Source organism: Pongo abelii, chromosome 2, assembly GCF_028885655.2.
Source record: "Pongo abelii isolate AG06213 chromosome 2, NHGRI_mPonAbe1-v2.0_pri, whole genome shotgun sequence".
Taxonomy (NCBI): domain Eukaryota; kingdom Metazoa; phylum Chordata; class Mammalia; order Primates; family Hominidae; genus Pongo; species Pongo abelii.
The window spans coordinates 115,213,667-115,712,313 of record NC_085928.1 but is presented as its reverse complement, the minus strand read 5'-3'; the positions used below and the strand labels follow the sequence as shown (position 1 = coordinate 115,712,313).

The 498,647-nt window shown below is 43.2% G+C and overlaps 8 protein-coding genes, 2 long non-coding RNA genes and 1 other non-coding gene across 58 annotated transcripts; 5 read left to right on the top strand and 6 right to left on the bottom strand.

The window, feature by feature from the left end:
• Positions 1 to 51,120: 51,120 nt before the first annotated feature.
• SCN11A (sodium voltage-gated channel alpha subunit 11) lies at positions 51,121 to 250,648 on the bottom strand. 3 transcript variants are annotated; one of them, XM_024244941.3, is made up of 30 exons: positions 250,499 to 250,648; positions 231,015 to 231,138; positions 157,479 to 157,619; positions 150,851 to 150,981; positions 148,592 to 148,865; positions 145,307 to 145,425; positions 143,934 to 144,035; positions 131,511 to 131,639; positions 130,127 to 130,221; positions 125,781 to 125,960; positions 124,641 to 124,707; positions 114,732 to 114,873; positions 113,633 to 113,830; positions 112,582 to 112,755; positions 109,845 to 109,974; positions 108,492 to 108,730; positions 104,514 to 104,693; positions 101,458 to 101,838; positions 99,155 to 99,586; positions 90,789 to 90,902; positions 89,952 to 90,066; positions 87,895 to 88,049; positions 84,613 to 84,786; positions 77,607 to 77,708; positions 76,861 to 77,124; positions 76,119 to 76,172; positions 72,750 to 72,887; positions 68,616 to 68,720; positions 55,888 to 56,158; positions 51,121 to 53,110 (listed from the first exon to the last, which is right to left on the bottom strand). In XM_024244941.3, the coding sequence occupies exons 5-30, from the start codon at positions 148,856 to 148,858 to the stop codon at positions 52,062 to 52,064; spliced, it is 5,376 nt and encodes a 1,791-aa protein (XP_024100709.3). In that variant the 5' UTR covers positions 148,859 to 148,865; positions 150,851 to 150,981; positions 157,479 to 157,619; positions 231,015 to 231,138; positions 250,499 to 250,648; the 3' UTR covers positions 51,121 to 52,061. The 3 variants fall into 3 exon arrangements, with proteins under 3 accessions (XP_024100709.3, XP_024100710.3, XP_024100707.3); XM_024244942.3 differs by lacking the exons at positions 150,851 to 150,981; positions 157,479 to 157,619; positions 231,015 to 231,138; positions 250,499 to 250,648 and having other exon boundaries at positions 148,592 to 149,057; XM_024244939.3 differs by lacking the exons at positions 150,851 to 150,981; positions 157,479 to 157,619; positions 231,015 to 231,138; positions 250,499 to 250,648 and having other exon boundaries at positions 51,558 to 53,110; positions 68,616 to 68,716; positions 72,746 to 72,887; positions 148,592 to 148,858.
• On the top strand, positions 224,620 to 224,726 carry LOC112132797 (U6 spliceosomal RNA). The gene has a single exon (XR_002914519.1). It is a non-coding gene; the product is annotated as a U6 spliceosomal RNA (small nuclear RNA).
• On the top strand, positions 250,610 to 294,480 carry WDR48 (WD repeat domain 48). 4 transcript variants are annotated; one of them, XR_008523200.2, is made up of 20 exons: positions 250,610 to 250,710; positions 261,646 to 261,786; positions 264,394 to 264,472; positions 265,123 to 265,205; positions 265,321 to 265,450; positions 267,349 to 267,437; positions 268,218 to 268,319; positions 272,871 to 273,095; positions 275,259 to 275,333; positions 276,257 to 276,359; positions 277,525 to 277,622; positions 281,976 to 282,083; positions 282,472 to 282,568; positions 283,352 to 283,447; positions 285,963 to 286,068; positions 287,065 to 287,152; positions 289,446 to 289,522; positions 291,695 to 291,887; positions 292,465 to 293,230; positions 293,297 to 294,480. XR_008523200.2 is itself a non-coding variant. In XM_054550278.2 (20 exons), exons 1-20 carry the CDS (start codon positions 250,663 to 250,665, stop codon positions 292,558 to 292,560), a joined length of 2,148 nt encoding a protein of 715 aa, XP_054406253.1. In that variant the 5' UTR covers positions 250,610 to 250,662; the 3' UTR covers positions 292,561 to 294,480.
• GORASP1 (golgi reassembly stacking protein 1) lies at positions 294,481 to 305,967 on the bottom strand. Of its 13 annotated transcripts, none has more exons than XR_002914339.3 (10): positions 305,588 to 305,757; positions 301,587 to 301,667; positions 300,792 to 300,995; positions 299,092 to 299,178; positions 298,823 to 298,953; positions 298,380 to 298,593; positions 297,422 to 297,572; positions 296,810 to 296,962; positions 296,080 to 296,558; positions 294,481 to 295,200 (listed from the first exon to the last, which is right to left on the bottom strand). XR_002914339.3 is itself a non-coding variant. In XM_024244285.3 (9 exons), the coding sequence occupies exons 1-9, from the start codon at positions 305,648 to 305,650 to the stop codon at positions 296,305 to 296,307; spliced, it is 1,338 nt and encodes a 445-aa protein (XP_024100053.2). In that variant the 5' UTR covers positions 305,651 to 305,967; the 3' UTR covers positions 294,481 to 296,304. The 13 variants fall into 13 exon arrangements, 8 of the variants coding, with proteins under 8 accessions (XP_024100053.2, XP_054408256.2, XP_063578202.1 ...); XR_010139216.1 differs by having other exon boundaries at positions 296,080 to 296,171; positions 305,588 to 305,747; XR_010139214.1 differs by having other exon boundaries at positions 298,380 to 298,544; positions 298,864 to 298,953; positions 305,588 to 305,747.
• On the top strand, positions 305,789 to 336,895 carry TTC21A (tetratricopeptide repeat domain 21A). 18 transcript variants are annotated; one of them, XM_024244283.3, is made up of 29 exons: positions 305,789 to 305,970; positions 307,186 to 307,315; positions 308,125 to 308,235; positions 308,915 to 309,081; positions 310,516 to 310,638; positions 312,638 to 312,795; positions 316,134 to 316,218; positions 317,995 to 318,093; positions 319,088 to 319,280; positions 323,133 to 323,230; positions 323,402 to 323,602; positions 324,333 to 324,462; positions 326,327 to 326,484; positions 326,713 to 326,928; positions 327,068 to 327,306; positions 328,076 to 328,148; positions 328,245 to 328,355; positions 328,698 to 328,836; positions 328,989 to 329,092; positions 331,053 to 331,241; positions 332,219 to 332,329; positions 333,094 to 333,175; positions 334,352 to 334,502; positions 334,894 to 335,055; positions 335,190 to 335,382; positions 335,481 to 335,705; positions 336,262 to 336,382; positions 336,551 to 336,618; positions 336,706 to 336,895. In XM_024244283.3, exons 1-29 carry the CDS (start codon positions 305,944 to 305,946, stop codon positions 336,781 to 336,783), a joined length of 3,942 nt encoding a protein of 1,313 aa, XP_024100051.2. In that variant the 5' UTR covers positions 305,789 to 305,943; the 3' UTR covers positions 336,784 to 336,895. The 18 variants fall into 18 exon arrangements, with proteins under 18 accessions (XP_024100051.2, XP_054408253.1, XP_054408252.1 ...); XM_054552278.2 differs by having other exon boundaries at positions 305,834 to 305,970; positions 335,175 to 335,382; XM_054552277.2 differs by having other exon boundaries at positions 305,834 to 305,970; positions 334,325 to 334,502.
• Positions 336,896 to 339,843: 2,948 nt separating this feature from the next.
• CSRNP1 (cysteine and serine rich nuclear protein 1) lies at positions 339,844 to 352,596 on the bottom strand. Of its 11 annotated transcripts, XM_063721595.1 has the most exons (6): positions 347,944 to 349,356; positions 345,828 to 345,852; positions 344,467 to 344,723; positions 342,988 to 343,247; positions 342,130 to 342,444; positions 339,844 to 342,033 (listed from the first exon to the last, which is right to left on the bottom strand). In XM_063721595.1, exons 1-6 carry the CDS (start codon positions 348,017 to 348,019, stop codon positions 341,044 to 341,046), a joined length of 1,923 nt encoding a protein of 640 aa, XP_063577665.1. In that variant the 5' UTR covers positions 348,020 to 349,356; the 3' UTR covers positions 339,844 to 341,043.
• Positions 352,597 to 370,445: 17,849 nt separating this feature from the next.
• Positions 370,446 to 378,058, bottom strand: LOC129058592 (uncharacterized). Its single transcript, XR_008523796.2, has 3 exons — positions 377,912 to 378,058; positions 371,003 to 371,088; positions 370,446 to 370,848 (listed from the first exon to the last, which is right to left on the bottom strand). It is a non-coding gene; the product is annotated as an uncharacterized LOC129058592 (long non-coding RNA).
• On the top strand, positions 376,073 to 379,897 carry LOC129058591 (uncharacterized). 2 transcript variants are annotated; one of them, XR_008523795.2, is made up of 2 exons: positions 376,073 to 376,247; positions 379,593 to 379,897. It is a non-coding gene; the product is annotated as an uncharacterized LOC129058591 (long non-coding RNA). The 2 variants fall into 2 exon arrangements; XR_008523794.2 differs by lacking the exon at positions 376,073 to 376,247 and adding an exon at positions 376,375 to 379,481.
• Positions 379,898 to 381,590: 1,693 nt separating this feature from the next.
• On the bottom strand, positions 381,591 to 390,967 carry XIRP1 (xin actin binding repeat containing 1). Of its 2 annotated transcripts, XM_024244871.3 has the most exons (3): positions 390,818 to 390,967; positions 384,465 to 387,892; positions 381,591 to 384,037 (listed from the first exon to the last, which is right to left on the bottom strand). In XM_024244871.3, exons 2-3 carry the CDS (start codon positions 387,810 to 387,812, stop codon positions 384,029 to 384,031), a joined length of 3,357 nt encoding a protein of 1,118 aa, XP_024100639.3. In that variant the 5' UTR covers positions 387,813 to 387,892; positions 390,818 to 390,967; the 3' UTR covers positions 381,591 to 384,028. The 2 variants fall into 2 exon arrangements, with proteins under 2 accessions (XP_024100639.3, XP_002813962.4); XM_002813916.5 differs by having other exon boundaries at positions 381,591 to 387,892.
• A 21,563-nt stretch (positions 390,968 to 412,530) lies between these two features.
• Positions 412,531 to 413,011, top strand: LOC100458388 (destrin). Its single transcript, XM_009239200.2, is given in 2 exon segments — positions 412,531 to 412,659; positions 412,661 to 413,011. Coding segments are annotated over 2 exon segments (480 nt in total).
• Positions 413,012 to 459,484: 46,473 nt separating this feature from the next.
• CX3CR1 (C-X3-C motif chemokine receptor 1) lies at positions 459,485 to 477,708 on the bottom strand. Of its 2 annotated transcripts, none has more exons than XM_002813914.6 (2): positions 477,570 to 477,708; positions 459,485 to 462,512 (listed from the first exon to the last, which is right to left on the bottom strand). In XM_002813914.6, exons 1-2 carry the CDS (start codon positions 477,654 to 477,656, stop codon positions 461,436 to 461,438), a joined length of 1,164 nt encoding a protein of 387 aa, XP_002813960.3. In that variant the 5' UTR covers positions 477,657 to 477,708; the 3' UTR covers positions 459,485 to 461,435. The 2 variants fall into 2 exon arrangements, with proteins under 2 accessions (XP_002813960.3, XP_002813959.1); XM_002813913.6 differs by lacking the exon at positions 477,570 to 477,708 and adding an exon at positions 475,914 to 476,019.
• Between the last annotated feature and the right edge of the window lie 20,939 nt (positions 477,709 to 498,647).

Genomic DNA, 498,647 nt, shown 5'->3' with positions numbered 1-498,647 from the left:
ATGTACAACACCAAGAGTGAATCCTAATGTGAACTGTGGACTTTGGTTGATGATGTGTCAATGTAGGCTCATCAATTGTAACAAATGTACCATTCTGGTGCAGGATGCTGACAGTGGGGGGAGGTTTACATATGTGGGGGCAGGGACTGTCTACCTTCTGTACTTTCCACTAGGTTTTGCTGTCAACTTAAAACGGCTCTAAAAAATAAAGTCTACTTTGCCTCAACCTCCTGCCTCAACCTCCTGAGTAGCTGGGACTATAGGCACGCACCACCACACCTGGCTAGTTTTTGTATTTTTAGTAGATACAGAGTTTCGCCATGTTGGCCAGGCTAGTCTTGAACTCCTGACCTCATGATCCACCCACCTTGGCCTTCCAAGGTGCTGGGATTACAGGCATGAGCCACCGCGCCCAGCCCCTGTCAAGAGTTTTAATGCTCTCCAGCAGCCACACATCAAATGATTGCCATCAGGATTAGACAACTTGAAGAACTTACCCCAACTGCCAAAGCCTACATGCGATTCTACATCTCAATGTAACTATTTATTTATTTATTTTTCTTTTAATTGAGATGGGGGTCTGACAACGTTGCCTAGGCTGGTCTCAAACTCCTGGGCTGAAGTTATCCTCCCACTTCGGCCTCCCAAAGTGCTGGAATTACAGGCATGAGCAACTGCGCCCAGCCGCAACCGTTAATAATGATAGCATCATGACTCTTTGGCCCAGTGACTGTGTCAATAGTGGTACTATTACTCTCAGAGGGGAATTGTTAAAATAAATTAAAATGAAGGCCAGGTCTGCAGAATTCCTGAGCAGATAGTCAATTTAGTCCTCGTAAGTGACCTTAAACTTACTTGAGTTAATCTGAGCTATTTCTTGCAAATGCATATATTAAAGAAAAACAGAACAAGCTTAACCAATCAGAAGCAGTCCACAAACTTGTATAACTAGAGGCTTTTTAGTGGGATAGACCAAATAAGGCAACTTTATAACTGTAACCAATCAAATATTTTCTTTTTATTACTTTCCCATTCACTCTGTAAAAATCTGCTTCTTCGACAGAGCTGAGCCCCAGAACCACTTCTGGTTTGCAGCTTCTCAATTCATGAATCACCGCGTGCTGAAATAAACTTTAAAATTTAAAAAAAAAAAAAAAATTTTCCCCTTTGTAATACATTTGTTGAAAAGTATAGAAGACACTAACATGTTTTATCATTCTTTTTATTATGTAATGGTATGCTTTTAAGAAGTGACAGCCAATCTTGAACGTGGCAGGGAGATAGAGGAGAAGGCCCAGCTCCTTGAATACATGCCTGTACTTGCTAATTGAGAATGTGCTTCTGCCTGATGCTCTACAGTTTGGCAGCATAATTGCAGTTTTTTATTCTTAATAAAACAAATTATTTAATTTTCCTAATTGGTTACTTTTCCTTCTCATATAAAGTTTTTCTTTAAAAAAATCATGATTAAGGTTTTGATAATTTTTTCAGGTGATTTATTCATGGAACCATGTTTGCTGTGTTACTTTACTTCAAGTGTGTCTTGCATCTCCTGAGGGCCAACTGATGACTTAACAGTGCATGATTATTTTAAAATTGTTCGCTGGCCCTATAAGCTTGCAAAATCTTGTCCTAAGATATGTTCTCTAATGCTTCCAGAAAGGGTCTCTGGGATCCCTGGTCCATCATCGTCCAGGCAACCCCTAAAAGGCAGTCCATTGACTTTCTAGTTCTTTATGGGTTACAATATTCTCAGAAAGCTCGTCAGCCCTAGGGCTAGTCTGGAGGTAAACAGGATGGTTTGCCATCACAGATGGGTAAAGCAGTATCTATGTGGATTTTTTTCTGCTTGCTTTAGAGAAGCTAGAACCAAAGCTCCTACAACAGACATTGATGTTCTTAGTTCTCTGCAGTAACCACTGGCTTTGTTGATAACAGCTCTTCCAGCTTCTCTAGTACAGTGAACTTCACATGCCAGTCCACAGTCTGGTGCTGAGCTAGCTGTGTCACCATCACGGGGGGGAAGCGGGCTAAGATGCAGATTCCTGGACTCCACCTGAAAAGATTGTCATTCAGTAGGTCTGAGGTGAGGCCCAGGGAGCCCCATTTTTAACAGACTCATAACTGAAGCTTCCAAAGGTGTTGTCCCTTTGAGAAGCACTGAAATTCTCTGCAACTGTGAGATGAAACAGGACAAGGTTATAGAATCTGGTGAAGCCATGATCTACTCCCACAGTCTTAGGGCCTGGATGAAAATCTTCCTGGATTTTGGAGGTCAGAAGCCAGTATTAGGGAGTTTTGGAAAAAGAGACCTGGAACCAAGTGGCAGGTATTCTTATTCGTTCTAGGAAACTCTGACTCCCCAGAGGTTTTGTTGGGGCAGTCCTTAGGACTTCCTGCTTTCTGTTGTCAGAATCAGGGCAACTCCTGGCCAGGAACTTCAGGAAGCTTACACCCAGGGAATGAGAACAGAGTGGAATTTGGTTATTTCTGAGGATCAAGTTTCTGTAGATATTTACCCTGTTTTTGAGATTTCTGGGCTACAAGAGGACCCACTGGGTCCCTTCTTCATAGGCTATAGTAGCACCTTGACTTGAATTTCTGAGATCTGATGAGTGAGCAGTTTCTAAGAAGAAGACTAAATGTGATTGAACAGATAACAGGTGTTTCACATTTGCCATTTCGATGGTGATGGAAATAGCTATGGTTGGTCTTTGATTAAGACCTATGGTCTGGGAGAACCAGCTGACTCAGAGCTGCTTGGTAGAGGCTGGTGCAAATAAGGGTGACAGTGAGGGTCTTCCTGAGATTACAGTGGGCAGGGCAAGACAGAGGGTTCTTCCTACCAGATTTTGTAGATCTTAGCAGGATGTTTCTCTGATTACACAACAATCATAAACTCGCTATCTCCTGAGTGTGTACTAATTGAGTCTGATCACAGAAATGACTAAGCCTTATGAGGTGAATTACTCAAATCCTTGATTCACAACACTAACAACAGCACCTCATTTATGTACAGTGAGTTTACAAAGTGCTTCTGCATAATTATCCCTTTTTGTCTCCACAGAAATCCTGTACAGTAGGTCAAAGGTATTCTCTTAAATAAGAGAAAACTAAGAACCAATGAGGGTCTGTGCTTACTGTGATATAAAGATGTTAATTGGACTGAACAAGCTTATCTCTGAGTCTTTTGATTCCAGACTCAGAGCTTTACAATCTTTGGGGCAGGTCTGGCTGACTACAGCAGGTCTGGAATGCTACTGATTGGGGCACCATTGGAGAGTTCTGGGACTTGAGAGAGGCAGCAACTGATCTGAATGTGTTCAGATTTGGTGAGATTTCAAGGGGCCTCTGAGAACAGCCTTTTTGTCCTGTAACTCACTGAGGTTTAAGAACCCAATAGAGGTCTTTCCCTGCTAATGTAGCATTTGACTCTGTATAGTAGATATGATGTGGATAAACAGGTAATTACAGTTTTTCCAGAACTTAATTAGTAAGCAAAAGTGTAAGATTTTACCTGTGTAGGATTGTACCTTCTCATACTTCCCGTGGTTGCTCTCATCTACTTATATACAACTACGGTTAACATTTTCATGTAGGTGACTCCAAAATCTAGACCTTTCTTCTGAGTTCCAGTCATGCTAACCCACTGTCTTTGGTCATATCCCCTTTAATGCTCCATAAACACCTCAAAATCATTGTCTTCCATGATCTCATCATCTTCCTCCACCAAAATCAAGCTTCTCTCCCCTCTGTGTTCTCTATCTCAATAAACTTCATAGCCACTTTTCCAAGATAGAAACTTAGGAGTCTTCCTTTATGCTTCCTCAAATCTTCCTCCCTTATGCCAGACACTTTTTTATACTCTGGGGATATAGCAGTACACAAACTATAGGTCCATAACCTTTGGGAGCTTAAATGTAGCTCTGGGCCTCAGTCAACTAATCTGGCCAGCTTCCCAGACCCTTACTTTACAGAGGAGAAAAGGGCTGAAGTTATGAAGACAACCTAAGTAGTCTGTGGCCACATTTGAAACACTAAATTTATATCTCTAGCCCAAGTCTTTCACTTGCATTCCAAATTCTTGTATTTAGTCATCTATTCATCACCTTCCACCCAGATGTCTGACAGAAGTATAAAGTGAAATTTTAATATTTTACTCCCAATATACTGTTTCCTTAGCCTTCTCCCATTTTAACACATTGTAACTTCATTATTCTAGTAACTTAGGTCCCAAGCCTTAAAACTTTTTAATTATCCATTACTGAAAGAAATCTCTATTTAATAAATGTTGCTGGGAAAACTGGCTAGCCATATGTAGAAAGCTGAAACTGGATCCTTTCCTTACATTTCATACAAAAATTAATTCAAGATGGATTAAAGATTTACATGTTAGATCTAAAACCATAAAAACTCTAGAAGAAAACCTAGGCATTACCATTCAGGACATAGGCATGGGCAAAGACTTCATGTCTAAAACACCAAAAGCAATGGCAACAAAAGCCAAAATTGACAAATGGGATCTAATTAAACTAAAGAGCTTCTGCACAGCAAAAGAAACCACCATCAGAGTGAACAGGCAACCTACAGAATGGGAGAAAATTTTTGCAATCTATTCATTTGACAAAGGGCTAATATCCAGAATCTACAAAGAACTCCAACAAATTTACAAGAAAAAAACAAACAACCCCATCAAAAAGTGGGCAAAGGATATGAACAGATACTTCTCAAAAGAAGACATTTATGCAGCCAACAGACACATGAAAAAATGCTCATCATCACTGGCCATCAGAGAAATGCAAATCAAAACCACGATGAGATATCATCTCATGCCAGTTAGAATGGCGATCATTAAAAAGTCCGGAAACAACAGATGCTGGAGGGGATGTGGAGAAATAGGAACACTTTTACACTGTTGGTGGGACTGTAAACTAGTTCAACCATTGTGGAAGACAGTGTGGCAATTCCTCAAGGATCTAGAACTAGAAATACCATTTGACCCAGCCATCCCATTACTGGGTATATACCCAAAGGATTATAAATCATACTGCTATAAAGACACATGCACACATATGTTTATTGCAGCACTATTCACAATAGCAAAGACTTGGAACCAACCCAAATGTCCATCAATGATAGACTGGATTAAGAAAATGTGGCACATATACACCATGGAATACTATGCAGCCATAAAGAAGGATGATTTCATGTCCTTTGTAGGGACATGGATGAAGCTGGAAACCATCATTCTCAGCAAACTATCGCAAGGGCAAAAAACCAAACACTGCATGTTCTCACTTATAGGTGGGAATTGAACAATGAGAATACATGGACACAGGAAGGGGAACATCACACACCGGGCCTGTCGTGAGGTGGGGGGAGCGGGGAGGGATAGCATTAGGAGATATACCTAATGTAAATGACGAGTTAATGGGTGCAGCACACCAACATGATGCATGTATATATATGTAACAAACCAGCACGTTGTGCACATGTACCCTAAAACTTAAAGTATATTAAAAAAAAACCTTTTTAATAACCCATTACTTCCCTCTCTCAAATCTCACATCCAGTCTCTCAGAAAACTCTGATTCTGAAGTATAGCTGTCTAATTCTCATCACAGCCACTGCTAACCATGTAGCCCAAGCCACTATCACCCACTTCCATTGCTGCTGCCACAGTCCAATCCACCATCAGCTCTTGATTGGACTGCTATTATATCTTCTTAACTTATCTCACTGCTAGCATTTTCTCAACCACTTGAAGCCTATAGTTTCTGTAGCAATCAGGATGGCACTTTTGAAATATACCCTGTAGTGTGTTCCCATAACTTCATCTCTGAACTCACTTCATATAATTCTCTTGCTTGTTCATTGGAACCGAGTCTCACAGACTTCCCTGGCTGTTTCTTGAATACACCAAGCACAATATTGCCTCTGTTTTTCAACTTGTTCTTCTCTCTGCCCATATTCTCTTCATGTTTATAATTACATAGCTCATTCAACTACTACCTTGCTAAAGAAGACTCCCTGACCATCCTTTCCCAAACAACAGCCCCTGGCCACTTTGTACTCCTTTAGCTCTCCTTCATTTTTCTTCATAACACTTTTACCACCTAATAGTTTATATTTTTGTTCATTATTTATCTCCTTCAGCTAGGATGTTTGCCCGATGAAAGTATAGATTTTGTCTATTTGCTTAGCTATCGAACCCCAAACAGTGAGAATAATGTTTGATTAATTAATTAATACCTGAAATAATGATACATTTTAGGTAATCAACAGACATTTGTTGAATAAATAAATATTCAAGAAATCTGGATGGGTATGGATCAGATATTTATAAAAAGAGCTTTTCACCTGACACCGAAATTGAGTTTAGGGAACACAGGGAAGAGGAAGCACATGTAGCTGAACTGTGAGTCCAGGGTGGATAGAAACTGGCCATATTCCATGTTACTGAAAAGACAAGTGTCTTATGTTCAATAACAGCTTACTAAAATCCACCGAGATCTGGATAAAAGTCGTTCTCCAAAGTGAGAGGGGAACAATAAATGCTGAAACCAGGAGGGTTGTGGGGGCGGAATGGCACTGAATATTACAAAGATGCGGTAGCCAAAAATGAAGGAGAAGAAAAAGGACATGTCAGTGTCATAGAAACAGCAGGAAGAAAAGTTTCAAGAACTGCTGAGTCTTGTTCTAGTTGTGGGAATGATTTTAGTCATGTAGACTCAGAGGGAGTGTGAATAAGTACTGTGGAGTGGAGAGGATGTGACTAGATTTCTCAATTGCTAGAAGAGGGTGTTTGGGATATTGGTGTGACTGCAAACAAGACTAAGCTAATTATAAGAGATACCAAAAGATCAGGCCATGATAATGAACTGTTTCAGGTTCATTATCTGCCTGGTATGACTTAGCTGCTTGGTGGAATAAGGAGCTTGTTGTAAGGTTGTTATTAGGACTGAGAATGTGGTTGGACCTTTCATAGCACTGGGTGAAAGTGTGACTGAGCTGGTGCTGAGAAATACTAACTGAACTATTGTTATGTCTGAGTGAAACTGTGTTATGCATGGTGCTGTGAGTTTGATTATGTTCTCTAATACATGGAACAAATAACCAAGCTAGCTTTAGCACTGAAGATATTGCTGGGCTCTCCATGGCAACGTGAGCAGGAGATTAAATGTCCCTGGTTTTGCAGATGTAGCCAGACTGGTCAAGACTTTAAGAAGATTGTCTCCAAGATGTAAGCATTTCATACAGCCAGTGATACTGATATGTGTCAAGCTAAGCAGTCCATTGTCTCAAAAATTTTAATCTTTAGATATCTGATGGGAGCAACAGGATACCGGACATATAAGTAAGCTGTCTAGGAAAGAGATAGCATTTGAAATAGATAAGCCACTGAGAAAGTGTGATAAGCTGTTTGTGGTGACGAAAGTGAGACCAGACCTCACTCTACAAGATCCTGCCCAGTCATTTGAGACCTAGTCTCAGCAATCTGTGACACTGGAAAAATAGCACTTAGCTATCTTTGAAGTTGAATAATCCTGAGTTGCCTCTGATACCAAAGAATGGGGCTAGGGAAATCCTTGCTTAACTGAATCACCTATGAATGATCTCAGAGATAATAGCTAGGTAATCTGTTGTTGGAGCAGGACCAAAGTAATTTACAGGGCGGAGGAAAGTGCGTGCGCTATCCATGGTTCTGAAATAGCCAGTGAGCGCCTAGTCTGCATTTGAGCTGACCGTGGTACTGAACAAGAGAGAAAGGAATGGGGGAGAGCTGAATGGGACTGGCTTTCTGTGGGGCTTGGTGAATGATTGATCTGTTTGTAGTGCTGAATGAGTGTGTCAGGCTGAAATGCTGAGAATAGGTGCATTTATATGGGTGCTAAAAGGGAAGAAGAGCGTAATTCAAGAAAGAAAGCTGGAGTTTGGAGAAGAAAGTGCCTAATAAGGCACTTAAAACAGTTCTGCCCACCAGAATGGAGATCCAAACGAAGTTGAGGAGGATAAATCTTAACTTCTCATGAGTCTTTACCTCCGTATCATCTCTTCCAACCCATTGAGAATGGGATCAGAAAGAAGGAAAGAAAGAATAGATTTTTGTGTCAAAGGAAGAAAAGAAGTTCCTTATCACATGATATGAAAGTGTTGTGAACCAAAAAACTCAGGATGGTGGATTGAGTCAGCTATAGAAACCTTGAGTTATAATAATTCAAAAAAAAAATCAGAGAGATAGTGTGGTTTTGTTGAAATAGCCATTGGACTCGAAGACAGGAAGCCTGAGTTCTGATGCTGTCTGGGTCTTTTGAATTCTTTGACCCTCATTTCTGTGATTTGTAAACTGGAGATGATTACCTCGGCCCTACTCATCTGACACTGTAGGAAAATCAAATAACATATATGGAAGCATTGTGTAAGGTAAATTATAGACAAATGCATAATATAGACCTTAATATTTCCATTACATATGTGATTTAATAGCCAATAGCCACTTAGCCTATTTCAATTCCACACCACTAGCTCTCAGTGTATAAACAAAACAAACATGTGAGATCATTTGCAATTAAACTAAATATAAAGAATTTACAATGTTCCACTTTAGTTTGTAAATACTTTTGAATATGGTTCTGCTGCCCCAAATAAAAGTTTTCTCATTTGTACAATGAGGGGATTGGTCTGGGGCCTTCTATCTTGACAAGAAGCCGTGTTCCTTTCTCCTATTTCGAATTTCCCCTCTCCCCCAAATTTTCATCCTATTATATCCTTAACAGATATCATAGGATTCCTTCAGAATTCTTGGAGGAAGAGGCCTGGAAAATAGTGTGAGTTCTTACAGTTTTTAAAGCTGTGGCTTAACATTACCAGTTATATTTAAGTAAGCCAAATATTTTGTAAGGATGAAGTAAGTTTTGATTCAAGAAGAATACTAAAATCACTAATGTAGATAATTATTTGCCATTTATAAAGTTTTGGTGAACAGTAGAATTTGGGTAATCAATTTAATAACTGATTAAGGTTTTCTAGGGATGCTGAGGTCACAGGTTTAATTAGGTGATGTAATATCACAAAGGTCATACATGAAAAATACATCAGTGCATGTTTTTGCACCTTAAAGCACTGTAATATGTCTCTCCCAGCTTTCTTTACCAAAGCTTTTGCTAAGATGCAAATGATCTCCAGGATGACAATTCCAGATAAACTTTTATACTTCTACTGACCTGACTTCCCAGCAGGATTTGACATGACTGGCCGCTATATTTTTCTTGAAATCCTCTCTCTGTTCCATATGAGGCTTCACTGAAGGCTTCTACATACTGGAGGTCATTAAATATCAGAGCTTCTTGGGATTCTGTCCTAGTCCTCTTTTACATCCCCTTGCATCAAAATATAATCTCCTCTCACGGTTTTAACTCCCAGTCAAACCTCTTTTCTGTTCCAGACCTGACTATCCACCTGTTCTTTTTGGGTATCTCTCCCCTATAAATTGGTTGCTTCTTTTATATTCCCTATTTAGTTAAACAGCACCATCAAGCACCCAGTTGCTTACATCATAAACATGTAGACTCTCCCTCTCCCCACCTCTTCACATGTGCGCCAACCACCAAGTCACAACCATTTCTTATCTGGTCTCTTACCAGAGACTTGCTTATTAACTGGTCTCTCCCCATATTCTTTTTTGCCTACTTTAATAGCAACCAACATAATCTTTTAAAACTGCAAATCTGATCATGTCACCTCTCTGATGATACCTTTCAAAGGCTTCTCAACCTCTTTGGGTTTAGACATTCACATTCACTCCGTGTGAATGTCTGAATTCATTCACATGGCACATAAGGCCTGGCATGATCTGGTCCCTGCCCATCACCTCCTTGTACATCACCCTTTTCCTTGTTTCCCCCCGGTAGCTACCCTGGTCTTCTTTCACTTACTAAAACCCACCAGCTTGCTTTCTGCTTTGGTCTTTTCACACATGCTTTTCTATCTCTCTCAGGAATGCTTTTATCCTCCTTTCCCCTGGGTGACTTCTTTCTTCTTTCAGTTTAGTTAAGTGTCACTTTTTCAGAACAGCCATTCCTGACTGTCTGAACTAGACATGTTTTCTTTGTTATTCATTTGCATAGCAGCCAGTATTTCCTGGAGGCCATTTATTTTGATAATTATCTGTTCAATGTCTCTGTTCCTATGTTAAAAAGTAAGCTTCCTGAGCCACAGACCATGTTCATATCTTCCTCTGCTGTATCCTCAGCATCTAAAACAATGTGACACTTGTAAGTGTTTGATAAATATTTGTGGAGTGAAAGAACAAATGAATGAATGATGATGGCTTTCTCGGAGACAGACTACTTTAGAGAATCATCATGAATGTGCACTGTGACTGATAAGTTTAGAATTTCTGCTGTCAGTGTGACTAGTTTAACCTTAGAATTAAAGAGATTTTTCCCATGCCCCAAAGATGCTGAGCATGACTGGCCTTCTCTTGTGAAGAAAGAGGAGCTTGATGCTGAAATATCAAGGCAAGAAAACTAAAATGGGGCAACGACTGAAGGGAAATTCAGTGACATTTATTAAGAAGGAGTCATTGGAATGCAGTGAAAAAAACTATGATTTGTAAATGAGGGGTTCTGGGGTTAGGTAGCCCTGGATGTTCTGCTGACCTGCTTTCTGATGTTGGACGTGTTTTTGTTGTTGTTGTTTTTGTCTTTGAGAGGCAGTTACTACACAGGAAGATGAAGAAGTGCTCTGAGGTGACCTCTGCAAACTCTGGTGCTTTATGAACCTGGAAATAATGTTATGGCTCTGATTCATTCTGATTATGATCTTGCGAGGAAACTAAGACTTTGTCATGTTAGAGGCCAGGCAGATTCCATGCAGACAGGTTGACTTTGCAGTAGCAAACATTAAGACTGGGTTGGATCACACACCTGGCAGAAGTATTTCTCCCAAATGTGATTGGTCTGTTTAGTTGCTTTCTGAATGCAACCTCTGGAGGAATTAGAAGACTACTCTTCATAGACACTTTGTTCTTGACTTTCTAGAAAATGAGAAACAACAGATCTGTGTGTTCTTGACTTCAATCAAATGTGGACATGGCCTTGAGTTTTTAAGGTTCTTCTCTCTTGAAACTGTCATAGCCTGGAAGTGCCAGCTGAGCTGCAGGAGGTTATGGGGTTAGATGGCAAGACAGCTCTTTCTCATTCTGTTGAATATTTTAAAATGCTTTCATTATCAGTACTTTCCAATAGCCTACTGTGTATTTATCACAATTAGGTGCTGTGGAAGATGATGTGGTGTAGTGGAAAAAGCAATGGGCTAGCGGTTAGTAGACTTGAGTCCAAGCCACGGGTCTGTAATAAACCCCATGTTCAGTCTTTGGGCATCTTCTCCTCTGGATCTTAGTTTTCTCATCTGTACAATGAGAGGATTGGTCTAGGTGTATAATGAGGCCCTTCTATCTTGACAAGAAGCCCTGTTCCTTATTTTAGAGGCCTCTGAGTCTACTCAAGGAGAAAAGAAGCCCTAGTAACCAGGAAATCACAAGAAAAATAAATAAGGGCTATATTATATGGTTCTGACCACGGAATTTTAAGTAATAAAGATAAGTGACTCAAGGTATTAAAGAAGGGATGGATCAACATAGATTAGAGAAGCTAGTGAAGGCTTCCTAGGAAGCTGTAGGTAGAGTGTTTTTATGACTGTGTTTGTTACAATACGAATGCCACATACACATTGCACTCTGGGCTTTGGGACACTGAAAAATACACAAATACATGCCCATACTGAAGGCCGCCACTGGGCACTTGGTTGAACGCCTACCAAAAGCATGAGTCCCTGCTCATGAAGCAGCTCTATGGTTGTTAATCTTCTTAAACATTAATTATTTCAGAGCCAAATTGTTTATCATGAACAATAATCCCCCTTTTTCTCTAAGTTTCTAAAGAAAAAATATGGAAATTATAATAAAAATTGACAGGTAGAAATGGGTTTTGGGCAAGGTTCTAGGCAAGAGCACTGTGAACATTATGTAAATGCCAACCAGTATAATGCAGCCCTTCAGTTTATTCCAGGGAAGCAAAGGATACACAGGAAATTCAGTGTTGCTGTGCAGTTCTGACATTGAAGGAATCTGTCTTTTGTTCACAAGTCACATTCTGATTTGGTCCTCAAATTCTGCTTCTAAATGGCAAATTTGGACAAAAATCACGTATCTCCTTTTAGGCTAAAGCTTAAATGTCACTTCGTCAGGGAGGCCTTTCTTAGTCTTGTCTGTCTAAATTAGGTGGCCCCAAGATCTCCCAAAGAATCTAGTTTATTTCTTTCCTGGCACTTACCACAGTTTAAAATTATATTTATTTGTGTATTTGTTTAATATCCGTCTGCCCCACTAGACTGTAAGTTCTATGAGGGCAGACATGAAAATCATTCTGTCTATAGGTCTGTGCCCCTGGTGCCTGGCAGCAAACAGCACGTAGCACATACCCCAAGCAGGTTTGTTGAATGTTTGCATGAAATAGTCTCATTAGGTAAAAATGAGATCTCAGTGAAATAGTTGCATTTTGCAAACATTGTAGCATATGCTTACTGTTTCAGATTTTTCAAAATGCATTTGATTGCATCTAAAGTTTGAGTCCTCTCAATTTTTTTTCTACACATTTTTACACTTATCACATCTTTTCTCCAACAGAGCAAAATATTTTCCATTGGTTAAGAAACTAATGTTTCAAGAGGATAGGGTAGTGATTATAATCTTGGATACTGGAGCCATACTTTCCATGCTTAAATCCCCACTCTACAAACTACCAGTTGTGGGACTATTAGAAGATTACTTAACTTCTGTGTGCCTTAGTTTTCTCATCTACAAAATAATCATAATAATAGAACTACGGGCCAGGCACGGTAGCTCACGCCTGTAATCCAGCACTTTGGGAGGCCAAGGCAGGTGGCTCATTTGAGGTCAGAAGTTCAAGACCAGCCTAGCCAACATGGTGAAACCCCATTTCTAATAAAAATGCAAAAATTAGCCAGGTGTGGTGGCATGCACCTGTAATCCCAGCTACTCAGGAGGCTGAGGCAGGAGAATTGCTTGAACCTGGAAGGTGGAGGTTGCAGTGAGCCGATATTGTACCACTGCACTCCAGCCTGGGCAACAGAGTGAGACTCCATCTCAAAAAAAAAAAAAAAAAATAGAACTATGAAGTAGTCATGAAAATTAAATTAAATTAGTGTAAAAAAGATATATAGTGCTCAAGAACAAAGGAAGCAATATATTAATCTTGCTATTAATACTATTATCCCCCAAGGTAATATAATTAAGTAGTTGACTCAGAAGTGCTACCCACTTTGTCTGATTTCACATCAAAACATACAGTCTTCCTAATGTGCAACTCTTCCAACCAACAGTTGCAGAATCTGAGACTAGGTAATGGATCTTGCCTGGGACTCCAGCTAATAGGAGGCAGAGCTGGACAACAATCCAGATTTTCCAGGACTTTCTACTGTCCAGGGCCAAGGCTATCAATTTCCCCAGGATTCCCTTTTTCCTCCTCTCATACTGAATTCCCACAAAGCTAGAACTGGAATATATTGGAGCAGGGGAAACAGTGAGGTGTCTGACCAGTCCCTGGCCAGCCACTGAACCAGTGGGCCAACCAGGATGTCCTGAGCCCCCTGCCGCTCACTTGGTTTATGGTGAGGCAATGAGCCAGGCAACCAATCAATACTTCCTGAGCACCTTGATCCATGGTGACTGCCAATAAGCTCCAGGGCAGCTGGTAACCTGAGTGCTGCTGTCCCATGCTTGGCCTATGACCATCTACCAAGACAGCCAGCGCTTTTAAAAAATGTGATCACAGCTTTATGTGTTTAAAAATTGAACAAAAAAGATGATTGTCTTACTAATAAATGTATCTTCTTGCTTGCTTTCCATATTTTGGGCATAGTGCTAAAGTATTTTATGAACACTGTCATTTGATCCTCACACAATCATAGGAGCATATCCTATAATTAACCCATTTCTGCAGAGAAGCCACTAAAGCCTTGAGGCTAACTTAGTGAAGGTCCTGGCCTATTGGAGACCTAAGGCAGTGTTCTTATCTCTTCTGCTCAGTAGGTAATGAATAAAAATATTAACACATCATTCTTGGAGAGTGGTAGTACTGGTGATTTTTTTTTAAATTGAGGAATATACATACACAAAGTACACCAAGTTCATTCATCTTAAGTTTACAGTTTGATGCTTTTTAAAAAACATATGCAAACACCTGTGTAACTACCCCCAAGACAAAGATGTAGAAAATGAGAAGACTGTCCCATGCCCCATCCCAGTGGCTACCCTTCTCCTGCCTGGAGGGAACTACTGTTCGTTTTCTGTTGTCAGAGTCAGCACTTGCTAGATGTTTCTGATTCTCCTCCTGTCACTGCACTCTGGGCACAGAAACCTCCTCTCTCTTCCATCTGTCTAAAGTCTACCCACAGCTGGGCATGGTAGCTCACACCTGTAATCCCATCATTTTGGGAGGCTGCAGTGGGAGGACCACTTGAGCCAAGGAGTTCGAGACCAGCCTCGGCAACATGGCAAGACCCTGTCTCTACCAAAACCACAAAAATTTTCCAAGTGTAGTGGAGGCCACCTGTAATCCCAGCTACTCAGGAGCTGAGGTAAGGGGATCAACTGATCCCTGGAGGTCAAGGTCGCAGTGAGCTGAGATTGTGCCACTGCACTCCAGCCTGGGTGTTGGAGTGAGACCCTGTCTCAAATAAATAAATAAATAAATAAATAAGTCTACCTGTTATTCTCAACCTCCCTCAATTCCCCTTTTTCTGAAGCATCCTCTGATTTTTGCTGCTGGTCAGCTCTGTGAGCACCTCAAAATAATCATAATAATAATTACTATTCCACCTTATCTCCCAAAGGATTGTAGCTAATGCAAATCAAGCTCACACCTGCTGATGAATTCATGCTAGGCTTTGAGTACCTTGGCTCCTCCCTACAGAGTATGAACAAAGTGTCTCCAATAGGACTCCCCTCTTGTCACCTCACATTGTGAGCAGGGGAGTGGGGTTCCTGTTTCTTGTGCCAGTAACCAGCTACATGGCCTTGAATAAGTCGCTAAAACTGAAACTCCGAGTCTCAGTTTCTTTATATATAAAATGAGTGTATCAGACTAAATGATAATAGGCATAGGAAATAATAGACTAGGCTAACCTTTTTGTGCATCCCCTGTTTAATATTTACAGTCATCTTATGACATAGGTATTATTATGGCCATGCCACAATTGATGAAACGGACCCTAACCAAGGTCCAGCTGAGTTCACAAGGCCTATGCTCTTAGCCACTGTACTCTATAACTGGCCATGGCCACTCTGACTCCTTCCTACCCTCATGAACTAGTTCATAAAACATGGCTCTTGATATCTTTGGAGAACAGAGAAAGGCATAATATATAAATACCAAGGTAAGAAGAGTGACCATGGGATCTAATGAGCAAGATGGACCAAAGTGACATTCTAAGGACAAATATTAATAGTTCTAAGCCTCTCAGAATTAATGCTGGCAGGCAAGGGACAGAACATATTTGCTTAGTGAGGAGGGTGAGAGAAGGTGCTGTCACAATCGAATCTTATTCCCATATGATCCATGACACCAAGCCATGATATTTATTCAGTAAGCACTTACTGGGCTGCTAATATGTGCAAAGTTTTGATGGGGTATAGAAGTCAAGGAGAGGGAGACCCTCATAAACTCACACTCTGGTGGGGAGAGAGACACATACAAGCAGCACTCTAAAATGAGACATGCACCATGTAAATAAACACAAATTAAGAAGTGAGGTGGGAGCAGAGGAAGAGAGGGAAGGCACTATGCCTTGTGGGAGAATGAGGTCTATCCAGGAGTTGGAAAGGCAGGTAAGATTTGGGCAGAAAGTGATTGTGCAGAAAAGGAGAGCCTGGTGGATGCAAACTGAATGAGAAAGAATACAGCAATTTAAGAGGGGGGAGGGACAGTGTTTCACTCATGGGCTCAGGAGTTGGGGACACTAAGCTCACAGCATCACTTTGTATCTGGGGACCATAAGGCTGGTCTGTATTCTGAGAGAGGGGGAGCTAAGGGGAATCTTGGGACTGACACTCACAAAAAAAGCTGACTGTCTTAAGAGCCTTTTTGACTTGATTGGGTGCTGACAGAAGGGAATACATGACTGCACATGCCCAGAGTCAGTAATTAGTGGGTTTCTCCTCCTGGAATAACATTTTCTTGGCAATATTTATTTGTGAAAGACCCTTTACCACCATTTACCATTACAGACCATTCTCAGGTTTCTTTTTCATTTCCTTCTGATGATTGTTATCTCAAAAATCATCCTTGTAGGTATGTGCTCTTTCATATGCTTGGGGCAAAAACATGCTGATGTTTCAATTTATATGCTTGTTTATTATTACTATTATCACTACCATTATTTGACTAAGTGGACAGGGACCTAGGAAATTACTTTTTAAGGTCACTCTAAAATGTTCCTAACATTTCAAACCAACTTTATGCCATTTCAAACCAAAAATTTCCACCAGTTTAAAAGCAATTCATTTATCTGTATCATTTCAAACTTCCTCCCACAACATGTGGCTAGAAAGCCCAACCTTTGGCTCCTGTTACTTAAAATATATACATGTGGTTGCTTCTCCCTGCTTCATTTTGCAAGTCCAGTAAAGCTGATTCAAACTACGTTTTAAAATCATAGCAAGTGTTTTCTCTTTTCTAGCACAAATCTAATCAGGTAATCTCAAAGATCAAAATCATGATCAAGAATCAAATTTACACTAAGTGCGCTAGAGGTATGGGGAAAAAAGCCAAACAAAGCCAGAACCACAGAAATTTCTGAATGAGGCATTCTGGATTACAGGTTTGGGGTTAAAAACAAAGATTAGGTGGCTTTGGTCTTGCCTGTTGTCACCTCTCTGAACATGTATAAATGCTACACTGAAGGTTGAATAATACCCTTGGATACTTGGGCTTGTCTTTTTTCATCACAATATCTGAAAACAAAAGTTTCTCAACCTTGTTGTCCATCTGAATTTTCTGGAGAGCATTGGAAAAATACAGATTTCTGACTCTCACCCCCTAGACATTCAGAGTCAATAGGCCTGGAGTGGGGTCCAAGAGTAGGTCCAAGAGTCTGTGTTTCTAAAAAGTTCTCCACTTCATTCTGATGCGTAACTAAGAATGAAAACCACTGCTCTGATCCTGATCCTTACTTCTCTAACAAGATAACTTGTTGCCTTGAGTTTGAGGCAAAACGTCTTGCTGAAGCTGTGTATCACCACTGACCCGGAGACCATGCATTCTTTGCTTTCTGTGCCCCTTTTTGTTTAGTTTTAACAACTTCATCAATACTACCAGGACATTTGACCTCTGTTATCACAGTTTTTGTTAAATGTCTGAAATCACATCTGCTAATAAAACATCTTTTTATATCAACACAACTCTTTGAAAAGTATAAACTTGACATTGATGTAACATGTAGAAATTGATAGCTTTTGGATTTAGCTATATTTTCACCCTTATCCTTCAGAGGAAGAGATGCAGTGGGAGTCTTCTGTGCATATAGATTAATAGTATTTTTCCAAGAACTATGGGTGTTTGAGGAAGGTCATATATTAAAACATCCCACAAAACATGCTTTGTTTTTGGTTTATGAATAAAATCTCTAATCCCCCTCAAAATACCCAAGCACATATCTTTACACTCTTAGCCACAGACTAACAAAGTCGCACAGCCAAACCTTTGCTGCTCAATCTTGCTTGTCTTCTACATAAGAAATATCTTCTCTTCTATCCCAGATTGCCTCTACTGGAGACCACGAGCTCCTGGAACTTATGTTCAGCTTAACATTCAGGCATAGCAAGAAGAAACTCCATCTGATGTCTGTTCTCTAGCCAAGAGGCTAGTGTGTGAAGCAAGGAAGGAGAAGCAAGTCTGAGATGCCAAGCTTTGCAAAGACTTGCACTCGTTTGTCCTCCTCAGTGACAGTGGCTCAGCTTGTCTGATGGGAGCCTTGCTGTCATTCACGAAACTACAGAAATCATGCTTTCTTGGGTGCCATTCCCATTTCCCGTCATGAGTTCCACCCTGGTTGCTGGTGCTCCAGAAAGTGCACTCCTTGGATGGAAACAGGGCGGGGGGAGTGTGGGGAGAGGCTTATGTGTGATTAGATGGTAAAATAGCAAATGTGATTTTAAATGATCTCATGGGAAATGCTGAAACCTGAGGAAGCAAAGAGGCTGCACTTAGATAACAATGCCTCCAGCATCCACAATAGACCCATAGCCTGGGCAAGGCTGCCTTGACTGTGGGACAGGCTGTTTCCTACCATTGACCCAAGAGAGCGAGGTACACCCATTCACACAGTACCTTCCTTGTCTCTATATTCCCATTCTGGAATAAACACTCATTTATTAAAATGTTTTTGTTCCCCTTCTACCACCGAAATTTTAAAGTTTCACTTTTTGCATCTTGAAAATTTCATTTAAAAAAGTTTTGGAGTAATTTTCATATTCTGCCTGCATACTCAGTAATAGGCCAGGTCTTATAAAATAATAGTTTGAAATGAAATTACAAAAAAAAAAGATCTGAAACCTCCGATGAGATTAAACAAAACAAAGAGCAGGAGAAAATAACCTGTCCACAGGGCCATAGGAGGGAGGGGTAGGTGGAGGTGGTGCTGGAAAGGGTCCCAGGCCAAGCCAGCTCCCCTGCAGCTGCTTGATTCATCTTGTCTCTCAATGCCAGTTAATAGAGGAGGAAACTGGCTTGGTGCTTTATTACATTACAACTCTGTTTACTCAAAACCTCTCAAGTCAAGCAAAAAACAGCTTCTCTGGGTCAGGGTTCCATTCTTGTGAAGCCTTGGCCTTTTCCTGAAGGGACTGCAATTTGTGAGGGGACAAGCCAAGGACAGCCACATCCTTGCTCCAAGGCACAGCTCAGCAGAAAGGGTAGAGGTCAGAGGGTATGGGCATCAGAGAGCTCCATGGAGGGCAGACAGGAGGAGGAGGAGGATGCTTCCCCAACCCCGGCAAGCTTTTTAAGGTGCTTCTGCTGTCCGTCTATCCACGCAATGAAAACTGAACTGCCTCGAAAGATGATGGTTCTGAAATATTTATGGGTGGAATGACTTGAGGTCTGGAATTTGCTGCAAAATAATTTATTGGCTCTGAGTAGATAATTGTAGAATTGGAGTAGGTAAGAATTTATTATATATTTTTTCTACCTCGGTATATTCTTGAAAATTTCTGTAACAAAGTGTTTTTAAATTGTGATGCTCATGCAAAGGCATTAACACTAGGCTGTTACATGAAAACTGAATTGTGACACTTTGTTGATTCCAACTTTACGAAAACAAAATTCTACGTACATGCAGAGAATACTGTCTGGAAGGAAAGACACTCAAAATTTGAGTGTTTTTATGTGTGTAGTAGAATTATGGGTAATTCTAATTTTTTTTCTTCTTCTCCCTTTTTTTTAAACTTCTCTCCATATTAAACTTGCCAATTTCAGAAAATTTAAAGAGCATGGTGAGGGCTCTGTCAGGATTTCTGCCCCCCTTGGTCTGGTGAGTAAGAAGGAGTAATTGCTGGGAGTGTGGACTGGGAGAAGGGAATCCTTACTTCAGAGGGGATACCCTGAGTGCCCCTGGACATACATTAAGCCCTGTCATCATCCCTCAAATGAATCTGCACAGCTAGAAAAGGGCTTCTCTCTGGTTTTTGGAACCACCCTTTCCACTTGCTCTCACTCTTCCTCCCATCCTAGAACTAGGGCTTCAGAGTTCTCAGAAGGGGCATTGTTAGGGGAAATAGCTGTGGAGTTTGTCACAGAGGGTCAGTGTTGCCACTGTAAGTTTTGTGTCTTAATTTCTCTGGATCTCATTTTCTCCACCTGCGAAATAAACACATTGTTCAAGGAGACCTCTTAGCTGCCTTCTGGTTTTGCAGTTGGGTTTGAACATAGAAATGTCATAAAAATCATTAACCATCTCTTTCCTTGCGGATGTTCAGAAGTCTTACCACACTACTGGTATGATGTGATCTTTTCCCTCCTGCAACTAATTACCACATTCAGGGTTCATCTCAATATACTTGCAGATTGATGGTTCAGGAGAAGCTGCCAATTTTGTTATTGGTGTTTTTGTTGTTGTTGTTGTTGTTCGGGTTTTGCTCTGTCTCCCAGGCTGGAGTGCAGTGGCATTATCATAGCTCACTGAAGTCTTGAATCCCTGGGCTCAAGTGATACCCCTCCTCAGTCTCCTAAGCAGCTGGGACTACAGGTGTGCACCACCACGCCCAGCTAATTTCTTAAGTTTTTTTTTTTTTTTTTTTTTTTGTAGAGATGGAGGTCTCGATTTGTTGCCCAGGCTGGACTTGAACTCCTGGCTTCAAGCGATCATCTCACCTCAGTCTCCCAAAGTGTTGGAATTACAAGTGTGAGCCACTACAATATGGCTGTTTTTATGGTGGTTCCCTTTGGATGGAAATACTTTTGCTTTTTGGTGTGCAAGGTCTGTGCCAAATGCCTTCACCATCTGAGGCAGAGTAGAAGCTGAGGGCACAGACAGGGAAGGCACGTGGGGAAAGTCACCTACTGGAACTTCATTTCAACCCCCACAACTCCCCTCCTTATTCTTGGACCACTTATGGATGCTGGTCAGAGTCGTGGGGGTGTATCTGACAGAGTGAAAAGAGCCATTCCAGGGAACTTTGGATGTCTCACTGGAAGAAACTCTCTCAGCTCTGCACTGGATACTCATTCAAAAATATGTTGCTAGAATATTGTTCAGCCATAAAAAGAAATAAACCACTGGCTGGGGGCCGTGGCTCATGCCTGTAATCCTAGCCATTTGGGAGGCCAAGGCGGGTGGATTTCCTGAGGTCAGGAGTTCGAGATCAGCCTAGGCAACATGGTGAAACCCGCTCTCCACTAAAATACAAAAAATTAGCCGGGCATGGTGCCGTGCCCCTGTAGTCCCAGCTACTTGGGAGGCTGAGGCAAGAGAATTGCTTGAACCCGGGAGGTGGAGGTTGCAGTGAGCCAAGGTTGGGCCATTGCACTCCAGCCTAGGTGACAGGGCAAGACTTTGTCTCAAAAAAAAAAATAAATACAGAGAAAGTACTGATAAGTGCTACAACCTGGACAAAGCTTAAAAACAGTTTGTTAAGTATGGCACATGTATACATATGTAACAAACCTACACGTTGTGCACATGTACCCTAAAACTTAAAGTATAATTAAATAAATAAATAAAGTTTAGAAAATAGTATGTTAAGTAAAAGAAGTCAAACACAAAAGGCCACATATTTTATGATTCCATTTATGTGAAATGTCCTTTCATAGACAGAAAATAGACTAGTGGTTGCCAAGGAAGGGGAGGAAAAGAAGTGAGTGCTAATGGGTATGGGGTTTCTTTTTAGAGTGATAAAAATATCTGGAATTAGATAGTGGTGATGGTTGCACTACTTTGTGAATATATTAAAAACCACTGAACTGTACACTTTAAAATGGTAAATTTTGTGGTGTGGGAATTACATCTTAATTACAAAAATAAAACAAAAAAACTGTATTAAAATTATATGGAACTCTAGACCCTCCAAAATAAGAATAAGACTAATAAAAAGAAAGTACACGTAAAGCTGGTGCACTCCAAATAAAGCTTATACCTGAGTTAAAAATACTGAGTTAAAAAATATGTAGCCGTATCAATTTATGGCAGTATACATATCATTGTATATTGGTTTATATAACATGCTATGATTATAGAAGATATTATAATTGGGGAAAGGTGGGTAAAGAGTACATGGAAACAATACTATTTTTGCAACCTTTTGAGAGTCTTCCAAAAGCCTTTCAAACTATTTCAAAATAAAATGTTATATATTTTTTATATTTATTTAGAGACGGAGTCTCACTCTGTCACCCAGGCTGGAGTGCAGTGGTGCGATCTCGGCTCACTGCAACCTCCGCCTCCCGGGTTCAAGTGATTCTTGTGCCTCAGCCTCCCGAGTAGCTGGGATTACAGGCACGCACCACCATGCCCGGCTAATTTTTTTATTTTTAGTAGAGATGGGGTTTCGCCATGTTGGCCAGGCTGGTCTCGAATTCCTGACCTCAGGTGATCCGCTTGCCTCGGCCTCCCAAAGTGCTGGGATTATAGGCGTGAGCCACGGTCCCCAGCCTAAAATGTTATATATTTTTAAAGATATTAAAGTAAGCATGATAGCAGATGGAAGAGTGGTGGCATACAGGGAGGGTAGGGAAGCTCTGGATTCATCGAGCACCCATGCAAGTGGCCTAATTCCTTTAGTGCCAGTTATTCATGGTGATACCTAGCATTCTGTCGTAGTTTCCAAGGCTGTGTGCGTAAAATATCATAGGCAGCCCTAGTTAAACCTTCTTTCCTAATGATCTACTGCTGGATAGGAGGCCAAATCTTAAATGATGAATCTCTTTAAGCTATCCAGAAGTGGTTCATTTAAGGTACAAAAGAGCAAAAGAGGTGGGTGTTTAACATTCTGATGATATCTGGGCTGGGGGGTATTTGGTCCACTTTAGTGAGCCTGTCAGAGGTGGAAGGAGGCCCATTTCTGAAGGGCCCAGCTTCCTGTTTTAGGAAACAACAGGAAGTGTCTATAGCAGTGATAATGTATCATGATGAAAATTATTTCAAGGGACCTCGTAGTGCCACCAGCTACTTACTCCTCTCACCCCCTCCAAACTCCAGTTAAAGGGGGAAATAGGCTGACTCTTGAATTCCTATCCAGAGGGAGCAAGCTGGAAGAGGGAGAGGAATGGGTATATCCAAGGAAGGAAGAAGTTTTCATGGGGGACCAAGATGAGACCCCCTGCCATAATCCTGAGAGATTTCCATTTTTTCCCTGTAGACTCATGAATCTTCTCAGTTGATCCTTATCATTGGTGTTCAGCATAATTGGCCACATCCACCTTGCAGAAGCAAGCCCTTCCCTTGGCTTTTATTGGCAGAGGATCCTCTTCAGCCTCCACAGCTGGTTCTCCATCCTCTGACTATTGAATCATGACATTGCTTAAGGTATTGTCCTACGCCCTCTTTTTGGTGATTTCATTCTCTCCTATAGCTTCAATTACCTCATACCTAAATGGCATCTAAGCCCTTATCTCCAATACAAATCTCTCCCCTACATTCTGTACTCATATATCCGTGAATGTAGCAAAGTCTCAAATCTCCGTTTATGGGTATCTCATAAGCATCTCCGGTTGAGTATGTTTAAAACTGAGCTAGATATTTCTGTTCTCATGCCCCACTCCAAAATGATTCTCCTTCAGAGCTCCTCCTCAGTCACCATCTACCTGGACACTCAAGCCAGAAGTCTAGAGGTTATGCAGGAGTCCCTCCTATTCCTCACTCCTACCTCCATTCCCTACCAAGTCCTTTAACTTGAACTCCTAGAAACTCCCTGATTCTACCTCCCTGGCCACCAACACGATACATCACTATCTTCTCTCCTAGATGACACTGGTGAGTGCCCAGCAGGTTTCTCCACTATCATTTCACCACTCTGCAGCACATTCTCCAGACATGTTCTTTATGAAAATGAACATCTTGTCAGAAGACACCTCTAATGAGAACCTTCAAGTGCCTGCCCACTGCTGTTACAATGAAGTCCCCAATCCCAGAAGTAGTTTATGAGTTCTTCATGATCTCTCTTTAACAATGCCCCACCTTACCCGTTCTTTCATACCCCAGTGATATTGGGCTGCTCTCAGATGCTTGAACACACCACACTCTTCCAATTCAGAGTCTTTGTAAATGTTCTTGCTTGTTTTCTCACATCCCATTTGTTCCCTTCCCTTCACTTACCAATTTTGAGTCACCCTTCTCTCCTCAAACTAAACATTCCCTGACCCTCCAGACCAAGGTGGAATACTCATGTTCTACTCTCCTATGAATTCATTTATTCATTCACTCAATACTTATTTATTGAGCACAGCCCATATGTGAGGAGCTCACAGTCTAGTAGGGAAATAAAGACTGAACAACTAATTCTGAAAATGACCACGTTAATGCCTCTTGCAGTGACATTTCCTAGAATAACACAAACTCACACAGACAGCGGTTGGCAATTGGCTCTCATCCTTGGTGGTTGGCACAGCCTAGTCACTTCATGGACCTCATGACAATGAAACACATACTCTCCGCAAATGAACTTTTTGGGCCCCACATAGGGCATCATGGCAGGATTTTACTGTGCTACCAACTGCAATAGGAGTTTTGGGGGAAAAATAAAATAAGAAGTACTTATGTCACTGTGGATAGAAAGCACTTCTTCAAGCAGCTTGTTGAATGCCTATTGTCCCTACTGTGTAATCATTTAGGTAGTGCTTAATGAAAATCTATGCTCAGGGCTGAAGATACGAAAATGAAAAGATGAAGTTCTGCACTCATGGAGCTTACATTCTGAAGGCAGGGAGAGACAAAATATGCAATTAGATGAATTAACAAATGCATATTAAAATACAATAATTATTCCTCAGAAGGCAACATATTTTGCAAAAATTTTTTCTTCTCTAGCCAACCAGAGACTTTTATAATGCAGACTAGTGTTTGCCCCTTTGACTCAATCTCCTCTTTCCATGCTGTAGTACAGGAATCTTCCTGTACCTACTGGAGACATGCATTAGAGCCTTCTTCCCAGATAAGTTACAATCTTCCTTCTCTGTTTCATAGGTGTATGTCTTGTGTTCATCTCCATGAAAAGTTTTATTTGGGCTCCTTAAGAAGAGTGTGACCATGTCTATTCTGGCATGCTTCACAGTACTAGGCACACAGTAGGTCAACAAACAACACCTCTGTGAGGCCAGGAGTTCCTCCAGAGCAGGGCCCATGGCTTGTTTCTAGATCTCCAGCCCTTAGCACCAGGCCTACCTAGGTAGAGAGGTTCTGAGCTAAGACTTAGGAGAGGAACCCAGGAATTGCTCCTTTTAATAATTCATCAGCTTTTGTCACATGTGCATTGATTGAATTCTTTTGAATACAGGTTATGTTTTAACCTGGATAATAACAACCCCTTATACACAGACAGTCTTTGTAGCTTGCAATTATCTTTGAGTAATAAAACCCGATGAAAATCTGGTGGATAAAATGGTCCTTACTTTATACGTGGAGAAACTGGGCTTAGAGAGGTTGAGAGGCTTCACCGTTGACATCAGGCTATTGAATATCAGAATGAGGTCAGAATAAGATCTCCTGGTCCAAGGCTCCTGACACCAAAATTTCCCAAATGTGACTCTGGCCTTCTTTGGTTACTACCCCTTGGGTAAGTCAACTCCTTTTGGGTGGTAACCTGCACTGGGAACTGTGGCAGTGGCCTGATGAGGTGACAGGGAGAGAATCACGGCCAGTTTCTTGGTTCCTCTGCTTTCCCTGCACCTCTCAGACTCTTGATCCATCTCTGTGTTCATGATGTGCCCTGGACATGGGCTGAGAGGTCGAGGAGGAGCCCAGGAATGAGGATGCGTTGGTGGAGCCTGGCCTTCCTGTCAGAACTCCAGACACCAGGGAGAGATGAGCAGCTTGGTTTCCACGGCAACCTGCCCACCCAGATCCCTGCAGCTGCAGCCTCTGTGGGCCCCTGAGGTGGGGGCTGTGGGTGTCCTGCTGGGCCCTGGGGCTGCAGTAGGCAGGAGGGGGTGCAGGCCTGAGGCAGGCTGCTCACTCGGAGTCGGAGCTTCACCTGACAAGGTTCCCATGGGGACGGCTGTGGGCACATGCTGCCTGTGGTCAGATACCCGAATTAAAACTGCTCCGTAGTTCTGGTAGCTCCTCCTGGGCCTTTGGAAGAAAGACTGAGTTTTGGGTGCATTAGCCTCTCAAACCTTCCCCGCCCCAACCAAAGGTAGATTTGAGAACTTGGGACTATGGGGCTTTCTGTTTCATGAATGGAGCACTCCCTCTGTGCCAGAGCCTAGAGACACCAAGACGGCTGAAGTGCAGTCACCATCCTTAGGGAGAGGTGAGAAAGACAGGCCATAGAGCTGAAAATTACAACACAGTATGGCCTGACAACAGTGGAACTCAGAGCAAGAAACAGAGGAGGGATCCATCAACTCTGGGGAAGTTTCAGAATAGGAGGGAACTTCCCTCCACGCAGAGGAAGGGGCTCCTGCAAACACTGGATGAAAGAACATCCTCTGTGAAGTCACAGAGTATGAGGTGAAGTGGAAAGGGAAGAAGGGGGAAGCATGGCTGGTGGATGGGCAGGAGATCCAAACTGTGGAAATTGTGAAGCTGGGGTTGTATCCATAGGGAAAGAGGGGGTCATTCTATGCAGGAAAGGCAGCAGTGGGGCTGGATTCATGATTTAGAAAGGTCTCCATGGATGCTGTCAGAGGTCTGATTTAAGGGGGAAGAGGCATAGGTGCAAAGGGGCACTCATTGGAGGCACAGTTGCAAAGGGTCCTGAGACCCTTCAGGATCTTGAATAACCATTGTTCTGGAAGAAAGTATAATACGATATTTGTTTGGAAGGCCTGGGGTTCTGTAGGCATGAGATTCATTGAACCACCTCCCACCCCAAACTCCTGAGACAGGAAAGTTTCTGGAATGAAGGAGGGACACTCTGTATAGGGGTCATGAAGTCATTTGGGAGGAAAGGGTTTAACAGGGTAATTACACAGCAAATTGATACCTTGACCCCTGGGGTTCCAAACTACCATCACATGGATGGACCAAGTTCAGTGAATCATCAAGATTCGTGAACTCTGTAGAGCAGGTAGCTCTGGGGAAGAGGGACACCCTCACAGTGAGCAGAACAGAGCTTGAAGTCATACTGATCTGAATACTAAAAGAGTTGTGATTTTGTTTTGTACCCCAGGCTCCTAGTTCTAATAGGATTGGATGGGGGTTGTGCTGCTGTGAGAGATGCACTGTTGCTCACATTATCTTCCAAATGGATTCACATTCATTAAAATGACAATTGTTTTACAGTCATAATTGATATCTGTTTTCGTAATTTCAAAGTAAGAAAAAAATAGGTAGAAGAAAAGACACTTAAATCAGCAATGGCAGTGAAATCTGCAGGCACTGTTCTTGGACAATAGCATTTCATTTTACAGAAAGATGTTCAAAGTAAAATGTCTTGCCTGATGTGGATCAGCACAAGCTGGACAGAAACGTTTTTAGAAGAAGAGAAAACATTTGAGATCTCAAACCTCTTAGCCCTCAGCTGGAGGAAAAACTGAGAGATGGGCTGAAAGAGGTGGGGTGTGTTCTAAGAGCTATGCCATGCCCAAGAGAATCAGGAGCTTGGAATTAATCTAAATGGACAGAGGAAATACGGAATGGATGTTAATGGATATTTCAATTCAAGATGAAATATGAATCCGAGGAGCATTTCAATATAATATATATTTAATTGAAATGAACTACATATCTTAAATCAAAAATGATGTTAGCATTTCCACACAGGGTGAGAATTGCTCTGCGACCTGTATTTTCTCCCTCTCTAATGCGTATTTGGGTAGAGAACTGTTAGCTCAAATATTTGCTGGATGAATGATTGAATGAATGAACAAATGAAGTTGAAATTGGCAGAGGAGAGTTTCAAAAATGTACTTTTAATAATGCAGTTAATTTCCTGTACTTTCCAGGTTTTCTACAGTGAAAGATATTACTTTGATAAGTAAAATAAGATGAAAAACTCGGTGGGGGGACTGGTTAGGAGTCTGTTCTCTTGGAGGAGAGTTTCCTGAGGGGAGTCCTGAGGTACCTGTTCCCCCAGGCCAGAGATGGTACTCTCCTGACCCATGAATCAACCACTTGAGAGATGAAGGCAGGTGCTGGCCATAAGGCTAGGGAAGTGAACCAGCTGGGAATGTGTTTCTCAGTAGTAGAAGTTATATGTGGAGCTGGCATTCCGGGAGAGGGCAGTCAGATGGCCTCCCCCTCAAAGAGCTCACAGTTTGGCTAGGAAGGCTCATGCACTTGACACCTGTAACTCCAGAACAATCTGTCTGTGACTGTGGCCAATAAAGGACAGAGTGCTGGAGGGGAGATGGCAGCTATGTGGGAAAGGTGTCTTTTGAGAAACCACTGTGGTGGCATGGAAGTGTGCACTTGCCCACAACCCCTGTCACTGTCAGAGATGACTGCACACAGCAAATATCTCTGCTCTCCCTAGGTGCACTTCCTGGCACTCAGAGCAGAACATCCACCCAGGTATCTTCCTGGAGGGGATCAGGGTGGGCTGGAACTTTCCTGGAAGGGGCAGAGTTGTGTCTGGACTCCTTGGGGTATGGAGGGTGGGGAGGGGAGATAGGGAGACCTAGAAATGAGTGCCTGCCAAACTTCAGAAATTGCCTGGGGTGATCCTAAAATGCATATTCCAGATTCCCATTCCTAAGATCTTATTGTTTTTTTTCCTTTTTGCTTTTTTGGAAAGTTTGAAGTTGATTCCAAGATTCTACATTTTTTACAAGTACTCTGGGTAATTCTGATATAGAGGGTCAAACATTGCAGCTTGTGCGCTGCTCAAACAGAATACCACAGGCTGCATAGAAGAGAGATCTCTCTTCCTCTTCTAAGATAACCAATCCTATCAGATTAGGGCCTCAACCTTAAGGCCTCATTTAACCTTAACTACCTCCTGAAGGCCTGATTTCCAAGTCCTGTTACATTGAGGTTTAGGCTTCCATCTATGAATTTTGGCAGGACACAATTCAGTCCTTAGTGGTACCACTCCTTTAGGAGAGTGGGGCCTGCACACCTGGCTGAGGGTGGTAGGGGATGTTCAGTGACGGGGACCAAAACCCTGGTGAAGGATCTTGTGCAAGGAGATGACTGGATACCATGCTACTAGCCTGCCTCAGATCATCTGAAGATCTGCGTGTAGAAAGTAGGGATTTTACTTCACCACAATGCTCTGGTGCTAGAAATGCTACGTTACTTTATTTTTATAAAATTAAACTAAATGTCTCTCTGAGCCCTCATTCCTCCAGGGGATGAGAACATCTCAGTCATCCCTGGAGCTCTTCCTCTCTCCACCTCCTCTCAGAAGCAAACGAAGCTTTCCAGGCCTGCCTTACTAGTTCTGAAACACTTGGGGAAGGTGCTCTGGTATCCCAGTCACAGTGGACATGCCCATTGTCCAAGCCTGCATGGTTTCTTGAAGGCAGTGGGTTACTGCCTGGCACTCTGCTTGGCAAGACATCTTTTTTTTTTTCTGGCTGGGACACCTGGGGCCTGCAACCCAGCTTCCCTTTTATATCAAGAGGCCGTGTTGCTCTGGTCCTGCAATTTTCCTTGAACTTTCCCACTACTCCTAGCTCAGAATTTCTCCTCAGCCAAATTTAACAGGATGCACAAAATATTGAGGTCTCTGCCAATCAAGAAGGTCCCCTTTCTTCTTCCAGGCAATGTCTACTTCATCCTTGGTCCAAGAGAGTCCAACTCCACACCTTCCTGCTCTGGGAGTATCCACACAGTCTGTGTCCAGTAGGCCTGTAACAGAGCAATATTGTCCCTCCCTGGGGACGAGCTTGGGGAAGAACAGAGTACTAAAGCTGGGTGTTTTGATGCCTACTGAAGTTTCAGGACCCCTGCCCTGTGGAATTTAATGGTTTACCCTTATCAAATTCCTTGCAGTGTTTTGGTCTTAGGGACTCAGTGTGTGGTATGTGGCATCACTCAGCCCTAGAAGGCAGGAAAGAGCTAGTGGGCATATTTCTTAACCATCTGCAAAGTAACAGGGCCAAAAGAGATCTAGAGTGTCTCCACAGGGTGAGTAGATCAAAGAATGTCAGCACTGGGAGAGACCACAGAGCTCATCTCACTGGCTTCCTTGTTTCACAGAAGAGAATCAGAGGATCAGAAAGGGGAAAGGACTTGCCTAAGGTCACACAGTAAGTCCATGCTAGGGCAGGAACAGATTCTGAGACCCAGGCCTCCCATTCTGGCGCTGCTCCTCTCATTCTCATCTGGCGTGGTCTGGTTCCTCTGCTTTAACCAAATCTTGTAATTTATTTGGTTTTGTTAACCTTAAAAATTATCAGACATCAGAAAACTAACATTACATCTGGAACATCTAGAAACCCTAGGAAACACACACACACACACACACACACACACACACACACCACTACCACCACCACTCCAAGGTAACTGCTGCTAACATTGTGAGGCATATTTTTCCAGGACATAGAGGAAAAAAAACCCAACTTGGAGCTCTGGCATGCATCTTGCGGAAGCAGCTTTCTCACCTCCCAGCCTAAGCATTCTCCCACCAAGCTTGGAATGGTAATGGGTATCCACAAAGGGAATGCTAGAAGACCACAGAGTGGAGGGAGAAGATCCAGAGCACTAAACCTACTATGCTCTGGGGAGAGTCCATGAACCATTAGGAAAGGCACTTAGTGCATTTCTCTGAGACACAGGAGCTGTGCATCCTGACCTGGGCATGCCGCAGCACAGGCAGAGAGGGCAGGGCATCTGGATGTGGTGCTGGGTTCCTTCATCAGCAATGGCCTTCTGCAGTAAGCTGTTCTGGGCTATGGAGGAAGGGTGAGGCCACAAAGGATGGTGAGAGCCAGGGAGAATCACACTAATGCTACGAATGATGCCAGCTGACACTGGTTTTTGTCATTCATAAAGAGTCTTACAGGATTATCTTATTAATTTCCAGAATAAGGATGGCTGGGCTGGGGGTGCAGAGGAGGGGCTCAATGTGTGGCATGTGGGGGGCTGGGATTGACAGTGTTCAACCAAAGATCAACGGGTGGCTCAGGGGGAGGGAGGGGCAATGGTGGCTCCCAGGTTCCTCTGATAAAATTTTCTAAATGAGTTCCAGGCCTTCCCCTGAACTTATCCATGAACACTTACCCCATCAGCTGGGAGCCAGTCGTCTGGTAAAAAGCAAGTATGCCTGTGTTCTGTGGGCCACAGCTCTGAAGTGAGAGGAGAAGGAGAGTGAGAAGGAGTCTGTTGTCAGGACCCCTTTCCTGCCTGACTCTGGCCTCTAAGCCACATTCTCCCTTCCCCACCTTCCTGATCCAGGCTGGTGGCAGAGGGGCAGCTACCAGGAATTGAGGGCAGACCGGTCAGCTCTCAAAAGAGAGAGGGGAAGAAATGCTCACTTCCTCCAGTTCTTTCTCTGAGGCAAGTCCTGGGCTGAGCACAAACAAGCCTCATACAGGCAGACTTCGGAGGCAGCTGCTGCCCTCCCTGCCTTGCAGAGTCCTGACTCATTTATTTGGATAAGTGGAGGTTTGCTGTAATTATCCATGGGACTCCTCCTCCTCCCACAACTCCACACCCAGCACCAGGAAGGATACTCCCGTCCCACATGAGTAATCCTCTGCAAAGCAGTGCATGGGGCTGGCAGCTGGACCCCTCAGCATAGAGGTGTAGAGAAGGGATCTGAATGAGGACAGGACCAGCAGGTGGACCCCATGAGGGAGGGACAGTCATGGACCTGACCCCTTGACCTGCAAGCCCTCACTGAGTTCTCCCTGAAGCCCTGGGAGATAAGTGGCTTTATCTTTCATATTTTAATGCTGAGAAAATTGCGTTAGGGACATACTTTTCAAGAGAAAGATCAAGCAAGATGCTGAGGCAGCCAGTTCTCTGCACACTGTTGGGTGTCCTGAAGAAATCCATTTAGAACTTACTGCTGGTAGAATGTCCACCTACAGGCTTGCAGAAGCTGAGTCCTAGGATACAGCCTCACCTTCTGGGTTGTTTCTTTGGCAGCATCTAAACATCTTCCTGACAAAGGCATGGAACAACTCTCTTCAAGGAATGAAATTGGGAGGTCCTTGAGGGAATAGGGCTACTCTTTTGTCATCTTTGTGTCCCCATCTCGGCTCTTCAAAATTTAGTAAATATACGTACAATAAATATTTAATAAATAGTAATAGTAATCAATGCTAATTGAGTTGTGTCTCATTTAAGGATCACAGCAACCCTAAGAAAGCATTTTCATTACAGTCTCCTTTTCTTTTTCTTTTTCTTCTTTTTTTTTTTTTTTTTTTTTGAGATGGAGTCTTACTCTGTCACCAGGCCAGAGTGCAGTGGCACAATCTCAGCTCACTGCAACCTCCACCTCCTAGGTTCAAGCAATTCTCCTGCCTCAGCCTCCCTAGTATCTGGGATTACAGATGCCCGCCATCATGTCCTGCTAATTTTTTGTATTTTTAGTAGAGACGGTGTTTCACCATGTTGGCTAGGATGGTCTCAGTCTTCTGACCTCGTGATCCGTCTGCCTTGGCTTCCCAAAGTGCTGGGATTACAGGCATGAGTCAACGCACCTGGCCTCTCCATTTTTTTAGATAACTAGAGCCTAAGAGGGATTGACAACTGGGTCCATGGTCACCCTGCTGCTATTTGGTAGAATGGATGTGAGACCCAAGCAGCCTCTGTTTGCCATAGTTTACACACAAAGTGGGCAATAAAGAGTCCTTGCAATGAGGATGTTGTAGGCCTGGAAGCAGACTGCACACACCCACTCATAGATACAGTGGCACTCTCTCTAGCTCATTCCACACAAATTTGTCCACTTTTGGTCATCTTAAATCCAATTTCAATTCCATTATTTTCATTCTGGGAATGGAATACGTAAATGTATTGTTGCATCACTTTTCAGGATGGATGACAGAATCAGTTAGAAGTTCCCCACAACTGCTTGAAACAGAGACTCACAGAAGAGTGGCTTAAGGAATATGTGCGTCTCTTTTACTGTAACATAAGGTGATATGCAGAGTAGGTGGTTCCAGGTTAATGCAGCAGATCCATGATTCCATTGTACTCATGTTGTTTCCATCTTTTGACTCTGCCATCTTCAAGATATAGCTTCTGTTCTTCAGAGTGCCTCATAGACACAAGATGGCTATTGGAGCCCTACCTTCACATCTGCATTCCAGGCAGCAAGAAGGAAGAGATGGTGAAGAATAAAAAGGCATATACCAAGTGATTTTTCTTCCTCTTTTAAGGGTCTTTTCTGGAAGCCTCATCCAGCAATGTCCACTTATAATTCATTGGCCAGAACTTAGTGAAAGTCTATTCCTAGCTTCAAGGGAGAATAGAAATGGCAGTTTTTAAAAGCTGGGTAGTTCGATGCCTCCAGTAAAATCAGATTTCTTTTAATAAGAAAAAGGGGGGAATGTATATTAAGCACACTCACCCCCGTCTTTGCCACAGCTTTACTTTGCCTTGCTCTAGCTTTGTTCTCTGTAGCTAAAGACAACCCTGGAAAGCATTTCCACAGAAACTAAGCTGTATGTGACTTCCACTATCAGAAATCTTAAAGTCTGTCACCATTCTAAACTTTTTTCTCTTTTCAACAGCAGCCTTAAGAGCACAGCTCCTCTCTGGGCTGACCTCAGGTAGGAAACCAACTAGGTATGGGGGAAATAAATACCTTTGGCTTGGCTGTGCTCCATGGCAGCTGTGAGCCTCAGGGAAGTGAGTGCATGTAACAGCCAGTCATAAACTACTGATGCTTCCTGATGTCACCAAGTCAACGCTCTTACTGCCTATCTTAGTTTGTTTTGTGCTGCTATAACAGAATACCCAAGAGTGGTTACTTTATAAAGAACAAATTTATTTCACCACAGCTCTGGAGGCTGGGAAATCCAAGATTAAAATGCTGTCATCTGGTGAGGGCTTTCTTTCTGTATCATCACATGGTGAGAAGGCAAAGAGAGAGAAAGGCAAAAGGGGGCTGAATTCACCCTTTTGTAAGGGCATTAATGCCACCTATGAGGGCAGAGCCCTCAGGGCCTAACCACCTCTCAAAGGTATGCCTTTTAAAACTGTTACAATAGCAACTGAATTTCAACACAAGCTTTGGAGGGGACAAACATTCAAACCATAGCACTGCCATTGTCCTGGACCTTATTACTCAAATGAGATCCATGTACCAAAAGCATTGGCACCACCTAAGAGCTGTGACAAAATTAAGATTCTGGGCTCACCACAGATCTACTGAATCAGATCTGTGTTTTCACAAGATCCTGGGTAATTCATGTGCACATTAAAGTTTGAGAAGCACTTCCCTAAAGAGCTGGGGGTCTGTATCATGAGTGAGGTGACAGAAGGTAGGTGAGACTACCTGAAACACTTCCTCTAGCCTGATTTAAGTATCACGAGAAAGCCATTCTCCTGCTCTCGGCTCAGTCTTCCCACCTGTAACATGAGGGGTCTGACTCAGATTCCTGCTCCATAAATTATGGTGTTGGACCAGCAGCATCAGCATCACCTTGTTAGAAATGCACTCAGGCCCCACCCCAGAGTGACTGAGTAAGAGTCTGCATTTTTGCAGGCTCCCTGGTGACACATCTGTATATTAAAACTTAAAAAATCCTGCATTCAATACTATGTGTGCCTTGGAGTGAGGGAAATCAAAGTAACTTAGGCGACTGGTTCCAAGTTCCCAGACCATGATATGTGTGATGGGAAATGACTGATTCTCACAGCTTCATGACATAGGTTGAGTGGAGATAAACTCTCTGTGAAGGCTCAGTGCCTGACTGACCACAGGGTCAGGGAGCAGCGAGTGTGGTGAGCCACACCACTGGTACTGTCCACGCCTGGGCTTGGTCTGGAGTGGGGATCAGGCTTGGGAGATTCCTCCTCTGGCACTTTTCTGGAGCTAGATGGGTACCTGAAGACAGAAGCAGGAGCTGCAGGCAGGGCCCTGGGGATGGCTCTCGATCGTGCCTTCCATCTTCCCTTCTCTCTCTCCAGTGTAGGTGGGCACACCTGAGGTGCATCCGTGAGCAGTGGGCACACCAGAGTCAATATCACCTGCATTGTTCAGCCAATAGACACATGAAAAAATGCTCATCATCACTGGCCATCAGAGAAATGCAAATCAAAACCACAATGAAATATCATCTCATACCAGTTAGAATGGCTATCATTAAAAAGTCAGGAAACAACAGGTGCTGGAGAGGATGTGGAGAAATAGGAACACTTTTACACTGTTGGTGGGACTGTAAACTGGTTCAACCATTGTGGAAGACAGTGTGGCGATTCCTCAAGGATCTAGAACTAGAAATACCAATTGACCCAGCCATCCCATTACTGGGTATATACCCAAAGGATTATAAATCATGCTGCTATAAAAACACATGCACAAGTATGTTTATTGTGGCACTATTCACAGTAGCGAAGACTTGGAACCAACCCAAATGTCCATCAATGATAGACTGGATTAAGAAAATGTGGCACATATACACCATGGAATACTATGCAGCCATAAAAAAGGATGATTTCATGTCCTTTGTAGGGACATGGATGAAGCTGGAAACCATCATTCTCAGCAAACTATCGCAAGGACAAGAAAACCAAACACCGCATATTCTCACTCATAGGTGGGAACTGAACAATGAGAACACTTGGACATAGGAAGGGGAACATCACACACTGGGGCCTGTCGTGGGGTTGGGGGAGGGGGGAGGGATAGCATTAGGAGATATACCTGATGTAAATGACGAGTTAATGGGTGCAGCACACCAACATGGCATATGTATACATATGTAACAAACCTGCACGTTGTGCATATGTACCCTAGAACTTAAAGTATAATTAAAAAATATATATATATCTATATATATATATCACCTGCATTTTCAGCAGCAGAAGGAAGTGGAGCTTACTTCTCCAGTCGACTTGCCACTGAACACTTGGTTGTTAAAAAAGAATCCTTTAAAACCGTTTGACGTTTTGGACTAAATAAAGCTATGCTCCCACTCCAATTGAGCTTATAATGGAGTCTAATTTTATAAAGAAGCCAATTAATGGCTTTGTAAATATAAATGAAAGGATCCCTGCCTTTTTCTCTTGACCAAAAGGCTGCAGAAGCAAGTCCTGTAAAAATGTCAAATTTTGCTCTAAAGAATGGCAGGACTTCTTCGATGAGAATAACAGGAAATGACTCACAGAGGGCACCCTGAGGCCGCACAGCCATACAAAGGGGCCCCCTGCACAGTAATGCCTGGCTGCTGGCCCTGGCCAACTGCAGAGAGGAAAGCGCCCCACCCACGATGTAGGATGCTGCCCATCTCCTCTAGGCAGGGGCTTCTCAATGGGGGCCCAGGGACTGCTGGCATGCTGGCTTGTAGAGATGAACAACACGTGAGGCTGAGAGCTGAGCAGAGTCAGGATTTGATGCCTCAAGGAAAACTCATCTAGAAATAATGCTAAATTACCCACACAGAACTATCAGTCTAAGGACTATTACCTGTATTGGACTCTCTCTAGCTCTCATCTCCATCCCACTGGACAAGTTGGGTAGGGTTTATTGCAGAGCAGACGGAGTTCTGGAAGATGCCTCTCCTAATTTCTTGTGGACTAACTCAGGCCTGAATCTTTTATTCTGCCATCTAGCTCCCTATCTGCCTCCCTTGTACTTTCCTTCTTCCTTTTCTCCTCTAACCCTTTTTTCCTATTCCCTCCTCAATCCCTGGCCTCTGCCCCTTTCAAGATCTCACTGAGCTTGGGGGCTCCACCCTGGACTTCCCTGATCTTCAAGTGATGGGTCAGAAGATATTCAGAGGGAACATACCAGTGCAGCCATAGCATTGTTAAAATATAGAACTTTTTCCATAGCACTGGTTAAGTGGCAGCCACAGTGAGCCTCAGTATTAATCAGAAAGCAGAATCTGTCTCAGATGGTTCAGGAAAGTTTAGTAAAGTGACTATTTCCAGCAGTATAGATGGAGTTACATTAATTATCTATCTATGCTATGTAACAAATCACCCCAATACATTGCAGCTTAAAGCAACAAATATTTATTATCTCTCACAGTTTCCAAGAAGTGAGAATTTGAGAGTGACTTAGCTGGGTGGTTCTGGCACAGGGTCTCTCTCACAAGGTTGTCCTCAAGCTGTCTGCAGGGGCTACAGTCATCTCAAGTCATCTCAAGACTTGCCCGGGGGCTGCAGGAGCTGTTTCCAAGCTCGGAATTGTTAACAAATTGCAGCTCCTTGCAGGCTATTAGTTAGACTTCATTTTTTTTTTTTTTTTTTTTTTTTGCCATGGGGGCCTCTCCATAGGGCTACTCACAACCTGGTGGCCTGCCTTCCCCAGAGGGAATGATCCAAGAGAAAGCAAGCCAGAGGGCAGTCAAGACAGAAGTCTCAGTCTGACACCCCCATCACTACTGCTGTCTGCCTCAAACCAAGGCATACAAAACAAACCAGGGATGATGTGGGAGAGACTATTCAAAGGGATGAATAGCAGGAGGCAAAGACCAGCAGGTGCCATCCCAAAGGCTGGCTATCCAGGAGTTAAGGATGTTAGGCACTCAGAGACTAGCAATAGCAGGAAACCATTTCCATCCTTAGACTGGAAGCGGAAAAGGGAAGACAGCATTGCTAGAGCCCAGGAAAGCTGGAACAATGGAAAAGGAGTGCAGGACAGGATTTGTAGCATTGGAGGAATATAGCCACTGCTAGAAACACAACCTGGAGCAGGGAGGAAGCAGGGAAGAAAAACCCTGACTGCTTTTCTTCCTTCCCTTCTATCTCCTGCTGGTGCCTCCCATTGACTTAACCCAACTGGAAGTCGGTCAGCAAGGAAGTCCAGCTGATGCAGCCTGAAAGGATCTGTCTCTCTGGATACAGGTCAAGGAAGAGGAAAACAGATAATGGATCTGAGGTGGGAGTGTGGGTAAATGGATTCTAACCAGCACCCCTAACTGTTCCCTGGCTGCCCGAGCTGCCCTGGCTCGTCTCCTGATGCCCTCACCCCCAAAATGTCCTAGGATCCAACCTCTAAAGGGTGACACCCAGCTACATCTCTAATCCAGCCACCCACTGCCTTCCTTTTGGCCAATCTCAAGGACCCTCTCCAGCACTCAGTGACATTCCATTCTGTTTGGTCAGTACCCAAACCTCACTAGAGATTAAATATTTTTAAATATCACCTCTGGCTAAAACAGACAGCAAAGGAAATAATTTTAACTAAAGCAGAGAAGGATGGCCCAATGAGAGTCAAATGAGGGAGTTCGGTCTTGAAATAGGGAGAATCCATGTTTCACACACTAAAGCAGCCTGAACCAGGGCAGAAACAGGCTCTATATCCCACGGGGAAGGGTTCCCCTGGCTAAAAAAAGAGCTGCCATTTTGGATTCGGAACAAATCTCTCAGCACCACCAGCATTTTATCTGTGGTTTGGCATGCTTTGTTGGGTTCCAGTGGTGGAGTGGGGGGCAGGGGACAGATCAGTACACTAAGCCCATGTTCCCAGACAGAACGTCCTCCACAACTTTGTCTGAAAGCTGTTCTCTGCATAGCAAAAGGCTATGGAGAACTTGAGGGATGAGAGGAGTGGTACTTAGCTTGGAATGAAGTTAGGCAGTGAAGCTTCCTCAGATTGAGTCCAGAACTACACTGGGATTCAATGAGAAGGAAACGAGAAGCAGAGGACATTCCAGTGGAGGGGATTGTTGTGAGGAGGATGTGGAGGCAGGAAACACAGGGATTATGCAAAGAACAGCCTGGGGGCTGGCAGAGCCTGAATGGGAAGTAATGAGTTCGGTGGATTAGAGGGAAAATGTCCATCATGGCCTGCAAAAGAAGACACAAGTGGCCTCATTCTTTCTCTCCCCAGGGGCTGTCTGAGCCATTTATCCTATGCCCGAGGCCAGCTGTGGCACATCTGGGCCAGCTGATGAAAAGTCCGTGATGGCAGGTGGAGTTGGATGCCATAAAGGAAAGGAGGCCAGGTCACTATAACTTGTCCTGTACTTTTGCATAATTATTTGCACATTGATTGTGACATGTTTACTGTCTAAATGAGCATAAACCCGTCAAGTATTTCTCTGTCTTTTCCAACACCTCTGGTTTTTGGCATTTCTGCCCTTGGCCATTCCTTTACAGACCTCCAACCTGGTGCGTGTCCCCTCTTCTTGCTCTGCTCACCCAGAGGTAAGGGCTCTTGAGGATGAACAAGCAGAGCACACACCTCAGAGAGCATTTGAGTCAGCCCTTCCATTTTATTAATATCAAAATCGGGCCTAGAGAGGGGATGGGTCTTGGTGAGTGAGGGTCACATAGCAAGTTGGTGGGAAAGCAGGGACTGTGAGGAAGGCAGGGAGGTTTTCTCAGCATTGAGGGGAGGGAGCAGGAAAGTAGCTTCAGGCCCCAGTGGCTCTGAGAAAAGGCTGCTCTTGGGCTCATCAGAGCATTCTTAAGTGTAATTGACTTTTAGGCATTAAACTTTTACCAGAATGAGCTCACATAAGGTCTGTAGGGAGAGGGAAAGTGCCTGGCGTTTCCTGCCTCATGGGGCAGTGTCTGTATGGAAAGCCCCTCCTCCTGGCTACAGGATGTGGCCCTCTCCTGGGAGGGAGAAGAGAGGTGAGGTCCCGGGAGATGGTGCAGGCTAGGAAGCAGAGTGTTCAGTGCCCAACTTGTCCTCTCCAACGCTGGGTGGAAAGAGGACAGGGGTTTAGACCACCCACCCAACAGCCGTCAAGCAGTCATGCTCTGTGCAATGAGAGACTACCTCAGGGATAGGGAAGAGGAGACAGAGAACTCAGTCCCTCCTCACAGGACACAGCCCTCTCCTCTCCTGACCAATCTTGCTCACAGGTTTGTCCCTGAATCTGTCCTGCCATCAATCATGAACCTTGTTTCAATCACTGCCAATCTCTGGACATCAGTGTTCTCCTCTGTGTAATGAGTTGAGCCAAATGATGTCTTGAAGCTTTCTGAGTGTGGCTATTCCCTAATGAGGGCGTTACCTTCATTCTTAGGTGGGCAGGTGACAAGATATAGCAACCATCCCTGGAACAGCTGCAGCCCCTCAGTTTGGCTTCAGAGCTAAAATGAGGGATGCTGACGTTTACTGAGACTTCCATTTAAACCCCCAAACCTCAAGGGCAGGCTTTTTGTTACAAGTTTGTTGAAGTTGACATACTGTGAACTGCACACATTTAAAGCATACAACTTGATAAACTGTGACCCATATTATTCACTTGGGAAATCATTACAATGAACAAGATAGCAAACATATCAACATCCTCAAAAGCTTCCTCCTGCCTCTCTATCCTTCCTTCTTATCAATCCCATTCTCATCCCCCAGCTTACCATGGGTTTACTTGTCACTACTGTTTAGTTTACAGTTTTTAGAATTTTAGATAAACGCAATCATTCAGTTTATACTTGTTTTTGTCTAGTTTCTTTCACTCAGCATAATTCTTTTGAGAATCATTCCTGTTATTGCTGTCAACTATCAATAGTTCATTCCTTTGTGTTTACTAGGTAGTATAGCATCAGATGGATATACCACAATTTATTTATCCATTCACCTGTTGATAGATATTTGGGTTGTTTGCAGTTTGGATCATTAAAAATAAAGCTACTGTTAGTGTTCGTGCACAAATCTTTGTGTAGGCATGTTTTCATTTCTATTGGGTAAATACCTGGGAGTGGAATGGCTGAGTTGTGTGGTTGGTAGGTGTATGCTTAACTTTACAAGAAATAAGGAAACTGTTTCCCAAAGTGGCTAAATTTTATGTTTCTATCAGCAATATATGACAGTTCCAGTTACTCAACATCCTCAAGAAAACTTGATAGTGTCAATTTTTTCTTTTTTTCTACAGTCCACTTTATTGTTTTTCTTCTTCAAAAATTAGTACTTTATATGTTGTACTTAAGAAATCTTTGCCATTTTGTAGGTTGCCTGTTCACTCTGATGGTAGTTTCCTTTGCTGTGCAGAAGCTCTTTAGTTTAATTAGATCCCATTTGTCAATTTTGGCTTTTGTTGCCATTGCTTTTGGTGTTTTAGACATGAAGTCCTTGCCCATGCCTATGTCCTGAATGGTATTGCCTAGGTTTTCTTCTAGGGTTTTTATGGTTTTAGGTCTAACATTTAAGTCTTTAATCCATCTTGAATTGATTTTTGTATAAGGTGTAAGGAAGGGATCCAGTTTCAGCTTTCTACATATGGCTAGCCAGTTTTCCCAGCACCATTTATTAAATAGGGAATCCTTTCCCCATTTCTTGTTTTTCTCAGGTTTGTCAAAGATCAGATGGTTGTAGATATGTGGCATTATTTCTGACGGCTCTGTTCTGTTCCATTGATCTATATCTCTGTTTTGGTACCAGTACCATGCTGTTTTGGTTACTGTAGCCTTGTAGTATAGTTTGAAGTCAGGTAGTGTGATGCCTCCAGCTTTGTTCTTTTGGCTTAGGATTGACTTGGCGATGCGGGCTCTTTTTTGGTTCCATATGAACTTTAAAGTAGTTTTTTCCAATTCTGTGAAGAAAGTCATTGGTAGCTTGATGGGGATGGCATTGAATCTGTAAATTACCTTGGGAAGGATGGCCATTTTCATGATATTGATTCTTCCTACCCATGAGCATGGAATGTTCTTCCATTTGTTTGTATCCTCTTTTATTTCCTTGAGCAGTGGTTTGTAGTTCTCCTTGAAGAGGTCTTTCACATCCCTTGTAAGTTGGATTCCTAGGTATTTTATTCTCTTTGAAGCAATTGTGAATGGGAGTTCACTCATGATTTGGCTCTCTGTTTGTCTGTTATTGATGTATAAGAATGCTTGTGATTTTTGCACATTGATTTTGTATCCTGAGACTTTGCTGAAGTTGCTTATCAGCTTAAGGAGATTTTGGGCTGAGACAATGGGGTTTTCTAGATATACTATCATGTCATCTGCAAACAGGGACAATTTGACTTCCTCTTTTCCTAATTGAATACCCTTGATTTCCTTCTCCTGCCTAATTGCCCTGGCCAGAACTTCCAACACTATGTTGAATAGAAGTGGCGAGAGAGGGCATCCCTGTCTTGTGCCAGTTTTCAAAGGGAATGCTTCCAGTTTTTGCCCATTCAGTATGATATTGGCTGTGGGTTTGTCATAGATAGCTCTTATTATTTTGAGATACGTCCCATCAATTCCTAATTTATTGAGAGTTTTTAGCATGAAGGGTTGTTGAATTTTGTCAAAGGCCTTTTCTGCATCTATTGAGATAATCATGTGGTTTTTGTCTTTGGTTCTGTTTATATGCTGGATTACATTTATTGATTTGCGTATATTGAACCAGCCTTGCATCCCAGGGATGAAGCCCACTTGATCATGGTGGATAAGCTTTTTGATGTGCTGCTGGATTCTGTTTGCCAGTATTTTATTGAGGATTTTTGCATCAATGTTCATCAAGGATATTGGTCTAAAATTCTCTTTTTTTGTTGTGTCTCTGCCAGGCTTTGGTATCAGGATGATGCTGGCCTCATAAAATGAGTTAGGGAGGATTCCCTCTTTTTCTACAAAATGGGAGAAAATTTTCGCAACCTACTCATCTGACAAAGGGCTAATATCCAGAATCTACAATGAACTCCAACAAATTTACAAGAAAAAAACAAACAACCCCATCAAAAAGTGGGCAAAGGACATGAACAGACACTTCTCAAAAGAAGACATTTATGCAGCCAAAAGACACATGAAAAAATGCTCACCATCACTGGCCATCAGAGAAATGCAAATCAAAACCACAATGAGATACCATCTCACACCAGTTAGAATGGCAATCATTAAAAAGTCAGGAAACAACAGGTGCTGGAGAGGATGTGGAGAAATAGGAACACTTTTACACTGTTGGTGGGACTGTAAACTAGTTCAACCCTTGTGGAAGTCAGTGTGGCGATTCCTCAGGGATCTAGAACTAGAAATTCCATTCGACCCAGCCATCCCATTACTGGGTATATACCCAAAGGACTATAAATCATGCTGCTATAAAGACACATGCACACGTATGTTTATTGCGGCATTATTCACAATAGCAAAGACTTGGAACCAACCCAAATGTCCAACAATGATAGACTGGATTAAGAAAATGTGGCACATCTACACCATGGAATACTATGCAGCCATAAGAAATGATGAGTTCATGTCCTTTGTAGGGACATGGATGAAATTGGAAATCATCATTCTCAGTAAACTATCGCAAGAACAAAAAACCAAACACCGCATATTCTCACTCATAGGTGGGAATTGAACAATGAGAACACATGGACACAGGAAGGGGAACATCACACTTCAGGGACTGTTGTGGGTTGGGGGGAGGGGGGAGGGATAACATTGGGAGATATACCTAATGCTAGATGACGAGTTGGTGGGTGCAGTGCACCAGCATGGCACATGTATACATATGTAACTAACTGCACATTGGGCACATGTACCATAAAACCTAAAGTATAATAATAATAATAATAATAATTACAATAAAAGAAAAAAAAAAAAAAAAAAAAAAAAAAAAAAAGAAATCTTTGCCAACCCAAGATTATTCTCCTATGTTTTCTTGTAGAAATTTTTAGTTTAGCTCACATTTATGTCTATGATCTATTTTGGTTAATTTTTGTATATGGTGTGAGATAAGAATCAATGTTTGTTTTTGTTGTTTTTGTTGTACATGAGTACCCAGTTATTCTAGAAATATTTTTTGGAAATGATTTCCTCATTGAATCTCCTTGACACCTTTGTCACATATCAATTGAACATATATGTGTGGTTCTATTTCTTTTCTGGATTCTGTTCTGTTCTGTTCCATTGAGCTATTTATCTATATTTATGCCACTAATACACCATCTTGATTACTATAGCTATATAATATTTCTTGAAATCAGGTAGTGTTGACCTCTCCAACTTTTTTCTTCTTTTTCTAAGTTATTTTTGCTATTCCAGGTCTTTTGTATTTTCATATAAATTTTAGAATCAGCTTATTAATTTCTACAAAAAACTTTCAGGGACTTTAGGATTGCTTTGGGGAAAAGTTATGTCTTAACAATAGTGAGTCTTCTGATCCATGACCATAGCGTTATCTTCTTCAATTATTTAGATCTGTTTAAATTTCTCACAATGTTTTGTAGTTTTCAGTACACAGGTCTTGCACCTTAGTTGTCAAATTTATTTCTAAGTATTTCATATTTCCCCATGCTATTGTAAATAGTATTTTAAGTTTTAACTTACAATTGCTCTTTACTAGCATATAGAAATACAATTGATTTTAAAATAATGATTTTGTGTCCTGCTGCCTCCCTAACCTCACCTTTTTTGTAGATTCCATAGGAATGTCTACGTAGTCAATTATGTCATTTGCCAACAGAGACAGTCTTACTTATTTTCCAATGTATCTGGATGCCTTTTACTTTTTCTTGCCTTATTTTCCTGCTTAGGATTTACTATACAATGTTGAGAAGAAGTTTCATGAGCAGCCTTCCTTGCCTTGTTTCAGATCTTTGGGGGAAAGTACATCATTATGTAGTTAGCTCTCCTTTATTTTATGCTCTTCATTAGGTTGAGGAAATTCCCTTTTATGACCAATTTGCTGGAATCTTAGAGCATTTTTTTAAAAAAAATCAGGGATGAATGTTAAATTTTGATAAATGACTTTTTTTCATCTTTTGAGACAGTCATATGATTTTTCTTTTTTAGTTCATCAGTATGGTGCATTACACTGATTGATTTTCAACATCCGACCATTCATGTATTTCTGGGATAAATCCCATTTGTTGTAATATATTTTTAAAAACATATTTCTGGATTTGATTTGCTAAATTTTGTAAAATACCTTTGGATCTATGCTCATGAAGCTTACTGGCTTGTAGTTTTCTTTTCTTGATAAGTCTTTGTCTGGTTTTTATACCAGGGCCTCATAGAGTGAATTGGAAATATTTCTACTGCTTCAATTTTTTGCAAGTTAGCATAGAAATCGAATTATTTTTTCCTTTCCTGGAGTTTTCTTTGTGGAAAGAATTTTAACTAAAAGTTCAATTTTTAACCTAGATATAGTACTATTCAAGTTATTTCTTCTTGAGTGAGGCTAGCTTATGTCTTTTGTGGAATTTATTCACTTCATCTAAGTTGTTGAGTTTATCAGAATAAAATTGTTTGTGATAATCCCTTATCATGTTATTTTCTGTAGAATTTATTGTCTATAGAATTAGTGGGTGATTCTACAGACGACAACACGATGATAAGGGATTCATTCTATTCTCATTCCTGGTATTGGTCATTTATATCTCTTCCTTTTTTAGCTAGAAATTTTTCAGTTTTATTGATCAGCCCAAAGAGCCAGCTTTTGGTTTTACTGATTTTGTTTATTATTTTTCTGCATTCCATTTCATTAATTTCTGTCTTATCTTTATTATTAATTATCTTCTGATTAGGAGCATGTTTTTAGTTTCCAAAGCAGCTCTAGGGATTTTTCAGGTGTCTTTCTGTTATAGATTTCTAATTCAATTCCGTTGTGATCAACAACATATTTTTATGATTTGAATATTTAAAATTTATTGAGACATTTTATAGTGCTATCTTAGTAAATGTTCTATAAGTACTTAAAAATAATGTGTATTTTGTTCTTACTGACTTCTATAAAAATCAGTTAGAGCAAGTGGGCTGATACTATTGTTCAAGTCTCCTATACCTTTTTATATTTTCACTCAGTCCTGGAGTGGTCACTCTCAACTCCAGGCAGGGCATTTCCCTCACTTGATGTCTCCCCTGATTGGTGGTCCATCCCTTGAGGCTCTGGTGTCCTCCCATGGAATAGTAGAAACCTCTCTTTTCAAACTTCAATGTGAAAATAGATGATCCAGAACGTTACTGAGACCTTCATTTAGATCCGAAGCAATTTTTTTTCAAGTATTGCTCTTTAAAACATTATTAATTTAGGAGAAAAACTCTGTAGAAGTTTAACTAGGGCTCATGAATCAATAGAATATGAGCCATCAGTATGATTTGGCTCCAGGTATATTTCCTATAGTCCTATAGCTCCAATATACCTCCTATACTTAAAATATAGGAAGAACTTAGAGTATGGAAAGAGGGCAGGGGAACTTGAAGCTGCACTGGCACCACTGACACAGTGTTTTTACTTAGCCTATATGCTCATTCAGAGTATCTTGAGTTGGGGGATTGGTGCGGATTAAAGGAAGCTAAATTAGTACCCCCAGGATATCTCTTGGTAGCACTACAGTCTTACTAGTACAGTTGTAGTCTACATTAGTAGAAGTCTATTGCCCAAAAGGAAAAGATGTTCCATTGCCCCCTGGGCACCTGGTTTTAGATGAGATAGATTAACCATAGTTTGCCTGGAGAAGAAGGGAGAGAATAGAAAAAGGATGGAAGCTCTGTCAAAATATTAGGGGACCAAATACATCTACAGAACTGAGTATATTAAATTTGGAGAGGAAGCACAGCATCTCCCCAGTGTGAATTTCCACATTGTAAAGATAACTTTAAAAACATGCATTATTTTGAGAGAAAAAGAAATGGATGCAAAAGGTTCACAGACACTACCAAGAAAACCCTGTACCTTCTGTTTAACATCAAGCACATTGTCTCTGTCTGAGAGGCAGTGCAGTACAGTGGTTGATAGCTTGAGACCTAGAGCCAGAATGCTTGGGTTTGAATCCTGACAAAGCCTCTTACTGGCTCTCGAAGAAGCCTCTTATTTCCTCTACATGCCTCAGTTTCCTCATCTGTATAATGAAGGTTACAAATAGTTTCTACCTAATAGAGATGTTGTGAAGAGGTAAGCCTGGTAAAGTGGCTACCTGGCCCAGAGTAAGTGCTCAATAAATGTTAGCTCTTGTTTTCTCAAGTAATCAAAGAGTTTCTTTGATTACTCCTTGTGTATCAAGGGACAGGATTGCCCATTCAATGACCCCGGAGGTTCTATCTGGGTTGCCAGGCAACAAGCAATCTGGGATCAGTGGCTTACCCTCCTTGAGCAGGAGGAGCTATACAAGATTTCAGCTCCCCAAGGGCACTGGGTGTTAGAAACTGACATTCCAAGACTGCTCCCTGGAATAGCTGGCTCCCTGGCCCTATTGTTTATAAGGCAAGCTCTCATCTTCGCCCTATGAAAAGGTAGAGCGATAAGGGGTGGGATTCTTTCCTGGATCCTGCATGCTGCTTGGTGGAAGGGATGAAAAGGTGGGACTGTGTATCTCATCTTGTTGACTGAATTTCTCCAAGGAAGCCTGCTCTGTTCCCGCATTACATGTCATGGCATTTACTGTCACCTACTATCCCACATTCTTCTCTGAACTGTCTCACTCCTCTTCACCTTCATTCCCTGAAAACATACCCTCAGGGCAAGTCCCTTGCCTGCTTCTAGAGCTGGGTATACTCTCTCTCTCCCATGATGTCTGCTCCTGGGGTTTCAGACATCACCTTTGCACCGAAGACTCCTGTCCACACCTTGTCCTCAAGTTCAAGTCTTGGCTGGGCATTGTCAGTTAGACCTGACATCTTCAACTTTCAAAATATTTACAATTGAATTGCGTTTTAGATTTTCTTCCTCATTAGCCATTAAAACAAACAAACAAACTAAAAACTCAAACCCTTGCTCCTCCTATGCTATTAACTTAATACCCTTTACTGTCATCTATCTTGTCCTCCCTCATGGTCAGGCAGCTGGCACAAGCATCTTGGAATCACACCGCATTGCCCTCACCTCCTTCCTGGCTCAGTGCCTCTTCCCCACCAGGATCAGATCTTGTTTTTCTCCATTCCACCTTGCACATTCTATCCAGTTATTCTTCTTCCCTGCTAAAACACCTTCAATGCCTTCTTATTATCTAAATACGCTAGAACTCCTCACTCTGGCATTTGAGGCTCTCCACAAATGTCTGTCTAAGATTCAGTTGCTGCTGCTCCACTCCCTATACTCCATGTCCAGTCAATTGGGTAATTCATACTTCCTCACACTTTCTAGTTGCCATCGAGCTGCCTGTGCTGTCTCCCCGACTTCAAACACCCTCCAAAACCAGGTTCACCTGTCAAAATCCTACACACCTGTCAGGCGCATCCATCTCAGATGGTTCTCTCTCAGGAAGCCTTTCTGTGAGCTTGCTTCATTCACGTCCTCAGAGCAGAGGCATGTTTCTGGTTTATGGCACTTGTTATGTTGTATTGCATTATTATTGCATGGACACTCATCCAATTCTCCTGCCAAAGAGCAAATATGCTCTTGAGACTATAGTCCTATAGTCTATTTGGTTAGAAGCAGTTTACACAAAATACACTGCATTCATCCTTGGAACATGTCTGCCAGTTGAATTGCACGGGGGCTGATCTACCTGGAGTAAAGAAAACTCAGAGAATAAGGGGACTGGATTCATGTGCCTGGAGGGCTGTTTGCAGTGGAAACTCAGTATGTCCCAGGGAAACAGAGCTCACACCAACATCTCTGCCTCCTGAGGGTGTCCTGGATGCTCTCACAGTGAGGAATATTTCTAGGGATATTACTATGAGCTTTCTATCACCCATACAGGGTTTAGATAATTCACCATATCCTGCTTGGGCTCTTCTCCCTTCAACCCTATGGCTTTCTAAGTGCCAGGCCTGCGTACAGATGATGTGCAGCCCTCTCCGAAAAGCACATGTTGGACATTTGCTGCCATCTAGTGAAGGCAGAGTGGTCCAACCTCTTGATAAAGCTAAGCAGATCTTGTTCTCTCCCTAGGAGGTGGCCCCTGGAAACCAGCCCGGGTTAAACAGAAGCATGTCAGGGTATACAGGTGTGTATGGAAGGGAGGAGGGTGAAGCCTATTTTATTATTATTATTATTTTGTTCCACAGGTTCTGAGGGTGAAGCTTCTATACAAAACAGATCACACTCAAGCTCCTGCATGGTAGTCTGGAATGGGCAAGACCATATCCTTCCAGATCCTTCCCCTACCTCTAGCCAAAAGGTACCTTTCTTGAAATGATGACCAGCCATCTTTTTTTTTTTTAGAAACTTGATAGGGAATCTATAAAACACCTAAAGTTCATAATCAGAGCTTCTTTTAAAAGAGCCATAGGTTACTGTGGGCGGCAAGCCACCCAGGTGCCGAGGCAAGAGACTGAGGACACGAGCTGTTCCAGTATAATAAAATATAAAACAAAAAAAAGTTATACCAGATATAGATCTTAGAGATGATTATATATAAATATCATTAATTAGTTGGTAGCAATTACTCTTTATTCCAATATTATAATAATGCTCGCTCTATAATAATAACCAAAGAAAAAACAGGCCATACAGAGATAGGAAATGAGGGGACATAGTGAGGCGTGACCAGAAGACAAGAGTGCGAGCCTTCTGTTATGCCCAGACAGGGCCACCAGAAGGGTTCCTTGGTCTAGCGGTAACGCCAGCGTCTGGGAAGATGCCCGTTGCTGAGTGGACAGTGGTCTATTGGTAGCCTCAGTGTCAAGGAAAAACACCGGCTACTTAGCAGACCAGGAAAGGGAGTCTCCCTTTCTCCGGGGGGAGTTTAGAGAAGACTCTGCTCCTCCACCTCTTGTGGAGGGCCTGACATTAGTCAGGCTCGCCCGCAGTTATCCGGAGGTCTAACCTCCTCCCTGTGATGCTGTGATTCAGTGGTCACGCTCCTAGTCTGCCTTCATGTTCCATCCTGTACACCTGGCTCTGCCTTCTAGATAGCAGTGGTAAATTAGTGAAAATACTAAAAGTCTCTGATACGCAAAAATAATGGCATAAGCTGTCTTTCTCTTTGTCTCCTCTCTCTCTCTGCCTCGGCTGCCAGGCAGGGAAGGGCCCCCTATCCAGTGGACACGTGACCCACATGACCTTACCTATCATTGGAGATGACTAACACTCTTTACCCTGCCCCTTTTGCTTTGTATCCAATAAATAACAGCGCAGCCAGACATTCGGGGCCACTATCAGTCTCCGCACATTGGTGGTAGTGGTCCCCCGGGCCCAGCTGTCTTTTCTTTTATCTCTTTGTCTTGTGTCTTTATTTCTACACTCTCTCGTCGCTGCACACGGGGAGAGACCCACCGACCCTGTGGGGCTGATCCCTGCAGGTTACTTTCAGTACCTCAAGGAGAATGTGGCCATGACTTTGTAACTAGTGATTTCCACGAGGCCCTCCCAGTCCTGCACAGGAGCCCTGGTAGCCCATCTCAAAGCTTCCCTGGTCCTAAGCCCACCCACTTCCCCTTCCCAGCATGGCACACAGGCTCAGGCTCCACCAGGTGCATGATTGTATGCAGGTCACTCAACTTCTCTGAGCCTCAGTTTTCTCCTTTTTAAATGGGGTATATCTTCCTCATTGGGTTGGTATGAGGTACAAAAGAGATCATTCATGACAAATACTTAGCCAGTGCCTGATACACAGCAACCACTAAATAAATATTAGATAATGATATTATCACTATTTTTACCAATGCTTCAGAGCACAAGGCTGCCTATAAAACTCAGGCCCTTGAAATGAATACATCAAGTCATGGTAAGATCTTACACACTGAAAATAATCACCTCTCAGCCCACCACAGGATCCAGTGCTGCCATTCCCTTTGCTGGGCAGTGTGGGGCAGGTCAGAGGGCCCAACCTCAGACTCCAGGCTGCTGACAGACACATCAGTTCTTCTCACCTGTCTGAGATACAGGGTTCCAGGGCTATTTCTATGAGGTTTTCCTCCACTCCTCAATGATCACAATGTAGGTTCTTTGTCCCTCGCCCAGCCTTTTGGGGGACTGAAAACCTAATGCCTGTTTGACCTCTTGGCATCTCCAGTTTTTAGGGAACTCCTGGGCTCCTCCTGCTCCCAAGCCCTTTTGATAGGTCTGGGTGTTTCTTTGAAACAGACATTCAGCCAAAACTATATGTAGGGCTCATCAAATGGCTAAGATCACTGGTTAAGCAGTATGTCTATGGATCTCTTACCCTGTGCCCCAGGTGTTGCTAAAAGGGTACTCTCTCTGCCCAAGGTGCCCACTGCAAATATCTTAACCAGCCAAGTGGGGCTCTCTTTTCAGTTTCAGCAAGTGATGTGCTGCAGTCAGCTTGAGCCAGCTCTCAAGAACTTATTACGAGCATCTCTTCTCAACTCCACGTCCAGTAACATTATGTTGATAGCTTGAAATCAGCCATAATGGGAGTACTCACACCACAGAGATTAGTGAATGCTATAAAGCATGGCTTTCTTTTTTCCTGAAGAGTCAGTTAAACACTTGTCAGATACACCACGCTCTAGTCTTTAATTGCAAGCAAAGCACCACATTTAAACCACTACTCACACAACCACTGAACAAAAGGGGAATATTAGTGTACTATCTGAAAGAAACACAAACAGAAAGTTTTATTGAATTTATATATATATATATATATATATCTGAGATGGTAGCTTGTGAAAGGGTAGTAATTGACAAGTCAAGATTGTGCCTCTAGGTTTTAAACAAACCCAAAATAATTAATGTTGGTAAAAAAATGTCTGCAATAAGCTATTCATTTATATTGGCAAGTTTTGAATTTTCGTTTAGCATGCAAAAGAGCTACACGTGATAAATCACATACGTGCATCAGGAAAATATCAAACAAAAATGATGTACCTAGAAACATAGAAAATACAACTTAAAATTTTAATGTGTTTTTTGTTTCTTATTCTTTTTTGTTTAGATATAATTTGAACCATGTTTCTTTTTTTTTTTTTTTTTTTTGAGACAGATTCTCACTCTGTTGCCAGGCTGGAGTGCAGTGGCATGATCTTGGCTCACTGCAACCTCCGTCTCCCAGGTTTAAGCGATTCTCCTGCCTCAGCCTCCCGAGTAGCTGGGACTACAGGCGCATGCCACCATGCCCAGCTAATTTTTGTATTTTTAGTAGAGACGGAGTTTCATCATGTTGGCCAGGATGGTCTCGATCTCTTGACCTCGTGATCCACCCGCCTCGGCCTCAAAGTGCTGGGATTATAGGCATGAGCCACTGCGCCCAGCCTGAACTATTTCAATCCTAACATTGGTATGTCCTTTTACGGTCCTTCCTAGTGTCTTCTTCCTTATTAAAATAGTACCAGTGGTTGTCAAGCAGCCTTATCTTATATGTCTGTAAGTATCATTTAAAATGAAATTGAAATATCACTTATTTTAGCCAGAAAAGAAAATGGAATGGCTAATTTGGTGAATCCACTACCTGTTCATACACTAAGCTGCTGACCCCTGGAGCTCAGAGGCTGGAGGCAAGGCTGTGAAGCTGTGAGGTAGGCATGGAGGTGAGGGCTCAGTCACAGTGGACCTTGCCCTTGGCCACCCCAAAGCTAGACAAGTCTCCATTGCAAAGAGTCTGGAGTGGTGAATGAGGCCTGTTTTCCAAGTCATTTTGGTCACCTTGGTCACCCTTGGTCACTTTCATCATGTACTTTCGAAAGGCCTTTTGAATAATAGCAGCGCCTCTTTCCTCTTCCTTTCTCTTGGTGGTGGTGACTATGGGTTCATACAACTTCTTGAGAGGATTGGCTTCCATGAACTTCTCTTCCATCATTGCTTTCATGCTATCCAGGCCATCAGAGCCACCGAGTACCCTAGCGGTGAAGGCGAAAAGAATATCCATGCAGTGGAGGCGATCCTCACTCACCATGGGCAAGTCCATTACCAGAAATTGATATTTATTTGGCTTTGCAACACGTAAAGGCTCAGGCAAGGCATCAGCAAAGTCAGAAAGGGCAGAATATTTAATAAATTGTGTTGCTTCTGGGTCAAACTTTTCCCACACTTCATAAAATATGTCAAAGTCATCTTCACCCAAAGGGTCCTCACTTTCTTCAGTGGCTGTATTGAAGTTCTCTAAAATCACAGCAATGTACATGTTGACAACAATGAGAAAAGAGATGATAATGTAACTGACAAAGTAGGATGTGGCTATGCCAGGGAGGTGGCAGTTTTCTGAGGAAGAGTTACATGATTCTTTTGATCGCAGCATGGGGCTGAGCAGGGAATCCCAACCTGCTGATGTGCTTATCTGGAAGAGACAGAGCATGCTGCTGGCAAAAGTCTTGAAGTTGAATATATCATCAATTCCTGACTCTGGATTCACTTTGGAAAACCAGTTCATACCCAAAATGGCATAGATAAACATAATCAGAAAGAGTAGAAGACCAATGTTGAACAGAGAAGGAAGCGACATCATCAGAGCAAAGAGGAGAGTCCTGATTCCTCGTGCAGCCCGGACAAGCCTCAGGATTCGGCCAATACGAGCCAAGCGGACAATTCTGAAGAGCGTCGGAGGGAAAGGAATGTGCTCCTGATTTTCCAAGGTAGAAATCATTGTACCTCAGGAGAAGGAGAAAAGTAAATAAGTTCCAGAAGGCACACTGGTTTCAGATCCAGCCTGTCTCCTGCCTCAGAATCCTATGGGGGCCAACTTTTTATCAATATTTTGTAGCTCATGTACAAAACTAAGAATTTCTTTTACCACTATCAGGGAAAATACCTATATGTGTCTTAATTTGGAAAATAGCTTTCAAGGGCCATACAGTTCTTCTACATTTGTGTGTAGAAGAATTTAAATACAGCCCTACTACAGGTGTAGAAGGGCTGTATTTATTTGTGTAGAAGAATTAAATACAGCCCTACTACAAGTGAGGACAGCTTATCTGCTGAAAGAGCCACAATGTATGTAGGGCTACAGGGAAATGGTAGCATTGGAATGCTCACCTTTAGGCTGAAGCTGCCCATGGATCTTTCATATTTGTCATCCTCATTCCAAGGACTTCTGAGATCCAAACTCAAAAAGCTCAAGGGACACAATTTGGAGATACTTTCTCTGTTGCTGCAAACCCCATAAATATCATCTCAGAGGTTTGATCAAACAGCTGAATATTTGACCTAAAATGTCGCCCTGTTCTTCCATTGCCTGATCTGCAGGCAACTGATGCAAGGATTTAAGACAATTCACATTTTGGCCTAAACATTATAGAATGGTTGGAACATGCTTGTCTTGTGTAGACATGGCCTTGTTCTTGCTTTGAGAGTCTTCTAGGTTTGTTAGGGCTCATGGGCAGTCTTTGAGTGCCCATGACCCCTAATGACCTTGAGTGTCCTCTAAGGTCATTAGGGGTCTATTAGAGTTCATGGGCAGCAGAATGCTCTGCTGTCACCTAATGGCTAAAGAGAACTAGTTGATTATATACTTCACTGACTACCCAATTGTGCCAAAGAAGTTTAATTCATACTTTAATTGGGAAGTCAACCCTGGAAAGATGTAAAATTTATTAAGTGCCAATTCAGCAACAACTGGAGGAGGCCCATCATTTAAGATCTACCTCCTCTATGAATATTTCTTGGGCTGATCAAGCCCATAGTAATCTGTTCTTTCTCTGAGCTCATTTCTGCTTTGCACCATGTGATTTGGTGTTCAATTAATTTCCCTATCTTTTTTTGGCACTTTAAGATGAGTAAGCCATAATACCTCAACTAGATTGTTAACTCCTAGAGAGATTCATTTCAACTCACACTCATTTTGCGTTTCTCCGAAAACTTAGGAAAGAGCTTGGAAAAGTATTGAGGCTAAGCGTTGGATGGCAGAAATATTGGCAAAAGCATATAAAACTCTGTCCACATTAGTGAGTAGGATTAATATATGGATTAATCCTACCACTGAGTATTATTTGGCTTAATATGTGAATTTTCTCCTCCACTGGGGCAAATGCCATACAGCATGTATAACTGCAATTGCCTAGCAGTTGTTCAAAGGACAAAAGTCAGAAACATTTCCACAAAGTGCATGATGCCTGGCACTGCATGGAAGGAGCTGTGGAATGAATGAGCTGCTCTTTTCTCATTAGAGGAAGGGCTCTTTGAGTTCTTAGAGGGCTTCCCCAGACATCCGACCACTATTTTCTAGCTTTTTTTTTTTTTTTTTTTTTTTTTTGCTGCTGTCAATTTCACCAAGACTTGTGATTGGAATTGACTAATAAAAATTAAAGGTCTACTTGACTGTAAACTCATGAAAGAATCTATTGCTAAGCTTTATCTACATTAACATCATGGCTTAGAAACCAGAGCACACTATGAACTGTAGCATATTTGTTGTTGTTCTCTGAAACATCTGCAATGCTGCAGTAGCATTAGGAACCAAAATATCTTGATCCAATATATCTGTTTGATGCATTCATTCTGAGATCGCACAAAAGCTTTCCCTTGGAAAATCAGTTTTCTTTGTCTTCATTGCGTTTTGAACTACGAGAAGGGCTCCTGGACAGTTTTACATAATTATAAAAAGTCAAGTTAACAGTTTAATTAAAACCAGACTTCAAAAACCCAGAGTAAGCACTTATGGTTTAGCCATAAAGAATTTAATTTTAAAGTTAATGTGTGTATGTGTGTGTTTTATAAGAAGGTGTATGGCAATAACCTTCTTACTTTTGTATTCTTTTATAAACCTTTTAGTTAACCCTGCCTGTGATTAGGAAAAATATACTGATTAGAGAATGAGGCTGGTTCGTAAGTGGGGTCAAAGAATCTGAGACAAGCACAGTTCACACTGTGGTTTAAGTTAACATGGGATATAGAATAGAAAAAAAGCTTTGATTGTCTGAATGATATACTCTTGGAAGCCCAATCTAGAGTGGGCCATGGGGCCTTGTATAGGGGTTGAAAGGGGGCACAATAATTGTGATCAGGCATCCATGTGGATTTTGAACAAAGGAAAAACATGGATAGTAAATCCTTAAAACTAAAAAATGCTCATAGGGCTTATAGTTGCACAGGAAAGGTAGCACTTTGACTCAATTATCTGAATAAATCAGGTTACCACAACAAAAACTTCTGAGTCATTTTAATTTTGTCTATTTCCATTGAATACATTAGCTGCATAATTATTGAATTCTATTTCAGTTGTGTAGTGAGTTAAGGGAGTGGAAATTACTCTCTATCTCCTAGCAACTTCCCAGTAGAGAATGGCATTAGTACCCCTGTCTATTCTTTCAGAAACTACACTTGGCCCAGTTTTCTGCTTTGTGGATAGTTTGAACAAACTTCAAAAAATGATAAGATTTACAAACTTATTTCTGGTTCTTAAAGTCCCTCTGACTGCTGATTTTACTTACTAACAATGGAAAGAAGCACGACCACACAGTCAAATAAATTCCAGCCATTGGTGAAGTAGTATTGCCTCAAAGCAAAGATTTTGATGAGACATTCTAATGTAAAGATGACCACAAAGACCCAGTTGAGATGGTCAAGGGTGGATTTCATGGCTTTGGGTTGGTTGTATGATTCAGCCATCATGCTAATCATGTTTAGGATAATGAGACTTATGATGACGATGTCAAAGATCTGGCTTGTGACTACATCGAACACAAGACCTTGACATTTGTTCTGAGAAAAAAAAGAAATTATAAATCATTTTGAATGCAAGAATAAAATTACATACAATAAAAAGAACATAAATACAACAGAATTTGTTTTTCCTTACAATTAAAGCAGTTCCTTGAAAAATACATAGATCCTTTTCAAAGGGCAAGAAATTCTTATAAATCCTCAGGGTTGCCTTATATATTTTCATTCAAATGTAATTAGTAACTGGTTTTAAGTGCTTAGGCTTATAGCTTTAATTCCATTTTAAAACAAAAAATATTAAAAAGTCTTAGTAACAACATAACTTTGATGTGATTGATGATGTGCTTTGCTGAAATAAAACAGTGCATGTTGGATTTAATAATAAAAAGATGAATCTTGGTCTCTATATTTTATCTCTTTCTGTATTCTTACTTCAACAATATTAGTGCAGAGAATACCTGCTCACATAAGTATGTTGGACAAAATGGAATTAGTATCTTCAATGCTCCATTTGCCAATTCACAATAATCAGAACTTAACCAAAATTCTGTATTCAAATAATTCTTCAATGCCAATTTTAAAATTCTTGTTCACTTGAAGATAAAGCTAATAGACGAGATTATAATCCAATAATTACTAAAACTGAAAACAGAAAAAAATGATTAATACTATAACTGTGGGTGAATTTACATGTGGTTTATATATAGATGGCCATACTGCCCAAAAAGTGAGTATATGCTGATTGTTCTGGTACAGGTCCTAACTCAAGTTTGCATGCCAAGTCTACCATATGCAGTGAAATTACTCAATTATTCCATGATTTTCTTTAATACAACTGCTGTGAAGCACTACTTTGTTCTTCACTTTGTGGAAAACTATTCCTAAATACAAATTCAGACAATGAAATTTTATAGCATTCTTGACTATACGTTGGTTGCTTTACAATCTGTGTACATATTGTTTTATATTATATTATCACCTAATCAAAGTGGCATACACTATTATCTTTAGAGAACTCACATACTCCTAAGAATACATCTTTAGACACCCAAGGGATCTGTTATGTAATCCAGGCAAAGATGATGTTGGCTTGTGGTGGTGACAGCAGATAAAGATAAAAGCATATAGGCTTAAGAGCTAATGTGAGGTGGAAGCAAGAACCGTCAGAGAATTCAAATGTAGTGGGCTTTCAGAAAGTTAAGACTGAGAATATAGTTTCTGGTTGATAAAACCATTTAACCAGCCAGAGAACAGAGGATGAGGAATATTAAAGGGAGATGATGAGATCTGACCTGAGCAGGTTGAGTTGAGGTGCCAGTGGGGGATCCAAGGGCAATGGGCAGGTAGAAGTATGAGTTTGGAGTGCAGGTACAGAAGCTAGAATACAGATGACATTAATACTGATATGAATTAAAACCATGGGAGTGAATTATATATCACTTGGGGAGAGCAAGGGCAATGAGAGGAAGGAGGGTAGGGACAACACTGGAGGACACTACATTTCAATTGTGACTTTCGAACCATGTGCTGGGAGCCCCAAGGCTTTTATCAAAGAGCCAGGAGAAGACACTAGAAAGTCAACTGCCTTTCCTATTTAAGCATGAATTTGGGAAGTCAGAAAGGAGCTGTAGAAAAGACACTTTCAAGGGTGCACTCCAGGGAAGCGGAATGAAGGGCAAAAAGAAATATGAGGGAGGGTGAGTATTGGTTTTATAGTTAACTCTAACATCTAGACAAATAGAGGAGATTAAGAGCATAAATTACCTAAAGTGTTGGATTACCTAAAGTGTTGGATGATCAAAAAGCATTCTATGTCACTTCAGAATGTAGAGTGACTCCTATACCTCAGTATGAATTTTAAACCAAGAAATGAAGCCACCCTGTGAAGATGCTTCAGGAGAAATCAGAAGTGATTCCAAACCCCTTGTTCTATTACTAGAAATGAAATGCATCAATGCTCAGGCTAAAACAGCTATGTTTTCCTCCTATGCAATTGCTCTTCGTTTGTTTTGAGGGTCAAAAGCTAATACTTGGATTTTAGAGATGGAAAAAAAAATCTCTGGGGAGATAAAGTTGTGGGTCAATGGCTAACTGTTGATTTGAAGTCTAAGCCCAGACTCAGGGACTTCTGGTGATATGATGTTGGATTTCTCTCAGGCGACACTACTCTGGAATATAAAAGTCAAGATAAACGTGCAGTGTTAAGTGGTGAGATTGTATTTGATTACCAGAATCATTCATTTAAGGCTTGATTGGTGAGTTGTAGCTACACAGGGAGAACTGTGACTTCGCACCTACTCCCAGATAAGCCATGTGATAAGCATGCTATAAAAGATGGTTAAGGAATGGAGGTGACAGCTTTCGTATGTTAATGTTGTCTGCACCCGCTTTCAGTTCATCTCTTGCAGCCTAGCATGCTCTGTGCAGTGCATCTATGTGTTGCAACTCTGTTGGACTGTGTGCTGTGTTGCTTGAAATAAACTGATAAATATGTCAGAACATATTGTGTCTTGTGACTCTTTTAGTTAATGCCAAACCCAAGACCAACTGGTAATGAGTCAGTGGTTGTACAGCATGCAAAACAAAATTCTCTCTTTTCTTCTTGTTGGCTCAAGTTCAAGTAAGAATTTTAAAGTGAAATTGGTACTAGAAAGTGAGATTGGTATTTAAAAGCTAGATTCAATTTAGGTAAACTGAAGTCCCATAAACCGCTGGCAGATTAAACCTCCCCAAATATAATTTTATCATTAACCCTGTGGTCAAAAATCTCTCACTATATAAAAGATAAATTCTAAATCCTTGGCCCTGACATTCATTGACATTTTTAGTGCATCAAAAATACTTCATTTTAGTGTGATGGACTCTGTTTGTGCCTTAAAACATATTTTTTTATTCAATAAATAATTACTGAGAACACATTTTATGCCAGGCCCTATTTTGAGTGCTGAGAATAGCAGTAAGTGGACTGCATTCATCATTTGGGATCTCATGTTCAAGTGGAAATCTCCAAATTATCTGCATGCTTCTGATTGCAAGCCCCTCTTTCATCCTGCTTTCCCTGACTTTTCAGCCTCCACTGACCTGCTCTGCTATGGAGCATTCAAACTCACTTGTCAAGAGCTACCAACTCTGTTGTGCCTGTTGTACTACTTTATAATCCAATGCTCTAAAGTATGTATACAACATCTCAGCTCCTCAATTAGACTGCAAGCACAGAGCTGCCCTGGATGCTACTTCTATCTTGCCCCATAGTACCTGAAAAAGCAGGATTCATAGAGCACAGGGATCAGCAAACCATGACCTATAGGACAAATCCAGTGACCTATCTGTTATTGTACAGCCCAGGAGCTCAGAATGGGTTTTAAATTTTTAAATGTTTGGTGAAAAAAAAAATCAAAAGAAGAATAAAGTTTTGCGACATATGATAACTATATAAAATCCAAATTTCCATGTCCCTAAATAAAGTTGTGTTGGAATACAGGCATGTTCATTTGCTTTATATTGTCTATGGCTGCTTCTGTGCCACAATGGCCGAGTTGAGTACTATGACAGAGACATATAGCCAGCAAAGATGAAAATATTTACTATATGGGCCTTTAAGGAAAAGTCTGTCAATCCCTGATATACAAAGTTTATCATAAATACTTGTAAAGTGGAAGTAAGTATGCATGACCTTAACCTCACACTAATAAAAACTGGTAAAAAGTATTACAAGTACATTTTAAACTCATCAAAATTGAAAAAAGCAAAAACAGGAAGATGGCAGATAGGAGGCAGGGCTAACGTGCATCTCCCACTTGGACGGACAGAACAGTGTGTGGAGACTCACACTGTGGACTTTTGCTTCAAGAACCACCGCAGGAACGTAACAGGAAAACCAGAAGAATTCACAGATCCTTTGAAAGAAGTGACATGCCACTGCAGACTGCACAAGACAGGTGAAAAGCCGTGAGTTCCCAAAGTGTGAGTGAGAGGGGGGAAATCCTGCCTCCAAACACACATCCCCACTGGGGAATCTGAAAATCCAGATCACAAGAGAAGGATGTAACCTTACCTAGAGCTGAAATGACTTTAGGGAGCTGCATGAAGTGCAAAAGTAGAAGAAGCAACAGGAACCTTGAAGGCACTCCCAGTCTCCAGCTTGAGCTCTGGAATGCCATTCCTGACTGTATCTCACAGGGGCCTTCTGAGAAGGCAGCCAGCCAAATAAAAGGAGGGGCCATAGGGTGAAAGAAACTTCCAACTAGATTTTGTGATAATTTCGACTGGGCACAAACTTCCTTGAGCAGAATCCAGGGGGCTAACAGGAGTTGCTGCAGATACGAGTGCAGGAGCTGCTGACATCGTGGGCAGACAGGGAGGGATGTCACCTGAAAGCCATGCTTGCTTTGTCAGCAGGGAAGCTTACGGCCTGGGGCAGGTCTGAGATCCCTGAGTAGGCTTCCTGGATCTAAACTTGGTGCAGTTAGTACGGCACTGCAGGAGCAAGACCAGCCTTACCAACTGTGTGGGAGCTGGGTGAGGCCTTTCACTACTGGCTATCCCTCACTTCTCTGGTGATATATACTGCACAGCAGAGGTAGCCATAATCCCCTCTGGAACATAACCCCATTGGCCTGAGGACCACTTCCTCATCCCCCACAGTGGTTATGGCAAGCCCCACTCAAGGAGAGTCTGCACTTGGACCTGCCTAACCCTGCCCTCACCTGATGGTTTTTCTCTACCTGTCCTAGTAGCTGAACACAAAAGACATAAACCCTTGGGAGTTTTATGGCTCTGCCTATCACCTGAAAAGTCAGAATACTTCCCCTGGCCAACTTAGAGCAAACGTATATCCCACTGCCAATAGCATGGTGGTGCTCTCTTGAAAGCACCACCTCCTGGCTGGAGGTCAACCAACTCTGGACATGACTGCAATTCATGACAGAATAGCCCTGATCCCAGGAAGGAGAAAACAACAGCTAATTCTACTGCCTGCAACATCCTGACTAACCAGAGGTCCTGAGTCTGTCCACGTGACAACTTCACTGCTAGCATAACCAGCATTTGAGAAAGCCAGCATACTAAATGTATCTACAGCCAAGGACTCTCACAGAGTCTACTTCACTCTCCTGCCACTTCCACCAGAGCAGGTGCTGGTATCCACAGCTGGGAAACCTGAAAACAGATCACATCACAGGACTCTTTGCAAACATTCCCCAGCACCACCCCAGAGCCTAGTAGCCCTGCCAGGTGGCTACACCCAGAAGAGCAATAACAATACTGCAGTCTGGCTTTCAGGAAGCCCCATCCCTAGGGAAGGGGGAGTGCACCACATCAGGGGATCACTCTGTGGGACAAAAGAATCTGAAGAGCAGGACTTGAGTTACAGATCTTTCTGCTGGTGTGTAGTTTCTCACAGCAGAAACACAATTGCAGTGCTGGCACAGTAGGGAAAGTCTGCACCTCTAGCCCAGTGGGCAGGCATCCTCTGTGATTGTGAAGGGCCTTAGAGAAGAGGTCCTTGTTTTCCCCTGGCACTCCACTGCAGACACAGCTGGGGCTTCCCCCACAGTAACACAGTATGGAGGCATCTATAGACAGCCTGTCTAGAACAATCCAGGGTGAGTGCGGCCCCAGAGAAGGAGCACACCCTAGATTCAGGCTGTGTGAGAGGCAGAGTCACAGTTCCTCCCTACTTGGAACATCAACATTCCTACAGATGAAAAGAGGTGGCTGTCTGATCTGAACAGCCAAAACACTGGGACAGGAGTGAGACTGTGAGGTGAATAGCTTTCTGGCTGACCTGGCAGAGGAGCTGAGGTAGCTTCTACTCTTCACCCTGATAAAACCTCAGTGCATCTAACTGAGAGGTCTCCCAGCCACCTTCATCAAGGCTGGGACCTCAGCCCACTGTTGGGTATTACATTTACCCACCTGCCTTAGCCATAGCCAGTGCCTACTCAGGGATACCTTCCCTATTGGCCTGAAGCCTGAATCATCAAGTCAGTAAATAAAACACTGGGAAAAAATTAAATAAATAAATAAATAAATAAAAATGTACAACATGAGAGAACCAGATAAGCTGCAAGAGATCCCTGCCATTCCAATTCCATAGGAGACAGTGAACTTGCCAGCACACTAAGACAATAACTACTACAACCAGCATCAGGGAAAGCCAGTGCACAATGACTCTCTATAACTAAGGATCTCATACAGAGTCTTTACTCCTACAAGCACCAATAATCAAATTAGGCTAAAATACACACTGTCCTGATGTTAAAGAGGGAAAATATTTTAAGTTAAAAAAAAACACACAGTCCAATTAAAAATAAATCCAAGAACAATTTTTAAGTAATAGTCTACCCAAGTGAAAAGGAACAAGAAAAGTAATTCTGGTAATATGACAAAACAGGTTCTATAACACTTCCAAAAGATCATACTAGCTTCTCAGCAATGGATCCAAACCAAGAAGAAATCTCTGAATTTCCAGATAAAGAATTCAGAAGATTTATTATTAAGCTAACCAAGAAGATACCAAAGAAAGGTGAAAACCCACTTAAAGAAATTTAAACAACAATACAAGATATGGATAAAAAAATTTTCCAGAGAAATAGATATCATAAAGAAAAAATACTCACAACTTCTGGAAATGAAAGAAACACCTAGGGAAATGCAAAGTGCCATGGTAAGTTTCAACAATAGACAAGGATAAGTAGAAGAACTTTAGAGCTCAAAGACAAGGCTTTTGAATTAAAAGCCAATCAGACAAAGACAAAGAAAAAAGTTTAAAAAATGAATGAAGCCTCCAGTAAATCTGGGATTATGTTAAATGGCTAAACCTAAGAATAATTGGTCTTCCTGATGAAGAAATCTAAAGTTCATAAAACTTATTTGAAGAAATAATTGAGGAAAACTTTCCTGGTCTTGTTAGAAATCTAGACAACCAAATAAGAAGCTCAAAGAACTTCTGGGAAGTTCATCACAAAAAGATTATCACCTAGGCACATAGTCATCAAGTTATCTAAAGTCAAGATGAAGGAAAGCATCTTAAGAGCTGTGAGACAAAAGAATTAGATAACCTATAAAGGAAAACCTATCAGATTAACAGTTAACTTCTCAGCAGAAACCTTACCAGCCGGAAGGAATTGGGGTCCTATCTTTAGCCTCCAAAACAATATAATTGTCAGCCAAGAATTTTGTGTCCAGTGAAACTAAGCTTCATAAATGAGGGAGAGATAAAGTCTTTTTCAGACAAATAAATGCTGAGAGAATTCATCACCACCAAACCAACACTACAAGAAATGCAAAAAGGAGTTCTAAATTATGAAACAAAACCTTGAAATACACCAAAACAAAACAAAACAAACAAACAAAAAAAACCTCCTTAAAGCATAATTCTCAAGGGGCCTATAAAACAACAACATAATTTTTAAAAACCCAACAAAGTATTTAGGCAACAACTAACATGATGAATAGAATAGTACTTCACATCTCAATACTAATGTAGAATGTAAATGGCCTAAATCCTCCATTTAAAAGATAGAGAATTGTAGAATGGATACAAACCAAGCATCTACTGTCTTCAAGAGACTCACCTAACCCATAAGGACTCATATAACTTAAGCTAAAGGGTGGAAAAAGATATTCTATGCAAATGGAAATGAAAAGTGAGCAAGAGTAGCTATTTTTATATCAGACAAAACAGACTTTAAAGCAACAAAAGTTAAAAAAGACAAAGAGGGACATTATATAATGATAAAATGATTAGTCCAACAGGAAAACATCACAGTCCTAAATATATGTGTACCTAACACTGGAGCTCCCAAATTCATAAAACAATCACTATTAGACCTAAGTAATGAGGCAACACAATAATACTGGGAGACTTCAGTATTCCACTGACAGCACTAGACAGATAATCAAGACAGAAATTAAACAAAGAAACAATGGACTTAAACTATACCCTAGAACAAATGAAATTAACAGATATTTACAGAACATTCTACCCAACAACTGCAGAATATACATTCTATTCATCAGCACATGGAGCATTCTCCATATCATATGGAGATAGACCATATGATAGATCACAAAACAAGTCATAATAAATTCAAGAAAATCGAAATCATATCAAGTATCCTCTCAGACCACAGTGGAAAAAAACTGGAAATTAACTCCAAAAGGAACCTTCAAAACTATACAAATACACGGAAATTAAATAATCTCCTCTTGAATGATCTTTGGGTTAACAATGAAATCAAGATGGAAATTTAAAAATTCTTTGAACTGAATGATAACAGTGACACAACTTATGAAAACCACTGAGATACAGCAAAAGTGGTGCTAAGAGGAAAGTTTATAGCATTAAATGTGTACATCATAATGTCTGAAACAGCACTCACAGACAATCTAAGGTCAGATCTCAAGGAATTAGAGAAAGAAAAACAAACCAAAGGCAAATCCAAACCCAGCAGAAGAAAATAAATAACAAAGATCAAGCAGAAATAAATGAAAGTATAACCAAAAAAAAATACAAAAGGTAAATGAAACAAAAAGCTGGTTATTTGAAAAGATAAAAATGATAGACCATTAGTGAGATTAACCAAGAAAAGAAGAGAGAAGATAAAAATAAGCTCAATTAAAAATGATACAGGAGATAGTACAACTGATACCACAGAAATACAAAAGATCATTCAAGGCTACTACAAACACATACATGCACAAATTAGAAAATCCAGAGGAAATGGATAAATTCCTGGAAATATACCACCATCCTAGATTAAATCAGGAAGAAATAGAAACTCTGAACAGACCAATAAAAAGTAGCAAGATTGAAACAGTAATAAAAAAATTGCCAACCAAAAAAAGTCCAGGACCAGATGGATTAACAGCTGAATTCTATTAGACATTTAAAGAAGTATTGGTACCAGTCCTACTTATGGAACCACATTTGCAAAATTATAACTGAGGAAATTATGATAGTGAAAGAAATCACACCTAATGGACTCCATCTGCTTCTAACTTTTAAGCTGTCCTTGTTCATTCCTGGGCATAGGCTGAACTAACTTTGGGAAGGAATTCAGTTCATGGCTTGACTTTGAAACAAAGTTGATAATAGATCTTTCCCAAAAAGACCCCTCCTCTTGCCTGGGGACCAGTCTGCCTTTGCAGGACTAACAAATTAGCTACAAGATTAGAAATTAAGGTTTAGGGGTCATGCAGCCCCTGGGCTCCAAGAGTCTGAACCTCCTCAAATTGCTCCTGGGGATAACATCAGTATTGTAAAACCTAAGATCAGTGCTTGAGATATTTTGCAGATCCTGCACTGGATGGATCAGCTGACACCACCCAGACCCATAATCTGCCTCAACCAGTTCTGCCATTCCACCCAGGAACAGAAGACAGCAAGAAAACCTCACTTCAACCCCCTATGATTCCATATCAAACCTGACCAATTAGCACTCCCCATTTCCCTAGCCCCTACCCACCAAATTATCTTTAAAAACCTCTGATCCCTGAATGCTCCAGGAGACTGATTTGAGTAATAATAAAACTCCCATCTTGCACACAGCAAGCTCTGTGTGAATTACTCTTTGTCCATTGCAATTCCCCCATCTTGATAAATTGGCTCTGACTAGGCAGGGGGCAAGGGTGGTTACACTAACACTAAAAGATAGAGAAAGAGGGAATCCTCTCTAAATCATTCTATGAAGCCAGTTTCACCCTAATACCAAAACCAGGAAAGGACACAACAAAAAAGAAAACTGCAGACCAATATTCCTGATGACCATAGGTGCAAAAATACTCAAAAAATACTAGCTAACTAAATCCAACAGCATATCAAAAAGAAAATCCACCATGATCAAGTGGGTTTTATACCAGGAATGCAGGGATGGTTTAACATATGCAAGTCAATAAATGTGATACATCACATAAACAGAATTAAAAACAAAAATTATATGATCATCTCAACAGACACAGAAAAAGCATTTGACAAAATTCAGCATCTCTTTATGATAAAACCCTCAGCAAAATTGGCATAGAAGGAACATAGCACAAGGTAGTAAAAGCCATCTATGACAAACCCACAGCCAACATCATACTGAACAGGTAATGGTTGAAAGCATTCCCCATGACAACTGGGACAAGATAAGGATGCCCACTTTCACCACTTCTATTCAACATAGCACTCGGAAGTCCTAGCCAGAGCAATCAGATAAGAGAAAGAAATAAAGAGCATTCAAATTGGAAAAGAGGAAGTCAAACTATTGCTATTTGCCAAGGCTATGACTGTACACTTAGAAAACCCTAAAGACTCATCCAAAAAGCTCCTAGATCTGATAAATGAATTCAGTAAAGTTTCAGGATACAAAATCAATGTACATAAATCAGTAGCACTGCTATACACCAACAACAACCAAGCTGAGAAACAAATCAAGAATTCAATTTATTTTACAACAGCTGCAGAAAAAAATAAAATACTTAAAAATATACCCAACCAAGGAGATGAAAGATCTCTACAGGGAAAAACTATAAAACACTGCTGAAAAAAATCATTAATGACACAAACAAATGGATACACATCCCCTGCTCATGGATAGGTAGAATTAACATTGTGAAAATGACCATGCTGTTAAAAGCAATCTACAGACTCAGTGCAATTCCCAACAAAATACCACCATCATCCTTCACAGGACTAGAAAAAAAAAAATCTTAAAATTCATATGGAACCAAAAAAGAGCCTGCATAGCCAAAGCAAGACTAAGCAAAAAGAACAAATTTGGAGGCATCACATTACCTGACTTTAAACTATACTACAAGGCCATAGTTACTGAAACAGCATGGTACTGGTATAAAAACAGGCATGTAGACCAATGGAACAGAATAGAGAACCCCCCAAAAAAGCCAAATAGTTACAGCCAATTGATCTTTGGCAAAGCAAACAAACATAAATTGGGGAAAGGGCACCCTATCCCACAAATTGTGTTGAGATAATTGGCAATTTGCATGTAGAAGAATGAAGCTAGATCTTCATCTCTCACCTGGTACAAAAATCAACTCAAGATGGATCAGACTTAAATCTAAGACCTGAAACCATACAAATTATAGAATATAACATCAAGAAAACTCTTCCAGATGTTGGCTTACGCAAAGAATTCATGACCGAGAACCCAAATGCAAATGCAACAAAAACAAAAATAAATAAATGAGACCTAATTAAACTAAAAATCTTCTGCACGGCAAAATAAATAATCAGCAGAGTAAAGAGACAACTCACCAAGTGGGAGAAAATATTCACAAACTATGCATCTGACAAAAGACTAATTTTCAGGATCTACAAGGAACTCAAACAAATCATCAAGACAAAAACAATTCTATCCAAAAGTAGGCAAAGGACATAATCAGACAATTCTCAAAAGAAGATTTACAAATGGCCAAGAAACATAGAAAAAAAATGCTCAACATCACTAATTATCAGGGAAATGCAAATTAAAACCACAATGGGATGCCACTTTACTCCTGCAAGAATGATCATAATTTAAAAATCAAAAAAATAATAAATGTTGGCATGGATGTGGTGAAAAGGGAACACTTTTACACTGTTGGTGGGAATGTAAACTAGTATAACCACTATGAAAACCAGTATGGAAATTCCTTAAAGATCCAAAATAGAACTACTATTCGATTCAGCAATCTCACTACTAGGTACCTACCCAAAGGAAAAGAAGTTATTATATGAAAAAGACACTTACACATACCACATGTTTGTAGCAGCACAATTCACAATGTCAAAAATGTGAAACCAACCTAAATGCCTGCCAACCAAAGAACAGATAAAGAAAATGTGATATATCTACACCATGGAATACTAGTCAGCCATAAAAAGGAATGAAATAATGGCCTTTGCAGCAACCTGGATGGAGTTGGAGACCCTTATTCTAAGTGAAGTAACTCAGGAATGGAAAATCAAGTATTGTATGTTCTCACTTATAAGTAGGACCTAAGCTGTGAGGACATAAAGGCATAAGAATGATATAATGGACTTTGGAGAATCAAGGAGATGGGTGGGAAGAGGGTGAGGAATACAAGACTACACACTGGGTACAGTGTACACTGCTTGGGTGACAGGTGCACCAAAATCTCAGAAATCACCACTAAAGAACTTACACATGGAACTAAAAACCACCTGTTCCCCAAAAACTACTGAAATAAAATAAAATAAAACTGGTCAAAATTAAGTTCAAACAAACCACTAAGTTCACATGGTTGCAATAAGTATTTACTTAAGCACATATTGCCTGGCTCACTAAAAAATAAATTTAAGTTGTTGTCCAGGCTCTTACTTTTGAATTTGAGTATCTAATTTTCCTAAGTGTTTGAATATGTCTTGACTTCTGCTGCGTCCTTAATGTCTGCAAATTTTAAAAATAAAGAAGGATGGCTTTGCGGAAATTTGAGTTCCTCACAGTAACTCAACTGTTCTACATATTTACAGTCATTCAATTGCTCTCACCAGAGGCCGTGGAATGGGTTTTTGAGGTTTTTTGGATCCTAATTTTTTCATTGCATTATAGTATTTCTTCTGTTCTTCTGTCATAAAAATGTCTTGGCCACCTAAGTACATGGAGAAGATAAGAGCTAATTACATTTAACAGTTTTTTTTTGGAATATAGTTCTGAAGTTTTTGACACAATTTTAAAGTTACATTACATTACTGTTAACAGTTTTTAAAATTTCAATGGTAAGCTTAAGAGGCTGGACCATAGCGAAATGCTGTAAAGAAACAAGATTTAAGTTAAGGTGTACAGGAGAAATAAAGTTACCTTTATCAGTTATTTTTCACTTTTTAGAACAGAAAGGTTACAAATCTTTGCAAATATACACAGAATCTTTACAAAAATTTGATATATTTCAGCTTGCATAAATCAAACCATGATGCAACAAAAATAGAAATTAGTACAAAAATTTAGACAAACATCTCATAAAGGGCAATTGAATTTCTCTCAAATAATGAATACACATAACACTACTAACAAAGCTGCATAAAATCTGTTCAGAGCCACTCTCAGGGGAAAAAAAAAGTTCTAACTATTTTCACTACTGAGCAAGAAAGAATAGAAAAATGAACTAGGATTCTCATATCTGGAAATTTGGGGGCAAAATATTTAGAAAGGCTAGATAAACTAGAACAGAATTCTTTTAAAATGTAAAGCTGAACTTGCATAAAAGTAAGAAAAAAATTGGGGGTCTGAAAATAGAGAGATCAAAAAGATAGACTAGTAAATTAGCCCAAAGCCATGGCTGGTCTTAGAACATTACTAATCTCTGTAAACTAGAATCTCAGTTTTTAGTAAATGTAAGGGGGTAATGGGAAATAAGGCCTATGCAAAGACAGGAGAGGAACAGACGTCTTTGCAAGAATATGGGACTATCCAAAGGCGGCCAACAGAAGGGTAAAGAAAAAAACCCGAATCTGTCTGTTGGCAATGGAAGACAACCAGAAAATTGTCTCAATCCAGACTATGAGTAAAAAGCCAGTCTTCCCTGATCATTTGTGACTCCAGGCTTACTTTGATGAGGGTTTGGGGTTTGACTTTACTCCACCAGCACAGATAAAAATATGTAGCCCTAGAAGTCAACCTAAAAATTAATCAAGTTGTTCTGGGTTGCTGGGAAGAAATTAGTCTTTTAGTAATCATATATGTCATAATAGTATTAATACCAGTATTTTGAGACTGTAGTGCATGTATGTGTGTTGTGAGATAAAGAAAATGAGTAATTGTGGAAATTTTAAATTCTGTCATCTTTGCCTTTGAGAGTAAGGTTTCTTAGTGTGGAAAAGGGGAGATATAGATGTTAAGTGAAAACTTTGTAGTCCTGAATTTGAGTTATCAGTATGCAAATTTCCACTTATATATTTCCTTGTAGTCCTGAATTTTAAGCAACTCTGTCCACTTGAAAGGCTTGGAAACAACGACAATGAGCATTCTAGATTGTGGTCTTGGAAACCGTTTCCCACAAAGAAACAGTTTTTAGAGAAATGGCTGATTACAGATCTAGGGCAGGAAGGGTACAACCTAAACTTGGAACATCGTGGCATTTCAGAGAACAAGAAAGTTGTCAAATGGAAAGACCTTATGTATTTGAATCCTGATTTGAAAACAAACAAACAAAAAGCTTCAACAGAAACAAATAAACAAATGAAACACAGAATTAATAAATAAACATTTTTCTTTTAAATTAAAGGCTCAGACCAATTTGAAAATAGACTGGGTATTTGATGAATTTAAAGAACTCACATTAAATTTTTTGATGTGCTAATGGAATTGTGGTTATGTTTAAAAAGAGATATGTTCTAAAATATTTATGAATCAAATGATGTGATGTCTGTGGTTTGCTCCATAAAAAAAATCTGGTGGCAGAGTTGAGTAAGGGCATATATGGCTTAGAACAAGCACATTCTTAAGTCAATAAATGTTGTGCTGGGTGATGGGTATTTTAGGTTAATTCTAGTACACTCTTGTGCATGTTTGAGATTTTCTGTAATAAAAAGTAAAACAAGACAAAACAAAAGTATATAGTGGATTGATCAAAACAATGATTTCTAATGTAAGCTTAAATCTAAAATCACAAAGGCTGACATCCAAATTGCAGGTATTGATAGCAATCAAGATGCATATTACAGAGAGGATGCTACATCACACACTCCTGAGCAGCAGAAGCAATACAGTTTGTGTAACAACAGGGGACAACTTTCCCAGCAGATGCTAAGAAGGCTAATTGGTATCAAGGTACATTTTGCTGAATTATGAGAGTCCAGAGGAAAAATAAAAGAAAGCCATAAAACAATTAGGAAAACCAAAGGAGAATATTTAGTTACTTGATTTGGGGATTGAGAAATGCCTTTAGTTCATAAGTACAATTAAAAAAAAAGCCCAAAACAACAAGATTGGGAGTTTGACTCTGAAAAATACTAATGTCTATAAGTTAAATATGTTATTACAAAAATATAAGATGCATGTCACAAATTGGACTTACTATATAAAAATGCATACAAAAAAGATGGCAATCTCAGACTTTAGACAAATGATATAAATAAAAAACTCCTAAAGGAGAAATACTTGTGGCCATCAACCTGTGAAAAAGTGTGTAACCTCACTAATGATCAAATAAATAAATATAAAACAATGAGATAACACTTTTCCCCATAAGTCTAAAAAAGATAATAAAAGTATAACAATTAGAATGATATCTCAGTAACCATGCATTTTCATATTCTGCAGAATAAGGGTACCTAGCACAGCATTTCTGGAAGGTATTTTGACAATATGTCTTCAATGCTTTTAATATTCTAATTTTAGGAATTTATGCTGAAGAAATAATCAAAAGATACACAGAATTTTAAAAATGATCATAATTGTTGTAGAAGAGCAAGAAATTTAAAAACAACCTATAAATGTCCAGAGGGGAATGATCAGGATAAATTATGGTCTATCCATAATATGCAATGTAATTCAGCCCTGAGAATTCTTTTTTTTTTTTCTTTTTTTTCTTTTTTGAGATGGAGTCTCGCTCTGTTGCCCAGGCTGGAATGCAGTGGAGCGATCTCGGCTTACTGTAACCTCCGCCTCCCGGGTTCAAGCAATTCTCCTGCTTCAGCCTCCCAAGTAGCTGGGATTACAGGTGTGTACCACCACAGCTGGTTAATTTTTTTGTATTTTTAGTAGAAACTTGGTTTCACCAGGTTGGCCAGGCTGGTCTCAAACTCCTGACCTCAAGTGATCTCCCCGCCTCGGCCTCCCAAAGTGCTGGGATTACAGGCATGAGCCACCACGCCCTGCCAGGGGCTCTCAGAATTCTTATAGCAAAGATAATTTTTTGACATAAGCTTATAACTAATGAGGTAAAAACTACAAAATTAAAAATATAAGGTAATCCTAACTGTGTAAAAGTAATACAAAGTGACTGGAATGGATTATACCAAAATCATAAGAGGCATTGTCGAAAGTGGTTATCATTTGGTGGCCACCTTTGGGTGATTTAAATTTTCTTTTTATCTTCCTTAATTTTCCACATTCACTACAAAGCTCCTGTGGATTTTAGAATCAGCAAAATAAATATGTGTTTATTATAGCGCATGGGGAAGAAAACCTCCTTAGCCCTGCCTCTTCCCCAATCATCTTCTTTCCAAGTAGGGTGGATAGATCTGCTGAGGCTTGGGTGCTGGGGGCCAGAACACACTGGCTGAAAAAGGAGAGTATATTATTTTTATAGTGGATAATAAAGTGTATTGGAAAGGTTATTAAAATATGACCCTAGTGTCATATTTAATAAATACTAATCCTGGCGGTTGTTGTTCTATTAGGGTTCAGTTATTAATGGGTTTCATCTCAATAGTAGCAATGTCCACTGATTAAGAAGGTAAAAGAGAATAAAAGTAATGACTTAATTAAACCCAGATGTTTTCAGTCTTCTTTCAGGCTCATCTTTGAGGATCATCTCCAGGCAGACATGGGAGGCTCCCTCGTTGTTATTGTGCAGATTGTAAAGGCTACTTTGTATAATATTCTAGGCCAGAATTATGTTTTATTAATGCATTTAGAGGACAGAGATAAAATTACCAAATCAAGACAACCCAGATACTTATCTTTTTCTGCTGTTGGTTGAAGTTGTCAATAATAACACCAATGAAGAGATTCAGAGTGAAGAATGAGCCAAAGATGATAAAGACTACGAAGTAAATGTAACCGAGTGAATTGCTCTCAAACTCTGGCTGTTGTTCTTTCTGTTAGAATTTTTTTTTAATAAGAGAAAAAAACAATTACTGGAGAAAAATATAAGCATTCTAACTACCTTGTCTAGAAGGCCAAGTTGTTTCTTAGCAGCAACATTGACTACATAGCCTCTTCCTAACAGCCATGGCCCCTGTTGGGACCCTGTCTTTCAGTTTTCCTAGCTCACCTTGAGTGATGGCATGTGGTGGGGACCTGGGGTGATGGAAAATCAGGCTTTTTATTCTAAGCAAAGGAGAATCATTGAGGGATTTTAAGGGAGAGGAGTGGTATGATCTCATTTGTCTTTTTAAAAAGGCATCCATATGGAATGTCCATATGGGTATGTAATTGGAGGGAAACTGACTGGAGGTGAGGCCACCAGAGGAGGGGCACGTTCACCTCGGGCAGAGGTGACTAAACTACTAAGTGTTCTTGAACTACTATGACCCCCATACAGAGCCCACTGCTTTACTTAATATGTGGTTATGTCCTTTCACTCTTAACTTCCTAGTGCCTAGCATACCTTCTGATATGTACATTTTTGATACACTTGGAATAAATATCTAAATGAATGAATGAATGATCGAGCTCTAAAATGGACACAGACTGACTCCAACCAAGCTCTCCTAGCCCAAGGTACAACCCAAATCATCTGAGAGCCCTTTCATCCAAGTCCTTTGCATTGTTATTGGCTTCAAGCACTTTTAGGCAGGTGGCAAAAAGATTTCACTTTTTTTCTCTCTATCACATCAAAGATATAAGTGCTGATAGCTCTGACTAATGTTGAATGCATTTATGGTATTTGTTATTCAACACTCACAATGTAGACTAGTGTAATGAAGGTAATTATTTGAAAATATTTCTCTCTTTTGCTACAAAAACTACCTGACCTTAGTCCAGGTTTGCTTGAGGCATCCATTTATTTGAACAAAAAGTAGACATTAGTACAAAAACAATGTACTGGAAAGAATATTCAGCATTGGACATTTAAAATAAAATTGCCAAGTGGGCTAATAGTCTTGCATGTTAGGTTACTGCTTTGAGATATAGGAATGTCTGTACTCCTTCATGTCTGTCTTTGTTAGATCAAAGGTTTGAAGGTGGAGAGTTCTATTGGAGGGATATTTACACAAGAAGATGAAATTATCAAAGCTCACCCAATTTGTCCATAGGAAATGTAGGAAAAATAAACAGACACAGAAAATCAGAGCTACAAGATGTGTGTCCTGATTATCCCTCTTTGGGTCTGGAAAGGGGGGTTGGAATGCGGTAAATTGAGGGAAACATGGAAGGCAAAGAGAGTTATTCTTGCTTTACTTCTGCATTTTCTGGAAGGAATTACTACTGGGAAGGCCTGAGATATATTAGGCAGGCAGGCTGACTTAAGAGATTTGAGTAACATAACTGAACAGAGAGAAGACTCTTGAACCTCTCAGTTCTCATGTGGCTTGGACGTGGAGTTGATAGCCATGGGCCTGTCATGTTGGGCCTTGTAGCAAGGGATGGGAGTAGACTGCCAGGGACCATGTGGAGGATATGGCAGAGAACCAGTATTTAAGGCCAGGAGGAGATGATGGGGAGAATGCCCACATCATCAACAACCACAACTTCAATATTTGAGGCCAGCAGGGTGCTGGGTGACTACATAGACAAGAGTCATCAAGCTAGAAGCCAGCATACAACAACCAGTACATATCAGGACCGGCATCAAAACAGGCACCCCTCCACACACTTCCACCCACCTGTCACTCACTCTGGGAGTATCTGCAAACCACACACCTTGTCTGCTACACATCTGCAAAACCTTTCCTCCCTACTCCCCATGTCCACCTCCGTGCAGATGGATGTCAAAGCCAAACTAGAGTGAAGGTCATGTACTCAAAAAGACAAAAGAAATGAGTACATTAGTACTTTTAAAATATTTCCTTTGCTATAAATTGTAATTATAAAATTATGTTGTATATATAATTATAAAATTACATTGTATACATAAGTATTACAATGTAAACTATAATTGTTACAAACAGTTAAGTATCTCCTGTTAGCTTTGCCTTTCCAGAAAGTTGATTTTATTAACACACCCAGAAGTAAGCAAACTCAGATTTCTTGTTATACATCATCTGTATATTAACTTATAATGACAATCTGTGAATTTATAATGACAACTGGAATGGCCATAAAGATTAATTCTCATCCCTCGGTGCTGCTATAACACTACTCAAACCACCTCTACTGCTACTACAGGTTGAACATCTCTAATCTGAAAATCCGAAGTCTCAAGTGCTCCAAAATCTGAAACTTTTTGAGTGCTGACATAACATGTAAAGGTCATGCTTAAAGAAAATGTTCACTGTGGCGTTTTGTATTTTCAGATCAGGGATGCTCAACTGTAAGTATTATGCAAATACCCCCAAATCTTACAAACTCCAAAATCCGAAACACTTCTGGTCCCAAGCATTTCAGATAAGGGATACTCAGTCTGTACCAGCTCACAGGTATTGAATACTTTTTAGGTGTTAGGCATCAACTCTGCAGACTCACAAATAGGTCAAAACACACACATGTGCTATAATAGAAAACAACAATTTCTGCCATTGACTCCATTCTTGAGCCAACCATCTGCTCACTCTATGGCTTTGGGAAACTCTTTCTTTTTATCCCTCAACTTTCCAAGCTGGAAAATAGAAATTAGGCTAGATTACTGAGTACACTTCCAACTTTGGGAATCCGTGATTATGTTTTCTTTAACTAAAATTCAACAGCTGGCCATCACTAGAAACTCTAAAATTCAACAGTTGGCCATCACTAGGGAGTCTGGAGCCATGCGAGGGTCTCCCTTGCAAATTTAGTGCAGTCTTAAGGTTTCCCACAATCTAAAACAGATACTCTTTGAAATTTGGTTTCTGCCTATCCAACCATTTGGAGAAGAGGTAAGAAGAAAATCAAGGCATCCTGTGATTCTGCCACTTCTGGCTCCATCTCCTGTATGAGTGGTCTTTCCTTGGCCACCATGGAGAAAGAAGACTGGACTTTAGAGAATACTGGGGTATCAGATACTCACTAGAGGATGCATAAGAATCCTTTGTATTAGGCAGTGGTATCTCATAGTGTTTTGTTCCAAAGAAAACAAGGCAGAGAACTGTGGCTGCTGGAACTATGATGCCAGTTCTGGACTGTCCATGTAGTCATGATATCTCTGACTTGACCCTAACACTGCAGAACATGGTAGAACACTGACTCACCTCTCTGGAATCAACAGCTGCATATATAATATCCATCCAGCCCTTAAATGTTGCCTGCAACAAAAGCAGAAAAACATGAATAATACAAATGTAGACTTGCCATCAACAGATACATGGCATGGAAAAGCAGGTGAGGCCCAGTGGGCTGAATATATAAGATGATACCCCAACCTTCTAGGACAGGATGCTCAATTAAAAGAACAGTAGAAGGGAACTCAAGGATGTGTGTCTTGGATTTTTTTCTTCTTCATTTGTACAAGATACAAAGTTTAAAAACAAGAATTTTCCACCTTAAAAGTTACCAGAGAAGCTGAAGCTGTGGCCCAACAGCTGAAAAGAGACTGGCTAAGGGTTCTTTTCCGATGCCATATTTATTTGCACTGCCTGTTCAAGACCTGGCAACTGTGCTTTAAACAGGGAACTGTTCAAAGTGTCATGACCTACACCGAGGCTCCACTCCTCTCTGCCTGGAGATGTGGAGAGCCAGCAAGGTGCCACACAGGACAAGGTGAGATGCACAGATCCTTAAAGGGACATCACTAGGAAGCTGAGGCTCAGCAGTCAATGAAGTTGCAGATGCTCAGTACAGGACAATTCCAGAAGGCATTGGCTTTCATATAAGGAATTAGGATTTGCTTCTATTATCACAATGGAGTCACTGCATTTTTATTAGCTGAGAAACAATTCATGATTCTCTGAAGTTTTTTCTCCTCAGAGTGAAAAACATACTGACTGTACTTACCACTTGCAGCAGAGCGAGGTAAGCATTTCCCACATTGTCAAAGTTGACTTTCTGGTTGATCCAAGAGAAATTGCCACTTTCACATTGACTTTTATTTGTAATGATGGTATAATTTATAACTGAGTCTGTTCCATTAATGCATTTCCCAAATTTTCCAGAAAAGAAGTGTACTCCCAGAATACAAAATATGAGCCAGAAAATGAGGCAGACAAGCAAAACATTCAGAATGGCAGGTATGGCACCTATGAGAGCATTGACCACCACCTTATGGAAACAAAAGCAAAGAAAACCATAACAGATGGGTAGGATGCACCAGGCTCTTCGACTTCTCAGCATGGGCCTGATGTGCAGGGCTTGATCTCTTGGAACTCTGTCTTTAATCTCCACATACATGTGCCCCATCCCCATGACAAGCCCTGCTCTCAGCTCCCTACATAATGGGTCCTCTCTGTTGCCACTGAGGATACCTTGAGAAGTGCCCTGGTGATGAGTGTTAGAGACTTATGGACACCTACCCCAGGATTCTGAGGGGAAGCTAGAGCTCATTTTGGCTGTGACAGAAGCTTTTGGGGTAGAAAGGGTATCTTAGGCTTTTCTCTGCCTCTCAAATTCTAAGCACTGGGCAGGCTGGGAAGTAACCCAGGAAAAGCTTGGCAATTTAAGGAAATCTCAGCCCAAAAAGAACTGTTGGTCTTTCCACCTTTCCCTGTTAACTGAACTTCTACACATTCTTCTGCAGAATGTACCTTCATTCCTTCAAACTGGGACAGCGCGCGAAGAGGCCTCAGTGCTCGTAGAGTCCGGAAGGACTTCAATTCCTTTAAGTTAATGAGGGTGGTCACAGAGACCTGATGGGAAGAGAAGCCACAGATAATGCACCTGACTTGGTGTCCAGCTGGAAAGTCCATTTTTCTCCTTATCTACCAAAGCTACAGTCCATAAACATGGGAACAATGCACTCACATTATTTGTTTAGTGAAAGACAAAGAAAATCTGAGAAATTGTTGTGAATTAATTGTTGTGAAACCAAAGAGATATAACAATCATATGTAATATGGGGTGCTGAATTGGATCCTGGATTGGAGTGGGGGCAGGAGGTGGATGCATAAAGGAAATTAACCACAAAGAATCTTGTTATGGCAGTCAATTGAAATTTATTATGACAGTCAACTGCCATAACAAAGCTCTTTATGGTGAATTTGAAAAATTTGAAAATGGATGTGGATTTTAATTGAATCAATACTAAATTTCCTAACTTTGATCACTGTATTGTAATCATGTGAGACATTGTCCTTGATAGGAAATATACATTGACATGTTTAGGGGTAATAGGTTTGATGCTTGCAACTTAATCTCAAGCAGTTTAGGGAGAAAAAAAGAGAGAAAAAATGACAAAGCAGAGGGATGACAATAATTGGTGAAACTGAAGAAAGAATATGTGGATTTCATTATACTATTTCCTGCAACATTTTTCTTAGTTTGAAATGATATCAAAATAAAAAGTTACACGGAAAAAGTAAATTATTTGCTAATATTTCCCCTAATGCAAATAGCTCCTTATTGGGGAATTAAATGCTATTTTCTCTCCCAATATACTTCTCAATAGGACAGAACTGAGTATCAGAAAGCTCTGTTAAGTATACCAAATTAAATCTTAACAATATTTACAGATACTCAGTAGAGGACAATTCTAGAAGGTATTGGCCTTCATATGAGGAATTACAATTTGCTTCTATTATCACAATGGAATCAATGCTGAGCTCGAGTTGAGACTGCTTGCTGCAGATCTTCAGCCATTCTTATTATGGAGAGTTTTCAGAGGCTCAACTTGGAAGAAGAGTTGCTCAGCTGGATAGGAAGTGAATCAGGATAGTCCTGACTAAGCTGATGTCAGAGTTCACTATTACCTAAAAACATTCCTCACAAATCTTGCCAACCTCATTGTAGTAGTGAAGAGAAATTGAGTTAATATGACAGAATATTAAGATTTTGAAATTTATAATCAATTTACAGTGTATTTATAATGTTTTTAATGGGCTTTTTGTTTACAATGGCACCACTTTTGGAGAGTTATTTAAGTTATTAAGTTATTAAGTAGCTTTCTTGCAAATACTCCACTTATTCCTAGCCAGATGAAAACAGATGGCAAAGTTTAGCAATTCTTCTGTTTTACCAAATCACTGTCATAGTTGGTGAGAAGAGATGTTCCTACAGAGACCTTATACACCTCTTTACCTTAAATCTTACCCCAGTTTCTGTTCCATCAGACTTGCAGGTATCAGTGAGACACATAGAAGCACCCACATTCTTTCCCACCATACTGTACTCTTCAAGTGAGAAGTCTTCTACTAGTTTTATCTTATTTTTTAAATCTAACTTGCATTTATTACTCTGCACTGTTTTTGAAATCATCATGTTGATTATATTCTTATGGTTTGCTCCTTGTAACTGTTGAGGAATAGTACAGCATATAAATCTTCATGTTTTATGGATCCATTCCTCCTTGGTGAATACCTAGTTTATTTCCATTTCTTTGCTATTATGCAAAACAGTACACTGGACAGTATTATGCACAACAGTACACTGGGCAAATGTGTGCATTTTTCTTGGGTACATATGCAAGAGTTCTCCTTGGATCTATAACAAGTGATATTTGTGGATTGTGAGTTGGGTCATTTGTGATTTTTACTTAATAGTGCAAAATGTTCCCTACAGTGGCTGTACCAATTAAATTATCAGCAGTGGTTTGAGATCGCATTTTCCTATATCCTTCTAAATATCGATGTTATCCAACTTTAAAATTTTTGCCATGGCTGGGCACAGTTGCTCAAGCCTGTAATCCCAGCACTTTGGGAGGCTGAGGCAGGAGGACAGCTTGAGCTCAGGAGTTCGAGACCAGCCTGGGCAACATGGTAAAACCCTGTCTCCACAAAAAATACAAAAATTAGCTGGGCATGGTGGTGGGTGCCTGTAGTCCCAGCTACTTAGGAGTCTGAGGCAAAAGGATCAATTGAGCCTGGGAGGCAGAGGTTGCCACTGCACTCCAGCCTGCGTGACAGAGTGAGACCATGTTTCAAAACAATATATTTTGTTTTCCAATCTAATGAGTAAAAAGAGGCCTCTCATTTTAATATGCACTTCTGTGCTAATTGGTGATAGAACTATGTATATTTCATCATACATTTATTCGTTTTGTGAATTGGCTGTTTGTATACTTCTCCCATTCTTACTCTGGGTTGTTTTTTTCCTGTGAAACTGTAGGAAACTTTTATATGTTGTGAATAATAATGATCTGTTGTGGCAAATACTGTCTCCCAGGTTCTAGTTGGTTTGTAACTGTAATTAGAGTATTGTTGAATAGAAAAATAAAAGTTTTACTACATTTTGATGTAGTTGAATTGTGTATCTTTTTGTGGTTTATGCTTTTCTAAGAAAAATTATGATGGTAATTTTATATAATCTTGATTGACAATAAATATTATAGAATTGTTCACATACATTCTCTCATTTAATGTGTATAAGAATATCCCAAGCTAAGCAGCACTTTGCAACATCTACCATATTATAGATGAGGAAACTTGAAGCTCAAAGGATCAGCAACTTGTTTCAGGTCATACAGCTAATAAGTGGTGAATTTCAGATTCATACCACAGTCTGCATGATGTCAAGGCTAATAATAGTAATAGTAAACCACATTTGTTGAGTGCTTTATCTGTGATTTGTAAAGATATATAATTGTAAGATTATTTTCTTTTCTTATTTGATTCACTTCTCTTTTATTCATTTTATTATCAATATTATGTTTATCTCATTAAATAAATTTGCAAGCTTTCCCTTTTTTTGTCTATTCTTTGTAACAATTTGAATAAGATGAGATTAATTCTTCCTTGGAAGTTTGGTAAAACTTACCTGCAAAACCATCTGGGCCTCTTGATGATATGATTGTATACATAGAAAATCCTAAAGAGTCATCCAAAAAACTCCTAGAACTGGCAAATGAATTCAGCAAAGTTTCAGGATACAAAATCCATGTACACAAATCAGTAGCACTGTGATACACCAAGAGTGACCAAGCTGAGAAACAAGTCAAGAACTCAACCCCTTTTACACTAGCTGAAAATAAAATAAAATACTTAGGAATATACCTAACCAAGGAAGTGAAAGACCTCTACAAAGAAAACTATAAAACACTGCTGAAAGAAATCATCAATGACACAAACAAATGAAAACACATCTCATGTTCACGGATGGGTAGAATCAACATTGTGAAAATGACCCTACTACCAAAAGCAATTTACAAATTCAATACAATTCCCATCAAAATACCACTATCATTCTTCACAGAACTAGAAAAAACAATCTTAAAATTTACATGGAACCGAAAAAGAGCCTGCATACCCAAAGCAAGACTAACCAAAAAGAACAAATCTGGAGACATCACATTTTCAGACTTCAAACTGTAGTATAAGGCCATAGGCACCAAAACAGCAGGGTACTGGTATAAAAATAGGCACACAGACCAATTGAACAGAATAAAGAACCCAGAAATAAAGCCAAATACCTAGAGCCAACCGATCTTCGACAAAGCAAACAAAAACATAAATTGGGAAAAGAGCACCCTATTCAATAAATGGTGCTGGGATAACTGGCTAGCTGCAGGTAAGAGAATGAAACTGGATCCTCATCTCTCATCTTATACAAAAATCAATTCAAGATGGATCCGAGATTTAAGTCTAAGACCTGAAACCATACAAATTCTAGAAGATAACATAGGAAAAACTCTTCTAGACATTGGCTTAGGCAAAGACTTCATGACCAAGAACCCAAAAGCAAATGCAACAAAAACAAAGATGAATAGATGGAACTTAGTTAAACTAAAAAGCTTCTACACGGCAAAAGAAACAATCAGCACAGTAAACAGACATCCACAGAGTGGGTGAAAATCTTTGCAATCTATACATCTAAGGACTAATATCCAGAATCTACAAAGAACTCAATCCAATCAGCAAGTAAAAAAACAAATAATCCTATCCAAAAGTGGGCAAAGGACATGAATGGACAATTCTCAAAAGAAGATTTACAAATGGCCAACAAACACAGGAAAAAATGTTCAACATCACTAATTATCAGGTAAATACAAATCATAACCACAATGTGATACCACTTTACTCCTGCAAAAATGGCCCTAATCAAAAAATGATAGATGTTGGCGTGGATGTGGTGAAAAGAGAACACTTCTACACTGCTGGTGGGAATGTAAACTAGTACAACCATGATGGAAAACAATATGGAGATTACTTAAAGAACTAAAAGTAGATCTGTCATTTGATCCAGCAATCCCACTAATGTGTATCTACCCAGAAGAAAGGAAATCATTATATGAAAAAGACACTTGTACACACGTTTATAGCAGCACAATTTGCAATTGCAAAAATATGGATTCAGCCCAAATACCCATCAATCAACTAGTGGATAAAGAAAATGTGATATATATATATGTAGAGAGAGAGACATATGGTATATACATATGGTATATATATGGTGTATACATATGGTATATATAGTATATACCATATATATATATACCATATATAGTATATGTATATGGTATATACTGTATACATACACCATGGAATACTACTCAGCCATAAAAAGGACCAAAATAATGGCATTCACAGCAACCTGGATGGAATCGGAGACTATTATTCTAAGTGAAGTAACTCAGGAATGGAGAACCAAACATTGTATGTTCTCACTCATAAGAGGGACCTAAGCTAAGAGGACACAAAGGCATAAGAATAATACAATGGACTCTGGGGACTCAGGGGAAATGAGGGTGTGAGGGATAAAAGACTACATTAGGTACAGTGTACACTGATCAGGCGATGGGGCACCAAAATCTCAGAAATCACCGCTAAATAACTTATTCCGGTAACCAAACACCACCTGTTCCCTGAAAGCCTATTGAAATATAATAAATAAATAAATAAATAAACCCACCCATCTGGGCCTGGTACCCTTTTCTGACAGTGTGGCTTTGGACTACTGTTTTTGATATTTTTAATGGCGATCACTAGATTTCTAGTGAAACTATCACTAGTTTTCTATTACGTATTCAGTGAATTTGGGCAATTTATAGTCCACATCCTCATTTTTACCTGTGAGAAAATTATTGTCAAAGAGGGGAAATGTTTTGCTTAAGGTTACACAAAAAAAGGGTAGACCAATTAGTTTTAGGACCCAGGCTCCTAAGTGTAGGGCTTGTACCCGGTAAAACAGAGGTCCCTATAATGGAGATAACAATCATCTGTTCACACAGTTTATAGGGTTTTCTTTTTACTATAATCTATTAAGATAATAGGTACAGAGTTATTTGCTCTCTAGAAATTAATAGGACTGACAAATGTGGATGTTTTTATTCCCATCTTTGAATCCTGTTGTAGTTTCTATGGCATTTATACCTTTCTAAAATGCCTGAACCACAATGAGCTTCTGTTTCCTTGCCTCTGAGCTTCTGGTTTTCTTGTTAGCAATGTGGTAGATGTCATGTAACACTAATTAACTCAGAATATTGATGTCCATATTAAATGAACACATGATCTATTTGTGCTAACCAACAACATTATGGTTCTCCAGTGGGGTTTGTTGACCACATGGTTTATGCTCAGGTATTTGTCTTATCTACTTCCTTGCATAGCAAGGACAAAGTTTAACTAATTATATCATGAAGGAAAGAAGGTAATGTTAAAATCAATGGCCCTGGAGTGAGACTTACTAGGTTCCACCAGTTTTAATTATATAAAAGTATTACATAATCACATGTATCCTGAAAATATGTCCATCTACTATGTATCAGTAAACATAAAGTTAATCTTAAAAAAAAGGATGTAATGTTAAATCAAGAGCTTTGGAGTGAGGCTTACTAGGTTTGTATCTCACCTCCACCACTTCTAGCTGGGCAATCTTGAACATGTTTCTTAGCCTCTCTATGACTTACTTTCTTTCTCTGAATATACAAAAATAGTAGCACCTGCCACAGAGTGGCTATGATAACTAAAAGAGAGAAGGCATTTGGAGCATATGGAAGAGTACTTGATACAGAGAAAGCACTCAATAAATGTGATCCACTAATACTATTATTAGCTTTTGTGTCATACAGCTAGACACGTGAATCCCAATTTCACCACTTATCAGCTCTATGACCTGAAACAAATTGCTAATCCTCTGAGCTTCAGGTTTCCTTGTATACAGTGTGGGAGCTGTCATACAATGCTGCTTAATTCAGAACATTGTCTTGCATATTAAATGAGAGACTGTATGTGAACAATCCTCTTATGTTGCTTGACAATTAAGATGGATATTAGCCTAGTCTATTGGCTGCTGACCAGCTTTGAGAAGTCTTGAAAAGAAATAGAAAGTTGTAAGAAGAAAAAATCGAGGATACTGAAAGTTATTCTAGGTACATATTATACATAAACAGTGCTTATGGAGAGAAGTGAATGAATCCCATCATGGGAAAGGTTGTAGTGGTGAGCATATAAAGTGTAGTGTATGAGGAGTGGGACCTAGGAAAGGCTAAACTGCTTATAGACAAATGACAACTACTTACAAGTACTGTGAAGAGGCAATGATAACAAGAAAAACTATTCTAGACAGACATCCATATGAGGCACACAGGAAAAGCAGCCTCCATATGATCCCTGCCTTAACCACTATCCCAGCCTGTGTGGGACACAGAGATGGTAAACTTACAATCACAATGATGAAATCAAGGCAGCACCAGGCACTGGTGAAATACTTTCCAAATCCGAAGGCTACCCATTTTAGTACCATCTCCAGGATAAAAATATTTGTAAAAATAATGTCAGTACAATTTAGTAATTCTTGGATTTTGGGTTGGTTCTCAAGGTGAACATCTTCAAATATCTGAAATGAAAAAGCATAGCCATAGGCCAGGTTGAATATTTGCAAAGAACTCCTTGGTAACTTTACTTTTTGTTTTTCTTCCTTATATGAATAAAAACTGGTATCTGTCTTGGTAATGAGGTTTTGCTCAAAAGATATTAAGGCTAAACTCTTCCAATAGAATCCATTCCTTGAGTAAGTAAAAATGGAAGAAGGAAAATCCTCTTTCTTCTGTTGTCACAATAGTTCCTCAACTTCTTATTACTGGTCCCCTGAATATTAAAGCATCTTCCTAATGGATCACCACATTATTTCCTGGGCTTGCTCATCCTTTCAACTCCTGCCAAATATGTCTTGTCAACATTCCCAGGACAACCCAGTGGCATAGATCATCTCTCATCCTCCCAATTGCCTTGTGGATTAATTCAGTGTCTCTTTATTGCTTATAACATTAAGTCCAAGTGCCTTAGCCCATCCTCTAAATCCTGCCAACCCTGATGCCCCTCATCTACCCCTACAAACAGCCTTTATCCGTTTACCTTACCATTCCCTACAAATAGTGTCATTTTGTATGTGTGCCATGACATTAACAAAATTTGGAACACTCTGGGCTAAAGCTCCCAGTGTAAATTAGTTTGAATATTAAATATTGTTATTTGTAATTATGAAAAAGAGATCCCGGCTTTCAGAGAGACCCTTTTTAATGCTACATCCAAACACTTCCCTCACCCAAACTGTATGTGATTCTACAGGGTCTATATAACTAGCGTATAAGCTGTCCTTTTGGCCTTTACAGAGTTACAGAGAATGAAAGAAAAGAAGAGGGCCTGTTACTAAAGCTGCCCATGAAATTTACGCCAACATTGAAGGCAGGAAGGGAATCATCCTTGCTGTTGGGGACTAGGGTAAGCCCACAGCTCCAAAGTCCTGGGGTGAAAAAAAGAATGCAAAAGAGTAAAACAGTCTCATTTCCAACTGCCAAGTTGGTTTTTGGCTGAAGAAGGCCCTCTATCTCATCCTCTGCTCTTTCAGCTCTTCTTCAGCTCTAAGATTTCAGCTTAGCTGATATTTTCTATAGGAAACTGTCCTGTTCCAGCAGGATTGGGTTAGGTTCCCATCCTACATGCTCCCATGCCACCCACTGCTTCCCTGAGTAGGCCACTTAATTGCTCTATCTATCTTGATCTATACTTTCTGGTCTATAATCACTCCAGCTATCTTTCCTACTAGACTTCAGGCTCCTGGAGGTCAGGGACTTCGTTTGTTTGCCTCTTGAGGATAAACAAATCTGAATGGTATTGGGTGATCATTTCCTCCCTTATTTGGGAAGCTTACCAGTAAGCTGGTTCAGCAGATCTGAGTTAGCTCAATGGATGAGCAGGCTTATACCTGCAATTGAGCTTCAGAGGCTTCCACATTATATCTAGGCCATTTTCTGACACAGGAAGCTCTTATTATTACATAGTTGCCTAGACCAGAGTTTCTCAAACTCTAATGAACCCCAAATCACCTAGGGAACTTGTTACAATGGACTGCTTGTTACAACGTAATACTCTGCGTTTCTAACAAGCTTCCAGGTGATGCTGCTGCTGCTGATAGACACATATAGTGGCAAACGACTTGATGTCTCTTGTTATCATTCTCTACAAATATGTACAGAGAAACACGGGCTGGGTCCTTCTCCTGGCACCCTCTGCATTGTGTGTTCAGCTTTGCTCTGCCGAGCCTACACCTGCCTTTCTGAAGGCAGGTAAGAACTGGGGTTGTGTGCCCTCTGCTACATTTCTGATCATAAATTTTCTTTTTATGGCACCATGGGGCATTTTTGCTGTGGCCTTTTGGCACTGTCACTGTTTTCCCACTGCCTATATAAGTATCATTTGTGGAATAAATACAAGAAACCCTACTACTTGAATAAGAGTAGACAGCCAGTGAAAATGCAGTCACCAGAAAGTCTACAGGTAACCCTAGACCCAAGATTAACAATAAAAATTGATCAAGGGAATTCTCTGGGATGGTTTTAGAGAAATCTGCTTTTCTATTTGAAGAATAATTTACACTGTAGTAAGTAGACAAGCGGAGATGTATGTTGATCACAGTCCCCGGTGGGCTCTGGTATGTATTCATCTCTTTTCACCTAGAGATCACACAAGTGTAAAACACTAACCAGAAGCTATGGGGTGTAGGAGCAAGACATTTCCTTGTCTTTTTCCACTTGCTAGTGATTCGCTGTGAAATGTTCTGTCACTCTTAGCAGGGGAGAACCCAAGACTCCTGGGTTTAGTAATATGGAACCAAACTCTCATAACAAACTCATAACTGTTTGTTATGTCAAACAGTAAGAGAGTTTGGTTCCATATTATTTAGCTCCACATTACTGTATGATCATTTTAAGGGAAGATGCATGATAGAAAAAAGCAGAAAATAGAAAAGGAGAGGGAGAAATATGCAGGTGATTAGAGAAAAGATACTATCCCCCCTAGCAGGGAGGGGAAAGGGAGACAAGAAGGACCAGAAGGTGCGGAGAGAGAGCATAAAGGAGTGGATAGCTCTATGGCTATGGAAGCTGATGAGTTCAGAGTTATTTCTAAACCTCATTGGGACTCATACCACACTTTGACCATGCATATAAAGCAACATCTCCTTGTCCTTTCTTTCAAGGGATCATAAATGACAGAAAATACCAAGGCAACTTATTATATCCTAATCTGGTCCCTGTAACTCCCTCCCATAATATTTTACCTTTCAGAAAACAGCACTATGGCTTATGGTAACAGGGAGAGTAGAAGCATTGCTGTCTAGAGGAAGAACTATGTAGGGTACAGTGAAAATGTCTAGAAATCCCCCAAAAATGAGAGGTAGATGATCAAGGACCAGACTCTAGTGGCCACTTTAAAGTGCTGGTTTTAGTTACTATTCCACACAGATAAAGCATCTTTGCTTGGGGATATCCCAGTTGAGCACGACTTCAGAAGTTGTGCAAAACCCTGCCCACTGCGGGAACCAGCAGCACCAGAGACCACTTCTGTCTGGTCTCCCATATTCACAGTCCCATGAGAAGCCAAGTCAGAGTGCAGCTTCCCCAGCTGCCCTGATGCCCAATGTCTCCACAAGACCATGATGATTTACCAGTGCCCCACTGCTCAGCAGAATCACAAAGATAATAAAGCTCTCAAACCAGCTGTGTTTCACTATTTGGTAGCAGGTTTTCCGCAGGTTCCACCAAATGACCCAGGGAGGCTTTCTCTTGTCCACGCTACAGCATGGAAAGCAGCAACCAAAGCCTGAAAGGAATTAATGGTAGCACTATCATTAGTGTCTGTAATAAACTGCATTAAAATGCAACTCTTCACCCCTTTCTGTGTTCATGCCCCTTGCCATGTGACCTGCAGTTGCTCCCATTAAAGAAGTAGAGCATCTTTTTCTAACCTCTTAAATCTGGTCCCGGCCATGTGACTTGCTTTGGCCAATAGAGTGGAATGGAAGTCACATTGTGCCAGTTCTGAGCCCAGGTCTTGAAAAGCCTTGCATGCTTCCACTTGCTGTCTTGTGCCATCTCCATAAAAAAAGGCAAATTCAGGCTACCCCATTGGGTCTGGAAGGAGGATGATAGACATGTGGAGCAGAGCCATGTTGCCCTGTTGAGCCCAGGCTAGATAACACTTGCATGAATGAAGCCAACCAAGATCAGCTGAATCCTGCAGGCACATGTTTATTATTTTATGCCACTGAGGTTTTGTAGTTGTTTGTTATGCAGCAATTTTTTTGGTAATCATAAAGAGATCATGTCTGGAGGACTCCAGGGAATGAGGTAGGATGGCCACAGGCTTTGTGAACCTCTCAGGTCATACATGAAAGAATTTGATCAAATGTCAAGATGTTTACAAAGAGACGAGCATTTGTTCTGAACACACACAGGCCTTCAGTATAGACCACATTGCCCTTTCCACCTTTTCTCCTCCTCCCCTTGTACAAATTCTGCTGATCCTTACTTCATGATGATTATAACATTCTGCTCCTTTCCTCATCTCCTTAAACCACTATGGGCTCTCTTCACTCTGCCTCTTTTCTTCTTCCAAGAACATCAGTAGGTTCATCTTCCGAAAAGACTACACTTTTTTCTTGGCTTTTATCCCACTCCTCCCTTCTTTGATAAAACCACCTTTCTTTCTCATCTCCACTGTTGACATCATATGCACACCTCAAGGACCAGTGCAAACGTAAATCAGGAGAACTGCAATCTACTGGAAATCCTTAATCCAACTCCTGTCCAGCTTTGGAGCTGTTAAGCAACCTGGAATGTGAGTTTGAAACCTGTTACTTGTGTTCTTTCTGGACCCAATTTAGTCCTAAACTTATAGATAATTTTTTTGGATTCATTCATTACTTTGTTGTCACTTATTTATTTATCAACATTTGTTGAACCCATTTCTGGGCCGGCTTCTATTCTTACACTAGAGATACAATGCTGATAAAGTCACTGCCTTTGTTTTTAAGGACCTCATGGGGGAAACCAGTGCAAATAAGTTCACTACAATGAATATAAGAAATAGTAAAGGCCTATAGGAAAAAGCCACTACATCCACTCAAGGAATTAGGAAAGCCTGCATTTATTGATTGCTTATTTTTGTTCCAGATGCTCTTCTAAGTGATTTATATTCACTCATTTAATACTCACAACAACTCTTTGCTTTGGGTACTATTATTACCCTCATTTTAGAAATAAAGCACAGAGAGGTTAACTAAATTGAACAAGTCACACAGCTCATAAGTGGCAAGGCCAGAATTTGAGCTCAGGCAGTCTGGCTCCTAAGCTAAAGATCCTGACTACAATGTCTAAACTCTTTTCTTGGTCTTTCATCTCAAATACGCCCTGACATTGAATGCCCTGGGAACCATAGAAAGTGGCAGACATATTGGTCCAGTAGGCTTTCTAAGAGAGTTTTCTGGAGTGTTTACCTGGCATGTTGGGCTGTGTGAGAGGAGCCCAATTAAAGCAAGAATTTCCTGAAATCCCCTCTGCCTAGACCCGACAATCACCCCAAGAATCTACAGGTGCCCTCTCATTGCTTTTGTCTCCAATCGAAGTAGAAAGATGATATCTACTAAAACCACAGCGCTTCAAAGAAGAACAGAAACCCCTCCCAAAGATTCTGTGAACTGGATGCAGAAATACTGCCACTTACCTTTGGGCAAACATCTCTCTGGTTGCTTTTTGGGAACCATCTCAGGTAACCATCCAAAGCCATCCTGAAGATCAATGGTGCTACATTCTGATAGTATACTGGTAACATCAGACTTCTGCACATCAGAACAAAAGGAAGGGGGTGCCTTTTACTAAGACCTTCTTTCACCATGGTAGTACGGAGTTTCTCATTGTCTGATTTTTTAAGGATGAAATGAACTAGGCAAAGGTTTCTAGGATGAGAGGTGTCAAGAAACACCCCTCCTACTGGGTCCTTTTCTAAGTGCTATGACCAGCCTGACTTCAGAAGAGAACTCTCTAGCTCATCTCTACAGCTGAGGAATAGCAATGCATATGAAGATACAGTACCTCCACGTTTTCTCCCTACAGATCATAACCCTGATAGGCTGCCTAACTCCAATCATGTGATGAGAAGAAGGCTACTTTACTGAGACTATAATTTTCCACTGTCTAACCTCCTGGAATAATAGGCCTAGACCAGTGGTTCTTATTTCTTTGGCCCTCCAGGAGACATTTTGGCAATGTCTAAAGACATTTTTCATTATCTTAACTGGCGGATGCTACTGGCATCAAATGCATAGAGGCCAAGGATATGGATAAACATCTTATAATTCACAGAAAAGCTCACCACGACAAATAATTGTCCTGCTTCAAATGTCATACTAGTAAAGTTGAGAAATCTGGCCTAGACTTTTGCTCAAAACTCGATTCTTGCAATTTTCTCTGCATTAATTGTGCCATTTTTCCATAATAACTATCCTGGAGAAGGTGTGTGGATGAGCCACAAGTTCCTCTGACAGCATCCTAGGAAAATTACCTTTTGGGGATCCTGTATGGTCAGATGAAGCTCATCTTCAGAGAACATGTCAATTTCCATACTTTGAACTCTCTGGCTGGTGGGCTTCTTGTTCTCCTGATGGAGCTCATAGGCCTAACACAGAGAGCCCAGAACAGAATTAATATTCCTCCTGGACATGTCACTTAAGATGAAAGAAGTTTGAATGCTATTTGGTTTTCTCTTTGTCATGAGAATAAGCCTTTGACATTATTACTCTTTTTTCTCTTTAGAAACCACTCCTGGAAAAACTCAACATAATATAATTCTGGGAAAACTACTAGAGGAAACAGATACTGAACTTGTTGCAAAGATACATAATCAAAACAGTATGGTTCTGGTACAAAATTCTGCAAGTAATTCAGAAATAAAACTTACATGGGGATTTAATATAATTTATATGGGGATTTAATATATTTTAAATGTGCTCTTTCAATTCAATGGCTAAATAATAAATTATTTAATAAACGGTACACAATGCCATAATATAGTAAAAATAAAACATACAATCTTATGATATTCTGATATAAAAATAAATGGGTAAACATTTTAAAAGAAAAATTTGAAAAATAACTTGCTATCATGTGGGGTACAGAGAGTTTCCTTAGCAAAACAGGAAACTAAAAGACATAAAGAAAAATAATAAAATATATCACTACATAAAACTGAAAACTAAATTTGTTCTGATGACCTACAGGAATATCTAATAAGGATGTGTACAGTCATGTAACCAAGCAGCTTGGCAGCTGAGCCTCAAACTGTGTTTTAAACATTTTTTTCGTCTTTTCCTCTTCCTCTTTCCCCTCCAAGTCTCAAGATACAACTTTGAGACAAACTGCATATGTGTTACCTCTTATCTTGAAATACAGGCTTGGAATGTGCTGTGAGCCTCCACTGCCTTTCCTTTCCCATACTATATTCCCATACCTTATGCACATTTATTTACCTAAATGCTTTTTAAGTACACATCATGTTCTTTTATGTGGTGTTATGTTTTCTTAGAAGCTTCAAGAGTCAGATCCTGATAGGGACCAGGTACCTCTAGAATTCTTTCCCCAACAAGACTACTTCAAGAACAGAACCTACCTCAGGCTGTAGAGTGACTACAAGATTGACTGCAACTAATTTATAACCTGGCAGGATCCATGATGGCACCAGTCCCTTCACCACACGGGACAATAATTCAAGAGGGGCCACTGGAACAAGTCACACCACCTGGCATCTCCTAGCCCCTCTTGCCTATTCTGCATCTCAAACCCCTTCTTTAAAAACCCCCATATTCCGGGACTGTTGTGGGGTGGGGGGAGGGGGAAGGATAGCATTAGGAGATATACCTAATGCTAAATGACGAGTTAATGGGTGCAGCACACCAACATGGCACATGTATACATATGTAACAAATCTCCACGTTGTGCACATGTACCCTAAAACTTAAAGTATGATAATGATAAAAAAACACCCCCGCATTCCTTCCACAAATCGAAGAGTAGAATGGGTCTCTGCTCTTCCCCTTGCTGGCACAGATAATAAGAGAATATTGCTCTTTCTTATCATAATTTGTTATTATTTTGAATTCTTTTCATAAGCAGCTAGCAGCCGGACGGACCCTTTTGCCTGTTACAGTCATATCTTGGGTGAATGTTTTATCCTAACATCTATGTGAAGACTCTTGCAACTCTGACATTATAAGGTCGTGATTCAGGAACATTTCTCCACACATGTAATAGCATATGTAAAAATACACACACATACAAATATAGCCACAAATATGCCTCACAAACATACGCATACAAAAAGGGGTAACCTGTTTGTGGACTAGACACAGAAAAGAAATACAAAGTAGTAAGAATTTAAATAAGATAGCAGGTAATGATGTCTAAAAGTACCCTAGATGAGGAAGGGAACCAGAGCTATATTTAAGGCTTGAAACTGTGGGCTGAGGTAAAGTTTTTGCACTTAAGAGAGAAAGCCAAAAAAAACAAATGCTGTAGCAAATGCTTATGATTACAATTGTACAAAGCTGCATACGTAGGGAGACAGGAAGAAGTACAACCTCAGAAATAGGACCTGGGCAAAGGTACTCACTGGTTCAGTGACTGGATCTCCAATATGACTTGTATCATTATTAGAAAACAACCCAAAGTTGGCAATAGAAGACATGGATGTGAAACGGTTGCCACAGAAGGATTTATTACAGACAATCATAGAACTTAGACTGCAAAGAGAATGATAGATCCTCCCACTAAAGATGAGCTTTTAAGCTAACATTCCAAAATATATGAGGAAACAAACATGAAATCAGTAGACTTCCTAAAATTAACAACTAGGAGGTGAATTCACTTGAGAAAAAGATGAAAGTAACATAATAATCTGAAAATGTCTTTAAATTAATACATTTAGAATTTAATAAAGAAGTCACATAGAGTTTCACTTCCTGGATGATAGCATGATAATCTCTGTGGACGTTCTCCCTAGGGAACTAAGCATAAGTGGTGAAAACTGTTTTAAAAATAATTTAAAGTCTCTGGAAATTATTCTGAGAGTGCACAGCAAATGAAGAAACATTTGTTCAAGAAAATCTACTAAAATTCAATAAGAACAGTAGACATTGATGACACTTAACACATGATCTGACCTCTCCCCCTGGCCCTTCCAGCCAAGTTTTATGGAGGCTCCACTCTAGACTGAGGTGGCCAAGAAGATAGGGCTCCCTCTGCCCTAGCTCTCAATCAAGGGATGTGGTGATGGGTGCACCAAAATCTCACAAATCACTGCTAAAGAACTTATCCATGTAACCAAAAACCACTTATTCCCCAAAAACTACTGAAATTAAATTTTTTAAATGAAATTGAAAAAAAGATATTGAGCCTTTTGAATGGAAAGGCACATCAATGATATCTGCATAAAGGGAAAATCTTTTTAAATGCTTACATTTAAAAAAATACAGCCTACATGTTAAATTACCTATTGCAGGCCAGGCACGGTGGCTTATGCCTGTAATTCCTGCACTTTGGGAGGCCGAGGTGGGCGGATCACCTGAGGTCCGGAGTTCAAGACCAGGCTGGCCAATATGGTGAAACCCCATCTCTACTACAAATAACAAAATTAGCCAGGCGTGGTGGCGCACACCTGTAATCCCAGCTATTTGGGAGGCTGAGGCAAGAGAATTGCTTGAACTCGGCAAGCAGAGGTTGCAGCGAGATGAGATTGTGCCATTGCACTCCAGCCTGGGTGGCAAGGGCAAAACTCTGCCTCAAAAAAAAAAAAAAATTACTTATTGCATACTTATTTTATTTTAGTGCAAGTCCTGTCACATGGTGGTCATTCAATGCATCTGAAATAAAGTAATGCTGGCCGGGCGCGGTGGCTCACGCCTGTAATCCCAACACTTTGGGAGGCCGAGGCGAGCAGATCGCGAGGTCAAGAGATCGAGACCATCCTGGCTAACATGGTGAAACCCCATCTTTACTAAAAATACAAAAAAATTAGCTGGGTGTGGTGGCAGGCGCCTGTAGTCGCAGCTACTCGGGAGGCTGAGGCAGGAGAATGGCGGCAACCCGGGAGGCGGAGCTTGCAGTGAGCCGAGATCGCGCCACTGCACTCCAGCCTGGGCGACAGAGCAAGACTCCATTCCCCCCCAAAAAAATAAAATAAAATAAAATAAAGAAATAAAGAAATGCTGTTTAGTATCACCAAAAATAATCCCATTTTCCAATACATAAATGATTACACCACTATGAAATGCCTACCAATAAAAATGCATGAGTTACCAGAAAAAAAAAAAAAAAAAAAAAAAAGCAGCAGCAGCTGCAGGCCACCAGCATTTCTTATCTCTTCCAACTCTGAGTTAAGGCCTCTAAATTTCTAGTGAGTGTGGCCAAAAAGTTGCCTCCCTTTTTCCATCTAGCCCTCCACTCATAGGGCAGAGACTTTATCCCAGAAGCGGCAGCCCAAGAATACTAGAATCACCCTCATTCCAGCTTACTTGTAGGGCAAAAGCTCTGAGGGTGGGGAGGGTTAAGGAAGAAGGAAACTGACAAGTTGAGAGGCTACTGCCCCTGCCCAAGTGCCTGGAATTGTGCTTAAGAGAGTTTTCCCAGAGTGGGAGGTAATTCATAAGAAAAAAGAGCTCTGAAGCTCTCCATAGAACTGACTTTATTTGAAACAAAGTGGTGTGGGGAAGTAAAAGTCTAAGAGTGCTCTTGAAAACAATGGATATTGGATATTTTGATCATAAGCAAATAAGAAGAGACTGGTAGCTCTCCTTCATTAAAGGCAACAAACTAAAACATAGGTCAGCAAATTTACCACAAATAACTACGGAAAGTGATGGCTAAGGAGAGTCCCCCTGGGGTCAAAACAAATCTCAAAGACTGCGCTTAAAAGCTATCACTTCCTGAATTTAATTGAATCAGACAGTTGAGCAATGTATGCCCCATGGCATTGTCAAGGAAAATAGAGCAATTATCTAGCAATTAGTTGAGCCTAAAATCGAAGTGTAATACCAAAAGAGGCAGACAGCTTAACAGAGAGATCGCAGAAGGAGACAAAGATAGCCTTGCTGAAACAACAGTCATCCTAGACTGACTGTGTGCACATCCAAGGATGTACTCTCCTAGGAGTGACACCAAAGCTTTCACATTGTATGTGAATGGAGGGGGATGGGTTGGAGAGGGAGCAGATTCCACTAAAATAGTCTAGCCAGATTACCATTTAATAAAGAAGCTTCAGAGAGGAGAAAAGTGGATCAGTTATAGAGTTTCCACAATATGTTACTTAAAATGTCCAATTCAAAACAAAACAAAAAGAAATTATGAAACGTGCAAAAAACAAGAAAGCGTGACTCACACAGGGGAAAACAGTCAGTAACAGAAACTGCACATGAAAGGGTCAAGATGTCAGAGCTAATAGAAAAAGAATGCAAAGAAGCCATTATAAATGTATTTAAAGAATTAAAAGGTACAATGCTTAAGGAAATAAAAGATACTATGACAATGTACAATCAAATACAAAATATCAATAGAAATTATATTTTAAAAAGAACCAAATAGAAACTTTGGAGTTGAAAATTATCATAACTGAAATGAAAAAGTCACTAGAGAGACCAACAGTACATTTGAAGAAAGAACCAGTGAATTTAAAGATGAATCAACAGAGACCATGCAATCTAAAGAGCACAGAGAAAACAAAAGAAAGAAAAATAAAAAGAGCCTCAGAGAAATGTGGTGCACCATTAAGCACACCAACCAGAAAGGAAAGAGAGAGAAAGGAACAGAAAAAATTCCTAAATAAGTAATGGCTGAAGACTCCTCAAAATTGATAAAAAACATTAATCTACACGTCTTAGTCCAGTTTATGCTGCTATAATAGAATTCCTGAAATTAGTAATTTATAAAGAACAGATATGTATTTCCTACAGTTCTGGAGGCTGGGAAGACCAAGATCAACAGGCCAGTATCTTGTGAAGGACTTCTTGCTGCATCATAACATGGCAGAAGGCATCACACAGCAAGAAAGAGAAAGGAGGGAAGGCAGCAAACTCATTCTTTTATTAGGAACCCACTTCCACAGTAACTAAACTACTCCCACAATAACAGCATTAATCCATTCATGAGACCAGAGCCCTCGTAATCTAATCACCTATTAAAAGTCTTACCTCTCAACATTGTTACTTTGGGAATTAATTCTCCAACATATAAACTTTAGAGGACACATTCAAATCCTAGCACTCCACATCTAAGAAGCTCAATGAAACCCCAAGTAGAAAAAACACAAAGAGATCCACACCTAGACATATCATAGTAAAAGTGCTGAAAGACAAAGAAAAGAGAAAATCTTGAAAGTAGCAAGAGAAAAGTGGTTCATCATGTACAAGGTGACATTGATAAAATTAACACTGACCTTGCATTAGAAATAATGGAGACCAAAAGGCAGTGATATGGTATATTCAAAGTGCTGAAAGAAAAAACAACAGTGAACCAAGATTTTTATATCTAGTGAGGCTATCTTTCAAAAATGAAGATGAAATAATCACATTTCCAGATAAACACAGAGAGTTCTTTGGTAGTTGGCCTACCTTATAAAGAATACTAAAGGACATCCTCCAGGCTAAAAACAAGTGACCCTAAATGGTAATACAACACCCCTCAACACACACACACACACACAAGTATGGTAAAAAATATATATTTCTTTTCCTTTCTTCTTTTAGCTGATTTCAAAAGCAATTGTGTAAAACAATATGTTTAAAATTGTGTTGCTGGGTATGTAACATATAGAAATAAAATATATTTGCTAATAAGAGCACAAAGGATATGGGTGGGAGCAAAGTTGCATTGGAGTAAGAAAATCACACCTGCAGGTAATTCACATTCACAGGAACAAATGAAGACAGCCAAGAGTAACTAAGAAGATTATTAAAATAAATCTTATAAATATACACTTATTTTCTTTCATTTTCTCAGCTCCTTTAGTAGACATCTAGTTATATTAAGCAATAATAAAAAAATGTTTTTTGGGTTTTAACATATATGAATATAATATGTAGAATTAAAAACAATACAAAAAGAGGAGAGAGGAAATAGCTATATATGAGTAATATTTCTATAGCTCACTGGAATTAATATAAATCTGAGATTCTGATGAGTTAGATGTATATGTCAAATTTTAGAGTACCCAAATAAGGAAATAATTCAAAAAGATTTTGAAAAAACTAAAGTTATTAAAATGTTATACTAGAAAGTATTTACTTAATGCAAATGAAGCAGTAGAGAAATAATAAAGGAAAAAATATGAAAGACATATAGAAGACAAAGAGGAAAATATAAGAAGCAAATAAACTGAATTAACAATAGCATTAAATATGAATGGGTTAACCAATCCAATCAGAAGGCAGAGATTGCCAGAATAGATAAGAAAACAAGATCCAATTACACACTGTCTGCAGAGGACACATTTTAGGTTCAAAGATATAAATAGATTGAAAATAAAAGGATGGAAAAAGACATGTTATGCAAACAGCAACCATAAAAGAAGCTGGGATGACTCTATTAACATCAGACAAAATAGATTTAAAAACAAAAAACTTACTAGAGATAAAGAGGGACATTTTATAATGATAAAAGAGCCAAAATATTGGGAAGACATAGCATTTATAAACATATACACACCTAACAGAAGAGCCCAAATATTGATGTAACTGTTGGAAGAAACAGACAATTCAACAATAAACATTGGAGATCTCAATACCTCATTTTCAGAAATGAATGAATAACAACTAGATAGAAGATCAACAGGGAAATGGAAGATTTGAACAAAACTATAAGCCAGTTAAATCTAGCAGACATCTATAGAACACTTAATTCCAAATGGCAGAATACACATTCTTCTCAGGTACACATGGAACATTTCTAGGATAGACAATACACTATGCCACAAAACAAGCCTCAAACATTTAAAAGGGCTGAAATTGTACACAGTATGTTCTCTGATCACAATGGAGTGAAATTAGAAATTAATAACTAATAGAAATTTGAGATATTTATAAATATTAAACAACACATTTTTAAATAAGCAGTGGGTCAAAGAAGAAATCATAAGAAGAATTAGAAAATAAGATAAAATAAAATATAATTAAATATATAGAAAATAAAAATGAAAACAAAATGTATTTGATACAGCTAAACACTGGTTAGAGAGAAATTTATAGCTATCAAATATGAGTCAGCAAACAGGCCCTCCTCAGACATCAAATCTGTCACTGCCTTGATCTGAAACTTCCCAGGCTTCAGAGCTGCGAGAAATAAATTTCTGTTGTTTAGAAGTTACCCAGTCTATGATATTTTGTTATAGCAGCCTGAACAGACTAATACAATATCCATTACCCTCACACTCCCTGACAGCCCTCAACTCCCACCACTCCTCACTCACAAGATTGGTCTCTGCAGAAACTGAGTTTGTTCCCAGCATTGCCTTTTTTTTCTAAAACAAACAAACCAACAAACAAACAAAACATGCTATTCAGTTTGTTTCCCAATCCCCTTTTCCTCACTTTTCAGCCGGTCCAAATTCTACACTTCTTGTAGAGTTCAACCAAAGGAATTCCCCCTGTCATCCCAGCCCGCTCTGATTTTGCTCCGCTCTGAACTCTTCTGACACCTCCTATCTGTGCCACACCTGCAGGACCACAATAAAGAACCTGTCCTGAGATGTGCACATGGGTATCAAAGGGCAGCCACATTTTATACCCTTACTATCCTTGCATAGTGCCTAGAAAAGGGCAGGCTACCAGTGCCCTGTGGTAACTGCAGCTTTGTATGACCTTTAAGTCTATGTGTGAACCTTCATACCTGTTGTTCAGCCTCAGGTTGTGTGATGCGCTGTGCATTATCTTCACCAGAAAATTCAACATCATCTTCCTCTTCTGCAAGTGGTGCCAACCAAGTCCAATCATGCCTGACGCCCAGGGTCTTTGGTACAGAGGTTAGTATACCAAGCTCCTCCTGGCTCTCTGAGCCCCTTTTCATCTCCGTGACCAGGGGAATGATGTCTTTGCTTTGTACAGCACAGCCTCCTGTCACCTCTTTTTGCTGTGGTAAGTTTTGCTTCCTGTACCACTTGTGACAGAAATGCTCAAGAGTGTGTCTCACAAAACAAAAAGCCTGGCAGAATCGATCCAGTGCTAACTGGACCTTAGTTTTCCTGGCCTCTCCTTCTAAGTTTCCATTTCTTTCCTCATTGCTAAAGGAATTGAGCAGTAAGGCAATGAAGAGGTTGAGCACCTGGGAATAGGGTGGGTAGCAAGAAGAAAGGAAAGTTTAGCAAAGGAAAAGATATAGTGGGTTTCCAGGACAACTTTTCCCCAAGACTAAAAACAGAATCAGATGAGAGTTTTATGTCCCACTGTCTCCTAAGAAAGTTCATCTATCCAATAAATAAAAGATTGAGAAAGAAATAGAAACAGTAAGACAGAATAAAAATTGAAATTAAAGGGTGCAAATAGCCAAGTCCACTTTCCCTACATATAAAGAACATGGATGAGTAGACACTCACCAGGGTAACACAGAATGGGATAACCATATGGCAAAATTAAGAGTGCATTTCTTGAGGAACAGCTGGATAGTGAGCTTTGATTTTTGCTGGAATTTCCCACAAGGATATGAATCTGGTATTCAAGCCCAATGTACAGTCTTTTCTTATTTGCATATTTGTGAGATGATGTACTTTACAGTTTCTTTAGGCCCTGTTGCCCTAACCTTAGTAACGTATTGGGGCCAAGCCAAGGGCATTGGACCAAATATGCAACTCTTCCATTGAACCACATATCACTTCAAATTCACATAATCCCAATAGCTTCCTACCTGGGTTCTTTGCTCATAATTACACACTCTCTAATTCATCGTCTTTACCTCCTCAAATTCCTTTGTTTGTGGCTCTCTTCAGCTCGACAATAGCCTTTGGAGAGAAGTGCCTGGTGGGTGTGAATGGGTCTAGTCACAGTTCCTCAGCTGCACTGTGAGAATTCCCACCTCTGGATCTTTGCTTAAGCTCTCCTCTATCTGTCTAAGTCCTCCTTACCGTATAAGTGGTCTTCTCAAGTTCTGTAATCTTCCACAAATCCTTTCTCAGTGCTCTCCTCCCACTCCCACTGGTGATGCCCTGTTCTTCTGAGCTTTTGTATGTATCAGTTACTGTCTAGGTACACCATTTATTAGGTACTTAGGATAAAGCTATCATGTGTAGAGAGTTAATTATATTGCACTATAGCCCCAACTTGATCCTGAAGATCTTGTGCAGTAAGGCAATGAAGTGCACTTAATTAGCCTCCTCATAAATATCTATGCTTCCAGCTGCAAGTAACAGACTCAAGCCAGCTTATACAACAAAAAACTGTAGCATAACAAGAAGTTCGAAAATAGAACAGCAGGCCAATTATGACATGAATACAGGTTTGTTCTCTCTTCATTCTACCTGCCTCAGTGTTGGCTTTGTTTTAGGCTGGCTCTTCTCATGGTTGCATAATGTTTGCAGGTTTGGTCTAAACCCCTCTGGCTAGGCACCAATACCTCATTGAAGTTAGGGGAACAGGGACCTAAAGAAACTGCACAAAGTACACCATCTCTCAATTCGTTCAAACAGGAGAGGACTGCACAGCAGTCCTGGATGTCAGATCCATATTCCTGTGGGCAATTCCACCACAGCTCCAAGCTCATGATCTGGCTTTTCCAGGGGTCACAGTCATAAAAAAGCCCAGAGGAAGTAAAACGATCATTTTTTAAAAACACGTATTTCTTAAGAACAAAAGATTGTTCCCAAATTTCTCCAGTGGACATCCCTTTACATCCTATTGACCAAATTAACTCACAAACTCTTATTTCAGCCAATCACTGGGGAAGAGAATAGTATTGTCTCAGAATAATCATCTGGAATAAAATAAATTTGGGGGCATCAGTCAAATGAGTAATATGTGTCAAAGAGGTTTTTTTCATGCTTATCATACTTTTCTCAAACAAAATTTGAATGAATATTTCAAATATTTATTTGGCATTATATTTAGAATAATAATTTTTACTAGTAAAGTTTTGCAAATGAAGTAATGCATTTGAGAGGCATATAGGATCTTTTTTTTTTAAAAAAAATCTAAGACACATACCACAAGTTTTCCTATCACCGTGATCAATATGAAGACAATAACACACAATGATGATGATGCATTCGCTTCTTGCATACATTCCCACATATTTTCGATCCATTCCCCGCAGAGGATGCGGAATACCACTAGGAAGGAGTGCCAGAAATCCCCCATGTGCCAGTGCCGTAAACATGATACTGTCGGGCCTGTCAGGTTACAGAGTTTAGCACTCTTTTGGGAATTGAAGCTATGGCCAAAAAGCTGCATGCCAACTACTGAGAAAATAAAGATCACAATGACCAGGACCACAGTCAGGCTTCCAAGGGCTCCGACAGAGTTGCCGATTATCTTAATTAGTGTGTTCAAAGTTGGCCAGGATTTGGCTAACTTGAAGACCCTGAGCTGTAGAAAAAGACAACAAACAAAAATGGAAGAAAAACCAGTTAAGGACAAACTCCATCTGCTCATCTATAAAGCAAATGACATATACCCAAACTTATGACATCCAAAACTCTCTTCAAAGTTAAATCCATCCTGAACATAGCCATCAAATCTCTGTCATAATCTAATGCTCACCTGTATCTACTTTCTTATTTGAAAATGGAAATATTGGCCGGGCACAGTGGCTCACGCCTGTAATCCCAGCACTTTGGGAGGCCAAGGCGGGTGGATCACAAGGTCAGGAGATTGAGACCATCCTGGCCAACATGGTGAAACCCCGTCTCTACTAAAATACAAAAAAATTAGCTGGACATGGTGACGCATGCCTGTAATCCCAGCTACTCGGGAGGCTGAGGCAGGGGAATCGCTTGAACCCAGGAGTCAGAGGTTGCAGTGAGCTGAGATTGCGCCATTGCACTCCAGCCTGGAGACAGAGCAAGACTCCATCTCATTAAAAAAAAAAAAAAAAAAAAAAGGAAATGTTTTGTTTTAGTTTTTTAATCATAAGGACTTTGGGATCAGCATGGTGACTGAGCTACATAATTATTATATAAAATGAATATTTTAGAATTCTGTGTAATATACCAAGTGTCAGCAAACTCTGGCCTGAGAGCCAAATCCAGTCCATTGCCTATTTTTGTATGAGCTCAGAGACAAGAATACTTTTCCACATTTAAATGATTGAAAAATAATCAGGCCAGGCACAGTGGCTCTCATCTGTAATCCCAGCACTTTGGGAGACTGAGGTGTGTGATCGCTTGAGCACAGGAGAGTTCAAGACCAGCCTGGGCAACATGGTGAAACCCCATCTCTACAAAAAATACAAAACTTAGCCAGGCGTGGTGGTGTGCGTCTGTAGTCCCAGCTACTCAGGAGGCTGAGGAGGGAGGATGGCTTGAGCCTGAGAGGCAGAGGTTGCAGTGAGCTGAGATCACGCCACTGTACTCCAGCCTGGGAGACAGAGCCAAACTCTGTCTCAAAAAAGAAAATAACAATAATCAAAAGGATATTTCATGATGCATTAAAATCATATGAAGTTCAATTTTCAGCATCCATAAATAAAGTTTATTGGAACATAGCCATGCTCATTGGTTTTTGAAAGTCTATGGCTTCTTTTGTGCTACAATGGCTAAGTTTAATGGTTGCCACACAGACCACACAGCCTGTAAGGCTGAAAACATTTACCATGTGGCCCTTTATAGAAAAAGTTTGCTAACTTCTGCATTATATAATTCAGACCACGAGTTTGAATCTAAGCCTCATAAGAATGATTAGAGTAATATGGCATTTGTAGTCAGGAGAGAAAAGGCAACCAGCTATTCAAGACTTGTATAATTTTTCCAAAGAGAAATTTTATCCTAGATCTTCACAGACTTTATAGGAAACAACCTTAGAGAAAACATAGCAACTTGTTTTATAGGTTGTTTCTTATATTAACTTTTGATATAAACTGACAGTTTTACTCCAAAGTACAATTTTGTTAAGCACATCCCCTATTTGGGGATGGAAATATTGCAGGTCAGTAAGGCTTCTGCTTGAAGAGGACTGTCATTGTCTACTCAAAGGGGAGCTAGGAGCATCCCAGGAAAAAACTGTGGTTCCATTCTCATACAGAGACAATGCCACAGATTTCCGTGCATTAGAGCCTGGCTGTAATAAGCCTAAACAATGATAAAGCAAATGTAGTTTTGCTTACCTGAATGCTAATAAAACATTAGTAGAAAAGCTTAATAACACCTGACTTTGAGCAGTGTAACCTCTTGCTATATCCCAAGTATAAAAAATATAAAATGTACATTTAGGTAACTGAATGAAGTGTCTTACTCTATAGGCTTAAAAATCCTATCTGAAAAAAAAAAAGGTAAATATCTTTGAAAGGGGACAAAATCCCACCTTGGAGTTTTTCTAGTTCCCCTTCTCAGATTGGATTTCTCTGTAGTCCTCTGTCTATACCTTTCCTGGGCTCTGTTACACTGTACTGTGCATGTAGCCCAGTCTTGTATCACTTCTGTGCTGCAAACTTCTCAAAGACAGTGATTTCCTCATCTTTGTGCCTTCCCTCATGTCAGTTTATATTAGGTACTCTGTAAAGGTTTCCAGAATGCTTCCAAACTGGATAGTGGGCAAAGACTACAGGACAGGAATGTAGCACTGGCAGCAGTGAGAAGGAAACTTGTGAGATAGATAGCACCTGCCGTCAGCTCCCCTGCACTCCTCCCCGGCATTCTATAGTCTTCACCCCCCTTGGCGAGCCCAATATGACCTGAGAGATAGGAATATTTTCCCTTATTTATTTATTTATTGCTTCAGAGCTCCAAGGGGAAAAAGAGTGTTGGAAGGGTTGTGCACAGAGCAAGGAGCAGAGTCCTCACACTGGGAGACACAATTTTGTACCCGGTTGCCTAAAGGGTCATCTCTGGCAGGAAGGGACTGAGGGTATAAGGGTTCAGTTAAGCGAAGACCCCCCAGGGACTTGCAAGGATTAAAGACCTGTGCAGGAAGAGGAGTGCAGTTTTGGTTCTGGGGTTAAGGTAAGATAAATTGAAGTTTAGTACAAGATAACCATTGAACTCGCTCAAAATGTTTTTTCCACTTAGGCAGCTACGTTTAGGCAGTAAAATAAGAAAGTGCCTTACCACTCTGAAGGAACGCAAGAACGGCCAGCTTCTCTTTTGAAATATACAGCTCATTACATCTGCAAAACTCAGAAGAGCAACAATGCTGTCAAAAATGTTCCAGCCTCGGCGAAAGTAGTGGTAGGGATCGAGCGCAATGATTTTTAGGCACATTTCTGCTATAAAAATGCTAGTGAAAACCTAGAGTAGGACAAAGAAGAATGAGAGAAGGAAGCTGCGGGGATACACTTTTAAGAATGGCCCAAGGGAAGTACAGAGGTTACAATGAAATGAAAAGTATTCTCATGATTGATACACTATACCCTAAAGTCCATGCGATAGAAACATTTACTATTGTAGCATGAACCTCACTATGATTTTGCTCCTCTCTCCATCCCTCTCCATAGTGCCCAGAGCAATGTAACCAAGCTCACAGACACCAGAATGGAAAATGAATATTATTTCTCATTCTGTTGAAGATAAAGCAAAATGGTATTACTGGTAGATGGCAGGGTGACAGAAAGTGTCAGGCAATTTCTCCTCTGAATTCTCTTTAGAATACCAATTAAAACAATTAAAATAGGGAGAGAAGGAATGTAAACAATAGCCCTGAAAACTAAGGATAAATATCCCCCATAAACTAGAATCCAGGAGGAGTTCACCTGACCACCTAATTTCAATTTCAACACCTTGATCAGAAAAATTAAAAATAAAAACAAAAAAGGGGCACAGATCACAGAATTAGAAAACACTTCCAGAGGCAAAAAAAAAAAAAAATGTCTTTGAGCAACTCAATATATGGGATAAGCCTTAAATTGGTTACAGTTGAAAGGAGAATTAGTGAATCAGAATATAATCCTAAAAACTCATTCAGAATGCAGGGCTCACACTTCCAGAACAAAATATCAAAGAATAAAAAGGAGAGGCAGGAATTACAAAAAGTACTGAATTTTGTATTTTCCATGGGCAAAATAGTTTTGTCTTTGTCTTCAATAATCAGATAAATACAGGCTTAAGAAATATGTAAAAATGTTGAATGTAGTAGCCAATTAAAAACTAAATCTGTCTTCCATATCTTTGCAAAAAATAAAGCAAATAATTTCTTCACAGCAAATAGCGCAGTCTTATCACATACAAACACAAATAAACAGAAATGAAAAAATCAAGAATATAAAAATAATAAGGTAATATTAAAAGGATTAAAGGCTTTACAAGGATTGTTATAAAACTGTCTACTACAATTCTGGGGGGAACCTATAAATGACTAAATTTGATTATTAAAAATAATGGATTATCTATTTTTATAAATGATTCAATGATTTACTATTTATTTTTTAAAATGCCTGAAATAAAATGGCACAAGTTAAAGACAAAAGGATAGCAAAGATAAATCCAGGGTAGAAAAATAAAAATAAATCAAGAGTTACAAAGAAAATTCAAGTATATTTTCATACTCCTCCTTTAAATACTGCCCTCTACTCCTGCTCAGTGTCACCACCAGTATCTAAAAGCATACAGTGATGCCTGTCCTAGATAATTGTGTAGTCGTCCCCACCTCTTTTGACTCACTCCTCCTTCTTGTATCTCCTTTAGGCTTTAGGCATCAAGCTCTACAGCATCCCCAGATACCTTGGGACCATTAGTTTTGTCAATTCAATCCAACTTTTCTTTATGGCTTCTTGGCATTCAGTGTATCCCTCTGATTAGAGCAATCTCTATCCTAGAGAGTTAATTTTCTAGTCCAGTCCTGCAGAACTCCACAGAGTGGCTTAATCCTGGCCCATACATCAGAGGAGGGAAGTTTTGATGTGCCCCTTGGAACTCAAGACTCCAAGGCTTCTCACCACCACTACTACCATGGGAGCAGTAAATAGTGTGGCTGCCATTTTGGTATTGTATGTCCAGGTAGTAGGCCCATGGAATGGAAACACAAGTTATGTGTATGGTTCTACATATTTCCTGCCAATTTTTAGGAGCTAGGGTGCAGCTGCTGCCTGTGTACTTGGAAAACAGCAACGTCCCTGTGGCCCTGTGGCTCCTCCTGCTCTGGAGGAAGTGAAGAAGAATGTCAATCGCTCAGTTTCCAACTGCAAAATGTAGCTTCACCTCCACACTCAGGATGTCTAGTCAGTGGGAAATCTGAGATGGGGTCTTTTCTCATTTTCTAAATTTGGACCAGCAGATGAAAACAGATCACCTTTGCAATTGGGAAGCCCTGTCCACAGAGATGACTCTGGGTTTTTGAGTATTCTCTAGAAATTATTCAGTAACTCCATTCCACCAGGAGGTGCTAAAAGGTGGAGTCTGCTGACCATGCCCCTATAGACACAGCTTTCTGCCTTCAACTGAAACAATTTCAGCTCATTTCTGGGATGTCTCAGCAGAGGATAGCTGAATACATGGCCAGGAGACCCTGATCTGTTACCAGCAACTATGTGTTAGGTTTGTCAAGCAGCATGGAATCTAGTCTAACCCATTCACACCCACAAGGCATTTATTCCCAAAGGCAGCATGGAGAAAGGAATTTATGTGCTATGTGCAGACTGCCTGTGAGGAGAACCACCCTGGTTTTATACTACAGTTCCACGGTATCACTGCTCCTTGTGGAGGTTGTGGAACTGAGGATGACAGGTACCTGTCTCTAGTGCAGTGGGTTCTTTTTTTTTTTTTTTTTTTTGAGATGGAGTCTCACTTTGTCACCCAGGCTGGAGTGCAGTGGCACGATCTTGGCTCACTGCAAGATCCGCCTCCTGGGTTCACACCATTCTCCAGCCTCAGCCTCCTGAGTAGTTGGGACTACAGGCGCCCGCCACCATGCCCGGCTAATTTTTTGTATTTTTAGTAGAGATGGGGTTTCACCGTGTTAGCCAGGATGGTCTTGATCTGACCTCGTGATCTGCCTGCCTCGGCCTCTCAAAGTGTTGGGATTACAGGCGTGAGCCACTGTGCCAGGCTGCAGTGGGTTCTTAACAATGTAAAACAAATTTTTTAAAGACATGTAAAAAGACATCACAAACGAAAAATATGCCAAAAAAAGAGAAAAAAAAACCTAAATAAAAATACATACATACATACATGCTTACATATTGCTTGGAAATATTCTGCAGTGCTAAAAATGATCATCTTTGTCAGTAGGTACATGGGACATGAATTTCTTCTATTTCCCTTATTTATATTTTTCCTTATTTTTTAAAAATAAAACAGCATTTGTTATTTTTTAAATTAGAAAGATAAAACAAAAGTTTAAGAAGAAAAGGCTAGACATTCTGGTAAGGTTTTTAGCTCATTAACCCATCAGCTAATTAGGGTAGATCATCCCATGGGCAATTATTTGTTGTTTCTGGTATTCGAGGGACTAATTTTTCCTTGAGAAAAATGCCTTCCACAAGAACCATAAACTGAAGTGAACAGTCCTTGAAAAGTCTGCTCCCCTTAGTTTTCCCAGTTTAACTGAGACTAGATCTATCCAATGAGAAACATACTGAAGCAGGCTCAAGTCTGGAAATTCACCCCACCCCAGCCTGACCAACCCCCAAACAACCCCTCCCAAAAAAGTGAACGTTCCACAGCTGCCAGGCCCTGATTCATCTTTCCAGGGAGAATAACACCTAGTAAGAGTAGTCACATTATTTTGTGACAAATGATGTCATGAATATCACTGGGACCACAGCAGTCATTACCATGGTTCTCTGGATATGGTTAACATTTTCTTGATTATCTCAGAGAGCTGACATTTTAGGATGTCTGCTTGTATCTGGCTTACCACTGAATGGCTAAAGAGATACCTGAACATACCAGAGGGCCAACTCAGGACATGTGGACAATTTCTGAAATGAACCAGGTAAAAGTAAAACCGTAACAGCCATCTTTTCCCTCACTCCACTGAAGGGGACCAAAAACCTAGGTTAGGTTAGGTCATTCACAAAATATTTAGACTTTGAAAGAGTTATACTTTAAAGTTTGAAATATGTTTTTTATTTTTAAAAAGCATAATGTTACCAAATTCCCTATATTCAACATCTTCTCGAAACTGGCCTCCATCTTGTGATGCTCCATGGCCAAGAAGACCGTGTTGATGATGATGCAGATGGTGATGGCCAGCTCAGTAAACGGGTCAGTCATCACAGTTCTCAGGACCTTCTTAATGCACAGCCACTGGGGGCAACAGTTCCACACGAGGTACTTGGATGCCAGGTTTTCTCCGCAAGGGAGACAAGGCTCTTGTGATTTTTCTTGTTCTGGAGGAGAATGAGCGAGAGGTTGAGGAGTTAGCTCTGAAGCAACCCAGATGCCCTTTGCCTGAGTGCATTCCTTCCTCCCTCTTCCCCAGGGCCTCCTGATACATGATCAGTTGTGAAAGGTTTTGATTTGTGTAGCCAGAAAGGTTTTTCCACCAATCCTAGTGCAGAAGAGACAATGTTCCACATACAACTAGCATGCGGCACAGACAAGTCCAGCAAATATTTACACTTTTACTGAGCATCCAGGAGCTGGGCTTTGCTGTTAGATATATAGATGTGGAAATCAACATTGGCTAGCTGTGAATCCAAGAGAGAGATAGATACAGGCCCAAGTTATATCCACTCAAGACAGACCATAAGGTCAGCTGTAACAGAGGCAAAAGGGGAAACCAGGGCTCAAGGGAAGGGGCATCTATAAGCACTGAAACAGTAAAAGGGACTCTATCCACTAGTTGAGTTCAGACCACCCCTGATTTCCCTGGCAGCACTGATTTCCCTGGCACCACTGCAGGGACACATGGAGGGCAAACAAGATGATGCAGTTAGGCTTAAAAGTGCTAGAGTGGACCCAGTATTTGACCCCCCCTTGCAGGGAGTAAATCCTGCTCCAGAACACCAACCCCTGGGGTGGGGTCCTGTTACCTGCTATTAATCTGGTCCATAAGATGGTTCCAGCCTTTCTACACAGGTCTTCTATTGCCCATGTGGGGTTTCTGACTCTAACTTCAATAACAACTGCCACCTCCTGGAGACTTCAAAGTCTTCTGTTCTTTGACTGACTATTGTTGTCACTTGGATCTCTTGTGACTCCCAGGCCTGGTTGTGAGGCCCTGTTTATGCATTTGGTCTGAAGTCCCATCTCAAGTCTAGCCAGCTTCCATCTCTACCCAAGTGCCAGTTTAGAGTGGGCCCACAGGGAAGGTCTGCTTCTTGTGAGCCACTTTGTTTACATGCTCCAAAGAGGCAAAGGAAGTCACTCTTTGCAGGATGGTACAGTGAGTTGGTTCCAAAACAGCCTCCTTTGCAGAGGGCTTCTAGGGGATTGGGAAGAAGAAGAATGGAAGGACATCATTGAAGTAAGCTTTCCCTTGGATTAGGAGGTGGAACTTACCTTTCATGGTGATGGTGAGGATGCTGACAGCACTCAGTGCTCTCTGCCTTTGGAGAGGATCTCCATGCTCATCAAAGTGGTCCAGTGATAGATTCTGGGACAGTCGTTTGGTTTGCTCTAGGAGCTGTGGCTGTAAGAGAAGGCATGGGGTACCTTCTAAATACAGGGGCTGCCTCTCCTCAAAACTTAACAAACTACTTTCCAATGCTACATGGAATGAAAGTGCTCAACATTTTCTATAGGTCTACTCACCTCATCTTTACAGCATGCCAAATATTCAGTTTTCTTATTTCATGTTTAACAAATAAGAGAAATCTGGTTTGATCATTCATATTTCCTATGCATGCACATTTCTAGAGTCCTACCTACAGACATTTTACTTTCTCTGTGTTTTATTCACTACCAACAAAGAGCAAACAAAATTTTACAAAAACTAGTAAGCAATGGTTCCGGGTAGGAAAGCAATATAAAATCCAATTTGAAAACAATGTTTAAAGGGAAGAAGTGGAGTATAAATTTAGAAATGTGGACTGGAGCCAGATTGTGAAGTGCTGGCTCCAGTTGTGAAGTGAACAACTGCCTATACTGTTTTTAAAACGGTCAGTAACTAAAAAGAACAGCCCCACTAAATATCACAAAATCTAGATCCTAAACCTCAAGTACACTCTCAAGCTGGGCTCAAGGGCTAGCTCACTCTCTCACATCTACCTACAATTCTAAAGTTACTGGAATTAAAGAGTGCAAACTTCCAGCTATCCAGAAAATTTGGGTTTTCCTAGTGGCTTATTTTCCAAGGGTTCTGACTGACCAGGGCCCCAGAGGGAACTATCCTTTTGTGATAAGCCAATCTAGATAGTCTTTCTTTGAGATCTCTCCCTATTACTACAGCAGAGAACTGATCATAGCAGTGGATGGGATCCTTCTACCTACTTCTGCAAAGGCCCCTTGATTCCCTTTCCCTTCTGCATTATCAGGCATACATATCCACCTTCTACCTACTACATCTCCCTCTATCTCAGAAAAGTGGTTCTTGCCATCTTTACCTGTATCTTTAGCATCTTCCTCTCTTCTGACTTTTCTGTGGAAAATTAAAATATGTCTGAACATCCCCCACCTTAATGATAAGAATAACTTTTTCTGCTGCCCATCCCTCCCCCCCACCTCCACCCCTCACCAACTTCATTTCTGCACATCATGCTGCCTAATCAACATCCCTGCTTGGAGGTCCCATAAGCATCTGGAAATTGGCACATTCAAAACTGAATGAGCCATCTTTCCACTCCCAAAATGTGTACCTTTCCTGTCTCCATAAATTACCCTCCATCAAATTAGCTAATCATGTCGGAAACCAGGCCTTATCCCCACACTGTCCATCAACTCAACTGCTAAATTTTATCTTCTGCAGATCACGGTCGTCTGTTAATTGCTCTTCATCCTCACTTTCCTAACCCTGGTTTAAGCCACAGGCACCTCTTACTTGGTTACTGCAACAACCTCTTAACTGGTTGCCTCCAGTCTTGCCCTCCTGCAATCCCCTGTCTTCAATGCATCCAGGATTTCATAAATCCAGTCATATCCCTCTCTTATATAAACCTTTCAATGCTCTTTATCCCTAGCCCTCATTGAAAAGGGTAAACTCTCTAGCTTTGTTTTCGAGGTCTTTTGTGAGCCCCCACTGATCACTATAGCCTTGTGCCACCCACCCTCCCCCAGCCTCATCACACATGTGCATGCATGAGCGTGCGTGCACACGCATACACACACACTGGCAAGTTTTCTAATGGGTCACGTTCTCCTGCTTGCCTTTGCTTCTAGGCTTTTGCACGTTCTGTTCTCTCTGCAGGTAATGCTCTCTTTTTCCTTTTACTGGTGAATTCATCCTTTCAGCTGACATACTGCATCTTCTGGGGACCCTTTTCTTATCCACTGCTTTTCCCCCAGGCCCCATGAATTCTGGATGCTGTTGGTTTTCCCACCCACATGTCCTTACTTGAGGACTTTCTCTGATGACTCAAATCCCGTCTTCCTTACTACACAGCAAGTAGGAAATTAGAGGGAAATTATTGTCTTCTGTCTTCAGCAATCTTTAATCTATGATGGACCAAAGTTGGTATATATACCAACATATATATATGTGTGTGTGTGTGTGTGTGTATATATATATACACACACACACACTTTGATGCCCTTACTTCGGAAGGATTAAACTCCAACTACCTGGCTTCAGTGGTAACTGGCTTGATAATGCATCTTCATTGGTTACCTTCCATTCCATATAGCACTTCTTCCCTCCTTTCCCAGTGCTTCCTGGGATCACTTCCCAAATACTCTACTTGCATTGTAATGTCTTTGGGTTTGCTTCAGAGGGAGCCCACACTGACACATAGTTCCTCCTCTGTTCTCCCACAGCGATCAGCACATCAGTCATCACATTGACTCGTAACTGCCTTCTTATCAGTATATCTTCGTCATTAGCGGTACACTCTGTAGAGTATAAATCATGTATCCCTAGTACCTATCCCAGTGCCAAGAAGATAGTAAACACTGTAAACACTCTAAATTGATGTTTACAAATAAATGGATAATTGAAAAGACACATGGATGCATGAAAGTATGTGCAAATTGATAAATGAATAAATGAGTAACTGAATAAATGAATTCTTTCAATTTGATTGGCAATTGGACCTGGCCCCCTGGACAGCACTATGGTATCATTAATTCCCTGGAAAAGACTTACCTTTTTTTTGGAATCTTCATCAGAATCTGACCCTGGAGGCTGGTCTTTCCCGGACTCTCTCAAAAAGAAGGACTTCCTTTTCTTATTACCAAAGAGCTTTCTCTTTTTGGGGGTAAAATATGATGTTTCAAGGGAAGTAAGTGAACTTCTGTCAATTCCCATGGCAACCAGAGCCTTCAAATTGAACAAAAGCAATTAAAGAACAGATTACACGTCCTCATGAAACATTGCAAATGACCCCGACCTGAGAGTGATGAAAATCTCTCTTCTGGTAGCTCTGTATGATTTAAATTGCTCATCATCTACCTGGACTGTGCTAGCTCTGTTATTATTTATCTGGGGAAATATGTCCTGTTTTTGCACAGAAATTGCAGCCACCAAAAGCAGCATTGACTCTTTCCTATCTCTGTGTCACTGCCCCTTAGCACGGTGTCCAGTATGCACTAGGCATTCAATAAATACTTACGCCTGATAGTGCAGATGTTAAGCACTTATGATGGGCATCCTTCTGACAAATCTTATAGAGGATCAGTGCGAGTATAAAACATGGTCCCTGTCCTGAAAATCTGAGACTTGAGCTGGAAGAATGTAAAGATTCCAAGGAAACTATTAGAATGGCCTATAAATAAGACAAGGATTGCAGACAGGGAGAGGTGAACATTGTTCTAGAGTCCACCTCAAGCAAAGGCCCCGAACACAAACATCTCCAGATTTCCACAAGAAAGCCTGGAGCACAGCCTGGATTTACGTATACTTATGTTGTATCGTCTAGTCAGTAATTTGGGGCATGTCTTAGAAGGCTTAGACTTCAGAAGGTCAAAAGGCATCATGACCAAGCATTCCCTGTTTTGAAGGGCTTGGTGCCTGGACAATTTTGTGAAATATAGCAGCACAGCCATTCTTCAAGGGACTTATATTCTCAGAAAAGCACCAGCAGAGAAAGGGCTGAGACCAGGCCAAGGGTGGCAGCCTTGAGTCTCAGGTCACATTGCCTCTGGGGACCCCTTCCCCTCCCCAAACCAGATCCCACTCTCTGACCCCATGTCCCTACCTCCTTTTCCTCCTTTAACAGCTGCTGGGCTTCCTGAAACATCTTTTCCTTGGCCTCTATCTCTGCAGTGACATTCTTGTTCTGCTCCTCATACGCCATGGTAACAACAGCCAGGGTTAAGTTAATCAGGTAGAAGGAGCCCAGGAAAATGACCACGATGAAGAAGAAGACTGAGTAGAGCCCAGTAGTACGCAGGGTCTGCAAAGGACAGAGCATGTTCTTGAATCTCAAACCTTCTTCCACAGGAGAGTGACCATCACCTCAAGCAAAGACCACACAGTAGCAGACTAGCAGACAATTGGTCTTCCCCCAGCACTGGTGGGCTCAGTTGACCACAGAATCATCCATAGCTTCCCTAATACTCCAGGGATTCCTGATGCCCTGTCTCTCAGTGGGGAGATACTATCCACACCTTCACATGGAAGTTTCAGTGACTTTACTATCTATAACTCTCTCAAGAGTATCTGCATTTTTAAAACAAAAGTGGCAAGAGAGATAGTGCTAGTGGTAAAACTTCAGACAGTAGGGAATCTGGAGGGGGCTAATATTTCTAGGAAGAGGAGAGGTTCTTTGGGGTCTTCTTCCAAATATTGCATTTAAATTTTTCTTGAAGTTTCTTTTTTTTTTTTTTTTTTTTTGAGACAGAGTTTCACTCTGTCACCCAGGCTGGAGTGCAGTGGTGTGATCTCGGCTCACTGCAACCTCCGCCTCCTAGGTTCAAGTGATTCTCCTGCCTCATCTTTCCAAGTAGCGGGGATTACAGGCACCTGTCACCATGCCCCGCTAATTTTTGTATTTTTAGTAGAGTTGGGGTTTCACCATGTTGGCCAGGCTGGTCTCGAACTCCTGACCTCAAGCCTCAGCCTCCCAAAGTGCTAGGATTACAGGCATGAGTCAGCGTGCCTGGCCAATTTTCTTGACGTTTCTAACAGAATTAGTAAGGCAGAATTTAACAGTACAACTGTTAAAGATGAGACAGATGATAAAAGTGGGGGATGAATGGTAGTTATAAATAAATGGTAAATAAATAGGTAAGTGATAGAAGGGGAACGAAAAGGATGGAGGGAGGGAGAGAGGAAAAAGACTATAAATAGACAACCTGTTGATAAAGCTTCTCCCAGGAATCTTGGGTCATCAGCCGGAACATGGCAAGAAAAGACCAGCCAAAGTTGTCAAAATTCGTATAATTATAGTCAGGATTAATTTTGGTGTGCTTACATTCATATTGTATGGAACAGGTGCTAGATATTGGAAACAAACAGAGAAATAATTATATATGCCACAGCCAAGCTTCTCTTTCCTTCAAATGACACTGGTTTTTCCGAGGGCCGTGGGCTCACACCAGGAGCCCTAGAGGAAGGGAGTATTTGTAAAGTGGCCACTGCCCTGTCTGACAAGACTCTTTTGGTAATGAACTGCTAATAAATTCGTATAAGATAGTTCTTCATTGAAAAATTGAGTACAGTGACACGTGAACAATGAATAGTAAAAAAGCACATACAATGAACATTAAGTCCTCCTCTCTTCCCAGTCTCCTGATCCCACTTCCTAGAGGCAATAGTTAACAGTTACTTTTGTAAATTTCCAGAAGTTTGCTATGACTATACAGCACATCTATATCTATACACAACTTTTATAATACACAAAAATGGGAACATGCTTTGCACAGTCTCCTGCACCTTGCTTTTTTTAATGGGACAATATAGTTTAGAGCTCTTTTCATATCACCATACAGGGAGATATCTTATTTCTTTTCATGTCTATAGTTCTACGATTTATTTAACTGCTGTGCTAATGATGAATATTTAGGTTTCAGTAATTGACAGCCCTTCACTCTTACAAACATTTGGGCAATGAATATCTTTGAACATAGGTCTTTTCACATATTACCAAAACACACATTATTGAGTGTATCTATAAGATGTACTAAAAAAAAAAAAAAAAAAAAAAAAGATGTACTAAGGGTACGTATTTCTTAGTTTTTTTATAAATAGTATTTTAATCAAAGTAATACATGCACATGGCTTAAAAATTACATGCAACAAAAAGCTTATAATGAAATCAATTGTATAATTCTTTAACTGTCATTTATACACCCCAAATTCAACAACTGCTAACTCTTCTACCTCCGTATGTCTAAATAGTGCTTACACTGATATTTGATTTATTAATTGTAGTTCATGTTGATTAACTTCTTGCTATAGTAGACATTTTTTCTTGGCTTTTTCATGTTGCTTTTTCATGTTTTACTCCCTCATTCTTCTGGAGCACCTCTCAATTAGCTTCTTAAGAAGATTGTGTAACCTTTGCATATATGAATATATATTTATTCCATTTTCACAATCAATTGGTAGTTTGGCCAGAAATAGAATTCTGAGTTGAAAGTTTTTCTTTAGCAATATGAAAGCACTGCTCACTTATTATCCTGTGTTGCTATTAAGAATTCTTATGCCAGTTTGATTTTTGTTCTTTTGTGGGTGACCTTCTTTTGCCCATTAGTTTTAAAATCTTTTTCCAAAAAGTTCTGAAATGCCATGATAATGTCCTTGGCATGGTCTTTTCTCGTTCACTGTGTTGGATACTTTCTGGAGCACTCAGGGACTTGCATCTTTAGTCCCAGGTAAATTCTCTGCATCATTTCTTCACTAATTTCCTCCCTTTTGTTTAATCAGTGCTCTAGTTGTAGAATTCCTACTTAGTCAAAAGTTGGGACTTTTGAGCTGACATTTACTCTCAGATTTTCTGTTCTCTTTTTCCTACTTTTGGGGCTATTTTGTCAACTTTATCTTTTAGTTCTAATATTGATTTTTGTGTAACAATGTTTAATTTCTAGTAAGTTTCTTTTTTTTTGCTGTTCTTTTTTCACAACAAGCTGCTTTTTGTTTTATGTATATAATATCTCTTTTAATTTCACCAAGAACACTATTCAAAGTTTTCAGAGCCCTTTCTGGTTCTCTTGTTTTGTTCATGGCCACATTTTCTGTGGCTTTATCTTGGCTTCCTTTTTACCAAAGATTTTCTTCGGATGCCTGATGAGCCTGAGCTGTTCATGTGTTTTAATCAGAGGACCTGACAAGCTGATTGGGATTTGCCTGGTGGGCAGAGTGAGAATTTGTGAGTGGTAGGTTTTGCTTTAGGGTGACTGAGGAGGAGGGCATCCATTGCGCCCTCTTTCTCACCAGACCTGGAGGAAATTCTGTGAAGTCCCAGTGCCCTCTAACTTCCAGGAGTCTGTTGAGGATGGACCTACCATATTTAATCTCCCTCATTTCTTGGTCACCATTCAAAATATAAGCCTGTTTTGTTCAATCTCCTCCTCTCTGGGTGCACCCTCTCATCACCTTATACAGGTGATTAAGCCTCTCCGCCAGCATCCCCATCTCAGCTAATGACATTATCACTCACTCACACTGATACGAGAAACATCTGTAACGGTTTTCTCTCCTTTGCACTTCCCATCACTCTCTTACACATGGCTTTGTACACACAAATACACACCAACATCCCCTCTTCAATCTCCAAATTTTTTCTTTCTATTTATTTATTTTTACCTATTATTTTAGGTTCTGGGGTACATGTGCAGGTTTGTTATATAGGTAAACTCATGTCACAGGGGTTTGTTGTACAGATTATTTCATCACCTAGGTACTAAGCCTAGTACCTAACAATTATTTTTTCTGCTCCTCTTGCTGCTTCTCCCTTCATCCTCAAGTAGGCCCCAGTAACTGTTGTTCTTTTCTATGTCCGTGAGTTCTCATCATTTAACTCCCACTTACAAGTGAGAACATGCAGTATTTGGTTTTCTGTTTCCTGCTTTCATTTGCTAAGGCTAATGGCCTCTAACTCCATCCATGTTCCCGCAAAAGACATAATCTTGTGCTTTTTTATGGCTGCATAGTATTCCATCGTGTATGTGTACCACATTTTCTTTATGCAGTTTGTCACTGATGCGCATTCAGGTTGCTTCCATGTCTTTGCTATAGTGAACAGTGCTGCAATGAACATGCATGTGTGTGTATCTTTACAGTAGAATGATTTATATTCCTCTGGGTACCTACCTAGTAATGCGATTGCGGGGATGAATCCAGCAACAGTAGTTCTGTTTTAGGTCTTTGAGGAATTGCCACACTGCTTTCCACAATGGTTGAACTAATTTACACTTCTACTAACAGTATATGTGTTCCCTTTTCTCCACAACATTGCCAGTGTCTGTTATTTTTTGACTCTCTAATGATAGCCATTCTGACTGGTGTGAAATAGTATCTTATTGTGGTTTTGATTTGCATTTGTCTAATGGTCAGTGATGTTGAGCTTTTTTTCATATGCTCGTTGGCTGCATGTAAGTCTTCTTTAAAAAAAAAGAGTCTATTCATGTCCTTTGCCCACTTTTCAATGGAGTTGTTTTCTTATTGTAAATTTAATTTCCTTATAGATGCTGAATACTAGACCTTTAACAGATGCATAGTTTGCAAATATTTTCTCCCATTCTGTAGGTTGTCTGTTTACTCTGTTAATAGTTTTTTGTTTTTTGTTTTTGTTTTTGATTTCTGTGCAGAAGTTCTTAAGTTTAGTTAGATCCCATTTGTCAAATTTTGGTTTCATTCTGATTGCTTTTGGCACCTTCATCATGAAATATTTGCCCTTTTCTATGTCCAGAATGGTATTGCATAGGTTGTCTTCCAGAGTTTTTATAGTTTGGGGATTTACATTTAAGTCTTTAATCCATCTTGAGTTGATTTGTGTATATGGTGTAAGAAAGGAGTCCAGTTCAATCTTCTGCATATAGCTAGCCAGTTATTCCAGCACCATTTATTGAATAGGGTGTTTTCCCCATTGCTTGTTTCGTCAGCTTTGTTCAAGATCAGATGGTTGTAGGTGTGCAGCCTTATTTCTGGGCTCTGTATTCTGTACATTGATCTATATGACTGTTTTTGTATCAGTACCCTGCTGTTTTGGTTACTGTAGCCCTGTTGTATATTTTGAAGTTGGGAAATGTGATGTCTCCAGCTTCATACTTTTTACTTAGGATTGCCTTGGGTATTTGGGCTCTTTCTTGATTCCATATAAATTTTAAAATAGCATTTTTTTAATTCTGTCAAGAATGTCGTCGATAATTTCATACGAATAGCACTGAATCTGTAAATTGCTTTAGGCAGTATATCCATCTTAATGATATTGATTCTTCCTATCCACGAGCATGAGATGTTTTTCCATTTGTTTGTGTCATTTTTAATTTCTTTGAACTGCGTTTTGCAATTCTCATTGTAGAGATCTTTCACCTCCCTGTTGGCTGTATTCCTATGTATTTTATTTTTTTGTCACAATCGTGAATAGGATTGCATTCCTGATTTGGCTCTCGGCTTGGCTGTTGGTATACAGGAATGCTAGTGGTTTTTGTACATTGATTTTGTATCTTGAAACTTTGCTGAAGTTGTTTATCAGCTGAAGGAGCTTTTGAGCTGAGACTACGGGGTTTTCTAGATATAGAGTCATGTTATCTGCAAACAGGAATAGTTTGACTTCTTCTCTTCCTATTTGGATGCTCTTTATTTCTTTTTCTTCCTGATTGCTCTGTCCAGGACTCCCAATACTATGTTGAATAGGAGTGGTGAGAGAGGGTATCCTGTCTTGTGCTACTTTTCAAGGAGAATGCTTCCAGCTTTTCCCCATTCAGTATGATGTTGGCTGTGGGTTTGTCATAGATGACTCTTATTATTTTGAGGTATGTTCCTTCAATATCTAGTGTATTGAGAGTTTTGAACATGAACAGATGTTGAATTTATCAAAAGCCTTTTCTGCAACTATTGAAATATTCATGCATTTTTTGACTTTAGTTCTGATGAATCACATTTATTGATTTGCATATGTTGAACCAACCATGTATCCCAAGGATGAAGCCTACTTGATTGTGGTGGATTAGCTTTTTAATGTGCTGCTGGATTAGGTTTGCAAGTATTTTGTTGAGGATTTTTGCATCAATGTTCATCAAGGATATTGACCTAAAGTTTTCTGTTTTTGTTGTGCCTCTGCCAGGTTTTGGTATCAGGATGATGCTGGTCTCATTGAATGATTTGGGGAGGAGTCCCTGCTCCTCAGTTTTTTGGAATAGTTTCTGTAGGAATGGTACCTGCTCTTCTTTGTACATCTAGTAGAATTCAGCTATGGATCCATCTGGTCTTGGGATTTTTTTGGTTGGTAGGCTATTTATTATAGATTCAATTTTGGAGCTTGTTATTGGCCTATTCAGGGAATCAGTTTCTTCCTGGTTCAGTCTTGACAGGGTGTTTGTGTCCAGGTATTTTTAGTTTGTGTGCTTAAAGGTGTTTTTAGTAGTTTTTGATGGTTATTTTTATTTCTGTGGGGTCAGTGATAACATCCCCTTTGTCATTTCTAATTGTGTTTATTTGGATTTCCTTATGTTTTGTCTTCTGCTAGCTTTGCTCTTGCTTCTCTAACTCTTTCCATTTTGATGTGATGTTGTTAAGTTATTTCTAAGTTTTTGATGTGGGCATTTAGTGCTATGAATTTTCTCTTAACACTGCCTTAGCTGTGTTCCAGAGATTCTGGTATGTTGTATCTTTGTTCTCATTAGTTCCAAAAAACTTCTTGGTTTCTGCTTTAATTTCATTATTTACCCAAAAGTCATTCAGAGGCATGTTGTTTAATTTCCATGTAATTGCATGGTTTTGAGTGATTTTTTTAGTCTTTTCTTCTATTTTTATTGTGCTGTGGTCTGAGAGTGTGTTTGGTAAAATTTTGGTTCTTTTGCATTTGCTGAGGCTTGTTTTATGTTCCATTATGTGGTCAGTTTTAGAATATGTGCCATGTGGTGATGAGAAGAATGTATATTCTGTTGTTTTGGGGTGGAGAGTTCTGCAGAGGTCTAACAGGTCCATTTGGTCCAATGTTGACTTCAGGTCCTGAATATCTTTGTTAATTTTCTGCCCCAATGATCTGTCTAATACTGTCAGTGCTGTGTTGAAGTCTCCCACTATTATTGCGTGGGAGTCTAAGTCTCTTTGTAGGTCTCTAAGAACTTGCCTTATGAATCTGGGTGCTCCTGTCTTGGGTGCATATACCTTTAGATTAGTTAGGTCTTCTTGTTGAATTGAACCTTTTACCATTATGTAATGCCCTTCTTTGTCTATTTTTTATCTTTCTTGGTTTAAAGTCTGTTTTGTCTGAAATTAAGATTGCAACTCCTGCTTTTTTTCTGATTTCCATTTGCTTGGTATATTTTCCTCCATTCCTTTTATTTTGAGCCTATAGGTGTCATTACATGTAAGACGAGTCTTTTGAAGACAGCATACCATTGGGTTTTGCTTTTTTATCCAGCTTGCCACTGTGTGCCTTTTAAGTGAGGAATTTAGCCCATTTACATTCAAGGCTAATATTGATATGTCCTGTTCTTTCTGTCTCCTAAACATCTCTGGAATGCATCCATCCAGCTTTCTTCATCACCACTGTACATCTTCATGATCCTTATTCTTTCTACCACAGTCCTGTAATTGGCTTCCTCATCTATTCTATGCATCCATTCTCTACACAGAAGCCACAGTGGCTTTTAAAATATGTCTAATCAGCCCAGTCATCTGCCTGCCCTAAAACCTTTCCATGTCTCCTGCTTCCTTTGTGATGAAGACCAAAATCGTTGGCTCTGATGAGCTATTGGGTCCTTCATGGTTGGCTCTTGTCTCTGTTCCTGCCTGCTCTCTTGCCTGTCTGCCCAAAAAGTTGCTGGGCTTCTTATCATTCCCTACATGCTCTTGTGCTCCAAGGCCTTATGCTCACCCTTGCTGTGCCTACTGTCTGGAATTGTTCATTCTTTCTCTTTATCTACTGGAACCTCTTACTTAGACTTCAGATCTGAGTTGTAGTCACTGTGAATTAGTCAGCAGGGGAGGAAGCAGTGACTGGAGGGTGAAGACTAGCCTGGGCCCAGAACAGACCAAAGCCTGCCTGGGAAGACGATCACAGACCTGCCTTCTCAGAGTGCCATCTCTTCAGAAGCGAGCATGTTGTGATCAGTGTGGAATGCTGTGTACTAGGAGTTGGTTTACCATAAAACTCTGGAGCATTTATATTGTACCTAGACTGAGAGGATGTGCCTGGCAAGATCCTTTATAGAGACAAGAGCCCTATAAAGACCAGTTGTACATCATTGATCATTAGAGAAATACAAATCAAAACCACAATTAGATACCATCTCACACCAGTCAGAATGGCTATTACTAAAACGTCAAAAAATAACAGATGCTGGCACGGATGAGGAGAAAAAGGAACATTTATCCACTGTTAGTGGGAGTGTAAATTAGTTCAACTATTGTGGAAAACTGTGGCAATTCCTCAAAGACCTAAAAACAGAACTACCATTTGACCTGGCAAGCCCGTTACTGGGTATATACCCAAAGGAATATAAATCATTGTATCATAAAGACACATGCAAGTGAATGTTCATTGCCACACTATTCACAATAGCAAAGACATGGAGGCAACCTGAATGCCCATCAATGACAGACTGGATAAAGATAATGTGGTGCATATATGCCATGGAATACTATGCAGCCATAAAAAGAATGAGTTCCATTACTTTGCAAGAACATGGATGGAGCTGGAGGCCATTAACCTTAACAAACTAATGCGGGAACAGAAAAACCAAATACTACATGTTCTTAGTTGTAAATGAGAGATAAATGATGAGAACACATGGACATACAGTGAAGAACAATAGATACTGGGACCTATTGGATGGTGGAGGTTGAGAGAAGGAAGAGAATTAGGAAAAATAACTAATGGGTACTAGATTTAATACCTGGGTGATGAAATAATCTGTACACAAATTTATCTATATAACAAACCTGCACATGTACCCCTGAACTTAAAATAAAAGCTAAAAAGAAGACCAGTTCGTGCACCAAAATCTCAGAAATCACCACTAAAGAACTTATTCATGTAACAAACTACCCCTGTTCCCCCAAAATCTATTGAAATAAAAAAACACCCAAGTTTGACTGCTGCTAAGCATGGCATGTGTCCTCTGCCTGTCTACTTTCCCCACCACTCTCTATTGTCATACACACATCACACTTGATTCATTTTGTGCCTGATGTTATTTGAGTTTTCAACAGCTAAAATAGTTTTTTGGACTTTTTATAGCAGTATAGTATTGTAATAAGAGACTTTGGAGGCAAAAGACTTGGGAAAAAAAAAAGGACTAGTTGGAAACAAGGCTGCTGCTTCTGCATGTCTAGGTTATACACCCCACGTTGGATTTTGCCTATGGTAACCACACCTGTCTGCCTGTGTGAGGGGTAAAAGAAGTGCTATATGCAGCAGCTGTCAGGCTCCCTTTAAGACAGGGGTCCCCAAACCTGGGCCCCAGACCAGCACTGGTTCACGGCCTGTTAGCAACTGGGCTGTACAGCAAGCGAGCAGTGGGCAAGTGAGCATTACCGCCTGAGCTCCAGTGGTGAGCATTAGATTCTCATAAGAGTGTGAACCCCATTGTGAACTGCACATGCAAGGGATCTCGGTTGCATGCTCCTTATGAGCAACTAATGCCTGATGATCTGAGGTAGAACAGTTTCATCCCAAAACCACCCCCACTTCCTGCCCATGAAAAAAATTATCTTCCATGAAATTGGTCCCTGGTGCCAAAATGTTGGGGACCTTTCGGGCAACAGGGACCGGTTTCATGGAAGACAGTTTTTCTTTCTAGAATGATCCTCAACAAGATCAATGCAGTGTGTTCTGTTGAGAATCATTCTAGAAAGCTCAGTAAGCCTCATATTAGATTAAAGCCTATTGTGTCTTGCAAATGGAATGAGAGAAGCCTTCCCTAATTCTCCAGACAAGGTCACACCCCCATCATACCTCTCAGCACCTGCACATCATCCTTATAACACTCATCACACTTTCTAGTAGTCATGCATTCCTTAACAGCAGGAATACATTCTGAGAAATGTGTAGTTAGGCAATTTTGTTGGGTAAACATCATAGAGTGTACACACAAGCCTAGATGGTATAGCCTATTACACACCTAGACTATGTGGCATAACATATGGTTCCTAGGCTACAAACCTGTACAGTGTGTTACTGTACTGAATACTGTAGGCAACTGTAACACAATGGTAAGAATTTGCATATCTAAACACAGAAAAGGCACCATAAAAATACAGTATTATAATTTTATGGGGCCAGTGTCATATATGTCATCCATTATCAACCTAAATATCATTATGCAACACATAACTGCATTTTCTATGCATCTGTCTTCCCTAGAAGACATCATCAAATCCAAAAGCCTGGAGCTGCCTTGTTCATAATTGCTTTCCTTCAGGCTAACTCAAGGCTTGGCACTCTGTAGATTCTTGTTATCTATTTGTAATTTAGGAATGAATGTCATCTATTTCATCAGAATACCTTGCATATTATCTTAATTTGAAATACACTCAATAAATCTTCACTGAATTGAATCTTTCACAACAGAAAGCACTGCTGTCCTGAAAGAAAAAAAAGTTTCCCTGTAGGAGCAGAGGATCAGCAGCTGTTGGGGCCAGTGTAAGTGGATGTACGTTCAACTGTGTTTGTAATTAGAGGCAATAGTTGTCAACAGGTCAACAAAGAGAAGAAGCATGCTCAGATACTCTTGCAGCAGGGCAATGCCACTGAGCAGGAAACAAGGGCCTCACAGGGCTCTCAGTCATAACATCCCTTCTCAGCTTTGAAAGTCTTGAATAGCTACTCCATAAAGTTAAAATATCACTGTTTCAGTAGGTTTCTTATAAGCTTCCAATTTAACATAACTAGGTAGGAAAGCTGCCTTAAACACCAGGAAATGATTTTTTAATTTAATAACACAAGTTCCAACCTGTTTAGACACATGAAATAATTATGTGAGAACTATCATCACTGTGTCCACCAGTCATTAAAGACTGTTTGCCACACCATTCTAAAAGGTCTAGAGGTACTCTTCTTGGGAGAAAAATGAAAATTATAAACCTCTTACCTGTTACCCATCCAGGTGCCACACATTTTTAATTCAGTCGAATTTTCTTTCTTTTCAAAGCAATGGTCTGAGAGAGGAAAATGTCATAAATTCAGATTTAAAAAAAAACATCAAAAGGAAAGAGAATAGTAAGTATGCAGATTATGCTTGAAAATGGATGTTTCTACATCTTCTAAAATGATTAGAGGAAGTGTGCCCAGAGAGAAACTGGGGCCCAAGACCTCTAGAAGGAGCAAGAAAAAAGGAGGGAAAAGAAGAAGGAAGGAGAAGTTGGAGGAGGAAGCAGTGACATCACCACCACCACTTTGCCTCTCTTAAATAATACTGAACCGAAGATCCTCCCTGGGGGAAGCTGGACACAGACTCATCCCATGAAAGACATCAAGAGAGTGTAGTCATATGAGATTCATAACACATGGAGTAGGTGTAGGGTCAACCTCAGCATGGAGAGGGTGGGCACTGAAAGAAGTGTTGTTGGCCGGGCATGGTGGCTCACACCTGTAATCCCAGCACTTTGGGAGGCTGAGGTGGGGAGATCATGAGGTCAGGAGATGGAGATCATCCTGGCCAACATGGTGAAACCTCGTCTCTACTAAAAATACAAAAATTAGCTGGATGTGGTGGCATATGCCTGTAATCCCAGCTACTCGAGAGGCTGAGTTAGGGGAATCACTTGAGCTTGGGAGGCAGAGGTTGCAGTGAGGCGATGTCGTGCCACTGCACTCCGGCCTGGTGACAGAGCTAGACTCCATCTCAAAAAAAAAAAAAAAGATGTGTCATTGGAGAAATACTTGAGGAGTGGGGCTGGGAAGCTGCTGATTGTCGTTAGCCAAATCCAAGCATTCTGAAAACTTCTGCAAATCATTACAAAGAAGTGGGCAGAGATCTAAAGGCAAAGGGATGGGACAGCATAGAATTGCTCTTGTGGATGTGGTTTCAAGACTTTCCTTCTCCATAGCAACCCAAAGAATGAGGCAATTCTCTAGGAAATGCATCTGCCCACAGGAGCACCATGGATGGATGAAGTCCTCCCTTACTGCTAAGAGACTCTGTAAGGGAAGTGTGAAGACAGGACAAGTGAGGATAAGGAAAAGTTAACCATGCAAAAACCAAGGAGTGAAAGAAAGGTTGGGTATTTACCATAAGCTTCCGGGTTACTGATATTTTTACAGTCCCTCGAGATGCATTTCAGGTTCAGACTTCCCATGAAGAGCTGCTGACCTACCAGGGCAAAGATGCTGAGGCAAAAGAAGGTGAGGATAATCACGTTGACCAGCTTCTTCACAGAGCGCAGCAAGGCCCCCACGATGACCTTCAGACCTGAGAAAGAGGACAGGCTTGGGGAGAAGCCCATCCCCCTCGCCAGACACTCACAAAGGCCAAGTAAGGAGCAACTGAAGTCTCGGAAACTGTCAAATTGCAGGCTGGAACTGGACTCCAGCCTAGCCTATGATTCCAATGCCTTGAGTTTGTGCTCCAACTCTGTGCCTTGGAAGCTGAGTGTCATCAAAGCAGTCAACAAGTTTGAGACTCAGTCTCTCTATTCCTGCCCTATGCCTGCCTCAGTGCTGCTATGAGGAGAAAGCAAGGAGGCTTTGAATAGAAACATGCCACATGGACTCAAGGCATAGGTTGAGGACAGTTGCAAAGTCACCACCTAAGCTGGGGCCACACTACAGAATGAGATAGACCTGTATTTAACATTTAGTAGATACTGTCTACTGTCAAAGTACATGAGTACCATGAGACACAGCTAAATTGTGGGGTATAGGGGATGAAGAAGAAGATTTGTCTATACCCAAATTATGAGGATATCCTGGGAGGGAAAACTCAGATTACCAGTTAGAATAGGGTGTTTTCATTCATTCAAAAAGTATTTATTAAGCACCTACTATGTCCATGGCACACTGTTAAGCTGCCAAAGTTACAAAATAAATAATCTTGTAGCATGCTAGTAAATGTTTAAAACTGGCTCTTCAAGCAGGAGGCAGGAGAGCCCTGATCTATAGCATTTACAGGTTTCCTTGTTTTCTGAATTCTGTGTTATAGATCCTGATCCCCACTCACCACCATGGTAGATTTCAAGCTGCCAATATGATGTCACTGGACAGAGCTGGAAGAAGAACAAGTCAACTTCAGCAATCCACTGAGTCTCAAGATAGCTGGAGAGATAAACTCCCAGATGTGATTGAAATGCATGGAATGACACTAAGTGACAAAATTTCAATTGATCAGTGTAGAGGTGAGAGCACATGGCAGCATACAGTGGGAGGCCAAGTCCTCAGTGGATGGCCTTCCCACAAAGTATGACACCAGATAGCAGGAACCTGGAGGCCAAGCTGGGACACTTACTATATCACCAATTGAAGGCAAACCAGAGGTTACTATGGTGTCACCCAAGGCAGATTAATCTATAACAAGAGGCTTCTCCAAAGCAACAAATGTGGATGAGTGATGATTGTGATTCCTGGGTCATTTTTTCATAGTCTCATAAAAGATTGTACCTTGCACCCTTACTTCCAAAAAGCATCCAGCCATCTCAGTGCATTTAATGGGCCAAAATAGAGAACATATTCACCTGTGTGGAGATGAAGAAGGGGACATGAAAGCTGCTAAATGACTGCCTGAATGTGTATTTACTTACGTGAAAACAAAAGGGGCTCAGCTCATGCAGAAAGCTCCTAAATCTACCTGGGAAAACAAAGTTCTACTTGAAAAGAAGAAGAAGGAAAAGGAGGGGGAGGACGAGGAGGAGGAGGAGGAGAAGGAGAAGAGATATTATACATAAAGTGTCCTCTAACTACCAGTTTCTTTATCACTATTCAGTTGCTTTTCTGAAGTTTCAAAAAATAACCTACTGCTTCTGTTTGAAAGGACTGGAGTTTAGGTATTGGGGCCATATGGTATAGTGTATGTCTATATCATCAGCACAACTAAATAGTTCCCATGTCTTTTCATAGTTTGCCAAAGCCACTGATAGAAGAGAAAAGAAGGGAAGGGGAGAAGGTAGGGGGAAAGGAGTCCAGAGAAGGAAGATAATAAACTGTTTTATTTGTTTGTTTTAGTAAAGAAAAGAGAGGAAAGGGGAAGGAGAGGAAAAGGGTGTGCTATAATAGCCTTATTTTTAATAAACTGAAATTCATATTCACACCTAACCTTGGCTTCATCCTGATCTGAAGGGCTGACGTGACTTCCTCACCTGGCTTCCAGGAGACCACCTTTGGTTCCCCTCCTACTTCACAGTGGCTGCTGCTCATCTCCTTCCCTGGTTTCTCCTCTTCTCCCTTTCATGTTTCAGTGCCTTGGGGCTCAGACCTTGGTCCTCTTCTATTCTCCATCAATGCTCATTCCCTTGGTGATCTCTTCAGATCTCACGGCTTTAAATACCTATAGACCCTTGATTCCTGAAATGGTATCTCTAGCTCTGACTTCTCCCTGGACTCCTGGACTCATATATACCTAACTTCCTACTGCATCCTTTCCCTTGGTGGTCTCACAGCCATCTCAAACACAACATGTTCAAAGCTAGCTTGTAATCTGACCCCAAGGCCTGCTCCTCTCACAGCCTTCTCTGTCTCAATCAGTGACATCAGACATAAAAGTCATTTTTGACTCCTCTCTTTTGTTCACACCATGTATACAATTGATCAGTCAGGAAATGCTATTGTTTCTACCTTCAAATTGACACAGAATCAGACCAGTGTCTACCAACGCCACTACCACTACCTGATCAGAGAGCACTGCCATCCCTTGCTTGGATTATGGTCTCTTGTGTCAGTTTGGGTTTTGAGGAGCAGACATTCTGAGATCAGATGTGCAAGAGATTTGTGGCGGTTGGGAGGATGCCTGTGAAAGATGATTTGGGGGAGCAGGAGTGGGCAGGGAGAAACTTCAGACTGCAGCTCAGGTTTGACGTCTGAGAGAGAGACAAGGGTGGAGGACTGGATAGGAAGAACCTCAGACTGCAGCGCAGCTGTTGGAGTCTCAGGCAGGTCGCTGGAGAGTCCCTGAGCCAAAGTTTCCTATTAGAAGAATCCCATATGCTTCAGGAATGGGCCAGCACTAGAACCCACACACACTGTGCAGGGCAGGAACGATCTTGGCATGTGGATGAATGCAGTGGGGAATCCAGAGAGGTAGAAGCCGGGATCTTTAGTCCACCGTGCTCCCTGTAGCAGGAGGTCTTCCTGCTTCTCCCATCTCCCCTACATTCCATTCTCCACACAACAGCTCCCATTTCTTCAGAGTGAAGCCCAGATCCTCCCTGTGCCTACAAGACTCCCCTTCAGTTCTTCTTTTTTTTTTTTTTTAGACCTTAGGCTGGAGTGCAATGGCATAATCTTGGCTCACTGCAGCCTGCAGACTCTGCCTTCCAGGTTGCAGCAATTCTCCTGCCTCAGCCTCTCGAGTAGCTGGGATTAAAGGTACCCACCACCACACCTGACTAATTTTTTTTTTCTCTGAGATGGAGTTTTGCTTTTGTTGCCCAGGCTGGAGTGCAATGGGGCGATCCAGGCTCACCGCAACCTCCCTCTCCCGGGTTCAAGTGATTCTTCCGCCTCAGCCTCCTAAGTAGCTGGGATTACAGGTATGCACCACCACACCTGATTACTTTTGTATTTTTAGTAGAGATGGGGTTTCTCCATGTTGATCAGGCTGGTACCAAACTTCTGACCTCAGGTGATCCACCTGCCTCAGCCTTCCAAAGTGTTGGGATTACAGGAGTGAGCCACCGCACCTGGCCTTAACTTTTGTATTTTTGTAGAGACGAGGCTTTACCATATTGGCCAGGCTGGTCTCAAACTCCTGGCCTCAAGTTATCTCCCCTCCTTGGCCTCCCAAAGTGCTAGAATCACTGGCATGAGCGACTGTACCCGGCCCCCCTTCACTTCTATGATCCCACCTCTACCTGGCCCCTCACCCTCTCCTTTCCAGTCCCATCCTCATCCTTGCTACTCGTCAGTCTCTGTGCTGGCTGTTTCCCACACTCAGAATACTCTTTCCCATATATCTGCTTGTGTCACTCCCTTGCCACCTTCAAATCTCTGCCACCTCTCACCTCAATGACAACTATCCTGATCACTCTGTTTAAAACTGCAACCTACTTCCCCTATACCCTGTGACTTCCCATAGCCTCCACGGTGTCTACTTTTTCTTTATATTTTCCCTGGCACATAGCACTTGCTCACATGCTACATAATGTACTTATTTATTATAGTCGTTGCTTCGTGTCTGTCTCCCCACCCCCTACCCTAGAAGGTAAAACTCCATGAGTCTGTATATATTTGCTTACTACTAGATCTCAAGCAGTTAGCACAGTGCCTGGACATATTAGGTGTTCAATAATTATCAGTTGGACCATCAAATAAATTTGTAAAGCAGGGTTTGTTTGTTTTTGGTTTACATGATGACATTTTGAAAAAATTTAAATATAAATTAACATTCTTTCTAGATAGGAGCCAGTGTGGAAAGTGAGAGTGACTTACGTGAAACTACTGAAATGGCTTTCAAAGCTCTGAACACACGGAAGGTACGCAGGGGCAACAGTTTGATGGTGATTCCTGGAATACATGACACAATCCTACAAGACAAAGCACAGGGAAAGCATGGGCTTGCTCAGTCCTGCAGCTGCACTGCACATCTCCACAAAAGCCACAAGTAAGCTCAGCCTGGGGCCTGTGACCTCCAAGGTGAAATCGACAGCCTCACCTTTCCAGCCCACCTTTATCTTAGGATCTGGCAATACCACTGTTCTTGCTATGAACTGCAGAGGAGGCTGTTCTCAGTTCACCTTCATACGTGGACACAGATGAAGACTCCTTGAAATAGTTCATGTAGTTGTGGCTACATCCATAAATAATAGAAGTCCTCTCAAATATTTACTGAGTGGCTGACAAGTTCCATGCCCCAAGCCACTTCACTAAAGTCTCCTGCCACTACGAGGTCAAGCCTGAATGTGTAGCCAGGCAGTGTAGCTCCAGAGCCATACTCTAAACCACTGTGCTTCACCACCTTTCAATAACGAAGAGCACACAATCTTTGAACTTCAAATGTAAAACTCTGAAATTACTAGCACCTACCTCCAAGGGCTTTTGTGAATATCAAATAGGAAAAAATATGCAAAGTGCTTAACATAATGCCTGGTACAAATTGAATGATACTAGGTTTACTATTGTTGCGCTGGCAATGTGTCACTGCATTTCTTATTTTTTTCTTTTGCGACTCCATTTCATCATTCAGATTCCAAATCAGTGTCTTTCCTTCAGGAAGAGCTTCAACCTTCACATTACACCATACATAATAATTAACTCAAAAGGGACCATGGACTGAAACATAAAAGCCAAAACTACAGAACTTCTAGAAGTAAACAGGAGTAAAGCTCTTTGTAACCCTGTAGTAGCCAAAGATTTTTTAGACTGCTTTGTTCTTCCTATATTCTCTGACAGCTTAATACATGTATAACCACTATCCTGGTACTCATCATACCATATTTTCAGGGCCATTAATTGTCACTCTTCCCCTCTGGACTGTGAGCTTCATAAGATTGAAAACCATGTCTTTTTTTTTTTTTTTTTCATTGGCACACCCCTGTATCTTGCATAGAGCCTGGCCCATAACAGGCCAGTGTTGGTGAGTAAATGGCTGAAGGAACAAGAACTTGAGTGTTGACCTAGAAATGGCTTTGTGTGTGGAGGCCTCTGGCCAACGGGCCGCATGTGCTGTTCAGGGCCAACCAACACAGCACTCAGAGCTCTAGGCATTACTAGGCCATACCCAGCCACTCAAATGGATCCACACAGAGCTCTGATGGAAGCAAAGGGGCTTCTTTCCCACTCCAAGTCTCTTCAAATACATCTTTAACATTCTTACGCTATTCCAATGACAATGGAGTCCAGCCAGTTCCATGGATCTCGAAGGAAAGAAAACTCATCCAGAATGAAACCTCTTGCCAATATTTTAATCAAAGCTTCAAAAATATAAATCCCAGTGAAGACACACCTAAAAAGCAAATCATTTACAACAGGAAGAAACATGATAAACAATGTGAAAAGCAAAGAGCCCTTCTATCTTACTGGCCTTGATTTTTTTTTTCCATTCCAATGTGACATTTAACATTCTGGTCTTCAGCAAACCAGAGTTCAAAAATGCAAGCTTTTTAAGCAAGTTCTTGTATTCAGAATTTCAGAGAAACAGGCCTAGAGATAAATTGTGAAGCTGCATTTCAAGGCCTAGCTTTATGTCCATACTCTTGAGAATAGTTTCAGACCCAAGCACTGGAGGTTGTACTTTGTCACCACCATTCTAGAGCTGTCACTCTGATGTACAGAAGGAGACAATGGTGACAGAACAATGAAGAGAGTAAATGACAAGCAAATAGCTGAATTTTTTCATACCAGTGTTCATGGATTGGAAGGTTTAATATTGTTAAGATATCATACTACCCAGGGTGATCTACAGATTCAGTGCTATCCTTATCAAACTCCCAATGACATTTTTTACAAAAATATAAAAATCCATTCTAAAATTCATATGGAATTTCAAGTGACCCCAAATAGCCAAAACAATCTTGAAAAAAAAACAAATTGTGAGGTCTCACACTTCCTGATATCGAAATTTATTACAAAGCTACAGTAATCAAAATAGGGTAATTTATCATGGAAAGAGATTTAATTGACTCACAGTTCAGTTCAGCATGGCTGGGGAGGCCTCAGAAAAATTACCATTATGGTGGAAGGGGAAGCAAACATATCCTTCTTCATACGGCAGCAGGAAGGAGAAGAATAAGAGTGAAGCAAAGGGGAAAGCCCTTAATGAAACTATCAGATCTCATGAGAACTTACTATTATGAGAATAGCATGGGGGAAACCATCACCATGACTCAATTATCTCCCACCAGGGCCCTCCACCACACATTAGGATTATGGGTACTACAACTCAAGATGAGATTTGGGTGGGGACACAGACAAACCATATCAAGGTGGTACTAGCATAAAGACACATATAGACCAATGGAATAGAATAGAGAGCCCAGAAGTAAACTTTTGCATATATGGCCAAATTATTTTCCACAAGGGTGACAAGACTATGGAATAGTCTTGGCAATGTCCTTGGAAAAAGGACAGTCTTTTCAACAAATGGTAAAGGGAAAACTGAATCTCCACTTACAAAAAATGAAGTTAGAATCTTTACTTATACCATATAAAAAATTAACTCAATATGGATTAAAGTCCTAAATGTAAGACCTGAAAAACATAAAACTCATAGAAGAAAAATTTGAAAGTCATATACCTAACAAGGGGTTAAAATCCAGAATATGTAAATAACTCTGACAACAGAAAACCAAACACTGCATGTTCTCACATGCAGTTGAACAGTAAGTGCGAGCTGAACAATAAGAACACATGGGGAGGGGAACAACACACACTGGGGCCTGTTGGGGGTGGGGGGCAAGGGGAGGGAGAGGATTAGGACAAATACCTAATGCATGTGGGGTTAAAACCTAGATAATGCGTTGATGGAGCAGCAAACCACCATGGCACACATACAGCTGTGTAACAAACCTGCATGTTCTGCACATGTATCCCAGAACGTACAGTAAAATAAAATAAAATTAAATAATAAAATAGAACTCCTACAACTGAACAATAAAAAATTAAATGACCTAATTAAAAAATGACCAAAGGATTTGAATAGATATTTCTCCAAAGATGAAATACAAATGGCCAACGAGCATATGAAAAGATGCTCAACATCACTAATCATTAGAAAAATGCAAATCAAAACCACAAAGAGATGACCTCATGCCCATTAGGATGGCTACTATTTTTTTAAAAACCTAAAATAATAAGTGTTGATGAAGGTGTGGAGAAATGGGAACACTTGTGCACTGTTGATGAGATTGTAAAATAGTGCAATCCCTATGGAAAACAGTATGAAGACTCCTCAAAAATTAAAAACAGACCTGCTATATGATCCAGCAAAGCCACTTCTAGGTATATGTATAAAAGAATTGAAAGCAGGTTCTCAAGAACTTATTTGCCTACCCATGTTCATAGCAGCACTGTTCACAATAGCCAAGAGGTGAAAGCAACCCAAATGCCCTTTGCCAGATAAGTAGACAATCTCCTAAAAAAAGAAAATAGCTTATATCTTTTTTATATTCCCACGCTGTCAAAAATACTGGGTCTGCACACACACACACACACACACACACACACACACACACAGACAGACACATATGTTTGGGACTGAAACACGTAATTGAGTCAAACAACCTGTCAGTTCAGAGTAAAATGTGGTATATACATGTGATGGAATATTAATCAGCCTTAAAAAGGAAGAAAATTTTGCCACATTCTACAACATGTATAAACCTTGAAATCATTACGCAAGGTGAAACAATCCAGTCATAAAAAGACAAATACTGTGTGATCCACTTATATGAGGCAGGGGCTGAAGGGAAGATTGAAATGGGGAGTTGGTATTTCATGGATATAGAGTTTCAGTTTTGCAAGATGAAAAGAGTTCTGGAGATGAATAATGATAATGTTGTGCAACACTGTGAATGTACTTAATTCCACTGAACTTAAAATAGTTAAGATGGTATCTTTTAGGTTATATGTACTTTGTCACAATTTTAATAAAAACTGGGCCCTTCCTTTTTCTTCCCTGAATCTTCCATCATATTCTATCCTTGCTATGATTTGAATGTTCCCTCCAAAAGTCATGTCGAAATTTAATTGGCATTATTATGGTATTAAGACGTGGGACCCTTAGGAGATGATTAAGCCATGAAGATACTTCCTTTGTGATGTATTAAAGCCAATATCTCAGGAGTGGGTTCCTGTTAAAAGGTGAGTTCAGGCCTCTTTACCCTTGCTCTCTCATGTGCACATTTTTGCCCTCTGCCTTCTGCCATGGGATGATGCAGCAAGAAGACCCTCACCAGATGCAGACCCTTTGATCTTGGACTTCCCAGCCTCCAGAACTGTAAGAAATACATCTATATTCTTCACAAATTATCCAGTCTGTGGTATTTTGTTATCACAACATAAAATTGACTAAGACAATTCTCTAATTTATTTCCCTTTTTCTCTGCTGTCTCAAAAAAAAATCTGGTATCTTTTGTTATAATCCCAAGCTGCAAAAATACTGAGTCTGCAAGCACAAACACATACACACACTCACTTGGGACAGAAACAAGCAATTCAGTTAAACAACTTATCAGTTCAGAGTAAAAGAAATGGACCTTTTCTGGTAAACTATCCAGTCATAGTAGCCCTGAAAGCTAAAGAACAAAGGCCTTAAGGACTTGAAAAAACTCAAAGCAGCCAAGTCCAGGAGCAGAAATCGTCATGAGGCTGCTACAGGCAAGAGCTCCTCCTTGCTTCAGGCTTTTTTCTGAGCTGCTCACTTTTTGTGTGACAAATGAGCATATCAGATTAAATATTGTCTGTCCTAAAATATGTGTGTGTGAATGTAGGGTTGCAGGAGGTTGTTAAAAATGTCCTTATATAAACAGGCATTAAAAGAGTTTAAAAATGCAACATGTTTTAATATCAGTTTTAAATTATAAAGTTATAGATGCTTTGATAAAAATCTGCAATTGCAGATTTGTGGGATTTTTCAAGTCTTCATACAGATCTTAAGCAAATGAGACAGCAGACTGTCGCTGCTATTTCTGCCTGACATTCTAGTCTCCCACCTCTTACTTCCACCATTCTCTCTTTTCCATCTGAAGCCTGACCATTGATGGGACAGGCAGATCAAAATGACATCTGATGTGGAGTAAAGCCATGCCCACCAGGAGGAAATTACATGCCTCCTTGTATGAAGACATTTTTAACAGCCTCCTCCCACCCCACATTCATGTATCCACTGTTCATCCAAAACTTCCAGGGGAGAGCAACAGCTTTCCCTACCCTTGCCTCCTGCCTCTCTGCTTAAAGAGGGGTTTTCCTCCCTGCCTTATGGGTATTTTAATAGTGAAAATGGCCTCAGAGAAAATTAACTTCCCATAATAGAGAAAGAAGGCTCCTTGCATCTCACCGCAAGGGCTAGGCAGAGCAAACCGCTGCTGTGGAAACAATGCACTCTCCTGATCTGTCTCCTCCCTGGGTCCTGCCCTCCTGATCAAAGGCTTCCAGGGAAGCTGCAGTAAGCAACGAGTAGCAACCCCTGCACTCAGTTAGCACCTCATGCAACAGCCAAATCTCCAAAGGGGAGACCACATTCCCCAGGGACAATGCCAGGATGGCACCTATTCCTGGGGCTACCTGTGCCCTCCTCAAGGCACAGCCCCTCCGCTGGCCAGCCTTAACCAGGTTCCAGGTTCCACCCAGCAACAGAGACAGATGGTCCCTACAAAGACACCACCTAGGAGGGAGAAAAATTCTCCAGAGACAAATAGACCAAATCAGACCTTGTAGTCAAAGAAAGGGCAGTTTTCAAAGTCTGACCTCTAACCGGTGTCCCAGAAACCACTAGAGCCAAGTAAAGGAGAATAGATGTGTATACGATTTAGAGAACACTTCCAGGAAAAAGGTAGGGTGGAAGTGACTGGAGACTGCCTTCCCAAATTCCCATTTAAAATCTATGAAAACATTTGAAAATAAAAACATGTTCTAAAGAAGCATGACGAGAGTGGGCATCGCCCAGATTCCAGGAGGAAAGCCTCCCATGGTCATCAGTCCATCTTTCCTTGGAGCATCCAACCTTGTTCACGTAGCCCCTTTCCTGATGATGTTATATTCCCTAATAAGTGCCTGCAAGATCTGGGAGTCCCCAGTCCTACTCCCCACCAGAGGCACAAACAGCTGCTAGCCAGCTTTCACCAACATACCTCTAGCAGGAGTGATTTTTTGCCTGTGTGCCTAAGTCCCTCAAGCCTTAGAAACAGTAAGTCATTGCTCCAGTCATTTTAGAAATATTAGATAAGCCATTCCATTCACAAGAAGCTTCTTACATTTGCCTGAACCTGAGTGGGTCTCTTTGAATTACTAGAGGATCTGAAAGGAAATGTACAGCTACAAGGGAAACTAATGTGGGAAATGTAGTACAATACTTGCAACTTGCCAAGTCAGATACCACAAATGTTACTATAAACATCCTTAAAGAAGAATCTGCAAGAAACTGAACCAAAGAGGAAGGGAAAATAAGAATACAAAAGACATTTAGAAAATATTAAAAATTGAAATGCCACATATTAAAACCTACAAGACAGAGACAAAGCTGTACCCCTAAGCATTGTCCCTATAAATATTTTTATTATTTACACCAAGAAGGAAAATGCATGAACTAAACATTCAAATTCGTATTTTAGAAAACGTTATGTCCTATTGAATGTATAATGAAGAAAATAAAAGAAGGTAGAAGGAAAAATATTATATATATATATTTTTTGTTTGTTTGTTTGTTTGTTTTGGAGACGGAGTTTCGCTCTTGTTGCCCAGGCTGGAGTTCAATGGCATGATCTCGGCTCTCCGCAACCTCTGCCCCCAGTTTCAAGCGATTCTCCTGCCTCAGCCTCCTGAGTAGCTGGGATTACAGGCATGTGCTACCACGCCCTGCTAATTTTGTATTCTTAGTAGAGACAGGGTTTCTCCATGTTGGTCAGGCTGGTCTCGAACTCCCAACCTCAGGTTATCTGTCCACCTCGGCCTCCCAAAGCGCTGGGATTACAGGCGGTGAGCCATGGCACCCGGCCAAAAATATTATATTTTTAAATAGAATTTAAGGCCAGGTGCCGTGGCTCACGCCTGTAATCTCAGCACTTTGGGAGGCTGAGGCAGGCGGATCACTTGAGTCCAGGAGTTCAAGACCTGGGCAACATGGCAAAACCCCATCTCTACTAAAAATACAAAAATTAGCCAGGCGTGGCGGTGTGTGTCTGTAATCCCAGTCACTTGGGAGGCTGAGACACAAGAATCGCCTGAATCCAGGAGGCGAAGGTTGTAGTGAGTGGAGATTGCTCCACTGCATTCCAGCCTGGGCAAGAAAGTGAGATTCTGTCTCAAAAATAATAATAAAATAAAAATAGAATTTAATACATAAATAGAATTTAAGATATAGTTTTAGAAAAATGTAGAATTTAAGACAAATAGAATTTAAGACATAGTTTTAGAAAAACTATAGAATAGTTTTTAAAATAGAATTTAAGACATGGTTTTAAAAAAACATAAAAATAGGCAAGCCTCTGGCAAATCTAATCACAGAAAAAAGAAAACATATGAACAAAATGATAAATGAGAAGAAGAATATAGCAAAATATTCAGAGAAATTTTAAAACTGAAAAAGATTACCAATGAAAAATGAAAAAGCTATTAATAAATGGATTCCTTCCCATTTCACTAATTCCTTATATCCGTCTCCAAAAGATTTGCAGATATAAATCACTTTACTGGATAATTCTCTCTTTCTTTCTCTCAGAATACCTCATTTCCATGCTATTAAAAACATTTCAAGGCCGGGCGCGGTGGCTCATGCCTGTAATCCCAGCACTTTGGGAGGTCAAGGCGGGTGGATCATCTGAGGTCGGGAGTTAGAGACCAGCTTGACCAACATGGAGAAACCCCATCTCTACTAAAAATACAAAATTAGCCAGGTGTGGTGGCGCATGCCTGTAATCCCAGCTACTCCGGAGGCTGAGTCAGGAGAATCATTTGAATCCGGGAGGAGGAGGTTGTGGTGAGCCGAGATCGCGCCATTGCTCTCCAGCCTGAGCGACAAGAGTGAAACTCCATCTCAAAAAAAAAAAAAAAAAAAAAAATTCAATACATGGGAAAGATGGGGGGGAGCCATACAAGTCATCAAAAGAGTAAACAAATGCTGACAATAAATTTTATCAAAGATAGCACAAAATTTTATATATATATAAAATATTGATATGTATAATACTGATGTACATACATATATATATATAGTTTTATATAACAAGGCAACTAGTTACAAGGTATAATGAAAGAAAAGACTACATTTATAACGGCAACAAAAAACAGTAAAATTCACAAACAAATTTAACTAGAATTGTGGAAGATCTGTATGAAGAAAACTTTAAAGCAATTAGAGGAACACAAAAGAAGATTTTAACAAATGAAAAATATGACATGTTCTCAATGAGTTCCAACCTCATAAAGATGTCAGTTTCCTCTAGGTTAATTTATAAATCCTTTCATCGTGTCAATAAAACTAACCAAGTTGACTATAAAATTTACATGAAAAAATAAACCAACAAGAGCCATAAAAATTCTCAAAAGGAACCTCTAGCACTCCTAGACATTACAACACTAGACAATCTTGATAGTTAAAAAGTGTGGTTCTGGCATATGAAAACGCAGACCAATGGAAGAGAAAAGAAAGTCCAGAAATAGATCTGAATACCTAAGTAACATTTCACATCAGAGGATAAGAGGTGGACTATTTAACAAATGGTGTTGGGACAAATGGATAGACATCTGGGACGGAACTATGAAGTCAGATCTATTTATGACACCCTACCCTTGAATGAATTCCAAATTATTCAAGGATTTAAATTTTTTAAAAAGGAAACTATAAAAGCACTGTAAGAAAATATGAGAGAGTCCTTTTATAATTCAAGGCTAGAGAAAGTGTTTCTAACTATAAATCAAAATCCACGGGCATTGAGGAAAGTTTGTTAAATTTAATACAGGAAAAGAAAAAAATAATAAGCAAAATTAAGAGACCATTGACGCCTGCTTCAATTGTGATGAAGACATGAAGTAGTTGGGCAAACCCTCCCACAGATTATGAGTATTAAACTGGAAAAAAATATTTATAAGGACAATTATTTGAAGGCCCTGGAAGGTGAACAAAAGGAGGCAGAAACTGGGGCAGAGTTTCCTCTTAAAAGAAGTTACCTGCAATGCATAAGAATTATGAAAATGTTTAACTGTTTTTGTCTGAGAGTGTTTTCCAACTTCCCCACTCCCACCCCAAGACTGGCAAATGGCTGCAGTCCTGAAGATTTAAGGTGGCTGAGGGTGGGGTTCAGAGCTGGCAGAACAGCTGGAAATTTAGGGAGGAAATCCTGGAAGCACGCAAGAGAGAGCTAAGCAACAGGAGGCATAAAACAGGGAAATGACATACTTAAAGTGCTAGATAAACAAATTGTCAAGCACTGATTCTATATACAATGAAACTCTACTTCAAAAATGAGTATGAAATAAAGACATTTTCATATCAATATACACTGAGAATGTGTTGCCAACAGAACTGAACCACAAGATATATTAAAGGAAGTTGTTCAGGCTTAAAAGAAATACTACCAAAAAATAACTTGGATCTACAGGAAAAAAATGTCTTTAAAAGGTATGTGCCCATTAAAAGCAAAAATGATAAACTGTATTGTTGGGTTTATTGTGTACATTAGCATAACTATATGACAAAAAACAAACGGGACTAAACTGTGGCATGGTTCCTGTTTTACTTGAAGGAATTCAACGTTAACCCTATTGTGCCAATTTAACAATGCATTGTTTAATATCTGAAGAAACCACTAAAAATTGCAAATAAGTAAAGCTAAAAGGCCAGTACAGGATTAAAATGAAATACTAAATATACATGATTAACACAAAAGGAAGCAGGAATGGAGAAATAATGGAGTAGCAAAGGAACAACAACAATGACAAAAAAAAAAAAACAGATGAGATTAATAGAAAACCAATAGAAAAATAGCAGAGCAAAATCCAATTATATAACTATATTAAATGTAAATGAACTTTAGTCCATCAAAAGTCAGAGACTGGATTGATAGACTGCATAAAAAGCAAAAACCAACTATATGTTGTTTATAAGATGTATGCTACAAATACTAAGACACAAAAGGGTTGAGAGTAAAAGAATGGAAAAAGATATACCATGCAAACAAATAGAATAAGAAAGCTGGAGTAGCTATATTAATATTAGATGAAACAAATATTTAAATGAGTATTAGTAGAGTCAAAGAAGACATTCCATAATAATAAAAGAATGAATACATCAGGAGGATAATAATAATCATCATAAATATGTATGTACCTGATAATAGTGCTTCAAAATACACTAAGCCAAATTTGACAAAAAGAGAGAAAGAACAGACGAATCCACAATCATAGATAGAGATTTCAAGCCTCTCTTTCAGTAATTCACAAAAATGCTAGGCAAAAATCAGTAAAGGTACAAAAGATCTAAATGACACTATCAACCACCTTAACTTAACTGACCTTTTAAGGAGTATTTAAGAATGTGGCAGAATCCACATTCTTTCCAAGTACATGTGAAACATTTCCCAAGACAGACTATAAAAGATGTTTCTCTTTATTTCAAAAGACTGAAGTTTTACAGAGTATATTCTCTGATCATAACTGAACTGAAATTAGATAATAATCAGACAACCAGAAAACAACTAGAAAAGTATAAAATATTTGGAAATATTAAAAAACACACTTCTAAATGACACATAGGACAAAGAAGAAATCATGAGAAAATGTAGGGAATATTTTGAACCAAAAGGTAATAAAAACACAGTGTATTGACATCTGTGGAATGCAGCTAAAGCAGTTCTTGGACAGAAATGTATAGCTTTATACAATTGTATAAGAAGAAAAATCTAAAACCAACTGTTTAAGCTTCCAACTTAAGAAGCTAGAAATAGAAGAGCAAATTAAAATCAAAGCAAATTGAATGAAAAAATTAATAAAGGCTTTGAAACTTTCATATATTGCTGATATGAATGTAAAATTATGCTGTCAATTTGAAAAAGGTTTAGCAGTTTATTAGAAAGTTACATATACACTTTACGCAGGGCCCAGCAATTACACCTAGGTATTTATCCCAGAGAAATGCAAAAATATCCACAAAAGATTTTTATATGGAAATGTTCGCAGCAACTTTATTCATAATAGCCCTAAACTGGAAACAACACAAATGTGCATCAATAGATAAATGGGAAAACAAAATGTGGTATATCCATTCAATGGACTCCAACTTAGCAATAAAAAGAAAAAAAAAATGTAGAAATATACACAACAACATGGATGCATCTCAAAGCATTATGCTAAATGAAAGAAACCAGATACAAAAATATAGTATCATACATAGCATATGAAATGTATACGAAATTCTTAAAAAAGGCAAAACAAGTCTAGAATGACAGAAATGAGATCGATATTTGCCTAGGGTTGGGAGTGGGAGTCGGGGATTAACTGCAAAGAGGCATGAGATGTTTTGGGGGGTAATTGAAATGGTCTATATATTGATTGCAGTGGTTTATATTGCATAATTAAATAGGAGTTAGAAAAAATGGTCTCATTTATTCAATTTGCATTCTATTTGCTTTCAATATGTTCCTGAAAGATTAAAGCAGTAATTATGTTAAACTAGAAAAGCTGAACTTTTGATAAGAAAATATTTATATAAATACAGGACTTTTAAGTTAAAACATTAATTCATATGTCTGAAAAGCCAACACAAATGATAAAAAATGAATATTTTAGTTATACAGAGAACTCAAACTGATTAGAAAAGAAATAAAAATGATACAGAAGCAAAGATGGAAACACACAATTCAGAAACGAAAACATTAAAAGAGTCTAAATCAAATATTTCATGCTGTCATTCATACATGGGAACTGAAAAAGTGGATCACATGGAGGTAGAGAATGGAATGGTGGTTACCAGAGATGGGGAAAGATTGGGTGAGAGGTGAGGAATGGAGAGAAGTTGATTAATGAGTACAAAAAACAGATAGAAGGAATGAATTCTAGTGTTCAATAGCACAGTAGGGTGACTATTTAGTTAACAATAATTTATTGCATATTTCAAAATAGCTAGAAGAGAAGATTTGAAATGTTTCCAACACAAGGAAATAATAAATGTCCAATTGGGATTGATATCCCAATTACCTTTAAGTGATCATTACACAGTGTATGCATGTATCAAAATATCACATGTACCCTGTAAATGTGTGCGATTATTATGTGTCAATTCAAATTGTTTTAAGTCTAACCCATCTGGAAATTAAAGAAATGCTAATATTTTGAACTCCATAAATTAGAGAAGAAAAAATTTAATGCTAGCAAGAATGTGATATAATTGGTTATTAGAATACACTGCTGATGGCAGAGCAAATTGATACAAACTTTTTGGAAAATATTTTGTCTATATATATCATTAAAAGCATTAAAATGTACCTTTTTATCTAGAAAATCCATTTTTTTTTTTTTTTGAGACGGAGTTCTCACTCTGTCACCCAGGCTGGAATGCAGTGGCTCACTGGGCTCACTGCAAGCTCCTCCTCCCAGGTTCATGCCGTTCTCCTGCCGCAGCCTCCCGAGTAGCTGGGACTACAGGCGCCCGCCACCACGCCTGGCTAATTTTTTGTATTTTTAGTAGAGATGGGGTTTCACCATGTTAGCCAGAATGGTCTTGATCTCCTGACCTCATGATCCACCTGCCTCGGCCTCCCAAAGTGCTGGGATTACAGGCATGAACCACCACCCCCAGCCTAGAAAATCCATTTCTAAGAGTGTATCTCAAGAAAATAATAATTTAAGAACAGGGCTGCGTGCAGTGGCTCACGCTTGTAATCCCAACACTTTGGGAGGCCAAGGTGGGCAGATCACCTGAGGTCAAGAGTTCAAGACCAGCCTGGCCAACATGGTGAAACCCTGTCTCTACTAAAAATACAAAAAAATTAGCTGGGCACGGTGGCAGGCACCTGTAATCCCAGCTACTTGAGAGGCTGAGGGAAGAGAATCGCTTGAACCTGGGAGGCAGAGGTTGCAGTGAGCTGAGATAGCACCATTGCACTCCAGCCTGGGCAACAAGAGCAAAACCCTGTCTCAAAAAATAAAAAAAATTTAAAAATGAATAGCTTTATTTTTGGCATAGTGAACTGGTATAACAATTTTTTACAGACAAAAACAAAGAATAAGTAAATACATAAATATAGCTTTATGCAAAAAGATTTTTATGACAATGTTATAATCTACTAAAATGCTAAAGTGGTTAAGTACATTATGGTTTATTCACCTGATAAAATATTATATAACCATCAAAATGGATACCTATAAAACTTATGTAAACACAAAGAAAACCACTTAAAATGTGAACATAACATATGTGTGCTTTTCATTACAAATTGTAAAAAAATAAAGGTCAAAAATAAAACTGATTCTGCCAACATATGTGTTAGAATTGTTAGTGACTTTTTCTTTCTCTCCAGTGTAATCATTAACTGTCTTAGGTATATTTGTTTAAAAACTCAGGACAGGTGAGTGAAGGAAAAATACTTACTCTGCAATGTCAGTATTGTTGCTGTTGCTGTTTTTAGCAGGCCCTGTAGCCATGAACACACAGTTGATGATAACGGTGCTGATAATGAACATGCTGAACAATGTGGCCAGCATCCATTAAGGCAGATACGTTGCAGGATGGCATGCATCATTAGCTACCGGGTAAGATTGGGGGTGCCCCTGATGGTCCCCTTTTCTGCAGGTGCATCTAACTTCTGATTGAGTGTTGGCTGAGAACAACTCACAACTGTCCCCTCCTGTGGAGAACTGTCCCCTGCTGAATGGCAGCCTCCTCACTTGGAGAGCTACACACCCCCTTCTACATGTCTGACTGACTTAGGCCCTTGCTTCAAAGTGGGACAATTCTGTGGTGGAATTCATGCTCCAGAGTTCCTCGTGGGATCAGGATGAAGCTGACTCAGCTGAGACCATATCCTTGCTTGGCTCTTTGTTTTCTCCCCTTCTGCTTCCCTTTCTCCTTCTCCAGAAAGCACTCCTCTGTTAAATCACTTAAATAAGAATGCCCATATCAGGCTCTGCTTCTAGGGAACCAAACCCAAGTAGTTATTCATTGCCATTCTCCTCAATATTTTAGTAAATCTACCAACCCATATCTTTTTCTCATTTCCCTGTCTAAAACTTCCTAGTGTCTCCCCCAACCCTTGCATACATCAGAAATGCTTAATAATTCCTACCTGCCTTTATGCTTTAAGACTGACATTGCAAACCCTAAGTTTTAAGAGCCTGAAAAGGCATATAAATGGGTAAAATGGGGTGGTGTTCAGCCACAAGAGGGGTGCAGAGGTGGTGAGACAGAGCTTACATGCCCCCTCCAAAGAGGCAGCAATTCCTTACTCTACCAATTTTTGTCGGGTATTAACAGAAATGGGAACCTACCCTTGCCAGTTTCCATCTTTCAAGAAAAGCTGGAAATCTGGAGTATTCACATTAGAAAGTGTTTTTCAAAGTTTTAAGTACTGTGTAGGTCCAACACAACACATTATCAACTCAATATAGTGCACAGGTTGCCAGTTTACAACTCTTTAGGTGTCAGCTTAGATGCACCTTCCTCTAAGAAGCCATCCTTGATGCCTCTAAAGCACAGCAGTGCCTCTCCCTGCTACCACTTTCACACGACCAATCTCACTAAAGAAATTGCCTGCCTTTTAGTCTATGCCCTTCTGAGGCCATAGGACCCCAGAGAAGATGACATCTTGCTCACATCCAGCACAGTCCCTGCCTGCAGCAGTAGGCACTCAGCCAGTAATTGTAGAAAGAATTAGCTATTTGCTTCCATTCAATAACATGAACACCGTGGGGCACGTGCACTTTTCAAATGATCTGGACTTAGTAAAAGGTGCAATGAAAGGATATGAATGGACTGAGACTCTAATGGCTAAACTTCTGATTGAATTGAAAGGCCCAAAAATGAACAAGGCACGCTTGGCACTGAAGCGGTAGATTGTCCTCTTTTTGTTTAACACCATAAATGTCTGCAAAACAAAACAAAACAATACAAGAAAACACACACATACACAACAAGAATTAAATGCAGTGACAAAACAATATTTATCATGAATCCATTTAGAGAAAATTATAACATAACTGTTGGGCTGTGGAATATTTACCCAATGGGATACTCTAGAGGAATCAGAGATGGAAAACACGGGACCTGAAAATACCAAAATTAGGAGTATAGAGGAATAACTGGGGAAAACAAAACCCTTAATATTGTACTCCATGGTATGTATCAACGGGGAAAGGGACTAGGAGAGAACTTGAAGAGACAGAAATTGAGCTTGGACATTTAGATTCAGCAGATTATTTTAAATTATTTTGATTATTAACAAAAACTTTGTAATGAATCTTAGAATAAGTGACCTAAAGGGTCCATGTTTGCTATGCCACAGGTCTGAGAAGCACTGTGTGAAATAACCAGTCAATTCTAACCTTGAAGATCTTCAAGAAAAAAGTCACCAAGTTTCCTGGATTTGCTCTTTCTTTACCTCTATGGACATAGGGGCATATCTCCCCATGGTTCTTAACCAGCAGGGGAGGTGGACATTGCCCCTACAGAGGCATTTGGAAATGTGTGTGGGTATTTTTGGTTGTGTGCTGTAATGACTATGGGCTCTACTGGCCTTTACTGGGAAGACCCAGAGATGCCAAACAGGACAAACTTGCCAATGGTACATTATGCCCCCCCACAAAGTGCCCAATGGAGTCCCATTAAAGAACACTGAACCTCTGCCCATTTTCTCCTAGCATGACTCCCTGGGCACTGGGAATGAAGCAGCCACTGGACAACAACCTGTCACTAACATGCTTCTAACATCCACCTCCAGACCTCCCTCTTTCCATGTAACTGTAATCTAGCTATCCCCATATCTGTGCCCATGGCTGTCAGTTACAAAAGCCTTCAGAAAGTAAGCGTCATTCCTTTCTCCCCAACTCATGGCTCCTTTCAGATTTGCAAAAAATACTACTTGGCCATGTAATACAGCATGTTCTCAGGCAGGAGAGACAGACCTCGGCAACCAGGCCCAACGTCAGCACTATGAGTGCTACCTTGGCTCAGGTGCCAGAACGTCAGCCACTGCCAACCATCAACCTTCCTTTAATGAGCTGCTGGGATTGACTGGTCTGATGGTTATCTGGCTGCAGGGAAAACTGTGCTAGGATATTTTTCTTTGCCCCCATAATAATGAAATGAGCCACGGGGTTTTTTAAAAATATGAGCCAGGAGCCCAAGACCTGCTTTGGAAATTCTGTGCCTTTCCTTTGAACAGACAGACAATTTTAAGGTAGAAACAAACCTCTCTTTGAGGTGAGTCACCCCACATTAATAAGTGGTACAATATGGCTCTCCTTCTGTGCCCTTTGATTTTGATATTTTATTGATGCCTCTTCTTACTGCTTTAAATATTTTAACTAATGGTGTATTTAGCTCTACGTGCCAGGGTTTTAAGGATTAAAATGATAGGTACTAGCTCCCCCTGCCTACTTGCTGACACTTCTCTACTTCTTTCCCCTGTTGCTCTTCAAAATGGGGCTTCCAAAAAGAAGTAGCCTGTGATGATAAAAAGCACCCTTGGGTTTGCATCCTAGCTCCACCACTCACTGGCTGCTTGACCTGGCTTAAGCCACTTTCCCAGCTAGGCTCTGGTTTCCTCATCTGTAAGGTGGAGTGCTAATCATGATCACACATATCTCACATGACTGTTGAGGGCACTGGTCATGTGAGATCATGGGTGTGCAGAGCTCTAAACAGATATCATGTCTTCTTATTTAAAGGGAGGACCCAGGCTGAGAAGTGGTGGTCCTAGAATTACCACCCAGGCTGGAATAATCCTGTTCTCCCAGGACTGTCAGCTGCACACCAAACTGCTGCCTGACTCATGGGTCTCCTCTCCAGCATTGAAGCAGAAGGAGACCTCTACAGTTAACTCACCTCCAAAAACTATACCTCCAAGAAGGCCCTGGAATCCTGGGGCATCAGAAAAAGGAGAAACATTGGAGTGTTTTTGCTCCTTCACTTCTTTCACCCTTGCTTGTCCTTCCTACTTATACTCTACTTTCCTCTGTATATGTGGTCCTCATTTGGCCTGACAACCCTAAGTCTGTCCCAATTGAAGGACATGCAAATCAGGCAATCTTTCTTTGAAAGGTCAGTTTCTTATGGATGCCAGCCAAAGATGCTCTCAGCATCCCATATTTTCTAGGGCTTCCCCAAACCTGCCAGCCTGCTAGGCCTCTAACCTCAGTATGGCAAGGTGGGGTTTCCAACCTCTGCTGGATCGCACTGCGAGGTGATGATGGCAAAATCTTCTGAGCCTTTCCTGAAAGGACCAAGTGCACTCACAGCCTCGGGCTCTAGAGCAGTCATGTGGGAGCTCAAAGTTTACATTTCCTCACTTGGGAGCTCCTTCAAGAAACCTTTACTAGAATTTCCCTGCAAGAACTGCATCCAGGCAGATAAAATAGCAAGGCTTTCACATATTTGCATTGAGTTTACATAGAATCTGCATGTGCCCCTTGGTTACCATTTTCTTAGGTTTCATTTATCGAGCTCCTACTATGCATCAAGTGTTGTTTGAACCCTGTTAGTCTCATTTAATAGCCTAGAAAGCCTATTATCGAAGAGTTTTTAAGGTAAAATCTTGTTGCTATAATGAGCATTTCTGGACCATGATATTAATCCTTTGTATCAGTATAATGCATCAAAGTGATAAAGTGCTTTCCCAGCATGTCTATGCTCTAAGGTAGGAACATCAGGCATTATTTCTACTATACAGATTTTAAAAGTGAAGATTAGTAAAGTGACTTGCCCAGAGTCATAAAGCCAATCACTTGAAATGGCCTGTATCTAACTTCTGGGACTACTAATCCAGTCCTCTTTCCGGACTTCATTTTGTGTTTTCTCTGTTTTCCTTTTATCCTTTTGCAGTCCCTCATCCTCATCCTCTCCTCTAATACATGCATTGCAGAGAAAAAATGAGGACTGAAAGGAGTTTTCAGGACTATCAAGGCAATGCCAGGGGATGACAGCAAAGAAGAGGCACAGCCTGCCTGCTATAAACCCCAAGATTGGTGTTTGGAGAACCTGTAACACCAGTTCTAACTGCATGGTTAGAACACCCCCACCTCCTCATGAAGTACCTTATGATTTCGGTAGAATGGGTCCAAGTCTTCCAGAGGCTTTCCTATGAGCTCACGAGGAATGTCGCCATAGAGCTTGGGCAACTTCCTGGAGGCCTTTAGGTCAAGCTGAGGCCGAGGCTGGGGTACTTCCCCTGTCTGGTCTTTAGACTTCTTTTTCTCCTTTTGGATGGCAATCCGCTTCTCAATTGCAGCCAGAGAGTCAGAAGTAAAGGGGCGGAAATTCCGCTCATCTGGAAAGATGACTGGGTAGCATCTGTCATCCATCTTCACCCTCAGGACAGAGACAAGCCACAGATCCTCAGAAAGGCCTCAGGAGGCAGGAATAAAACAGCCTGCCCTAGGATTCCAGTCTTAAAGGATGGTGTCATAAGGATCTACAAGAGCTGAGCTGAGGTCAGGGGGCTTGGGAGCTGATTGGCTGTGAAGATCAGAAGAGATGACCACCACTGTGGGTATAGCAGGAACTTTTGGCATAGACAAAACCAAAGCAGGGCATCATTCCTGGAGGACCTGGCAAGAGGCGGGAAGTTGAGTTCAAGAACAAGTGAGCAGAAGAAGCCCAGTCTCTAAAGCTGAGACCTAGACATTAAGCAAGACAATAAGGCTAAGCTGGCTGAACTGCTGAAGTGGGATCTGCAAGTAGCAGGCAAGTGGCCACCATGGCCCAAACAAGAGAAAAAGGAATAGGGAATTGACTGGGCCATAGTTATGGGTTGCAAAAGCAAAATTGAAAGTGCATGGGTCTTTTCTCACATCTAGTCAGTAAAGTTCTTAAAATGTGATGAAATGGGAACAAAAGAGCCATAAACATAGGCATGAACTGCGACCCCATGCCAGCTCGCTCACTTCTAGGACTTTGGCCCTAAGAAAGCAGAAAGGGTTTGTTAATAGGGTTACTCTACCATTGGATAATAGCTTCTTCGAGGACTTTCTCTACAGTCCCAGGGTTCAAGCTAGACACTGAAAAGAAGCAGTAGTGTTCAGGTTGAATGCCTATATTCCCCATGCCCGCCATCCTCTTTCTTTCTAATTTACTGGATGCTAATCTAGGGCTGACTCTTATACCCACTCCAGGAAATTATACTAAGAAACCCAACATATCACTGGTTTGTTCGTTCAACAATTATATGCCCTGTGTCTGTTCTAGGCATGGTGCTAGGCACTAACAGTGAAGAAACACAGTCCCTGGCCCAACAGTTATACTGTCCTGGAGTAGTAGAAAAGACGAAGACAGGAAATTAAAATAGAACAAATGCTACTACAGGGAGAAGTAATGGGGCTATGTCTATGCATAGGATAGGCGTCTCATCATAGGATAGGCGTCTCAACAGGGAATCAGGGATTGTTGTCCAAACCTTTAATGTCTAAATTGAGACCTAAAGGAGATGTAAGACTTAGGAAAAGAGAAAAAGGGGGACATTAGGATGCTCCAGGGAGAACAAATAGTGTGTACAGGAACCCTCAGCTGAGAAAGAACATGATGTCCAGCAACTGGTTCTGTTTGCCAGGAATGGGGATTTCATGGAGTTGAATGGCCAATAGGGCTTTACTCAGCAGAGGGAGAGAGCGGGCAGGCCTGTAATCCTTGGTAAAGATCATGGACTTCCCCTGAGGGTAATGGGGAATTACTAAAGGTTTGGGTTTTCATTACTATTATTGTTATTACAGAGGAGAAACACTATCAGATTTTTTTTTTTTTTTTTTTAAAGAAAAGCCACTCTAACTATTGGGAATTGGCAGGAATATGGATGGAGCTGGAAGGCCTTTAGCAAACTAACTCAGGAACAGGAAACCAAATACCACATGTTCTCACTTATAAGTGGGAGCTAAATGATAGGAACTCGTGGACACATACAGGGGGACAACACACACTGAGGCCTATGGGAAGGTGGAGGGTGGAAGGAAGGAAAGGATCAGGAAAAAGAAGTGATGAGTGCTAGGCTTAATACCTGGGTGACGAAATAATCTGTACAATAAACCCCCATGACACAAGTTTACTTATGTAACAAACCTACACGTGTACCCCTGAACTTAAAATACAAGTTAAAAAAAAAAAGTCCCTCTAACTGTTGGGGATTGAAAAGGCTTGAGATAGGAGGATAAAGGGGAAGCTAAAATCAGAGAAGTGAGCTTGGAAACTGTTGCAGTAAATCAAACTGCAGGGGATGATCTAATGACACGGATGGATCTGAGAGTTAATAAATAGCCTTGACATGAGATTAATGGGAAGAGAGAGACTTGAGGGATGGTCCTTACCGAGATTCCTGGCTTGGGCAGACGAGAGGACAGTGTGGCCACTCACTGAGACAGAGAGTGCAAGAAAAGGAGGGCACTGCGAGGGAATAAATTTGGTTTACAACACACGAAGCTGAAGCTGCCTAGGGAACCTGCAAGTGGAGAGAACCAAAAGGCACTCGAATATAGGGAAATCATAGTTCACACATGTCAGGCTCTGAAAACAGCGTGAAAGCAAAGAAATGTAGCCAAAATTTCTCTTGAAACTCCCTCAGGAAGGCACCATACTAAAGAGGCATCCCAACTCATTACTTAAACGAGTTCGATACAACCAGCTTTTCTTCCAGGGCCAGAACCAGGAACTCTTTCTTCAGGTTAGCCCCAAACAAAGTAGTTGGACTGTGTTTCAGGGCCATAATAAAGGCAATGTATGATCCTTCAAGTATACTATGATTAGGGCAAGTAATGATAATACTGTGACAGCCATATGTCAGCTGAAACTGAATGTAGGACTGTAGATTCATCACTTTCTATCCCACATTCATCCAGAGTCAAGCTCATTATTGATAGGTCTGGATGATGGAATTCCCCGCACTATTTCAATTCCCCCCTCCTCACGAACATGTATAATTGAATTTGTATGAATGAAGTGGGCATATAATGAGACTCTGCTGCATTTGACTCTAGAGCTCAAGAAAGACATTTAATTCAGAGCTAAGTCTTTTGCAGTGAACACCATATGGATGCTAGTCAATCCTGTAAAATGGATGCGCTGTGAAAGACCCTGGATGGCAAAACCTGGACCCTATGCTCAGTTACAGCAAGGAGTCCAGTGGCGGGTGCTGCCATTCTAATGGGGCGATTAAAGAAGCAACTGGACACTTTCACCCTGCCATTTGGACTCTGGGAGATATTTTGCCTGGGTTCTTAAGAAAGAGAAACTTGCTAAAAATAAATAACACAAAATAAAACTGACAACCCCTGAAACTGTACACAGTAAAATTTGTTATAGATGATAAAAGAAAAAAAAACCACACACACACACCCCTAAAGAACCACATCTTAAAAGTAACATTGGCCAGGCACAGTGGCTCACATCTGTAATCCTAACACTGTGGGAGGCCAAGGCAGGTGGATTACCTGAAGTCAGGAGTTCGAGACCAGCCTGGCCAACACGGTGAAACCTGTCTCTACTACAAATACAAAAATTGGCTGGGAATGGTGGCATGCACCTGTAATCCCAGCCACTCGGGAGGCTGAGCAGGAGAATCAGTTGAATCCAGGAGGCGGAGGTTGCAGTGAGCCAAGATTGTGCCGCTGCCCTCCAGCCTGGGTATCCCAGCCAGACTCTGTCTCAAAAAAAGAAAAGAAAAGAAAAGTGACATTGAGGCCAGTACAGTGGCTTACACCCACTGGGAGGCCAAGGCAGACAGATTGCTTGATACCAGGAGTTTGAGACCAGCCTGGCCAACATGGTGAAAACCCGTCTCTACTAAAAATGCAAAAATTAGCTGGGTGTGGTGGCGGGTGCCTGTAATCCCGCCTACTCCGGAGGCTGAGGCACGAGAATCGCTTGAACCAGGAGGCAGTGGTTGCAGTGAGCTGAGATCACTCTACTGCACTTGAGCTTGGGCCACAGAATGAGACTCTGTCTCAAAAAAAAAGAAAGTAATATTGAAAACTGCAAAAATTGACCCAGGAAAAGGAAAACTGAATAAAAATTATGAACTCAAATAAATCTGACAAAATAAAACCACATGCAGTATGCAGTAAAATTTCCTTATTAACGGAAAAAACAATTAATGGAAGAATCAAGTATTCTTTAATAAGTAAAATCAGGAAAATTCGACTGTGAAAATCAAGGCTGCATCCACAAAATAGATAAAATTGATAAATTAATAGAAAATCAATATGGCACAAGCTGTAATTGGTAAAATTTGAAATGACTCAAATCCTTATGGTGAAATTTGTACAGAAATACTTAATTCTGAAAATTTTCTGTACAGAAAATAGACTGCATTGCTAGAAAATTGATCAAAGAATTCAACTAGCTAAGTGCAATTATTTTCCAAGTCCTGCTAACAAATTTGAAGATAAAATTTTCAGATTCTGAATGACCCTTTACAAAAAAAATTACTTGAGTATATGCTCCCAAACAATGAAAAGAGAATTCAGAAAAGCAGGATGCATGGAATCCAAGACATTGTGTCCTTAACCAAAGAGCACAATAAAATATTTCTGGTTAACCACATATCATTCGGCTTAAGAAGCAATTGCTCAACCACCATGGCACATGTATACCTAAGTAACAAACCTGCACATTCAGCACAAAAGCCTAGGCATGGTGGCTCACGCCTGTAATCCCAGCACTTTGGGAGGCTGAGGCGGGCAGATCACGAGGTCAGGAGTTTGAGACCAGCCTGGCCAACATGGTGAAACCTCATCTTTACTAAAAATACAAAAATCAGCCAGGTGTGATGGTGCGTGCCTGTAATCCCAGCTACCTGGGAGGCTGCGGCAGCAGAATCGCTTGAACCCTGGAGGTGGAGGTTGCCGTGAGCCACGACTGCGCCATTGCACTCCAGCCTGGGTGACAGAGGGAGACTCTGTCTCAAAAAAAAAGCAAAAAACAAACAAACGAACAAAAAGAAGCAATTGCTCTAACTGACAGAAAAGTCAGAGAATCCTGGGAAAAATATTTAAACTATAAAGAAAATTTTATGTAACAAAAGATATGTTTAAGAAAATGGTTTTTCCACATGTTAAAAGAAAGGTAATGAGAAATTCCATCAAAATAAGACGTACTTCAAAAGTAATGGTTTATAGACAAAGCCAACTAAATGATTTGAGCCCTGATACCCTGCCATTCTGACAGGAACCTTGGTAAGGACCATCCTTCAGTATAATAGGAAAAATAAGATAATTCATTTGATCTTGACATTGAATGTGCAGCAGATAGTCAGTAACATCAGAGTCCATTCCTTTACCTTTATTATGGGTCCAATATAGTACAGTTCTTGGTTCTGGAGAATAGTAGCTACAAAATTATGATATAATTCAGGTTATCTATTAGTTGTTAATTTTCACAATCATCCTAAAGGTAAAGCAGAATTAATTATAATCATAGAGTAGAATACAAATGCTATAAATGTTATAAAATTTTACTGCAAGTTGAAGTCGGAGAGAAAAAGTGAAGGGAAGATTAAGGATACCAATTTTCTCACCTTAAACATTTAGAGAGTCAAGACACTCTATGAAAGGTTGGTCAAGCCATACAAAAATAAGTTTATACCTTAAAATTACACAGATAAGTACAAAACCAAATTTTAAATACAGATAACAAAAACTGGAAGAATCATGGGGAGCCCAGAAGGATTACCATCAATAAGCTAAATTCCTTATCTTCCATAGGGACAATTCAAAAACTTCTACTCAAACTTGATAAATCAAGAAATAGCAGTGTAAGCTAATTTAAAGTTAGAGAGACCCCCTACAAATATATACAATGATTATTTTGTCAATTGAAAATAAAATAGTCCCTGGGCATAGTAGTCCAAAGAAAAAAATAAAACTTAAAAAAATTAAATAAAGAAAGAGAGACAATGACCAGAATTAAAAACTAAAATGGTTAAAAGTGGGACTGAGCATAGGTGAAAGTGGAGACATTTTACTTTTGATGTTATTTCCTTCTCAACATTTTCTCCTTCTGAGCTATTTGAATTATGTGCTTGTTGCAAAAGGATTGTGAAAATCCTTCAGGGGATCAAAACATCTTCTGATTCAAACTAGAGACAAGATATCAAGCACAACGGGCTCCCAGTCCCCTTGGGCCATGAAGGAAACAAGCAGAATCTCAACTTGCATGCAGTCTTAAACTGGGAGGCCGGCCACATGCGGGTTACGACTTGACGTGGGGAATGACAGAGCCTGGGAGAGCAGTGAGGAGGCCCTGCAAGACCTTCATGAGCCGAGGGACCAGTCTTGCAGGGTGGCCAGGGCTGCCTGTCACAGGAAACTCTGCAACTGCTCTTCTGAGGACTGGCCCACTCCCGCTGAATAGACAGAAAGCAAACACTCATCTAGGAGAGAGGACTAAGGCCTCACTTTCCAAAGCTGCAAGCTTTATAGAAGCATTTAGGCCTGACCTCCCATGGTTCATTCATTCATGTGCTGGGCACTGGGGATGCAAAGGGATATAAAACACCAGCCTTCTAGGGTCTTCCAATCTGTGGGGACCGGGTGAAGAAATGACGGAGGATGAAACCACGCCATGTGTACGTCTGCACCAGGGGCAATTGTTGGGTGCTGTGGGAGCCCTGAGAGGGGCATGGTGATGAGGAATCAGAAGTCATTTAGCTGGGAGGAGGGAGGGAGGTGGCCTGGACAATAGGCAACGTAGTGTGAAAGCACTGAGGGTTGCACACGGACTCCTGGCTCTTATTTATGAATTCGCCTGTAGTTATAAAAGTCACATAGCCTCACTGTGCCCTCCAACTCACTCTCCATCCTTCCCCACTCTGCTCAGTGATGCAAAGCTGCCACATGTAGCCCCCCATGGGATCTCTCACACTCTGGCTTATGGCTGGGTTTGGTTGGTGAGAGGCATCCAGCAAGTGACCCGGAATATGATGGGAGAGTGAGGGCAGGGATTTCTCTTCCAGCTTTCCCCTGATAGTGGCCATGGGCCACAGTGCCTGTGAGGTGCCCATCTACAGGGCTCGCGCCTCTCTTCCCTTGCTTCTTCTGATGTAGGGTGTAATGGCACCTCACTCTCACCAACCTGAGAAATGCACCATCACCTGCTTCTGTTACGGTACTCTGCCCACACCTTTGTAAAAAGTCCCTTTAATAAAATCTCCTCACAATGTCCAATTTGAACGTGCCATCTGTTTCCTGCTGGGGCCCTGGCTGATAGAGTCATTCACCAAATACAATTTAGAAATCAAGAAAAGGAAATTATTACCCACAAGCCATAGCCATCTAATACATTCAAGTTTTAACATTTTAGTGTATCTCTTTGCAGTAGTCCTTTTGTGCATATATTTCACATGACTGTCATTGTCCTGTATAACAATTTTAAATGGTGACTTTTTCACTAAACCCTATAACAAGAACATTTTCATAAAGAAAGCTACCATTTCATAGTGTCTATGCTGTTCCAGGTGAAATTTGGAGTGTGTTAACTAACATATATTATCTCATTTAACCCTCAAAACAATTTTATGAGATATATATTATTCTTGGGGATATCTGAAAGAAATGTTCATCTAGAATTAAGGTGGATTATTTATGGCCTTCTCTTTAAGGTCAGAGGCTTTAACCTTATACCTTCCTTGCCTGGTGTTTCTAGCTTTCTCTTTTGGCAAAGAGCAAACTGATGCCCTGATTCTCATACTTTATCCTAACCAGTAAGGGAAATTGCAAGACGTTTGCAACTGCTCACCTGGAACATTTCAGCATAGATCTGGTCCACACAATCTGGAATGCCAGAGGTCCACACTGAGGTTAATAAGAATTATGAATTATGGGCTAAACAAAGGGGTAAATGCTTTAAATGGATTATCTTTCAGAATTTCCCCCAGAAATCTACAAGGTGGGCATGATTACATCATCCCCATTTTGCAGAAGACATTAGGTCTTACAGAAATTGAGAAAACTTGCTTATGATCACATAAGTAAGTGCTGGAAAATCTCAAGCCGAAACAATTCCATTCCAGGACTTGTACTCTTAGCCACCATGCAATTCCACCTACGTGCCTAATTCTTCTTACTTAAAACTAAGATATCCCCAAGGAGATGGGAGAAAGGAGTCAAGAGGAGAAAGCCTCACAAGCTTCCAACTGGGCTGGTATGCGTCTATGGCAGCCTCACTGTGTGTGACGTGGCCTCCCAGGACCTCAACTCGCTGCCACCTCCTCATTCACATGTCAGTCCTACAGGCATTCCACTGGCCTCACCATGACACTCTCACCCACCACCCAAGTCAGACAGCTTAATGGTAGACATGCCCTACAGAAAGCCTCCTCATTCATTTTAGGTGTAACCTGAACAAGTTCTTAACTTTGGTGACACATAATCCATATTTATTAACATAAGTTACAAAAAAAAGATATCTCTTTCCCTCTTCATAGATCCCATAAGAAAATCAGAAAGCAAACAAACGTGATCAGAGTTTAATGAAATTGATCTCAATTCAAAGTCAATCCCAAGATTAGTTTGCTAGCTCTTCAGTAAAGAAATCCTGCATGTGAATTTCTGATTAAATAAATTGGCCAGGGGGAATTCAGAAAATATTTGGAGGATTTTTACCATCGCCTCAGTTGGAGACAAGATTTGAGATGACCTTTTCTAGCAAGGTCCAGTTGCTGACACAAAGTCCAGGGTTGCAAGCGCCTATTAGGCCAGCTGGCCATCTCCTGTCCCTGTGAGCCCATGAGCTCTCAGTGCGTTTGACAGCAGGGAGAACAACCCAATGGACTCCGCCAGCTGAGCCATATATCTCGTACCCACTCTCTGCTTCTAATTTGATCAGGAAATAATCACAAAAGGCCTGTACTCTACCCTGATGAGAAAAACAAACCAAGTTCCAGGTGGCAGGTGCCAGACTTGAAAGAACAGAACAGGCCTGCACCTGGCCCAGAGGACTTACCTGACTTCTTGGTAAGGTGGCTCCAGACAGCAATCCCAGCGATACTTCTTAAAGCTCTCCGCAGAGCAAGTCTCTCAGCAGAGTTAGAGCTTCTGCTCCTGGCAGCTGCCTGGAGCCCTTCTGGGAGGAGCGGCTTGGAAGCTGGGTGGAGAGTGTGGAGGAAGGCAAATGGGAAGAAAGCCAAAGTGATTTTAAAGAATTGTGTAGGAAACCCTGTAACCGGAGAAGTGACTGAGAGGGTACTTACATTTATACTTTGGAAGCATCTGCCTTTAATCAGTGCTTAATCTAACTCTGCAGAAAGCATCATTAATAAAGAAACAGGTTGTTGTTTTTTTTTTCTGTGGCCTGATCCAAGTGGGTGAGGGAATACAGAAAAATCTGCGTAAAAAGCCAGGTTGTGCTTCCGCATTCAGCTTAAGCTGCAGGCCTCCTAACCCAGCATTCTGGGGTCTCACCCCTCACAGGACCCACTGAGGCCCACACAACATGGAATTGCTCACAGGGTGTCCATTCGGCATCTCCTCCTTTCTCTTCTCTTGTGCCATCAACCTTGGGGTTCAGACCTAGAGAAATACTGATAACATGCATGCTTATGTGGTGGCCATAGGGATGCCAAGAGAACTTTTGGTCATCCAGACAACTCCGCAGCAGACCTGTCACCAACCCAAAACTCCCCCAAGTAAGCTCTTAGTGTTTTGTTGTTGTTGTTGTTGTTGTTTGTTTGTTTGTTTGTTTTTTATTCCTGGGGAAAATTTAACTCTCCCTGGAAAGTATCACACCATAAGCTATTGTCACCTTCAAGAGACTAGCTGACAGTCAGCTGAGATAAAGGGTACAGGGTGAGTGTTTACAAGGAAGTAGGTGCTTACGGGAGTGCAGGATGGGAAAGAGGAAATTTTGGTCCCGCCACAAGGAGCGCTGAATACTAGTTTCAGCTCCACCACTTCTCAGCTGCATGTTATTGGAAAGATCACTTAGTTTCCTGAGCCTTAGTTTTCTCCATGTTAAATATGATAATTCTTTCAAATCTTTTTACTGTTAAGAAGCAAATGTGATAATAGCTCTAAAAACACTCAGCAAACACTAAATTGAACTAGCTGTGGATTTTTAAGAGGAAAAAATGCCTGGTTGCTTTTCTCCCCCTACTAAGCCAACACCCAGGTCCTCTGGAGAGGAATTGAAACCACAGACGTGGGATCAGCCCCTGGCCTGGCATGGAGCATATGGCTTGGGTTTTTGAAGCAGAGATCAAAAATTCTAAGCCCTTGCCTGGTTTCACAGTGACTCCCAGAATAAGAGAAGAGCAAAGAATAAGAGAGGTACTTACAGTTAATAAGCACTTTTTACATAAATGCAACGTGTGTGTTTGAAAAGGTAAGAGGACTCTGAATCCATTATCTTAAAGAGCCCTGGCCTTTTGAAATGTAGACTCTTTAAAAATATTATTTTTCTGATAGGATTGTTTGGGTTTTTTTGTTACTGATTTGTTTGAGTTCTTTGTAGATTCTGGATATTAGTCCTTTGTCAAACGTATAGATGGTGAAGATTTTCTCCCACTCTGAGGGTTGTCTGTTTACTCTGCTGAAAAAGCTCTTTAGTTTAATTAGGTCCCAGCTATTTATCTTTGTTTTTATTGCATTTGCTTTTGGGTTTTTGGTCATGAAATTCTTGCCTAAGCCAATGTCTAGAAGGGATTTTCCAATGTTATCTTCTAGAATTTTTATAGTTTCAGGCCTTAGGTTTAAGTCTTTAATCCATCTTGAGTTGATTTTTGCATAAGGCAAGAGATGAGGATCAAGTTTCACTCTTCTACATGTGGCTTGCCAATTATTCCAGCACCATTTGTTGAAAAGGCTGTCGTTTCCCCGCTTTATGTTTTTGTTTGCTTTGTTGAAGATCAGTTGGCTGTAAGTGTTTGGGTTTATTTCTGGGCTCTCTATTCTGTTCCATAGGTATATGTGCTTATTTTATAGCAGTACCACACTGTTTTGGTGACTATGGCCCTATAGTATAATTTGAAATCAGGTAGTGTGATGCCTCCAGATTTGTTCTTTTTTCTTAGTGTTGCTTTGGCTGTGTGGGCTCTTTTTTGGTTCCATATGAATTTTAGAATTGTTTTTTCTAATTCTGTGAAGAACGATGGTGATATTTTGATGGGGATTGTGTTGAATTTGTAGATTGCTTTTGGCAGTATGGTCATTTTCACAATATTGATTCTACCCATCCATGAGCATGGGATGTGTTTCCATTTGTTTGTGTCATCTATGATTTCTTTCAATTCCATCAAAAAGTGGGCTAAGGGCTGGATGCGGTGGCTCACACCTGTAATCCTAGCACTTTGGGAGGCTGAGGCTGATGGATCACCTGAGGTCAGGAGTTCGAGACCTTGGCCAACATGACAAAACCCCGTCTCTACAAAAAACACAAAAATTAGCTGGGCATGGTGGCAGGCACCTATAATCCCAGCTACTCAGGAGGCTGAGGCAGGAGAATCACTTGAACCCAGGGAGCGGAGGTTGCAGTGAGCAGATATCATGCCACTTCACTCAAGCCTGGGCAAAAGAGTGAAACTCCGTCTAAAAATAAAAAATAAAATAATAATAATAATAATAATAATAATAATAGTGGGCTAAGGACATGAATAGACAATTCTCAAAAGATATACAAATGGCCAACAAACATATGAAAAAATGCTCAACATCACTAATGATCAGAAAAATGCAAATCAAAACTACAATGTGATACAACTTTACTCCTGCAAGAATGGCCATAATTAAAAAAATCAAAAAACAGTAGATGTTGGCATGGATGCAGTGAACAGGGAATGCTTCTACACTGCTGGTGGGAATGTAAACTAGTACAGCCACTGTGGAAAACAGTGTGGAAATTCCTTAAAGAACTAAAAGTAGAACTACTATTTGATCTAGCAATCCCACTATTGAGTATCTACCCAGAGGAAAAGAAGTCTTTATTCGAAAAAAAATATCTGCGCATCCATGTTTGTAGCAGCACAGTTCACAACTGCAAAATCATGGAAACAACCTAAATGCCCATCAATCAATAAGTGGATAAAGAAACTATATCTATGTGATGGAGATATATATATATATATATATGATGGAGATATATATATATGATGGAGATATATATATATATGATGGAGATATATATATACATATATAATGGAATACTATGCAGACATAAAAAGGAATGAATTAACAGCATTTGCAGTGACCTGGATAAGATTGGAGGCTATTATTCAAGTGAAGTAACTCAGGAATTGAAAACCGAACATTGTATGTTCTCACTGATATGTGGGAGTAAGCTATGAGGATGCAAAGGCATAAGAATGATACAATGACTTTGGGGAGTCGGAGGGAAGAGTGGGAGAGAGGTGAGGGATTAAAAAACTACTAATATGGTACAGTGTAGACTGCTCGGGTGATATGTGTACCAAAATCTCACAAATCACCACTTAATAACTTACTCATGTAACCAAATATCACCTGTACCCCAATAATTTATGGAAAAATTTTTTAAAATTGAACAATTTTTTCTAAACAATTAAGTCACATTTAAGTCACCTTCAGACTTCCTGAAGTTTCAAAGAATCTTTCTAGCTTCATCTTTAAGGTAAATGCAAATGATTCCAAGTGTAAAGACTTAAGTGACAAAGAATAATACACACACAGGACACTTGAGTGGAGTTTGCATTCAGGACTTTTCTGTCCTGTGGGAAATTAAAACATGTGTTTGACAAATGCAGCAGAGCACCTGTGCTGGGTCCACACTGTAAGAGGATGTCAACATCAGACACGTTCAGGAGGCCCCCCACATTTGCATCCTTGGAGCCACACGGCACATTGCCCTCCCTTGGTGATGGCAGGCAGCAAGACCCTGCCAGTCTCAGTTCTGCCGTCTGATGAGGAGTCTGGCTTCAGCATCAGTGGCCAGGTAAGGTGCATCAGCTTTAGCGGCAGCAACACCTCCCATCTGCTCATTTAGCAAAGATGACATTGAGCCCCCTCTACTGCAGAACACCATGCTGTGTCCTGAAAACATTAAAACAAGACCTTAGCTCTTTAGGAGCATGCAGTCTGCTGCATGAGAAAGAACAGGTGTGCTGAGAAAGAACCATAAAAAAGCAAGAGAGCATCAAGGAGCTGCAAGTAAGATACAGAGGCTTTCACAGCATGGGACAGGGAGCAAGTCATTCTGGGATGGCTTCCGAGAAGAGGTGAGATTTAAACTGAAGCATAGAGGATGACTAAGAACTCAACAGGTGGAGAAAGTGGGGATGGGCTTTCCATGAAAAGCAGGAGCAAGGGCACACAGGCTTGGAGGTACAAGCATGTGTAGACAACCTCTAGTGGTTTCATGGAGATGTGGTATTGCCAACAGGAGGAGCATGGAAGAAGAGGAGGCAAAGTTGAAGGGATGCCTTGAATATCTTTTGCATACCACCAAGGAGTTCAAACCTGAACTTGTATTGATTCACACAGTATCAATACAAGTTCTTGAGACACTGGCACCATCTCAAGCTCTCGATTACTTTAGGCATAACCACCAAGTCTTCTGTTTCCCTGATGTGGGCCACTGCTGACATCCATGCAAATAAGCAGATGTCAATGGGCAACGTTCAGTGTAGGATGAGTGCCGCATAGAAGAGTGAACAGCCAAAGTGAACGGAGCATTGTGTGGGGAAACTGAGAGTAAGCAAACCGAAAGAACTGGCTGTGACTGATTCTGCAGAGACAGCTCTGAGGAAGCACAGAATCCGCGGCTAGGGAGCACTTCCTCCGAGGTTCTAATGGAGACTCCTAGTAGATCCTTACAGAAAGCATGCTCATTGAGAAGAGTTTCATGATCTTGTTCACTGCCATGCCATGAATAAAACAGTGCATGTCACTTAATAGGTGCTTAATAATTGTTTGTGAATAAATAAAATAACTGCTAACCTCCTCATAGTCCTTTCTGAGACCCAGCCCTGGCTCCTCAATCTTATATGTCTGGTCCTGGGAAGGAGGCCCTGCCAGGCCCCTGTAAGACAACGTTTGTAAGGTCTGGTTTCTTCATTCCCATCTTTTGTTTCCAGCTAACTTCTCCCAGTGCAAGCCCTTCTCACCTCTCATCTTGACCATCATGAAGGCCTTCACAATCAACAATCTGCTCCAGTTTCCTCCTGGTAAGCTGTCCCTGTCCTGACCACCCCTGTTCCAGCCACATCTTGTTCTTCTCTGCTCCCTGCCCTGACCAGGCCTTGTGGCCACTCTGAGTCTTGCTAAAGTTGCAGTGCTCTCCTCTTGCCTTTCTTCTCACTGCATTTCCCAATCTCTGAATTTCTGCTGCTTCTATGAAGCCTTTCTTTTTCTTTTCTTTTTTTTTTTTTTTCATATGACAAGGTGTTTATTGGAGTCTTAAGAATTGCAATTTGGAAGACACAGATTTGACTAGAAGTCAACTTGTGTTCCAAAGAAGAGGAGGGGAGCATGCGTTTTTAAAAGGAAGCCGAGGCCTGGGTATGGTGGTGCACACCTGCAATCCCAGCACTTTGGGAGGCTAAGGCAGGAGACTCATGGGAGTCCTGGAGGTGAAGGCTACAGTGAGTTAGGATTGTGCCACTTTACACCACCTTAGGTGACAGAACAAGACCCCGTCCCTTAAAAAAAATTAAAAAAAAAAGAAACTGAGGATGATTATGCAAGTTGTTTTGAAAAAATACATATCATTGGTAGAGGCAGCTGGCTTAGTACCTGAGATCATTGGTTGTTTCTGTTCAGAAGTTGCAGTGCTGGTGAAATTCAGCTGCTTTCTAGAACGTTGCCATCGAGGCTGTTTGGCCCAACCCAAAAATTTGAGGCAAGTTTCTGAGGGTTTTTGTTGTTGTTGTTGCAAGGTTGCAGGTCGTCAGTCCTCCCTAGAATGGCTTCCTGACTTCACTTTAGATATCTGAACCAGAGGGACATCATTTTGTGTATCAGTTTCACATAACAAAGGAAATTAACATTTGTTGATATCATAGTTCATTATTATCATTATAGATCATTCATTCATTACAAAACAAATAAATTATGTAATTTGAGGTAGGAGTATTTTACAAAAAAAGATGAAGCAAGGTAAGAGGAGAGAATATCAATGATTGTACATTTTTATTGCTATACAATATTTTACCTATTTATGGGGTATATTTGATTTTGTTGCATGCATAGAATGTGTAGCAACTAAGTCAGGGTATCTGGGCTGGTATCCATCACCTTGAATATTTATTATTTGTGTGTGTTGGGAACATTTCAAATTCTCTCTTCTAGCTACTTTGAAATATAGAATACATTGTTGTTAACTATAGTCACCCTACTCTGCTATTGAACATTAGAACTTATGCCTTCTACCTAACTGTATGTTTGTACCCACTGACCAATCTCTCTTCCTACCACTGCCCTCCACATCCTTCCCAGCCTCTGGTATCTATTATTCTCCTTGGCTTCTGTGAAGCCTTTCTTGACCATGTTTGTGCAGTGCATTGCATACTTCCATGTTTCAAAATTATTTTAGATATTTCCTTTGTGTTTTGGTTTGGGTTCCCCCAGAAGCATTAGACAAGCACTCCAGTGTGGGAGTTTATTTGGAAAGTGATCTCAGGAAACAGTATTGAGGGAATGAGGAATGGAAAGCTGAGAAGGAGAAGCCAATAAAGGGTGTGCACTTGAGATGATTACTGATATGGCCAACTGTGGCTCAGCCTCTCTAGAGACTGTCTGAGGAACCATGTAGAATGTACTTGAATATTAGGAGGCTGAAACATTTATCCTCTGGCTTACATTCCCTATTGTCAGAGATGTCATGGTAACCAGCCTCCAAGGCAGCCCAATGATCCATATCTCCTGATATTCACTTTCTTGTGTGGTTCTATCCCAAATTGAACAGGGCTGACATGTGTAAACAATAGAATATTGGAGAAGTGACAATGTGTAATTCCTGAGGCTCAGTCATAAAGGGCATTGCAAGTTTTGTCTTGCTGTCTTGGATTGCTCACTCTGGAGGAAGCTAGTTGCCATGCTGTGAGGACACTCAATCAGCCCTACGGAGATTCCACATGGGGAGCATCTGAGGCCTCTTGTCAATAGCCAGCACCAGCTTACCAGCCACATGAGTAAGTCATCTTGGAAGCAGACCCTCTACTTTCAGGGGTTCATTTCCCTCCCATCTCCAAATCCCTGGGCTATGCTTGTTTATGGGCTGAGAGAGCTCCCATGGCTTTGGAGAAAGCACTGAGACAGAAAAGACAAGTGAAGCAAGGCAGACTCTTGAGGTGGGATGCTGTCAGTATGCAAGGGAACTGTCTACCACAGCTTTAGCTGGAATCAGATGTGGGCTGCTGGAATGTGGCAGGGAAGACACAAGCACCTGCTAGACTGAGCAACTTCCTAAAAGATGATTCCTGCATATTCTTATTTCCCCTCCCCAGGGCTCATCAAAGGGCTACTCACACGTGTCAGTATTCAGCAAAGGCATCAACGCCCAACTCATGAGAGCTCCTGCAACAGTGAAAATTGCTCCATCCTCTGACTTCCACTATTCATTCCTTGTACCTATTCTAAGTATTTAGTTCACTCTGCTTCCAATTCTAATATATAGTATTGAGGATTCTTTTGGGACAGAATGCTAACCCTAGCTAGTATAAGTGTAAAAGAAAGCTTACTGGCAGAGAACAGGGGTGTCACACAGAATTCAAGGGGAGAGAAGCTTCTGACCCTCATGGAGTAGAACCGAAGAATGAAGACCTGTAGGAAATACAGGGAGGTCTGTGTCTCCTTGTCTCTTGCAGTTGTTGCTAGTCTACAGCCTCTTTGCTCTTCTTTCTCAGTGTTCACTGGTTTTCTCTGATCCTAGTACACCTGACAGAAAATGGTCACTCTCAACCACCATGTTTACATGCTGCTCTCTCTCATTCACAGATACAAAATTCCTAGGGAAGGGACTGAGTGGCCCCACCTGGCTCAGGGGCCTGACTCTGAACCTCAACAGAGGCCAGAGAGATGGAGGTCAGGCAGCTGCCCCTGCCAACCTGGTGGACCAGGGAGAAGCAATCCCTAAAGAAACCCCCAATGGGGATAGCAACATTATAGCAATGTTTTAAAGATTAAATGGGGCAGTATGCCAAAACTTCCCTTCATACATTCTAAAATGTAATACAAAGGTCCAACTTTATTGTTATTTGGGAACCAGTATAGTGTAGAGGGAAAACACACATGCCTCCCCCCAACACACACGTGCACACACACATGCACACACACACACATGCTTACACATGTGCACACACATACATATATGCAAACACATGCACACAAGCACACACATACACACACACACACGCACACACATATACACGACAGAATCAAAGACCTGGCCTGAAGCTTACCTTGTTCTGCCACCTAATAGCTGTGTGATCTCCTTTTGAACTTTCTGAGCCTCAGTTTCTTCATCTAGAAAATGGCACTGATAACATCTACTACATAAAGTTTTCATGTATTTAAATGATCAGGAGTTAACACTTTATAAACTGTAAAGTACATGCGAAAATAAATGCATATGGTTGTGGTAATAGTATTTATATATGTGGTCTCCCACTAGCTACCATGTCCCTACCCCACACACAGATACAAATACATACACACTCCAATTCTTTATGCCCATCACAGCCCCTACCTACCACATTTGAGCCCCAAGTAGTAGCTGCAGTGGCTTGCTGACTTATTTGTGTAGGAGGGTGCAGGGAAGAGGCCATTGGAGGGAGGAGGGGAAGGAACAAGGCAGGCAGGCAGGCAGGCAGGCATGCTGCCAGACTGAGGCTAGGATAGGTGGCCAAGTCTACATGGAGGCCCAGCGAAGGGACTGGCTGGAAGTCAAAAAGGATATAATTAACTTAAGAATCACCATAAACTTGTTGCCACTCTTAACAGGCTTCAAATATTTTCTCAATTTACCCTGGCTTCATTCTTCTTGGTTTACCCTTACTGGGGAGGAAGGAGGAGAAAAATCTTAAAGGGGCAGCACCACCAAGCACATAAGAGGGAGGAACAGATCTAAGCTTTGAACAAAATCTCAGTGGCCTGCTGTGACATCAGCTGCCTGCACAGCCCCTCCTTAGGGAACACAGGGGGTGAGGGAGTTGAGTTGTAGTGACAGGAAGAAACACACATGCCTGACCTGGCTGTGAAGCTGCCATCCTTGGCCCTGTGGTCTAGGGGCTGCAGTTTAGTGTCCTTTGAAGAGTCAAGGGAGGATTGCCTTGTGATGCTCCCTGTGTTTGGTCATTTCAGCTTGCTTTGTTTTTTCCTGACTAAGCAGAAAGTGCATGTTGGTATTTCTGGAACAAATTTAAAAGCTTCTGGAAACGAATTCACAATGTGCATAAGAAAAGAGACAGTGTCTGATAACCGAAGTTCAAGTTCAGAAGCAGCATGATTGGATATCACAGGATCAGCTCCTCACTCCACCTTAACTGCTTAATGCCAAAGTCTAGTCTTAAGAAGGCTCAGTTCTCTCTCTAAAATTGAGAACACAAACCCCTCCAGTCTACCTCCCACATAAGGTGGCCCAATCAAAGCCTCCAGGCTTGCCTGCCCCTGTGGCCATCTTTTGAATGCTCCCTTTTATCTGCAGCGCAGATGTTAGCTGCCTGTTTCTCTGCTGTCACCTGTATCCACTCCTGCTGCCCCTGGCTTCTGGTCCCCCAAAAAGCCTGCTCTCAGGAAAGCATTAGTGAGCGTCATAGATCTCACTGGTGTTTCTGTAGGGGAGAGAGTGGAGGAGGGTTATACTGCACAGCCTATAGCAAGAGGGGGGATCTCTCTTGGCCTTCTAACCCTACTGGACCCTCGATTGTATCTATTCACCTCAATTTCCTGCCATCTTTCCTCTCAGGAATGAAACAGATTTCAATACTGTTTCCAATCTTAAAGATGCTACCCCCTGTAATTTTTTGCATGCATGCCCTTGGGATCTTACTCTCCATCTCAAGCAATTTACCTGAGTATTTCTTTGAAACAAATAATATGCCCTCTCCAAAATAAATTTTAGTAAAGAAATATGTCACCAGCTCATTAGATTGCCATAATTTGGAATTAAAGGTAACTTTCTCTTTTAGTTTGCTGTCAATTTTATATTTAATCTTAGAAATTAAAAATAGTTGAGGCCTGGCCTTTCAGACACTATTCAAGAGGCCTTGAGGTGAGGGTGCGTGCCTGCTCATAGATGTCTAGAGAGTCAGACCCTCAGGGTCCCTGCTTAGCTCACTCTCCTGGATCATCTGTGACCCATGCTCTGGGCAGTCCAGATTGTTAGCCTCCAGGCTCCTTGGACACCAGCAATACCCCTTCCCTATAACACCCAGCATGATGTTGCCTTCTGAGAAGAGGTCAGCACCATGGGCCTTGAGCGCACCCTGACCGTGAAGGCTTCATTGTGCCCCCAGAGCTTTGGGACTTTGCTCAAAAGGAGGGGCATGTGTGGATGTTCTTTCAGCCCCTCTGAAAGCCCAGACTACCTGATCTCCTAATCCCTAGACCCATCTTCCTCCATCAGGGAGCTTAACAGGCTTTGACCTAGAGGCAGAGCTGCTACCAGAGCCCCAGTGGAGGGTCCAGGGTCTCACAGCCTCAGCAACTCAAAGCTATAGATCCTGCTGCTGTGGCTCAAATCCAGAGACGTAAGTGTCTGATGTGTGTCCCTGAGAGCTCAGCTGTGCATTCACACTCACCCATGCACTTACACACACACATTTTTTTCTTTTCTTTTTCTTGTTTTTTTTTTTTTAAGAGACAGGGTCTCTCTCTGCCGCCCAGGTTGGAGCTCAGTGGTATAATCATAGCTCCCCACAGCCTTGACCTCCTGGGCTCACACACACATACACAGAGCTCAGCAGAAGAGACGCGTGAAAGAAACAGACTCTAAAACCTAAAACGTCACTGAGGACACCACCTAATTTCTTCTGAATGGTTGGACTCCCTTTACCCTAGAGGTAAGGAAAGAGAGGCTCACAGGCCAGGTGATCCCAAAGCGGAGACAAAAGAGCAAGCAGGCAGGTAAAGGGCCTTACTAACTGGGCACTGGCCTGGCTAAGGCTCACTTCTCTGTCCTCGTTTCACCTGCCCTCATGCCAGAGGCTTATTCCCACAGCCATATCTGTGCTCCTGCTGGACCCCTGTATGAGCTGCCCTCTTCTTTACTTCCTTTCCAAATCCACACCAACATTCAGAACTGGTTCAAGTCCTCTTCTTCCAGGGAGCTTTTCTCACAGCAAGATCTGACCTCTCTTGGCCCCCAGTAGCCCAGCCAATGACACTGACAAATAGTATGTGCTCCTTCCTCCCCTCCCTGTTTCTTGGTGAATGAGCCTCATCTCCTGGGTGGGCTGAAAGCTGGTTCAGGGTAAAGACTATCCTACTCTCTGTATGTCTCAACACCCAGCCTGGAGTTCATGCTTATAAAGTAATATTCAATTCCTTATTAACTGAGACAAAAGATGTTGGATGGGAGAAGGCTCAGCTGCTTCCAGAAAGACACTTGTGCTTCAAAGCTTAAGGAAGGCAGGAGGCAGGAGGAAGGAGGGAGGCAGAGAGGGAGGGAGGGGGAGAAAGCACTCACTAAAAGCTTATGGAATACACAGAAGAGCTGAGCATCAGAACAAAGACTCATTTACGAGGGCAAAGGAAACACTAGATGGCTGTTAATGGTGAACTGAATATGATAAATTATTTCTTAAATTACTTGGTTTCACTCCTTGTTTTTATGTACAGTTAATTGGAGGGAACAAAATCCTGCTGCAGAGAAGAGCTCAGAGCTGTGCCTGCCTGGATGGGGGAGTGATGGGGGAGCCTTGGAAGACCCCTTATCATCTCAGATTTTTCATTTCTCCAGGACCACGTAGCCACGATGAAGGGCTGACAAACCACCATTCACTCTCCAGCTTCCTGCAGTGACCCAGGTCCTTTTACCTATGCTCTGGTCCCCTAGCAGGCTTGGGTCATTGGCAGCCCAGGTAGCCCAAGGGAGAGAGAATCAGAGGTGAGCTGAGTGGCCAGAGGTCACCTAAAGGATTCCCCAGACTCTGAACACCAACCAGGCCCCAGCTGTCTCTCACCCGAAAGAAAGCTAGATGGCCTCAACAGCAGATTTAATCTCAGTTCAAAAACTTGGATTGTGACTCTTTTTTCCCTTACGTTTCATATATATGTATACACATACACACATACATATATATGTACACACACACACACACACTGAGACACACTGAGGTACACTGAGTCTTTACCAAATTATAAAGCACTTAGTGGAGAAAGGGGTCAAAGGAGACATACAGAAATGAGTAAGACACAGTTTCTGCCTTCACTTACTTGGGAAGACAGATACAAGTATATTGAATTTATTATGGGCTGCATAGAAAAAAAAAAGTCTAACACTTAATTTAACACAAAGAATCTGTTAGAGTTTGGAATTTTATTAATAATCCTGTGGCCATCTACAACTGTCTGATCTTTGACAAACCTGAGAAACAAGCAGTAGGGAAAGGATTCCCTATTTAATAAATGGTGCTGGGAAAACTGTCTAGCCATATGTAGAAAGCTGAAACTGGATCCCTTCCTTACGCCTTATACAAAAATTAATTCAAGATGGATTAAAGACTTAAACGTTAGACCTAAAACCATAAAAACCCTAGAAGAAAACTTAGGCATTACCATTCAGGACATAGGCATGGGCAAGGACTTCATGTCTAAAACACCAAAAGCAATGGCAACAAAAGCCAAAATTGACAAATGGGATCTAATTAAACTAAAGAGCTTCTGCACAGCAAAAGAAACTACCATCAGAGTGAACAGGCAACCTACAGAATGGGAGAACATTTTCGCAACCTACTCATCTGACAAAGGGCTAATATCCAGACTCTACAATGAACTCCAACAAATTTACAAGAAAAAAACAAACAACCCCATCAAAAAGTGGGCAAAGGATATGAACAGACACTTCTCAAAAGAAGACATTTATGCAGCCAAAAGACACATGAAAAAATGTTCATCATCACTGGCCATCAGAGAAATGCAAATCAAAACCACAATGAGATACCATCTCACACCAGTTAGAATGGCAATCATTAAAAAGTCAGGAAACAACAGGTGCTGGAGAGGATGTGGAGAAATAGGAACACTTTTACACTGTTGGTGGGACTGTAAACTAGTTCAACCATTGTGGAAGTCAGTGTGGCAATTCCTCAGGGATCTAGAACTAGAAATACCATTTGACCCAGCCATCCCATTACTGGGTATATACCCAAAGGACTATAAATCATACTGCTATAAAGACACATGCACACGTTTGTTTATTGCGGCACTATTCACAATAGCAAAGACTTGGAACCAAGCCAAATGTCCAACAATGATAGACTGGATTAAGAAAATGTGGCACATATACACCATGGAATACTATGCAGCCGTAAAAAATGATGAGTTCATGTCCTTTGTAGGGACATGGATGAAATTGGAAATCATCATTCTCAGTAAACTATCGCAAGGACAAAAAACCAAACACCGCATGTTCTCACTCATAGATGGGAATTGAACAATGAGAACACATGGACACAGGAAGGGGAACATCACACTCTGAGGACTGTTGTGGGGTGGGGGGGCAGGGGGAGGGATAGCATTAGGAGATATACCTAATGCTAAATGGTGAGTTAATGGGTGCAGCACACCAGCATGGCACATGTATACATATGTAACTAACCTGCACATTGTGCACATGTACCCTAAAACTTATAATAATAATAAAAAATAACAATAATAATAATCCTGTGGCCAAAGGGAGAAGAGGGAGGCAAAGTGAGCCTGATAACATTGTCAGCAAAGAAAAGAAATTTAGGAACACGTAGAGCTGTGTGACAGACCAGGATTTCACACAAAATGTTTACATGAAAATTAATTAATGAGGCTTGGAGAGTTTTAGTTACATTATATAGGAGACAATATTAAAATGTTGAAGTCCACATGTCTATAAGATAGTTTAATAACTACTATCAAAAGGCATTTTTATAATTATAGAAGTAGAAAAAAGAAAAGATATAAGATGTAGCACAGGTGTAAGTTTGAAGACCATGTCACTTTTTCTAAACAATATTTAAATTTACATTTAATCTTATGTTTAGAAACTATTCTCAACCTTCAGTTTTATCACAAGAAAATGTTTTTAATTGCTATATTTGTTTGAGTAAACTTTTGAATAAATAAATGTTATCTCAGGAGAAAAAGCTTTTTCACAAGTCTGTTAATTAGAGGCTCACAGTCTTTTCTTGCAGTCCGAAGTCAACAGGAACACCATATAAATGGTGTTGAGATACACACACACACACACATATATATAATTATATATAGCAAAATCAAAATGCTAACAAAGAAAGGAATATGAGATAATGGTTTTTATATTAAAAACCTGTGGTGCTTAAAGAAGAGCCTAGAATGACAGTTCTATCAGTATGGATCGTTAGATACCCTGAATAATTCTTGCTAGTGAAACAACTAAAATATTGGATAAAATATTAAAAGTTTAAAAATTAGAATATTTAAAAAGCTCTGATGATTTAAGGACTCTAAAGATAAGTAGAAAACAGAAACCTCTAGATGGAAGAGAGTGTTGGAAGCAGCTTTGACCTGAAGGATCTGTGCCCCACCCTGAAAATCTTAGGCTTCCACTTGGATGACTGCACAGGGTTGAGGCAGGACAGAAAGCCTGGGGACCACCTAAAGTGGAATATTTTAAAGGAGTTCATTGTGTAAAGCTGGAGCATCAAAGGGCTCCACCTACAGTGTAAGGTGAACAAGAAATAAAATCTCTCTTTAGAAGGAGGCTGGCAGATGCCAACACGAATTCTTTCTGAAGGAGTTCTACTGTGACCCAGAGTGCAAGCAATTCCCACAAATAAGATTTTAGTAAAAATATCACCTTACAATCAAAATCATAAAACATACAAGGAAATAAGTCACCATGAGTGAGAGCTAAAGTAATAGACAACACAAAGGCTTAGGAACTGGAATTAACAGATAGAAAATGTAAAAACCAATAGAAAAGCTGAAAAACATGAGGGTACAAGAGATCATAAAGAATAATCTTAGAAAATTTCAAAATTAAACAATTTCTAGAAATAAAAATAATTAGCAACTGGGATTTAGAAATGTAATGCACAAGTTAAACAGATTAGACATATATGAAGAGAAAGTTAGTAAACTAAAAGGTAAATATAACAAAATTAAACCGAAATATGGCACAGGAATACAAAATGATGCAAAATAAGTAAGAAGGGTTGGGACATGGAGAATGAATTAAGAAGGCCTAATTCAAGGCTGGGCGCAGTGGCTCACGCCTGTAATCCCAGCACTTTGGGAGGCCGAGGTGGGCGGATCACGAGGTCAGGAGATCGAGACCATCCTGGCTAACACAGTGAAACCCCGTCTCTACTAAAAATTCAAAAAATTAGCCAGGCGTGGCGGTGGGCGCCTGTGGTCCCAGCTACTCGGGAGGCTGAGGCAGCAGAATGGCGTGAACCCGGGAGGCGGAGGTTGCAGTGAGCCAAGATCGCGCCACTGCACTCCAGCCTGGGGGACAGAGCGAGACTCCGTCTCCAAAAAAAAAAAAAAGAAAAAAGAAAAGAAAAGAAGGCCTAATTCAAGACTAGTTGAATTTCTAAAAGGAAATAATAGAAAAAAATAAGAAAAACAATATTGGAAGTGTATTATAACAATGGAGAAATTTCCAGAATTATTAGGAAATGCCAATCTTTGAATCTAAAAACCTCAATAAATCCAAAGTGAAATAATTTTTAAATCAATAACTACATGCAAAATAGTGAAATTTTGAAACATCAAAGGCACCTAGATTCTGAAAGCTGCCATAGAGAAAATATAATTGTGTACCAATGAATGGCAATTTAATTCTTGGCTGACACCTCAATATCGATAAAAGAATACAGAAATCAGTAGAGTCAAATGTTCAATATATTGAGAGAGGAAAAAACACAAAACTGTCAATTTCAACTTGTATGCTGATAAAAACTCTTTCAAAAAACAACAGTAAAATACAGACAATTTCAGACAAAAACTAAGAAAAGTTTATCATTAAAAGATCCTCACTGAAGAAAATCCTAAAAAATATACTTTAAGCAGAAGAAAAATTGTTCCAAATGCTAAGTCTGAGACACATGAAGGGATGGTGAGTAAAAATGCAGGTGGATATGAATAGGAGGATACAGCTAAGCAAACTCTGACTCTGAAGTTAATAATAACACTAACAATAGTAATAATGTCTAATAGAATAATAGAATAATGTCTAATTCGAGGGGTGAGAAGGTAAGCTGGAAATAAAATATGGGATAACAAAAGCATCTAAGTTGAGAGAGGTTAACAAGAATTAAAGCATTCTCAGATCCTCATACTGGTCTAATTCAGCAGGATTAATATTTGGATTGGTTTTGGTTTAGTGCAGGCATGTTAAAACAACTTGCTCAACAAATTGTTCAACTTCTTTAGCAAGCTGAGCAAGTTGTTCAAGTGGACATAGAGTGGGTAACTTTTTCCAAACAAGTCGAGAAGGAAATTATAGTAAGAAAAGGAAAAGAAGTCAAGAATGAAGATTGTCAAACATTATGTAAAGTGACATAATACGGTCACAAAAAGATAGATATTATATGATTACACTTTTATGAGATACCTACAAATTCATAGAGACAGAAAGTAAAATGGTAGTAGCCAGGGGCCGGGAGGAGGGGAGAAAGAGGAGTTGTTTAATGGATATAGAGTTTCAGTTTGGGAAGATGAAAAAGCTCTGGAGATTGATCTCACAAACGTGAATGTAATTAACACTATATTGAATGGTACACTTTAAAATGGCAGGATGGTAAATTTTATGTTAGGTGTATTTACCACAATATTTTAAAAGGAAAAAAGAGTGGAAATTGTTTAGAATTTTTTTAACCATAAAATGCAGTATAAAGAGAAAACACATAATAAGCATAGTAAGACAGTATAAATATATTTTAATATATCAGTAATCACTTTAAAGTTCAATATACTTAACTCTCCAGTGTCAGTGTTTTCATATTGGATTTAAAATAACAATCCAGTTACATGCTTGTTATGAGACACAATTAAAATATAAGAAGGCAGAAATATTGAAAGTCAAAGAACAGAAATATACATACTGTCATAAACCAAGTTTCCGTACTTACGAGGACTGTTTCTTAGTTTTTACACACTCAAAACATCTACTCACACCTCCCACAAGACGCTTTTGAATGCAGCAGACTTAAGGCCTGGGGAGGTGATGGCAGAAATTGCATTACAGAAATACGAACAATTTCAAATCAAATACAGTTAGAGCATTCATAATCTAAAATATCTGAAGTCAGCAATGCTCCAAAATCTGCAACATTTTGAGCACTGATATGACATTCAAAGGAAATGCTCACTGAAACATTTCAGGTTTCATATTTTCAGATTAGGAATGCTCAACTGGCCTGCAAATATTCCAAAATCTTTAAAAATCTGAAATCCAAGGTACTTCTTGTCCCAAGTATTTTGGATAAGGGATACTCAACCTGTATTGCACACATGATCTTAGCAGTTCTTTGGTCACCCCACTCCAAAGCTCCAGGCATCATATAATCTCATTGGCTTCTCCCTTAACCCTTCCCCTCTCTCTCCCACACTTGCACCCAGGATCTCTAATTCTTCTTGCTCATCATGCCCAGCAATTCAGCTTTCTCCCGTCCCCCTACCCAAACCCAGTCAATATTCAAATCCATGTAGATGCTCTGAATAATGACAGACATTTTACTTAATAAGAGCCTTCCTTCTCAGAAGGTAGTGATTTATTATTACATGTAGAATTAGAAGCAATCAAGAGAATATTTTAATATCAAATACTGCACAGAGTGTGGCTCATTCCAGAGCAGTAGTTTTTAACCAGCAGTGAGCATCCAACTTCTCAAAAGCCTCTCTGCAAATCCTCTTAATCAGACCCTCCTACCATGGATTTGGATCCACAAGTATCTCTGTTAAGCAAAAGAGAAAACAAAAAGAAATTACTATTGCTGAGTACGTTGTGATCACTCAAAAAGAAGAAAGAGTGGGTTTCCACTCCACTCTTGACTTCCTAGTCCAGCCCTCCTAATTTGTCTGAAATGTTGCCATGGTTTCTTCTCTAGCCAGTTGGCCTGCTGTTCCTCCTCCCGCTCCACTGGCCCTGTACACGCCACATCTGAGACCAGGGCTGCTCAGAAGACTTGGAGGGCTCCGCATTAGCACTGGATAAGAATTACATCACCTGAACAAGTCACTTTACCCCTCTGTGCCTCAGTTCCTTCATTTGTAAATTGTAGATGGTAATAATTTGTAGGCAGTCATGAGGTCGATACGGGAATGAAGAGTCAATATTTGAAAACCCTTTAAAATATTGCTTGATACATCATAAGTGCTCAACAAATGCGAGCCATTACCACTGTTAGTGTTGTTTGTGTTTTCTCTTGTTTTGATCACACCTCTTTGCTCTGCAAGTAAAGCTGCAGAATATGGCCCTACCTTCACCTGCCTTTCCAGACTCATTTCCCACTGATACCCAAATTGGAACATCTCCATCACCCAACAACATGCCTTGGAGCTTCCCCTTCTGCGCTTAGCTTACTCTGTAACTTCTACTTGGAATGCATGTTTTTTTTCTCTCTACATATTGATTAATCAGCAGATAAGCCATTCTTTCAAAGGCATAACTCAAGTTTACCTCCTCCATGGACTTTTCTCTTCTTGCCACCATCCCATATTAAATCTGCATCACCTCTCACTAGGAATATTTGAATAGTCAGACCATCTTCAGCCTCTCCCCACCAATATTACTATTCCCAATGCTTTCAGAAAATTATTTTCCTTTTAGAAGAACATACATTCACTGATTGCCTATGATGTGCCAAGCACTGTTGGAACCTTCTGCAATATTTTATTACTCACTGCAACTACCCACATACAACAGGTATTACTATCCCCATTTTACAGACAAGAAAACTGATGCTCAATGCCAAGATTACAGAGCTGGTGGTGGAGAGACCAGGATCCACGACCACATCTGCTTCCTCCAGAACCCACACTCCTTCCACCACAGTCATCTCTGCTCCAGGTTTGCCATTTTTGCCACTTCTACCGAACACCTGTGTAACTATTAACTTACTATTTTTATTTATATCAAGTCCATTTTTATTCTTAGATATATTCTTTTTAAAATCTGTATGTCACTCCTGTTCATTAAAAATGAATAATACTTTTCCTCAGCACGGTAGCTCATACCTATAATCCCAGCACTTTGGGAGGCCCAGGTGGGTGGATCATTTGAGATGAGGAGTTCAAGACCAGCCTGGCCAACATGGTGAAACCCTGTTTCTACTAAAAATACAAAAATTAGCTGGACGTGGCAGCACACGCCTGTAATCCCAGCTACTCGGGAGGCTGAGGCAGGAGAATTGCTTGAGCCTGGGAGGCAGAGGTTGCGGTGAACCTAGATCACGCCACTGCACTACAGTCAGGATGACAGAGTGAGACCCTGTCTCAAAAAAAAATTAATAACTCTTTTCATAAACAGAAAGTAATATAAAGTGAAATGAAGATAACTTGATGTTATTAAATTTAAACATGATAAGGAAGGATAAAGAAAAGCTCCCTAATGTGGTTTGTGGACCCAGCGTGCCTTGGCCCTGTCCCCTCCAGCCTCGGCCCCTCCACTCTCCGCCTTGCCCTTCCACAGCAGCCTTCTTTCTGTCCTTAGTGCTTGCCATGTCACTGCCACAGGGTATTTGCACATGCCATTCCTTGACCTAAAACCCTCTTCCCCATCATGTTTACTTACCTCCTTCCAGCCTTTCAAAGGTCAGCCTCGGGAAACCTTTAAAGACCTTCTAATTGGGCCAAATCCTCTCTACCTCAGGCCTCAGGGCGCCGTGGGTCTCTCCTTCATAGCACTTTTCCCAGGGACAGTTTTGCATTTGTTTGTGAAATTGATTAGCCTCTGTTATATAAATTCACCAGGGCTATGACTATTCCTGGTTTTGCTCACCATTGAATTTCCAGAATTTAGCATGGTGCCTGACACACTGTAGGTATTTAATAGTATTTGCTGAATGAAGAAAAGAGTGAATGAGTGACTGAATGGTTCCCAGATTTTTGAAATCTAAGTAGTAAAGTGCAATTCCTTGTGGACGTAACTTTTTTCTTCCCTAATCAACACCTGTGTTTCTGACTTGATTATGTGGTGTGAGAGATACTGTAAGCTTTCTCTGGTGAGGTCACCACTGCTTCCTTTGACCAAGGAGGCACAGCTGGGTGTAGTGCTCACAAGTTTTGAGAGTCAGTGCTTTCTGAATCTTCTGAGTCCTCCAGATACTGCCATCTCCATGGTCCATCCTTTGCAGATCTGTGTCATCCCATTCACACAAGACTGTGACAGATAGGCAGGGGCTTCCATATGGAAAAATAAAGATATAACTAACAAGGTTTAAAACAGCCTTCCATGATTCTTTTAGACTTCACATTTCATAAAACACCAAAAAAAATTTGATCATTTCTCTGCCAAGTCTGCACAGTGTTTCTCCAAAATCTCTCTATCTCCACTGCCAATCTCTAAGTCACGCTCTTGTCCCTGGCATCTCGACCATTCTAACAGACCCCTCCAGCCTTTGTCTTCTCTAATGGATTCTCTAACAGGCACAGTCCTAAATTCATATATGGGCAGGTTGCCTCTTAGCTGAAAAACTGGGAAGTCTCCCAACTCCCAATTCCCCACAGATCACATCAAGGCTTCCCCAGCAAACATTTAAAACCCCCCTTAGTGCAGACCCCACCCTGCCCATTCAGCTTCTTTGTTCAACAGAAGAGAAAGCCGCTTGCTGTTCTGTGGTCACCCTGAGCTTCAACCTAGGCCTGCATCACACCCACACCAGTACCAGGCCCAGGGGACCAGGCAGAAGGAGAACCTGAGCGACTCAGTGTTAGTCCCCACAGCTGAGGAAGCTCTCAGAGGTGCAGACAACCCTTGCTGCTGGGTGCTTGTAAATGCTGGAGGAGGCATCACTTAGGCACAACTCACAGTAGGTGTGAATGAAAATATCTCTTTCTGCTTTCTTTGAGAAAAAAAAAAAATACCAACTCACATTGAAAGAATAGAATCATTTACATTACATGGATCCTGGGAAAACCATGGAAAACTGCACTCAGGGAAAAGAATGGCAGAAACAAGGGGAATCACCTCCAGAGGCAAATTGGTTTCTAAAACCATCTCTCCAGGAAGGGAAGTTAATGGGGAAGCAATCCAACAAAAGACCCAGAACCACTGCAGGCAACTGTGATTCAGTGATGTCCGTCACGGAGCCGCAGCTGCAATACACTCTTACTGTGGAGCCCAGGCAAGTCACAGAACCTCTCTGAGTCTGTGATACAGAGATGGTAAACTAAACATCATCAGAAAAGTGGGAGGATAAGGAAAGATATGTGAAGAGGTATTATAAACTGTAGCCTGGTTTCAAGTGTATATGAGCTCAAGAGAGGCCTCTGGGGGCTTTTTGGGTTTTCTGGAGGTGGTTGCTTCTGGCAGAGAGGGGATTACAGATAAATCAGGTCAGATCCAGAATTTTGTCCCCACCTTTGATGATTCAGAAACATTTCGTTTATTTAAGAAAATAGTCCTGACTGCTATCCAGGGCAGCTTTTCCCCAACATCACGCTACCAAGGAAACCAAATTAATAACCAGAGATTTACTTACTGGGGGTGGAAGCTGAGCCAAAGGAGACCAGATAGTCAGAGACACACTTTTTTTAAAACCACAACTTACACAGAGCCTGAAATTTCTGATGCAGTGGAGAAATGGTCTATCAAAACCAGGGTGAGATACCCCAGAACACCAGACACAGTATCTCACTCTGTTTATCGGTAGCAGAACAAACCCTGTAATTGGTTTTCTTCAATTTCAGGAGAAATCCTTTGTCTGCCCTTTCTGTAGATGTCTACCCTTCTGTCTGCATTTTCCACTGGTATGACACAGTTTCCAAGGCTACAGTTTATGCTGTGGCTCTTGGTTTTCTTCCTTATCTTCCTAATTCGGAAAAACCCTAATCTGATCAACCACATGTTTAACAAGCCTTCTCTGAGTTGAGCTTTCCATGTATTACGGAAATTCTTATTATCCAGGAATGTCACTTCCTGACCTCTTGGACAAATTCAAAGAGTGCCTTCTTTTGTACTTTAATTACATTTCCAAGTAATTCAGAAAAACAGACCTGGAAAATGGCTTGAAGTTGGCTCCAATATGAACAGAGCACTGTGAGGAGAGAAGGCCTGAAAAAGCAGCAACATTGAGCACCAAGGTGGCCAGTGCCTCCGGGGCCCATCTTCCTGGTACCTTTAGGGATCAGTGTTTCTGCTTTGTGTGTGTGTGCGTGTGTGTGTGTGTGTGTGTGTGTGTGTGTATTCCTCATCCATGGTCTCAGGAAAGAGCAGCAGACATCTGATTTATGGCAAATTTTTTAGACAAAGTGCCATAGTAGCCATCCCAAGGCCAAGCATGAATCTAGCACCAGGGCAATCCACAGGGAGAATTCCAGTTCAGCCTGGCACAATGGCTCACTCCTGTAATCCCAGCACTTTGGGAGGCTGAGGCAGGCGGATCACCTGAGGTCAGGAGTTTGAGACCAGCCTGGCCAACATAGCAAAATCCTGTTCTATTAAAAATATAAAAATTAGCCGGGCATGGTGGCAGGCACCTGTAGTCCCAGCTACTCAGGAGGCTGAGGCATGAGAATCACTTGAACCCAGGAGGCAGAGGTTGCGGTGAGCCAAGATCCCAAGGTCATGCCACTGTGCTCCAACCTGAGCAACAGAGTGAGACTCTGTCTCAAAAAAAAAAAACAAAACAAAAAGAAAAAAGAAAAAAAACAAAAGCAAACAAAACCACAAAGGACAAGTGTGGCCCCATCCAGCCTCAGGTGTTCCAGTGAGCCGAATGAAGCTGACACGTAGTGCAAAAGGAGATGGCATTAACTTAGAACTGTGGGATTGAGCAAAAGATGAAAGTACAACTTGGGCCAACCCTGGCCCATTTGGAGCTGTGAGTACTAAGGGGGAAATGGCAGTCCCTGCTGCCTGCTCTGTGGGACCACATCTGGACCACTACAGGATGCAGAATTCCTGGAACTTTTACTGGGTGTAAAGCGCATTTGTTTCCACAGAGCAAGAGGAAATTAGCTTCATTCCCAACAAAGTGCACAAGTCTTCCTGCCCACTAAGGCATCCTTTTTTCTTAATGGTTTAATGGGCCGTGGGTAAACAGTGGGTGAGCCCCGACTTAAATGGAAAGGTCTGAGATTATGTAATACAGCCCTGCTGAGCTAATAAGGCAGGGTGGAGAGCTGCTTCGGAGCTATTGCTTTTATATGAACAACCCAGTGGATTGTTTTACTGGAACAAGCTTTGACATAGGTTTCATTTACTAAGGGAGGAAAATTTCTCTGAAAGTGGGGAATCAGCAGACATAATACATGAAAGATACAGTGGCGAAGCAGTATATAGTTAGTTAAAATGTGTCATGCTACACAGTGACAATGGTGAGGGCTCAAGGTTGGGGTGGGGGTCAGGAAAGGAAAACCAGGAAGGAAGAACTCTGGACGCAGGGTCAGGATCCTGGGCTGTCATGTAACATCTTCCAATAAATGTGATCTTGGGGGAGACCATTCTGGGCCTTGGTTTCCACATCTGCGAAATGTTATTATAGCCATGAACACTTACTGAAAGCTTACTCCATATGCCAGACACATCTTCCAACTTATGTGAGTTATCTCATTTAATTTTCACAACAATACGAAGTAGGGGGGGAAAATTCTGGCTTCTCTTGAAAACTCAGAAAATCTAACAATGTTGAGTGTGTGTCCAAAATGTCAGCAAGAAGCCAGAGCTGAATAGGGAAGGCTGTTTTAGATGAGACCATTAGCCACAGACCTCACCACTCTTCTTACTGTGCTACTTATTTCCTTTATAGCACCTGAGTGGTTCCTGCTACATGTGGGTTTGTGGCCCCTGCATTAGATGGCCTTCATGATTCCTCTTCACCCCTGAGCTTTGATGTTTTTTGCTCCATGTCACCTTCCCCAGAGTGGTCAGGCCATTCTTCAATATTCAGACCTAGGCAAAAGGTGCATGACTTTGAAATCCCTTAGTTAAGTTAAGGCTCCTAGAAAGAAGAGGCTTTGGGGGCTGAGGAAGGGTGCTCACTGTGCCCTATAAAATAGAGTTTCAATAGACACTGGGTCCTCTGTGGCCTGACCTCCCCTGTGTCGGCAATGTGAGTCTCACTTGAATGGGGAAAGAAAGTAATAGAGAAATGAACAAGGAAATTCTGAAACCCTCAAGACAAACAAGGACCCTCCTATCATAAAGGTAAAGCCAAGTGTCACCTAAGGCAAGTTACTTAATCTCTGTGTCTTAGTTTCCTCATCTATAAGTTAATGACAACCCGTACCCCATAAGGGAGCTTGAAAGAAAATCAAAAAAAGAAAGAAACTCTTTGAGTTGCTAATGACTCTTAAGTTTCTGGTTCTAGTCCTTTGACCATCATGACAGTCCTGTGGTTTTACGAAAGAACTATCTATCTCTATTTAAAAAACAAAAAACACAAAAACCTTTTTTGCTTAAGCTAACTTGTGTTGGGTTTCATCCACCAGGAAGTTAGAAAGAGAAATTACTTAGAGATAAACTTACACATTACAAATCCTTCTGTTCTGTGTGCTTTTAAAAATGTTCTATTTCTAAATGGGCCTCTGGTGAAGATAATGATCACCTCATTGATTTGTTCCCAGGAGAACAGGGTAAAATGAAGTCCTGCTGATCACATTTCTAAATCTTTTTAGTCCCATTGCTTTGGGAAAGTTTCTACACCAGTCATCCTACTACAGGCTCCCTCTTTCCCACTGTTCCTTCTCTGCAACCACCAGGAAAGGAGGAATCCCAGAGCAGTGTTGCTCCATGACCATCAGGTCCTTTTCACTCATAATCCTCTTAGACCACATTCTCTAGGAATGTACTCATTCTTCAGTGGGTCCCTCCATTGAGGAAGGTGCTCTATTCATCTGGAGACCAACATGTTCAGAGCTGCTAGTATCTGCCTCCTTCTGGCTCTTCAACATTGTATTCAATCTAAAGAGCTCCCCCTACCTTCCCATAATTGTTATTTTAGTTTAAATAAGAAAGGGCTGGTTTCTGTTGCTTGCAACCCAAGAACCCTAAATCCAATATGGCACCTTAGTGGTGAGGACAAAGGGGTAGATGGTAAAAGGGAGATATTGATATTGAATTGTCAAGGAAAGCCTTTCTGAGGAGGTGAAATTTGTGCTGAGCTTTTTGTTTTGTTTTGTTTTTTGTTTTTTGTTTTTTGTTTGAGACAAAGTCTCACTCTTGTGCCTCAGGCTGGAGTGCAATGGCATGATCTTGGCTCACTGCAACCTCTGCTTCCCAGGTTCAAGCAATTCTCCAGCCTCAGCCTCCCAAGTAGCTGGGATTACAGGTAGCTGCCACCATGCCCAGCTAATTTTTGTATTTTTAGTAGAGACGGGGTTTCACCATGTTGGCCAGGCTGGTCTCAAACTCCTGACCTCAGGTGATCCACCCACCTTGGCCTCCCAACGTGCTGGGATTACAGGTGTGAGCCATTGTGCCTGGCTGAAATTTGTGTTGAGCTTTCAATGCAGTGTGAAAACAAGGCACGCGAAAGTCTGGGGGAGGGAACATTCCAAGAAAATAAGAGCAAATGCAAAGACCTTGACTCAGAAACATATTTAAGGGCAGTGAGGAGGCCAGTGTGACTAGAGTTGAGTGAATGAGCAAGCACAGTAGGAGATGAGGCAGAGATGTAGGCAGGGGCTGGATTATGTATGGTCACTAGGCTGCAGCAGACTATTTCAGTTTTGTGATACAATGAAAGCCACAGGAGGGCTTGAACAGAGGATGACATATTCGGATTTTTTTTTAAAAAGTCTTTCTGGCTGGCTGTCTTTTTTTTTTTTTTTTTGAGACGGAGTCTCGCTCTGTTGCCCAGGCTGGAGTGCAGTGGCGCAGTCTCAGCTCACTGCAAGCTCTGCCTCCTGGGTTCATGCCATTCTCCTGCCTCAGCCTCCCAAGTAGCTGGGACTACAGGCACCCGCCACTACACCCGGCTAATTTTTTTTTTGTATTTTTAGTAGAGACAGGGTTTCACCGTGTTAGCCAGGATGGTCTCGATCTCCTGACCTCGTGATCCACCCATCTCGGCCTCCCAAAGTGCTGGGATTACAGGCGTGAGCCACCGCACCCGGCCTGCTGGCTGTCTTAAGAATCAACTGTTAGAGACAGGTGTAAAAATGGAAAGAACAGTGGGGACACTGTTGTAGGAGTGCAGGCTGGAGGTGACCATGGCTTGGGTGTGAGCTATGGCAGTGAAAATGGAGAAAGGCAGATAGATTTGTGATACCATTTCAAGGAAAAGGTGTCTTACGTAATTTGCTGATGTGGATTGTGAGAGGAAGAGTATAATCAAGGCTGAGTCTTGGATTTTGGACTGAACAACAGCATAAATGCATTTGCCATTTGCTGGGATGGTGAAAACTAGAAGAGACATGTCATTTAAAGTATTAGTCATCTACTGCTGTGTAAGAAATGACCTCAAAACTTAGTGGCTTAAAATAGCCATAAGCATTTACCATCTCACAGTTTCTATGGGTCATGAATTGCAGAATGGCTTAGCTGGGTTCCTCCAAGTCATGATCTCTCCTGAGGTTGCAGTCAAGATGTTAGCTAGTTGGTCTTGGTTGGGACTAAAGGGTCTGCTTTGCAGGTGGCTCACTCATGAGGTGAGGTTGTACTGGCCATTGGTGGGAAACTGCCATTTCTCCCTACCTGGACCTTTCCACAGTCTGTTTGAGTGTCCTATACAAGTGTTGTAAGAAAGTAAGGCAAAAGCCACAATGTCTAGCCTTGGAAGTCACACTCTTTGATTTGCACAATATCCTGTTAGTTATACAGATCAGCTGCCTTCATTGTGGGAGGAGACTACACAGGGGCATGAATACCAGCAGCTGAGAATCACTAGGGGCCATTTCAATGGACAGTCACCACACCATCCACACTGCTGCCAGAAGGAAGTGCAGACAGAGCCAGCAGGTGCATCAGGGAGGCCAGTCTAATAAAGAGGAACTGAAGAATATGCAGGAATAGGAGTGGAATGATCGGATTCAGAGAGATACAAATGGGTCAAAGGGAATGATTCCAGACACATGGAATGGAGACTTCAGTGGAGCTGGGTGTTCCCTATTAAAGTTTGAGCTGAGCTGGACAGACCCTGCTTCTGCCTTACATACTGAGTGGCCCACCAGGCTTTACGAACGGTGATGCAGTGAGGTGACCACAAGAAAGAAGAGGGAACCCTGAAACTGAAGATGTAAAAAGAAATCAATCCGGGCTGCTAACCAGGTTTAAGATGCAAGTATCTCTCTCTCCCTCCTTCTCTCTCTGTGTGTGTGTGTGTGTGTGTGTGTGTTGTTGTTGTTGTTGTTGTATTGAGTGGGAGTAGAGTTGGGGAATGAGCCAGAGATCAACCATGTTGGAGAGGAACAAACGAAGGACAAGGAGGCATTGAAATATGGGGCAGATCCATACAATACTGATAAAACCAGAGTGGAAGTCTTGCAATTAACCCTGTGATTTTTGCAGCCTGGCCATGCAGAGCACAGCTTTGTGTTTGAGGTTTGTACTGAGTCTCTTGGAGCAAAGATCTATAGAGCCATATGTCATTTTCCAGCTGTGAGACCACTTTCCCCTTGACAGGTCAAGGTGGAATTCAGTCCCCTGCATTTTTGTACCCCTACCCCTTTCTTTCCGCACCTGGACAACTACAGCAAGACCAGTAGAGACACATCCCATTGAGAAACACAAGGCTCTGCCTATCACACACACACAAGTGTTTAATGTGAAACCACCCCAAACACAGTACATGGTGACTAATGCGCAGTAAAAGACAGAAGCTGAGTATCTTTGGAAGAGAGGATGGGAAAATTAACATCACAGGCATTCATCCATCTCTCCTCTTTCCTGTCCTGTCCTCTTTTCATCTCTCCTTTCTCCCTTCTTCCCTCCTCTTTCTTCTTCCTCCCTTTCTCTCCCTCCCAGTGCCTCTCTCTCTCTCTCTCTCTCTCACACACACACACACACACACACACACACACACCTTTCCTGTCCTTTACAGGAGTCACTCATCTTGCAAGGCTGGCTAATGGCACAAGCATGTCTGGGGCCCATATTTCTAGCTCACAGCTTCTTCCACAGGGACAGGGCTCTCTCTCTCTCAGTGCCTGAACCTTCTTAGGGACTCCTCAAGGAATGTGGATCAAGTATCGAGGAAAGTAGTAATCTCCCCAAGACGCTCTGAGATCCAAGAGTTTTCTCCTAAAAGCAGGCATCCCACAAAGGAGACACCATTTGCCCATGTGACCTGAAGGGTTCTAACTTCATCCCTGAGGCGACCTCACACTCGTTCTGGACACTGGCACTTCAGTGAAGCCTAGTTGATCAAATTTGCTGAATCTTACCTTAAAAATGCAAAGAGCAGGCTTTGTGAAGCCACAGAGCCCAGGGCTGCTCTCTCAGGGAGCCAAGGTGCCCTCTTGCTCCAGGTCTAGCCTTGAGGAGAAGTTTTCTTAATAAAGGACCACATCCCAAACTGTCTGGCTTCTCCAGTGGCAGAATATTTCACTGCCCTGTTTCTGCCTCCAGCCCACATTTGCAGAGCTGGCACATAACTCAACTTTGCCATCCTGGGAAGGATTTGAGCACAAAGTCTGCAGTTCAGCCTCAGAATGAAGCGTGAGGGAAACAGTCATACCGTCCTGCCTCCAGGACTAGCTACATAATTTGTGGCACCTGGTGCAAATGGGAATTTGAGGCTCCTTGTCCATAAATAATTAAGAATTTCAGAATGGTGACAAGAGAGCATTAAAGCACTGGGCCTTCTGAATGCAGGGCCCCATGTGACTGCACTAGTCACACACACATAAAGCTGGCCCTGCCTGCCTGTGACTTCCCCTGAGTCCCCAGCCTTGATGCCTGCCCTTAACATCCTTCCAGCCAGTCTCCCTGCATGCCTCTCTAGCCCTGGGCTGAGCCACACAGGGCTCTGAAGGAGAAATACTCTTCCTTCCTTATTTATCACCTATCTCTCATTCTCTGAGCCTAGGCAAATCCATCATTCACCTCCTGGCCAGTACAGACCCTGTGGTCTCCATCACAAGTCTCTGGGCTCCCCCATCCCTCCTTGTTACAGTTCTTTCCCCGTCTGCAGCTCATGCCTGCCCTCCACACACCTTGCAGTCTCTTTCTGTCTCAGGTAGTCCTCACACACATCTTTCCCCTGTCCAGCCCTTACTCCATCTCCCTGCCATCGTTTCTGAAAGCCATTGCCTCATTTATTCGTCTTGTCACCAGGATTCTGCCCAACAAAAGAGTTCCACCATCAGCTTGGGAATATTCCCTCCCCTCATAACAACTCCGTTCAGAGTTTTATAAGACTGCTAGACTTTAAAGATATTTTATAAGTGACAGGAGATATCTAAAAGTTTATTTTTATTACAACTCTGATTTTATAAATGAGGAAATAGGAATGTGGATGGGGTAAGTGGCTTGTCCAAGGTCACATAGCTAGTGAGTGGCAAAGCCAAGACGGGGTTCCAGCACCTGCTGACTCCTACTACAACTCCTAAAGTTGGGACTGATGGGGTCATAGGAGAATAAAAGAATAAGGACATAAAGGAAAAAGGCAGTGTGTGGTTTTTTAAAAACAATGGCTGCATGTTCTTTGGCACCACTGAGAGGTGGGGATCTATGTCCCTTCTCTTGAGTCTGGGCAGATTTGTGACTGCTGCAACCATTAGAGTAAGGTGGAAGTGATGAAGGGTCAACAAAAGTCTGCCTGGTTCTCCTGTGATGCTTACTCTGGGGGAAAGCCAGCCTCCGTATAAGAACTCCAGACATCCTGAGACTGCCGTGCTGGGGAGACCACACGTAGCGCTCTGATCAACAGCCCTAGTTGAGCATCCAGCTAGCGGCCAGCATTAACTCCAGCCATGCAATGAGCAATCTTGGACTTCCAGCCAGTTGGGCCATTAGAAGATTCCAGCCCCTGCCTAAAAGTTTTTTTTAACTGAGGCCCCAGACATCATGGAGCAGAGACCCGCTGCCCTGACTGAATCCCTAACCCACAGATCTGTGAGTATACTAAAATGGTTGTTCAAAGACAGTAAGTTTTGGAGTGAGCTGTTATGCAACAGTAGTAAGCTGGAACAGCTAGGTACAACCCGTGCATCTGTCCACTGATGTTCAAGTCATAAATTTCACATGACTTCCTCTAATTGCTTTTCAGAATTCCTTCAACAGGCAACAAAAAGATGGTGCTTTTGAAGAATGTGCTTAGAAAGAGCAGGGATTCCTCTTCCTCATCCACATGCCTCAGTCCAGCCAGGTCTGCTTTCTGAAAAGAAGTGGAGAGGCTAGGGTTCCAACTCCAGTTCCATGCTTAACTTCTCTGAACTTCAGTTTTTCCTCTGTAAAATGGGAATTAGTGAGTAATTCCACATTGTGGAACTGGTAGGGGATTTTAGGAAAGCAAATATGTGAACATGCTCTAGGAACTTTGCAGCACATTATGAAAATAATCATTAAGGCCCCCTACAATCCGTTCCCCCGTCCACCCCACTCCCTCTCATTTTGTCTTGGTGCCTGGTAGATACAGGGTGACTCTGTCGAAATAATGTTCCCAGTCCAAGCCATTAGCTTTCCAGAGGCTCACACAGCTGTCATCTTTCTCTTCCAGTTTGCACCCTTCCAATAAAAGCATTGCCTCTTTTGATTACAGGAGAATTCACTCTAATTGACTTCCAGGCATTAAAGTTTTACTGAGATGAGCTCAGAGGCTCCCTGGGGATCAGGGGAAGTGCAGAGCATTGCTGCCCTTAGGGCCCTGGTGCTGCCGAGAGTTTCTAAAACAGTTGGCTCTAAATTTTGGCAGAGCAACTTCTGGGGAATATAAAGAGCAGCTCAGAGCAAGGGAGGCACTCCATCTCCACTTACCCAAGGTGCTGGAGGGGAGAAACTGCTGCGCCCCGGGCTCCCTGCTGCATCTCACTCACCTCTGCAATAAGGGGCAGAGACCGAACACAGATATGGAGGCCTTCACATCTGCATTCCTGACCCAAATCTGCCCGCACAATGCCTCTGTGTGGGCACAAAGGAGTGAAAGGCATGGCGCCTGCCCTCAAAAAGTCAGCATTATGCTTGCATGTATGATAGGTGTTGAGATAATGTGAGGCAATATAATTAGGTGCCAATTTAGATGGCATAATTAGCATTAAAAGAGGTAAATTGGAGGAGGAGAGAGGAGAAAAGATTAGGGATGATTGAGAATGGTTTCCTACTAGGAAGGAAACAAGTGCTGGGCCTTTGAGAACAATAATAATAGTAAACACTTACATACCACATGCTCTGTGCCAAATCCTGTGCAAGCCCTTTATATACTTTACCACATTCATTCCTCCCCACAGCCCTTCGAGATAGAGTCTGCTTCCAATCCCCTTTTCACAGATGAGAAAATCATGGCACGAAAAGGTTGAGCAACTCGGCACAGGTCAGAGCTAGTAATTGGTAGAGGCAGGATGTGGAGCCAGAAAGTCTGACTCAGGGGTCTGTGTTCTTCACCACCACACTGTGTGGCTTTCAAGGCAGTAAAGGAGATGAGAAGAAAGGGAAGGACCTTCCAAGAAGGAGACACTGCAGGCACAAATGGACAGAGTGGGGACTCTGCTCCCCATTCAGCTGCCAATCACATCTTTCTTCCGCCTCCTGGAGGAAAAAATAATCATGTATATGGTTTTTTGTGCTTAGGAAATTTCCGGAATGATATGGAAAAATAAATGTTATCAGTGATTACTTCTTAGAAATGGATGGGAGTGAAGTGAAAAAAGTATTTTATACTTTCTAAAAGTTAGAAAGTTTCACCTTGAATCACTTTTACAACTAAATATTGTTTCATAAAAAACAAATTAAGACTATCCTCCCCATGCCCCACCATTTCTCTGAAGGAAACAGTTGCTCAGAAGGAGAAGCAGACCAAGCCAGGGCCAGTCCTTGGGCAGCAGCTGGGTACAGGGAAGATGAGCCTATGGACTCTTTCCTCTGCCCAGAGGGAGCTGGGGACCTGCCCTCCTGCCAGCTCACAGAATCCATCCTTCAGGCTCTGGACACTATGTTCACCCCCACCCTCTCTTCCTTTCTCTCTGAGCTCCCCAACCTTCCTACTCACAACCGTGTGTTTGCGGAGATCACACAGAGATGAAGACCTCTTTGTTTGACCTGATAATGTTGTGCAATTTCCTAAAGTTACTTGAGAGCTTACAAAAATTGACAAAATTTGTATAAAAATTTGGATTTCTGACTTTGGATAAAACCAAAAGATCTGACAATCCTAGGCCTCCATTTTCACTGGACAATTTGGAAGCGGAGTTGATATTAAGGTCAAATGTCATTTACATGGCACCTATGCTGTTGTTTTTCTTGTAACTGGCCTGCTTGCTTAGCTACATTACCTGCTGGGTCCTGGTAAGCAGCTGAATTGGCAGTCTGTGCTTTATTTTTTATTTATTTATTTTATTGTATTTTATTTTTGAAACAGAGTTTCACTCTGTCCCCCAGGCTGGAGTGCAGTGGCATGATCTTGGCTCACTACAACCTCTGCCTCCCGGGTTCAAGTGATTCTCATGCCTCAGTGTCCTGAGTAGCTGGGATTACAGGCATGTGCCACCACGCCCAGCTAATTTTTGTACTTTTAGTAGAGACGGGGTTTTGCCATGTTGGCCAGGCTGGTCTCAAACTCCTGACCTCAGGTGATCTGCCTGCCTCAGCCTCCCAAAGTGCTGGGATTACAGGCATGAGCCACCATGCCTAGCCAGTCTGTTCTTTAGATTGCAAATAACTCCCAGTTGTTTCACACTTCTACTTTCCCAAAGATTCTTGAGTGCAGAAAAGAAGTCCAATACATCCTTTGCATTCCACCTATATTCTAACAGTGAAGCTTTTCATTGAAGGCCTGATGAACTGATGTCATGATTAAGTTACAGAGTAAAGACCTGGATTTCAGTCTATCCAGGATTGGCTATAGCCAAATCATCTGTGCAGCTCAACGCTCAATCCTCCTCAAGAATGCTCTGTGCTTTTATGCCTCGGAATATTGATAGACAACATGCTGCTCTCCCCTAGGCTTATGGTTTTACTAAATATAACTGCTGATTTCTGTTATCTGTCTTTACAAACAACCTGCATCCTCTGGTGGATCTGTCTTCCCTGCCTTGACAGTCAGCTTCCCATTACATCTCTCTTGCTCATGCATATTATATGAATGACTCATGTATCAACAAAAGGAAGAATCCCTTATACCTTTTACCTGATTCATTTCAAATAGTAAAAGAAAATACCCTTACAGCCTGTGTGTCATGCTAAAGCTCCTTCATACCTTTAGTCTCACCAAATACTTTCAGCAACCCCCGGAAGGTGGCATGGTCACCATATTACAGATTAGGAAACCAATGCACAGATAGGTCAAGTAACGTGCCAAGCATCATATCTCCCCGCTGGGACCTGCATCTAATCAAGTGCTTTTTCTTGATACATCAAGGGCAGGTAGAGTTTTACTAGCTACCTTTCCCCTTTCCATTTTGCTTTTGTTCACTGCCTAGGCTTCAGCTGTGGGCCAGGCTGAGAGCTTCCTACGCCACTCTCCTACCTTACCACACACACTTGCCAGCTCAGTCCTAGGTCAGGTACATACATCCCCGATTCTCAGGAGCAATGGCCAATGCTGCACTCTGCCCACTCAGCCCCAGAGAACTGGTCCCTAATGGGTTGCAATAAGAGGAAAAGAATATGTGGTTCTCTCGAGGCATTCCTCTGCCTCAGATTACCTGTGACTATGATTGTTTGAGATGACTGTGACTCCCAAGTGCTTGAGAATCCACCTGGACTCCTCTGGGGTGGCCATGGGAGAAGAATAGTGTCCTTTTTGAAGGGCCTTGTAAGGGACAACATATGCCAGACACTGGAGCACCTCTGGGAGTTTTATTCATTGGAGAATCCAGGATGAAGGCTACTGGGATCAGAAAAAAAAGAGCCCTAACAGAAGCCAATCTCAAATGCCACTGAGAGGCACTGAGCCAAAGCTGGGTCTCACTCTCCTCAGCCAGGTTATGTCGTATAGCAGATGTCTCAGAGTTATGCTAGCCTTGGCTCCCTTCTCCTCCTCTAAAACTTCTAGTTTCCAATCATATACTTTCATACTAAACAGGAGGGAAATTGGTTTTACTATAAGAAACAAATCATGTGTTGATCATAACATCAGGCCAAGAGAAACTTCTGGTCACTGAAATTTCATAAAACTACAGGGAGGCACTGCAAATGCAGAAGAAACAGAGGTCTGAGATAGGAAAATCTACACATTCAAAGAAAGAAACACCCAAGCAGTCTTTTTCATCACTTTTCTCCTGGCCTGTGTGCAACGGTATCAGCTGCTGTTTATGCCCTGTCCAATATCCCACCTATCCCAGCCCACCTAAGTTCCACAGCACTGGAGATGCCTTCCAACCCCTCAAGTGCCTAGTGTCTCTCTTCTTTTCTGCCTCCTGCATGCAGGGAACTTGGAGTAGGGGGCTGCAATTAACACCACTGGGGGCAAGTTCTCCACAAATTACATGGGAAGCAGCCTTGCCTTCCTCTAGTGGGAAGATTTTGCAGCATCTTCCATGCAGTCTCTTAGAGGGTCCCAGTGCGGTGCAGCCCTAGCTGTCCACACAGTAACCATTAATTAGCATACTCTACATGGACTTTTCTCCTTTCCCTGCCTCATTCTCCTCTGTCCTCTACTGGTCTTCCTGGGATCACTCCCCAAATAAATTCTGTGCATCCAAGTCCTTGTTTCAGGGTCTGAAAGAAAGGAATCAAACTAGACACAAGATAAGACTGAAAACTAACTCAATGATATACTTTGATTGCAATTAATCTTATTTTTCTTAATGCTAATTATAAAGTATTCCTATATATTGTCATGGCAGAAGGGTGGACCAGCTAAGCTCCTGTATCCCTGTATAGGAACCTGTAACAGGATGGTAAAATGAGCACCCAAGATACTGAGCGTCACATTTAAGGTGAAGTGCTGGACTAGCATAGGAAATGTTCAGAACATGTTTAGGACATTTCTAGGACTTACATAAAACTGGTTGCAAGACTCCTGGCCACTTTCCAATTTGTTGTTGATGTTTACGAGGCCACAAGCTGGAAAAGAGAAAAAGGATCTCTTTGGAGACAACTGTTGGTAATTATGATTCCTCCCTACTTCTGCCCTCATATCTATCAGAGATAAGCACATAGTTTTACAAGCCCCTACATCAAACCTAGTGAGAGGACATCAAGGAGCACTCCTGAGGAAGTTGGCCTAAGTCCCTTGGAGTCTGCAGTGTCTGTGGATCATGGAGGGGTTTGTCAAGCCAAAGCAAAGGGAGTGTTTCTATGGACGAAGTGGGAGGCAAAAGGGAGAGACAATTTAAATAGACTTGGCCCACAAGAGCCACCTGGAGACAGATGGAAGCTGGAGGGACCTACACTCACAGGGCTCTAGGGGAGAGACTCACATGGCCAGCAGAGGAGCTATTTGTCTGCAGCTGAGAGGCTGCCAGAAATGTGAGGCCAGTCTCTGAAGACCCACAGAAGCCCCATGAAGCCGTCAAGGGAAACGCCCCTGCTTCTCATTCTACCTCCCCACCTCCTCTCATCTACATTCACCCACCCTCCACCTTCAAAGATACAGACACACTTCCTGGGACGCTAACAAGCTTGGCAGGAAAGGATAGAGAAGACATAGTGTGACTTCTAGGCCCCAAATAAGCCCATCTTGGCATACAAGGGAAGCTTTAATTTAAGAACCTTTTTTTTTTTTTTTTTTTTTTGAGATGGAGTCTCCCTCTGTTGCCCAGGCTAGAGTGCAGTGGCGCGATCTCGGCTCACTCCTCCCGGGTTCATACCATTCTCCTGCCTCAGCCTCCCGAGTACCTGGGACTACAGGCACCCACCACCATGCCTGGCTGATTTTTTGTATTTCTAGTAGAGACAGGGTTTCACCATGTTAGCCAGGTTGGTCTCCATCCCCTGACCTTGTGATCCACCTGCCTCGGCCTCCCAAAGTGCTGGGATTACAGGCGTGAGCCATGGCACCCGGCCAATTTAAGAAGTTTAAGAAGAAATGTAAATGGAGTTTCCTGGATGAAATTAGTGTTTGAATTGTGGACTCAGTGGACCACCTTCCTCCATGTTGGGAGGCGGGGAGCATCATTTAATCTGTTGGGGGTCTGAATAGAACAGAAAGGAAGAGGAAGGAGAAATTCCTCTCTTTTCCTTCCCACCTGCCTGTTTGAGCTGGGACCTCAATATTCTCCTGCTCTTGGACTAGAATTTATAGCACTGGCTCCCCTGGTTCTCAGGCCTTTGGGTTTGGACTAGAATGACACCACAGTTTTTCCTGGTTCTCCAGCCTGCAGATGGCAGAATGTGGAACTTCTCAGCCTCCATAATAATGTGAGCCAATTTATCTATCTATCTATCTATCTATCTATCTATCTATCTATCTATCTATCTATCTATATTTTGTTTCTCTGAAGAACCCTGACTAATACAAAGCCGTAACCCCCCAATGTACAGATAAGGATGTATGTAGAGATAAGGACTGTGAATAAGGTCATAAGAATATGGCTCTAATCTGATACAGCTGGTACCCTTGCAAAAGATGAAGAGACACCAGAGCATCAGCGCTCTGTCTCTCTCTTTCTGTGTACTGTGTGAGAACACAGTGAGAAGGTGACCATCTACAAGATAGGAAGAGGGCCCTCACCAGGAATTTAATTGTATGGCAACTTGATCTTGGACTTCCCAGCCTCCAGAACTATAAGAAATAAAATTTTGTTTCAGTCATCCCACCTGTGATATTTTGTCATAGAAGCCCAGTCTTACACACATATAAATGTATGGAAAGAGTGGATGGACATAGGCACCGGTTCACAGAGAAAATACGATCAAAAGACAGAGCCCAGAAGCACCCAAGTAGCATTATCCAGGGCAGGGAGTGCCTAGCAGATAGGTATTTCAATTTGCTTGAAAAGAATGTCCTTTTCAAGGATGAGTGCATCTTGCTGTCAAGATTCATGACATCAACCATCATTTATCCAATTAGCCTCATTTGCAGGAATCCCAGACTTCATGATTAGGTGGCTTCCAGGAAACATTTTTCTAAAGACTCTAGGAAGCTGCCATAAGGCCCCAGTTATTTTGGCAGTGTTGTCTCTTATTGTAAATGAATAAATCAACATCAGCCTTGTGTGGACTTTGAACTTGAGACCCTACTTTTGAGAAGATCAAAGTGCTGAGAAGAGAATGTTCCCATAATACTACAACTGCATTGACCCACCTATTAGCATCTGCATCCATAATCACTGTCTTCCCTCCTGTGGTATATTGCGAAGATGGCAACAAATTCTTCCATGCCCTATAGTTGTGTAAATTTGTAGTTTCTCCCATCAAGAAGGAGAGTCAACTGGACATGGTGGTGCATGCCTGCAGTCCTGGCTACCAAGAGGCTGAGACGGGAGGCTCACTTGAACCCAGGAGTTCAAGGCTGCAGTGAGCAGGCACTTGATCATGCCACGGTACAGGATAAATGTTAATTCTTCCTTCACCGCCAATCACATCTTACTACTTTCTTTGCCTCCTTCTGGGTTTACATGACCATCAGTTCCCCCCTCAGTTACCACAAGTGGCCGCCTAACTGATCCCCCTGCTTCCACCCTTGCCCCCTCTAATCTATTCTCAACATAGCAGTCCAGTGATCTTTTAATAAAGTCGTGTCATGTCACTGCTCTGCTCAAAACCTTCCCATGGTTCTCTGTTTCTCTCCAAGTCTTCGTAGTAACCTCTATGACCTCCAAAGCCCTGTTCTATCTGCTTCACTCCCATTACATCTCTGACCTTGCTTTTGGTCTCTCTTACCTACACTTACTCCACTTCGACGACATTAGTCTTCCTGATGTTCCTAGGACAAAGCAGGATGCTCTCCTCTTAGGGTTTTGGCCCTGGCTGGAGTACTCATCCCCTGCTGGAGTACTCATCCCCAGATGTGAAAATGCCTAGCTCCCTCATCTCCTTGAAGTCTCTGCTCAACTGTCACCTTCTCCATACATCTATACCAGTCACTCTATTTAAATTATAATCCACAAAGAAATCCCAGTCCTCGTGCTATGCTTTATTTTTATTTTTTGTTTCCATAGTACTTATTCTCTTTTAACATCCTATACAACTTATTAGGTTTGATACGTATTCCTCCGCCCCCACTAGAATGTTAGCTACACAAGGGCAAGGATCTGTATCTGTTTTGTTCACTGACAATCTCATGTGCCTAGAACAGGGTATAGAACACAAATGAGACACTTAGTAAATGTTTGTCGAATGGGTAAGTTAGTGCTTGAATAATGGAGATAAATGAATGTGGAATCTCCATGTTCATCTCTAATTTTCCATCTCCAAAGATTCAGAAAGGAGCATAGGCCTTAGACAATGGGGCTTTCCCCACCGTCTGCAGTATCACATAATACCTGTAAGTATTTATCATGAATACCAACCAATGCCTGTTAAGGTACATGTTTATGGATTAATACTTTTAATTCAAGATATCCTCACTTGGGACAATGAAGGTGTATGCTGATAGGAAAGAATCTGATTTTAAAAATAAATATATTAAACATCTATAACTTAAGGATGAGAAGAAAAGGATTTTCATAAACTCTTTCCAAAAACAGAGGGATTCTTTGCTTTAACAACTCCCTCCCATAAAAAAGAAGTCTTGCTTTTTAAACATGGAACTTCTCCCAAAACTGATTAGAATTAGACTCACTTTATAAATATTTACATGTACTGTTTTTCAGAAATATGACTACTGCATTAAGGGAAGGAAGAACAGTTATCTCCGCAATTGAATTTCTCACGAAGTCCAGAGGGCAGCTTTTATGAGCCAGCCCAGCATTTCTATGATTTAAGTTTGAAGCAAGCAGATGTAGCCATCATAGGAAAACCTCATTCCTCTTGGAGGAAGAAGCTGGATGAGTGAGTCTGGAATCGGGTTTGCAATCTCCACTAACCAAACACATAGCAGCACTTCTATGATGCTTTTATGCCTAGTGGGCTCTGTAAGCTTTTATAAGGTAGAATTAAGGAGTTCCTTAGAAAAAGCCTATTTAAGAGGAACACTTTTACACTGTTGGTGGGACTGTAAACTAGTTAAACCATTGTGGAAGTCAGTGTTGTGATACCTCAGGGATCTAGAACTAGAAATACCATTTGACCCAGCCATCCATTACTGGGTATATACCCAAAGGATTATAAATCATGCTGCTATAAAGACACGTGCAAATGTATGTTTATTGCGGCACTATTCACAATAGCAAAGACTTGGAACCAACCCAAATGTCCAACAATGATAGACTGGATTGAGAAAATGTGGCACATATACACCATGGAATACTATGCAGCCATAAAAAATTGATGAGTTCATGTCCCTTGTAGGGACATGGATGAAGCTGGAAACCATCATTCTCAGCAAACTATCGCAAGGACAAAAAACCAAACACCGCATGTTCTCACTCATAGGTGGGAATTGAACAATGAGAACACATGGACACAGGAAGGGGAACATCATACACCGGGGCCTGTTGTGGGGTGGGGGGAGGGGGGAGGGATAGCATTAGGAGACATACCTAATGTCAAATGATGAGTTAATGGGCGCAGCACACCAACATGGCACATATATACATATGTAACTAACCTGCACGTTGTGCACATGTACCCTAAAACTTAAAGTATAATAATAAAAAAAAAAGCCTATTTAAAGATAATTATTCCTGGGAAAAGTCCACTTAACATGAATCCACTGAAATGGGAAGCAACATTTTACAGCAAATAATGGAGGTAAAGGAGAGTGTGGATTGAAGCTTTAGCTTTAAAAGAACTAAAAATTATAATACTACATTTGTTTTCTTTTACATGTAACCACTTTTGATTATAATTGCAACTACAGACGAATTCTTAGGACAGGAAGTTGAATCGAGACTCATTTTGGTGTGCTTTTTTTCTAAAAAACAAAATTGTAAGATGGCAAAATATGGCATCCATCATTTCTCATTTGACCTTCATATCAAGATTTTAAAGAAGGTAGATTTTGCAAAATAATCAAGGACTTCACTTTTCTCCAGGACCTCTCGTAACCCTTTGAATTTCTAATTATCCCCTTTTGAAGACTCTATTATGTCATCATCTTTGTTAATTTTCTCTTCTTCAATTGTAATCAGACAAACTCTGCCAGATCCTCATTTCTTAGAGGCATTCTAATAATTATTCCATCAGTCCTCCTCCACTGCTTTCATTATCTTAGTGAAATCCTTCATGTTTGTGAGATTGGCAGTTTCACCTTGCAATTTGTCAGCATAATAATCACAGTAAAAACACCTGACAATAATAGTGGGTGGGAGTAGATGCCAGTGTTAAGCCAGAGGAGGGTGCGAGTGGGGACTAGCTTTATAAGGTTCTGTTAGTGAACATTTCGTGTTGGGATGACCTTTGCTTCCCAACTTGTAATTATAGGTACTCCAATAGTAAATACTCTGAAAATGAGGTTCCCCTGCACTCAAAAACAGGAATTAGCATTGCAGGTTCTTGGTGAAAGTACTAACTGGAAGAAGTGTGATGATGGATATAGCACCTGGAAAGGTGATCAGCTGTAACCTATGCATGCCGGCTGAGGAACTGACCAATACCCCCTCAGGCTTGGCTCCCAGCTCCTGCAGGTTTGAGCCCTAAGATGTGGTCAACACCTAAAGCTAGAATACTGAAAAGATAAAGTAACACAAATATCTGCTTTGTAGCTACTGCCATCTAGTGAATTTAAGCTTCATTTCCAATTTGATTTTTGTTAACATCGTAACCAACTCTAGGGGGCAATACATTGCATGTAGCCTGCGACTTGGATGGCTTAGCTTAGCTTTGTAAGAGCTGACAAGACTTAAAATCCTTTCCCCCTGTTGGGAGTCTGTTCGGAGGTCTTAGATTTGTGTCTGGGTTGGTGTGGACTGGGTAGAGCTTGGTTCTACAAGTCCTCAAGGTATGCATGATGATTCACTCTTGGAATAAGGCTTGTTCTTTCATCTCCTGACTTTGCACATGTTCTTTACACTGTTGACCTACTCAATCAGCAAACTGTTCTTAAAAATCAAATTCAAATATCCCCTCTAGAAGGGCGTTCTGAACTCCCCCCTCCCCAAACTTGTTCTCACTTTCTTCTGTGCTTTTAGATCAAGTTTTACTCAGTTCTGTTACATTTACCACATGCAACTTAATTATTTAATAGTCCCTTTCTTCCTCTAAACTCAAGATTTTGGGGTGCAACTGTTACGGGTTGATCTTATTAGCATGTATTTCGTTCACTACCTAGCACATTGAAGATAATCACTAAACATTTATTAAATTAATTTTTTTGAATACCATGATTGGCTGGGTGCAGTGGCTCACTCCTGTAATTTCAGCACTTTGGGAGGCCAAGGCAGGTGGATCACTTGAGGCCAGGAGTTTGAGACCAGCCTGAGTAACATGGCGAAATCTTGTCTGTACTGAAAATACAAAAAATAGCTCGGCATGGTGGCTTGCGCCTACAATCCCAGCTACTCAGGTGGCTGAGGCATGAGAATTGCTTGAACCTGGGAGGCAGAGGTTGCAGTGAGCCATGATCATGCTATTGCACTCCAGCCTGAGTGACAGAGCAAGACTCTTTCTCAAAAAACAAAAACAAAAACAAAAACAAAATCCATGATTATGCCAAATGGTTCTTGGTTTCACCAAGGTTACGTCAACCTCCTAAACTCATTTTTTTAGTGAGGCAAAATTCACCATTTTAACCATTTGAAAGTGTACAATTCAGTGGCTTTTGATATATTCACAATATTGTGCAACCATCACCACTATATAATTCCAGAACATATTCATCACCCCTCAAAAAAAACTCCATATCCATTACAAAGCTGATCATTCTCTCCAGTCCCCAGCCCTTGGCAATCACTAAACTACTTTCTGTCTCTATGAATTTGCCTACTCTGGGCAAATAAATGCAATTATATAATATGTGGTCTTTTGGCTTCTTTCACTCAGCAAAATGTTTCTTTTCCAAGGTTTATCCATGTTGTAGCATGTATCAGTATGTCATTCCTTTTTATGGCCAAATAATATTCTATTGGATGTAGGTAACACATTTTGTTTATCCATTCATCAGTTGATGGACATTTGGGTTGTTTCTACTTCTACGTCTATGCTTTCTTCTAAGAGTTTTATAGTTTTTCTTCTTACTTTTACGTCTTTCATCCATTTTGAATTAATTTTTGTGTATGGCGTGAAGTAGGGGCCCAACTTTATTCTTTTGTATGTAGCTGTCTAGTTGTTCCCAGCAGCATTTGTTTAAAAAAAAACAAAAAACAGACAAACAAAAAACTATTATTGGCCGGGCGCGGTGGCTCACGCCTGTAATCCCAGCACTTTGGGAGGCCAAGGCAGGCGGATCACGAGGTCAGGAGATTGAGACCATCCTGGCTAACATGGTGAAACCCCGTCTCTACTACAAAAATACAAAAAATTAGATGGGCGTGGTGGCGGGCGCCTGTAGTCCCAGCTACTCAGGAGGCTGAGGCAGGAGAATGGCGTGAACCCAGGAGGCAGAGCTTGCAGTGAGCCTAGATGGCGCCACTGCACTTCAGCCTGGGCGACAGAGCAAGACTCTGTCTCAAAAAAAAAAAAAAAAACACTATTATTTCCCCATTGAATGGTCTTGGCACACTTGTCAGAAATCAATTGGCCATAGATGTATGAGTTTATTTGTGGACTCTCAATTCTATTCCATTCAGCTATACACCTATCTTTATGCCAGTACCAAACTGTTTGATTACTGTAGTTTATAATAACTTTTGAAATTTGGCCAGTGATTCCTAACCTGAAAAGTACAAAGAAGTCTAAATGAGAAACAAGTATTTTGATTTATTTTGTCTATAATATGACCCACAACCAGTGCTTTAATAAATTCTCCTTACTCACGTGAGCTTTGTGTAAATGGACTATGTTTGTGAAGTAAAAAGAGCTGAGTTTCACCATCTTGAATGATTTATACAAGCAAAGGCCAAAGGCAAAAAGGAACAGGAAAACATACACAGTCCAGGAATTTGCTGGCTTCTACGATGGGATTTGTATTTCTACAAGTTTTGTAACTGAAGGTTCAAAACCATTTTACCCAGATCACACAAACCATGGAGGCTCCAACTGATATCAGGGGTATGTAAGATGTGAGGAGACAGATGTAGTACAATTCTTCACCCTTCCCTGTGTCCATACCCTTTGCCATGTGGCTTTGCAGTTTCTCGCACTCCTTGATTTTGGATTTGGCTTTGTGACTTGCTTTGGCCAGTGGAACAAAGTAGAAGTCATAGTATGTTGGTTGCAAACCTTAAATGCTGTTCTGTAATTTTGTTTGCTTTCTTGAACCTCTGCCTCTGCCAAAGAGAAACATACTTGCATTAGCCTGCTTGGCCAGGAGAAGGATAGGAGACCCATGGAGTCAAGCTGAACTGCTGCAGCTAAGTTCAGTCTAAATCAGCCAACAAGATCATGTTCTCATTCTTTTTTAGGAACTTAATTTAGAAAATTAAAAGTTGTTTATTACAGTGTTTTGCCTACCCAACTAGTATGGAGTAAACTTATTTAGTCTTTGTAGAAAATACTTCTTTTTTAACTTTTATTTTAGGTTCAGAGGTACATGTGAAGGTTTGTTATATAGATAAACCCATGTCATGGGAATTTGTTGTACAGATTATTCGATCACCCAGGTATGAAGTCCAGTACTGAATAGCTATCTTTTCTGCTCCTCTCCCTCTTCCCACCCTCCATCCTCAAGTAGACCCCAGTGTCTATTGTTTTTCTTCTTTGTGTTCATAAGTTCTCATTATTTAGCTTCCACTTATAGGTGAGAACATGCAGTATTTGGTTTTCTGTTTCTGCATTAGTTTACTAGGGATAATGGCCTCCAGCTCCATCCACATTTCTGCAAAAGACATGATCTCATTCCTTTTTAGGACTGCATAGTATTCCATGATGTATATGTACCAGATTTTCTTTATCCAATCTGTCATTGATAGGCATTCGGGTTGATTCCATATCTTTGCTATTGTGAACAGTGCTGCAATGAACATCTGCATGTATGTGTCTTTATGGTAGAATGATTTACATTCCTCTGGGTCTGTACCCACTAATGGGATTGCTGGGTTGAATGGTAGTTCTACTTTTTGCTCTTTGAGGAATCACCATACGGATGTCCACAATGGTTGAACTAATTTACACTCCCACCAACAGTGTATGTGTTCCCTTTTCTCCACAACCTCACCAGCATCTGTTCTTTTTTAACTTTTTAGTAATAGCCATTCTGACTGGTGTGAGATGGTATCTCATTGTGGTTTTTATTTGCATTTCTTTAATGATCTGTGATATTAAACTTTTCTTCATATGTTTGTTGGCCGCATGTATGTCTTCTTTTGAAAAGTGTCTGTTCATGTCCTTTGCCCACTTTTTAATGGTTTTCTTTTTCTTGTATATTTGTTTAAGTTCCTTATAGATGCTGGATATTAGAACTTTGTCAGATGCATAGTTTGCCAATATTTTCTGCTATTCTGTAGGTTGTTTACTCTGTTGATGGTTTGTCTTGCTATGATGAAGCTCTTAAGCTTAATTAGATCCCACTTGTCAAATTTTGCTTTTATTGCAATTGCTTTTGGTGTCTTTGTCATGAAATCTTTGCCTATTCCTATGTCCAGGGTGGTATTGCCTAGGTTGTCTGCCAGGGTTTTTATAGTTTTGGGTTTTACATTTAAGTCTTTAATCCATCTTGAGTTGATTTTTGTATATGGTGTAAGGAAGGGGTCCAGCTTCAATCTTCTGCATATGGCCAGCCAGTTATCCCAGCATCATTTATTGAATAGGGAGTCTTTCTCTCAATCCTTACTTTTGTCAGTTTTGTCAAATAACAGATTGTTGTAGGTGTGCGGCCTTATTTCTGGGCTCTCTATTCTGTTCCACTGGTCTGTGTGCCTGTTTTTGTACTGGTACCATGCTATTTTGGTTACTGTAGTCCTGTAGTATAGTTTGAAGTTGGGTAATGTGACACCTCCAGCTTTCTTCCTTTTACTTAGGATTGTCTTGAGTATTTGGGCTCTTTTTTTATGCCATATGAATTTTAAAATAGTTTTTTCTAGTTCTGTGAAGAATGTAATTGGTAGTTTGATAGGAATAGCATAGAATCTGTAAATTGCTTTGGGCAGTATGGCCATTTTAATGATATTGACTCTTCTTATCCATGAGCAGGGAATTTTTTTTTCCCCATTTGTTTGTGTCTCCTCTGATTTCTTTGTGCAGTGTTTTGTAATTTTCATTGTACAGAATATGAAAATATCTTTATTTTGCCCTCACACTTTAATTATATGTAGAATTCCAGGTCGACAATTTTTTTCTTTCCACTCTTCATACATATAATTCTATGTCTTCTGCTTCAGTTTCAGGTGATACTGTAGCAGGACGAGCTGCAGACAAAACTTCTCAGACACCAAGTTGTAGAAGGAAGGGCTTTATTCAGCTGGGAGCATCGGCAAGCTACTGCCTTAAAATCCGAGCTCCCCGAGTGAGCAATTCCTGTCCATTTTAAGGGCTCACAACTCTAAGGATTTCACATGAAAAGGTCGTGTTTGATTTGAGCAAGCAAGGGGTATGTGACAGGGGCTGCATGCTCTGGTGGTCAGAGAGAAACAGAACATGGCAGGGAGTTTCACAATGTTCTTCTATACAATGTCTGGAATCCATGAATAACATCGGTTTTTAAGTTATGAGTTGATTTTTAACTACTGGATTTAGGCCAGGCAGGCCCAGGCTTGGTTTCGGGCCTGGCGCCGGGCTGCCTGTCTTTGGTTTTACTTCCTTGTTGTTTTTTCTAAAACAGGTACTGAGTATAAAACAATATAAAACAATATGAGAGGGTCTCTCTCTTCCCTCAATACAGGGCTCTGAGCAAAATCTGCCATTCTGTACTAGGATCTCCCCAGACACTGGCAAGTGATTGCAACCCCTGGGAGGGGTAACAGAGCTATCTCAGGGACCAACCTCTTTCCTTTCCTACCTCTGGCTTTGCATAATGAGCCCAGTTCTAGTCTCCTACCACGTGTGAAAGTGTTTGTGGCTCCCGTTCCTGCAAAGGCATTAAGTTCTGGCTCAAAGTGCCCATTTACAGTCCTGGTTCCCCAAGGACCATGTGGCTTCAGCCCCTGTTTGCCATGTGGGCTGTCTTTTTGCTTCACATAAACTTTCCATTAACTTCTAGATCAACTACCCATATATTTTTATTTTAAAATATTGTCTTATCCATTTTTACATATTTGGAGCAAAGGAGAAAGTATTTGGCATGTGCTCACTCTGAGGCTTTGAACAAAATCCTCAATCAGTACTGAAACATAACAATGAGCTTTACTAATTTTTTTCCCCTCATTTTGCTTCCTGCCTCCCACTACCTTTTGGATTTGCTTTTTGTTTTTTTTGTTTTGTTTTGTTTTGTTTTTCTTACCTGAGTACATACTTTAATAATTCCTTCAGAGAAAGTCCAGAGTACTGAGATTTCTAAATCATTATTTTTAAGAAAATAGTTCTCTTTCATCTTCAATGTTGAATGACAGTTTAGCTTGGTATATGTTTCTAAATATAAAGTAATTTTCCCTCAGTACTTTGAAAATTCTGCTCTATTGTCTTTTTTGTTCAATGTTTTTGATAAGAAGGCTTATGACAATCTGAGTATTATTCCTTATTATATAATATGTGTTTTGTCTCTAAAAGATTTTAGGATTTTTCCTTTTATCCTTTACATTCTGATATTCACTATGAAGTCCACACATGGCCTTTGTTTAGTTTTGCATTGTGCATTGTGTTTATCAACATATTTGATCTTTCAGTGCTTCAAGTGACAACCTAAACAACTAATCAGTATCTGGGAATGAAAGAACCTTCTCTTGAGGATCTGACCAGCCCAAGAAGTCCCAATGATACCAACATAAAGGATTCTTTGAAAATAGCCCAGCCAGATCATTGAGCCACATCTGATGCTCAATCAGGATTTGCATACCCCACCACTATATAACCAATCAATGGGGGGAGAGGGGGAATAGCATTAGGAGATATACCTACTGCTAAATGACGAGTTAATGGGTGCAGCACACCAACATAGCACATGTATACATATGTAACAAACCTGCACTTTGTGCACATGTACCCTAAAACATAAAGTATAATAATAATAAAATAAAAAAAAAACAATCAAGAATCAACAGACATCTGAGAGCTTTTTTATGAAAGATGGAGACAAATCAACCAATAGATAAAGCAATCTTGAGGAAACAGATTCTGAAAGGAGGAAAAAAATAAAAAAGAAAAAAACATATTATCGAAGTCTTCAGGGTACTTAGAGAAAATGTTGCAGCCATGAAACTACTTTAGCACAGTGGTCCTTGCGTGTAATCCCTAGCACTTTGGGAGGCCAAGGTGGGAGGATTGCTTGAGCCCAGGGGTTCAAGTTTACAGCAAGCCATGATTGCACCACTGCACTCCATCCTGGGTGACAGAGTGAGACCCTGTCTCAGAAAAACCAAACCAAAACAAAACCTAAATAAACAAACAGGAACATTCAGAGGACTTTAATGTCACTAAAAGAAAAAATTTTTAATTCAATAGAAGAATTGAAAAATAAAATTGAGAAATTGTACAAAAGTAGAACAAAAATAAACAAGACATAGAAAAAAAGTGGTGGTGGAGAGAGGATCTGAATAGTAGTTTCATAGAGAGAGAAAAAAAGAAGAATTTAAGTGAAACTATTATCAAAGGAAAAATTCAAGCAATTTTCCCAGAATGGAAAAACATGAGTTTCCAGATTAAAAAGACCTAGGAAATACCCAGTACAGTGGACTCATACCAAGACATATCACTGGGAGATTTTAGAACACTGGGAAGAAAGAGAAAATACTTGTGATATTGTGATGTAATAAGAAATACACATAAAAGAACAACTCAAATCACTCTAAAAAAATTTTTAAACAATTTTTTAAAGAAATGTCCATTTTATCTTCATCCCCTGTTCCTGGCACAAAGCTCCTAAAACCCTTGTAATTTCCTGAGTGATAAGAGCACCTTTTATTATATAACATTGGGTCTTAGTCCCCAGTTCCTGACATAAGAGCCTCTATGACCCTTGGAATCTCCAGAGTGATAGGAGAGTCTTTTTTCATGGTAATAAGATGACTGGTGGCTGGGTCCCCTGGATAGCCTCAGGATAGGGTCTGGTTGCCAGAAAGACTGAGGCATTTTAGGAGGGGAAAGGAGCTGGAGATTGAGCTATTCACCAATGGCAATAATTTATCAGTTATGCCTACATAAAGGAAACTCCATAAAAACCCTGAATAACACTTAAAAAAGTTTCCAGGTTGGGGAATACATCACTGTGCCAGGAGGCACATCCCAACTCCATCGAGAAAGGAGCTCCTGCACGCAGGACCCTTTCAGACCTTGCCCTATGTACCTCTTCATCTGGCCATTAGTTTGTATTCTTTATAATAAACAAGTAAGTGTAGGTAAAGTGTTTTCCTGAGTTCTGAAAGCCATTATAGCAAATTATCAAACCTGAGGAGAAGGTCATGGAAACCCTAGATTTGTAGCAAAATTGGAGAGAAGTGTGGATGCCCTAAACACCCAATACTTGCAACTGGCATCTGAAATTGGGGGCAGTCTTATGGGACTGAGCCCTTAATCTATGGAGTCTGCATTAACTCTGGACAGTTAGTGTCAGAAGTGAATTAAATTGTAGGACACCCAGTTGGTGTCCAGAGAGAAGTGGAGAATTGCTTGGTTTGGGAAACCTACACATTTGGTGTCAGAAGTGTTTTGAATAGAGGCACAAGTTTTTATTTTAATACTAAAAGTTCTCTGAGTGTAGAGTAACAGGATCAGTAATCACAATGGCTTTTGACTTCTCAATAGCAACACTGGAGTCTAAAATATAATGGAGTAATTCATTCAAAATAATAATGGAAAATCATTTCCAAATTATTATATTAATTCAGCCAAACTCTCAATCAAGTATGAGAGTAGAATAAAGTCATTTTCAGACATGCAAGGTCTGAAAAAATGTGTCCCCATGCATCATTTCACAGAAAGCTACTGCAGGATATATTCCACCAGAACAAGAAAGAGGAAGCCTTAGGATATGGGAAGAGTATATAGCATAGAAGAGAAATCAAGAGAATCCTCTGGATTTTGGTGAAAGGAGACACCTGGATAACTACTGAGCACCAGATATAGAGGGAAACTATTCCAAATGGAGCAGGCAGAAAGATCCAGAAGGGAGTCCTTTTTAAAAGATTAAATTATTAGAACATCCAATGCATCTAAATATATTTGGAGCTGGGCACGGTGGCTCATGCCTGTAATCCCAGCACTTTGGGAGGCCGAGGTGGGTAGATCACCTGAGGTCAGAACTTTGAGACCTGCCTGGCCAACATGGTAAAACCCCATCTCTACTAAAATACAAGGGTGGGTGTGGTGGCATGCACCTATAGTCCCAGCTACTCAGGAGGCTGAGGCAGGAGAATAGCTTGAACCCAGGAGGTAGAGGTTGCAGTGAGCCAAGATTGTGCCATTGCACTCCAGCCTGGGCAACAGAGCAAGACTCCATCTCAAAAAAAAAAAAAAAAGTATGTATATATATTTGGAGCAGTAATTCCCAAAGTCAGGTCCAGTGGCCCTAGGGGTCCCTGAAACCTTATTAGATAATTTGCAAGGTCAAAGCTATTTATGTAATAATACTAGATATTATTTTTCTTTTTCAATCTCCTTCTGTCATAAGTACACAAAAAAGTTTTCCAGAGGCTACATGGTATGTGATATTACAACAGATTGAATGAAAAAGCAGATATGAGAAGTCAGCTGTCTTCCAAGAAGCCAAACATTAAAGAGATTTGAAAATATGTAAAATAATATCATTCTTATTATATTTGTTTTGTTTTAGAAAACATAGTTACATTTCATGAAAAATGTTATGTTAACATAAAATAGGTTTAGTATTTTAATGTATTAATAAATAGATTTTTTTATTTGTAAGTTTTAATTTCAAATACTATAAATGTAGTGGATATGACCCATATAATCAAAAGCCCTTTGGTCCTCTGATCCTGCTTATGCAAAAATAAAAAGTACATATATATATGTGTACACACATATATATATGTGTATATGTGTACACACACGTATATGTGTATATGTGTACACACACGTATATGTGTATGTGTGTACACACACGTATATGTGTATATGTGTACACACACATGTGTGTATGTGTACACACACATATGTGTGTATATGTGTACACACACATGTGTGTATATGTGTACACACATATATGTGTGTATATGTGTACACACATATATGTGTGTATATGTGTACACACATATATGTGTGTATATGTGTACACACATATATGTGTGTATATGTGTGTATATATAAAAGCTCTTTAGGATTCTCCGTCATATTAAGAGTGGAAAGGGCTCTTGAGACCAGAAGGTTTGAGAATTGCTGATTCAGAAAACTAATGGAGAGTTTAGGTTGAATTTTTATTGGGTAGACCAAAGCAAACAAACAATTATAAATTCCAGAGAAAATAGAAAGTTGAACAGAAAAGGAAAACTAAGCATAGCATACTAGATGGCTCAGCTGAGAAGAATGTGTACACAGTCTTTTAAAAATATTTTTTATTTTTATTTTTTGAGACAGGGTCTTATTTTGTCACCCAGGCTGGAGTGCAGTAGCCTGATAATAGCTCATTGCAGCCTTGACCTCTAGAACTCAAGTGATCCTCCCACCTCAGTCTCCTGAGTAGCTGGGACTACAGGTGTGCACCATCATGCTCAGCTAATTTTTTTTTTGGTAAAGATAGGGGTCTCATTATGTTGCCCAGGCTGATCTCGAACTCCTGGGCTCAAGCTATCCTCCTACCTCTGCGTCTCAAAGTGCTGGAATTACAGGTATGAGCCACTGTGCCCAGCCAGGGCATGTACATAGCCATATTAATGTTAAATGATATTGTCTAATCAAAGGTATGACATAACTATATTAGATACTAGGGGCAAGTCTAGTTAAAGGGAAGTTGTCAAAAAAGAGCTAAATTCTCATCTTCCATAGTGAGAAGTCGACAGATAATAACTAATTCTAAAAAGAAGATTTTAAAAGTAAGCATGTCATTTAGAGATATGAAAATAAATCCTAAAAACCCACAAATAAAAGTAGTAGTGGCCTCTAGAAGGGGAAATGAAGAGGGAGATGGCATTTTCCCAACAAGTCCTGTGGAATTATTTGACTCTAATTATGTATAATTTTGTTAAAGATGAAAGGTGAAAATAGAAAAAATTTAGTACAAACAGAAGTTTTAGTATTTCTTTCTTTCTTTTTTTTTTTTTTTTTGAGATAGAGTCTTGCTTTGTTCCCCAAACTGGAGTGCAGTGGCGCATCTCTGCTCACTGCAAGCTCTGCCTCCTGGGTTCACGCCATTCTCCTGCCTCAGCCTCCCGAGTAGCTGGCACTACAGGTGCCCGCCACCACGCCCGGCTAATTTTTTGTATTTTTAGTAGAGATGGGGTTTCACTGTGTTAGCCAGGATGGTCTTGATCTCCTGACCTCGTGATCCACCCGCCTCGGCCTCCCAAAATTCTGGGATTACAGGCGTGAGCCACCACTCCCGGCCCGTGAGCCACCCTGCCTGGCCTAATATTTCTTTTTTCTTGACTTTGCAATAGATAAATTTATGAGATAGCAGCTAAATTTTTTGATTGAGAGACCACCGCGGTAAATTTGGGATTTTAAATTTTGAATTGAGAAATGGAAGATTGTAATACATGTTTCCGAACCGGGGGGTGGAACCTAAAAGAATCACAAGGGTGGGATTGCTGAGGAGGGGTGTGTGGTTTGAAGAAAAACTGCTGTTCATTGAAGAACCATTAATATTTATAAGAAACAGTGAATTCAGAATCAAGAGAGCAGACTGTGGTTCCAGCTCTGCCACTTACTCCCCTTGTTGCCGAACCAACCCTAGGTCTGCTTGCCTGGCGCAGCATAGCCAAACATTCACACTGAGGTTTTGCAGCAGGAGAAAGGAGGGCATTTATTTGCAGGATGCCAAGCAAAGAGACTCAGGCAGCTATGCTTAAGACCCGACCTCCCTGATGGTTTACAGAAAGGGTTTTTAAAGGCAGGGGAGGGGTAAATTTCAGGAAAGTAGAAGTTACAGGCAAAATTATAAATTGATACATGAAGGTTATACACTGGTTTGGCCTAAAAAGGTGGGATATATTTAAGCGAGGGCTTAAAGGCCATAGGTGGATTCAAAGATTCTCTGATTTGCAATTGGTTAAGGAAGTAAGGCTTTACCTAAAAACTTGGGGTCAGCAGAAAGGAATGTTAAGTTCTGGCCTGCAGGCATGTCCCTCTCCAGGGACCTCAGGAAGAAATTTAGAACAAAGAACAGTGGTCAGAGTTTGGTCCTCAGTTCCCTTTTATCTGAGGTCTACGTGCCAGCAGATGGCATTTTGCATTTGGTGGAGGTCCAGGTTTCTGAAAAAACAACTCTGGAAAAGGACATATGATAAGATATTATCTTTAGTTTCTATAGGGAACCAAATATCTTGTGGTTCTAACTTCCTTGTCTACTGTTTTAAGCTAACTTTTTGCTTATCAGGTTGCTCATTTATTTCTCAAGGCTAGCTAGGTGCCTGGAAGTCCCCTTAAAGGAGCTCAAGATTTTCCTATATTTCCATAGTTGGGGGCGGCGGGTTCCTAAAAATGGTCCCTGCTCTGTCTCATCCTAACCAAGTCACTTGCTCTCAATTTCCTGTTAAATAAGAGGAGTGCACTTGATAGTCACTCAGATTACAATTAAGTCAAAAAATTATTGTATGTTCTACCAATAATATTCTGAATTACAAAAAACAGGTCAGACTGATCTGGACAAGGAAACTCTCTTATCTTTAAAATAGAAATAAAAACATTTTAGAAAAGAAAAATAATATTTGATTTGGGCTTTGAGATTTACAAATTAAATAATATGAAATTCTGGGGCCAGGAGCAGTGGCTCATGCCTGTAATCTCAGCACTTTGGGAGGCCAAGGCGGGCAGATCACCTGAGGTCGGAAGTTCGAGACCAGACTGACCAACATGGAGAAACCCCTTCTCTACTAAAAATACAAAATTAGCCGGGCATGGTGGCTCATGCCTGTAATCCCAGCTACTCAGGAGGCTGAGGCAGGAGAATCTCTTGAACCTGGGAGGCAGAGGTTGCAGTGAGTCTAGATTGTGCCATTGCACTCCAGCCTAGGCAACAAGAGTGAAACTCCACCTCAAAAAGAAAAAAAGAAAAGGAAAGAAATTCTGTTGATTGAATAAACTTGGTGTACTGGATCAGCTCCTTCCTTCCTTCCTTTCTTTCTTTCTTCCTCTCTGTCTTTCTCTCTTTTTTTTTTTTTTTTTTTTTTGACAGAATCTTGCTCTGTTGCCCAGGCTGGAGTGCAGTGATGCTATCTTGGCTTACTGAAGCCTCCACCTCCCAGGTTCAAGCAATTCTCCTGCCTCAGCCTCCCAAGCAGCTGGGACTACAGGCACGTGCCACCATACCCAGCTAATTTTTATATTAGAGACAGGATTTCACCATGTTGGCCAGGCTGGTCTCAAACTCCTGACTTCAAGTGATCCACCTGCCTTGGCCTCCCAAAGTGCTGGGATTACAAGCGTGAGCCACTGTGCTCGGCCTGGATCATTTCCTTTACATGAAAACTCCATAGCAGTTTTTCTTTGAGCTCCTTTCCAATAACTTCCTTGCTTCATAAATTCTACTTAAGATGTTGTTTTCTCTTCCTGATCTCTATGTGGGCAGAAAAAAGGTAGCAATGCTTATGTAATAAGCGATTATGCTCATCTTTTACTTTTTCTTATGTTCATTTCTACAGTTTCTACTGCAATTATTTTTTTTAACTGAGGATGGCTAAAAATGTACCTCCAGCTAGAGTTTGTAAATGCAAGATAAATGCTTGATGAGCTGCTATTAGAGGTTCCTGAAAATAAATACCAGGTGACAGTTTGCACTGTTCATCAAAGAGCATTAACAGAGATGAGAGGGTGGCATACCTTTTTATTTTAAAAAACAACCAAATGAAAAAAAGTCATCAATAATGCTACCACTTAGAGATAACAATCTTTAGCAAATTACATCATTAATAGCGTCTTCCAATCCTTTTTCTTGGCAGGTATAACAAACTAAGTGATCCAGAAACACATTTTACATGCTTAGTTCACACAAACTTTCACATACATAAAATTTGTATATGCCATAGTTGGAGCTATGCAGGAGATCCGGTCCCTGCTGGAGATGATGCTAGGACACAGAAAAAGAGGAAGAAATTCTCTGGCTTCTGCCTTTCTTTTTTTTTTTTCTTTTTTTTCCAGTCTCCCAGTAGTGCCTCCCATTGGCTGAACCCAGCCAGAAGTCAGCTGACATAAGATCTTGGAAAATGCAGCCCACAGCGGGGAAGCCCCAGGAAGTCACAGGAAGAAAGGGAGAGGCACAAACAAGCACAGGATCAGCATAGCCCACCCTTTTTGCTATTCAGCATCCATTCTAATCTTTCTGCCCATACTTAATTCTCATAAAACAACCTTATGATTCTACCTAACATAAAAATGTTAGGCGGAAGATCTGTCCTACAAATAAGGATGTTCTTGCTCTCTCCCCAACAAGGGGAAACACAAAATCTCATCTGTCATGTTGTCCACATCAAATCTAAGATCGCCAAGGGATATGCAGCACCAGCAGGTCTGGTTGTGTCTTCTCATACCTGGTTGCCATTGAATTAAAGTTGAGCACCATTGAAAGTCTTTGTGCAAAACCACAGGCAAAAGGTGAAGGGCAGAGACTTGGAATTACTGGTTTAAATACACATAACACTGCAGCCTCAGTCCTCAGCTTCGTATCTGATCATGAAGCCATCGTTGATACTTACCACATCCTTTTTCCATTACCCATTCCATAATACCCTTGCCTTCGAGCAGAATCTTGGCTGGTTGGAATTCTTTACACATTGAGGTGACCCACACCTTCATTCTTTATGGGCTTTAGTCCTTACTCCTTCTGAATTTTTGTGGTCACTCTTACCCCCCTCTTCCACACTGACCTTTTCTATTGAACATGCAAGTATTAAGAGGTGCCCCAGGGAATTCTTGATTCCAGACATGGTCTTCTCAGTCCCCATTGAGTAGAAATGCCCCCAATTCAATGGAACTATTGTGTCTCCTGATGTAAGCATTCTGCTCTTGGGAATTAGGACTTCCAGACCAGAAGTCAAAGTTACAAAGTCAACAAACTCTTGCAAACAGGTTATTAATTGTAAAAAGGAGCCCCTCCCATTTCCATCACTTGGTTTCCAAACAGTGTGCTCTTTCCAGGAGAGAAAATGAAACATATATAAATTATTGGCTCAAAACACATCCTATAAGACAATATCCCAACTTGGTAAAGTATTGTCTCCCAATTATGTCTGCCATAATTGAGTCTTTAGCAGATCATTCTACTATTTTTATCAGGCCAGCTGCTTCTGGATGGTGGGACACATAGTAAGACCAGTTGAATCCCTTGCTGTACTTATTTATGGTAAAATGAGTTCTTTGGTTGGAAGTGATGTTGTGTGGGATACCTTGGGGGTGAATAGGAATCCCATGGATAGTGCTGCTAGTTAAAGCAAGTTGAATAGAAGCAATTATTCATATTCAGAAAAAAAATTCAATGAGATAAAAATGCTGCCCACTTAATGATGGAAGGGCTTCTGTGTAATTGATCTACCATCAGGTGGCTGGCTGGTCTCCCAAGGAAATGATATAGTATGAGGGGCTCATCATCGGCCTTTGTTGTTGGCATATTGTGCACTCAACAGCAGCAGCAGCCAAATCAGTTTTGGTGTGGGAAGGTCCATTCTGTTGAGCTGAGGCATGGCCTACATTTCTGATGTCATGGCCACTGCTGTGGTTTGAATATTTGTTACTCTCCACAACTCATGTTAAAATTTAATTGCCGTTGTAACAATATTAAGAGGTGGAGCTTTTAAGAAGAGAGAGCCTTTAAGGTCAGGGCACTAGGCCTCCACCCTCGTGGGTGTGATTGGTGCTGTTATAAAAGGGCAAATTTAGCCTCTTCTAGCTCTCTTCTTGCCCTTCTACCTTCTGCCATGTGATAGCATAGTAAGAAAGCCCTCGACAGATGCCAGCCTCTTGATCTTGGACTTTTCAGCCTCCAGAACAGTGAGCCAATAAACTTCCACTCATTATAAATTACCCAGTCTCAGGTATTCTGTTATAGGAGCACAAATGGACTAAGACAACTACTTTGGGTTTCTATACACAAACCCACTGAGTAAGCACAGAACGACTGAAAAAAGAGACTGACTTATGGCCATAGGATGATCATCTTGAAGCTTGATTATTGTGAAGCTCCACTGATGTTAATGCCATCTGCTTAGTATTTACATTGGATACAAACATTTGTATACTCTGTGCCTCTCCTAATTCAGGTTTCCCAGAAGCAGAGCCTGAAACAGAGGTTCATATATATGCAAAATTTTTTCCAGTGGCTTAAACAAATAGATGTTTATTTATTTCTCATAGAGACAGTGACTACACTGAAAAGGGTTACTAAGCACTGGATTGTTCTGTCATCACAGGAAAGATGTGACATATATATTTTTTGAGACAGAGTCTTGCTCTGTCTCCCAGGCTGGAGTGCAGTAGCATGATCTTGGGTCACTGCAAATTCCGCCTCCCGGGCTCAAGCGAGTCTCCTGCCTCAGCCTCCCAAGTAGCTGGGATTACAGACACTCACCACCATGCCCGGCTAATTTTTGTATTTTTAGTAGAGACATGGTTTTGCCATTTTGGCCAGGCTGGTCTCGAACTTCTGACCTCAAGTAATCCGCCCAACTCAGCCTCCCAAAATGCTGAGATTACAGGCGTGAGCCACTAGACGTGATATATTTTTAAGGTGCTCTCAGGAGCAACTGATAAGGGAATGAGAGAAGCAGGGTAGGGAAGGAAAAGGAGCTATGTAAGAATGTGGGTTAAGGTGAAGTCTAGCTTCATCTGATCCCACAGGGAACTTTGAAGTATAAATTGTGCCACAGAATCTGTCCCACTTTGAGGCAAGGAAAGGGGCTTTAGTACCCCCATTGCAGATGGTCATTGGCCATGGGCTGCCAGGGTAGGGAAAGCAGTAAAATTCTCAGGTATCTGGGGTAAGATGGCTTTAGTTGTTCAGGGGTGATCCCCCAGAGAAAGTTGCAAGTATGAGGTATTGCCTGAAACACCCTGTCAGCTCAAGCATGTGCATACAAACTAAGGCACTGAAAACAATTCAGTTTCTGATGTTTATTCCTTTGTGTAGATCCATGTTTCCACCTGGCATCATTTTCCTATGGCCTGAAAGACATCCTTTAATAGTTCTTATAGTGCATCATGTAGTAGTGATAAATGTTTTCAGTCTTTGTTAAGTTTGGAACATATTTATTTTGCCTTCATTTTTATTTATTTATTTAACTTCATTTATTTATTTTTTGAGACGGAGTCTTACTCTGTCGCCCAGGCTGGAGTGCAGTGGTGTGATCTTGGCTCACTGCAACCTCCACCTCCTGGGTTCAAACAATTCTTCTGCCTCAGCCTCCCGAGTAGCTGGGATTACAGGCACACACCAACATGCCAGGCTAATTTTTGTATTTTTGGTAGAGACAGGGTTTCATCATGTTGGCCAGGCTGGTCTCAAACTCCTGACCTCAGGCGATCTGCCCATTTCAGCCTTTCAAAGTGCTGGGATTACAGGTGTGAGCCACTGTGCCCAGCCAGACTTCATTTTTGAAAGATATTTTTATTGGTTATAAAATTATAAGTTGATAGTATTTTTATTTTAGCACTTTAAAAATGTTGCTTCACTAGTGCTTGAACTGACTGTTCCCCTCAAATTCATATGTTGAAATCCTAACACCCAGTGTTGTTGATATTGGGAAGTGGGGCTTTTGGGAGGTAATTATATCATGAGAGTGGAGCCCTCAGGAATGAAATTAGAGATCTTATAAAAATACACAAGAGAGCTTGCTTCTTCTCTCTCTGCTCTCTGCCATGTGAGAACACAATAAAAATGATGGCCTTCTGCAAACCAGAAAGTGAGCTCTCATCAGACATCAAGTCTGCCTGCATCTTGCTCTTCGACTTTCCAGTCTCCAGAACCCTGAAAAATGAATGTTTGTTGTTTATGCCACCTAGTCTATGGTAATTTGTTATAGCAGCCCAAGCTGACCAAGACAACTATTTTCTCACTTACATTGTTTCAAACAAGAAATCTAAAGTCATCCTCATCCTTGCTTTTCTGTAATGCCTTTTATTCTCTCTGGCTGCTTTTAAGAGCTTCTCTTTATCACCAGTTTTATGATGTGCCTTAGAGTTGTTTTCTTTGTTTCTGTACTTGAGTATTTTCTGAGGTTCTTGGATCTATAGATTTATAGTTTCCATCAAATTTGGGAAAATTTCAACCGTTATTTTTTCAAGTACTTTTTCTGTCTCTCTCTCTCTTTCCTCTCTTTTGGAAGCTCCAACTGTATTGTTTGAAGTTGTCCTGCAGTTCACTTTTATTACAGTTTTCATGTAAAAGTTCTATGTCTTTTTTTTTTTTACATCTTTTATATCTCTACTCAACTTTGTGAACATATGCATGTAGTTACAACTGTTTTAATGTCCTACTAATTATAACATCTATGTCAGTTCTGCGTGCTTTCGATTGAACAATTTATCTCCTTATTATGGGTCATATTTTCCTACTTCTTTGCATGCCTGGCAATTTTTGTTAGGTAGCAGATATAGTGAAATTTACTTGTTAGGTGTGGGTATTTTGTATTCCTATAAATATTCTTAAACTTTGTTCTGGAACACCATTAATTTATTTGGAAAGAGTTTGTTTCTTTGCGGTCTTACTTTTAAGATTTGTTAGGTAAAACTGCAACAGCATTCATTTGGGGGCTAATTATTTCCCATTATTAAGGCAAGACTCTTCCACAGGGACTATCCAGTGCCCTGGCTGGTGAAATTGGGCCACTATTCCTGGCTTTTTGTGAACCCTGGGCACTGTTACTTCTAATCTTTTTAGAAACTTCTTTTCCTGACCTCAGATTGGTTCTTCACACACATGCACTGATCAGTACTCTGCCAAATACTAGAAAAGAACTCTCTACAGATCTCTGGGTTTCTTTCTGTGTGCAATTCTTTCCTCGTTGGTTGTCTGTCCTGAAAACTCCAGATGTTTTTATTCTCCTTCAGACTCTCAGCTCCTTCTCCTCAACTCAAGGAAGCTACTGTACTCTGCTGGGTTCCCCTTCCTGTTCTAAGACCTGGAAGCTCTCTCAAGATAGGGTTCACCTCCTTTGTTTCCTGTTAAGGAAACTGTCTTTTGTTGTTTGATGTCGAGTGTCTTTAAAAAATCATTGTTTTGGGCCAGGCGCGGTGGCTCAAGCCTGTAATCCCAGCACTTTTGGAGGCTGAGGCGGGTGGATCATAAGGTCAGGAGATCAAGACCAGCCTGGCTAACAAGGTGAAATCTGGTCTCTATTAAAAATACAAAAAATTAGCCAGGTGTGGTGGCGGGCACCTGTAGTCCCAGCTACTTGGGAGGCTGAGGCAGGAGAACGGCGTGAACCCGGGAGGCAGAGCTTGCAGTGAGCCAAGATGGCGCCACTGCACTCCAGCCTGGGCGACAGAGCAAGACTGTGTCTCAAAAAAAATAAATAAAAAAAAATTAAAAAAAATCATTGTTTTGAAACTGCATTTGCAAAAATTATACAACAGTGATAAAGTTATGGCAGTGGGGGAGATCTGATCTAGCCAAATGCTCTTTCTTTTGCCTTTAGCCTTCAAGCTGCCCTCCTAGGCTTAAGCAAGCTAACTTTGGGAGAAATATAGTTTATAATTTACATGATAATAGCCCTTCCCCAAAATTCAACCACCTTTGTAAAGCTAATGAGAGACCACCAGGCTAGGAGGATAGAGGAGCCTGAATTCTGCTAAGGTGTAGACACAAACAATTGCCAGCCATTATTCTGGAGGTCACAAGATATGCAACTTCCCCAATTATTCCTGCAGATAACATTAATATTATAGAGCCTAAGATTGGCCTTTTGAGATATCTTTTCAGTTTTTTTGCATGTCCGATAATGGATGGCTCTACCTGGACCCACCAACCACTCCTGTGACCCCACCCAGAAGTGACTCAGCGCTCAGGAGAATCACTTCCCACACCCTTTTGATTGCACCTCCAACCAATTACCAGCAAGCACTCCTACCCCTTTCCCCAAACTACCTTTGAAAAACCCCTAACCTCTGAGCCTTCAGGGAGATTGACTTGAGTAATAACTCTGTCTCCTGTGTGACGTGGCTGGCCTCACATCAATTAAACTCTTTACTACAGTGCCATGGTCTCCATGAATTGATTTTGTTTGTGCACTGGGCAGGAAGAGTCCATTGAGCAGTTACAGTTTCACATGTTTTGTCTATTTTTTCATTGTTTCAGCAGGAGGATCAATCCAGTTTCTGTTATTCCATCTTTACCTGAAGTCAAAGTCCACTCTGCTGTTATTTTTATGAATCCCTCACTTCCATTTTCCAAAGCTTAATTTGTTCTTTTTATAACCTTTGAGTAGAATGTTTAATTCATGTGTCACTCTTTCTTATTTATAATGATATTCCCTTTTATCACAACTTTATCCATAACCCATACATTTTACTTTATAGGGTTTTTCTTATCATCGCTTTCATTGTCTCATCAAATAAATTTTTTAAATCTCCAAATGGTTGGGGTATTTACTGTTTGATCATTTTGCACCATTGTTATTATAAACTTCTTGTTTTTCCACATTATGAGTAAAGGCTGTGGTGAAGCATACCCCATAGTGGTTAATAGTTTGAATGCTTGAGTCAGAAGGCTGGGGTTTACATCCCTGCTCTGTCTTTTTCTGACTATATGATTTTGGGCAAAGTATTTAACCTAAGGCTCAACTTCTTCATTTGTACAATGGAGATGATAATAATACCTATCTCAAATGGTTGCACCAAGAGTTAAATAAAGATAATAAATATCTGGGAAGCCTTAGCGCATAGTAAGCATTCAACAAATCTCAATTAAAGTTTCTATTTGGGAAAATTTATAGATTTCTTTGTGGTCAAATTTTGATACTCACTGATACTTGAAAGAATAAAAAAGGATATTCTCAATAGGTGTGAAGGTCAATGCTGCAACGGATGTTACTGATCTCCAACTCCATATTCCTTTGTCCCGCCTCAGAGTTTGCTTGAAGCTGCATTGGATAATGTGCCAATAGGACAGTTTCCCTCAAGAACCTGTACATTTCTCTGCTTGTCTACCTGAAGGTGCTCCAGGGACAGTCCAGCAGTGTTTGAGATTTGAAACTCTCAGAGATAATTCTCAATCAGTGAGGAACAGGAAAAAAGGGATACAAACCCCAGCTTTCCTGTCCCTTGAGAGAGAAAATCTAAGGTGTGTTCTATATATTCTTCCTAGAATCCCCAGAAAGACTGAGCTTTGGTCACCCACAGAAGAAACCCACTCATTTTTTATGTACCCTGGATGGGCTTTTTCCTCTTCCTGTATCACAGTTCCCTGCATCACAGTTCCTGCATCACAGTTCCTGCTCTTTCTCTTGGGCTTCCTGAGATTACCTCCTAAATCTGCTTTCTGTAGGAACACACACTAACAGAGACATGTATATGTATTAGATTGTCCTAGCAAATGCACTGTTCACATCCTCTAAGCAGTGGCTCTCAATTCTCATTTCATATTATAATCAACTGGAGAATGCATCAAAATTTCTGGGAATGGTGAAATAAAAAACAAATCCAGATTTAGTAAGGAAAGACTTTACTCAAAAAAAAATATTGCAAAGGGGAGTGGGGAGGAACTATTGCAATAGTGAGAGAAGAGCTATTACAACAGAAAGAACCTTCTGACCATAAGATCTGTTAAAAAAAAATAAGCTTATGCACATTAAAATTTTAATAAGTTTATTTGAGCATTCAGCTATTTGTATGGGGCAGTACCAGACCACAGGTGGTTTAGCGCTCCACCAAGAAGGTAAGGGGAAACTTTTTAAAGGTGTTCATAGAAGTAAGGCAAACTAAATATTTGCTTGGTTAAAATGGAAAATCCCTAGTTAGAGGTTAGTTGGCCATTTCTGATTGGTGAAGTCTCTAGGTAGAGGTTAGTTGGCAGTTTCTGATTGGTTAAGCTTAAGTTTTGCTTTATTGTTTACATTGAGTTGGGTTTAAGTTTGCTTAGGAACTCAAGGTGCTGGAGCTGTATTAGCCTAATGGCTTCCCTATTAATGATTTTGACAGCTCTCAAAGCCAAAAAGGGATTTCTTTTATAGAGAGGGGTAAACAAGACAAGAAAGACCCTGGTGTGGGGAACTGGGATGAAAAGTGGCCTGATGGAATAACAGATCAGAGAATGGTTTGCTCTGAGGCCAGCCTATTCTTGAGGGGCTGCTAAGAAGATGTTGTGGGGACCTGAGTGAAGGAGAGAATCTTAACCGAAGTTAGGTTAACAGGCATTTGTTCTGAGTCCCACCTAAGTCATGTGGGAAAGGATGGTTCTTTGCAATGGGCCTTTTCCAGAACACAAAATGGACGGGCATGGGAAGGATTCTTAACTGTTTCTTTTTTCCACAATGATACGACTCAGGTAAAATTCAATGTTGTGTGGATGGAGCCTGAACAACAACATTTTCTAGAAGCTTCTGTAAACTAAAAATAAAATTCTAAGCCCCTCAACTGACTGCTTGGCCAAGGAGCCCCCAGCATAATCTTGAAAACTGAGTTATTGGCCATGATGGGATTGGGGGTTCAGACACACCTTGTTATACCCCCTCCCTGACTAACCATGATTAGGCTTTCTTCCCTCAGGGCTTAGCAGAAACCAGCCCTTTCAAAAGACTCCACCACTGATATCAATCAACCAAGTGCCTAAGGCTGCCCCTCCTTTTTTGCCTGATAAGAGATCACCACTGGAGTCGTTCTGGCCTGTCTAAGGAGAAGGCACAGTAATGGTTTGTGTGTCCACTGCTTTACCTTTTGATATCAGAGGGCCAAAAACTCCACCCTCAGATCATGCTAACATTGCTATGTTTTGTCCCTGGGACTCATGGAGAGGCGTGACGCTCAATTGTACATGTGCATGTTTCTTCTTTCATAAATATTCATGACTCTTCCTATAGCTTAATAAATATGTATATTTGGCCACTGTGCTCCACATAAATTTCTGCTCCCTTTGCCCCTCCCTTGAAGTGTCTGTTTCTGGCTTCTTACTGGAGGCTGTGCTTCCCAGCCTGTCAGAATGGCCATCCTGCAGGCTGCAACCCTTTATGAGACATAAAGCTTTCCTTCCCACATTTACGAACCTTGTCTTTCTTCAGTTGACACTTCCTAGGTAAAGTGGGTTTGTCATAGACAGCTCTTATTATTTTGAGATATGTCCCATCAATACCTAATTTATTGAGAGTTTTTAGCATGAAGGGTTGTTGAATTTTGTCAAAGGCCTTTTCTGCATCTATTGAGATAATCATGTGGTTTTTGTCTCTGGTTCTGTTTATATGCTGGATTACATTTATTGATTTGCGTATATTGAACCAGCCTTGCATCCCAGGGATGAAGCCCACTTGATCACGGTGGATAAGCTTTTTGATGTGCTGCTGGATTCGGTTTGCCAGTATTTTATTGAGGATTTTTGCATCAATGTTCATCAAGGATATTGGTCTAAAATTCTCTTTTTTGTTCGTGTCTCTGCCCGGCTTTGGTATCAGGATGATGCTGGCCTCATAAAATGAGTTAGGGAGGATTCCCTCTTTTTCTATTGATTGGAATAGTTTCAGAAGGAATGGTACCAGTTCCTCCTTGTACCTCTGGTAGAATTCGGCTGTGAATTCATCTGGTCCTGGACTCTTTTTTTGTTGGTAAGCTATTGATTATTGCCACAATTTTAGAGCCTATTATTGGTCTATTCAGAGATTCAACTTCTTCCTGGTTTAGTCTTGGGTCTCCTCCCATGACTTTTATATTTCTATTCATTTCTACTTGTATTTTCTGCAATGCTTCCTTTATATCTTTTATTGCTTTATTATTTGTCAAAGTAGGTTTATAAAAGGTAACCTTTTTTCTTTAAAAATAATATATGCTTATGGCAAAAGCAAAGAAAAAAATCAAGCAGAATATAAAGGTAGATGATGAAAAATAGACTTGCCTTTCACCTCAGATCCCCAACTTTCTTTTTTTTTTTTGAGACAGAGTCTTGCCCTGTCACCCAGGCTGGAGTGCAATGGCATGATCTCGGCTCACTGCAACCTCTGCCTCCCGGGTTCAAGCGATTCTCCTGCCTCAGCCTCTCGAATAGCTGGGACTACAGGCACCCGCCACCACGCCTGGCTAATTTTTGTATTTTTAGTAGAGGCAGGGTTTTACCATGTTGGCCAGGCTGGTCTCAAACTCCTGACCTCAGGTGATCTGCCCGCCTCGGCCTCCCAAAGTGCTAGGATTACAGGCATTAGCCACCGTGCCTGGCCAAGATCCCCAACTTTCAGTCCTTTCAGTCCCCCTTCCCAATCACCAGGTTTTTCTGTCTCCATGGAGGAGTAGTGACTATGTATATAAACTATAGGGACCTAAAGGTGTGATACCTTTCCTCCCCATCACAAGTGTCACTGCAGATACTCCTATAACAAAAGACAGGTTAACAAGAGAAGAACATAATAGATTCATTTAATCAAAGCTTTACATGCTTCAGAAATGAAGACCCAGGGACCCAGGGAAAATAGTTTGTTTTTATGCTTAGGTTCGATGAAGAATGGATAGCCATGTAGAAATGTGATTAGACAAAAGGGTATGACCTAATATTAGCACATAGACTGGGGAAGCCCAGGAAGGCCTGTCTGTTCAGAATCTTCTTAGCCTCTCTGTTGTAGCATTTATTCCTCCTGGGTATGGGGAGGAATCATCCCTTTGGAATGAGGTAAGGTCTTATGACTTACTATCAGGCAAGGGCAGATCAGAGAACATCTTTATTGCCAGTGTTGGGGCTCAGAAAACAATACCCCCAAAATGAAGCCTCAGAAGCAGCCATAAGAGAAAAAGTTTCTCCCCTGAGACTAGCCATAAAAACTAGAATCCCTCTTCTCCAAGGCAGGTCACGGAAACCAGAACCCCTTTACCCCAAAGCCAGCCATAAAACCTGAACATAATACTGTAACTTTTCCTCTACCTTTCTGTGTAAAACTGGCCATAAAAAAAGATATCTGATCTTCCTTGTTTGACTGTAAGTCATAAGACTCCCATTTCAGAAAGAGTCCTGCCCCATACCCAGAAGGAAGGAATGCATGCTCAGAGAGGGCCAGAAGAGTTTAGACAGACAGGTCTTGCTGGATATCCCCAGTCTATTAGCATTAGATCATACCCTTTCTGTCCAATCACATCTCTACAGGGCTGTCCATATTTTTTTGAACTTAACCATGAAAATGGACAATTTCCCCTGTATCTTTGGGTCTTCCTTCTGAAGGCTCCTGTATATACACATTACATAAATTTGTATGCCTTTTCTCCAGTTAATCTGCCTTTTCCAAGTTGGTTTTTCAGCAAACCCTCAAAGCGCCAAGTGAAACCCCCTGGCCTCTGCACGAGCTCTTAGACAGAAAGGTTGGAGGAAGTTTGGAGTAATAGCTTGCTTTGGATAAAGGGAGTTCTAGCTTCTAAGAGCCCCCCTTAACCCTGGGGGAAGAGGAATTCTTGTTCCTGACTTACTTCAAGAGAGGAGGGATGGGAGACAGGAGAGCAGGAGGTCAGAGAGACCTTGGTTCTGAGGCTGCTTCTGAGACCTTCCAGTCTCCTTTAGTTCAAAGTACTCAGCATGCCAAATTGCCCTCAGAGAGGGTTCTTGTATCTCACACAAGAAAGGATTTGGAGCAACCCCGTAGAGGGAAGTGAAAGCAAGTTTATTAAGAAAGTAAAGGAATAAAAGAATGGCTACTCCCTAGACAGAGGAACAGCACAGGATGCTCAGCTGGTTATAGTTATTGTTACTTCTTGATTATATGCTAAACAAGCGGTGGATTATTCATGAGTTTTCCTGGAAAGGGATGGGAAATTTCTGGAACTAAGGGTTCCTCCCTGTTTTAGACCATATAGGGTAACTTCCTGGCATTGCCATGGCATTTGTAAACTGTCATGGCGCTGGTGGGAGTGTCTTCTAGCATGTTAATGCATTATAATTAGTGTGTAAGGAGCAGTGAGGACAACCAGAGATCACTTTCATCGCCACCTTAGTTTTGGTGGGTTTTGGCTGGCTTCTTTACCACAGGCTGTTTTATCAGCAAGGTTGTCATGACCTGTATGTTGTGCCAACCTCCTAACTCATCCTGTATCTAAGAATGCTTAACCACCTGGCAGTGCAGCCTAGTAGGTCTCAGCCTTATTTTACTCCTCCCCAATTCAAGATGAAGTTTCTCTGGTTCAAACGCTTCTGACAGTTCTATTGCTATTATTTCTTTCTTTTATACCTAAAGCACTAAGTATTTTTATAACTAAAGTGCCTTAGCGCTTTATTTTATTGACAAAAATACTTAAAAGAGTACTTGCTTCAGCAGCACATATACTAAAATTAGAATGATACAGAGAAGATTAACATGGCCCCTGCACAAGAATAACATGCAAATTCATGAAGTGTTCCATATTTTTATTACATTATGTGTCAATTAAAAATAAAATAAAACTTTAAAAAAACATAGAAGAAAATCCTTTCAACCTTAAATATCACATACTGATCTGTCATTAGAGATTGTCTGCAATGATTTCTCAGCTGACAAGTCATTATACAAGGCAGCTATTTATCTTTAAAATAATCCTGTGTTCTTTTTTATGTGTGAAGGTTCACTTTCTGAAAATTCATTAAGCTCTACACTTAAGATGTGTTCACTGTTTTCTACCTAGGATATAATTTAAAAGTGTCTTCTAAACAACTCATTTGGTCACCACGAATTACCTGAACTGCAACCTCGCTGGGTCGTGGGAGCTCTCCCTTCTCCCATCATGATGAAAACCTTTAAGTCCAACTTCCCATGATACCAGTGGTTTTCTCCCAGGTAAAGGGCCTTTAACATCCTGCAGACCCCTGTCAAAGAAAACCACGGCCAGACAGAAGTTAAAGCAGTGAAGACAAATTTTATTCAGAAGCTATTGCAATAGGGAAAGAGAGACCTCAGTTTAGAATGGGCTCCCTTCTGAATACAAGGACAAGTGGGAAATTATGGCCAAGGTGCAGGGTAAGGTCAGTGGATGGAAATTACTAAAAGGGAACATCAGCAATAAGAGGGATTCTAAACTGACTCAGCTTCTAGCTAAAGGCAGCCAGGATAATAAGATACTGAGGAAGAGGGGTTGAGGAATTTCATCAGATATCAAGGGTGGTCAGATGCCAAGGGTGAGGGGATTCTAGTGACACTAACTCAGCAAGATTCTTTCTGAAAGCAGAATAAGCAATCCAAGGACAGAGCCCACGGTCTGGGTCTTCAGGGCTTAGAAGAGCCTTATTAGTGTTAGGTCAGAGACAGTCTGTCGCTCCAGATGTCCCTAAAGCCCCCAGGGGTAGGAGAGCTAACTTTCCTAGACAACTTCTGAAAACAGCTGGCCCTCTAAATCAAGACCATCTGATGCCACTTCCTCCCATGGAGGCCACTTCCAGGAATGAGTCACTCTACTAGAAAAAAAAAATGTCCAGCAGAAGCCCTGGCCCTAGAAACAACTCACATGGAAAGATGGGTAGAATGAGGAACATTGAACATCCCTGTCTTGTTTACCTTGGCATGGGGGGTTTTCCTTTACTCAACAAAGACTATTCCTTACTTAAGTCAGGCTTGCAAAGCCAGTGGCAACCATAAAGGGCCTCATCTGGCAGGATAGATCCTCCTTCAGTTTTATTAAACCATGAGATTTGCAAAAGGATTGTTATTGGGTTTTGGGGGTCATTCACTTACTCAAGGTTGACACCAGTTTTTCAAAAATCCCTGCTTGCTGCCCAGGGGTCAGTGCATGACAGTGAGATTCAGAACACATGGCTTTCTTTTGTAAATCGGAAGCTGAGCTCGAAAGTGTAGGTAAGAAAAGAAGGACCAGCATTGGCACTCAGCTGTGGGCAAATTTCTCAAGCAAATGAACTTTAGGAATAAACACTCGGCTTCTGAAAGTTTAGCCCCTTAAAACTATCACTGCCCCTATCCCTGAAAACATCTCACAAACCCAACTGGGGAGGCTGTTTACCCCCCATTCACAGCTGCTATTTCAGATACTACGAAGGTTGAAGCAAGGATTTGAGAAGTAAGGAGGTAGGAGAGTTCTTCCTTAGCTGGTGGCTTCTCTGGAACTAGCAGATGATTGAAGCTGGCATTTTACCTTCTAGAGCTTTCTTGGGCACTTCTGGGAGCCCCAGCTCTGTGACCCAGCTTCAAGTCTCCTGAAGAGGTGACATATTCTGCTCCTTGGCCTAGCTGCATCCCTCTCAGCCCTGGGTCATGGTGATGCACCCACACATTTTTCATAGTTGAAGACTTCTTTCTCATCTCCCAGGTGGTCCTCTTGAGTGGGACTTAATTCAGTTCAGCCTGGATTTTTCTCCCATCTCCCACACATCCATCTAGTCTACAGAAAACCCTCATCAAACCCTTACCCCCTCCCAAATAAAAAACTTGGGAGTACATTCTGTCAACTAGCACTCTTGTGGATCTACCACCAAAACAACTAGTTGGCCCATCTCTAGCCCTCTAGATTTTGGAGGGTTACACCCCAGGCCACCCAACTGGTCACTTACCAAGCTCTCAGATGCTCTCACTGAAGATCTACCTCATTATATTTGGGATCACAGGATACATCCCCTTGGGGGAGAAGGGATAGAGTTCATAGCACAGATTTTTTCCAAAGAAACCTTTTAACCCCTCTTCCCATGCTCTGACACCGTTAATATCCTTAAACCTGCTAGATGCTTGTAACCAGTTCTCAGGGATATTTCATTTATCAATTGGCACATAGGATCCGTCTTAAACCTATTTGAGATTTTATATGAATTATATTTCTACCTCAGGTCAAACTGAGACAATAAACACTCATGCCATACCATTCTTTAACTGCTGTCTTGTCCTGTTTTCTGTTGTTATAACAGAATGCCTGGGACTGGGTAATTTATAAAGAAAGGAAGTTTATTTGGCTCATAGTTCTGGAGACTGAGAAGTCCAAGGGCATGATGACAGCTTCTGGCAAGAGCTTTGTACTGGATCATAACTTGGCAAATGGCATCACATGGCAAGAGAGCAAGAGTATGCAAAAAAGACAAAACATGAGGGGTGGCCTTGCTTTATAACAATCTACTCTCATGGTAACTAATCCAGTCCCGTTAGAGCAAGAACTCACTGACCCCATCAAGAACTAACCCAGTCCCATGAGAGCAGCATTAATCCCTTCATGAAGGCAAAGCCCTCATGACCCAAACACTTCATAAAGGTCCCACGACTTTTCAACGTCATTACTTTGGGAATCAAATTGCAACATGAGTTTTATAAGGGACAAGTCATATTCAACCCATTAGTAACTGCCTATGCGTGGCAGTATCAGTAACCGTCTGGATGCATCTTTATGGATGTATCAACAATTCATTTAATCTGTCACGGTCATTTACTTCAATAATGCTTTAATAAATATCCCTTTACCTGTGTTTTTAAGTCAACTGTTAATATACCGGTAGGTAAATTTCTAGAAAAAGAGCTAAGTCACTCTCTAAAGAGGTTATACCAATTTACCCTCTCAATCTAAGTGTAAAAAAAGATGGTTTTTCCACATCCTCTGAACACAGTACCTTATTAAACTTTTAAACCTTTTCCAATGTAATAGGTAAAAAATTATATCTATATAAATATGTATTTTCTTGATTATAAATGAAGTTAAATATATTTTTATGCAATTTAAAACCACTTATTTTCTTTTACTATGAGATGCCTGTACACATCCTTTGCCCATTTTGTCCTATTGTGCTTTTGGTATTTTTCATATTAACTTGTAAACACTTCTTGTATTATTAGGGAAACTGGCCCACTGTCATGTGTGTTCCAAACAGATTTTCCCATAGTGGGAAAGGACATAGTGGGCAGGGGCACCCATGAAGAGATGGTTCAAGGCAAACGTAGTACAACTCAGGGCATTTAGAATGTAGCTACATTTGGAACAGCATCTCTCACATCTTCTCATGTCTTCCAGATGTTACTGAGTTGTTACCTTCTCATTCATAGCAGTTCAGCAATAAAGATCTAATTGAAGTGTAAGAAAAAGGGTCCATTGGACAGTCACCATGGCAACTGCCCCTCCCACAGTATTTACCATTCAAAGGCTTCTGCAGGCATTCATGTACAACAAATTAGCAAAGAAAGGTTTCCAGATTCACAACCCTAATTTTGAATGCAGTTTGAAGGTGCTTAGAGACATAAAGAATGCCTGTGGTTTCTATAGGGAGATCTACTAGGAAAAGAATTGTCTTCAGTTCCAGCTTCTGTGGCAAGATGATTTGTTCAGACATTGGAGTATATTTTGTTTTTGGTGTAATTTTTCTTCCATTTCCACCATCTGCTGAGGGTTGCCAGCCCACAGTGCTTGCTGGTCTCAGGAGTGGTTTATATTCCTGGGCATAAAGCAGAAACTGCTTAAAGATCATCTCTGGTCTTGCCCTTAGTGAAAGCTCAAGCTCACTGAAGAGTTTTAAACTATAAATCTAGGTGCAGAGGGGCATGGCGGGGACAAGCCAATTCTCTTTGGAGGCAAGAGGAGGAGTGAGCGAAAGCAGGAGAGGCTCTGCAAAGAGGGCAGACCTGTGACCACTGCTGAAAACATCTAGGTTGGTGACAGAACCTGGTCATGATGGCTGGAGCTCTTCAGGAAGTGCAGCCCTAGGCACTGGGATTCCCAGTCCTAACAAAAAATCCCAGTCCCAACAGCAGAAAAGACCAGTGGCTTGCCCACTTCCAAGGGGCCATAATTCTGACACTCTAAGGCATCTCAGCCCTAACCACTATGGCCTGAGGATCGCTGGTGCTTCCAGGCACATAACCCCTGGGATACATGAGTGACTTTATGGTAAATTAGAGTGTCAGAAGAATCTTAACAGTAACTGAAGTTACATTTTCTATCATTTTAGCTGGCCAAGAGCTCAAAATTATTTTTATTTTTAATAATGTGACATCCAATTTGACACACCAGTTTGTGGATTAAAATTTACATCCAGCGCACGTTTTTAGACTAGTATCGTAAGAAGCCTCAGCCAGTTCAGCTCCTAACAAAAATCCTACCCCCCTCCCCCCACACACATGCACACACACACACACAAAGCACATTTGTGACATGGTTTTTATATTGTTTTTATTTTGCCCACTTAGTATTTTACAAACACATTTTGCTTTATTTCTTTTAATGTATTTTCATGATCAATTATAGCATTTTTATGGGAGAAAATAGGTTTCCTGAAAAGATACTTTGGTTATGACTTTTCCTCAGTAGGGAATAAGTGTTAAGTATTTTGAAGTCTGACTTGTCATATTCGCCAGTTAGTTCAAATCAAGGATGGCCTGGATGGTTCTCTACTGCCCTCCAGTGGGAAAGCTAGATTGAGGTCAAAGCATTTTTGAAATGGAAAATGGACTGGTATATGTGTCTCTAATATTGGGATGTAAAAGATATAGACAGAAGGAGATAAAAAACTGAAGGATGTTTTCTTCTCAGTGTGTTCGGAAATAAGTGAACTGTTGAACAATGAACCATTCGGCACCATGACTTCTTACAACTTCAAAAGGATACTGTAAAGACTGTATTTAAAACTGAGGTCTTGGCCAGGCACGGTGGCTCTTGCTCGCCTATAATCCCAACACTTTGGCGGGCCAAAGCAGGAGGATCACTTGAGGTCAGAAGTTGGAGACCAGCCTGGCCAACATGGTGAAACCCCATCTCTACTAAAAATACAAAAATTAGCTGGGTGTGGTGGCGTGTGATTTTAATCCCAGCTACTTGGGAGGCTGAGGCAGGAGAATAGCTTGAACCTGGGAGGTGGAGGTTGCAATAAGCCAAGATTGCACCAGTGCACTCCAGCCTGGGTGACAGAGCGAGATTCTGTCAAAAAAAAAAAAAGGAAGGAAAAAGAAAAAGAAAGATAAAATGGAGGTCTTTCTGCCAGGACAAAAATAGTACACAACTTTGAACTTAAACATTTTAAGCATTCTGAGTCTCTATGTATACTTATATAATCTTGCTTTACTTCTGCATAATTATTTAATTATGATCTTCTAGTCTATTATATATCATAACACCCTTATTTCTTCAAAGAAGATTATTAAAGGGCTATGAAGAAATTATGCAGCTTCTCAGTTTCTCCGTGAATCTGATTAATATCCATGATAGGCTTGCATTAAAAAGTTTATTTTGTTTACAGAAAAAGTTTGCCAAACCCTGCTAAGTCACAATTCCCACCACATTTGCATCCTGCTTTAACCAACTGATAGATATATTTTATAGTGAAGGAAAAACTTAGAAAAAGTACACTAACATAAAAACAAAAAAAAAAACAAAACAAAAATGGTTATACAAAAGGAGTGGATTAATCTCTGAATACTGACTGACTCTTACGTGCTCATTTCCCCCTGTACTTCTAAATATACTTCTAGAACTGATGTGTTTAAAATAGATTGATGTCTGTGTCAGGAGCAGGGCAATAAAATAAACTCAGTTGCTCAAAAAAATAGTTTATTTAGCATTTCTGCATTATTTAAATGAGTCTTACTCTATTCTTTTAAAAATCTGTCTTTAAAATATCCAAATTAATATATTAATCACTAACAGACAGTGGTGGTTATAAATAAAGGCTCTAATTATGTTGCATTTTAAAATATATTTTCAAAATATATTAATTCCTCTTGAACAAACAAAAGATATGAAAACATTCACCACTCCCCTCTGGTAAACAAGATGCCAACTCTAGGGTACGGTGGAAAGACATACTGGATACTTTCACTGTGTTCAGCAAATGGATTGAACATGGAGCCAGAAACATGTGAAGCACCGGGACAATCTGAAAACAACAACAACAAAAAGAAAAAACAAGCTTTATCATTTCACAAGACCTTTTCCAGGTTGTAAAAGCAAGAGAGGAGGCAAGAAAAACAGAAAATTTCAAACTGATTTGAAAATTTTAAAAAAGTGATAGAGCCTATATTACATAAAACTTATGAGACAGTTGACTCTAGGAAATTATAACACTTTGCCAACGTTTCCTGGGCAAGCTGATCATTAAAAATAATACCTAAAATATAGAGAATATTTCCTGCATACTAAGTGCTATGCTAAGATCATCTCATTTGAATTCGGAAGACCCATATGAAATGGGTACCATTTTTATTACCATTTTACAGATAAAGAAATTGAAGATGAGAGAAACTCGCCAGGCACAGTGGCTCATGCCTGCAATCCCAACACTTTGGGAGGCCGAGGTGGGCAGATCCTTGAGGTCAGGAGTTCGAGACCAGCCTGGCCAATATGGCGAAACCCTGACTCTACTAAAAATACAAAAATTAGCCAAGCCATGGTGGCGGGCGTCCCAGCTACTGGGGAGGCTGAGGCAGGAGAATTGCTTGAACCTGGGAGGTGGAGGTTTCAGTGAGCTGAGATCACACCACTGCACTCCAGGCTGGGTAACAGAAGGAGGTTGCGTCTTGAAAAAAAAAAAGAGAGAGAGAGAGAAAACTTAATTAACTTGCTGAGGTAATTGGCAGAAGAAAGATCAAACTTCAGAGAATGATTTAACAATAGTAAGTCTGGTTTGTTTGGAAGCAGAAGCCTTCTAAAACTCTTATTTACTTTTTATATTTACTACATTTTTGTTTATTATACATGTGAGGTTTCTTTCCAGATGTTAAACTTTTTTCATGTACAATCTACATTTTATTGCACAAAAATGCTTAAAACAAAGATTCGAGACTCAAAGAGAACAGAACTACAATATACCTCAGAAGTACCTTGTGAGAAAAGCATTGTTATTACTATTTTACAGATTAGTTAAGACCTTGGGGGCTTGGAGAAATAATGTGAATTCTCAAAGGGCAAAGGCTGACCTAGAACTTGACCCATATCACGTGAATAACTTCAGGTGTGTAAGATTGACTTGGGAATATTCCTTAGGTCATGGCACATGGCTGTCATTAGGCAGTCACAGGGAATCTGAGAGATTATATGAACAAATCACAGTACAGTTGGCCCTCAATATCCATGGGTTCCACATCTGTGGATTCAGGCAACTGCAAATAAAAAATATTTGAAAAAAACTGAAGAGTTTTTTCTTGTTATTGCCTAAACAATATAGTAGAACTACTATTTACATAGCATTTACATTGTATTGGGTATAAGTAATCTAGAGATAATTAAAAGTATAGGATGGGCGTGGTGGCTCACACCTGTAATCCCAGCACTTTGGGAGGCCAAGGTGGTCAGATCACAAGGTCAGGAGTTTGAGACCAGCCTGGCCAACATAGTGAAACATCATTTCTACTAAAAATACAAAAATTAGCAGGCATGGTGGTGTGCATCTGTAATCCCAGCTACTCAGGAGGCTGAAGTAGGAGAATTGCTTGAACCCAGGAGGCGGAGGTTGCAGTGAGCCGAGATCGCACCACTGCATTCCAGCCTGGACGACAGAGTGAGACTCCATCTCAAAAACAAAACAAAACAAACAAACAAAAAACAAAACAAACAAAAAAACTATACAGGAGGCAACAAAATACCAGCAAATAGAATTCATCAACACATTAAAAAGATCATTCATTACGACCAAGTGGAATTCAGCCCAGAGACGCAAGGACGGTTCAACATATACAAATTAATTAAGGTGATACAACATATTAACAGAATAAAGGACAAAAATCATATGATCATTTCAATTGATGCTGAGAAAGCATTTGATAAAATCCAACATCCCTTCATGATAAAAAAAAAATCCTCAAAGAACTGGACATAGAAGGAACATATCTCAACACAGTAAAAGCCATATACAACAGACCTATGTCAGTATCAGACTAAATGCAGAAGAACTGAAAGTCTTTCCTCGAAGATCTGGAACACAACAAAGATGTCCGCTTTCATCACTGTTATTGAACATTTTAATAGTAATCAGTGTCCTAGCTAGAGCAACCCAGTAAGAGAAATAAATAAAAGGCATACAAATTGGAAAGGAAGAAGTCAAATTATCCTTGTTTGCAGATATCATCTTATATTGGGAAAAACTTAAAGACTCTATCAAAAAACTATTAGAACTGATAAATTCAGTAGAGTTGCAGGATATAAAATCAACATAAAAAATCAGCAGCATTCCTGTATGTCAATAGTGAACAATCTGAAAAAGAAATCAGGAAGGTAATTCCATTTACAATAACAACAAGTCCAATAAAAACCAAGTATAAACTTAATCAAAAAAGTAAAAGATCTCTATAATGAAAACTACAAAACGTTGATAAAGGAAATTGAAGCGGACACACGAAAAATGGAAAAATATACCATGTTCATGGATTGGAAGAATTAATATTGTTAAAATGTCCATACCACCAAAAGCAATCTACAGACTCAATGCAATCCCTACCAAAATAACAATAACATTCTTCACAGAAATAAAATTCCTAAAATTTATATGGAACTATGAAAGGCCCAGAATAGCCAAAGCCATCCTAAGCAGAAAGAACAAAACTGAAGGAATCACATTACCTGACTTCAAATTATATTACAGAGCCATAGTAACAAAAACAGTATGGTACTGACACAAAAACAGACACACAGACCAAGGGAACAGAATAGAGAACCCAGAAGTAAATCCATACATCTACAATGAACTCACTTTTGATAAAGGTGCCAAGTACATACACTGGGGAAAGCACAGTTTCTTCAGTAAATGGTGCTGGGAAAACTGGATATCCATATGCAAAAGAATGAAACTAGGCCCCTATCTCTTGCCGTATATAAAAATCAAATCAAAAGGGATTAAAGACTTAAATCTAAGACCTCAAACTATGAAACAACTAAAGGAAAACACTGAGAAAACTCTCCAGGACACTAGTCTGGGCAAAATTTTTTCTTTTTTCTTTTTTTAGAGATGGGATCTCCCTATGTTGCTCTGGCTGAAGTGCAGTGGCTATTCACAGGTGTGATCCTGGTAGTGATCAACATGGAAGGTTTTTTTTTTTTGAGATGGAGTCTCGCTCTGTCGCCCAGGCTGGAGTGCAGTGGCGCAATCTCAGCTCACTGCAAGCTCCGCCTCCCGGGTTCACGCCATTCTCTTGCCTCAGCCTCCCAAGTAGCTGGGACTACAGGTGCCCACCACCACGCCTGGCTAATTTTTTGTATTTTTAGTAGAGACGGGGTTTCACCATGTTAGCCAGGATGGTCTCGATCTCCTGACCTTGTGATCCGCCCGCCTTGGCCTCCCAAAGTGCTGGGATTACAGGCGTGAGCCACTGCACCCGGCAACATGGAAGTTTTGACTTGCTACATTTCTGACCTGGGCTAGTCCAATCCTCCTTAGGCAACCAGGTGGTCTGGTCCCCTGCTCCTGGGAGGTCACCACATTGATGCCAAATTTAGTGCAGACACCTGATTGGCATAGTGCGTTATAGCCCAGAACTCCTGGACTTAAGCAATCCTCCTGCATCAGCTTTCTGCACTCAGCAGATTTCTTTTTATTTTTTTTTAGAGACACAGTCTCGCTCCGTAGCCCAGGCTGGAGTGCAATGGCACAATATCAGCTCACTGCAACCTCCGCCTCCCAGGTTCAAGAGATTCTTATGCCTCAGGCCTCCCAAGTAGCTGGGATTATAGGCATGCCCCACCACATCTGGCTAATTTATGTATTTTTAGTAGAGATGGGATTTTGCCATGTTGGCCAGGCTGATCTCAAACTCCTGGCCTCAAGTGATCTGCCCGCCTTGGCCTCCTAAAGTGCTGAGATTACAGGCAAGAGCCACCACGCCTGGCCAAGCAGATTTCTTGAGTAATACCCCAAAAGCACAGACAATCAAAGAAAATGGACAAGTGAGATCACGTCAAGTTAAAAAGCTTCTGCAGAGCAAAGGAAATAATCAACAAAGTGAAGAGACAATACATAGAATGGGAAAAAAAAATTTGCAAACTATCCATCTGACAAGTGGTTAATAACCAGAATATATAAGGAACACAAACAACTCTGTAAGAAAAAAATCTAATAATCCAATTAAAAATGGGCAAAAGATCTGAATAGATATTTCTCAAAAGAAGACATATGAATGACAAGGTGCCCAACATCACTGATTATCAAAGAAACGCAAATCAAAACTATATTATCTCACCCCAGTTAAAATGGCTTTTATCCAAAAGACAGGCAATAACAAATGCTAGTGGAGAAAAGGGAACCCTCATATACTGTTAGTGGGAATGTAAATTAGTACAGCCAGTCTGGGGAACAGTATAGAAGTTCCCTCAAGAAACTGAAAATAGAACTACTATACGATCCAGCAATCCCACTGCTAGGTATATAGCCAAAAGAAAGCAAATCAGTATATTGAAGAAATATCTGCACTCTCATGTTTATTGCAGCTCTACTCATAATAGCCAAGATTTGGAATCAACCTAAGTGTTCATCAACAGACAAGTGGATAAAGAAAATGTGGCACGTGTATACGATAGAGTACTATTCAGCTACAAAAAGGAATGAGATCGTGTCATTTGCAACAACGTGGATGGAACTGGAGGACGTTATGTTAAGTGAAATAAGCCAGGCATAGAAAAACAAACTTTGCATGTTATTACTAATTTGTGGGAACTAAAAATTAAAACAATTGAACTTATGGAGATAGAGTAAAATGATGGTTACTAAAAGCTGTGAAGGGTAGTGGTGGGGGTGGGGGAAGTGGGTATCATTAATGGGTACAAAAATATAGTTCGAATGAATAAAACCTAGTATTTGATAGCACAAGAAGGTGACTACAGTCATTTATAATTTGTTGTATGTTTTAGAATAACTAAGGGAGTGCAATTGGAATGTTTGTAACACAAAGAAATATGAATGTTTCAGGTAATAGATAACCCATATACCCTGATGTGATTATTGCACATTGTATGCCTCTATCAAAGTATCTCATGTACCTCATAAATATATATACATCTACTATATACCCATAAAATTAAAAATAAAAAAAATTAAAGTGTACAGGAGGATGTGCTTAGGTTATATGTAAACATTATCCCATTTTATATCAGAGACTAGAGTATACTTGGATTTTGGTATCAGAGGAGGTCCCAGAACAAATCCCCCATAGATATTGAGGGATGACTGTACTTATAATGGGGGATAGAAATGAGAATGGGAGTCAAAAATAAAGAAGGATGTTAAACTTGTCATATTATCTAGGAGTTTTGGCAGAAGTCTTAAAAGCTGAAAACAATATAATAGGTGTCAAGGCTTCTTACATTTTGAATAAAGAAACCAATCTTTTCATACAGAAAATGCTAAAAAGATTGTTAAAGGAATTCTGCCAGGACAAGCCTCCTAGCAATTTTGTAAGAGAAGGCAAAGAATTAAATGGTAGATTGAAGAGGGTGCTGTTAAGAATATCTTTGTGAGAGTTGTGAAGACATTTCCACTCCCCATGAGGAAGAGAAGGTGTATTAGTTATCTATTGTTGCAATGCAAATTATCCCATAATTTAGCCACTTAAAACAATAATAAACATTTATTGTTTCACACAGTTTCTGTAGTTCAGGAATTCAGGAGCAGTTTAGGTGGTTGGTTGTAGCTCAGAGTTTCATGAGGTTGCAGTCAAGATGTTATCTGATTAGTCAAGCTGAGGTTACATGAACATACTTTAACTATAAAGTGAGTAACTATCCTCATTTTCTATAGTGGGAGTACTGCTCACCACAACCAAGACACATACAGTGAGGAATTCCACACACATCGAAAGAGGGCTCAGATGACAGACAGCAGAAAATAAAACCACAAAAATGTCAAACACAAAGTCATCCCTTTGGTTGCCCAACATCAATATAACCATTGCTTCCAATGTTTATATTTCAAAAAAGTGTTGCCACCTAAAATATTGCAATTTTCCTTTATACAATCAAAGATGCACTCACATTGTCACTCTCCAAGGAAGTCAATCCAACGTGTCATCAGTTACCACATCCATCAACCCAATTTCAAGTCTAGAACCACCCATCACCAAGTCTAGTTGGTGGCCATTCTTCTTCAAGTTCTGTACTGATTTCGTATCCACATTCTGATACTTATGGGCTAAATAATGAAGTTTACAACAGTATCACACCCTACATACAATAGTGAAGTATAAAGGCTAAAGAAAGAAAAGTGAAAACACATAAAAGAATACATGAAACATTATAAAATACATAAACAAGATGACAGCTCTCATTTCTTCCCCTGATCATAAGGCCTTCCCTCCATTTATGACTTCCTTTCTCTACCAGCGATTCCATGCTCCTTTTACTTTCAGCCAGTACCTTCATTTCTAAGGGATCCAAGCATTTGGTAGATCTATCTGTTTAAAGATATACCAGCAAAACTATTTTTTTTGCTTGATGATAAGTTTAATAACATCAATCAATACCATAATCTTCTTCCTCTCTGTCACCTTCTTCTTCTCTTGCTTATCCAACGATAGATGACATGGAAAATGGTCAGATGGCAGTCTCAGCTCCAAATCAAAGAAAATCATTGTTTAGCCCTTGCTGGAGGAACTCCTTTCTTTAGAAACAAGTCTCTAAACCACCGAAGCCCAGAATTTCAGAGAATGGAAGTCTAAAAAATTGTTTTAAGTGGGTCATTAGGTATAATATCCCTTTGTTTCTAAATCTATTTATTTTGCCTATGGCAGTGTGATGGTTTTAAAATACATCCACAAACACACAATGAACCCTCTCCCACACACTCCCTGGGACCTAAGCTGTCACGGCATGGTACCATTTTGGGAAAGAAGCCACTGCTGATGTACATCCTGCCCCAGGATCCAATGGCCCCTATGTCTCCAATATCCCTGGGGTCCTGCGGTCATTCCACCATGCCCATACAGAAGACTGAGTGCCAATATCCCAGTCAGACCTAGCAGTAGAGCCATGATTCTAGCACTAAAGCCCACATAGTACTCTATGTTCCAGGAAGCAGGTAGTCCAGCACAGTAAGGAGGTCACCCTCAGGAGTGAGGGAGCCAATGTGCATGGCCAGCCACCTGGTACCCACTGCTGCCAGCAACCCTATCCCCTCCAGTGATGAGGCTGCCTTATGCATGGGCACCCCTAGAGACCAAAGATCAGCCCACCTAGAGGCTGTCACCACTGGAGACCCTGCCCCCTCCAGTGGCAGAGCTACCATGTACCTCAAACAGTCCCCAGGGACCAAGGACTTGCCCACTTAGCACCCACTGCTGCCAGCAACCCTGCCCCATCCAGTGGTGGAGATATAGCATGTGTACATGTCCCCCAAGGGCTGAGGACTGGTCTACCTAGCACACACCACCTCTGCTAACCCCACCCCCTCTAGAGGTAGAGACATCACATGCTGTGTTCCTCAGGGCTGGTGCCCACCTGGTGCCCACCACAGCTGGCAATGGCATCCTATAATCAGTAAAGCTGTTGTTCCAGGCAAGCACCCTCCCATAATCCAAGAACTGGCCACCAATGGACACTTACCACCAGCAAAACTACACTATCGCCTCCATAAATGTCAACAGTCTATGCCACTGTGGCACTCAAATACTGCTGATGCTGTTAAAAATCACACAGAGACTACATAACTGTTATTGCTTCTCAGCCTTTTGTCTAAGATCGAGTGTGGAGACTATACTACTGCATTTACTCAGAACCAAAGCCAAAGCACCTTATGCAATCAACACTACAGGTCACAACTACAGGAAAAAAGTCTTTCCTAATGAAAGCTACTTCATGAAATTGGAAGAGGTGACTATTTCACCAGATGCACAGATATCAACATAGCAACACAAGAAACATAAGAAAACAAGGAAACACGACACTGCCAAAGGAACACAATAATTCTCCAGTAACACATTCCCCAAAATGAAAGCTATCAGATGCCTAAAAAGGAACTGAAACTAATGAGCCTAAGGAACCTCAGCAAGATACACGATAAATACAGACAATTAAATGAAATCAGGAAAACATTAATGCTCTGAATGAGAAATTCAACAAAGAAACATATGTTATTTTTTTAAAAGAACCAAACAGAAATCTTGAAGCTAAAAGATTCTGCTAATGAAATAAAAAATACAATAGAGAGCTTCAACAACAGACTAGATCAAGAAGAAGAAAATAATTTCTGAGGGCCGGGCGTGGTGGCTCACGCCTGTAATCCCAGCACTTTGGGAGGCTGAGGTGGGCGGATCATGAGGTCAGGAGATCGAGACCATCCTGACTAACACGGTGAAACCCCGTCTCTACTAAAAATACAAAAAAAAAATTAGCCGGGCGTGGTGGCGGGTGAGTGGTAGTCCCAGCTACTCGGGAGGCTGAGGCAGGAGAATGGTGTGAACCCAGGAGGTGGAGCTTGCAGTGAGCCGAGAGATAGTGCCACTGCACTCCGGCCTGGGAGAAAGAGCAAGACTCCATCTCAAAAAAGAAAAAAAAAAGGAAAATAATTTCTGAACTTGGAGACAGGTCTTTTGAAATAACCCAGTCAGACTAAAAAAAGAAAAAAGAATTCAAAAAGAATAAAGAAAGCCTACAGTACTTACAGAACACCATTAAGTAAACAAATATTCACATTCTGAATGTTTACGAAGGAAATGAGATGAAAAAGGAATAGAAAACCTATTTGATGAAATAATCTCTGAAACCCTTTTAAGACTTTGAAGACATATGGACATTGACATCCAGGAAGCTTAAAAATCTTCAAATATAGTAAACCCAGAAAAGTCCTCTCTGAAGCACATTATAATTAAACTGTCAAAAGTCAAAGACAAAGAGAGAATTTTTAAAACAGCAAGAAAAAAACGTCAAGTCACATATATGAAAATCCCCATTAGACTAACAGTATTTTTCTCAGCAGAAACCTTACAGGCCAGGAGAGAATGGGATGATAAATTCAAAGTGCTGTAAAAAAAAAAACTGCCAAGCAAGAATATCAAACCCAATAAAACTATCCTTCACAAATGAGGAAGAAACAAAATTTTCCCCAAACTAAAACTGAGGAAATTCATCACCACTAGACCATCCTTACAAGAAATACTTAAGGGAGTCCTACATCTGGAAGCAAAAGGATGATAACTACCATCATGAAAACACAAAAGTACAAAACTAACTGATTGAAAAGATACACAAATGAGAGAGAAAAATAAATCAAACCTTATCACTGCAAAGATAAATGATTAGAGAAAGAAAAGAACAAAGAATTTCGAAACAACTAGAAAACAATTAACAATATGACAGAAAAAATATCATATTTCAATAACCTTGAATGTAAATGGATTAAATTTCCCAATTAAATAATATAGACTGGCTGAATGGATTAAAAAAACAAGACCCAGGCCGGCACAGTGGCTCATGCCTATAATCCCAGCACTTTGGGAGGCTGAGGCAGGAGGATCACTTAAAGTCAGGAGTTTGAGACAAGCCTGGCCAACATGGTGAAACCCTGTCCCCACCAAAAATATAAAAATTATCTGGGCGTGGTGGTAGGCGCCTGTAGTCCCAGGTACTCAGGAAGCCAAGGCAGGAAAATCACTTGAACCCAGCAGGTAGAGGTTGCAGTGAGCCAAGATTGTGCCACTGCACTTTAGCCTGAGAGACAGAGCAAGACTCCATCTCCAAAAAAACCCAAACAAACCAAGAGCCTATTCTGCCTATAAGAAACTCACTTCACTTGTAAAGACACACATAGACTGAAAGTGAAAAAATATAAAAAAGAAATCCCAATGAAATTTCTACAAGAAAACATTGGGAAAACACTCCAGGACATTAATCTGGGCAAAAATTTCTTGAGTAATACCTCACAAGCACAAGTAACCAAAGCAAAAATGAACAAATGGGATCACATCAAGATTCTGCACAGCAAAGGAAAAAATCATCAAAGTGAAGAGACAACACACAGAATGGGAGAAAATATTAGCAAACTATCCACCTAACAAGAAGTTAATAACCAGAACATATAAGGAGCTTAAACACTTCTATAGGGAAAAAAAATCTAATAATCTGATCAAGAAATGAGCAAAAGGTCCGGGTGCAGTGGCTCACACCTGTAATCCCAGCACTTTGGGAGGCCGAGGCAGGAGGATCACCTGAGGTCAGGAGTTCGACACCAGCCTGGCCAACATGGAGAAACCCTGTCTCTACTAAAAATACAAAATTAGCCGGGCTTGGTGGCACATACCTGTAATCCCAACTACTTGGGAGGCTGAGGCAGGAGAATCACTTGAACCCGGAAGGCAGAGTTTGCAGTGAGCCGAGATCATGCCATTGCACTCTAGCCTGGGCAACAAGAGCGAAACTCCATCTCAAAAAAAAAAAAAAGAAAAAGAAAAAAGAAATGAGCAAAAGATCTGACTAGACATTTCTTAAAACAAGACATACAAATGGCAGACAGGCATGTGAAAAAGTGCTCAACATCATTAATTATCAGAGAAATGCAAATCAAAACTACAATGAGATATTATCTCACCCCAGTTAAAATGGCTTTTATCCAAAAGTCAGAAAATAACAAATGCTGGCGAAGATGTGGAGAAGGGAGAACCCTCGTATACTGTTGGTAAGAAGGCACATTTGTACAACCATTATGAAGAATCATTTAGCAGTCTCAAAAAACTAAAAATAGGGCTACCATATGATCCAGCAATCCCATTGCTGGGTATATATCCAAAAGAAATGAAATCAGTATATCAAAGAGACATTTGTACTCTCATGTTTGTTGCAGCGCTGTTCACAATAGCCAAGATTTGGAAGCAACCTAAGTGTCCATCAACAGATGAATGGATAAAGAAAATGTGATACTTATACACAATGAAGTACTATACAGTCAAAAAAAAAAAAAAAAAAAACCAGAATCCTGTCATTTGCAACAACATAGGTGGAACTGGAGGTCATTATATTAAGTGAAATAAGCCAGGCACAGAAAGCAAACATCACATGTTCCCACTTATTTGTGGGATCTAAAAATCAAAGCAACTGAACTCATGGGTATAGAGAATAGAAGAATGGTTACCAGAAACTGGGAAGGGTAGTTGGGGGTAGGGTGGGGGGGAGGTGGAGATGGCTGATGAGTACAAAAAAAATTAGAATGAATAAGACAGTATTTGATAGCACAACAGGGGGACTATAGTCAATAATACTTTAATTGTACATTTAAAAATAATTAAAAGAGTATAATTAGATTGCTTGTAATAAAAAGGATAAATGCAAAAAAAAAGGATTAATGCTTGAGGAGATGGATACCCAATTTTCCATGATGTGATTACCATGCATTGCATGCCTGTACCAAAAGATCTCATGTATCCCATAAATGAATACACCTACTATGTACCCAGGAAAGTTAAAGATAAAAATAATTTTTTAAATGCCAAATGTAAATGCAAACAGAAACCAAAAACAAGCAAGAGTTTTTTACTTTAAGTCAAAAACTGTAGACAGAGAAAAAGAATGTCATTATATAATAATAAAGGGATCAATTCAGTAAGAGGGTATAACAATTTTAAATATATATATACCCAGATATATAAAGCAAATATCATTAGATCTGAAGGGAAGACAGACTCCAATACAATTAAATTGGGGATTTCAATACCTTTGACCAGATAATGTAGACAGAAAATCAACAAAGAAACATCAGATTTAAACGGCAATATAGACCAAATGGACCTAACAGACATTTACAGAACATTTTTTCTAACAGCTGCAGAATACACATTCTTTTCATCAGCTTATAGAACATCCTCCAAGATAGACCATATGTTAGCCCTCAAAACAAGTCTCAACACATTTTTAAAAATCAAAACCATATCAAGTATCTTTTCTGACTACAATGAAATAAAACTAGAAATCAATAATGACAGAAACTTCGGAAACTGTGCAAATACATATAAATTAAATAACATGCTCCTGAATGATAAATATGTCAATGAAGAAATTAAGAAGGACATTTAAAAAGTAATTGAAACAAATGAAAATAGAAACACAACATACCAAAACCAATGGGACACATCAAAAGCATTACTAAGAGGAATGTTTATAACAATAAATGCCTACATCAAAAAAAGCAGAAAGATTACAAATAAACAAACTAATGATGCACGCCAAGGAACTACAAAAACAAGAACCAATGAAACTCAAAATTAGCATAAGTTAAGAAATAATAAAGATTAGAGCAGAAATAATGAAATTGAGACAAAAAAATACAAGTCAACAAAACAAAAAGTTTTTTGAAAAGATAAAATCCACAAACCACTAGCTAGAGTAATTTTAAAAAAAGAGAGCAACAACCCAAATAAATAAAATCGAAAATAAAAAAAACAACTGTTACCACAGGAATACAAAGGATCATTAGAGACTATTATGAACAACTATATGCCAACAAGATGAAAAGGCTGGAGGAAATGAATTCCTGGACACACGCAACCTACCAAAATTGAATCGGGAAGAAATAGAAAATCTGAACAAATCAATAACAGGTAATGAGATTGCGGGAGAAATAAAAAGTCTCCCAACAAAGAAAAGCCTAGGACCATGGCTTCACTGCTGAGTTGCACCAGGCATTTAAATAACTAACACCAATTCCTCTCAAATTATTCCAAAAAATTGAAGGGGAGGGAATTCTTCCAAACTCATTCTACAACCCCAACACTACCCTAATGCCAAAACCAGGCAAAAACACAACAAAAAAAGAAAGCTACAGGCCAATATCCCTGATGAACATAGATGTAAAAATTCTCAACAAAATATTAGCAAACCAGATCCAACAACACATGAACACGATGATCAAGTGGATTTATTTGAGGGATGCAAGGATGATTCAACATATGCAAATCAATAAACAAAAGATACATCACATCAGCAGAATCAAGGACATAAACCAAATGATCATCTTAATGCAGAAAAGGCATTCGATAAAATTCAACATCCTTTCATGATAAAAACTCTCAACAAAGTAAGCACAAAAAGAACATACCTCAACACAATAAAGGCCATATATGACAAACCCACAGCTAGTATCATCTTAAACAGGAGAAAATTGAAAACTTTTCCTCTAAAAACTGGAACAAGACAAAGATACCCACTTCCACCACTCTTATTCAACATAGTATGGAGAATGCTAGCCAGAGCATTTAGGCAAGATTAAAGAATAAAGGGCATCTAAGCTGGAAAGGAAGTGTCAAATTCTCACTGTTTGCAGATGATATGATCTTATATATTGAAAACTTAAAGACTTCATCAAAAAATTCTCAGAACTGATGAAGAAATTCATAAAGTTGTAGGATATAAAATCAATATACAAAAATCAGTAGCAGCTAGGCACAGTGTCTCACTCCTGTAATCCCAACACTTTGGGGGGCCTAAGCAGGAGGAACACTTGAGGCCAAGAGTTCAAGATCAGCCTGGCCAACAGGGCAAAACTCTGTCTGCACTAAAAATACAAAAATTAGCTGGGCGTGGTGGCACAGGCCTGTAATCTCAGCTACTCAGGAAGCTGGGGCATGAGAATCACTTGAATCTGGGAGGTGGAGGTTGCAGTGAGCCGAGATCAGGCCACTGCACTCCAGCCTGGGCAACAGAGTGAGACTCTGTCTCAAAAAGAAAGGAAGGAAGCAAGGAAGGAAGGAAGGGAGGGAGGGAGGGAGGGAGGGAGGGAGGGAGGGAGGGAGGGAATGAAGGAAATTATAAAACTCTGATGAAATAAATTGAAGAGGACATACACAAAAATGGAAAGATATCCATGTTCATATACTGAATTAATATTGTTAAAATGACCAAACTACCCAAAGTGATCTACAGATTAAATGCAATCCCTATCAAAATACCAATGACATTCTTCATAGAAATAGAAAAAATAATCCTAAAATTCATATGAAACTACAAACAACCCCAAATAGCCAAAGCAATCCTGAGCAAAAAGAACGAAGTTGGAGGCATCACACTAACCTCAAAATATATTATACAAAGCTCAGTAAACAAAACAGCATAGTACTGGCATTAAAAAAGACACATCAACCAATGGAACAGAATAGAGAACCCAGAAATAAATCCATGTATTTATAGCCAACTAATTGTTTTTTTGAAACAGGGTCTTGCTCTGTCACCCAGACTGAAGTACAATGATGTGATCTCTGCTCACTGCAGCCTCAACCTCCTAGGCTCAAGCAATCCTCCTACTTTAGCCTCTTGAGTAGCTAGGACTACAGGCGTGCACCACCATGCCTGGTTAATTTTTGTATTTTTTGATAAAGACTGGTTTTGCCATGTTGCCCTGTTTGGTCTTGAACTCCTGGGCTCAAGCGATCCACCCACCTCAGCCTCCCAAAGTGCTGGGATTATAGGTGTGAGCCATTGCACCCAGCCCTCCATCCCCCCCACCTCCACCCCCACCCCCACCCTTTTTTTTTTAAGACTGGGTCTTGCTGTGTTTCCCAGGCTGGAGTGCAGTGACTATTCACAATCGTAGTATACTGCAGGCCTCAAACTCCTGGGCTTAAGCAATCCTCATATATCAGCCTTCCAAGTAGCTAAGACTACAGGCATGTACCACCATGCCTGGCAATTAACTGATTTTTAACAAAGGCCCTAAAACATATTGGGAAAAGAACAGCCTCTTCAATAAATGGTGCTGGGAAAACTGACTACCTATATGAAAAGGAAAGAAACTAGACTCCCTACATCTCACCCTATACAAAAATCAACACGAAATGGATTAAAAACCTAAATATAAAACCCAAAACTATGAAACTACTAAAAGATAATAAGGAGAAATGCTTCAGGACATTGGCCTGGGCAAAGATTTTATGGATAAGCCCTCAAAAGCACAGGCAACAAAACCAAATATAGACAAATTGGATTACATCAAACTAAAAAGCTTCTGCACAGAAAAGGAAACAATCAATAGAGGAATGAGACAGCCTACAGAATGAGAGAAAATATTTGCAAAGTATTCATCCAACAAGGAATTAATATCCAGGAAATACAAAAAACTCAAACAACTCAATAGCAAAAAAACCCAAATAATTTTTAAATGGGCAAATGATCTGAATACACATTTCTCAAAAGAAGACATATAAATAGCCAACAAATACATGAAAAAAATGCTCAACATCACTAATGATCGGGGAAATACAAATCAAAACCACAGTGAGATATCATCTCACTCCAGTTAGAATGGCTATTACGAAAAAGACAAAAACAAATGCAGAGGGTGAGGATGCAGAGAAAAGGGAATTCATATGCTGTTGATAGGAATGTAAATTAGTTCAACCATTATGGAAAACAGTGTGTAGATTTCTCAAAAAACTAAAACTACAACTACCATATGATCCAGCAATCCCACTACTACCCAAAGAACAGGAAATCAGTATGTCAAAGAGATATCTGTCCTCCCATAGTTACTGCAGCACTATTCACAGCGGCCAAGATATGGAGTCGACCTAAGTGTCCATCAAAAGAAGAATGGATAAAGAAAATGTGGTACATATACGCAATGAAATACTATTCAATCATAAAAAAGAATAAAATTATGTCATCTGCAGCAACATGGATAGCACTGGAGGTCATTATCTTAAGTGAAATAAGCCAGGCACAGAAAGATAAATATTGCATGTTCTCACCAATATGTGAAAGATAAATAAGTTGATCTCAGAGAAGTAGAGAACAGAATAGTGGTAACTAGTGGCTGAGAAGGGTAAAGGAGAGGATTATATATAGGGAGGTTGGTTAACACATATAAAATTACAGCTAGGTAGAAGGAATAATTTTTGGTGTTCTATATCACTGTAGGGTGACTATGATTAACAATAATTTATTCTATATTTTCAAATAGCTAAAAGACTGCATACTGAATTTTCCCAAAGCAATTATTACAGATTGTATACAGGTATCAAAATATCACACTGTACCCCATATATATGTACAATTATTATGTGTCAATTAAAAAATACATCCACAAATTTATTGACACTTCATAAAAAAAGGAGTCACCTATTCCCCTCTCCTTAGACACTGACGGCCTTAGTAACTAAGTTCTAATGAATTGACTGTGGCTTAAAGTGACACTGCATGACTTCCACTGTGAGTTTAGAAAAAGCATTATAGCTTCCAACCAGACTTTTCTTCTTTGGGATGCTCATCCTTAGAACCCAGTTAGCATATTGTGAGGAACCAAATAGTAATGTGGAAAGATCGTGAGTAGGTGTTCTAGCCACTGCTTTGGCTAAGAACTAGGCCAACACCACTATCAGTCACCAGACATGTGAGAGAAGGGGTCTTCAGATGATTCCAGCCCCAATCTTTTAGCTGCCCCAGCTGATGTGAAGTGGATAGTGGAACATAGACAATCTGTTCCCACGAAGCTCTGCATAAATTACAGATTTGTAAGTAAAGTAAGTGTTGTAATTGTTTTAAACTATTATATTTTGTGAAAGGTTAAACAGCAATAGATAAAAGGAACAGGAAAAAAGAGTGCTGAATATTGGACAGTAGTTCAGAGCATATACTGCATCCTACAGGACAGTATGAAAAAGGGTTATCTCCCAGAAGGCACCATAACTAAGTCTTCAATATATCCTCAATAAGACAAGATACTTCTCAGTGATTGAGTACACCATTAGACCAATAAATTCCATGGGCAATAGCCCATTGCATTACTTCTTTCATTGTAGAGTGAATTTCTTGGTCAAAAGCAATATAGTGTTAGAGAAAATGATAGTGTCTATAAAGCACTGAGTAATTCCCTAGATGGTGGTGTCGGCGGAAGTACAGTGAGCAGGGGAAGCAAATCTCAATCTAGAATAAACACATTTTAGAGAGGACAAATAAGAACTCCCTCAATGATGGGGGAGGGCCAATGGCCAATGGAATAGACTTGCCTACATGTGACTGGCTGATCCTCCTAGAGCATGGGGTATTGGTCACTGCTTCTGAACACCCAGCAGTGGCTTGGTGATCCCATGCATAGCTCCAATCCTGTTGCCATTGCCATTTATTTCATGATTCTACTGAGCAGGCAGTGAGGCTGAGTTTCATCACAAAGCAGTTCATTTCATCCATATGATTCTTAAGATTTATTCTGAGAAGTCCATCACTATATCCCTTCTGGAGTCTTCCTTGTCACTAGTTCTCCAGTCTTACTCTTTCCATGTCCTTCACAAACTGGCCAAAAAATTATCCTCTGACCCTGAGTTGACCATTTCTCCTTTCAGCCAAAGTGAACATCAAAACATACTGGTGAAAATTCTGCCCACTGAAAGAACTTCACTATTTCAATATTTTTCAGGTCCAAAGCAGGACTACAACATATCAATTTCTAGCAAGTACCAGTATATCGTCCAGAGCAACATACCTGTATTGTATTTTGCACATCATAGGTGCTCAATAGACACTTAAGCAATTTTTAAAATACAGACCATATTATTTCCCTAGCTATATTTCAACAGCTTCCCATTGATCCTGCTGGGTATGGCCTCTGCATACTCCTTTCACTTCTCTGTACTCTAAGCCTTGACCCTCAGTTCCTGTAATGTTCCATGCTCTCTCCTGCTACAAGACCTTTGCTCAGACTGTTCCCTCTCCTTGCCTAGTTAACTCTTGACTCAAGATACTTCCTGTCTTACAATCATCTTTCTTCAGAGTACTTATCTCTGTATTAATTCCTGTCTCATCCTGGGACTCTAAGTTCTATGACTATGTGCACTCACCACTGATTCCCCAACACCAAATATAGTGCCTGGCATATATGATGTGCTAAATAATATTTTGTTAAATGAATGAATACATGAATCAGTGAATGAATAAGCCTGTAATGATGCAGTAATTTACCTATAAGTTATCACTGCCAGTTTTGCTTAAGAAGTTTTCTGCCATCACAATTTTTACTCCACTAATTCACATTTATTAATTTAAGAAGTAGTTGTCAAGACAACCTTTCTAAGCATTACTTATATACTAGCACTATGCAACAGAAATTTGTGACCACATTATGTAATTTAAAATATTCTAATATCCATATGACAAAATTTAATAATAAATTTTATTTAGCCTAATATACCCCCAAACATCATTTCAACATGAAATCAATACAAAAAATTATTAATGAGATATTTTACATTCTTTTCTTCAAACTAGTCTTTGAAATTTGGGGGTAGTTTACAATTACATATCTCAACTGGAACTAGCTATATTTCAAGTGCTCAAGAGCCACAAATGACTAGCAGATACAACATAATATGCTATATCCCACAGTGTAGTTCTATAGGATTCACTTTCCCTAGAGAGGGTCTGATCACCCTCAGCTCTTATAATTAGTGGTCAGGAAAACCACCTTAAGTCGAACCTAACTGTTGCAGTATAAGAGATGATTTAAACTAGAACTGGGTTTTCAGTTCAGGGTTTGGAACTGAGTTGTCTCTGGGAACAATATTAGCTGGTGTACCGTTTTCGCCTTCCTATAACATCTTTCTGTCTTTTTTTTTTTTTTTTAACTTTTAAGTTCAGGGGTACAAGTGCAGGTTTGTTATATAGGTAAACTTGTGTCACGGGGGTTTGCTGTACAGGCTATTTTGTCACCCAGGTATTAAGCCTAGTACCCGTTAGTTATTTTTCCTGATCCTCGCCCTCCTCCCACCCTCCACCCTCCGAAAGGCCCCAGTGTATGTTGTCCCCCTCTTTGTGTCCATGTGTTCTCATCATTTAGCTCCCACTTATAAGTGAGAATGTGCGGTATTTGGTTTTCTGTTCCTTTGTTAGTTTGCTTAAGGATAATGGCCTCCAGCTCCATCATGTCCCTACAAAGGACATGATCTCGTTCTTTTTTATGGCCCCACTTTTTATCCTTTTAATTTAAATGGATTCTTTGCTCCCCCTGAAGATGGAGGCCACCTCCTTTGCAAGGACTTCTATTTCTCCCCCTTTGAAGCCACGATATAATTCTCCGCATTTTTAGGTACTTAATAGTAAATCACTTGGTTCACTTGGTTCCCCTGCCTGCCTAGGAAAGGTCAGGAGATGGTCCAGCGCCATGTCTAGCACTGTTAATTCTTTCAGTGCTTTCGTTTTGCTTGGGCCTCTCGGGGAGGGCCCAGAAAAGAGCGCAAGCCAGGGTCTAGGGCCACACAAGTGGATTCGGATTGCTCCCTCAGCCCTGAAAAGTGGCTCTCTCCCCATCAGCATTACACTTGCACAGCGGTTTTGTTTTTAGGTGTCTCTACCTCATCACATGGCTACCGGCCACACAGCAACGAACAGCACCTAGGAAATACAGACCCTGCCTACCTTCAGCCCCGCCACTAACCCTTGGCCAAAGGGAAAGGGGCAGGACATCCGCCCGCTCTGAGCCACCTCCGGAAGTGACGTAGGAGTGTCAACATGCAAGATGGCGGCCCATCACCGGCAGAACACAGCAGGGCGGAGGAAAGTGCAGGTATGGAAGCCCGGTTCCTCGGTCTTCCGGACGCGGTTGGCAGCTCCGGGCCCACTCCAGTTAGAAGGTGCCCGGGGCCACGGCCAGCTGGGGTAGCAGCATGGGGCGAACGGGGCGGAGCGCGGCCGGCCACGAGGGGTGGGGCCGCGGCGCTAACGGCTTCAGGAAGGGGCGGGGGTCGGCCTGCTTGGCCCTTGGGGCCCAGGCCCGGGACCCTCGCGGGCTGCATTCTGAGCCCAGGATTGCTTGTCGCCGCTCTTCTGTAGGAATGGACTTGCGGGGTCGGGATAGGCTCGTTCCCCGCCCACTTGCCTCCCCCTTGCCCTGCCTTTCTTCGAAGCGCTCTGCCGTCGCTGCGTCGGAGCCGAGGCCTCCAGGGGTTTCCCAGGGGGGTGGGCGTTGGAGGAGTGAGCGGCGTGTGCGGGGGCGTGGCGAGGCGGCGGAGTGCCAACGGCCCTGCGGGGTTTCTGCTGAGGATTCCGCGCTTGGGAGCCCCCAGCCCTCTCTTATGTGGGAGCTGTCCCCTGGGTAGGTGTAAGTGACATGAGAATGTGCGTGGGGAAATTATAATTTTAATTGTTTTGGTATTTAAGTTCCTCTTCACCATTTCTTCATCTTCAGTGTGCATCGCTGAATCTTTATTGTTTGTGTAATTTATTGTCCATGTGGTAAAGAGTTGTCTAATCTTACCGTGTGTGTCTTGTGCCTTATGCCTTTGTGAATTCACTTTTGTTTGCGGTTACGCTTAAGAGTTATTGCCACTTAGGGGAACATCACACACCGGGGTCTGTCGGGGGCTAGGGGGCTGGGGGAGGGATAGCATTAGGAGAAATACCTAATGTAAATGACGAGTTGATGGGTGCAGCAAACCAGCATGGCATACGTATACCTATGTAACAAACCTGCACGTTGTGCACATATATCCTAGAACTTAAAGTATAATAATAAAAAGAGTTATTGCCACTTAATATTTTCAGTGATGCAGGGAATAAAAGCCCTCTTACAGGTGTTTGCATGCAAGTATATTGTATGAGGTAGTGGCAGTTTGGTGCATTTATTCATTAAACATTTACCTAGCACTTAGAGTGGCCCCCAAAGGGGAAAAGGGATTGAAAGAGTGTAGGAATAATTAACACCTAGGCTTTCTTTATAAAACACAGCATTATATGGAGTTCTGCAGGTTGAAATCAAGTGTCAGATAAAGGTAGTTAGATGAAGGGGTCCTTCAGTAAGGTAATCCCAGCAGAAGGTGGTAGGCCATAAAGTCTTCTGATTAGTTCACATCTTGGTTTTATTGATCTCATTGATCAGTACAGTGTCTTAAGCACTCACTGGATGTTTGTTGAAATGAGTGAAATTAATAAGAGTCTAAACTCACCCTATTAGGTGAGTTTTTCAGTGCATTAGTGATAGGATTTAAGTATCACCAGCATCCAAGGCAGGTAGTGAGAATGTCTCCTTGGGACTGAAATATAACTCAAAATGTAACCTGATTGTATTATAGACTCTGTGGTGGTATACATCTTAGGGGAATAAGGGTAGTTAATCAGGCCTTTCAGTTTATTGCATTAAGACTTAAAAGTCCTATTACTGCAGTGTGTTCCCTGCTTGCTTCATTCCCAGGCCTGCCCACTCCCAAAATGCATGCAATAAAGTATATATATTTTAAAAAGACTTACAAGGCAATTGTACTAGTATGGGATGGAGAAAATGTAAATTAACTGCAGCAGGTTTGGAAAAACAATGTTTTAATAGGCTGAATGTGAGCCAGTGCCCGTAGAATGAGGCAGGTGATAGATAATTCCACTTTTCACTGGTCAAAGTACAAAATTAGAGTTTGGTGTTCAGCACTTAGGACCTTGTTTTTCATAGGTAGCAATCAGATTGGTGAATTTCAATTATTTCCTATGAAGAACTTTTGAAAGAGCTAAGATTAACCTGCTGAAGAGAAGATTCAGGGAGCTTTTGGAATTTGTCCCCAAGGTATAGAAGCAGCCTGAGAAGCCACAGGGATTGATTTCATCTGAACCATCGTTGTCTATGAGGTGTTTTTTAAACTAATGCGTGTTCATTGTAAAAATCGCAACAAACAAAAATATGTTAGAGTTGCCCTCCATGCTTCCAAGAAAGCTGCTGCGGGCAATGTCATGTTTTAATCCTAGACCAGGGTTTATCAACCTGAACATTCTTGAAATTTCGTCTGGATAATTCTTCGCTGTGTCTGAGGGAGAGAGCTCTCCTATGCATCACAGGTTCTTTAGCATCATCCCTGGCTTCTGCCAACTAGATGTAGTAGCATCTCCCCAGTTGTGACAACTAAAAATGTCTCCAGACATTTTCAAATGTCCCCTCAAGGGCAAAATTGCCGCTGGTTGAGAACCACTGTTCTGTACCTCTTGCTGTTTGTGTACCTGACTTAACATGATTTTTTTTGCTATAAATGGAGATATAGTATTCACTGTTTTGTGTCTTGCTTTGTCAAATTTTTAAATAAACTTTCCCTTTAGCCCAGAATTCCTTATCTAAAAATATATTCTACAAAATTGCATATGCATATATCTGTTCCTACTTATGCAAGGGTGTTGTGGTAAGCCATTCTTGAATTGCTATAAAGAAATACCTGAGACTGGCTCATTTATAAAGAAAAGAGGCATAATTGGCTCATAGTTCTGCAGGCTTTACAGGAAGTATGGTGCTAGGATCTGCTCGTCTTCCAGGGAGGCTTCAAAGAGAGAGAGAGTCAAAAAAGCAAGTCAACATGGCATATTCCCATTTCCACACAGGAAATATGCATTTTAAAAGTCAGGAAGGGTAATAGCAGTGATTATCCCTTTGGGAATAGATTGTGTGATTATAGATAAGACAGGACATGGGATATCTCTTAGTTTGAAATGTGCACAACTTTTTACCACATTATTTGCTCTTATACATCAAAAAGAAAACTTCTTATCTTGGAAAAAGCATATATGGGTACTTGGAGTAAATATACTTTGTCTCCTGACTGTTTCAGACCAAGAGACAGTAGCCCTGAGCTCCTTGTCAAGTTGTAGGCCAAGACAAACCTTGAGACTTAAAATATTGCTAAATAATCAGTGGAGGCCAGGCGTGGTGGCTCATGCCTGTAATCCCAGCACTTTGGGAGGCCAGGGTGGGCAGATCACTTGAGGTCAGGAGTTCGAGACCAGCCTGGCCAACATGGCAAAATCCCGTCTATACTAAAAATACAAAAATTGCCGGCATGGTGGCGCATGCCTGTAATCCCAGCTACTTGGGAGGCTGAGACAGGGGAATCGCTTGAACCCAGGAGGCGGAGGTTGCAGTGGGCCGAGATTGTACCACTGCACTCCAGCCTGGGCGACAGAGCGAGACTCCATCTCAAAAATAAAATAAAATGATTACTTAAAGAAAATCAGTGGAAAGGGGTCCAAACATACTGCATATTAATTATAGACATAATTTTAAATGAGTCCATGTCCTACCATCTTCAACTTCTAGGAAAACTAGAGATATGAGGGGAGAGGGATGGATTTGTGACTGTCAGAAACATAATCAAATATGTGAATTCAGATACATGATGTAGCATTTTCTCTGGTAACCATGATATCAAAGCAAGTCTTTTCCATCCTTGGCAGTCCCTTGGTGTTAGGATTTTCCAACAACCTGAGTCTGTTGATAGGCTCTCTCTGCCTCCATTTTTCCTCCTGTTATGGCCTCTTCCTTCACTGCTTCACAGTGCTTGGGGAAAAAAAATACTTCGCTTTACTTGCTGCCACTTCTAGTTATGCTCTTTCCTCAGCTAAATGCCAAGGGGACTTTTGTGCTCACTACCATATCCTCAGCATTTAGAATAGTGCCAGGCAACAAGTGGGTGCCTAGTCAATATTCGTTGAAAGAATTAAATCCATTTTCCTCTATTTTTTTATAGCCAGACATTTTAAATTTTTTCTCTGTACTTTAATGCATGCAGGTAACAAGTTTTTAAGGTGACATGTCTTGAAACATATCAGCGTATATAATTTTCATTCTTTAATGACCACATAGAGTGGATGTACCATAATTTGTCTAGCCATTTCCTTATTGAAGATATTGTTTTGATTTTTTTCCATCATACTATAATTTGCTTTGAAAAAACCTCCAGAGTTATAACATAGTAAAGGAAGTGTTACAAAAATAAGTGAAAGGACAAAGATAGATAATACAGAATGCATAAAAGTTGAGGGATCAGTTTGAAAGTTCCAGTATCTGACTCATTTGAGTTCAAGAAAGAGCAAAGAAAGCAGAGATGATGATTAATAATGGATACAAGAAAATTTCCCAGAGCTTTAGTGCCACAAATTTCTAGATCAAAGGGGCTTTCTAAATGCACAGAAAAACTAATGATAGAAAAAACAAACAAGAAATGTCACAACACCAAGGAAAAAGAGAAGATCCTAAAAGCTTAGGGAAGGAGATGACGAGGGAGTGGAGGAAAGAATGAAAATAGGATCCCTTTAAAGCTGTATGAAACAGAATGGCGTTGAAATCAGTGGCAACATTGGATGCTAGAGGAACTTAGAGCAATGCTTTCAAGAGCTGAGAGAATTGCTAAATCAAGTGTAAATGTGGAGGAAAGACCTTTTCAGGCATGCAAGGACTAAGTTGCCACCCATGTGCCTTTTCTTATATTACTTTCTTAAGGTATTGGGGATGTACTTCAGCAAAACTGTAGAGTGAACAAAGAAAGAAGGGGGCATTAGAATTCAGGAAACAATGGCTGTAACCCAGAAAAGCAGTAAAGGAAAACAGCAAAGGTGACAGCTGTGCCAGCAGATCTAGAGGGCAGTCAGCCTAGATTGTAATGAGAAGAAGGAGGGTTTGGAGGGGGAAGCCTTCTGAGAAAATAAAGGGGTTGGGGTGAGTTCTGTGGTACAGCAATTAAAGAAAATTGAAGTTAAAGTGGAGAAAACCATTGAAGAAGGAAAGATTAAAACTCTAGGGAAAACAAAAAGCTCTTTGAGTAAGGAAATGTATTCATAATATAGTACTTAGTAGATAGCCTTACAGTCACAGCAATATAGCGCTGATTATTTGTTCAATTAAAAATAGGGATGTATCTATATTAGAAGAGTAGAGGGAGGAGATATTGAGAGTAGTTTCAGAACTACATCCTAATCTACAGTAGCATGAGTAAATCAATAATGTCTAAAATGGATGAGCCAAAAAGTTATAGGATAAGCACAGTATTTAGAGAAATGCAGTTAACTATCCAGCAGCAACAACTGAGTTGCAATTAGTTACCTTTAGGAATGAAGACTAGGTGTGGGAGTCTTATCCAGACAGTAGAGAGACTGTTTTTCATTACAGTCATTACTATTTCATTTTCTAAATACAAGCAAGAATTACTTGGATAACAAATGATCAGATTTTAAAAACTAAGTAATATATGTTGTTTGTAAAACATTCAGAACACATGAAAGAGACATGAATGAGTGAAAAATCACCATAATCCCATCATTCAGAAATAACTGCTGGTTATTTTATTTTATTTTTATTTTTATTTTTATTTTTATTTTTTGAGACATTGTCTCACTCTGTCTTAAGGCTGGAGTGCAGTGACACCATCTTGGCTCACTGCAACCTCTGCCTCCTGGGTTCAAGCGATTCTCCTACCTCAGCCTCCTGACTAGCTGCGACTACAGGTGCGCACCACCACACCCGTCTAATTTTTGTATTTTTAGTAGAGACGGGGTTTCACCATATTGGCCAGGATGGTCTTGATCTCCTGACCTCGTGATCTGCTCGCCTTGGCCTTCCAAAGCTGGGATTACAGGCGTGAGCCACTGCGCCTGGCCCCTGGTTATTTTTATATATGTATAGTCTTCAAAACTTGTGTATTTATTCTGAAATATTTAATATTTTGAAACATTTTTATAATAATGACTATTGTACATTGCTGTGTTGGACCACACATATTTCACTAAAAATATATCATGGCTTTCCGCCCATGTTTATCAGTCTAGACCTCCATCAACTCTTTCTTATTCTTTAGAGACAGGGGTCTCATGCTGTTGCCCAGGCTGTAGTACAGTGGTGCCATCATAGCTCACTGCAGCCTCAAGCTCCTGGGCTCAAACAGTCCTCCCACCTCAGCCTCCTAAAGCACAGAGATTACAGGCATGAGCCACCACACCTGGCTTACATCAACATTTTAAGTGATTGAATAGTATTGTGTTTTACAGATGTGCGTGCTGGAGTTTATCCAACTAGGATACTTATAATTCTTTTGCATTTTAAAGCACACATCTTTAGGATATACCGTTGAAGAGGTTAGCCCAGACTGGTTTTAACAGTAATTACTTTCCACCTAGAATGAGAATTCTGACATTCAGGTTATTCTTTCACTCTTGCCTTAACCAGTCAGATAATCTCCCAGAAGTCTGGATATCAAGATTTAGATATGCTGCACAGTCTCAGTTAAAGGAGATGTGAGCTAGGTAAGCAGCCCTGGAGCCCCAGAGAAAGAGAGATTGAGAGAGACTGAAGTTGACATTGAAACTAGCTTGGTTCCTGGTGGCTTTGGAAAGCCAATTCATGCAATGATACGTATGTCTTTTATATGCCAGACACTATAATGGGGGCACAGTGGTGGAAGGAACAAGGCAGACAAATCCCTTGCCTTCTTGGAGCTATTATTCTAATGGAGAAGATACACCAAAAAATATGAATGTGGCTGGGCGCGGTGGCTCACACCTGTAATCCCAGCACTTTGGGAGGCCAAGGTGGGTGGATCAGAAGGTCAGGAGTTCAAGACCAGCCTGGCCAAGATGGCGAAACCCTGTCTGTACTAAAAATACAAAAATTAGCTGGGCACCATAGCAGGCACCTGTAATCCAAGCTACTTGGGAGGCTGAGTTGGGAGAATTGCTTGAACCTGGGCAGCAGAGGTTGCAGTGAGCCAAGATCGCACCACTGCACTCCAGCCTGGGCGATACAGTGAGACTCCGTCTCAAAAAAAAAAAAATACGGAATGTGGTAAGAACTGTTAAATAAGTAAGGTAAGTGATAGATAGGGTCATAACCCTGAGGAGAATGAGATCAGAAAGGCCTTTCCAAGGAGACCTTTCTCCTAAGATCTGAAGAGTAAGGGTGAGTTAGACAAGATGAAAGCTGGAGAAAGAGTATTCCTATAGGGATTCGAGGGGTGGTGAATCTTCATGACACTGGCAACAGTAAATGAGAAGGTACTGGGATGGGAAAGAGCTTGATGTGTTTACGAAACAGAAAGGAGTTTGGAATGACTGTCATAAAAGAAGCTGGGGGCAGTCAGTTTGAAATGAGTGTGAGGATGCAGGATTAGAACTAAGCATTTGAGGAGTTTGAACTTTAAATTTTGTGAAAAGCCATTGGAAAGTTTCAGCAGAGAAGTGTCATGATTTGTTTTTTTAAATGCCTCTTATAAATGATGATTGTATTTCCTGACCTTGGGCTCTGTTAAGATATCCTTGTGTTGAAGTCTCCTTTAAAAAACAAACAAACAAACAAAAGCTGGTTTGAGTAGATCTCAGTTACAGTTAATTGCATCCAAGAGACTGGGTTAAAACAACATCCTTGTAGCTATTTGTGTCTGCAGCCCTGGCCCTTTTTAAAGGACAAATTTCTGGAAATTGAATTTTAAAGAACATTTCAAAGAGTTTAAAACTTTTGTCAGAAAGTGTTTATTTATCCTCAGGGGAAACAAAAATGGCAGTTATTTTAAAAAATTCTTGTATTATAGGTAAAATAATCTCATATTAATTTTGTCTTTGATTATTTATGGGGTTTTTGGCCATTTCTTTTTTAAAAAGTTCCTTTTTGTAACTTTGTCCCTCTTTCTGTTGGAAAATTTGACTTTTTCTTATTTTATAAGGAATCTTGTTAAGAGTAAACTTTCTTTCATATTGATTTCATTATTCTCAGTCTTGCTCATGTTCCTTTTTGACATTCAGAAGGTTTAAGAAAATAATAACATTGTGATAAAATTCACATACCATAAAGTGCACCCTTTCAAAGTGTACAATTCAGTGATTTTTTTTGTATATTCAGAAAGTTATTTATTGGTCACCTAACTCCAGAATGTTTAATTACTCTTTGTTCATTAGCAATCACTCCCATTTTTCATTTTTCCCTCCTTCAATCCCCTGGCAATTACTAATCTACTTTCTGTGTGGATTTGTCTATCCTAGACATTATATATAAATAGAGTCATAAAATATGTGGCCTTTTGTAAAATATGTGGCTTCTTTCACTTAGCACATTTTCAAGGTTCATCCATGTTATAGCATGTGTCAGTACAGTGTGTGTGTATATATACACACACATCACATTTTGTTTGTTTTGTCAATTGATGGATATTTGGGTTGTTTCCACTTTTGTGACATTATTGTGAATGCCACAATGCTGTGAACATTCTTGTACATAGAAAAGGTTTTGACTTGTATTTGGCCAGATCACCATTGCTCTTTTCCTTTGTAAAGATTACCATCTTTCTTGGCATGTTGGAAGAGTTTTCTCTGCCAAAGGACTATGTAAATATTCACCTGTCTTTTAAAAATTATTTTTATGCTGGCCAGGTGCAGTGGCTCACACCTGTAATCCCAGCACTTTGGGAGGCTGAGGCGGGTGGACCACTTGAGGCCAGGAGTTCAAGACCAGCCTGGCCAACATGGTGAAACCACCATCTCTACTAAAAATGCAAAAATCAGCTGGGCACAGTGGCACATTCCCGTAATCCCAGCTACTCAGGAGGCTGAGGCACGAGAATTGCTTGAACCTGGGAGGTAGAGGATGTAGTAAGCCAAGATCAGGCCACTGCATTCCAGCCTGGGTGACAGAGCAAGATTCTCTCAAAAAATAAAAACAAAAATTATTTTTATGGTTATTGAATTTCAGTCTTTAATTCGTAGAAAAATTCATTTTTGGTTTAAGATGTGGAGAAAGGATATAATTGTTCATAATAGAATCCATAGGTACTTGAGATAATTTTTTTTAATTATTATACTTCGAGTTCTAGGGTACAGGTGCACAGCGTGCAGGTTTGTTACATAGGTATACATGTGCCATGTTGGTTTGTTGCACCCATCAACTTGTTATTTACATTAGGTATTTCTCCTGATGCTATCCCTCCCCCAGCCCCCCACCCTCTGACATGCCCCAGTGTGTGATGTTCCCTGCCCTGTGTCCATGTGTTCTCATTGTTCAACTCCCACTTATGAGTGAGAACATGTGGTGTTTGGTTTTCTGTCCTTGTGATAGTTTGCTGAGAATGATGGTTTCTGGCTTCATCCATGTCCCTGCAAAGGACATGAACTCATCCTTTTTTATGGCTGCATAGTATTCCATGGTGTATATGTGCCACATTTTCTTAATCCAGTCTATCATTGTTGGATATTTGGGTTGGTTCCAAGTCTTTGCTATTGTGAATAGTGCTGCAATAAACATACATATGTGTGTTTCTTTATAGTAGAATGATTTATAATCCTTTGGGTATATACTCAGTAATGGGATTGCTGGGTCAAATGGTATTTCTAGTTGTAGATCCTTGAGGAATTGCCACACTTTCACAGTGGTTGAACTACTTTACACTCCCAACAGTGTAAAAGCATTCCTATTTCTCCACATCCTCTCCAGCATCTGTTGTTTCCTGACTTTTTAATGACTGCCACTCTAACTGGCATGAGATGGTATCTCATTGTGGTTTTGATTTGCATTTCTCTGATGACCAATGATAATGAGTATTTTTTCATGTGTCTGTTAGCTGCGTAAATGTCTTCTTTTGTGAAGTGTCTGTTCATATCCTTTGCCCACTTTTTGATGGGGTTTTTTTGTTGTTGTTGTTGTACATTTGTTTAAGTTCTTTGTAGATTCTGTATATTAGCCCTTTGTCAGATGGGTAGATTGCAAAAATTTTCTCCCATTCTGTAGGTTGCCTGTTCACTCTGATGATAGTTTCTTTTGCTGTGCATAAGCTCTTTAGTTTAATTAGATCTCATTTGTCAATTTTGGCTTTTGTTGCCATTGCTTTTCATGTTTTAGTCATGAAGTCTTTGCCCATGCCTATGTCCTGAATGGTATTGCCTAGGTTTTCTTCTAGGGTTTTTATGGTTTTAAGTCTTAACGTTTAAGTCTTTAATCCATCTTGAGTTAATTTTTAACTGTTTATTTCATTACATTAGAAAGTTTTACTTCTGGCTGCCAGCCAGCTTATTGACTTTTTCTTAGGTGTAATTGTTTTCAGTTGATCCCCTGTTTTCACAAGGAACAGACAGAGGTCACCAACAGTAACAAAGTAGGGAAAAATGCCCTGAAGAAAAAGTTTAGTATGTCATAGGAGCTCAAAACCTCATTTTGCTTGGCAAGTCAGGGAAGGCCTTCTAAAGGAAATATTGTTTAAATGGAAACCTGAAGGCTGCAACAAGAGTTAGCCAGACAGCTGGGAGGAAGAGCTTCCAAACAGAGAGGACCAGCATGTGTGATGGTCTGGAGAATGCACCAGAACCTGGAGCAGAGATGAGTGGCCAGAAAGACAAACAGGGTACTTGAGACCATGTTAAGGAGTTTACATCCAGTCATGGGTCTAGTAGTCAGCAACTGGAAGTTTTTGAGCAGAGTTGAGATACATTTTTAAATAATTACTCTAGCTGCTTTGTGAAAAATGGATTAAAGACTGGGAAAGGAGTCCAGTTAGTAAGCAGTTATAGTAGTTTAGCAACTTACTCATGTTGGACTAGGCTATCATTGACATCATCCTTCTCTTCAGCCCTTTAGTCTTTAAGGAGTAAAATTTAAATTTGTATTGGATTTAAAAAGTACATATTGGAAAACATGGGATTTTCTGTTTCAGATTGGCCACTAGTAGACTATATTTTATTACTGCATGGCTTGTACTTTATAAAAAGCATATGTTGACACATTTGTCAGGTTTCCTATGTTATTCGAGATGAAGTGGAGAAGTACAACCGAAATGGAGTCAATGCTCTGCAGCTGGATCCAGCACTAAATAGACTTTTCACAGCCGGTCGAGACTCTATCATAAGAATATGGAGTGTCAATCAGCACAAGGTAATGCAGGGATTAAAATCTGTACCCAGCAAATTTTGGACAAATGGCTTTTACTGTCTAATATGACACTTTTCACAGTTTCAGATTTAATCTCTCTGAATACTGTGTTATTTGGTACACTCTATAAAGACATCGCAACCAGAATTCTGTAAGCCTCTGAGAAAAGCCATCCCTAGGAAAGTTTCAGAAGTGTTTTAGCTAAGACAAGGACTCCCTAAACTAGGTTTGCCTTAAAGAGTTCTTTGCCACAAAGGAACAAAGTGATTTGGCTAGTAGGGGGATTACTTTCAACAATTAATTTTTTTGCTTTAAATATGTTTCCCAACAACCTCTTGGTAACCTTACTAAAAAAAGATTGAATATTCTTTTACATTTATAATTAATCTTGAAAAAATATTTTATTTTCCTCACTTAAAAGTAATTAGGGTCCTCACAAACCCCACAGGGCCTAACTAGATAATATAAGGTTAGGCTGGGCATGGTGGCCCACGCCTGCAATCCCAACAATTTCGGAGGCCAAGGTGAAAGGATTCCTTGAGTCCAGGAGTTCGAGACCAGCCTGGGCAATGTGACAATACCCTGTCTCTGCAAAAAAAAAAACTTAAAAATTAGCTGGGCATGATGGCACACACCTGTAGTCCCAGCTACTCGGGAAGCTGAGGTGGGAGGATCACTTGATTGAGTATGGGAGGTTGAGGCTGCAGTGAGCCGTGATCACACCACTGCATTCCAGCTTGGGCAACAGAGGGAGACCTTGTCTCAAATAAATAAATAAAGATAATATAAAATTGGTGTTAAAACTATGAAGACAACATGCTCCCCTTCAAAGATTTCCCTTTCTTAAGCAGGGAACAGGGTTTAAATATATGTAAAGATAACTCCCCAGGCAAAGGGGAACGAGCCCTTTTAGTATTTTGTTGGAACACCTATATTGTGAATGACAGAGAAAAGAAGAATCAGGGAAGAAAAAAAGAGCATTTATTGATCTTCTAATTATGTGCCATATGCGCTTTGCATTTTCATATCCAACGTGATTTAAATTTTCAGTGTCCCTCAAGGTACCTATTAGGATCCCTTTTCTTTTTTCTTTTTTTTTGAGATGGAGTCTCGCTCTGTCACCCAGGCTGGAATGCAGTGGCGCGATCTTGGCTCACTGCAACCTCTGACTCCTGGGTTCAATCAATTTTCCTGCCTCAGCCTCCCGAGCAGCTGGGACTACAGGCACACGCCACCGCGTCCGGCTAATTTTTATAATTTTAGTAGAGACGGGATTTCACCATATTGGTCAGGCTGGTCTCGAACTCCTAGACTCAGGTAATCCAACTGCCTCGGCCTCCCAAAGTGCTGGTATTACAGGCGTGAGCCACCGCGCCTGGCCAGATCCATTTTCATAGATGAGAAAATGGGCTCAGAGAAACCCATGGTTAAGTGGCTAGGAAGTGACAGAGAATTAGTACCCACCCCAACTTGAAAACCCTAGTGCTAGACCTTGTATTTTTAAAAGTTTGTGTCTTTTTAGCAAGTTTTACAAGTCTGATACTCAGTTCAGAAAAAGAACCACTACTTTATGCGCCTATAACTTCAGTCTGGTAGGCTTTGAATTCTTTAGCCAATGGAAGCAGTGGTGGCCAAATGTCAAAAGCATGAAAAGTAAGAAAACTATGTTTGGCTTTGAAACGCTTTTTGGTACTTATAGTTGAATTGGAATGTCTCCTTTCTGAGAACTTACAGTATTTCAAACAAATTAAGAAAAACACCCACAAGAACTAACCTGAAGAATCTGGAAATCTGCCTGTCTTGCCCCAAACATCTTTTTTCTGGTCTTCCTTTTATGACAAGATTAAATAGCATTATTTGTCAAACAGACTTGTACAGAGCTGTTGTATTTGCCCGTAAAGTGTCTCAAACTTGCCTGTTTTAGGTGTAGGATGTAACTAAATACTGTTCTTTAAGAGACCTCTCCTGGTTATTAAGCCAGGTAAGAGAAGTAGAATCTCGAATTACCTAATTGAAATGGTGACACAGGTTGTCCTTTCTCAGCCGTTGGGTTTCCTTTCATCTCTGAAGGCCTGTAGGTACCATGAGGAAAACATTTAATTCAGAGGGTGAACCCAACAGTAGGAAGCTGAAAGCAGAAGTGTTTATCTCCCTCTGCATTCAGACCAGGCTCCTTACCGCACTCATCAGACTCATTGCTGCCCCTGCTGTCTGCTGTTGAGCCTTCACCACCACACATTCAAATCCCCACAGCCTGCAGATTCCTACAAGTCCTGTCCTTTCTAGTGAACCCTTTTTAAAGGGTTTTATGTCACACACAGTGCCTAGTCCAGAGCTTGTTGCCTTCACTTTCACAAGGCAAAAAAAAAATGAAGTATTTATCCTGGAAACCTAAGCTTTCAGTAAGAGTAAAACTGTCCTGAAACAAAACTGTTTACATCTGTTATCTGGAAGCATCACCTATTTGGTGAGATTCTACTCAGAATTCAGGTGTTAGTTTTAATGCCTAGAGCAGTATGTCACATTAATTGAAGAATTTAACCATATCTATCATTTGTAATATATTTCATTCTCTCATATAAACTCTTAGGATTTTTCTTTTAATTTCAGCAAGATCCGTATATAGCATCTATGGAACACCATACTGATTGGGTAAACGACATTGTACTCTGTTGTAATGGGAAAACACGTAAGTATTTCTTTGGATTATTATTGGGCTTCTGATATATTTTTCGTTTTTTATATAAGCTTTTTTATTGAAACATACATACAGAAAAGTACACACACTTCAAGATTGCAGTTCAACACAATTTTAGACAGTGAATACCCAAATCAAGAAACAGAATATTACTAGAAGCCCTCTTGTGCCACCCTTTGCCACCCTTTCAGTTATTCCCTCTTGGCCCAAGGTAACTGCTCTTCTGTCTTCTGAACACCAAAGGGTAGTTTTGCCTTCATTTGAACTATATATAGACTCATACTATATGTATTCTTCTTTTAGCCTTATTAATACTTCTTTTTGTTCCAATTTTGGTGAGATCCATTCCTTGGTTTTGCAGTCTGAGTTACAGGAATTTTTCTCAGTCACATTAGTTGAGCCTTCAACTGGAACATTAAAAACGTTTGCACTGCTTGTTTTAAAAATATATTTTTTTCTTTGAACATGTGTCTTGAGATTTTAAAAAATTGAGGCAATAGGTTCTAGAAAGAGCTTTTAGGTATGTTTGTGTGTGTAAGAGAGAGAACATGTTAGTTTGAAATAATGGTGCATTGTTGTAAGATAAGTGTTCAAAGTTGTAAGTCATACTACTAAGGAGTTTGTTAATTCTTTGCTTCTAGTAATATCTGCTTCTTCTGACACGACAGTAAAAGTATGGAATGCACACAAGGGATTTTGCATGTCAACATTAAGGACACATAAGGTAAAACAATACAGTTCTCAGTGTCTTTAGTGTAATATTGGGATCTCAGTACTTTGTGTGGCTCATTTTATTACTGATCTACAGAATAGATCATAGTATGTCTGTTCTATTACAGGATTACGTAAAGGCCTTAGCATATGCCAAGGATAAAGAACTAGTAGCATCAGCTGGGTTGGACAGACAAATATTCCTTTGGGATGTGAATACTCTAACAGCATTGACTGCCTCAAATAACACTGTCACAAGTAAGGTGTTTAAAAGAAACTTCTTCGAAAGTGATCCAAGTTAACATAAATAAAGAATGGTTTATAAAACATTTTTGATAGGTTTGCATCGAGAGAGTGGTTCATATTTTGAGAGTGCTTCTACCTACAGCGTTCTAGCCCCCAAGAGTATGATTGAACAACAAGGAGCTAGTTCCTCACTGCAGTCTAAAAATGGTAACTTCTCCAGGTGTAACCTGGTTATTTTTTGTACATGTGCATGTCTTAGCTCCCTAGCTAAAATGTAAGTCCCTGCAGGGTAGAGGAGACTGTCTTACTACTTCGTATCTCCCACAGCATTCCCTGGTTCAAATCCATACACTCAGCAGGTGTTATTGAAGGAGGTGGTGATTATCTGACAAAGTAGGCGGTTTTCTGACTTTTTAAAGTGTTAAGAGCTTTTGAGTTAATAGCCAAGATGAAAAATACCCAGGAGAAAGAAAGAAAAGGTTTCCAGTGCCAGTTTATCCAATTTTCTGCCTTTTAGAGCAGCCCTGAGGAATCAAGCCAATTCCAGAAGAGCCAGAACGGTAGAGTGCTTCTAGAGGCAATCCAGAGATGTTCACAGCATGGACGCTTCATCAGCTAAGAGATCTCAGACTACCAAGTCAGGCTCATACAAGTCTAGATTTGAAATTGAGCTTCATGCTTGGCCCAACCTACTAGAGTCCTCTAGGCCAGGTTTCAGAAGGGACTGTTAGGAGCACATTTTTGGCTAAGCCTGACCTGGAAAGTCTACATTGAAGACATGGGCCTGCACTCTCTGGATCCCTACATTGTAGGTCCATTTTATAACGACTCTGTGGAGTGTTCACATTGACATAGACAATACAGTTTTACTAATATAGCCTAGTATGTGCCAAGAAGGGTAAGTTGGGAGACTTGTGTTTATAATCTCTTGATTGTTGTTTTGCCTTGTTTGCCAGGAAATATGTGAAGGTCTCAACATTCTGTTTCCCTTGTTCTTGATTTTTCACCCGTACATTATCTCATTCATCAGCTGGTCCCTGTTGGGGCTGTGATGATACATCATTAGGTTTTAAGTCTGGATGTAAGGCCTGCCTCAAAGAGACACTAATGGGAGGGAACAAAGCAAAAAAAAAAAAGCAGGTTGTCACAAGGTCAGGGCCCAGGCTTAGTGGTTACAGATTCTGCTAATCTTGCTTAGAGTTGTTTAGAGAGGATATCACACTTTTTTTAAATACATAATAATAAAAATAACACTAACAATGGCTAACATGTATTGAGTACTTGCTACAAGTAGACATTTTTCTAAACACTACATGTATTAACTCATTTACTCAACTTTTTAATATGTTTTTAAAATTGGGATCATACTATATAGACAGTTTCATATGCATCTTTTTTCACTTCAGTGATACTGAGAGTATGAACATGATTTTTGCTATAGTCTGAATTCCTTCCTGAAAGGTTGTACCAATTCATCTTCACATAAGTAATATATGAGAGTTCCATTGTACTATTTTCTTTTTAGAATCAAGTATTACCTTGTTTTTTGTCGTGGTGTATGAAACAGTGTTTTTGGTTTGATTTGTGTTCGAAAAATACTGAAATTGAACATTTTTTTCATATTTATGGCACATGAATAGCTTTAAACATGTCATTTAAGCGGATAGCTTTTCAATGGCACTGCAGTTTATCAGATATTGAGCATTTGTGTATATTCAAATCCAGAAAATATGTAAATTTTGATAATAATACTGTTTAGAATTATCTCCATTATAGGTAGATTTCTTTTCCTTAGAGTACTTATAAAGTTAAGATTTTCTAAATTGAATAATTAAACTTGCAGTTTTTGCTGACTAGTTACTAAACAGCTGATGATCTTGTTAACATTTAGCTCCATTTATCCTCAATAGCTTCTTCTTTAAGTGGAAACAAAGATTCCATTTATAGCCTGGCCATGAATCAACTGGGAACAATCATTGTATCAGGGTCCACTGAAAAGGTAAGGAAGAGCTTATTTCTTCTTTATTAAAAAAAAAATTATTTTTCACATACCTTGTCTCCTATTTTTTAAGCAGGTATTTTACGATTAGCTTCTTTATATTTATTTATTTAGAGACCGGGTCTCACTCTGTCACCCAGGCTGGGTTGCAGTGGCATCATGATCCTGGCTCACTGCAGCCTTGACTGCTGAGGCTCTAGCGATCCTTCCGCCTCAATCTCCTGAGTAGCTGGGACCCCAGGCACACACCATCATGTGCATCAGGCCACTCCTTGTCCCATCTGGCTAATTTTTGTATATTTTTGATAGAGACAGGGTTTCGCCATGTTGCCCCTCCAACTCCTTAGTGCAAGCAATTGACCTGCCTCGGCCTCTCAGAGTGCTGAGATTACAGGCATGAGAGCCACCGTGCCCCAATTGGGGGAGCTTAAAGGGTGTTTTGAACATTAGAAAGTAAAGAAACCAAAATAACTTAATCTGTGTAATTATTAAATATATAGACAGTGGTTTTGCCTAGTGGGTGCTAAAGAAAAGGTTTTATTTGAATAAGAGTATAACTATAACTGTTGTGTGTATAGTGTCAAGATAAAGAGGCTGTGCATTTTTGATGTTTGAAAGGCCCAATTCCCTGAGGTTGGGAGGCTTAGACAGTGTCCATTGGCAGAAGCAGTATAGCCTTCTCAGAATTTAATGGTTATCATTTGACTTATGAGAGTTGTCTGTTATTTAAATTTGATACTGATATATTTAGTTTGTGTAATACTCTATTAAAATTCACAGGTGTTAAGGGTATGGGATCCAAGAACATGTGCAAAACTAATGAAGCTTAAAGGGCACACGGATAATGTGAAGGCATTGCTATTAAACAGAGATGGCACGCAAGTATGCAGTTTCATTTGGCTGTTTACCTAATAACCTTGTTAGAAATTTCCGCACTTTGTATACTATTGCATAGGTTGATTTGAACCGAAAGCCACATTTATTATAAATTGTGGTCTAATTAAAAAATTTTAAAATACTAAATTGCACATATAAGCTACATTTTAAAACTATTCTATTTGCATCACTTTTAACGAAACAAAGAATTTCCTTAGAATAATTCTAATGTAGTTGAGTATATGCATTTATGGTTCATAGAGGCTAAAATAACTAAAAATGTTACCTGTGTAAAGCAAAAGGAAGCTTTGATATCAAATGCTTTTTGCCAGTGTATTAAGTGGAAAATTTAATCACAGTGGGTCTGACTTAGGGGCACATTTTGTCAGTTGACTGTGTAGATATAGTTGATAAATTTAGTTTTCTAACATAATGCTCAGAATGAACATTTCAAAGAAAAACATTTTGGTAATGTTATACATTAGCTCTGTTGGCCACATAATTTGTGAATTATAAATCACAATTCTGTTCTGTAGCAATGGAAAATACTTTTTCATCAATGTAGATAATAAAAAACAAAAACTGAGCATCATTTTATGGGTGTGACATATGTCTACCGTGTACCCTTGACTCCCTCAGCCATTTTTTTTCAGAATGCAGTGATAAGTCAGAGATAACTGGAATTGATTGTGATAGGGTTAGGAAAGGGCAAGTAGAAAGATGATGAGGTGAGAAACACCATCAGTTGCTTTTCCTGTGGAAGTTAAGACTTTAGACATGAAATTGCTAAAATTTCATGTCTAAGAAATTGCTTTAGACATGAATCAGAGAAGCCGTTGCCTCCAGAAATGAACAGAAGGTTTGGAAACTAGTCTAAGGAAGGAAATCATTTTTCAGAACCAGGAGAAGAAAGACTTAAAGATACCTGTGGAGGTATTTGGAGATGTGAAGGATCTGATGTACTGCGTGACCTTGAGGATAGGATTTCACTTTAGTCCTTAATTTGCTTATCTGCAAAGTGAGAATCATAATATATAGTTTATATAGTTGGTGAGAGTGTGTGTGTATGTATATATATGTGTTAATAATAAGTATTTTCTTAACTGTAAGCCAGGGCATTTCCTAGAGCTCTCAAGTTCCTTTGTGGCCTCATTTTCACGTGAGTGTAACAGTTACCCAGTGCAGTCAGCTCCTCACTGTTTTGCAGTGTAGCTGTAAGGCTGCACTTGAGATAGTTGCCCGTGTCTCTTCAGTTAGCTTTGCCAGGATTGAGCGGGATCATATCTCCATGGTTTCCAGAAGGGGGCTATGGGCCTGGCAGACCTTCTTGAAGCTCTACCTGTCTGCTCCATCTCTTGTTTCCTATCTATGCAATTATGAATGTGCTTCTATAAAAGATGATTTAAGTATCATGTGTACAGTTAGAAATGCACTTCATCTGAAGTCAGCTACAGTCATTGTAAGCAGAGGAAATATTGTGGTTCTACTTTAAAAACTGCCTGTTAGTCTCAGAGTGCAAACTTGATAGGTATCATTCTTCATCTAGTTTCTCTTCCACCCATTTTCCTTATTGGCAGCTATGGACTAAATGTAAAATTACCACCAACAACCAAGCATATTTATGTTAGTGAATTGATCAACAAAAAACTATAATAACTGCTTATCTGGGAAAAAGAGATGAGAAAAAAAGAAACTCTTACTGATTAATGAATTGACCAACAAAAAACTATAATTACTTATTTGGAAAAATGAGGTGAGGAAAAAAGAAACTTCTACTTACAGATTCTTGAATTCTTGTAATATGGAAGAGGTGGTTATCAGTTACTGGGCCAAAGTTTATATTGCATCCTGCTAAATTGCCCTGTGAGCTTGTAATATAGGGTATCTGGTGGCTCTGTACGTTAGAAATTGGCAGTAAGATACATATCTTATAGGCCAATGAATCCCATGAATATCTGCCTGTTGCCTGATTCTTTTGTTGTAGAATAAGATTCTTATTTACCAAATTTATTTGAGGTTGTCCCTAAGGGAGTTTTGCCCGTAAAGAGATCAGCGTTGCAGTTGCTTTGATTGGTGCTAACATTATTGGGCAGAGCCACCTATCTTTTTATTCCTTTTACTTAGGCAATTCATTGCTTGAGGAGCTGGGACAACCTGCCATCTTGATTTGAGTCAGTCATGTCCTTGTATGTCACTCACAGGGTTCTTTTGGTAATACAAGTCTGTTGATCCTAGCTTATGGGTCTGAGGGTCTTAGAGCATCAGGCCACTTATTGCCCCAACTTATGTCGTCCACTTGGCTGATCTCTGTTGGTACTTGAGGTTGTGTGTTAGTGACCATCCCGGGAACACTCCTGTTGGTCAGCAGCAACTTGGCCTCAGTACACTAGTACTTCCTATCTTCTTCGGCAGAAACAAAGAGCACCTGATTAGAGCTACAGACTCTGTTCCACTAAATCTGATTTAGCAGAATCATTGAAGGACATTCTGTCCTAGTCCCAGGAGTTACCTCATAATGAACATCTTCATGTTTATCTATGTTTTTCTAGTGGAAGGATGGAGGCAGTAGAAATGTTTTGATGACTCCTTCAGCTCCTACAAGATCTCAGGCACTAGAATTCCTATAAAACAGGACGTTCTTTAATTATACTACCAAATGCTGCAAAGAAGTTGGCCAACATAATACTTTTAAAGTGGTTGCTTTGTTGGGGGACCTGCTTTTCTGTAGTCTTAGAATACTGATTACCATCAGAGATTATTTGGCGTTCTATATCAGGGTTGATACAACTGTGTTTCCTTATCTGCTTCCAACTGTGCACCCTTAGTGTGGGACTTATCCTTTCCTGTTACAAGTTGCCCCAGGCCACGAGGACTTCTAACCCATCATATCTTACTTTCCTTGTCCTCTTTAAGTTGTCAGATCTTACTCTGTAGATGCATAGTCTAGGATCTGAGGGATCAAAGCTTTACTAAAAGCTTTGCCACCTCAGAATAACACCTCTTCCTGGAATGGGGAGCCCCTCCTTGGCCCCTACACCATCAGATTGCCACATTTCTCACTTGCATATGTTGCAGATTTGCTTTAACTTTGCTCCTGACGTTTGCTTTATTGGTTAGTTTCTTGGTTCCCTTGTAAACTAGCTGGAATAGGTTATTAAACTACTGATGCTCCTGGCATCTTGTGGGGGAGTTTCCTAGTATGTGTTCATTTAATTAAACATGCTTAGAGTTCTCAAGGGCCCTTAGAGTCATGGGGCAGGCCAGTAAATTTTTATTCCTGAAGGCCTCATGTATTTGGGCACCTTCCAAATCTCCAAGCCCACAACTGTCTTTCCTTCTTTGAAGCTCTTTGCTTACTTAACTTCATACTCCAGCACCAGCAATTGCTTTTTCCTCCGGGCCATTCTTTTTCCTAAGGAAATCAAGTTTTTATACTCTTCTGCAAGTCACCACAGTAACATGCTGAGTGTGGATGCAGGGTGTAATTCAGTCTTTTTCCACCTGAGCACACTCACAGTGTGCTCACCCCTAATTTGTGTGCCAGCAGCTTCTATGTAGTTGACTCTCTTGAGCCATCAGAAATTGTCGGAATTGCCAGTGTTAACTCACTCGAGGCTCATATGGAAAGTGTCCAACACAAAGAGTGAATGGTAAGCCTGAGACTAGATTTTGTTTCTGACTCCCGTCAGTAGAATCCAAGAGACCTGGCCTCATCAGGAATCCAGAGCCATGAGACAGAGGTGTAACCCAGGGCTTCAAAAGGCTTGCTAGCCTAGTGCAGTGTTTGTCAAACATAGTGAACATCGGAATCACGTGGAGAGCCTGTAAAACACCATTTGCTGGGTTCCAACAGAGTTTCTGCCTTGTTAGCTCTGAATGAGACCCAATAATTTATATTTTAACAAGTTCCCAGGGGATGCTGATGCTGCTGGGACCACACTTTGAGACCCATGGGCCTAGTGCAGACTGCTACCTTCGCTTCCACTGCTTTCAAACTCTATCTCCCTTAGTAGTAGATAATGCGAGTAGGGCTTGTCTACAGGATTGACCAGAAATCAACAAGTGGCCAGGTAGAGAGGACAAAGGCAGTTCTGCTCAGAGATTTCTCCTGCTGGAGTATCTCTAAGCATAATTAATAGGTGTCATTCATCTAGTTTCTCTTCTATCCATTTTCCTTATTGGCCACTATAGACTAAATGTAAAATTACCACCAACAACCTAGCATATTTACATGAGTGAATTGATCAACAAAACAACCATAACTACTTATTTAGGAAAAAGAGATGAGAAGAAAAGAAACTTTTACTTACAGATTGGTGAATTGATCAACAAAACTACCCTAATTACATATTTGGGAAAAATAAGTAATTTTCCCAAAATTACGTGAATTTGGTCACTTTAGCCTGTGGTGCATGGTTGTCAAGCCTTTATCAGAGGCAGAAACACAGGTTATTAGAGTCATGTGTTTGACAGTGTGGACTCGGGAGAAGTCAAGTGCAAAGCACAAGAAAGCAGGAACTTTGTGGCAAGTTCTAACTTTATCTTTCTTTTTTGCAGTGCCTTTCAGGCAGTTCTGATGGGACAATTCGCCTTTGGTCCCTTGGCCAGCAGAGATGTATAGCAACATACCGAGTTCATGATGAAGGTGTTTGGGCGTTGCAAGTCAATGATGCCTTCACACATGTGTATTCTGGTGGAAGGGACAGGAAGATTTATTGTACAGACCTAAGAAACCCTGACATTCGGGTGCTAATTTGTGAAGAAAAAGCACCAGTTCTCAAGGTATGTTAATGTTTTAGTTTTATAATTAAGGTTGTTACATGTGTTAGCCAAATAGAGCAAAAGCTATATTAAAACATGACTCAACTGCGGGGTTGGGGGGGAAGGTTTGTAAAAAAGATACTCCATCATGAGCAGAACTTGACAGGGTAAGGAAGAGTAGGCATCTGTCTGGATGGAAGAGTGTCAGTATGAGATACTCTGGGTCAGTTCTGGGGCACTTTTGTGTTTTGCTTTTTTTTTTTTTAACAGTTTTGTAAGTTGCCTGTAGAAGAAAGTGTGACTTCTTGGTACATCAGTGATGCATGGCTCTCCCACTGATGAATTGTAGTGAAATTGTCTCATACTTGCTCCTGAGCTTGCCTGGCTTTCCTGAGCAGTCCTTAGGAAGAGAAATATGAGGAGTTAAGGTTATCTGTGAGCAGACGACAAAGCAGAGGAAGGTCAGGAAATGTGTCCATGGTTTCAGGAGTAAGGAAGTGGAAGAGTACTCTCCTGAAAGAAGAGGGAGCAGGCTGCTTCATACTCCAAACCACCACTGCCTCAGAGCAGCCCTAACCATCAGGATCTGCCATGTGGGTCAAAGGGTTCTTGAGAAAGTCTTTGGAGCCATCCATATGGACACCTGCTGAAAGTGAAGCCTAGACTGAAAAATGGCCAGTCAACATGTTCAACATCACTGATAGTCACAGAATTTCACATTAAAACAACAGTGAGGAAGTTTCCAAAAAAAATTTTTTTTTTTTTGAGACGGAGTCTTGCTCTGTTGCCCAGGCTGGAGTGCAGTGGCGCGATCTCGACTCACTGCAAGCTCTGCCTCCCAGGTTAACGCCATTCTCCTGCCTCAGCCTCCGGAGTAGCTGGGACTGTAGGCGCTCACCACCACGCCCAGCTAATTTTTCTTTGTTTTTTTAGTAGAGACGGGGTTTCACGGTGTTAGCCAGGATGATATTGATTTCCTGACCTGGTGATCCACCCACCTCGGCCTCCCAAAGTGCTGGGATTACAGGCGTGAGCCACCACACCCAGCCGGAAGTTTCCAAGTTTTAAAATGGAGGCAGAAAAATACTACTACTCCCTTTTCTCAGAAATCACCTAAAAGGAAAATGAGAAACAGAACTGCAGATACCCATTCTCTACGAAACTAAGTGACATCTGAAACCTCAGACTTTTGTGTAGGAGGAAGGGCTGAAAAGAGTAATGGAGGTCAAATGCGATGGTTGGGAGGATGTCTGCAGTCTAAGAATTCAGACAAAACTGGCCAAGTATGGTTCTTTAAAATAGATGGCATATCCTAATGGACCGAACCAGTAATCCCTTAGAGAAGCAAGGAGTCAGAACTGAATTAATAATCATACATATACAACACGTGTGCAGGCAGCAGGCTGATGTGATGGGGAGACAAGCTTGGAGGAGAAACACTCTGCATTATGAGTTCTGCAGCTGCCTGGATCTCTTGCCGGGATGTTGGCTGTGGGGAAAAGACTGAAAGAACTTGGCACAAACATAATTATATGTTATAAGGAATATCATCTTGAACTGAGGAGGATTGCTGCTAGCTAGGAGTCCTGCCCTGTTCCCACCACTGCAAACCTGCAGTTTCCTGATGTGGGAAGAATGTAGAGTGATTCCACTTGTGTAATATATACATGCACATAAACATATTCTTATATGTGCAGTATTTTATATACAGAAGAATATACAGTAAGCTATTCCCAGGTGTCCCGTCCTTAGGCGAGGGTTATTTTCACTTTTACTATGTTGTTAGGATGTTTTATACTTCAGACATTTTCAAAGTAAAAAGAAATTTATTTCCTTGTTACTAAAGAAACATAATAACTGGAGTAACAAGAAGAGAAAATTATGGAAAGTCTTTATCCTTTTGACTGTATCCATTCAAGTCCCTCAAATTGACCACACTTAAAATTATTGGCCACTGTTTTAGGTGAGAAATTACCCCATTACACTTTTATAGGGCTATGAATTTATTTAGCAAAGAAAAAGACTCTCTCATTTTTCTGTGCATCCTTAGTTTTTCACACATGCCCAGGTATAGTCACCGCAATTGTTGAATGAAGGAGTTGTTGATGTTAATAACGTATCTAGTCCTGGCAGTTCAGAAGAGTTGACATTCCACAAAGCAATATTTTTGTGCTTTGTTTTCAGATGGAGCTTGATAGATCAGCTGATCCTCCTCCTGCAATTTGGGTTGCAACAACTAAGTCTACAGTAAATAAATGGGTAAGTGAGCTATTAACCTGGCAAAGGTTTATAAACATGTATTTTGTTATCACAGACCTGTAGACACCAGTTGCAAATGCTCAGTGTGGCCCTAACTCTAGCATGCTTTTGGGCAGGGGCAAAAACCTGAAAGCCCTGTGAATGTAGGTAGAATCCTAAAGATCATACTAAAATTAAGATAATAGTCAAAATGACTATTCTGACTTCTTTGTCTGGAGCCAAGATACATGCTCCATGTCCTTAGAATAGACACTGTTGCCTGATAAAACCAGTAAGTCTTAGTACATCTTCTGACCTCATGAAGCTACATTTGAAGATAGGCAGCCCAAGTACCAACAAGGCAGGGAAACTCACCAGGATTCAAATTTGTTTAAACATAAGAGAAAACAGAAAATTGTGCTTTCAAATTAGTTTTCTTTTTCCTCATAGTATGAAGAACAGGGATAGAGATAGAGGATAAACAGTAGTCATCCAAAGTGCACTGTTAATTCTTAAATCCTAATTTAAAAAGACTTAAGTTTTCTTGCTTACCAGACTATCTGTAGGTAACAAAAGAGAAAGTGTTTGCATTTGTTCCTGTTGACATGCAGGTCAAGTGTTCTTTCTGTGTACTTATTTTTTAAATGTTGTATATCTTGTGTTAATTTCATCATGCCAACTTATGACCCATATAATTTTACCTGGAAGAGCACTCCTGCTTTCATGCATAGTTTTCTCTCCCAAAGACAATATTCCCTTCTTAAAATTTGTTTCTTTCTAAACGATGATAGATAATTGTATTGTGACCAAATATTTTTCGGTTGATGTAGTGGTTGTTGAGATTTTCTTGTTTGTTTTTTGACTTTATTTTTCTTGCCACTTTAAACAGGCTGGCAAAGCTTGTAGAACATAAAATGATCAAATAACAAATTTTGTTATTTTAGATTTTGAAAGGAATTCATAATTTTAGAGCCTCTGGAGATTATGACAATGACTGTACAAATCCTATAACACCTCTTTGTACACAGCCTGACCAGGTTATTAAAGGTAAGAAAATGGAAGGTACTGTACCCTTTATTGAAGTTAGCGATAGTTACTTAGAGATTGACAAAAATCAAGACAATGACCTTTCTTTAAATATAATTCTGATGTAAACAAAAGATAATACATTGGTTTATTTTTAATATAAGGAAAAGGTTTTTTTGTTTGTTTGTTTGCTTTTTTTTGTTTGTTTGTTTTTTTGAGATGGAGTCTTGCTCTGTCACCCAGGCTGGACTGCAGTCACGGGATCTTGGCTCACTGCAACCCCTGCCTCCCTGGTTCAAGCCATTATCTTGCCTCATCCTTCTGAGCAGCTGGAATTACAGGTGTGAGCTACCACACCCAGCTACTTTTTATATTTTTAGTAGAGATGGGGTTTCATCTTGTTGGTCAGGCTGGTCTCGAACTCCTGACCTCAACTGATCTGCCCGCCTCAGCCTCCCAAAGTACTGGGATTATGGGCGTGAGCCACCACGCCCAGCCAGAAAATGTTATTTTAAAAAATGCTGTTAGTGACTTTTAAAGTGGACTTTCTTGAGTCAGTTTATTTGCCTAACATCAGAATAGCCATGATAAAGCCAGTAACCACTTCATAAAATACATAGGATTTAATATTGTACTTGGGTATGAGGCAGAAAAGGACAGATATGAACCTCAAATTCTACATGCTGCTGCTGATTATGACAAAAAAGCAGCATATGTTTAATGTCAGAGTTTGGGATTAGAATTTTGTATGGCACATTCATTTGTTCATGCTGTTAAACCTTTAGAATATTCATTCAGGAAGCAAAAGATGGGAAGCAAAAGTTAACACAAAATGAGACTACCACAGAGATTTCCTGTCATCGTTTTGACTTTTCCCAGTGGATAAAGCTGTTGTCTCTCAACAGTTTTCCACTAGTACCCCCTTGACATGAAGAGCCCTTTAATCCATAATGTATTATTAAAATCAGACAGTTTTTCTTTGAATGTTTATAAATGGACATAAATAATTTATGGGACTTGAATTGCTTTAGATATAATTATATAGTCTTTTGGTTTGCCTTTTCCTTTCTGGTAGCTAGTACAGTTTATGTTCCTGTTAGATACCAGTTAACAATTGTTACCACACCATGAATTTAAATGTAGAAAGATTGTTTTACTAATTGAGTTTTTTTTTTTTTCCCATTAGGGGGTGCTAGTATTATTCAGTGCCACATTCTTAATGATAAGAGACATATATTAACCAAAGATACCAATAATAATGTGGCATATTGGGATGTATTGAAGGTGAGTATTTTTTTGGGGCTAAATATAGGTTGTTAGATTGTGTACTCCCTTTATTTTTTATTTTTTGTATGTGATAAGATAATAAATATAAATTAAGATGTAATTGCAGTAATACTTTATGGGGTGGTATATACTTTCTTATATGAATATTAGATAAGATCATAGTTCATCTTTTTAAGTAAATAAACTGTTTAAATGGAATCATTTTCTCTGGTTAGTGTATTGCAGACAATCTTATATGCTGCCTTACCTTAAAAGTCTCATCCTTGTCACTATTGACATCTTAAGCCAGATAATTATTTGGAGGTGGTGGGGGGCAGGTAGGGGGCTATTCCATGCATTTTAGGATGTTCAGAACATCTCTAGCCTCCACCCACTAGTTGCCAGTAATACCCCTCCCTCCCCCCAGGTGTGGCAACCACAGGTGTCTCCACATGTTGCCAGATGTTTGGAGGGAGGAAGAATGGTGTAAAATCACCCTAGATGAGACACACTGGAGTGCACACAATAAGGTTGGCTGTTTCTTAGGATTTATAGACATCACTATGAGCATTAGTTACAACTCTGGGTCATGTTACAATAACTCCTTCTGGGACTGTTGAAATGCATGAAGCTTTTCAATCACATTCCAAATAGCAGTGAAGCATTTGTAGGCAGATTAAAAAGTTAGTCTGCTTTTATCATTCTGACCAGTGTCTCTCTTAGTGTTGTTGGTATACTTGTTCATTTGTTCAACAGATATTTCCTAGATCGAATGACTGTCATGTGCAAAGAACCATGTTTGAGGGTCATAAATGATGAAAAAGTCTTTACCTTGATCCCCTTTGGTAGGAGGGACAAGTGGAATGGAAAAACCTCATAGATAAAGAAGGAACAGATTTCAGGATAGCTTATGGATGAGGGAAGTCAGGAGAGCTTCGTGGTGGAGAAATCATTTGAACAAGGACTTAAAGGTTTCCAGTAGATGCATAATGGGGGTAGGAGGAAGAGCATTTCAGGAAAAGGAAATGAATGGCAGAGGCACAGAAGAAGGATGGTATGTGCTTATTTGGGGCAAGGTGAGCAGTTTTGTTTATTTGGAGACCAGAGTAAATATAAGGAAGTAACAGGGGTGTAAGGTTGAAAAATGACATTTAGGTCATCTCCCAAAGAGCCTTAAGCTGCAGGACCCAAAGTTGGCCTTTCTTTTGCACTCCTAGAAGAACCTTAGATAATTTTAGAGCAGGAAAATCTCATGTTGAGGGCAGTAGTTGTTAGTGTATGTAATGGGAAACTGAAAGCTGAAGGACGTCATGATTGGAGATCTAAAGGAAGAGACATGAGCACCATAGGAAAGGTTAAATAAATAAAAAAATAAAAATAAAGGACGAGACAGATGTTGAGCTTATTATAAAGGAAGAATTGAAAAGAGCTGGTATTTTGGTTAAGCTCCTGGTTATAAAGAAAAGAGATTCACTTACTTAATCTAAAGAATAAGACAGGCAAGTTTCTTGCTAGGAAAAAGGGACTGTCACTGAATAGAAACCTTGGCTTGACTACCATTTTTCCTCCCTGTGGGACATCTATGTGGGAAGTCCATTATGAAACAGTTGTTTGGTGAGCATTGCTTCAGAATGAGAGGCTTTAGTTCTTTCAGTAGAAAGTTTAGTTGCAGCAAGTTTCAAAAATCTGATTAGTTTTTCTCTACAATAGAGAGATGCCTGTTGGGGTTGGAGGTAGAAACTCACGTTGATTTCAGAGAGGGTTCTCTTGGGGACTGGCAGGATCCAGAACAGCCCTAAGAAACTCAGCAGCAGAAATTATTGATTCTTCACTTTGATACTCTGCCACAAATGTGTCCCTAACTCTGTCCTGTGGCTGGACTTCGCCTCATGCTGCCCAGGACCTAATTGTCTCCAGAATACCCAAGAGAATCTGATCAGGCCAGCTACTCTTTGAGAGCTGACCTATCAGTTTTCTGTATATGGGTCTGTTGCCCACTCTTGGTCTGGTTAACTGAGGCCTGAGTAGAGTCCTGCTGTCTGAATGGGAGATCCTTCTACTTAGATGGGGCCAGCATACATCATGATTGGCATTTCTGTGTACCTAGCAGCTTCCCATATCTAGACCTTGAAGTTTTGATATCAGATGATCTTGTGTAATAGACATGGCTAAACAGTGTGGGACAGTCAGGAGTTTTTTAGGAACATTGGCTTGGGGGTTGGACAGAGCTGCATTCTAACCTTGGCTGTGCCAAATACTTGCCAAGTGATCTACGGAATATGCTAGGGAACATCTCTAAAATGGTTTCTTCATTCCTAAAATGTCGGGGGTGCCTATTATTGGTGATGTTGAGAAGCACAGTGTCTGGTACATAATAGGAGGCTGTTGCACTAATACAGGTGAAAGTTGATATTTGTCTAGACTAGGGTGGGAACAAGGGGGATGGAAAAAATAGAATGATTAGGAAAATATTTAGGCCTGTGAACAAGAGTGATACTTTTTTTTTTTTTTTTTTTTTGATATGGAGTCTCATTCTGTCGCCCAAGCTGGAGTGCAGTGGCACGACCTCGGCTCACTGCAACCTCCGACTCCCTGGTTTGAGCGATTCTCCTGCCTCAGCCTCCCGAGTAGCTGGGATTACAGGCATGCACCACCACATCGGGCTAATTTTTGTATTTTTAGTAGAGACAGGGTGTCTCCATGTTGGCCAGGATGGTCTCGATCTCCTGGCCTCGTGATCTGCCCGCCTTGGCCTCCCACAGTGCTGAGATTACAGGCATGAGCAACCGTGCCTGGCCACAGGAGTGATACTTTAATGAAAGGAGTATGAGGAAAGGAAAAAGCAAGAATGAGTCCCAGGTTTCTTGTTGTCCAGTTTGGTGAATGGAAGTGATGTAGGGAATGTAAGATGAAAAACAGGTTATCAGGAGAAAAGGACATGCTGAGAAAGATGTTGAATTTGAGTTTCTGTGGGATATCTGAATAGAGGTGTTTGATGGGCAGACAAGCTGTACAGTCTCATGCACAGTTAAAGAACTGGGTTGGAGAAAAAGGCTCAGCAGTCATCAGCTTGTGGATTACAGTTGATGTCATAGGAAATGTCAGAGTTTCCAAGGGGCATATGTAGACTGAGAAGAAACTAAGTCATCAGTCTTTCAGGGATGTTGGGAAAAGAGGAAGCCACAATAGTGTATGATTTTAAAAAGTTGCGGGGGGAGTAAGAAAACGAAGAGCCAATGGCAGCTCAAGAACTAATTGAGTGTTTCAGGAAGGAGCTTGTGGTTAGTGGCATTAACCTGCTGTGAGTTGATTTAAGATGTGACTGTAACATCATGGATTTAAATAAAGAAGGTGGCCTCTGGGTAGAGTCTTAAGGGCAAAAGCCAGGTAGAGTGAGTTGAGTAGTGATTTGAAGGTGAAGAAACAGAAAATTTGACTGGATAATCTTTGAAGAAATTTGATTGGAGGGGTAGGCAGGAAGCGGCAGAAACTGGAGAAGATGTAGGAGTCAGAGGGCCAAAGGAAGCTTTTGATTTTGTTTGGTTTTGTTTGGATATTTGGGTATTTTTCAGATGTAAGAAATTTGAGCATATTTCATTGCTCGTGGTGAGAAGCCAGTAGAGACATTCATGGGTAGATGACAATACAAGGTCATCCCAAGAAGCAAGAGGTGAGGGGGACCGGAGCACAGTCAGAAGGGACACCATTTTCCTTGCACCAGGGAGAATGATAGAGAAAGTTAAGGGGATTCTGTCAAGGCTTCTCTTTGTTTTGAGAAAAAGGAATGAGAGTCATGTGCTGAGGGTAATGGGGAAGGTGGCAAGGTCAAAGGTAGAAGAGAGATTTAATTGAGATGGACTGCAAGACAGTGAGCCCAAGGCTCAAGTCTCCAGTAAATGAGGGAGAGTGGCAGGTTGCTAGATGGCAGTGAAGGAAAGGTGTACAGTTTACTGCTGCTAAATGACATGGCCTCAGAGAAATAAGTTTTTACATGGAGATGGTAAAGTAATGTTCTCCATGTAGCATCAAGGAACAATGAGATGTGGGAAAATAAGCAGTCCCCCTTTGAGAAGATGGCCGAGAACTGGGACCCTTGAAAGAGCCACGTTGCTGTTAAGATGAGGTGATATATTATATCAATATCAGCACAATTAAATACAGTTTCTTCCCAAATAATATTTTGTGCTTTTTTAATTTAAATTTTTTATAGCAGCAGATTGTTATTTTAAAAAAGGACCACATTCTTTTTGAAATGTATTTTAGACTGTTTCACTTAGACCCGTGAAAATATGTAAAATTTTGAATAGCAAAGTCAGAATCAAGTGAATTCACCACTTAATATTGATCGTTATACTTTCTTTTGATGTATAGGCATGTAAAGTTGAAGATCTGGGCAAAGTGGATTTTGAAGATGAAATTAAGAAAAGATTTAAAATGGTGTATGTGCCAAATTGGTTCTCAGTAGACTTAAAAACAGGGGTAAGTTAGCAATTGATACTTGTATGATTTGGGATTATTGAAGATTTTCATTATAGCTTATAATTACTATTAGTTACAGAGTCCTGTGTTTTTAGGTGTGAAAGAAAAAAAAATTGTGTTAAAACTTAAAATGCAAAACGGAATAAAAAAGAAAAAAACAAAATTAAAAATATTTATATTAAAAAAGAAAAAAATTAAAAAGTTACAAAATGCCTTTGGTATCCCAGGAAACTAAATTGTGTCGTTGCATTGAATCACACAAAACACATTTTGGTTCCTGAATTTATGACTTAGCACTTTAGTCAAATAGTACAAATAAATGAAGGTTTAGAGACTTGTTTGGAGAATATATTCAAATGGAATGCCACTAAGTTTTTTCTTTTGATAGATGTTAACTATTACTTTGGATGAAAGTGATTGTTTTGCTGCCTGGGTTTCTGCAAAAGATGCTGGTTTCAGCAGCCCTGATGGGTCAGATCCAAAATGTGAGTTTAAGTGTCCTTCATTTTTTTCCTCCCTTCTAAAGAGAAGATGAATATGAGCTGTTTTTTGCTAAGTACTTATCTTTGTAAAAGTTCTCTATATTTTGTTGACTGTGTCCTAAAAATATGGTATGTACAAATGCCTAATGTATACAAATCATTTTAGTAATTTCATATGGAAATAGCCCTTTAAAGAATCTGATTTTCGGCCGGGCGCAGTGGCTCACACCTGTAATCCCAGCACTTTGGGAGGCCGAGGTGGGTGGATCACGAGGTCAGGGGATCGAGACCATCCTGGCTAACATGGTGAAACCCCATCTCTACTGAAAATACAAAAAATTAGCCGGGCGTGGTGGCGGGTGCCTGTAGTCCCAGCTACTCGGGAGGCTGAGGCAGGAGAATGGCGTGAACCCGGGAGGCAGAGCTTGCAGTGAGCTGAGAGTGCGCCACTGCGCTCCAGCCTGGGTGACAGAGCGAGACTGTATCTCAAAAAAAAAAAAAAAAAAAAAGAATCTGATTCTCATTTTTGTTTTTAAATAATAGCTATATCTGAACAACCAAGTAGAATATCTCTTTGCTCCATAGCATCATTGCTTTAAACAGTCTAAGATAAAATTTTAAGGGAATTGGCAAAATGACTAAAGTCTTTATTTTAGACATCATTCGCATTGGGTTAAGAATTTAACATCAGAATATGTACAAATTTACAATTTTTATTCTATTTTTAGGTTAAAGCCAATTAACTTGCTTTTCCATTTTATCTCTTTTTAATTAACTTTTTTGCAGTGAATTTAGGAGGACTTTTACTCCAAGCACTCCTGGAATATTGGCCTAGAACACATGTGAATCCAATGGATGAAGAGGAAAATGAAGTAAACCATGGTTAGTTTTTATATTCAGATAGTTGCATAAAAAGTTAGAGGTACTTAAAAGGTACTTACTAAAAGGTACTTGCTTAAACCGTTAGCTAAAATATTTGTGGTGTGCTCAGTTTATTGTCCTCTCTTCCACATCTCAAAGTAGGAACATCCATCCAGTCTTAACTGAGACTGAGATTCCAAAAGAGCAGAACACCTTATGATATGGCTTTTAGTGAGATTGCTCAAGATAAATAAATACCCTATATTTATATTCAGATGACTTTTGTCTTAAAATGAGGCACCTTAACAGACTTATTTCCAAAATATCTTCAAGGTAGCTCTGATCTTTTGGATTAACTTCCAAAGCTAGGTAGCTGGCTGCATCAGAAAGCCAGGTTTGTCATTGCATAGTCACTCTTCATGTTGGGCTGAAATGTTGGTATTTCCTAGTCTCATGGCCTACCTGATTTTGACTCTGTTTCAAAAAAAAAATTCAAATTCCAACTCAGAAGTGACAGGGCATATGCTCAAGCATGTGTAAAGAATTAGTGTCACTGAGGACATCTGAAACGTGTGTGCCATAGGCAGTGGCAGTAACATTCCCTGAGCAGCAGAGGAGAACATGTTTTGAATATATGCATTTGGCTCAGTTTGATCAAAGGAAGGGGAAACAAGAACTTAGAATTTCACATCCTCATGTGTAACCTACAGCTGGTTGAGGAATCATTGAGTCTCATCGACTGAGGCTTACTCTGCTGAAGATTCTCTGCTGGCCACCAGGAGTGAGCAACAATGGCGAGTACCTCCTGCCAGGGACTTTGTTCTGGCTGTCAGATTCACCCATAATGATATGTGGAATTTAAATCTCTCACATGAGGATAACATGCTTCCTTGAAAACCAGTCTTCTGATGTTCTTGTCAGAGAGAGGGTGCCGTTGCCCCACCCATGGTGGCTTTTCTTTTACATCACCTGACACACTTTGATCCCTGTCAGAATTGTACAGTAGACTTTGAGCCAAAGAAACTGATGGAAAAATCTTTCCACAGAGGGTCAAGAAAGCTAGGTTCTGGGGTGGGCTCTGCTGCTTAACAGCTATGTTGCTGTGGGCAAATCATTTCCAGTTAGATGGGATACTCTCAGCGACCCAAATAAGCAATAAGAATTAAGTTATCAAAACAGTGGTATAGTCATGCACCCTTTGGATCTAGGCTTTGGGTGAGGAGTATAAAGAAGACATCACCAGAAATCACGTCATCCTTAACATCAGACTGCATGGGAAAGGCAGGGCAGGGCATGGCTACCTCCTCATCCAGAGCTCAGACCACAGCACCTGCAGCATACTCAGTGGACACTCTGGAGTTGTTCAGATGGTGCTTGGTGAGCAGCTCTACTATTCAGGGGCCCTTACCAAGTTTCAGGCGGGGGTACTAGAGACACATGGGTATGGTCCCTGTCCTTCAGGAGCTGATGTTCTGGTATGGCAGAGCGTTACTTATGGAAAGCATTCTGAGATAGAAGGGTGCTAGGAGAGAGGTTCCACAAATGCCATAGGATTTCAGGGGGTCAGATGCTTCCAGTTTGATGAGGAAAGTGTCATGAATGAATTGGCACTTGAGTTGGTATCACCTGTGCTGGGTCAAAAGTTTATGAAGAAAGCAGAATGGAGCTAGGCGTGGTGGCTCACACCTGTAATCCCAGTGCTTTGGGAGGCCTCTAATATTTGTTGACAGTGATTTTGACGTCTGTGCTTGTTGGGTTATTTACTACTTGATGGCTTATGTTTAGGCTGCCCTGCCAAGCAGCCTTGAAACCAGGAGTTTGAAACCATGCTGGGCAGTATAGCAAGACCCTGTCCCTACAAGAAATGTAAACAATTAGCCAGGTGTGGTGGTGTGTGCCTATAGTTCCAGCTATTCAGGAGGCTGAGGTGGGAGGATCACTTGAGCCAGGGGAGGTTGAGGCTGCAATGATCTGTGATCACGCCACTGCACTCCAGCCTGGGCAACAGAATGAGACCCTGTCTCAGAAAAAACAGCAGTGGAAAGGAAATCTGCAGAGAACAATAAAAGCAAAATTGTGGACTCCTTGAGGATTTTTTCACAAATGCTTCTGTCTTTAGTTATGGTTGCCATTAAATGTAATTTTTTTTTCCTCAAGAAATTTTTCTGAGCTTGTTCTACAAAAAAACAAAAACAAAAACAAAAAAACCCTAGATCATCGTTTATATACAGGCTGTCCTAGACTTCCTTGTGGCTGAAGTAGCTAGTTATGTTTTTGTTCTGAATCTCAAACATTAATCTCTTTTATTAAAATCCTCTAAAATACAGTCATTTTTTTTCATGAAATATACCACAAGTTGCTGTGTTTCTTATTTTCAGAAATTTAACTTGTTTTTAACCTTTATTTCTAACTCTGGTGGACTTAGAGGACATTTGAATTTAATCTTGCAATGTTTGAAGCTTGTGGGAGTAAAATGTTTAGAATCTGTGTTTTTAGCACTAACTTTGATATTAACACCACCTGCATCTTTTCCTAGTAAATGGGGAGCAGGAGAACCGAGTGCAGAAGGGAAATGGATATTTTCAAGTGCCCCCCCACACACCCGTGATCTTTGGTGAAGCTGGAGGTCGCACACTGTTCAGGTATGGGTAAAAAAGACCAGAGGTTCTGCCTGAGAAGGTATCCCATTTGCTAAGAAGTGTCGACTCAAACTCAGTATTTCGATATTAGAAATAGTTTATTATTAAATTCTAGGGATGCCAGGGATTGGAAGCATCCCATGTCCATGAGATAGTGAAATGTCTGCTGCTGTTAGACCACATTCTAATTGGGAGGAGAAACTCTCGTGTTAGAATCAGGTAGAATACTTTGCCTTGAAGCAGCTTCTCTATTCGTTTCTGTAGGAAATTCTCACTTTCCTTCACTTTGCCCGTGTGACTGCAAGGGTCAAGCAACAGATGATACCACTAGAATTCCCTGCCCACAGAAGAGCTTCAGAGTACATTACATTACTTTCCTTAGGCTGGTCCAGCCAAGATGAGCTGGGCTGCTCCTGGGAACTGTTGAGGCTGACACTGACACTGCCTGGGGTGCCAGACAGTTATGTGTGGGGCCCTTCAGGGAAGGGCTGGACTGATTCACCTCCAAGTTGCCAGCAAGGTCCTGGTAGAGCCGGGGTAGAGCTTACTAGTCTATAGGTGCCAGAAGAAAGAAAGAATAAGACATGCTTGTCTTATTCTTGAGTGCAGGATTATCTATCTTTCTGATAGTTTCCTGAGTGGTTACCAGAAATATTTTGACTTCCACTGCCTGTGAAAGTCTCTGCCATGCACTGTGGCGCTAGCTGGGGACCTTTACTGAGTGCTTTGCTTGCACCCAGGTTTCCTATCGTCACCCAAGGACTCCAAGAAGCAGCTGTAGTGTATGCCTGGCCTTGGAATCTGGGGGCCTGATTTTAGGGCCTGCTTTCCCTTTTAGCTGAGTGAGTCATTCTTCCAGGCTGTACTTTATTTCCTCAGCTGTCAAGTGGGGGTTATCCTACATGAAAACCATGAGGGTTCCTCCCGCTAATATTTGTTGACAGTGATTTTGACATCTGTGCTTGTTGGGTTACTTACTACTTGATGGTTTATGTTTAGGCTGCTCTGCCGAGATTCCGGTGGTGAGACTGAGTCTATGCTTCTTAATGAAACAGTGCCACAATGGGTAATTGACATCACTGTGGATGTAAGTATCCTCCACTCCCACTTTGCTCTTTTATTTTTTTGCAACTCATGAAATTAAGAACTGCTTTAGACATTATAATTTTAAACCTTAATAAAACTAGACTCCCAAGTGGAATCCCCATCTGCTTCCTTGCAATTCCAAAGTTGCAGAAATAGTACTGGTAATTATTTATATATCTAGCTTTGTTGGTTTTTAATTATAAAAATAATATATGCTTATTCAATAAAATAATAAATGAATGAAGCTCTCATCTCTTCCCCAAGCATTCATTCTTGCCCATTCACTCCCTATCCTTCCTCCCAGAAGTAACAACTATTAATAAATTAATACATAGTCTTCGGTACTTTTTTTCTTTGCATACAAGCATATATTATTTGTGTACATAGATGTGTCTACAGTTCATTTTATATTGTACAAAATCTCTTATACTGTTCTGCAACTTTTTTTTCACCTAAAAAAATGTATCCTGGACATCTTTTCATGTCTGTACATGTGAATCATTCCTTTTTAATGACTGTGTAAGATTCTACTATATAAATGTACCATAATTTATTTAATCAGTCCCCTATTAATGGACATTTAGGTTGTTTCCAATGTTTTCTATTACAAACAGTGCTGCAGTGAACATCCTTGTACATATATCTTTGTGTGCTTTTTAGGATAAATTCCTAGAAGTGGAATTGCTGGATCCAAGGGTATGCACACTTTAAATTTTGATAGATACTGCCAAATTGCCTGCCACAAAGGCTGTAGTAGTTTACATTCTCACCAACAGTGTATGAGTGCCCATTTCCCCACACCTGCACCAACACTGGATACTTTTGATCTTTGCTAAAAAAATAGGCAAATAGTATCTCATTATTTTTATGTGGATTAAAAACAAATTAATAGTGAGGTTAAGCATCTTTTCATATTGACCATTTGTTTTTCTTCTGTGAATTACCTGTTTGTATTCTTTACCCATTTTTCTATTGGGTCGTTTTTCTTACTGATTTGTGGGGTGGTTGTTTATATTGAATATTAACCCTTTAACTATTATCTGTGTCTCTCAATTAAATTTTCACTTTGTTCCTTTTGCCAGGTGAAAAGTTTTACTTTTTATATAATCAAATTGATCCTTGATGACTCTTAGTTTCATGTCTTGTTTAGGTATTTCCTACTCCAAAGTAACAAAAATATTCTCCTATATTCTCTTCTAGTTCTTTTATGATAATTATGTCTAGCTCTCTAACCTATTAGAATTTAGTCTTCTGTTTGGTGTGAAGTAGGATTCTGACTTTTTCCAAAGGGACAGCTAGTGTGCAAGCACAATTTATTGAAAATCTGTCCTTTTTCCACTAATCTGGGATGCTATGTTTATCATGTCCTAAATTTCTGTATACACATGGGTCTGTTTCTGGACTCTCTTATGTACTGTTGATCTATTTTGTATCTTTCTAAAGCCATATGAAAAGGAATTTAATCTTTAGAACCTTCAGAAACTTTATTTTCTGTCCTGGATATACCTCTAAGACTTAAAGCCATTGTGACACCTGATGGATATTCCATGGTCTTCTCTATGCCCGAGCACCCCCATAAGCCACTAATTTCTTTGAGTGTGAAACTCACCTGGGACGCATTGCTGACTTTAGCCCTGTGGCTTATTCTTGAGAGGAGACATCCAGACAGGATGTGACATGGAGGCTTGGAGGGGATTAATACCCTGAGAAACGATGACCACGTAATTTTATGCTTCATCTAAGAATGTGGTTTACTTCATGGTAGACATCTGGGTTCTTGGCTGAAGTTTCCACTCTTTCTTAACACCTCAGACCTCACTCTGATGTCAGAGGGAAAGAAAATGGGAGGACTTTGATTGGCCTTTTCAGCTGGATGATGGGCCTCACCAGCACAGAATGTGTGGCTTTGCTCAAAGGTGAATGCTGTGTGTTTCTCTCAAGACACTTAGTTTTTGTTTGGGCCTTTAGGTATCAGCTCCAATATTTTAATGTAGAATTGAGATTTTGGTTTGTATAGCTTAAAAAATTAAAGTTTGTTTCCCTTTAATACCTTGTACTGTTATCTAAGAAGAGCCATGCTACAATTTCATATTACCTCTAATGTTACATATATTTTTCTGATGAATTTTCTCGAAGGCTGACTTAGGTAATTTGATAGCTTACTATACATTTCATAGAAAGTCACTTTTAATTGTAAGATAATTATTACTTGCAAGTCATGTTTTCCTATTGACATTATTTTCATTTATCAACTAATAGAAACTATTATACCTTTTTAACTTTTACTGTTTCAGAAAAATATGCCCAAATTCAACAAAATTCCTTTCTACCTCCAACCTCATGCATCTTCAGGAGCAAAAACCTTAAAAAAGTAAGTAAATATATGGTTTCTTGATCTAATTAACTACTAGAGAGAATTCCTTTTCCTTACGATTGCTTTTATAGCAAAGGAAGCAAATACCAGATCTAAGGCTGATTTTATAATATTCAAAGTTTATACAATTAAACCACTTACCAGGTACCAACTTTGGCCGACTACAGGTATTCAAAAATAAATAAGGCCAGGTACAGTGGCTCACACCCATAATCCCAACACTTTGGGAGGGTGAGGTGGGAGGATTAACTGAGGCCAGGAGTTTGAGACCAGCCTGAGCAACATAGTGAGACCCCCGTCTCTACAAAAGATTTAAGTAAAACAATTAGCTGGGCATGGGAGCACACGCTTGTAGTCCAGGCTAGCCAGGAGGCTAAGGCAGGAGGATCATCAGAAGTTTGAGGCTGCAGTGAGCAAAGATCATGCTACTGCACTCCAGCTTGGGCAACAAAGAGAGACCCTGTCTCTAAGAAAAAAATGATAAATAAAACACACATTTTGTCTGTTGCCTTAATTCACAGTTTAGGACCCAACCTGTATATAATCGTTGCTTTTATGGATACTTAAGGAATAATGAGAGTGAGAGAAATAAATGAGCTTTTGGCTGGAGCTTCCCAGAAAGGCTTCTTGAAGGACATGGAATTTGAGTTGGACATGTAATGATTGGTAGAACTTCAAAAGATAGATATTCCAAGTCCAGGACACAGTGTGATCAGGGATGTGGAAGTGGGAGCATGCATAAGATAGTGGAAAGTAACGTGAGGACCCATGCACCTGCAGCATGGGATGCAGGGGCAGCAGGGGGATATTAGGAGGTAAATTGGAAAGGCGGTTAAAGGTTTTGTTGATGTTGGATTTGAATGCCAAGCCATAGAGCGTGCAGTGACTAAACACCAGAAACTTTTGAGCCAGTGTGGGATATGGTCCAGGGAAACCCAAGAGAATAATTTTAGTAGTGTAGTAATGGGATGCTAAACTATGAATAATATGTATATTCTAGCAAATAAAATAAAAAAATTTTTAAACCTTTTTATTACAGAGATTTCCAAACTTATATAGAAAGAAGCTAGTGAGCCCCTATCGTCCCATCAGATAGCTTCAGTAATTATCAATACCTTGCTAAACATTTTGCTTCACCTATACCTCTGCCTGCCCTCCCACCCACCTCTCTCTGCACACACACACACACACACAATTATTTTAAAGTGAGTGCTAGACATCACTTCAGATAGATTTAACAACTGAAGTTCAAATGATTTTCAGAGCATAAGCCTTAGTTTTTTGGTGTAATAGTTATTGACTGTTATCAGAGATACAGAAGTAGGGTGTTGATGAGTCTGGTTTGGGACATACAGAGTTTGAGGTGCCTATAGGACATCCAACTGAAGATACCCAACCAGCTGTTGGGTTTGTGGTTTAGAACAGAAGGTTGAGACTCAAGGTCTAGACTCAGGCATTGTCTGCTCACAGGTGCTAGTTGAAGGCATGGCAGTGGGGAGGAGAGAGCGCCCAGGGAAAATTGAGCACTAAGGGTGTCAGACCCTGGTAATAAGCACTGGGAGCTGCCTGCCTTTCCAGAATTATTTAGTTTGCCCGGGTTCTGGGAAAGTATTCAAGGGAATAAAACCCAGAAGGCTACTATGTATGTATATGTAAGTGTTTTTGTTTGTTTTTCTGAGATGGAGTCTCGCTCTGTCACCCAGGCTAGAGTGCAGTGGCGTGATCTTGGCTCACTGCAGCCTCTGCACCCTGAGTAGCTGGAATTACAGGCATGCACCACCATGCCCAGCTAATTTTTTGTATTTTAGTAGAGACAGGGTTTCACCATGTTGGTTAGCCAGGCTGGTCTTGAACTCCTGATCTGAAGTGATCCATCTGCCTTGGGCCACCCAAAGTGCTGGGATTATAGGTGTGAGCCACCACGCCTGGCCTGTATATGTAAGTTTTAAGAACAGTATTAATCTCATTTAGTTGTACATAAACTGTATCTTAGAAGGACACTGTAGAAAATCTTTTGGCAGCTCTAAAAATGGATTAAGGTAATGACTAAAAACATTTATTGGTTTATTTTTCATCTTTATAAAATGTTTGCATCAAAGAAAAATAATATGGAAGAAATAATATCGAGTGATTTCCCTGATGTCACAATATGCCATTGCTTTTTTACAGAGATAGACTCTCTGCTAGTGACATGCTCCAAGTCCGAAAAGTTATGGAACATGTTTATGAAAAAATTATCAACTTGGATAATGAGTCTCAAACCACTAGCTCTTCTAATAATGAAAAACCAGGAGAACAGGAAAAAGAAGAAGATATTGCTGTGTTGGCAGAGGAGAAAATTGAACTTTTGTGCCAGGACCAGGTAAGTGGACTTGAGGACGTACAGCCCCAATTTTTCCAGTGCGGGTGCTCATAGTTACATGCCTTTGGGTGGGGGGCTTCTAGTTTTAGAGGGGCTCTAAGGAGCCCTGGGCCTCTCCCACCTAAAGCTCACCCTAAAGCTCCTCTTTACTGCTGGGGAGATTTTCAGAGAAGGGATACATAGGCAAATGTGGATATGTTGGTAGCTTTTTTTTCTGACAAGGCACATGGTCTTCTTGATTTGCAAAGCAGCATATGCCATGTTAGTTTATGATTTAGAGTGAAGGTGTGTGGAGAAATGGCAGAACTGTTTTTTAAATCAAGATGCCCTCAAAACGTATCCTCAGAGGAATGGCTGAAAGATGGCCTGGTGTTTCTGGCATAGTCACAAAAGATGTACATCTCACTAAGCTCAATTTCATTCCCGCATGCATGGAAGCCGTGACAGCAAGAATTGGATACCAGGCATAGGGGAGGAGTGAGCAAGCTGGATCACCTGATGAGAGTCCCTGAGTTAATGATAAAGGTTTTAGATATTAGAGACTTTGAAATTTTTAAATTTAATTTTCGCTATTCAGGTTTTGGATCCAAATATGGACCTTCGAACAGTGAAACACTTCATATGGAAGAGCGGTGGAGACCTCACCCTCCATTACCGTCAGAAGTCCACGTGAAGGGTGGGCTAATGCTCCTGGGTATTCATTTATGACCTTCCTCTGTGGCCCCAAGAGTAGTCCCAGGGAGCCCACTGAGCCCCAACGGGAGCAAGACTTCTAACGGCTGATTTGGTATGGACCGAGATTATCTTTCAATTGAAGTGACTAATCGAGATGTAATATAGAAACCAGTCTCCATGTGTAGATTAAGCTGTCCCCAGGGAAGCAGAGTGCAAGAGCAGAAGAGCCCCAAGCAGACTATGCCTTTCGAGATGTACAGAAGACTGACAACAGGCCAGTGCAGACTTTGCTTCCTCCTTTTGTTTCAAAGGACCTTATCTGTCCGTTAGCACTTGTCAGAGACACCTCGGTCGGGCCACAACTGTCTGTTTCACCTTCAAACCCACACACTCTGTAGCTTTTCTAAAAGAGTATATTCCATTCATGCAATAGATATGAAGGCTTTTTCCAAGTTTGTCATATAAAAAAATCAAATTGTTTTCACCGTTTAAGACAGTTATTTTTAATGGGAATTTGCTGTTGCACAATTTGAGAACCAGCCCATTTCGTAATAAAAGATTAATGTTGGGCTTGTTTTTAATATTGCATCTCAGATGTGTTCTTGTAGGAAGATCTGTTGAAATTCCAGGTGCTGGATCATAGCACTTGGACTGCTGGGCCAGAGTTTGTGCAGCCCGTGCCTAGCGATGCTGCACCTCCCATGATGTCCTGGCTTTGTGGCAACCCCAGGGAGGTGCAGCCGTTTCACTCCTTCCTCCACTGTGTCCAGTTTTATTTAAACAAAGCGAGCTGAGACCACAGGTTCTTGCTGTGGATGAGCAGCATGACACCATCAAAACTTAAGACCATGATGAAATTTCAGTTTCATTCAAATGTTACCTAAAATTTATGGTTATCAGAATAAAGGGAGATCATAGTGAGTTAATTTGATATTCATATCCTGGAAGTATACATATTTGTTTTTCCAAAGTTTTATATGCAGGTTTTTGTTGTACCTGTATCCAGATCTTTTCACTGTTCTAACAATCTAACACTTTCATAGAATCATTTGGATCTTGTATAGAATGTAACTTATTGGGGATAAACACTTCAACTTTTGGCAGAAAATACTTTGGATTCTCCCCAAGGTCATTTGTATTCAGAGTAAATCAATGGTCCACCGCCATAAAACTGTAAGACAAGCCTCCTGTATGAAGCCAGAAGCACAAGTGCCTTCAGAGGGCAGTTGATTCCAGTCCAGTTGCCTCCCTAGCTTGTGTGTGGCCTGCCTCCACCATAGCAGGGACTAGGGAGGGAGGCAGGGAAGGTTTTTTTCTTTTCTACATCTTCACAGGTTCGGCTGGTGGCAGCTGATAGGCCTAAGTCCATACCTTACTATTTAAGATACTCTGATCGCACAACTGCAGAGACAGGGTTCCCTCACTGCTAGTCAGCTTCCTTTGGAAACTGGACAGGCCATTGTCACCTGCACTTTGAAGAAGTGAGCAAAGACGTGGCCACATTTCTAATAAGTTGAAATGGTCTTTCTCCCTTCCTCAGAGAGCAACCAGCTTCTTTTTCTTAAAAGTCCTTTCTATCTGTTGGATACAACAGTGCGCTTTTGGTGCACATTTTTTAGCAATAGTTGTGAATTAATGGCAAAAAAAAAAAAAAAAAATTATTTACCAGCCCTCAGTTGTGTTTGCCCGAGGGGCCTTTGAGCAAAGAAATGGGTTTTGCTGGGTCATTTTGCCCTGTGTGCTAAGCCTTGGGTGGCTGCATTCCCCTCCTGTCATCGATCTGACCCCCAGCATGATTGTATTTCTTTCCCCTCCAGTCAAACCGTAATACAGTTTCCAGAAAATCTGAGTCTGCAATGACAAAAGGGTAAAAATCTGTATTTCACAGTTGTATAGAATAAAGGCTTTAGTTAAAATATTTCAAAGTGTAGTACACATTTATTTTCATTTGTTATTTTCTTTCATAGCAGATTACAGAGAAAGAAAGAAACCTCTGGTTTCATGTTCTCCCTGGAAATATTAGCATTGATACCCATTTTATCCTCCAACTTATGGGGGAAGGGAAAGTAAAAGTGAGGGAGGGAAGAGCCAGAACCTTCGGGTGAGGGCAGCTTTGGGTCAGACTGCCAGACTACAGAGTTAAGGGAAGCTGGCCCCAGAAGAGTCCTGTGGCAATTCTGTTCTACTTCCTGCATTCCTGCAGACTTGACATTGGGCTCCCAGACGATCCAGGACACAGTGCCTCCCTGTTATGCACACATATCAGCTGCTCTGGTAGGCTTGACAAGGGTTTGCTTTAAATGAAGGGTTTGCTGATTTGGGACCCTCCCTCCATATAGTTGGTCTATGCCCCCCAGAGCAGACATTCCTTGTCCTGCATACCTGACACAGCTTGTGAGTTCCCTGCATGTACACCAGCATTACAAATGATCCTGTAAAGGTGAGACTTTCAACTAGGCACAGGCTAGATGATGAGGCCAGAGGCAGCTTTCATAGTAATTAGCAATGTGGGAAGTGAGGGTCCAGTCAACACAGCAGAGGACTTCAGGTGATGAGGGGCCGTCTCCAGATGGAGTGCAGGGCCTAACCTAGCCTTAACCTCCAAAGGCACCTGGGGTGGGAAGAACAGCTTCCTCCCCTACAACAGGAAAGAACAAAAGGGTCTTTACTTACTCTTAATCTATTCCCCTAATTCCCCCTTGGGGTTGGGAACCGTGCGTGGATAGACCTAGTCAGGTAGACTGGCTTTGAGAAATTGCTTAGGGTGTTGAACTTAAATTTGTGACTTTTATTCACTATTGGGGCTGGGTAGATGCCTTGTATATTTAGAAGAGATCACTGTTTAAGTTTGGGAGCTAACAGGAGTTGCCACTGGCGATACAGGTCTGTGGCATGTAGGCCCTGAGGAGGAAGAAATATTGTGGTCTGGGCACAAATGGGTCTCTGCTGAGGGGCCTAGAATTTCCAACCGGGGGCAAGTACACTGCCTCTCTCTCCCTCCTGTGACTAGCATGGTGACCAGCCTGAGCCAAGTGTAGCATTGTAGCCTAGGGACAAGGACACATGACAGAGGACTCAGTGTTTGAGACTTGAAAGGGGGTGGTCCCAGGGCTCCAGGGTCCCTTCCAGTACAGATGGGGTGGCCTGAGCTGTGCAGGAAGAATCAAAGCGACCAGGCTAACACTGGACAGCAACCCCTTCCTTTCTCACCTCATCTTCACATTGGATTATGACCAGACCCTGCTGCCTCCTGGGCAGCCCCAGTGACCAGAGCAGGACCAAGCACTGGACCTGAGGGCACACGGCCAAAAGATATCCTCCCACAAGGCCCATGGCCCCCTCTCACCACCCACTGAGGCCTCATGCCCCACCAAAGCAGCAAAGAATCCCTCCTCTCCTACCCCAGCTCCTATAAAACAATTTGGGGTGCTGCTCCCAGCCCTCTGCTACCCCAGAAAGACTTGCTTGAAACCCCCAAAGCCAGGACTATCAGGCAGGATAAATGCTGGGAGGTTACCTCTTGGACACTAGAAGTAGAGTCTGAGTGGACACAGAAGCCCCCTGCCAGCAGAAGTCCCTGCACATCACTTGGAGCTACAGCCTAGAAAGCTGAACACATAGGGCTGGGATCAGGCACAGGGCTAGAATCAGCATGGAGCTGACTGCATAGTGCAGCCTGGGCTGCCTGCCCACATCTGGGCCTCATGAAATGTCATCAGGGGCCTTGTCACAGCCCAGGGTATTATTCTGTAGTAGAGATCTGGGCCTGGCTGGCCAGCCCCTCAGCCTCCGTCCCAATATCTAGGCCCTCTGTGCTTGCTGGTTCCTCCTCAGCCTGAGCTTCAAGCAGCTCGGCGGACAGCCCATCTTCTGGTGAGGCTGCAGAGGTGAGACTGTCAGGAAGAGTCAGCTGAGGCAGGTGGTCCGCCTGGGCTTGGGCACCTGGGCTGTCCAGGAAGGAGACCTCAAACTCTGACCCAGACCATGTAGCCTCACCTGCAACACAGAAGATCAGGCTGAGGAGGTCTGCAAGAACCTAGGGCCATGGTTTTAGGGCCAGTAACCCCACTGACCGCCCCCCATTGCCACTCCAGGTTTGATGGGGGATTGGAGATGGAGTGTACAAATGCCTTGGTGTGGCTGTATCAACCCGATGGCCCACTTCTGCCCAGCTGAGGAATTGAGGGCAGCCTTCCCAACAACCCGGGGTCCTTCCCAGAGGACTTCGGAAGGTGATGGCCACTCACCACCCCGCTTGTGAGAACTGCTGCTGGAGCAGATGTCCTCTGGCCCTGAGGTTGAGACAGCTGTGGTGGTCAGTTCTGTGGAAGAGGGCAGACTGGGCCACACACTGGCATTGCTGTTGTCCAAGAGGGAAATTCCCGACACGTCCAGGAAACCTAGGGGAGGGTGGTGCAGTTATTTGCCACCAAGAAACCCTGACTACTGGAAAGCAGCACCCTGGGCTCACCTTGCCTAGGGCATCTGGCCCAGCCTGTGAGACTGTAATCTCCTCAGCCCCTGGTGATACCCCTCACCCAACCTCAAAGAGGTTCCCACACTGCCTGTTTCTGAGGAAAGAAAGGGGCCTGGAGTTGGTCATCATGGGAATAGCACAGTGGCAGTGGGCCTAGACTCTGCTCTGTCTCCAATTTGCTGTGTGACCTGAAGGAGGCCACCTCTCTTCTCTGGACTACAGACTCCCCATCTGTATACTAGATTGGATGATATGCAACTATTAAATATCCTGGTGTACATGAGATATGAGGGGTCAGCAGGGCCTGGGGAAAGTTTTGACATAGCTGCCAAAGTCCAGCCCCAAGCCTGGGGCCCACTCCTCTCCAGGGCCTGCCCAGTACCTGGGTCCATAACTCGCTGCACTGGAGGTGGGGGCTGAAGAGGAGTCTCCATTAAATGGGGAAGTCCATCAGGGTCTGGAGCACTGTGGCTGGGACTCCCAGGCCCAGGAAGGGGATCCTCCATGGAGGAGCCAGGTGCCTGCAGCAGGGCCTAGGAAAGAAGAAATGGGAAGGGGACAATCAGGACAGTGCCTCAAGGTGAAGAATTTTGCAGTCCAACCTAACCACCAGTCCCCACTTGTCCCAGGAGCACTGCTCTGCCTGAAGGAAGGAAATGCCCTTAATAAGCCACCCCTTCTTCTATTGGTGATAGGAAGTCAGGCCTGAGGGGCCTGGCCTGGCCTCCCTGCAGTGTTGGCACTGAGAGGGAGCACTCTTTGCACTCAGACAAGGAATCCCAGGTGCCCACCTGGCCCCGACACATTCCCTTTGCCCCATCAATGACTCATTAGAAGAGAGGGGCTTCCTTGAATTCAGGCATACCTGGAGAACATCCTTGAATACTCCCTGGCCTAGACCCTAGGCACCAGCCCAGTGCCCAAAGGTGCTCTCAGAGGACCCACTCATCAGCTGTGAAGGCAGGGCCAGCACTTCCCTGCAGACTTGGCCAGACAACCATCCCAACTGTGGCTCTGAAGGCCTAGCCCTTTGTCCAGTTTTGCCACAACTCACAGGCACAGCAAGCACCCATCTCTGAGCCTCAGTTTCCCACTCATGAAATGAAGATGACAACTGGTGCTTCACCTCCACCCTCACTTCTAGACCCAAGGGGCAGGAAGGCCAAAAGTGAGTTTCACTGCTCCAGGCATGGCCTGCCTGCTCCCACTGGGTCCCAGAAGTAGATGGGCCTCTCAGATCACAAAGGCCCCACAGGCCCCTGGTGAGGGTTGCTGCTGGCTCCCCAAGGGCAGCCTCTAGAGTCTTCTGTCTTCCCAGTTGGCAGATTCTCCCCACATACCTCCATGTAGTCACTCTGCCTGGAACCTGTCTCCAGGGAAGGAGAGTCCTCGGGGGTGGGTCCAGGTGGTAGGGCATCAGGTGGTGGGGCATCAGGTGGTGGGGCACCAGGTGGTGAAGCAGAAGGTGGTGGGGTACCAGGTGGCTGCTTGTGGTAGCTGGGGGGCTGAGTTGGGATCCGGTGTAGATACCCATAGCCAATGCCACATCCCAGACTGCCGAAGGCCAGAAACATTCAATCCAGGGGCTTGTCCCACGGCGCTCCCTACCTTTGCTATCCCCACCTACTACCAGCAATAAGGGGGCCTGAAATACTGGTCAGCCTCAGGATCCCTGGGCCCAGGGCCCAACCCTCCTCCATCTCCACCATAGAACTCTGAGGTCCATGCCCAATGGTCAGGCCCCACCCACCTGGCCCTGCAGCCCTCCAACCCCACGAAGTACCTGCCCTCTCCACCCCAGGCTGCGTTGGGAGTTACAGTCACCTCCCGGCAGGAGTCTGACTTGGAGTTATACACCATCAGCTTCAAGGGCTTCCCCTCATGAGACTCGATGAGCGTAAAGAAGTCCTCGGACTGTGAGAAATGCATAGCACCTGAGGCCTGCTTCCAGGGCTAAAGCCTCAACAAAACCAGACACTTCTCATGGACAGCACCCTTCTCTTCACACCACATCCAGAGGGTCTGGGGAGGGGCAAGTTGCAGGTTCCTCACCTCCTGGAGAATCTGGTCCGAACCAACCACATAGTCTGTGTAGGGGCGCAGGCCGGCAAGGGCAGCAGGTGAAGATGGTTCCACATCCTGGGGAAAGAACCGCAAACCACTGGCCATGCTACTAGAGGTGGGGTTAGGGGATGGGAAAGGGCAGGGGGAACTGCCTCTTGAGGTAGTGAGTGGGACACTTGTCCTCTGTCCCTAAGCAGGGCTTCAAGCCCATACTCCCTCATTTCACCCCTCCATTCCCCTACCTCCCCCAGGTCTACAGCCTGTCCAGCAGAGGGCAGTACCATGATAAGGCTCAGCACCAGGCTCTGGAATCTGACCCAGGGCTCAACCCCTGGCTCCAGCTGCCCAGCTATATGACTGTAAACACATTATTGAACCTCTCCTAGCCTCAGTTTCCCCACAATTAAAAGTAAGATACACAGTACCTAATGATAGGGTTACTGAGAAAAATAAATATACGAAAAGAATAAAAGCACACCTTGGCTACAGGAGCACCTACTACATTGCTGCTTCTGCTGCAGGCATGTGGCTAAAGACTCCTAGGGGTTGGAGGTGAGGGCAATGAGCAAAACTGGGTACAAATAAGGATTCCTTTCTCCCTTGGAAAGTTCCACCACTCCCAATCTCCCAGTCTCCCTGGGAAATGCAAAGGAATTTGCATCATCAGTCCCCTTTCCCTCATGGGCAGATTAAGGCAGGCTGTGAAAGTTGAGAAACTTGGCCAGGCTCTCCCAAGAAGTCAGTGAGAAAAATAAGTGGCTAGAAAACAAACCAGCCAACTTCTAGTTCAGAGCACCCTTCTTCCACCAGGCTACAGGACTGAGCATTCAAGAACTTAGATGCCATCAATGGGCACAGGTGTTGGGTGTGCATGTGTGTCTGTGGACAGACTAACATCTATGACAGCTTGGTCACTGAGGTTAAGATATCGATTAATCATATAACAATATACCAGAAAAAACAGTATATTTACAGTCACGTTGCTTAATGACAGGGATATATTCTGAGAAATGCATTGTTAGTTGACTTCATTGTTGTGCAAACATCATAGAGTGAACTTAACCTACACATAGCCTACTACACACCTGGAGTATATGCTATGGCCTATTGCTTCTAGGCTACAAACCTGCACAGCATGTTACTATACTGAGGTACTGTAGGCAACTGTAACACAATTAAGTATCTGTGTGTCTAAACATTCAGGCATAGAACAGGTACAGTAAAAATATGGTATTATAATCTTATAGGACCACTATTGTATATGCAGTCCATGGTTGACTGAAACGTTGTCATGCAACACATGGTTGTGTGTGTGTGTGTGTGCGCGTGTGCACACACACACGGAGAGACACAGAGAATAATAAAAGCAGCAGCATTCCAGCAGTCCAACCACCATTCCAGTAGATGATATTTCTACCTTTCAAATTAAGTAACCTAGGTATAGAAGGTAAGAAAGTACCCAAAGTCATGGCTAACAGGAAGCAAGGTACACTGTTCATGTAGTAATGAGCTGCCCTCTCTGGGACACTGGAACGAGACCACATCCTGCCCTCAGTCTTCCCTGGCCACTGCTCCAAGGCTCCTGCTCCACTCCTGCGTGTCCCACCCTCACACCCCGCCCACACCCAGACCTGCCCCAGTAAACTCATCCTGCCGACACACCCTGCCCTGCCATACCCCACACTCACCAGCACATGCCACACCTGCTCACTGGCCCTGCGGAAGCTGCAGAAGCGCACGCTGGCACCCAGTAGGCCCTGGCCGCCCCACATGTTGCTGGGCACCACCTCCACCTCGCGCACCCTCATGGTCTTCATATTGAACACCTCCAGCTTCACGGGCTTCTCCACATTGGCTTTCAGTAGTGCCTTCAGGGTGTCATTCTCCTTGTTCTGTGGGGGCAGTGGGGCTGACTCCAAGGCCACCTCATGCCCAGGCTAGGACCCTCAGACAAGTGTGGGCCTGAGATGGGGCAAGGGCCTTAGTGGGCAGCAGCCCTCAGCAGGGTCACTGTGGGGATGGGCCAAGGTAGTGGATGGGCCAGGTTCACAGACCAGGGTTGAGCCTGCAGCCACTGGGACCCCCACCTTCCCCAAGCACTGCCAAACCTTCCTCAGCCTGCCAGAAAAAACAAAGCAAGCAAAAAGCCTCCCGGATCCACAGCATTCCAGTGCTGCCCCACTCTGAACTGCCCCTTGGCCAGGGCCCTCATATCCCTCATGCCCCAGGAGGCAGGCCCCTTGGGCCCTGTGGCCACCTCCAAGAGGCCATATGTCCTCTGTCCACCCCAGAGAGCTCAGAAGCTAAGCATTGGGCATGGCCCCAGTCAGGCTCTGAGTACAGCCCTGGAAGAAGGGGAGACAGGGCTGGGACTCCCTTTAGAAAAAAAGGGAGGGAAGGGTAGACTGGGGCCCCCTGTGGGACAGATGGAGACACACAAACACACATAAGCAAGCAAAGCAGAGGCAGGTTGGGGAACTCACCAGCCTCGAGTGCCCAATGGTGATGATGAAGTCAAAGTAGGGCTCCAGGCCTGCCTGCTGGGCTGGGGAGTTCTCCTGCACCTGTCCCACAGCAAAGGCCACAGTCACTGTGCCAACCCTGGGACTCTCCAAGTAGCCCTCTCCCCCATTTCAGGAACCATCAGCACTCCCAGTGTGCCAGCCAGAACACATGTCTGGCATGAACTGTTCTGGACATTCTCAAGGTTCACTCCATGGCCTCTTGCTACCTTCCTGGGCACAAATTTTCCTCTTAGGAAAATGACTCCTTCCTGATTATGATCCACAGATGCTTTCAGAAATGGCTCACAGCCCAGGACATCCTTAGGGGCTCCCAGGAGGCAATATGGAGACAGGCTGGCCCAGGCCTGTGGGAATGCTGCTCCAGAGGGCTGGGTTAGGGTTGGCCAGAAAGCCAAAAGGGTTTACCAGAAAGGTTTAGACTGGACAAGAAGGGAGGGCCCTGATGTGCAGTGGAAGTGGGCAGGCCTCGGGAAAGATACACCCAGGGCTGTACCCAGAAAGAGGAGTGGGAAAGGCAGCTTGCAGCCAGATCCCAGCTTGCACCCCAGCCTCTGGGGTGGGAGACCCAGGCTCAGTCCAGCAGGTAATGAAAGCCACTGGCAGAGAAGCAGACCCCAGGGGTAGAACTGGGCCTGAGCCAGGGAGCCCAGTGAGTGGGCAGTGCCAATCCCCACAGCCTGGCTCTGGACTGAGGAGCCCCCTAGTGGCTCAGCTGCCCTACCAGCCTCATAGTGTAGCCTCCATGCCTGTGCAGGACACCTCCTCCAGGAAGCATTCCCATTCCCAGGGTGCTCCCTGCCCCTCCCTAAACTCCCCACCTCACTGCTGCCTCCAAAAGCACAACAACCAGGCTTTGCAGGCTGTGGCAGAAATCCATCCCAAAAGCCCCATATACAGAGCCTGGCTTAAACAATGCAGACTTTGTCCCAAGGCCCTAGACCCGAAGATGGGCCCACACCCTCAGGTCTTTGGCTGCGGGCATTTGATGACCTGTTGGCGTAGACACTGGCCAGACCCAGCCCAGAGGGCACAGGACCTAGGCTCTTGCTGCCTCCTCATGGGAAAGGCCCCGTGGCTCCTGCTACACACCAGCCCCTCCAGTTTTGGATTCCCCAACCTGAAGGAGAGCTCATGAAGACTAGGCTGAGAACAAACTGCTGAGATCAAGGCCAGTTTGCCCCTGGAATTAGGATTCCCTTCTGGCAGCATCACCAACTGAGCCCCTCCTTATCACCTCCAGAAGCTGCCATGGCTTCCAAAGGGAGTGAGTGTGGCCCAGAAATCAGATCTGGCCCTAGTTGGCCTGGCCCAGTAGGCAAGCTGCTCCCAGGCCCCGCTGCAGGGGAGCTCTGGGCCCTGCCCTCTAACCCTTGGGGTGAGGGGATCTTTCGAAAACCACAGGACAGACAGTTATTCAGGAACAGCTTGGGGACAGTGCCCCTCCCTAATCAGGGCCACTTCCAAATCACTCCACGTCAGGTGCCTGCCTACTCCCCTCCCCACTCCCCAGTATTGCATGTCAGCTGCTCTCCATCATGAATGAGGTCCAGAGGCTCAGGCCCCAGGCCTGGCCTCCTTGACCCACCCAGTACTTCCACCACCCTCTCCTGTGGCTTTGTCCTCTGCTTGGCTACACTCCACTTCTCTCACCTGGGGCCTCATCACCACTCACTATGGCTCTGCAGCTGAAATAATCTATGTTGCTGTCCACTGTACTGCTCCCCCTGCAGAAACCACTGCCTGCCATCCAGCTCCCTCAGGGGCTCCCATCACAGCCTGCCCCACAGCCCTATAGTGCTGCTTTTCCTCATGCTCCCACCCTATCTTTCCCAATCAGGGAATCTAATGGAACTCACAGTGATCACAGCTTACACTTACTAAGGGCTGGTTGGCTGAGTGCCAGGGGATGGCACCACCTCACCTGCTTTATGTATCATTTAACCTTTTTAATAACCTCAAATGACAGATGAGACCAAGTACTCAGTAATTCAGTAATTTGACCCCAGGAAATCCAACCCAGAGCCCTCCCCCTAACCACTGCCCTCTCCTAACAGCTGTTTCCTGGTGAATCTGCCACTACTCTAAGCTCGCTGAGGGCAGCGACTTCTCCAAAGTATTGGGCACACAGCGAGGTGCCAATATTTCTAGAATGCAGCACAGCTGTTCTTCAATGTTGTTAAATGTAAGTAGGTCATGCCACGCCTCCATTTAAAACCTCCTGATGGTTCTACATCTCAGAATAAAATCTTAAATCTTCAGGACAACAGGCAAGGTCCTACACGGTCTGCTCTGGTCTCCTCCTCACACTGGCCACACCACCCAAGCACACCAGCCTCACCTGGCATTTCCTTAAACACACAAGCACAACCTACCTCGGGGCCTCTGCACAAGCTGGTCCTTCTGCCTGGAATACTACTATTCCCCTAAATATCTGTATTGTCCACTCTTTACTTCCTTCAGAAGCATCTGTTCTAATGTGACTTGAGAAGAGGCCCTTCTTGACCACTCTATCAAAAACAGCACCCACTCACCATTCTGTATCCTCTTAACCTGCTTTATTTTTATCACGGGTAATTACCACCTACCATGTATTTTTTCATTTCCCTTCTTTCCCTACCATCATCCAAATGTCAGCTCCAGAACAGGGACCATGTTTGTTCTGTTCACTTTTATTTCTAGAGCCTTAGAATTCTGCCTGCCAGAGTAGGAGCTCAAAACTATGTTTTTGTGACTGACAACCTCTGATCCCTGGTCCCTCTCCGATTTGGCCCTCTCCATCTTCGGCAGGCCCCTCCCGTCTTCGAAGCTCCCATCATCGCCCCACCCCTCCTCTTGCCAATATCCTGAGTTCGTTTGCCTTTAATCAAACCTGTTGGAAGACGCTCCTGGCTGGATGCATTACACTGTCCACGCTTGCTATTTGGTGTCTCACCATAAGAAAGCCCATTCCCAAGCACAAATCCTGTCAACTCTGGGTTCTCCAAGCCAGCCTGGTTTTCACGTTAAGAAACTTTTAGCCCTCTCATGTGGTTAGCTGGCAACAGACCCTACCTTCAAAACACACAAACCGACAAACTTGCCTGTCTCCACTCATCTCTGCATCCAGCTGCCTTTCACTGGGGAAAGGGAGGAGCAGGGACGCCTCTTTCCTGCAGCGCTCCGGGGTCAGAGGCCCCCAGCCCCTCTCACCTACATTATAGCCCTTCCCTCACCGCAGGCACAAATCTCCATCCGGCTGCGGGCCCCTCTCCTCACCGTCACAGCACACTCCGTTCTAGGAACCCCACTCCGTCTCCACTTTCCGGAAGCCTGCTCGCCCAGACCTCCATGTAGCGGCATTTAAAGGCTGGGACACTCCCCAGCTGCAAACGCTCTCCTCGAGGATTCTGCAGCACTCTCCCGGCCCTCCCGCTCCCCACTATCCCGTGGCTGGTTGCACCGGTCCTCTACCCTCGGAAGCCCTTACGACCCTACGACCGGCAGGACGCGCGCCGACGGGCTCCCCCGCAGCTGCGTCCACTCGGTTACCCCGGCCCCCGGGACTGTCCTCGGCGTGGCTGACTCTCTTCCCAGGCCCAGCACAGAGAGCGGCCCGCGGCAGGCGAGCGTAAACGTGTGCTAAGTGCACGAGTGCTTCCCGACTGGTAGTGGTGCATTCTTCATCCGGGAGGAGCGCCATTCCCGGCGGCCGGACCACGAAAACGCTCCGCTTCCGGCACTGCTGGCACTTGGGGCGGGCGCTGGGCCCGACCGCGGCCGCAGACTAGCCAGGGTCCGGGAGTCCCGCGAGGCCGCCTCTCCCAGGCGGCTCCCACCGGGCAGGGGGCACCGCCCGCCACCCAGGCGGAAACACTCGGGCCGGGACCCCGCCGCAGTCGCCAGCCAGCCGGCGACCGGACGCCCGGGCGCGGGGTTGCGGGCGCCTCGCCAAGGTCACCGGCGCCGCGGCGGCAACTCACCCCGTGGAGGTGGAAGCCCTCGGCGCCGCCTGCGGGCTGCTCAGCGCTGACGCCCAGGCCCATGGCAGCGGCTCCGCTCGGCACCCAGGTCCAGTCCCGCTGCGCCTACCCGGACCGACCCGGCGCCAGTAGCACCGACTCGCTCTCTCGGCGCTCGATTCCTGCGCCTTGTGACGTGGGGCGTTTTGTTCCTCCCACTCCAGACACTGACGCTCCTAGCAACCGGCTAGCAGCTCGGTTTCCAAGGGCTGTAACGCCTTCAACCGCCCGCCGCGATAGAGTGCCCACGACTGCCTCGGGAATCCCGCTCTGCACCGCCCCACCAGACCTGGACTCGGAGCCGCGAGCGGCCTGAGATGAGCAGCAATGACTCCTCCCTTATGGTGCGTGGCCCGGGCGCTGTCCGACCGCTCCCTCGTGACTCCCCGCCCCTGACCCAGAGACCTCGTGCCCTGCTACTCTCCTGCCACTTTTCGCTGTCCTCAGTTATATCAGGCGGTCCTGCCTTTTCTTGCCCCACTCTCCCTAGCAAGGGCGTCTTCTCCGGTGGCTTCTGCGCACCCTGAGCCCCAAATTAGCATCCCCGGTTCTTGATCTACCCCAAACCAGCGCATCCCATCACTATCATTATCACTTCTTGTCATCATCCCTTCTTCTTCCACCCAGCTCACTCTCGCCTGCACCTCCCACCCCAGTTGATGGGTTCACCATTTAATCTCCTAGCCTTGACTCATACCTCTTCCCTATACTCATCTTCTAATCCTGTCTACAAGAAATGCCAGCTTCTTGATGTCTCCTGTGTTTTCTTTTTATCTTTTTATCTTCTAGCCCAGAACCAGCACCATCTCTCCCCCTGAGCGCCTGCAACAGCCTCCCTCCCATCTGGTTTCTCTGCTCTGGCTCTCTTCAGCATTAGTAGTCCCTGCTGCCACCACGGCACACACCCCCCACATGCAAAAGCAGCCAGAGTGGTTGTTGCAAAAATGTACATCTGAAAACATCCCTCGCCTTAAAACCATTCTGCTTTCTGCTACCCTTAGGATGGTGTCTGGGCTCTTTCATATGGCCCATGAGGATGTTTACAATCCAACCACATCTGTTCCCAACCTAGCACCCACAAACCTTAGGGGAAGTGAAACTTAGCTTTAAAATCTCAGCCCCTTTGTCAAGCTGTAGTTTCCATGGGCTTAAGCTTCCTTAGATGTGAAAGATACTGAGAGGACCATGCACAGGATAGTGGATATGAAGCCCACAATAACTTGTAACTACAATTGGTATAATTTTTATTATTATTTGTCCTCATTTTTCCACCCTTGTTCCCTTCCTAAGACAAAGCCTCGGTTGAATTCCCCATCATAGTTGAACCAGAATCTGTTGGTCAAACAAACATCTCCAAACTCTTTCCTGGGAAAACTGTATGGAGCTGCTCCCAGGGCTGTTAGAGGACAGGATGAGGCCTGAATGTTTCCTCTTTTTCTTCCCTTTGCAGAACTGAGGAGGAGCAGGGGATAGGGAAGGGAGCAGGTCTCATCCCATCTGGGACAGAACAGAGACAGAGAAGGGACTGGGCTATTGCAGCTATGTCTTCCTTCATACAGGCTGAGATCATTTACTATAGCCAGGAAAAGTACTTCCACCATGTGCAGCAGGCTGCAGCTGTGGGCCTGGAAAAATTCAGCAATGACCCTGTGTTGAAGTTCTTTAAAGCCTATGGAGTCCTCAAAGAAGGTAAGGACTTGGCAGTGTTGGTCTTGTGACCCCAGGCACTAGCCCGGCCCTAACACTCTGGCTCCACCTGGATGCCTCCTTCTGTCCTAGTTATGGTCCCATAAAAACAGTTTCACACTCAGTGGCTGGATTCCCACGGGAATCCACAGAGGCCTACGTAATCCATATCTAGTTGACTTTTGGGACCTCAGAGCGCTCACTATCCCTGCTCTGCACCTCGGGTTCCCTCTCTGTAAAATGAGTGGTTGGAGAGATAGCTGCATGATTCTTGAAGTAATTCCAGGCCTGGAAGCTGAGAACTGGTAATGCAAGCAAAAGAGGAGGAAGAGGTAGGTGTGAGGACAGGTGGGTATGGTACAGGTACAGGGAGAGGAGTGGGACCCATGCAGGTGCAGATGGGCTGACATTCAGAAGGTAGTCCTGGGCTGAGGACTGGCCGAATAGCCCATGGCCAATGTCTGAGGACATGGAGGGATAAATGTAATCATTAGCTCTTGAGCAGTAGCTGGGAATGCCCTGCCTGAGGTCCTTCTTCAGAACTGACGCAGCTAATAATTGCAGCCTCACACATATCCCCACAAGTACTCACAGGTACACATTTCCAGTCCAAGATTTCCAGCCCCTAACAGCCTGGACCATGTTACCAGCAACTCTTTCAAAGAGCCCCAGTCTTCAGGGAACTTGGGTCACTGGGGACCTTTCAGACCAGTTAGTCCAGCAGGTAGTGCTGAGCTGTTGGGTCAGCTACAGAGTCTCATGTCCTCTAGTCCTGGAGCTTGAGAGTATAACTATGTGGACTGTCTTTGCAGAGCACATCCAGGATGCCATCAGTGACCTGGAAAGCATCAGGCATCACCCAGACGTGTCCCTGTGCTCCACCATGGCCCTCATTTATGCTCACAAAAGATGTGAAATCATTGGTGAGTGCCACCATGCTCAACCAGGCCTGGCCCACCAGGGGAAAGAAAGCCCTGCCCCAGAGATACACAGCCCCTCAAGGGCTGCCAAAGGAGGTATGTGCCCTGGTGGCTGTGCAGATGCTGTTAACCAGTGAGAAGTGGCTGCTGCTCCTCTCCCCCTGGAGGCCTGGGCCCAAGTGAGTGGAAGCAGGCAGAGCCCATGACAGTGGGAGGGGCCCGTGCTCCAGATCCCAAGAGTTGGGGAAACATCCTTCTTCTTTGCCAAGATCTTGTCAGAAAAACCAAGCCAATATATATAATTCTACCCCTAATCTCCACATTTCTAGAGTCAGGGAGAGGGTCCAAGAGAGACTACAGACTACTATTTCCCTACTCACAATAATTTGTGGGCCTGAGGCTAAGGATTTTGGTTTGGTCTGCCTGCTCAGCACACTGCTGGGCACAGAGAAGAGAAGATAGTCTCAGACAGCACACCTGAGTCCAGGCCGGGGCATCTCAAGGGCAGGTACTGCTGGTTTCCAGGCCTTGGGCTGCATGTGGTGTGCTGCATATGTTGAAGGAAATCCACAGTGTCTGAGGGAGACCCCGAGGTAGTTCCCTGGGCCCTCGGTGGCCCATGCAGAACCAGGCAGACTTCCACATCCTAACTCTCCCTCTTCCTTTGCTCTTGGATTTACAGACCGAGAAGCAATTCAGGAGCTTGAGTACAGCCTGAAGGAAATACGCAAGACAGTCAGTGGAACTGCACTGTACTATGCTGGCCTCTTCCTCTGGCTCATAGGCCGCCATGACAAGGCCAAAGAGTACATTGACCGCATGCTGAAGATCTCTAGAGGCTTCAGAGAGGTACTCACCACACCATGGGGAGAACAGGCGAAGAAAGCAGCATCCAAACACATAATAGCAGGGTGGCCCTCATTCCCACAAAGGGCCCTGAAACTGGGGGAGAGCCACACCCAGGCTGACAAAACACCGGGTCTCACAGTTGCCGCAGGCATGTTGTCTCTGGGCTTAGCAGAGGTTATACATTGGCATTTGTACACAGAGTCTGATCTTTAGATAGATTTTCTATGGCTTGCACCATATTCTTAAGAAATTTTTTTTTTGAGACCTCACTGCAGCCTCAACCTCCTAGGCACAAGTAATCCACCTCAGCCCCCCAAGTAGCTGGGACCATAGGTGTGTGCCAGCACGCCCAGCTAGTTTTTACATTTTTTGTAGAGACTGGGTCTTGCCATGTTGCCCAGGCTGGTCCAGACTTACTGGTTCTTTTGAAGACCCAGATGAGCTGGCCACACTGGGCCATTCCCTCCCTGTAGTGCTCTGCTGGAACTGAATGGTGGCTCATGCAGTGCAGCCCATATACTGTATATCTGCACTAATATGGAATTTGAAGCCTCAGTCTAGACCATGCCTTCTCAGCAGGGCTGACACCAATTTTCAAGGGTGTAGACATGGTCCCTGGGGGAGGGGGTGAAAAAAACTTACTGTTTATGTATAAAACACAGATGTATATACAGTACACAATACACAGATATGGTATATCTGAGGCATTAACATTTCTTGGAAGGGGAGGGATTGATTAGAAAACAGTATCTAAAGAGACTCCTTAGGATAGATAACAGAAAAAGAGAAATAGAGCTACAATAGAGAAATACTGATCTAGGCCATCAAGAGGGGTGCTTTAGGGCAGGGCTCTTCTAAGTCTGCTTCCCAGGCCTGGCCCTCCCCATCTGCCTGGAGAGGCTGGGTGAAGGCTAACATGGAACCAGCGAGGTCCACGAGCTCAGAATGGCTCCAGCTCACCCACTCAGAGGGCATTCCTTGGCTTCCTATGCAGGGCCAGGCCTTGTGCTGGCCTAAGGAGTGGAGAGATCAAGAGTGGCCGTGCGTAGGCCCCCATGTTGGCTCCTGACCCCAGTGTAAACAGGCAATGACAGGATAGGTGAGTGAGCCTCAGTAAGGGTCATGGAGAGCTGTAGGGGTACAGGGAGGGAGGTCTCCTAAGCAGGGGCCTCTGAGGCTGAGTTGTAAGTAGTGGTAATGGACATCAGGTGAAGGGGTTTGGTTGGGATTGGGAGGGGTGCTGTCCAGGGCATTTCCAGACAAAGCAACAATGGGAGTCCTGGCCATGAGAGAGAGCTGGCTGCCCTGGGATCTGCACGGGGCTGTGCCTGGCAGGGCCTCAGGGTTTTGGGTGGCAAAGTGTGGATCATGTGCAAGCTGGGTTGAGGCTGTGCAGGACCAAGGACTTCATCTTTCATCTTGTTCTCATCCCAGGCCTATGTGCTCAGAGGCTGGGTGGACCTCACCTCAGACAAGCCCCACACTGCGAAGAAAGCCATTGAGTACCTGGAACAAGGAATTCAGGACACCAAAGATGTGCTGGGGATGATGGGAAAGGTGGGCAGTGGAAAAGGGAGAGGTGGAAGTATTCCTGGCCAGGCCACTGGAACCAGAGACCCACCAGGTACCCCCAGGCCAAACCCTCAGTCTCCAGATGCCTCATCTCGTAGATAAAGAGCAGAGGCCCAGAGAGGTTCAGCAACCAACCCAGGGTTACACAGCAGTCCAAGGTCCACTCTGCTTCTCAGATTTCTTCCTGCTTGATCTGAGTTTCTGTTTCATTTGCATGGGGGTCTTCTCAGGGTCACTTTCTTAAGGTCTGTCCTTCCTTGACCCTCTCAGGCTTTCTCTCTGCCTCTGTGTTAGTTTCACTCAGTGCCCTTCTCCCTTTCTTCTTTTATTTTGACCTTCCCATTTCACCTCTTTCTACCTGTTAAATTCATTTAGTGTGCCGTAAGAGAAGGGAGGTATATATTTTATATGTTCTGTATTTTCTGATCTTAAGTTTCTTTTTTCTCTTGTGAACCTCATGGAATTAATCTTTGAGAGAAAACATGTCCTCGTATTTTCTTCTGTTTGTGTATATTTTTATTATAAAAGAATACGTACTTATTTAAGAAAACAGAAGCCTAAAAAAAGTCAACAGATGAATTAAAATGGCAGGCTTAGTCTTACCGCTCCAAGACAAATATTAGTATTTTAGGGCAATGTCTTCTAGACTTCTTTCTATACTTGGGTCCAGGGTGTGTATTAGGTTGGTTTTCTGGCTGGCAGAAAGCAATGGAGATTATTGTGAGCCAGCTTATCACAGAGCATCCTTGGGGCCAGCACCTGTGGAAAGAGAAGGCAGGCTGTGAATAGTCACAGCAAAGGCCACAGCCAACTCTTTGGGGAACTCTGGAGCCGGGATGCCCCTTCAGTGAGCTCCCCATTAGTGCCTTGACACTGGAGGTGGGCTGCCCCAGGGACAGGTGTGACCTGGGACAAAGCAGCTCCCTTCAACCATGGGTGATCCCTGGAGGGAGACTCCATGGAGAGCCATCAGCCACCAACTCTCCTGGATGGTAGGGGGGTGAGTCACACACAGCAGTCACTGTGGGGTGGGAGACAGTGTTGGTCTACAATATAGCTTTCACCCTAGGGCATATTGTCATTTAGTTTGTTTTTCTTCATGTAATATTTTCTTTGTGTAATATTTAAAATGTCAGTTTGAACATGGATGTAAAGCTAGTCTTCTACTGTATGAGCATAATGTAATTTACCAACCCAGTCCCCTATTGTTTGGATATTGAGATTGTTTCCGGTTATGCACTTAAAGTGCTTCAATGAACACATTTATACATAAATCTTCATTATACAGAATAATCCTCTTGTTTTTAATGACAAGTCTCTTAATGGGGGTTACTGTAGGTCTAAGGGAAGCTGTCCTTTCAGAGTCCAATTTCAAGTCTTTTAGAAGCATTGCCCCCTGGCCCTTAGGGCACCTGTGTCATGACTCTTTGAGGAGAACCTGGTGGCTGGTGTTGGCCTGCAGAGGCCATGACCACAGCCCAATAGGCCTTGACAGAACAACAACAAAAAAAAACTCCACAACCTTGCTATAGAAGTAGTTGCCAGAAAACCCTAACTGACTCAGAATTGCTAAACTGGGCCTTGGCGAGCAATTTCAGTGATGAAATACAGAAAAGTGAATGGGAAATGAACGGAAAATTTATGGAACTGGAAAGCACCCAGTGACCTCACCTCTCCCCTTCAGGGTGACCTCACATGGCCTTACCCTATCTCAGGCCTGCTAAGTTTTCCAAGCTTGAGGCTTAGCTGTCTCCCCAAAGTCCCTGCTCATCCTGTCCGAGAAGCCAAGACTGTTGTAAACCTGGATATGTCACTCCTTCTCCCGGGTACTTTGAGGGGCTACTGGCCCAGCTGAGAGGACCCACAGTGCCCATGTGTCAGGTTCTGTTCCTGTTTCCATGGAGACACTGAGACAACCCCTCTCCAACAAACTCCCTTCATGGGCACTCCCTTCATGTAGGCTCTTCTGTCCGGCTCCCAACAGGCAATGTACTTCATGATGCAGCAGAACTACTCAGAGGCCCTGGAGGTGGTGAACCAGATCACTGTGACTTCAGGGAGCTTCCTGCCAGCCCTCGTCCTGAAGATGCGGCTGTTCTTAGCTCGGCAGGACTGGGAGCAGACAGTAGAAATGGGACACAGGTAAGCTACTGCACAAATGGGCAGCTTCCTTTCTTTCCAAGTCAAGAGTGCTAACACGTATTTACCATCTTATAAGCTGGGGAGGCAGGAGAACAAGACAGAAAGGTAAATATCGCCCATAGAGGAACTGGGAATTGTGCTATGGCCAAGTTGGGATGAGGAAGAGAGCAGGGATGGGTGCAAGCAAACGAAATACACATGATAACGTGAGGCTAGGAGCTGTGGCCTATGGTGGCCAAATCAAGAAACAGGGTAAAGGCTTATTGTTTAGAAGAGACAGGGAAGGACATCAAAAGAACTAAAGCAAGAGTTACAGGGTAGAAAGCAGTTGCTATGAAAACTGGCAGGAGAATGAGACTAGAATATATTGCATTATTAAGTTTTTTTTTAAAACTATGAGTATAGTATACCTTAATAAAAACTTTAGGGGAAAAAAGTCACTGGTGACTTTGAGAGAAGTGTTTTAGCAGCAGGCTGGGTACATAAACCAGAGAGCAGATTTCAGGAGTTATTGGGCATGTAGAAACCAGACACCAAGTGTAGAGTGATCTGGAAGCATTGTGAAGAGAAATGACAACCGCTTTGGGGAGGATATTTGATGCAAGGCTTTTGGGGAACCGGAAAAAAAATTATCTCTTTAAACTCTAATGGGCGCAGTGGCTCATGCCTGTAATCCCAACATTTTGGGAGGCCGAGGCAGGAGGATTGCTTGAGCCCAGAAGTTCAAGACCAGCCTCGGCAACATAGTGAGACCTTGTCTCTAAAGAAAATAATAAATAAAATCAGCTGGGCATGGTGGTGTGCACCTGAAGTCCCAGCTACTAAGGAGGCTAAAGCAGGAGAACCACTTGAGCTCAGGAAGGTTGAAGCTGCAGTGAGCTGTGATTGTGTCACTGTGCTCCAGCCTGGGCAACAGAATGAGACCCTGTCTCAAAAAAATAGATAAATAAAATAAAATAAAAATAAACTCTAACACTTTATTTTTATCACAATCATTCTAAAATGTGTCATCTTCACTTTTTTCCCAGAAGGAGTTAATGGCCCATGAGTTATCACTATGACTTGTAACTGAATTATAGGGAAATATATAGCACAGGTCTAAAAAAAAAAAAGCATATAATCAAACCTCTTCCTTCCCTAGGGAAGAATCCTAATTCCTCCGCTGATGACTGGAACTTGAATCTTATAGAGAGGTGCTGGTAGCAAATCAAACATATCTCTACCCTGCCCAGCCCACAGGCGCCACACATGTAATGCCTGTGTGCACCTCAGCTTCTCTCTCTCACAGTGTAAACCTGGCCTTGGTAGGAGCTTGCTTTGGAGGCTAGGCCTCAGGCCAGCAACTCACCTGGAAGCACCTGGCTGAAGCTATATGTGGGTGTTTGTGGCCTCCCTGGCCCTGGCCCTGCTGTGCCCATGTGCAGGGAGACAGTGTTTGGGGCCAACAGATTGAATCCAGTGCCCCAGCGTGTTCCCTCATGGAAGCTTTCCCAGTTAGTGGGATTCATAGAATTCCCTCACTGATTTTTAAAACTCTGCTCTATAAAGATGTGTTTCTGTTTTCATCCCTAATATATTTTTTCTTTCTTACTTTTCTTCATTAATATTAAAAGTTTGCCTCTCTTATTAGTCTTTTTAAAGAACCAGCTTTGAGTTTTGTAGCTTCTTTCTATTATATTCTAATAAAATAGAAATTTTGATTATAAATTCTATATTATATTCTTTGTGTATTCTAATTTATTAATTTCTGCCCCCCACTTTTTGGGGGGGGAATGTCTTGCTTTGTTGCCTAGGCTGGAGTGAAGTGGCATAATCATAGTTCACTGCAGCCTCGAACCCCTGGGCTCAAGTGATCCTCCCACCTCAGCCTCTTGAGAAGCTAGGACTACAGGCAAGCACCACCATACCCAGCTATTTTTTTTATAAGCTATTTTTTTTTATGTTGCCCAAGCAGGTGTCAAACTCCTGGGCTCAAATGATCTTCTTGCCTCGGCTTCCAAAAGTGCTGGGGTTATGGGTATGAGCCACCATACTCAGCCTAATTTCTGTTCTTAACTTTTTTATTTCCTACCAACTGCTTTCTTCCAAGGTATTTTGCTATTGTATTCTAACTTTTTAAAATTTTTAGTTTTTAGTTTTATTTTTTAATTTTTAATTGATAGAGATGGAATCTCACTGTGTTGCCAGGCTGGTCTTGAACTCCTGGCCTTAAGCAATCCTCCCACCTCAGCATCACAAAATGCTAGGATTACAGGTGTAAGCTACCGTGCCTGGCCTGTTTTCTGACTCTTGAGTTGGATGCCTGTCTCAACCATTCTCAATTTTACTTTGGAATATAAGCATTGAAGTCTGTGGGTGTCCCTCGAGGTACCATTTTTGCACAGTCTACACATTTGGATATGTAATATTTTTCCATATCATTTGGCGCCAAGAATTTTCTAATATCTGTTTGATTATTCTTTGGTCTATAAGTTATTTCAAAGTATGTTGCAGTTTTTGTTAATTCTCACATGTATGAGGTTTACAGTGCTTTCAGTAGTATCAGAAATGGTTAGAACTTTTTCAGTGCTGATTGTGCCTAATCATGTCGGAGTTTAGTATGTGAATTAGACTAACATGCTATTAAGCAGAAAGTCATTCCCTGACAGGCTGAAAAATGGGAAAGAATCTTTCTATAAAGAAATAGAATATTGAAAACCTCATAGTATGGTCAGAAGCTATAGCTTCACAATGGTACAAAATTGAAACCCAGGTTCCTTTTCCATCTTGCAGTGACTGCCCCCCAAGTGCCTTTCTGGCCACCTCCAGTCTCTGGCACCATGGTTATGTCTGGTTGGTTGGGTTATGAATAAGTTTCTCTGGCAAAGATACCCTCAGATACACAACTTAAATAACAAAAAAGGTTATTTCTCCTCCAGGTAAAGTTGGTGGTGGCTCAGGGCTGGGTTGACAGCTTAACTCTGGGGAGTCCCAGGCCCCTCTGTCTTGTTGCTCTGCTATTCCTAGGATAATGCTCACGTGGTCCACATTCCAGAGGGTAGGCAGGAGGAAAGGGCGGAAAGGGAAGGCATGCTGGTAGGGCACAACTGGACAGCACACCCCTCACTTGCACTTCTATCCTGTAGGTCAGACCTTTGTCACACGGCCAAATATAAGCTGCAAAGAGAGGCTGGGAAATGTCTTTATTCTGAGCAGCTTGTGCCTGGCTAATTCGGGAGTTCTATTATTAAAAGAAGAGGGGAGAATAGATATTCAAAGACAATCAGAAGTTGCCAACACACCATCCCAGCCTTGCCTATCGATACTCTCAATTCATGTGCCTCCTCTTCTTCCTTCAGAATCCTAGAAAAAGATGAGAGCAATATTGATGCCTGCCAAATTCTAACTGTGCATGAGCTTGCAAGAGAAGGAAACATGACCACAGTAAGTTCTTTGAAGACTCAGAAGGTGATCCTTGAAACAGAGTCAAGGAGGAACCCTTCATAACCTGTGCACCTGACCCAAAGCCCTTGTAGGGAGCCCCTGGATCTCAGCTTCCTCTTTCCTACCCCACCCCTATACTCGCTGCCAAGGAGGCCTGCTCTGGTTTGACTCTTTGGGTTGTGTAGCTTGGGAGTAAGGCAGCATCAGGCAGTGAGATTGATGCTAGGCTCTGCCATGTGCTATCTGTGGAAGCCTGGGCAGGTGTCCCCACCTGGATAAGCCTCAGGCTTCCTGTTTGTAAAATAGACAGCATTCCACACAGGACTAAATGTGATAAGAAGTGGGAGAATTTGGAACAGTCCCTGAAACACTACAGTAATTCCATCAATGTTAACTGATAGTAGAAGTCATGGTAGTATTTCTGAATTCAGGAAATGCCTTTTTTTTTAGGGGATAGTTGGAACTGCTCAGGCATTGGCCAGGTAATACTGGGCCCCAAACATGCTCGTAAGTCTTGTAGTTTTCCAAAGAAACCAAAAATAGCCCTCAAATGCAGTCAGAAACACCTAGAATTCTTAGTGAAACCTCAATACCCAGACAGGTTCTCATTTTCAAAAAGGTTTGTTTTTAGCCAAAGCATTGCCTTTTAGATGAGTGAAATATGTTGCCTCTATGGAGAGCATGGCAAACCAAGAGTCTCTAAGGGGTCATGGTGGGAAGGGGAAGCTTCTGGTTCCTTCTGCACAGCTCTGGGATTGTGGATTTTGTGGGATGGGGTGAGGTAGAGGGGAGAGTCTGTATTTAGGAGAAAAAGGCCCCAGCCCTTTTCATCTCTGGGTAGGAATAAGAGAATAGGACTATCCTCAGCTCCCTGTGACTCTAGATCCCTAAGCAGGCCTTCCTGGGGCCTGGCCTGAAAGTTAATCCCAGGGGCAGACTTAGCATTTGGCTAACTGAGATTTAGCATTAGCACTTAGCTGAGATTTAGCATTAGCCCCTTCTTTACTCCCACTTCAAACCTTGGGACCCGACCCTGGGCTGGCTACCCAGTTCTAATTTTGTTCATACTTACTGAACAGAGTGGACCCACACCATCCTTGGTTTTGCTTTTGGCACTTCTCTGCAGCTGGGAACTAAGAATTCCTTACTCCTGGGTGGGGAGTGGGAAAGAACCTAAGCTTTGGAATCTGTCAGTGACCTAGGTGGCTGGGTGACCTCAGACCAATTGCCTAACGTTTCTGACCTTTCGTGTGTTGGACAGGAAAGTTCGGAAAGTTTGAATAGTTATACTGACTTACATTTGACTCATGTCAAAATGGAGCAGAGGCTTCTGGGCCAGCACAGTTAGTTTGCTGCTGGCCTGGCAGGCTTCACTGTGGACACAGTGAGGGCTAGCTCCTGGCTCTGCCTGGGTGGGTCTGAAAAGGCATCTTGTCTTCACAAACTCAGGAACAGGGCTACTCTGTGGGTTAGCCCTGCTCCATAAGGAGCAGTCAAAAAAAAAAAAAGAAAAAAAAACAAATTCAGGAACAGAGGGGCAGTGCCAGCTGTGGGTGAATAATGTCCCCAGGAGCTCCACTTATAGGCCTTTGAAGTAATTCTGATGCCTGGGCCACTCCAATTCACTTAAATCTGAATTTCCGGGGGCGGGTTGTACCTGGTCATGGGCATTTTTAAATCTCCCAGCTGATGCTACTATGCAGCCAGGGTTGAGAACCATGGCCCAACTCTGACCTTGCACCTTGCATATTGACATTCTCTGTTTTGTCCCTGCAGGCTGCCAATCACGTTAGAAATTTGATTAAGGCACTAGAGACAAGGGAGCCCGAAAATCCAAGCCTCCATCTTAAAAAAATTCTTGTGGTTAGCCGACTGGTAAGAAGGTTCTTTCCTGGTTCTGAAATGGTGCTTCTCCCTGCTTTCCTTAGAGGAGACCTGTGCTCCTCCAGGAAGCTCCTTGAGTGCCTTACCCCTCCCTTCTGGCTCAAACTTGTCCTTTCGGGGTAGTGGCTCATAGCCTGTTGTGCCTACTTTCCTCTGGCTGATAACTGTGACATGTGGGTTCTACATCCTTAGCCTAGGTGCCCCCTCAGAGATGCCATGAAGTTCAGGGAGACGGGGTCTGAAAGTGCTTTTGGAGTGGGCTGTGCCTTATTTGGGGAAAGCGGGTGGTATTGCAGCTGTTATGCAGCAGAGCCACACCCAGCTCTAGCCTCCAGTGCCTAGGTGCCCAGCTCCCATATTCTTTTTTGTGGAAGTGACCTGAGAAGGCTGGCCTGCCTAGGCCTCTCAGACATCAGGGAAGGTTCAACTAGACCAGGTTGCCAACAAATCTGTATCTCTTTCAGACCCTTCAGCCCCAAAGCAAGATTTACTAGAAGTAGTTGCTGTAAGAATGAAGGCAACTCTGGGACCTCAGGAACCAGAACTATGGAGTTGCATAGACACCATCTCTCCCTCTGTGTGTCTGATTCTCTCTGCCTTGTTCTCCACACATGGCAGGGAACATGGCTGATGGCAGCCTTTGGGGCCACTTCTTATTACTGGACACAAAAAGAAGTTCTTTCATTCAGCTTCAATTTTTGAAAAACCTCTTGGTGACTCCTTAGACCAATTACTGTGACCAGACAGGGGATAGGTCCCTCAGAGGACCCTGTGGCTAGAGGCAGGTTCCACAGATGTGGCCAGTGAGAGATTCCTTGGGAGCCAGACAGCAACACAGACCCAGCTGCCTAGACACAGGTTACCTCTTGGGCTCTCCTGGGCCTACCAGCCCTGCCTACCAAAGTGTCCCCCATTTCTGACATGACCTTGCTCATACAGGCTGGACTGACTGGTCTCCCAATTCCCACCTTCCTGTTTCTTGCAGTGCGGGAGTCACCAGGTGATTCTAGGGCTAGTGTGTAGTTTCATCGAGCGCACCTTCGTGGCCACCCCCTCCTATGTCCATGTGGCCACAGAACTGGGCTATCTCTTCATCCTGAAGAACCAAGTGAAAGAGGCCTTGCTGTGGTACTCAGAAGCCATGAAACTGGACAAGGATGGCATGGCTGGTTTGACAGGTATATGCAGGTGTGGCAGGGCTCAGGGATGGGTGTCGGGAGCCAAACCAGGCAGCTTCCATGCGTCCAGAAGAGAGGTGCTGGAAAGCATTCTCCTTGGAGGATATGTGAATTTTGGGGTATGATGTATGATGGGGTATCTTTCTGGGAATCCACAAGTATAGATGTAAGAGGCACAGAAATGCTCGGAGGTATGATCAGAGTCACTCTGATCTCCACCAGACCTCCAATGTCTGTCTACACTGACTGCCCCAGAAGACTGACAGGCTGAACCTTATACTCAGGGGGCGCTGCCTCTTCTCAGGCTGCCCAGGCCAAGGTTGGAGGCAGTTCTACTCACCACCAGTCCCCACATGCAGAGCCTCTAGATTCACCTCTATAGACCCTCCTTCAGGGCTCTGAGCTGAAAAACCACCAAAAAGAGTAGCTCTGAGAATTATATATTTCCCTGTCTGTCCAGGTGACTTTAAAAATCCTTTCTATAAATGTCAAATGAACTTTCTACAGTGACATTTCCATTTTACACATTTTTTAAAGCCCCCTACTCCATGGTCTGTGGTGAATTCTGAAATGGCAGTGTTTGGTTTGGGTTGAGGAAGTTGTATGGTCCAGTGCTTAAGGCAGGCCGACTCTTGCCCTGGCTCTGAGGGGCTGTGTGTTTGGGGCCAAGTCACTTCTCCTTTCTAAACTCCAGGCTCCTCATCTGCATAGCACAGTTATCAGAGTATTTTATCTTGACTTCTGGTTCAACATGTCAGGCTGACCCCCTCAAATCCATGCTTTCCTTCTGTCCCCAAATCCCATGAAAATAATGAGATATCTTTAAAAGGTAATGAGCCAGGCGTGATGGCTCACGCCTGTAATCCCAACACCTTGGGAGGCCGACGTGGGCAGGTCATTTGAGGTCAGGAATTCGAGACCAGCCTGGCCAACATAGTGAAACCCCATCTCTACTAAAAACACACAAAAATTAGCCAGGTGTGGTGGAGGACACCTGTAATCCCAGCTATTCGGGACGCTGAGGCCGGAGAATCACTTGAACCCGGGAGATGGAGGTTGATATGAGCCGAGATGACACCACTGCACTCCAGCCTGGGCCACAGAGTGAGACTCAAAAAAAAAAAGAGTACATAGCAGCGTGGACCAGAAACTTTGAAGAATTTCACATTTCTAGAAGATGGAAGGCAAATGGTGTCAAATACATGGGAATTCCAAGCAGATCTAGAAACCCATAAGCAAACATAGGCAGAGATGGGTTAGCTAAAGAATTTAGTAGACCAGCTTTCACCAAAGGGTTCCAGGAAAAACAAAAACTAAAAAACACGAGCTCAGGGTCACCAGTGGCTGAGTGTGAAAGCATGCCACGGGGCAGTGAGAGCGATAATAGGGGGATTACTGGAACCATGCCCCGGCCAGAGGCTAGAATCCAGGAGGTGTGTATTGGGTGTTGGGGCAGGAGGGAGAGGAGCAGTGCTCTGGATGATTTCCCACTGTAACCAGGGACATGAAGGACAAAAGGACTTGGCTGCTCAGCACAAAAGCAAAATTCCCTAGAATGTTCTTTCACCAGGTTGAGTGCTTCCCTACTTCCTCCTTCAAGGGAGAGAGTCCCAGTGGTTAGCTGGAGGAAAGTCCACTGGTCAGGATGTCTGTCCCACTCTCCCAGTCCAAGCCAAGCTCACTCGTATGTCCTGGAGTCACCATATTTTCTGCCCAGTCTGGCAAAATCAGTGACCTTAACAGTGTGTAAAATGTGCCTAGTTGCTGTCCTTCCTTTATAAATCTGCTAGCAGTCTGAAAGACTGGCCGAGTGGAACATGCAAAGCAGTAGCCCTCTGAGGAGCAGAGTTAAGGCTAGTACAGAAAAGACTTTTCCTCCCAAAACACCTTCAGTGTTTGGAGAGGCTATTATGTCAATAAGTAAAGAACATGCTACTATGAAAAAGGTACAGGAACAAAAAAGAGTTGCCAAAAATAAAAAATATTATTGTAAGGTAAAAAATTTCATAGATGGGCGAAATAGTGGGATGGATATAACTGAAAACTAAAATGGTGATTAGGAAGACAGTCAAGAATAAATATACCAAAGTAGCGAAGAAATACCTGTGCAAGTAGAATAGCTTGCTTCAAACAGATGAGATTTGTCCTTCCAACATCAAAACATACACAAAACCACAGTAATTAAGTCCCTTTGAGGCCAGCACTGACTGGGACAAGCAAATAGATAAATGGGATGTAACAGGCCTTATTTCAAACTGATAGGTTGTTCACTAACTCCTAGTTGGATACCCTGCTATTGATTATGAAAAAGAAAAAAAGGTAAGTTCTCATCTTACACCATACTTAAATTTCAGATGAATTAAGTATTAAACATAAAAATTAAATGAAACGTGGGTTTCCCTGGGGATTCTAAGCCTAACTCCAAACTTGGAAGCTGCAAAGTTTGGCTTTGTGGCTCTACATGGAAAAAAAAATAGAAGCTGCAAAGGAAAATATTTTACCTATTTGACTACATAAAAGCTTAAAATTACTACATGACAAGGTACTGTAAAAATAGTTAAAGGATAAATGGCAAACTAATAGAAAACACTTGCAACAAAGGGTTAATAAAACATAAAGAGAAAAAAAATCACCCCCACCAAAAAAACCAGGCAGGCTGTGAACAGAATATTCACAGTAGAAAGGAAAAGGCTATATTGGAAATATGAACAGGTGTTCATTCTCCCTGATAGTTAAAAAAGGTGTTGAATGAAAACTAGTTACTTTTTGTGTTTCAGACTGGCAAAAATTACAGCATGTTTAGGTTATGAAGAACGGATATTTTAAATTCTTGATAGTAATATAAGTTCAAGTGTCTTTGAGGGCAAGTTGACCTTATCTATCAGCATTTTAAATATATGTGCTCTATGACCCATCAGCTGTCCCTCAGGAATTTGAACTTATGTAAATGTTCATCATAGCATTGTAGTATTTAAATACTGAAAATAAAGTAAATGTGAAATTAGATGTCCTTCAGTAGGGCAATAGTTAAATAATTAGTAGGGCAATAAATTGTTACATCCACAGTAAAACATTGTGTTGTCATCAAAGAAAATGGGGTAGATTTGTATGAAGAGATGAGAAAATACGACTATCATATACAAATTTAAAAAAGCAGATTGTGGCCAGGCACAGTGGCTCATGCCTGTAATCCTAGCACTTTGGGAGGCTGAGGTGAGTGGATCACCTGAGGTCAGGAGTTAGAGACCAGCCTAGCCAACGTGGCAAAACCCCATTTCTACTAAAAATACAAAAATTAGCCGGGCGTGGTGGCCATGCCTGTAATCCCAGCTACTCAGGAGGCTGAGGCAGGAGAATTGCTTGAACCTGAGGGGCGGAGGTTGCAGTGAGCCGAGATCGTGCCATTTCACTCCAGCCTGGGCAAAATAGCGAAACTGTGTCTCAAAAAAAAAAACAAAAAAAAGCAGATTGTAGAATGGTGTATGTGAAATTTGATTCCCTTTGTGTATGTGTGTGTTTTTAAATCCATTGGTATGCTCATGTGTACATATATATGTCTGAGTTGTCTATATAGTAGTAACGTATTATACCTCAAATTGTTCCTAGTGGTTATCTCTAGAGAGAGACATTGTTAAAGCCAGAACATGAGCTAGGGATGTTTTTCTGTATTGCCTTAGGGTTTTAATTCTTGAGCATGAGCATGTATTTCTCTTTAAGTTTGTAGAAATGTTGGAAAAGATCCCCTATGCTGAGACATCTTCCTTCCACTGTCTTACCCATGCTCCTTGACCTGATGAGCTGCTGGCTGTGCTTCAGTGTTAGCTGCTCATCATTGTTTTGTCCCATTTACAGGGATCATCTTGTGTCATATCTTAGAAGGCCACCTGGAGGAAGCTGAGTACCGGCTGGAATTCCTGAAGGAGGTGCAGAAGTCCTTTGGGAAGTCTGAGGTCAGAGCTCCCTGGGGGCATGGGTTGCTCCAGGATGATGTCCTCTGCTGTCCTCCCACCCCCAGTTTCCAATAGAAAGCATGCAAGGTGAACTGGACCTTCGCTTTGCCCTTGCCTACCAACTCTGCCCAGGCTGACATTGGCACTGAGACTCGGTCCTCTCTTCCACAGGTGCTAATTTTCCTCCAAGCCCTCCTGATGTCCAAGAAGCACAAGGGGGAGCAAGAGACCACAGCGCTCCTGAAGGAGGCAGTGGAGCTTCATTTCTCCAGCATGCAAGGCATCCCTCTTGGCTCTGAATACTTTGAAAAGCTGGACCCCTACTTCCTGGTCTGCATTGCTAAGGAGTACTTGCTCTTCTGCCCCAAGCAGGTTAGGGGAAGGCCTATCTTCATGGTGGGGGTCTGGAGTACAGGTTTGGATGGTGCCCACCTGAAGGACAGAGAGGCAAGGACCTTACTTGGCCAGTCACAAGTAAGGATAGGGTGAGCCTTGGGCAGCTGGGGAGCCCAGTGCTCTTCAAACTTGAACATACAGCACACAGGTAACGTGGGAGGTTGTTCCAGTACAGATTCTGACTCTACAGGGGGGTCTAAAACCCTGCATCTCTAACAGGCTCCCAAGTGATATGGATGCTGCTTGTCTAGGGACCACACTTGGAAGAACAGGGCACCGGCCCATGGCCCTGCCTTTATCTGAGACAAGAATTTGGCTTCGTTTTCTGCAGAAGCCCCCTAAGAAGTATGTTAGTCTTTACTTGTTTGTCCTGCTCTTCCAGCCAGTCAGGATTCTTTGTGACCAAGGATCATATTTTTATACACCTTAATATCCCCCCAGTGCCTTGTAATGAGTCATTCAGCAAATATTTATTGAGTGCATTACTACATGCCAGATACCATTCTCGGTACTGGGGACACAACAGTGAACAAAACAAAGTTCCATAGTCTGGAGCTCGTGCTGTAAGCACTAGATGATACAGAGGATAATAAATAAGTGTGGAATGAAGCAAAATTCCTTCACTGAGAGCGTTTTCTGAGAGCTCCAGGAGTCTCTTTTAGAATAGGGCAAACCTACTCCCACCTCCACCGCGGTGTTCCCACAGCCCAGGTTACCAGGCCAGATCGTGTCTCCACTTCTTAAACAAGTCGCCGTGATCTTGAATCCTGTAGTGAAAGCAGCACCAGCTCTGATCGACCCCCTGTATTTGATGGCTCAGGTCAGGTATTACTCAGGTGAGCAGGGGGTCCTGACAGCCAGGTGGGGCCTTGCAAACACCTGATGTAGCTTTGTGTCCGCAGGCTCCTTGCCTAGGATACTACATGCACACACACACACACACCTTGCCTGGGGTACTACGCGCGCACACACACACACACACACACACACACACATGCATGCTCCTTGCCTGGGGTACTACACACACACACACACACACACACACAAGTACATGATCTTACAGGCCTGCCCACTCCCAGCCTCCATTCCCTAGTAAGCTTCCTGACCTCTCACCAGCAGGGGTCTCTCCCACCTAGGCCTTTGTGGATTTACTCATTTGATCTGTGCTGGTAATAGTTATTGAACTTCTTCTGAGATACAGTAGTACCAAAAATAGGCAAAAATTCCCTCATGGAGCTTGCATCTAGTAAGGTGAAATTGACAACTCAATGCAAGCTCCACGAGGGAGCACATCGTATTTTTTTTGCTAGAACATGGTAATGCTATGGAAGAAGCTGAAACAGGGAAGTGATGCAGGGGTGGCAGGGTTGCAGTTTTGAAAAGGTATCCAGAAAGGCCTCGTGGAGAAGTGAGAACCCTGTACCATGAGGCCTTCAGAGCCTCCAGGGGCCCTTTCACCTTCTCCCTTTTCAAGGCCCAGACCCTGGAGAGAAAGGGAAGGAGAGGGAAACTCTTCCATGGGTGCTCTATTGTCCTCTCTGATGCAGAGCCCTACCCTGAAGTACTGTCTCCCTGTGGCCTCCACCCAATCCTGCCTGCCTGGAAACCAGGCTGATCTGTGGTGTTCTGGGGGGTGTCCAAAGGGATCAGAATACTGTGGCCATTTGTCTGTCTTCTGGCATTGCATCGTGTGGATTGCACTCCTGCTGAGAGCTTTCCTGTCTTCATCCTTGGTCCTCCCTGTGTTCATTTGGGTGCCAGGTTTCCCCACAGCTTCAAGGTATCCTGGATACTAGGCCAGGGTGAGAGAACTTCCCCTGGGTGCTGGCATCTGCCAGCAGAATTGGGCCCAAAGCAAGGTCTCCAGCTGCGTAGGTTGCCATGGTGACCTCTTCACATTTCCACAGCACATAAGAAGGAGCAGGGAGCTTGGGACCCAGAAGCAGGTGCTCCCTACCCACCAGGTTATGGATCCCAAGTAGGAGTTGTTGAGAGACCTGACTGCAAGGGAAGAAAGTGCCCCTACCAACTCATCACACCCAACCCCTAGGCTGCTGCTACCACCCTATAAGTGCCAGCCTGTCTGCAGGGAGGCCCCTCAGCCCTCAAGTCCCAGGGGGTTCAGAGCTGAAGCTCAGGAACCCAATAGGCCTGGATGTAAATGCCAACTTCACTCCTTCCAAGCCGAGTGGCTTATATCACTGGAGCCCCAGGTAGCACATCTGAAAAAACAAGAACAATAGCACCAACCTTGCAGGGCTGGGCAAGTAAATCAGACTTTCTAAAGTGTTTTGCAAGTATTGAACATAGAGCAGGAGCTTCTTAAATTGTAACTATTACAGTTGCTGTTACTACTAGGTTTTGTTTGCTCTTAGGTGTGGGAATTGAGACTTAATGTGTTCCCCTGAGCTTCTGGATGGAGCAGTGAAGTGACTTAGCTATCTCCCTGAGGGTTACAGAGACAAGAAGAGTGTTGCACTGAGGTTTGAGTTTCCTGTCTTTTGTCTGAGTCAAGGAAACAACTGTGTAGTCTTAATTTTAGAAATGGATCCCTGAGTGAAACAGAACAAAACTGGCTAAAATACTCAACTTTGTATATTTCTGGGGAACAGGACATGTAAAATTCATTCTGCCCTTGCATATCAGGTCTTAGGAGCCCCTTGGGAACCCTGCATGTAGAGGTTTGTGTATTATTTCTAGGAGAGCTAGAGAATGCCCAGAGCATCCTGCAGCGTTGCCTGGAGCTGGACCCCGCCTCCGTGGATGCCCATCTCCTCATGTGTCAGATCTACTTGGCTCAGGGCAACTTTGGCATGTGCTTCCACTGCTTAGAGCTGGGTGTCAGCCACAACTTCCAGGTGGGTGCCCTGTCATCCTCTCAGCATCCCAAAGCCCAGCTAGCTGTGGCCCCTGTTTGCCTTCTGAGAGTAGCCCCAGGGGCTAGCTGTGTCCCACAGATCTTTCTGCTCGTCCAAAGGCAGGGGTAGGCTCAGTGGGCTCCTGAGGCTTTCTCTGACCTAGCTTCTGTGAGCAGCAGCAGTAGCAGCAGTGAACTGGAGCCCCACACTCTGCTGTGCTCCTCCTAGGTCCGAGATCACCCCCTCTACCACCTCATCAAGGCCAGGGCCCTCAACAAGGCTGGAGACTATCCAGAGGCCATAAAGACACTGAAAATGGTCATCAAATTGCCAGCTCTGAAGAAGGAAGAAGGCAGGAAGTTCCTCAGGCCCTCTGTGCAGCCTAGCCAGCGGGCATCCATCTTATTGGAACTGGTGGAGGCCCTCCGGCTGAATGGGGAGCTAGTAAGAAATGCTGTGCTCTCTTCCCTGGGGACTGGGGCACACTGGAGGCTCAGGGTAGGCCCAGGAACCAGGTTCTTTGATTCCACCCACTGTTTACTTGTGCATCAAGTGAAGGGTCTGTTTGATTCCCATGTTCTAGCATGAGGCCACCAAGGTCATGCAGGACACCATCAATGAGTTCGGCGGCACACCAGAAGAGAACCGCATCACCATTGCCAACGTGGACTTGGTCCTGAGCAAGGGCAATGTAGACGTGGCGCTGAACATGCTAAGGAACATCTCACCCAAGCAGTCCTGCTATATGGAAGCCAGAGAGAAGATGGCCAACATCTACCTGCAAACCCTCAGAGACAGGCGCCTCTACATCAGATGCTACCGGTAAGCCCCACAGGCAGCACAATGACAGCTTCTTCTCCAATGGTATCTTAGGGAGTGTTTCCTTCAGATGGTATTTCTTCAACCTGGGTCTCCAGAATGTGTCCTTGGAGTGTAGTTTGATGAATGTATGGAATTGTCCATGGGTTACAATTTGAGCATGAAAGGTCAGTAAGCCCTGTTCATGGATGAGGATACAGAATTGAATTGGCCCTGAGCCCTGCTTGCCTCCCCCTCACCTGCTTGCACATACTAGTGGGAGACTGTAGGCCTGGTTCTCAGAGCAGACACAGTGAAGCTCCAAGCTGCTGTCTCTGTATGATTTTGCATTGGGACCTCCAAGGCACCTTCCTCATCCCTTTCTTCTGGCAGAGCTGCATCTAAGCAATTTAAAGTGAGAGGTGGGGTTGCTGAGGGAGTAGGGAAGGCTATCCAGCAGTGGGAAACCAGTGAACAGTATGGAGGCAAGGCCAGATTGGAGTTTTAGAAAGAGTGACAAGGCTGCCTCGTGGAGAGGGATCTGGAGGGATAGCGGGTAGAGTGAGAGGAACAGATAGAAGGCCTGGCCATGGCCTAACTACAGAGATGGATGTGGAGAGCCTGACTCAGGTAGCTAGCACAGTGCCTCATTCACGGTGGACTTTCTACAAGTATTGATTGATGAATGAATGAATGTCAGCCAGAATCAGTGGGAAGGAAGTGAAGGAGATGATTTCAGGAACATGAGGTGTGTGCGAGCCTGGGATAAGCTTTTGGTTACTCTTTCTTGCAGTGAGCTCTGTGAACATCTGTGTGGCCCCCACACCAGCCTGCTACTGGGCGATGCTTTAATGAGCATTCTGGAGGTAAGTGAGAGGCCTCACAGCCTTGCCAAGTGGCCCCCCAGTCTCCCTTCTCCAGTGGGAGAGAAGAGGAAGACCCAAAGACACTTTTCCCACCAGCCCGAGAAGGCCCTGGAGGTCTATGATGAGGCCTATAGACAGAACCCGCATGACGCCTCCCTGGCCAGCAGAATTGGGCAAGCTTATGTGAAGGCCCACCAGTATACTGAGGTCAGGCTGGGCTGGGGTGTGAAGGGGCAGGGAGGGCCAGCCCAGCAGGGAGGGTGGAGGACAGTACATGACTGGGGAGCTCCGGATGGGAGGAGAGTGGCTGAGTTTTCACTCAGCTCCTTGCTGAATGAGGTGCCAAGGGGAGAACTCAGCAACTCTCTGCCGCTGACCACACCTGCTTAAGCTGAGGGTTACACCCTGTGCCAGCTGGGAGGAGTGCCTTTTCACCTTAGGCTATGTTCTGGAGGGGCACACTGGTATGATGGCTGCTGAGGGGAACATGGTGTAGGGCACTGAAGGGCAGAACCAGGCCAGAGGCTAATATTTATTGTTTGCACTAAGGCAATTGAGTATTATGAGGCTGCCCAGAAGATTAATGGACAGGACTTTCTGTGCTGCGATCTGGGTGAACTGCTCCTGAAGTTAAAGAAGGTCAATAAAGCAGAAAAAGTTTTGAAGCAGGCACTGGAACATGACATTGGTGAGGCAGCATTGTAACCCATTTCTAGCATTTGGAGCAGACATACTCCTCCCCCATTCCCTATTAGCTGAAGTCCTGAACCCAGCCCTCCCCACCAACACAGCTTCCCAGGAGCCAGTGAACTAACACTAATTTGAGTTTCCATTTAACAGTCCAAGACATCCCATCCATGATGAATGATGTTAAGTGCCTGCTTTTGCTGGCAAAGGTTTACAAGAGCCATAAAAAAGAAGCTGTGATAGAAACTTTGAACAAGGTAATTGACAGGTAGACTCAAGCTCTTTATCTGCCATCTGCTGATGGGGGCTGAAGGAGGAGGAAGGAGAGAGCTCCAGGTCTGGAAAGCCCCAGACCTCTTCCTTAAAAAAGGACCTAGGTTACACCTCTGACATCCACCTTCACTTATTTTCCCATCCTGGTTCATTCAGTGTTGGTACACTAATGTGCTCTGAGCTGTGGTGGGCTGGGGAAGGCAGGAAGTAAGAGAGTGCCTTTGTCCTCAAGGGTGATAGTAGAGACAATAATGATGGTAATGACAATAGCTCCCATGCATTGAAAGCTCTGTGCTAGGTTCTGTAGGGTTTTTGCTTTCTTATTGAATGATCACAGTAGCCCTTTGTAATAAGCATTGTGACATTCCCATGTTAACAGATAAGTCTCTAGGAGGTTGAGAAATGTGCCCAAAGTTGGGTTCAGTTGTGTTAGTCTGTATTCTGTTGGTGTATACCAGAATACTTGAAACTGGGTAATTCATACATTTTCTACAGTTCTAGAGGCTGAGAAGTCCAAGGTGGAGGAGGCACATCTGGTGAGATCCTTCCTGCTCAGGAGAAGGGGAACTCTAAAGAGTGCAGTGCAGGGCATCACATGGTGGGCGGGGGGCGCCAAACATGCTAACATGCTTGCTCCGGTCTCTCATCCTCTTCTAATGAAGCCACCAGTTCCACTCCCATGATAACCCATTAATCCATTCATCCATGTGTGGTTTAATCCATTTATGAGGGCAGATCCCTCGTGATCCAATCACCTCTCAAAGGCCCTAACTTTCAATACCGCCACATTGGGGATTAAGTTTCCAGGAAAGCTCATGACATTTGGGGGGCACGTTCAAACCATAGCAACGTCATATGTTGCTTATCAGCAGGGATATGATTTTGTTGTGTGAACATCATAGAATGTACTTCCACACACCCAGATGGTATAGCTGACTTCACACCTAGGCTATCTGGTGTAGCCTATTGCTCTGAGTCTATAAACCTGCACAGCATGTTACTCTACTGAATACTGTAGGCAATTGTAGCATCATGGTAAGCATTTGTGTATTTAAACACAGCTAAACATAGAAAATGTACAGTAAAAATACAGTATGATAATCTTAAGGAACCAGCATCGTATATGTGGTCTGTCATTGACTGAAATGTTATGCAGCACGTGACTGTACCAGCAAGTGGTGGAGCTGAGATCTGAGCCAGGTCTGGCCTGTCCCAACCCATGCTCTCTGCACACTGGGCTGCCCCTGATCCAAGAGCCCCCGGCCATTCCTGTCATATCTTCCTCACTTTTTTCCCCCAGGAGTCTGGCCTCAAACTTGTTCCTGGAGTATGCTCTGTGCTTCTAGAGGGAGGGCCCACTCTCTGACTGTTTGAGATGATTTATCCCCTTGTTTACCGCTGGATTCCCATTCCTCTTTTTGGCCCTCGGGGAGCCAAGTGCTGATTCCTACCCACGTCCTACGGCTTAACCCTGGCATCATCATTTCCTTTTGCCCTGATGTTCTCTGCTTACTCACCTGATCATTTGTGTGGTGAATATTTGTGGGTGCTTCCTCAAATTCCCAGGAGGGAGGCATACAGAACAGAACAGAACAGTCTACTGTGTGCCTTGGGCACCTACTGTGCGCTAGTTCTAGCCTGTAGTGCAGTGAAGCGAATTAGACACAGAACCTCAAGGTGTGATGGAAGCAGGTAAACAGGCTAAGTACAAAAACGTGTTTTGTTTGAGTCCTTTGCTTCTGCTCCTGCCCCCAGAGGCAGTGCCAGCTTGCCTCATGTGTACTCAGCCAGTGGCTTTGCCTATTCAGAGTGACCCACATTTGCCCAAGGGCACTTAAGATGTCATTTTTCATACTTCTGGCTCTGAATTAAGAACTTAGGACTTTCTGTGAGCTGGTATGTCAGGCTCTGAGTTTCTGATCCTGGCTTGATTGGTTTCTCAAGGCCTTGGACCTCCAGTCTCGGATACTGAAGCGAGTTCCACTGGAGCAACCAGAAATGATCCCCTCCCAGAAGCAACTGGCAGCCTCTATCTGCATCCAGTTTGCAGAGCACTACCTGGCAGAGAAAGAGTATGACAAGGCAGTACGGTCTTATAAGGATGTCTTCTCCTACTTGCCAACTGACAATAAGGTGAGTGGCCCTCAAAGCAAGAGGCTGCTTTCTCCCTCAGGGCACAATGACTTGCTGAGCTCCCTGACCAGGTACAGGGGCCAGTTCCTTCTCCATTCTTCCCTGAGGAGTCACAGATATGATGGGCATGGGAGGCCAGCTAGCAGTGGCCTCTGGGGTAAGGTGCCTGCTCCTGCTGACCTGGGGCCTCACCTGCTGCAGCCCTTGGAGCAAGGCTCACCTTGGATAGCCAAATGTGAAGGGTGTAGTGGGGAAGACATTGCTGAAAGTCACGTTAGTCTGACATTTTCAAGTCCCCCTTGGAGGTGGGGAGATGATGAGGGTTGCAGCTGCCAGGGCACTTTGGGCATGAAGTGCAGGCTGAGCTTCCAAGAGGGCCTAGAGTTGTGAGGGAGGTGTGGCTCCAGATAAGGGAACCATAGTTGGAGTTCATGCTAACACAGTAGATGAAGAGCTTAGTGACCGATCCATTCATTCATTCAATACTCAACTCATTTAACAGATACCTCATCTAATATGTGCCAAGTACTGTGCCCGGCTCTGGAGACATAGTGCGGCAAAACTTGGTCACTGCCCACAGATTACCCTTGGGCAAGGGCATGTAGATGAGAGCACAGGCAGCGCTAATGCCATGCAATACATGCCTGCATGGGGATATAGGGCACCACTTGGAGGAATGGTACCCGCCCCAGAGTCTGGGGCACAGAGGGCTCTCAGAATAGTGAGGCCAGAGTTGAAGCTGAAGGATGAGTATGTGTTAGCTTGGCCCAACTTTCAGAGGTTAGTAAGACACAGGGTATGACTGGAGAACTGGGTGGGAGAAGGGGAAGGCCAGGACGTTCACTTGGGGAATTCGAGACATATTTTGAAGGCAGAGCTGATAGAAGTGGGGTGTGAGGGAAAGAGCTGTCAAGGATGATCCCAGGGGTTTCCCATGGTGTTTACTAGTTAGTTTATTATATCTGGCCTTGTCCCAGGTGATGCTGGAGCTGGCGGAGCTCTACCTGCTCCAGGGGCACCTGGACCTGTGTGAGCAGCACTGTGCCATCCTCCTGCAGACTGAGCAGAACCATGAGACCGCTTCTGTGGTAGGAAGCCCCCAGCACCCACTCCCTCCCTCCCTTCCTCCCTTCCCAGGGTCCCTGTGACCAGATGCAGGCCACTTCTTAGCCGTGTAACCTCAGATGCCTCAGTGACACACCTCTGAGGAGCTGTCAGGCAGAGAGGACTCAGTGCTGCACCTACTCTGCCCTTTAGCCGGAAGGGGTAGGCTGGCTGGCAGTGGGCAGCATCAATCTCCTGGGCCAGTCTAAGGTGGGGTGAGGTTTATTCACCCCAGGCGAAAGCACATCCACTGTAGGTGAAGGCAAGGTGGGACAGGTTCCTGGGGCTTCAGGAAAAGCCCTCCTTGGTCCTGCCTCTCTCTTCCCTATCATCCAGACCTCCTCTAGGGCTGGACCAGGAGCAGAAGCTGAGCCCTTGCAGAGCAAGGAGGGGTCCTCATCCCTATCTCTATTGCCTGGCAGTTCTCAGAATGGGTGGAGAGCCTTCCCCTGTAAGCTGTCAAAAAGCCCCACTGGTCTCTACCACTGGTCTTACCTTCCCATGTACATCCTCAACCCAACTCTTCTTGCCCCCCACCTTGGGAAGTCCTCACCTTCTGGGTGGGGGGGCCTGAGAAACCCTCAGGCTTCTCCTGTGGCAGCTTCTCACAAGGCCTAGGGAGGCTGCCTTGCAAGTCCTTTTCTACCTTCCCTTCTTACCACCATCACCCCCATACCCCCCGCCTCCCCCTACACCCATACAAGCTGCCACTGTTGGGAAATCTGGAGCTTTGTGTATTTTCTGATAGTTGATGGCTGACCTGATGTTTAGAAAACAGAAACATGAAGCGGCCATCAATCTTTACCACCAAGTCTTGGAGAAAGCGCCAGGTAATTCTGCCCGCCTGTACTAGTTCCCACTGAGCAAGGTCCACTCTCCCAGAGAAGGGTGGGACCTCTCCCTCCTTCCTGACTGGGCAGAGGAAGCCCCTTCCTCCCTGATTGTTCCAGAGAAGCAGGAAACTGATAAAGACCCAATGGAACGTGCCGGCCCTTCCCGAGTCCAAGGGGCCAGTTCCTGGTCTCAAGGACTTGGCACTGGACCCAGGACAGCATATCTGTCCCCAAATCACAGCCAATGGGGCTTGACACAGTCCCCTTTTGAGGTCACAGCCACTTGGAGGGACTAGAAATTCTCCCCTGTTGTATAGGTTCATTCCCATTCACTGCAGCGTAAAACCACCTCTTCTTGCTGGGGAAAGGGGCCAGACCTGAGGCTCAGGTTGGAGCCCTGGCAGGCCCATGGCAGTGTGCCCATAGGCCCAGGAGGTCACCACAGTTAGGAGTATGGGTCCTGGGGCCAAGCTGCCTGGGTCTGAGTCCTGGTCTACCACTTACTGGTTGTGCAACTTTCAGCTAATTATTTCTCCATGTCTCAGTGTCCTCATCTGTAAAACAGACACAATAAGAGTACCTACCTAGGCCAGGCACGGTGGCTCACGCCTGTAATCCTAGCACTTTGGGAGGCCGAGGCGGGCAGATCACAAGGTCAGGGGATCGAGACCATCCTGGCTACACAGTGAAACCCTGTCTCTACTAAAAATACAAAAAAAATTAGCCGGGCGTGATGGCGGGTGCCTGTAGTCCCAGCTACTCGGGGGTGGGCTGAGGCAGGAAAATGGCGTGAACCCGGGAGGCAGAGCTTGCAGTGAGCCGATCCCCATCGCGCCACTGCACACCAACCTGGGTGACAGGGCGAGACTCCGTCTCAAAAAAAAAAAAAAGATTCGGTACCTACCTAATCTTGCAGTTAATATATAGGTAAAGCACTTAATACCAGGTACAATATAAGTGCTATATAAGTGTTAGCTGCTATTCTTTACTATTTTTAAGCATTAGTATTATTCTTTACTCAACCCTGGAGACCAGTGGAGACTCTGGAGCTGTTGGAATGTCCCTGCTCAGCCCAGATGGGCAGTATCTCTTGGCTCCTCCTTGGGCCCCAGCACCCTCATCTGATACAGCTACTGGGCATTTCAGCCTGGAGATTTCTGTCTCTTATTTTAGACAATTTTTTGGTATTGAATAAATTAATTGATCTGCTAAGAAGAAGTGGTAAACTTGAAGACATTCCTGCCTTCTTTGAATTGGCCAAGAAGGTGTCTAGCCGGGTGCCTTTGGAACCAGGGTTCAGTTACTGCAGAGGTATCTACTGCTGGTGAGTTGGGTGTGGTGTGTTGAGGGGCAGCTGTGTGCAGGAAACCCTACTGGCAGATAGGCTAGGCCCTTGCTCTGCACAAAAGGAGCAGAAATTCTGCCTCCAGGACACCCGGGCCTAGCAAGTGAGGGCCCCTGGGGGCAGGGGTGGAACCCTGTGGAAGTCAGGGAGAGCCTGCAGCCTCTGGATGGAGGCCAGGTGAGGGCCACTTGGGCAGGCCACCAGCCTGCATCCGACACCCAGGTCCGACGCCTGCATCTCCTCCAGGGGAGCTGGGAAACCAGCGATCCAGCCTCTGCTTTGTGCAGACTCACAAAGTGGCCCTTGTATATCCCTGCCCTGTCTGGGCCTCAGTTTCCCTCACTGATTCTTGGTGTTTTCTCCACCACAGGCACATAGGGCAGCCGAACGAAGCCTTAAAGTTCCTGAACAAGGCACGCAAGGACAGCACTTGGGGCCAGAGCGCCATCTACCACATGGTGCAGATCTGTCTGAATCCAGACAACGAGGTTGTGGGCGGAGAGGCTTTTGAGAACCAGGGGGCCGAGAGCAAGTAAGGGTCCAAGGAGGCAGGGGCGGAACCCTGGGGAAGTTACGGAAAGCCTGCAGCCTCTGGGTTGAAGCCAGGTGAGGGCCACACGGGCAGGCCACCAGCCTGTGTCTGATACCCAGGTCTAACATCTGCAGCTACATGGAGAAGAAGGAGGTGGAGCAGCAGGGCGTAAGCACCGCCGAGAAACTGCTGCATGAGTTTCACCCGCATTCAGACTCCAGCCAGACCCAGCTGCGGCTGCTGCAGGGCCTCTGCCGGCTGGCCACCAGGGAGAAGGCTAACATGGAGGCTGCGCTGGGCAGCTTCATCCAGATAGCGCAGGCTGAGGTGTGGCTGGTGGGGACCGGCGGGCATGGGCAGGTGGCAGAGCTGAGAAGACCAGGTGGCTAACACGTGCTGACGTCCACTTCCCACCTGGTGTGCAGAAGGACAGCGTCCCTGCCCTGCTGGCCTTGGCACAAGCCTACGTGTTCCTGAAGCAGATCCCCAAGGCGCGTATGCAGCTGAAGCGCCTGGCCAAGACCCCCTGGGTGCTGAGTGAGGCTGAGGACCTGGAGAAGAGCTGGCTCCTGCTGGCCGACATTTACTGCCAGGGCAGCAAGTTCGACCTCGCCTTAGAACTGCTACAGCGCTGTGTGCGATACAACAAGGCAAGGAGCCACACACACACTAGGGCTGCGGGATGGCAGAAAGGGTTCTAGGCATTCCAGGAAGGTGAAGCAGGCTTTGCAGGTAGAGGCCATATGGAATAAGAGCTAGTCGGGAAGAGGCAGGCTGAGAGGGGCACATGGGCGACAGACCAGAATAGGAATGAGGATCAAGGGCGATGGACCAGGTGAGAGGAGGTGCACAGGGGTCGTGTCATGTCCAGAGGAGGGAACACTAAATGACCGAAAGAGATGGGAAAGGTTCATGGGTTCCAAGCTGGAGGGACTTTTGCAGGTCAGAGCAGGCCAGGAATGGGAGTAGTGGAACAGGAGGGCTGCAGGGAAAGGGGTTATGCCAGTGTCTGGGGTAGCTGAGAGGAGGGCACACAGTTGGCTTCTTGCAAAGGTTGGGGTACCCCTGGGGTCCCTTGGCAGTTTGGTTTATGGCAGCTCACTTCTGTCCCTTGCCTGCTTCTGGTTCTGGTCCCAGTCCCACCCTGGCCCAGGGAACCAGTTGGGGCTTCCGCTCTGCAGAGGCTCTAACTGGCTTTCCCTGCAGTCCTGCTACAAGGCCTATGAGTACATGGGCTTCATCATGGAGAAGGAGCAGTCCTACAAGGATGCAGTCACCAACTACAAACTGGCCTGGAAGTACAGTCATCACACCAACCCTGCCATTGGTAAGGCAACCAGCCAGGGTGCACGTGAATGGACGTGGGAGGGAGGTGGGCAGGAGGACCCCCACCATGACCCCAGAACTCAAGGCCTGTACCCTGGCTGTTATGAGAACCAGAGGGGTTCTCAGGTCACCAGGGTGCCACCATCTATGCTCTCCATGTCCCTGGTAGGTTTCAAACTTGCTTTCAACTACCTGAAGGACAAGAAATTTGTGGAGGCCATCGAAATCTGCAACGATGTAAGCCAGCAGCCTTAGTGGGGAGGGCCTGGTGTAGTGGTGGGGAGCCCTGCCTGATACTGCACACCCATTCTCTCTCTGTTCCAGGTCCTCAGGGAGCACCCCAACTACCCCAAGATCAGGGAGGAAATTTTGGAAAAGGCCCGAAGGTCCTTGAGGCCCTAGCTGGGGTCAAGGGGCCTGGACCCGTAGAAGCCATCAACCTACTGAAGTTGTGTGGAGGGATGGAAAGTGGGTCAGTGGAGAAAGGATTCAAAAAATGACACATTCTTCCCCATTTCTATAGTTTATGTGTTTTATTTTGAATCATGTCTCATCTGACCTAACTTTATGTTTTTAAGGCACAAGAAATTTTGCTCTGGGAAGAAAGACATCAACTGGCTTAACTTTTGCTGGGCTCATTGGGCGCTTTCTAACAGACCTCGCTTTTATCCCAGACTCTTTGTGGGGGCAGAGGGGAGCAAAGAGGGGGCTCCTAGTGGAATGGTGGTTGAAAAGAATCCCCTTCAGCTGTTTTTCAATGGTTGTTGCCCCTCTCCTGTCTGGTCTCCAGGATCCCGGAGCTAAAGAAGCAGCTACTTCTCCCTGCCATGCTACCCTCTGAGTCTGCCTGGCGGTGGGCCCAGGAGACAGGAGGATTAACTGCCGAAGGCCCCCACAGCTAAGGCCCTGTGTGAGAGGGCCTGCAGGGTACAAGAGCCATTGTCCCACCCTGTCCATGCATTGTTTCCCTTTCCCCTGCCCCCCGCAGCCCCACTCCCCGCCAAGTCCAGCTGGCTTCTTCTGGTCCTTACCAGTTTGGGACAAACCTGACTACCCTCGCCTCACACAAGGAAACATTCCAAGAAAAAATAGTTCCCACTTCAGCTTTTACAAAAGACATTGCCCATCTAACATCCTACAGAAACCCTTTTAATGTCTAAGGGGGCAAATGCAGTGGTTCCTATTTAGATGAATAATGTTAACTGCAACTGGCAAGAGGGTGACAGAGGGCACCTTTGCTGTGCTCCCAACACCAGTCTTCCTTGATGTCATTAAGGATGCCAATAATGGGACAGTCTGGCCTCAGGACAATCAGGAAGCCTAGGATCTCCCAATGTGGCCTTCCCAGGTCCCTTCCCCTCTCTGGGTCTTAGTGTCCCCATTTGTGGCAGGAAATTAGATGTCTCCCAAATCATGGCACAACTCTCTGCCAGTGATACACAGCAAACATTTTAAAGTTTAATAACTATGTGTTTTTAAAAGCACATCATTTTTACACGGAAAACCAACTAGCACAGCAAAGTCAGGAATTTATGGGTGCTGTTCCATGGGATGGGTTTAACTTTTAAGCATACTGATATAATTGATTTAAAGAAAAATTATTTAGAGTAAGTAGAATGCAGATATGGGCAGAGTTTTCAAGAGCAGTTGTCCAGTGACTAAGGTTTGGGAACAGTGGACAGATAAGGGTCCCTTTGGAACAGTGTAACTCAGATGGCGCTGAGCCTTGTTTTTATAACACACTGCTGATCACATACATGGTTTGTTGATATGAGCTGGGGATCTGGAATGCTTTCTCCAGGTTACTACCATTTTTCCTGTGGGAAAACCCAGTCCCCTTTCTGTGATCTGCTTTACAACCCAGTTTTGTTGGGGCAGGTTTGTTGACAGGTCTATCTATATGGAGAATGATCCTGTAAAGGGATTGTGCATTAATCATGTTTTTGCTGTAAACCCTAGATTGTCTTCATTTATCTAAAAACAAAGAAACAAAAACTAAGAACCCTGTGGCCCTAGATGGGAGTAGGCAGGCCTCAGTCCAGCCATGGGCTGAGTCCATGTGGTGGAAGCCTGTTGGGGCTTCCTGCCAGAGTACTGGAGCTGAGGGCTGCCACCCAGACCACCAGGCCAATCAGAGCGACCCTGGGAACCCTTGAAGAACCCAGGTTTTGGATTGTGCGTGCTGAAGTAATCGCTACAGAAGGGTCTACAGGCACCAGTGAAGAAGAAACAGGACAACTCAATGTACCAGGGTACTCTAAACCTGAGAAGCCTAAGGTCTAGCTATTCCTAGTTAAGCTGGTTACAGGGACATACTGCCCCACCATAGGCCAGACTCCAAACTATGAGTCCTCTAATGGCACTGATATGGCCATGTGGTCATGTCCATGCATGTCCAGAGGCGAGAGACAGATACCTGAAGGGTGACAGGACAGGCAAAAAAGAAAGGATTAAACATTCAGAGAAAGAATGGCAGAAACATGAAAATCGATGCAAGTTGCAAACATACACAGGACTTGCATGTTCCAGGCCCTCTTTAAGGGCTTTGTAAATATGAACTAAACAAGTTTATGAGGTGAGTAGTGTTACTGTTTGCATGCACTATTGAGGACACCCAGGCACAGAGGGAGTAATTTGCATAAATCACCTCACTAGGTAGCAGAAAATCTGAGATTCAAGCCCAGCATTCTGGCTCTGTGCTCTTACCAGTTAAGCCAAAGAGATGAGTGAGCCCAGTACAGACCAAGGCAGAGAATTAGAGCAAGGAGACCCAAATCAGTTCTCCTCTGGCGGTTCCTCCTTCCAGCTCTTGTACAAATCACTATCATTCCTAAGGGGGAAGTCAACCTTTCTCAGGCCCCCAGACTGGGGCTCCCCAGAGTAGGGTGTGGCCTACTCCTCTGGCCTGCAGCCCAGCTGAGCTGCCAGGGACAGGTCAGACAGGTCTGGCTGGTGCAGAGGGATGAGGTTCTGCAGCTTCCCCCCTGCCCTTCCCGCTGACCCCCTGCTCAAGTCCCCAGGGACCACAGCTGCTATGTAAGGCCATCACCAGGCCTTGACCAGGCACATCCCCTTACCCTGCCTCCACCCAGGTTGGTGAATTCACCCTCAGGACAAGGCCTCAGTTCAGTGTGCATGTGTAGGAAGAAGGGTGCCCTTACCCATCCCCAGCAGATAGCCCCATGTCAGAAGACCCTGCTGCTGCTCCTCCCCACCACCCCAGGTCACCACTGTAGAGGAACAGGTTAATCCAAAGGAAAAACTGCTCTATCTGCCTGGCCAGCCTCCCAGCTGGCTTCCTGCCTCCAACTTGACTGGCTTGCCTGGAAAGAGGCCCAATATGCTGGGTGTACCCCCCAACACAGCCTGTGTCCATACTCTCCTCTGCAGGGCTTGTCCCCCATCCCCTTTGCCCCTGAGGGTGTACCCCTGCTTCCCACCCCACAAATACATACCACATTGTTAAAAATAAAGCCTCTTTATTGGTACCTGTAAGCTCAGGTACAAGGTGTTCCCACAAGCACACAGGCTGGCAAGGCCTCCTGGGCAAGGGGGCAGGCCCAGAGCCTGCGTTTCTTGGCACAGACACAGAGAGAAATGGAATAAATTATAGTTCTGACACTCAGGGACAATGTAGAAATTATGATGCAAAATTAAACATTAGCAAACAAAAGGTATAAAAACCCTCAGGAGCCACCCCTCGCCAACTGGCCTCAGGGCATGGGCAGGTGGGCCAGGCTGAAGTGCAGTGCCCAGAAAGCCCTGAGATAATGTCTGGGGCATGGTTCGCACCCCGAGGTAGGCCCTTTGCCCTCTCTGGGCTTCCTGTTTCCTCCTTCCCCCTCCTACATCCCTGGGCCTGGAATAAAGGCTGTGGCCTTTGGGGAGGGGAAGATGGAACAGAGGGCAGGAAGTAGAGGGGGCAGGGTGGGGCAGAAGGGAGTTTTGGTCACAGCTGTTCAGCCCAGGCTCTCCCCCTGCCTAGATGATGTCCTTGGCCAGCACCTGCCCGCAGAGCCATCTAGGAGCCAGGTAGCAGACATAGATCATAGAGCTCAAATCCACACCTAGTCTGCACCAAAGCCCAGGCAGGGCAAGGTGTAGGACTACAAGGCAAAAGGGGCTCTTGAGGGCCTGTGCCCACCCCAACCCTGGCATTACCCACCAGCCAAAGAGGTGCAACCAAAGCCTTCTCAATCTCCAAATAAATTATGGAAATAAATTATAGTCTTCACAGTCCAGTGGATTTAGCCACCCATGGGTCTAGGGCTCAGGGTGGCAGAAGCCATCTGATTTCAGCCCTGTCTCACCGTCTTTGGGCTAAGGAGCATCACACAAAGACCGAAAAGTGGTCTGCCAAGCTCCAGAGGAGCCATATTTTCTCCTCTTCCAGGCTCACGTTGTGGAGATAGAAGAGCAAGCTGTGGGTGTGGGGGGCCGGGCAGCTGAAAGGGGAAGCCCCCTCCCCCCAGTCCTCTCTTCAGCACAGAAAAGTTAAAACAAATAAATAAATCCAGAGAATTGTTTGAAAACCAGGAGTGTGCACATGGCACCTGTGGGTGAGCCAGCCAGTGGGAGACTGTTACACAGACTCTGGGGAGCCCCACAATTACAAGAAAGCAGCAACAGGTCTCTTGGGGCTGGGAAAAGGCATCCTGGTCCTCACACCGGCACAGGCTCCATTAGAGATGCTGGGACAGTGTCCTCAAACTGGCTGTCAATAAAGGGATCTAGGGCTTCGGCGGCTGGCTCGGAGAAGCCCATGAGGGACTCCAGGAAGCAACTGCTGGCATCCCCAGGTGGAGAGAGGCCAGGCAGGGGGAAGTGAGGTGCCTCGATGTTGTCCAGGCTGTCAGACACCTTCTGTGATGTGTAGTGAGGCCCCAGACTATAATCTGGCAGAGCCTGGAGTAACTCAAAGGAGTCACAAGAAGACAAGCTGAGATCCACTGAGCTACTCTGGCCAGCGTCCATGCTGGGTGGCACTGAGGTGCCAGGAAGACTGCCTTCCCTTGACCCTTCAAGGCCACCATTTAGGAAGCAGCTGGCATCCAGGTTGGCATTCTCATCCAGGATGCCTGATGTGAAGCTACAGCCAGAATAGCTGTGGGTCCAGCTGGCCAGGCCACCAGGGTCACTAGTACCAAAGATGTCAGCTGGATGGAAGCAGCTGAGGTTGTCCAGGTTCCCCACACTCCCTTCCTCCTCTTCCTCCTCCTCCCCGCCAAAGTCAGAGTCACTGAAACTCAGGATCCGTGCCAGGCTGTCATCATCAACGCCAGGCTGGAAGCCAGGGCCAGGCAGGCCTGGGTGGGTGGGGCAGTCAGGAGCCCCACTAGTGCCTGATGCTGATGAAGATGCTGTGGAAGAATCAGTCATGTCGCTGCTGCAGCTGTTGTCTCCCAGCTCATTGTTCATGGGGGGCTTGGCCAGTGGGAAAGTAGGGACCAGGGCCTCCTCACCAGGGCTGGGTGGGCTGCCCTGGGCAGGCGCCTCCAGCTCCCTAAAGCTCTCAGCCTCCTGTTCCAACTGCAGGCGGGTGAGTGTGTGGATGAAATGGGTCTGAACTCTTGCCTGATTAAATTCCACACGGCCCATGGGGTTCTCACAGCCCTCCCTGCAGCAGCCACAGGGGAATGCTGTGTGGTCCATCTGCAGAGAAAGTAGAGGTACAAGTGAGGGTTCTGTGGAGTGCAAAGAAGTCCCCACACTCAGTTTCCCCATCCCAGCCCAGTCCAACCACCACACCTGGCACTTGATGCCTGCCAGGCTGCAGCTGCAGGTCTCAGGGTCACAGATCCTATCGCAGTGACAGCCACAATCCTCCCGGGATTGGCGCAGTGCCTGCAGCTCCCGCTTCTCCTCCCGATCGATCCTTCGCACGCCTGAAGCCCTCAGCAGAGCTCGACGTCGCCGGGCTGGGTAGGGCTGTAGGAAGCTCACTTCTTCCAACCGGCCACCTGCCACAGCGACTGCCAAGTCCTCCTCCACAGAGGCGTCATCAATGGCATCCACTGCAGGTGGCAGCCCTGCCTCTGCCTTGGGTGCCCCAGCTGCCGAAAGCTGCATCCACAGGAAAGAGGGACGTGAGAAGCACAGACATGGACATGGGCTTAGCCCTACTGTCACTAGACAAACCCTCCCCAAGTGCCTACCCCCCCACTACTCGTGCTTAATCTGCGATGGGCACTGTGTGTCAGACAGTGAACAGGACAGCCAAGAAAACTGCCCTCAGGGCATCTGAAAAAAAAAAGAGATATCCTACTCATGGCATTCCCTAGATCATGGACAGACTCCCTTTCCTAACCAGACAGATACGCACCCCCCGCCAGTTCATATCAACTTCACATCCCCCTCTCCAAAAAGTTCAGATTCAGGTATCATGCCCCCAGCCCCTGCAGCAAATAGACACGAGCCCTCCTCTGTGCCTCCTGTTGCAAACAACTCAGGCAACAGACTCCAATCAAGCCAATCACTAGGCCCACAGGCCTGTTTCCCCATATACATAATGAGCAAGTCAGCACCCACCCCTGGTACGCCCACCCCTCAAGCTTAGGACTCCAGGAGCTGCCTCAGGAGGTGGGGCACGGAGAGGGCTCTCTCTACCTTCCACTGCAGCATCTCCAACTTCTCCTCTTTCAAGCGCTGGCGGAGCTTCTCGTGCCGTGCACGGGCTTGCTCCTGTGCAAACTCAGCCAAAGAGAAGCGACGACAGGCACTGTGGCGAGGGGCCATACCCAGAGTACAGCCACCACGGCTGGGCACACTGGTGAAGCCCTGGCAGCGGGGGAAGTAGAAGACGGTGATCCCATCAAAGGCTACACGGCCTGGGCGCTCCCGGCGAGCCCGCTTCAGGATAGACAGGGCTAGAAAGCAGGCAAAGATGGGCTGGGGATTAGTTTTCAGTGAGGTAAAACTTACCTCCAAAAAGATCATGCCAGACTGCCCTCCCGCCTCCCACCTTTTCCCTCCTCCCTCTCCACCCACTTTGAAAAAAGAAATGTGAATTTAGGAGCCTGTGTGGCTGGGACTGGAGCGGCTGAAACTGAATACCACACCCATGTCAGAACTGGCTTATTGTTATTTACCAGTCCAAATGACAGTATTCGTAAGATTAAACATCTTTCCTATGTTTATTAGCCATGTACAGGTTCTTTGTACAGTTTTCTATTGTTTTTTATTGATTTGTAGGATTTCTGTGTTTTGCAACAGGCTTAAAAAGGCTTTCCCTTTACAAGTTAATGTTTATTGATTAGTAAGCTATGTACTGGTATTTTCATTAGGTTGAATCATAGCAAATTACCATGTAATGGTCAAATACTGGAAATCCCATATATTTCAACTTACTATATTAATTTTGTACCCAGCTACCAGAGGGAATTCCCTTCTAAAAGGTTTTCTGTTTATACTGTTAGATTCCATATGCTAAAAATTATATTCTTTTTATGTGTAATGCACAGATATACCTACAGGACATAAAAAGGTAAACAGCACATCTATCGTATTAAAATTTCATGGTGGGGGGTAATTAAGGAGAAAACGTCTAAACAGGCTTCCTGGGGAACAATAATGAAAAATAAAGTCCAGAAACACTGCTCTAGGGCCATGTTCATCAGTCTGGAATCACAATTATACAAGCTTGAAAATAACCAGGAAAAACCCCTTTTCACTATGTTCAGGCAAAATGGACAGCATTTTGACAGGAGAGGGACCGGCTTGACAGGCCCCGTGGCAGAGAAGCATGGGGCGGGCGGGGAACTCCAGCAGTTCCATTTGTAGGAGGGTAGGGTGCTCCTTGGAGAAACGAAACTGGAACAGAAGGGAGGGGCCAGACCGGGAAGGCCCTGAGGGCACTCTGTGGAGCTGCATCCTGGATGTCATCACTCCCAAGGTCAAAGGTGAATTAGCTGGGCTCAGGTGCCGCTGGACAGTGGACACTGAGTGACCACTATATTATAGCTCATGAGAGCTACTGCCATGGGGATGTAACCACCAGAGGCCAAAGGCATTTGGTCAGGGACTTCTAAATTTCATCTTTCAGGAAGGCAGGCAGGTGATGGAGTTCCCAGGGGAGGGAGTACTCACGGGTGAAACTTCTGGGGCTACAGAAGTCACGGTCAGGCAGGGGCATCTGATCCCAGGGGCCTTCCTCCTCTGAGTCCGAGGCACGGGAGACAGAAGAGCTTGGGGAGCAGGAGAGAGATTGGCACCCAGAGGAAGAGGAAGAGGAAGAGGAGGAGGAGGAGACCGAGGAGTTGTCCTCATCCAGCTGGTCAAATTTCCTCTTCAACAGCCCAGTCATGGTGGTGCCGGAGGTGCTCTGGGGTCTGGAGACAGCCAGCCTGGAATGGGAATGAGAAGGCTCTAAGTGGCAGGCAGGCAGCAGCAGGTGGGCTTCCAGCCAGGATCATCATCCCTCCCACTTACCATCCAAGGTATCCCAGACCCTGGCCTCTGCCCTCCAGCCCTGCCTGTGGAGCTCTGTGTGGGGGAGGGCACAGTCTCCAGGAGGATCTCTGCACAAGACACAGCACCTCCCTCCCTCCAAACTAATGTGCAAATCCACGGCCTGATGCTTCAAACTCCCACCTCTGCCCAAAGCCTTCCCAGACACCAGGCACCTTCCCCACTACCTCCTACAACACACACTTACATACATACACAAAACACACACACACACACACATGCATCCACACCAGCAGGGGAAGGAGGCAGACAGACCAACAGATGGACTGACAGACCTCAGCCTGGTCTCACTCATTCCCCGACAGGAATCCTGGGGCTGACTCACAGGCTGGGTGATTCACACAGCTTGCATCTGTGTGCCTGTGTGTGTGTATATGTGGGGTGTGTGTGTGTGTGTGTGTGTGTACGCCCTACAGCCCGCACAGCCCGCACGGCCCTGGTATGGTGGCTCTGCTTCCTCCTCCTCCTCCAGCACACCCACACCGGCACGCCACTCTGCACACAGGCAGGGCTGCGGGCCCTTGCTCCAGGCTAGCCAGGCACTCTGGGGAACAGGCTGGCTTTGACGTTGGCTTCCATTCCTAGACGGAGTAGTTTCTGAGCCCTTCCCCTCCCAGTGTGGGAGCCTCTCAGACTTTCCCTTAGAAACCCCCGCTCCACTGTCAAGAAATCTCCTGCCTCCAGGCCTGTGTGACCACAGCCACTCAGGCTGTCTCTTTAACATCTCATTTGATCCTAATGTCCAAAGTCTCTCCTGTCTGTGGCTCCGTGACATGGAGCACCCCACAACACAACACTGTCTCCCATGTGGGAGTCTCAGCCCTCAGCAGAAGTATAACCAGAGACTCCCACAGCTGGCTGGCCTTATCCAAGCAGAAGAGACTTGGGGCTCATTCCCTGGAATGCTTCAGCAAATAAGGGTCCTTCCCAAGGTTTGGCAAGCCCCAGAGGACTCAATCCCAAAGGCTGAGTACAGTTACCTTGTGTCTGTTGCTCCAGCTGGGCCTTCGGGGAGGTCACCAGGGGGAAAGGGAAAGGAAGTTGAAGCTGAGGCCGAGGCCCCAGTGCTGGGGAACCCTTCCCCCACTGCCATCACAGGAAATGAGAGAGAACAGGAAAAACCAACCAGAATGCTGTCTTGGTCTCCTCTACTCAGGTGTCCTTTCCAAACACTCCTTCGCCCTCTTCCCAGCCGCCTACGAAGTCCCTGAATCCTGCAGAGTTTGCTGTCAACCTTACTAACTGGATAATGTTTACCCCAGGGAGAGCCACCCCTAGGCAAGCGTGAGAAAAGCAAGAAAATCTCCCTCCCCGGCCAATCCCCCACCCTGGGCCTGGGGGAAGAAGACTCACAGATGTTTCCGGGGGCTTCTCCGTGGGTAGTTTCTCAGGCTTGGCACCCCCCTTCCCAGGGTCAAACCACAAACAAAAACAACCCAGCTCCCAGCTGACCCACAGGTTCTCCCAGGAGGTGGGGGATTCATGACCCAGAGGCAGGCATACACACATGTACACACATGCTCAGACCACACGGAAACACACATATGGACAAACAACACCCACACATCCTGTCCCCATCGCATCCTGCCAAGAGACCCCATCCTTTCCCAAGTTCCAGATGCCATCTACAGGGCCCTGAATGCCTCCTTCACCACACATCCAGCCTGAGATCCCCCACGACCCACTGCCCACTTGGTATCTCCGCCCAGCCATCCCCTAGAAACAAAATTCTGCAGGCCCCAAATCGAACCCCTTGTCTCTGTTCCCCACCCCCCATGCCATCTGTTCCTCTTCCTGTGTTCCCTATCTTAGTAACAGCCCCACCACCCACCCAGTCACTCAAGCCAGAAACCTGCAGTCATCCTCAACTCCTTCCTCTCTCTTCCTCCATCTATATCCAGGCACCCCATGCCTGGGAGTTCACGTAAATCCATTTAATCCACACAAAGCCAGGAACAGACCCAGTAGGTATCATGGAGGCCACATGGCAGTGTTAAGAACTTCGGCTCCAGAACCAGACTGCCTGCTTTTGAACTCGGGCTCCACTATTAATTGGCTGGGTAATCCTGGGCAAGTTCCTTAACCTCTCTGTGCCTCCAATTCTTTGTCTCAAGACCTCATAGGGTTGGGAGGTTTAGAAGAATCAACACATGTCACATATTCTTAGATTAGTGATAAGTGCTCAGTGAATGTGTTATTCCACACTGTTAAAAAAAAAAAAAAATGAGCTCCAGCTCCTGGATGCACACGACACAGATGCATCTCACAGACATCATGCTGAGTGAAAGAAGCCAGACATGAAATACATGCAAATGTTCAAAAAAAACGCAGAACTACTCTGTGATGATATAAGTCACAGCAGTGGTTCTCCAGGGGAGGGAGAAGGACACCCTGGAGAGAGTCACGAGGGAAATTTTCTGGGGTGGGAGGTAGGAAGGGCTGGGGGACCTGTAAAAGTTCTATGTTGATCTGCATGGTGGTTAAATGGATGTCTAAAATTGTAAAAATTCATCTTATGGACACTTAGGATTTATATACTTATGCATTTTATTTAGGTTACTATCAATTTAAAAAGTTCACTAACCTTAACATGTCTCTGTCCCCACAGCGGCTACCCCATGTCCCTCTGCTCCTGCCCTCTTTCCCCAGCCATTCTTGACCCTGCAGCCAGAATGACCTTCTTAAACCACACATTTACCTGCCACTCCCACGCCTAGAACCACTCTATAGCTCCCCTTGGGGCATTAGGATCAAGTCCAGAATTCAAGAAGCTGAAGCTGACCTGGTCACTGCTTCCCTCTCCCCACCTTGCTCTCTATACTCCAGCTGAACTGGCAGTTCCCGTAATGGCCATGTCCCCGCTCACCTCCTGGCCTCTGCAAAGCTGCAACAACCCAGCCTCTTCCCTTTCAGAAAGTCATCTTTCAAGGGGCCTCCTGAATCCCCCACTCCTTCCTCCTGCCTCTCTGTGCTCCTGCTATGGACTGAATATTTCTATCCTACCAAAATTCTTATGTTGAGACTGAATCCCCAGTGTGACAGTATTTGGAGGTGGGCCTTGCGGTAACCCGGAGATGAATGACACCTTATTAGCACCTTTATAAGAAGTGACACAAAAGAGATGGTCTCCCTCTCCAACATGTGAGCTCAGACCCAGCAAGAAGGTGTCCATCTGCAAGCCAAGAAGACGGACTTCATCAGGCTGACTAGAGCCTTGATCTTGGACTTCGCAACCTCCCAAGGTGTGAAAAATAAATCTTTCGTTTAAGCAACCCAGTCTATGGACTTTCTATTATAGCAGCCCAAAGTAAAACAGCTCCCAAAAACCCTGGTATTTCCCCATCACAGACTTTATCTGATCAGACTGCAAGGGCCTCATTGCTCATCTGCCTCACGCTGAGAGCATTTCTCTCTGGCTGCCCCCGTGCCCATGTCTAGGACAGAGTCTGGCATAGAGAAGGCACCTGATAATACCAGAGGTAAGCAGACCAGTCCTGCATATCGGGTATAGACCCAGCTGCACAGGCAATCTTACGCACATGAGGCTGCTGAGGGCGATTGGTCAGTGTGACCTTCTCCTGCTCCTGTCACAGTTAATTTAAGAGGGGCAGGAGGAGAGTCACATGTCTATCCCCCAGCTGTGCCAAGCAAGAATGGTGCTCAAAAAGGGTGGCTCTGGGGGCAGGAGAGGGAAGCTCAGGCTGCAGGCAGGTGCCAATGTAGGCAATCCCAGGAGGCTCCCTGGTCCCCCAAGAGGAAACAGATGGAGAGAGATGTCAGGAAAGCAGACTCAGCCACACACTGCGGCTCTGCCTAAGGGATGTCCACAGAAAGAGAACTTAAGGTGAGGAGGTTATGACCTCCAAGCCTACAGACAGGGAAACAGAGACACAGGGAAGCTACCGTCATGCTGCAGGTTCTAGTGATGAACAATCCCCTCCAAATCTGCAGAGCAGGAATGAAATGAGAAATTACCTCCTCCCTGATACTCCTGTGGAGAGGCGGGGGAAGTGCCCCTGGTTCTCGTGTTCCTCTGTTCCACCTGGGAATCCAGAGGCTAAGAGGCAGAGGCAGGAGATGAAACAAAAAGACTGAGCCAGAGACAATGAGAGGTCAAGAGGGAATGAAAGATAGTGAGAATCTAAGAAAAGTGTCAGACAGTGAGTCAGAGGTGGGGGGAGGGGCCCTCAGCAGCTACCCAGGAATCAAGATCCTGACCATGGCAGTGTTCCCAGGGCGAGCACAGCCCCCTCCCTAGGGTCCTGGAGGAAGGAAAAGCAGTTCCCAGGAGCTGGCTCAGACAGAAATACCACACCGCCGAGGAACCCCAGAGACAGGCCCTGAATCAGAGAGCCAGGCTTCTTCTGGGATCTGAGCCCTGACAATCAGGCAGCCCTCCTGCCACCACACACAGGCACTGACAACCCCCCACTCAACTGGCCACAGTTATCTACACGCTTAGGTCACACTGTGCGAATCCAGGAAAGGCCACCTCACCCCTGGGCACCAAGCAACCAAAGGCTGTTTTCGAGAAGTGGAGGCGGGGCTTGAAAACGTCACAGCAACTCCTCTGTCCACCTCAGCAGTCCCACCAGCGCCCCAGGCCTCAGCCCAAGCCAGTCTTAGGGAGGGGGCACCTTTAGCTGCCTCCATCCCCCTTCAGGAATCTGAAGAATGTGTCCTTTAACCTCAGAGCCCCAGGCCTTGGCCAGTACCCCCAAAACTCTTGGGGTCATATGACCCCTGTCCCTCAGGAACTTCCTGGGAGAAGGGGAGGGCACCTCCCAGCACCTCTAGCCCCCACTGAAAAACCAGCCTGGGTGGCCCAGAGAGGGCAGACCGAAAGCCTTGGCACCTCCTCCCCAAGCACCCCTCTGAAGGAGAGCTGGGGGAGGGGACGGCGCCTCGGCTTTGGCCTCCAGGACCTGGCACTGGATAGGTGCCAAATGTTTGCTGGCTACACGAGGCACTTGCTCCTGCAGAAGGGAAACTGCACCTGACAATGACTGCTTCCTCCACCTAAGTGGGGCCTTCTTCCCTCTCTCATTCATTCTTTCAACAAATACGCACTAAGCTCACATATGTGCCAAACACTGTGGCAGGCACTCGCGCATGCAGGGAGCAAGACTTACACAACTGCTGCCCTCTTGAAGCTCTGAATTGAGCAGGGAGGACAAATAGAGTGGGGTGCTGGGATGGAGGGTCTGAAGGGTGGGACAGGGTACGGCTGGGGTGAAGGTAGGTCTCTCCGAGTAAGGAATGTAGGCAGAGTTCCAGATAGGGGCTCCGCATGGGTAAGGAACAGGAGGAGGGACCAGCACAGTGTGATCGGAGGAGGGGCAGCCCGCGAGGCTGAGCCTGGGCTCCAAGGCAGGCTTTAGCTCGAGGGCACGGCAAGCCACAGAGGGCTTAAGTAGGGAGTGACAATGTCAGATTTGCATTTTAAAAACGTGGCTCAGCACAGGGAGTGGAGGGGGTGTGACCCGTTGGAGGTGCTGCCAGAGCCAGGTGAGATGACAGGTCAAGGGCATAGGAGAAAGGCAGATACCGAGATGTGGAGAAGGAAGAGGGCAGGGCTGTCAAGGATTTGGGTCGGGGGAGGTGATGAGCTACTCTCCAAAAGGCTTGAGACTTCTGAGTGGAGGTGCTGGGTGGGCAGCAGGAGACGGGGAGGAACCCTTTGGTGTCAGGAGTGTGGGCTACGGCTGTGTGTGATTGTGCCGGGAGCGGGAGTGACTAAGTGTGTGACTATGGCTGTGGTGTGGGCATCTCCACAGTGCGTGCCTGTGAATGGGCCCCGGGGAGGAGAAACTGAGGAAGGGGAGGAAGTACGTGCTGCGGAAGGAGGAGAAGTGCGTGGGAGAGAGTCTACGTGTGCCTGCGGGTGGCCGGTGTAGCTGCGCCCGTGACTCACAGCAGTGGCCTCTGAGAGTGACGGCGACTGACAAACAGGTGAGCCTACGACACAATCCCTCCCTCCCGGGATCCGTGACTCACCGCGCCTCCCTCTACGCTCATCCCTCCACTCCCTCCCTGACCCGCGCCGGCCGGGGGCGCCCGGCACACGCCGCAGCTCCCGCAGCCTCCCCGAGGGGGGAGCCCGAGGAGGAAGGCGACAAATGTCACCTGCTCCGGCTACGCGAGGAACTTCTGAAAAGTTCTCAGGCAACTGGGTCAAAAGGAAACTCACCCGTGGACGCACGCCCCCGTCGCCTCGCCGCTCGCGCGCAAGCCCGGCTCTGTCCCCACTCGCGCCGAGCTCGGGGAGCCGTGACTTCTCTAGGGGTTACCGCGGCGGGCGGGGGAGGGGAGCAGAAAACCTGCGACTCCCGCCGGCCGGGCCCCCGGCCCCCGACTCCGGCCGCGGCACGCCGTCAGAGCCGGGCAGCTCCAGCCCCCGCGCCCGCTCAGGGTGCCGGGGAGTGAACCGCAGGAGGCAGGAGCGGCAGTGCCACTCGCGCTGAATGCCCCCTCCCCAAAGTCCCGTCCTGCCGGGCCCGAAGCCCCTCGGCGCTCACCTGCAATCCGGACGCTCGCGGAGGACAACGACGCGACCCGCGTCCCGGCCGGGGACCACCCCGCGCCGCGACTCTGTGCGCTCGGCCAAGCAGCCGTCGGTCTAGCCGCCCCTCGCTCTGCGCGTCCGGCAGCGGCAGCGGCGGCGGGAGACTGGCTGCGCCCAGCCCCGCCCGCCGCTCCGCCCTCCTCGTCAGTGGAAAACTCCGGGGCTCACTGCGCTGACGCACGCCGGGCCTCCAGCCAGGCCGCCCAGCAGCCCCGCCCCGGAGGCGCCGCCTCCTCCCCCGCCTGGAGCCTGGCGCAGCGGCCTGGGGGCCTCCCTGCGGACTCTGACCCCGCGACTGCGCCTCCGCCGCTCTCCGCCCCCAGCCCTCTCCCGCCAGCGCCCTCCCCGCCCCGCTTCCAGCACCGTCCCTAAAGGCGCGGACGACTCGAGCCGGCAGAGCCGAGCGTTGAGATCCCCACCTCGCCCCACCGCCCCAGTTTACAGATGGGTAGACTGAGCACCTCGTAACTCTGCAAGGCCACAGGCTAGACAGTGGCAGAGCCGACATCTCCTGTACGCTCTCCACCCCCACCCCTCTAGAGGGAGTTTATTTTATTCCAATCTAAAAGTTCCCTCCTCCGCCCCCAACCTACCACCCACCCCCAGATCCGCCGGAAAAGTAAACTGTGGCTGGAGAGGAATCTGGGGTGTGTGGGGAGCGGGGAGACAGGGAGCGGGAAGGATGGATGTAATCAGTGGGCCTGAACTGACCCTTCCCTGCAAAGTTCCAAACTAGGGGTTCTTAGAACTAGCTTCCCCACTCCCACCTCAACCTTCCCTTAAAAAAATAAAAAGGCTAGTTTCTTCCGGGCCAGATCTTGGCCATTTAAAATGGCCCACTGCCTTCTCTGCTCCCGCCAAGGCCTTTCCTGACTCGGGGCCAACCCTTCCGGTACGACATGCCCCAGCAACAAGTCCTGGCCTGGGAGCCCACCCTCAGCCCCACTTCCCAACCGCAGGTACGAGTCTACTCATCACCTCGAGCGTTTCCACCCTCACGCTTTTACTGCAGCCGGTCTTCTCGACTGGAATGCTCTCCTGCCGTCTCTTTGCTTACCAGAATCCCAATGCCTTTAAGGGCTCAGCTTGCACTGCCTCCTCCAGGGAGCCTTCGTGGGAGCCTGACCCTCCCCCTCCCGGTCCTGCTCCCGCTGCATTCTGGGTTCTTCTGACTGTCCTAGATGAATGCTGTCAGCCACTAGCCCAGCCCTCAGGATTCCATTCTACCTTCCTCCAGGTTGGGGGTGGGGGTGACCTCCTGGCCTGCTTGGATGGCATCTGCGGTGGAGTTGATGGTGAGAGCCCCTCTTCAGCCACAGATGTGTATGTAGAATGGCAGGGGTCTGCTCCACTTTACCTTTCCTGCAAGAACAATAGGAGGAAAGCAGGTTGGGGGAAGATAAAGGCCCTGTCCTTCCGCATGCGTTGAGTGTGTACCTGGGGGCCTGCAGCGGGAGGTGTCTGGGCAGCTGGAGCCAAGCTTCCAGTGGCTTCCCAGTACCCTCCTGATGAAGTCTCAACTCCTTGGGGCCTACAAAGCTGGAATAATCTGGCCCTTTCTCACTTTTGCAGTCTCACCTCTCTCTTCATACCCTCATTTACCACTCCCTTCCCCGCCCCTTCAATGCCATTAATGTGTGTACGTGTCATTTTGTTGGTTTATGTGTTTTTTTTTTTTTTTTTTTTTCCGAGATGGAGTCTCGCTCTGTTGTCCAGGCAGGAGTGCAGTGGCTCAATCTCGGTTCACTGCAACCTCCGCCTCCTGGGTTCAAGCGATTCTCCTGCCTCAGCCTCCCGAGTAGCTGGGATTACAGGCATGCGCCACCACGTCTGGCTAGTTTTTTTGTATTTTTAGTAGACATGGGGTTTCACCACGTTGGCCAGGCTGGTCTCGAACTCTTGACCTCAGATGATCCACCCGCCTTGGCCTCCCAAAGTGCTGGAATTACAGGTGTAAGCCACCGCGCCTGGCCAGTTCATGTGCTTTTAACGTTAGTCCTTCTGCAGTCGGTTTTATTTTACACATGAGGTATGATTCTGTCCCAGCCTCACCTGTACACTTCCACCTCACACCCCTGATGACAGCTCTCCAGCTCTGTTGGCCAGTGGTCAGTTCTCAGAGTATGTCCTGTTTTAAACTTTCAAGGATGCTGATCCCACCTTGCACCTGCCTTGCACCCATTTAGTTGTGTGGTTTCCTTGTGCATTTCCTTGTGCATTGTCTGTGAGCAGTGGGAGGGCAGGAGCAATGTTGGACTTGATCACTGCTCTATCTCCAGTGCTTGATAAGAACTTGTTGAATAAACTAAACATGCCTAGTAATGGGTAAAGTTGCTAGGGCTCAAGGAGAGGGCAGGGCTGGAGGTGGCAGTGGATGGATTTTTAACACACAGCTAGCACACTGAAGCTACAGTGTAGCTGAGAATGCACAGGAAGGAGCTTAAAGGCTACAAAGCTGGGTGTCTGTTGCTAGAGGTGACTCCACTCTCAGGGCTTTAAGGGGTAACCCCGCAGGCCACCCACCCTCCACCACCCACCTCAGACCTCAGCTGTGCTCTCACTGTGGCTGCGGGCTGCGGGCTGCAGACGCTGCTGGTCCCAAGGAATCCTTTCCACTGCCTGCCTTCCTGCCTGCCTCTAATCTCCAGGCCAAGTTTCCAGCAGAAGAGAGGCTTCTATGATACCCAGAAGTGATCTAGTTTTGTTTCTGTCCCTGACTCTCTCTTTCCCTCTCTCTCTGGCCTTTAGCTTTTCAATCTGTAAAATGGAGGCATTGGACAAGAGAACCCTCACCAGCTTCAACATTCCTTGACTCAGTTTCTAGAAGATGCTGCCTGCTTATCACGGAACTGGGCAGAGTTGGGCACTAGTCTCTCATGCTGCCTACGTTTGCATCCTGTTGGGTTGTATGTTGGGGAAACCAGACGAGTCAGAAATCAGGGTAGGGAGTTTGCTGGTGAGGGCTGGAGTGGCGCTTAGAGTGGGGAGCCCAGTGGAAGAGAAAGAGAGAACAAGGGAAAATACAGGAGAATAAAAAGAATCAAGTGACGTGTGTTCTCCAGAAAAGCATCTCCCCGTCCTGGGATGGACTCACCAGATGTTCCCCAGATGTTGCTGATGATGGGAAACATCTCCCTCTGGGATCCCAAGTAAACTCTTCTTATTCATGGGGAAAAGAAAGGTCTGTTCCAAAGCATTAAGGGTGGGGTCTGGAGCAGCATCCATCTGTGACTATGGCACATATATAGGCAGAAACACACCCACATATCCTCAAGGAATTTCTGAATACTTGGAAGAGTCCTAAGTTTCTCCAACATTCAGCATCCATGAACCACCAATTTTAGGTAAATAAAAATTATCACAAGTTTTAAATAAAATTTTTTAAAATTAAAAATTAATGCTTTATTCCCATTAGTAAAGCTAATTTCAAAGGAAACTAACAATATTAAATATGACAAAATTGAGAATTGACCAGATCCACTGTAAATTGTTCAGGCTGGAGTGTAGTGGCGTGATCTCAGGTCACTGCAACCTCCGTCTCCCAGGTTCGAGCAATTCTCCTGCCTCAGCCTCCCAAGTAGCTGGGACTACAGGCACATGCCACCATGCCCAGCTAATTTTTGTATTTTTAGTAGAGATGGAGTTTCACCATGTTGGCCAGGCTAGTTTCGAATTCCTAACTTCAAGTGATCTGCCCACCTTGCCCTCCCAAAATGGTGGGATTTCAGGCATGAGCCACCATACCTGGCCCATCGTACATTGTTGATGGGAGGGTGAATTGACACGATCAGGGAACTGAGCAGGTTTGGGCACTTGAGTTAATGAGGGTTATAATTGGAAACTATTGGAAATAATTCCACTATTCAGTATATACCCAGGAGAAACAAGGCGCTTATACACACCAAGAGACATTTAAAAGAATGTTATAGCAGTTTTATGTATGTTTTCAGCCCATAACTGAAAACAACACAAATTCCACTAATAGGTAAGTAAAAATTAATTGTTATCATATAATGGGATATTACACAACAACGAAAAATAACTTACTATTGCTTCATACAATACTATGATTTGAATGTCCCCGCCAAAACTCAGATTGAAATTTAATTGCCATTGTGTCAGTATTGGGAGGTGAGACCTTTAAAAGAGGAGTAACTATAATTCCACTTATTTATATTAAATTTTAAAGCAGGTGAATTAAAGCACAGTGATAGATAATGTTGCCTTGGGGATATTGCTGGGAAGGGGCACAAGAGCCTTCAGGGATGCTAGAGATATTCTATATCTTGATCTGTGTAGCAATTGGGCAGGTATACACATGTGTAAAGATTCAAGTTCCTTACTGAAGATTTGTTCACTTTAAGTTTTACTCTGATTTTTTTTTTTTTAAAGAGAGGAGAAGTTAATGTCAATCACAGTGCCATTACTGTGAAAAAGGAGCCAGTGTTTTCAGCCTTTCACCAGTAATCTACATCTAGACCAGTGAGGTATATCTGGGGTCCACAGGTCAGGTTCCGCTGTTTGGTTTCTCTTCATCTAAGTTAGTGTGATGGTCTGGAGAGTTTTCCAACACCTACAGCCAATTATCTGATTCTCCAGACACGAGCTGGGTGTTCAACAATTCAACTTTAACACTAACGTCCCAGCATTAGTGCAGACCCCACAGCTTGAGGGCTCAGTCCCACAAGACTGACCATTCCTCTCAGACACCAGTCACAAGTTCCAGGCCTATTGTACTTCTGACCAACCAGCTATAAAGCTGGAGTTCCCGCAGCCCCCTCCTAAGTTTCCATAATTTGCTGGAATGGCTCACAGAACTCAGGGAGATGCTTTACTTACCACTTTATTATAAAGAATACGAACGAAGAGCCAGACGACGAGAAACAGATTAAGGTTCAGAAGTGTCTGGAGCACTGGGGTCTGCTTCCCTCTTGGCATGTGGATGTGTTCCCCAGCCTGGAAGCTCATTCAGTCTTATTGTTCAGGAGTTTTTGTAGAGCTTAATCTCTAGACCCCTTCCCCCTCCTGGAGGTTGATGGGTAGAGTTGAAAGTTTTAGCCTTCTAATCCCTTGGTCTTTCTGGTGACCAACCTCATTCTGAGGCTAAGGGCCCCACCCTTAATCTCTTTATTCTAATAGCATAGACTCAGGTGTGATTGTAAGGGGCTCCTGATGGATAAATCCTGTCACTCAGGAAACTCCAAGGGAAATTCCAAAGGAACTCTGAACAAGAAAGTAGGGACAAAGACCAAATATATTTCTTATTTTGCCACAGATGGGTAAGAATTTTATTCCATTCATGACTCTCAAGTGCAAGGAGCTTCAAGTTATTTTTCATCTAAGAGTTTCATAGTTTTCGCTCTTACATTTAGGTCTGTAATCCATTTATAGTTAAATTTTGTATGATAATAAGGTAAGGGTCCAACTTCATTATTTTGCATATGAATAGCTAGTTTTCCGAACATGATTTGTTGAAAAGAATTCCCGCCCCCCCAACCCCGGCCAAATCAAATCTGAGCAGCTGAGTCTCAAGGGGAACTTCCCCTTCAGTCAGCAGAGACACTCTCCTGTGTGCCATCCCAACCCCACCCCTCTGAGGTCTATCTGAAGAATGGGGATGCCTTTTCCTGTCTAGGATGACCTAGCTGTCTGATTTTCAGTCCCTACTGTCTGCTTGTGGCTAATATTCTCCTTCTCCAAGCCCATGAATCCACTGAGCATAGAAGATGGGCCCTGCTATTTCTGAGCTATCCTTGGTTGTGCAGAGGGAAGGGAAGACTCTTATGAGGCTGCGAATAGGGACTAAGGTCGTGGCTTCTTAGGGGGCTCAAACATTCCTCTCTGGACAACCCCACCCCAACTACTTCCTCCTCTCTATAGTCCTGAGGGGAATTCTGCTCCTCTCCACCTTGCCTTTTACTCTTCCCCCTCCTCAAAGGAACTCCCCTCTCTAGGCCTTCATCTTGGTTGGAGACCCACTCCAGCCCTCTCAACAGGCTAAGGCAATTGGTCTCAAGTTCTAACCCCTGACCATCAGCATCAGCATCAGCATCACCAGAGAAGCTGTTAGAAATGCAGATTCTTGGGTCTTTCCTAGACCTACTGAATCAGAAATTCTGCAAATGGGGCCCAGCAACCTGGGTTTTAACAAGCCTTCCAGTTGATTCTTATGCACATCAAATTTTGAGACCCACTGAGCGTTGCATTGGAAAGCAAAAACGCGGAAAGGAGACTGTCTTAAAGCACATTTCTTGAACATTCTTATTTATCTAAATTGGAAGACTTTTGTGCATAGATCTGTAGGTTAAAAATCCAAGCGGTTGAGTTCTGGGTCAAAGGAGTTTGAAAGTCATTGCCAAATCACCATCCCAAAAATTGCACCAATTTCACTCTCAACCAATAGTGTCTGAGGGTGACTGTTTCCCAACACCCTCCCTGGCACTGGGTGCTATCAAACTGTGAATCTCTGCCAATCTGATAGGAGAAACAAATCTTACTGCTTCAGTCGGCATTTCTCTTTTTACGAGTGAAGTTGAGGCTTTTAAAAACCATTTCTATTTCTCAGTAAACTGCTGGTTTATATTCCTTACTCATTTTGTATTGAGTTGCTTTAGGTCTTTGAGGATGAAGGAGGTGAGCTTGTCTGTCTGTTACACAGTAGCACTTATTATTGGTTTGTCTTTCACCTTGCTTTATAGAATGCTTTACTGTACAGAAGTCTTTTTTTTTTTTTTTTTTTGAGACGGAGTCTTGCTCTGTCCCCCAGGCTGGCTGGAATACAGTGGCACGATCTCGGCTCACTGCATCCTCAACCTCTAGGGTTCAAGCAATCCTCCCACCTCAGCCTCCCAAGTAGCTGGGACCACAGGTGCACACCACCACACCCAACTCATTTTTTTTTAAATTACTTGTAGAGACCAGGTCTTGCTATGTTGCCTAGGCTGGTCTTGAACTCCTTGGCTCAAGCAGTCTTCCCACCTCACCCTCTCAAAGTGTTAGGATTACACGTGTGAGCCTAAATTTTTATATAGCCACATTTCATAAATGTTTACTTTAGGGATCCTGGATTTTATTTGCTGAATTCTTTATCATAATATTATAAATAAATTTACTTATTGTTTCTCTATGGTCTTATGGTTTTATTTTTAATATATATCCTTTATCCACCTGGAATTTATTTTGATTTAGGGAATAGTGTTCCCATTATATTTTTCCCCCAAATAGGTAGCTAATTTTACTACCACCTTTCTCTACTAATTTAGAATGTCACCTTAAACATAAACTGAATTCTGATATGTGTTGGGATCTATTTCTGATTTTCTATTCTGGTTTACTGAGTTGTCTATTTCACCTTTGGGTACCAAATTGCTTTACAAATTATAATTTCATAATATTTTTATCATCTGGTGGGTCTAGCCTCATCTTGTTGCCTTTCTGTTTCAGGGCTTTCCTGGCTCTTATTTATTTCCTCATTTGGTTGTCATATAATTTTTGACAAGTTCCTCACCTGACTAACAAACAGATCCTATGGGTATTTTGATTAGAGTCACAGTGAATAAATGGATTGAGAAAGCACCGACATTTTTTATTTTTAATTTTTTAAAATATGGAGTTGAGGTCTTACTATGTTGCTCAGGCTGGTCTCGAATTCCTGGCCTCAAGTGATCCTCCCTAAGTTCTGGGATTACAGATATGAGCCACTGTGCCCAGCCAACACTGACATTTTTATAATATTGAGTATTTCTATTCAAAAGCACAGAATAGCCTGGGCACAGTGGCTCATACCTGTAATCCCAGCACTTTGGGAGGCTGAGGTAGGCGGATCACCTGAGGTCAGGAGTTCGAGACCAGCCTGGCCAACATGGTGAAACCCCGTCTCTACTAAAAATACAAAAATTTGTCGGGCGCGGTGGCTCAAGCCTGTAATCCCAGCCCTTTGGGAAGCCAAGGCTGGTGGATCACCTGAGGTCAGAAGTTCGAGACCGGCCTGGCCAACATGGTGAAACCCCGTCTCTACTAAAAATACAAAAATTAGCCAGGCGTGGTGGCAGGCGCCTGTAATCCCAGCTACTCGGGAAGCTGAGGTAGGAGAATCGCTTGAACCCGGGAGGCGGAGGTTGCAGTGAGCCGAGATCACGCCATTGCACTCCAGCCTGGGGCACAAGAGTAAGACTCCGTCTCAAAAAAAAAAAAAAAAAAAAAAAAATTAGCCAGGCATGGTGGCGGGTGCCTGTAATCCCAGCTACTTGGGAGGCTGAGGCAGAAGAACCACTTGAACCCCGGAGCCAGAGGTTGCAGTGAGCTGAAATCACACCACTGCTCTCCAGCCTGGGTGACAAGAGGAAGACACTGTCTCAAAAAAAAAACAAAAAACAAAAAACACAGAATAGTCTGGGTACAGTGGCTCACACCTGTAATCCCAGCACTTTGGGAGGCCAAGGTGGGAGGATCACATGCATCCAGGAGTTTGAGACCAGCCTGGACAACGTAGGGAGACCCTGTCTCTACAAAAATTCGAAACTTTGTGGTGTGTGGTGGCATGTGCCTGTAGTTCCAGCTACTCAGGAGGCTGAGGTGGGAGGATCGCTTGAGTCCAGAAGGTTGAGGCTGCAGTGAGTCGTTATCATGCCACTGCACTCCAGCCTGGGAGACAGAGTGAGACCCTGTCTCAAAACAAAACAAAACAAAATAAAACAAAAAACAAAATAAAACAAAAAACAAAAGCCCAGAATAGAATGTTCTCTGTATTATTTTATTTATTTTTATTTTTAGAGACAGGATCTCACTTTGTTGCCCAGGCTGCAGTGCAGTGGTGGGATCATAGCTCACTGCAGACTCAAACTCCTGGGCTCAAGCAATCCTCTTACTTTAGTTTCCCAGGTAGCCGGGACTACTGGCGTGCACCATCACATTTGGCTAATTTTGTTTATTTTTAGTAGTGGTGAGGCCTCACTATGTTGCCCAGGCTGGTCTTAAACTCCTGAGCTCAAGCCATCCTCCTGCTTTGGCCTCCCAAAGTGCTGGGAGCACTTTGCCCAGCATTCTGTATAACTTTAATATTACCTTTGTAAAGGCCCTTATATGTCTTTTAAATATTTTTCTAAATATTTTGTCTTTTTGATTGCCATTATAACTGTAATTTCTTTCTATCCTATATTTCTGATAGATTATATATATATATATACGTATATTATATATATAAAGTAAAGTAAAGGAGAGCTACTGGGTTTTGTATATGAACCTTGGAAACTGCCATCATCTTTATTTATTTATTTTTTTGAGATGGGGTCTCGTGCTGTTGCCCAGTGGCACAATCTTGGCTCACTGCAACCTCTGCCTCCTGGACTCAAGTGATCCTTCCACCTCAGCATCCCTAGTACCTGGCTCCACAGGTGCTCGCCATCATGCCTAGCTAATTTTTGTATTTTTTGTAGAGACAGAGTTTCGCCATGTTTCCAGGCTGGTTTCGAACTTTTGGGCTCAAGAAATCCACCTGCTTCAACCTCCCAAAGTGCTGGGATTACAGGAGTGAGCCACCGCACCCGAGCCATCCTGAATTACTGTCTCTCTAATAGTTGTGAATTTTCCAATCACATCATCTACATGTAAATTTGCTTCCTCTTTCCAATATTTACATCACATTTCTCTTTTTTGTCTAATTACACTGGCTTGAACTGCTAGAGCCATGTTAAATGATAATGATCATGATGGCTGCTTTCACCTTGCTTTTTATTTTTTGGCTTAAAACAATATTTATTCTCTCACAGTTCTGGAGGCCGGAAGTCTTAAGTCAAGGTGTTGGCACTGCTGTTTCCTTCTGAACGCTCCGAGGGAAAACCATTCCCTGCCTCTCTTGCAGTTTCTGGTGGCTGCCGGCCATCCTCGGCATTCCTTGGCTTGTGGCCACGTCCCTCTGGGCTCTGCTCTGTGTTCACGTTGCCTTCTCCCCTGTGAGCCTTTTCTCCTCTTCTCTTCTGAAGACACTTATCATTGGATTTAGGGCCCACCTCAATCCATGATGATGCCATCAAGATTGTTAACGGAATTACACTCGCAAAACTCCTTTCATACATTCACAGCTTCCAGGAGGACATTATCTTTGGAGGCACTACCTTCAACCTGATGCCTTTTCCTGAAATGACTTTTTTCTTTTTACATTTGGCTACTGTGGTATAAACTGTTGTCCCATCCAAATGACCTGACATGCACCTGAAACGTGTTTGAAAACGCAACGTTTGTTAGTGCAGTCAGCTCTCCTCTGGAGCCTTTCAGCTAATCTGTCACCTTATAGCTCTTGGTTTGATTCTCCTCTTACCTGGGTATAGGATGTGCCCACAATGTCAGGCCTTTTCGTTCTCTCTCTATATGTAATTTTTTCTTTCAATAGCTTGTGGGGTACCAGGGGGTTTTGGTTTCATGGATAAATTATATAGTGGGGAAGTCTGAGATTTTAGTGCATCTCTCGCCCAAGTAGTGTACATTGTACCCAATATCTGTCACCCCTTTTCCACCCCCCCCACTTCTGAGTTTCCAAAGTTTATTACACCACGCTGTTTGCCTTTGTGTACCCACAGCTTAGCTCTCACTTATAAGTGAGAACATACAGTATTTGGTTTTCCATTCCTCAGTTACTTCACTTAGAATAATTGCCTCCAGCTTCATCCAAGTTGCTGCAAAAGACATTATTTCTTTCTTTTTTATAGCTGAGTAGTATTCTATGGTATATATACCACATTTTCTCTATCCACTCATTAGTCGATGGACATTTAGGTTGGTTCCATATCTTTGCAATTGTGAATTGTGCTGCTATAAACATGCATGTGCAGGTGTCTTTTTCATATAATGACTTCTCTTCCTTTGTGTAGATACCCAGTAATGGGATTGTCAGATCAAATGGTAGATTTATTTCTTTAAGAAATCTCCATACTGTTTTCCATAGACGTTGTACTAATTTACATTCCCACCAATAGTGTATAGGCATTCCAATCTCACCACGTCCCACACCATCATCTGTTGTTTTTTGGCTTTTTAATAATGGCCATTCTGGCTAGGGTAAGGTGGTATCTTACTGTGGTTTTACTTATTTCATTGTTATTATTATTTTTTGAGACAAGGTCTCACTCTGTCACCCAGGCTGGAATGTGGTGGGATAATCATGGCTCACTGCAGCCTTGACCTCCCTGGCTCAAGTGATCCTCCCACGTCAGCTTCCTGACTAGCTGGAACTACGGCACATGCCACTATGCCCCACAAATTTTTGAATTTTTGTAGAGACAGGGGGTCTCCCTATGTTGCCCAGGCTGGTCTCGAACTCCTAGATGCAAGCGATCCCAAACTGCTGGGATTACAGGCATGAGCCACCACACCTTGCCTAAACTAGATTCTTCAGATGGATACCACTCTTGCTCCTGTTTAATTTTTTTTTTGGTCTCATTTCACATTTTTATATTTAATTTAATTTTGGCTGATGGTAACATTGCAGCCTCAGCTTAGTATTTTCTGGTACACCTCGGTTTGTATTTTATTTTTACCCTTTCTGAGTTATTTTGGCAAAGATGCATCTCTTGCACACATCATACACTTTTTAAGACACTTTTATCACTCGATGTGAGAATCATTTTTCTATCATGAGTAGTTTTATCCCATTTACATGTGCTGATATAACTGACATATTCGCCTTAACTGTGTCTTCTTATCTTGTTTTCTATTTAAATACTGCTTGTGTTTTCTATGTTTTACCCTGTGTATTTTTGTCTTCTTTGGTATGCATGTGTGTGTGCCTATATGTTTGTATTTTTGTCTGATTATTTGAAGGTTTATAAGTCTGTTTTTAATATTTCTAGTGGTTGCTTTTATATCAATTTATTTCTCTGCCAAGAGAAGAAAACATTTGGATGTAGGAAAAGAGTTGTATTCTCAAAGGCTAAGCTTTGGCACCACAGTTCTGTCTTCAAAATCTTGATGTCTTTTTCTCAATATGAAAGAGGTTGATAGCCTTGCCCAGAAGCCAAAAGTTCAGGGTAATCAAGATACTGAATGTGCCACTGAGATGCTGCTTGAACTAGCCACCTACATGAAAGAGCTATCAGTACCACAAAGGGATGCTGTATCTCATCTCTTCTTTCAAAACCTCATGTGAATATCTTTCCTTCAGCAACCAGCATACTTTGTTCAACAGTGTCTTTGACTTACTGTCCATTTCTCTACACAGTATTCTGAGAAGACATAATAGGAGAGGCCATGAATTGAAAGCATTGACTCTTCTTGCTATTTGTTTCTATATATATCGAGATTAGGAGCCAGATTGTTGCTTGACAGCTGGTCTTTGTGAATACAGTGGTGTATGGTTGACATTCAGCTGCAAGTTTTTTTTGTTTTTTTGGTTTTTTTTTAAATCTGTGAATTGATGCTGGTTGGTCAGTCAGTATACCAAAAGATAATAGTACACTTAAAACCAGGATGAGGCGGCTCTGCCTATGGAGTAGCCATTATTTTATTCCTTTACTTTCTTAGTAAACTTGTTTTCACTTAAAAAAAAAAAAAAAAAAGGCTTGTTTTAGGAAGCCTGATTTTAGGAAGGCTTGTTTACAAGGGGACTATTTACAGTCTTGCAGATGTAGAAGTATGCCAAGAGATGATACAATAAACTGGAGAAGCAGTAGCATAGCTGTTACCACCAACAGGCCTGAAGAAAAAAAGGGTGGAAGGTGTCATTAGAAGGGAGAGAACCGATAGAGTGGACTGTCTTGGGAGGACCAGTGGCCTCCTGTTGAAGGATGCATCCAACCCATGGTGACTCACAGGCAGGAAGCCAGGGAATTAAGTGCCCTGATCTCACTCTCTTCCTTCTCCATTTCCTGCTGGGGATTGCCATTGCCGAACCCAACTGGGAGCCAGAAGCTCATTCATCTAATCTTGCAAAGGAATTCGGTGATAAACAGCATAAAAAGTTAACAAGCACATTTCCCTCATGTGTCTTGAAAATATGTGAAGAGCTGACTCATACTCCACATACCAGTGGTGCACCCATTAGCAATGTTTGCAACTATCAGTGATGAAAAACAAGTTACAGTGGCTTTAAACATAGAGGGGTTGACTTCTATACTATAGCAGGAAGTCTTGAAGTAGGCAACAACTGACATTCAGTGGCTCAATAATGGCAGTGCGGATGTGCCTAGAATTATGTCAGCTTTTACCTTGTACTGGTTGCTTCATATTTGCAAGATGGCTGCCCAGCCCCAGGCATGGTCAACTTAGGAAGAAGGAGGGAGAGAGGTACCAGTATGTATGCCTAATTATTAAGAAAACAAAAATTTTCAAGAAGTACCCTCAGCAGACTTCCCATCACATTTCATTGATCAGAATGGGGTTTCGTGGTCTCCTATAGTAGCAAGGAAGACTGGAAAGGTGGGAAATGGGTTGATCATGCCCGATTTAGACCACTTGTAATTAATTGCTTGAGACTGGCGACTTTGGTGCATGGATCAAAATCAGGGATTTGTCATCAAGAAGGCAGGGATGGGATGAATTCTTGACAATGAATGAGGCTTACCACAAGTGGTTTTATTCAACAATGAAGCCAATTGTGTGCTAGCACTCACTCAGGACAGCAATTGCTCTTTCACAGAATGTGCCATTGATTTTCTGTGACAGCTAAAAGTGTTGTTTGATCCAGTAATTTCATCAAGAGCTTGCTCTGCTTTTTCTGTAATCATCATATTCCCTGGTAGCCTATGACTCAGTTTATAAGCCATGGTGTGAATTGTGTTGATTTTCACTATAAGTTGGACAAGTTTAATGATGCCTTTGTGGTTTCAGTCTTTTCTCTGTCTTTAGTGAGAAAATGCATCCCTATCACACTAGACTTTATTTTACTCACATTCAGGAAAAGCTTGATTGGTTTTCTAACTAGTTTACAGGGTCTGATGCAAACAAATATGATGCAAAGGCCTCACTGGGCATCATGCCACTATCTGACAAGTTTCACAATAGACGATGCCTCAAGAGGAAATGCATTACCAGCTAACAAAATCCTATTTTTGGATATTCATTCCCATACCCTTATTTCTGATTCGTACTTTTTTTCCTACTTGTATAAAATCATCTGATTCAACCATTAATCTCCCCTAATATATATAATCACACTTTATATTGTAGTATTTTTGTTACTATTTTCAATAATACTTTTACTCTTTAATGAATCTTTTTTGAATGATGGATCTATCTTTATGATTTGGGGCCATACTGCCATTATTATATGATATAATAACAATAATAGTAACAATAAAATGGAAATATAACAAATATAAACAATACCATGAAAACAGTATGAAAATGTTTTATCAAGTTGGACTACAGCTAATGGTATTTATTCTCTTTACTAAATACAAGCTGAGCTAAACTGCTTAATTCAGCTCTGATGGCCCAGGTGCATGCTACAAGACCGTGATAATTATTACAAAGGTATTGAGATTTCTATGGAAATTATCATTGATCTCACATTTATGAAATGTATGTGAACAAAATTTCTTGTCTGTGTAGCAACCTCTGTGTAGCCATGCCCTGCTTGTATCCCCTTGGCCTTCATAGTTCTCACACCTCCTGATGGTTTCTGACTGCAAACACAGGTGACTCTCTGCTTGAGTGATGTTTCTGGTCACAGGACCATGCTCCACAGGCACACAGGGCAGGCTGGATGTGCCCCTGAATACAGCCCTTAGCTGACAATGGGTTAGGGTAGACACTGAGGGGTGTTCCAGACAGCATCCCAGAGGTCCCAGGGAGATTGAGCTGCAGTTGCCCACCCCGGTAATTTACTCATCAACACACCGTGTGTTGGTTTCCTTCCCTTCCCTGCCCATCTTCCTTTCTTTCCATGAGTGCTTCCTGGGATCCAAGTGAAACACTCAGATCTTTGTCTCTGGGTTTGCTTCTGAGGGAAATGAGCTCGAGGCAGTTTTTTCTTTGAAATATCCCTGCCGGCTCTGAGATTCATGGAACACATTTTAGGAAAAACTATTCTAGACAACTCTGCTCATTTCATCAGTGAGCGGACTGTGGCCCAGAGTTGGGGCCCTGAAGTGCCTAGGGTTACTCTATGGTGAGGGACAGACCCAGCGGCCCTGGTGTTTCTATGGAACCAGCATAGACTGATGTCCTGATGCCCTTGGGGGCTGCCTTGGAGGTGTAACCTGAACTCCCCCAACCAGGGAAGACACACAGGGGCCTCAGCCCTTCTTAGACTTACCTGGAAGATCCACTGAGGACAGGGAGCTCCTGGCATAACCTGGGGCAGGAGGGGAATAAGAGAAGAGGAAGCTAAGGCTGGAAGGGGTCTCCAGCCAGTGAAGGGCTGGGCCTGACTACTCTGTACCTCCTGTCTCCCCTGAGCCCCTCTCACCTCGCTTTCCCAGCTCTTGTGTTTTTCTCCTTCTGCTCCTGCCCTCACCATTGAAATGAAGGGTTTTCTGGGCCCTTCCTTCCTGGATCTTTCCTAAAGAAGTCCCCACACAAACATCCCACATAGAGATCTCTTCGGCTTATGATGGAGTTAAGTCCTGATAAACCCATCATAAATTGAAAATATCATAAGTCAAAAATGCATTTAATACACCTAACCTACTAAACAACGTAGCTTAGACTCTCCTACTTTAAATGTGTTCAGAACATTTATACTAGCCTACAGCTGGGCAAAATCACCTAACTCTTTTAAGACTGTTTTACAATAAAGTGTTGCATATGTCATGTAATTTATTAAATACTAAAAGTGAAAAATAGAATAGTTGTATGGGTACTTGAAGTACGGTTTCTACTAAATGTGTATAGCTTTCACACTATAGTGAAGTACAAAAATTGTAAATGGAACCATAGTAAGTAGGAGATCATCTGTGTACACACTCATGTTTCTCTCTGGGATTAGACCCTGGCTCTGTGGATCTCAAAGAAACTGAGAAGGGGCTGGGCATGGTGGCTCACACCTATAATCCGAGCACTTTGGGTGGCCAAGGAGGGTGAATCGCCTGAGGTCAGGAGTTCGAAACCAGACTGGCCAACATGGTGAGACCTTGTCTCTACTAAAAATACAAAAATTAACCGGGCATGGTGGGGCGTGCCTGTAATCCCAGCTACTCGGGAGGTTGAGGCAGGAGAATTGCTTGAACCCGGGAGGCAGAGGTTGTAGTGAGCCGATATTGCACCACTGCACTCCAGCCTGGACAACAAGAGCGAAACTCTGTCTCAAAAAAAAAAAAGAAGAAAAAGAAAAAGAAACTGAGATGGATTCATGTCCTACAGAACAAGGCATTTTTCTCTGTACTTCATCTTTTCCTATTTCCTGTGAGAGAAGTTTGTGACCCTGTCAACCATTTCCAGAAGAAGAAATTGGCTTCTAACCTAGTTTTCTAAATAATCGATTAGAAATGTCTAACCTATGGACCTTTTCTTATTTCCAGTTGACAGACTAAGGCCAAGAAAGAGGTTATATCATGAACCCATGACCTGACTCCCAGACAACGATTTTGCCATTCCAACTTCAGGGGAAGCTTTGGAGGGAGTTTAAACCATAAGCTTACCCTCTCAATCATCCACTACCCCAAGGTAAGTAGGGCCTATTAGAATCATGGCCCTGCTGGTAAAATCACCTGCTCTCCTAGCTGTGTCCTGTCCAGATCCCTCACCTCAGGTTTTTTTTGTTTTGTTTTGTTTTGTTTTTGAGACAGAGTCTCACCCTGTTGCCCAGGCTGGACTGCAGTGGCACAATCTCAGCTCACTGCAACCTCTGCCTCCTGGGTTCAGGCGATTCTCCTGCCTCAGCCTCCCGAGTAGCTGGGACTACAGGCACCTGCCACCATGCCCGGCGAATTTTTGTATTTTTAGTAGAGACAAGGTTTCACCATGTTAGCCAGGCTGGTCTCGAACTCCTGATCTCAGATGATCCACCTGCCTCTGCCTCCCAAAGTGCTGGGATTACAGGCATGAACCACCGCGCCTGGCCCTCACCTCAGTTCTTACGGGGCCAACTGGGATGTCATCCTAAGGAACTGGAGCATAAATGTCCAGGGCCAGCTCTTGCAAGAGGAAATTCATTTATATAACAGTTACTGAATCCTGCAGGGCCCTAGGCTCACATGCAGAATGACAGAAGGTTCAGGAGATGAACCTTAAAGAATCGAATGCATTCCTGCCCTCCCGTGGTGAGCACATAGGCTAAGAAGTGGGATAGTTCCCATACTACAGGCTAGAGCATACTAAAGGCAACAACAATAATAATGGCTGTGGTGGTTTAAAAACATGCCTACACATTCTTTCATGCTCTTTTTTTTTTTTTTGCAATTAAGTCCTTTTTTTTTTTTTGCCAGGCTAGAGTGCAGTGGCATAATCTTGCCTCACCGCAACCTCCACCTCCCAGGTTCAAGCAATTCTCCTGCCTCAGCCTCCCAAGTAGCCGGGATTACAGGCGTGTATCACCATGCCCGACACATTTTGTGTTTTTAGTGGAGATGGTCACCATGTTGCCCAGGCTGGTCTTGAACTCCTGACCTCAAGTGATCCACCCACCTCGGCCTCCTAAAGTGCTGAGATTACAGGCATGAGCCACCACGCCTGGCCACATGCTCTTCTTATCAAAATGAGAATCTAACATCCCTCCCCTTGAAAATGGGCCAGGTGGCTGGGCACAGTGGCTCACACCTGTAATCCTAGCACTTTGGGAGGCTGAGGCGGGTGGATCACCAGGTCAGGAGTTCGAGACCAGCCTGACCAACATGGTGAAACCCTGTCTCTACTAAAAATACAAACATTAGCCAGGCGTGGTGGCGCGCGCCTGTAATCCCAGCTACTCGGGAGGCTGAGGCAGGAGAATCACTTGAACCCTGGAGGCAGAGGTTGCAGTAAACCGAGATCATGCCATCGCACTCCAGCCTGGGTGACAGAGTGAGACTCCATCTCAATAAAAAGAAAGAAAATGGGCCAGACTTAGTGACTTGCTTCTAATAAATAGAACGTAAAATAAGTGATAGTGTGTGATTTCTAAGGCTAAGTTAGAAATGGTGATATAGCTTCTACCTAGCTTTTTCTTGGAATACTAGCCTTTGAAACTCAGCCACCATATTGTGAGGAAGCCTGGGCTACCTGGCACACACCTCACCTGTAGGTGTCCTGGCCAATGGCCCCAGCTGACAGCCAGCATCAACTGCCAGATTCATAAGTGAACACAGTTTCAGATGATTCTCACCTCTAGCCTTCATGTCTTTCCAGTTATGAGCTATTCTCATCAAATTCTGCCCAAATTATAGATTTATGAGCAAAATAAATTTATTAAGCCACTACATTCATCAACTGGTTATGCAGCAACAGATAACTGGAACCATACTAAAGTGTATTGAGTATCTACTACAAGCCAGTGTGCTAAACACATTACAGGGTTATAATCACATTTAATCCTCCCAACAATCGTATAGGTAGATATTATGGGATGTCTACCTTATACAGAACTGAAGCTCAGAGCAATTAAGTGACTTGATGGAATCATAGAGTTTGTAAGTGGCAAAACAGGACTGGAGGCAGTAGTGTGCTGGTAAATGATTAGCAACCAATTCTCTGGGTTGGGGTAGGGGTGGAGGGAGGAGGGAAGCCATAATCTTTAGTGTTTTCCAATTTCTGTGGTGTAAATTATTCCACGATGGCTGATTTCAAGTTACTGGCACAGAAAGTGAAATTGGGCAGAGATGTGCACAGTCACCTCTCTGAGGCTATGGTATACCACTAAGTAGAGGCTGCCAACCCCAGGACCTATGTGTATGGGGTTCTAAAAATGGATGGTTGGAAGATTTCTGAGTGGGTGATGGAGAAGCTGGTCTAGGGAGTTTCTCTTGAAATGTAGTTTGAGCTGCGGAAAAGGCATTTTGGGCATTCATTCATCCTGTGTACACAACTGAGTGCCAGATGGTATTCTAGTCATTGATCATTAGCAGAAAATGATACACACAAGCTCCTTGCTCTCATGGAGTTTTCTTTTTTTTTTTTTTTTTTTATTAGGACAGAGGTGGGAAGACTCAAAGGCACAGGCTATACTGAGAAGTTTGAGCAATGGAGAAGAAAGTGGAGCTCTGACTGACCTTAGCCCACCACAATCAGGCTCCAAGAGGGGAGATGGCCTGGGCTGAAGGCTCCCTTTCCTCTGTTGGCCCTTCGCTTTTGGGAAAACCCCTATGTCAGAAAAGTCTCAAGTCTGTTAGATTGGGAGTCCCCAACTCCCAACCCAAGGAAGCAGCCCTAGGAAAGGAGAGGATGAGATTTCCCAAAGCTACCTCTTACCACTTCCCTCCCCCAATCTCATCCCTCCATCTATTGGTGAGAAGCCTCCTAAAGTTGGCCTGAGGCTCCTGAGGGACTGGTTCCACCAGAGTCTTTAACCAGGACCCCATCCTCCTTGGGACCTGCAATAGAGATAAGAATCAGAGCACAATCCTCAAATAATTCCCACAAATTTGGAGCTGATTCTTAACTGAAAAAAAAAAAAAAAAAAAAAAAAAAAAAAGAGAAAGAAAGCTTTCTATCCAGAGGATTCTGTGCTCTGCAAGGAAGACATACCTTGTCTGAGGGTTAGCTTCATCAGAAAGAGAACTAGGGGGAATCTATCTACCAAGATGACATCATCCAAGCTTGTGTGATTTCATCTAAGGAGGGGGATTTATTTTTGATATACAAGACTGAAAATACTTAATTAAAGCATGACATGTAAAATTATTTAAAAGATACTAAGATGTGACGAATTAAGCTTTCTTGAAGTCTTGAGTTGGAAGGGGTGGAGTGAGGGGCAGGTCATGAAGCACATAGCAGGACATAATTTAAGCCAGATGTCAGAGGTCACTGCTCCTAAAGCCATTGGCTGGACTGACACATGGAGAAGATGCTTCTAGCCATTCTCTTCTCAGCCTTGCCCATCCCAGACTCTATCAGCTCTCTTTCTCAAATCCCAGGGTTACCCCCAAGCCTGCCTTTCTTGTGTTTTTCTTTTTAACTTTTATTTTAGGGTCAGGGGTCCATGTGCAGGTTTGTTACCTAGGTAAACTTGTATCACAGGGGTTTGATGTACAGATTATTTCATCATCCACGTACTAAGCTTAGTATCCACTAGTTATTTTTCCTGATTCCCTCCTTCCTTCCACCCTTCACCCTCAAGTAGGCCCCAGTGTCTGTTCTCCTCTGTGTGTCCATGTCCATCATTTAGCTGGTCTCGAACTCCGAGCTGAGAACATGTGGTATTTGGTTTTCTGTTCTTGCATTAGTTTGCTAAGGATAATAGCCTCCAGCTTCATCCATGTTCCTGCAAAGGGCATGATCTCATTTTTTTTATGGCTGCATAGTATTCCATGGTGCATATGTACCACATTTTCTTTATTCTATCTGTCACTGATGGGCATTTAGGTTGATTCCACGTTTTTGCTATTGTGAATAGTGCTGCAGTGAACATAGGCATGCATATGTGTTTATGATAGAATGATTTGTATTCTTTTGGATATATACCCAGTAATGGGATTGCTGGGTTGAATGGTACCTCTGTTTTTATGTCTTTGAGGAATTGGCACACTGCTTTCCACAATGGCAGAAGTAATTTACACTCCCACCAACAGTGTTAAGCATTCCCTTTTCTCCACAACCTCACCAGCATCTGTTATTTTTTGATCTTTTAATAATCACCATTCTGACTGGCGTGAGATGGTATCTTATTGTGGTTTTGGTTTGCATTTCTTTAATGATCAGTGCTATTGAGGTTTTTTAAATATACTTGTTGGCCGCATGTTTGTCTTCTTTTGAAAAATGCCTGTTTATGTCCTTTGCCCACTTTTTGATGGGGTTGTTTGTTTTTTTCCAAGCCTGTCTTTTAATTGATCCAAAAAAACTGTGGATCTGCTTTTTTATTTTTATTTTTTGAGATGGAGTCTTGCTCTGTCACCCAGGCTGGAATACAATGGTGTGATCTTGGCTCCCTGCAACCTCCGCCTCCCAGGTTCAAGGGATTCTCCTGCCTCAGCCTCCCGAGTAGCTGGGATTACAGATGCCTGCCACCAGGCTGGGCTAATTTTTGTATTTTTTAGTAGAGATGGGGTTTCACCATGTTGGTCAGGCCGATCTCGAACTCCTGACCTCAGGTGATCCATCCCCCTCGGCCTCCCAAAATGCTGGGATTACAGGCGTGAGCCACCGTGCCCGGCCTGGATCTGCTTTTTCTTTAAAATTATATCTTTCTTGAGGTGGGACAGCCTTTTTAAAAAGTCCTATTTTCTTTCCTTTGATAAAATTCATACATATACATGATTAAAAATATCAAAAATGGAAGAAAATGAAAAGTTAGGTCTCATTTCTTCTATTTACCCTTAGATGTCTCCGCTAGGGCCACCATTAAGAGTTTTTTGGCTGGGTGCAGTGGCTCATGCCTGTAATCCCAGCACTTTGAGAGGCCGAGGTGGGTGGATCACGAGGTCAGGAGATCAAGACCATCCTGGCTAACACGGTGAAACCCTGTCTCTACTAAAAATACAAAAAATTAGCTGGGCATGGTGGTGGGCACCTGTAGTCCCAGCTACTAGGGAGGCTGAGGCAGGAGAATGGTGTGAACCCGAGAGGCGGAGCTTGCAGTAGCCGAGATCGCACCACTGTACTCCAGCCTGGGTGACAGAGACTCCATCTCAAAAAAAAAATAAAAATAAAAATTTTTTAAAAGAGTTTTTGTTACTTTCCAGAAATATGCTATGTACATTATTTACACACACACACACACACACACACCCTCATCCTACTAGACCTCTCTGGAGTCTTCATCTCAGCCCTGCCTCCCTTCCTCTTCCTAGACACACTTGCTTCCCTTGGCCTCAGGCACAGCTCTCTGTTCTCCTGTCTTACTGACTGCTCCTTTGGCGGGTCCTTTCCTGGCTCTATTTTATCCCTCAATCTCTAAATATTGGAGGGCCCCAGGACAGTGAACTGGGTCCACTTTTCTATCTGCCTCACTTCCTAAGAGATCCCTTCTCCAGCCTTATGGCTTTGCCGATCACCTTCACTGCTGGCTCCTGCATCCCTGGCCTCCATGAGCCACTCCAGACCCACTTGCAATCCTTCTCCTCCCTGCTCTGGGCTGGGGACTGACCCGTATGTGCTGCATCCATGGGCTCGCTTGCTCTCTGGCTTCCCGCGGCCTTTGGAGGAGGGGTGGAGAGTGAGGTCAGGATATTTGTTCTCCCTGTAGGGTTGCCATGGACTGGCTGCATTTTTCCACCAAAGGCCTCAGCTCCTGTCAGTTGGCAACATACAAACTTGTCTATTAAAAGATAAATCCCAGGCTGGTGTGGTGACTCACGCCTGTAATCCCAGCACTTTGGGAGGCCAAGGCGGGTGGATCACCTGAGGTCAGGAGTTCGAGACCAGCCTGGCCAACGTGGTGAAATGCTGTCTCTACTAAAAATACAAAAATTAGCTGGGTGTGGTGGCACACACCTGTAATCCCAGCTACTCGGGAGGCTGAGGCAGGAAAATCACTTGAACCTGGGAGGCAGAGGTTGCAGTGAGCCGAGATTGCGCCACTGCACACCAGCCTGGGTGACAGAGCAAGACTCCATCTCAAAAAAAAAAAGATAAATCCCCTTCCTTGGATGAAATCACATGAGTTTGGATGTTGTCTTCTTCACTCAGCTATCTTTTAGCTATCTTTGTCCCCAGGTTCCAGCAACTCCCTCTTCTCACTCCTTCAGAACTATGGATGGTTAAGGCCCCACTGTTACTAGCCCTGGGGGCCTACACTGCCCTCCTGGTTTCTCTACATCCTGCTACTCTTTTCTAAAGGCTCCTTTTATTAAACCCTCCTCAAATTTCTCAATTCCAGGGTGCCAGCTGTCTCTCCCTGGGACCCTCTCTGCTACAAATTCCAAACAGCTCTCATGTTTCCATCACTCCTGAATTCCCAACCCATGTGAGTTCAGACTGATTCTTCACCCCGGTCCCCCAAAATCTTGCTCCTCCCACCAGCTTCCCTCTCTTGATGAAAGATAACTCCATGCTTATAGTTACACACTCCTCTTTCTCTCATACTTACATCTGGGGCTATCAGCAAATCCTATCAGCTCTACTATCAGAATGTACCCAGAAGCATTCTCATACCACCCTGGGCCGGCCCCGCTGTATCTCCCACGGTTGCAGCAGCCTCCTTCCTGGGCTCTCAGATTCTACCCTTGCCCGTCTGTAGTAGTCTCCACTCAGCAGCCAGAGGGATCCTTTAAAACCTAAGTCGAGCCATGTCACTTCTTTGTGCAAGACCCTCCAATGGCTATGAAAGCCAAAATCCTCACAAAAGCCTAGGAAGTCCTACCTGACCCTCCGCCTCCTCTCCTTCACTACCGTTCCTCCTACCAGTGTGACCCCGGCCTCTCCTCTCCAGCTTTGCTGGCCTCCTGGCTGGTCTTCGTGTCCAAGTAAAATCCTGGGCACAGGCTAGGCCCTACACCGGGCACATAGGTGACATTCTCTCCCATCATTCTGGTCTCTGCTCCCAAGTCAACTTGTCCCAGAGGCCTTCCCTGACCACCCAATCTAACATAGCACAACCCTGATATTTTCTGTACCCCTTGCTCTGAGTGAGTCTCCTCCATAGCACTTATCACCACTTGATGCTTTTATTGGTTTTCCCCCATCCCCATAAGCTGTTTTGTTCTCTGTTTTATTGCCAGTATCTGCAATGTGCCATGCACTTTGTAGGTGCTCAAAACGTGTCTGTCGAATGAATATATACCTTTAAGAAATGACCAGACCAGGTGTGGTGACTCACACCTGTAATCCTAGCACTTTGGGAGGCTGAGGGGGGTGGATGTCTTGAGCCCAGGAGTTCAAGACCTGCTTGGGCAACATAGTGAGACCCCCATCTCTATAAAAAATGGAAAAATATTATCCAGGCATGGTGGCGTGCACCTGTGGTCCCAACTACTTGGAAGGCTGAGGTGGGAGGATCACTTAAGCCCAGGAGGTCGAGGTGTAGTGAGCCATGACTGCACCACTGCACTGTAGCCCAGGAGACAGAACAAGACCCTGTCACACACATACACAAAAAAGACCATAATGGGGAACACAGAGCTGGCTCATAAACAGCTGCCTCATTCTTTTTCACAGCACATAGTATTCCAGAGTATGGATGTACCATGGCATTTTTTAGACTAGTTTCCTATGATGGACATCTAGGTGGGTTCTAACCTTCAGTATTTCAAATGATGCTGCTGAAAACTCTCTTAAAGCTTTTATCCTTGTATTTCTCAGTAGGATAAGTCCCTAGATGTGCGATTGTTAGGTCAAAAGGTATGCTCATTTAAGATTCTGATCATATTTCCAAGTTGTTCTCCAAACTGGCAGACCCAGCCAGTTCTCTCTCCCTGACAACAGTGGATAAACACTGCTGTTTCCCCATCTGATCCAACACCATGCAGTATCAAGACTTTTTGATCTTGGTCAATAAGGATCGGTATTTCTGTGCTCAGTCGGCATTTCTCTAATATGGTAGTGAAGCCTAGTTTCCTTTGGAACTTTTCCAGGGGTCACACCGGCCAAGGCCTGATTGGAGACCCCTGGGACCCTGCCGAGCTAGCGGGTGGCGGCGGGGGGCGGGGGGGACGGGGCGGGGGCCCGCCTCCCGCCCCTGGCCGCGACAACACCCACAACTCCGATCGCTGCTCCTTCTTTTTCTGCGCTTTCCTTTCTCCCCCACAAGCTTCTGATTCTTGGAACCAGGCTTGGTGACCTCACGCGAGTGACTTCATATCCGGGACTTTCTGGGAATTCTCAGCAGCACTTTTTCGTAAGAAACGTAACTGGGGAGGCGCGGGGTGGGAAGTGGGTGGGAAGGGGGTGGTGGGCGGAGCTTTTGAGGAAGAAGAGAGAGAACAGCTCAGGGCCAGCTTCCTTTTTCCGATTAGGTCGGGTGGAGCTGGCAGGGCGGGCGGGCGAGCTGCAGCCAGCGAGACCCGAGTACCGCCCCCTTGGCCCGCAGCAGGGCACCCCCGCGCCTGCCTTCCGGAACGCAGGTGGGGGCTGGGGACACGGACCTCAGTCCTCATAGCTCCTGATTTGGGACCAGGGAGTGGTTCCTGAGGGTTCCCAGGCAAAGCCTCTGCTAGACTTTTCTTCGGAAGTTAGCTGGGCATCTAACTAGGCAGCTCTGCCACAGGTTGAGGGGAGGGACAGCATAACCAAAACCAAAGCCCCATTATGATTTTTGTGGGCCCTAAGTACTTTTTCCTTAATGGGCTCCTTTTCCATGAAAAAATATTTAAAAGTATATTTTACTACTGTGGTGGTATAAAGCCGAATATGTTAATGTTATATATTCAAACAATTTCTTCGGCCTGAAAGTTTTTTTCCCTTCTGATAGTAAAATAAGTTAAAACATTTTCATGAGCTTCTAAAAGGATTGTGGACCCTAGGCACTGTTGCCCTCTGTGCCGGATGGGTGAGTTGGCCCTGGGTAAAATCAGGGCGATGTGACACAGCCTGGAAAGAACATGAAAGGATCTAGACGATAGAATTCTCCCCTCCTGGAGGAGGCCATAAACACAGTAACAGCTGCACAGGAAGGGCCTTGAATGACCTAAGAAGCGTGGATTTTAAGGCGACAGAGGTGGTGAGAAACTGCTGCAAGGCTGGATTGGAGGACTGATGGTTTGGGGGTGGCACTGGTGGTGAGGAGAGAAATGAGGAGGCTGTTGCTATGGTAGTCACATGTCGGAGCTCACAAATCAACGTGGAAATGAAGCAGGGGGAAAGGGGAAGACATACTTGGGAAGCCGAAGCCCACTGATATGAGGCAGTAGTGCAGGGAGAAGCCTGGGCTATCTTCTCTGGCTTGGGTGAATGGCAGATGCTGCTACCCCTCTTGGAAAATAGGAAGACAGGAGGAGAACCTGTATGTGCTCCAGGACTTTGGGAAGATCAAATGGAAGGTCTTTCTCAAATAATAAAGCAAGGAGACTTCTAGTAACTTCACAGACTTGTGGGCAGCTTCAGGGCCACCTCTTGCCCAGACCCTGCAATTGTTCCTAACAGGCATTCTAACCCCACCCCTGCTGCCTGAGCTGCCTCTCCAAAGCTCCATTCTCGTTAGGCCACTTTCCTGCTCACTATGGCCTGGAGAACAAAACCACCTCACTTGGACATTTCCAGAATAAAGAATGGGGAAAAGCAGACTAGGTTTTCAATACCCTTTCAGTAGAAAACTGTCCCATGAACTCATTGGCTACCTACTTCTTAATCCCCAATAACTGTTTTTATGTGCACATCCCCACCCCCATAATAGGCTTGACTCCCACTCTCCAATACAAACACTGGGCTTTCTCCAGAGCGGATCAGGCCAAAATCAAGGGCTGGGACAGGAAATACACTTACAGGGAGAAGAGCTGGGCCTGAATGACTCCTTGAAAGATAATCTTTCATGTATTCACTCTAAAACACGAATCTAGCACTTACTATGTGTTCTGGTACCATTCTAGCACTGGGGATGCAATAAAAATCAAATGAGACGTGGTTCTTCATGGAGATGCTACTTCAGTGGGGGGAAGACTGACTGTGGAGATGTCACTTTCCAAAGATGTATGCATGTTCTAGAATTTTGCCTCTTCCCTACCAAAAAGTGATGTCTAATACCCCCTTCCTTTCAATCTGGGCAGACTTGTGACTCACTTGTAACCAACGGCATGTTGGTTACAGATGTGATTTTTCATGACTTCTGAGACTAGGTCATAAGAGGTGATATAGCTTCTGCCTTGTTAGATGGGACATGTCTTTGGAGCTACAACTTAGGAAGTTCGACAACCCAGAGATTGCCATGTTGTGAGGAAGCCCAGGCCACATGGAAAGGCCACACGTGTGTGTGTTCTGGTTGACATCCCTGCTGACGTCCCAAACATTGTGGCACAGAAACAAGCCATGCCCACTGTGCTCTGTCCAAATTCCTGTTTGGGGTGGTTTGCTATGCAGAAATACTATCTAGAACACTAAGAAACAAGTGAATAAGTGAGCAAGATAATTTCATATTGTGAGAGGGAAATATGGGAAAACATAAAACAGTATGAAAACAAGGGCCTCTTTAGATGGAGGAAGGGGGGAGGACTGATCAGGAAAGGCCTTTCTGGAGAGACATTGGAACTGAGACCTGAGTGAGAAGGAGCTCAACCACTAACCATCTGGGAGAAGAGACTTTCAGCCAGAGGGTTCATCAAGTACAAAGGTCTGGAGGCAGAAATCAGCTTGGTATGTTCTGAGAAGAGCAAGAAAGACAGTGTGACTAGGGTGATGTGGGTGAGGAGGAGAGTGGGGCCAACGAAGTTGGAGAAGAAGGCAGAGAGGCAAGTCATTCTGGTCCTACAGGTCACTGAGAGGAGTTTGGATTTAAGACTGAGTGAGCTGGGGAGCCGGTGGAGGGTATTATGCAGGAGTGACTGGATCTGGTAAATTCTTAGTAAGAGTTCTGACTGCCTGGTGGAGGACAGGGCGTAAGGACACACAGGGCAAAGGGAGGAGGACCACTGGGGAGGCTATGGCAGTGCCTAATCCCCCAGGGAAGGGAGGATGGACGGTGGCCTGAGACATGGTGATGGCGGTGAAGATAGGGACTGGTGGACAAATTCCGGACACAGAGGCAATGACAGCACCAGGGAGGGAGGAGGCGTCCAGTCCTGCAGGTCCCAAGCAGGATCTAGACGTGGGTGAGGACAGGAACCCGGTATCCGTCTGGAATCCGAAGGGAACCTCAGCGAGAGGGCTGGCCAGGACGGCGCGTACTGGCGTCCGGCGTCTGCAGTGCAGAGCCAGTCCCTGGCTGCGCGCCTGCCGGGCGTCTCCCAGCAACAGCCGCCGCCGCCCGAACGTTCTGAACTCGGCGGCCCCTTAGTCCTCATCGTCACCTTGGCGACGGCCGGTGGGAACACGCCCTGCGGGCTCCGGGGGCGGGGTCTGGGAGCCACGCGCTCCGCCTCCTGCGGGTGCGCTTTCAGCCCTGCCCGCCCCCGCCCCTCCTCGGCTGCACGCGTGGCCGCAGGTGTGCAGGGCACCGGGAGGGGTCTCGCCGAAAAGCCGCTTCTCTCCTCTGTGCACGCCGCCGCCGGCGCGCACCACCGGCCCAGTCACCTCTCCCCACTCTTCCCCCTAGGCCGCCACCTCCAACCAATCAGACTGGCTCTTCTGTCATTCGGGTCACCTCCGCTGAGACGCCTTCCCTGACCACCCAAGTTGAAGGAACTGCTAACCTTTTGTCTTGGACTTTGTTTTTTTATTTCCTTCACAGTATTTCTCCCCTCTAAAATTATCTTGTCTGCTTCTACCTATATTGCCTTCCCTCTTGAAACCGAAGTTCCATAAGCTGAGGCACAAATTCTGCCTTGTTCGTCTCTGTTCTCAGCACCCTGAACAGAACCTGGCATGAATGAGGTGCTCAATAAAAGTTACTTGGATGAATAGGCAGGTTTACTCAATCATTTCATTCTTTATGCGTTCATTTATTTGACATTTATGGAGTGCCCTCTAGGCACTTGTGGTAAAGACGTACCAAGATGAACGAGACAGGGACCCCCCTGGATGTAAGAAAGAAGATATATATTTTTAAAAAATTACAATAATACTAAAAGTGAATGTCTTGGAGTTCCAGATGCCAGGCATAGCTTCAAGCACTTTATACTGCCTAGTGTTCCATTATTGGAACGCTAAGCATGTGGGAGTTATTTATGCGACTGCTCAAGGTCATTGCCAAGGTCTGATTGCAAAAATTCAAAAAATTGCGACCTCAGGCATAAATGGGTTAATTCACTTAATCTTCACCATAGTAGGTACTATAGCTGTGCCCACTTTACAGATGAGAACATTGAGGAGAACAGTCATGCTATATAGGCTACTGGGCCCTGTAATCAAGTGAGATCCCACAGAAGGCAGGGGATCAACAAGATTCATGTACCAGGCCCAAGCAGGTGGATTTGGTACCTTGATTATTCTTGACACAGCACAGTCTCCCACAGGGCACAGGCTCCTTCCAGATCAGAGCTGTGTTGTCCCAGGGGAACCTTACCCATATTGGCTGAGCAGGCAATGAGGGGCCTGTGAGGGTTGTGGAAGATTGGGCCCTGGGCTAGGGGCAGGCTAGGGGCCTGTCTCTTCCATTGAAGCAAAGTGTGGGTGACTTTCCACATAAACTTGGTGTGAGGCAAACCTAGTTTCAAATGCCTGGGTATCCAGGAAACCCAGGAACTAAATTTATTCCACCTTGGGGTCTTTGCAAGTGCTGTTCCCTCTACCTAGCATGCTTCCTCCCTCGATTTTCACATAGTTGCTCTTTGTCATTTAGATCTCAGCTGAGGTGTTTTTTTCTTAGAGAGCCCTGCCTTGGCCACTCCTTCTAAGGCAATCACCTGCCATGGCAATCACATGACCATATTTTAAGACTCTTATCCCAAAGTGGGAACGTGGCCTAGTCAGATGCATCACCCTATTCCTGATCTAAGTTTTCTTATTTATTGTCTCTCTGTCTCCTCATTCTAAAAAGTTCCCTGAAAGCAGGACCCCATTGGACCTCACCTCTGTGTCCCCACTGCCTAAAACAGGCCTGGAATACAGAAGATGCTTAGTGATTTTTGAAAGACAGTGTGAAAAGGGCCCTTCACCAAAACATCCTGACTTTCCAGGCCAGGATCTGTGCACTTCATTTCTCAGGAACCCCTGCTTGGCACACAACACCTGGGCTGAACAGGCAGAAGTGACCCAGCCATCCTGGGCACAGGAATTCTCCTGGTGTGAGTTCCTCCCGCTTCCCAGGCCTGACTGGGCTGCTCTCCAGCTCTGGGGCAGGATTCTAAGAACCCCTCCAGGATGGTGTTCAAGAACATCCAGGAGGCGAGGTCAAGATAGAGAGGGCAGCACTGTGTGTGTGTGTGTGTGTGTGTGTGTGTGTGTGTGTGATGGGGATGGGGCAAGGAGAATAGAAGTGTGGGCAGGGCATTTCTGGTTGCCAGCCAAGATGGTGGAGAAGGGGTAGCTTTTAGAGCCTTCCCACACTGCTGTTGCTAGGAAGACGAGGCACCTGGAGGTTGTGGCTGTTTTCTCCCCCTGCAGTGGGAACACAGACTGCAACAGATGTACACACAGTCAGACATGCACAGAGTAGAGAATAAAACTTGGATTTATTCAGACTGTATGCTTCCCATTTGGGGTGCAGAGTGGGGGACAGTCGTGGGGACAGAGAAAGGCAGTGCATTTGGCTTCTAGGGACATGCTGATTGCTGACTCTTTGTGTGACCTTTGGGCCACCAGATGACCAGCTGAATGATGGAGATGGTGATGAAGGGGCTGGCGGCCAGGTCCTTCTGGAGACCTCACAGTGATTCCAAACAGAGACCAACGCGGTGTCCAGCTGGCTCTGTTCCTCTCCAGGGATTAAGGAGCAGATGGCTGGGAACACTCAGACTAATAAAAGAAATAAAAACTCTGGGTAGAGGGACACTCTGGGGGGCTCCAATTCAGGCAGTGGTGTGCAGATTCACACCTGTCCATACGTGGGCCAGGCCTGTGTGAAAAACATGTGTGTGTCTGTACATATTACATCCTCCACAAGCAAGTGGGAGCCCCCATCCTACCCCACGCCTGTGCAACTCTGTGGGCCTCTTCCAGACCTTTCTTTTTCCATTTGGAAGAACTGGGCCTGTTGAAAGAACTGACAAAAGGGAAATGGCCCACAGTAATCCTCTGGAGATGCCCTTTCCTCTTGGTCCTTGCTCCAGTGTGCAGGAGGCAGGCACCCACCTCAGTCCTGGGGCAGTGGAGGCCAGGAACAGGTGGCAGGTGTGGTGGGAGGCGGTGGGCCTCACTGGGCAGCTGGCTGGGAGTAGCTGCAGGACACCTGCACCGTCTCAGCTTCTGTCAGGTCACTGCTGAACCCAGCTGGGCTGTGCAGGAACTGCCTCAGCAAGGGCGAGGCGTGGAGCCCGAGGTGGGAGCCTGGGCTCCTGGGTGGCTCTGCCTGCTCGGTGACTGTGGTGGAAGACATGAGGACTGTGTTCCCAAACTGGTCCACTTCCTCATACTGCTCAGTCACGGTTCTCATGGCTCCATAGTGCTGTGAGCTACCTGGCCCAGTCTGTAGCTCCAGAACACTCTTTTGCCGCCCTCTGGGCAGGGGACTGGCTGAGGGAGGGGCAGGCTCAGGTTGCACAGAGCACTGGGTGACGTCTTTCTTCCCAGTTTTGTCTTGGACACCTTTCTGGTGGAGCAGGGCCTGGCTTATGTCCTGAGCCAGTTGTGTGCTTTTCACTGAGACGTCAGGGTTGCCCTTAAAGCTGGGAGTCTCTAGAGGCTTCCTTGTGGCCGACTGGATGGAGATAAACGTTGGGGAGGAGGGCGAATCTCGGCTGGAAGGTAAGACCCGAGGAAGGCACAAATCTTCTCTTGATGTCTCCTGCCTCCTGGTGGAAGGGGCAGTTGAGGCTGTGTGACCTCTGGCCTCTGTGTGATTTCTGATCTTGACTTGACTCTGGGCCTCAGTGTGGCATCCAACCTTGGCTTGGTTCTTGACTGCAGTTTGACCCCCGACCTCCTGGCCTGAGCCACTGGGCCTGGCGCTACTGCTGACTGTGACACTGATCTTGTGGGCATTGTGGTCTTTTGGAGGTCCCTGGAAATGGCCTCTGGCGCTAGCCTCAGGCTGGAGGCTAGACATGGAGCTGAGTGCCTTGTGCACAGCCTCTTCAATGTCCAGCAGCCTTGACAAGGTCTGTTCCTTCAGTCGAGCAACTTCCGTGCTGACCCGTGTCAGCTCCCCAAAGGCCTGCTCCACTGAGGCCTCGGGATTTTGGTGGGCAGCAGGAGCCTGAGGAACAGCCCCTCCCAGCTGGGGCACGGCCTCAAAGAGCCTCCGCAGAGCATGCACGTCCACACTGCTTGCGGCCTCCTTCTCCAGGGCTTGCACCTGGTTCAGGAGGCCCTGGAGCTCTTTCTGATTTCTTTGCAGACTGTCAGGGCTATCAGGGGCCCCTTGGTGGGAACCTTCCATGGGCTGCTCTCCTGAGGGGCCGGGGCCCCACAGTGGTGAGGTGGGATCACGGTTGAGGGCATTGAGCTTGGGGGGCTCAGAGCTCTGGGCATTGCTGCCTGTAGCCTGATTCTTGGTGGGCCTGGGGGCCATGATGCTGAGGCCATGTTGCAAGCTGGGCTGGCTATGTCCACTGGGACATCTGGCCAGAGGTATGTGGCTCTGGCCTACAGTGGTGGGAACCTTGGCTGGCTGAGGGATGGCTGTATCTCTCTCACCTCGTTGGTGTTCTCTTTGCCCCACCTCTGAGGAAAAGCTGGGAGATAGAGGCAAGGGCTTGGGCAGCCTCTGAGGAGGGTGGCTCTGGGTTAGGTGTGCAGGTTTAGGGGGCAGCTGCGGCTTCTTCTTTGGGGGCATGGTGGTCTCCAGTTTTGGGGTCTTTGTCTGTGACCCTCCAGGGTTTCTCTGGCCAGCAGGGCTGCTGTGGGAGTGAAGAAGGGGGTCTTTCAGGGGCTCAGAGGCCTGCTGGATGGAGTCCTCATCACGGTGGGCTCTGGCTGGAAAGTCAGGTCCTGTCACAGCAGCTGGGAGAGTAGGAGGAGGAGGAACAAAGGCATTATGGGGGTGCGGGCTGGCACCTGCTGCTTGGGGCCCAGAGGCCAGAGTGTGGCAGCCTAGAGGGGCAGTCTTCAGGGTAGTCTCTGCAGCTTGCAGGCCCCCTGGGCAGACTTCTGCCATCGCCTTCCCTGGAGGCCCCAAGGCCATTTGTGTGCGGCCCCCAGGCTCCTCCCGCCCTGGCCCAGTACTCTGACCTGGGCCTCCCTGGAGTGGGCGGGGAGCCTGGACTGAGAGGGCAGTCTCCCTGTGCCTTGACTGGGGTTCCCTCTGAGAAGGCTGGACACCCCCAGGTGGGTCAAAGGTCCTCACAGGATGAGCGGTGTAGATGCCGTCCTGAATTGTCACCCACCCCCCAGGCAGCCCTCTGGGTAGTGCTTGCTCTTCCCTACTGACCTTTCTGGGGGCTGCTGGGATCCGGGGATCACTTCCACCCCCAGGCCTGATGTTGCTTTGGGTAGCCCCAGCTTTCCGAAGACCGTCCTTGGAAGTGACTGCGGGGGTGGGGCCCTGCTTGTGCTTGTTCAGAACTTGCTGGTGCAGGCTCTGGGCTTCAGCTGTTGCCATCCGCAGACTCTGCATGGCGGCCAGGAGGTCTGGGGCCCCAGGCCCCGGAGGGGTAGTCGTGGCTCCTTCTGACTTTCCCAAGACTGCCATCCCTTTCTGTCCAGAGTGACTGTCTTCCTGCTTTTCTGTGTTTTGCAATTGGGCTGGTGCTGCAGCTTCCCCAGCCAGAGGGACTGCCTTTCCAATGGCCTGAGGAGGGCAAGGGGTGGCCCCTGAGGCTCTCAGATGCCCCATCCCCATGCTGGGGTCCAGTAGGGGAACATGGATGATGCTGTCAGCTGGGGGCAGGCTCTGGGCCCCCTCTCTGGCTGGCACTGGACTCGGGTCAGTCGAGGGCTCCCACCGCAGACTATGCAGGCCACTCAGGTCTCCTTTGTCTATGCAGCTGGCCAACAGCTGCACACTGCTCCTCTCAGAGGCCTTGGTAGTTAGCCGGGGCTGCAGAGAGTAGGCAGTCAGTGCGACCAGGCCCTGCTCTGTCTCCTGCATCACCAGCCCAGTCCTTGCCACGGAGGCCCCAAGACCGCAAGCCAGCAGCTGCTGGAGCTCAGGGTCCATGTCTTCAATATTCCCACTGCTGCCTGGAGTTGGCAGCCTTAGCGGCTTGAGTTGGAGCTGGCCAGTTGGGTCTTCCTGCACCAGCAGCCCCTGCTGGTCCACATCTGGCCGGCGCAGGACTTGGCGGATGATCCTGGGAAGTTCACCTGACACCAGCTCTTCCTTTAGTATATAGGGGTGCCCCTGCCCTGTGCCCGAGAGCACATACTTGGCAAGACAGAGCTCCCCTGGCCCTCGGGCCTCCATGAGGATGCCTCCATGGTGCAGGATGCCAGGTGTGGCATGCAGAGTCCGCAGGGTCCCCTCAGCTGCAGTCTCCTGGCTCTCTTGCATCCTGTTGCCTGAGGGGCTCATGGGCTGCTCTTCTAGGAAGTTGCCCCCTTGGATGCTCTCAGCTGCCAGGGAGCCCATGGGACAATTCTCAAAAAGCCAAGTGAACTTGTGGACAGAACCCGCGGGGATGGACCCAGCGATTACCCGGGGCTCCTGTTCTTCCTTCTTGCCTGCCTCCAGGGCCTGAAAAACCTCCTTCTGACGAGACACCTGCCCTGAAGGGATCTCCACACGGCTGCAGTATCTCACAGGCCCTCTTCCACAGGGACGGCCTGAGGCCTGAAGAGGCTCGGTCTCAAAGACATGTCTGTCTGTCTGTCTTTCCCCAGCCGGGACCTGGCTAACCTGCAGGTGCTGCTCCCTGGAGCCCACTGGCCTGTCCACGGGTTGGGGCTTGAACATCCAGGTGCAGGACTGTGCCTCAGCCTTGGCTGTGGGATCTGTGACCTCTGACCCCTGCTTTTCGGCCAACTCACTCATTGGGCAAGTCTCGAACAACCACCGGATGGTCTGCACATCGCCCTTTGGGGGTGCCTCAGGCTCGGGGTCTCCCTGACTCTTCCCTTCTTCTTTCTGTCGTTCCTGCTGCTCCCGCTGGTGGATCATCTCCAGGGGCTGGGTCTCAAAAAGCCACCGAGCAGTGCCAACGTCCCCAGCCACCACTTCCTGCCGGGTGATGCCCCGCACCACGTCGATGGTACTGGGGCTTCGGCCGAGCTGGTCTAGGGGCTGTGTCTCAAACATCCACCTGTAGCCCTGCACATCACCTCCGACTATCTGCTCTCTGCTAACAGAGGTCAGGGCATGGAGGCGGCCCTTGCTGTCCTGCATGGCATACACTGGGGACCCTATGCCTTGGGCCTGCCCAGCAGAATCAGTTCCTTCTTCTCTGCTTGGACTCCCATGGCCCAGAACCTCACCCTGTCCAATGCTGTCCAAGGGAAGGGTCTCAAAAAGGTTCTTAAAAGTCTTCACATCCCCCTTTAGCCCATCCCTCTGGGGGGCACTCTGAGAGAAGGGCAGTGCTGAGGAGCTGTCACTGGATAGATGCCCCTGTCCGTCCTGGGGATCCACTCGCTGTAGGTGACCCACTTGGACCTTGTCTCTGAAAGCATCCAGGGGCTTTGTTTCAAATAGCCACAGGGTGGAGCGGACATCACCAGGGACCACTTCCTCCTTGGGTGGGGCCTCTGCTCCAGCCTGCTCGTCCCCCTTCAGAGTGTCCAGCGCTCGGGTCTCAAACAGATGCCGCTGCTGCTGAACATCTGGACCAGGTGGGATAAGGTCTGGGGATGGCTGGAAGTCCTTCTCATCTACCAAGATCTCCCGGATGGCATCCAGGGGCTGCGTCTCAAAGATCCAGCGAGTTGCACTGACGTCAGGCCGGGCCCCCTCCTCCAGGGAAATCCCCCGGATCACCCGCACCTGGCTGGGGTCCTGGTTGATGGCATCCAGAGGCTTTGTCTCAAAGAGCCAGCGGGCAGACCTCACTGCGTTGCTTTGGATCTCCTCCCGGCATGCGGCCTTGACCTCATGGATGGCACCCTCTGCATCCTGGATGGCACACAGGGGCTCTGTTTGAAAGAGCTTCACTGTCTTTTTCACATCACCTTTCAGCTCCTGGATCTCTGAGCGCAGTTCCAAGGGGCTCTGCTCCTGCAGGGAGGGGCGGGAGCCCAGGCGGTCCAGCGGCCGTGTCTCAAAGAGCATCCTGGTACCCTGCACATCTCCGCTGGCTGCAGGCTCCCTCACAGTGGCCTCCAGTTCCTTGGCCTGCCCTGTCAGCTCGTCCAGTGGCTTTGTCTCAAATAGCCAGCGGGCTGCACGAACGTCTCCTCCACCTGGCTGGGGTCTGGTTGGCTCCTGGTCTGTGCTGTTGGCAAAGGAGCCTTCCTCAAACTTGCGGGAGGTGGCCTGGACGTCACCACGTGGCACAGGCTCCTTGGCAGCTGGCCTCTCGTGATCTCCAATGGCATCCAGTCTCCAGTTCTCAAAGATCCAGCGCATGCACTGAACGTCACCCTCGGTGGGTTCCTCAGAGCCCAGGACCTCAGCCAGATCCTCGGCCACAGCCTCAGCCAGATTCTTGCGGAGCTCAGGGTGGATGTGCCTGTAGAGGCGGCGGAGCTCACTAGCTTGCCGCTGCTGGTGGAACTTGGAGAAGGATTCCTTGGGTGGCGGCAGTGGCAGGTCCTCCAGGGCTGGGGGTGGAGGGAGGGGCAGGTCTTCTGCAGTTGCCATCCTCATGGTTGGTGTGGGGGCCACCTGTGTCTGGGTGTCGGCCATCCTTCTGAGACGAAGGGGCAGAGATGAGGATGGGATTGGGGGCCTTAGATCTAGATGTTCAGCAGGGTAGAGGCTGGATGCTGGGAGAAATGGTAGTAAACAGGGCTCAGAGTCAGAGTAGCTCTGGGTGACTTACGCTTAGAGACTCCTTCCCTCTCTCTATGTGCCTGGCCTGGGCTTCACTTCGCTGCCTGCATGGTTCGTGGGCAACAGGTCTTGAACTTAGGACATGAACCCATTAATCATAGTGGGTTCCTGCTTTCCCTACATCTCATGCGTTGCTAGGGAGTGACCATGGTACCACTGGACATGAGACACTTTCCTTTAGCTCCATAAGGGATGCATAAACCTCCAGTGGGCAAACTGGACATGCCCCATCCTCGCCTTCCTTTGTTAAAAATCAGTGTTTCCCTGGAAGACTCCCAGGGGAGCGGCCTGGGGGAATCCTGACTTTCGGAGTCCCAGCCTTGGAGAGGCAGGTCTCTAAACTGGTGACTGATTTCCCATGGAGACGAGATTCCTTTGCAGAACACCAGAGGGCAGACTTGCCATGTTGACCTGGAGCGCTGCCTAACTTTGACCTCTTGGCTGTCAACGCACTCCAACCTTTCCCAGGCCCAAGGAGGCAAGCAGAAGCCAACAGCCCATGCTAGAGTGGAAGCAGTTGAGAATCAGGGCTGGGAAGCTGCTCATCAGATATCTCGTGCTTAGGCCAGATCCAAATTCTGAATATGTGGTCAGGGTTTTCTGCACTATACTCCAAGACTGAGAATGTCTGAGCTAGGGGGATCTCAAAGGTCTTTTAGCACAATCATTTATGAATTAACATGAGGGAACTTAGGCCCAGAGTCAGATCTTGGTGACAAAGTGGAAGGCCGTGCTGGCTTGGGGTCCCTAGACTCCATTTAGGGCATGGCCCCAAGAAATAAGAGGGTAGGAGGTGTAAAGCTTTCTTATTGGCCATAGAACCCGACTATTCCCCAGCAGGCACCCCTGGGAGGATATGAGGGTGACACCAACCAGGGAGAGGACCGTGGGACCAGGGTCCTTTCTGCAGAGACAGCCCTGCCTCTTGCTCCTGGACACCGCTCTCTAAGCAAGCAAGCACAGCTTCAGGGGCTCAGACTCAGGGGGGCTTCAGGCTAAGCCCTACCCCTGCAGGCCTCATGGCCACCCCAGCTCAGCCTCTCCCTGGCTACACCCCCGCCCCTCAATGGCCTCCCACCCCTCAAGCCCTTCTCTGGTCTCTGTCCATGTATGTCTTATCTGTCTTGTGACAGGTGTACTAACAGTCCCCAGAGGCCAGTAGGGAAAGAATGGGAAGCATGTGCCCCCTCCTGCTGCCCCTGACCCCACTGCTCTGCACCACACAGGGTGCTAAATATAGCTGAGGTCCTGGCCTCAGAACAGCAGCCCTGGGCTCAGAGGGAGGCTGAGGCCCAGCCAGTGGGGACCCTCAGTACCCTTGGCTCACCTCATCTCCTTCGTTACTCTGGGCTCCCCTATCCTGCCTCCTGGGCTGGTGTCAGGCCCCTGGGCTGCAGGTCAACCAGGTGCTAGAACCTGGACACCTTCCCTGGCCAAAGGAGTCTGCACTGGGGGGAGGTACTGGAAGCAAGCAAGTGGGGCAGGACTTCCTCCCTATGGCTACCTCAGAAGGAGGAGAGAGGAAACTGAGACCTGCTGACCCCATGCCCACCCTGGCATGTCCACCAAAGACATCAGAACCTTTGGGGAGTGTGAGCTCTGAAACCTGCAGCCTGAGTCTCATCAAAGCTCTGGGTGGTTTTCTTTCATTTCTGAGCTCCAACGAGGATCCCCTGCCCAAGACAAACCTGTGCCTGTCTCCACCTCTACTCCATCCTGTCACCACCAGGGTGGCCTGAGCAGATGGCATGTGCAGACCATCAGCTTCACCCCACCCCCACCCCCAGGAATTTCCAGAATCTCTGCTAAGGCCACAGAGAGTTATTATCATGGAGTCCAGGGATGTCAGGCCTAAGGACCCTCAGAGGTCACTCAATCTAAACCCCTTATTGTTCAAATAGGGAAACAGAGGGCCAAAGAGGGGAAAGGAGCTGTCCAAGGAAGTTCAGCAAGGCAGTAGCAAAGCCTGAAGCATGTCTTCTGACTCCTGGCCTTCCCACCACCATCCTTGCCTGGCTTGAGACTCCTGGGGCAAGTGTAGAGTCGGGACAGAATTCATAACTGGGACCAGACTTAGGTGGGTTGAGCCCCAAAAACTGTCCTAGAGCTTGGTCTCCTAGGGCTGGGCCAACCTCTCAAGATGGTCCCCCTGCTGTCCTCAGGTCACCTCCTCCTTGGCCCAGCTGGCTCCATATGTCTTTACATCTGGGCAAATTCAGGTCTGGTCTGCCTCTCCTGAGCCCCCCAGATCTGCCCTGGGGGCTTTCCCACTGGGCAAGACTATGGACATGGGCAGAGTCCTAATTCCACCCCAGGTTTTAGGCTATGATATGTAGGGAGCTGGGCTCCGGCCAGCCCCTGGGAGCTATCCCTGGGCCAGATATGCCAAGAGTGTCATCCACAACAACTAGGCATGGGGCTTGTTCTAGCAATGCACACTCAGGCCTACTTACAGCCCCCTGCCCCTACCTCTCTTCTGTTCCTCCTTCCTCCAGACCCTGGGCCTGCCTGAAGCTTCCCTGGAAGGAAGCCCTGAAGCCTGAGGCACTCCTTACCTGTATTTTAAAAATCACAACTCCAGGCCTTTCTGGATCATGCCATCCTGGCAGGAGCCTGTCCTTTCTGCTAGCTTCAGGCCTGTGGCAGCCACTCTGAGAGCTCCCATGGGGCTCACACTGTCTTTACCTCCTTTGTGGGTTCTTTATGTCTGAGACTTCCACTTACCTTCTCCCATGCGTGCCCCTCAATCTCCTTCCCCTACTCAGAGCTATCCCTAATACGTCCATTCCAGAAGGAGAGGGGATCCCAGCTGTGAAAGCCAGCCTTGCCGTGGAAGGACGGAGAGGTAGGTTACTCACCGAAGGTCTCTCTTGGCTGATGGGGTGTTTGCGGTCTGTAGCAGCTATGGTCTCAGGGTTCGTCGTTCCTCTGGAAGTTCTTGTTCAAATTGCTTCTGTTCTGCTGGCTCCAACAGACACCTTCTTGCTGCCCTGGCTCCAGGTCTCTGTCCCCTGCCAGCCCCAGCAGCTGCCTTTATCTTGCTGGCTAGTGGGTGGGCCGCGGTGGGGGTGGGTGGGAGAGGCTATGTTCAGAGTATTAAGTGGTTCGGTTATTTTTAGGTCTTGTGGAAGTCACTCTTCCATCCTGGGGAATCAGTTACATGTCCTTTGGGCTGGGGAGGGGAAACAGAGGGGGAGAAGCTTCATTCATCCAAAGTCTGATCTGGGGATTGGGGTCAGTGACTCAGCTGGGTTGTGGGGTTGGGGGTGTCCCAGACTATTTTGAGAAAGTGAATAAGAAGGGGCATCTGACACCTTGGACAGCTTGCCCCCATAGTGTGAGCCCCCATCATTCTGCTCTGGCCCTGCCTCTGACTCTTCCTGACGTGTCTCCACCCACCGTGCCAGGAGACTGGAGGTCTCCTGAGGGCAAGCTGGGCCCCTCCTCCTCTGTTCTGAGCCTGGATACCTCTGAGTGTGAGGCTCAGCTCTCTTTCTTCCCCATTCCCTTCTGCACTAAAGAGTTCCTTCTTTCTTATCCATTCCTCCCTGTGCCCCACAGCACAGGTCAACACAGCCCCGATGAAGCTGGATTTGGGGGGAAGACATCTGAATGACCAGGCCCAGCTCTTCACTGGGCCGAGACTGGCCAGGCCCAGCTCCTCCTTTGCGCCACTACACCCAGTTAATTTTTGTATTTTTAGTAGAGATGGGGTTTCACCATGTTGGCCAGGCTGGTCTCGAACTCCTGACCTCAGGTAATCTGCCTGCCTCGGCCTCCCAATGAATGAATTCCACAGCAGGACTCTATGGTTTTCATTCCAGATTATCTGAGTCCTTTCTTCTCGACTCTTCCCTCTGACTCAGGGCCCAGGCTTTCTGGGAATGGAGGGGAGGGGAAGGGCGGCATGCAGGGAGCTGACCATGGGGTTATTTCTGACCCTGGAGTCATCAGCTTCCCAGTCACAGATGGAGTGGCGGTGGGGGCGGGGGGGGTCACACCTGCCTCCTCCTTTGCTTACCAGGGTGTGAGGGGCCCAGGAGGCCCAAGAGATCCTGGCAGTCAGACCAGTGTGGTGAAGGATGTCAAGGGACCATCCACAAAAAACTCGAAAGAGGTGTTTTGTCCTAGGTGGGCCTGGCCCAGGCTCCATGCCTGTGGGTATGCAGGTGCATTCTGTGGCCTGGCACATGAGGTCTTCCTTCTGACTCCCTAAATGCCCTCTGGTACCAGGCGGTGATGCCAGACATTGCTCACTTTTTCCATGTAGTCAACGTCAGTCCTGCAGCATCAGCTGGGATGGGGGTGAGGACATCTGGGAACCCCCTCTTCGTGGTCTCCCTCCCTCTTGTCTCTTCCCCTGCTCTTTTCTAGCCCTCTGCCTGTCTGTCCCCCAGGCTCCTGGCTCTCTCTAGGAAGGGCAGGGAGACCGATGTACCAGTGTTTCAGGGAAAGGGCAGCCTTAGGTCTCTCAGGATTTCTCCTGGGAGGAGCTTTCTCCTTGTGGATACTGAAATTTCTTACTTTCTAGAATAGTTTTGAGAATTGAAGGAATTATTGTATGAAAAGAGGGCCTCCAGTCAGGCACGGTGGCTCACGCCTGTAATCTCAGCACACTTTGGCAGGCTGAGGCTGGTGGATCACTTGAGGTCGGGAGTTCGAGACCAGCCTGACCAACATGGTGAAACCTTGTGTCTACTAAAAATATAAAAAATTAGCTGGGTGTGGTGGCACACACCTGTAATCCCAACTACTTGGGAGGCTGAGGCAGGAAAATTGAACCTGGGAGGCAGAAGATGCAGTGAGCTGGGGTCGCACCCTGCACTCCAGCCTGGGTGATAGAGCGAGACTCTGTCTCAAAAAAAAAAAGTGCCTGAGAGTACTTAGAACATAGCCTATGCTTTAGAAGAGCCAGCTATTATACTGTATATAATATAAAAAAAGAAAAGCCCCTAGGTGGAACTCACTTTTGTACTCACCTCCTGTGATAACTCATGGGATAAATTCCTCAGGCCTCAATATTAGGAAAGAGGCTCTTCCTGAGCACTTGGTTTCTTTGGATCTAGTACAGCTCTGCTGTCCAATAGAGTTGCCACTAGCCAAATGAAGCTATTTAAATTTAAGTACATTAAATAAAATAAAATAAAAACTCAGTTATTTCACTACACTAGCCATATTTGAAGTGCTCCATAGAGACAAGTGGCTAGCAACTACTATATTGATTTTGTTTGTTTGTTTGTTTCTTTTTGAGATGGAGTTTCGCTCTGTCACCCAGGCTGGAGTGCAGTGGCGCGATCTCGGCTCACTGCAACCTCCACCTCCCAGGTTCAAGCAATTCTCCTGCCTTAGCCACCCGAGTAGCTGGGATTACAGGTGTGTGCCACCATGCCCAGCTAATTTTTGTATTTTTAGTAGAGACGGGGTTTCACCATGTTGCCCAGGCTGGTCTCAAACTCCTGACCTCAGGTGATCCACCTGCCTCGGCCTCCCAAAGTGCTGGGATTACAGGCGTGAGCCACTGCGCCTGGCCTGAAACTATTGTATTGAATAGTGCAGAATGTTTCCATTATTTCAGAAAGTTCTACGGATAGTGCTGTTACAGATGTTAAAATAAATAAGAAAATAAATTTTTCTGGAAGGAGAATTGTCAATAGAATAAACAATTTTTATGACATATGGTGTTTCTCTTTGACTTGGCTGCTAGGAAACTCAGAGCTAAATTTTTAATCTAGCAAATTGACTTTATGGTCCAAATCCTGTGTAATGAGGGTGATCAACTTTTTGTTGTCTGTCTCTGAGGAGTTTTGCAAGACAAGGGACTTTCAGTTTTAAAACTGGAAAAGTTCTAACAAAACCAGGACAAGCTAGTCACTCTATGTGTAATGATCTAATGATACCACATCATCGTGGTATTAATTATGAGGCTGTCAAGGTAGTAAACTAGGCATTATTTACTGGAGTATCTTTAGTGGTATGAAGAAGGTAAGCTGAAGCACAATAAACTTTTTAAGAGTTTATTTGTGCAAACAACAATTTTTGAATCAGGCAGTCCCAAACCAGAAGTGGCTTGGGAACTCTACTGAGGGAGCACAAGCGGGAGGTTTTTATAAGACAGATACAGAAGTAAAGCAAATATAATATTTGATTGGTTACAGCTATACAGTTGCCTTATTTGATCTATCCCATTGGAAAGTCCCTGGTTATATAATTATTTGTGCTGGCTGCTTCTCCTTAGTTGCACTTAAGTTTTATTTTTCTTTAATATAGGCATTTACAAGAAATAGCTCAAGGGCAGGCATGGTGACTCACACGTGTAATCTGAGCACTTTGGGAGGCTGAGATGGGAGGATCATTTAAGCCCAGGAGTTGGAGACCAGCTTGGGCAACATAGCAAGACCTCGTCTCTACAAAAAATAAAAGAAAATATTAGCTGAGTGTGGTGGCGTGCACTTGTTGTCCCAGCTACTTGGGAGGCTGAAGTGGGAGAATCGCTTAAGCCAGAGAGGTGGAGGCTGCAGTGAGCCGTGAATATGCCGCTGCATTCCAGGCTAGGTGGCAAAGTGAGATCCTGTCTCAAAAAAAGAAAAGAAAAGAAAAAAGAAAGAAGGAAGGAAGGAAGGAAAAGGAAGACAGGAAGGAAGGAAAAAGAAAGAAAAAGAATGAAAGGGAGAAAGGAAGGAAGGAAGGAAGGAAGGAAGGAAGGAAGGAAGGAAGGAAAGAAGAAAGGAAGAGCTCCAGTTTTGCATGTCTGCAAATCAAGCAAGGTTAAGGTCCCTTACGTGACCTAACTTGTTTTGCCTGTTCAGGGATGCTTCAGGTCTGAGCTCCATTTTAACTTGCTTTAACAGTGGAGATACTGTGCATCTATTTCTTTAAGTTCTCTCAAATCATTTTGGGAACGAGGATGGAAATAAATAAATATACTGAGGTTGAACAGCTGATCTTTGTCAACAGGCAGAGAGGTGCTCGGGGAGGGGGTGTGAGGGAAGGGTGGTTCCCTTCCAGCTATCGCAGTCCTTTCTTTGGGAGCCTACTGGTTTTTAGGGTCCAGGGCATCATCTCCTATCAGCCCCTCCCTCCTAGTGGGGCTCCATCAAAGTTGGGTTTGGGCAGAAATTCACGCATAAATCATGAAGGAGCTGAGTAAGTAGCTGGCAGTTGACTCACTTCAAGTTTCAGGAGAGACGGGATTCAAGAATGATAGGAGCCAGACTGCTTGAGGCTGAATCCTACCTGTGACACTTAATAGCTGTGCAACTCCTGGCTACCCTGGCACTGGCTGGCAGTCCTGGCTTCCTGCTGGCTGGGAAGCAGGCACTGGTGCCAGCAGGACAGCTTGGGCAGCCAGGCTGGCTCTGTTCCAAGCCTGCAGGGGATGGGTCTGCTCAGCCTCTTGATACCAGAGAAGAATCATCTGAAGCCAGAGAAGGGATTTTCTGCTCTGGGGTCAGCAGATTTGAGGGGAGAGTCTCCCCCCTCCTGCCATGGGAATATCATGGCTACCGTGTGAGAGGAAACAGAGCATGGTGTTTGAGAGAGTGGGAGCTGGTGTCAGATGGCCTCAGATCAAATTGCCAATCTGTCTCTTACTATTTATTTGACCTCTGAGAGTCTTTCAGCTCTCTGTACCTTAATGTCTGTATTTAGGTTATTCCAAGAGCAGAATCTGAGACGAGCATTTGAGTGCAAGTGATTTAACTGGGAGAGGATCCCAGGAATGTAGTGAGGGTAGAGAAGTGAGTAAGGGAAGGGATGAAAGCGGGTTACCTCTGTAAACAAGTGGGGGTTAATCTCCTAATTTCCTTTTCAGGTAGTTCATTGTTAGAGTATAGAAACACAACTGATTTTCATATGTCGATTTTGTATCCCGCGACTTTACTGAGTTTTCATCATTAGTTCTAACAGTTTTTTAAATGGAGCCTTTAAGAGTTTTCTATATATAAGAATCTGCAAACAGGGACAGTTTTACTTTTCTGATTTGATTAACTTTTATTCTTTTTCTTGCCTAATTGTTCTGGCTAGGACTTCGGTACTATGTCTACTCAATATAGAAGTGGTGAGAGGGAGCGTACCTGCCTTGTTACTAAATTTAGAGGAAAAGTTTTCAGCTATTCACTGCTGAGTATGAAGTTAGCTGTGGGCTTTTCATATACAGCTATTAGTATGTTGATGTTCCTTCCTTCTATTCCTAGTTAGGATGTACCTTCCTTCTATTCCTAGTTTATTGACTGCTTAAGCTGTCAATAAGCTAGGAATAGAAGGTGTCAAATGCCTTTTCTTTTCTTTCTCTTTCTTTCTTTCTTTCTTTCCTTTCTTTCTTTCTCTCTCTCTCTCTCTCTCTCTCTCTCTCTCTCTTTCTTTCTTTCTTTCATTGAGTCTCACTCTGTCACCCAGTCTGGAGTCTGGAGTGCAGTAGCATGATCTTGGCTCATTGCAGCCTCCGAGCCTCCGCCTCCCGGGTTCAAGTGATTCTCCTGCCTCAGCCTCCCAAGTAGCTGGGATTACAGGTGCACTCCACCATGCCTGGCTAATTTTTCTATTTTTTTCAGTAGAGATGGGGTTTCACTATGTTGGCCGGATTGGTCTCAAACTCCTGGCCTGAAGTGATCCACCAGCCTCCCGCTCCCAAAGTGCTGGGATTACAGGGGTGAGCCACCAGGCTCAGCCGTCAAATGCTTTTTCTAAGTCAACTGAGATGATCATGTGATTTTATCCTTCATTATGTTAAAGTGGTATATAATATTAATTGATTTTTGTGTGTCGAACCATTCTTGTACCTTAGGGATAGAGTCCACTTCGTCATGAAACTGAGTTTAATCTCACTTGAGACCCTCTGAGAGATGGGGGTAGTGCATGCCTCACTTGGGGTGAGGAAAGTGAGTGCTATGGTTCGAATATTTGTCCCCTCTAAAACTCAAGTTGAAATTTAAGCCCTAATGTGGCAGTATTGAAACTTGGCAGCCTTTAAGAGGTGATTGGGTCATAAGGGTTCTGCCATTCATGGATTAATAGATTATATTAGTAGATTAATGGATTAATGGGTTGTCATGGGAGTGGGACTGATGGCTTTATTAGAAGAGCAAGAGACACCAAAGCAAGCACTCTCAGCCCCCTGGCCATATGATGCCCTGAGCTGTCTTGGGATTCTGCAGAGAGTCCCCCACCAGCAAGAAGGCCCTTACCAAATGCCATCCCTCAACATTTGACTGCTTGGCTTCCATAACTATAGGAAGTAAATTTCTTTTCTTCATAAATGACCCAGTTTCAGTTATTCTGCTATAAGCAACAGAAAATGGACTAAGACAATGGGGTATTTGTCTACCAAACCTCACCTCCCATTGATTGGGTGCTGTTTCAGGAAGTGCTATCTACCTCCTCTTCCCCTGTACTTCTTGCCTGCTCCTCAGGCAGAGAGAACATGTAAGTATTTGAAGTAGGAAGCTCTTACAGGAACTGTCTATGGAAGTTACAGGTGACCCCAAGTGGGGCAAGACAGTATGGGGCACGGGCAGCATATGCTACGTTAGGTTCCCGTATCTGTGAGATGAGGGAGATAATAACAGGCCCATGTCATGGGGTTGCCTTGAAGCTTTGGGCCAGTGCTGTTGGGTAGAAAAACAATGCAATTTGTCTAAATAATATAAGCCAAATAGTGTGAGAGAGAGCCATATAAGTCATTTAAAATTTTCTAGTAGCCACATTAAAAAAAGTGAAAAAAAGAGATGAAATGAATTTTAATATTTTATTTGACTTAGATTTCCAAAATATCATTTGCACATAAATTAATATAAAATTATTAAAAAGATATTTTGAATTATCTTTGAAATCCAGTGTATATTTTATATTTATAGTATATCTTAATTCAGACACTAAATTTTCATCAGAAACACTTTATCTGGCCAGGCATGGTGGTGCACGCTTGTAATCCCAGCACGTTGTGAGGCCTAGGGTGGTGGATTTCTTGAGCACAGGAGTTTGAGACCAGCCTGGACAATGTGGCAAAACTCTGTCTCTACTAAGATTAGCCAGGAGTGGTGGCACACATTTGCAGTCCCAGCTCCTTGGGAAGCTGAGGTGGGAGGATCAACTGAGCCTGGGAGGACAAGGCTGTACTGAGACAAGAGGGCACCACTGTACTCCAGTCTGGGTGACAGTGAGACCCTGTCTCAAACAACAACAACAACAACAACAACGAGAAAAACCACTTGATCTATATTTAATAAAATGTATTGCTGAAAAGTAGATTCTCAAGTTGTTCAAGCACACTTAAAATTTTCTGGTAACTTAATTATCAGTTTTAAAATTGGAGTGAATTAAATAAAACTAAGGAAGCCATTTGTGCATTTTGCATTTTGTTACCCTTGTTATAATTCAAGTGCTCAGTAGCCACATGTGGTGAGTGGCGACTATATTGGACAGCATAGATGTAGAGGGTTAATCCCTGTGAGGTGTTTAGGGCAGATAGTCGGCTTACATCAGCTCTGACTGGGTCTGCACACTGAGAGAGGCCAAAAGGTGCTGGGGCAAGCGCTGGCCTGGAAGTCAGGAGTCCTCAGTCCTAGCCCCACTACAACCCTTCTTCATTTTCCCCATCTGTGAAATGTATAAGATAACAGTCAATGGTATTTAAAGTCCTCTCCGGGTCAAAAATCTCATTCACAGGGAAAGATTGAGTCCAAATTCCTATTTTCCAGTTGAAAAACCTAAGGCCCAGCAAAGCAAAGCGATTTGTTTATGGTTAACAGCCACAGGGAAGGTAAACGTGTTAACATTTAGTTCACTTTTCTTGGCTTAGAACACCTTTCCCAGAGCTGCCAATGTTCAAATCCCTCCCTCCTTTAATATCCAGCTCCAGTGTTCTGAGGTCCTTTTGCATGTGCTTGACCTCATGCAATCCTCACAGAAGTCCTGTGAGAAAGTTATTTGTGCCCATTTTACAGGTGAGGAAACAAAGGCTCAGCGAAGTTACGTCGAGATGTTAAAGTGATACAGTAAGCGAGAGGCACATCAAGGACTAGAACTCAGGTTTCCTGAACCCTTGATCAGGGTGGCAGGTATACTTCTATAGCGCCCAGGGATACCTTGTGAGGAGGGATGTAATGGGGGATGAGACAGGTCTAAGTCTCTCTAAGGACCTGGTCCAACTCTGCCTGGTGGGACTGCAGAAAGCTGAGAGATGGCTGCCCCCTAGTCCTTGGGCTTGCAGAACTGTCGTCAGCCATGCAGCACACCGTCTTGGGGACCCAGAACACTTTTCGCTAGGAAGATGTGTGGTTGGCAGCCTTTGTCAGTTCTCCTGGGGTTGGGGGCCCTGTCGCTTGACCTTGTTAGCATCCCCTGCTGCTCTGTTCCTCCCCAACACTTATTGATGCCCTACTGGGAGCAGGTCTCTGTTGGAGGATTCCCAGGGCACACCAGCTTGTCAGCTTTGGAGCCTTCCCTAGAACCTCCCAGTCTAGTGGGAAACTGACACGGTGGGAACAGAAGTACCAACTGGGTGTTGGGGAGCCCAGTGAGACACAAACTCCATCTAGGGTGGTTTTATGCAAGAGGCAGCCTGTGAACTGAGCCCCCCAAATGAGATACTTGATGGGTGGAGATGGTGGGTATTGTGGACTAAATTTTCTTCCCCTCCCCCAATTCATATGTGGAAGCCCCAGTACCTTGAAATGTGACTTTATTTGGAGATAGGCCCTTTAAAGAGGTAATTAAGGTTAAATGAACTCATAAAAGTGTGGCCATAGCCCTGTCGGTGTCCTTATAAGAAGAGGAAGAAACACCAGGAATGTACATGCACAAAGGGAGGGCAATGTGGGAACACAGTGAGAAGGCGGCTGTCTGCAGGCCAGGGAGAGAGACCTCACCAGAAACCAACCCTGCTGACACCTTGATCTTGCACTTTCAGCCTCCAGAACTGTGAGAACAGAAATGTCTGTTTAAAAGCCATCCAGTCTGTGGTATTTTGTTATGGCAGCTTTGGCCAATGAATACAGTGGGAACAGCATTTAGGTAGGAGGTATGGCGTAAGTATGGACAGGTAGGAGGAAAATCTGGTTAAGCACAGGATGAATAGAGGGGTATTGAGACAGGAGTCCCAGAAGCCATGCGGTCAAATTTTGTTCACTTCTGCTCCCCTAGCACTGCTGAGTACAGGTTAGGTGTGGAGCAGATAGCAAATGCCTGATGAATGAGGGTCTGGTCAGACTTCTAAAGATGGCCCCTCAAAAGTTTTCCCAAGCTGGTGGCAGAAGAGAAATGCGAAGAGAGATTTGAAGCATGAGGGGAATTTGCCGCACCATTGCTGACTTGAACTTGGAGGGATCACATGAGAAGGACTGTGGGTGGCTGCAAGGAGCCAGGAGAGGCTAACAGCCTCAAGAAAACAGGAATCTCAGTCCTGGAAACTTGGGAAATTGAATCCTTTCCCCAAGATGAATGAGCCTGGAAGATTTCTCTTCAGTTTCCAGATGAGAACACAGCCCAGGTTCAGCCTTGGAAACCTTGAGCAGAGAACCCAGCCATGTCTGTAGGACCTCTGAGCTTCAGAACTGTGAGTGGAAACGTCCTTTTAAACTGATAATTTTGTGGTATTTTGCTACACAGCAGTAGATAAGGAACACAGACGAAACTGCAGAACTTGAGGGCAGGCAGGAGGCCATGCCGCCCACTGGTCATAGTGTTCTTAGTGGAAAGCACTCACAGGTCACGCAGGCGGTCCCTGAGGGGGGTCTGGCCTGAGCACTCTCCACTCAGTGGCTGGCTAGGGACCTGAGGCAGCTGTGCTCAGTGCCCTCAGGTCACCAGGGAACTTCAGAGCATCTCAGAATCAAGAAATCCTGATCAGGCAAAGTCAGAGCAGGAGGACTCCTTCGTTTTTTTATTTCTCCCTTTTACACATGGGGAAGCCGAGACTTGGAATAAAGTCTGGACCCTGCAGAGCAGTGAAAAGAGCCTGTTTCAGACAGTTTTCCTTTGGGACCCCAGCTCCACTACTTCCCAGCTCTACAACCTTGGGCAATTATGTCAGCTCTCTGAGCCTGTTCCTGGCCAGGTACAGGGGCTCACACCTGTAATCCCAACATTTTGGGAGGCAGAGGCAGGCAGATCACCTGAGGTCAGGAGTTTGAGACTAGCCTGGACAACATGGTGAAACCCCATCTTTACTAAAAATACAAAAATTAGCCACGCATGGTGGCGGGTGCCTGTAATCCCAGCTACTCGGGAGGCTGAGGCAGGAGAGTTGCTTGAGCCAGGGATGTAGAGGTTGCAGTGAGCTGAGCTCATACCAATGCATTCCAGCCTGGGCGACAGAGCAAGACTCTGCCTCAAAAAAATTCAAATAATAAAATGAACTTGTTTCTTTGTCTGTACAGTGGGGATGAGACACTTTGAACGTGAGAAGATGAGGGAAGGAGGTTCTGGGCAAAGGGAAGAGAATGGGCAAAGGCACAGAGGCTTGGATGGTGTGACGTGTGCAGTGTGCTTTGAAGGCAGGATGGATGGGCAGAGGTGGAGCGTGGTCTTGGAGAGCATGGAGCCAAGTTGTGAAAACTGAATGGCAGGCATGGAGTTTGGGTCCCATCCTGAAGGGTTTTAATCAGGGGCAAGTTGGAGTATAGAGTCGGTTAGAGTCAGTCCACAGGGGAGGAGACAAGGCATGGAATCTGTCCCAGCAGTCCAGGTTCCATGTGATGAGGATCTGATGGTGGCAGATGAGGGCAAGGAGGGACTGTCTGAGGGCTGCCCAGGAGTCAGAGTCGACAGAACCTAAATGAGCTAAAACATGCTAAAGTGCTTGGTGTACTGTTTGATGCAACTTCTGAAAACCATCTAGTGACCCTGGAGGTGAGGAAGGGAAAACTCTGGGCTGATACTCGGCTGTCTGGATAAGTGAGTGGGGGATGCATAAGTGGTGGCAGTGGGAGTGGGAGAAGGGGCAGGGCGGTTGGTGGTGTGTGGAGACCGCAGGCTGACTTTGGACAAGATAAGCATTAAATGTCGGGCTGTCCCAGTCAGAGCTGGCTTTCTGGGGACCAGGCAATCAGATGCGGAGCTCAAGAGAGAAGACTGGGCTGGCAAGTGTTTGTGTGCAGATGGAGATTGAGGCTGTGAGGGGAGCAGCACTCGCAGGGGTCTGTGAAGAGAAGCAGGCTTAGGGTCAGATGTGGGAGAAGGACTTTAGAGAAGCAGCTGCCGGAGAGGGAGGGAGAAAACCTGGAGAAGAGTTGGTCATGGAGGATGCTAAGGGAAGAGCATATTTGAGGGGGGAGGAGAGCACCACTGTCTGGGGCTACACAGAGTTGCGGTAAGATAAGCAGCCAGGATGGGCTGCTGGTTCGGCAAGGATTCCCCTGAGCACTTTGGCAGAGCAGTGCAGAGCAGTGACAGTGAGAAGGTACAGCCAGGTGGCGGGGCTGAGGAGGGCCGGGTGAGGCTGTAGAGATACCAGGAGGGAGGCTTCTGTTCAGCAGCTCCTCTGGTCCTCAGAGCTCTCATTGATCAAATAGGAATCAACACAGGGGTCAGAATTCCTGTTAAAAAGAAAAGAATCAATCAGCCATTTGGGGGGCCGGGCCAGGTGGCTCACCCCTGTAATCCCAGCACTTTGGGAGGCTGAGGATCACTTGAGCCCAGGAGTTCGAGACCAGCCTGGGCAACAAAGCGAGACCCCCATCTCTACAAAATAAATAAAATTAGCTGGGTGTGGTGGCACATGCCTGTGGTCCCAGCTACTCGGGAGGCTGAAGCGTGAGGATCGCTTGAACCCAGGAGGTCAAGGCTGCAGTGAGCTGAGATTGCACTACTGCATTGCACCCTGGGCGACAGAGCGAGACCATGTTTCAAAATAAATAAATACATACATACATAAATACATAAAAAACCAGCCATTGGGAGAGTGCCTTGTAAACTGAGAGTGACTTGAGGCAAGGAGTGCGTAGATACTTCCAAAGACACGGTGCCTTTGAAATGGCTAGCAATACCGTAGTGCCCAGAAGGTGGCAGCACCTCATCAAGCCGCACTTCATCTAGCGGGACTAAGCAGGTATTTAATTTATTTTATTCTACAAGATTTCTTTGTACTCTTTGTACAGCTGCTATGTGTTAGACTCTGGGGTAAGCACTGGAGATTATTGTATATGTATATACCTAATAAAAAATCTAATATATTAATATAAAATATGTATAAAATTATATATATATGTACATAACAAAACTTCTAGGAAGCCTACATTTTAGTTGAAGAGGCAGTTAACACAAATAAGTGAATTATCTTCGTAACTGTCAATTAACTCTCCAAACTCCAAGGCTTTATCTTCTCCAGGTTAGAGAGAAGTCCTTCTAGACTGTGTGACATATATCCCCTCCTCCTAGAACAAAATGTACTGAGCAGAACTTGAGTTCAAATACTGGGTCCACCAGGAAGTGAGAGTGTTTGCCTATCCATGGGACAGATTAGATGAATTTCCCAAAGATGGTCACTCCAATATCTCCCACCTCATATGTTATGCATATACTGTGATTTTGATACTCTTTCAATTGAGAGAAAGAGGTCTTTGTGCCATCCCCTTGAATCCAGGCTGGCTTATGACTTCGGTGGCAGGACACTTTGTGACTTCTGAGGCTGGGTCATAGAAGGCAATACAGCCTCCATCTCTGATGACATTGGAACCCAGCCACCATGCTGTGAGGAAGCCCAAGCTTCCTGTGGAGAGATTATGTGGGAGAGAACAAAGGCCCCCAGGCCACAGCATTGGCTGAGCTCCCAGCCAACAGCCAGCATCAACTTGTGGATATTCTTGGAAGCAGATATTCCAGTCTCAAGATGAGTTGTCCCAGCTGATACCACATTGAGCAGAGATGAGCTGTTCCTGATTGTCTAACTGTAAGCAAAATAAATGATTTTCATTATTTTAAGCCATTTAAGTTTTAGAGTGGTTTGTTATGCTGCAATAGATAGAGATAATTCATTAATTAATATTTATGAGTGCCCACTCTATGCTGGGCACTCTTTGCTAAGAGCTGGGGATGTATGGTAAACAGGACAGACAGTCTGTGCTATTATGGAATTTACTGCCTGGGTGGGAAAATGGATTGCAATCAAAGTAAACTAATTTGCTGGCTAACCTAAACTTGAAGCTGTGACAAGTTTCCCAGGCTCCAAGCCCCGGACTTTTTGGCCTTATCTCCAAGTATATTGCATATACAAATACCCTCCCTTTCCTCAGAGTCATTGTGACTCTCCAATGGGATAATAGCTATTAAATGCACACACAGAGAAGCATGGGACTAAGAGTGAAGCTAGAAAGATGATTTCTTAAAGGAAAGGGTTGTTCTTCCCCTCCCCTCAAGTTTGATAGGGGTCTTCAAGAGAGCCATTGGGAGAGCTTGGCCTGAGTCCCTCGAGCTGACTGGGGGGCAAGAGTGAAGAGAACTGCCAAGGTCTCCTGCGAGCCCACTCAAGAGGATGCTGGCAGGGCAAGGACCTGTGCGGGAGGGGAAGCCATCGTAAGCAGTTGGCTGGAGACTGTGTCGTTCTTGTCAGGGAATGGTGCACCTGTGGGATGGTGTCTCCAGTGCACCCACCAGAGCACCCCACAAGAGAATGAGCCAGCATTTGGACATCTGACCCACCCAGAGGGCACCAGCAACACTTTTTTGCCACTCTATCTCTCCTCTCACTCCTTACCCAACTCTAGATGAGTCAGGAGTGGCATCATGAGTGGGTAAAGAGGAATGAGGAATAGGGGAAGAAATAGTGAGGAAGCCAGCTACACTTCCCTTCCTCACCAAGTTTCCAAGCTGAGCCAGGGCAGCCTTCCATGTACCCACCTTGTCCATATCCCCAGCCTGCCCAGCTTGTACTCCAGCTTTTTTGACCTCTCCAGGTCAAAACTCAAGGGATGGGGTAGGGAGACAGGTAAAGGGCAGGAAAGAGATTGAATGCCTGGGACTTCCCTAATGCATCGCTCCTGGAGTTGGCAGGTGGCTCTTTCTATCATGGGTGTTTTGAAGGTTCTTTGGGGATGTCTATGCCCCATACCCCCTGCAGTTACTGACAAAAGTGATGTACTTTCCAGCCTTCTCCTGACAACTCCCATTCAACGCCTGGTCCTAGGAGATCATCTCTACAAATCAGTTGGGCTCCTACTGGCCCTCCAGGCAGCCCCCGTGGGTAAATCCTTTTAAGACATCTCTCTCCATCTCAATGTACCTGGGACCGAGTATTCTCTATTCAAACATTCCATCTCACTTCCAGGGCCTGTGTGGTTCTCTTTTCTAGGTTCATCCACTGAGGACAGACTATTATGCTAAACCATACACCTTTAGGCCTGGGAGGGTGGCCAAAGAGAGGGGAGTTTATGGATGTACCTTGGATCTGCAGTCTGGGATGTTCACACATATGCACTTCATGGTGCAGAACAGAACCAGGAAAGAGAGGAAAAGAGGGATGAGGCCAGGGATCCATTTATTCTCTCACCTCTGTCTGTAAATGTTACAGACATGTGAGATAGGAGAGGAAGCTAAGATGTCCCCAGCAGTCCAGTAGTGGAAACAGCAGGTGCTAAGACCCTGAAGTGAGAGAGAACATTGTGCATTCTGAGGACAGGAAAGGGAGGGAAGGAGAGAGTGCTTTGAGTCTCAGTAGGGGATGGAGGTGGAGAGGTGGGGTGGGTGCATCACACAGAGCTCTGTGAGCCTCAGCAAAGACTTTGATCTTATCCCAGAGTAGTGGGACGTCTTAGAGTGGTTTAAACAGGTTAACAGTGTAAACAGACTGCATATTAGAGAGACCTCTTTTGCTGCTTTGCGACTTGGTGGTGGGGGTGTTGGGGGGAAGACATAAAGAGTAGAAGCTCGAGGAAGAGTTGAGGTATTGATGTCATAGTGAGACATAAGAAGTGATGACCTGAGCTAGGGCAAGGCTTCTGGAGATGGTATCATGGACCATCAGACATCTCAGGCTGCCTCTGGGCCCACGCCAGCTTCCCCAAATATAGCCTGGTGGTAGGTGGTGAACTAAAAAGTGAGAACCAATTCAGTCACCATTTTTCTGCAAGTTGCCACTTCATTTCAGAGTATGTGGCACTTGAATGCATTTTTCTTACTTCTGGAGCTTTGACCAAAATCTTTGAGACAGGAAGAGCCCCTGAAAAGTCGTGTTACATGAAGAATGATTCTGCACCTGCAAGGATCCAAAATGCACTTCAATGGCATAAAGATTATTTTAAGCTAGAAACATCTGAACAAACAGCAGCTGCAGAAACAAACAAACAAAAAGTACTTAAACTTTGCTGACTTAAGCAGGACCTCCTAAACACTGCTGCCATAAATCCCCTCTCTAGGAAGTTTACAGCCAGAGAAGAGACTAATCATTGTCACCATAATGAGTAATTGCTTAAACAAATGTTATCTGAAACTCCATACCTTCCATTTGTTCTTCCATGGAAGTCCTCTCTCCGCCTCCCTTTCTCTTTGTTAAGTGGATATATAAACCCCTATTTTTGGCTGTTTAGACAGCCATATTTATCTGAAGACTCCTTTGAATAAATAAACTTCATCTTTTTTCCCTGTTAATCTGTCTGTGGTTGGTTAATCTGTAGACTCTGAACATAAATAGGTAAAGAAAAAGTGTTTTCTCCCAACACACTTTCCTTTTGCCAACAAGAGTATGGGTGACCGACAAAAATTTTCTATCTGGTACTGGATTTTATCTTCCTGGCCTGCCAAAGTTGCTGAATAGCAGAGGGTTGCTTACTGTCTCTTTCTCTCTCTCACGCATGTTAATTGGATTAGAAGAGATGGAGGAAAAGAGACCATATAAGAGACTGCACTGCCAAATGTACTACCAAAGGGTAGCAGAATACTCCACCCCAAAATATGCCACACTGGCATAAGGATTATTTTGAACTGAAGGTAACTGAGAAGAGGCAGACACAAGAAAAGCTCTTTGCCCTCCCCATTTGCCTAAAAACAGGATATAACTTTACAAAGGTGTTCCTCCTCCTCTCCCTGTCAGGAAGAACAAAGACCGACGACAACTTTAGGCCCTCATCAGCCTGAAGGTGGCACCAGAGGAGTCGACATAACAGACTTCACTGACTAGCCTTTATCTACCATAAAGTTCCCGTATATTTGCTTTCCCACAATTTTCTCCACCTGGAGACTTAAGGTCTTTTTCTTTTGTCTTGACACTTCTCTAAAAATGTATTGTTCCTTGTTGAAGATGTATGTAGTTGAAGTTCTAAGCCACTTATTTGAGAACTAATCTTTCCCTGAGTATTTTCCATATATATATATATAAAAAATATACATGTTAATACATTTCTCTTTGTTTTTCTCTTGTTAATCTGTCTTTTGTTACAGAGGGTCCCAGGCCAACTAAGAAGGGTAGAGGGGTCAGGCATGGTAACCCATGCCTGTAATCCCAGCACTTTGGGAGGCTGAGGTGGGTGGACCACCTGAGGTCAGGAGTTCGAGACCAGCCTGACCAACATGGCGAAACTCTGTCTCTACTAAAAATACAAAAATTAGCCAGGTGTGGTGGCAGGTGCCTGTATTCCCAGCTACTCGGGAGGTTGAGACAGGAGAATTGCTTGAACCTGGGAGGTGGAAGTTGCAGTGAGCCAAGATCACCCCACTTCTCTCCAGCCTGCACGACAGAGCAAGACTCCATCTCAAAAAAAAAAAAAAAAAAAAAAAAAAAGAAAGGAAGAAAGAAAAAGAAAGGTAGAGGGAAAATTATGTTTTGTCCCCTACCTTATTTATATAAATCATTATACTTCCAATTTAGCCACAAACAATGAAGGGCTGGTGCATGCTGTAGAATGGCTGAACAAAAGGAATGCTTTCTTGTCTTCAAAGTGATAATGGCCAGAAGGGTAGATGAGTTATGCTGGTTTACATTTAGTCTGGTTTAATTGCACTTAAGTAGAATGCTAAATGTCACCAGGTGGCTGATTATACGTTGACTGGACCAAAAACAGATTAATAGCTTCTGTATTAGTCTGCTAGGGTTGTCATAACAAAATACCACAGACTGGGTGGCTAAAACAGCAGACATTTAGTTCTCACAGTTCTGGAGGCTGGGAAGTGCAAGATCAAGGTGCTGACAGATTCAGTTCCTGGTAATGGTGGCCACCATCTCACTGTATGCTCACAGAACCTCTTCTTTGTGTACATGCAGAGTGAGCTGTGGTCTGTCTTCCTCTTCTTATGAGGACATTAATCCCATCATGAGGCCCCACCCTTCATGATCTCATCTAAACCTAATTAGTTCCCAAGGGCTCTACCTCCTAATACCATCAGTTGGAGGGGGTGGTGGGAGGGCGGTGTTGGGGCTTCAACATATGAGTTTTGGGTGGTCACAAACTATGAGTCCATAACATCTTCTCTATAAATAAAGACTAGTTAAAAAGTATTATAATGAATACAATACCAAATGTTCATGTTAAAACGTGTTGTTTTTGTTTTTGTTTCTGCCAGTCTTTTGTTAGATCTTGCCTGGAGACATCAAACCCTCCTTCTTGTTCCTCGCCTGCCAGAAACTCAATCTGCCCTTGAGAGGACTTATACATTGAGTTCTTCTGTCAGAAAAATCAAGTGTAGGAAAAAATCTTTGTATTTCAATAGAGAACAATGCATCATCTGTAGCACACCTTCCTGCGTTATAAGATTCTAGGCCTGTACATTGTCTGAGCTATTATGAAACTCTTTGTAAGTTGTAACTGGTATGTAAATGCTGTACTGTCTGGTTGTGATTTTAACTGACTTCTTCCTCACTGTGGAAAACTCAGTTTTGTCCCCATTTGCAATTTATCTTAACATTCCTTTACTCCATATAAATCTGTTTTCGAGTTTTCCTTTAAACTGGTTATAACACCTGCTTGCTTTTCTCAGATCATATAAGTGAAGTAAATTCTTCAACATGTGTGAATTTTTACATGATTTTACCTTTTACTGAAAATTATCATTTAACATAGGGAAGCCTTTGGGGGGATGTGGCAGGACTTGGCTTCCAAAGAAGAATGGACTGAATCTCTGAGCCCTGTGTCTCCCGCATTTAGGTTTGTGGCCATGCATTCCTCAATTGCTCAGGCCCCGAAGCAATCAGGTCATTCTCGACTCCTCCCTCTCTTCCACTACCATCTCTAACCCTGTGTAGGCTAAATAATGTCTCCCCAAAGCTGTCTACATCCAAACCCTGGAAGCTGTGAATGTTTGTTATCTTACACAGCAAAAGGGACCTTGCAGATATGGTTAAATTATGGATTTTGAGATAGGGATGGATTATTCAGGCAGACCCATTGTAACCACAGGGAGGCAGAAGCATCATAATCAGAAAAAGGAGATTTGAGGATCAAAGCAGGGTTGGAGAGATGTGCTTTGAAAATGGAGAAAGTGGACATATGCTAAGGAATGCAGGTGGCCTCTAGAAGCTAGAAAAGGCGGGGGAATTCTCCCCTCAGAGCCTCGAGAAGGAACTAGTCTTGCTACTCGATTTTAGCCCCATAAAACTATTTTCAGATTTCCTACCTCCAAAATGGTAAGGCAATAAATTTATGTTGTTTTAAACCAGTAACTTTGCGTAATGTGTTACAATAGCAATGGGCAACCAATACAAATGCCATAGCAAATTACGTTGGCTTCATCTTCAAAATGTAGCCAGAATCCGACAATTTTTCCCCAGAGCTGCTGTTAGCATTCAGGGCCAAGCCAGTTCCATTCCTTGCCTGGGCTGTTGCAATGGCCTGCATACGGGTCTCCTTGTTTACCCTGACCACCCAGCCTTTTCCGCTCCCTGGATGCAGTATTTGAGTCTCTCAGTATTTGAGTATTTTGATATGCTGTCTAGGAGGCCCTCTGGCTTTCACACCTGACACTTTCTCCAATGCTTCAGTAGCTCCCAGCAATGGCCATCCAATTCCATTGTCTTTATAATGACTACTCAATAGTTCACACAGGCCTGGTACATTCCACCCATCAGGGCATCCCTTGCCTCCATATACCATCCTAGTTCACCATGCCTGACAGATTTGACAATTGCACTGCCTCAGTTTGCTGGGGCTATTTGTACTTCACCTACAATCAGCAGTAGGGCTCTCCTTGCTAGCCAGCTGGCAAGTAAACAGCTCCAAAATCCCACTGTAAAGAGTTTGCTTTCTTGGACCACTGCTGGTATCAGCTGTTGCAGGTCAGGTTCTCTGGATTCTGACTCAGAGATGCAGATTTGCATGCAGGCAGGTTTTTGGGGAGTGCTCATGAGATCAACACCTGTGGGAGAGGGATGGAAGCAGATGGACTCCCGTGGGGAGTGAGGCAGACTGTGGAAATGCCATGCAGCCACAACCAAGATCACTGCTGGCAATCCCAGAGGGAGCTCTGGAGCTGGGGCAGTGCTTTGGAACTGTCTGCACAGGGCACAAGAAGGCCAGGCGTTTATGCCCTACATTCGTGAGTCATTGAATGTGGGTTAATTCTGAGAAAGGAGTGCTACTTTTTTTCTGTTTGTTTGTTTTTGTTTTTATTTTTTTCTAGAGATGGAGTCTTGCTCTGTCGCCCAGGCTGGGGTGCAGTGGCGCAATCTCTGCTCACTGCAACCTCTGCCCCCTGAGTTCAAGCCATTCTTCTGCCTCAGCCTCCCGAGTAGCTGGGATTACAGGCATGCACCACCATGCCTGGCTAATTTTTTGTATTTTTAGTAGAGACGGAGTTTCTCCATGTTGGCCAGGCTGGTCTCCAACTCATGACCTCAGGTGATCCACCCACCTTGGCCTCCCAAAGTGCTGAGATTACAGGCGTGAGCCACCACGCCTGGCCAGGAGGGCTACATTGAACAAGGCAGCACTCTTCAGCCATGAGCAGCCCTTGGAGAGGAACTCACCTGAGAGCTTTTGGCCACCAACATTCAGGATGAGTTCTGAAAGGGGTGGGAGGGGAGCATGTCTGAGTGCCAAACTGTGGCATCTATCACAGTGAACTTTGATAGAAGTTACATTAGATTTTACCACTATCCTTCTGAAACTCCTCCAATGGCTTAAAATGAAATCCATGGGTAACAGACCCTACATACTCTGGCTACTGATTACCTTCAGAAGTATCTTCTTCTGGCTTATGTGCTGCAGCTATATTAGCCTTCTCTCTTGCCATTTGCTCAACAAATATTTATTGAATATTGACTATGGACCAATGTTCTATATTGGGGCTAGAACTGTGGACCATAAGCTAAATTGTGGGACTGTCTGTTTTTGTAAATAAAGTTTTATTGGAACACAGTGACACCTATTTGTTTAAGTCTTTTCCATGGCTGCTTTTGTGCTACAACAACAGAGTTGAGTAGAGGCCATACGGCCCCAAAGTCTAAGATATTTACTATTTTATCCTTTACAGAAAAAGTTGACCGACATTTCTTTTAGATCAGTGCTGTCTGATACACACAGACACACAGACACACACACACACACATTGCAGATCACAATTTAAGTTTATAAAAAAGAGAAATACATTTTAATGATATATTTTATATAACTCAATATCTACCAAATATCATTTTAACATATAACCAGTATAATAAATGATCAGTGGGTTATTTTACATTTTTCTTTTAATACTAAGCCCTTAAAATTCTGTGTGTATTTTACACTTAGTATTTTGAGGTGGGACAGCCATTTTTCAAGTGCTCACTACCCACACATGGCTAGTAGCTACAATATTGGATGGTGCAGTTCTAGAAGTCACACAGCAGTGAGTAAAGCTGACCAAATTCCCTGCTGTCATGAAGCTAACATTCCTATGGGACAGAGAGACAATACACAAATAGGTAAAGTGGGTTTTATGCCTGCTGGTGATAAGTGGTGCCCATGACTTCACAGAGAACAAATGGAAGCTTCATATTTAGAGAGACCCTCCTAGACTCTGCCTTGGCTGATCTCATCCCTCCCCTTGGCAGATTTTAATCTGTATGGCTTCCCTGTAATAAAACATAACTATGAATACAACAGCTTTCCGTGAGCCCTGCTAGCAAGTTATGTAACCTGAGGGTGGTTTTGGGTGGTTTTCCCCCTAAATTGCAGTTGGTGTCAGAAGTGAGGGTGGTCTCTTGTGGGGACTGTTCTCTCTAACTGCACAGTTGGCTTAAACTCTTTGGGGAAGGTGATGCGTGAGTAAAGACCAGAAGGAAATGAGGGGACTGGCCAGGAGTCTGTGGCCTGGGGCAGAGTAAGCAAAGGGGAGTGGAAGGAGATGCCTTCTTTACTCACTGTCATAGTTAAACCACTTTACACATAGACCGAATGCTCATGCTTTAAAATTGTAGCATCAGGAGTAAGGTTTAGGTTAACATTGAGGTTAGGGCAAGGGGCTGGAGACTAAGGTGAGTTTTAGTGTTTTGTTTGGTCTAGGATTAGAGTCGGGGTGCGGCCAGGGTTTAGGCTTTAGTGTTTGATATTCAGTGTTCAGACGTTTATAGTTAAGAGCAGTGCGGTCTCTAGGTCCGCAGCTGTGAAGAGGACACTCCGCAGACTCGGTGCCCACCAGCGGCCTCCCCTGTGTCCCTGTGACTGCAGCAGCAAAGATGGACTCAGGAGTGCAAGTTGCTGATGAAGTATGTCACATTTTTTATGACATAAAAGTTCATAAATGCTCCACATCAGAAGAAATCAAGAAAAGAAAGAAGATTGTCATTTTTTGTCTCAGTGCAGACACAAAAGTGCATCATTGTAGAAGAGGGCAAAGAGATCTCAGCTGGAGATATTGGTGTAACCATAACTGGTCCTTTCAAGCACTTTGTGGGAATGCGTCCTGAAAAAGATTGCTGCTATGCTTTATATGATGCAAGCTTTGAAACGAAGAAATCCAGAAGAGTATTGTTTGTTTGTTTGTTTTTGTGGGCACCAGAACTACCACCTCTGAAAAGTAAAATGATCTACACAAGCTCTAAGGATGCAATCAAAAAGACATTTCAAGCAAATGGACCAGAAGATCTCAGTTGGGCTTGTATTGCTGAAAAGTTAGATGGGTACTTAATTGCAGCTTTTGAAGGATGCTCTGTATAGGCCATCATTCAGTGCCACAAATGGAAAGCTTCCATGTTTGATATTATCCGCTTGCTATATAAATAAAGCAAACATATGTTTTTAAAAAAGAGAAAACAAAAGTAGTGCTCAGATAGAATGTGTAGCTCATGGAATTCAGTACTGGGAGTCATGTTTAGTTCCTGGTGTGTGCATTTGCTAAACAGGATTCTACTAAACAGCCAAGGTTACATACCCTCTTTTAATTAAATAATGGAAGCCAAATGAGCATTGTCTTAGAGTTTGGGGAGAAAATGTGTAACCCTAGAAATTATGCCCATTCGTGTATTATCAATGTGTACAAGTCACAGAAAGACATTTTGGAAAGTATATTGCCCAGGAACTTTTTCTGAAAAGGGTAATATGGCTGAAAGGATTCAGCCAAAAGAAAACTAAATTCAAGTAAAATAAATTAAAAATAAATTAAAACGAAGAGAGCTTCTATAATAAAGAAGCATTTTATATGAAGAAGCATTTATGTAACTATTGATAACAATGAAACCCAGTTATAAATAGTTAAATCTAAGTATTTTTGATAATATGAAAAAGAAAGAGGTTTGATGTGAAAAATTAGTAAGGAATTAAACATACATATTTTTCCAACACTTCGAGTCATATGGGGGGAGAAGTCACAGTGTCCAGAATTTTGATGATCTGAGAGGTAAAGAGTTATTTAAACAAAAACAATTGTTAGGCTGGGCACAATGGCTCATGCCTGTAATCCCAACACTTTGGGAGGCTGAGGTGGGCGGATCACTTGAGGTCAGAAGTTCGAGACCAGCCTGGCCAACATGGTGAAACCCCGCCTCTACAAAAAATACAAAAATCAGTTGGGCATGGTGGTGCCTACCTATAATCCCAGCTACCCAGGTGGCTGAGGGATGAGAATCATTTGAATGCGGGAGGTGGAGGTTGCAGTGAGCAGAGATTGCGCCACTGCAGTCCAGACTGGGTGACAGAGCAAGACTCTGTTTCAAAAGAAACAGTTGTGGAAGTGATAAATGCACAAGGTAAAGACATTTGAACCTGAGGAAAGGCGCACAATTAAGAGTAATGAAAGGTAAACCTTCATCCTGGGCTTTCCCTTCATTGCTCTTCTGAGATGGATTCACTCTTTCCTGCCCTTGTCTTTCTTTGATTTCCTTATTTTGTTGGAACACATCCTAAATACGATGAAAGGTATGTTTATTCTACCATTTTGCTGTATTGGTGATTGAGCTAGGTCTAGAATTCTAGAACTTTAAAGGCTTGCTTTTTATTTTCTAGCCCCCAGGATTGCTGATGGCATTCTGACACCTTTGTGTGTGTGTGTGTGTGTGTGACAACTTTTACTGCTGTTATCATTTTTGTGTGTGTGCCTGAAGACTTTAAGATTGCCTCTTCATTTTTGGTGTTCTGAAACTTGACCATGACGTGTCTAGTTGTAGGTCTTTTTTCCATTCAGCCTATTTAGTAATTGGGGAGGGGAGCTTTGAGTGTCTTCAGTCACCTATGTGAATTAACCCAGCCCTTTACTTCAAATATAAATGGGCCACCATGGACCACCAGACATTTCTGGAAAACCAACAGTAAAATTAAGAAGGACTAAGATGAACAAACAAAAAACAAAACAAAACAAAACAAAACAAAAAAACAGATAGCATTAAGGGAATTGAAAGTTGTAAAGTGCTGACTGGTCTCTTTCTCTAAATCCGTGACCACTGAAACCTCAAGTAGCTCAGAGTGCTGCTCAGCAGCTGTCCTTCTTTTCCCCATTCCATCTGCTCCCCTAGGTGATGCCTGTATAGCTTACCTCTTTCAGACCTCCAGTGCAGCCTCCCCATTCCACCTCAGCTGATTACCTTGCTCCTTACTTTCTTGAGAATTAGAAGTGTCAGAAGAGAATTTTCATGAGCTCCCACTGCCGGATCCACCCAGTCTCTTGACCCAGTACCCGCATGCCTTGTCTTCCTTCCTATTTGTGTGCAGTAATTGTCTCTACTCTTAGCTCAGGCTGGCTCCTTCCCTGAAGCCCTAGATACTAACATCTCTCTGCTTCTTAAGGACATGGCTTCACCATTCTCTGCCTTCTCTCCTAAATCATCATTTCTCCCCTCTCTACTGTATTATTCCCATCTGCAAACATGCTGTTATTTTTCCCATCTTAAAAAACCACAAAAAGCATTTCCACTTTCCCCTCCAGCTACTGCCTTTTATCTCCCATTGTCTCTCTCTCTTTTTTAATTATTTTTTTGAGACTGAGTCTTACTCTGTCACCCACTGTCACCCAGGCTGCAGTGCAGTGGCGCAAACTTGGCTCACTGCAGTCTCTGCCCCCGGGTTCAAGAGATTCTCCTGCCTCAGCCTTCCAAGTAGCTGGGACTACAGGCACGCGCCACCATGCTCAGTTAATTTTTGTATTTTTAGTAGTGACGGAGTTTTGCCATGTTGGCCAGGCTGGTCTTGAACTCCTGACCTCAAGTGATCTGCCCTCCTTGGCCTCCCAAAGTGCTGAGATTACAGTCTTGAGCCACAGTGCCCACCCTCATTCTCCTTTAATCAAGATTTTGCCCCCACCACCCTACCCAAACAAATCTTGTCAAGTTCAACAATGACCTCCTTATAACTAGACCCAAAGGTCAACCACTGCACCCACTAGACCCAAAGGTGACCCAACTGCACCCACTGGATGCAGGGAATCATGCCACCTAACTTGAAGCACCATCTTTACTTGGCTTCCAGGACCCCTGCACTCTCCTGGTTTGCCTCTGATCTCACTGGCAGCTCCTTCTCACTCTCTATTGGTGGTTCTCCCTCCACTGTCCACCCTCCTAATATTGGGATCTCCAGGACTCAGTTCTTGACCTCTTCTCTTCTTTATCTACACTTCATGAATTTCTTTTTAAAGTCCATCTATATATAATATCTATAATCCTAACTTCTTTCCTCTGATCTCGAGGCTCATGTATTTCACTGCCTTGTAACATCTCCTTTTGGATCATAGGCACCTCATGCTTAGAAAGTCCAAAATTGAGCTCTTGACCTACCCCTTGCCTCCAAAATAGCTTCTTCCACAGTCCCCCTCATCCCTCAGTAAATGCTAATTCAGGTCTCCTAGTACTCAATCTGAGAACACAGGAATCTTCTCTTTTCCTCACATGACACATACCATGCATTATGTATTATATAAAACATACCCATTATATATCCAGAATCTGACATCTCATAATCATCTCCATTTAGCTGGTCCAAGCTATCATCATTTCACACCAGAACCTTCTGAAATGGTCTCCTAACCAGAGTAGCCAGCTTGTCTCAGTTTGCCTGGTACTTTCCCAGTTTTTGCACTGAAAGTCCAGTCTCAGGAAATCCCTCAGCCCTGGGCAAACCAGGCTTATTGATTATCCTACTTCCAACTGGAATCTTCTCTTCTTCCGTTGCCTCCTTACAGTCTATTTTCAATACAGCTAGGGTGATTCTTTTAAAACGCAAATTTTATTATGTCACTTCTCTGTTCAAAACCCTTCAATGGCTTCCTACCCAACTTAGAAAGAAAGCTGTTGCTTTCAGTGGCCCACAAGACTATAGGATCCACAGGCTTATAGGAAAAGATGGAGAGTTCAGCTTTGAGCAGGCTGATATTGCAGTACTGTGGAATGTTCAACTGGCAATGTCTAAAATTGAATGGAGTATCAAGAATATCTTCTGTTTGGAAAACAAAAATAGATTGCTATGGAAAAACTTGCAAGAAAGAATTCTAGGAAATTAGAAATATTTGTTAAAATGAAAAAAATCAATGGTAGAACCGAAAGACAAAATTATAGAAGCTCTGTCTGATGATACTAATGATATATTCATAAGTAATATGCATATGATATATATTATGTAAGATAAAAATATATAAAATAAAGACATATAAATAAATATATTAAAAAATACATTTGCAACATGACGCACCAAATTCCCAAAATCTTCAGTGTGCATCTTTCCAAACCAAGGACCCTCTTCTACATAACCAGCATACAACTCTTCTAATCAGGAAATAAGAAATCAGCTCTAACGCTAACATCTAATCCAAAGAATATATTCATATTTCGCCAGCTGTCCTAACAGTGTCTCTTTCCTGTCCAGGCCAGGATCACACTTTGCACTTCATACACAAGTCTCTTTAGTCTCTTTCAATCTGGAATAATTCCTTGGTGTCTCCCTGTTTTTCATGATCTCATTAGTTTGAAAGAGTGCAGACCTTTCAGTCTGTAGGATGAAGCTCAGCCTGGTTCCACCAGTGTTTCCTCAGGACTGGATTCACACTTGTGTTCTGGGAGTGCCAAAGCTCAGCCTGGTTCTACCCATGTTTTGTCAGGACTGGGTTCACACATGTGTTCTTGGAGTGCCAAAGCTCAGCCTGATTCCAGCAGTGTTTCCTTAGGACTGGGTTCACACATGTGTTCTTGGAGTGCTATGCGGAAGGGAGGCTGTCCTCTTCTCACTGCATCACATGAGGGGGCATACAATGTGGGCTCGTCCCCACACTGGTGATGTTCATCTTTAGCACCTGGTCATTTTGTGTCAGGTTTCTCCACATTAACTCATCATTTTTCTATTTGTAATTGATGAACATTTTGTGGGAAGATATTCTCAAACTATGCCAATATCCTGTATCCCATTAAATCTCCACTAACTTGACTTAGTAGTTATCGACTACTTTTGCCTGAATTAACCACCATTATGGCAGTTGTAAATGATGGTTTATCTATTATCATCATTCCTATGATATATTAGCTGCTATGCTACTATAAGGAAGACATTTCCCTTTTCCTCCACTTTTTTCCTTTTTAAAAAAATTACTCATACTCAATACTCTACTTATTTTTATTGACGTAGACTCATGGATTCCTATTTTATTCAGCAGATTTAATCCATTACCATCAGTATTTATTTTAATATCAAATTATTCCAGATTTGGCTAGAGGATAACCATTGAAATTTGTACCTATGAGCTATAGACATGTCCCCATCATTCTTTGAGTAATTCTTTACTTTCTGGCACAAGAAAATGTTCCAAGTTCATCTTGTAATTTCCCTGCCTTGGCCTCAGAATTACTTGTTTCTGCAAGAAGTGCTAGAGTTGAGAATGATATTTGGAGACTATAATCTAGGTACTTGGTTGCTTATTGCTTCTGGGCCTTCCTGCCTCATATTGGCTTAGGATGGGAATGTCAGGATCTGGGGACACCCTCCCTCTCTCAAGAGCAAAGTAATTTCTCAACTTTCATAGGCCACAAGACTTACTCATCACTGCATCTCTCTGCATCCTCCTTCTTTTAATCAGCTTCTTTGCCTGCACGTGGGTCTCTGTGCCCATCAGCCTTGAGTCTGACCTGACTGCTGAACTGCCCACCATTATTGGCTATGGAGTCTGCAATGCCCAAACTGTGAGAGCAATAATCTGCTTGTCTCTGTCCAGTCTATAGATTGGTTCATCTTGGGCTTGGGTTCTACCTCTAGTCTAATCACTTTTGGTCAGGGCAGTTAGCAATGTTACAATAGTGGCTGGGACAGCCCTGACAGAGCTATAGAGAAGATGGTGCAGTTTCTCTAGGGAGGAATGAGTCCTGTGGAGGACCCTGACTACATCTGCCACATTCTATAGTCGTACATTAGGTTCTTATAGAGAAGTTTTTAGATTTTCAGAAGTGAGGACATTTATTTGGTAAAGGTTCTGTGAATCTGAACATTAAGGATCATTTTGGGTTCATGAATCAGTTATTGGGAAACACTGATCTAACTCCAGGACTTCAGTTTCTCAGATGAGTAAACTGAGGGCCAGAGAGAACAAGAGACTTGTCCTCATGTACATGGCCTGTCAACAGCAGATCTGGGATTAGAACCAGGGCTGGCCATCCAGTGAGGCAAGAGAAACATCTAAGATGCAAAATGTAAGGAAGCCCTCACCCTCAGGATCATGCAAGTGCCCTCGGGGCTTCCCTTGACTCACCCTAGGCCCAGCCCAGATTAGAACTCTAGGATCCTGCTTGCCAGGAGGGAGAGATCACATCTGGCTTGCAGTGTATGGGTAAGAGGGACTGATGGGGAGTTTTCCTGTGTTGCCACCTTCAGGTAGAAGGAAGTACCTGAGGAAGGCCGGTTAAGCTAGTTTTCCCAAAGTGAAGGATCCAGTAGCTTGGGATGGCTGCTCACTGGAGAAGCTTGATTATCCTGCATGCACAGAGCACTGAGGCCCCTTCAGTCTGGGTGGAGAGTTCCTGGCCTGGGTTATCTTTAGCTGGTTGCTGAGAGTTGCAGCATTTCTCAGCCCTGGTGATGGACACTTCTGTTTTCCCCCGTCTCATAAAAATAGACCTTCCCTCCAACCAGACCTGCCTTGTTAGATCTGTTCTTACATAGACAGGACGTGTAGGGTTTGTGCTTTTCTAGCCTCCAGTCTGGTGTCTGCTTCCTTCATGTGGAACTGCTTACTAAGAATTTTACCACAGGAGGATTTTAAGAAAGTAAATGTTGGCTTTGTTGTTGGTTGAGGTTAAAAACAAAACAGAACAAAACAACAACAACAAAACTATCAAGATAGTCAAAAGAAATAAAAGAGAGAAGAACAAAAGAGAAACAGCTGAACCATTTTGTGACCCTTTTCCTGCTACTGCCCTGGTCAAATGCACAATTTGTTCTCACCTGGATTCCTGCTGCACTCTCACCTTGATTTGGTGTGTGCTCAACAAGGCAGCTGTTTGCTAACATACAGATTAGGCAAGAAAATGAAAATGAAATAAAAGGCATTCAGATTGGAAAGGAAGAAGTAAAACTACCTCTATTCACAGATTACATGATGATGTGTATCCACTAAATCCACTGAGAAACTGTCAGAATTAATTAATGAGTTTAGCAAGGTCGTAGGATACGCAGACAATATGTAACAATCAATTTGTATACCTTTGCAATGAACAATCCAGAAATGAAATTAAGGAAACAATATTTATAGTAGCATCAACTAGAATAAAACACTTAGGAATAAGGTTAACAAAAGAAGTGCAAAACTTACACTCTAAAAATTACAAAACAGTATTGAAAAAAATTAAAGAAAACTAAGTAAATGGGAAGACATCCCATGTTCATAATCAGAAGAAAATAAATATTGTCTCAAATACTTAATAAATATTAAGCATTAAAATAGCAATATTCCCCAAACTGATCTATAGATTCAATACAGTTCCTATCAGTATCCCAGATGGCTTTTTAATAGAAATTGACAAGCTGATCCTGAAAATTATATGGAAACTCAAGGAACTCAGAAGAGCCGAAAACCATCATAAAAAAGAAGAAAAAATTAGGACTCATTCTTCCTAATTGCAAAACAATAATCAAGACAATATAGTACTTACTTAAGGATAGACACATAGATTAATAAAACAGAATTCAGAGTTCAGAAATAACCCCATTTATCTATGGTTAGGTGAACTTTGACAAGGATGTCAAGACTTTCAATGCGGAAAAATGAGTCTTCTCAACAAATGGTGTTGGGATAACTGTACAGCCTCATACAAAAGGATGAAATTGGACTCTTACATTGTGTATAAAGATTAAACCAAAGTGCATCAAAAACCAAAATGTAAGAGTCAGAATTATAAAGTCTTAAAATATTGGTATAAGTTTTCATGACCTTGAATTTGGCAATGGATTCTTAGATATGACACCAAAAGCACAAACAACAAAAGAAAAAAAATTGGAGTTCATAAAAATTAAAAACTTTTGTGTTTCAAAGGACACTACCAAGAAAGCAAAAAGACAACTGATAGAATGGGAGAAAATATATGTAAATCTAGAAGATATAAAGACCATGTACAACTCAATATTGAAAGGACACACAACCCAATTAAAAAATGGGCAAAGGATCTGAATAGCCATTTCTCCTAAGACATGCAAGTGACCCCTAAGCACATAAAAAGATGCTCAACATCAGTAGTCATCAGGAAAATGTAAACCAAAACCACAGTGAGATAATACTTTTCACTCACCGTGAGGACTACAGTAAAAAAATCAGATAAGTGTTAGCAAGGATGTGGAGAAAGAACCTTCAAGTACTGCTGATAGAAGTGTAAAATGGTTTAGCCACTTTGGAAAACAGTGACAGTTCAGCAAAATTTACACATAGTTACTGTTTGATCCACCAATTCACTCCTAGGTGTATACACAAGAGAAATGAAAACATGCTTCCACTCAAAGATTTTTACATGAATGCTCATAACAGCATTCATAAAAGCCCAGAAGTCCATTAACTGATACATAGATAAATGTAGTGTATTCATACAATGAAATGTTATTTGGCCATAAAAAAGAATGAAGTACTAATATGTGCTACAACATTGATAAACCTTGAAAACATCATTCCAAGTGAAAGCAGACAGTCAGAAACGACTACATATTGTATGACTCCATTTATAGGAAACTCCATTTATAGGAAACGCCAAGAATAGGCAAATATAAAGAAACAAACAGAAAGTAGACTCCTAGTTGCTTAGACCTAGCAGGGGGAAGGGGTTGATGAGAATACTGTGAAGTACTGGCTAAGGGGTAGGGTGTTTCTTTTTGAGGTGACGAAAATATTTAAAAATTCACTGTGATGATGCTGCTGAGGCTGTGGAGAAATAGGAATGCTTTTACACTGTTGGTGGGAGTGTAAATTAGTTCAACCATTGTGGAAGACAGTGTGGTGATTCCTCAAAGGCCTAGAACCAGAAATACCATTTGACCTAGCAATCCCATTACTGGGTATATACCCAAAGGATTATAAATCATTCTACTATAAAGACACATGCACATGTATGTTTATTGCAGCAGTATTTACAATAGCAAAGACTTGGAACCAACCCAAATGCCCATCAATGATAGACTGGATAAAGAAAATGTGACACATATACACCATGGAATACTATGCAGCCATAAAAAAGAGTGAGTTCATGTCCTTTGCAGGGACATGGATGAAGCTGGAAACCATCATTACCAGCAAACTAACACAGGAACAGAAAACCAAACACCACATATTCCCACTTGTAAGTGGGAGCTGAACAATGAGAACACGTGGACACAGGGAGGGAAACATCACACACTGGGGCCTGTTGGGGGGATGAGGAGCAAGGGGAGGGAGAGTATTAGGACAAATACCTAATGCAAACAGGGCTTAAAACCTAGATGACAGGTTGATAAGTGCAGCAAACCACCATGGCACATGTATACCTACACGTTCTGCACATATACCCCAGAACTTAAAGTAAAATTAAAAAAAAAAATCACTGTTGTGATGGTGGCACAATTCTGAGAATGTACCATTAAGTGTGATATTATACTTTGTAAATGAGTGTATTGTATGGAATATAAATTCTATCTCATTAAAGGTGTCTGTAGCTCTACAAATCGGATCATATCTTGCCTCTGCTAAGCATCCTCCAAGAGCTCTCCTTTCCTTTAGAAGAGTAAATTTCCAAGTCCTCCTAATGCCCCACAAGGCCCCACAGAATCCAGAACCCTCATCACTACCTCCTGGTCTCATCTCCTACTCTTGTAACCTTTCTGTTTGCTATCCCTCTAACTGGACTGCTTTCCTCCCTTATAACTGCATGGCTCATACCCTTCCTTCTTCTAGCTCTTTATTCAAATGCCACTTTCTCAACTAATTGACTCTGACCATTCTATTTAAAATTGTAGTTCTGACCTTACTGCCTTGTTCCATTTTTCTTTTCCATAGCACTTATCATCTCAGCAGGTGTGATAGTCAAAATATTTAACAGTCCATCCTATAGGGTAGAGAACTATAGGGTACGAAAAAAGGTAGGGATTCTAGAGACCCCTGCTGGGCTAGCATGAACCCTGTAGTTACTAGATTAAGAAGAGATCAGGGTGGTGGTGTTCCTGGAAAGGGTCAAGGAAGCTAGGGGGCACCAAGGCCTTAGGGCAGAGGTACTGAAATATTTCCACTGGACTGGCAGACTAGTACCTGATAAATATCTGATCTACTTGTATTACATTACATAAGTTTCTTGTTATGCTTATTATCTGCTTCCCCTATTAGGACATAAGCGCCACAAATGCAGGAGCTTTGCCTATTTTGTTTACAGTTATATTCCCAGCCCCAAGAGAAGCACATAGCAGGCTTTAAAAAACATTCGTTGAGTTTAAGAAATAACAGCATGTGGATTTTGGAAATAGGCACGAAATCTATACAACCTGGACCTTTGATGTTAAGATTTTCCAGCTGCAACACACGTTGAGAAGGTCTGTGTGATGGCCCAGGACAAGCACCCTGGTTTTATCAGTTACTGAAAATGCCATACAAAGAAGAAGGGGACTAAGTTCCTGGACCTAGAGGTGGGGAGGGAGTGGGTTAGTCAGGATTCTTGGCTGCAAGGTACAGAAACTAAATTCATACTGTAAGGACAGGAAGGAGTTAATGGCTCACATAACTGAAAAGTTCAGGGTTTTATCTGGCTTCAGATGCAGGTGGATCCAAAAATTTCAACACTGTCATCAGAAATTTATCTCTTCATTCCTTTGCCCTGCTTTCTTCTAAATCACCTTCATTCACAGACTAGACCTCCCCAGGTTGTAGCAAATACAACCACAGGCAGCTCTAGATTTAGTTCTAGCAGCTGAGTACATTTCTTTGGGAAGACAGGACCCTTTGCTGCATAGTTGGCCCAGGTTGGATGACAGGCAATCCGGAAGAGAATCTGCCTGTGATTCAGAGAGACCCCTGTCCAGGAGGATGAAAGTCCAGTTACCCACAAGGAGGAAGGAGTCCCATTGGGTTCACACCAAATCCTTTGTGGCTTTCAGTTACTCTTGGCTGAGGGTCATGATGTAGTATTGGACTCTTGACATATTTTGATGGTAGAGTGGGCAAGATTTGCTGATGGATTAAATGTAAGGAGTTGGAGAGGAGTCCAGGATGATCCAAGATTACACATCTGGGCAACTAAATGTATCAAAATGCCATAAGCCAAGAGGGAACACTGAGAAGGAGATGTTTTGGGTGGAAGTCAGGAGGTCAGACTTACTCATGTAACTTTGAGACATTTATTAACACACAACTAGAGGAAGATGTTAGGGAAACCACTTGACGTACAATCTATAGCTCGGGAAGATGCCCAGGTGGAAAATATAAATTTCATGGTCATCAGAAATGGATTATATTTAAATCCATGAGCCTGGCTGAGCACCTAGGGAGCAAATATAGACAGAACAACGGAAGGATGAAGAAGTGAGTCTTGAGATGCTAAAACATTAAGAAGTGGGGAGATGAGCCAGAAAGGAAGACTGAGAAAGAGATCCAGCAAAATAAGAGGAAAACCAAGAGAGGAGGAAGAGGGAATTGATCAATTGTGCCAAACGTGTAAAATGCTGTTTATAAGTTGAGTAAGATGAGAAATAGGATTGACTATAGGAGTTAGCAATGTGGTAAATGACCTTGGCCAGAGCTGACTTTGGCCAGAGCTATTATGGTGAAACAATGTGGACAAAAGTTTGATTGGAGCACATTTAAGAAAGACTGGAAGGAGAGGAATTGGAGCCGGTAAGCAGAGAACAAAATTTCTTTTTTAAAGACTTGCTCTGTGAAGGAGAACAGAGAAATTGAGCTGTGGTATAAAAGGGGAAGTGGTATCGAGAGGCATTTCAAAAGTTAATTATAATTTTTTCTGTAAGTTTTCTTTTTTATTATTTTTTAATTAAAGTTTTTATTTGGATTAAAGTTTTTACTTGGGAGGTAATAGTGGATTCACATACAACTGTGAGAAATAACACAAAGACATCCCATGTTCCTTTTACCCAGTTTCCCCAAACGGTAACAGCTTGTAAACTATGGTACAATACCACAACCAGGATATTGACATTCATAGTGTCAAAATACAAAACATTTTCACCACTGCAAGGATCTCTCACGTTGCCCTTCAAGAGACACACCCACCTCCCTAGCCCCCAACAACCACTAACCTCTTACTCATTTCTATAATTTTGTCATTTCAGGAATATTATATAAATAGAATCATAGAGTATGTACCATTTGGGATGGCTTTAAAAAAACTCAGAATAATTCTCTGGAGATTCATCCAGGTTGCTCCATGTATTAATAGTTCATTTGTTTTTATTTATGAGCAGTATTCCATGGTACTGACATACCACAGTTTGGCCATTCATCTGTTGAAGAATATCTGAGTCATTTTTAGTTTTGGGTTATTATAAATAAAGCTGCTATAAACATTTGTGTACAGGTTTTCTTGTGAGAACATAAGCTTTCATTTCTCTGGGATAAATTCCCTGAAGTACAATTACTGGACCGTATGGTAGTTGCATGTTTAGTTTTAAAGAATCTGCAAACTGTTTTCCAGAGTGTCTGTAGCACCAGTAATGTATCAATGACCTAGTTTCTCTACATCCTCGCCAGCATTGGTGATGTCACTATTTTTTTTTTTTTTTTAGTTATTGATAGTTTTTTCGTCTGTAGTTTAGATAGTTTTAGTTATAGCTAGCTTTTTAGTTATTGTGATACCTCACTTTGGTTTTAATCTGCGTGTTCCTAATGGCTAACGATGTAGAACATCTTTTCATGTGCTTATTTGCCTTCTGTACATCTCTTCGGTGAAATGTTTCTTCATGTCTTTTACCCGTTTTCTAATTGGATTGTTGGCTTTATTTACTGTTTAGTTTTGAGAGTTTTAAGAAATACATTCTTGATATTAGTCTTTTGTTGGATATATGGTTTGCAAATATTTTCTCGCTCTGTAGCTTGTCTTTTTATCCTCCTAAAAGAGTCTTTTGCATGGAAAGCATTTTTTAACTTTGGTAATGTCAAATTTATCAAATTTTTAATTTTATGGGTTGTGATTTTTATGTCAAGTCTGAGAACTCTTCGCCTAGCTCTAGTCCTGAAGACATTTTACTAGGCTTTTTTCCTCTTATTTATTTATTTATTTTTATGGGTTTTATTTTCCTAGAAGTTTTATAGTTTTACATTTTACAATTAGGTTTGTGATCATTTTAAGTTGATCTTTGTGTAAGGTGTGAGATTTAGGTTATATTTAAAGTGAGGTTTTTGTAGAGAGCTTATAATTTGGTTATGTTTTTAAATGTCTTCTGCCAAGCTCTGTATTTTAATTCATGTATTTAGACCATCACATTTAATGCAATTATACATATATCAGGGCTTAAATCTGCTATTTTATCTTTTGTTTTTCTTTTCTTCTTTATCTGTTTTCTTTTGCTGTCTCCTATGGGTACTTAAACATTTTTTAGAAAGCAGTTTTGATTTATCTATAATGTTTTTGAGCTTATTTTTGTGTAGTATTTTTTAGTCATTGCTTTAGGTGTTACCTTATATGTATCTACCATCACAATCTACTGATGTTGACATTTTACGAGTTTGAATAAAATATAGAGACCTTGCTCCCTTTACATCTCTTTGCCTTCCCTCACTTATAATTTTCTTTTCTTTTCTTTTTTTTTTTTGAGACAGAGTCTCGTTCTGTTGTCCAGGCTGGAGTGCAGTGGCGCGATCTTGGCTCACTGCAAGCGTGCCTCCTGAGTTCATGCCATTCTCCTGCCTCAGCCTCCCGAGTAGCTTGGAATACGGGCGCCCGCCACCACGCCCGGCTCATTTTTTGTGTTTTTAGTAGAGACGGGGTTTCACTGTGTTAGCCAGGATGGTCTCGATCTCCTGACTTCATGATCCACGGCCTCCCAAAATGCTGGGATTACAGGCATGAGCTACTGCGCCCAGCCTAATTTTCTTAAATATTTATTTTATATACATGTGGAATCACATGAGACAGTGTTATAATTTTGTTTCAATTATCAAACATAGTTTAAGGAAAATGTATTATTTTCATGCATATTTTTCCTACTATGTTCTTTCTTTCATCCTGACATTCCAAAGTTCCTTCTTTTATTGTTTCTTTTCTGTTTAGAGAACTTCCTTTAGTCATTCTTCAAGGCAAGTCTGTAGACAACATATTTTCTTAGGTTACCCTTATTTGAGAATGTCTTGATTTCCCCTCCATTTCTGAAGGATACTTTCAATGGATATAGGATTCTAGATATGACAGCTCCTTTTTTTCTCTGCACTTGAAAGAACTGAAAAAAGCACTTGAAAAATGCTGAAAGAACTTCCTTCAGGCCTTTCTGGTTTATGATGAGAAATCCACTGTTATTTGGATTATTTTTCCCTTGCATGTAAGTTGTGATTTCTCTTTTGCTGCTTTTGAGATCTTCTCTTTGTCTTTAGTTTTCAGAAGTTTTACTATTATATATTCAGGTGTGAATTTTGCTTAAATTTTCCATTTTGGCTTTATTCAGCTTCTTGAATCTGTAGATTTATGTCTTTTGCCAAATTTGAGAAGTTTTCAACCATTATTTCTTTGAGTACTTTTTCAGGCTTGCCTTTATTCTTCTATCCTTCCAGGGTGCCACTGACATTAATGCAGGTTCTCTAATTATAATCCTGATATCCTTGAGATTCTGTTTATTATTTTTTTCCAGTCTATTTTCTCTCTGTTGTTCTATCTTCAAGTTCACTGATTCTTTCCTTTGTCCCTTCCATTCTGCTGTTGAGCCCATCTACTGAGTTTTAAAATTTTGGTTATCACATTTTTTAGTTCTTTTTAATATCTATTATCTACTTAGTGAGACTTTGTGTTTTCTTACTAAGACCTTCCATTTTTTCATTTGTTTTGAGCATGTTTGTAATTGCTGTTGAAGCATCTTTATGACGGTTGTTTTGAAATCTTTGTCAGATAATTCTAACATTTTTGACATCTCAGTGCTGTCATCTGTTGATAGTCTTTTTAAATTCAATTTGAGATTTTCCTGGTTCTTGGTATAATTAATGATTTTCTATTGAAATCTGTATATTTTGGCTACTATATTATGAGACTGTGGTCTGATTTCAACTTGCTATTTTAGCTGGCTTTTTCTGACACCAGTCCCACAGGGGAAGGGGTGGTGCTGCCTTATTACTGCAGGTGAAGGTAAAAGTCCAGGTTCTCCACTTGGCCTTTTTTGACGTCTGAGGAGGGAAGCTCCTTACTACTGTTGGGTGGGTATGGGGTTTCTGGCTCCCACTAGGCCTCCACTGATACCTCCTTGGCTGAAAGGGGTAGGAGTGCTTTGTTACTACTCTCCACGTGGCCTTCATTATCACTAAGCGGTGGTAAAAGTCCTGACTCTTCAGCAGGCCTCTTCTGATGTTACCACAGTGGAGAGTTGGAGGGGTGCCTCATTATTGCCTGGCATGAGTGAAAGTTCAGGGCCTCATGGAGTCTCTACTAACACCACACAGGGTGGGAATTGGAGGGGAGGGCTTGTTACAGCTGCAGGAAAGTCAAAGTGTGGAGTCCCCACTCTGCATTTGCTGGCATGAGTTGGGGTGAGATCTCTGTGTTTTCTGTGGTGTTTGGCTGGAGTAGAGCAGTTGTCTGAAAGTTTTCTATCTTGCTAGGCTGTCCCTTTCCTGTTCCTTTGGCTGGAGACAAAAAGTCTTTTATTGAGCTTAAAAAAATTTTGTTTTGTCCATGCCCACTGGTGCTTTTGGATTTTCAGCTTTTTCAGCTCTGAGCCAGGATGTATGAAGCAAAATGAAAAAACCAGAGGACTCACTGCCGTGTCCTGCCTTGGGTCCTGAGATTTCTAGCCAGTCTGCCTTATTCTCTCCAACTTCCAGAGTTTCTTATGTTTGTTTTATATGTCCAGGATTTATATAAAGATAATGCAAAGATAAAGTTTGCATGCTTATGGGAACAGTAGGAAAAATAATAATGTAGGGAAGGAGGAGAGCAATGCTGGTAAGATGTCCTTGAGGAAGAGGCAAGAGGGGTGACATCAAGCACACAGGGTTAGCTATAAGTAGAGAATGGACAATTCATCTAGTAATGTGTGTGAAGGCAGAGAATGCAATTAATTGAGTTCAGTGAAGAAAAATGAAAGAAGAAAAGAGAATAAAGAATGTGATAGAAGAGTTATTTTACACAGATGGTTTCTCTGAGCAGATAACCTTTGATCACAAACCTGTATGAAGCAAAAAGTAAACTAGGTAAATATGTGGGGGGCACTGTCAGTTGGAAATGGGTTTATCATGTTCCAGAAACAGAAAGAGAACCTCCTCTTCTGTGCAGCTCTGCTAGACCACTCTGCCCCTCCTCCAACCTAACCAGCCTTCCTCTGTGGACCATTTGGCTTACCTCTATTATTTACACGGGTGATTCTCTGTATTGCAATCAATTTCTTCCAGCTTTCTAATGTCTCTCCCATTAAGCCTTCTGAGGACAGGAACTACACCTGTTTTATCTTGGTAACTTTAGCACTTTGCACCATGCCTGACACAGAGGAGGTGTTTTAAAACTGTCTTTCAATGGATTACCACAGAAAAAAGTTGCTCACCTCTAGAAGATGCTAGAGCAGGTACAGTGGAAAGAGCATGGACTTGGAGGGCAGACAAAGACATGGACTTTGTGTTGGACTGCAGGCTTGAGCCAAGGAATGGTGAGGTGTGTTTGGATGGGCTGCTTTCCTGCTTCTGCCAAAAGAATATGCACAGTATTGTTCATTTTTTATTTTGGATTTCCAGAGATAGAATGAAAACCATACAAAGTAGGAATTGTGCTCTTGGTTTAATTTCTGCTGATCCCACTTGTCAGACCTTCATGTCTGACAGGCATGCTGGTTGGCAGGCTGGTTGGTTCCCTATTTTAAGATGGTTTCGGAGGGGAATTAAAGCCCTTTGCTTAAGCTCTAGCTTATCTAACGTTCAGCCAATCAGTAACAAAAGACTCAAGAAGCTGTTAGGTGTTTCTATTTCAGGGAGCTGGAGGCTTCCTCTGAGCCCCACGTGTGCAGTTAGACTTAAACTCCAACCTATAGTTACCCCTTCCTCATCTTAATGCTAAAAATCATGCCCAGGGATGGAGATTTAAAATGCTAATGCTACATACGATGTATAAAGAAGTGTGTTGAGTCACTGTGCAAGTACTAGAAAAACCCCTCCTACATGTGCCCTGATGTACCCCTTCCCTATAGAAACACCCTATAATACTAACTCACATGTTGCCCTTGGGGAGCAGCCTATTCCTTTTCCTTTCTTAGTGCCGGCTCCCTTGTGCACAAGCTAATATAATTTTCTCTTTGCTGCTATACCTGCTAGTCTCTTTTGATTTCTATCCTGGGAGATTGCAAGAATCCAGGGCACGGGTGACATTACCATGTGGATGGCCTCTTGACTGGTGCAGATGGTACAGACCACTTCTCCTTTCTTCACTTGACTACCTTCTCCTCATCTTCCAAGATTTTGTTCTTTTAAATTTTCACCCTCAAGTACCCAGATTCCCTCTTTTTCTGGATCAGGACTATTTTTCTAAAAATTTCAAGTCTTCAGCCTCCTCTTCCATCTTTGGAAATTGGCACAGCCTTTGGCTAGTCTCATCACAGCTCCTTACCCTCTTGCTCTTCCTAGACCACTTGGGTAAGGGAGAGGCTTTAGTGAGGGTAAAGGAGAGCAGGAAGTTTATCTTTTTCCGAATTCTACCCTTTTATCTTTAAAATTTGTACTCTTTCACTGTTTGGATTGGTCTTCTGCTGCTACTACTCAACAGGATTCATATATTGTTGATAATCCTCCCAGCTAGCACTAGTGTAATTTTTAGACCTTATGCTAAAAGGCTTTCTGTCTCCTTTGCCCACCGTGATTTATCTTACACATCTCCTCTGTTAATTTCCCTTGGTGTTGCCATGTGCAGGAACTATGTCCCAATTCTGAGGTTCCCCTAACCCCCCAGCTTAGAGAGGCTAAGGCTATTCCCTGGGACTCAGATGCCCCTTTTACATTCCTACCCAACTTCTGCTCAGCCTTTGCAATTTACCTCTTGAGTCAGCTCCTCAAAACAGATATCCCTTCTTTTCCTGCATAAGGTCCTCCTCCCATTGAGGCCAGAGGTCTCCTCCCCTGGGCTGTGCTTACTCTGATGGAACACTTGCCACACTAGATCTAAGGGTCATTTTTCATGTTGGTTTTGCCAGTATTGGTGAACTCCCTAAAGGCAGTCTTTTACTATTAGGTTGGTGCAAAAGTAATTGCAGCTTTTGCCATTAAAAGTAATGGCAATTACTTTTGCATCAACCTAATAGCTCTTACTCCAGGCTTCAGTCAAACTGTGTGGGATCCAAATAAACGATACGTAAAATAAATGCTTATTCTAACCCAAACCACTGGCCAGATGGAAAGGATATCAAGTTGAGGCAGAAAACTCTGCTCTATGATTTGGGGAAGGGGCGGAGCATTGTCTGAGAGGAGGGGGTCCTGAAGGGAGGAAGGTGGGATGCCTGTGTTCTCAGAGTATTCTCTCTATAGGCAGGAGTTGTAATTTATGGCAGGGGGGTGATGGGCGGGTGAGGACCACAGAGCTCATGCTGGAGAAAATGAGCAAAAACAAATGGAAAAACTGTCAACCTTTAGGGGGTACTGAGAGATAACTCAGTGATACTACAGGGCAATGCCCTCTGTCTTGAAGTGTCTAGGTTTGCATTTCTTTGAAAAGGAGCTGAGAAAGGGAGTGGTTCTATTTCCTGCTAATGACAGCAGATCTGCTGAGACCCCAGCAGCAAGTGGGTGTCTCCTTCAGCTTAGAGGTGAGAAGATCACACCCAGGGAGCTGCTGTTTGCCCCTCCCCTCCTGCATTAGTGTGGCGACCTGGGTGAGGCATCCTTGCTTCTGGGTGCAAAGACTCCTAGCTGGAAGTCTAGGAAAAATTACCTAGGAAAAAAGGCTTCAATTATAACTGATAAATTAGAGAAAGTTGACATTTAAGGATTAGCTTCATAGATGACTTCAGGGCATTAAAATTTGGAGCATTAAAAACATCACTTACCACAGGGAAGAAATTAAGAACTGGCAAGAAGAGAGAGCTGGGGTCATAGTGGACACCAAATGGTGATGAAATTAATGCGCTTGCTATTAGCAATGTGGCTGTCAATAGGGAAAGTGGGGCAGGCCTTGGAATGGTGAGGAAGTGGCTGAAATGGTCACAGATCCTGGGAGGAAAGATAAGGAACTGTTTACAGAAAATCCATAATCATCTTCAAGGGTTAAGAAGGAGTATGAGGCCAGGAGCGGTGGCTAATGCCTGTAATCCCAGCACTTTGGGAGGCTGAGAGGGCACAGCCTGAGAGTCTTACTGTTATAGGAAATTTTTAAAACCCCGTTTCAAATAAATAGATGGTTTTCTCAATTTGTTTCTTTATTGAAAAGAAAATACATATTCATAATAAAAAATTCCAAGACTACAAAAAGAATCCAGGCTGAAAATTAATCCTCCTCCCATCCCTGTCCCCAGCCACCCTGTGCTCTTGCCACAGGCACCCTCTGAAACCAGTTTCTTGGTTGTCCGGCCATAGATTCTATGTGTGAACATTTGAGCAGATAGTTGGCGCTCAGGAAGTGTGTCACTTTTTAAATTTTTGACTCCTTCATCCAGAAAAAGAACCTTTTATGGCTCTACCATGACTTTCTGAGGTGGCTGGGCACAGCCTGAGATTAAGTCCTGTGGTAAACAGAACACCTTCCTTCTGCAGGCACCATTTTGGTGGTTTCTGCCTTGGAGAGGCTGGTGGAAATGTTGGGAAGCCCAGAGAGATCCTGCCGAGCGACACCCAGAAGTGTGAGGCCATAGGCCACCTCAGCCATACTTCACATCACTACCCACTGGCTCTGTTCAGGGCTCTCCCAGCTCAGGAGTGTTGAAGGTTAAATTGTACTCCCCCCAAAAATATATTCAAGTCCTAGCCCCTGGTACCTGTGAATGTGACTTTAGAAATAGTCTTTCCAGATACAATTAAGTTAAATGAGGTCACACTGGATTAGCAAGGCCCTACATCTGATGACTGGTGTCCTTATAAAGACGCATGTGAAGACACAGAAACATAGGCACACAGGGAGGACACTATGTGACAACGGAGGCAGAGACTGGAGTGACGTGTCTGCCAGCAAAGAAAAGGCAAGGGTTGCCAACATCCACCAGATGCTAGGAGAGAGGTGCGGAACAGATCATCTCTCCCTCACAGCTCCAAGAAGGAACCAATCCTGCAGATATCTTGATTTCAGACTTCCCGCCTCCAGGACTGTGACAGAATAAAGTTCTGTTGTGTTAAGGCTACAGTTTGTGGTACTGTGTCATGACAGCTGTAGGAAACCAATACAAGTGGTCTCAAAAGCCACTCCAGTGCTCATCTCTCAGTACCTGAAGGAGGGTTCCTTCCTGCAGCAGGGGCTACCCTGCCCCGGCCCCTGACCTCCGTTTTAGCAGCTAGAGTGGCTGCCAAAGGCTCATACCAGGGACCTTCTCTGGAGGCTTGCTTTCTGGAGGATAGAGCACTGCCCCACCGGTGCCTTCTGGGAGGTATGCCTTCTCTGCCCATAACCAACGACATTCTAGCCCTCTGGCCTGGAGAAAGACAGACTGGGTGCTCTCTATAGCCCAGAGCTGTCTGAGGCATCCAGCTGAGCTTTGACATCAGCTGGCCCCAGATCCTTGCTTAACTTCTTCCCCTGCCCCATCCTGCTTCCCTCCCTCCCTCCGGAGTTTCTCCTGAGAGCATGCCTGATCCCAAATCACCTGCACCTGAACCCTGTCTCAGCTTCTGCTTCTAAGGAGCCTGATAAGACATTTTCCAGGGCCCCACTCCTCTGTTCTTGGGTTTAGGGCTGATCTGAGGTGCTGTGGTGTGGAATGTCCATGTGGTGAATTTAGACCAGGATTGAGTGAAGCCCTGAGGCTCTGCTGGGCATCAATGTTGTTGGGTGATCTGTAAGGGGCAGACACTAATGAAGTCCTTGTGAAGGCTGGTGGAGGGAATAGCTGGCAGTCCCTGGTGTGGGTGATAGTAGGACCTTCCCCAGTGGAACCCTGAGAATCACAGAAGGTGGCTGAGCACCCCAATAACATTCCTGTGGCCATTTGTCAGACTCACCCACCAGCTCATTCTGGAGGACAGCTTCTTGGCTCCTTCTCCAAGGCTCTGAAATCTCTCCTTTCTCAATCTCCTTCCTCTCTCTTGCCTCCCCCTCATATATTAATTCATTCAACAAATATTTATTGAGTATCAACTTTGCATCAGGCACTATTCTGGATGCTGGGGACAGAGCAGTGGATAAAAAAGACCAAGTCTGTGGTCTCATGGAGCTCAGAGTCAATTGGGGAGACAGAAACACACACAGATGTGTCAGATCAGGTCCAACCCTGGGAAGTCTCCTTAGAGGCAACGAAAGCATTTCCTTTGCCTGCCTTTGTCAAGATGCTGCAAGTCCTTTCTCCTAAGGATTTAAACTATAGTCTAATTATAGTAATAGTATTTGTGAATATTATTATAGCAGCCAGCCTTCTAGGATATTTCTTTTCTGTCCTGTCCATGCTACCTGCTCATATGGGGAGAGAAGAAGGAGAAGAAAATACAGGAAGAAAGAAGCATACATTAGTAATTCAAAATATTAACCTATATTTTGCTTGTTAAATCATCATTAGGTGTCAGCTCATAGATCCCATTAGAAAGGGGAGAGGTGAGGGACTATTTCTGGAACATTCCATCACTATCTTTAGGGGTTGGGGAAGGGTATAGGAAGACCTTGTGTGTGACTTTGGGTGAGTCCCTTAACCTCTCTGGGCCTTATTCTGGAAAAGGATGTGTGTCCCGGGGGTTTGTTATACAGATTATTTCATCACCCAGGTATTAAGCCTAGTACCCATTAGTTATTTTTCTTGATTCTCTCCCTCTTCCCACCTTTCTCCCTTCTATAGGCCCCAGTGTGTGGGATTCTGAAATTACTTTGAGAGTTTATTTATTTTCCTTGGTTTGCTAGGAATAGATTTCTCAACAAAGCAAGTGCTGACATAAGCTGCTGAAGTCTTAAATGGAGAGCAGAGATAACTGGAGTCCTGTGGGTACTTTAAGGGAGTTTCAGGTACGTCCTCCAGTTCTCAGCTCTCTCTTAACTGCCCAGCTGCTAGGAGATTTTATGAGTCAAGGGATGAGGGCAGGTCGGGGGCGAGGGATTCCCAGAGTGGTTGGGGGTAGAGGAGCAGGAGATCTTAATGTATGTCTGATGGAGACAGTGAGCAGGTCCCTATGTTTTCTGTGTCTGAGTTTTCCAGAGAAGATCCTCCTCATATCTTGTACTCAAGGAATAGGCAAATGTAGCAATTCTTGCTTCCCTGATTTTTGGCTGGATTGATCATCTATGTGTCAAGTTAGTCATGGGAGAGCGGGTTTTATTTTCTCTCAAACATTGGGCAGGATTATGTGAAAATGTGTGGGTTTTCTTTAGCTCTCATAGTATTTTATTTCTTTACATATTTATTTTTATTTAACTTTTATTTTAAGTTCAGAGGTACACGTGCAGGTTTGTGGTATAAGTCACGGGTACATGTGTCACGGGGGTTTGTCGTACAGATTATTTCATCACCCAGGCATTAAGCCTAGTATCCATTAGTTATTTTTCCTGATCCTCTCCCTCCTCCCACCCTTCACCCTCAGGTGGCCCCAGTGTGTGTTGTTCCCCTCTATGTATCCATGTGTTTTCATCATTTCGCTCCCACTTGTAAGTGAGTACTTGTGGTATTTGGTTTTCTGTTCCTGCATTGGTTTGCTAGGGCTAATGGTCTCCAGCTCTATCCATGTTCCTGCAAAGGACCTGCTCTCTTTATAGCTGCATAGTTTTCCATGGCGTATATGCACCACATTTTCTTTATCCAGTCTACCTTCGATGGACATTCAGGTTGATTCCTTTGTTATTGTGAATAGCGCTGCAACGAACATGCGCATGCAAGTGTCTTCATGGTAGAATGATTTATATTCCTTTGGGTATATACCCAGTAATGGGATTGCTGGGTCAAATGATATTTCTATTTTTAGCTCTGAGGAATCGCCACATTGTTTTCCACAAGGATTGAACTAACTTACATACTCACCAACAGTGTATAAGCCTTCCTTTTTCTGTACAACCTCGCCAGCATCCATTATTTTTTGATTTTTAAATAATCACCATTCTGACTGGTGTGAGATGGTATCTCATTGTGGTTTTGATTTGCATTTCTCTAATGATCAGTGATATTGAGGTTTTTTTCATATGTTTGTGGGCCACATGTATATCTTCTTTTGAAAATTGTCTGTTCATAGGGCCGGGCGCGGTGGCTCACGCCTGTAATCCCAGCACTTTGGGAGGCCGAGGCGGGCGGATCACAAGGTCAGGAGATCGAGACCATCATGGCTAACACGGTGAAACCCTGTCTCTACTAAAAATACAAAAAAATTAGCCGGGCACAGTGGCGGGCGCCTGTAGTCCCAGCTACTCGGGAGGCTGAGGCGGGAGAATGGCGTGAACTCAGGAGGCGGAGCTTGCAGTGAGCCGAGATCTCGCCACTGCACTCCAGCCTGGGTGACAGAGAGAGACTCTGTCTCAAAAAAAAAAAAAAAAAAGAAAAGAAAAAGAAAAATGTCTGTTCATGTCCTTTGCCCACTTTTTAATGGGGTTGTTTGTTTTCTTCTTGTAAATTTGTTTTTTACTTATAGATGCTGGACATTAGACTAACCCTCAGAGTATTTTAAATAACACTTTGAATTGGTTGCCAATTAATATCAGGAGATTTCACTTTTAAGATTCTTATTTTCTGATATTAAGAGATTTGTAAACACAGGTCCTGAGCCTCCCAAAGCAAGTGTCCCGGAGATGTGTTGCTGCTGCCATCTTATAATTCAAGACTACAACGTCAACTCTTCCTTGGATCTTCAGTCTGCCAGCCTCTCTGAAGATTTTGAACTTGCCATTTCCCGTAATCTCATGAGCCAACTCCTTAAAGTCTCTCTGTCTCTCTCTTACACACAGACATACCACCACCACCACCACCACCACCACCACCACCACCACCACCACCACCACTACCACCAGTAGAGTATATGTCCTATTGGTTCTTTGGAGAACTTTGACTAATGCAGGTTCTAAGCTAAAGCATGTTTTTGCATAACATAATTTACCTCATTTAATGCTCACAACATTCCTTCAGAAGTAGGTGCTGTTGGCTCTGCTGTGCATTTGCTTTTGAGAATGCTAAAGGGTCAGAGAGAGATGTTAAGAGATTTTTCTCAGGTGGGAAAAACAGATACCTAAAGACAGGTGTATCTGGATGGAGAGTCAGCACATTGAGTCAGAAGATGAAATAAGACCAAGGTGTGAATAGGAAAAATGGGCTTCTTCAACTCTTTCGGGTCCTTCTGTTCTCCTCTGTCTGGCTATTTTTCTTGATCCCTCTTCAAGTGACAGTCACCAGAGACCTTCAGGGAGCCAAGCTGAACTAGGTATGAGAATGTGTCAGGCAGGCAAAGCCTCTCTAGTGGGTGGAGGTGTGTGCAATTTAAAGTTACTTCCAGTAAGAGATGTTCAGGGAAGTCCTAGTCTCTAAAATAACTATCTCAGGGTGAGATTCTGTTCCATGTTCTTCATTGCCCAATCCTTTAGGTTGCAAGTGATAAAAACTTGCAACAAACAAAAAAGCATCCTTCATCAAATTGAAGTAAGTAAAAAAGGGACTTTACTGGCTTACATAATGAACAGGCCAAAGCCTGGGTGTGCTGGGATCCAGGTCCTTGAGCTAGGTCATTGGGATTTCTTCTCTTTCACCATCTTTTGGTTCTGCTTTTGTCTCTAATGGTAGCAAGATATTTATGAGATTATATTTTTATCTCACCAGTTGAGGAACTCCAGGAGAGAGGGCGAGAGAGAGAGAGAGACTGCTTCCCAACAGCTCCCACAAATGTCCTGAAATTGAAATTGACTCTGTTTGGGCCATCTCAGTACATGTGCTTACCCATGACCAATCTCTGTGGTCAGAAGTGTGGAATATAATAAGCTTCCCTCTGGGGTCCATTCAAGCTCTGGACAGCTTAGAGCATATCAAAGTCCCTGATTTTAACATAAAAGAATTCATAAAGGAAGCAATTAGTAGATTTGTCTAACTGAAAATTAAGGGCATTTGAATGTCAACATCCATCATAAATAACACGAAAGAGAAAACAGAAAATTGGACAAAAATATTTGTCACCAGTAGTTTTATAATAGTCTTTGTATAAAAATGGCACACACCTTGGTTTAAAAAATATTGACTCTATCTACGACTTAGAAAAATGTTCATGCATGCGTATGTTCATTGCAGCACTATTCACAATAGCAAAGTCATGAAGTCAACCTAAATGCCCACCAATGATAGACTGGATAAAGAAAATGTGGTACCTAGACAACATGGAATACTATGCAACCATAAAAATGAATGAGATAGTGCCCTATGCAGGGACATGGATGGAGCTGGAGGCCATTATCCTCAGCAAACTAACACAGGAACAAAAAACCAAATACCATGTGTTCTCGCTTACAAGTGGGAGCTAAATGATGAGAACACATGGATACACAGAGGGGAACAACACACACTGGGGCCTATTGGAAGATGGAGGGTGGAAGGAGGAAAAGGATCAGGAAAAATAACTAATGGATACTAGGCTTAATACCTAGGTGATAAAAAAATCTGTACAACAAATCCCCATGACACACGTTTACCTATGTGACAAGCCTGCAATGTACACCATAACTTAAAATAAAAGTTTAAAAAAAGAGAAAAATGAACAATTGGGAGCACCACTTATATATCCCACAGGTACTTCAAATCAGCTTGCAAAGTAGACCCCCTTATTTATATCAGGTACAATTCTCTCAGAAGTAAGTAACAGAAAATCTGACTCATACCAGCTCTAATCATAAAAACCAGAGGTATATTGACCTCAGATATAGTTTGATCAGAATTCTAGTTCAATTTCTCTGAAATTTCCTTTCTTCTCTTCTCCCCACCTTCAACCTCCTCCTGAGGCTGACTGCTCTCATAGAGATGAAGAAGCTGCAGCAACTTCAGATTTCATGGACTCAACACCACACCGTCCAGAATGTGTGTTCCAAAATTCCAATCAAAACACTGATTGGGTTATCCTTGAAGCCACACATAGACAGAAAAATGCCATAGGCTGATTGGCTTAGACCTCGTTCTTTAACTAGTCTCTTTGTGAAGAGAAATTATTCTGTTTCCTCTAAGTCCATCAGAATCTACCCTAGGAGCTGGGAGGGGTCAAACCTGCCAAATTTCATGGCTACTGTAAGATGAGATGGGGGAAGAATCATTGCTGGGGAAACAGTTGCAGAGTCCATGATATCACTGTTGTTTCCAAAAATGCCTCTCCTTGCATGTTCCCCATCTTTCTGCATTGCAGCCAGAAATTTTTCTAAATCTTGCATAATTCTTGCTTAATATCTTTTTAAATTTAACTTTTAAGTTCAGGGGTACATGTGCAGGTTTGTTACACAGGTAAACTTGTGTCATGCGGGTTTGCTGTACAGGTTATTTCATCACCCAAGTATTAAGCCTAGTACCCATTAGTTATTTTTCCTGATCCTCTCCCTCCTCCCACCCTCCATCCTCTGACAGGCCCCAGTGTGCATTGTTACCTTCTATGTGTCCATGTGTTCTCATCATTTAGCTCTCATTTATAAGTGAAAACATGCTTAATCTCTTTTAATGGTCCCACTCCACATGCACGATGAAGTCCAAATCCTTCACTATGACTTACAAAGTCCTCCAAGAACTGGCTGTTAAGATCCAAGACTTTCGAGTCTGTCTAGACTCATCCCTTTTGTCCTGACCTTTCCCACCTCCTATCATCCAGGCACACTAATCTTCTTTTCTTCTTTCTTTTCTCTTTCCTCCAGAACTTTATACATACTGTTTCTTTTGCTGTGAACCCTCTTCTGCTACATCTTCACCTACGCTAGTTTCTCCTTAATTCTTAATTCCTGGGTTAAGTGTGTCTTCCCCTGGAAAGACTGTCCTGACCTCTCTCTACTCCAAGGCTAGGTGAAGGGTCTCTGTATTCTCATGTGTCCTCTCTCTGCGCCTCTATCTTATCAGCTCTGTGATGACAGAAATGAGTTTATTTTGTTCAATGCTGTTTCTCTGGTGTCTTCTCCTACTCCATCACACACACAGTGTGTCCAGTAAATATATGTTGAATAAATAAGTGAAATAACAAAGGAAATATAATCATTGAGAAACCTATGTAGAATATTTATCTCTAGGAAGTGAGATAAAGCTAATTTTCAAATAGCTTTCCATAAAGTTCCAAATTTTCTTCAACAAGCCTTTATTATTTATATAACAAACACAGTGCAAAAGAAGGCAAGTTCTCCCTAATGTCAATTGGAGATTTGATTCCCACTAACCTCCCCCATTGATCCTGGCTCTAACCCTGGGTGTTTGTGCCTTTTGGCCTGTCTTAAATTCTATCTTCCCTGTATTCTAATTCTCTGTTTAGCTGTATTTATTCTACTGCTAAGTCTGTCTTTTGAGTTTTTAGTTCTATCAACATTTTTATTTCTAGGGGTTATATTTGTTTTTTCCTGAAGCTGTTTCCCTTTAACTAATATTTTCAAGTGTCTCTGTTACTTATTGGAATATATTAAATATTGTATTATCTTCTATTTCTCTTATTTCCAATATCTGAATTTATTTAGGACTAATTCTGTCAGTTTTTTTCCCTGCTAGCCTTTACTTATGGTGCCTTTTCTCCTTGTATGTTTTATTTATTTATTTTTAACTTTCAATACCTTGGAAATTTGTGGATATTCTTTCAGAATTGGGATAGGGGAGTTTCCTCCAGAGATTTGGATTTACCTTTATCTGGTACTGGGGTTACTATCTGTTTCAGGACCACCTTAAGTTATTAGGTGAGCTTTTCTGACCACTGGGAAAGAGTGAATTGAGGCTTCAAATTCATGTGAGGGAATGGCTCATGGTTACAATTGCCAGGGGAGATATTTCCTGCTTCTGTTCAGCACAAAGGATCAAGACCTTCACTTCCCTGGGTTGGGATGTAGACAGTTCATTGTTATCCGTAGCAAACTAACGCAGGAACAGAAAACCAAATACCACATGTTCTCACTTATAAGTAGAAGCTAAACATTGAGCACACATGGACACAAAGAAGGGAACAGACACTGGGGCCTACTTGAGGGTGGCGGGTGGGAGAAGGGTGAGTTCGTTGTTTAGTTCATTGTTACACTATGGATGCAGTTCATTGTTAGTGCATTGTTACACTATGGATGCAGTCCTTTGGGGTTCCAGCTTTGGAACATTATCCTCCTTGACTCTCTGCCTTGAGTAAGCCATGAGCTTTTTCTGTCTCTTTGGCTCCTTGAAGTAGAAAAAGTCATACTCAATTTCACAAAGTTTTATAAATGCTGTTAAGGTTAAAGCTGGCTTCAGAGCTCTACACACATTAAATTAGTCCCTGCTGGAACATTCCTCTTTTCCCATATTAAATGTGCTTTCAAGAAGTTGGGTTTTATATTTTTATTTATATATTTATTTATTTGAGACAGAGTCTCACTCTGTTACCCAGGGTGGAGTGCATTGGTGTGATCTTGGCTCACTGCAACCTCCGCTTCCTGGGTTCAAACGATTTTCCTGCCTCAGCCTCCTGAGTAGCTGGGATTACAGTTGCACGCCCCCACACCTAGCTAATTTTTTATATTTTTGGTAAAGACGGGGTTTCACCATGTTGGCCAGGCTGGTCTCGAACTCCTGACCTCAAGTGATCCACCTATCTCAGCCTCCCAAAATCTTGGGATTACAGGCGTGAGCCACCATGCCCGGCCAAGAGTTTGGTATTTTATTCAGCATTTTAAATTGTTTTTACCATGAGAGAAGAGAGCTACAAACACAGAATGGGGTATTTCCATTGCATTGTTGGATTAAAATCAGTATCAATATGGACTCATAATTAAAAAAAAGATAAGTGTGTGTGTATCCTAACTCTATCCACAGAAAGAGATTAGAAATAATGACATCCAGTAACATGTAGGACACTTATTCCAGATGTTAGTGTTCTTTTTTGCTTCCAACTTTGTTTTAGGTTCAGAGGATACATGTGCTGGTTTGTTACATGGGTAAATTCTGTGTCACTGGAGTTTGGTGTACAAATGATTTCATCACCCAGGTAGTGAGCATAGTACCCAATAGGTAGTTTTTCGATCTTCACCCTCCTCCCACCCTCCACCCTCAAGTAAGCCCCAGTGTCTGTTGTTCCCCTTTTTGTGTCCATGTGTGCTCAATATTTAGCTCCCACTTATAAGCGAGAACATGCAGTATTTGGTTTTTCTGTTTCTGCGTTAGTTTGCTAAGGGTAATGGCCTCCAGCCATTATCAGTTGGGATGGCCCGTTAAAGTTGCTCCAAGTTGGGGTGAGGTACCCAGGTCTTTTTGTTTCCCATCCACTCCCCCATATTTTCTAGAATGATGCCTGGGCATCATTGGAGAAGGCAGTTCCTTCCCATGGAGGATAATTCCTGGGGACAGCCTTGGCTGAGAGCCCTCAGCAGATGACACTCTGAGCAGCTGGGGAGTGAGTACCCTGGTCTGAAGGAGAATCGGGAAAGCAACCACAGCATCCACTGCAATGCCAGATAATAAATAATAAATGTAGAAGGAACGATATAATTAGATGAACACAATTTTTCCAATTCCAGTCTAATAATGGATCCAAGCAAGGACCACCAATGATGCTAAAATCATTAGGTGAAAGGTTTCATGGGAACAAAGCATTCATATGGTCTCAAAATTTGTCCTCAATTTTATTTATTTATTATTTATTTTAATAAGGTGTAGCTGACAAATAATTGTATATATTTATGGTTTGCAATGTGATGTTTTGGTATGTATATATACATTGCGAAATAGTTAAGGCAAGTGAATTAACATATTCATCATTTCACATACTTATTACCTGGCTGTGAGAACATTTAAGATGTACTTTTTTAGCAATTTTCAAGTATATAATGCATTATTATTAAGTATAGTCACTATGCTGTACAATCTCCTCACTGTTTAATTACTTTAGTTACTTTTTAATTACAAAGGGGAAAAGGGCCTTTACAATGGAGAGATCTGACAGATACCATCTTAACCAAGAGATGAAACTTAACCTTACCAATAATGTGACAAATTAACTTCATATACTTCCTGATATATGCTCCATGTTGCATTTTTGCCTAATATTTTAACCTGATCTGATAATGAGAAAACAATCAGACAAACCTAATACATATATGGGATATTCTACAAGGTAGTGTGGCCTGGATTTATCAAAAATATAAATGTCTTAAAGACAAAAAAGACTTGGGGGAATGACTTACGTTTATTGTCAACCCATGAATATTCATGGGTTGACAAACTATAGTCCATGAACCAAATCTGGCCCTCCACCTACTTTTGTAAATAAAATTTTATTGGAACCCAGCTAGATCCTTTCATTTACTTATTGTCTATGGCTGCTTTCATACTGCAATGGCAGAGTCGAGTAGAAGAGACACAGACCTACCTAACTCTTCATAGAAAAAGTTTGCCTGACGTCTGCCTTGAAGATGACTAAAGAGACATGACGATCAATTGTCAATGCAATGTTGAATCTTGACTGGATCCTAGATTTTTTTAAAAAGCTATAGGGGAAAATTTGGGTATCATTGGATTGTACATTAAGTGATATTACTGAATCAATATTACATTTCTTGGGTGTGATAATAATATTGTGGTTATGTGGCAGGAGTCATTGTCCTTAGGACACGTGCTAATGTAATTAGGAGTAATATATCTGTCACTTACTCTCTGATAGTTTAGTCAAAGAAAAATCTCTTCCTGTCGTCTCTTTTTCTTACTCTTTCTTTCTCCTTCTCTTCTCACACAGAGAGATCAACACAGGTGGCAGAATGTGAAAGCTGCAGAATCCAGATAAAGGTTATATGGTGTTTGTTGTAGTGCCCATTTAACTTCTTAGCTTTACCATTTTTAAAATAAAAAGTTGGGGAAAACAGTAAAGGAAACTTTCTTAATTTTAATTCTTAATCTAGTTAAATATTCCAGCAGTCAGTTTTCAGCCTCTTTAAAGTGGTTTGTTTAATTTTTTCCAAATCTGAAAGTCGATCTTTCTATTCCCATAGATAGAACAATAGTTCTTGTTCGAGAGGAAGAGAGCTGGGTGCTTTCAGCCTATGTGAGGTGTCGGCAACACCCAGCAGGCTGAAAGGGAAGGCTGCCATGATGTAAAAACACCCAGTGATACCCAGTGAAGATGAATTCTCTACCTTTCAGTTCCTAATATTTAGTTTTGAATCTCAAGGAACGGACATTTCCAAATTAAAAACAGCTTCATGGGCCGGGCGCAGTGGCTCACGCCTGTAATCCCAGCACTTTCGGAGGACAAGAAGGGCGGATCACGAGGTCAGGAGATCCACCATCCTGGCTAACACAGTGAAACCCCGTCTCCACTAAAAATACAAAAAAATTAGCCGGGCGTGGTGGTGGGCACCTGTAGTCCCAGCTACTCGGGAGGCTGAGGCAGGAGAATGGCGTGAACCCTGAAGGCGGAGCTTGCAGTGAGCCGAGATCGCGCCACTGCACTCCAGCCTGGGCCACAGAGCGAGACTCCGTCTCAAAAAAAAAAAAAAAAAAAAAAAAAAAGACAAAAACAAAAAACAAAAAACAGCTTCATGGAAAGAGTGTGGCTAGGTAGTAATGTGGTACTATGTTCAAATTCCAGCCACTTTCTACTGCTAGGACATATGTAACAATGATCACCCTCACCACTATCACAAACAGTGTTCATGGAATTTGTGCCATGTGCCAGGTCCAGGTCTAAGAACTTCTCAAATACTAATCACTTAATTCTTACACTGTGAAGTTAGCCGTTATTATCACTCTCATTCTACAGAGGAAGAAACTGAGACCAAAAAGTGTGAAGCGCTTGCCCAATGTCTCATAGCTGGTAGGTGGAATGACTGGGATTTGCACCAGGCAGTGTCTTTGGGAGCTCCCACCTGTCACCACTACACCATAGGCTCTTTCAGATGGATGTGGGCTGACCTCCCAGAACTGGAATCTCGTAACTTGGGTCTACTATTAAATTTCTGTCTGGATTCATCATGCACCCAACTTAGCCATCATGGCCATGCCATCAGATGTGGCTTTTAAGGATAAGTGTTATGGTAAAGGCAACTGGCTGGTGGTTGGGTTTTGAGAAGAGGCCGGTCCATAGACTTATAGATCTTTAATGCCCCCAAGCAGAGCATGTACATAGTTTACCAAGAGTGGTTACCCTTATGATTGGACCATTGCAGATGTGGTATCTGTAAGGGCAACTTTTAAAGGAATCAATCCCAATCCACAAAATGAGAGATCCTTTATAAGGGATGAAATAAAGTTTCATTGAATTTAGTTCTGGGTGGCAGGTAGGTCTGCTAGCAAGTTCCAAAAGACCAGCCATTTTCTTTGAGTATATGCGCCTGAAACTCCTTCGTAAACATCTGAGGCTCACTCACACCTCAGTTTTGAACTGCCACCCTCCTCCACTGAGAGCAGGAAGAGAGCACCCAGAGTGGATACCATGACAGCTCAGCCAGACAGGCTCTCTGCCAGGAGGGCTGAGGCAGGAACCCGTCACATGGACACTCTGCAGGAATGAACTCAGGAAAGATCATGCACTTGACTTGGTCAACCTGAAGTCATACTCTAAAACCTGTTTGTTAGCCTCTTGCAGGTAACAGCCACCACAATGGTGTGACCCGAATGATGCTGTGACTAATTTCTCAGACTTTCAGAACTGCCCTGTGGCTGGGTACCTATCACCAAAAGCCATAAAGGGCTGCAGACAACATTGCTAAGATTACTTTAGCACAATGCCTGTATTCAGCAGACACACACAGATGGTAGTTCCTTTCTTTGAGTCAGTTTTTGCTGGGATGCTGACATTTCCCCAGACGATGCCACTCTTTTGGATGTGCATAATTTCCTAGACTGTCTCACCCTGGGCCATGTTCCTTAAATTAGAAATAGAAGGGAGGGGGTCAGGTCATCCTTCAGGATACACGGCTCCTCTCGTGTCCCATCAAGGGTAGCAGTGTCCCTGCTGGAATAGCCCCTCTTAGTCCTCTCCTCTTAGAGCCTCGGAAACTTAATTTCAGGATAAGTCATGGCTTCTTTTATTCATTTTTAGAAAGGTGCTATTTGGATTTTGCACATAGCTGTGAAAGTAAAAACAGCATTTATAATGCTGGAGATTGAGGAAGAGTTTTGCAACTCAAACCTCAAAGGAGAAGTATTAACTTCCTCAGCTTCCCCCTGACAAGGGAGATTAATGTTATTCCACTATGCTAGTGACTAGCCCGCAGAGGGAATTAAAATAGATCTTTGTTGTGCCGGGCAGGAGGAACAAATGTTGGAAGCTCCCAGAGCTGCTGTCTTCTCAGCTCTCTTCTCTGCTCTCTTCTCTCTTTAGGAGCTGACAGGTGAAGGCTGGATGCTGATTAGCAAGGTCTTCCTAGCCTCCTGTGGGAAGTAAGCCAGGGTGGAAGCTCAGGCACAGGTCCTCTAAGTAGGGGGGATGGCTGTGATTCTGAGGGAGACTCCTGCTTGGCCCACACTTCCTGAAGGTTCAGTGTGGGGAAGCAGAGGCATATGGAGGCATCAGCCTCGGGCCTTCTCTCACTCACATTTAGGGCTGCACACCATGCCCCACCTCACCCATCACCCACCCCCCCTGCCCATTGCCATTTCTCCCCTCCACCTACCCCTCTGTGGCCTTTCCCCTTCCTGGAAGGGGACTGTGGCTGGAGGGCAGATCTGAGAGGAGGCCTAAAAAGAAAGAAAATAGGAAGAAGACGAGGGGGAAAAGAATAAAAACAGGAGGCTTATTGAAGGAGGGAGGAGCAGGGGAGAGTGGGGAGCAGACAGATTGTTCCAGCAGGCTGGATGTTGGGAGGAACATGATGGGGGCTCAACGTAAATAAGACTAGCTCTATTCTCAGCACTTCTATCAGAATTAGGCAAATCCTTAAATTCTGTGACAGCCCAATGGCAGATGTGAGAAGGTGCCCTCACATCTGAGCTCTGACTGTCGGAGGAGAACTTGACCGTTGTGCTCTGAAGTTGCTTCCCATCGAGGGACTCAGTATGGCAGTTCCAATCCTGGGAGACATCACCTGAGCTCCATGACATCCCAGTAGCCTTGCCAAAAGTTTCCTTCCATCTCTTGAACACAGGGAACAGACCTGTGTCATGGTCTGAAGGCTTCTCGGCCTCTCACAGCCTCCCTTTTTCCCTCACAGATGTTCTCCCTAACACATCTGTCATACGTCCAATTCCTTCCCATCTTAGCATTTGCTTCTTGGAGGAGCCAAAACAGCAGAAACCCCAACACTGGGCACCATTGTTATGTTTATTTTACAGATGGGAAAATCAAGGCACAGAGACGTTAAATGAATTTCCTCAAGTTTTGTAGTCAGTACATATATGGTGGAGCTGGGAGTTGAAACCACCTGCTTAAGCCTCATGCTGCTCTTATTACCATTTTTCACATGGAGAAGCTGAGACAAGTTCAGAAATAAATGCACTGTCTCTTGGCTGTTGTGGCTCAAATGCCCCAGGATACTAATGGGGCCCAATGAACATCAAGCCTCCGTCATCTTGAGTCTCCAGTCTCCCCTGAGTAAGGACAGCATCTCTCTATACCTTTCTGGAGTGAGAGGGCAGCTCACAGGTGTTCAGGGACAAGTCCATGCCCTCCAATGGCATCCTACACATCTGCCAGGCATCGGGCGTCTCCTGCCTGTTATCACATCTCCTCCTGGTTCCCAGCAGGACTGTCTGTGGTACACTCCAGTGACTGCAGACTTCCTGAGACTCCAAAACCACCATAGCCTTGCTGGCTTTCATGCAGTTCTAGGGAGTTCTCAGAGGTTCTGGGGCAGGTTTGGGGCCAGATACCTCCTGCTTCTTTTACTCCACACTTTTCACATCGCTGGGCCCAGATACCTTTGCACAGAAGTGGCTTCCTTAGCTACATGCCAGTTACCCCCAAGAAGACTACATTCTGCTAACCAGGGTACAGCTGCCTGGATTTAGGAGGGCTCAGATGAAACATTCTGCACAGCTGGGAAGTGCTGGACCGAGATTGAAGCCTGGGTCTGCCTCCATGTGTAACAGCCCTGCTCTTCTGCTCCTCTGCTATAAGCAGAGGAGGAAAAACCTGGAAGAGAGGGAAATCACAGGAGTTAGGACACAAAGTGATGAATGGAGGTGGGGACAGTGATGCTCTTTGATGAGGAGAGATAAGGAGACTGGAGAGAGGGAGCATCTCTGCGGATGTCAGGCTCCCCTCACGAATGGTCCTGAGGGTGGCCATGGGCCAGGAGGGCATTCGACTTGTCTGGCTGTGTGAGGGTTGTTTGGGGAAGGGTCTCTCTGAGAGTTGCGGGCTTTGCCCACGTGTCAGCAGGACCTTTCCAAGTCCCCGGGATCACTGCTCTTTCAAGCAGTCACCAAACTTCTTAGCTTGGTCTCACCCACCCAGTGACTTGTGGCTTCTCCCAATAGCTTACTGAGTTCTCATGGGGCTTCCTTCTTATTCTTAACACCTCCACATCGTTAAGCCCAACTGCCACACCCTCCATGAAACTTGGCCCTTCTCTTGCTCCTAGGAAGGTGTGTGCATGTGTGCGTGCATGTATGTGTGTGTGTGTGCGCACACACAGACCTAGGGGCTCTTCCAGCCAGCCCCATGGACTGCTGGCCAGCCCCCAGCACAGGAGGACTGATGGGCCACAATGGTGATGGAGGGGTGAAGACACCCAGCCAGTGCTGACAGTCTTTTAAGGAGGTGACAAGACACAAAGGAGCTCCAGCAAAGGTGATCCCGTTTCCTCTCATGCTGTGGCCTTGGACCTGGAAGGCCAAGGAGGAGTGGCTGGGAGGATGCATGGCGAGAAACTGGGGCAGGAGACTCAGGTGTGCAGGCGGTCACCAGGCAGTGCTGGGGAGACCGGCCTTGGTGCTGGCAGTGGAGCTAGTGGCGCTAGTAGTGTGCAGAGTGAGGGCAGGGAGAGGCTATTGACAGAGGGTCTGGTTGAAGGACAACAGGGAGGGGGTGACTCTGAGGGTTGACTGTGTGAAGTGGAGGATGAAGAGGACTTGGGGGCTACTTTTGCCTGCTGCTTCCTGTGCCTCTGTGATTACTTCTTTCTGTCCCCGCCCCCAGTTAGCATAGCGCATCGGTGAGATTCTTCCAGTCTTGCCTGGTCTTTAAGGCTCCAACCACAGCACCTGCATTATCTAATTCTTCCGCCTGAAACCTTCCTCTTTGACCTCCAATGTCCAGAGGCTCTGCCATGCCCTGTGGCACACTGGCCCTCTCTTTTATCCCTTCTTTCCAAATTCATCCACATCTATCTGACACCTAGTCTTTACCATGCCCTGTGAAGCAGGACAAGTCACAGAGAATTTTAACCTATTTTTTTCTTGTTCTACCTTTTAAAGATCTAAATTGCTTAGGCAATGCTAAAGAGGAAGCTTTCCCCTTTCCTCTCCTTCTGGACGGTAAACAGATTTCCTGGGCAGGAGGAGGCAGGGGGTGGGCAGGGCAGCTACGAATGTATAGACTCAGGTGTCACAGACAGCGAGGCCCTTCTCTGCCTCTTGGGTAAAGCCCTGCAGTTGCTACAGCACCCATGATCATCTGTAGGATCCAGTGGCAACAGGCCTGTGCCCTGCTCCCTGGGCAGAGTCCTGGGAAGGAGCAGACCCCAGAGAGAGAAGAGGTCTAGGCAGATGGCCATAACCAGCGTTTTGGAGAGGCCCACGATGTGGTGTGGCATGGGTGCAGCAGAGTGACTCTGGCCTGCAGTGTGGCATGGGAAAGTGGGCAGAGTAGTTGGACCAGAGGGCCAAGCCAGATAGGAACAGGGGCCAGACCACCTATGTGGCTCGATGGCTGCAGTATAGGTGGGAAGGTGGATGTCTGGTGAACACCTTCGTGGCAAGCAGGGGATTCAGGGAAGGGTAGTTACCAGCTTATTGCAGGGGGCTGCAAGGAGCAGAAAACCCAATAGAAGGTGGTATGAACAAGTGGGAGGGTTTGTGACTCTTGTGCTAGGAAGTCCTGAGTGGGCAGCCCAAAGTGGTTGCAGCACCACAACACTGTCTCCTGGCACCTAGGCACCTTAGGCCTGTTTTCTTTACCATTTGCTATGGTTTGAATGCGTCTACTCCAAAATCTGGGTGTTGTCAATGTGATGGTATTAAGAGGTGGGGGTCTCTAAGAGGTAATTATGCCGCTCCTCCTTTGTAAATGAGATTAAGTCTCTTATGAGGCTTCATGCAGCGTTTGGCTAGCTTGGTGGCTTGTCTTTCTGTCGTCTGCCATGTGAGGACATGGTAAGAAGGCCTTCATCAGACCAAATGCTCGTGCCTTGATCTTGGAATTCTCAGCCTCCAGAACTGTGAGAAATAAATTTTTGTTCTTTTTATTTATTTATTTATTTTATTATTATTATTATTATTATTATTATTATTATTATTATTATTATTTTGAGACAGAGTCTCGCTCTGTCGCCCAGGCTGGAGTGCAGTGGCGCAATCTCAGCTCACTGCAAGCTCTGCCTCCCGGGTTCATGCCATTCTCCTGCCTCAACCTCCCAGGTAGCTGGGACTATAGGTGCCCACCACCATGCCCAGCAAATTTTTTGTATTTTTAGTAGAGACTGGGTTTCACTGTGTTAGCCAGGATGGTCTCGATCTCCTGACCTTGTGATCCACCTGCCTCAGCCTCCCAAAGTGTTGGGATTATAGGCATGAGCCACAGCATCCGGCCAAATTTTTGTTCTTTTTAAATATTCCACTCTATGGTATTCTGTTATAGCAGCACAAATGGTCTAAGAAACTATTCTTTTATTAGGAAAAAAATAGCAAATTTTGGTTTTAGATTTAAGAGATAAATTTAATTCATGCAAATGATTCATCCTATAAAGATGAGTCATAAATACCAAAGAAGTGCATCCTTTTTTAGACATGTTTAAATATAGTCCACAAATACCAGTGCACTGCTAACTATAGCTACTCCTACAACTTCAAGTTATCTCCTACTCAGCCAAATGTCAAAATTTTACCAGTGAAAACTTAATCACTATTTTTATTGCTGCATTAATTTCACCCCAACAAGCCTTTAGTACTTTAGTAATATTTTGTGCCATCTGAATAGCAGCAGCTGAATTTACCCAGCACATGCCACTAAAGCCAGAAGCCATGTATTTTGAAGGGCCCACTCAGGTTCATCACAGAGCAGAATGACACCTCTTGCCTCCTCAACTCTGCATCCTTCATATTCTGCTTCTGTGCAAAACTGTGTTTATGAAAAAGTACATGTAACTTTAGATCCTACTTCAGCCCCAAGATAGGTTTAAATCTGCATATGCTGCTTAGGCACTACTGGGGATACCTGTGTGCATGAGGCCTCAGGCTACAAATCTTCATCTCATTCTACTCCTGAAGAGGGAAGAGAAGTGAGGAGTCCATGGGAAGGTTTCTAGACACTAGAGTTAAGGCCACCATGCTGTTTCATGCACAAAAGATGGGAGACAAAGGCTGGAGGAGCATGAGCTCACCTCAAGGTGAAAAACAGGCCAGGGACATTGGGTTGCAGGCTATAGAAGGGTTACACATGGGGCAAGGAAAGCTTCCTGTAAAATCACCAAGAGCAAAGCTGACATTGTGGTGTATCAGGAAAGAATGCAAACAAGCTGGTCCTGTCGACTCTGGTAGAGGGAGCAGTAGGGCCTCAGGGAGGGCCCCTTAACTTTGGGGAAGCTAGCTCTGTCCTTTGGGGCAACAAACAGAAGAAAAGGGAAGTGAGCCTATTCAAAGCCTCTGCTGTGGGCAATACACTGTGCTAGATGCTTTCACTGCAATCTCTCATTTTCTCCTCAACCCTGAATATAGGTATTGCCACCCTGTTTTTCTGAGTAATAAGGCCTGAGGCAGTTAAGTAATTTCCAAAGACCAACACTCTCAGAGCGTGGATGTCTAACCTTCAAGTTCAAGTTCATCAGCTTCAGAGACAGGGTCTGAGGAGAGGCCAGGACAGATCCATGTAGGCAAGAACGTGGCAAAATGGCCTCGGGGCCCTGTTGGTCTCACTGAAGATGGCACAGTCGGGGAGTCTGGACTCCACGGATGGTACCTGTAATACTTGAAGGAAGAGAGTAGTCTGGGGCAGGTGTTCCCTTAGCCTGGGAGTGGCCAAAAGTGACCAGGCTAAAGGTTGATAACCTGGGCTCCTTACTTCTCTCAAGGTTGCTCTGACACTGTATTTAGGATTTGCACATGGTGTTTTCAATTCTTTTTTGCCAGTAAAGGTACAGGAGATTTCAAAGATACTGTCAACTCTTAATTGCTGCAATTACACCATCCCTAGACTGAGCATTAAAAAAAAAACGCTTCCTGGTATAAGGTTTTGGTATTGTCTTAGCAGTTCATGCCACCACAGGTAAAATACCCGGATGCCAAATGGAATATGATCAGTACTCCAAGAAGTTGGCATGGGCATCAATTGCTTATTATTTTCTCCAGCCTGTATCTATCTGCCTGTACTTGGAGTACTGATGAATTAATGCAGTGTCGTCTCTGCTGCCTCTGATCAGTTTACATTGACCATGATAAATATGTTGTAAATAAAAGTCATTTTCTTGACTTTCAGGTTTAAATGGCATCTGGCTAACAGCCCCTGGGCAGCCCTTTCCAATATTTTATTAAAATGCTAATTAATACATAGGAAAAGATGAAAATGCTCAATAATGCCACAGACTAAGACTGAAACAACCTTGCGAGAATAGGGGAGGAATCTGCATTCTACACGGTAGAGGTTTTTTTTTTTTTTTTTTGAGTTGGAGTCTCGCTCTGTCACCCAGGCTGCAGTGCAGTGGGGCAATCTTGGCTCTGCAACCTCTGCCTCCCGGGTTCACGCCATTCTCCTGCCTCAACCTCCCGAGTAGCTGGGACTACAGGTGCCTGCCACCACGCCCGGCTGATTTTTGTATTTTTAGTAGAGATGGGGTTTCACCATGTTAGCCAGGTTGGTCTCGAACTCCTGACCTCGTGATCCACCCGGCTCGGCCCCCCAAAGTGCTGAGATTATAGGCATGAGCCACTGCGCACGGCCTGTAGAGCTATTTTTAAAAAGAAACCACTGTAGGTTTTGCCCTACATGGAGTGCCAGGGAAAGTGGAGCATCTAGGATGACTCCGAGGTTTTGACCAGAGCAACTGGAAGAATAAAGTTGTAATTTACTGAGACAGCACAGACTGTTGGGGAGTGGGTTTTGTGATGAGTGCCAGGAGATGCTGATTCTGTATCCAAGGGAAGTTGTTAGGGAGTTGACTACACACATCTGGACTTCAGAGAAGTCTGGGCTGGAGAAAATGCTTAGAAAGGTAGAGAGATGTACACATCTCAGTGTAGAGAGATGGCTTTGCTACTGGCTGAGAGAGGACAGAAGAGAAGAGAGGGGAGAAGAAGAGGGAGGCTGGAAGGAAAGAGGAGCAGATAAGTCTGGAGACTGAGGCTGAAGCCCTTGATGCATAGAGGTTAGGGAGGCAAGAAGGAACCAGAGAAGGAGACTGCAGAGGAGCACCCAGTGAGGTGGTTGGAGAACCGAGAGAGTGGCATCTCCAAAGATGAATGGAAAAGATGCTTCAAGAAGGAAGGAGCCATCAACTTTGCCTAATTCTGCTAAAGGGTCAAGTAAGGGGAGGCCTGATTATGGACCATCGGATTTAGCAACATAGAGAACACTGGTGACTTCGACAAGAGTGTGTCTGGGGGAGGGTTGAGAAGAAAATTCAAGAATGAGACAGGGAGCTGTCTGGAGAGAACTCTTCTGAGTGCCTCTACATGGGCAGGAGCTGGGGGAGATGTGGCATCAAGAGGAGGCTCCTAAAAATGAGAAGTATTCTGGCCTGCTTGCATACCAATTATCCAGCAGAGGGGAGAGACAGGTAATGCAGGAGAGGGGGATAAATGCAGGAGGGGAAGGTAAAAGGGGCTGGGATGTAGCGTTCAGGTGGCAGGTTTGGCTTTAGATAAGCGCAGGGACGATTCTTCCATGATACGAGGAGGGACAGCAGAGTGCACCGGCACAGCTGCAGGAAGATGGGAAGATGTAGTTGGGGAAGGCCATGGAAGTTCTTTTCTGGTTCTATTTCCTCAGTGAAATAATGTGCTTTCAAAGGGAAACTCATATAGTAGTGCTGGAAGTGTAAATGAGCCTTTTGATATTACCTTCCCAGTATGGCAGCTGGGCATCCTCCTCCCCAAAGCAAGAGTACCTGGATATGCCAAGGGGTTCTTAAAGCTGGAACTCATGGATTTCCCTGGCTGATTGGAGCATCACTGCTGCCAGCAAAGCCCAAGGTATAGAGTATCCATAAAGTCACTATGGTTTGAACTTTTAATAAATTTTACTTCCATATAAAGTATAGATAATTTGTGAAATGCAACCCAGAGATAATTTACAAAATATTTAAATAAAGTTGCTCATGTTTGATTTTGTTCTTTCTTTTATTTTACAGGTGTGAGCTCTACATTATGCTGAGATGGCTATGTACAAGTGTATCCAAAATGACGGAGGATACATTGAAAGTCCAATCAACTGTGCTAAATCTTGAATCAGTTCTCTCTGTTGCCTTTTGCAGGTTTTTCAAGTTTTGTATAGAAGTGGATATTTTGAACATTCAAACTGCACAAGGGCTTTATGGTTGCTCTGCTCACCTCTATTTCTTCTTCTCCTGCGAGGAAACCCCTCTATCCTCAGAACAAGTCTCTCCACCTCCTGCTCTTACCTGATGCTCTATGGCTCCGATGGCCTATCCTGTGTCCCCTTAGCCCAGGTGCTAAGTGGTCTCTGTTCCCTTAAAATAACAGTTTTGGGATGTTATCGGTCCCTTTTTAAAAATCCCCTCATCCCTCTTCTTTTCTCTCTGCTAAAGGGCAGCCTTACCATCTCCTTTTAAGAACAGAAGTCTTTTCTTTCTGCCTCTTAAAGTCAGTAGCTGGTTTGTCACCCAATAACAAAAGCCCACAATATCCTGACCTCAAAGACTAGGAAGGTAGGTGGTGCTAAGGTCAGGGATTGGGAGTCTTAGACAGCCAGCAACACAGTGTCATCTCTCTGAAAAGTAGATTTCCAGTAGCTAGCAAGAGATTTACAAATGCTGAAATCTATTAGTCTACTAATTCCTTTCATACAATCAAAGATGTGTGCAAAGATTTATGTTCATTACAGTGTCATTCCTCATAGTGAAAAACATGGGAGTAACACCCATGTCTGTCAGTAGGGCTTGGATGGATAAAGTCTATTATTGAGTCCTATGCAATCATTCAAAATCATGTTTGAATATAATAGATGGGAAAATGATCATACTATAATGCTAATTGAAAAAAGAAGATATAAAACTGTATATATTCTCATCTCAAATTTTTTAAAAATAAAAATGTGCTTATTTTATATATATAAACATATATATAGTTTATATTTAAAAATAAAAATGTGCTTAACTCTGAAATTTGTCTTTTTGACTTAAGGATATATTACGGACATTCCTTTAGGGTCATATTTATAGAATTGACTCATTCTTTTAAGTTATACTATATTTTATTGTATGGCTAAATTGACATTTATTGAACCATTTTCTTATTGATGAAATTCAAGTGCTTTTAGGTTTTGTTCAGTTTTTAAAATTGTAAATGGACAATTTATAATTATATAGAACTATGGGGTAAAAAGCACTGTTACGATTTATGAATACAAAGTGAAATAATTAAATCAAGCTAATTAACATACTCATCATCTCAAATACTTAACATATTTTGTGGTGAGACCATCTGAAATTTACTGTCTTAGCAATTTTGAAATGTGCAATACTCTATTCTTAACTAGATTCACCACACTGTGTAATAAAACTCCGAAAAAGAAAAAAGCAACATATTCCTCCTATCTAGCTGAAATTTTGTACCCTCTGACCATCAGCTCTCTCCTCTCTCCCCACCCCCTAGCATCTGTAACCACCATTCTACTCTCTGCTTCTATGAGTTTGATTGTTTTAGATTCCACATATAAGTGAGAACATGCAGTATTTGCCTTTCTGTGCCTGTCTTACTTCACTTAGCATCATGTTCTCCAATTCCATCCATGTTGTCGCAGATAACAGAGTTTCCTTCTTCTTAAAGGCTGAATAGTGTTCTATTGTGTATATATGCCACATTTCCCTTATTCACTCCTCTGTTGATGGACACTTAGGTTGATTCTAGAACTTGGCTATTGTGAATAGTGCTGCAATGAACATGGGGGTGCAGACATCTCTTTAACAAACTGATTTCACATCTTTTAGGTAAATACTTAGAAGTGGTATTGCTGGATCATATGGTAATTCTATTTTTAGTTTTAGAGACACCTGTAAAATGTTGTCCATAATGGTTGTACTAATTCATATTTCTACCAACAGTGCACAACGGTTCCCTTTTTGCCACGTTCTTGCTGACATTTATTATCTTTTGTCTTTTTGATAAAAGCCATTCTGACAAATCTGAGATGTATCTCATTGTGATTTTAATTTGCATTTTCCTAATAATTAGAAATGTTGAACATTTTTCCACTTACCTGTTGGCCATTCATGTGTCTCCTTTTGAAAAATGTCTATTCTTATGTATTTTTTTTTAAATATGGTCATGGCAGAAAATAACTTCAGTGTTAAACCACAGTTATCTCTGGGAGGTTGAATATTGTGTAATTAAAACATTTTTAATTTTAAATTGTGTATTTTTCATGTTTTCTATAATGAGTATCTTTCTTTTAGAATCAGAAAAATATACAAATAATTTTAAACAAATGCCTTGAAAAATGAACAATCTTACCTAATGTTCAAAGAAATGCAAATTAAAATGTTATTTTTGTTTCTATCTCAGTAAATAAGGAAATATGGAGTAAAAGAGTAATCTTTCTGCTGAGCATGTTTTGCAGTTGCCAGCACTGCCCCGGGTGTGTCTGGAGGAACTCTCCCTGTTGCCTAACAACTGCTGTAATGTAACGGAAATAGAAGCATGATGCCGCACATCCCTCAGAAAACGACTTGGCCCTTGGCCCTCCTGTGGATGGAGAGTATATTGAAGAGAAACCGGATATTTCTAAATTTGCTAAGACTCGCTTTTCTCACTTGCTCTCAGATCACACTACTTTTGAGTAGCCCAAAATTTTGTTGCCAACTCAGCAAGTTAAGCAAACAATATTGCAAGTCATGTTGAAACTGAAGTGGTCCCCATGGGCCAGTGAGTACGGTGCAGGTGGAGAAAAAATTAGCTGCTGAGTTAGGACAAACTGCTCCAATTTTGAAGGCACAAATGGGCATCATCTTGGGCCCAGGTACTACCCAAGGTGGACCTCTCAGTCAGGCTCTTATGCTCCCAGGTGTAGTTGTTGGGTGAACTCTCTCCCTGGATGCTCAGGGAAAACATCTCAGAGAGAGGTGAATGGAAAAACCATGAGACCCTGTACACACTCTAGGTGCAACGGATTACAAGGGTTGATAGCTCTTCTTAGTAACTTAAAGTATATATGCTCCATCTTTCTTGCTGGCAAGGACCCTGGGAAGGAGACATTCTCTTAGAATGTCATTAAATGACCATAGAATAAGCATGAAGTGAGTGGAATTATGTAGAAGGGATTCAGCATTTTACCCAAGCACTGGGCAGCCCCTGGGTGTGGCTGTCCCTCCACAGTGGCCTGTCTGTCTAAGTCTTGGCCCACCCGCCCAGATCCTCTTGGAAGCCACTGATAACATTTGCCTCTGGGAATTCTGCAGCCTTTGCTGATGAGTCTCGGTTGAAGCCATCTGTCATTGCAGATACAGATGTCTCCAAACGGCAATTGCCAAAGGCTGTGCCACACAGCACACACCAGTCCATGTGCAGATTGATTTTGTTAAACTCTTCAGCTACCTTGTGGGCTGCTTTTCCCTGCCTCATTATCTGCCTGTAGACCTTCCTTCTGTGTTCTCTGCTCTTAGAGGTCAGATTGATCTGTATTTTTATCAAGATGAGGAAGGAGACAGTAGACTGTGAATCAAGGATCTACCTCTCCCAGTAATTCACTGTGGCATCTTAGGGCAACTGCTGGCCCTCTCTGAGCCTCCATTTTCTTACCCACGAAATGTGGATTTGGACCCAGTTATCTCCAACCACCCAAGAGTCTGCGATTCTGCTACTAAGAAAAGCAAAAGGCAAGTACAAGATAGCATGTGTTTAGTTGCTGGGAAACGCACAGTCTGATATTAAAAATAATAAGTATAAAAATAATCACCACCATTCATTCGAGCTTGCTTTGCCAGGTCTGCACTGTAATCTTTGCAGGGGTAATCTTACTGAATCCTCTGCTCCAACCCTACCGGGTGGGAACTACTTTTATCTTTATTTTTCTGATGAAGAGATTGAGCCTCAGAGATGTTAAGCAACCTGCCGAAGCAGAGAGTTAATATGTCGGGATTCATCACAGGCAGATCCCTGTGCTCTTGGGAAGCCCAGACCTCAGAAGCAGGAGTGGGTCTGATTCAGGTGTGCTCTGAGGGCCAATTGTCCTTTCCAAAAATGCCTTCCTTTATTTAGACACCAACATCCTTGCTATTTTGGATTTTTCAATGAGCTTCCTTATTTTCTCCCTATTCTGTCCTATTCAGCAAAATGAATGAATGAATAAATATAGGTTCCTAATGATACAAATTTAATTTTCTTCTAGAAATGAAAGTGTTTGTTTCTCTTCTTTTATTTCTCAAGCCAAAATAATTATTTCCTCCTTCTTAGAAGTCCAGAAATAGGTTAAACTTTAATTAAAAGTCTTATGGTTCAACAGTTGGAATGAGGATCAGGTAATAATGAAGAAACCCCGTGAACACCCTGAGGAGAACCAGCACCCCCTCCATTGGTTGTTTTAGCTCAGCCCACAGCTAACAGCTCAGCTCAGAAGATTCCTACCACCCACTCCACTTCCAACGCCTTTTAATATTTGCACAGAGTTTTCTCACATTGTGGCTCTCACACACTTCCTTTATACGTGCTGTTTCCTCAGCCTGGAATGCCACCTCTTTCTTTATCTGGAGAACCCCTTTCCCTTAAACACTCAGGTCAGAAGTCACGTAGTACTCCTGTGCTACCACCTAATGCAAAGCGTGATTATTCCTTCACTTCTCTTCTGCATTTAAATTATTGAGGGAAGAGGCTTGGTCTCATCATCTTTGGAATAGCTCTGGATCTGTGTTCACATTTTGTATATAATACAACTCAGTAAAGGTTGTGTAATATACGACTTTCATATGTGTGTATCCAAAGATAACGTGTTCCCATGCCCTTTGACTCAGTTTTCCCCATGGCAATGAATTTAACCACAGGAAATAATTGAATGGGAGAAACAAAGTTACACAGATGGAAGTTCTATAAAATATGTATTTGCTAAACATTGGAAACAGGTTAAATGTTTATCAATAGAGTAATGGCAAGTAAATTGGGGTACATGATCTTGAAGGAACATGACTTATTCTCTCATTCATTATACAAACATATAGACTGCCAAAGAGCTATCAGATACACAGGAATTTATCAGATACCACATCTGACTTCAATGAATACACAGTCTGGTAGAGTCTTCTAAAATGATAATTACCAAACTACATAGAAAGCGAGCGCTATTTGTGGTCTAATGTTAAGAGGAAAACAAATCAGATTATAAAACCATCTGTACATTATGATTGCAACTCTAAACATGTGAGAGTGTGAACAAGGTCTGGACGGGTGAATACAGGAATGACAATATTGATGTGGTTAGATTGGATGACTTTTTCTTTAGCATTATTACAATTGTTTTTCGAGCTTTAAAGTTTTAGATTGTTCCAAACGTTTCTAGGGGGAAAATAAAAAGCTGCTCCCATGGCCCTGGCTCCCCAGGTTGGCAGTAGCATGAATGATGGGGTATTTTTCCAGATGGGCAGGGGTTTGCCACAAGGTGACTGGGAGGGGATATTCAAGGCAATCCAGGAGAGTCAGGTTACAGAAGGCTGTCACTCTGTAGACTTGAGAGCGCTCACTGGGTGCCATCGTAAGAACCAGCCTCTTCTGTGTCTGGGCTATGCCACGCAGCAGCACCTGCAGGCTCCTCCAAGTTTTGTCAGCACCACAACTTGGGCACAGCACAGCAGTGCCAGGTGTGGGGAAAGCAGAAGTCTAAGAAGCAGACAAAAGGGTTGAGACCTGCAAGAGTTGGTGGCTAGTTCCTCATGCTGGAAAGGATGATCTCTATGTGAAAGGTACCTTATCCCTCTTCTACAGACAAGGAAACTGAAGCTCGACTGGTCCCAAGCTACCAGAGTTGGGGTTGGAATCCATCCTTTCTTATTTGGGGGCAGGGTTTTTCTATTTCCCTTACTGGCCTGGGAGTAGGTGGAGATGCATGAGGTCATATGGAAGAGACAGGCTTATAGGATGGGTGGAGTCCTTTGGGAAGGAGGAGGCAATGGGGAATCTGTTGGTAGGACCCCATGGTGGAGGTATGAGAAGCCAAGCATTTGAGTTTTGACTTGATGCAGTAGGCAGTGGGGAACCCTTGCAGGTTTGGGGATGTGATGGGAGAGGGCTTAATGAAGACGAGGCTGGTGTAATCAGGGGAGAAGCTGGGTCAGGTACATGGTAAGGGTGATGTGTGGCATTTGTTCTGTGTAATCAGAATAGTACCCACCCATCCAACTTCTTGGAAATATGTATTTCTGCTTCTCTATCGGTGAGATTGGACTGGACGCTTCCATTTTATATATCCCTTCCCCATGGATAACAGTACCTTCCAGGGGTGGGCACCTGATACAAACTTGGCCTATCAGAGCACTTCCCTGGGAATTTTGCCCTTGGGGCCAGAGAAACATGGGTGTCAGTCCCTCTCTGGTGATAAAGCTGTGTCATGTAAGTCTGGGGGATCTATAATGACGAAAAGATTTGAGAGTCAGAGAGGGAATTCTAGCTAGGCTCAGGCCCTCGTTTCCCCTCACTTTGAGGGCTCAGACACCCTTTTGCTTATGCCACAATATGAACAATATTCACCACCCCCTTTTAACTAAACTAGTCTGAGTTGAATTTTTGTCATCTGCAAACCAAAAAGTTCTGATGACATTTGCAGTAAAAGAAATGTCTACTCTTTGTCATTCAAAGAGTTCAATTTGTTCATTCTTCAAATTTTGAGCACAATTCTCAACAATACTCTAGGGTTGTTTTGTGTGCATTGGGTCCATCATTTTGTGCCTGTAAGAAACAACAACAAAAATCTTTCCTCACTATTCAGCATCAGGTTCAGGAACTCCAGGTTCTCTGTAGACACAAGGCTTTGGGATTCCCTTCAGAGAAGGAGGGATGCATCTCCATCACTCGTGTGGTAAGTAAAATTGCTGCTCAGAACACTTCCCTGCCTGCTCCTTTGTGATTCAGAAGAGGAGAAATCAACATGGACTGAGCGCCCACACAGGACAGCCAGGCATTTCCCATACAGATGGTAAAGGTATCTTCTGAACTTCTCCCCAGCAAATGCATAGATGAGAGGATTCAGGCAACAATGGCTAAATGCAACCGTCTCGGTCACACTGAGGGCCAGCCTCAGATCCCTCCTCATGTCACAACTGGGAAAGAAGTCGTAGAGCTTAAGCGTCTCCAGGAAAATCATAACATTGTAGGGTGTCCAGAAGAGGAAAAACACGATGACCACCAGAAGGATTAGTTTGATGGCTTTGGCTTTCTTGTGGTTCTTGCAGGAAAACAGCGTCTGGATGATTCTGAAGTAGCAGTAACTCATAATGAGCAGGGGAAGTAGGAAGCCAAGAAAATTTGTTTCCACATTGCGGAGCACGGGCCAGATTTCCTGGAGGACCTCGGGGTAGTCACCAAGGCATTCATTTTCTTTCTGCTTTGTGAACATGAACTGGGGTGCTGCCACCAAAATGGCTGCTGCCCAGACACCTAGGCTGATGGTGACGCCATGCTGCACGGTCCGGTTGTTCATGGAGTTGGCGGCCAGGACGATGGCCAGGTACCTATCAATGCTGATGACGGTGATGAAGAATATGCTTCCAAAAAAGCCGATGAAGAAGAAGGCAGTAGTGAATTTGCACACGGCATTGTGGAGGCCCTCTTCATTTATCAAATAGTGAGTCCAGAAGGGCAAGGTGGCTACAAACAGCAGATCAGACAAGGCCAGGTTCAGGAGGTAAATGTCGGTGACACTCTTGGGCTTCTTGCTGTTGGTGAGGGCAAACACTACCAACAAATTTCCCACCAGGCCAATGGCAAAGACGACGGAGTAGAATATGGACAGGAACACAGTCCCAAAAGCCACGATGTCCCCAATATAACAGGCCTCAGCCAAATCATCGTACTCAAAGTTTTCTGTCACTGATTCAGGGAACTGATCCATGGTGAAGGCCTGGATCAGAAAGAAAAACAAGTAACTGTGTTAGTTATCAGAGAAACAAAGTTGGAATTCTGTGTGGCCTCATATGTAGGCAGGCAGGAAGAAACAAATATTGGTTGGGTGCACACTACATTTCCCAACTTCCCACTTGCCGTCTTGTTTAATCCCCACAACAGTCTTGTGATGAAGACTGCAACAGACTCTTCTGACAGGAGAGGCAGACTCCTTTGACTTGCCCAAAGCCATGCAGTAAATGGCTCTGTGAGCATTTGGCTCTAGGCATTTTTTTTTTGTTTTGTTTTTTTAGATGGAGTCTCGCTGTGTCACCCAGAGGGGAGTGCAGTGGTGCGATCTCAGCTCACTGCAACCTCTGACCCCTGGGGTTCAAGCGATTCTCCTGCCTCAGCCTCCCAAATAGCTGGGATTATAGGCGTGCACTACCACACCTGGCTAATTTTTGTATTTTTAGTAGAGATGGGGTTTCATCATGTTAGCCAGTCTGGTCTCGAACTCCTGATCTCAGATGATCCACCCGCCTCAGCCTCCCAAAATGCTAGGATTACAGGCGTGAGCCACAGCGCCCGGCCAGCTCTAGGCTTTTTGAAGCTTGAGACAGATCTGTTTTTCTTTTACTGCCCAAAATCTCTCCAAAAGCTAGCTAGTTTGACCAATGTGTGGATGAGAAAGGGAGAACCATGAGCAGGAGGGGGAGAGGGGTGAGATGGGGTGAATTGGGGGTGCAGCTGTAATTCACACTTCCAGTCCAAACTTCCACAAAACAATTCTCCATCGTCTTCCTTTATTTCCACCTTTTCCACCCTCTGGTCCCTTACTTTTCCATGAAGCTAGGCCTGGAGAGAGAAGCCTCAGACCCAGAGCCTTGGGCAGAACAGCACCCAGAAGCCCTCATCTTTGTTTTTTTGACAACCATTTCACCTCCTCTTCTCCTTATAACCAACAAGTTCTTCTCTTTCTTAGCAGGTATCAGACAGAGTCATACACTCTAGAGTGACTACCTTGTTTTGGGTTGCCCAGGACTTTCCTGATTTTAGCCCTGAAAGTCCCACCTATTGGGAACCCCCCAGTCCCAGGCAAATCAGGACTGTTGGTCATCCTACAACCCTAAGTGAAGAGAAGGTGTTGCCATCATTCAGGACTCTGCAGTCATAGAGGGGCTGACTGATCCAAGATGGAGGATGGGGCTCTGTTAGTTTGCTGGGCTAGTCTCCGGGTGACTATTTCCCCCTACCATTACCAGCCCTATAGTTGACTTTGATCTGGCCTTCCCCACTATTCTTATCTCCTGTTTCCTTCTGAGCAGGAATTGAAAAAAGAAGACATGTCCGCAGGCTGCACTCCCCTTCTTTTCGCAGCCAGGACTTGCTGCTCATTCACTCCAGAGCCAGCTGGGAGGCAGCCCTTTCACACTGCTCCTCTGGGCGTCTCCTCGTGATACCACAGATGGGTCCCTTAGAAACTCTCAAAACAGGCCTCCTGGTTGTCACTGCCTCCCTCCTTACCACAACTTACAGCAAAGCTCACGCTTTAACCGAGGGAGTTTCCACGCCCCACTACAGCCTTTCCGTGATGGTTTTACCCAGGTGGTGTCTCACCAAGAGGAGGGCCCACCCAGCCAGGGCGTCACTTCTCCCTTCCCAGCCTCTGCTTTGGGGCCTGCATCTCACCCAGACTCTCCTGGGATAAGTGGGCCAGGGCTTTACAACCCAAGCTGTCTCAGGCTGTGATGAGTTCTCAACCCCTGGGAACATGTACGCTTTCTCTGATTCAGGCTACAGTGCCCTTTTCTCAGAGAATAATCTCTGGCTGTGACGTTAATTAATAACATTTAAGTCAAATGGTATAAAATGGCTGACATACAGCTATTTTTGAGCCACATCCATGTCAGTTTCATATGACTCAAGCTAATATGTGGGAAACAGAAATTGCTACTTAGTGCCTGTAGCTTGTCACAGAGCATGATCTTCCCAGACAAGCTGCTGTATGAGTAAACATAGTCAAGTCCTTGGTGGTTCTATGTTAGGGACCCTGGAGCTAGCTACTTTCTCCCTCCCCTTCCCCCAGTGAGAAGAGCTGGCAAAGCTGACCTTGAGAGGTGGCCAAATCCAGTAAAAATTGTCTCGCATCTCTTTATGTGCCTGTGGTCAGTTCTTCAGCACAGGAACTTCTGTGGACTCGGGCACTCCTGAGATTGAATCCTGCATCTGTCATCTTTGGCTGAGTGATGGGTGAGCTTGAAACCTCTAAGCCTAACATTCCTTGTCTGTAAGATTGGGATTCACTCTCATGCCTGCCCACAGAACTGTTTTAAGGGGAGCACCTGGCAGTGTGTCACATACAGCAAGCACTTAATACATGTTCAATTTGTTTCCTGCATTCCAAAGATCCCTTTGGATCTTTGGAAACATCCAGGCTGCCTGTGGACTTCCATGTTCCACCTCCACCCTGGGTATCCTGGGAATTTGGTCTTTAAAGGTCACTTTATTTTTTTTCCCCCTGAAATAAGACATGCTTTCTTTTCAGATTATTTTGGGGGAGGTAAGCCACCCTTTATTGAGCTTTTACTAAACTGTCAGGCTCATTGCTCTATTTGGATTATTATCGATCTAATCCTTTCTGCAATTCTGAAGAAAAAGTTCTATATTTAATTCACTGCACTGCTGAATGCCTCTAGGGATATTCATGATGAGAGGAAGGAATGGGACAAATGTGGAGAAGGCAGGGAAAGTTAGAAATAAGCAACTCATTGCCTGGTGGAGTGGCAGAGGGGTCCCAAATCAGGCCCTTTGCCTTACTGGGTGCCTGGGCTCAGGGCTGCCACATGCACAGGGACATCTCTAATTTGCACCAAGTCTCCATATAAGCTGGGGGTGGTTCTGGCTTGGCAAGGAGCTCATGGAAAGATCAGTCAGGCACAGTCTAAGCCAGGAAGGGGCTTGTCTTCTCAATGGGGAAAATTCACATAAAGACTTTGATTAAGACAGAATGGAAGAAGTGGGTCAATGTATCTTCTGCAGATGGGATGCAAATTCAGATAATGCTCTGGGCAGGATGGTTTTGCCTGACACGTGGTGATATTATGTATTGAGAGCCAAATGGCTGGTTATGGGCATCCATCTGGCTTGGGACTGCTCCCTGCCATCCAGGGGGTCTGCTCAGTGAGGGCAGAAGAACACTCTGCAGCCCTCATCCTAGCTCCCTGCTGTCTCAGAGTCCCCAGTGAAGACCCTAGAATTGCTGTGGCTCCCACAGGAGTCTCTCAGTGCTGGCACAGTGGGTGCATGCAGTGGGTGTTCACCCAGCATATCACGGTCCCTGCTACGAGCCATCTGGACCATGCTACGGAGGAAAGAGCAGTACCAATATCGCTTTCTATGAGCTCCCATGTGGCTCTGAGGAACGGCACTGGTCATTGAGGGACATTTTTGATATTCATGTTCACATTTCCATTCTGCACACATTGTGCCTCACAGGAGGCACAGCTGGGTGAAGCACCTGGCTCATCCCACAGCTAGAAGCAGGGGGAGCAGGACTGAGGCCAAGGCCTGTGCTCTTCCCACTCTCCCTTGAAGATGGAGGAGACTCGGTTTAGGGGCCAAATCCTGGCAGGGGAGAAGAGTCAAGGACACAATGACTATCAAACAGTTGAGTCCTAAGTCCAGTGGTAAAAAGTCATCAAAACAACAGCCTTAGCTTCCTCCTCTAAAAAAATAACCTCTTAGGTTTGTTGAGAGCATAAGAATTAAATTACTTTAAATTGCTTATTGGGATTTATCGTAGACACACACATACTCAAGCAAGTGTGTACACTGTCACTGCAGCAAGCTTCAAATATAAATGAAGGGAAACAACCCCAATGTCCATCACTAGGGACAGATCAGAGCACGATAAGTCCAATTAATGGAATACCAAGCAGCTGTTTAAAAACACAAACAGTTTCTAGCTCTTGGAAACTTGGGAAAAACAACAAAAACAGGCAGATCTATATATTCTGTTATGCAACAATCTCTAAGATATACTGGTAAGTGAAAAAAGCTAGGTGAGGTACCATGTACATAGTATGCCGTCATTTGTGGAAAAGAATGATGTGTGCGTATTTTGTATAAAGTTTAAATATCTCTTAAGGAATACACTGGTGGTGGTAACAGTAATTATCCCTGGAGAGGGATTCTGAAGGATTGAGGATATGGGAAAGGAGACAGTTTTTATGGTAAACTTTTGGAAATGTTTTTTACCATGTACACATATTACGTATTTTGGAAAATAGTTTAATTAATTCGTTTGGAATTTTAAAATAAAAATAAACAAAAATATGAGTTATACGAAAAACCAAAAAATGAGTAACTTAGTACAATAACAAGCATGCTGCACATACTTAATAAGTGGTAGCCAACATATAAAAGGATCATCTCTATTTTTATTGGCAAATAGATGAACTCAGAGAGGGTGAATAACTTGTTCAAGGTGATGCAGTCTGTGTGCAATAGGGCTGCAGTGAGGGCCCAGATGTGTTCGGCCTCAGCACTTTTTTTTAACTTCACATTACAGCCCTTCCCCACTCCTCTTTCCCAAGACTAGGAGTTCCTAAGAGAAGACCCATGTTCTCTTCAGCTCTGCAGGTCAATGTTCAACAGAAGGCCTGGTACACAGCGAACGCCATATGAATATTTGCAGAAGGATAAATATTATATCCTAGACCTTTGTTCCAAAGAGTTTCATCTAGTAGTGATGACAGCACCCTATCAGTCACCCTGATCCCAGGGGTGCTCATGAGCACACAGGTGTCCTTTCTGATCATAGGCTAGGAAGCCTTGAACTCTGAGAATTTAGTAGGTGCCTGATATGTTAAATGAATTAATAAATAAGTGAATGAAAGACTTCAAGGAGCAAGAAAAGAGATTCGTCAGCTCTATAATGTGGAGCCCCAGGAGATGAGAAGAGGCTCACCAGCTCTCCACAGTCAGAGGACAACTTGGCAAGCACAACCTCTCATTTCAACCATACCTCTCACATCTATGCAAATCTCAAGAAACAGCATGAGTCATGGGGCAACAAAGGGTTTTGCCTGGTTCTGAAGGGACTTGTATTCTGTGTGCTGGAGTTAGTTCAAACCCGCCCTTGGTAGCCAAATGCCCCAGAGCATGTGAAGGCACCATTTACATCGGAAATCTGACATCAGTGAAGCTGTGTCCTTCACAGAAGTATTCCAGTGAACTTGATAGCTTTAGCAAGGTGCTTTTTAAGGAAGACTGAGCCTGAGCTGAGTGCACCTCCTATTTGTGGATCTTCCAAGATGTTCAAGGTTTGGGAGCTGAGCCTAAAGACAGGGCCTCCTGGCAGCAGATGGGAGTGTGGCCATACCTTGGGGGTGGCCCTCAGGGTGGTCAAAGGCCTGCCAGAGGTCTAACTGGCTTTCATCTTAGGCTGGACCATGGCTTTCCTTTGTCCCTGAGGGACACTAGAAACCAAGTGGAAGAATCAAATGAGATAAGACTTTGCAGTGTCTACCCAGCTGGGTTTCATATCCACAAGGGTTGTAAGACGCATGCATTCTGGGATGTTGCACTAATAAAGGCACCATCAACTAAGGCTGTACTTTACAACTTAGTGCAGCAGCCAGTAAGAATTTAAACCTTCTCTGGGCCATCCTCAGGCCTCCTTACCCACTATTCAGTTAAGCCAAGGTTTTACTAAATGGCCTTGAGCTGGGAGAGTTTTGGTGAACCTAGACAGAGGTTTGAGTGTACACATGTTTCACACCCAAGTAGAATTTGTAAAATTCCCCACTCACATCCGCGGCTGATCCTGGTCTACTTCCTCTGGCCTACTTCCTTTTCTCATGCCTGCTCATTTATTTTTTAACTTTTTAGAGGAGGGACACTCATCATTACCCATTGTTTCCAATCAGCTTCCCTTTTCTATACTTCCCTTCTTCTTTAGGTGGCCGGAATCCATTTCTTCTTCAATCTGACATTCTTTTATGTTGCTTTCCCCCTCTCTTTTGGCTTCACATTCAGCTTACTGTTTTCTAAATCCAGTGTATCTTCTGGTAGTTTTTACCCTCCTGGTCTCTGTTTATGGCTTTTTAGTAAAAGTGAAGACTGGGTTTGAGGTTCAGTCTGGTGCCAAGAAAATTGTGAGGCTTAATTTTTTTCTTTGTACCAAATGAGAGTAGAGAATTGCTTGAGGAGCCCCAACCCAAACTTTCCTTATGAGGATGCCATTGTGCTGTTGACATTGTGGAATCTGAAGTCACCCTCAGAAAGCCCCAGTTTAGAAGGAGAGGAGGCTGCCATTCCCGGATGCCTGCTAAGCATCATGCTCCACACGCAAGATCCCACTACATTCTCTTCACAACCCCACTTAAGAAATGATGATCCCCATGGTAAAAATTAACCAGCAGAGGCCCAGAGATTTGTTTAACTTGTTCAAGGAAGCAAAAGAGCCAGGATCTCAACCCCAGATGCCTCTTTCCACAAAGCCTGTGCTCCTTGCACCGCACAATGCTTTTCTCCCTGGAGGGGAAATCTGCAGGATATTTCAGGTCACTTCTCTCGAAGTAGAACTGAAAATAGTAGACCCAGGCCCCTTAAGAGAAACTGGTCCATGATGCATCTCTGAATTGGTTGGGGTTCTCCCGCTCTGGGCTCATAACCCAGCAGGCTGACCCTCAGGGATTGGTGAGTGGAAAATGGAACGCGGGATATTATTTGCTCCTCCAGCCACCACTAAGGTGGTCCACACTGCCAGATCCCCAGGAATCTAGCTCTCAGCAATCATAGTGAGGAAACTGGGGTCATTTTCTCTGGAGAGGAAAAGTCTGACGGCTGAAGGTTTAGCCTATTTTCTGCCTTCAAATATATGATAGTGCTTTTAAGAGCCACATGTTTCACAGGAGCCCATACATTTCTGAGCACAAATGGCTGAGAGACCCTGGGCAGGTCACTCTGCTCTGCTTCAGTTTCTTGATGTATGAAATTGAAACATTGGACCAGACCATCTCTAAGAGCCTTGCTAGCTCTGGCATGCTCAATTTTTCAGCAAGAATCAAACAGAAGGAAACTGTTTGTTTGTTTGTTTGAGACAGGATCTTGCTCTGTTGCCCAGGCTGGAGTGCAGTGGCATGATCATAGCTCACTACAGCCTTGAACTCCTGGGATCTAGCAATCCTCCCACCTCAGTCTCCCAAGTAGCTTGGAGTATAGGTGTGCACCACCATGCCCAGCTATTTTTGGTAGATATGGGGTCTTACTATGTTGACCAGGCTGGTCTTGAACATTTGGCCTCAAGAGATCCTCCTGCCTGGGCCTCTCAAAGTGCCGGGATTACAGGTGTGAGCCATCATGCCTGGCCAAGGAAGCAGTCTTAAAGAGCAACATGAGTCCTAGGTCAGCAAAACTGTGGTCTATTGTCAACACAGAGGCTGCCCAGCAGCCTGCCCAGGGAACATGACACTTCTACACGTCTGGGGCACAGCCTGTGAGCATTCAGATGAGGTTCTGTTTGGAGATAGGGAGCTGGATCAGTTGATCAAGTCTTGGCAAATCTTGTTTACCTTGTACTAGATAGAAAGGTTCTCAGTCGGCTGCCATGCCCAGACCCCTGACTGTTTGGGAAGCCAAGTTTTACCAGGTCCTGATGGTTTTCTCATTTTTGATGGCAGCTATTTTTATAACACACATCCCTTGGGATGCAGAGAGAGCTAAGGCTGATGGGGAGAGGGGTGCTGAATTCCATGTTAAGGAGCTATAAGGAAACATTTTATACCCCATCCCCTATGCAAGTAAATTCAGTGACTATCTATTCCTATAGTAATGAGCCCACCTAGAACAGCATGGCATTGTCTACCCACCAGTTTTCACACAGGCCAAATGCACACTGAACCCCTCCCTCCAACCACCACCACCAAAAAAAAAAAAAAAAAATAGCAACAGGGGAATCCTATTGGGTTTAGTGAGTTGCCCCTTTACAAAACCTGCCATTATTTTGTGTTTGAAGCCCCACCCTTCCCTTTCCTCTTCAAAATACTTTATGGTATTTATTTATTTCTGTCAAAGTAAACTGTGAAATTTTGAAGAGAAATACATCATAATTTTTTTAATAATTGAGAAAGAGATAGACTTGTTAATTGTTTAATTATTAATTAAGTCAATATTTTTGAGCATCTGTACCATATTCCAGTCTAAGGATAAGTACAAATTAAAAATAAAAACATTTAATTCTTCTTGTTAAAAATAAGGACAGAGATCTCCTCACCTCCTGTTTTTTTCTCAGAGCCATTTACTTTAGAAAACTTTTTTTTTTTTTTTGACACGGAGTTTCACTCTCATTGCCCAGGCTGGAGTGCAATGGTGCGATCTTGGCTCACTGTAACCTCCACCTCCTGGGTTCAAGTGATTCTCATGCCTCAGCCTCTTGAGTAGCTGGGATTACAGGCGCCCACCACGCCCAGCTAATTTTTGTATTTTTAGTAGAGACAAGGTTTCACCATGTTGGCCAGGCTGATCTCGAATTCCTGACTTCAGGTGATCCACCCGCCTCAGCCTCTCAAAGTGCTGGGAATACAGGCATGAGCCACCATGCCCACCTAGAAAACTTTTACGTACTTTCTCCTCTCTTTGTGTGTAAATCCTTTTGAAACTAGATAGGCTCTTTGTCAGCTTTATGAGCTAGGCTAGTCTTTCCCAAGGATCTGGGCATCATCTCTTTGAAATGTAAACAAACCTAAGGGAGATAGTGCTTCTATAAATTCGATTTTCTTCTGGGTAGAGCCAGTTAGCTAACACAAGTGGTTACCCTAATTACCAGGTAAATTTAGAGTGAACCATGTATGGCAAACGGTGCTGGCAAGACCTCTCAAGGAACAGTTATTGTTTGTCTTGATAACATGTATGTAACATGTTGTATCTACTTGGCTATACAAAAGGGGGAGATTTCTTTCTGTTCTTGCAACCTCTTAGTAGATGGCCTATAATGCTCTGCATATTTTGGTTTACTGCTTATTCCATAATAAAACTGTTCTTTCTCTACTCCTTTTGTGGAGAGAATCTCTGTGTTGAAAGAAGACTTTGTTAATTATATTTCACCAATACTGGGCACTGTGCTAAATTCTGCAGAGGCAAAAGTGTTTAAGATACAGTTCCTAGAAGTGTTTATTATTGCTTAGTAACAGAATATAAGAAAAGTTATGGGAAGCCCAAGGATTGAACCTCTATATCTATCTCCTTAAAAACCGGGGGAGGGTGATCAAGAGGATATCACACACACACACAAAAAAAAAATCTGTCGTTTGAGTTGATATTTTAAGGATGGGGAAAGTCTTCCAGGTTGACCAAGATGGAGGTGGCAGTGAATAGTGGGTGGGCTTTGAAGACAAAGGCACAGAGGGTCTGAGCATAGGAAGGTTTCCTGGGGCCAAGGCCAGGCAGAGGGAAATAGGAACAGAAGGCAGTGAAGACGGTGGAGTTGGGAGGAGCCCACATGCTCCCAGAGTGTCCAGGAAAGTCAGTTTAGGCTGAGTGCAGGGCTTCGGGGAAGGATGCAGAGAAAGCCAAGGCTGAAAAGGGAGAAGAGGGACAAAGAGAGGGGTCTGAAATTCCACACTAAGTAACTACAAGGAAAAATGATGAAAGACTTTGAAATAGACACACACTGAAGATTACTGGGAGTCCTTTCTAGCATACTCTTTGGGGCTACCTCCCCCCTTTATTGCCTAAGCTAATTTTACAGCACCGTAGGTTATAGCAGATAGTGCAAATGACTCTTGCTCATGGAAATACAAATTGTGTCTGGTGGAGATGCACTGGGTTAAGTGCCCTGTGGATATGGACCAATCGTGCCTTTATCTCTAAATTCATCTCAGTATTTCTGGAAGCATCTCACCCATGCTGTTGGTGTGGCTGTAGACTGCTAATTCTCCTTGCTGCATAGGATTCCACTGTGTGAATAGTCCATGATTTATTGCCATTTCTACTGCTAATGCACAAATAGGTGGCTTTCAGTTTGTTGCTAGTTTGGACAATGTTGCCATGAAAATTTTTGTGCATGTACGTCTCCTACAACGTGGATGCATTTTAAAAGTTTAGTCTTGAGCCAAACCAAAAGGTATGAATCCAAATATGAAGATCAAAAATAGGCAAAGCTAAGCTATATTGTTTAGGGATGATATTTAGATTCAGTCAAACTATAGGGAAAAGCAAGGAAGTGATCACCATAGAAGTCAGACTTGTGGTTCTTTGTGGGAGAGGAAGAGGCTGTGGTCAGGAAGGGACATGAGAGAGGCTTCTGGGGTTCTCTTTCTCAGCCTGGATGGTAGTCATGTGGGAAATTAAATCGAATACTTTGCTAACCCAGACATTGTTCTTTCAGTGTGTTGTATTTTGGAATAAACAAAATACAACACAGTGAAAGGAGACTTTCCATTTTCTCCTTAAGCACACTTTAAGGGGAAAAACAAAGGTGGTCTAGGAAGATGTTTAAAGACATATAATACAGCTTTTCTTCCTTACTCACAAGCTAAAAAGCTGCACTTTGGCCAAACAAGATGAGGGGGTCGAAGCATCAGCTGTGGCCAGCGTGCCGTGAGAATCCCACCTGCGAAGCAGCCAGCAGATTCTGAGCCCCTCAAGAGGGCAGGTGGGATCGAGGTTCAGCTAGAATCCCCAACTTTCCCCTGGCTCTTTTGGGCAGAGTGAGTGATGCCAAAGAGCCTGACTTCTCGGAATGCCTGGGCTGTGCTGCTAGGAATCAGAACAAGTCCTTGGGAAAGGCAGCCAAGATCTGGATTCTGCCATTCTGGTTCCACTCCCTCCTACGACCGTGACCTGCTATGGAGCAGCAGAAGTTCCCCTCCTTGTTCAGCTCCTCCATTACAGGTGCTGGTTCCAAACGTCTCTGGACTCAGGACGCTGGGTCAGAGGCTGGGGCTGGGGAAGAACAGTTGGATGCCTGGATCCCAAGAAGGAGGTTTTTTTGAGGCTAGGGTCTCTGGCTAGGGAGAACCATACCTGACATTGCCACTGTGCCATAGCTGCCTAGGGCCGGGCAGGGTTCCTCCTGGGCTGGGGTGGGATGGGGAAGGGGATAGACGATCATCCTGACTGGGTCAGCTCTAACACGTTCTTTGCTTTCCTGCCCCTACAGCTCTGGGTTCTTCACAACCTCATTCAATAGTAGTCAGTGTTTCTCAGGTATCCAAACTTTCTGAGGCTCAGTTTCTTCATGACAACAACATATATCGTTTCTTGAGCACCAAAGATGGGTCAGGCAGTGTGTTTGGGACTTTCTATACCATGCCTTTCATCCTTGCAGAAAGTCGACACATACCCATTACATGGCTTCAAAGGCTGATGGACAATCTCCATTTTAAAAGCAGGAAACAGACTTAGCAAGCGCTGTGCACAGTCACCAAGTGCAGAGCCAGGACTTCATTCCTGACTTCATTCCTTCATTCCAAAGCCAAGCTGTCTATGTCCCCATCTGTGAAGCGGGGCCAGCTGAGGGGCAGGGTTCAGGAGCAGACTTTGTGGAGACTGGCACGTGGCTGATGGATAGTAGGTGCTCCCATCCCAGAGATGTGGCAAGTGCCAGGTAAGCCTGAGCACTAAGAAGAACCACATTGAATTTGGGCTGAGACAATTTCCTGCCCTGCCTTCCTTTGTGAAAATAAAGCCAAGCAAAGAGGAAGATGAAAGAATCCACCCTAGCCTTCCTGAGCCCATTTCTCATTCCCAGGGGTTTTAAACCCCAATCCACTGCCCCCATTCCCAACCGACAGTGGTCCTCAAGCCTCTGCAGCAGAGGTCCGTCACCCACCCTGCCTCCTCTCAGGAAACCCAGCTCCCTCCAAAGCACCCTCTGGGCCTGGGATGCCCTGAGCAATGCAAGCTTTCTTGCCTGCTTTCACGTGGTTCAATTTTCCTTTTTTTGGGCTCAATTTTTTTCTGCCTCAAGTTTTCTACCTCAAGTATTTCAAAAATTAATTTTTTTTTTTTTTTTTTGTGGAGGGGGTGTTGAAAGAATCCTAAACTTTCTTAGCCGTTCTCTGGACTGAGCTATAAACTCACAAAGCAAGGATTGCAGGCTCTGTGAGGCTGTGATTGCCAGAGGCAAGGCAAGAGAAATAACAAGCCGTGGCCAGTCCTCAGCTGGGGCCTCTGATGGATTTCCTCCTGTCTTGCACTCATAATTTCTTTCTGAAGACCATGTTTTCCACCCACACAAACCTGAGCCTGAGTGTCCTCACAATGGTTATAACAGCATATATCAAAATTGAACACTAAATTTGTGCCAGGAATTTATTAATTAAAATAGCTTTTATAAAAAACTGTAGATGGGTCAGGCGTGGTGGCTCACACCTGTAATCCCAGCACTTTGGGAGGCTGAGGCCGGCGGATCATCTAAGATCGGGAGTTCGAGACCAGCCTGACCAACATGGAGAAACTCCGCCTCTACTAAAAATACAAAATTAGCCGGGCGGTGGTACATGCCTGTAATCCCAGCTACTTGGGAGGCTGAGGCAGGAGAATCACTTGAACCCAGGAGGCAGAGGTTGCAGTGAGCTGAGATTGTGCCATTGCACTCCAGCTTAGGCAACAAGAGAAACTCCATCTCAAAAAACAAAACAAAAACAAACAAAGAAAACCCAAAAAACAAAAAACAAACAAAAACCTGTAGATGGCACAAAAACTGGAAGGAGAAAAAAACCCATGAATCTATCTGCAGTGCAGTTTCCTAGCATCAACCACAGTAACCTTTTAGCTTTTCTCTATCTAAATGTTATACATATTTTATATTAAGTGCATTTATATTTATATTAAAATACAGATACAAATTTAAAAACTTTATTATTAAATTTTCAAATAAAAAGCAACTTTTCAAATAAAAGCAGCGAGAACCTCCTTATACCCATCACCTGGCTTCAACTATTAGCAACCCATGGTCAATATTTCCTCTATTTCCCACTTAACGTCTCTACTGAATTATTTAATTTCACCCATAAACACTTGTGTGCATCTCTAGAAGTTAAGGACTCTTTTTTGAAAAGGACTTTAATACAATTTCTCATCTCAAAAAATTAGCAATAATTCCTCAACAGCATCCAGATGCAATTTTTCATGCTTTTTTCAGTTAGTTTAAAATCATGAGCTTTTCTCCATGTCTCTAAAACGTAATTACTAATGTTTCTAATCCTATTCCACCCGGCTGAGTGTATTATAAATGATCTGATCACTCCTTGCCTCCCACTCTTCCATCCCCTTGGACATATTTAGGCTACAACATCCCCAGGAAAATGGTTTCCATTGTCTGCACGTAAGGCAAACAAGCATTATTAACCTATTAGCTGTCCACTGCTCCACCCCACCCACAGGTACCCAACTAGTCCTGTGCACCTACCTGGCGTGGACTGCCAAGGGAACCTCTGGATCTGCCAATCAGCCACCCTGTCCTGCTCAGACTCTACCAGAGATGAGTATTTCCCTTTCCTTCCCTCTAAGAGCATTTTATTTGCAGAGTTAGCCAATAGTATCTTGTTTCCTGTAAGGGAGACTATCTTTAGATGCTGCCACAGGCAAGCTCAGATACTCCAGGGTGGGGGCCAGCTGCCAACAGGAGGGCCTGACTTTATAAACCTGGAAGACCTAAACCTCGGCAAAGACTGCAGAGCTGGAGGGAGAGAAGTGCCACTTACCCCAACCTGGAGGTGGGGGGCAGGGAGCGGGCCCTGCGGTCAGCAAAGCACAGCATAGTCAGCTCTCATCAATGGGGAGCCTTCAGGAAGCTAGGAGAGCTCATGGGGCCCTCAGCTTCCCTGCCCACGAGAGGGAGCCCAGAGTACTCACTGGACCACATTGGGGCACACACAGCTCTTCTCCTCAAAGTGCAGTCCCAGGCGCTGGGAGCTTATTAAAGACAGCACCCCAAGCCCTGCCATATATCTGCTGAATTAGAATCTGCATTTTAATGAAATTCTTAGAAGAGTGGTATGCACACTGAGTTTGAGCAGCTCTGGTACTGAAGGCATCTAGTGAGTACCCTGCACCTTGTAAATGCTCAATAAGTATTTTTTTCCTCACCTCTCTGCCCCAGGGCATTTAGTGGCTCCCTATACCCATCAGTCAAGGCTGAGGACACAGCTTTCACCCAGGACCTGGCCTATGCTCCTTTCACAGTCTCTCCCCCTGCCACTCCTGCCCTGCAGTGGGGAGTCTGGTGGGCTCCGGCATCCAGCCATGCTTCTGCTCCCTGGCCTGGCCAGCCTGGGGTGACTGCAACGTGAATCTCAACCACCACTGCCTCACCACCTTCTGATCACTTCATTACCTGCCTGACCCCTGGCATATGCTATATAATTCTGATCCATCACTAACTAGGGCATGGCCCATGGTAGGCCTTCAATACACCTTCATTAAATGGTCCGTGACTCCTTCGAGGCCCCTCTGGCCCCTTGCTGCCCACATCCCAGCCACACCCGGTGCTCCCTTACCTCTAGTCGCTGTGGTGTTCCGAGGACAGCGGGTGCTCTGTGTGCTCCCCACCTTGCCCCTCCTCACCTCCCCCAACCCCATGACAGAACTGGGGGCTGCAGTGCAGTGCTCCGGGCTTGGTGGCCTGCTCACGGTGGAAGAAGTCCACCAGCAGTTTTCTTTCTTAGTTCCTGGTCTCAGTGTTTGGCCACCTTTCCCTGCCTTTGGCCAGAAGGCCACAGGACAAAAGCAGAGTCAGGCCACTCCCCGCCCACTTTCTGACACTGACCCCTCCCCACCCCACCCCACCCCATGATACCTCTCTTGGGGTCCACTCAGCTGGGCCGGCTGCCTCAGCCCCTTCCCTGCCTCTGACTCCCCTCCTCTTCTGAGGGCTCCTTTCTTGGATCTGGCCAAGACTCTCCCTCTCTTCCTGTCCCACACTCTTGAGGACAGTCTCATCCATCCCACATCAGTAATCCCCTCTGTGTTCATGAGCCCACATCTCTACCTCCATCCAGGGCCTGGATAATTTCCCAAGCCCATCCAACCTTCTCCATTCTCTGTCTTTCCTCTCACCATTTACCCCACTGGCCATTCTCCACCCAGAAGCCAGAGAGCTCTTCCTGAAATCCAAGTCTGCCAACTTAAACGTCTCCAGGGGTTCTCTCATTCCTGGTTTAAGTCCACGGCCTGGTAAGAATGGCCTGCCCCTTCTCACTTCCTACTGTGCTCTCACCACTTCCACTTCCCCCAACACGCCTGTGCCCGTGGCGGGCTCTCTTCCCTTCCCAACTCACCTGGCTGTCCTGTCCAGGACACAATTTTACCCTTTTTTAAAGCTAACAGCTATGTTCCACAGCTGCTAGCAGCACAGGGCTTCATGCTTGGCAAGCATGAGCACCACTGTCCAGTGTCAGTTGCCTTGCCCCCAAGCCCCACAGAGTGATGCCATGGCTTAGATAGATACCTGTGCATGTGTGAGGGATGGGGAGGTTATAGGAAGGGAACTCTGAGCTTGGGTAATGTGCCATTTTATAGCAAGCAGTAAGCAAATCCATTATTTGGCCCTGAGTGAGATGTCAGCTCATCCCTCGAGGTTGCTCACTGCAAACTCAACCCTGCAAAATGGACCAAGTGGAGCATTAGTGCTTTGCATTCTTGACACACTCATGGAGATGGAAAGAGCCTCGGCAGCCTTCCTCCTCCCTCCACGCCTCCTTGGGCCTCTGTAAAGGAGTCTCTGGCTCTGCGCTGGGAACTCTCTCATCCCTGAACTCTTGTTCACCCCCTCCCCCGTACTCTCACCCTGATGCAGCCTTACTCCTTAGACCCCTGTCTTCATATCTCTTTCTGCCCAGCCCCTTTGGCTTCACTCTCTGTTGGAGCTGACCCTTGTTCACAAGGGCTTTGTCATTCTCCATTTCTCTTACAGTTGAGACAGTAAATGCAGAGGACAGTTTGGTTTCTGCTGGGCAGAGAAATGAGAGTGTGGCGGGCTGGCTTAAAGGCAGGAGGCAAGACAGAGAGGCTGTGAGGATGGTGGGGACACCCTGGACAGTGATGGGCTCACACAACGCAGGCAAGGACTGGAGTCTTGGTGTGAATAAAGCTTTGTGGGAATGTGGGGTAGAGATGCAGAAAAGGAGAGTGAGAGTGTGATTCGCCTTAATTGCCAAGCCAAGACACTTCCATGTTCTTCTGTGGGCCCTGAAAAACTTTGGGAATAATCACATAAGCAATTGTGCAGCACTGGGTCTGCCTGAGGCAATGTCCTAAGTCCTCGATGTACATGAACTCATGTAGTGCCCCCAGTGACCCTATGATGCAGGTGCTAATGTTTTTGTTTTCTTTCAGACAGGGTCTGGCTCTGTTGTCCAGGCTGGAGTGCAGCCACATGATCATAGCTCACTGAAGCCTTGACCTCCTGGGCTCGAACAATCCTCTCACCTCAGCCTCCCAAGTAGCTGTAACTACAGGCACACGTCACCACACTCAGCTACTTTTTGTATTTTTTGTAGAGACAGTTTCCCCATGTACCCAGGCTGCTCTTGAACTCCTGAGTTTGAGTGATCCTTCTGCCACAGCCTCCCAAAGTGCTGCGATTACACGCGTGAGCCACTGTGTCTGGCCGCAGGTACTATTATTATCCTCATCTTATGTGTGAGGAGTCTGAGACAAGGAGGAGAAGTTATGTAACTTGTACAAGACCACACAGCTCATGTGTGGTAGGGCCAATATTTGAACTTAGCATCTAGGTTTTATGGTCTATGCTGTGCATTCTCAGTGGAGGTGGTATTACTTCCAAGGCGGCAAAAATTGGTTCTGGAAGGTTCTTGTGCTTTGTGTATAAAACACAGATATGCATATAGTAGCTAAACCAATAGCATATCTGTGGAATAAAATTCCATGGTGGGGGAGGTGAGTAAGAATGTAATGTGGGCCAGGCATGGTGGCTCACGCCTGTAATTCCAGCACTTTGGGAGGCCAAGGCGGGCGGATCACGGGGTCAGGGGTTCAAGACCAGCCTGGCCGAAATGGTGAAACCCTGTCTCTACTAAAAATACAAAAATTAGCCAGGCGTGGTGACGGGTGCCTGTAATCCCAACTACTCGGGAGGCTGAGGCAGGAGAATCGCTTGAAACCGGAAGGCGGAGGTTGCAGTGAGCCGAGATAGCACCACTGCACTCCAGCCTGGGTGAAAGAGCGAGACTCCATCTCCAAAAAAAAAAAAAAAAAACCATATACATGTGTGTGTGTGTATATATATATATATATATATATATATAATGTGGTTAATGGGTACAAAAAATACTTAGAATAAATAAGACCTAGTATTTGCAAGCACAACAAGGGCACTATAGTAAAAAAATAATAATTTACATTTAAAATTAACTAAAAGAGTGTAATTGGATTGTGTGTAACACAAAGGATAAATGCTCGAGGTGATGCATACCCCATTTCCCCGATGTGATTATTATGCGTTACATGCCTGTATTTAAGCATTTCATATAACCCACAAACATATACACATGCTATGTACCCCACCACACACAAAATAATATAATATCTAAAAGGACTTGTTGGGGAGTGATAAAGAAAAAAAGCTGAGAAACCATTGTCTAAGTTTTTTTCTTTTTTCTTCTTTTTTAGACAGGATTTCGCTCCCATCACCCAGGCAGAAGTGCAGAGGTCCGCCTTCTGGTTCAAGCGATTCTTCCACCTCAGCTTCCCGAGTAGCTGAGATTACAGGCGCCTGCCACCACACCTGGCTAATTTTTGTATTTTTAGTGGAGATGGGGTTTCACCATGTTGGCCAGGCTGGTCACGAACTCCTGACCTCAAGTGATCTGCCCACCTTGGCTTCCCAAAGTGCTGGGATTACAGGCGTGAGCCACTGCGCCCAGACAAGAAACCCTTGTCTAAGGTCTTAATCAGACCACTCTGCTACCTCCCAGTTTAAAGTCTGGGGATTAGAGGGTAACATGACAAAAGTAGTCTCTTCAGAAAAATCAATCAATGGGTGGGTGTGAGGGAAACGGCTGGATAAAAGGGAAGGAAAAGATGTACATCAAGGACTTCTCCGTGCCAGGCCCTGTGCGAGGCACATTGTCCATTATATATCTTTTTGACTTTCACTTTCTAGTCAGGTATTATTTTTTCCATTTTCAGATGATGAAATGGGGAGAAAAGAGCAATGAGTCCTAGGCCACACAGCTGAAAAAAGGGTCAAGTCAGGATTTGAACTTCCTGCCCAAATGCAGGCAGGGAACAGCAAGAGGAAAGCCAAAGCAGTGGGTAGTGGAAGACAGAGAAGGGATCTCGCTACAGGAAAATGCAGAGAATTGTAAAGGACCAGACACGTTGAGGGTCAAGTGAGAATCCAAAGGCTGTGTTGCCATTGACAAGTCAAAAGCCATATGCTGGGAGATTTCAGAAGCAGAAAAAAAGTCTCTCTTTCCTCTTCTCCCCTAAGAGGACAAAAGATCTTCTCCCTCTAAGAGGAGAAAGGATCAGACTTAGAAAATTGGAGGCCAATAGAAAATTGGAGGTGGCTCATGCCTGTAATTCCAGCACCTTGGGAGGCCAAAGTGGGAAGATCACTTGAGTCCAGAAGTTCAAGACCAGCCTGGGCAACATAGGGAGACCTCATTGGTACAGAAAATTTAAAAAAAAAAAGGCTGGGTGTGGTGGTGCCAACCTGTAGTCCCAGCTATGGGAGGCTGAGATGGGAGGATCACTGGAGCCCAGGATTCAAGGGTGTAGTAAGCAGTGATCCTGCCACTGTACTGCAACCTGGTGAAAGAATGACTCCAACCCTTCAAAGAAAAGAAAAGAAAAATGGAAAGTTGGAGAGGAGTAAATCTAGACAAAGTAAGTGCTATTTACTACCTCCTTCTGTCCTAATGTTTACATTTAACATCATCTGTTGCAATTTTCAGGTTTGTTTCATAAATTCTGCTCAACAGTGATTAAAAGCACTTCCCCTTTGGAACCATAGCAAACAGGATCTGGCAAAGAACTCCAGGAATACTTAGGATAAATTTTTTTTAGGCGTCATTCAACTTTTGCTTTGCAATACTTAAAAATATCTGTCTGCAGACAGTATATGTCATTTTTTTTTAATTTAAAAATTAAAAAATCTGCTCTCTCACCAAATATGGCATGTTTCCATTAAAGTGGAACTTACCAATGGAAGAATAATGGAAAATGAATAAATGAACTAAAATCTTGAATTTTAAAATATGCCCATTTTAGCCCTTTGAAATACACAGGTAATTCAAATTAATTGCCAAAATGTCTTTATATTGTTTGCTGATATTCCGGAGAGTCTGCTTTAAAAAATAAGGAAAATAATAGTTGTCTCTCACAAACAGCTTTAAAACAGCCTTTTCTGTCCTCACTGTACAGATAATATAATGTTAAATAACTAGGGCAATAAAGTACCAGAACTCATGAGTCTGTATCATTGGCCAGATATTGAAAAATAAGCTGCCAGATTAGCCAGCTGGCCAGGGTATAAGTGCACCTACAAGATAACCTTACATGTGGCATTGTGTGACTACAGAAGTGACCGGTAGATTTCCTAAACTATTGCTTTCAAGATTTTACTTATTTCAAAGGGTCATTCCAACAACAAAAGCCAAGGGGCTTATAGTACAGTGCAGAGGTGAGGAACACGTCCAGAGGCAGCCTTGCACTTGCTGACGCAAATGCAGCAGGTTCACTGACACGAAGAGACTAATAACAGGTGATCTTCTGGGGATTTGGGAGCTGCAGTGGATACTGTTTAATATAAGACTATAATAGGACCACAAATGAAGTTGGGGGGTGGGATTCTGGGTCCAGCGTGAGCCAAATTAGCTCCTGATAAACTCTCTCAGTTGGACAAACTTGAACCAAGAATTTTAGACACCTCAGCTACACTTTTTCATCCTTTAGAGGATTAAGTAATCCTTTGCCTGAACTGAAACTTGTTTCAAAAGTACATTACAAGATGCAAACATAGCAAAGGCTGTGAAAGAAACATCTGACCATCTACTTTCTTAGCATTCAGAATATCTGAAATAAGCAGATATTTGGCTGCCATTGTCAATGAAAACTTGAACAGTATGAAATTGTAGCTGTGGCTACAAATGAATACAGGGAAGCTGGGCTGGAAAGTATTGCACAGCCGTCAACCTGTGGTTATAGCAAGAAGCCCTTTCTTAGGTATTTTTATAGATCTCTACCCTTTTATAACAACAACAACAACAACGACGACAGCAAAATGGCTGTGCTAAGTAAAACAATCTGTATTTTATTCAGAGCCAGCGTCTAATCTACTCGACTCTAAAACAAAATATCAATATTTATTTCTGCTTGATCTAGCTGCCAAAAGACTCTTCTCTATGTAAATCACACTCACAGTTTTATCTATGTTCAAGGTAATGAAGACCTAAGTCTGTATGTGGCTATAGAAGGTATTTATTTGGCTGTTTACTGTTGTGCATATGTAGTTGGTAGAGCAGGTGGTAGGTCCTCAAGTGACCGTTTGGCCAGAAGGGAGTGCTTGGTGTCCAGCAAGCAGTGCTGAGTCATTTCACTCGGTCAATACACTTGGTGATGGAACCTGCGGTAATGTTACAATTTAGAAAGAGCCACATGGAGATGCCATGCTCACTCCAAAGTTTCTGACACTCTGCTTGGTAAGCAGACTTCAGATTATTTTAATGCCTTCAGCACGTTTATTTTTGACAAATTTGGAATATCCTTGAAACTGAATTGGGCACAAGGAGGTATATATTTCAATAATTTGAATGGGTCAAATGGAAGGTTCACGTATTCTCCTTTCAAAAGTGTTTTAGATCAATGATCAAGATTTTGTAAATCTACAATGTCGAGTTAATTTTACCCACATGCAAAAGAGGCTGAGAGGTATATTTCCTTGAAGCCAGTACATATTCTATAGCTTAAGTGTATGTCTGGGTCCCAGGAAGAAGCCGATGTTTGTTGAAATCACACATTCAGCAACATGGCTATAATTCCTGGGTGGAGACATTTCACCAAAGGAAGCAACTTAGGATGTGAATTAAGCAACAGTTGTCATATTCAAAAGCTCACGTATGTGTGTGTGCGAGAGAGATGATTTAATGTGTGTGTGTGTGTTTTTAAAGTAAGTGAAATCCATCTGTGGAAATCCATATGTGAAAACGTGTCTGTCATTCTCTAGGAAACTAGCTTGGGTTGAATTATTTTTAAACCTCAGTATGTTGAAGCAGAAGTCCTAAAAGGCTCATTGCAGACTAAAACAAAAGTGCCTCTTTATTCCCAAACGAGCCATCACTTGCCCCATTAACTGTTTAATAATTATTGGTAATTGCCACTATCATGTGTCACACTTTTGTACACAAGCCATGCATCGCCAACCTGACTCTTGCTCACTCACTTGCCAGGTATTCAGAAAGCACATGTTGCCTGCCTACCTTCTGCTCAGGGCTATTTGTTGAGGATACAAAGATGAATAGGGCAGGGTCTCTACCCATTTCCTTAATGGTCTCTCTTTGGCCTCCACTCTTCCAGGTAGCTCAGGAAACTTAAGGTAATCTACAGTCATCAGAAAGATACAGGAGTGAGCTGCCTTGCCTCTATCCCCTGAGCTCTGTCTCCCCCTCCTGGTTTCTCTGGCTCTCACCGGCAACCCCTAGGTCCAGGAGCAGCAGGTGGAGCAGCCAATCAGCAGAGATGGCCCCACCTGGTGGGCAGCCCTTTCGCTTCAGAGCTCCCCTCTGGTTCATTGGTTTTACTCAAAGCACTTGGCTTTGCTGACAAACATCTGTGGTAGCTGCATTTCCTCGGAGGAAGTGGTGTGTGCAGGCAAATCTGGCAAGCCTTTGGGTTATAGTTTTGTGATGAGCCAGCCGGCCCACAATTGCCTGGAGTCTCACTCTCCTGGTTCAAATCCTGACCCTGCTACTCTCAAACTGTGTGGCTTAGGGCAAGATATTTCTCTAAGCCTGAATTTCCTTATTGTTAAAATCAGGGCAGGCCGGGCACGGTGTCTCATGCCTGTAATCCCAGCACTTTGGGAGGTCAAGGCAGGGGGATCACCTGAGGTCAGGAGTTCGAGACCAGCCTGGCCAACGCGTCTCTACTAAAAGTACAAAAATTAGCTGGGCATGGTGGCGTGCATCTGTAATACCAGCTACTCAGGAGGCTGAGGCAGGAGAATCACTTGAACCCGGGAGGTGGAGGTTGCGGTGAGCTGAGATCGTACCACTGCACTCCAGCCTGGGCAATAAGAGTGAGACTCCATCTAAAAAAAAAAAAAAAAAAAAAAAGTCAGGGTAAACTTATATGGCAAAGTTGGCATGAGGATTAATGGTGACATGTGTAAAGCACTTCATATGGTGCTCTGAGTAGGGTAAATGAGGGTAATAGAAATCTGTGTTCCAGGGATACGAAGAAGGAGCAATCTCTTCCTAAGAGTCTTGGTGGATGCATTCACCTGGGCAGGATGTGCCAGGAGAGGGACCGAGTTGTACAAAGGGTCAAGAGGGTAAAAGAGCCTCACTCATTAGAGGAGCCTCTCAGAGTAGCCTCCTTCTGGGCTCTCTGGGGCTTTGCTGAAGCGCAGCTGTCCCCTCAGAACTCATTGCACTGTCTCTGGTCCTGGTTCCCTCTTACTCCACTTGCTTGGCAAGAATTTCTGAGTGACAGCTCCCTTTTCTACTTGAACCTGGTGGGCAATCTTGTCCCTATCCTCTCCTGAATGGCCTTTTTACTATTCTTAGAAAAAAATTAAAATCCAAGTATATGGACTGAATTATGTCTCCCCCAACTCCCATTCATATTTTGAAGCCCTAACCCACAATATGACTATACTTGGGGATGAGGCCTCTAAGGAGGTCATTAAGGTTAAGTGAGGTTATAAGAGTAGGACCCTAATCCAATAGGACTAGTGTCCTTATCAGAAGAGAGAGACACAAGGGATGTGCGTGCACAGAGAAAGGACGCAGTGAGAGGCGACATCTGCAAGCCAAAGAGCGAGGCCTCAGGAGAAATCAAGCCTGCTGACACCTTGCTCTTAGACTTCCAGCCTCCAGAACTGTGAGAAATAAATTTCTATTGTTTAAGCCACCCAGTCTGTGGTATTTTGTTATGAAAGCCCAAGGATGCTGACCCCCAAAGTTAATGTCAATTAATCAGGGTGAAATTATTTCTCATAGTTTGTGGGCTGAAGACCATGAGGAACATCTAGAGTTTAAAAGTTAGGTTTGTTTAGCTTACTGTGGCAAGGGAAGACACACGTCAAAGAAACCAGGGAACATGTCCTTAAGGGGGAGCTGGGGCTTGTGCTGGACACGTCTAAGGGAGGATTCAGGAAGCAGGGGCAGTTCTGGATCAGGCACTGTCTAAAAGAAGGGGCAGTTCAGTGACTGAGTGTCTTAGTGGATTTTATCTGGGGGGATTGAAGTGGGCTAGAGTCATCATTGCTAAAGAAGCAGCAATCCCTCATGCCGATCAGAGGTGGGGATGTTTAGTTTTGTGGTTGTGGAGTGGTCTTGTTTGAGCCTTTTCCAAACGTGGTCACAGTGTGTGGGAACATCACAGTCTGGCAGCTGACAGGCAAGTTTTCACTTTCTTTTTTCATATTAGGGAATCTCATGTGGTACAATCTGCTAAATGTGAATGTAAAAGGAAAATAAAATCTCGGGACCTTCATTCACTATGCCAAAGGGAAAGATTAAGCTGGAAGCTGAGTCACACAAGAAACTGCCTTCCTTTTGTTCCTAAGCATATAGCTACAGATAAAAGGTCAGATAGGGCCAGGCGCAGTGGCTCACACCTGTAATCCCAGCACTTTGGGAGGCCGAGGTGGGCGAATCAAGAGGTCAGGAGTTTGAGACCAGCCTGGCCAACATAGTGAAACCTCGTCTCCAGTACAAATACAAAAAATTTGCCAGGCATGGTGGCGGGCGCCTGTAATCCCAGCTACTCAAGAGGCTGAGGCAGGAGAATCGCTTGAACCTGGGAGGCGGAGGTTGCAGTGAGCTGAGATAGCGCCATTGCACTACAGCCTGGGGGGACACTGCGAGACTCTGACTCAAACAAACAAATAAACAAACAAACAAAAAAAGGTCAGATAGAAGGCCAGGTGTCTCCATAGGTAGCTGCCCTATGCTTACTTTATCTTAGGTAAACATTTGCTGAGCACCAGACAAATAAATCATTGACTTTTCTTTTCTTTTTTTTTTTTTTGAGACAGAGTTTCACTCTTGTTGCCCAGGCTGGAGTGCAATGGCACAATCTCAGCTCACTGGAACCTCCGCCTCCTGGGTTCAAGCAATTCTCCTGCCTCAGCCTCCCAAGTAGCTGGGATTACAAGGGCCAGCCACTACATCCAGCTAGTTTTTGTATTTTTAGTAGAGATGGGGTTCCACCATGTTGGCTGGGCTGGTCTGGAACTCCTGACCTCAAGTGATCCACCAGCCTCTGCCTCCCAAAGTGCTGGGATTTCAGGTGTAAGCCACTGCGCCCAGCCCATAATTGACTATTTTGATATTCTGCCTTTTTTCACGGGCAACATGTGGATTCAGTCGTGTGACCATACATGTGACCATACGCTCCCTCTTTCCCCTCCCGCCTACTTGTCCTCTTCAAATATTGAAGCACTCAAAATCCTCTTTGGAAAAAAGCACAGATCACAGGTTGTTCTTGGGATTTTGTATTCCTTTTTTGGGAGGCACATCCTTAACCTTGGCAAAATAAATCTCTAAATTTATTGAGACCTGTCTCAGATAATTTTTGGTTTACAGGAACAATGAAAAGGACAGTTATGAAACACATGTGCAGCTCACGCCATGGTTTACAAAGCACTCCCACAGGCACCAGGAGTGATTATTTCCAACTCTTCCTTTCAGGTGAGGAAACTGAGGCCCAAGAAAGTTAGAGAAGTAACTTGAAGACACTCAGCTGATAGGTTGGTGGGAGGGCCACCACAGGTCACAAATTTACCTACATGCAGTGTTTGGCCTTGGAAACCAGGGCTGTTTCTCTAAGAGTCACTGAACCTAGAGCAGATGCCTTCAGGGTCTGCAGAGCTCCTTTCCAAATGGCTTTCTCCTGGCTCTAGGATAGCAGTAGGGATGTGGTAGGAGGGGCTGAATGACGGGTTCAATGAGATGGTTCCAGTGAATGGAAAGCTTGGGGCGCCCCCTTGTGGTAATCACATGAACTGCTGCTCCAGGTCTGGGCTGAGACAGGTGTGGGCAGCAAGGTCTCCTCTAAGGCAACAAGAGCAAGTGCCAGGTATTGAGCACCTGCCTTGGGTCAGGCCCTGTGCACGTGATGGTCAGGGACTCATTTGACCCTCAGCCAGGCAGCCTGAGAGCTGGGTGTTAGCCTGTGTGAGAGATGAGAATAGAGATGAAGTCAGAGTTTACCCATGAAAAGAGTGGTGGAGCTAGGCTGGAAGACCCGGTCCAGTGGCATAGCTGCTGTTGTCAGGTGGAAGCCCCTTCCCATTTCTAAGTTCTTTGTGACTTCCTAAAGTCAAACCCTCAACTAGACTGTAGCACTGAGGAGCTGCTTCTGACTTTGTAAAGGGCCTCCTGGTTTTACAAGGTGTTTTCATACTCCTCATCTCTCATAAGCCACACAGAATCCTGTAAAGCAGGGTTTTTTAGGGATGATTGTCTCCACTTGAAAACCAAGAAAACAGAGGCACAGAGATAATAACAGGTAAAACATAGTAATAGACACTGTTTATTAAATGTTTACCATGTGCCAGGATCTGTGCTAAGTGCCTTCTATTTATTATTTTGTTTAATCCTCCAACAATGCTAGTATTGTCCTCATTTTACAGATGAGGATAAGGAGGCTCAGAAAAGCTGAGTGTCTTTCCCAAATTACACAGTTCAGGAACTGGAGCTACAGTCTGACTCTGGAACCTGAACTCTTACTTACCACACTATACTTACAAGTGTGACTCACTCTAGGCACCAGTCTGGTAAAGGATGGGCACAAACTGGCATCTGTCTGCTTTGACACCCTAGACAATCTTCTTTCTACCACATCACACAGGTTCAGATGTCCTCTTTCAATATCTGAAGGTAATGATATAGCTAGAAACAAAACAAAACAAAAGACCAGTTACAGTCAGTTCTTTGGGGTAAAAATGTTGGAAAGACTAATGAGGGCATATTCAGGGCCCCCGAGAGGGGGTATGCACTTGCTGTATAATGAGAGTGAACTAAGGTCTAGGTCAAGCTCTAGGCCAAGCCTATGACCTAACCTGGCTGTAATTCACATAAAGCTGCTATGTGTGCTAGCTGCTTCCTGGAATATTGTTCTAAAGCACTTCTGGCAGGTGTCTGAAGCCTGTGCCAGTAAACCAGTCTTTCCTGGGAGTAGTGGTTGCAATATTATGATGTCTGGAGCTGTGCTGTCCAATACGATGGTCACTGGCCACATGTGGCTATTGAGCCCTTGAGATATGGCTAGTCTCAGTTGAAATGTGTTTATATCACATTCTTAAAGACTCAGTATTTAAAAAGAAATATAAACTATCTCATTAATAATTTTTATGTTAATGACATGATGAAACTATATAATATGCCTTACATTAGATGCCTTACATTTAATAAAATCTTATTAAAATTAACTTTACCTATTTCCCTTTGCTTTTTCAATCACACCAGGAAATTTTAAATTACCTACATGAGCCGGGTGCGTGTAGCCACTATGAACTCATTTCAGTTCTCAAACGCCCTAAGCTTCCTCCAGCCTTGACCCCTTCCCCTCCATCCTCACTACTTAGGTAGCTCCTTAGGCAGCAAGTCTGTTCTATAGAGACCTCCTGTGACCCCCTAAGCTATATTAGGTCCCCCACTCTGTCAATTATTTCAGTCCATTATTTCTTCTTTGTGAAATTGATAACACTTCATCACCACCCTCTTATGTGTGGATGTGTTTAATGTCTGTCTCCCCCACTAAACTGGAGCATTATGAGGGTAGGGATGGTGTTTGTGCAGCTGTGTCCTGGTGTACACACAGTCACTCTCACAAGGATTTGTCCATGACTGCTTGCTTGCACAATTAGGACAGAAGTTGCCACTGGCCGTCGTCCAATCTGAGCCAGGCACTCTGCATGCCTTATCCTCACTCTCCACAGCAACCTTCAGGGGTGCACCACTGCCACATTTCTGCTGTGGAGCAGCCCAGCGGCTTGGGAAGGGAAGTCACTTGCCCACAGTCTCCTTGTGGGGGAGTGCCCAGGCAGGACTCAAAGCCAGGCCTGGCTGCTTCCCACTCTGTATGCCTCCTTCCTTGCCAAAGGTGCCCCTGTTTTCAGGTCCCATCTCAGAGAGACTGCGCTCATCCTGGCCAGCCTTGGCTCTGCTCTGCTCTTTGGGAGATCCCAGGGTCAGAAGACCAGGAGGCCAGGTGGGTGATGGGTGTAGACGCTGAGTGCATGGGCCGGGGGCACTGAACCCCAAGCTTGGGGTTAGTTCCAGCCAGATGGGAGCATAGGAGCTGACAGCAGGTCCGTGTGGCCTTGCTCCTCCCAGGTGCAACCCTAGGGGCCCCACACAGCGTGCTGAGGTGCTCGCCCTTATCTTCCAATTCCTCATGGGAATGCGTCCATGAGAACAGTATGGGGTGCATGGACGACCAGGCTGGCAGAAAACAACCTTGACAGGCCGGATGTGAGCAACAGCAGAAAAAGTCAAGCACTTCGATCGCGGAAGACCAAGGGCCTGGCTTGAAAGGGCTTCTTTGAGAAGAGAGTGAAAGGGATGTTCTGAGGACCTATTGACAAGAAGAGCTAACCACTTCACAAAGGTCCCCTGCCCTCCTCTCAGTGGGAGCCCTACACAGTCCCACTCCGAATTCATGCACATCTTAGAACCCAATGAGCAGGCCCTGCAGTCCTGCTTTCCTAGTCCCCTGCCTGGCACAGAAACGCTCAAGGAGACAGTAATGTTGATTCAAGTTGGCAAAAAACAGCAAAAGTTCTAAAAGCACAAGAATAACAAGGGATCTGCCGGATACTGAGGGGGGCAGAGATTCTCCTGGGGGAAGGGACACAGGAATGGAGAGGTCAGAGGCCCTGGCCGGGCGAAGGATGAAGCCAGGAGGTCCACATGACAGGCTCCCCAGTGTCCTGGGAAATGTCTGTGGGCCCTACTTATGTGCTGGGCAAGGGGTAAGGCAGCCAGACACAGGGGGCAACCCCTGACCCTGTGCTGTCTGGAGTTATCACTGGAGGCCCAGAGGGAAAAACTGCATGAACCATCTCGAGGGTTCCTCGAATTCAGCTTTGCACATAAAACTCCTGTCCCACTGGTAGGCTTTAGAGATCCCACACTGTGAGTGACCAGGCCACAAAGGCATACCCACTCAGGTGACACCTAGGCTGCAGGACCAGCCAGAAAGGCCTTTGGAAACCCCCTCCCATGGACATCTGGCACACAGAGCCTTCATGAAACTCCATTTGCTCAGGGTCATTGATTCCTAACAATGGGTGATACTGGGGTTCAATGTATGACTTCATTTGGAGTTTCACTTTGAGTGAATAGTACATTGTATATGTTTTCACGGTGAATAAGAGCTGTGCACAGATTGACTGGGAGTAGAAATTGACAGCTATTTTAAAAACTGCTTTTTAGTCATTCTTTTAACCCTTCTCACAGCTGTATGTCAGAAGCAGGTTCTGGCTGGCTGGAGTGCTGAGCCCTAACACGCTGTACCTCAGTTTCCTGCTGTGTACAATAAGAGGAAGTGACCATGTTCTCCCCTAGAACCACTCCAGCTCTACACCGCTGTTGTGCATGACCTCTGTTTGCCAGATCACCCAGTTCTAGGAGATTTAGGGCATTCTCTTGTAGATGTACTGCATGAAGTATCGAGCTAGGCTGAGGGTGGGATGCAGAACTTTGAATTCCAGAGAGTCTCTCTGGAAGCCTCTGAGACACACCAGTGTCATATCCTGGGAGGGATGGAAGACTATGGCCTGTGGAAAAGAAAGAGGGAGAGAGGAAAAAAAAAAGGAGAAAAGAAGCAATTTCCAGATAATAGAGGTGCAAGAATGTCTAGAGGACCCCCTCCTGGTATAGAACACCTAGGATGCTGGATAATTACTCAAAAATACCTTTTTAAATAAATGGTTGATGTGGAAAAAAGGTAAAGAAAATCCTCAGAGGCAGAATGCAAAACTGGTGGGAGAAGGAAAGGCTGGAGCTCACATTTGCCCTGGGCCCTCTGTGGCCTCTTAAGGCCGCGAGCCTGGTCTTCATGGGTCATGTGCCTGCAACGTGGAAGACAAAGACAAGTTCTGGGCTAGGAAGGGTGAGATTCTATCTGAAGCCCACACAAAACCAGTATCCCCAAAGGGGAGCTCCCTTTGTAAGTGAAGTAAGAGCCCCACCCCAGTCTCACTCCCACACAGAAGGGAAATTATATGACGATGCCTGTATTGGCTTTGGCTCCAGTGAGTAGAAAAAAAGAAAAGTCCTCTCCAGAACTCTCAGCCACAAATCTGTGTTCATGCATATTGGGGCTGAATTTCACACTTCCTGTGTGGCCAAAAAGCCAATCAAACACAGAGGTCCCAGGTTGGAAGTACCCCAGAACACAGGGTGAAGTAAAGGCAAGTCTCCTCTGGAGAAATGTGCGTTACAACTGGGCCTCAAGGAATAGCACCATTTCCATCAGGGCTTGCTTAGTTCCTTCCCTAGGCAACAGAGGCTGAGGCAAAGCCTGCATGGTGATGCCATATCAGAATGTGAAATTCAACGGGAACAAAGTGAAGGAAGAAGTGAAGTAAGGCAGGGAAAGAGGGAAAGCAAACACAGAGTAGTGCGTTCCTGAGCTGGCCATAGCTATGGCAGGAAATGTAGCTGGTTATGCAGGCTCTCTGCAAAAGGCCCATGGAATGGCCCAGTGCAGTAATTCACACTTGTAATCCCAGTGCTTTGGGAGGCTGAGGTGGGAGAATCAATTGACATCAAGAGTTTGAGACCAGCCTGGACAACATAGTGAGACCCCATCTCTACAAAAAATTTAAAAAATTAGCCGAGTGTGGTGGCACACACCTGTAGCGCCAGTTACTCAGGAGGCTGAGGTGGGAGGATCGCTTGAGCCCAAGAGTTTGAGGCTGCAGTTAGCCATGATCATGCCACTGGTACTCCAGCCTGGGTGACAGAGTGAGAACCTGTCTCTAAGAAGCTTAAAAAGCCCATGGAACCACTGCTTCTTGGAACTGTTGGCTGTGGAAACAAAGGACAACAATTTATTCCTCACCCCTTTCTCTTCTCTTATGTCTCTTTGGTCAACATTTTCTTCTTTGTTTTTTTTTTGTTTTTTTTTTGTTTTGTTTTGTTTTGTTTGAGACAAAGTCTCACCCTTGTCCTCCAGGCTGGAGTGCAATGGTGTGAGCTCGGCTCACTGCAAACTCCGCCTCCCGGGTTCAAGTGATTCTCCTGCCTCAGCCTCCCGAGTAGCTGGGATTACAGGCACCTGCCACCATGCCCGGCTAATTTTTGTGTTTTTAGTAGAGATGGGTTTTTACCATGTTGTCCAGACTGGTCTTGAACTCCTGACCTCAGGGAATCCACCTGCCTCAGCCTCCCAAAGTGCTGGGATTACAGGCGTGAGCCACCGCTCCCGGCCAGGTCAACATTTTCTTTATGGAGCATTAACTTCCCTGAACTTTCAGGTTGTGTTACCTAGGCTCTCTAGTTGGCCACTGGGGAAATCAGAGCCTCCATGGGTCCAGGCAGATCAGGCCTAGAAACCAGAGCTGTTGTGTCTCCCAGTGCTGTGGACATGATGGAGGCTGTGCCAAAGCCCAGCCATCATCCCTGGGGAAATGAGACAAGGAAGGTGGAGGCCTAGACTTGACAGTCCTGGAGATTGCATGAGCCACCTGGGAATGCTGTGTCTGGAAACAAGCTGACAAGGTTCAGAAGGCGAGCAAGGTTGAGCAGTCCTGGGGAGGCACAATAGCTGTGTCTAGTATGGATGTCAGCAAAAATAGATAACACACTTAGGAAAATTCAGGGATGGTTTATTTATAAAGGGCTATTTATGCAGATATGGGCAAGTCGAGGAACCACAAGGACTAGTGCAGTAACCTAAACCTCACCGTAGTAACTGCGCTACTACTGTGCCACTGGTGGTAGCAGAAAAATCTGTTGCCACCTTCAGGCTTAAAAAGACAAAAGGGCACTGCTGAGTGCTGCTGCCCAGACCCAAGTGTAAGCCACTGGCAGTAACCCTGCTGCCCCCAGCAGTGGAGCTTCTATGCATTTACAAGTACCTGGAGGACGGGCTACCCTGACTGCAGCTGCCACTTGGAGGGGAAACGTGCACTTCCCCAGCCACCTGACTATGGCTGCTACCACTGAAAGCAACCCTGTCCATCCTAGTAGCAGGGCCACAGCTCAGCCACTGCTGCCTCAATCTGAGCATTTCACCAGGGATCCAGAATCACCCCATCCCTGCCTACCACAGCCAGCGCCTGCAAACACCATCGGGGGCCTGAGAACCCACCAGCCTGGCCCAGCTCCATATGCCTGCAGTGCCCAAGCATGCTCTCGGGGGTCTGGGGATCACTCAGCACCATCCACCGTCATTGGCACCTGAGCATGCCTCCTGGGAGGCAGAAGGCAGGCCAACCCAACTTGCTATCATCACCACAGCTGATACCACCCCACGTGCCACCTGTTGGCCTGGGCACTTTCCTGAACAACCCATCTCAGCCACCACCAACACCAGTGCAAATTGTTTGGGAGCCTGAGGGTTGTCCTACCACTGCTACTGCAATGGCCTATAGTATGCCTACTGCCAAGGAGCCTGAAGACCTGCCAACCTGCCCAGCCTGCCACTGCAGCTACTGGCTCCTAAGCAAGCCACCTGGAGTCCAAGAATCAGCCCACCTGGACCCACTAAAAACAGTGCTGGTATATGTCACCCTGGGGCCCAAGGATAGGCACACTCAGCCTGCTAATGCCCCCACCAGGGCCTCAGGACTGGCCCACCTGGTGTCCCCAACTCCAAAAAAACTTCACCACAGCCTCCACTAATAACTGCACCCTAAGCCACTGAGGAAATCACAGACATCATGGATGACGTTTACAGCTGAAGAAATCATAGGTGACTACACTACTGCACACACTCAGAATCGAAGCTAAAGTGCCTTACCCAACCAACACAATAGGTACATTTTCAGGAAAAATTCCTCCCCTATGAAAGGAAATTCAAAAAATTAGGAAAAGTGTCTCCTACATCACATGCACAGATAACAATGTAAGGACACAAGGAACATGAAAAAGCAAGAAAAAAAGACACCTCCAAAGGAACACAATACTTTGGCAACACAGTCCACTGAAAAAAGAAATTTATGAAATCACAGAAAACAATTCAAAATGATAATATCAAAGAAGCTCAGTGAGATGCAAGAGAACACAGATAAACAATACAAAGAAATCAGGAAAACAATTCTGAATATGAATGAGAAATTTGACAAAAAAGATAGATATAATAAAAAAGAACCACATGTAAATTCTGAAACTAAAGAATTCATTGAATGAAATAAAAAATACATTCAAAAGCTTCAACAGTACACTAGATCAAGCAGAAGAAAGAATTTCACCTAGCTAGAGCAATTAGGCAAGAGAAAACAATAAAGGGCATTTAGATTGGAAAGGAAGAAGTCAAATTATCCTTATTTGCAGATGATATGATGTTATATTTGGAGAAACCTAAAGACTCCACCAAAAACCTATTAGAACTGATAAACAAATTCAGTAAAGTTGCATGATACAAAATCCACATAAAAAATCAGCAGCATTTCTATATGTCAACAGTGAACAACTTGAGAAAGAAATTTTTTAAATGCCATTTACAACGTCACAAATAAAATTAAACACCTGGGAATTAACTTAGCTAAAGAAGTGAAAAGTCTCTACGATAAAAACTATAAAACACTGATGAAAGTAATTGAAGAGGGCACCAAAAAATGGAAAGATATTTCATGTTCATGAACTAGAAGAATCAATATTGTTAAAATGTCCATGCTACCCCAAACAATCTACAGATTCAATGCAGTCCCTATCAAAATACCAATGACATTCTTCACAGAAATAGAAAAGAGAATCCTAACATTTATATGGAACCACAAAAGACCTAGAAAAGCCAAAGGTATCCTGAGCAAAAAGAACATAATTGAAGTCAGAACATATTATCTGACTTCAAATTATACTACAGAGCAATGAAAACCAAAACAGCATGGTATTGGAATAAAAACAGATATACAGACCAATGGAACAGAATAGAGAACCCAGAAACAAGTCCACACACCTACAGTGAACTTGTTTTTGACAAAGGTGCCAGGAACACACACTGGGGAAAAGACAGTCTCTTCAGTAAATGGTACTGGGAAAACTGGATAAACATATGCAGAGGAATAAAACTAGACCCCTATCTCTCACCATATACAAAAATCAAATCAAAATGGATTAAAGACTAAGTCTAATACCTCAAACTATGAAACTACTATAAGAAAACATTGGAGAAACTCTCCAGGACATTGGCCTGGACAAAAAATTTCTGGAGTAATACCACCCCACAGGCATTGCCAACCAAAGCAAAAATGGGCAAATGAGCAAAAAAACACATCAAGTTAAAATGCTTCTGCACAGCAAAGGAAAAAGTCAACAAAGTGAAGACACAACCTACAAAATGGGAGAAAATATTTGCAAACTACCCATCTGACAAGGGATTAATAACAAAAATGTGTAAGAAACTCAAACAACTCTATGGGAAAAAATCTAATAATCCAATTAAAAATGGGCAAAAGATTTGAATATACATTTCTCAAAATAAGACATACAAATGGTAAACAGATATATGAAAAGGCACTCAACATTACTGATTATCAGAGAAATGCAAATCAAAACTACAATGAGTTATCATCTCACCCCAGTTGAAATGGCTTTTATCCAAAAGACAGGTAACAATAAGTGCTGAAGAGGATGTGGGGAAAAGGGAACTCTTGTACACTCTTGGTGGGAATGTAAATTAGTATAATCACTAGGGAGAACAGTTGGAAGAGTCCTCAAAAAGCTGAAAATAGAGCTACCAAATGATCCAGTAATCCCACTTCTGGGTATATACCCAAAAGAAAGGAAATCAGTATATAGAAGAGATATCTGCACTCCAATATTGTGGCACTGTTCACAATAGCCAAGGTTTGGAAGCAACCTAAGTGTCCATCAACAGATGAATGGATAAGGAAAATGTGATACATATACACAATGGAGTACTATTCAGCCATAAAACAGAATGAGATCCTATCATTTGCAGAAACATGGATGGAACTGAAGGTCATTATGTTAAGTGAAATAAGCCAGGCACAGAAAGACAAACATCACCTGTTCTCACTTATTTGTGTGATCTAAAAATCAAAACAATTGAATTCATGAAGATAAAGAGTAGGAGGATGGTTACCAGTGGGTAGGAAGTGTGTTGGGGGGTGGAGGAAGGTGGGGATGGTTAATGAGTACACACAAAAAAATAGAAAGAATGAATAATATATGGTATTTGATAGAGTGACTATAGTCCAAATTAATTGTACATTTTAAAATAACTAAAAGAGCATAATTGGATTGTTTGTAACACAAAGGATAAATGCTTGAGGAGATGGATACCCTATTTTCCATGATGTTATTATTATGCACTGCAAGCCTCCATCAGAATATCTCACGTACCCCCATAAATAGATATGCCTACTATGTTCCCACAAAAATTAAAAAACAAAATTTTGGGCTGGGCACAATGGCTTATGCCTGTAATCCCAGCATTTTGGGAGGCCAAGGTGGGCAGATCGAGTAAGCCCAGGAGTTCAAGATCAGCCTGGGAAGCATGGAGAAACCTTGTCTCTACAAAAAAATAAAAAAAACTAGCCAAGCATGGTGGTGCATACCTGTAGTCCCAGCTACTTTGGAGGCTGAGGCAGGAGGATTGCTTGAGCCCAGAGGCAGAGGTTGCAGTGAGCTGAGATTGCACCATTGCACTCCAGCCTGGGTGAAAGAGCAAGACCCTGTCAAAAAAAAAGTAAACTAAAGAAGACTTTCATAATTTAAAGACAGATTTTTTGAAATAACCCAGTCAGATCAAAATAAAAAAGAATGAACAAAACCTACGTGACATACGGGACACCATAAAGCAATCAAATATTTAAATGTTTGGTGTCTCAGAAGGCAAAGAGAAAATAAAAGGGGTAGAAAACTTATTTAATTGATTAATAGCTGAAAACTACTCAAACCTAGCAAGAGATTTAGACACCCAGATAGCGTTTCCCAAATAGAAACATTCAAACATCCAGATACAGTTTCCTAAATAGAAACAATTCAAAAAGGTCTTTTCCAGAGCACATTATAGTCAAACTGTCAAAAGTCAAAGACAAAGAGAGAATTCTGAAAACAGATGCAAGAGAAAAGTGTCTAGTCACTTATTAGGGAACCCCCATCAGACTAACTGTGGATTTCTCAGCAGAAACCTTACAGGCTGGGAGAGAAAGGGATGATATATTTAAAGAGCTAAAAGAAAAAAAAATAAAACCAAGGATATTATACTCAGCAAAACTATCCTTCATAAGTGAAGGAGAAATAAACTCCCAGACAAGAAAAAGCTGAGGAAATTTATCACCACTAGATGGGTCCAATAAGAGAAATGCGTAACAGAATCCTATGCCAGGAAAGAAAAGATGATATCTACCATGATGAAAACCCATGAAAATATAAAATACTGCTAAAGAAAACAAGCAAATAAGGAAGAGAAAATGCAAATGTTACCACTACAGAAAACCAGCAAACTGCAATGATAAACAGAGAGAAAGACAGGAACAAAGGATGTACAAAACAACCAGAAACTGATTAATAAAATGACAGAAATAAGCCTTCACATATCAATAATAATAAACCTTGGGTGTAAATGGATTAAGCTTTCCACTTAAAAGATAGAGACTTGGCCAGGTGTGGTGGATCACAACTGTAATCTCAGCAGTTTGGGAGGCTAAGGTGGGAGCATCATTTCAGGTCAAGAGTTCAAGACCAGCCTGAGAACATAGCAAGACCCTGTCTCTACAAATAAATATATACATATATGAAAAAGATAT

What these genes read in the sequence shown, in the direction of transcription:
- TTC21A (XM_054552271.2), top strand. Translation starts at nt 305,944, where the DNA reads ATGAGCAGCAATGACTCCTCCCTTATG. An exon ending in GAGAAGGAAACATGACCACA is followed by an intron (nt 316,219 to 317,994) that starts GTAAGTTCTTTG and finishes TTGTCCCTGCAG; the next exon opens with GCTGCCAATCACGTTAGAAA. An exon ending in AACCAGGGGGCCGAGAGCAA is followed by an intron (nt 335,056 to 335,174) that starts GTAAGGGTCCAA and finishes TCTGATACCCAG; the next exon opens with GTCTAACATCTGCAGCTACA.
- SCN11A (XM_024244941.3), bottom strand. Translation starts at nt 148,858, where the DNA reads ATGGATGACAGATGCTACCCAGTCATCTTTCCAGATGAGCGGAATTTC. An exon ending in AGAGAGATGTTTGCCCAAAG is followed by an intron (nt 88,050 to 89,951) that starts GTAAGTGGCAGT and finishes AATTCCTTTCAG; the next exon opens with GCTTTGGTTGCTGCTTTCCA. An exon ending in CCCAGTTTGAAGGAATGAAG is followed by an intron (nt 77,125 to 77,606) that starts GTACATTCTGCA and finishes TGTTTCCATAAG; the next exon opens with GTGGTGGTCAATGCTCTCAT.
- WDR48 (XM_054550278.2), top strand. Translation starts at nt 250,663, where the DNA reads ATGGCGGCCCATCACCGGCAGAACACAGCAGGGCGGAGGAAAGTGCAG. An exon ending in CTCACTGCAGTCTAAAAATG is followed by an intron (nt 265,646 to 267,348) that starts GTAACTTCTCCA and finishes TATCCTCAATAG; the next exon opens with CTTCTTCTTTAAGTGGAAAC. An exon ending in CATATTGGGATGTATTGAAG is followed by an intron (nt 277,623 to 281,975) that starts GTGAGTATTTTT and finishes TTTGATGTATAG; the next exon opens with GCATGTAAAGTTGAAGATCT.
- CSRNP1 (XM_063721594.1), bottom strand. Translation starts at nt 345,940, where the DNA reads ATGGCAGTGGGGGAAGGGTTCCCCAGCACTGGGGCCTCGGCCTCAGCT. An exon ending in GCTGGAGCAACAGACACAAG is followed by an intron (nt 344,724 to 345,827) that starts GTAACTGTACTC and finishes TTCCCATTCCAG; the next exon opens with GCTGGCTGTCTCCAGACCCC. An exon ending in TAGCCCCAGAAGTTTCACCC is followed by an intron (nt 343,248 to 344,466) that starts GTGAGTACTCCC and finishes CCTGCTTTCTAG; the next exon opens with CCCTGTCTATCCTGAAGCGG.
- XIRP1 (XM_002813916.5), bottom strand. Translation starts at nt 387,812, where the DNA reads ATGGCCGACACCCAGACACAGGTGGCCCCCACACCAACCATGAGGATG.
- GORASP1 (XM_024244285.3), bottom strand. Translation starts at nt 305,650, where the DNA reads ATGGGCCTGGGCGTCAGCGCTGAGCAGCCCGCAGGCGGCGCCGAGGGC. An exon ending in AGCAGGTGTGGCATGTGCTG is followed by an intron (nt 299,179 to 300,791) that starts GTGAGTGTGGGG and finishes TTCTTTCCCCAG; the next exon opens with GATGTGGAACCATCTTCACC. An exon ending in GCCTGGGGTGGAGAGGGCAG is followed by an intron (nt 298,594 to 298,822) that starts GTACTTCGTGGG and finishes GGCCTTCGGCAG; the next exon opens with TCTGGGATGTGGCATTGGCT.
- CX3CR1 (XM_002813914.6), bottom strand. Translation starts at nt 477,656, where the DNA reads ATGAGAGAACCCCTGGAGACGTTTAAGTTGGCAGACTTGGATTTCAGG. An exon ending in GGTGGAGAATGGCCAGTGGG is followed by an intron (nt 462,513 to 477,569) that starts GTAAATGGTGAG and finishes TTTCTGATCCAG; the next exon opens with GCCTTCACCATGGATCAGTT.